The sequence below is a fragment of the Heptranchias perlo genome, chromosome 3 (assembly GCF_035084215.1).
Source record: "Heptranchias perlo isolate sHepPer1 chromosome 3, sHepPer1.hap1, whole genome shotgun sequence".
Lineage (NCBI taxonomy): Eukaryota > Metazoa > Chordata > Chondrichthyes > Hexanchiformes > Hexanchidae > Heptranchias > Heptranchias perlo.
Window position 1 is genome coordinate 60,510,454 of NC_090327.1, and position 576,716 is coordinate 61,087,169.

At 43.1% G+C, this 576,716-nt stretch overlaps 5 protein-coding genes and 1 long non-coding RNA gene across 9 annotated transcripts; 5 read left to right on the plus strand and 1 right to left on the minus strand.

Moving 5' to 3' along the window:
• Positions 1-12,392: 12,392 nt before the first annotated feature.
• Positions 12,393-266,151, minus strand: prkdc (protein kinase, DNA-activated, catalytic subunit). Of its 2 annotated transcripts, none has more exons than XM_067979911.1 (86): positions 265,997-266,151; positions 258,917-258,993; positions 258,177-258,269; positions 245,698-245,772; positions 244,253-244,352; positions 243,271-243,383; positions 242,079-242,178; positions 241,930-241,985; positions 239,417-239,447; positions 238,310-238,467; positions 237,413-237,559; positions 231,957-232,121; positions 231,070-231,238; positions 230,127-230,176; positions 228,559-228,702; positions 226,467-226,619; positions 225,499-225,614; positions 224,524-224,683; positions 222,837-222,923; positions 221,711-221,830; positions 214,561-214,717; positions 212,728-212,831; positions 212,530-212,620; positions 210,470-210,633; positions 209,199-209,345; positions 207,656-207,763; positions 206,604-206,830; positions 203,564-203,658; positions 200,382-200,481; positions 198,350-198,483; positions 197,400-197,654; positions 194,824-195,050; positions 192,918-193,126; positions 190,235-190,358; positions 182,790-182,948; positions 180,133-180,336; positions 179,208-179,393; positions 177,465-177,569; positions 173,420-173,587; positions 168,320-168,447; positions 158,638-158,845; positions 158,260-158,438; positions 154,520-154,688; positions 146,109-146,174; positions 139,350-139,422; positions 136,489-136,637; positions 135,109-135,249; positions 134,277-134,396; positions 131,305-131,448; positions 127,159-127,310; positions 124,658-124,789; positions 123,403-123,508; positions 116,354-116,478; positions 110,553-110,702; positions 107,585-107,758; positions 102,060-102,158; positions 101,699-101,909; positions 96,880-97,069; positions 95,764-95,973; positions 94,633-94,745; positions 91,177-91,308; positions 90,198-90,377; positions 85,287-85,495; positions 84,061-84,199; positions 83,065-83,253; positions 78,169-78,393; positions 74,912-75,020; positions 70,716-70,827; positions 61,228-61,414; positions 60,404-60,578; positions 57,775-57,965; positions 57,497-57,677; positions 56,709-56,869; positions 52,129-52,340; positions 47,854-47,941; positions 47,628-47,771; positions 43,262-43,469; positions 42,362-42,429; positions 40,953-41,173; positions 39,660-39,743; positions 39,080-39,169; positions 37,191-37,262; positions 29,768-29,969; positions 24,177-24,365; positions 22,362-22,501; positions 12,393-14,385 (listed from the first exon to the last, which is right to left on the minus strand). In XM_067979911.1, exons 1-86 carry the CDS (start codon positions 266,145-266,147, stop codon positions 14,181-14,183), a joined length of 12,381 nt encoding a protein of 4,126 aa, XP_067836012.1. In that variant the 5' UTR covers positions 266,148-266,151; the 3' UTR covers positions 12,393-14,180. The 2 variants fall into 2 exon arrangements, with proteins under 2 accessions (XP_067836012.1, XP_067836011.1); XM_067979910.1 differs by having other exon boundaries at positions 39,080-39,172.
• LOC137314819 (uncharacterized) lies at positions 107,895-125,049 on the plus strand. Its single transcript, XR_010961245.1, has 3 exons — positions 107,895-107,979; positions 117,661-117,801; positions 124,683-125,049. It is a non-coding gene; the product is annotated as an uncharacterized lncRNA (long non-coding RNA).
• Positions 266,152-266,430: 279 nt separating the features above from the next.
• Positions 266,431-287,152, plus strand: mcm4 (minichromosome maintenance complex component 4). The gene is made up of 17 exons (XM_067979912.1): positions 266,431-266,531; positions 269,687-269,764; positions 272,720-272,887; positions 273,456-273,616; positions 273,751-273,852; positions 274,378-274,473; positions 274,593-274,688; positions 274,808-274,946; positions 275,122-275,342; positions 276,787-276,907; positions 279,963-280,222; positions 280,958-281,323; positions 282,461-282,588; positions 282,760-282,967; positions 283,077-283,305; positions 285,837-285,970; positions 286,688-287,152. Exons 2-17 carry the CDS (start codon positions 269,695-269,697, stop codon positions 286,778-286,780), a joined length of 2,592 nt encoding a protein of 863 aa, XP_067836013.1. The 5' UTR covers positions 266,431-266,531; positions 269,687-269,694; the 3' UTR covers positions 286,781-287,152.
• Positions 287,153-293,188: 6,036 nt separating this feature from the next.
• ube2v2 (ubiquitin-conjugating enzyme E2 variant 2) lies at positions 293,189-313,248 on the plus strand. 3 transcript variants are annotated; one of them, XM_067979916.1, is made up of 4 exons: positions 293,189-293,298; positions 306,731-306,870; positions 308,170-308,295; positions 311,949-313,248. In XM_067979916.1, exons 1-4 carry the CDS (start codon positions 293,283-293,285, stop codon positions 312,093-312,095), a joined length of 429 nt encoding a protein of 142 aa, XP_067836017.1. In that variant the 5' UTR covers positions 293,189-293,282; the 3' UTR covers positions 312,096-313,248. The 3 variants fall into 3 exon arrangements, with proteins under 3 accessions (XP_067836017.1, XP_067836016.1, XP_067836015.1); XM_067979915.1 differs by lacking the exon at positions 293,189-293,298 and adding an exon at positions 294,659-294,692; XM_067979914.1 differs by lacking the exon at positions 293,189-293,298 and adding an exon at positions 302,677-302,728.
• Positions 313,249-340,793: 27,545 nt separating this feature from the next.
• Positions 340,794-367,694, plus strand: LOC137308236 (chloride channel protein D-like). Its single transcript, XM_067977077.1, has 6 exons — positions 340,794-340,840; positions 341,527-341,702; positions 354,625-354,717; positions 358,648-358,891; positions 362,114-362,308; positions 367,602-367,694. The coding sequence occupies exons 1-6, from the start codon at positions 340,811-340,813 to the stop codon at positions 367,692-367,694; spliced, it is 831 nt and encodes a 276-aa protein (XP_067833178.1). The 5' UTR covers positions 340,794-340,810.
• A 10,941-nt stretch (positions 367,695-378,635) lies between these two features.
• Positions 378,636-443,755, plus strand: LOC137306337 (chloride channel protein C-like). The gene is made up of 8 exons (XM_067975488.1): positions 378,636-378,811; positions 381,286-381,457; positions 384,312-384,483; positions 406,364-406,530; positions 432,460-432,639; positions 435,346-435,439; positions 440,340-440,432; positions 442,509-443,755. The coding sequence occupies exons 1-8, from the start codon at positions 378,745-378,747 to the stop codon at positions 442,734-442,736; spliced, it is 1,173 nt and encodes a 390-aa protein (XP_067831589.1). The 5' UTR covers positions 378,636-378,744; the 3' UTR covers positions 442,737-443,755.
• Positions 443,756-576,716: the final 132,961 nt, after the last annotated feature.

Below are 576,716 nucleotides of genomic sequence, written 5' to 3' on the forward strand. Positions count from 1 at the left end.
GGAGCTTTCGAGACTGAGATTGATAGATTCTTGTTAGGTAAGGATATCAAGGGATTATGGCGCTAAGGTGGGTAAATGGCGTTGAGGTACAGATCAGGCATGATTTAATTAAATGGCGGAGCAGGTTTGAGGGGCTGAATGGCCTACTCCTGTTCCTGTGTTCCCTAGATTATGTGCTGAAGTCTGTAGTGGGGATTCAGGTAAGAGTACTGCCAATTGAACCAAGCTGTCACTTGAAGGGTAGTTAGGAAGCAGTGGGCATTTGTTAAGAGGAGTTATACTTTGGTGGTGGGGAATGTCACTGCTATATCCACACCAATTATACAAACAGTGCAAAACAGTGGGTGTCTTTTTATTTATCAAAATTCCGACAAAAAGGAGTATTCAGCTCTTTTGTTGGTGGCTAATCATCTCAGCCCCAGGACATTGTTGCAGGAGTTCCTTAGGGCAGTGTCCTCGGCCCAACCATCTTCAGCTGCTTCATCAATGACCTTCCCTCCATCATAAGGTCAGAAATGGGGATGTTCGCTGATGATTGCACAGTGTTCAGTTCCATTCGCAACCTCTCAGATAACGAAGCAGTCCGTGCCCGCATGCAGCAAGACCTAGACAACATCCAGGCTTGGGCTGATAAGTGGCAAGTAACATTCGCGCCAGACAAGTGCCAGGCAATGACCATCTCCAACAAGAGTCTAACCACCTCCCTTTGACATTCAATGGCATTACCATCGCCGAATCCCCCACCATCACCATCCTGGGGGTCACCATTGACCAGAAACTTAACTGGACCAGCCACATAAATACTGTGGCGACAAGAGCAGGTCAGAGGCTGGGTATTCTGCGGCAAGTGACTCACCTCCTGACTCCCCAAAGCCTTTCCACCATCTACAAGGCACAGGTCAGGAGTGTGATGGAATACTCTCCACTTGCCTGGATGAGTGCAGCTCCAACAACACTCAAGAAGCTTGACACCATCCAGGACAAAACAGCCCGCTTGATTACCACCCCATCCACCACCCTAAACATTCATTCCCTTCACCACCGGCGCACAGTGGCTGCAGTGTGTACCAGCCACAGGATGCACTGCAGCAACTTGCCACGGCTTCTTCGACAGCACCTCCCAAACCCACAACCTCTACCACCTAGAAGGACAAGGGCAGCAGGCATATGGGAACACCACCACCTGCATGTTCCCCTCCAAGTAACATATCGCCGTTCCTTCATCGTCGCTGGGTCAAAATCCTGGAACTCCCTTCCTAACAGCACCGTGGGAGAACCTTCACCACACAGACTGCAGCAGTTCAAGAAGGCAGCTCACCACCACCTTCTCAAGAGCAATTAGGGATGGGCAATAAATGCGGGTCTTGCAAGCGACGCCCACATCCCATGAACAAATAAAAAAAATCATGAAATAATGATAATCCCGATTGAGTTTATTTAGTAATCCAAGTGCTGTTATTTTTCACATTTATTTTTCCCTTTCACTTCTGATTTTTCTACATACATGATACTATCATTTTCATTTTGTGCAATAAAACTTAGGATATGGAGTGATTTTCTTTTTGGTTTATTTCAGTGAGTAACTAACGAACAAGCGTTAGCTGTAAATACCTCCAAAGTTGTGGTGAGGTGTTTAAATGATCAGGCTGCTCTGCCAAGTGGTTACTATATGTATCTATATCTGTCCATTTTATGTAACTGAGCCATATCAAAATTAAAGAAAAATCCTGGTCAAATACCCTGTAACAATTTAACCTGGAAACTGAGAATCTTCTCAGCCCATCAGCTGTGCCTCTCTTAGTTGCCACAAAGAGTGGTTTTGTGGAAACTGCCATCACATTTTTTTCTTCTCACTTGTAGAGAAAGGCCTGGCCCCTGCTCAACATCACGTTTCAGCAGCAGTGTAACTGAGGTTGGATACTCAACAGAGTGGGGGTGTTGATCCACTCTGTGGAGCTGCAGATTGATCTTTCAACATATATAAAAGCTACCAAGCATTTTATGACCACTGACCAGTTTTGAGTTAGAGCTAACATTTTGAAATTAAGTCAGAATGCAGAGCTGTGGCTTTTATATCTGCCTGTTGACCACATTTTCTTAGGCCTAAATAAGACTTTGTCTTCTTACTAAGTTATACAGAACTCTATAGCTGCCAATACCCATTTGGGAGGCAAGGTGACTTTTAAAAATGTATGGCAAGTCTACAAAACCTCCCCTCTATCACAAAACAATTTTATATTTCTATCTCTCTGACATGTTTTTACTTCATACAATAAGTTGTAAAATTAACAAGTTTACAGAGGATCCTTAAGAGAATTCTAAGTCTGGGAATGAAGAAGTTTAAGTTGCTGGTGATTTGCAGCAAAAATCCCAGTTTGTCATAACTCATTTCATAAAATAGAGCCATAGAATGTTACAGCAGAAATAGGCTATTTGACCCAGTCTGCACCAGTGTTTTTCTCCATGTGAGTCACCAGGGCGAATCCCACTTTCCTGCTTGCTCCCCATACTCTTTAATATTCCTCTTTTCAAAGAAACAAATTCCCTTTTAAAATTACTTATGGACTCTGCTTCAATAGCAGTTTGAGACAGAGAACATAGAATTTACAGCACAGAAACAGGCCATTCGGCCCAAAAAGTCTTTGCTGGTGTTTATGCTCCACACGAGCCTCCTCCCACCTTACTTCATCTAACCCTATCAACATATCCTTCTATTCCTTTCTCCCTTATGTGTTTATCTAGCTTCTCAATGAGAATTCCACATCCTAGCTAGATTTCAGAATCTTTGCTAATTCATGCCTGTCAACATCCAAATAATAAAAGAAACAAGATTTAGTTTGTTTTCGAGGATGAGACAACTTGCATTTATATAGCACCTATAATATAGAAAAATATCTCTAGATGCTTCACAGATGTGTAAGGAAAAAATGGACACCGAGCCAAAGGAGGTGATAGTAGGAGGAGTGACCAAAAGCTTGATCATAGAGGTGAGTTTTAAGGTGGGTCTTAATGGAGGAGAGGGAGGTGGATGGATTTAGGGAGGGAATTCCAGAGAGTGAATTATCTTTTAATTGCCAAGCAATGCTGTGCCTTTTGGTATGATTTTAAACTGACTTAAATAGTGAATGAAACATTGAATTACCGGTATTCCATTTGGAAGTGTGGTTTGATAGCTTGTTCACTTTCTTAATGGAGGTAATTTATTACCCATTTCTGGAATGCACTGCCAAAGGGTGGTGGAAGCAGATTCAATAGCAATTTTCAAAAGGGAATTGGATAAATACTTGAAGGGAAAACATTTACAGGGCTATGGGGAAAGAGCTGGGTTGGGTGGGGGGGGGGCTAATTGGATAGCTCTACTAGAGCCTCCTTCTGTGCTGCATCCTTCTATATAATATCCCATAAGACATCAACAGTCTAGGAATTGCAGCAGCATACATCAAACTCACAACCAGTTTCACATCCTAAACTCCTGCCCAGCTACTCTAAGTTAGTTACGGTTACGCAGCTGGGTGAAGCATTTCATAAGATAGTATGGCACAGGGCGGGGCGAGAAACTCCCAATGCTAATCCTAGCCTAAAGAATCCACCTAATACTGGCCACAGAGAAGTCCATAGGACAGACTGTTCTGGCTACCTAGTTGACGAGGAAATATAGGGGCCATTAATGTGGTCCCAGGCATGCAGTGCTCTACGCATCTCTATACAAATGAGCCGACTTTGGATTATAATGCAAGTTCAGGTCATTTAAATGCTTTTTTGATGCTTCTGCTGGGGTGAAGGCAGGGGCTGAAATTCTGGACTCCAGGAGCCACTGAAGGGTTGCCGGCTGCCTCTGAAATGCCAGTATTTTTTTCCAATGGGGGAGGGAAAGGAGACCCATGGCAATGCAATACTTTGGCCTTTTAAAGGCAAAGTGCAGAAGAGGAGGCAACTGAGTGAGCCACCCAAACAAAAAAAAACTTTATACTGACAACTCTCCTAAAACGCTTGTTGGGAATAGGCACACAAGTGGAATGCTGCTCCAGCACTCCAGTCCCTTTGAATTCAAATATTTTTATGGCCCTAGTAAGCCTTGCGCACAGCGTATGTGGAGGCTTCCAGAGCTCTTCATGCTGGTTGGCTACATTGTACTGCACTGAGCTCATTGGGCATATCATAGGCCTCTGTGCGTGATAAACTGGACACCTGCCATTGCAATATTAGCCCCATAGCATAAGCAAGATAATGAAATAATACAATGTAATTTTGGTATCATATTTGCTGTTGTTATTTGCCTACACAGAATTGAACAGAAACAGCGATAATGGACAATTGTACCTTAAACTTGCAGTATTGGCTCTTAATCGATCATCTTGTTTGCCCTCAACAAAAAGCTAATGCTTAGTAAATACACACTTAGGCTCCTTTAATTTCACAAAAAGACTAGTACAGAAGATGATTTCAATCACAAAGATGAACACACAGGTAGTAATAAAGGAGAAGGTTGGTATTTGTGGGAGTTTCATCACGCCAGTGTTTGCTGACTGCAGGATTTTGGCATCCTGAAACCTAGATAAACTCTGAACTTTGAGTTTATTAGTGCCATTAGATTATGCATTTGTGTGTTAATCGTTACTTTATTATTCCCAATGTTGTTGTAATCCTCCTAAAAGGAGCTCCTCTGAAGCAAATTATTGAAAAGGATTCTCAGACTAAGCTAAACTATATGTTAAATGAAATACTTAACAAAAAGAAACTCAAACTTCAGTAACCCATTTTGGCACAGAATTTGAATGTTTGGTTATTCCACTTTATTTTATAATATAGGCTGCATTCAAATGTATATGGTGACTAAGTATTGATACAATAATGTAGAATTTCATCAAAATGTACATAAGACACCCATTTTGACCATGGTTGTGAGCTATATTGTTTCGGTAATAACCCAAGATCTGCAGTCAGCATTCATTTTATTATTCTCTTGAGCTAAATTTATTTTAAGACAAGAAATTCTTTCGCCTACTTTTAGCTTTATGATGTAGACAGCCAACAGTCTATTCTGTTGCCCACTAAGGTCACTTAAAATTCTTGGCACAAATTAGAAGACAATATGAAACTATTTTCTCACATATGATGATTCTTCAGCCATGTTTAGTATTGCACTTCAATGATATATAAAACAAATAAGTGTATGATTTTAGGACTTAAATAGTCATGGGTGCTTAAATGTTAAGTCTACTACATTAGTATAGCCTGTGAAAACCATTAAACAGCTCTAAGTGTTCCAGATAGTATTGCACTGACCAGGTATCTTAAACAAAAATAATTATACATTGATAACTGTTATTCATACATAAAATGACTCACTTCCTATACACTTTTTGTTAATGCACATGCAATAAACTCATCAACTTTCAGACTAATCCTGTTACATTCTATTTTTGTTTTCAATATTCTTGTGTACAACTGGCCTGGATTTTCTACATTCAACCATTCACATTTTCAAGAGATAGGAACAAGTGTTTAATAAAGTAAACCATCAACTGGATTGGAAGGACCTTTTCACATGAAGACCAATTTTCATGCATTACTTTCCAGAAAAATTTGGGGACATGTGGAAAGACTTAAAAATGCAATGCAATGGACTGAAGATAAAAAGTAATAATTCTTTCTCGAGTTACAATAGTTTGACACTTGTGCTATATAAAAAAGGACTCAATGGGTGGACACGGATCTACCAATTAGATTGGGGGATGTGGTTTCCAGAATCCTCTTTCTGCCAAGCTTCACAACTTCACCAGGATTGGCTCTTTTAAGATTCAGAAAACAGCCCCTCACGCATTAATTCACAAACTTGGATCAGTTGTAGATTTCAGCTTTTTATTATTTATACTTGCTATATATATAGTGATGCATCTATTTTCCATGTAATTTAGTTGCTTATGCGTGCAACTCTGGTGCCAAGTATTGTTCTATAAACAATGTTAATGTAGCATTTGGAATCTGTAAATTTTGATGTTACTCCCACTGGAGTATTAAAGTCACTAAAAATATTTACATCTTGAATATTTTACTGCACATATTTGCTTATATTCATAAGCACAGAAGTTAATGCTGTTAATGGAAAATATTCCTCATTTTGTAAACATAATTAAAGCTGCAGATACAAATAATCATCCTTCAAACAGGGGAAGACTGCTGAATATAGCCTATTGAAAAGATTACACACAGCAGTTTTGCCCCCTGCTGCCCCCTCCTCCAGGCACTGCATACAAGGCCTCAATCAAGTATTGAGCCTCATTTGTTTAAGCAGGAGGCAGCAGAGAACCGAAGTTAATGTAACAAGGCAAGAAATACTTACACACAAAATGACAAGTTCTAAACACTCAAGGTCAGAAAAAGAAACCAACAAAAGGCAGAAGCTTTCTACATGGATGCTGAATTACATTCAAAGAATGAGGAAAACCACACCAAACATAGGTAAGCTAACATTTTTACATTTATTCAACCCTCACATATGTAAGAATAGTTCCAGAGTGATATAATACATGGAAGTAGGTAATTCGATGACACGTTGGAGAACGGGGCAATAATTGTCTTGGGCTGCTAAAACCAGGCAATAATGCTTCCGTGTGGCTGTCTTTTTGTTTGTGTCAAGTGCAGTCTTTGCTTATCAGCCCGTAGATGGTCACAGGATAAGTAGAACAAGCCCTTTACCCTGCCTGGTTTACAACCAGGTAAAAAATAATGAAAAAATACATTTACTGTCTGTTGCTTAGTAATTGTTTTACCTAATTTGTTATTAATAAATAGATATCCCTGGTTCTGACACTATAGAAAACCAATGCTCCAGAAACATTAATCACAGATACTTTCACTCAGTGAGGATGCAGCCGACAGGTAAAACTTAAGCAGTGTGATTTCCTGAAATGAATTTTAGGCAAAAAATTTAAGATGTTTTCTTTGAACTGTGTTACCTGCATACAAAATATAGGCGGATTAACCACCGGAGCATAAATGGTACTACTGTACAATGGAAATGAGTTCATATATAGCACTTTATCATGTCTTCTGGGTGTCCCAAAATGTTTTACAATCATTTAATTATTGTGAAGTGTGGTCACATCTGACACAAGCAAACATAGTTTCAAATGTAAGCATCTTTACCGACATAAAACCATGGATTCAAATGGGTTAGCTCAGAGCTTATGAAGAACATTGAGCTCCCAAGGTAGAATTAAGTTTTTAAATGTCTTTCAAATATCGGAGTACAATTGTGTGTTCTCAAACTGAATTCCCGCACTAGAGTCGTGAGATAGGGTGCAGTGGTAGATCCTGATAGTGACAATTATACATAATAGATGTCATAATAGACATCATAAATGTCTGAACTTTTATCCCAGCCCAACCAACAAATGTTTTTCCATTTAGCATTGCGGGCGTTTAAAGGAAAAGCATTTCCAGATACTAATAAGATGTCCACTTGTATGATTAGTTTGGTACCTTTAAGTACCAAGCCATCAAATGAAGGCTCCAAGGGTGTTGTGCCAAATCCATCCATGAAAACTGTATGTGTCAAAAGCTCTTGGGGACAACAACATTTCAGGAATGATAACTTTGGGTTTTCTTGCTGTAAGGGAATTTCTCTGACTTAAGACACCAGAAGCTTCTGCACATTTAAATTGCAATGTTCTTTGATTGGATGGTGGCTGACTATTCTGAGAAATGTATCCCCCTTAATGCAGTCAGAAATTAAGGGTACTATGCTTCCAGATAGTCTCTCTTACTCACCATTCCAATGTGATGAGGCCAATCAGCAAAATGATTGCAGCAGTCTCTCAGTACAAGTTTAGCATCCAGTGCAAGGAACACATATGCCGCTGATAAAGTTGTTTCTCCTTGTAAACACAGATCTGCCACTTCCTTGATACAGGTTTACACTGCAAATTATATGACATGACGCATGTCCTTGATGTAACTTGAAAGGATCCAGTAGAATGAAAAGTTCATTGCCTCATATCTATGGTAAGAGCCATCCTCATTACAGATATTGTCTGCAGGTCATGGTACTACTCAGACGTTTGCCCATTTAGCATTGAATACGGAAGGAGACCAATCATAGAGACTAGGGGGCATCAAGACCACCTATCATGACACGATCAAGGGACTGGCCATGACTGTGGGGGGTGGGGGGGGGGGGGAGCTGATGTGGAACGTCAGATTAAAATGGACAAGCAGGGCCAGGAAGTCGGTGGAGGAATGAGAGGGTGAATTCAAGACCAACCCTTTGAGGATGAGAAGTTGCTCAGTGCAAAACCAGACAGGAGAGAGAAGAATTTGGTGAGGAAGGTACTTAGGGTGGTGATAGATGATGAGCATCTTAGAGAGATGGGAGGGCAAATAAAGGGTGAGGTGTTCAAAAGAGCAGAAGCTAGAGGAATAGAGAAAAGGCTAGGGTGGGATCTCAATGTGAATACCATACCGCCATCATGGCAGTTTGGGTAGAGAACGTGGTGTAATGTAATTCAGGTGCTGAGGCCTCAGTGCCCAGGGAAGAGTTCACCAGTTGTGAGCCAGCTCGCTGATGAATCTGCTGTGTATTTCTATGATTTTCTATTTTTCCTTAAAAATATTTTACAATAAGCAGCAATAATCCAGAAACTAGGTAAATTAAAAAGCATTAGAAGTGTTTTTCAGGATAAGCAAATCAGAAGAGCACTCAAGAACATGGAAGACATTTATTCATTCCTTCTACAGATGAAGTATAATTTGGCTCGTTTAGACTCTTCCCCCTATTTACTCAAGTTTCTGAGAGGTGGATAATTGCATAAGTGAAACCTTTGGTAAGATAACACCATGCGGTTTCTCCTTGACCCCTAAGATAATATAGTACAGGTTCATGCTATCATCCTAACATAACAATCTACATTATTCAGCCCTGACCAGTTACATTCCACAGTTGACATTTCCATGTTTTCAACAGTGAAGGAGCCATTAAGCTCAATACAGCTCTTGATTACTGTATTTCTATTTATCCTACCAGCATTGCAACTAGATATTCACCCAGCTTTTTAAAAAAAACTTTTAGGCTACTATTCATGGATTTTGACTATGTATTCAGGTAGATTTCCAGGAAATAGATGTTGAAGTGTTAGTTGACGTGTTAGTTGACATACTGATAATTGCTATGGATGGTACGCTATTCTACATATCTGTGTCTTTATGGAGTTTTTAAAAAAAATCTTGGTGTTGGTGGTGGGAGGAAATAACCCACCATTTCCATTCTTGTTATCGACCCAGTGATCCCAATAGAAAGGCACATGTGTGGATGTTGGATGAGGACAGAATCAGGCTGATCTATGTAGCAGAGGACGAGAAGGGCAGCCATCCTGAAGATGCACCCGTCCGTCTCTTTGATCCTTGCAAGCACCAACTCAGAAGTCAAAGCCATGTGTAGGAGCAAGGGCAAGGAGAAAGATGAGACAGGACACAGCTCTCCAGAGAATGAGCTCACATCCTAGCTCTGCTAATAAAGGGCACTGATGAGGACTTTATAAGACTGATGGGTGTGCATCAGCAATTGCTCAGTGTATTAGACGGTGTTGAGTTGTCCACTTCCAACATGCGTGGGGGCATTGTGCATGGTATCAATGCAATGCAGTCAACCATGGAGCTTGGTGGTTAGCTCAATGAACACTGCAAGGGTGTCCTCAGTAACAGCCTATAGTGACAGCTTCAGTGGAAGCTCAGACTGCTGTCATGACTGCTCTACCATCTCCACAGTGTTCCAGTTTGCATGAAAGCATGGATAAGGGCTTCAGCACTGTCACAGCCAACATGCAGTCTGCCCTATCGCAGATCAGTGCGCATGCTGTGGTGCAGCTCCAAGCGAATGGCTGTGCTTCATGGGAGAGGAAGATACTATTCTCTCGCAGGATTACAGTACACCTGTTCCACTTCCACCAATGCTCATCCTGGTGCCAAGCAGCTAGTTGGGCCACAACTGCCTCAGCAATAGCTGAGATGCTGCAGTTTGCAGCTGGGCCCTCTCAGGTGCGAGCTACTCCAAGTCACCAAACCCGGCCATCTTTTGCCTTCATTGGAAGTGCAGCAGCCTTCCACCTTCCCTGCTGAAGTCACCATCTTGTAGAAGCACCAGAACAGGTAGGCGAGCACTAGAGTTGGGCACTAGGAACTGGTGCCAGGGTGATCCTTAGTTTATGGATTTGGTTGTCTCCATTATCAATAACTTTTTTTTAAACAACAGAATTCTTGGTGTGCTCAGTTTGTTTGGCAAGTATATGTTGACCATGCAATGAGATTTAACAGATAGACCTATGCTGGTGTTTGGATCAAGTACAGTCTTAAGGGGAGTGCAAGGATTGTTGGTGCAGTGGAGTTGGGATAATTTAACTCCAGTGCTCTGGGATGACCGGCTTTCAAAGAGCTTTTGTAGGTGGGATTTGCTTCTCTTGTCTTCCTGCAAAGTAATCTCCATAGGGAAGGAGATGAAGTTTTAGGCTCTAGTAAAGAGCACATCTGTCACCTGTTTGATACAGCCATGCACAGTTGGTTGGCTAATGTTACCTGCTGCAGTCTGGAATGACCTTGAGACATAACAATTGAGGGCCACAGGCAAGCACGAATGTGACCTGATGCTAGGCTGAAGTAGGTGACAAAGCTTTGTGACAGCCTCCCTGATAAAACAAAGCCTCCTCACAGAATTGCAGGTATTAAGTTCTTGGGCTGTAGTGGGGTGAGGCCTTCTGCGAGCTTTCCTTCTTTTGCCTCTTCTCCCTGTAGCTGTAGGTCTGTGGACTATTGCCTGCTGCTCCTCCACTTCTTCCAGGAACAATGGCACCCCAATCATAGTGCCAACCAGAATTACCTGGTCAAATTTCCAGTGTGTAGACTCAGCCAGGTAACTTTTTGGGACGATTAATGTCAACTACAACAGCCAACACAGCCAAAATAGTAAAAATCGCCACATAAGCATGTCAAACTGAACAAACCAGTGATCTTACCTTTAAACAATGCTGGAAATGTTCATGCCTATGCCCATGATTTGTGGGCCTATTTTAGAATTGGTATATAGCTCACTAAAGTGTTGAAAATGGCATTATGGTCCAGCAATGTAGCAGGACCCTCATTTGCATATATTAAAAAGTCATTGGCTGATTTCAGGCAGATATGCTGGATGCCTAATCCAAAATGGTGTTGAGTGTGCTTCCGTGGCAGACCAAGTGGGTGAGACCACAATCCAATTTTCAGGGACCATAGATTCAGCGTCAAACAGGCGGGCACCTATTGGAAACTGCCCCATGACTCCTGGTTGCCAGCAGCTCTGGTGTCCAGTGCAAGTGACCAATCTGCCTTGATCAGCCTAACAATATGACTATGGATTATCACAGCTGAGCCCATTCCTGTCCCCCAAACATGCATGCTTTCTAGTAGGAGTCACTAGCTGGTGAGGAGTAGGAACTCTGGCTGATTTCCTCCCCTAGTTCAGAGGCACTGATGCCAGTTGTCATGCCCCAAATGCTTCCTTAGCTAAGATCAGCAAATTCAGAGCAGGTACCTTTGGGTCTGTATAGTTTAGAGGGAATTAAGGGCTCTACAGTAATGATGTTGTAGGGCATTTAATTAACATCAGCATCTGTGGAGAGAGAAACAGATTTAACTCTGCCCAGAAGCTGCCTGACCTGTTGAATATTTCCAGCATTTTCTGTTTTTATTTCAGATTTCCAGCATCTGCAGTTTTTTGGTTTTGCCTAATGAATATCATTGTTTATGCTAAACACAGTGGTAAGTCTACATAAATGCCAATATTTATTGCCAGCCAAAAACAACAACAACTTGCATTTATATAGCATCTTTAACGTAGTAAACGTCCCAAGGTGCTTCACAAGAGCGATTTCAAACAAAATTTCACACCGAGCCACATAAGGAAGTATTAGGACAGATGACCAATAGCTTGGGTCAAAGAGGTAGGTGAAAAAGAATGAAAACAGTAACACTCTCTCCTACATTCAAGGCTACAATCTAAACTCCAGGTTCAAATGACAGTTATCAACCACTTGTGTTGTCTAAACTCCCAGATTCAATTCCAGCCTGTAACTTGCCCCCAGGAAACAGTTTATTCTTGATGTAAACACTGATTTGCTAATTCTCTGATGACTGACTGCAGGGTGTGCCATTTCTGCAAACAACATTTTATTTTTTGTTTATTCAAAGATCACTCTCAATTAGGACTTCTATAGATTGCATCCTTTTTTGAAATCTACTTCATTGTAACATTTTACACATTTACAGGAAATAATTTTTATAATAGCTGTAATTTTATGGTAAACTTGAGATTTATTTCTATTTCAATTGCTTTTGGGCCCCCTCCACAAAAGGAACACACACCGTTATTTGTGATCCATCCACTTTATTGCAGCAGGATGAGTACTTTTAATTATAGCAGACATAACAAATTAAACAAGAAATTTGTTTGTTTTATCAAACAGAATAGCGGCTATGGAGCTGAGTGATCCTTGAAGTAAGTGTAGTTATAAACATCAGTGCAGCATTACATGGAATACAAACATTTAATATATGGCTTTATAGACATTCCAGTAAATATTAAAAAGTGTACCTATGATTATAGGACTTAATTTTTCAAGCTTCAGCCACCCACAGTGCATTCATCTTTAAAACTTAATGCTGTATGATGCTTATTGCATATTCCAATATTCTTAAAACACAACTTTCCATTATCTATAGCATGATATATGCGTAAGATAGTGTTGGGTATTGTATTATCAACATTCTTGGATGATTAAATGATTGATTGGGAATTAAAATCATGAAAAATTGTAAGGATTGTACTGTGTGCACAATTTGCACTTTTTTCATTTATTACATTTTTGAAACATTTTGAAATGTTAATATAAATGAAAGTAAAGTGATGAGCCGACTGTCGCCTGACAAAGCCATTAAGGGAGTCAAGAAATAAGGTTTATTATTGAACTTTCATTCCAACAACCAGTGTGTTTCACATTCTTATTTTTGAATTAACATCTTTCTTGCCACAGAAGTCATTAGTCCTCTATCGATTCCAGAAGAATGAGCTTTCTATTGATTAACGAAGTGAAGCAGATGCACAATGTGAAGAGCTTCCGACCCAGGTAAACTCAGTAGTGCACCGGCTCCAATCAGTCTGTAAACCTGCTGGTCTGCAGAATCACTCAAGATTATTCTGACAGTACATCAGCGTTACTTACTCTCATTTTAAATGCCAGTGTTTGGGACTCTGCTTACATAATAAAGAATGTAAAACACACAAGGGAATAAGGTACCATAAGAACTGGTATATAGATTGCACCCATGACTCTAGGGCAGTTGGTGGAAGATCTCTGATAGTTTACTGGTCATAAAAACCAGAGTAAAAACAGTTAATTTCTAAATTTCATTTTACAGAGTTTTATACTGAAAGTGCTTACCATAGATTTTATGTTCTCCTTTAATTTATACAGTAAGTACTAAGAAACAACATTCTTTAGGCAAGATGTGTAGTCAGCTCATTATGCACTCAGTGAAAGTGAATGACTTCCTTCTAGCTTGCTCCAACAACTCCAAGCTCAGATCACCCTCTTATGTGCCACTACAAAATTTTCAATTATTACAATAGCATTCCTTATTGATTGAAGCAGGCAATGGGGTGAAAGGATTTTAACAGGACAAACGCAAAGTTACTTTTTGAAATTGTGTTTTCTCATTCTTAAAGAAGAGGGAAATAAGATGGATTAAATGTTTAAGAATCTATGGATCCTACAACACTCCCTAGCAAAGAATGCAGACCTAACTCCTCTGAGGTCTTTGCCAATTGTTTCAACTGAATGAAGCAGACAAGACTGCTCCAAGGTGAGTCACCAACCAATTTTCCCTCTATTTCCATGAAGAAGCATCTGGCCTTTGCTCACTGTCTATTTTGATGACAAGGCCGAGCTTGGGAACTTTTATGGGGAATCACAGGCAACAAACCTGCAATTTCTTACTATTTGTCAGCCATGTTTATATTGAAGGAGAAAAACAACTCTATTGTATTTTTTAAAAAATAGTCTAGGTATCTGAATATAAAGATTAATGTCTCTTTGCATCAAACCTTTTTCCTGCCTTCTCCAGTTCAGCATTTTTGCCGTTCATATCAAAGTTTATCACATCCATGCCTCCCAACCGGCCCACACTCTACCCAGGATATTTGGGTCTGTGGCTTGGTCAATAAGACAGTCCACCTGGCGCTCTACAGAAAGCCCTTCTTCTGGTTCTCTGGCTCGTACATTGTGGTCCTTGTCTCCCATAGCTACAGCCACATAGCTAGCATAAGCCTTTGACTTTTCATGCCCCAACCGTAACTCATCTCTGAAACGAAAACATTAAAATCATTAACATAAATTTAAGAAAAGGCGACTTGTGCATAATACTTAAATCTGGCAGAACAACACTGAAATCTCTTGTAAACTCAGATAACTCAAGGAAAACTATGTTTTACAGATCCAAACACACCAATCAATCCAAATTGCGCTGTGCTATTTTAGTGGCTATACTTTTTAAAAAGTAAGCATACATATAGATGTTTCCTGAGCGTCTTGACACTGTCCAGTTTCGTAACTGAATATACTCAAATAGAAATCAAAATGAATGGAGTCTTTATCTTATTTATATCACAAATTAGTGCTTATGTGCACACAAATTTTTCCAGGCACATTTTTACTCATGCAATGTCAAAGGGAACTTAGTACCTTGATCAGAGGGTTTTAAACTACTGTGTTCTCATTTATCTGAAAACAAATGCATCTGTCCACGACAGTATTGGTAGGAGTGACCACCGCACAGTCCTCGTGGAGATGAAGTCCCGTCTTCGCACTGAGGACACCATCCAACGTGTTGTGTGGCACTACCACCGTGCTAAATGGGATAGATTCAGAACAGATCTAGCAGCTCAAAACTGGACATCCATGAGGCATTGTGGGCCATCAGCAGCAGCAGAATTGTATTCCAGCACAATCTGTAACCTCATGGCCCAGCATATTCCTCACTCTACCATTACCAACAAGCCAGGAGATCAACCCTGGTTCAATGAGGAGTGCAGAAGAGCATGCCAGGAGCAGCACCAGGCGTACCTAAAAATGAGGTGCCAACCTGGTGAAGCTACAACTCAAGACTATATGCGTGCTAAACAGCGGAAGCAACATGCTATAGACAGAGCTAAGCGATTCTACAACCAACAGATCAAATCAAAGCTCTGCAGTCCTGCCACATCCAGTCGTGAATGGTGGTGGACATTTAAAAAACTAACGGGAGGAGGAGGCTCTGCAAACATCCCCATCATCAATGATGGCAGAGTCCAGGACGTGAGTGCAAAAGACAAGGCTGAAGCGTTTGCAACCATCTTCAGCCAGAAGTGCCAAGTGGATGATCCATCTCGGCCTCCTCCCGATATCCCCACCATCACAGAAGCCAGTCTTCAGCCAATTCGATTCACTCCACGTGATATCAAGAAACGGCTGAGTGCACTGCATACAGCAAAGGCTATGGGCCCCGACAACATCCCAGCTGTAGTGCTGAAGACTTGTGCTCCAGAACTAGCTGCGCCTCTAGCCAAGCTGTTCCAGTACAGCTACAACACTGGCATCTACCCGACATAGTGGAAAATTGCCCAGGTATGTCCTGTCCGCAAAAAGCAGGACAAATCCAATCCGGCCAGTTACCGCCCCATCAGTCTACTCTCAATCATCAGCAAAGTGATGGAAGGTGTCGTCGGCTGTGCTATCAAGCGGCACTTACTCACCAATAACCTGCTCACTGATGCTCAGTTTGGGTTCCGCCAGGACCACTCGGCTCCAGACCTCATTACAGCCTTGGTCCAAACATGGACAAAAGAGCTGAATTCCAGAGGTGAGGTGAGAGTGACTGCCCTTGACATCAAGGCAGCATTTGATCGAGTGTGGTACCAAGGAGCCCTAGTAAAATTGAAGTCAATGGGAATCAGGGGGAAAACTCTCCAGTGGCTGGAGTCATACCTAGCACAAAGGAAGATGGTAGTGGTTGTTGGAGGCCAATCATCTCAGCCCCAGGACATTGCTGCAGGAGTTCCTCAAGGCAGTGTCCTCGGCCCAACCATCTTCAGCTGCTTCAACAATGACCTTCCCTCCATCATAAGGTCAGAAATGGGGATGTTCGCTGATGATTGCACAGTGTTCAGTTCCATTCGCAACCCCTCAAATAATGAAGCAGTCCAAGCCCGCATGCAGCAAGACCTGGACAACATCCAGGCTTGGGCTGATAAGTGGCAAGTAACATTTGCGCCAGATAAGTGCCAGGCAATGACCATCTCCAACAAGAGAGAGTCTAACCATCTCCCCTTGACATTCAACGGCATGACCATCACCGAATCCCCCACCATCAACATCCTGGGTGTGACCGTTGACCAGAAACTTAACTGGACCAGCCATATAAATACTGTGGCTACGAGAGCCGGTCAGAGGCTGGGTTTTCTGCGGCGAGTGACTCACCTCCTGACTCCCCAAATCCTTTCCACCATCTACAAGGCACAAGTCAGGAGTGTGATGGAATACTCTCCATTTGCTTGGATGAGTGCAGCTCCAACAACACTCAATAAGCTCGACACCATCCAAGATAAAGCAGCCCGGTTGATTGGCACTCCATCCACCACCCTAAACATTCACTCCCTTCACCACCGGCGCACAGGAGCTGCAGTGTGTACCATCCACAGGATGCACTGTGGCAACTCACCAAGGCTTCTTCGACAGCACCTCCCAAACCTGCGACCTCTACCACCTAGAAGGACAAGAGCAGCAGGCACATGGGAACACCATCACCTGCACGTTTCCCTCCAAGTCACACACCATCCCGACTTGGAAATATATCGCCGTTCCTTCATCGTCGCTGGGTCAAAATCCTGGAACTCCCTTCCTAACAGCACTGTGGGAGAACCGTCACCACACGGACTGTAGCGGTTCAAGAAGGCGGCTCACCACCACCTTCTCGAGGGCAATTAGGGATGGGCAATAAATGCCAGCCTCGCCAGCGACATCCACATCCCATGAACGAATAAAAAAAAAATCAATGTTATGTAAAAACAAACTTGTACTTATGCTGCAACTTTCATAGCCTCAGGATGTCCCAAAGTGTCGGCATTGTTTGTTTTGCTGGCAACACAGCAGGGAACCATAAGGCGCAATGATCTCAATGACCAGTTAATCTATTTTTGGTGATGTTGGTCAGGACACTCTCCTGCTCTGCTTTAAGTAATGCCATAGGTTCTTTTACATCTGTCCAAACCAAGACCCACTCTGCCAACATGTCCCATCCAAGAAAAAGCACCTCCAGCAATGTGGTACCCCCTCAGTACTTCACTGAAGGTAGCCTAGATTATGAGCTCAAGTCCTGAAGTGGGGCTTGAATCTACAACTTACTTACTCAAACACGAGAGTGCTAACAATGAGCCAAGACTGACACTTGTTAAATATATGGATGTTTCAGAACACATCCTTTTTAAATTAATGATGTTATTACTATTAATGTTAATATATAAGAAGGATGTTTTACAAGTAGAATGTCAACCTTTTGATGCAAAGCCCAATGGGGCAAAAAAAAATATTCCAGAAGGTGCATCAGGGTTAGAGACCTAGGCCCCGATATTAGTGGGGAGGCGGGATGGCAGCAGGGGGAGGTGTTTGGGCGCATGGGTAACCCACCCAATAAAATCCGTCCGTTCCCCACTCGATCGCAGGTAAATTGGAGCCACTTAACGTGGCTTCCGGGTTTGGCGTCTGAAACCTGCGCAGCGGGCGGACTATGCACCTGCATCACAGGCTGTCAGCTGGAGGAGCTCTGTTTAAAGGGGCAGTCCTCCAATGGCTGCTTCTGGAGGAAACACCCAAATAGCACAATGGAGCAACCCAGGGGAAAGGCTGCTCCTAGATTCAGTGATGCCTCACTCCAGGTGCTACTGGATGGGGTGAGGAGGAGGAGGGCTGTTCTACCCGGTGGACAGGAGGAAGTGGCCTGCCTCGAGGTGGCAGAGGAGGTCACCAGCAGCAGCAACATCTTCCGCACCTGGATCCAGTGCAGGAAGCGCTTCAATGACCAAACTAGATCAGCTAAAGTGAGCACACTTACTCATTCTCCCACGTTCCGTCTTCCACATCACCGCCCCCACTCCCCAACCCATTCTGCACTGCCAACACTACTTTATCACATCCCTCCTCACATCCACTCAAAGCTCATCCTCAACTTACCTGCACTTCCTCACCTCCCCAGTACTCACCCCACCACTACCACTCAACCCAATCCTCGTACAATGTCATGGCTCTGTCTCATACTCACCCCTCTGATGCATCTATTTCACGGTAAGCCGCACCCAAACCAATGCATTCGGCGGTTGGCCACGTCACCATCACCCACTCATGTGTTCTCTACTTTCTCCTCTTATAGGAGAAAAGAGCCCAGAATGCACAGGAGAGGGCGAGGACCGTAGGAGGGCCACAACAGGTAGTCGTGCTCACAGACGTGGAGCAGGAGGCGCTGGAGTTGAGCCACACCCTCGAGTGCCTGTCCGTCGGGGATGCCGAGACTGGCTCACCGTGAAAGAGATGCATCAGAGGGCGAGTACGAGACAGAGCCATGACATTGTACGAGGATTGGGTTGAGTGGTAGTGGTGGGGTGAGTACTGGGGAGGTGAGGAAGTGCAGGTAAGTTGAGGATGAGCTTTGAGTGGGTGTGAGGAGTGACGAGAGAGAGTAGTGTTGGCAGTGCAGAATGGGTTGGGGAGTGGGGGCGGTGATGTGGAAGACGTAACGTAGGAGAATGAGTAAGTGTGCTCACTTTGGCTGATCTAGTTAGGTCATTGAAGCGCTTCCTGCACTGGATCCAGGTGCGGAAGTGGGTCCCTGTCCGCAGTTAGTTGGGGTTACACGTGGTGAGTCACCACACACGTGAGCATGAGCAGACACTGGTGGCAGGGGCAGCTGTGGAGAGTCCACATCAGTGGGAGCACTCTTCTCCAGGCTCTGCTCAGCCGGATACAGATGCTGAACCCTGGGGGCCATCCATTAAAAGCAGAATGATCGAGGGGCAGCAGCACATTTGTGAGGTGCCACACACACTCTCCGCAATAAAGCAGAGGATGGAGGAGTCCAACTCCTGCGTGAGTGGAATGGTGGCACAGGTAAGGGAGGGCATCTCAGATACTGTCACAGGGACATGAGGGCATCTCTGAGAAAGTGTCGTGGGTAAGTGCGGGAATGTTTGCGATGGAGGGAAGGCTAGCCTCCATGGAGCTTCAAGTACGGCTCACAAATGTGTCCATTCAGGCCCTGACAACAGCCGTTCGGACTCAGGGTGAACAACATTCTGCTGCCTTAAACAGGCAGGCAGATACTCTAGCACTGGCCTTACAAGGCTTCACACATGTTCTCCAAACTGTCGTCCAGCAGAGTGGTAGGAGTGGTGTGGGCCTGGCCCAGGGGAAGGAGCATCTCACCCGTCACCCCCCTCTCAACCAGTACCCGCAATGCTGCCTCCTCCCCAGGTGGCCGAGTCTGTCCCTGCACAGGTGCAGGCGGAGCAGTCTTTGGAGGGGCCCTCAAGGGCACCGAAACCCAGAGTGTGTAGGCCCAAAGCATCTAATCGGTCAGGGCATGAACAAGAGCAACCTTCCCCTACCTCTGCTGCAGCCACAGGGGATGCACCACTTAGGAGCAGTCAGAAGCGAAAGGCGAAGGTTTTGTAAGCACAGAGGGGATGCACAAGGGTGTTTGACGGTTGGTCATGTTTTTTATTTCTATTTGCTTTTTGTTAACGCACATTAAATATTATTATTGTCACCACGTACTGCCATGTCTTGGCCATTCTTGATTGGCTTCTGTAATAAGGCCCTTTCATGAGGTTCACCATGAACGCCCACGCTTGATGGCATCTATTGGGTCACTCTACAGTGGGCGTATTTGTAATTGCAAGACTGTTTTGTGCAGGGAGTTGGGGTTGGGTGGGGAGGGCTGATGTGGCCGCTGCTTTGTCCAGGTGGTGAGGATTGGACTGTTCACACTGTCTGATGTTAGGAGAACCGTTCACATATCAGTGATTCCCTGGCCTGACGAGCAGCCAGGTGAGCCGCTGTTCTGCCCTTGGGTTGCTCCTCCTTTGCCGCCTCCTCAATGTGGGTGGCAGATGTGGATGGTGCCTCCTCAAGCAGCACCCCTCACTATTGTGCCATGTTGTGCAGGGCATAACACACAACTATAATGTGTCCCACTCTGGTGCATATTGAAGCGTTCCCCCAGAACGATCAAGGCATCTGAAGTGCATCTTGAGCAGCCCTATAGCATGCTCAATTATAGACCTGGTAGCGATGTGGACGTTGTTATATCAACGCTGTTGCTCGGTGGTGGGGTTCCTCAGAGGTCTCATGAGCCACGTTTGCAGGGGGTATATCCCTTGTCCCCTAGGAGCCAGCCCTTACGGGTGTTCGGTGCGTGGAAGAGGGGCGGGATGTTGGACTCCCAGAGGATGAAGGAATCGTGGCAGCTGCCAGGGTATCTGGCGCACACGTGAAGGAATCTCTTGCGGTGGTCACAAATGAGCTGAGTGTTGATGGAGTGATATCCCTTCCTGTTGATGAACAGTCCTGGCTCGTGTGGAGGTGCTCATATTGCTATATGGGTGCAGTCGATCACAACCTGCACCCGAGAAGTCAGTCACAGCGTGGAATCCCATTGCCCTCTCCGTCTGGCTGAGGTCATCCATGGGGAAGTTGACGTAGTGCGAGGCCCTGCGAAACAAGCCGTCAGTGACCTGCCTTATGCACTTGTGTGCAGACGACAGAGACCCCGGCGATATCCCTGGTGGCACACTTGAATGATCCGGAGGCGAAGAAGTTGAGGGCAGTGACTTTGATAGCGACAGGTAAGGAGATGCTGCTCGGCTCAGCCGGGAGTAGCTTGGCATGAATTAGGCTGCAGATGTCTGCGACTATCTGATGACTGACTCTGAGCCCCCGTATGCACTGCTCCTCAGAGAGGTCCAGGAAGCTGAGCCTTGGACTGTAGACCCCGTTGCGAGGGTAGTGCCTCCTGCAACTTTGCTCTCTGTTGTTGCCCTGTGTGCTGTTGTGCAAGTGCCTGTGGAGTTCCACGTGGCGGAGGTGGACGCCGTGCCTGGCAAGGCTGGTGACGTTGCTCGTCCTCGGATGAAGTTATGAATACAGCCATGGCGCCCCCCCCCCCCCCCCATCCTGACGGTGAGAGTTTGAGGGGGTCCGCAAAGTAGGTAAATGTGCTTGCACAGCAGAGTTTTGGGTGGAAAGTAAGAATTTTGAGTGAAAACACAAAGGTCTTGCAGCCAAAACTTTGTCTGAAGTGACAGTGTCCTGCTGCAATAAATGAGGTTTCTTCCCCACCTGTCAAATGATCATTTGCATCTCCCACTGGCTACTGGCTGAAACACATCTGCTAGAACAGAGAGTGTTTACCACAGCACGGGAAACACGCTGAGGATCGTTCAAAATTGCACCCCTGCCAAAACGTCTACTCAATGAGGTATCTCAAGTACTTCAACTATCTGTCAAGGTATGTTAATCATCATCCCGCCGGCTTTAATTGCCGGTGGGAGTCCTGCATTCGGGAGGCGCGCGCGCACCCGAACGCATCACTGGGGAACCCGGAAGTCCGCCATCCGAAAATCGACCCCCTAGAGCTTTAGTATCTAAGCAAATAAATAGCAAATTGCATTTAATATTGTGAAATTTAAAGTAATGCAAATCACCACTAAAAAATAGCGAATGTGAATATATGAAATATTCTTTCACTTAAGTCAAAGGCAGCAGTAAAATTATTTAGATATACTAACTGACCAAAAAACAGCATCATCCTAAGGCAAAGGAAATACAGTGTTAAGCATGCATAGTATTATTGGACTATCTCTAAGCGGATACACTAAAAAGCAAGGGTGACTTCTTGTTTTGTTCCCTGTAATTACAGAAAGATCCAGGCATTAGAAAAGGTGGAGAGGTTTAAGGAGCTGAATCTGTTTTCAATGAAAAAAGCCTTGGGGGTGGGCAACATATGATGAAATTCAAATAAAATACTGAGGGTAATTTGTAGGGTGGATGTGGAGAAATTCATTGTACTAAACCAGGAAGAAAGAACTAAGAAATCACGTTCAGTAACTTGGAGCAAGAACTCCATATTCACACTTGTTATCCAACAGTGTGAATGGGTCTTGTACGCAAACTCAAATCTTATTTCTTAGGTTGCTACAAAATTCAGTTTTATAAGCAATAACCACATTAATTTCAAATATAAAACCAACCAACCTGGTAATAGCAGCTGGGTTAGCTCCTTCAAGCTTCCGTTTGGCGTAGTTGACCTTCTGCATTGGATACCAGTTTATTTCATTTGTGTTGACGTCCTTATTCCATGTCCCTCCTTTTTTTAATTGTTTCAGCTCAAGGTTCTGCAAAAGGGGAGAAATGTGAACAGTACTGCTTAAAAAAAAGTGCATAACAAACTCTTTGAATTAAATTATATTCCACATCCTTTGGGTAAGTAAACCATTTATCCAGAAAAATAACGACTATCTGAAGTAGTTTTGACGTTTTTTGAACCCTGCACTCAACAAGTTTTACCTATCAAGTACATAATAAGGAGAAACCACAATAAGAATTGCGAACGCACAATTCACAGCCCCCTGAACCGCAGACTAACTGGTGCTAAGGAGGCTGGTGGGTGAGTAGTGATTATCACTATAACATGATAACAGCTCTCTTCAGGTACCTCTCCTTTTCAGCCTGATGAGGTAACTAATATAAGGACAGTGGTTATGCATCATATGGAACTCACCTGCAGGGAATCCTCTCTCCAGATCCTCTGTGCTTACCATGTTGTGGCAAATTATACCTCAGCACCCAGAACATGATCTCCACCCAAGGGTTTTTGATTTAGTGCTCGTTTAAATACCAGACCACTGTGGTATTTTACCTTTTCTTGCGTCAGGCTGGAAATGTTACTGTTTCTTCAAATGCTAGTTGGAATTACGTACTTTCAGTTCACCTCTGCCCCAGAATTGGGAATATAATTAGACAGAAAGGAATCAATGATACTCGTCAGGATAGGAGGAAGTAAAAGCGACAAGGTCGTATTTTCCAATATACTGCTCTAATCCTTCACAACTGATTTGGTTGTGCTGCAAAACTCACCTACACTAGTGTTGTCCAATACATTAGCCACTAGTGGCTAATTGGGAATCTAGCTAGGGCTAATTGCATTTTTGATTGGTAAATAAAAAATGAGTAATAGACACCGTCGTTGGCCATGTGATCTCAATACTCATATTCCCACGGTGTATGCATGTGTACTTTAACCTTTTTGAGAGTTTGTCGGTAAAATGGTGAGATGAAAAGCAGAATGAGAGTATTTTTTGATCACTGTGAGTGCTTTACTTTGCTAAGTAAATATACACGTGAAGGACATTTGCCTGTATTGTGCGAGTGCACGTATTAAGACGTTTTCTATTAAAATTAGTGCATGTGGTTAAAGTGGTGTCACCGTAGCCACACCCGTGTCTAGTCAGCAATTTCTATTGGACAATATTGACCTATACTTCCCAATGTAAGAATACAGATGCATTGTTAATCTTTAGCAGCCTTATGAACAGCCATGTCTGGAGGCACAAGTGTGGCAGCAAGAACTGCCCTGACAATTAAGCCACTTTAAAATAGAGACAACCATATTTCAAACACAAACTACAGCAGTAGTATCTTGAACAGGGAAAACTTAAAGAATGAGAGCCACTGAAAACATGACCTGGCATAATTCGCAAGTAAAGAAGCAGAATAAAATTGACAAGTCAATGAGCTTGAAAATTGGTGTTGATGCAGCCATTTACTGTTGAAGATTTTGACAAAGGAGACAATCATCCCATTTTTCATTCAGGCTCTTCATACCTCAGAAAGCAATGTAGATTTCACATTATACTTTGTTTGGTTACAGCCAATTCAAATCATATTACATCATTTCTGAGGTTCCCAACAGATATGAGATGCATCACACTAAAACTGCAGCCGAAGAATCATGAAATCATTCATTTTAATTACAACACAGTATCACTGCTCCTTTCCATTGCCAGCTACCTTCCAGTCTAATGATGGCTCTTTCACAAAGACGTCCATAGTACTGAGGAGAAGATCTGGATCTAGACGGAACGCTCGCAATCCATGCACCATAATGCTGTAGATAAGGCCAGATTCCTTCATTGGGAGCATGAGGTTCAGGAACTGATGGGTTAGGCGGAATGGCATCAACTCGGGCACTGGCAGAAACTAAAAAGAACACAGAGCCATAACCAACACTTAAACCTTACAACATATAGATTTAAAAATAAGCACATTTTTTCTATCACCCATTTCTGGTTTTAAAAAAATTGTATTTTCTTAAGATTAAAATTACAAAGTGGCAAATGTATATAACCACAAAGCTTATCCTAATCCAACTATGGATTTATATCCAATATACATTTTGTAAAAATACTGAAGAATGTTCAGATTCAATCCAAAATTAGAAGTAGATCAAAGGCAGCACTAGTTCTGCAGTCTCTTTTCTCGTCCACTCCACCCATTTTCTTCTGAAGGTACTGACTTACACCAGGATACAGTTCCAGTGGCGCTGTTGACCTTCCAGTATCTCACCCAATATGACCATACTTCACACGAGCCTAGACACCGGGGGCTCGAATTTAGCAGGCCTGCGGGTTCCCAGCGGGTGGTCCTCCGGGAGCGTCGAAAACGCGGACGGCGAAATTAGTGGGTTGCCCACGCGATCGTAGCAGGCAACACACTAATAGGAATCAATTACCTGCTCCTCCGGGGTCCACGGCGCTGGCCTGCGCGTCGGTCGGGCTGCGCATGCGCAGTACGATCTGTCAGCTGGAGGCTCTCTAGTTAAAGGGGCAGTCCTCCACTGACAGATGCTGCAACCAATGGGACAAATTGCAGCATGGAGCAGCCCAGGGGGAAGGCTGCTCCCAGTATAATGATGCCTCATCCCAGCTATCATCAGATGGGGTGAGGAGGAGGGGGAGGACACAGATCTTCCCCCCGGCGGGCAGGAGGAAGCGGCCTGCCTCTGCCACCAAGAAGGCCTGGCTCGAGGTGGCAGAGGGGGTCACCTGCGCCACCAACATATGGCCCACCTGCATACAGTGCAGGAGGCGCTGCAATGACCGCAGTAGGTCCGCCACAGTGAGAACACGAAGTCTTTCCCCTACACTCCGTCTGCCACAACACTGCCCCCACCCCAAATCTCCTTCGGCACCGCCAACACTATTCTGTCACATCACCCTTCATACCCACTCACACCCCGTCCTCATATTACCTCCACCTACTCACCTCGCCAGTACTCACCCTGCCACTAACACGCAACCCACTCCTCATACAATCTCATTGCTCCATCCCATACTCACCTTCTCGTGCATCTCCCTCACGGCCAGCCTCACTCAACCTGCCACCACCTGTGCTGCAGCCACAGGGCATGCATCACATATGTGCAGTAGGCAGCGTAAGGCAAACGTCTCGTCAGCATGAAGGGGGTGCACAAGGGTGTCTGAGGGTTTGTCATGGGTGTTACCCATATTGAATTTCAGAGCAACAAACAGCACACATTATATTGACACCACCACTGCCATGTCTCCGCGAATCCTGTCCGTTGTGTCCAATAATGCCCGCTCCTGGGTATCACTATGAGGACCCACCACTGATGCCACCCATCGTGTTACTGCAGAGTAGGTGCAGGTGTATTTGCAGGGCTCGTCCGCGCAGACGACTGAGAGACATCGGCGGTGTAGCCGGCTGCACCCTGGAAGGATGCGGAGGAGAAGGTGTGGAGGGCAGTGGTGACTTTGCCAGCGACAGGTAAGCAGTTGGTGCTGGGGCCAGCCAGGAGCAGCTCGGCATGAAAGAGGCTGCAGATCTCCACGACTACATGTCGAGCGAATCTGCACCTCCCTGTGCACTGCTGCTCGGAGAGGTCCGGGGAGCTGCACCTCGGTCTGTGGACCCTGTGGCGAGGGTAGTGCCCTCTGCGACGCGTCTCTCTCTGCGGTAGCCCTCCCTCCTGCTGTGCAGGTGGGCGTGCAACAACACAGTGTTGGGGGGATCCACGTCTCTGCGGCGGACGGCGTGGACTGCGAGGCTGCTGGTGCTGGTCATGCTCTTCGTCCTCCGAGGGTGTCCACACACCACCCAACTGGCAGGTGTTGGTCTGAGGGGTTGTGCAGGGTAGGTGTGTGGTTCCTCGGACTGGGGCTGCGGTCTCGTGTCGGTCTGTCCTCTGGCTTGGCGGGGGGTGGTGGAGGGCAGGGGTTGCCCTATGTGACGCGGTGGCCTCCTGCGTGGGTGAGGGCTCTCCCCCGTGGAGCGCACCTTGGCACCTGCCACAGGCTGCTGGCTGCAACATGCCTGGTTGGATGGAGACTGTTTCCCCCAGTGTGGGAAACTCACTGCCTTGAACCTAAAATCCCACACTTCCTCTTTTGACAGCTGCTTCAGCTCATTAACTGACCACAACGAGCAAGTTAAGTACTCTCAAGTGGAACCCCGCTGGCTTTAATTGCCTGCGGGATTCCCACCAGCGGGGCTTGCGCGCGCAGCCCCGCACGTCAGCGCGGTACCCGGAAGTGGCCGGGATTTCGTCGCGATCCGGTCACGTGACCGGAGATCGGGATTTTCGGGGCCCCCCCGCTGGAAACCCGCAGGTAACCCGACCCTAAAATCGAGCCCCGAGTGTTTGCAGCTGAGCCCACTTCTGTTAAATAGAGTTAAGTAGAGGTGGAGCATTTTGCCAAAAGATGAGAATTTTTTTTAAAAAATGGTTGTCCAACAAGATGACGCTTGCTGCTTACTGAAATATCCTTATTGCTTGCTACATAGCATTATAATATATGGTTGGTACACTGCAGGTAGGTCCTGTGACTCACCACACAACAAATTACTGAACTGCCTTGAGAAACTCCATGCACAGGTGTGAAGATTTCCCAGAAAAGAAAGGAAAACTGGAAGGTTAGCTGCAGAAACATCGTGGTGAATGGAGGGCCAAAGGCTAGACAGTGGAGAAATAAAAAGTGCAGTTGTAAGTGACTTGGGGGAGTGTTTTTCCAGGGGTGGACACAGAAGGGAGTGGGGTTTGGAGGGGGGAGGGGGATGTGAGCGGAGAGGGATACAAGGAAGTGATCAGAGACGGCCTTGTCTGTGATTGAAATGATGGGAGTAGAGGGGCCATGTGAGATGGCAAGGTCGAGGGGGTGGCCACGAACATGGGTAGAGGAGTTAATGTGAAGGAAGAGATTAAGGGAGGATAGAATGGCAGTGAACTCTGAGGAGAGAGAACATGATGAGTTGAGATGGAGGTTGAAATCATCAAGGATTAGAAGTCGCTCGGTGCAGAGGCTGAGGAAGGAATGCAGTGAAGATATCTTGGTGAGAAACTCGGCATGATACTTCGGTGGGCAGTAGAGAACGAGGATTTTAAAGGAGAGGTGAGAGGGGTGAAATAAGGTGAGATGCTCAAAAGGAAGAGGAGGTGCCAGAGGAGTAGGGGGGACAGACCAAAGTGGTAATAAGGGCCACACCGTCACCACGGCAGTCTAAGCGGGGCAAGTGGTGGAAGATATAGCCAGGTGGGGAGGCTTCATGGAGGGGAAAGGTGTCATCACCCCTCAGCCAGGTCTCCATCAAGGCCATGTCATCAATGCAATCATTCACAATAAGCTCATGGATGGCAAAGGCCTTGTTCACAAATGAACAGACATTCTGGAGGGAGATGAGGAGAGGTGCGGTGATAGCTGATCCACTGGCAGAGTCCAGCGCTGGATGGGGTGAGTGGGACGGGAAGGAGATTGGCAAGATTAGCCCCCAGAGACACACTGGACAGGAAAGTTGGTGAGAGAGTAGGATGGAGCAGTTGGGGTTGCTGCTCGTAAAGGAGATAGTGATGAGTGCCTCAATGGGCCCTTCGGAGGATGCCAAGAGAGGCACAGAGGGAAGCTGTTGGCTTATCTAAGATGGAGTCAAACCTGGGATGGCGGCAGGAGAGTAGGAAGGTTGAGGAGTGCTGAAGAATTGAGGTAGGTATTTGGGGAGGCAGAATACCCGAGAGGGGAGAAATGAAATGAAGCATAACGACAGGAGAGAGGGGGCTAGGAGTGGTAAAGAAGAAAAAAGGGGAAATAGAAATGATGGGCTCGGCTCCGGAGCAGCAGCCGCCAAAACGTGCATGCAAACGGACACAGAAACTCATGTTGCATAGGTGTTACATATTCCAGTTTTCTTGAATGATTTTTAGCACTTGTGCTAAAACATTACATTCTCCCCCTTTTTAGGTGCAACTAACATCATGGATTTTAGAGTATGTGAAATGTCATTTAAATAATTTTTTTGTGGTAAATACAAACAGCTAAAGAGAAGATTACTTTAAATAAGGCAACAAAATTAATGTACAACTAAAAACAGTAAGACCACAGAAATGGTTGTGATGCATCCTACCTTGTAAAATGCTCCAATCTTTGTGTTAGTTTTTTTTATAACACATATACAAATGGACTTTGATGGAAGTGGCAAACTTTGTTTTCATTACGTTTGTTTTAGCTAACAGCAGGTATCGTGGCAAAGACACTCAGATGGTAACTCCAGTCACGTGACTGGGATCTACTGATGGTTCATTGGTTTATCCATTAAGTAGCTGAGCCATACAGACCAGAAAATTCTTAGCTTTGATCTGTGGCCTACAGAGTTAGCCGATCTCAAATCGGGCGACGGAAGAGATGTTACAATTGGTGTCATACCCCTGGGTGAGGAGGGGGGATAATGAAGTGTAATGGTTACTAATCCTGATCATTATGTAGCAACCCAGTGTGGATGTCAAATAATGAGAATATCAGCCATTTCTAGGTTCACACATGGAAAATGACCATTTGGATGAGGTACCAGAGAGTGATTGGAACCCATGGAGTTCTACCCCAACAAGGAGTCAACACCTTCAGGAAAGTAGGGAAGGAATTTGGAGAGAAAAAAAAGTGACTGGAATTGAAATACTATGAAGTACAGGAACATTAAGATCCCCTGTCGCATACAGTGAAATAAATCCCAATATCACTGCTGTTCAAATCATGAGAGTTGACTACAGATACCAGCCATTCATGGCATCCCTGTAGTGAAAAACTAAAAACCGTAACAGTAAATAATCCCCTAACTGTATATACCAAACATAATAGCACAATCTAGAGTATGTCCCAAGGTAGTAACAGAACTTGAGTTGGGATGACATTGATAAACGCTCAAGCTTAGAGCATCACATATCTTCTGAGGATTGTGCCAGCAACTTTTAAAAAGACTCTTGTAGATACACTTCAGGAATAATTGATACAAAAAATAGCAACAAAATTAAGAGCTATCTCACTTCTAGTGGAAAAGTAACACATTTAAGTTTTATATGAAACCAAAAATTTCTAGAATACTCAAATATCAGAACTTGAAAGTCTAGATGTTACAATATCACAGGATGGCACGGTCAAGTTTTTTTAAATAAAAATGACAGCGCTGTCTTCGATGTTAGACATACTAACATCTAAGAATTATTTGCTAGTGATAATTACATACAATGTCTATTGTGCTTTCCTTTTCCTGATAAATTTAATCATAGAACAAGATCTCATAATAGCTAGTAATCATACCTGAGTAGCAGAACCAAATGCATGACCAAAATCTATTCCCACCATGCCCCCAGTTTCCAGGTTGATCATGAAATTGGAGAGATGCCGATCACCGATTCCCAGAATCCAATGGCTGACACACATTAATGCATGAGAACTGGCAAAGTGGGAGCGAAGAGCTAGGAAAGCTTCTGGAGTTGTACTCATCTTTGTAAATGCTCTCCTGAATAAAATGACCAGGATAGGGAGAATGAGAATTAGGAAACAAAATTACATTAATGTAAACTTGGCTTTCAATTGCTTCATTTTATTTTAAAATTTCAGATGTAAAGGAACAATAATTTAGCACACTGTGAATACTTTATAACCTCACAATGCTAAAACTAACCAATAAAAATTCTAAACCAGTCGATTGCCTCCTTCATATTTCTTTCATTTTCTGTATTTCTAATTTAATACAAATCAGATAAATATAACACCAAGTTCCTGCTGAATTGAAACCTAATGAACAACAGACTTGTAACGTTGTTGCTCGATTTGTTCCATAAATTACATAAAACGTTGAAAAAGGTGCTGTGCTTTTGGTATCACAAAACATATATTGAATACAATAGTGATAAGCAGGCTGTTGTCACCCATGTGGTTTTGAAGCAGACAACAACTTATGCTTATATGTATTGTGAAGCAACCCAAGATGCTTCGCAAAAAAGCAACCACCACCAAAGCAAGACTGGGAGACTGTATGGGGAGGTGACCAAAAGTAGACCGCATTATCGCATATCCTGTGCTCCAGGTGCTTAACAATCCTCAGCATCCCATAATGCAGGGCACCTCATGTGTAACAGTGTTGCAGGTAAAGACGACTGCATTATCAGCCCCAATGTGCACATATACAAGTGATACACTACAGTGCTCATGCAAGAAAGAAATTGCAATTATATAGTGCCTCAGGATGTTCAAAGTGCTTCACAGCCAAATTAATTACTTTCTTGAAGTGTAGCTACTGTTTTATAGGTAACTCCAATAGCCAATTTGTGCACAGCCAAGTCCCAAAATCTGTTTTTGTAATGTTGGTTGAGGGATGAATATTGGCCAGGATACCAGTTCTTTTTAGAATAGTATCCTAGGATCTTTTACATATACCTGAACAGGCAGACACGACCTCAGTTTAATATCTCACGTGAAAGACGACACATCTGACATTGCAGCTCTTCCTCAGTACTGCACTGAAATGTCACACTAGTTTATGTGCTCAAGTCCTGGAGTGGACTTCTGACTTAGAGGCAAGAGTGCTACCAACTGAGCCAAGGTGATATAGGTGTGACCACACGTGTTTTAGTGTTCACACATGCACACAGCGCTTTTAAAAAATGCAACAAACTCCACGCTGGTGGCTTGTACTTTTAGATTGGTGGCAATTCCAATAGAAGGAAAAGCAATCTGTTTATAAAACATCAATTGAGCTGCTTTCTGTTGATTCATTTCCAGTAGGCTGCAATACTAATAGCCTTCTGCTGTCAAAAAGATTTCTTTTTAAATTCGTTCATGGGATGTGGGCGTCGCTGGCAAGGCCAGCATTTATTGCCCATCCCTAATTGCCCTTGAGAAGGTGGTGGTGAGCCGCCTACTTGAACTGCTGCAGTCCGTGTGGTGAAGGCTCTCCCACAGTGCTGTTAGGTAGGGAGTTCCAGGATTTTGACCCAGCGACGATGAAGGAACGGCGATATATCTCCAAATCGGGATGGTGTGTGACTTGGAGGGGAACGTGAAGGTGGTGTTGTTCCCATGTGCCTGCTGCTCTTGTCCTTCTAAGGGTGATCTTATAGAAGTCTATAAAATAACGAGGGGCATAGATAAGGTAGATAGTCAAAATCTTTTCCCAAAGGTAGGGGAGTCGATAACGAGGGGACATAGATTTAAGGTGATAGGGGAGAGATACAAAAGGGTCCGGAGGGGCAATTTTTTCACTCAAAGGGTGGTGAGTGTCTGGAACGAGCTGCCAGAGGCAGTAGTAGAGGCGGGTAAAATTTTGTCTTTTAAAAAGCATTTGGACAGTTACGTGGGTAAGATGGGTATAGAGGGATATGGGCCAAGTGCAGGCAATTGGGACTAGCTTAGTGGTATAAACTGGGCGACATGGACATGTTGGGACGAAGGGCCTGTTTCCATGTTGTAAACTTCTATGATTCTATGATTCTAGGTGGTAGAGGTCACGGGTTTGGGAGGAGCTGTCGAAGAAGCCTTGGCGAGTTGCTGCAGTGCATCCTTTGGATGGTACACACTGCAGCCACTGTGCGCCGGTGAAGGGAGTGAATGTTTAGGGTGGTGGATGGGGTGCCAATCAAGCGGGCTGCTTTGTCCTGGATGGTGTCGAGCTTCTTGAGTGTTGTTGGAGCTGCACTCATCCAAGCAAGTGGAGAGTATTCCATCACACTCCTGACTTCCGCCTTGTAGATGTGGAAAGGCTTTGGGGAGTCAGGAGGTGATTCACTCGCCACAGAATTGCCAGCCTCTGACCTGCTCTCGTAGCCACAGTATTTATATGGTTGGTCCAGTTAAGTTTCTGGTCAATGGTGACCCCAGAATGTTGATGGTGGGGGACTCGGCGATGGTAATGCCGTTGAATGTCAAGGGGAGGTGGTCATTGCCTGGCACTTATCTGGCGCGAATGTTACTTGCCACTTATGAGCCCAAGCCTGGATGTTGTCCAGGTCTTGCTGCATGCGGGCTCGGACTGCTTCATTATTTGAGGGGTTGCGAATGGAATTGAACACTGTGCAATCATCAGCGAACATCCCCATTTCTGACCTTATGATGGAGGGAAGGTCATTGATGAAGCAGCTGAAGATGGTTGGGCCAAGGACACTGCCCTGAGGAACTCCTGCAGCAATGCCCTGGGGCTGAGATGATTGGCCTCCAACAACCACTACCATCTTTGTGCTAGGTATGACTCCAGCCACTGGAGAGTTTTCCCCCTGATTCCCATTGACTTCAATTTTACTAGGGCTCCTTGGTGCCACACTCGGTCAAATGCTGCCTTGATGTCAAGGGCAGTCACTCTCACCTTACCTCTGGAATTCAGCTCTTTTGTCCATGTTTGGACCAAGGCTGTAATGAGGTCTGGAGCCGAGTGGTTCTGGCGGAACCCAAACTGAGCATCGGTGAGCAGGTTATTGGTGAGTAAGTGCCGCTTGATAGCACAGTCGACGACACCTTCCATCACTTTGCAGATGATTGAGAGTAGACTGATGGGGTGGTAATTGGCCGGATTGGATTTGTCCTTTTTGTGGACAGGACATACCGCGGCAATTTTCCACATTGTCAGGTAGATGCCAGTGTTGTAGCTGTACTGGAATAGCTTGGCTAGAGGCGCAGCTAGTTCTGGAGCACAAGTCTTCAGCACTACAGCTGGGATGTTGTCGGGGCCCATAGCCTTTGCTGTATCCAGTGCACTCAGCCGTTTCTTGATATCACGTGGAGTGAATCGAATTGGCTGAAGACTGGCTTCTGTGATGGTGGGGATATCGGGAGGAGGCCAAGATGGATCATCCACCTGGCACTTCTGGCTGAAGATGGTTGCAAATGCTTCAGCCTTGTCTTTTGCACTCACGTGCTGGACTCCGCCATCATTGATGATGGGGATGTTTGCAGAGCCTCCTCCTCCAGTTAATTGTTTAATTGTCCACCACCATTCACGACTGGATGTGGCAGGACTGCAGAGCTTTGATCTGATCCGTTGGTTGTGGAATCGCTTAGCTCTGTCTATAGCATGTTGCTTCCGCTGTTTAGCATGCATGTATTCCTTAGTTGTAGCTTCACCAGGTTGGCACCTCATTTTTAGGTACGCCTGGTGCTGCTCCTGGCATGCTCTTCTGCACTCCTCATTGAACCAGGGTTGATCCCCTGGTTGGTTGGTAATGGTAGAGTGAGGAATATGCCGGGCCATGAGGTTACAGATTGTGCTGGAATACAATTCTGCTGCTGCTGATGGCCCACAGTGCCTCATGGATGCCCAGTTTTGTGCTGCTAGATCTGTTCTGAATCTATCCCATTTCGCACGGTGGTAGTGCCACACAACACGTTGGATGGTGTCCTCAGTGCGAAGACGGGACTTAATCGCCACGAGGACCGTGCGGTGGTCACTCCTACCAATACTGTCATGGACAGGTAGATTGGCGAGGACGAGGTCAAGTAAGTTTTTCCCTCGTGTTGGTTTGCTCACCACCTGCCGCAGGCCCAGTCTGGCAGCTATGTCCTTCAGGACTCGGCCAGCTCGGTCAGTAGTGGTGCTACCGAGCCACTCTTGGTGATGGACATTGAAGTCGCCCACCCAGATTACAGTCTGTGCCCTTGCTACCCTCAGTGCTTCCTCCAAACGGTGCTCAACATGGAGGAGGACTGATTCATCAGCTGAGGGAGGACGGTAAGTGGTAATCAGCAAGAGGTTTCCTTGCCCATGTTTGACCTGATGCCATGAGATTTCATGGGGTCCAGAGTCAATGTTGAGGACTCCCAGGGCCACTCCCTCCTGACTGTATATCACTGTACCGCCACCTCTGGTGGGTCTGTCCTGCCGGTGGGACAGGACATACCCCGGGATGGTGATGGAAGAGTCTGGGACGTTGGCTGAAAGATATGATTCTGTGAGTATGGCTATGTCAGGCTGTTGCTTGACTAGTCTGTGGGACAGCTCTCCCAATTTTGGCACAAGTCCCCAGATGTTAGTGAGGAGGACTTTGCAGGGTTGACTGGGCTTGGTTTGCTGTTGTCGTGTCCGGTGCCTCGTGGTCCGATGCCAGGTGGTCCGTCCGGTTTTATTCTTATTATGACTTTTTGTAGCGAGATTTTACAACTGAGTGGCTTGCTAGGCAATTTCAGAGGGCAATTAAGAATCAACCACATTGCTGTGGGTCTGGAGTCACATATAGGTCAGACTGGGTAAGGATGGCAGGTTTCCTTCCCTAAAGGACATTAGTGAACCAGATGGGTTTTTACGACAATCCGGTAGTTTCATGGCCACCATTACTGATACTAGTATTTTAATTCCAGATTTTTTAAAATTTAATTAATTGAATTTAAATAATTAATTGAATTTAAATTCCCCAGCTGCCGTGGCACGATTTGAACTCATGACTCTGGATTATTAGTCCAGGCCTCAGCATTACTAGTCCAGTACCATAACCACTATGCTACTGTACCCACAAGTTAATACAGGCCGAGTCGACCCAATCTCTCCTCATACGACAGTCCTGCCATCCCAGGAATCAGTCTGGTGAACCTTCGCTGCACTCCCTCTATGGCAAGTATATCCTTTCTTAGGTAAGGAGACCAAAACTGCTCACAATACTCCAGGTGTAGTCTCACAAAGGCCCTGTATAACTGCAGTAAGGCATCCTTGCTCCTGTACTCAAATCCTCTTGCAATGAAGGCCAACATACCATTTGCCTTCCTGACTGCTTGCTGCACCTGCATGTTTGCTTTCAGTGACTGGTCTACAAGGACACCCAGGTCGCTTTGTACATCAACATTCCCCAATCTATCACCATTTAAATAATACTCTGCCTTTCTGTTTTTCCTTCCGAAGTGGATAACTTCACGTTTATCCACGTTATACTGCATCTGCCATGTATTTGCCCACTCACTCAACTTGTCTAAATCGCCTTGAAGCCTCTTTGCATCCTCCTCACAACTCACAATCCCACCTAATTTTTTGTGGTCAGCAAACTTGGAAATATTACATTTGGTTCCCTCATCCAAATCATTGATATATATTGTGAATAGCTGGGGCCCAAGCACTGATCCCTGTGGTACCCCACCAGTCACCGCCTGCCACCCCGAAAAAGACCCATTTATTCCTACTCTCTGATTCCTGTCTGTTAACCAATTTTCAATCCATGCCAATACATTACCACCAATCCCATGTGCTTTAATTTTGCACAGTAACCTCTTATGTGGAACTTTATCAAAGGCCTTCTGAAAATCCAAATGAACCACATCCACTGGTTCTCCCTTATCTATTCTACCAATTACATCCTCAAAAAACTCCAGTAGGTTTGTAAAACACGATTTCCCTTTCATAAATCCACATTGACTTTGTCTAATCCCGTTGATATTTTCTAAGTGTCCTGTTATCACATCTTTTATAATAGACAGTAGCATTTTCCCTACTACTGATGTTAGGCTAATCGGTCTGTCGTTCCCTGTTTTCTCTCTCCCTCCTTTTTTAAATAGTGGGGGGTTACATTTGCCACCCTCCAATCTGCAGGAACTGTTGCAAATCTATAGAATTTTGGAAGATGACAACTAATGCATCCACTATTTCCATGGTTACCTCTTTTAGTTCCCTGGGAGGCAGGTTATCAGGCTCTGGGGATTTATCGGCTTTCAGTCCCATCAATTTCTCCAGCACTTTTTTTTTTTACTAATACTAATTTCCTTTAATTCCTCCTTCTCACTGGACCCTTGGTTCCCCAGCATTTCTGGGAAGTTATTTGTGCCTTCTTCCGTGAAGACAGAACCAAAGTATTTGTTTAATTGCTCTGCTATTTCCTTGTTCCCCATTATAAATTCTCCTGTTTCTGACAGTAAGGGACCTACATTTGTCTTCACTAATCTTTTTCTTTTTACATACTTGTAGAAGCTTTTACAGTCCACTTTTATGTTCCTTGCAAGTTTACTCTCATGCTCTATTTTTCCCTTCTTAATCAATCTCTTGGTCCTTTTTTGCTGAATTCTAAACTGCTCCCAATCCTCAGACACCTGCCATCAGTTTGCTGATGATTGAGAGTAGACTGATCTCTCTCAGGGATATTATGCTTCTTTAAATACTTTAATACATTTGTTCATTTTGTTTCTCAGACGACAAAGTATATTAAATTTGAGATCCACCTACAATTACCACAGATGAGAAAAGGCTATTTGGTTCATCAAAATTTAACCCTCTAATCCTGCCATCACCATCCAACGGCATTTTAAACAATCCCAATTAAAGTTAAAAAAAGTCCTTACTGTGACCGATGTTTCAACAAACTTTGGCAAAGAGTGGACAAGTGTGGCATCAGAGCTGCAAGTCTTGGATGTACTATCACAGGTGGACACACGGAAGACATTGTGAACCTGAGGATAGGGGCCCTGGGCAGGCCTCGCATGTACTTGTGTCCAGTTTGAAAAAGCTTCCAAGGCAACATTCGCATCCAAAGTTTAGGACACATCTAGCCACTGTCAAAATAGGAGGCTGATAGGAAAGCAGTACAGATCTCTCCATCAACTAGCAGCAAGCAATTATTTTGTGGGAGGAAAGTAACTGTAACTGACATAATGGAGAAGTTGTGACGGCAGTTAAATGAACTATAATAAAAACATTGTACCTGCATGTTAGTGAATAGGTTATTAACAATTATAGCACAAACACAATATACTATTCATATTTAATGTCTTCACTCACCTCAATAGATCTTGTGGTGCAGCTCGCTGACAGTCTCCGAAAACTTTGACTGTTTCAGTTCGACTGGCTTTCCTGTAAGGAAAAACATCAAACTAGTATTTGGCACCTTAATAACTACTATGGATCAAATTTGAAAATACGTTTGTCATGTAAGGGAAGAATTCTATGCAAAATGTCTACTCATAGTCCCTGAGGTGGCACACTCCATTGGACCAGTACAAACAGTGAGGCCGAGTTGATGTGAGATTCACATAACATTTCTGATTCCAGCTGTACAGTCTTGGAAACTCAGTAGTCAGAGGCCAACTGCTTCTCCACATTGAGGGAGGGAAATTCAAAGGGTGAATCACTGCTAGGTACTCCTGAACACATCCCATGGCCACTTTCAGAAGGACATTGGCAGAGGCTTGGCAAGAGACCAACACTCACTGATACTGCATGATGCACAAAGAATGGGAAATAAGAAGAAAGGAAAATCTAACCCCTCTCCCTCCAAAAATATCTGATCAGCAATTTTATAGCTTGAAATAATGGGTATTTGTACATATATATCTCTGAGACACTTGATGCCCTGGGCCAATCCAGGAGGGATTACCTTCCAAGTGTTAAGGTATACTATAAACCACTGTAGCTATTCAATATAACTACTCTAATAAAGATTTTAAAATTAATACTGAATTTTTATATAGGCTATAAAGCAGCATTAGCTGGTTCTATTTAATAATGCACAAGGCAACAAAACATCATAAAGTTAATATGTTAAAACCATATTTTGGTTTTAATATATACACTGACAATTTCTGAGTTAGGGAAGAAAGGAGATTTTTTTTTAAATAAAAAGGCCAAAATAATTCCTAACATTTCTCTCAAAGTGGGAATTTCAAAAGAGCTTAATTTGCACGTGTACATATGTCAGTCACAAAAACTTCTTGTCCTCTTACACGTTGAATACAGCCTCTTTATACTAATGGAATGTCTTGTAGCTATGATTAACTTTAAGGTTTCAAATACTTCCCATTTTAGAGTAATATTAATGTATCAACTTTAGATTGCAGTAATTTTTTTTGTGCTCATCAACTGGGTTTCAATACTCTTTCCGACCAACCTGGCCCGACAGCAGCTGAAGATTGTCACAGTAACTGGGCCATATTCGGCTGACACTGGTTATTTGGATGCCCTGGTATGCTGAAAACTGAAAAGTGATTTCAGGCTACTTAGTTTAACTCACTAATCAGGCTTCCATATTAAACAACTGTAAAGTTTCCTTTTCCTAATTTCTCAATGATCTTCCTCCCTTCTATTCTGAGGATATTAGGGCAGATTTTCATTTTGGTTACGTCCATAAATGGGTGCAATTGGAGCGTAATCAACCAAAACTACAGGAAAAAACCAGTTGCACTTGATCTCCACCAATAATGTACCATGTACATTTCCGGCGTTTTGAAGCTCTGGCTTGAAGCACTACCCAGAAAGAGGCAGGAGTTTCATTTTAATACATTAATAAGGAAGAAGACATCATAAAGAAGTTTCTGCTATTTCCAGGCCTTTATGCTGGATTTTGACTTAAGTCATGTATATGCCCACGTACAACAGATATCTAGGGTTGCTAGTTAGCTGTTCAATGCAGAAGTTAAGCCCAGGAAACATCAAAGTAATGATTTTGAAGGAATGCCTTGTAAGTGGATTTATCATGTTTTTCCTATTTTTCGGCCCACTTAATAGACATAGGATTTCAATAATCAGGCTCTGAAATATTCCTTCTACTAGACTTGAGCATGGGCAGTACTGATCAAGTCATACAGTCTAAGCTTCCACATAAGGCTAAAACCAGCTGAAGCACTTAACATGCCTAAAAGTTAAAGTTGTGCTCCAAGGCAAATTATACTCACATGTACATGAGTGCATATCGAAGACAAATTTCACTCTTTCCTCCTGACATCTTTGATAACCAGTCATTAAACTGTGCTCCAGGTTCTGGTCTTCTTGGTGCAGTTTGGAAATTAAAATAAATGTAAGTGACTTAATATACAAAGTCTTTGCTGAAATATTATTGATTCTTTGACCAGCAATCTTGTCAAATAGAAATCTGGAAATTTGAAAAAAAACTTATTTTTATTATTAATAGAGTTGTATGTATTACATTGGCAAGGTTGGTGGTCAAATCATTCTTGTGAAACGCAAGTGCATTTTCACAATATTCATTACTTAAAAAACACAGTAGTTAAATCCTGCTAAAGATTCAACTCATTAGACAAAACATATTAGGTTTGGATTAGGAATTTTAGCAAACGAATGTAAATCAGAATGATGCAGTAAAATTCAATGCTGGGAATAGCTAAAGCATTTTTCCCAAATTCACTGCACTAAAGCCCACTGGACTCACTATGACTTTTATCCTATAGAATGACTTAGTCCTTAATTGGCTGTGTGTCTTGCATTGGGGCTGCATCTGATCATTTCAAACGTTACCTTTTTTGCTCGTCCTCGGTCATGTTGCTTAAAAGGAAATCTTTGACTACGCATGTAGTGTCCAACCATTCTATCAAACCAAGTCTTAAGAGAAACATAACACAATTACTATTTATGAAATGCTACAAAAATTATTTACTGCTTATAATGTTTATCTGCTACATAACATCAACGTCATCAAATATGCCAGATTACCTTGGTTGTGCAAATCTGGGCTGATCAAAAAAAAAGTTAATATATATATTTGGACTATTTCAGAAATACGAAAAGTACTGTAAATACCACATTAGGGGAAGGCTTTATTTGCTCGACAGTTGTAATGAAATCGTAAATGTGTTCTTTATACTTGTGTTTATGATTTTACTATAAATAGCAAATAAAGGACATTTTTCCCACAAGGAAATGAGGATTGTTCATGTAGTTCAATGCTCAACAGCTATCCAAGATGTTGTATGCTCAAGTCCCAGTGCTTCTGCCTGCCACTGGAACCTGTTGGGTGAGTTTTTTCACTGGTTGATCTTTGGATCACCAGATCAAACTGAGAAGAAGCAAGCTGATTCTCATAAGGAGAGGAGAAATTGCAATGGTCCGTCTCATTCCACCTGAACCTAAGTATTTTCCATCCTGTCATGTTGTAACCTGTTCCAGCCGCGTGGGTGAAGGAGAATTGGTGATGAAAAGTGTGTGGAAATGGGTGAAAACAAGTAAAATGCCAACAAATCCCATTGGTGATTTAGTTGCTTAATTCTCATTGAAATTACTGCAAAAATCAAGATTGCTGTAATATTTCTATATAGTATGGTGTTCACAATTAATACAAAATTTGAAAGTACATTTCAAGCAACCAGATGAAAGTGTCGGCATTTTTTTCCTGAAGTTTTCTGTTTTTTTCTTGTGTTTCTTAAAAAAAAACTATTTTCTGAAGAGATAAGAAAATGTTTAAGTAAAAACAAACCTCACTTTACTAAAGGGTAGAATTGACTTGAGATTTAAACCAGTCACAAAATGAGGAAACTAACCTACTCCAAAATATCTATAAATTATAGTCAGTAAAGAAAACTGGTTTATCTGTGTAGATTTCCACAGCCAGAGGGATCATACAAGTTTCAAAACTGTACCGCAGAAAAGCGTCTTTTATCCTCACTGATCTGATGTTCTCTGTCCTTTGGGGTAAGCGTGGGGTCAGTTTAACAGATGTTTTATTTCAATTATTCAGAGCTGAAGCATGGCATCGTTAGAATGACTGTCAATTATCAAGAATAACCACTTTTTGATTTAGTTTTATTGCTGTACCTAGATGTCATAGGAATGACTTGATATGTCTTCAACTGCAAGTTTCTTTGACTGCAAGCTGCATCTCGAGAAAGGATAATGTTCATGATGTCAAATAGCTGCTCGATTCGCTGATCTTGTCGTAAATCTTCTCCACCCTTCACAAGGAAAGGATATTCCTTTTCATCATTACCACGAATTATCAGTCGCTTTGGCTTCCTTATAGACTTCATAACTTTTATCTGGGTAAAACCACGGAGTCAGTAGTTAAGATATGTACATATTCTTACCACTGCAGTGAAAATGAGTTTGCATGAATAAAATGTGTTACGGAAGCTGGAACTTTGTCAAATTTACTACTGACAACATTTTACATTTAGATGTTACCTCAGCATAATTTTTTTAATTAAGCATTAGCTACAAACCACATTATGCTAGGCATGTGAACTCTTTTCACCAAACAGTCTCCATCTTTTTTTCGCTGAATTGTTCTTCCAAACAGTATGCAAACCATAATATTGTAATTCTGATATGAAAGAATAATACTGTTTCATGTTTTAAAATTCTAATTAAAAAATAGTTCCTGAACACTTCAGCTCAGTACAACTGAACAACTGTAAACAGGAAGTCACAAAAAAACCTATCGACATAGTGGTGACGTGCACTATCTCACTTACATTATCAGTTTTATATTTTTCTTGCACAAGAAAGACACATTTATATGTGATGCTTAGATAAAATGACAACATCGAAAGACAAAATGTACATGTACAGTTTGGATCTAGACACACTATACAACCAGATAGCGAAAAACAAAGTGCAGGTCCCTCTGAGGATTGCAGAAATATTTCTACATGTATTGGTTTCACAAATGGTATAAAATTGCAACTTTTAGAGTACATTACAAACATGCAGGTAAATGTATCCATGTTCTGTTCATAATGTATTCAATATATTTTTGTAAATTTTTGAAAAGAAAATGTTAGAAAATAAAAGAACAACTCACATTTCCAAAGGGCTGATTTGCACTTATCCTCTCTATGTGGTCTGGTTGATAAGGCCTTTGAACAATTTGTAACAAAAACTAGTTTTGACATAGGGTCCCCACCTGTAACATTAACACAACTGGTCTCTCCACAGATGTTGAGTGACCTGCTGAGTGTTTCCAGCATTTTTGTTTCAGAGTTCTAGTAGCTGCAGTTTTTTTTATCTGGAACAGTTTCCATCAGTTTAATAATCTTTACTGAGGTAGAAATCACATTTTTCTAGCCATACCACTGCATGCCTTACAAATTCCCCTTTTAGCTTTCTAATACTTTGTAAAATGAGTGCAGCATGAAGTGAAGCTAATAAGATTATCCCCAAAATACAAATGTCTGATTTCATCAATATTTGCTTACAGGTATTTAAGAATTTAAAATAGTTCATACCCTTTCATCAAACCCAGTGATTCTTGCATGGTATTCTGGCAACGGTTTGGATTTACCATCATACTGTCCTAGACAGAAAAAAATATTTGTTATGGATGGTTGATCTATGAGAGTCTTGACGTAAATAAAGAGAAAAGTCTTTTTGGGTATTATTTATTTTCTCATTCACTTTCCACTCCCCCTTCCCTCCTTTTTTGTCTTCCACCCCTAGCATTATGTACCACACCAAAGCTTTCAGGATTGGCAAGCGATCTATTCCTGGGCCTCAGCCAAGTCCTCGTTACATGAATGTTTGTAGATGTGAGACCAGCTCCCTTCTTATATGTTGGAAAATGCATAACGCCCCATGTTTCTTTCTTTAATATGTCACTAGGTGTGGGAAACGTCACAAGAGATGCTGTGTTCTACAGTACTGCTGATCGTGAACACACTGCACAACTGTTGAAATGGGTGTTTGAGGTGGTCCAAGATCAGTGAATCACCTTTATTTTAAATTTAATTTCTACTGCTTCATTTCCCTATATCCATTTCTTTCGGAATGCTCAGAAATCTTTATTACAAGAGAGAGAATGAAGTCAATGGTGTAAAACAGGATTTACAGATGATCAGAATCATTAAAAAAATGCTCCTTTTTAGGACTAAGGGCCAATGTTTCCTTTAGTGTCAAATTACTTGAGTAATGTTAAAGAGAATTAGAGCTTTTAACCTTTAAAGATTGCAAACTTGGCAGGCTCTCATGTCAGGAACAAATGTGCAACAGGAAGTGACATTTGACACTCTCTAGCCAACATTCATAAAGGTATTACTCAAGTTCCTTTCAGCAAAGTTAAAAAGATAAAGTTAAAAAAAGTTACAAACAATAAAAAGAGCAGTGTGTTTTGTTAAGAGGATGCAACTTGCCAGGAATTTCTAATTCATTCCGTAGAAACTCAGGCTTGAATTCACTCATCCATGGCGAGTACTCTTTCAGGTTCCCAGGTGGCTCCCGCTGTTTCCCCCATACACTTTTCAGGATTTCCTTTGTTGCCTTGTCAAATGTATTTGAGTTCATGTCCAGTAGGTTTGAGCCTCCTTCTCCAAAATATAGATCAAGAGCCTTCTTCAACATCTGAAGTTTTGAAAGCATGATTTAAAGAAAGATAGTGCCTTTTAGTGCACAAAACTGGTGAAACTGATAACTAGAATATTTTATATTTGTACAGATTATGTAAATAAAGACACGAACACAAAATTTCTAAAAGTTAGATCTGAAATTAATGCCGGTCATACTTTCAAAAATGAATGAAACCAATTTATAAATGCATGTATAGTTTAAATCGAGCTATGCAAACCAGAAAGATACAAGATTTGAGATGAAATTCTGATATCTGCTTGGAACCTCCTGAACCTATAACTTGTTGGATACAATCTAATTCCACAGTATCAACATTTTAAGGACATTCTTTACCCATCTTAATGTTCTTAATGCCATTTGCTGGATGGATGGAGCAGGGAACCTGCGGCTGGCAAAGGCCAATTCACCCTCAAATTTCCCTCTCCTCCCATGGTGAACAATCTAGTTTATTTATAGCAGCAGCCTGGTAACTAAATGTTGCTTCATTATTTAGGCACTAGGCAATTGTTGATCAATGTCCTCAGGCCCAAGATCAGATGCTGGGAATAAAACATTAACAATAATTAGAAAGCTTGTAGGATTTATTTTGAGTGCTTTCTGAATTTGAAATGTATTCTCTTGGCTCTCGTGCGCTACAGAAGCGTTTAAATAATGCTTATAGCATGTGAGTGGGACTAAGAGTGGTATATATTAATGATTTGGACTTAAATGTAGGGGGAATGATTAAGTAGTTTGCAGATATTACAAAAATTAGCCATGTGGTTGAAAGTGAGGAAGAAAGCTGTAGACTACAGGAAGATATCAATGGATTGGTCAGGTGGGCAGAAAAGTGGCAATTGGAATTCAATCCAGAGAAATGTGAGGTAATGAATTTGTGGAGGGCAAACAAGGCAAGGGAATACACAATAAATGGGAGGATACGAGAGGTGTAGAGGAAGTGAGGGACCTTGGAGTGCTTGTCCACAGATCCCTGAAGGTAGCAGGACAGGTAGAAAAGGTGGTTAAGAAGGCACGTGGAATTATTTCCTTTATTAGCTGAGGCATAGCATATAAGAGCAGGGAGATTATGCTGGAACTGTATAAAACACTAGTTAGGCCACAACTTGAGTACTGTGTACAGTTCTGGTCACCACATTACAGGAAAGATGTGATTAAACTATAGAGGATACAGAGGAGATTCACAAGGATGTTGCCAGGACTGGAGAATTCTAGCTATGAGGAAAGACTGGGTTGGCTGGGGTTGTTTTCCTTGGAACAGAGGAAGCTGAAGGGTGATTTAATTGAGGTGTACAAAATTATGAGGGGCCCAGATAGAGTAGATAGGAAGGACCTATTTCTCTTAGCAGGGAGGTCGATAACCAGGGGGCATAGATTTAAAGTGATTGGTAGAAGGATTAGAGGGGAGCGGAGGAAAAAATTTTCACCCAGAGGGTGGTGGGGGTCTGGAACTCGCTGCCTAAAAGGGTGGTAGAGGCAGAAACCCTCAACTCATTTAAAAAGTACCTGGATGTGCACCTGAAGTACCGTAACCTACAAGGCTTTGGACCAAGTGCTGGAAAGTGGGATTAGGCTGGGTGGCTCATTTTCGGCCGGCACGGACACAATGGGCTGAATGGCCTCCTTATGTGCTGTAAATTTTCTATGATTCTAAGAGTTTAACTCTCAAGTCACAATGAGGCTTCCAAGAATCACAATAATAGTCTAAAATATTAAATTAAATAACAGAAAGTAATGTGAATTGGACCACAGGAAGGAACCTGGAATCACCCAAATCACGTGTTTTGTGGCACTACCACCGTGCTAAATGGGATAGATTCAGAACAGATCTAGCAGCTCAAAACTGAGCATCCATGAGGCGCTGTGGGCCATCAGCAGCAGAAAAATTGTATTCCAGCACAATCTGTAACCTCATAGCCCGGCATATTCCTCACTTTCCATTATCAACAAGCCAGGAGATCAACCCTGGTTCAATGAGGAGTGTAGAAGAGCATGCCAGGAGCAGAACTAGGCGTAGCTGAAAATGAGGTGCCAACTGGGTGAAGCTACAACACAGGACTACATGCATGTTAAACAGCAGAAGCAATATGCTATAGGCAGAGCTAAGCGATTCCACAACCAACGGATCAGATCAAAGCTCTGCAGTCCTGCCACATTCCAGTCGTGAATGGTGGTGGACAATTAAACAACTAATGGGAGGAGGAGGCTCCGTGAACATCCCCATCCTCAATGATGGCAGAGTCCAGCACATGAATGCAAAAGACAAGGCTGAAGCGCTTGCAACCATCTTCAGCCAGAAGTGCCGAGTGGATGATCAATCTCGGCCTCCTCCTGAGATCCCCACCATCACAGAAGCCAGTCTTCAGCCAATTCGATTCACTCCACGTGATATCAAGAAACGGCTGAGTGCGTGGATACAGCAAAGGCTATGGGCCCCGACCACATCCCGGCTGTAGTGCTGAAGACTTGTGTTCCAGAACTAGCCGCACCTCTAGCCAAGCTATTCCAATACAGCTACAACACTGGCATCTACCCGACAATGTGGAAAATTGCCCAAGTATGTCCTGTCCACAAAAAGCAGGACAAATCCAATCCGGCCAATTACCGCCCCATCGGTTTACTCTCGATCATCAGCAAAGTGATGGAAGCTGTTGTCAACAGTGCTATCAAGTGGCACTTACTCACCAATAACCTGCTGATCGTTGCTCAGTTTGGGTTCCGCCAAGACCACTCGGCTCCAGACCTTATTACAGCCTTGGTCCAAACATGGACAAAAGAGCTGAATTCCAGAGGTAAGGTGAGAGTGACTGCCCTTGACGTCAAGGCAGTGTTTGACCAAGTGTGATATCAAGGAGCCCTAGTAAAATTGAAGTCAGTGGGAATCAGGGGAAAACTCTCCAGTGGCTGCAGTCATACCTAGCACAAAGGAAGATGGTAGTGATTGTTGGAGGCCAATCATCTCAGCCCCAGGACAATGCTGCAGGAGTTCCTCAGGGCAGTGTCCTCGGCCGAACCATCTTCAGCTGCTTCATCAATGACCTTCCCTCCATCATAACGTCAGAAATGGGGATGTTCGCTAATGATTGCACAGTGTTCAGTTCTATTCGCAACCCCTCAGATAATGAAGCAGTCCGTGCCTGTATGCAGCAAGACCTGGTCAACATTCATGCTTGGGCTGATAAGTGGCAAGTAACATTCGCGCCAGACAAGTGCCAAGCAATGACCACCTCCCCTTGACATTCAACAGCATTGCCATCGCCGAATCCCCCACCATCAACATTCTGGGGGTCACCATTGACCAGAAACTTAACTGGACCAGCCACATAAATACTGTGGCTACAAGAGCAGGTCAGAGGCTGGGTATTCTGCGGCGAGTGACTCACCTCCTGACTCCCCAAAGCCTTTCCACGATCAACAAGGCACAAGTCAGGAGTGTGATGGAATACTCTCCACTTGCTGATGAGTGCAGCACCAACACTCAAGAAACTCAACACCATCCAGGACAAAGCAGCCCACTTGATTGGCACCCCATCCACCACCCTAAACATTCACTCCCTTCACCACCACCGCACCGTGGCTGTAGTGTGTACCATCTACAGGATGCACCGCAGCAACTCGCCAAGGCTTCTTGGACAGCACCTCCCAAACCCACAACCTCAACCACCTAGAAGGACAAGGGCAGCAGGCACATGGGAACAACGCTTTCTGCACGTTCCCCTCCAAATCACACACCATCCCGACTTGGAAATATATCGCCGTTCCTTCATCGTCGATGGGTCAAAAACCTGGAACTCCCTACCTAACAGCATTGTGGGAGAATCTTCACCACACGGACTGCAGCATTTCGAGGCAGCTCACCACCATCTTCTCAAGGGCAATTAGGGATGGGCAATAAATGCTGGCCTTGGCAGCGACACCCACATCCCATGAACGAATAAAAAAAAGGGCTCATCTATTCATGAGCTCAGGCCCTCACCCCTAAAATTTCATACTCTTTCATATCTGTTGAAAATGAAATAATGCTATTTAAGCTGGTTTCATTGATATCTTTTAGAGGGCAAGGCCCTTTCCCCAATCAGATCCAGTCCCAGAAGTGAAAGAATGGCTTCCAATATTGATCTTTTGGACATAAAATTCTGATCAACTTTCACCAACCTGAACATATCTTGTTCTGAATGCTCCAATACCAGGAGCTTGCAAAGATGCCAAATTTGAGCACATCTCATCGTACGCGTTTTTAAGAAGACTTTTATTTTTCACTTTCTTCTCTAGTTGATTCTTGACATCGTCAACCCAGTCCTGTTAAAGAAAAAAGATTTGTTCTGTTGTTTATTCATAAGGCTTTAATTATTCTTAAGAAGTGTCTGAATTCAGATGTTACCTTAAAGAGCAAGTCTGGATTACTCAGCTGTTCTAAGGAATGAATGAAATTTTCAATCACTCCCCCTTTATCGAGTTTAGTTTTCAACCTTGGAGAGAAAAACATAATGTTCATGACAATACAGACTAGATTCTACAGATGAACATAAAGGACACTTAATAAGAAATCATGTTTACATAGCACTTCTTACATAAACAAACATCAGAGCTTTATACTAGTGGAGGTAAGCTCGAAGAGACAGGAGCATAATGGCTGAAAGAGTGTCCAGTGATGGTGCAGTGGACTGAGTGAGGAACAAACAGAAGCCAGGGGAAAAAGAGGAAAGGAAGATATATGCAGGGACATGTAGCTGAGGTAGGATGGGGCAAGGATAGGAGTTTTGAATTCAGTTTATTGGGCCATGGGGCAACAGTGGAGCTTGGGGCGGGGGGGCAAGTGATGGGAATGTGGGGACTATGTGTGGCTGTGGATGCGGAGCTTATCCTGCTGAATGAGTTGCCATTTTTGCAGAACAGCATCAGAGAAGTTGAGTTTCAAGTTGTCTCTTATAGCTCATCTGTCTAAAATGGGGGATCAGCCATGCTGCCCTCATTTGCAACCCAAGGCCTGTACCACTTCTAAGGCATGGATGACCCCTTGTGTTGCAGCGACCAAAATTGTGCTCAGTATTCCTGGTGCAATCTAACCAAAATGCATAAATTTAAATTAGTGAAAAATAAATTCAAAACTTGTATTAGAAACAACTTCTTTATTCAAAGGGTGATAAATGTTTGGAATAATCATTATGAGAGAAGACCAACATTAATGGAATTCAAAATGCATTGAAAGCTAGTCTGGGAGAGTTAGAATATTAGAGGGACCAGCTTCAATGGACCTAAAGACCTTTTCTAGTGATCGACTTTTCTTATGTTCATAAGTAAGCTCCCTTCTCTTCTCCCTTAGCCTTTGTATTGAGTGACTCCTCATCCTTTGTGACTTCAGTGTACATCCCTCTCGTTTGACTTCTCCATCTTCACATCTGCAGTCATACTCACCCTTCACATAAACTCTCCTACGCACACCTATGACCTCTCACTGACCTCAAGATCTCTCTCTGCTTCTTCAACCTCAAAGTCTTGATCATCAACAAGACTATTCCTGGCCTATTTCTTGTATATCTTATCATCCACATCCTCCTACTCTCCGCTAACCCCATGACCCCCAACATCTGCCTCCAGAAAAAGAAACTTTTGCACCTGCTCACTAATTCACTCTCCAACTCCCAACTCTTTCTCTCTGGACCTACATTGTTGCAACACCTCTGCCACTGTTGACCTGCTCGAATACCCTCTCACCTCTGTCTTTGACGCCCTGCCGTTCCCTGGTACAGTTCCCATCTTTGCTCCCTTAAGTTAGAGGGCTATAAACTTGAGTGCACCTGGAGTACAACTACTCCAGTCGTTTGTGGAAATTTGCCCAGGTATGTCCTATCCACAAACAAGATATATCCAATCTAGCCAACTGCTGCCCAATCAGCCTACACCCAATCAGCAAAGTGATGGAAGGGGTCGTGAACAGTGCTATCAAGCAGCACTTACTCACCAATAACTTGCTCACCGATACTCAATTTGGGTTCTGTCAGGACCACGCGGCTCCAGTCCTCATTACAACCTTAAACCAAACATGGACACAAGAACTGAATTCCAGGTGAGGTGAGAGTGGCTGCCCTTGACATCAAGGCGGCACTTGTCCAAGTGTGACACCAAGGAGCCCTAGTAAAACTGAAATCACTGGGGATCAGGGGAAAACTCTCCAGTGGTGGAGTCATACTCAGCACAAAGGAAGATGGTAGTGGTTGTTGGAGGCCAATCATCTCAGCCCCAAGACGTCCCTGCAGGAGTTCCTCAGGTTAGCGTCCTAGGCCCAACCATTTTCAGCTGCTTCATCAATGACCTTCCTTCCATAAGGTTAGAGGTGGGCCTGTTTGGCGATGATTGCAGAGTGTTCAGCTCCAGTCACAATTCTTCAGATAATGCAGTACGGTCCTGACAACATCCAGGCTTGACTGATAAGTGGCAAGTAACATTCACGCCACACAAGTATCAGGCAATGACCATCTTCCACAAGAGAAAGTCTAATCACCTCCCCATAACATTCAATGGCATTACAATCACCTAATCCCCCACCATCAACAGCCTGGGGGGTCACCATTGACCAGAAACTCTACTGGAACAGGCACATAAATGCATTGGCTACCAGAGTAGGTAAGAGGATGGGTATTCTGCAGCAAGTGGCTCACCTCCTGACTCCCTAAATCTTCTCCACTACCACAAGGCACAAGACAGGAGTATGATGGAATATTCTCCACTTGCCTGGGGGTGCAGCTGCAACAACACTCAAGAAGCTTGACACCATCCAAGGCAAAGCTTGATCTGCACTTCATCTACTAGACTAGACATCTACCCCCTCAACCACCGGCGCACCGTGGCTGCATTGTGTACCATCTGAAGTATGCACTGCAGCAACTCACCAAAGCTTCTTCGGCAGCACCTCCCAAACCCGTGACCTCCACCTCCTAGAAGGACAAGGGCAGCAGGTGCATGGGAACTCCATCACCTCCAAGTTCCCCTCCATCCTGACTTGGACATATATCATTGTTCCTTCATTGTCGCTGGGTCAAAATCTTGGAACTTCCTACCTAACAGCATTGAGAGTATCTTCACCACACGGACTGCAGTGGTTCAAGAAGGTGGCCCGCCACCACCTTCGCAAGGGCAACTGGGGACGGGCAATAGATGCTGGCCTTGGCAACAATGCTCACATCCTGAGAATGAATTAAAAAAACAAATTTTGCCGGATTTGGCTGATTCATGTCAAGCATTATCATGCTTTGCTCTCCAAGCCAAATCCTCCTATTGCTCCAGGGTTATTCTGGAAGGCAAGAAGAACGCATGTCTCCTTTTCTCCAAGACAAACCACTTTGCCTCGACCCTCCACACTGACCTCCACATGCAAACACATCATGGATTTCTTTGTTTCTAAAATTAAGACCACCCATGCTGCTGCATCTGTTGTTACCTCCTCTTTCTCTCCCTCTGCTCCTGACTTCCCCCTCACCCCCGTGTCTCACACCCACTGTACCTCTAATTCACTGTCAGTTTCTCTCCCATCGCCCCACTGCCCTTTTCAAGCTCTTCTCTTGTATGAGACACACCTCCTGCTTCTTTGATCTCCTCCCAATTCAGATTCTGACCACTCAACTACTCCTACTCCATGTTTGCCAATATTGTTTACGTTTCTTTCAAAAGTGCCATCATCCCCCTTTAAACAAAACCCAGCCTCAATCCATCCATCCTCTCCAACTATCAATCCATCTCTTACCTTGCTTTCCTCTCTATGTTCCTCAAACATGTCAACGCCTTCCAACTCTGCGCCCATCTCGCCCAAATCTGTTGGTTTGAATTCCTTTAGTCCAACTTCTGTCCTGCTCACAGCACTGGTTGCTGTCACTATTGGCACTCTGACTGTGATGTGTTATTCCTCATTGCCCATCTTGACCTCTCAGCAGTTTTTGATAAAGCTGATTACACAATCTTCTTCTAACAGCTCTCCTTCATTGTCCAAACCATGGGTCTGCTCTGCACTCCAATCCATCCAAACACAGTCAGTGCATTTCCAGAAATGGTTGCTCTTCCTGCCCCACAAAATCACATTCAGAGGCCCCTAAGAACTGTTGTTGCTTTCCCCCCTCTTTTTCATCTATATGCTAGGCCTTGTTGATACTATCCATAGGTATGGGTCAGCTTCTATATGTATGCTGATGACACTCAGCTCTACATCTCCTGCACTTCCCTCAATGTTAGGACCTTCAAACCCCACATTTAAATCATTTCTAAGAAGCTTGCTTTCACATCTTCCACCTTTGCCCCAGCTCAGCCCCATTACTACTGAACCCCTCCACTTCTCTCTGTACCTTTAAAAAGTTTGTCAAAGAACATTTTTCAACCAAGCATTCGGTGACCTCTACTAACTTTTGCATCATTCCTTTATCTATATTATTAATTTATGTTTTCCTCTGCCCTCTGTACATTGCCTTGGGATATTTTCTATGTTACAGGTGTTATACATATGCAAGTTGTTGTTAAATGAGATGCAATGTTGAAAAATCACAAAATTTCGATTCATTAGAAATATACAAAAAAAATGTTTGCATGTATGAAACAATATCATATTTTGCACGTTGAAAAGGTCTTTCAGTAAACAAGCAGCTGAATGGATAACAATATTTATTTTTACCTCTCAACAAACTCTTTGTTCCTATTGCCACTTGCAGACGGTTCAAAGGTATAGTTCTCACTGCTGATCATAAACGGGTACACAATAGCCTGTGGGTAGGAATCTGCAATCTCCTCTATGATGTGTTGCACTACATTAGCTTCTTTTTTGTCAAGTACAGCCATCATTTGACTAATCCAGCCAATGAACTGCCAGCATGGAATGGAAGACACCTGATGAATGGTTCAAGAAGAGTTATCAGAATGTCATCTGTTATTTAAGTGCTGCATTTTAATAATTTACTTTCAAATTAGTTTTATAGTGGCACGCTCCATTTGCCAATTCAAGGGTGACTGGCTCATCAGCTATTTGCTAAAAAAAACAAAGCAACTTTATTATAAAGAATCTCTGATCAAAACTGCTTCCACTGATATTTGTCTAACATTTAAAATCCGACATTGAAACCTACGAAATTGGCTCCAACCATTGTAATTCAGTGCCTCTCTACTCCTAACGACACAAAATGAACATATTGTTAATTCTTTTGTTACGATCACTTTCTTCTGGTTTCAGATCAAATTACAAATTTTGGTATGAAAAAACAAAGTTAAAAACACCTTTATTAATTCCCTCAAACACTCCCCATTTATATAACTAAAGTAGAAGTAGTTAACTCCATAGGATACCTGATGGGAGAAATGGAAAAAAAAGTGTCACACTGGTGCAGAAGGGGCTGCTCTTTCTGGGTTGGGCAGGAGCAGAGGGGACAGAACTTTACTCGGCATTTAACCATACCTAACCTGGGAGTATTTGACTCTGATTCCCTAGCATTTAAATCTTCATCTTAATAAGCACAAAAATTCACAAATAAATTGTGGTTAACTTAAGGGCTTCAGTCTCTATCAGTTTCACTTCAAGTGAGGTATTGTTTAATAAATTCCCACTTTTACGCTGTGTAGCTCCCAGCAACTTTTACAGAAACAGAAATTGAATAGTAAAGAGTAAATAGATTCTCAGTTAAATTACAGTTAGAGAGTAACAATTGCATTTTTGTTCGTGGAAACTCCGCCTTCCTCCCCCATAAAAAAAACATAAGATTTTATTCTTTGTTACAAACCGTGTGATGCTATTTTAAAATAAATCTGTTTCGAGAGTGCAGCAATTTGAACCCCAAAAGGCTGTGTCACATGCTGCTTTTATATTGGGTTTTGAATGCTGGCACCGATAAGGTGAATCTCAAACAGTTGCTGCCCACATCAAAATAAAACTAATGGATCTTTTAGGACTCGTGGCTAGGAAGACACTTTTTTAAACTTGGTGTTCCTAATCGTCCTGCTCTTCCTTAAGTCAGTAACTGTGCTGCTCTGTCGGCGGCAGCGCACTTTGGTGATGTCACGACCCAACATTATGACTGCATCACGCACACTGCCATTCTCTCTGTAGAAACTCCTTGCACTTAGAAAATCAGGATATGATCAGGCAGAGTCAACATAGTTTTATGAAAGGGAACCCGTGCATGACAAATTTATTAGAGTTTTTTGAGGATGTAACTAGCAGAGTAGATAAAAGGAAACCAGTGGATGTAGCATATTTGGATTTTCAAAAGGCATTCGATAAGATGTCACACGAAAGGTTGTTGCACAAGATTAGGACTCATGGGGTTGGGGGTAATATATTAGCATGGATGAGGATTTGTTAACGGACAGAAAACAGAGACTAGGAATAAATGGGTCATTTTCAGGGTGGCAGACTGTTACTAGTGCGGTACCGCAAGGAACGGTGTTTGGGCCTCAGCTATTTACAATCTATATCAATGACTTAGACGAAGGGTCCAAGTGTAACATATTCAAGTTTGCTGACGATACAAAGTTGTGTGGGAAAGTAAGCTGTGAGGAGGATACAAAGAGTCTGCAAAGGGATATAGACAGGTTAAGTGAGTGGGCAAGAATGTGGCAGATGGAGTATAATGTGGGGAAATGTGAGGTTATTCACTTTGTTAGGAAGAATAAGAAAGCAAAATATATATTTTTTTAAATGGTGAGAACCTATTAAATGTTGGTGTTCAGAGGGATTTGGGTGTCCTTGTACATGAAACACAGAAAGTTAACATGTTGTCCTTTATTGCAAGGGGGTTGGAGTACAAGAGCAAGGAAGTCTTGCTACAATTGTACAGGGCTTTGATGAGACCACACCTGGAGTACTGTGTAGTTTTGGTCTCCTTACCTAAGGAAGGATATACTTGCCTTAGAGGGGGTGCAACGAAGGTCTACTAGATTGATTCCTAGGTGAAAGGGTTGTCCTTTGAGGAGAGATTGAGTAAAATGGGCCTATATTCTCTGGAGTTTAGAAGAATAAGAGGTGATCTCATTGAAACATATAAGATTCTGAGAGGGCTTGACAAGGTAGATGCTGAAAGGCTGTTTCCCCTGGCTGGAGAGTCTAGAACTAGGGGTCATAGTGTCAGGATAAGGGGTCGGCCATTTAAGGCTGAGATGAGGAGAAATTTCTTCACTCAGAGGGTGGTGAATCTTTGGAATTCTCTACCCCAGGGGGCTCTGGATGCTGAGTCGTTGAGTATATTCAGGGCTGAGATCGATGAAATATAAAGGTAGCTATAGACTGGCTGGGTTCTGGATGTAACTCTGCAACAAGCTGAGATTTTCAATCTCAGCCATAACGATGATGGGAGGTCTTGATTGGAGGTCACATGCTTTCCCACAAGGGAAGAAGAATGGGGGTGTCTGGGAGAAGAGCTCGAGTCACCCCTAGGTCACTATTAAACATTTTAGTGGTTGATTCCAGAGAGAGCTGAGTACTTATCTACAGTACCCACTTAGCCAGTACAGATTTATGACACAGGAAGACACCAAAAAAGGAAAGAGGAGCAAATAGCAAAAGTTCAAATAAAATCTGCCTTCTTCAGCTCGCACCAGATGAATATTTAAATTACAGCTCTGCTGCACTTTTGTTCTGCTGCCATACATTAATGGCCTGGCAAGGAAGTAATGAAAAATTGTACCATTAAATGGTTTTAAAATTTTTACCCTCCTTTTCTGTTGGGTTACTGGCAGTGGCAACCCTCCAGTACCATACCCAATGACGTTCTTGATATTAGTCCAGACAGCGAATAGTGCCAGTCCATTCGATCATTCGGATGCATCACAACTCAGTCTGACCCTGTCTTCACCTGGTGTTGAAACAATACACAGTGGGGGCAGAAGTGGGCAGAAGTGAGAAGAAGGCAGCGCATAGTAAAAAGTAGTGGGAACCTTGGGTGATTTTTCTCTTTCCTAATCCAGGGCACCGGAGGTATAATTTATTAAGTGTTTTTGTTACAGGGTGTCTGGTGACACAGCATATTGGCCCTCCAGCACACTCAACTGGTATCCTCCTACTCCATGTCACAAAGTGAACTGCAGCTTATCTGTGCCACTGTGGCAGGCCCAGAGCAAAGAGGCCAAGCAAGAGAGAGTCTAACCACCTCCCCTTGACATTCAACGGCATTACCATCACCGAATCCCCCACCATCAACATCCTGGGGGTCACCATTGACCAGAAACTTAACTGGACCAGCCATATAAGCAGGTCAAAGGCTGGGTATTCTGCGGCGAGTGACTCCCCTCCTAACTCCCCAAAGCCTTTCCACCATCTACAAGGCACAAGTCAGGAGTGTGATGGAATACTCTCCACTTGCTTGGATGAGTGCAGCTCCAACAACACTCAAGAAGCTCGACACCATCCAGGACAAAGCAGCCCGCTTGATTGGCACCCCATCCACCACCCTAAACATTCACTCCCTTCACCACTAGCACACCATGGCTGCAGTATGTACCAGCTACAAGATGCACTGCAGCAACTCGCCAAGGCTTCTTCAACAGCACCTCCCAAACCCACGGCCTCTACCACCTAAAAGGATAAGAGCAGCAGGCACATGGGAACAACACCACCTGCACGTTCCCCTCCAAGTCACACACTATCCCGACTTGGAAATATATCGCTGTTCCTTCATTGTCGCTGGGACAAAATCCTAGAACTCCCTTCCTAACAGCACTGTAGGAGAACCTTCACCATACTGACTGCAGCGGTTCAAGGCGACTCACCACCACCTTCTCAAGGGCAATTAGGGATGGGCAATAAATGCCGGCCTCGCCAGCGACGCCCACATCCCATGAACGAATAAAAAAAAAAATTTCCTCCTCTGGGAAATATGAAGGCAGCTTAGTCCTGCAATGCTTTTGCCAGATAGCAATTGGTTGTCACCCGAAAGCACTCTGACTGGGAAAGGTGTGTGACATGGAGAAAAGAAGAGGAAGAACCATAAACAAATTACTCAAACAAGAAGAAAATGGTTTGCAAATCTGGCAAGCCAATTATTCCATATCCTTTGATGATGATTTCATTAAATTAATGGCAAACAATCAGCTCCATGTAGACTATGATCTATAAAATAAACCACAGAAATTTTGGTGGCACAGGTTCACTCCTTCAGCCTCATGAACAAAAACAGCCCCTAACACAGAGTAAAAAATGTTCATAAAAGACTGCAAAATCCAGGTGTTAAGCCTTAATGTAAAACAGCAGCCAGCTGACCCAATACGTACCTCTCTTGTCATGAGATCCTGTGTCTCAGCTGGATATAATTCCACAATCTGTAACAATCTAGGGAATCTCAATCTGGCTTCTCTTGAATTATACTTCAGCGCTTTTAACATATTCTCCACTACACAGGCTGGGAATGTATGTAGCTCAGGGAAATTCATAGCTGTAACAAACATGAATTTATTTATTTAAAAATCATAAAAAACAGAATGTGCACAAACAATGTATTGGTGATCATCACTACTGTGGAGGTGTGAAAGTTGGAATAAACAGTAAGGGAATAATGCATTGCTCCAACGTAAAAGCTGGGCTCCTCACCAACTTTTGGTCGTGGGCCACTCTTCTAAAGCCTAGAAGTTGGGGTGCCTGTCTGGAAAATGCAAATGACTTTCAGGTCAGCAAATCGGCTGGGGATCAAGTCTATGTCCTTATGACAGGGACAAGTCCCACCACGCTGCAATTCTGTTGATGCAACGGCCTAACAGAAAATCCAGGCAAATATCTTCAGGAGAGGTGGTGAGAGGAAAAGAAAATTGACGAGATAAAAGAGGGTGGAAAAAAAGATGAAAATCAGAGGAGAAAGTGGAAAGATTTTTTTTTTCCCCAAACAAAAACGGCAGGCAAAAGAGCAAAGGAAGTTTTTGGCACAACTAGTCCCAGTCACCATATATATATATTAAAAAAGTGAGAGAAGGCCCATGCTTCACTAGCTATACATTGTATAAATACACAATACATGTAAATATATAGAAAAGAACACAAGTTATTACAAATTTGCTTGCAGTCTTACTGTTTTCACTTTCTTCTTCCTCACGCAGACGTTTGTCACAGAAATTTGCCAAATTCATGTAGGCCTCAATCACTCCCACTGTCTCTACATGTTCTTCAGAAAGAGACTGCACCTCTTCTTCAGCCTTTTTAACAGCACTTTGCAGATATTCATGAGCCTTTCTGTATAATCCAATCGCAACCTGAGCAACAACAAAAAACTGTCAGGACAGGTTCCGTTACCAACGGCATTTGTGCATCCTTTTGGTACAGTCTGGAGGTCAGGAATATTTTTCCTACCTGCACGATATCGTCACTAGTAGCTCCAGAAAGTTCTAGAACATTTTTTGCTCGATCCTTCTCAATATGCTGAAGAGATGATGGGTCTTTATTCAGAGCATTAGCCATAATGTAGTAGGTTGTACCAAGCAATGTGTTCTGGTCTCTGAGAGCATGTCTGTGTGTATTTAGATAATCCGTCTCGGTTTCAACTGTAAGATAAGATTTCTGTTCAAGACAGCAGCATTTAAATGAAGTCCTCATTAACTTGTTTTTTTTTCCCTGAAATGGCTTGGGTGCCTAGAGCGTCAGATATTCAATGTGCCGCAGCCCTTTAGTGATGGGGTGTAAATTCATACCCATGATCCCCCAATCTGATGAAAATATTCATTTTAATCCTTTGGAGACTGCTCCTTCTTACACACCTGCCTTTTTTTAAAAAAAAAGATAATAAAGTAATGATTAAAAATTATTTCCTCGTTGTATTTTTTTCTTTTCTGTCTTTCTGTCGACCAAGCAGGTTGGTTCTCAGGCCTCTGCTGCTCTCGACTCGGCTGGTGAGCAATGGGCAGAAGGTACATAACATGGGACTATCCAACTTTTTAAACTCTCTCTTTGCTGGTGGAGAAATGGTTTGTTGCTTCCATCTGATGGCACAGCTGCAATCAGGATCCCACCTCCTGTAAAAGGTGTATAGCCCTGCATCTGAAGCTCGCTGTCACATGTTGAAGCTATGCCAGAAAAATGTTCTTTATTTAAAAATTCAAACTGGCAATATTTGCCAGTTTGAATTTTTAAATAAAGAATATTTACAGTTGAGAAAGGCATGGATGTTAGGGAACTTGGGGAAATAAATAGTGATGTCTTGAGGAGTGTACATATTACAGAGAGGGAGGTGCTGGAAGTCTTAACGCGCATCAAGGTAGATAAATCTCCGGGACCTGATGAAATGTATCCCAGGACGTTATGGGAGGTTAGGGAGGAAATTGCGGGTCCCCTAGCAAAGATTTTTGAATCATCGACAGCTACAGGTGAGGTGCCTGAAGATTGGAGGGTAGCAAATGTGGTGCCTTTGTTTAAGAAGGGTGGCAAGGAAAAGCCTGGGAACTACAGACCGGTGAGCCTGACATCTGTAGTGGGTAAGTTGTTAGAGGGTATTCTGAGGGACAGGATCTACAGGCATTTGGAGAGGCAGGGACTGATTAGGAACAGTCAACATGGTTTTGAGAGAGGAAAATCATGTCTCATGAATTTGATTGAGTTTTTTGAAGGGGTAACCAAGAAGATAGATGAGGGCTGTGCAGTAGACGTGGTCTACATGGACTTCAGCAAAGCCTTTGACAAGGTACCGCATGGTAGGTTGTTACATAAGGTTAAATCTCACGGGATCCAAGGTGAGGTAGCCAATTGGATACAAAATTGGATTGACGACAGAAGACAGAGGGTGGTTTTAGAGGGTTGTTTTTCAAACTGGAGGCCTGTGTCCAGCGGTGTGCCTCAGGGATCGGTGCTGGGTCCGCTGTTATTTGTTATTTATATTAATGATTTGGATGAGAATTTAGGAGGCATGGTTAGTAAGTTTGCAGATGACACCAAGATTGGTGGCATTGTGGACAGTGAAGAAGGTTATCTAGGATTGCAACGGGATCTTGATAAATTGGGCCAGTGGGCTGATGAATGGCAGATGCAGTTTAATTTAGATAAATGTGAGGTGATGCATTTTGGTAGATCGAATCGGGCCAGGACCTACTCCGTTAATGGTAGGGCGTTGGGGAGAGTTATAGAACAAAGAGATCTAGGAGTACAGGTTCATAGCTCCTTGAAAGTGGAGTCACAGGTGGATAGGGTGGTGAAGAAGGCATTCGGCATGCTTGGTTTCATTGGTCAGATCATTGAATACAGGAGTTGGGATGTCTTGTTGAAGTTGTACAAGACATTAGTAAGGCCACACTTGGAATACTGTGTACAGTTCTGGTCACCCTATTATAGAAAGGATATTATTAAACTAGAAAGAGTGCAGAAAAGATTTACTAGGATGCTGCCGGGACTTGATGGTTTGACTTATAGGGAGAGGTTAGATAGACTGGGACTTTTTTCCCTGGAGAGTAGGAGGTTTAGGGGTGATCTTATAGAAGTCTATAAAATAATGAGGGGCATAGATAAGGTCGATAGTCAAAATCTTTTCCCAAAGGTAGGGGAGTCCATAACGAGGGGACATAGATTTAAGGTGAGAGGGGAGAGATACAAAAGGGTCCAGAGGGGCAATTTTTTCACTCAAAGGGTGGTGAGTGTCTGGAACGAGCTGCCAGAGGCAGTAGTAGAGGCGGGTACAATTTTGTCTTTTAAAAAGCATTTGGACAGTTACATGGGTAAGATGGGTATAGAGGGATATGGGCCAAGTGCAGGCAATTGGGACTAGCTTAGTGGTATAAACAGGGCGACATGGACATGTTGGGCCGAAGGGCCTGTTTCCATGTTGTAACTTCTATGATTCTATGATTCTTCTAAAAGAGAAAACATTTTCAAAAGTCAGCACAATCAAAAAAGTTTTAAAAAACGCAGCGGGAAAGCTGTCAGAAAGCATTCTTACTGATTTAAAGAATCAACGTTTTCGGTCGCTATGGCAATGTTAGAAAGCCGTCAGCCATACCTAGTAAGGGGATGGTCTTCATCATCGTTACAATCTGCTCGGCTCTCTCCTGACTCTGACTGCGCTTATGGCTGCATCGGCTGTAACTATGTATCCATCTCACTCTCCAGTCATCTCTGGCCTTGGACTCTTTATAAAGTTCTTTCAGCAGCTTGGTCGCCACTGAAAAATTGTTCTGAAATAAGGAAAACAATTGACTTTCTGAAAAAAGTTAATCAAAAGGAATTTGAAGAATTAATTATTTTGTAGTTGAAGGTTCAGGTTTAACAGCTAGCAATTTATGAGTTTGTCACAGTTGTAATTTATTTTAAATTTAATTGGATAACATATATTTCAGCCATGAAAATGAAAAATTACCTAGTGTTGTAATTTAGCAACATGTAATCTTTCACAATAAGCACAAAAGTGCTGTAACTAGGACTTGTGTTTCTTTTTGCCAATTATTTCCCTCCATTCACGATAACTTGGTGCCCTCTGGTACCTTGCCCAAGTGACCATTATTCATGTATATCCTTCAACAGTGAGTGCTGGCTGGTTATTTGACAATGAGGAACTTTACCGGACACCCACAGGCATACCTTTACAGCAGGGGTCAGTGGTTAGCAATCGAAAGCTGGAATCCTGGCTACGAACTCATCCTATTTTCAGGGCCTATTTTAGTTAACGGCTGTACTAAGACTAAATACTGTGATTAAACAAGTGGAACAGGCATTTCAATGTCCCCCTCAATATCAAAAGTCTCTTCACTAATAATTAACATAGAACACAGATTTTTATATTAACTGCATTTGATCAACAGATGCCGGTAACATTTTGTTGTATACCTGTTTCCTTGCACTTTCTAACATTTTTAACTTCATATTAAATTTACAGCTTCTTATGACCATGTCGACATCTTCCTCTTCTCTGTCCACATCCATTTTAGTATCAGCTCCTTCATCATCCACCTCCATACTATCATCAGCCTGAACGTGAGACAATTGCTCCTTGATCTTGTCGAGGAAGAAACAGCTGAGATATGGAGGAAAAAAAAATCAGAAAAAAAGTACCTACACTAAAGAAACTATAATAAAAAAACTAATTGATCACTTGTGGAATTGCTTATGGACTAAAAACAAAAATTTGAAATCATGCCAGTGGGTGGCTGGTACCACACATGGCATACAAGGTTAGGAACACCAGATCAGGTCAATGTTGGGTGAGACACGGTACACAAGCAGGGTTCAGTTGGGATCAGGTTGGGCAAGGCAGACAAGCTTGGTCAGGCAGAGGCTGAAACCTTGATATGCAGCTTCGTTTGGAGGCAAAGGGAGAAGAGAGGCCGAGTGAACTGGGAATTGTTGCACGATTAAACAAAATTAAAAACACTTGGAAGAATATGAAACATTATTTTAAAAGAGGAAAGCCGATAAATGTACATCTTACATGGTCTTGTGGGAATCTGATTGGTCCATGACATCATGGACCAAACAGCAATGTTACAAGCTTACAACAGACACAAATGGGTAAATTTTAACAATGAGGCGGGATCTCAGCTGGGGGGGTGGGTGGGATGTCAATAAGCAGGTGGGAAACAGAGAATTTTTTTTCGTGTGTTCTCTCATGAGATCGCAACTCAATTGAAGGCACTTAATTCTAATTCCAGGTTTCACATCTCCAAGCTGCGCAGCGGGCGTAGTACGCACTCGCATGATGCGATTTGAAACCCACTATTTAAAGAGCCAATGCAAAAATGGATTTTGAAAGAGAAAGGAGTAAAACGTAGAATGGAAGGACATAGAGGAAAGGCAGCACCCAGGTTCTCGGGCACCTCCCTGGAGATACTACTGGCTGCTGGGAGAAGCAGGAGGGAGTTGTTACACCTGGGTGACAGGAGGAACAAACCTGCTTCTGCCACCAAGGTGTGGCTGGAGGTGACAGAACAGGTCAGCAGCAGAAGCATGATGCCCAGGTCTTGGGTGCAGAGCAAAGAGCGATTTAATGACCTAACCAGGTCAGGAAACGTGAGCACAGTTATTGATTCACCTACATCCTGTGGTGCACATCACCATCACCACCACCCCCCCATCCCCCCCCCACACTCTGTCTTGCCAAGCCTACTCCATCACATCATTCCTCAGAACCACTCAAGTCTCATTATCAACTTACCTTTACTTTGTGCACTTCCTCACCTCCCCATTTGTGAACCCACCACTCCCACTCGCCTCAATCCTGATGCAATGACATGAATCTGTCTGATACTCACCCTCTGATGCATCTCTTTCATGGGCAATGGTCACCGAAAGCAATGCTTCCATCGGGTGACCCCGTCACCCTCACTCACACATCTGTTCTTTCTCCCCTTGTAGAAGAGAATGCAAAATGCGTGGGAGAGGAGCAGGACTGGAGGGGTCCACCACAAATAATGGCCTTGACAGAGGCAGAGGAGGGGGCGTTGGAACTCAGCCGGACGCAGAAATGCCTGGCTGTCTGGGATGCCGAGACTGGCACCCCGCAAACGTCTGGTGACAGAACTTTAACATCCCTCACACACAACATGAATTGATGCTATCAATGATTGGCCTGTTGCAAACCTCAGGATGCTCATTGCAACATCACTTCTGCAATGATTCTTAATATTCCTGTATGTTCTCTTCTAGGGCCTTCAAGTGCTGAAGGACCTGGACGAGGGCGATTCCTCAGAGGAGCTCCATGCCTCGGAGGGCGTACCGTCACATTATAGCAAGCCATGCACCTGTGCCAATACTTGCACCTCAGTGGGTCCTATTAGAGAGTTAGTTGGGTTGTCACCCGGTGAGCCACCACTCAAGTAAGCACGAGCAGACACTGGTGGCAGGGGCAGCTTTGGAGAATCCACGTCGGTGGGCGCACTCCTCTCCAAGCTCTGCTCAGCTGGACACAGATGCTGAACCCCAGGGGCCATCCTTAAAAAGGAGAATGATCGAGGTACATGTGATGTACTGGAAGACTTTCCACATTGACACAGAGGCTGGAGGGGTCCACTTCCAGCATTAATGGAGTGGTGGTGCAGGTAAGTGCAGGAATGTCTGCAATGGAGAGAATGGCAGCCTTCTTGGTGCTTCATGCATGGCTCACAAATGAGTCCATTCAGGCCCTGACAACGGCAGTGCGAACTCAGGGTTACCAACATTCTGCTGCCTTAAACAGGCAGACAGATATGTTAGCAGTGGCCTCACAAGGCATTACACATGTCCTCCAAGCTGTTGCCCAGCAGAATGGTAAGCGTGATGTGGCCCTAGCCCAAGAGAGGGATGATGGTGAAAGGGGACATGGAAGTGGGGACTCCACGTCTCACCTGTAGCACCCTCCTCCCCCCCCCTCAACTGGTACCCACAATGCTGCCTCCTCTCCAGATGGCCGAGTCTTCCCCTACACAGATGCAGGTGGAGCAGTCTTTGGTGGGGCCCTCACAGGCTCCAAAACCGAGAGGGTGTAGACCTAGAGCATCTCAGCAGTCAGGGCTGGGACCTAAGCAACCTACCACTACCCCTGTTGAAGCCACAAGGGATGCATCCCGTAGAAATGGTAGGAAGGTGGTGGTGAAGGCTTTGTGATCACCAAGGGTGTCTGACTAAATGTCATGTTTTTCATTTATAATTATTTTTTCTTACCTGCACATTAAATGTTATAATTTGCACCACGACTGCCACCTCTTGAGCAATCTTGAGTCCCTTTCGTGAAAATGCCCTTCCATGTCCCTCATAGTTAATGGCGAGATTGATGCCACCCACTGGGTGCGTTTACAATGGGTGTATGTGTGGTTGTAGGACTGATTTGTGCAAACGGGGGGGGTGGTGAGGGGATGCTGGTGGGAGGGGGTGCTGGTAGTTCCAGGTGGTGTGAGTACTTCACTTTGCAGATCTCCTTATGAGAATCTATCAAATATGAGTGACTTCCTGGTATCACAAGCAGCCATGTGTGCCATTGCTCGGCCGTTGGGTTGCCCATTGTCATCCTCCTCCTCTTCTTCAATGTTGATGGCAGGTGCAGATGCTTCATGAGTGCATGGGACCTCATCCACCTGTAACCCTCCCTGATGGGCGATGTTGTGCAGGACGCAACGCACGACTATTACTCTACACAACCTCACCAATGAGTACTGAAGGGCTCCCCCAGATTGATCCAGGCACCTGAAGCGCATCTTGAGCATTCCTGTAGCTTGTTCAATGGCAGACTTGGTGGTGATGTGACTGTCGTTGTACTGCTGCTGTGCCTCACTGGTGGGGTTTCTCAGAGGTGTCATGAGCCACATCTGCAGGGGGTATCCCTTGTCTCCAAAGAGCCAGCCCTTAAGTCTGTCTTGTGCATGGAAGAGGACCGGGATGTTGGATTCGTGCAAAATGAAGGGATCATGGTAGCTGCCAGGGAATTTGGCACACACCTGCAGAAACCACTTCCAGTGGTCGCAAACCAGCTGCACACTGATGGAGCAGCCCAAGATAAAGCAGCCCGCTTGATTGGCACCCCATCCACCACCCTAAACATTCACTCCCTTCACCACCGGCGCGCAGGGGCTGCAGTGTGTACCATCCACAGGATGCACTGCAGCAACTTGCCAAGGCTTCTTCGACAGCACCTCCCAAACCTGCGACCTCTACCACCTAGAAGGACAAGAGCAGCAGGCACATGGGAACAACACCACCTGCACGTTCCCCTCCAAGTCACACACCATCCCGACTTGGAAATATATCGCCGTTCCTTCATCGTCGCTGGGTCAAAATCCTGGAACTCCCTTCCTAACAGCACTGTGGGAGAACCGTCACCACACGGACTGCAGCGGTTCAAGAAGGCGGCTCACCACCACCTTCTCAAGGGCAATTAGGGATGGGCAATAAATGCCGGCCTCGCCAGCGACGCCCACATCCCATGAACGAATAATAAAAAAAAAACACTGATTGAGTGATATCCCTTTTCGGTTGATAAACAGTCCTGGCTCACGTGCAGGTCCTCGGTTTGCTGCATGTGCAATCAATTGCGCCCTGTACCGTGGGAAGCCAACCACAGAGTGGAAACCCACTGCCCTCTCAGTCTGGCTGAAGTTGTCGATGGGGTAGCTGATGTAGTCGGATGCTCTGGCACCAAGGCATCCGTGACCTGTCATATACACTTATGTACAGACGACTGATAGACCCTGGTGATGTCACTGGTGGCGCCCAGGAAGGATCCGGAGGCGAAGAAATCGAGGGCAGTGGTGACTTTAACTGCGACAGGCAATGTGTGACCACTAGGCCCAGCTAGGAGCAGCTCTGCATGAAGGAGCCTGCAGATATCTGCAACCACCTGGTGACTCAATCTGAGCCTTCGTTGGCACTGTTCCTCAGGAGGGGTCTAGGAAGCTCAGCCTCTGACTGTGGACCCTCTCACGTGGGCAGTGCCTCCTGCGACCTCAGCCCCTCTGTTGGTCACCTCTCTGCTCTTCTGCAGGTCCTTTTGGAGTTGCAACTCCCAGAACTGCACGCCGTGCCTGCCTCGGATGGTGATGTGCTTCCTCCTCAGATATACAGCTGAATAAATACATTGCGCCCCCCCCCCCCATCCTGACAATGTCAGTTTGAGGGGATCCAAAATGTAGGTAAATATGTGTGAACAAGAATTCTGAGTGTGAACAAAGAAATCTCAGTCTAAACACAAAGCTCCCAGCCAAAGATTTGTCTGAGAGAACTGACTGCCCTGCTGCAAAAACTCACTTTTTCTTCACATGTGTCAATCACTGGTTTAAATGGGTGCTGACTACAACTTGCCTCCGTTTCCATGGCATCTTTCAGAGGCCACGGGAAACCCATTAAGGGAAAGTTAAAATCATTTGTATGGCTGAATGCACAAAAATGTAATCCCCTTAACTGCTTCAACGGCAATTGGACCTTTAAATATCAGCCCACTGGCTTTAAGTGCTTCCGGGTTTCAGAAGCGCGCACGCACCCAGACAAGTCTGGGTCAAACCTGGAAGTGGGCAGGTTGGAGCCAGGATTTGGTCCCGCTCCCTAAACCAACAATTTTCACTGTCCACCCGCCCCCAACCCACCTGTTCTTGAGGGTTAAAAATTTATCCCAAAACTTTTAGTTAGGCAGATAGATAGCTAGATTCTATTGGCAAACTGTGTTCAATGAAACCAAGGATTTTTGTTAGCACTTTTCATATATAAAAAGGTATATCTATGGCTTTGTCACTCACTTGTAATGTATAACACACACATGCTGTATAAATATTACATCATCTGAGGAGTGTCCTCTGTCCATTAATGCTTTTTGGAATTATATACTTTAAAGCAATGATGGACAAGTATAACAACACACACAACCATTTTCCCAAAACTTCAACTTAAGCAGTCGGGGGCTCAATTTACCCGGTGAGTAATTGAGCCATACCAGCCAACCAAGTCCCAGGTTTGATCCCTGGTCTATGCTGAGTTAGCAGATTTCAACTAGGATAGCAATAGGGGCACTACAATTGGCCTCAGTTCCCTTGGGTTAGGGAATGGAAAATTCACCATGGTGAAACACCATCATTCTCCTGATATTATCCAGCAACCCTTGATGGAACCTTGCTCATATGGGTCTAAATAATGGCCAGTTAAGTAAAATACTGGAGTGTGGTCACTTTCCATGGAACCATACACTAGCATGTAGTAAATGTCTTCAAGGATAGGATAACAAAATTTTATAAGCAAATTGGTATGACAATTACAGTACATAATTACACAGATGAATTATGTATTGATTTGAATCTGGAGACCATTAACAGTTTCTGTTCGTTTTAATGTTAAAGTTTTGTGGTCCATTAGAATACGGTCTTTAGGTTACCAGAGGCAGCCATGGACAAGTTTTAAAACATTTTTCCATCCAGCAACAGGGGGATCTACTTGAACTACTGAAGATGTAACTGAAACAATTACTGATAGAGAGAAAAAAATTTTGGAGTCACTGTTTTATTGAGTGACACATTGCTGGAGCATGGTTCCAGAGTCAAGCATTCCCACAGTACCCACAGTATATGATCATAGGATGAGGAAGACCATTCAGTTCATCCCAGCTCATCTGTCCAGAAAAAATAATTTCCTTCATCATAGCATTCACTTATGCCTTAAATTATTCCAAGGATTTTGCCTTCACATCCTACCCAAAGGTTCATTGGATATATTGATCACTCTGTGTAAAGCTTCTTAACATCAGTTCTAAATTTGCCTTTCACCGGTTTCAACTTGTGCACCCTTGTTCTATTGTCACGGTGCAATTTGAACGAAATTTCCAGATCTACACGTCACCTTTCAAGGCTAAGTAGCCGAGTTTCTCCAAACTCTGTTCTCTCACCTATGGAGTCTCATGGATCTTCCCTCCATCATTTCCCTTCTCGGTGACCAGAAATGGACAATGTATTGTTTGACCAGAGCATTATTTTGACTATACAATTCAGCACTCTGCTTGTTGTCCAGTCACTACAGAGCTGTAATGAACATGTTGAATCTACTAAAATTCCCAAATGTTTTTTTAACCACCCTCAGCTATTTCAACACCATTGCTGAAGTACTCATTATATCCATTTTCTCTTCCAATCTGTAATACTTTGCACTTGTCCATATTAAATGTCATCTGCCATTATTCTGCCCAATTGTGTATTTTTTCTAAGTCATTGTGTAGGTCCCTGGCTAGATTTGCCTCTACCTAGTTCAGGGCTGCTAAAGCCACTTGGGCCTTTGACACTAACCTGGCTTAGATCAGCTTACTTGATCACATACAAAGGATCAAACCTGGGAATATTCTTGGTCTCTGATTCAATGCTGCATTGAGCAGTATAACCGTTGAGCCATTGGAGTACGGTGCATTTTAATTATATCAAAGATGAATGTGTATAAGTATATTTGTGTTGCTCCTGAATGTATTCTTGGGAATGTTTAAGCACAGTTCAGGATCTATTACGTGAAATGGTTTGGATGAATTTTTAGTTTCATATAAGCAAACAATGTTGTTTTCCTATTCTGAGGACCCTAAGGGTTTCAAAAGAGAAGTTAGATATTTGAAATTTATATTCAAAATTGACAGTTCTTGAAGCCCGAGCTCAAATTTAGCTTAAAGCATCTATTATACATGCGTGCCCTTGAAGTAAAAATGGGATGAGCATAGATGAAAACATTGCATTTCATTCTGGCAAACGAGACTGTGATACCGAATGTCATCAGCAAGCTTTGTCTGCCTGTAGTCCCTTTCCTTAATTTGAGTATTTTAACTGTTAAACTCATATACTGTTCTTGCCTGCACCATGTGATTCAATTCACACTACATAACTTCCTCTGCTGTTTTGCCTTGTTTGGCTGGCGATGTGGATAAAACACCCCATTTTTAAACCACAGAAGTGGGAGTTTGGCACCTAAGAGCACTTGGTGGGGTTTAGCCCTGGGAAAATGGTGGAGATGGGAGGCCTTCAACCACATGGCAGTGGAAAGTTGGGGTTTAGGGGCTTTGAGTACTTGGGCAGGGGGTGAAGAGGAGTAGTGGCAGGTCTGGGGTACAGGTACACTTGGGAGTGGTTTGAGAGTAGCAGAGTAGTAGGGTCTCTGAGCACTCAGGAAACAGAGATCTATGAAGAGTTAAGGATTGGGCTTGTACCAGTAGTGGGGTTGCACTGTGGGTTGGTAATGTTGGGAAAGATTGACCTTGAGTTTGGAAGCAGGGTTCAAAGGATATGACAGCATTGGGAGAACCTGGAGGGAGAATGCAGGATGTGGGAGCATTCGGATGTACAGTGTGGCATTTGGAAGCAATGGCAAAGGTGTGATAGGAGTGGGAGAGATGTGTCAGGATATGCCAACACACAGGGTAGGAAAGAAAGAGGCAGGGCATGGGAAAAGGGTCTTGGGGTATGGGAGCACAGGGAAGTTGGCACTGGGTCTGGGAGGGTGGTTCATGAAAGTGTGGGATAGATGTTTTTGGGGACATGGGTTGGCAGTGGGAGAAAAGGCCTGGGTGCTCTGCATCTGGAGCTGGCAGGAGGGAGCGAGGAGGAGCCAGAAGGCATGGGTGCTCAAGGGAGGAAGGGAATTTCCTAAAAGGGTTTTGTCAGCAGTGATCATGGGGAAACCTGTATTATTTAAAACACAGCTGAGTATTTATATTTTATAACTATATAGTACAGGTTTCTCAGGTCACTTCTTGGAAACCTTTGAGCACTTCCCCTCCCTGCTGCTGCTCCGCCACCCTCCCCCCCACTAATGGTTGGGTTCAAGCCAGCCTCAAGGATGAGTGTTGGGTACTGTCGCATTGGGTGGAACGGGGTGGTGGGGGACGCGATGGGGGGTGCTGATGGGGGGATTTCTTAAAAGCGTTCCTCCAGCAGTGACTGAGCAAACCTGTATTATTTAAAATAACTACTGTTGAAGGAGGGCAGGGGTGCCATAGGCCTCAGGGCAACGGGGAAAGTGGCATCTACAAGAGGCCATAATAGATGGGGCAGGCAATATCAGACGGCCAGATTTTAGTATCTTCGAGGTGGATGGCACTGATGGCACTGTAGAGAACCATGTTACCTATCTTGAGCCTCAGCTAAGTTCAGTGGTAAGTAAACAACCTGGCTTGGAGGCCATGTTTGGAGGACTCGATCAGAGGCAAGTAAAATGAACAGATAACTTCAAGTGGGACACAAAAGTCTGACAGTAAAGTATGACAGAAATAGCATGAAGGAGGAAATAATTAAGTGTTGAGAAGAAATATCCACATATGCAAAACTTAATATAGATATAGAATAACCCTGTAATTTTTTAAGGTATAGCTAACTAATCAAATATAGTTGTACTACAATATGCTCTTAGTATGATTCAGGTTCAGCAAGAACATAGAATTTACAGCACAGAAAAAGGCCATTCGGCCCAACAGGTCTATGCCAGTGTTTATGCTACACACGAGCCTCCTCCCATCTTACTACATCTAACCCTATCAACATATCCTTCTATTCCTTTCTCCTTCATGTGTTTATCTAGCTTCCCCTTAAATGTATCTATGCTACTCGCCTCAACCACTCCATGTGGTAGCGAGTTCCACATTCTCACCTATCTGAGTAAAGAACATCATACATTTAAGGTAATGTGTGGAAGGTGTTGTGTCTCTCGTGAATTTTCAGCATGAAAAGGAACATCACTTCACGATTCCAAGAACATCTTTCAATGTTATTTCATAACTTCATCTTATTCACAATATAAGAAATTAATACAATATTATTTAACGTTCATGTCATGAGTGATTTCATGAGAATTATTATCGTTCATTTGCCACAAAGATGGACAGAACTATTCTTGCGCCATACCGGTTCATGATTATGTCATCCCACACACTCATAGGATCCATCTGTGCATCTGGGTATCGACCTATCCAAGTTCTTATTAGTTTTCGAAGAGGCACTTCAGAGGTTAAATTAACTGCAAAAAACAAACAATGAAACAGTTATTCCAATAACCAGGATTAATTCATAAAATTAGATTGGGTCATGAAAGTCTTACTCACAAATCAGATAAATACGATATCCCAACGTACCCAGGTAAGTCAAAATTCAGACGCTCACTGGTGTAAACATATAAAACAATGCTTATATATATGCGGATGGTGCACACTTCCTGTACACAAATGTTACTTCCTGTAACACTTATGTCAACATTTATAATGGAAACTTACGTAAATATTTATAACTGGATGCTGTATGCAAACATTTTGTAATCGGAAAACCATATGTAAACATTTACCATCAATCACAGTTTGTTTTTGAAGTGATCGAGTAATTCAAAATGCTGTATGAAAGTGTTCTCAGTAACTGAAATTTCTAATGTCTAAAATAAGATTTTTTAAAAATACATATTTTAAACATGATTAAAATTAATCTTTGAGTTGTGTTTTGTGTCTTTTAATACATTCATTACATTTTTTTTTAAGTTGAAAGTCTCAGCTTCTCCCAAAAGCCTGGACTTGGATTAATATTTTTGCCCAGAGTGGTGACTCAGTTAACTGGGAATACAGGTGCTCAGGGTAGGGTGGGGAGGAGGGATTTCTTAAAAGGATTTTGTCAGCAGTAATCTGGGAGAAAATTTTATTATTTAAAACACAACTGAATATTTATATTTTAGAAATATATAATACAGGTATCCTCAGGTCACTGTTGGAGAGGCCTTTCAAGTAATTCCCCTTAATTAGTTCCTCCTGTCACACGTTTGTGTCTCAATTGAAGTTATTTGTTCATTTTACCTACTTTGAATTGAGCCCACCAAACATGACCTCCAAGCTAGGTGGCACTGTTGCTTGTTAGCTGAGGTTTAAGATAGGTGATTCTCTACAGTGCCTGGCCCACTCCCCGTTGTGGTCTTGTGTAGCTGCCGTCTCCCCCACTCCCTGGACCCCACCTCAAAGCCTGAGGCACCACGCCCCTCAGCAATAGTTATTATAAATAATAGATTTTCCCCAAACACTGCTAGTGAAAACCTTTTCAGAAATTTTCCCCCACCTCCCTTGACCTACCCCGTTGCAACCAGGCCCCAACATCCATCCTTGAGGCTAGCTCAAACCCAATCATGGCTGAAGGAGGGGCAAGGTGTGGGAGGGGCAAGGGGAGGGAAGAGGAGAGACGGCAGCAGCATCAGGGGGTGGAAGTGCTCAAAAAGGTTTTATTGGTAATGACCTGGAGCCTGACTATGCGCAGTGTAAATAATCTCCCAGTACACATCAGTAGAATGTAAGCTAGTCTGAAATCCCAGGGTTTTTAACGGGGCAAAAGTGTTGTAGTTCCAGCGTAGGGGAATGGAATTTGGGGTGTAAGTCAAATATGCCAGGAGTTACACCCATTCTAAAATACCAGAAGATGTGCCCAGTCTCAAAGTGGTGCATTATTCTAAAAGACAAGAAAACCAGGGCAAAAAATTCAACCTTTTATGCCAGGATTGCAGCTGATTTAAATTAAGCTCAAAAAAAGGTAACATTCGCGCCAGACATGTGCCAGGCAATGACCATCTCCAACAAGGAGAGTCTAACCACCTCCCCCTTTACATTCAACGGCATTATCATCGTCGAAACCCCACTATCAACATTCTGGGGGTCGCCATTGACCAGAAACTTAACTGGACCAGCCACAAATACTGTGGCTACAAGAGCAGGTCAGAGGCTGGGTATTCTGTGGCAAGTGACTCACCTCCTGACTCTCCAAAGCCTTTCCACCATCTACAAGGCACAAGTAAGGAGTGTGATGGAATACTCTCCACTTGCCTGGATGAGTGCAGCTCCAACACTCAAGAAGCTCGAAAGAGCTTCAGGGCAAAGCAGCCTGCTTGATTGGCACCCCATCCACCACCCTAAACATTCACTCCCTTCATCATCGGCAGCAACTCGCCAAGGCTTCCAAATCCACAACCTCTACCACCTAGAAGGACAAGGGCAGCAGGCACACGGGAACACCACCACCTGCACATTCCCTTCCAAGTCACACACCATCCCAACTTGGAAATATATCGCCGTTCCTTCATCATCGCTGAGGCAAAATCTTGGAACTCCCTCCTAACAGCACTGTGGGAGAACCTTCACCACACGGTCTGCAGCGGTTCAAGAAGGCGGCTCACCACCACCTTCTCAAGGGCAATTAGGGATGGGCAATAAATGTTGGCCTTGAGAGTGACGCCCACATCCCATGAACGAATAAAAAAAAAGATACCTGCAAGACTTGTTGAACCAGGAAGTGTTAGAGTTCACAGACTTTGTCCACAAACTTGGTCTGAAACATCAGCTTTTACTGAAGCAATTAGAAAAATCTTTTCTCCATTGTTCAACTAAGAACGAATTCTGAAAGCTGCCTTTCAGCAGTTTCAGGAACAGAAATTTTTTATCTTCCCACCCTTGTCACTGTGCCCTTACAATGGGGTTCAATATGGACATACCCTGTAATTGGAGCAAGAGGAGGCGGCAATGAGACAGGCACGCAGATTAAGGTTATACCATAGGAGATGATCAACCAGGAGGTACCCTTCCACCAAAGCCTACAGATGACATTGATTCCTCGAGGATGTCACTGAAAAGGTCAACTTAAGAGGCAATGATTCAGTGAGCAGGAATAAAAGGAATTCTTGTCTCCCACTGCAAACTGATCTCCAAACATCCTCTCAAAAACAAAGAGCACACACACTTTGAAAAATAAGACATCAGATCACAAAGTAGTTTTACTGTCTGTATATATATTTACAACAGGTGCTTCCTTTTACCACCATACCTAATCCAGTGCTTCTCTGTGGGGCCCGGACGACTGAAGGCCGTGGGATGCACAACATGCAGCAGTCATCAGGGCCGGTGGGGGGGGGGGGGGGGGGGGGGGGGTGTAATTCTGGGAAAGTAGGACTTGGTGCAGGATAGGATATGGGCCGCAGAGTTTTGGATGAACTTGAAGTTTACAGAAGGTGAGGATGGTCAGAAGAGCATTGCAATAGTCGAGACTGCAGTTTACAGAGGTATGGATGAGGTGGGGTGGAGGCAGGTGATGTTATTTAGTGGGCAATCTTTATGATGGCAAGGATGTGGGGTGGGAAGCTCAGCTGGAGAAAACTGTAGCTCATCCATGACTGAATGTCGAAAAACACAGATAGTGGAGAGGTCGAGGGAAGTGGTGGAGAGGTAGAGCTGGGTGTCAGCAGCATTCATATGAAAGCTGACCCCATGTCATATATTATGTTCTTAATATTATTTTCATCAGTTCCCCTTCTTCTTGCCAGTTGTTTATCGGTAATGTTTGCTGATTCTTGATTGGTGGTTTCTGTGACCCACCTGTTCATTGGTAGGTTTTCTACTTGTGCAGTAATCAGCATTATTTAGTTAAGAGTGTTTCTTGTGATAAATGTGAAGTATACTTTGCATGTGTGACACTTAAGTCTCACACTTTGAAGTGTGATGGACATATGCTGGATGCACATCTCTTAATTGCACAGAAAATATCTATATATTTTCCTTTTCTCATAGCAAATATAGGCTAAGCAACAGGAATTCATTTTTTTTTTGCAAAAGGCCCCGAGACTGACTGTCTGCAGTGACATCCCAAGAACAGACAGAAACAAATCTCAAGGCTGTCTGATCCAGATTAAAAGACAGTGTCTGACATTACTTATCGCGCAATGAGAGAGGTCATAAATATTTGTGCAATCTTGGTCACCAGTCCTTGGTTTTAGTCTTAAAGGGGTAAAGTCTCCATGAAACTGTTTTTTGTTTTGGACATGGAGAACAACCACTGTCATTGCTAAGTAACGTGATGATGCATTTCAATGTGATTCCAGTCGTCCTGTGCGTGTTTAAACAAACAGACCCATTTAAAAAAATTTGCCACATCTTTTTCAAGGAATGTTTTTTTGGGATATCATGCTTTGTACTATTAAAATGACTGATTGTATCTAGTGAAAGACAGGTTTTCACCTGGAACATTAACAAGTTGCTGTGGGACCCAGCAGCCTACAGTCATTATTATTTCAGTAGCGGATAGGATCTTACCTCCTTTGGTGATGAAAAGGAGAAAATCCTGGATCTCTGTCAGAGCTTGAAGAGACTGCAACTTGGTAAGTCGACTCCTATGTAGCAACGTGTCAATACTGGAATAATTCTAACAGAAGAATAAATACGTTAAACATGTTTTGATAAATGTGTCATTTATTATGAACTACAACTTCAAAGTATGCATTATTTTCTCAGTATATTACTGTTGATTCCTTTATTAATAAACATTTATATTAATGCCAAATGGGTAAGCAAAAACTTAACCACTCAGTTGTGTCTGTATATCTAGATGAAAAATAAAAACAGCCTTTAATTTGTGACACACAATCTTAGTCACTGTAAGGTAAGAAACACCAATTTATCTGGTTAACTTTTTTTAAATTTAAAAATACAATATTTTTTAAAAATAGCATTACAAAAGCTGGAACTTGTTACTTGGCCTGATACTCTGAATGAAGGAAGGTGCAACAAGCTATTTAGCAAACTGGCTCACAGGAAGGTTAACTTGAGATAATGATTTTCCCATTTATAGGGCCAGGATTGATAAGCGCATATGTTCTGAGCTTTTTCTCATCATAGCCACGGCATCACCTACTGGTAAGTGCATCACAGCATATATATGGAAAACATATCAGCATCTTTTCTGAAAAATAAATATGTCTAAAATTATCCTTATGGTACTGGACTATACTAATTGCTTTTTAAAAAAAAAATCACCAGAGAAATTTACAGCACAGAAAGAGGCCATTCGGTCCATCCTGTCTGTGCCAGCTCTTTGCTAGAACAGCTTCAATGTACGGATAAAGTAAAATAGGGGAGCCGTGTGCGTTAGACACTAGCTTTCCACTACGGCGAGCTGGGTTCAAATTCAGCCCAGCACAATGGGATTAAAGTCTGCTAGTTATAAGGGTCGTATGCGAAATGGGTTTGGGCAACCTCAATCCAGTCCTTAGTGGGCCGACAGCACTAAAGTATCCCCTAATTTAGCACTAATAGGCATTTTCCCCAGAAGCCACAGGTCCCTAGATTCTGGAAGCGTCCCGTCAGATTGGAAAATAGCGAATGTAACCCCTCTATTCAAGACAAGAGGGAGACAGAAAACAAGAAACTATAGGCCAGTTAGCTTAACAACTGTCATAGGGAAAATGCTAGAATCTATTATTAAGGAGGTTATAGCAGGGCACTTATAAAGTCTCAATGCAATCAGGCAGAGTCAACATGTCCTTGTGAAAGGGAAATCGTGTTTGACTAATTTATTAGAGTTCTTTGAGGAAGTAACAAGCAATGTGGATAAAAGGGATCCTGTGGATGTGGTGTACTTGGATTTCCAGAAGGCTTTTGACAAGGTGCCACATCAAAGGCTACTACACAAAATAAGAGCTCATGGGGTAGGGGGTAACATATTAGCATGGATAAAGGATTGGTTAGCTAACAGGAAATAGAGAATAGGCATTAATGGGTCATTTTCAGGTTGGCAAGATGTAACGAGCGGAGTGCCACAGGGATCAGTGCTTGGGCCTCAACTATTTACAATCTTTTTCAAAGACTTGGATGAAGGGACCGAATGTATGGTTGCTAAATCTGCTGATGACACAAAAGGTAGGTAGGAAAGTAAGTTGTGAAGAGGACATAAGGAGTCTGCAAAGGGATATAGATAGGTTAAGTGAGTGGGCAAAAATTTGGCAGATGGAGTATAATGTGGGAAAATGTGAACTTGTCCACTTTGGCAGGAAGAATAGAAAAGCAGTATTTTATTTAAATGAAGAGAGACTGCAGATCTGAGGTACAGAGGGATCTGGGTGTCCTAGTACATGAATCACAAGAAGTTAGTATGCAGGTACAGCAAGTGATTAGGAAGGCAAATGGAATGTTGTCATTTATTGCAAGGGGAATGGAATATAAAAGTAGAGATGTTTTGCTACAGGGCATTGGTGAGACCACATCTAGAATACTGTGTGCAGTTTTGGTTGTCTTATTTAAGAAAGGACATAATTGCTTTGGAGGCAGTTCAGAGAAGGTTCACTCGAATGACTCCTGGGATGAGGGGGTTATCTTATGAGGAAAGGTTGGATAAGTTGGGCCTGTAAGATGTAAGATCCTGAGGGGACTTGAAGGGGTAGATGCTGTGAGGATGTTTCGCTTTGTGGGAGAGACTAGAACTAAGGGCCACAGTTTAAAAATAAGGGGTCTCCCATTTAAGACATAGATGAGGAGAAATTTTTTCTCTGAGGGTCGTGAGTCTGTGGAACTCTCTTCCCCAGAGAGCAGTGGAGGCAGGATCATTGAATATTTTTAAGACCAAGTTAGATAGATTCCCGATTAACAAGGGAGTCAAAGGTTATGGTATGTAGATGGGAAAGTAGGGTTGAGATCACAATCAGATCAGCCATGATCTTATCAAATGGCAGAGCAGGTTTGAGACGCTGAATGGCCTACTCCTGCTCTTAATTTGTATGTTCGTATGATGGTTAATGTGGAAAAGGGAAATATATCACACTGGTGTAGTAGGGGTGCTTTTGGAGTTGGGCTGAGGCACATTGTTGGAGCAAACTAGGGGAAACTTTACTCAGCATCTGAACTGGAGTACTTAATGCAGACTCTGAGTACATGAAATGGGAAGAGTTCCAATGATCAGCACTAACATCCCTCATCTTATTGAGCACAAAAATAAAAAGTAATGAAATAAATGTTTTTTCTCAGATTAACTAAAACAAATATCCCATATTTCACGATTTCATGTTCCCTTACAATTCCTATAGGATATGCTGAGTATCTGTTCAAGACAAACCTGCAATGTTCCTCCTATGCACCAGCCAGTCAACCTGCTCCCATGCCGCCATTAGTAGCATTCTGCAACTGGCCAGTAGGACACAGACAAGGGCAAACTTGGCTTACTCACCCTTCAACTTTCCCTCTGTCCCTATGCTCAAATGTCACCCTAAAGTGAGCACAGCCACACCAAGTCCAAATGACGAAACTAACAGATGAAATCCAGTGTGATTTGGGAAAGTTATGTTGAATATATTTTTACGCTACAACTATGCATGTTTCCCTTTTGATTTTACCTGAAAATGTTTATCTTGTGCGTTAAAAATCCAGCGAACACACAGATCATTAGATGCCTACTTATGACTACTTATTTTAAAGTCACCAGTAGTGGACAAAGTCTATAGCAACTCAAAAAGCCAAATTCAAATACAAAATTAATCTTACCGAATAGACCATCAACTCTTGACTATATGCCAGGTACTAACCTGCATAAAAATTTGCATACTATTATTGACATAGTATTTAGCACGATCAAAGTCATCCTGCAGGATGTACAGGAGGCTCAGTTCCTGGCTGTAGCGGGTTTCAATAACTGTCTTCCGTTGGTCCATCTTCATCGCATTGTCAATAAATGTCAGCAAAGACTGGTCAGCTTCACCCAACTGTAATAATTTCACCTTACTATGCATCACGTGTGGCAAGTAAGTCTCCTAAAAGAAATACCAAATGGAAGAATAAAACTTGTTCTCACAATCCTTTAAACATCTACTCAAACACATTGTTTACACCTCCCAGGATAATATTTTTTAAAAATGCAATTAAAAACATTTCTATTTATCTCCATGTCTTATTCCCTTGGGTACACCAGAACCCATCTCGGAGGTGGAGAGAGTAAGTGGTTTACGATTACAAGGGAGAAGATGATCAGGCCTCTCTGAGCTACAACGTTGTACAATCTAGCAACCTAGACAATGACTATTAAGGCTTCTTTTTAAATTAAAAAAAACTATTGCTATAGGTGTATTTGGGTAAATGTTCTCCTTTAGATTTTGTATTTTTATTCTCTTCTCTCTCTGCCTGGCCAGACTGGAAGTTAAATGAGTGGGACTCAACCCTAAAGTGATACACATCGAGAGATTGAAGAAACCTTGAGTGGTGCCTAAAAACATTCACACTTTTGGTATAAATTGAACCTTGATTAGTCATTGCATATTGCAGTCAGATGGAGACACACTGTGAGCAGTGGAAAAAGCAGTGACTACAAATCACCAGGCATTGTTCTGTGATTTATAAATGCGAATGATTCGAGGATTTCATTTCCACAACATTCACCTGAGGAAGGAGGAAGCCTCCGAAAGCTTGTGAATTTCAAATAAAATTGTTGGACTATAACTTGGTGTTGTAAAATTGTTTACAATTGTCAACCCCAGTCCATCACCGGTGCATCTCCACATCATACAAATGTCTAGGCACTCACTCGCATTCACCACAGTAAATCAACAGAAAGATGAAAAAAATATGGCAATGGCAAATACCTTCACCATCCACCCCACAATGAATGCAAGATTGTGATGTTCACACAGTATTCATTTTGTGTCATTAAATAGTATTAATATTGTTGGTATAGAACTCACAAAATGTCAGCACCATCTAGTGGTACAAATATAAACTACAATTTGGTGCATAATGTCTGCAAATGTCACGAGGTAATTTAGATAGAACTCTGGTGCAAACATCAGCCCCCTCTCCCTAGTCCCCAAAGTGCACTGCGATGGTAAAAAGACAAACAGCCTGGTGCCAAGCAACTACTGGTTTTGGCTCTAAAATTAAACGTGCAACTGAGCTAATTATATTGTCGGCTTCCCTCTGAGTATTCTCTTGAATGTTGAATGTGTCAATTAACTAGAGCTTAAAGTTTTACTAATTTCTGCATTACATTCAACTTGTTATTCAGAGTAGTTAATTGGAGGCTAATTGAATAACTGTTTGATTTGCAGAAAGGAACAGGTACATGGGAGATCAGCATGAGGCTGTTCATCAGGTTCAGCTTCATTGGGGGTGTTATTCTGATTTACAACCAATTTGGGGAGTTTGGTGAATGGAGATTGCAAATGCTCGATTTATCCAGTTTGCTCACCTTGAATAAGCCACACTCATTGGTTCGTTGTGACAATACATTACACATTTTAAAAAATACAAAGAACAACGTATATGTTCTAAATGCAAATGACTATACAATAAGATATGCATGAATAATCATGCACCTCCTGCTCCAATATCTTGACACTTCAGTAAAACACTTAAATTTTTTTTTTATTCGTTCATGGCATGTGGGCGTCACTGGCGAGCCCAGCATTTATTGTCCATCCCTAATTGCCCTTGAGAAGATGGTGGTGAGCCGCCTTCTTGAACCGCTGCAGTCAGTGTGAGGAAGGTTCTCCCACAGTGCTGTTAGGAAGGGAGTTCCTGGATTTTGACTCAGCGATGATGAAGGAACGGCAATATATTTCCAAGTCGGGATGGTGTGTGACTTGGAGGGGAACGTGCAGGTGGTGTTGTTCCCATGTACCTGCTGCTCTTGTTCTTCTAGATGGTAGAGGTTGCGGGTTTGGGAGGTGCTGTTGAAGAAGCCTTGGCGAGTTGCTGCAGTGCATCCTGTGGATGGTACACATGCAGCAACTGTGTGCCGGTGGTGATGGATGGGGTGCCAATCAAGCGGGCTGCTTTGTCCTGGATGGTGTCAAGCTTGAGTGTTGTTGGAGCTGCACTCAGCCAGGCAAGTGGAGAGTATTCCATCACACTCCTGACTTATGCCTTGTAGATGGTGGAAAGGCTTTGGGGAGTCAGGAGGTGAGTCACTCGCCACAGAATACCCAGCCTCTGACCTGCTCTCAGCCACAGTATTTATATGGCTGGTCCAGTTAAGTTTCTGGTCAATGGTGACCCCCAGGATGTTGATGGTGGGGGATTCGGCGATGGTAATGCCGTTGAATGTCAAGGGGAGGTGGTTAAACTCTCTCTTGTTGGAGATGGTCATTGCCAGGCACTTGTCTGGCGAGAATGTTACTTGCCACTTACGAGCCCAAGCCTGGATGTTGTCCAGGTCTTGCTGCATGCGGGCTCGGACTGCTTCATTATCTGAGGGGTTGCAAATGGAACTGAACACTGTGCAATCATCTGCGAACATCCCCATTTCTGACCTTATGATAGAGGGAAGGTCATTGATGAAGCAGCAATGTCCTGGGGCTGAGATGATTGGCCTCCAACAACCACTACCATCTTCCTTTGTGCTAGGTATGACTCCAGCCACCGGAGAGTTTCCCCCCTGATTCCCATTGACTTCAATTTTACTCTGGCTCCTTGGTGCCACACTCAGTCAAATGCTGCCTTGATGTCAAGGTCAGTCACTCTCACCTCAACTCTGGAATTCAACACTTTTGTCTATGTTTGGACCAAGGCTGTAATGAGGTCTGGAGCCGAGCGGTCCTGGCGGAACCCAAACTGAGCATCGGTGAGCAGGTGATTGGTGAGTAAGTGCCGCTTGATAGTACTGTCGACAACACCTTCCATCATTTTGCTGATGATTGAGAGTAGACTGATGGGGTGGTAATTGGCCGGATTGGATTTGTCCTGCTTTTTGTGGACAGGACATACCTGGGCAATTTTCCATATTATCAGGTAGAGGCCAGTGTTGTAGCTGTGCTGGAACAGCTTGGCTAGAGGCGCAGCTAGTTCTTGAGCACAAGACTTCAGCACTACAGCCGGGATGTTGTCGGGGCCCATAGTCTCTGCTGTATCCAGTGCACTCAGCCACTTCTTGATATCACGTGGAGTGAATCGAATTGGCTGAAGACTGGCTTCTGTGATGGTGGGGATATCGGGAGGAGGCCAAGATGTTTCATCCACTCGGCACTTCTGGCTGAAGATGGTTGCAAACGCTTGTTAGTAATGGTAGAGTGAGGAATATGTCGTGCCATGAGGTTACAGATTGTGCTGGAATACAATTCTGCTGCTGCTGATGGCCCACAGCGCCTCATGGATGCCCAGTTTTGTGCTGCTAGATCTGTTCTGAATCTATCCCATTTAGCACAGTGGTAGTGCCACACAACACGTTGGATGGTGTCCTCAGTGCGAAGACGGGACTTCATCTCCACGAGGACTGTGCGGTGGTCACTCCGACCAATACTGTCATGAACAGATGCATTTGCGACAGGTAGATTTGTGAGGACAAGGTCAAATAAGTTTTTCCCTCGTGTTGGTTCACTCACCACCTGCTGCAGGCCCAGTCTAGCAGCTGTGTCCTTCAGGACTCGGCCAGCTCGGTCAGCAGTGGTGCTACCGAGCCACTCTTGGTGATGGACATTGAAGTCCCCCACCCAGAGTACATTTTGTGCCCTTGCTACCCTCAGTGCTTCCTCCAAGTGGTGTTCAACATGGAGGAGGACTGCTTCATCACCTGAGGGAGGGCGGTAGGTGGTAATCAGCAGGAGGTTTCCTTGCCCATGTTTGACCTGATGCCATGAGATTTCATGGGGTCCAGAGTCAATGTTGAGGACTTCCAGGGCCACTCCCTCCTGACTGTATATCACTGTACCGCCACCTCTGGTGGGTCTGTCCTGCCGGTGGGACAGGACATAGCCAGGGATGGTGATGGAAGAGTCTGGGACATTGGCTGAAAGGTATGATTCTGTGAGTATGGCTATGTCAGGCTGTTGCTTGACTAGTCTGTGGGACAGCTCTCCCAATTTTGGCACAAGTCCTCAGATGTTAGTGAGAAGGACTTTGCAGGGTCGACTGGGCTTGGTTTGCCTTTGTCGTGTCCGGTGCCTAGTGGTCCGTCCGGTTTTATTCTTATTGTGACTTTTTTTAAGCAAGATTTTACAACTGAGTGGCTTACTAGGCCATTTCAGAGGGCAATTAAGAATCAAACACATTGCTGTGGGTCTGGAGTCACATATAGACCAGACCGGGTAAGGATGGCAGGTTTCCTTCCCTAAAGGACATTAGTGAACCAGATGGGTTTTTACGACAATCCGGAAGTTTCATGGCCACCATTACTGAATGAAGAAAGATTTATGGAAGTAGTGAAACCGACATACTGTGGCAAAGGGTTGGTTCACCATATATATTGCTGTTCAATTTTTGGTACGTGTGTGTGCTCAGTAACATTTTGAACAACGCAAATGAACACATCAAACAAAACAAAAGGGTGCTAATGTTAACCATAATTTTTGGATTCTGACTTTTATAAAAAGGCTCCTGGAGGCAAGGCTTCCTCTCCTAAGAGACTTCCATTGGATTTCACTGGGCACTGAATCTCCAACCTATACTGAACATATCTGAAGTCGATGGTGCTCAAAACTTGAAACACCTTTGCTCACCTGATAGAAAGGGTCAGTCCATATCTCCTCTAAATCTGCAGGTGTTTTGTCACTGATGTTGACAGTGGAACAGTATTCCAGTGACTTCCATTCGGTCAGGTGACTATAACACTCCAGGGCTGCAATATCCCAAAAATCTTTCTCTGCATCTGTGGGGTTTCCGTTCACCCACTCTTCGGTATTCAGGGCCTGCCAAATTATAATAGCAGGTTAAAGATATTACAATACAATTCATGGAATGCTCCCGTTACTATTTACCTGCAGAAACAAAGCGAGAAAAGGAACTGCTGTCCTATAACAAAGGCGGCAAAATTACTAGATACTTTCAAGTTAAAGACTCTGCCAGGGGATATAAAAATATTCATACAGACACCATGTAAGAAATGCCTACCCCAATTTTACTTTGATTTTTACTAGAGTCATTGGATGAATATTAATAAAAGCAATCCATGAATTTGTCCCCCAATTTACCTTTCACGTAAACCAAAATATTGACAAACAGGCAAAAATCCTCTACCATGGAGACGGACAAGCAATAATGGAGGTGATGGTGCTCCCAGAACAAGTTCCCTTCCAAGTCACACATGATTCTGACTTGGACATATATCCCTTATCATCGCTGGGTCAATATCCTGGAACTCTCTATCTAATGCCATTGTGGGAGCACCATCACCACAAGGTTAAAGAAAGCTCATCACCACCTTGTCAGTACAATTGGGGATAGGCAATAAATGCAGCCTTACTGGTGTTGCCCACATCTAGTGAACAAAAAAAAAAGCTATGCTTACAATCCACTGTTTCACTGCTGTGGCGTAAATAATATGTAACTGGCCCCCAACGTACACAAACATATTCCATTCATTATGCTAAAATCACAACTTTTGAGTATAGTGACATCGGAGAACAGATGACTCTTCTATCTATATCTTTGGAACAGGGAGGGCAGCACTGTTATCTCACAGGTCAAATTGTTGGCATTCTCACAACCACTTTTACCTGATCATATAACTGTACAGCCTCAGCATAATCGCTTTTTGCTTCTGCCAATAGTGCTTTTTGAGTGATTGACTTTGTACCAAGTTTTTCACTGAAGATGCCACGCAGGACATCATAATCCCCTAGCGATCGGTACAACCTGCAAAAAGATCAAAGTTAAAACAGTCTGAGGTTTAACTTTAAATAATTGTTTGCATTATCATTGTGGCTCGGTGGGTAGATGCATCACAACAAGCTGATGAGAGAGCTGAATAGCCTACCGACACTTAAAATCTAGACTCACACAAAAGTACTTTGGCGAGATAGTGCCTTTGGATGAGGAAGGAGGAAAAGGCAAATAACAAGGAAAAGTATATGTTTAAAACAAATGTAAGGAGTCGCACAACACCAGGTTATAGTCCAATAGCTTTATTTGAAATCACAAGCTTTCGGAGCTTTGCTCCTTCGTCAGGTGAAGTGAAGAGATGCATATAGGCACAGCTTATATAGTCAGAGAATAATGTCTGGTGATTACAGATAATCTTTCTAACTGCCTTTTATCACACCTCGGCAGAGAGATAATCACAGCAATCAAAGGAGTGAATGGTGTTCAAACAGGTTAGTCAGGGAAACATTACATCCAAGAATACTGAGGTGGGGTCGTAAGGGGTCAAATATAGCAGATGCTGGGGTTTGTATTAAAAACACATAACTTTTTTGCTGGAAATCGCAGCAGGTCCGGCCGCATCTGTGTATGGAGAACAAGCCAACTACGACTTGAGTCTGGATGACTCTACGTCAGGTGGGGTTACATGTAGCGTGACATAAACCCAAGATCCCGGTGTTTTTAATACAAACCCCAGCATCTGCTACATTTGAACCCTTATGACCCCACCTCAGTATTCTTGGATGTAATGTTTCCCTGACTAACCTGTTTGAACACCATTCACTCCTTTGATTGCTGTGATTATCTCTCTGCCGAGGTATGATAAAAGGCAGTTAGAAAGATTATCTGTAATCACCAGGCATTGTTCTCTGACTATATATGCTGTGCCTATATGCATCTCTTCACTTCACCTGACGAAGGAGCAAAGCTCCGAAAGCTTGTGATTTCAAATAAAGCTGTTGGACTATAACCTGGTGTTGTGCGACTCCTTACATTTGTCCACCCCAGTCCATCACCGGCATCTCCACATCATGTTTAAAACAGGCACTTTTACTATTTTATTAATCATGCAGAGACTCACTTAGCCAGCTGTACCCATCGGGCGGTGTCGGGAGGCAGCTGGTTCATGCCTCGTGCTCTCTTCGCTGGAGGTTCTTCTGGAGGGGTGTGGTGGATTAAACTCAGCTCCAGAAGCAGAATTCCCATTGGCTGTTGTAAACTGGCTAAGGCAGTTGAGCTTACAATAGAGGGATCAAGATTCAGCAGATCTGTGTGCTGACGACTCATATCCTTGTAAAACAAGGCAGAGAAGTACTGGTACAGTGCAATACATCAAAACCTATGTTATTTAATCGAACAAGCAACTATAATCAAACTGATCACTTTATTTCTATAATAATACATAAAGCAGGCAAAAGCACAACTTACCCAAGGACAACATAGAAACATAGAAAATAGGAGCAAGAGTAGGCCATTTAGTCCTTCGGGCCGGCTCCGCCATTCAAAATGATCATGGCTGATCGTCTAACTCAATACCCTGTTCCCGCTTTTTCCCCCATATCCCTTGATCCATTTAGCATTAAGAAATATATCTATCTCCTTCTTGAATACATCTAATGACTTGGCCTCCACTGCCTTTTGTGGTAGAGAATTCCACAGGTTCACCACCCTCTGAGTGAAGAAATTTCTCCTCATCTCGGTTCTAAATGGCATACCCCGTATCCTGAGACTGTGACCCCTGGTTCTGGACTCCCCAGCCATCGGGAACATCCTCCCTGCACCTAGTCTGTCTAGTCCTGTTAGAATTTATATGTTTCAACGAGATCGCCTCTCATTCTTCTAAACTCTAGTGAATATAGGCCTCGTCGACCCAATCTCTCCTCATACGTCAGTCCCAGGAATCAGTCTGGTAAACCTTCGTTGCACTCCCTCCATGGCAAGGACATCCTTCCTCAGATAAGGAGACCAAAACTGCACACAATACTCCAGATGTGGTCTCACCAAGGCCCTGTATAACTGCAGTAAGACATCCCTGCTCCTGTACTCAAATCCTCTTGCAATGAAGGCCAACATACCATTCGCCTTCCTAACTGCTTGCTGCACCTGAATGCTTGCTTTCAGCGACTGGTGTACAAGGACACCCAGGTCTCGTTGCACCTCCCCTTTTCCCAGTCTATCACCATTCAGATAATAATCTGCCTTTCTGTTTTTACAACCAAAGTGGATAACCTCACATTTATCCACGTTATACTGCATCTGCCATGTTCTTGCCCACTCACCCAACTTGTCTAAATCACATTGGAGCCTCTTTGCATCCTCCTCACAGATCACATTCCACCCCAGCTTTGTGTCATCTGCAAACTTGGAAATGTTACATTAGTTCCCGCATCCAAATCATTGATATATATTGTGACTAGCTGGGGCCCAAGCACTGATCCCTGCAGTACCCCACCAGTCACTGCCCGCCACCCGGAAAAAGACCCGTTTATTCCTACTCTCTGTTTCCTGTCTGTCAACCAATTCTCAATCCATGCCAGTATATTCCCCCCAATCCCATGTGCTTTAATTTTGCACACTAACCTCGTGTGGGATCTTATCAAAAGCCTTCTAAAAATCCAAGTACACCACATCCACTAGCTCTCCCATATCTATTCTACTAGTTACATCCTCAAAAAACTCCAGTAGATTTGTTAAGCATGATTTCCCTTTCATAAACCCATGCTGACTTTGTCCAATCCCGTTAATGCCCTCCAAGTGTTCTGTTATCACATCGTTTATAATAGACTCTAGCATTTTCCCCACTAAACACTTTTCCAAGTTTCTCACCAATGCACGATTAACTTATTTAAATGAATATTCAACCTGAATACATAAATTGCAAGATCCAGAGTATTTCCCATAGTGCACATAACTATTTAGGTAGATCTAGAATGCAAATTGAGATTAAGTTTAATCAACCCAATTAAAACAGGAAAAAATATATACTTTCATTTTATCTACTTTTACCTAACCTTTAAAAAGGTACTTATTTCTGTATAATTTTACAGTTGTCTTCATATTGCAACATTACTAAACATTACAGCAATGCTCAATTACACTTGGTTTCCTTTCCTTTAGCCAATTATTGATCAACATCCTTGTCTAACAACAACAACTTGGATTTATATATCATCTTCAATGCAAGAAAATGTCCCAAGGTGCTTCACCAAAGACAGTGTAAGGAAAAAGGACTTGAGTTGGAAGGAAGAGATTAGGAGTGATTGAAAGCTTGGTTAAAGAAATGGGTTTTGAGATTTTTAAGGGTGGAGATTTATGGAGGAAGATCCAAAGAATAGAACCTAGGCAGCTTAACATGTTCCATCACCTCAACTATCTCTCCTTTAAGATTCTATCTACTGTCCATCTAAACCTCTAGAAATTATCCTCACCACATCCTCTCTCTCCTGTGCCAATCTTGACCTCTACACTAAGCAACTCCTCATCCAATGTCATTAATTTTCACCTGAACTCGTCCTCATGGCGTAAACTTAAACAGTCTTACTGACTGACCAGAGCAGCAGTCTACTGCCAGAACGGACTGGACCATTTCATCTTCACCATCACTGCAATTCTAAGAACTCTCAGTTGTGCTTTAGCTATTTACAAAACATAAGTGGTAAAATGAAACTTCATAACCACTGCTCTTTAGGAATTACACATGTGCACTATGGAAAATACTCTGGATCTTGCAATTTATGTATTCAGGTTGAATATTCATTTAAATAAGTTAATGGTGCATTGGTGAGAAACTTGGATAAGTGTTTAAAACTTTAGGGCAGACACTGCAGTTTCTATTTAACAGTTAAAATGATTTATATAGAGGGAAATAACATGGTCTTTTGAACAAGGGAGCTTGAATAGTTACAAAAGTGTCTCTTTCCTAAAAAAAATGTTTACGTTTTAGACCTGAAATTGCAGTTACACCTTCAGTTATGCTGATATCAAGTCAATTCAGATCCTGTTGGGTGTAAATCTATGCCAGCGCATTGCTGGCATAAATGCAGGAAACTCGTGTGAACTGATCTTTTGCATGTGGGTGGAGCTATTTAAATAAGCGGCAGACGATTTTGGATAGATGTATTTTGGAAGCAGCACAAACGATTGAGGAAATTCACACGTAGTGACGTTTTGGCGTAAATCAGTTATGTGATAATTTCCTTGGAAAAAGTGGCGCAACTCCACTCTTATGCTGTAATTACGCCAAAAAGTTTCAGCAAATTCTGGGCCGATAGGCCAAGCGGCCCACCTTCTATGGTTCCTGGAGCTTCTAATGTCCAAAATCAAGACCACCCATATAGTTGCCACTGGCAACTGAGGCTATCCCTCAACTCCGATCCCTCCCTCCTACTCTCCATCTCACTGATTTTACTCTCTACAGTTTCTCCCCATCTTCCCCTCAAGACACTCATCTTATTCACAAAATATGTCCACTCCTTTAAGTACTTCCCATCTCACCTCTCAACCATCTTCATCTCTTCAGTCCCATGCCTGCCAACATCATGAATCCCTAATTCTATCAAGGCTGACATTATCACCCCCTTCTAAAGAAACCCACCCTAAACCCCAATATTCTAACAACCATCTTATATCCGACCTTTCCTTTCTTTCCAAAGTCCTGGAAGGCGTTGCCTCACAAACCTATTCCCACCTATCCCTTTTTCAACACCCTCCAATCTAGCTTCTGTCCTGCACAGAACACTGGGACTCTACTAGTCAAAGTTACAAACAACATCCTGTGCGACTGTCGACCACTCTTTGCTCTTCAAGTGTCTCTCCTCTTCGTGGCATTGATCTTTCTTGGTTCTTCTCATGCATGTCTGCACAACAGTATGTAAATAATGAAAAGGAGGGAATCAAGGCTCCAACCTTGGTCCCTTCCTCTACTGTTTACATGATATCCTTCATCAATATCATCCAGAAGCATGGGCTGTTGCAACACTCGAACTACCCATCCAACATCAAGACTCGGATAAACCAAAGTTTCTTTTTTGACGAGAACAAGGCCTTCCTCTTTGCCTCCCATGTGCTTCTGGCCTTGACTTCTTCAATTTTGCTGGCTGCAATGTCAGGTTGAGTCAGGAAGTGTGAAACCTCACCGTACAGCTGAGGTACCCCAAGCTGAGCCTTTTCCAATGCACTTCCTTCAGTTTCCCCACCTCAACTCTCCAATGTTACAACTTATTCAAAATGCTGCAGCCTGTATCCTCATCCACATAAAGTCTCACACACCTGGCATCCTCATCAAACTCCACTGGCTCATCGTGCCCCAGTGAGTTGACTTCAGGATTCTCATCCTCACTTTCAAATCCAAATCCCACCCTACCCTTAAATGATCTCTTGCAGCCATACATCCTCACTCGCACCCTCCACTCCTCTAACACCCAGTTACTGCCTGTCCTTCACTTCACCACTGGTGGCTGCTCATTCAACCACTACACTCCTGACATCTGGAACTCCTTATCAAGTTCCCTCCACCTTGCTAGCTCCCTCCCTGTTTTTAAAAATCTCTTAGAACCCTTCCCTTCTACTGTGTCTTTGGTACTCCATCCTAACCTCGGTCTATTTTCCCTCCTGCTTAGTCCACTGCTTTTTCTTCCTTCATGTAAAATGCTTTGAAGTGTCTGACTGCACATGAGGAGCACTATAGCAATGCAAGAAATTGTATATTCAGCATAGAAACTGATACACAACATAATGAAATAATTATACAAACAAGGCATGCCGTGAGGTTCCGACAGCTAACTAACCAATTTTGACAGCTTCTAATTCTGCATTACAGTAATCATTCTTAAGAAGGTTTTAAAATTTTCCAACAGCTGTGATTCAAATTTTTGACAGCAGAGTACCAACAAAGGTTCATAGTAATTAGTTCATTTGACAGTAGGTTACCCACTCCCAAGACAGATCTCAAAATCAGTAAATTGTAATTATATTAAGTAGCAGTTCTCCTTACCTGAATGCAGGTCACAAATGGTGGGAAACACAATGTTGTACTACTAAGCAAATAATTAAAATTTTTCATGAGTGCTTTTCCAATGCCATTCATTTCAGCAGCTGTTTTAGATTTTTTCACTTCTTCCAGAATTCCAGAAAATAGAGCACTGAAAAGTTGTTTAGCAAGTGAATGGTCTTTCTGCAAAACAATTACAAATTCTGGTAAATTTCTGTAGTTACCCTGAGAATCCGCTCTCCAACAAGACTTACCAAAGAGCCAGCACAGGCACGATGGGCCAAATGGCCTCCTTCTGTGTTGTATGATTCTATTCCCTGAGAATTCACTCTCCAACAAGACTTATTAAAGAGCAGCTACAAATAGCAATCTTCAGAGAATTCGAAACACAAAGACTCATTTACATTGGGCCCCCTCCATTCAAGATGGAAACTCAACAGCAGGGTTTGGCAGTGTTCAGTAGGCTGGGTCTGACTGCTCTTGTTCCATGAGTGCAAACAAGCTTGAACATCTACGGTAAATTCAAACTGAAAGGCTTCTTTTCAACCTTCCTCTTTTTTTTACCTTCCAGGGTTACTGAAACAATATCTGGCAGTCCTCACCATTTTGCTGGTTATTTACCACTATTATTACCATAAGTGCAACTCATAGCATCTAGACTGCAGTCATTGAAGCAGCTTTAAGAGCTGGCTGGAAATTTTTCACACATGTTATCCTGAAGACAAATAGCTTTCATAACAGGTAATTTATCTGTCATTTCTCTGCAGAACTTTATTTGAGGTGTACACAGTGGGGAGTAAATACTAAACTCAAAAAGTATTCCATAAATCAAAATAAAAGCCAAGTTATTGTACATGTTGCAGGCTAATTGTAAAGATGTAGAGAAAGAAATTAGTCAAAAGAAAATAAGCAAGTATTTGTCAGCTAAAATAGATTTATTTAGAACAGGAGGATAAAATTGTTTAGGATTTTATTTACAAACCTGAGCTACAGCCTGCAATGGAGCAATTAAACTGCTGAATTTGATCTGAATGTCAGGCAGATCTCCAACACGATAACGTCTGTAAAGAGTGACCTGTGCATCACGTTTCATCTTCTGTTCAGTTTTCATTTCCTGAAAAAAAAGATTCAGTGATATTTGATGTAACTAGCCTGCTGGTTTGTCTTACCAGATTAACAAACAAACATCCAACTTTACAAAGGCAAAAAGTAAATACTCATTAGGAGGTGAAGCAAAAACTGAAATTGTGAACCTCTATCATTGCAATTAGAAGCATTAATGATCAGGCAGGGTGTTTTAAAATCAAATGTACTCAGTACTCTCTAGCCCTTTCGTTCATCTTTAAAAACTTAATAGGTGAAATTGTTCCTATCAGTATTTGTGCTGAATAACTTACTGCATTTGTTTGAAGTTCGTCTGTGTAATATTTAAATATATTGGTCAACCCATTATTTTACATGGTTACCAAAAACATTAAATAGCACAGAGGAATTTTACATGAATGCAGTAACGCATTCATTACAAATATTGCTGCGACGAACTTCCCCTCGAGGGACACATTTTCAGCGAGGTGTAACAGTATCTGGAACAACTGAAGGCCTAACTCAGCAACTTTTGAATTTCTGTTCCCTTGGTAGCAGTAAAAGAAAGATGGCACTGGTCATGCAATAAAAGACATGATCAGTGAACACAGGGGGCTCGATTTTACCACCCGCTATCGGGTGCGTTCTCGGCGGGGGGGCCCTGAAAATCGGGAAATCCAGGAGCGGGACCGGATCCCGCCTCGATCCCGCCCACTTCCGGGTTCCCCGCTGACACACCGGCGTGCGCGCGCAGCCCCCGCTGGTGGGAATCCCGCAGGCAATTAAAGCCAGCGGGATACCACTTGGCAATATTTAGTTAGGTATTTCAGGTCATCAACTGACCTGATTAAGGGACTATGGGATTTTTGAACAACATGGGACTGTTTCCCACACTGGGGGAACACTCCCAGTTCGAATGGACGTGTTGCAGTTGTCAGCCTGTGGCAGCTGCAAAGGTCCATTTGACAGGTGTTGGGGGGGGGGGGGGGGGGGGGTGGTGGAAGAGACGAGACCCTCACCCATTGCAGGAGGCCACTCCGTCACTTGGGACAAAGTTTGGCCTCCACCACCCTCCTCCGGACGGTCAAAGTCACCAACCTGCACACTTACCCCAGGGTCCGGAGACATGTACCTACCTTGCGGACCCCCTCAGATGTACATCTTGCAGATGGGGGCCGCTGTAGCTGCAGTCATGACCTCCTCGGAGGGCGAACAGCATCACCAGCCTCACCAGCTTCGCCATCCACCTCTGACACGTGGAGCTCCACAACACAGTGCTGTGACACATCCATCTGTACAGCAGGAGGGAGGGCTACCGCAGAGAGCACTACCCTCGCCACAGGTTCCACAGACCGAGGCTCAGCCTCCTGGACCTCTCTGAGCAGCAGTGCACACGGAAGCTCAGAGTCACTCGACATGTAGCCGTGGACATCTGCAGCCTCTTTCATGCCAAGCTGCTCCTGGCTGGCCCGTGCACCATCTTCCTACCTGTCGCTGTCAAAGTCACCACTGTCCTCCCGAACTTCTCCTCCGCATCCTTCCAGGGTGCAACCGGGGACATCGACGATGTCTCTCAGTCGTCTGCGCAGAAGAGCCCTGCAAATACACCTACACCCACTCTGCAGTGACATAATGGGTGGCATCAGTGGTGGGTCCTCATAGTGATACCCAGGAGCGGGCATTATTGCACAAACCGGACAGGATTCGCGAAGACATGGCAGTAGTGGTGCCAATATAATGTGTGATGTGAGTTGTTCTGAAATTCAATATAAGTTACAACCATGACAAACCCTCAAACACCCTTGTGCATCCCCTTCATGCTCACGACACGTTTGCCTTATGCTGCCTACTGCACATATGTGATGCATGCCCTGTGGCTGCAGCACAGGTGGTGGCAGGTTGAGTGAGGCTGGCTGTGAGAGAGATGAGAGAGATGCACGAGAGGGTGAGTATGGGATAGAGCCATGAGATTGTATGAGGATTGGGTTGCATGGTAGTGGCGGGGTGAGTACTGGCGAGGTGAGTAGGTGCAGTTAAGATGAGGATGGGGTTTGAGTGGGTATGAGGGGTGATGTGACAGAGTAGTGTTGGCAGTGCCGAAGGAGATGTGGGGTGGGGGCAGTGATGTGGCAGACGGAGTGTAGGGGAAAGACTACGCGTACTCACTGTGGCTGACCGACTGAGGTCATTGGACCGCCTCCTGCACTGTGTGCATGTGGGCGATATGTTGGTGGCACGGGTGACCCCCTCTGCCACCTCGAGCCAGGCCTTCCTGGTGGCGGAGGCGGGCCGCTTCCTCCTGCCCGCCGGGTGGAAGATCTCTGTCCTCCCCCTCCTCCTCACCCCATGTATTGATACCTGGGGTGAGGCATCATTAAACTGGGAGCAGCCTTCCCCCTGGGCTGCTACATGCAGTCATCTTTGCTATTGGTTGCAGCATCTGTCAGTGGAGGACTGCCCCTTTAAATAGAGCGCCTCCAGCTGACAGATCTTACTGCGCATGTGCAGCCCGCCCGACGCACAGATCAGCAGCGGGGAACCCGGAGGAGCAGGTAAGTGGATCCAATTAGTGGTTTGCCTGCTACGATCGCGCAGGAAACCCACTAATTTCACCGGGCGCGTTACCCATGCGCCCGCTAGCCCATCCGCCGAGAACCCGCAGCCCTGCTAAAATCGGGCCCAGGGACTCTGATCTTGCACACCAAATATAGCAAAGTTACTGTTGGAGCAACACCAGCTAAGACTTGGTACTTGAGATCTGGTATTGTTCTGGAGTATTCTTGAAACATTACAGGAAATTTGTAGCTGGACTTGAGGTAACCAACTCACATGGGAGAAACTTGGAAGAGCAATAAGTAATCCAAGCTGATGCTTTAAAGCCCGTAGATGTAAACTACTATGTTCAAAAATGAATTTCTTGAGACAGACCATTACCTGTAATGAAGCTCATTTCAATGTCATTGGCAGCACAATATAAAGGTCCATAGTTTCAATGGTTACTGGCTTAACCAGCTAATGCAGAATTTCTGTAGATATAATTCAAATCAACCTGCCTTCATCTTTTTTTGAATTGTTTATAGATTATGCACAATATTCATAAACATTTTTGTGATAACAGATCTTGATCTAACATATTATAGTGCATCAAATGTTTGCTGCACTATATTAGATTGTCCCAGTGGATAATATGTTTTTTTTAAAAATAGAAAAGCAACCCTATTTCTGAGTTCATCCTATGATGTAAACAGTGGTGGCTGTAGACACTATGAGGGGATAGCAGTGAAGTAAACACATGTTTTGGTAACAAATTAGGGGTCTTATGAGGTACTTTCAAAAAAAAGTTACGCAGATTTACCTTTGCAAGATGCTTTTCCTGGATGCTCTTTCTGACAAAGATTAGGCTCTCTTTCTCTCTATCTTTGAGGAATCGCCGCCTCAGACGTTGGATGTCCGCCCTCTGGTCAGCTACTATTGTAATGCAAAAAACCCACTAGTTAATCACCCGTGGCATTGCTCACAAACAAAAATAGATTAAAAATTGTATGTCTTCCTGATGTTGTCTTTGTTTCTCCCATCAGCTTCCTTTTTCTTCTGTGGCTGTATCGGATGTATGTTGCTGTATTGATTAACTGAATTTTTATTTTGTACAACTTTTAAAGGCTAGGGCATGCAGCAAAGTGTACTTGGTCAGAAGTAGATTCTGGATCAGGCAGTGCGAGATGTCTGAGGCTGAACCAGACCACTCGCAACCTTGGCGTCCTATTTGATCCCAAGATGAACTTCTGGCCATATATCCGCTCCATCACCAAGACCGCCTACTTCCACGTCCGTAACATCGCCAGTCTCTGCCTGTGCCTCAGCTCGTCTGCTGCTGAAACTCTCATCCATGCTTCTGTTACCTCTAGACTTGACTATTCCAATGCTCTCCTGGCTTTCACTCTCCATAAACTTGAGCTCATTCAAAACTCTGCTGCCCGTATTCTAACTCACACCAAGTCACGTTCTCCCATCACCCCAGTGCTTGCTGATCTACACTGGCTCTCGGTCCAGCAACGCCTCGATTATAAAATTCTCATCCTTGTTTTCAAATCCCTCCATGGCCTTGCCCCTCCCTATCTCTGTGACCTCCTCCAGCCCTACAACCCTCCGAGTTCTCTGCGCTCCTCCAATTCTGGCCTCTTGCACATCCCTGATTTTAATCGCTCTGCCATTCCTGCCTAGGCCCTAAGCTCTGGAATTCCCTCCCAGAGCCCTCCACCTCTCTCTTCCGCTTTAAGACGCTCCTTAAAACCTACCTTACCTGTCCTAATATCTCCTTAACTGGCTCGGTGTCAAATTTTGTTTGATAACGCTCCTGAGAAGTACCTTGGGACGTTTTACTACGTTAAAGGCGCTACATAAATGCAAGTTGTTGTTGATTCAGTGAGTGAAGTGCATAAGTGGATATTTATAATACAATAATACTAAATGTAATTAATAATACTACCTTTTGTTTTACTGTTGACCTCATCTCCTGGCAGAGCAAGCCTCTTCTTGCCAAAGTCTGGACCAACAGGTTTCATAGCTGCTCTCTGTGGCCTCTCGCTCCGCTTAGAATACACAAGTAATGAAGAGGACAGTGATTCTGAGGATGTCAGGGAGTATTCTGCAAAAGTGTCCAAACTGCTTCCTGTTAACCAATTAAAGTTCCGTGCACCTAGAAACAGGCATCAAATATAAATAAAAAATCATAATAGTCACCCTTTATATTTAGAATATTTTCTATTGTCTGACGAATCTAGGCATTTGTCAAAAAGCATTCATTCCACTATTGGCAATTTAGGAACTCAGATCCCAAAAGTCAGTAATTTTCTTTAGGGTCTATTGGGTCAAATTAAAATATAAGCAGCCAAGGCACTGGGATTTGAGCCTTACTAACACTCAAACAGCCAACTGGTCTATTATAATCACCGTTTTTAGGTACACTGCTGTTCATAATTGATACCTGCAATTTTGTTATTTATTTTGCTCCATTTATGGATTTTCCACAAGATTTATTGCCAATCAGACTAATAAACTAACCAATGAGGCTACTTTCATGCTATGATGGAATTTTTCTTTCATTCAGTCAACAAAGAAAAATAATTACGCTGATTATTGTTCCTATTATGTCAAAATATACAAATTATTCCTTTGTGCACATATTTTTTAAAAATATATTCACTCTTGAGATGTGGGTGTCACTGGCAAGGCAGACATTTATTGCCCATCCATAGTTGAACTGAGAAGGTGGCTGTGAGCCAATTGAGTAGCTTCCTAGGTCACTTCAGAGAACAGTTAAAAGTCAACCACGTTGGTGTGGGAATGGAGTCACTTATAGACCAGGATAAGGATGGCAGGTTTTCTTCCCTGCCATTAAGAACATTAATGAACCAGTTGGATTTTTTATTTAAACTGAATTCAAATTCTCAAACTAGTAAGATTTGAACTCTCATTCTCTGGATTATTAGTCCAGGCTTCTTACAAGTCCAGTAATTTAACCACTACACTAGTGTACCCTAGGATAAAATGTTATATAAACAATGTCACCAAAAGTTAAAAATATGAACAGAGTTGCACATACCAAGGTTCTGAGTTGGCGTAAATTCATAATGGGTTAGGCTGGCCCTAATTTGGCCACCTATTGACCTTTGACCTGTAACAGATGCTTCTTGTGATTGACTTCTACTGCTGTTCTGCGTAGCTTGAGTTTCCACAAACAATGGAGTAAGGATTCTACTACGTTGATGCCAACTTGAATCAATACTATAATCCTAAAAAAGTGCAGATTGTAGAACAATGAGTGAAGTGCAATAAATATCACTTTGCAAAAATTAGATGAACGTAAATCTTGATCTCAGTTCCTCCACGGCCTTATAGCAACGACTATTTTAAAAAGCAGTTTAAAAGAAAAAAGGGCAGAAGCTGTAGGAGCAAATATAAATCATCCTTATATGTATAAGGCAGGGCTGAGGGAGCGCTGCGCGGTCGGAGGGTCAGGGCTGAGGGAGCGCTGCGCGGTCGGAGGGTCAGGGCTGAGGGAGCACTGCGCGGTCGGAGGGTCAGGGCTGAGGGAGCACTGCGCGGTCGGAGGGTCAGGGCTGAGGGAGCGCTGCGCGGTCGGAGGGTCAGGGCTGAGGGAGCGCTGCGCGGTCGGAGGGTCAGGGCTGAGGGAGCGCTGCGCTGTTGTAGGATGATTACTGTAGGAGCACTGCAGACGTGTCAATAATCGGGGTGGGGGGGGGGGCATGGATTTAAAGTAATTGGTAGAAGGATTAGAGGGGAGCTGAGAAAAAAAAAATTTACCCAGCAGGTGGTGGGGGTCTGGAACTCACTGCCTGAAAGGGTGGTAGAGGCAGAAACCCTCAACTCATTCAAAAAGTACATGGATGCGCACTTGAATTGCCATAACCTACAGGGCTACGGACCAAGTGCTGGTAAGTGGGATTAAGCTGGATAGCTCTTTTTCGGCCGGCATGAACACGATGGGCCGAATGACCTGCTTCTGTGCCATAACTTTGTATGTACCCAGCGGGATAAGCAGCAAAACATTCTGTAAGCACGCATCAATGAAGGGCATTAACTAATTGCTAACAGCAGGTTTTATAAGCAAGCTTTTGGAAGGTGCGCAACTGGCCCACTGAGCTCCTCAGGCTAAACAAGATCTGTTGTAACGTTTATTGTAAGGTGACAGTAAGAAGAAATGCAAAAAATAGCTGAACCCAATAATTTTGCCAGCCTTACTTTATGAAAAATCAAATTAGATCTCATCACAAAAAAGAGACCTAGTTGATTAGCAGTATGCAAATGATGAAGAGATGGCCAATAAATCCAGCCTTGCCAGCCTGAGTGCAGCGGGCACAGTGCGAGCAACTTGAGAGTTTGGTAGGTGTGGGAGTTCGGTGAAGTGGGGGAAGGAGGTGCTGCTTTGCCTTGCTTTTCCTAACTTTTTCCGCAGAGCGGCGGCAGACCTGAGCAGCAGAAGACTGAGAGTGGGGATAAAAACAGCAGCACACCTGCAACAAGAGAAATCTGAAGTGTGACGTCACAGGTGAGAAAGGTAAGTGATTGGTAGTGACTGTGGGCTAAGTTTTAAGTTAACATATAGCATATGACTAAATTTTAAAAACTAAACTTGATTTAATTAATCTAATAAATTAAATGAGGTAAATAATTTGATTAACACTAAATTACTTAATTAAATAAATAAAATAATGGGAGAACAGATGTGTTGCTGCTGCAATATGTGGGAGCTTGTGGACATTTTTGTCCAGGGCGACTACATCTGCAGTAAGTGTCTGCAGCTTGAGGAACCTCGGCTCTGTGTTGAGGAGCTGGAGTCCGAGCTGTGAGACATCAGGGAGGGAGAAAGCTACCAGGACCTTTTGCTCCAGGAGACAGCCACACCCCTTAGATTAAATACTTTAGAATTGACACGTGGTCAGGGACAGGAGGGCGTGACTGCGAGTGAGACAGGTACAGGGATCCAGGAGGTAGCATTGCAGGAGCCTCAGTCCCTGCACTTGTACAATAGATTTCAGGTTCTTGCAACCCTCGTGGACAAGTGCGGGGACGACGAGCAAACTGACCTCAGCACTGTGGTACAGGAAGCCGTTCAAGTGGGGGGAGTAAAAAGGAAGGTGGTTGTAGTAGGCGACAGTATAGTTGAAGGGATAGACACTGTTCTCTGCAGCCAGGAGCATGAGTCCCGAAGGCTATGTTGCCTACCTGGTGTCAGGGTTAAGGCCATCTCCTCCAGGATGGTGGAGAACTTGGAGTGGGAGGAGGAGGATCCAGTTGTCGTGGTCCACATAGGTACCAATGACATAGACAGGACAAAGAAAAAGGTTCTGCTGAGAAAGTTTGAGGCAGCTAGTGACTAAATTAAAAAGCAGAACCACAAAGGTAATAATCTCTGGGTTATTACCTGAACCACGAGCAAATTGGCATAGGGTAAATAAGATCAGAGAGATGATCTAAACAAAGGAAACTATGAAGGTATGAGGAGTGAATTGGCTATGATAGATTGAGAAGCTTCATTAAAAGGCATGACGATGGATAGGCAATGGCTAACATTTAAGGAACGAATGCATCAATTGCAACAATTATACATTCCTTTCTGGCGTAAAAACGCAAAAGGTAAAGCGGCCCAACCATGGCTAACAAAAGAAATTAAGGATAATATTAGATCCAAAGAGGAGTCATATAAAGTTGCCAGAAAAAGTAGCAAGCCTGAAGATTGGGAGCAGTTTAGAATTCAGCAAAAAAGTACCAAGAGATTGATGAAGAGGGGAAAAAGAAAGTATGAGAGTAAACTTGCAAGGAACATAAAAGCGGACTGTAAAAGCTTCTACAAGTATGTAAAAAGAAAAAGATTAGTGAAGACAAATGTAGGTCCCTTACTGTCAGAAACAGGAGAATATATAATAGGGAACAAGGATATGGCAGAGCAATTAAACAAATACTTTGGCTCTGTCTTCATGGAAGAGGACACAAATAACTTCCCAGAAATGCTAGGGAACCAAGGGTCTAGTGAGAAGGAGGAATTAAAGGAAATTAGTATTAGTAAAAAAAAAGTGCTGGAGAAATTAATGGGACTGAAAGCCGATAAATCCCCAGGGCCTGATAATCAGCATCCCAGAGTACTAAAAGAGGTAGTCATGGAAATAGTGGATGCATTAGTTGTCATCTTCCAAAATTCTGTAGATTATGGAACAGTTCCTGCAGAATGGAGGGTGGCAAATGTAATCCCACTATTTAAAAAAGGGAGAAAGAAAACAGGGAACTACAAACCGGTTAGCCTAACATCTGTAGTAGGGAAAATGCTAGAGTCTATTCTAAAGGATGTGATAACAGGACACTTAGAAAATATTAACGGGATTAGACAAAGTCAACATGGATTTATGAAAGGGAAATCGTGTTTGACAAACCTACTGGAGTTTTTTTGAGGATGTAACTGGTAGAATAGATAAGGGAGAACCAGTGGATGTGGTGTATTTGGATTTTCGGAAGGCCTTTGATAAAGTCCCACTTAAGAGGTTAGTGTGCAAAATTAAAGCACACGGGATTGGGGGTAGTATACTGGCACGGATTGAAAATTGTGAAAATTGGTTAACAGACAGGAAACAGAGAGTAGGAATAAATGGGTCTTTTTCAGGGTGGCAGGCGGTGATTAGTGGGGTATCGCAGGGATCCGTGCTTGGGCCCCAGCTATTCGCAATATATATCAATGATTTGGATGAGGGAGCCAGATGTAATATTTCCAAGATTGCTGACCACACAAAACTAGGTGGGATCGTGAGTTGTGAGGAGGATGCAAAGAGGCTTCAAGGCAATTTAGACAAATTGAGTGAGTGGGCAAATAGATGGCAGATGCAGTATAATGTGGATAAATGTGAAGTTATCCACTTCGGTAGAAAAAACAGAAAGGCAAGAGTATTATTTAAATGGTGATAGATTGGGAAATGTTGATGTACAAAGGGATCTGGGTGCCCTTGTACACCAGTCACTGAAAGCAAATATGCAGGTGCAGCAAGCAGTTAGGAAGGCAAATGGTACGTTGGCCTTCATTGCAAGAGGATTTGAGCAAGGATGTCTTACTGCAGTTATACAGGGCCTTGGTGAGACCACACCTGGAGTATTGTGTGCAGTTTTGGTCTACTTACCTAAGAAAGGATATACTTGCCATAGAGGGAGTGCAGCGAATGTTCACCAGACTGATTCCTGGGATGGCAGGACTGTCATATGAGGAGAGATTGGGTCGACTCGGCCTATATTCACTCGAGTTTAGAAGAATGAGAGGGGATCTCATTGAAACACATAAAATTCTGACAGGGCTGGACAGACTGGATGCAGGCAGGATGTTTCCCCTAGCTGGGGGGGCCCAGAACGAGGGTTAACAGTCTCAGGATACAGGGTAGGACATTTAGGACTGAGATGAGGAGAAATTTCTTCACTCAAGAGGGTGGTGAACCTGTGGCATTCTCTACCACAGAAGGCTGTGGAGGCCAAGTCACTGAATATATTTAAGAAGGAGCTAAATAGATTTCTAGACACAAAAGGCATCAAGGGGTATGGGGAGAGAGCGGGAATATGGTCTTGAGATAGAGGATCAGCCATGATCATATTGAATGGCGGAGCAGGCTCGAAGGGCCGAATGGCCTACTCCTGCTCCTACTTTCTATCTTTCATCACTCAGCCCTGCAACAAATAAAAAAATTGAAATTTCTATTCTATATCAGAACTTATGAAATAGGTCTCTGTGAACTCTGAAGTCTATAATGTTTTTGTAGTAGTAATAATGCATTTAACATTTTGCAGTCTTCAAAAGGTTAAATTACATCTGAATCTAGAAAAACAGACAAAAAGCTAAACTAACATAGCAAACAAGCTTCTTGTATTACCTGAAACTTGCATTCAGATAGGGGATACTCAAACATCTCTCGACTGTAGTCAGGGCTGCGACTCGTCATTTCAAGCAGCACATTCGTGGCTATACTGAGGTACTGGGTCTCTATCTTGTTGCAATACAATGATCCAAGAATGGCCATCATTCTGTCTAGGGTGCCAGTTGGAAGCCTATTTTCATGACTCCAGAAGTTTCTAACATACAATCTGAAAAGAAAGCACATCAAAAATCTCCTTTTTTTAAAATCACTATTCCAAAAGTAATCAATGTCAAATGACAATATTCTACAGGAACTGAATATTTATGAATGATCGAACTCTTGGTAATGTTTTACAAATTACTCATTAGTTACATACTGTAGTGCAGGATTTTCATCAGTCAGTCCCTGAAGTAACACATCTGTTGCTGCCATGTATATTTCTTTTGAGTCAGGATCAGATTGACTCTCTGGGTCTCTGCAGAAAGGGAAGGAGATTTAGCACATTCACTTCAAAAAACATTAATAAATGGAACATTTTTTCCTGCTGACTTTCCGTAAAATAAACTTGGGGGTAAGTTTTCTCAGCTAATAATTGTCTTCCTTCGTACATTTGAACATACATAGTTTGAATTTATCTTTTTTTTTGTCTCATGTATGAGCTTTCTGACTGGTTTAGTCTAGTTTTAGTTTACTGATTAGTATAGAAGAAAAAGTCAAGGATGAGAAAAGATCTTTTGACACATCAAACTCACCCATTTTATACTGTAACTCACCCAGCCCTAGCATCCAATGGTACATTAAAGATATGTTTTCTATTATATCTGTTTTGGATCTACTTTTCATTAATTCAAATGTATATCCTTTGGTTCCATTGGGCCTGATTTACCTTGAAATATTATTATGGGTTCAATATATTTATTTACCATTTAATGCTTTATATACAATGATGAGATCTTTGTTCAACCTTCTTCTCTTCAGTTACTACGTTGCCAAGTTTTGTATCATCCGCAAACTTCGAAATTGTACTACATATACCGAAGTCCAGGTCATTTATATAAGAAAAGCAATGGTCCTAATACCGATCCCTGGGGGACCCCACTGTACACTTCTCTCCAGTCAGAAAAACATGCGTTCACCGCTACTCTCTGCCTCCAATCCCATAGTCAATTACGTACCCAAGTTACCACCATCCCTTTAATCTCATGTGCTTCTATTTCCTGAATAAGTCTGTTATGTGGTACTTTATCAAATGCCTTTTAAAAGTCCATATATACAACACCTACTGCACTACCTTCATCAACCATCTCTGTTACTTCATTAAAGAACTTAATCAGGTTAGTCAGACACGATTTGCTTTTAACAAATCCATGTTGGCTGCCCCTTATTAACCCATGCTTTTCCAAGTGAGAATTAATTTTGTCTTTGACAATGGTCTCTAGTAGTGTTCCCACCACTGACGTCAGACTGATTGGGCTGCAGTTACTAGGCTTATTCCTCTCCCCTTTTTTGAACAGGGGTGTAACATTTGCAATCCTCCAATCCTCTGGCACTACTCCCATATCCAGAGGATTTAAAGATTGTGGTCACAGCTTCTGCTATCTCCACCCTTGCTTCCCTCAGCAACCTAGGATGCATCCTGCCTGGACCAGGGGACTTGTTAACTTTGAGTGATGCCAACCTATTTATCTATTTTTATCCTATCCAATATCTCTATTCCCCCCACTCCCACTGCAACATTAACTTCATCCTCTTATGTGAAGACAGATGTCATGCCCTCTGCTTCCACAGAAGATTTCCTTTTTTGTCCTTAATCGGCCTCACCTTTTACTTTTTATACGTTTATAAAATATTTTTGCATTCCCTTTTATGTTACTCGCTAATCTTTTCTCATACTCTCTCTTTGCCCTTATATCCTTTTTCAATTTCCCCCTGCAATCTCTGCATTCTGTACCTGACATTAGTCATAAACCTCCTTTTTCTGTTTCATTTTAACCTCTTTATCCTTTGACATCCAGGAAGCTCTAGCTTTGGATGCCCCAATTTTCCTCTTAATGGGAATATGCTTGGTTGGTACCCAAACTATCTCTGCCTTGAAGGCCTACCATTGCTCATTTATTGTTTTCCTGACCAATCGTTGTTTCCAGTCCACCTCTGCTAGATCCTTTCTCAAATCACTGAAATTGTCTCTCTTCCAGTTGGGTATTTTCACCATTGATTTTTCTTTGTCCCTTTCCATAACTACTTTAAACCTAATTATATTATGATTACTATTACCCAGAAGTTCTCCCACTGAAACACACTGTACTTGCCCTACTTCATTCCCCAGAACTAGATCCAGCATTGCTTCCTTCCTCGTTGGGCTAAAAACATACTGATTAAGAAAGTTCTCCTGTACACATTTTAGGAATTCTTCACTCTCCTTGCCCTTTACTCTGTTTTTTCCTCTGGCTATATTAGGGTAATTGGAGTCCCCTACTATTCCCCTACAATTACTGCTCTATTAATACTATATTTCTCTGAAATTTGCCTACAGATTTGCTCCTCTATCTCCTTCTCACGATTTGGGGGTCTGTGGTAAACACCCAGCAGTGTAACAACTCATTTTCTGTTCCTGAATTTCAACCAAATAGATTCAGCCTTTGAACCCTCTAGTATATAGTCCCTTTGTAGAACTGTAATATTATCCTCAATCAATACTGCCCACCCTCCCCCTCCAGCTCCTGTCTTTTTTCCTTCCCTATCCCTCCTGAATACATTGTAGCCAGGAATGTTTAGTTTCCATTCTGCCCATGTTTAAGCCAGGTCTCCATTGTAGCCACTATATCATAACCCCACGTGGCAACTTGTGTCTATAGCTTGTCAACCTTATTTATAACACTCCTTGCATTAACAGACATGCATTCCAATACCATGCTAGTTAGCTTTGCTTTTTTCCTCCATCTAATTCCTGCTATTTCTACACTATTCTTTGTTCTGTTGCTGTTTGTCCCTGCTAGTTTTCTATGTACCTTGTCTCTCCTCTCTGCTGCTGCATCCTGGTGCCTCCCCATGAGGAAATTGGTCCTAGTCCTGCTCAGGTACAAACCATCTAGTTTGTACAGGTCCCCTCCTGCCCCTGAACTGGTCCCAATGCCCCAGGAATCTGAAGTTCTCCCTATCTTCCATTTTCTGTATCCACCAGCACATGGCACCGGGGGTAATCCAGAGATTACCACCTTTGAGGTTCTGTTCTTCAATCTTTTTCCTAACTATGTCATTGGCTCCAACATGGACCATGACTTCTGGTTGTTCCCCTTCCCCTCGCAGAATGTTCTGCACCCGTTCAGTGATGTCCTTTACCCTGGCACCAGGGAGGCAACACATCATTCGGGCTCACGTCTGCAGTTGCAGAAATGCCTGTCTATCCCTCTGACTATCGAATCCCCCACAACAACTGCACTTCTACACTTTCTTGTGCCCCCCTGATCAGCAGAGTCTCCTACGTGCCGTGGATTTGCTTCTGTGTCATCACCCTCACTGGTATTCAACACTGAGTTTGAGAGTGCCACACTCCCAGGGGATTCCTGCACTGCCTGCCTGTTCCTCCCAGTCTGCCTGGTGGTCATTCACACCCTCTCCTCCTGAACTCTCTCTAGCTGCAGGGTGACCACCACCTAAAACATGCTATGAAACTCTCAGCTTCCTGTATGCACTATAGTGATGCCAGCCGTCCATCAACTCTGAGCTCGAGCTCGAGCAGTTGGCGGCACTTCCTGCACGTGATTTTTTCAGGACACATGACTGGTTCTGGAGGTCCCACATGGCATAGATGTGCATGCAACGGACCTCAGCTGTCCTGCCATGTTAGCTAACAGTTATTTAAAACTGTTTCTTTAGCTTTAAGGTTATTTAATTGTTTAGCTAACACTAAAACACTAACACTCTAACCCCCAAAAAAACACTAACCAATAAACTAAATACTTACACTAATTTAACACTAACCAATAAACTAAATACTTATCTGTAACTTACCCCCATCTCTCATGCCCCCTTTACACACTCGGGTCCCTCTCTCACCCCCTTTGCACACTGGGTCCCTCCCTTGCCCCCTTTACACACTCGGGTCCCTCCCTCGCCCCCTTTACACACTCGGGTCCCTCTCTCTTTATCAGCTTGAGCTTCTCTAATCTTTCCTGATAGCTCATTCGCTTTACACTTTGGTTCATTCATGTTGTTACTCTCTGCATCCTCTCCATGCATGGCCCTTTTGAACTCTGTTAACTCAGGGTGTGGGCTGCATTATAAAGTATCATAACTTATGTACACTTATACCTCACTGTTCTGGCTATGTATCCCAACATTCTCTTTGCTTTTTCTAATTACTGCTCCACATCGTCTCGACATTGAAGTCACCATTCTACTGTCGTTCCCAGGTCCCTTTCTTAGAATCCAAGTTAAGTCTGCTACCTTCAGTGGATACATATCTTGCTAATGTTTTACATCCATTTGTGGAATTGCATGCAATCTCACCCCATCTACAAATTACTGCTTTCTCTGTCCCAACTGTTCTCCTTATTTTACTGTCATCTATAAATTTAACAAGCTTAAATGAGTTGCTGCAATCATTTCATTTTTATGTTGATAAGAAACATAGGTCCAATCACTGATCCCTCTAATGTTCTACTCAACACCTTACCCTCTCATAGGTACTCTCTAATATTTTATCCAATTTCTGTTCAGTCCAATGTTTTAACCCACATTTCCATAGTTTTTAGTTTTATTAAAGATCTTTCATGTGGGACCTTGTCATTGCCTTTCAGAAAGTCCAAATAAAGTACATCATATGGAGCTTCACTATTTACTTTATCTGTAAAGTCCTTAAAGTCATCAAGGAGGTTTGTCAAGCTGGATATTCCCCTTCTTAATCCATGCTGGACGTTTCTTATTGAAAAAAACACTACATATTGTAATCCGCCAACCTAATCCTTGCATGGTTTTCTTAAAATTTTAGACTTGCTTTTGATGTTTGCTCAGAACTGTTAACGTGTTTCAAACCCCAACCATCAGGTGTGGTTGTAAGTACTATAGTTCAAGTGTTACTTACGTACTAAATCGATTAACAATTGACCTCAACGTTTCAAGAACATTACATAGTCTATCTATTCTTCAAAATCACTAATCATAAATTTAAAAAAACTATCCGCTAACAGATGCGCTTGTAAATCTGAGCAGGGATCTCATTTGGTCCTAGAGCTTTATCAGTCTACACTAATCACAGCAATTGTGGCTATCTGATCTGTGTCTCCACAGATCCACAGGAGCAGGACGAAAACTTCAAATACAATGACTCATCTTTTCCTCTCTCACACACACACAAACAGGTAAAATAGAAATTCCCAGCACCCAAGTTTCCAACCCGAGCACTGATGCAGAACTCAAGCTGCGGGTCGAGAGAGAGGAGCAGGCCTAGTTGGGGGAAACTTCTTGCAGGCTTTTCTAATGTTAAATGACCAATTGTATAGGTAAGTTCAGTGAACATTTGAGAATTGTGCGTTTTTAAAAAAAATGAATTTGTTGTATAAATGTATTTTTTGGTTGCATATACTGACTTGAATGGGAAAGGAATGCAAAATGGGCACAAACTAATCAAGATTATTATTTGGACGGACACAATAATGGACAATTAACTTAAGTGCAACCTACCACTGAATAATTTACATTGTTATAAAATCAAATGTGCAAAAAAAATATTTGAAATAACTGAAGTAAAACAAATTTCAATAATGCTCCAAAGAATACTTCCTTCAGTCAATTAGGTTCACAACAATTAATGGGGCTAAAGTACTGCTGCAAAGGTGGACCGTCCTTATGCAATCATCTAGCTTTGTCAGTTTGCATTCAGTTTTGTTATTAATTCCATACCTGTAATTATCATGTATCCACATCAGGGTATCGTACATTCTCTCTCGGCAAATGGGAGATGGATGAGAAACGAAGGCAGTCACTGGACTAAGCAACTCTTTAAGTTCTGTCGGCTTTAGTTTTGCTATAATCTTGTACACTATGTCCAAAGAAACCCTCTGCCGTTCTTCATCCCTTACGAAGAGAGAATGATTAAAGTTTGTAACATTTTTATCCAAATGGCTATGCTTCATTCTGAATTCAGGCTGTCAGCAGGCTATTCAATAACTGGGGGAACATCACAGCCAAACTCAATGGGCATGATTATGGCTCGGAGCCGGGAATTGAATTGAGCGGGTGGGAAATCCGAAAGCAAATTGAGTGTGTCGCAATCTACGATCGCAACTCAATTGAAGGTAAGTATTTGTGCTTCCGGGTTTCCCATGCGCCAGGCGGCCTGTTGGGAGGGAAAGGACCGCAAATCGGGGAGAGAGAGAGAGAGAGTTAGATAGATATGGGCTGCAAATCATTTTTAAACGATTCAGAAGAAAAACAGAAAAGTTAAATTGAGGATATCATTTAGAAATGACAAGACTGAAGTTTAAACAGCAAAATTAAAGAAAAATCATGAGAAAAAAGACTGGGGAAGTCAATGTGTAATTAAAAAAAGTATTTTAGTAGTTTATTCTAATGTTACAGTCATAACATTATTGCTAATATCTGAGCAGCTTTAACACTAATATTAAAGCTGATTTCACTGTCGCTATGTGTGAGCTGAAATCTGAAAAAAAATGGTTAGCTCAGGAGCCCAAAGTTCTAGAGCTTTTGGCATCAAACAGTCCAATAACTGTTGGGGCTACGCCAGTGAATCGATCTTTATTGGAAATACTACAAATGTTAAAAACGTGTGGTTGGAATTAAATGTAATTCAGGGGTAAATTATGGAATCATTTTTGAGAAGGAAAGGAGAAAGTACAGGTAATGAAAGGATGCTACGATTGGAGGAATGTTTTACTGTAAGAGAGACATGGTGGGAGAGAGTGAAGGGAGAGGTAGAAAAACAGCAAAGAGAGAGGAGACAAGCAAAAATAAGTAAAGAGAAACTCAGAAGAGAAGTGTGAGGCAGGTTACGATGTGAAATTAAAGAAAGTATCAGTAAGAAGGAGAAGCAGCACAGAGGAGCAAAGAGAAGAAGGGCAAAGGATGAGACATGGGAAGAAATCTGAGGGATCGGGGGAAGTGGACGACATCAGGTGGACCTTGGAGAAGATCTGGGGTGGGGGGGGCTGTCCAGAATTGGAGGGAGGGGGCCCACTGATTGCAGGGATCCTGTTTGCCTGGTGAGCTTCTTGGGCCTGGATGAAGCACTCCTGCTCCACAAGCAGTGCAATAAAGTCACTCATCTCATGGATCCGGCACTTCCTGCCTGATTTCACCTGACGTGAATCAGAAACGATGGAAAACCCGAACAGGTACGGTTAAAATTCATTTTACATTTGTAATGCACAAAAAGTTAACTGCCTCAACTATCGCAATGAAGTACATTGCCCCCTTAAGTATTGGCCCACCGGCTTTAAGTGCCGGAGGGACTTCTGGGTGTCTGTTCCACGCGCGCATCCTAATGCGCCTGGGTCAAACCTGGAAATGGGCGCATTAGAGCAGAGATGCGATCCCGCTCCAAAAACTAACTATTTTGCTGCCCAACAGCCCCCATCCCACCTTTTCTTGGGGGTTAAAACTCCCCCCGAACTGTCCTCCCCAGATGTTTGCACATGCTCATTGGATAATTGTCAAGGGCAGAAAGCCTGGCTAAGTTTCTCTCTTCCCCTCTCCAGCCTAGGGGAATGTAGCACTCCTACACCTGCCATGGATGAGATCAGCTAACTCAGCATAGACTAGAGATCAAACCTAGGACCTCTGTGGTCTATATGGCTCAGTTTCACTCTGGGTCGTGGATTTACCACTAAGCCATCAGGACACTAACATTTTTCAAGCAATGACCCTTTGATCATCATAAATCCAAACAAGGGTCTCTGTCTCCAAATGATACTGCATTACATATAGGCATGTACTGCTGTTCGCCTTTTTTGGTAGAGAACGTTTTCAGTAGTATTGCATTATATAAAGATGACAGTTCATTTCAACAACTTTTTTCAAAATGAATTACTAATATGATTTTAATACCAAACATTTATTTTAAGATAAACTGTGTCTACTTATAAGAAAAATGAAACTTTTTCAATTTTGTGTTTAGTCGGGGTTTATTTATAGAAAGGAGAGTGCTGTTTGTATTTAGTATGTGAGCAGTAATCAGCTGTAAAGATTCAGTGACATCAATGGTAAGCACATAGCCGTGGCATACTTTCAAAAAATACGAAAAGTTTAGTTTTCAAAAGATTTGAATTATCAGTTCGCTAAAGAGCCTTTATCCCCCTTCATTTCATGCTAACAACAGTGAATGTCTACAGGATAACGGTGACATTACTCTTGCAGCATTCAACGCTAAGTCAAGTATATAACTGAGGCATGTGTAATCAATTTCAAACCATTTGCTACAACGTAATAACATCCACAGAAAATGTTATGGGGAAGCACAGTGTAATTTGGTACTGCAACGTAATGTGCTAAGCTAGTTTGACATGGATTAACACTAGAGATTCCCCACTGGTGAGACTACAATTTCAATAAAACTCAGATGCCAAATGACACCAGGCTCATCCCTCCTAAAAGGGAAGGGATGAATCAGAAGGTGAGTTACTCTGATGCAATTCCTAGTGCTGGTTTTAGAGTAACTGGCAGAGTCATAGGGCAGGTTGAGCACCCAGGAGAGGTCCAGCACAAACCTAATGAATCAGAGAGAAGAATAAAAATGCATGTGTGTTAAGGGTTAGCAAAAAAATAGAATAACATTTAAAATAAATTAAAAGGCAGCTTAAGAAACAGGAAATGGACTCTCACGACACTAAACCAGTATAGTCTATCTGCTCACCGATTACCCATGATCTGTGCAAAATCCTTGCTCTTCAGTTGTAGGTAGATGTCGGGTATCTCCTCTGCCCGATACATCACAACCTCAAGGCAGTGCGTCTTTAGCACGCCATATAGCTTCGGTAACAGGAAAAATACTGGATTCAGAAACCTTCAACACAAAGTAAGTAAGAACTTCAAATATTCAAACAAAATCTTTTAAATTCAATGTCCATTCAAAATCAAACATTCTTTTATAGTGGACTACAAAGTAAAATTTATGTTGTATCATGTCATAATCGGACAGCATGTTCTGTGAAAGCACGTGATTGATAAGAGATTAATTCAGATTTCAGGATGCAATACCACCACAAGGCTGCATAATCCTCTCCTATCAAAAACAAAATACCACGGATGCTGGAAATCTGAAATAAAAATAGAAAATGCTGGAGAAGCTCAGCAAGTCAGGCTGCATCTGTGGAGAAGGAAACAGGGTTAACGGGCCCGATATTACCATAGCGGCGGCGGGGGGAGGGGGCGATTGGGCGCATGGGTAACGCGCCCTGTGAAATCAGTCTGCCCCGCGCGCAATCGCAGGCTGATTGGATCCGCTTACCTCTTGTTCCGGGTTCCCTGCTGCTAAGCTGCGCGGCGGGCGGACTGTGCATGCGCAGTAAGGTCTATGAGCTGGAGGAGCTCTATTTAAAGGGGTAGTCCTCCACTGACTGATGCTGCAACAAATGGGAAAAATTACAGCATGGAGCAGCCCAGGGGGAAGGCTGCTCCCAGGTTTAATGATGCCTCACTCCAGGTATCATTGGATGGGGTGAGGAGGGGGAGGACAGAGATCTTCCCCCCAGCGGGCGGGAGGAAGCAGCCTGCCTCTACCACCAAGAAGGCCTGGCTCGAGGTGGCAGAGGAGGTCACCTGCACCACCAACATATCGCCCACCTGCATACACAGTGCAGGAGGCGCTGCAATGACCTAAGTAGGTCAGCCAAAGTGAGTACTCTTACTCATTCCCCTACACTCCGTCTGCCACATCACCGCCCCCACCCCACATCTCCTTCTGTACTGCCAACACTACTCCGTCACATCACTCCTCACACCCACTCAAACCTCATCCTCATCTTACCTGCACTTACTCACCTCGCCAGTACTCATCCCACCGCTACCACTCAACCCAATCCTCATACAATCTCATACTCACCCTCTCATGCATCTCTTTCACAGTCAGCCTCACTTAACCTGCCACTACCTGTGCTGCAGCCACAGGGCATGCATCACATATGTGCAGTAGGCAGCGTAAGGCAAACGTGTTGTGAGCATGAAGGGGATGCACAAGGGTGTTTGAGGGTTTGTCATGGTTTTTAAATTGTATTTAATGTCTGAGCAACTCACATTACATATATTGGCACCACTACTGCCACGTCTTTGCGAATCTGGTCTGGTTTGTGCAATAATGCCCTTTCCTGAGGATCACAATGAAGACCCACAACTGCTGCCACCCATTGTGTCACTGCAGAGTGGGTGCAGGTGTATTTGTAGGGCTCTTTTGTGCAGACGACTGAGAGACGTCTTGGTCTCCATACTTAAGAAAAGACATACTTGCTCTTGGTCTCCATACTTAAGAAAAGACATACTTGCCCTTTGGTCTCCATACTTAAGAAAAGACATACTTGCTCTCGAGGCACTACAAAGAAGGTTCACTCGGTTAATCCCGGGGATGAGGGGGCGGACGTATGAGGAGAAGTTGAGTAGATTGGGACTCTACTCATTGGAGTTCAGAAGAATGAGAGGCGATCTTATTGAAACATATAAGATTGTGCAGGGGCTTGATCGGGTGGATGCGGTAAGGATGTTCCCAAGGATGGGTGAAACTAGAATTAGGGGGCATAATCTTAGAATAAGGGGCTGCTCTTTCAAAACTGAGATGAGGAGAAACTTCTTCACTCAGAGGGTAGTAGGTCTGTGGAATTTGCTGCTCCAGGAAGCTGTGGAAGCGACATCATTAAATAAATTTAAAACAGAAATAGACAGTTTCCTAGAAGTAAAGGGAATTAGGGGTTACGGGGAGCGGGCAGGAAATTGGACATGAATTTAGATTTGAGGTTAGGATCAGATCAGCCATGATCTTATTGAATGGCGGAGCAGGCTCGAGGGGCTGATTGGCCTACTCCTGCTCCTATTTCTTATGTTCTTATGTCCCCGGTGGCACCCTGGAAGGATGTGGAGGAGAAGTTGTTGAGGGCAGTGGTGACTTTGACAGCGACAGGCAAGATGATGGTGCTCGGGCCAGCCGGGAGCAGCTCGGCATGAAGGAGGCTGCAGATGTCCACGACTACATGTCGAGTGACTCTGAGCCTCCATGTGCACTGCTGCTCAGAGAGGTCCAGGAAGCTGAACCTCGGTCTGTGGACCCTGTGGCGAGGGTAGTGCCTTCTGCGACGCATCTCTCTCTGCGGTTGCCCTCCCTCCTGCTGTGCAGGTGGATGTGTCACAGCACTGTGTTGTGGAGCTCCACGTGTCAGAGGTGGACGGCGTGGCCGGCGATGCTGTTCGCCCTCAGAGGAGGTCATGACTGCAGCTACGGCGGCCCCCATCCGGAAGATGTACATCTGAGGGCGTCCGCAAGGTAGGTACATGTGTCTGGACACCGGGGTAAGTGTGCAAGGTGGTGAATTTTGTTGTTAGGAGGAGGGTGGTGAAGGCCGAACTTTGTCCGAAGTGACAGAGTGGCCTCCTGCAATGAGTGAGTGTCTCCCCCCGACCCCCCACCTGTCAAATGGACTGTTGCAGCTGCCACAGGCTGATGGCTGCAACACGTCCATTTGAACTGGGAGTGTTTCCCCCAGTATGGGAAACAGTCCCAGTTGTTTGTAAAATCCCAACCCTCCTAAAATATCACGTTAATCAGGTCTGTAAACGACCTGAAATACCAAAATAAATACCTTATGTGGCACCCCGCCGACTTTAATTGCCGGCGGAAGTCCCACACGCAGGGGCTGCGCGCGCACGTGAGCGCGTCAGTGGGGAACCCGGAAATGGGGCGGTTTGGAGCCGGGCTCCCGACCCGCCCCGGGAATCCCCAATTTTCGTCGCCCCCCCCCCGCCAGGAACGCACCCAATCGCGGGTGCCAATATAGAGCCCACATTTCAGGTCAAAGTCTTATCGTCAGAACGTCTGACGAATTTTCTGTTTTTAATCCTCTCCTAAATGAACTACCAGTGATCGGACAATCAACACACCTCAAGTCCTTACAGCCCCTCCTCCCCCCATTTAAAATGTTATGATTCAGTAATGTCATTAACCTTTGACATTGCTTAGTTGGGAGGCTCCCACTAACCCGGAGGTAAACAACCACAGAATATTTACAATTAGACAAACTTGACAAAAAAAATTGAATTTATCCTCCAGTTAGTCCACTGAATTCCGAAAAGCACAGAGAAATCTGACTCCAAATGCATAAAAATTGCAGAAGATCATGCTGAGTGCTGCTGTTGCTAAGAAATTAAGCATGAGATAGAACTATTCAGCCCATCCAGCTCACTATCATCCAACCCCCATCTAGTACCTAATCTGCCCATTTTTCATCAGTATTCTCTGAATCCTGATGAATCAGCCAAAGGTCCTGTGCATCACGTACCATCAGTGCTGACCGACTGTAACCCTCATTAAGTGAGCACTCAAATAGCAAGCATCAATCAAAACCACACTGATTTGATTTTAATGTAAGCACTACCTGAGATTTAATAACAATTTTAAATTTTGCAAGGTCATGTGCTCAAGTCAGCTTATTGGAAAAAGTTCCTGTAGGTTATAGTTCATCAGTTATTGAAGGTCCATGACTAATGTTGTGAGCTGTTGTGAAAGTGAACAAACCATTAGGCTGCAGAACTAGGGCAACTAAACGTAAAACTATAATTGCGATCCTTACCTTAAACAAGGCCTTGGCCTGGCCACATCTATAATACTGTGTCAAGTTTTGATTCCCTGGCATTGTGGGGGATATTAAGATCCTGGGAAAAGTTCAGATGATGGCCACTTGACTGATAACTAAGGGCCCTTAAACTAGGTATCAGGACATGCTTAGAGAGCTGGGGCATTTGAACCTAGAAAATAGATTTCGAGGGGATACGATTGAGGTCTTTAAAATTATGAAAGGATTATCTTCTATCCATGTGGATATGTTACTTGAGTTAGATAGGCAAGGAAGACTACAGGACATCAGTACAAGTTATGTAATCATAGGGTTAGGTTAGATAGCAGAGAGTTGTCAACCTCTGGAATAAGTTGCCAGTGAGTGTGGGATTGCTGTATGTGAACGAAATGGAGCTGGATGAGTTGCTGACATCTTAAACTATGGAAGGTAGGTGGGTTGATAGGGATAGTGATACCAGTCACCATGGTCTCCTGAAATTTGTTTGACTGCCTGCAGGGGGTGGAGAGGAATTTCCCAGAGTTTTTTTTCCTAAAGTGGCCTACGCTTTTTTCTTCTCCCAGAAGGTTACTTGGCTGGGGGAGTTGGTATTGGGATGGGTTTAATGCTGAGTCGGTTGCATCATTTGGTACACGACAGTCTTGATGGATCAGGTCTTTTCCTATCCTTCCTCGTATGTTAGTAGGTATGCAGTTATAAATATCACCTTCGGTTAATATTCCTCTGGCAAGAAGCTAGAGGTTGTTGCTCGCAGGGAAAAGGAATTAAAAGGAAAAGGTCATGGGTAATATTAAATACAACATGGGAGTGGAAAAGGTCACCTGTCAAACATACAATGAAAAACATCTTAAGGTGACAATATCGCTGTGATTCTCTCTCCTCCCTCCTTCACCCCCATTCTCCCCTTAAACCACTTTGCCAATATAGTAAAGCACAAGGAAAATAATAAAACGAGGATAAATTTCAGGTAAAGCATTTAGTCAGAGATAGGGCCTACACAGTGATCAGGAATTTCAATGGTACAGGAGAACTTAATAAGATCCCAATGGACTAGTAATCTGTTCCTTAGTTTTGTGTTTGTAATCTACAGGAGGAAATGTTTCTCATGAGAATTATGAAAAGGAAAAAAAAAAGAGAGAAATGGGTAGGATAATGAGTTAGCATAATGTCCATCCCCCAGTGTGCCAGGATTTAAATTTAGCCCAAGCTGACAAGATGAAAGTCTCCCCTCTCTGCTGACTAAGGCTCCTATGTGAATGGAGTTTAGAGGACTCAGCCAATTTCCAAGAAGACATGGGGCCACAAATGTAAACTGACAATCTCACACAGAGAGGCCTTAGGAATTGCTGGTGTAGATAAGGATGCTGTTCGGAAGTTGGGGCTGAAGCACATTGTGGTGAAGAAGGGGGCAGATTAAAGGGAACCTTACTCTGCAGCCTCTTGTGATTTTACGGACCTGAGAATGCTTTATACTGACCCTGGGTGACAGAAGTAGAAAAGGTCTTTTATACCCTTTTAATGGACACAAAATTCATGTAAAGTATGCAAAGGCAATAGATGCAAGCTCTCCATCTGCCTCCAGTGTTCATTAACCAACCCCCATTCTACCACGAACAGATTCAAATCTTTAAAAGAAAAAGGAGACATGAAACCAAACTGTTTCAACTGGGCTAAATTAGCCTGAGCTGGCCCAGTTCACATCATTTTGGGTTCAGATCCTGGTTTGCCATTCATCACTACTGATTCAATTTACAGTTCAAGTCAACTGTCTGTAACAATTCAGTTGCTGCACTGGATCTTCTTTTTGAATTGGAAAAGTAAGATTCGTACTGTCGGGTTAAGTTGGTAGAGGATATAAATGTTATAAGTTTTTAACCATTACCTGTCAGCAAAAGGAGGGAAATGCTTCACAATCTTACTCAAACACACAATAAACTTGTCTTCCTTTGTGCAATGAAGTTGCTGTAATTCCTTAACAACGGAATCATAAATTGGGACATCCATTTGCTGCAAAACAAAAGTATGGCAATAAGCTGAAGGAAAACTAGCTTTGATAATATTATAAACCAATAGCAGGGCAAAGAAAATAACAGAAGAGCCACACTGTTTTTCTGGAATAATAAGTAATGTAAAATTGGTCTGCAGAAAAGGAACCACTTCATAAATGTACTCATCAGCTAATCTTACGGTCATGTTCAGTGAGGATTATTACAGGGCTTCGAGGCTATTCGAGTGATTTTCTATATGAAACTTATTTCTCAGCTTAACTTGTTCAAATTGGGTAATCCATCTGAAGCCATCAAAGACAGCTAGATGGTTCATGACTATGTCCTGTCAGCAACAAAACGTTATGGAAAAGTTAATACTCAGGGACCTCGGCTCGAGTCCCGCTAGCATTTCAGTTTAACACAGCAGAAACAACTCCATATTATTTTCTATCTTCCGAGGAGGTATAGTTAAGCTTATTACTACTATATACCCATAGTATACCTATGTTTTTGTTCTCTTATCTATTTGCTGTTAAATAAATCTATTTATAGCCTAAGCCATGGTCTAGTGAAGTGTTTATTCTGCCATCTTTTGAAGTTAAAGATGATCATATAAAGGCACTTGATATAAGCAGCAGCCAAAATGCTGTAAACAAAGGTTTTCTGTTCAATCCCTGGGCTCACTAAAAAGTTATCCAGATATTCAGCAGGTTAAGGCACACTCTGGTCACAGAAAGTGAGTGATCATCCATGGGAATGGACTGAGATGCTGAACCAGAGAAAGATAGTAAAAACCTAAATATGTAATACAGAAGCTTATGTCCATGAAGGGGTTGAAGAAGCTGCATCATCTGATGACCAGCTCAAGCTGATATTTGATAAAAAATATATGCATCATATAATGACCCATACAAGAAGTATGAACACTAAAAATCCCAGCTTGTTGATGTTGATGTTGCTCTAATTGCCAACTGTACGCTTTTAAAAGACCCCTCTTCAAAGTAAATACAATTTGACTAACTTCACCGCCAATGAAAAAACCCTTTTAAATGGTGCTAATCAGCGTCACAAAATATTGTAGCCACACCAGTCCAACCGCTTGCTAAAAACAGCCAGCATTTTCTTGTTTGTGTTACTGTGGTTCTATGTTCTGGGATGGGGGAGGATTAATGTTGTTTTACTGTTGATCTATTTGTGTCAGACAGTGGGAGATTGCTTATGCAAGCAAGCCTGACTTCAACTCCAGATTCAGCCCAAGAATGTGATGATATTAAAATGGACTAGATTTAATCCAAGGAGACCACGCAGAAGCAAATGTTGTGATAACACCATCATAAAGAAGGTAAGTTGTCTTGGTGGAAGTATCATCTGTTGTTTCAAGGACCAATTTGTTAAGCGCTATAAACAGAATGCTTTAAGGTTTAGCCTGGGCCCTGGAGTCATAGTTTAATCCTGTTGAGGCATATCATCCAACATGGAGGGCCCTCCTCTCACTGGTGGACAATCTCTTGGAGAATAGTGTGAAATAGGGGCTAAAGCACATTGTTGGGACAAAATAAGTGAAAACTTCACCCTGCATCTGGCCTGTGCTATAACTGGCCTGCCAGTGCTTAATATCAAAACAGGTAAGTATCAAAAATTAGCAAAACACTCCATTATTTAGCACCGGAGAATGGCAAAAGGTAGAAACGATGTATTTGAAACTGCAAAAATTTATGATTCAATGCTTTATCAACACTAGATGCACTTAACTCAATTCCAGTAGGTAAAAAAGGTCAAATGGATCCTCCAATCTCCATATTTACTACTGAGCAATTAATGTGCATCCCTGAAAAACATCTGGTTTTGCATCATGCATATTTTACATTTCTGACGGAATTGGTGCACCATCATGTTGTGGTACACTAGACATTAGCTGATGGCAGCAGTTCATCATACAGTGACTAAGATTTATCTGTGTCACCACAGGGCAGAGTCCAGGTAAAAACTTAAAAGAAGTCAAATTGCTCTAATCTTGTACACCGTGGTCAATAGAAAATCAATACAGGCAGAGATATGTGAGCAAGTCCCCTGCCTGCCCTCTCACCCAGTAATGGTGTCTGATATAGGAAACCAAAGAGCGAAAAGATAGTGGGGGTTATGTTGGATAACCCCGGGCGCAGAGGTCGCTGTGCACGATTAACCTGCGCCCGGACGTTGAGATGGTGATTTCTACAATTGCTGCATGCAGCCAGCATTACCTGCGCTGTTGAGTGGCTGCTCACCAGCAGGGGGCCCAAATATCACGAGTGGATAGCACCACTTAAAGGCAACCTGCACCTCTTAAAGGGAAGTTGGCTGCAGGAAGTGGTGGAAGTCAATTGGGAAGTGAATCTGTTCTGCAATATAGTGCGGCATGGTGATGATGGGACCTCTGGAATTTTTAAATGAGCAACAACTGGGTTGCTCAATGTTTGCAGGGCTGATATTTGCAGAATGTAAGATACGGGTCCGCACGGAGTCCGAACAGAAATCAGATATCGCACACGTAAAACATAGATGCAGGTCCCATCCCTATATTTACAAACGGTTGCGCACTACTAAATCCCACATCCTCCAATCTGCTGATCTGAGTTTGTACCGGGCCTGCGAGACAGCGTGCACCAAGCTTCTCTGCTGATGCACTGGAGGCCTTGGTGCAAGAGGTGGACAGAAGGAGGGGCATCCTATATCCGCAGGGGGCAAGAGGCCCTCCAGATGTATACTCAAGAGGCAGTGGGATGCAGTAAGGGGCGAAGTCAACGCCAGGCACATAGCACCACAACCATGGATGCAGTGCAGGAAGAAGTTCAATGCTTTGACACGAGTGGTCAAGGTGAGTGAGGTCAACTGACCAGTGGCATTTCCTACCAACTGCACCACTAGCGCATCCACTGCTCCACGCACTACACCCCCCATCATCCACCTACCAACAAACTTTTTTAATCAGTACTCAGCTCTTCCAATCAGATGCTTCCTCTCACTCTCATACTTGACCATTGTTGCAAGCCACAACTCCACACAGGTCACACAAACTGGCAGCTATTCAACCATGACAGCCACATCACCCAAACCTCTTGCAGGACACTCACCGACACACGTCCCGCTTTCTTGCAGGAGAAGGTGGCACATGACAGGAGGTAGCAAGTGGCAGTGGCTCCATGGAAAATGAACCTGCTGTCCTCTCTCAGGATGACTGCATTCCTGTCCCACCTCTGCAACTCAGCCAGTGCCCTTGCTGTTACCTATCAGCCAGCCAGTCCACTCCCTGGAGAGTACTGAAACGTTATTATAAGAACATAGGAAGATATGTGGAAGACCACTCATGTAAAAGGAAAAGGAGGTGGGTTGACGTTGTTAGTAGAGGATGAAATCAGAGCAATAGTAAGAAAGGATATTGCCTCAGAAAATCAAGATGTAGAATTAGTCTGGATGGAGTTAAGCACTACCAAAGGGCAGAAAACACTGGTGGGAGCTGTCTTTAGGCCTCCCAACAGTAGTGATAATGTAGGGGATGGGATCAAACAGGAAATTAGAGATGTATGTAACAAGGGTACTACAGTAATCATGGGTGATTTTAATCTATGATATAGACTGGCCAAACCAAATTAGCAATTATACTGCGGAGGATGAATTCCTGGAGCGTGTACGAGATGGTTTTTAAGACCAGTACGTCGAGGAGCCAACCAGGGAACAGGCTATCCTAGATTGGGTATTGTGCAATGAGAAGGGGTTAATTAATAATCTTGTTGTGCGGGGTCCTTTAGGGAAGAGTGATCATAACACGATAGAATTCTTCATTAAGATGGAAAGTAAAGTAGTCCAATCCGAAACTAGGGTCCTAAATCTAAACAAAGGAAACTACGAAGGTATGAGGAGTGAGTTGGCTATGATAGATTGGGGAGCTTCATTAAAAGGCATGACGGTGGATAGGCAATGGCTAACATTTAAAGAACGAATGCATGAATTGCAACAATTATACATTCCTTTCTGGCGCAAAAACACAAAAGGAAAAACGACCCAACCATGGCTAACAGAAGAAATTAAGGATAGTATTAGATTCAAAGAGGAGTCATATAAAGTTGCCAGAAAAAGTAGCAAGCCTGAGGATTGGGAGCAGTTTAGAATTCAACAAAAAAGGACCAAGAGATTGATTAAGAGGAGGGAAAAAAAAAGTATGAGAGTAAACGTGCAAGGAACATAAAAGTGGACTGTAAAAGCTTCTACAAGTATGCAAAAAGAAAAATATTAGTGAAGACAAATGTAGGTCCCTTACAGTCAGAAATAGGAGAATTTATAATAGGGATCAAGGAAATGGCAGAGCAATCAAACAAATACTTTGGTTCTGTCTTCACGGAAGAGGACACAAATAACTAGGGAACCAAGGGTCTAGTGAGAAGGAGGAATTAAAGGAAATTAGTATTAGTAAAAAAAGTGCTGGAAAAATTAATGGGAGTGAAAGCCGATAAATCCCCAGGGCCTGATGATCTGCACCCCAGAGTACTAAAAGAGGTAACCATGGAAATAGTGGATGCATTAGTTGTCATCTTCCAAAATTCGATAAATTATGCAACAGTTCCTGCAGATTGGAGGGTGGCAAATGTAACCCCACTATTTAAAAAAGGAGGGAGAGAAAACAGGGAACTACAGACCAGTTAGCCTATCAGTAGTAGGGAAAATGCTACTGTCTATTATAAAGGGTGTGATAACAGGACACTTAGAAAATAGCAACAGGATTCTACAAAGTCAACATGGATTTATGAAAGGGAAATCGTATTTTACAAACCTACTGGAGTTTTTTTTTTTGAGGATGTAACTCGTAGAATAGATAAGGGAGAACCAGTGGATGTGGTGTATTTGGATTTTCAGAAGGCCTTTGATAAAGTCCCATGTAAGAGGTTACTGTGCAAAATTAAAGCACATGGGATTGGGGGTAGTATACTGGCACGGATTGAAAATTGGTTAACAGACAGGAAACAGAGAGTAGGAATAAATGGGTCTTTTTCAGGGTGGCAGGCAGTGATCAATGGGGTATCGCAGGGATCGGTGCTTGGGCCCCAGCTACTAGCAATATATATCAATGATTTGGAAGAGGGAACCAGATGTAATCTTTCGAAGATTGCAGACCACAAAAAACTAGGTGGAATCGTGAGTTGTGAGGAGGATGCAAAGAGGCTTCAAGGCGATTTAGACAAGTTGAGTGATTGGGCAAATACATGGCAGATACAGTAATTCGTGGATATGTGTGAAGTTATGCACTTCAGAAGGAAAAACAGAAAGGCAGAGTATTATTTAAATAGTGATAGATTGGGAAATGTTGATGTACAAAGGGACCTGGGTGTCCTTGTACACCAGTCACTGAAAGCAAACATGCAGGTGCAGCAATCACTTCGGAAGGCAAATGGTATGTTGTCCTTCATTGCAAGAGGGTTTGAGTACAGGAGCAAGGACGTCTTACTGCAGTTATACAGGGCCTTGGTGAGACCACACTTGGAGTATTGTGTGCAGTTTTGGTCTCCTTACCTAAGAAAGGATATACTTGCCAGAGAGGGAGTACAGCGAAGGTTCACCAGACTGATTCCTGGGATGGCAAGACTGTCGTACGAGGAGAGATTGGGTCGACTCGGCCTGTATTCACTAGAGTTAAGAATCAGAGGGGATCTCATTGAAATGTATAAAATTCTGACAGGGCTAGACGACTGGATGCAGGGACGTTTCCCCTGGCTGGGAGGTCCAGAACGAGGGGTCACAGTCTCAGGATACGGGGTAGGACATTTAGGACTGAGATGAGGAGAAATTTCTACACTCAGGGGGTGGTGAACCTGTGGAATTCTCTAGTACAGAAGGCTGTGGAGGCCAAGTCACTGAATATATTTAAGTAGATAGATTTCTAGACACAGATGGCATCTAGGGGTATGGGGAGAGAGCGGGAATATGGTATTGAGCTAGAGGATCAGCCATGATCATACTGAATGGCAGAGCAGGCTCCAAGGGCCGAATGGCCTATTCCTGCTCCTATTTTCTATGTTTCTATAAGATAGAAACAAGAGTAGGCTGATTTAACCCCTCAAGCCTGTTTCGCCATTCAATGCGATCATGGTTGATCTGTGACCTGATACCATATTCCCGCCTTAGCCCCATATCCCTTAATACCTTTGGTTAACAAAAATCCATCAATCTCAGATTTAAAATTAACAATTAAGCTAGCATCAACTGCCGTTTGCAGAAGAGCGTTCCAAACTTCTCTCACCATTTGAGTGTAGAAGTGTTTCCTAACTTCACTCCAGCAAGCTCTGGCTCTAATTTTTAGGCTATGTCCCCTAGTCCTCGTATTCAAGTAGAGGAGACCTCCAAAAACAGGTACAAATGCATCAGCAGCCAGAAACAATAATCCAGCAACTAACTTGTAACTCCTGCATGATCCCTTTAAATAGCGCTGGTGGGCGGGTCCTCCATGCTGTTTAAGATCTGTTCAGCTGTGCGAGGTTAAGACAGTGCATTGGCTGGAGAGTTGAGTTCCAAGATCACATCTGTTCCTTTAAATCAGCGTTGCACACTGATCTACCACATATTCTCCCTACTTTACATGGTACTACTGTTCGTTGTCTGTGCATACGCGAATGCCTTTACCAATATGTGTGCATGTGCATTTCTGGACGCCATTTTCCGAGTTTAAGAGGCCGCATAGCACCTACAAAACAAGCTCAGCATGGCCCAATTTAGCCCCCAATCAATTTTTTAAATGGGGAAAAGTATATTTTCAATAATAATTTGATTGCATTGAACTGATCCACATCTGCTGCTCCACCTGCCTCCTGTCACTAATATAAGGCACAAAAACATTTTATCCTCAAAAAATTACTACTAAAAGATTCACCAGAAACACAAAGAAATTGTACTAGTTATATAGGCCTATGGTGCTCACTTTTTCTGCTAAGTATTGCAGGACAAGCCCAAGGACCTCTGCAGCAGCTGCATACACCTCTTTATATCGCGTTAAGGAAATGTTATACACCAGTCTCTGGAAATACCTGACAGAAGAAAAACATACATTAAAACAATCCGCTAATATATGTTTTGAAATGATCAAACATAATTTTCTACCACTCGATAGAATACAGCATTTACAATAAGAGACTTCTAAGTATTATGACTTGGATGAAGGAAGAGTGTATTGTGGCCAAATTTGCTGATGATACAAAGATAGGTGGAATAGCAAGTTGCGAGGAGGACACAAAGTGTCTGCAAAGGTATATTGACAGGTTAAGTGAATGGGCAAAAATTTGGCAGATGGAATATAATGTGGGAAAATGTGAAGATATCCACTTTGGGAGGAAAAATAAAAAAAGCAAAGTATTATTTGAATGGAGAAATGCTGAGCTACAGAGGGATCTGGGTGTCTTCTTACATGAAACACAAAAAGTTAACATACAGGTGCAGTAGGTAATCCAGAAGGCAAACGGAATATTGTCCTTTATTTCTAGGGGGATGGAGTATAAAAGTAGGGATGCTGGTGAGACCACACCTAGAGTACTGCGTACAGTTCTGGTGCCCTTATTTAAGGAAGGATATACTTGCATTGGAGGCAGTTCAGAGAAGGTTCACAAGATTGATTCTGAGTATGGAAGGGCTGTCTTATGAGGAAAGATTGAACAGGTTGGGTCTACACTCATTGTGGAGTTAAGAAGAATGAGAGGAAATCTTATTGAAACATATCAGATTCTGAGGGGACTCGATAGGGTAGATGCTGAGAGGATGATACCCCTCATGAGGGAATCTAAAACTAGGGGGCATAGTCTCAGAATAAGGGGTCGCCTGTTTAAGACAGAAATGAGGAAGAATTTCTTCTCCGAGGGTCGACAAACTTTGGAATTCTTGGAATGCGAAAAAGACTATATAGATATTCAGACCGGAAAGTTTCTTAATGTAATAAGAATAAAGGTTGCTGTAGAATTGGTATTTTATTCAATATGTCACACTTAATGCCATCTCTTTATAAGCATGTATTTACAATGCATGCCAAGTACATCATGGAGGGATATATTATTACTGTGCATTGTTTTATTCTACTTTGACTCCTATTTTGGATTCATGAAAATCAGGCAGAGAGGTTTGAATAGATTTGTAGCTTCATTATCCAAGAAACTTTTCCTTCTAATAATAACCACTTTTCATCTTACCTTTCACTGTCAATTTCACATTTAGGATCATACGGAGGCAAGTTATTGGCGAGAACGATCCCAAGCAACTGGATGCCCACAGAGTTGTCTTTGGTATTCGGGTCTCTACCAGCAAACCGATCAAAGATCAAGCTGCAAAGTTTACAGCAACAATTTCAAATGTTAAGAGAAAAACAAACACCACCTTTCACATCCATAACTGAGCATCAGGTGCTGCAATGCAACATGTGTACTTTATATAAAGTATAAATAATTGCACAGAACTTGGAAGTATGTTTAAAACAAAAAGTTTGTTCAAACAAGTACGGTGGCCCAGAATCCCAATTTTACTACTTTTCTATTACTCTTGTAACATAGCATGTTGCTATTCAATTAAAATAAAATTTTGACACCATTACAAAAAAGCCAACAGCATAATGTTGCAACTTTAATTAAAAAAGGAAACATACAGATATTTAAAAGGTTATCAAATGCAAACAACATTTATAAAATCATAGAATGTAACAGCACAGAAACAACCCATTTAGGCCATCAACTTTATCCCATAACTTGTATTATTCCTATTTTTTGAAGGAAGTATCAAATTTTCTTTAAAGAAAAATTATGGACCCTGCTTTAACAGTGGTTTGTGGCAGGGAATTCCACATTCAAACCACCTTGTGTAAAGACATTTATCTTAACCTCTCTAATTTTTTTTGAGATAACAGGCGACCTATTATCTCAATAACCAATGGAAATAATCAATCACAATTAACCTTAACTCTTCATAATCTTGAAAACCTCCATAAAGTTACCCCTTAAATTTCCTCAGCTCCACTGAAGAAAGCCCTAACTTTTCAAGTCTCTCTTCATTAGTGCTAACCCCTCATCCAGTAACATCCTGGTGAATCTACACTGCTCCATTTCCATTGCTTAGCATCTGATTATAAGAAGGATGTAAAGAGCTGATGTTAATTCCATCTCTCGTTATCTTTGCCATTAATCTCTTAAGTGGTACGTCATTAAGAGCTTTTTGAAAAATCCATACAAACCACATCCGCTACATTTCTTTTATCTTTCCTCTCATTTCTTCAAAGAATTCCATACAGTTCGTCTAGCCATGACAAGATATCCGTGCTGACTGGCCCTGATTAACTCATGTATCTCTAAGTGCTTGGTAATTCCATCCTGCTATAGACTCTTGTCGTTCTCCAACAACTGAACTAACAATAAATGACTTGTCTTTTGAAGAGATATATCACACCTGCCACCCTCTCGTCCTCTGGAATTTTCCATTCCACAGAATTCTGGAAAATTATACTCAGAAAATTATATTTCTCCCCTAGCTTCTCTCAAGATCCTCTGATGTGAACCATTACATCCTAGTGCTTCAGTAACTTATTTAATATCATCGCTCTTTAATAATAACTTCAGTTAACTGCTCTACCACCCAGTTTGCATATCCAACTGTTGTGTAAACCAAGACAAAGTACTCACTTAGCATCTCTGCAATCACCTAAGTCTTCACTATAGGCTTCTCCCCTTCATCTCTTCGCAGCTCAATCCCTATCTGAACCATCCTCTTATTACTAGTGCATCCTAAAGAAAGCCTTTTTTTTTGCTAATTTTCACTCACACTCTCTCTTAGCTTTTCTAATCTCCCTTTTTGTAGCTTTCCTATTTTCTTTATATTTGACCTGGCTTTTGTTTTTATGACCTGACATGTAGTGTTTTTCAACGATTTCTCTGATTGCAGCATGCGATGGCCTTTCAATTCGAAGCTATCACATCGCCTGTGAACCACTAGGAGCAAGTTCCGGATTTCCACGTTTCACTGCGCATTTGCAAAGGCAGGAACTCGCTCCTTCAATTCGCCACTAAAAACGGAGAACGCTATTGAGCTCCTCGTTATTTCGGGAGCGATTCCTGGCCTAAGGTGTCAGCCGTGGCAGCTCTCTCACCTGAGTCAGAAGGTCGTGGGTCCATGTCCCCCTCTAGAGACTTGAGCATAAAATCTAGGCTGACACTCCAGTGCAGTTCTGAGGGAGATGGATGACACGTTAAACCGAGGCCACGTCTGCCCTCTCACGTGGATGTAAAAGATCCCACGCCACTATTTTATAAGAGATGGGGCGTTCTCCCCGGTGTCCTGGCCAATATTTATCCTTCAATCAGCATCACTAAAACAGATTACCTAGTTATCACATTGCTGTTTATGGGACCTTGCTGTGCGCAAATTGGCTGCCACGTTTCCCTACATTACAATGGTTACACGTCAAAAGTACTTCATTGGCTGTAAAGCACTTTGGGACGTCCTGAGGTCATGAAAGGAGTTTGTTTTTTTAAAAAATTGGTTCAAACATAAATCACAACTTCTGGCTGAAATTCTTCCTTCTCCAATACCTTCTGCACCCGCTTCATTACGCCTCTTAGCCTAACAGTTAGGAGCCATCGTACCACTAGGACTTGTACATGTAAAAGTAATGCGTATGGGACAATTTAATACAAAACCTGCTGCTCACCTGTAAGGGATAGACAGACAATCCTTCCAGCACTCAACTACTGTCTTAATGATTTCCAGGTTGTGCCTGAATACTGCCCTCTTCCCATGAAAGGAATTCTTCATCAGAAACACCAGCAGGCGATTTGCTAGAATCTCATTCTTCAGATTTCCCTAACAATGATCAAGAAATAAATATAACTAAAACTCATGATTTACATAAGAACACAAGAAATAAGAGCAGGAGAAGGCCATACAGACCCTCGAGCCTGCTCTGCCATTCAATAAGACCATGGCTGATCTTCTACCTCAACTCCACTTTCCCGCCCGATCCCCATATCCCTTGATGTCCAAATATCCATCGATCTGAATATACTCAACGACTCAGCATCCACAGCCCTCTGGGGTAGAGAATTCCAAAGATTCACAACCCTCGGAGTGAAGAAATTCCTCCGCATCTCAGTCTTGAATGGTCGATCCCTTATCCTGCGACTATGCCCCCTAGTTCTAGACTCTCCAGCCAGGGGAAACAGCCTTGCAGTATCTATTGTCAAGCCCTCAAAGAATATTATATATTTCAATGAGTTCACCCCTCATTCTTCTAAACTCCAGAGAGTATAAGCCCATTCTACTCAACCTCTCCTCAAGGGACAGCCCTCTCATCCCAGGAATTAAACTAGTTGCACCCCTCTAAGGCAAGTCTATCCTTCCTTAGGTAAGGAGACCAAAACTGTACACAGTACTCCAGGTGTGGTCTCACCAGAGCCCTGTATAATTGCAGCAAGACCTCCTTACTTATACTCCAACCCCCTTGCAATAAAGGCTAACATACTATTTGCCTTCCTAATTGCTTGCTGTACCTGCATGTTAACTTTGTGATTCATGTACAAGGACACTCAGATCTCTATCAACATTTCTTAGTCTTTCACCTTTTAAAAAATATTCTGCTTTAATATTCTTCCTAGCAAAGTGGATAATTTCACATTTCCCCACGTTATACTCCAACTGCCACCTTCTCGTCCACTTAATCTGTCCATATCCCTTTGCAGCCTCTTTGCGTCCTCCTCACAGCTTACTTTTCCACTGAGCTTTGTATCGTCAGCAAACCTGGACACATTACACTCAGTCCCCTCATCTAAGTCATTGATATAGATTGTAAACAACTGAGGCTCGAGCACTGATCCTTGCGGCACCCCACTAGTTACAAATTGCCAACCTGAAAATGACCCGTTTATTCCTACTCTGTTTTCCTTTCCTTAGCAATTCTGTGATTAAATATGTTCATCTGGTATATGTCAGTAGGACTATGTTTGCTGTGTTACCTCTAGACTCGACTATTCCAATGCTCTCCTGGCCGGCCTCCCACCTTGCACCCTCTGTAAACTTGAGCTCATCCAAAGCTCTGCTGCCCTTATCTTAACTCACACCAAGTCCCTTTCGTCCATCACCCCTGTGCTCGCTTACCTACATTGGCCCCCGGTCCAGCAACGCCTCAATTTTAAAATTCTCATCCTTGTTTTCAAATCCCTCCATGGCCTCACCCCTCCCTATCTCTGTATCCTCCTCTAGCTCTTCAACATCCCCTCCCCCAAGATCTCTACACTCCTCCAATTCTGGCCTCTTGCACATCCTCAATTTAAGCACTCCACCACTGGTGATCATGCCTTCAGCTGCCTAGGCCCTAAGCTCTGGAATTCCCTCCCTAAACCTCTCCACCTCTCTTCTTTAAGACGCTACTGAAAACTTACCTCTTCAACCAAGCTTTTGATTACTTGTCCTAATATCTTTTTGTTTGATAATGCTCCTGTGAAGCGCCTTTGGACGTTTTATTACGTTAAACATGCTATATAAATGCAAGTCATTATTGTTGTTAGCTGTGAAGGGCATGAAGCATGCCAATTGACTCAAATGTCCCATTCACTAAAAATCAACTTATTATAAATCATTTCCTATTCACTGGAGCAGGTTTATTGGTTTAAATGTTCTGTGATTAAAAAATAACCATTCAAAAACTAGTAACTGTAAAAAAAAAATTCACAAAACTGTTCATCAATATTATCCATTTCAAAACAACCAAAAACAAACAGCAATCACAAAAGCAACCACATGCATATTTTTCAGTGTCTGTGCACATGCACATAAAAGGTTTTCACAACATCTGAGTCAGGCTGCAAGTCCAGCAAAGTGAGCAACAAAAATGACTCTGACAGAGCTCTTCTGTTGTCAATCGGCCCCAGGAAGTCTGTTCAATGAGCAAAAGGAGGACACTGTGGATGCAGCTCACGTGCTCTATCCATGAAACAAGTCTCCCAACTAGAGCTGTACCAAAATCAGTAGAAAATGTACTGTGAATGCAAAAAAACAAAATTGCTTGTCCTTGACTGTGTTTGAAAAGTGGTGCAAACATATTTTAAATGTGTGTCCGCATGGAACATTTTGAACAGCTTGGCATGAGGAATCACAGCTCTGATGGCATGTAGTTGGGGGGTGGACTCTAGGTTCTGTACAATCGCAAAAGGTGGGAGGGGTGTTGTAAACAAGGGGATTGGGGGGGGTGGGCAGGACTGGGGTCTTGGGAGCACTTTGGAGTGGCCTGAGGGGACACGGTTTGGGAAGGAGGGGGGGTGGTGGTCACACTTCTCCTGTCACAATGGAGGACCATGCCACCAAGAAAATCTCCATTTAGCAGCCTAGTGGTGACCTGACATATTGAGGGGAATGAAGCTTGAGGATGTTATACTCCAGACACCAATCTCAGTTAGATGCCACTCTGTCCAATGACTAAGCAAGACTGCTCAATAGCCAAATAAATGTTAATGTTAGGAGAACTGAGAGGGTATTCAATCATTGCTAACTTTAGGGACAACACAAATTAACTTGAAAAAGTTCCCAGATAGTCCAATGGTGCAAAGCCAAAGCAGTAAGAACTCTCCGTAAGGTGATCTCAGACCACTTGGCTTCAGTGCACTAAGATAGATTAACAATTTGACTTCCAAGTTGCATTAAGAGTTTTTGTATTGATCCGCTTTGGAAATCACTTTGCATTGACACAGAAGCAATAAAAAGTTAACCAAAATGGACAGGAACTGGAGAAGTCCAGCACTCTCTTGCCAGGCCTACTTGGCGTTTCCCACTTTGCCAAATGCAATTCCTTCATTTATGTAAAAATATTAAATGATACTGCTACTTACAACCTTTAAGTAAATACATTTCTTAATTATAACAAAATAGTGGCAGTGGCCTGCATGTTGGACATCATCACATTGTACATGAAGTGATGGGACACTGGTTCAATCCCCCCACTCCACTGAGCTCCTTAACTAAGTCATACTGGTACAGAGGCAGAAACATCAGGCAAGGAGTTCCTACATCAGGCTGCTGCCCTGGTGACTGCCCAGAGTAGGAACTGGCAGTGACTGGTGAAACCCTACCCTCTTGAATTTTTAGATGCAGGTAACGTGTGGTCCATGGAATCACAAAGGAAGAAAATGGGAATGGGGATATAGATAAATGTAGGCACAAACACATCCTGCTTTGAAAGTTTAACAAGTTCTGCTGATTTGATCAGAGTCCTTACATTGCAAATTGTGAAGAGTTTTCATGTAGGTACTTTCAAAATTAAAATTATAGCAGAGGATGTCATTCACCCCATCCAGTCTGTGCAAGTGCTAGCGCTTCAACTGGAATTATCTATTCGACTTCCATGCCTTTTTCCTGTTTCCCTTTATATTCTTCCGTTTCAAATATTTATCCAATTCCTTTTTAAATGCATTAGAGTCTCACTCTCCCGTGGTAAAGCATTCCATGTTCTAATAACCTGTGTGAAAACACTTTTTCCAACTTTCCCTTTTGTTCTTGTATTGATAATCCTGAGTTAGGCCATCTTGTTAATGATTTGCTAACCAGCGCAAAGATCCTCCTTAATGAAGCACGACAGTAGAGAACATTATACAAATTGTATGGGCATTACTTTATTTCTAGCGAACACCTTGTTTAACAGAACAGAAAATGTGATTCCTTCACAGAGGGATCTAAAAAAAAATGCAGCTTAGAACATACAGAAATAAGTGATAATTTAATGTTTTTGAAGTCATTGCCATGGGCACCAAAATGTGTCTCTTTCTTGGCACTAGTGTACTGAAACAGATCTATGAAAGATATTCTGTACCTTTGGGGTAGCCACACTCGTCCAAGACAGAACTGTAACCACAATTTCCACCACCATGTAATGAATGCCATCACCTCCATTATTGCCAGAAACCACTAACTGCAGCAGGGGCCCCAACCATTCCTGGGCATACGGCTGGAAAATCTAAAAAAAAGAGTTTTAACTGAGATTAGCTCTAAAGGATTCAGATGAACCCTTCCAGGTCAAAACTATAATTATTGAAATTAATCTTGCGTATCAGAATGTTGTTTAATGAAATTCTTAGCTCTCATTAAAATATCAAGTAGCAGAACTTTTTTTCTAAATACCTCAGGTTTCTTTATATGGGCAGTTTCCGTTATAAATATGCACATCGGAATTTATAAATGGGAAAGTTGGCTAAATTCCACACCAATGAAAGATTTTAATCGATACACACACACACACCATAGGTCAGCAGCAACATTTCTGCATCAAATAGAATATATAGTATTTGTGTATGGGACATTAACCCAAAAAATTATGGTTCAGTGACAGTGACAGAGAGGTTATGTACCAATTTGTTGTACTAAAGTATTAGGATGCAAGGGTCATCTCTGTGATTCCTTGATATTATCCTGGTAATCAGGGGAAGTTCCAAGCGAAAGCCAGGCAGCGCCCTGCAGGAGTGAAGGGAAACGCAATGCCCTCGGGGAAGGGAAGTCAACCTGGCATGCATTTTTAACAGTTTAACCTGCCACTTCAGCAGTTTCCAGTTCCCCGGCCCTAACCGTCTCCTTTTCACCATGGACGTCCAGTCCCTCTACACCTCCATCCCCCACCAGGAGCCCTCTGCTTCTTTCTTGAACAGAGACCCAACCAGTCCCTATCCATCTCCTCCGCCTGGCTGAACTTGTTCTTACGGTTGAACAACTTCTCCTTTGGCTCCACTCATTTCCTCCAAATAAAAGGGGTCGCTACGGAAACTAGTATGGGTCCTAGCTATGCCTGCCTTTTTGTGGGATACATGGAAAATTCTTTGTTCCAGTCCTACTCAGGTCCCCTCCCTCACCTCTTTTTCCTGTAAGGAATCTTACAACACCAGGTTATAGTCCAACAATTTTATTTTAAAATCACAAGCTTTCGGAGATTATCTCCTTCGTCAGGTGAGTGAGTGAATAAGAGGTTCTCAAATCGCATATCTTATATTAGGCTGGGACACGCTCACATCAATCAAAGGTGTCGTTGGTGTTCAGACAGGTTAGCCACGAAAAACAGTAGGTCCCAGTATGCTGAATACACATTGTGTCAAATTATACAGACAGAGAGAAAGAGACCCGAAAGGCAGAGAGAGAGAGAGAGAGAGAGAGAGAATATTAAAAACAGATAACTTCTTTTTCCCCTTGCTGGTGGGGTTACGTGTAGCGTGGCTACGTGTAGCGTGGCATGAACCCAAGATCCCGGTTGAGGCCTCTTTTTCCTGTACAGCGATGACTGTATCAGTGCCCGTTCCTGCTTTCCCCCTGAACTGGAAAATTGCATCAACTTTACTTCCAATTTCCACCCTTCCCTCGCCTTCACGTGGTCCATCTCGGACTTTTCCCTTCCTCGACTTCTCTATCTCCATTTCTGGGGATAGGCTGTCAACCAATATCCACTACAGCTAGCTTGATTACACTTCTTCCCACCCCACTTCCTGTAAGGATTCTATTCCATTCTCCCAGTTTCTCTATCTCTTCTGTTCTAACAATGCCACCTTCCACTCCAGTGCTTCCGATATGTCTTCCTTTTTGCTCAGCCTAGGATTTCCCTCCGCTGTGGTTGACTGGGCTCTTGACAGTGTCCGTCCCATTTCCTGCACCCTTTCCCCTCCCTCCCAGAACCATGTTTGGTTCCCCCTCGACCTCACCTTCTACCCTACCAGCCTCCACATTCAATGTATCATCCTCCGCCATTCCCGTCACCTTCAGCGTGATGCCACCACCAAATACATCTTGCCATCCCCTCCCCTTTCAGTATTCCAAAGGGATCACTCCCTCCACGACACCCTGGTCCACTCTTCCATCACCCTCAACACCCACTCTCCTTCCCACATGAGCGCAGAAGATGCAACACCTGCCCATTCACCTCCTCCCTTCCCATCGTCTAGGGCCCCAAACACTCCTTCCAGTTGAAGCAGCGATTTACTTGTACTTCTTTCAATTTAGTATACTGTATTCGATGCTCACAATACGCTCTCCTCTACATTGGAGGAGACCAAACGCAGATTGGGTGACTGTTTTGCTGAACACCTCCGGTCAGTCCACAAGCGTGACCCTGACCTGCCAGTTGCTTGCCATTTTAATTCCCCTTCCCACTCCCACTCTGACTTCTCTGTCCTTGGCCTCTTACACCGTTTCAATGAAGCTCAACAAAAGCTCGAGGAACAGCACCTCATTTTTCGATTAGGCACTTTACAACCTTCTGGACTCAACACTGATTTCAATAACTTCAGATCATAATCACTGCTCCCATTTTTTCCAGACAGCAGGCGCTGGTAATGGTTCTGATGCTACCATTTACAGCTCCTCTACACCCATCTTTTGCTTCTTTATTTGTCCCATTACCACCATCATCCCTTTTGTCATTTAATCACTCCTGCCCTCCACCCTATCAGAGACCTTCTCTTTTGTTCTTTCCTCCCCTCTGCTTCCTCCCCCAACTTTCCCCGGCTCTGTACTTGCTTAAAAACGGTTTAATCTTTAACTTCTTCCAGTTCTGACGAAAGGTCATCAACCTGAAACGTTAACTCTGTTTCTTTCTCCACAGATACTGCCTCACTTGCATTTCCAGCATTTTCTGTTTTGAATGCATTTTTAGTGGCTGGTTACACACTGGAATAGGTAAAGACTTGGAGGTAGCTTGCCCAACCAACTGGACAAACAGAACTTAAAGCAGGAGAAAAAAACTCAAAATTTTGCAGACAAGCAAATACATAAATAAGTATAAGTTAAAAGAGCTAACAAATTTAGGACCTCCTCAGTGTTAACAATGAGCTTTGCAATGAAGAGTCGGATATTTAACGGTGTAGAGGAATTTCCCAATTTTCCATGCAGAAATTTCATCCATTGTGGAAGCTCTTGTGGGGTTTTTCCCTGTATAGGAAAGATTACAAGGAAATCACTTTAATGTTCAGTCCAAGAATCCAACAATATCAACATATAATAACAATCTCTTTTCCGTTCTGCAAAAGAACAAACATTAAAATTATAAGTACATTTGTCCACGTGTCAGTTGGCCGAACTCTCGCATCAGAGTCAGAAGGTTGTGGATTCAAGAACCACCACAGGATTGGAGCATAAAATCTAGGCTGACCCTATGCTGCAGTATTGAGGGAGTGCTGCATTATCAGAGATGCGGTCTTTCAGACAAGACAATAAACCAAGGTCCTGTGTGCCTGTTCAGACTGACGTAAGATCCCACAACACTGTTCAGAGTAGGGAGCTATCCTGGCCAAGATACACTGCTCAATCAACACCACCAAAACAGATTAACTGGTAATTATCTAATTTGATGTATGTAAGAGCGTACTGTACACAAACTGGCTACCACATTTGTCTACAAAACAATAACTGTACTTCAAAAGTAATTAATTAGCTGTGATGTGCTATGGGAAATCTTGTGTGTGGATGTAAATGAAGTTTCTTTTTCTTTATTTAGATAAATAGTCCCTTTTGAAACTTACTTGGTTAAACATGCAATATTTTAGAAACCTATATTAGTTTGAACACAAACCTTTTTCAGTGGTATGTGTGTGTTATGGAAATCGGTAAGTTAAATAGGTTGGACTACAATTGGGTTCCTAACCTCTTCAACCTTTGGTGTGATGTTAGTCTTCTGCATGTGATTGATCAAAGCAGTCATGGTCGCCATACATTCGTGCTGGTTCATCTCATCCAGCTCAAGTTCGACAATATCATTCTGCACAATACTTGACTCAATCCGTTCCTGCAGGAATACACAAGATTTGAGGCCTTAAACTTCACAGTTTTTTCTCATTTTGAATGTTACTATAACCTTTAGGTTGCAGTTTATAATTGAAAACATTTTTCCAAAAAAAGTCAGAAAGTCTCAGTGTAAAAAAGGATTCCTATTCTGAATTTTTCTGACACCTCCTAAAGCAATAGATGGTGTTCAAACTGTTCCTGTTTTATAATGATTCAAATTTACACTCAAATTTAATTCCTACACAGATCAGCCAGTTTTGTCAGCAGGAACTCTGCATTTGGTCAGGTCCTTCTTCCTCCCTTCAACATACACAATCCCAGTGAGGGGAAAATATGGGATAATCTCCTTTTTTAAGAGTTTACATGCTCATAGGAGCCAAAATGTCATTTCTCTCAGAAGACCATAATAAAAATAGATTATCAAATGTTCATAATTTCTTCAACCGCCACAGAGGTAACTCTATGAACATATTTTGAGGATTTTTTGGAGCACAGAATTACCAAATGCTTTTTGCCTTCAGCTGCCAGATCAAGGTAATAATGCTTTGTAAATGAACAGAAATGACTGTGCAGCTACCTTGCAACTAGGGTCAAAAGAAACCCTTTGTACATTGGCTTGTGAGATGGCTGTAACAAAAGCAGAAAGACCTTTCCTTTGCCTAGTGGTTTGTTGAAAAATTAAATTCTACTCCACATTTAGCCATTTGTTGGTTCACAATCATCTAACGGGAAGTTTTTCGATCAAACAAAACAAGTAACTGGCTAGATATGTTTGACCCTGCCTTATATAGAAGGCGTAGGCTCCACAAACAAACACAATTATTCTTTTTCTTCATGGAAGCACAGAATTACAGGTAAAATTTCAGCACAGATTTTGAGATAAAATTTCAGCACAGATTTCCTAAGACAAATGAAATTCACAAACAATTTCAAGCAAAACTTTTGGATTTGGTCATCAGATTTCTCTATCTAAAAGGCAAATGAATGAGTGGTATGTAAACCTTTCCACTGTGAAGCTCACTTACTGTCATAGCAGCAATAACTGAATGGCATAAATAGAGTAAGAGAAGAAATGGGGATCAACTCACATCTAAAGGTTAAATTATATCATGAAGAATGATAGGCTCATCAACCTACTCTATCTATGATGCTGTAATTTGACTAAGTTGAATTTAAATATGTTCAGCCCAAAAACAATGACATTCCTGATAATCACCCCTAGCATGAAATAAATTATTACCTTTTTTCTGGTACGAACTACAGGCACTGTAGGATCTTGTGAGCTATACGAGAAGCTCTGGACACCAGTAGAGAAGTCAAACTGACTCATTTCCTCACTGAGACTACTGTCTACCATGTATGACTGGGAGGACAAATAATGGGGTTCATCTGGATAAAGAGAAGAGTCAACAACAGAGGCAAAGTTTAGTCAAGTCACAGAACTGTGAAGGTTACATTTTTGACAATGTAATAGAAAGTCCAACCCTTCCACCAGCACTGCTCTATATTTAAGTCTGAGCAACAATTCTCAATTTATTTTTAGTGCTGTATGTTAACTTTTTGTAATTTGTTTTTCCTCCTGCCATTGCACAGTACTTACCACCTCAACATATTGCTCCACTCAGAGGAACAAAACAATCTTAGTTGCCAATTACTTCATGACCACCATCATTGTCACTCTGTTTATAGAATCATTGAAAGGTTACAGCATGGAAGGAGGCCATATGGCCCATCAAGTCCACGGTGGCACTATGCAAGAGCATTCCAGCCACTCCCCTGCCCTATACCCGCAGCCCTGCAAATATTTTCCTTTCAAGTACTTATCCAATTCTCTTTTGACGGCCATGATAGAGGCAGATTCAATCACCCCTCAAGCAGTGCATTCCAGGTCCTAACCACTGGCTGAGTAAAAAAGTTTTTCCTCATGTCGCCTTTGGTTCTTTTGCCAATCACCTTAAATCTATGTACTCTGGTCCTTGACCCTTCCACCAATGGGAACAGTTTCTCTATCTACTCTGTCTAGACCCTTCATGATTTTGAATACCTCCCAACTGGATAACTCTTCACTAGCAGGAATTCTGAGCTAAGGAGGACACTGGACAATCCCAGTTTCTCTATTCACAAAAACTGTAGTTTCTGTTTATCATTTTGTTAAACTGATACAATCTAAAAGAACACCAAATTATGCCCTGAATTAAGTTACTTTGCTGGAAAAAGAGTCCCAAACCTCTAATTTATGAATAAAGAACCTGCCATTTGAGAATCTTTTCCCATCCTGAATTCAGAACAGACTCAGAAGGCATAACACAATTCTCTGTGTTACTCCATCAGTGCTGATTGGGCATGGCAACTGCCACACCGAACTGCGGCACTCTTGGTGTTAGGTGACACACTGAGGAGCTCTGTTTTTCTTTACATTGTTAGAAACATACCAATTGCCACAGTGAGAGTGCTTTCAAATAACTGCAATCAGACTGCATGCATCTGACAGAAAACCCAAAAGAACTGCTGTTTTAATAAATATTTCATTGAACTTATAAACTCATAGGGGGCTGAGAAAGAGGTTTAAACTGCAGCAGCCAACAGTTCTATGCTGTTCTTGTCCTGGAAGATTTCACTTCATTATTTGGAACCAAACATCGAAAGAGATGTATTGGGAGTGGCACAATGCGATGTTACATAAAAGATTTGAAGTGCCGTGCAACTGTCTGCTGAGATCAGAGTTCACACCCAGGATCCCACATAGGAGTTCTCAACCTCAGCTATGCCATTGTAGGGAAGTGTTGAAATGAGGTGCCAACTTCCTCACATGGATGAAAAAAGAGAAATCAGAGCAAAATCACCCTGGGGCTCTTTAATGCACCTTCCAACTGACATTTACAGTGACATCAGCAGACTCCTGGGAGCAGGTCACCCGCTCACCCATTTGACTGGGAAACAAAGTGTAGTGCTCAAGACTACAAAAGGTTTATTAGAGGCAAAAGCAATAAGAAAGAATGGATGAAAGGACTTGCACTGGTAATGCACCTTATTATATCTCTTAGAAACAACTCGAAGCACAGACTTTGCAAAGAAAAAATAACGAAAAGTCGCAACACAAGTCCAGCGATACATGCAAGAGCATGACAAGCACAGACTTGGGAACAAATTGTTTACTCATCCTTCACTTGGTCAAGAATATTACCCCAGAAATTGCTTAAAAAAGAACTGTGAGCTCAACAGCGCTTACCACTGTTAGTGGCAAAATCGAGGAGCAAGTTCCTACATTCACACATGCAGTCAAAAGCGGAAATTCAGAACTTGCTCCTCCTGGTTCGCTGGCGATATGACAGCTTCGAATTAAAGGGATATCGCCAGCTGGAATCAGTGGAAACAATGGACCAGCAGCAACTTGCTCTTCTGCCCAGTTGGAAAGTAATATCATCACAAAACAGGTATGCTTAAAAATACCAGGTCTAAACTAAGTTTTAACAGAGCAGTAAGTCTTAATGACTTCACTACAACCAAAAATGAACTTATAAAATTGTGTAGTCGCATTACTCCTTATATTAATACTTTTTGGTCATTAAAATTTTTTTTTTTAAATTAAAAAATTTTAAAAACTTTTTCTAACTTTTCCCTTCTGTCTTATTTAATTCGATTATTTTTTATCCTCTTTTTTTCGCTGTCTATAACTGTTTATACAAATGATTTCATTGTTGTACCTTTCACTTCCTGGGTTTTACATTCCAGCTTGGAGAAACTGTTCACAGCTGGTCACAAATGCTGCAATCTGATTGGTTATGGAGAGAGCGCGATCCTCTCGCTTCTCCCCTGGATCCTAGCTTCGCTTGAACTAATGCTGGGCTCTTCTCCATTCCTACGAGAGGAAGTGCACCCAGTAAAGACCTTGGTTAAGTTAGTGGGTCAGTATAAATCTATGGAGCGGCGAGCACTGTTGGTTCACTCCTTCAAGCAATTTCTCGGCCACTGTGTTATGTGGTGACTACACCAATGGAGAAGGAATCATATAAATATTACTGCTTTATTGTAAGGCATTATTTACATGTGCCAGTTGTATCATCCCAAAATCCAGATTACATAGTAAAATTCCACACAAACCTGAATCTCCCTCTGCTGCTTCCCTTGCATCTTTTCGAATAGCAAAATACCTTCTTTTCTTTTCCACTGGGACCTTGAACAGGGAATTTAATTGTTTAAAAAAGTGGCAGATCTTCCATATCAAATATTTCCCACACATTGCATATTTCCCCTTCTATGTTTTCCTATGTATGTACACCAAGTATGGAAACAACAAAACTGGGTTCTCACTGATGCACAGAGGGGTTTCTTTATACACAATTGTAAAACAGTATTTATAATTATGTCAAACTTCTATTTTTGTTTATCTTTGCTGTGTTCCTAAGTTGTTCTTTTGATTTCTGCTTTTCATTCTTTGTTTCCCTGATCCACGTTCTGATACATATGTACGAACATACATACGAATTAAGAGCAAGAGTAGGCCATTTCACCCCTCGAGCCTGCTCTACCATTTGATAAGATCATGTCTGATCTGATTGTGACCTCAACCCTACTTTCTCATCTACCGACTATATTCTTTGACTTCCTTGTTAATCAGGAATCTATCTAACTCAGCCTTAAAAATACTCAATGACCCTGCCTCCACTGCTCTCTGGGGAAGGGAGTTCCACAGACTCATGACCCTCAGAGAAAATTTCTCCTCATCTCCGTCTTAAATGGGAGACCCCTTATTTTTAGTTCTCGTCTCTCCCACAAGGCGAAACATCCTCTCAGCATCTACCCCTTCAAGTCCCCTCAGGATCTTATATGTTTCAATAAGATCACCTCTCATTCTTCTGAACTCCAATGTATACAGGCCCAACCTTTCCTCATAAGATAACCCCTCATCCCAGGAATCAGTCGAGTGAACCTTCTCTGAGCCGCCAAAGCAATTACGTCCTTTCTTAGATAAGGAGGCCAAAACTGCACACAGTATTCTAGATGTGGTCTCACCAATGTCCTCTACAACTGCAGCAAAACATCTCTACTTTTATATTCCATTCCCCTTGCAATAAATGACAACATTCCATTTGCCTTCCTAATCACTTGCTGTATCTGCATACTAACTTTTTGTGATTCATGTACTAGGACACCTCGGTCCCTCTGTACCTCAGTTTGGCAATCTTTCTCCATTTAAATATATTGCTTTTCTATTCCTCCTGCCAAAGTGGACAAGTTCACATTTTCAAACATTAGACTCCATCTGCCAAATTTAACCTATCTAAAAAATTTTTTATTCGTTCATGGGATGTGGGCGTCGCTGGTGAGGCCAGTATTTATTACCCATCCCTAATTGCACTTGAGAAGGTGGTGGTGAGCCGCCTTCTTGAACCGCTGCAGTCCGTGTGGTGAAGGTTCTCCCACAGTGCTGATAGGTAGGGAGTTCCAGGATTTTGACCCTGCGAAGACGAAGGAGCAGCGATATATTTACAAGTCGGGGTGGCGGTTAATTGGAGGGGAACATGCAGGTGGTGTTGTTCCCATGTGCCTGCTGCCCTTGTCCTTCTAGGTGGTAGAGGTCGTGGGTTTGGGAGCTGCTGTCAAAGAAGCCTTGGTGAGTTGCTGCAGTGCATCCTGTAGATGGTACACACAGCAGCCACGGTGCGCCGGTGGTGAAGGGAGTGAACGTTTAGGGTGGTGGACGGGGTGCCAATCAAGCAGGCTGCCTTGTCCTGGATAGTGTCAAGCTTCTTGAGTGTTGTTGGAGCTGCACTCATCCAGGCAACTGGACAGCATTCCATCACACTCCTGACTTGTGCCTTGTAGATGACTGAAAGGCTCTGGGGAGTCAGGAGGTGAGTCACTCGCCGCAGAATGTTCTTGTAGCCACAGTATTCATGTGGCTGGTCCAGTTAAGTTTCTGGTCAATGGTGACCCCCCAAGATGTTCAGTGAGGGTTCATTTCATGGGGAAAGAGCAGGGTTGTGGGACCAATTGGATAGCTCTTTCTGTGCTATAAGATTCTACGATTCTATGAAAGGAGTGGTTGTCAGTATTAACAGAAGATAGCCGTAGTGGTAGAAAGAAGGGATTTAAAAGCTTCATTACAGCCTTGATCCAAACATGGACAAAAGAGCTGGGGCTCGATTTTTGCACCCGCGGTCGGGTGCGTTCGTGGCATGGGGACAGACTCCTCGGTGGGCGAACAGCATCACCAGCCTCGCCGGCCACCTCTGACACGTGGAGCTCCACAACACAGTGCTGTGACACATCCACCTGCACAGCAGGAGGGAGGACAACCGCAGTGAGATGCGTCGCAGAGGGCACTACCCTCGCCACAGCGTCCACAGACCGAGGCTCAGCTTCCTGGACCTCACTGAGCAGCAGTGCACACAGAGGCTCAGAGTCACTCGACATGTAGTTGTGAACATCTGCAGTTTCATTCATGCCGAGCTGCTCCCGGCTGGCCCGAGCACCATCTTCTTACCTGTCTCTGTCAAACTCACCACTGCCCTCAACAACTTCTCCTCCGCATCCTTCCAGGGTGCCACCAGGGACATCGCCGACGTCTCTCAGTTGTCTGCACAAAAGAGCCCTGCAAATACACCTGCACCCACTCTGCAGTGACACAATGGGTGGCATCAGTTGTGGGTCTTCATTGTGATCCTCAGGAAAGGACATTATTGCACAAACCAGACAAGATTCGCAAAGACGTGGCAGTAGTGGTGACAATATAATATGTAATGTGAGTTGATCAGAAATTAAATATAATTAAAAACTATGACAAACCCTCAAACACCCTTGTGCATCCCCTTCATGCTCACGACACGTTTGCCTTACGCTTCCTACTGCACATGTGATGCATGCCCTGTGGCTGCAGCACAGGTAGTGGCAGGTTGAGTGAGGCTGACCGTGAAAGAGATGCATGAGAGGGTGAGTATGAGATGGAGCCATGAGATTGTATGAGGATTGGGTTGAGTGGTAATGGCGAGATGAGTACTGGCGAGGTGAGTAAGTGCAGGTAAGATGAGGATGAGGTTTGAGTGGGTGTGAGGAGTGATGTGACAGAGTAGTGTTGGCTGTGCAGAAGGAGATGTGGGGTGGAGGCGGTGATGTGGCAGACGGAGTGCAGGGGAATGAGTAAGTGTACTCACTTTGGCTGACCTACTTAGGTAATTGAAGCGCCTCCTGCACTATATGCAGGTGGGCGATATGTTGGTGGTGCAGGTGACCTCCTCTGCCACCTCGAGCCAGGCCGCTTCCTCCCGCCCGCCAGGGGGGGGGGGGTGGGGTGGGGGGGTTGGGGGGTGGAGAGATCTGTCCTCCCCCTCCTCCTCACCCCATCCAATAAGAGCTGGAGTGAGGAATCATTAAACCTGGGAGCAGCCTTCCCCCTGGGTTGCGCCATGCTGTAATTTTTCCTATTTCTTGCAGCATCAGTCAGTGGAGGACTGCCCCTTTAAATAGGGCTCCTCCAAATCACAGACCTTACTGCGCATGCGCAGTCCGCCCGCCGCACAGCTTAGCAGCGGGGAACCCAGAAGAACAGGTGAGTGGATCCAATCAGCCTGCGATTGCATCCGGAGCAGACTGATTTCAATCGACCCCCCACTGCGAACCCGCCGCCATGGTAATATCGGGCCCCTGATTTCCAGAGGTGAGATGAGTGACTGCCCTTGACATCAAGGCAGCATTTGACAGAGTGTGGCACCAAGGAGCCCTAGTAAAATTGAAGTCAACGGGAATCAGGAGGAAAACTCTCCAGTGGCTGGAGTCATACCTAGCACAAAGGAAGATGGTAGTGGTTGATGGAGGCCAATCATCTCAGCCCCAAGACATTGCTGCAGGAGTTCCTCAGGGCAGTGTCCTTGGCCCAACCATCTTCTGCTGCTTCATCAATGACCTTCCCTCCATCATAAGGTCAGTATTGAGGATGTTCGCTGATGACTGCACAGTGTTCAGTTCCATTCGCAACCCCTCAGATAATGAAGCAGTCCGAGCCCGCATGCAGCAAGACCTGGACAACATCCAGGCTTGGGCTGATAAGTGGCAAATAACAGTCGCGCCAGACAAGTGCCAGGCAATGACCATCTCCAACAAGAGAGAGTCTAACCACCTCCCCTTGACGTTCAACGGAATTACCATCGACGAATCCCCCATCAACATCCTGTAGGGCACCATTGACCAGAACCTTAACTGGACCAGTCACATAAATACTGTGACTACAAGATGCATGCTAAACAGCGGAAGCAACATGCTATAGACAGAGCTAAGCAATTCCACAACCAACGGATCAGATCAAAGCTCTGCAGTCCTGCCACATCCAGTCGTGAATGGTGGTGGACAATTAAACAACTAACGGGAGGAGGAGGCAGTTCTGCAAACATCCCCATTCTCAATGATGGCTGAGTCCAGCACGCGAGTGCAAAAGACAAGGCTGAAGTGTTTGCAACCATCTTCAGCCAGAAGTGCCGAGTGGATGATCCATCTCGGCCTCCTCCCGATATCCCCACCATCACAGGAGCCAGTCTTCGGCCAATTCGAATCACTCACGTGATATCACGAAAGAGCTGAGTGCACTGGATACAACAAAGGCTATGGGCCCCGACAACATCCCGGCTGTAGTGCTGAAGCCTTGTGCTCCAGAACTAGCCGCGTGCCTCTAGCCAAGCTGGTCCAGTACAGCTACAACACTGGCATCTACCCGACAATGTGGAAAATTGCCCAGGTATGTCCTGTCCACAAAAAGTAGGACAAATCCAATCCGACCAATTACCGCCCCATCAGTCTACTCTCAATCATCAGCAAAGTGATGGAAGGTGTCGTCAACAGTGCTATCAAGCTGCACTTACTCACCAATAACCTGCTCACCGATGCTCAGTTCCACCAGGACCACTTGGCTCCAGACCTCATTACAGCCTAGGTCCAAACATGGACAAAAGAGCTGAATTCTAGAGGTGAGGTGAGATGAGAGTGAGTGAGTGCCCTTGACATCAAGGCAGCATTTGACGGAGTGTGGCACCAAGGAGCCCTAGTAAAATTGAAGTCAATGGGAATCAGGGGGAAAACTCTCCACTGGCTGGAGTCATACCTAGCACAAAGGAAGATGGTTGTGGTTGTTGGAGGCTAATCATCTCAGCCCCAGGGCATTGCTGCAGGAGTTCGTCAGGGCAGTGTCCTAGACCCAACCATCTTCTGCTGCTTCATCAATGACCTTCCCTCCATCATTAGGTCAGAAATGGGGATGTTCGCAGATGATTGCTCAGTGTTCAGTTCCATTCGCAACCCCTCAAATAATGAAGCAGTCCGAGCCTGCATGCAGCAAGACCTGGACAACATCCAGGCTTGGGCTGATAAGTGGCAAATAACAGTCGCGCCAGACAAGTGCCAGGCAATGACCATCTCCAACAAGAGAGAGTCTAACCACCACCCCTTGACATTCAACGGAATTACCATCGCCAAAAGCCCCCCACCATCAACATCCTGGGGGTCACCATTGACCAGAAACTTAACTGGACCAGCCATATAAATACTGTGGCTACAAGAGCAGGTCAGAGGCTGGGTATTCTGCGGCGAGTGACACACCTCCCGACTCCCCAAAGCCTTTCCACCATCTACAAGGCACAAGTCAGGAGTGTGATGGAATACTCTCCACTTGCCTGGATGAGTGCAGCTCCAACAACACAAGAAGCTCGACACCATCCAGGACAAAGCAGCCCGCTTGATTGGCACCCCATCCACCACCCTAAACATTCACTCCCTTCACCACCAGCGCACAGTGGCTGCAGTGTGTACCATCCACAGGATGCACTGCAGCAACTCGCCAAGGCTTCTTCGACAGTACCTCACAAACCCGTGACCTCTACCACCTAGAAGGACAAGAGCAGCAGGCACATGGGAACAGCACAACCTGCACGTTCCCCTCCAAGTCACACACCACCTCCACTTAGAAATATATCACCGTTCCTTAATTGTCGCTGGGTCAAAACCCTGGAACTCCCTACCTAACAGCACTATGGGAGAACCTTCACCACATGGACTGCAGCGGCTCAAGGCGGCGGCTCACCACCACCACCTTCTCAAGGGCAATTAGGGATGGGCAATAAACGCTGGCCTTGTCAGCGACGCCCACATCCCATGAACGAATAAAAACAATAATAGATTCTAGTATTTTCCCTGTGACAGATGTTAAGCTAACTGGCCTGTAATTTCCTGCTTTCTGTCTCCCTCCTTTCTTGAATAGAGGAGTTACATTCGCTATTTTCCAATCTGATGGGACCCTTCCAGAATCTAGAGAATTTTGAAAAATTAATACCAATGCATCTACTATCTCTGCAGTAACTTCTTTTAAGATCCTAGGATGAAGTTCGTCAGGACCTGGGGACTTGTCAGCTTTTAGTTCTAATAATTTTTTCAGAACCCTTTCCTTGGTGATTGTAAATGTTTTAAGTTCCTCCCTCCCTTTCGCCTCTTGATTCATAATTATTTCTGGCATGTTATTTGTATCCTCTACAGTGAAGACGAACACAAAATATCTGTTCAATTCATCCGCCATTTCCTTATTCTCCATTATTAATTCCCCAGACTCACTCTCTGGAGGACCAACGCTCACTTTACTTACTCTTTTCCTTTTTAAAAAGCTGCAGCAACTCTTACTATCTGTTTTTATATTTCTGTGCATCATTTTTCATGGTCTTTTTTTCTCCTGTGCTACACTCACTCCTAATTCTTTTTTCTTACTCTTCCAACACCCAGATAAGCAATGCATGCTGCAACAAAAAGGCCAAGATATTGACAGAAAATACACCATCTATCAACCTCCACACACTCTGATGTACTGTAGAAAGGAATACTACTTACTTCAATCTCCACAGGAAAATTGTATGTGCGATGGACATCTATCAGATTCTCAAAGATAAAGATATTCTGTGAAAGAAAAATGATGTGAGAACTGTTCCTGATAATGGCAAAAGCCATTCACTGGTTAGTCAAGAATACTGTAACAATTTGTAGAAGTCAACAGAATGGCTGGCAAGTTTTGCCAGTTGAGGTTTTAATCCCCAAAGCAGCATTTATACAAGACATTGGAACATAAGTTCACTTTTATTGTTTTAATCCTTTCCATTTTCTTCCCTTCCCCCTTTCAAAGTCTCCCCACATATTAGACCATACCCCAGCTCAGTTGATACTCGTGCTTCACCACTTGAGTGTACCACTTAATATATGTACACCAACAGACTGTATCCTCGTAATCCCCTGCTAGAATACTTCACGATTCCAATTGGCAGCTGTACTAAAACACATGAATTTTATATAAATTCGATCTTAAAATTTACTGCATTTTAACAATGGAAACTGCTACTGTTCCATGCACTTTTGTCAGGGCCCATACATGTTGAGGAGACATCCTCAAATTGTTTATATTTTTGATATACTCGTATTGTTTTTACCTCAATGTCAGGGAAGTCAATTTATTTACCACAGATAAGACAACAACAAATGTTTTTGCATGTTTTGTAGCACCAATTTGAACATGCTCACCGAAAACATTTGAAAATCAACCAAGTTTTAACCCCTTAATACTTCGATAAAACTAGTTGGTCTTATGTGGCGTTGCACAGAGGAATGAAGACCATGTGCAGTCTTCTGGTAAAGCTAGGTTAGAGGTTGATGGATAATTAGATCAGAGCATGCAGACTTAATTCAGGCCACATTTTAAAGCCATACATTCTGTCCTTATTTTTATATTTCCAATAGAAATTCCTATGTGTATATATATTTTTAAAAATGGAAATTGCCTATGACATGCTGTAATTACACCCTTCCACTAATGGTGGCACTACATCACCTCCAATGGCAGGTAGATATTATAAATGTGGACATCATAATGGAAAAGGGTGATCAGAAGCACATGCAAATGTAAGATCTTTAATATATTACTAGTAGCTGTTGCACATTTGTCCACCCCAGTACATCACCGGCATCTCCACATCATGGCTCATGGCGAGTCAGAGAATTTGCTGATTTATAACAGTAAGGACATAATTGTAAGTCAGGGACACTGATGTATAGTGACTGAACAAGTCAAATTCCATTTTTATGAAATTATATTGTGATTTTTTTTTACCAGTGCTTTGGGATTTAATTTCACAGTTCTGCCCATAAATCTGCAATCACTGTAAATGAGTAGCCTTTATAATTGGTATCGAATCATAGAATGGTTACAGCACGGAAGGAGGCCACCCAGCCCAAGGAGTCCGTGCCGGCTCTATACAAGAGCAATCCAGCTAGTCCCACTCAGCCGCCCTATCCCCATAGCCCTGCAAATTTTTTCCTTTCAAGTACTTATCCTGTTCTCTTTTGAAAACCATGAATGAATCTGCCTCCACCACCCCCCGGGCAGTGCATTCCAGATCTTGCTGTGTGAAAAAGTTTTTCCTCATGTCACCTTTGGTTCTTTTGCCTATCACCCTAAATCTATGTCCTCTAGTTCTTGACCCTTCCACCAATGGGAACAGCTTCTCTCTATCTAGACCCTTCATGATTTTGAATACCTCTATCAAATCTCCTCTCAACCTTCTCTGTTCCAAGGAGAGCAATCCCAGCTTCTCCAGTCAATCCATGTAACTAAAGTCCCTCATCTCTGGAACCATTCTAGTAAATCTCTTCTGCACTCTCTAAGGCCGTCACATCTTTTCTAAAGTGCTGTGCCCAGAACTGGACACAATACTCCAGTTGTGACGAACCAGAGTTTTATAAAGGCTCATCATGACTTCCTTGCTTTTGTACTCTATGCCACTATTTATAAAGCCCAGGATCCTATATGCTTTTTTAACCGCTTTCTCAACCTGCCCTACCACCTTCAACGATTTGTGTACATATACCCCCAGATCTCTCTGTTCCTGTACCCCTTTAGTTTATATTGCCTCTCCTCATTCTTCCTACCGATTTCATTTATGTTCTTAATTTTTATGCTTTACCATTTTTAACGCTAACAATCCACAGCAAGAGGGTATGCAAGATGCTCTTAGTGGAGGAAGACATCTGGTTCTTAATAGTTCTGGAGATGGCAAATAGGTTTCAGCTGTATTTGGTGAAGGTTCTGCATTTTGATAGCAAGAGGAGCAGTCCAGGGCTTTGGTAGCACTGGGGAATGGTCCTGACGTTTAGCAGAAATGGGGTGGAAGTCCTGAGTTTGACAGCAGGGAAAATCTGGCATCCTTTAATCTGGCATCACCGTGGAGAAACCTGGGGCTTGGAAGGCAGAGCTGAGGTCTGCCACATGTAGAGTCTAAATCCTGGTTTCAGTCAGTATGGAGGGGAGGGGCAAGACATGGGCCTGACAGCACTGGTGTGGGGTTGGATCCCATGTGTGGCAACGCTGGTTTATAAATTTGTACGGCATCTCTGCAAACAGAGAATTTGGTGCTTTATGATTGTGCATCTTTTTGTCTGTTGGTCTCTCTCTGCTATAAGAAAATGTAAACATTCTAATCACTAACCACCAACAATACACAGACTGTAATTAGAGCTTTCAATTTTTTTTATTTTGAAAAAATAACAAATTAAACAGGGACAGACTGTGTGTGCCTGTGTCTGTCAGCTTTTAGCAATTTAGAATATTTACATTTTCTGTCAACATAACATGCATGATAACCATGTTAGATAATTTGAAAATTGAACTTAATTACAATGAGCTGAATGCCTTCCCTGTTTAAAAAAAAAGTCCGTATAAATTTACCTGAATAAAAAGATATTGAAATTTGTTCTCTAGCTTGTCTTTAAACAACTCTTTAAAAAACACTTTTGAGAAAATACTGACAGAAGCTTAAGAAAATTACAATGGTACTCGTGCATCCTGGCCAATAGGTACACTGCACATGCTCCGTACACAATCTAAATTCAGCTCAGTCACAGCCCATGGCAAAAATATCATGTCCAGGCCCAGGCTTTCAGGAGAGCTGAAGTAAAGATTTTGAGGAAGGCATTAAAAGACACAAAACATAATTCAATTGATAAATGTATTCATGTTATGAAATATGTAATTTTTTCTTTTTTTTTGTTTTGTTTAAACTCTTAGACATTAGAAATTTCAGTTACTAAGAAAAAAAAGGAAATCAATTTGAGCAAGTTGTGGGAAGCCGGTGGCCACATTACACAATCATGATGAGTTTATGCAGGCTAAATCAATCAGAAATTTCAACACAGGAATTCTTAATTGAACAAAGTTGACAAAAAAAAGTGACAGAAATTTGACAGGAATTTCACACAGATGCAAGATTTTTTTTTAAATAAGATATAGATATATATTAAAAACTAATATATGTTTACACAAAAGAATCATGGTGTAACAAAGTTGTCTCGTGCTGCTCTTAAATCAGCCAGAGACACATGGGAAAATAGCCATGTGAGAACTCTGCCCTCAATTTCCTTTTCCCACAATACAAACGGTGGTCTTCCCTAGACACAAGGGGCAAGATTTTATCATGGCAGCAGGATGTAAGCGGGATGGGGTGGGGGGGGGGGGGGAATTCTTACCTTCCTTCATGCGATCAGAACTTAATTGAAGGCCCTTAATGTGGCTTTTAGCTTTGGCAACCCCACCCTGCACAGCGGGCATACTGCGCACTTGGATAAAGTGCTGACAGTTGGAGAATTTAAAGGTCCATCGCAAGCATGGCTTTTGAGGGAGAAAGAAGACATTTCAAAACATGGAGCAGCAGATAATGAAGCAAGTCCATGCTCACATGCAGCAAGACCTGGACAACATCCAGGCTTGGGCTGATAAGTGGCAAGTAACATTCGCGTCAGACAAGTGCCAGGCAATGACCATCTCCAACAAGAAAGAGTCTAACCACCTCCCCTTGACATTCAACGGCATTGCCATCGCAGAATCTCCCACCCCGGGTGTGACTATTTACTAGAAACTTAACTGGACCAGCCATATAAATACTGTGACTACAAGAGCATGTCAGAAGCTGGGTATTCTGCGCTATGCGACTCACCTCCCGACTCCCCAAAGCTTTTCCACCACCTACAAGGCACAAGTCAGGAGTGTGATGGAATACCCTCCACTTGCCTGGATGAGTGCAGCTCCAACAACACTCGAAGCTCGACACCATCTAGGACAAAGCAGCACACTTGGTTGGCACCCCATCCACCACCCTAAACATTCACTTCCTTCGCCACCAGCGCACCGTGGCTGCAGTGCGTACCATCTACAGGATGCAATGCAGCAACTTGCCAAGGCTTCTTCGACAGTACCTCCCAAGCATGCGACCTCTACCACCTAGATGGACATGGGCAGCAGGCACATGGGAACACCACCACCTGCACGTTCCCTTCCAAGTCACACACCATCCTGACTTAGAAATATATCGTCGATCCTTCATTGTTGTTGGGTCAAAATCCTGGATGTCCCTACTTAACAGCACTGTGGGAGAACCTTCACCACACAGACTGCCGCGGTTCAAGGCGGCGGCTCACCACCACCTTATCAAGGACAATTTTCGATGAGCAATAAATGCTGGCCTTGCCAGTGATGCCCACATCCCATGAGCGAATAAAAAAAATCAAAACCATGCACCCTGGTTCAGTGATTCCACACTTGAGTTTCTACTGGCCAGGGTGAGAAGGAGGAGGGAGTCACTGTACTCGGCTGATGGGAGCGAGCGCCCTGCCTCTGCCACCAAGAAGGCCTAGCTCAAGGTAGCAAAGGTGGTGACCAGCAGCAGCACCATCTCCTGCAGTTGGGTCCAATGTAGGATGCGCTTCAATGACCTAACCAGGTCAGCAAAAGTGAGTACAGTTACTGATTCATCCTCTCTGTTGAGCGATGTGCAGAATGCAACAGACGACTATAATTCTACCCACTCGCGCTGGTGAATGTTGAAGGGCTCCCCCAGATCGATCCAGGCACCGAAAATCACATCTTGAGCAACCCTATAGCATGTTCAATGACAGTCACATCACCACCAGGTCTGTCGTTCTACCGATGCTGTGCCTCGCTGGTGAGGTTTCTCACAGGTGTCATGAGCCACGTCTGCAGGGGGTATCCCTTGTTTCTAAGGAGCCTGCCCTTCAGTCTGTTTTGTGCGTGGAAGAGGGCCGGGATGCTGGATTCGCGCAGAATGAAGGAATCATGGCAGCTGCCAGAGAATTTGGCACACACCTGCAGAAACCTCTTCGGGTGGTCGCAAACCAACTGCACATTGATAGAGTGATATCTTTTTCTGTTGAACAGTCCTGGCTCATGTGGAGGTGCTCGGATTGCTACGTGTGGGCAATCGATTGCGCCCTTTACCAGTGGGAAGCCAGCCAGAGAGTGGAAATCCACTGCCCTCTCAGTCTGGGTGATGTCTTCAGTGGGTAAGTTGACGTAGTGGGGCATCCTGCAAAACAATCCATCCGTGACCTGTCGTATACACTTGTGTGCAGATGATTGTGAGACCTCGGCGATGTCACTGGTGGCACCCTGAAAGGATCCGGAGGCAAAGAAATTGAGGGCAGTGGTGACTTTAACTGCCATGGGCAATGCGATGCCACCAGGCCCGAGCTGGGTGTCGCTCTGCATGAAGATGTCTGCGACCACCTGGTGACTCACTCTGAGCCTTCGTAAGCACTGCTCAAGAGGTGTCCAGGAAGCTCAGCCTCTGTCTGTCGACCCTCTCACACGGGTAGTGCCTCATGCGACGTCGGGCCCTCCGTTGTTCCCCTTTCTGTTCTTCTGCAGGTCCTTGTGGCGCAACTATATCTCATGGAACTGCAAGTCCCGGAATGGCACGCCGTGCCTGCCACAGATGATGATGTGCCTCCTCCTCCTCCTCAGATATACTGTTGAATAGAATCATTGCATCCCCCATCCCGATGGTGTCAGTTTGAGGGGGTCCAAAAAGTAGGTAAATATGTCTGAACAGAAGAATTCTTAATGTGAACAAAGAAGTGAGAGTCTAAACACTAAGAATTTCCAGCCAAAGGCTTGTCTGAGAGAACTGAGTGCCCTGCTGCAAAAACTCACCTTTTATCCCCATCTGTCAAAGACTGATTTAAATGTTCAGACGGCTGCTGGCTGCAACTTGCCTCTGTTTCCACGGCATGTTTCAGGGGCCCGGGAAACACATTGAGGCAGAGTTAAAATCCATCGCCTGCCTCAATAAACATAAAATTAAATACTTTAACAAGTTCAACTCCGTTAATTACTAGTTTAAATATCAGCCCGCTGGCTTCCCGAAGCGCGCGCACCCAGATGCGTCTGGGTCAAATGCGGAAGTCGGTGGGTTGGAGCCAGGATTCGTTCCTGCGCTGGATTTCTTCGATTTTATCTACCCCCCTCCCCACCTGGACTTGGGGGCTAAAATTGAACCCAAGGTATTGGGATATTATTCTTCTCAATATGTATAGAAAGACAGATAGGAATAAGGGTACAATTTCAAAATTTGCAGACAACACAAAAATAGGGAATGTGATTAACTATGACAAATGACTTCAGTAGACTAGGCAGATAGATGGTAGATGAAACTTAATGCAGAGAAATGTGACGGGATACATTTTGGGAGGAAGAATAAGGAGAGAAAATATATATTAAATAATAAAGCTTTAAAAGGAGTAGAAATAGAAGACAACTTAGGGGTTCAGATAAAGAAATGTTTAAAAGTTGTAAAAAAAACTTGTAAGATTCTAGGTTTTATAAATGGGGATATATAGAGTGCGAAAGAGAAGAGATAAGACCAAACCTACACAAATCATTGGTTATGCTGTAGTTAAGGTACAGTGATTACTTTTGAGTACTTTACTTTAGCAAAGATATCAAAACCATGGAGAGGTTGCAGAAAAGATGCACAAAGATGATACCAGGGACGAGAGACTTGAGGTAGGAGAGATTAGAGAAATTGGGGCTTTTTACATTAGTACATAGAAGGTTAAGATCTATCGAACCATCAACGTTTACAGGACTGGTGACCATTCTGCCTGTCTATGCCAGTTCTTTGTTACAGCAATCCAAATCCAATAGCACTGTCCTGCTCTCTCTTCCCTTGCTTCAAATATTTATCTAAGTTTCCCTTAAATGATGCAATGGCATCTTCACCAATCACTCCCTGTGGCAAAACATTCCATGCTCCAACAACCCTCTGCATAAAGACATTTTTTCTAACCTCTCTCCTCTATCAGTGACAAATTTAAATTGACCTAATGTCATTGACTCCCCAGCAGAAATAATCTCCCCTGATTCACTATTAATACTCCCCATAATTTTCAAAACCTATGTTAAATCTCCTTTTAGCCTTCTATGCTGCAATGGAAATAGTCCCAGTATCCCAAGTCGCCCTCATAATTATAGTTTCCCATCTGCGGTATTATCCTGTTGAAGTTGCACTGTAGCTTTAATGTCCTTTCTAAAATTGGGCATCCAAACCACAAACACTACTTGAATAGAGGCCTAAACAATGTTTTGTACAAACTAATAGAAATGCTTCAAAAGTTCACACGGACTGCAGCGGTTCAAGAAGGCGGCTCACCACCACCTTCTCGAGGGCAATTAGGGATGGGCAATAAATGCCGGCCTTGCCAGCGACGCCCACATCCCGTGAACGAATAAAAAAAAGTTATAAAGGGTTCTGAATAGGTGAATAGGAAAATACAATTTACACTGGTTGATGTGTCGCTAACTTGAGGGTATAGATTTAAGGTCACAAAAAGAATGAAGGGAGATTAGAATTTTTCTACGCGGAGGAACGTTAGGGCATAGAATTCCCCATCAGAAACAGTGATGGAAACAGAATCCATAATAGCTCTTAAAGGAGAATTAAATAAGTATTTGATTTTTTTTTAAAAAAAGGGTACGGATAAAGGGCAGGGGAATGGGACTAAGTGCATAGCTCTTCCTGAGAGCTATCACAGGCATGGTGAGCCAAATATCCTCCTTCTGCAGTGTACACTTCTGCAATATACAATTCTAAGTTTCTACCAAATGTCTGGCATTTACCGATGATGTCCAGGATCTTCAAATTGCGGTATGGGAAATCACAGAAAGAAAACCACAACTTTCTATTCCATACCACAGGGATTAATGGCGTTAATTAAAAAAGGCACAAAATACTGCTAATTCAAATACAAGTTTTGCAACAATCATTTCCAAAGATGCTCACATTCCAGTCTATTATTGCACTATTAATTCAACTGTTACTAATATTAACACCAGAGAGGGAAACACAACTAAAAAGTGACTTAATTTCACGAAGAATTTTACTTTTAAATTTAGGATGCCATCCTACCTTCTCTGGTTTTTCAGTGAAAAGGAAGCCTTGATAAAATTTAGCCTCTGTGAAAATACAACAGAGGACAGCAATAATGCAGTTATAAGCAGCACAATGGTACTGTCTCCTCTTCTCCAGGAGCTGAGTTTCACCAGCCATGTTTTCAGTAACTGCATCATAGCAGGACCTTCGCAGGACAGAAGGAAAACACAAACACATTCCTGTTATTTGTATGTGAAGTGCACAAGCAAATGTTTCATGATAAACAGTCAATGTTACACAAAAAAAATCCTGGTTTTAAATTGTGTAAGTACTATGACAGGCCGATCAATTTCATATGAATATCACTAATATTGCATAGTGCCTCATCACACTGAAATGCCTCAGTAATTCACACAATAAATTACATTTTTGTTTGATCTGCAACAACTGTTGTTAAGTAGGCAAATACAGCAACCATTCACGGTCAGCAAAACCCCACTAGCAGCAATGATATGCGAGTGGTCAACTATTCAGCTTTTTTTGTGGTATTGTTTGAGGGAGAAATGCTTGCCAAGGCACTGAGAGAACTCCCTGCTCCTCTTCGAATTGTGCTATGGGATCTTTAAATGCACCTGAACAGGCAGACAAGACTGAATTTTAATGTCTCATTCAAAATTACAGTATCTCTCTGGCAATACAGAACTCCTTCAGTATTGGACAGAGGTGTCAGCCTGGATTATGAGCTCAAACCCAAACTACATTGAGACACCAGGGGCATGATTTTAAATGGGAGAAACAGGTGGGTTCAGGGGAAGTGGGGGGGTGCAGTAAAAATTTTCAAAATCTAAACAACAATTTGTATTTATGTAGCGTCTTTAACATAGTAAAACGTCCCAAAGCACTTCACAGGAGCACTATCAAACAAAATTTCACACCGAGCCACATAAGGAGCTATTAGGACAGACGACCAAAAGCTTAGTCAAAGAGGAAGGTTTTAATGAGCGTCTTAAAAGGAGGAGAGGTGGAGAGGTTTGTGGAGGGAATTCCAGAGCTTAGGGTCCAGGCAGCTGAAGGCATGGCTGCCAATGATGAAGCGATTAAAATCAGGGATGCACAAGAGACAAGAATTGGAGGAGCGCAGAGATCTCGGAGGGTTGTAGGGTTGAAGGAGGTTACAGAAATAGAGAGGGGCGAGGCCTTGGAGGGATTTGAAAACAACGATGAGAATTTTAAAATCGAGGCATTCCAGGACCGGGAGCCAATGTAGGTCAGCGAGCTCAGGGGTGATGGGATAACGGGACTTGGTGCAAGTTAGGACACGGGCAGCAGAGTTTTGGATGAGCTCAAGTTTATGAAGGGTGGAAGATGGGAGGCCAGCCAGGAAAGCATTGGAATAGTCCAGTCTGGAGGTAACAAAGGCATGGATGAGGGTTTCAGCAGCAGATGAGATGAGGCAGGGGCAGAGACAGGTGATGTCATGGATGGTGGAAGTAGGCGGTCTCGGTGAAGGAGCGGATGTGTGTTCGGAAGCTCAGCTCAGGGTCAAATAGGACGCCGCGGTTGCGAATGGTCTGGTTCAGTCTCAGTCTCAGACAGTGGCCAGGGAGGGGGATGGAGTTTGCAGCGGGGACCAAAGACAATGGCTTCGGTCTTCCCAATATTTAGAAGAAGGAAATTTTGGCTCATCCAGTACTGGATGTTGGACACTTCTGGTTTTAACGGAGGCATGACGAGCGACCAACCCGCTCTCAGGAAGCGGGTCAGACAGTAAAAGGTATCAAGGAGGGTGCGGGCCTCCATTTTTACCAATTTTTTGTTTTTAACCCCTGGGGGTCAGAATTCCTGGGCTTTCTACTTGTCGTCACGTGAGAGGAGGAGAGAAGGCCTGAAACTGCAGGTAAGTGCCTTTATAGCACTGCTTGTGGGCCCGGAGGAGCAGGAGTACTTCCCCCAGGCGTAATAAGTCTACCTACAGCTACTCGACAAAAACAAATCGACCAACACAGCCCCCCCACCCAAGGCGACTAAGCCCCCCAGTGACTGGCCACCCCCCCCTTCACCCCGATTCCCGTCCTCTCGCTGGCTGCTCTCCCGTCCGACTGAGACCAGCCTGTCAATCAGGCTGGCCTGTCAGACGGGAAACGTACAAAAAGAAAAGACGTCCTTATGTCAAAATCATATGGATGCCTGGGAAACCCGTACTTCCAGGTTTCTAGTCAGGAATTCCATTCCCCTCCCCCCCCCAACCAAATAACATCATGCCCCAGGTTAACCTCACAGGATGGGAACAATGAACCAGCTACCTATTGGATATCTGAAATATAGCAACCTAGAATTTTTCAAATTCAAAATAATCCTTCACATAGACAGATTAAAGTTCTGTAACAGAGTGAGAGTTGTATCCGCAATCGGGGTACCACTTTAAGAGGTTGTTGACCTTTGAGTACCTTTAACGACTCCCAGCCTGCGAGTACAAAAGGCTGGGGAAATGATGGGACTCGGTGAGTTCGGTAAGAGAGAAACTGTCTGGTACATTGTACAACGGAAATCCACACGGAGAAGCGTGAAGCACCTAAGATAATACCTGTGACTGTCTGGTTCGTTGCTGTAAGTAAAGACCCATCGGGGGTGAATAAACTAAACTGGTTTGGATACCATAGTCTGCATGTCTAATTGACACACGGGTCGATAACAGCCTGTTACAGTTTTCACAATTTTGAAATAGATCAATCCAAAAAATATTTGGATGCAAATTAACAAGCATTGATCTGTCTTTCTCTTTCAGATCAACCTTGTGGCTTTCCAGAATTTTCAGTATTGATTTCAGATTTTCACCACTCTTGGGTTTCTCTATTCAAAGTGCTAGTTATCTTGAGCTATTACATCAATACACCAGTTTGTAAAAGTGTGCAAATTACTTCATGCAGCTGTCTTGCACAACACACGAGATAAAACCTTAAAGGTTGACAGAGAAAATGACCATAGCTCACGTAGAATGAGTCACTTGGCTCTGGCCAGCTAATGAACAAAGAGCTCATTCTATCAATGGTGGTCACTGCAATCATTGAGCAAAATGTGCCTGCAGCTTGAGGAGAAACAAGAAGAAAATAAGAGAAATAAATGAAGTAAAAGCCAAACAAGTATTTCACAGACCGTGCAATGATGCCTACCATTATGCTTTACTGAATTCTAAATCACCACCCTATCCAACAGTGCCTGATGATGCCTCCTCTTGAGCAGGAATAAGACAATAAAAAAGGTTCAGTGTAAATTCATCAAGATGTTATCAGGGATGAGGGGTAAGTTGTGAAAAGATTTAAGAAGTTGGGGCTTTTTCACTAGAGCCGAGAAGTCTAAGGGGTGACCTTTCTTTACACAGACAGTGATGAGAATGTGGAATTCTCTTTCAAAAATCATTGTTAAAGCAGAGTTCTTTGAAAAGAGAATTAGCTAGAAAAACAGTAGCATTGAAGTATGGGGAGGGAGCAGGAGAATGTGATTAGACTCAGTGGCTCACGTGGAAATAAAACCGTACAGATTTGCTGGACCGATTGGGCTTCTTCTGCGCTGTAATATTCTGTGATTCCATGAGATAAGACGTTATTGGGTTTGAATGTAGATAAAGAACAAATGAGGAAGATCAATAAATACTTACATACACTTCTGTGTATAAGCAATGACAACCATGAAAAACATCTTCAAACTATACAAATGGCAAAGGAAAATTTAAGAGCTTTCATACAATTATTGTCTGCTTTAGGGATCAAAAACCTTACTTCAGTAGAATCTTTGAAAGTTTGTTGCCCTCTATGTTACCCGAGCAATGGAAAGCCTGGATTATCCTGGACACATCTGTGTAGACATCATTCTTTGGCAGGCGTGTGTACATGACTTCGAACAGCTTGTAACAACCAATTTTCTTTGTCAACTGGTTGTCAAAGGAGGACTCACTTGTCTGCAATAAACAAGAATTTTTGAAGTTTTATCTGAAATAATTTACAAAACTTCAATTCTATTGCACCCATTTTTTAAACAAAAAACAGTGCATCATTAGAGGAAATGATCACAGTAACTGAAAATGAAACTGCACTTGAGAAATTCATATTACAATTAAATAAAAGCTGTAACAAACATGAAAACTATTCACTGATTACCTTCATGAATCTGGATTGTACAATTCCCATGACATCATTTATAATTTTGCAGAAAAACTCCCTTAAAGCATCTAAACTGCAGTGGGCGATAAGTGAGAGAAGAGAACGGTCCATAACAGACAGCCTAGTAGTATTAGGAAGCATTCCTTCATTTCCAAACATCTCATATGCAGCTTCCAGCAGGGCCACTTGCTTTTCACAGGTACCCCTAATACAAATGAACAAAAGATCTAATTTTTCAATGCAAATTAGAACTCTACGCTCTAAACAAAGCAAAAGTAATTAAATATATCCAAATTAAGAACACAAGAACATAAGAAATAGGAGCAGTAGGCCATTGGGCCCCTCAAGAAAGCTCCACCATTCAATAAGATCATGGCTGATCTTCAACCTCAACTCCACTTTCCTGCCTGATCCCAATATCCCTTGATTCCCTTAGTGTCCACAAGTCTATCGACTTCAGTCTTGAACATACTCAACAGCTGAGCATCCACGGCCCTCTCCAGTAGAGAATTCCAAATATTCACAACCCTCAGTGAAGAAATTCCTCCTCATCTCAGTTCTAAATGTCCAACCCCTTATCCTGAGACTATGTCCCCCAGTTCTAGACTCTCCAGCCAGGGGAAACATCCTCTTAGCATCTACCCTGTCAAGCCCTCTTAGAATCTTATACATTTCAATGAGATCACCTGTCATTCTTCTAAACTCAAGAGTATAGGCCCATTCTACTCAATCTCTCCTCATAGGACAACCCTCTCATTCCAGGAATCAATCCAGTGAACCTTTGTTGCACCATCTCTAAGGCAAGTATATCCTTCCTTAGGTAAGGAGACAAAAACTGCGCACAGTACTCCAGGTGCGGTCTCACCAGTCCTGTACAATTGCAGGAAGACTTCCTTACCCTTATACTCCAACCCCCTTGCAATAAAGGCAAACATACCATTTGCCTTCCTAATTGCTTGCTGTACCTGCATGTTAGCTTTCTGTGTTTCGTGTACAAGGACACCCAAATCCCTCTGAACACCAACATTTAATAGTTTCTCTGTGTTTAAAAAGTATTCCGTTTTTCTATTCTTCCTACCAAAGTGAATAACCTCACATTTCCCCACATTATACTCCATCTGCCACCTTCTTGCAGACTCTTGGCATCCACCTCACAACTTACTTTCCCACCTAGCTTTGCATCATCAGCAAACTTGGATACATTACACTCGGTCATTTCATCTGAGTCATTAATATTTATTGTAAATAGCTGAGGCCCAAGCACTGATCCCTACAGCACCCCACTAGTTACAACCTGCCAACCTGAAAATGACCTGTTCACTCCTACTTTCTCTCTTCTGTCCATTAACCAATCCTCAATCCATGTCACTATATTACCCCCAATCCCATGAGCCCTTACTTTGTGTAACCACCTTTTATGTGGCACCTTATCGAATGCCTTTTGAAAATCCAAATATACTACATCCACTGGTTCCCCTTTATCTACCCTGCTAGTTACATACTCAAAAAACTCAAATAAATTTGTCACATTTTCCCTTTCATAAAACCATGTTCGCTCTACCTAATCATATGATTTTCTAAGTGCTCCGTTATTACATCTTTAATAATAGATTCTAGCATTTTCCCTACTACTGATGTCAGGCTAACTGGCCTATAATTCCCTGTTTTCTCTCTCCCTCCATGGGGACCGTTCTAGAATCTAGGGAATTCTGGAAGATCAAAACCAATGAATCCACTGTCTCTGCAGCCACATCTTTTAAAAAATGAAATTGTTCAGCCACACCACAATGCAATCTCAAAACTACTGCAAAATCAACAACCAATTTTACTAATATTTTGAATGGTCCTCACATGCTGTGCTCAGAATCTCAACTCTGAAAGCAGTGAGTCATTGAATGGTGGCTAGGCATCAAGATGGAAGGAATGAGAGCAGTGGAAACCACCCAAAGTCAGGCCCAGAAGGGGCCAAAGAGATGATTCTGGATAGGGTCAGGGCCATATCAACATACAAACTAATAGCAGGAGTAGGCCATTCGGCCCCTCGAGCCTGCTTTGCCATTTGATAAGATCATGGCTGATCTGATTGCGACCTCAACCCTACTTTCCCATTTACCTACTATAACCTTTGACTCCCTTGATAATCAGGAATCTATCTAACTCAGCCTTACAAATATTCAATGATCCTGCCTCCACCACTCTCTGAGGAAGGGAGTTCCATAGACTCACAGCCCTCAGAGAAAAAATTTATCCTGATCTCTGTCTTAAATGGGAGACCCCTTATTTTTAAACTGTGGCCTTGTTCTCGTCTCTCCCACAAGGGGAAACATCCTTTCAGCATCTACCCCTTCAAGTCCCCTCAGGATCTTATATGTTTCAATAAGATCACCTCTCGTTCTTCTAAACTCCAGTGTATATAGGCCCAACTTGTCCAATCTTTCCTCATAAGATAACCCCCTCATCCCAGGAATCAGTCAAGTGATCCTACTCTGAACTGCCTCCAAAGAAATTATGTCCTTTCTTAAATAAGGAGACCAAAACTGCACACAGTATTCTAGATGTGGTCTCACCAATGCCCTGTACAATTGTAGCAGAACATCTCTACTTTTATATTCCATTCCCCTTGCAATAAATGACAACATTCCATTTGCCTTCCTAATCACTTGCTGTACCTGCATACTCACTTTTTGTGATTCATGTACTAGGACTCCCAGATCCCTCTGTACCTCAGAGTTCTGCAATCTCTCTCTATTTAAATATACTGCTTTTCTAGTCCTCCTGCCAAAGTGGACAAGTTCACATTTTCCCACATTATACTCCATCTGCCAAATTTTTGCCCACGCACTTAATCTATCTATATCCCTTTGCAGACTCCTTATGTCATCTTCACAACTTACTTTCCTACCTACCTTTGTGTCATCAGCAAATTTAGCAACCATACATTTGGTCCCTTCATCCAAGTCATTGATATAGATTGTAAATAAATGAGGCCCAAGCACTAACCCCTGTGGCAATCCGCTCGTTAAATCTTGCCAACCTGAAAACGACCCATTTATGCCTACTCTCCATTTTCCTCTGTAAGCAATCCATTATCCATGCAAATATCTTACCCCCTACACCATGAGTTCTTATTTTGTGTAGTAGCTTTTGATGTGGCACCTTGTCAAATGCCTTCTGGAAATCCGAGTACACCACATCCATGGGATCTCCTTTATCTACGTTGCTTGTTACTTCCTCAAAAGAACTCTAATAAATTAGTCAAACACAATTTCCCTTTCACAAAGTCGTGTTGACTCTGCTTGACTGCATTGAGATTTTCCAAGTGCCCGGCTGTAACCTCCTTAATAACAGATTCTCGCATTTTCCCCAATGACAGATGTTAAGCTAACTGGTCTGTAGTTTCCTGCTTTCTGTCTCCCTCCTTTCTTGAATAGAGGAGTTCCATTCACTATTTTCCATTCTGATGGGGCCCTTCCAGAATCTAGGGAATTTTGGAAAATTAATACCAATGCATCTACTACCTCTGCAGCCACTTCGTTTAAGACCCTAGGATGAAGCCCGCCAGGATCTGGGGACTTGTCAGCTTTCAGTTCTAACAATTTTTTCAGAACACTTTCCCTGGTAATTGTAAATGTTTTATGTTCCTCCCTCCCCTTCACTTGATTCATAATTATTTCTGGCATGTTATTTGTATCCTCTACAGTAAAAACGGACACCAGCATTTATTGCCCATCCCTAATTGCCCTGGAGAAGGTGGTGGTGAGCCACCTTCTTGAACCGCTGCAGTCCATGTGAAGGTTCTCCCACAGTGCTGTTAGGTAGGGAGTTCCAGGATTTTGACCCAATGACGATGAAGGAACAGCGATATATTTCCAAGTTGGGGTGGTGGGTGACTTGGAGGGGAACATGCAGGTGGTGTTGTTCCCATGTGCCTGCTGCTCTTGTCCTTCTAGGTGGTAGAGGTCGCAGATTTGGGAGGTGCTGTCGAAGCAGCCTTGGCGAGTTGCTGCAGTGCATCCTGTGGATGGTACACACTACAGCCATGGTGCGCCGGTGGTGAAGGGAGTGAATGTTTAGGGTGGTGGATGAGGTGCCAATCAAGTGGGCTGCTTTATCCTGGATGGTGTTGAGCTTCTTGAGTGTTGTTGGAGATGTACTCATCCAGGCAAGTGGACAGTATTCCATCACACTCCTGACTTGTGCCTTGTAGATGGTGGAAAGACTTTGGGGAGTCGGGAGTTGAGTCACTCGCCGCAGAATACCCAGCCTCTGATCTGCTCTTGTAGCCGCAGTATTTACGTGACTGGTCCAGTTAAGTTTCTGGTCAATGGTGAGGGACTCGGCAATGGTAATGCCGTTGAATGTCAAGGGGAGGTGGGTCAGACTCTCTCTTGTTAGAGATGGTCATTGCCTGGCACTTGTCTGGCACGAATGTTACTAGCCAGGCATGAATGTTACTTGCCACTTATCAGACCAAGCCTGGATGTTGTTCAAGTCTTGCTGCATGGGGGCATGGACTGCTTCATTATCTGAGGGGTTGTGAATGGAACTGAACACTGTAATCATCAGCAAACATCCCCATTTCTGACCTTATGATGGAGGGAAGGTCATTGATGAAGCAGCTGAAGATGGCTGCGCCAAGTTACTGCCCTGAGGAACTCCTGCAACAATGTCCTGGGGCCGAGATGATTGGCCTCCAACAACCACTACCATCTTCCTTTCTGCTAGGTATGACTCCAGCCACTGGAGACTTTTCCCCGATTCTCATCGACTGCAATTTTACTAGGGCTCCTTGGTGCCACACTCGGTCAAATGCTGCCTTGATGTCAAGGGCACTCACTCTCACCTCACCTCTGGAATTCAGCTTTTTTGTCCATGTTTGGACCAAGGCTGTAATGAGGTCTGGCGCCGAGTGGTCGTGGCGGAACCCAAACTGAGCATCGGTGAGCAGGTGATTGGTGAGTAAGTGCCGCTTGATAGCACTGTCGACGACACCTTCCATCACTTTGCTAATGATTGAGAGCAGACTAATGGGGCAGTAATTGGTCGGATTGGATTTGTCCTGCTTTTTGTGAACAGGACATACCTGGGCAATTCCCCACATTGTCGGGTAGATGCCAGTATTGTAGCTGTACTGGAACAGTTTGGCTAGAGGCATGGCTAATTCTGGAGCACAAGTCTTCAGCACTACAGCCAGGATGTTGTCGGGACCCATAACCTTTGCTGTATCTGGTGCACTCAGCCGTTTCTTGATATCACGTGGAGCAGTAAGTCATAAGTGTCTGCCAAACAACCTCTCTGGCACTGAAAATTTACTTTTACAAGTATGGAATCTCATTCCTTCAGATTTAATTGTTGGACATTTTTTTTTAATTTAATTTTTTAAAAACTTTTTCTTTGTCTCTTTTATCTCTGTCTTTTAATTCAATATTTCTTTCCCTCTCTTTATTTTGCTTTCTGTAACTGACTTGACATTGAATTTACTATTATAACTTACACTTCCTGGTTCTGTATCTGTGTGGCTTATTAACACGCTTCAATCTGATTGGTTAAGGGGATACACTGCTGCTTGCCCCATTCACACAGCTCACAGATGCCTGGGAAGGGACACTGCGCTGGATTGAGGTCCTGGCCAGAGGAACTTCCAGTGCAAAAGTCCATGAAAAGTCTACAGGCAAGTCTAACTCTAATGAGTGGTGGGTGCCGTTTATTTGCCACTCAAAGCAAAATCCGGCCCAATAGGTGTGGCACTCTTTCTGAATGACCAGCCTTGCTCTCAAATACCATTCACGCCCTCTCCCCAACTCCAAAATATGCCTGATCTTTTTAGATATTGTTTTACTTTCTGAACTTTGGTTGCAGTTGTCAAATAATGAACACAGGCAAATGCATGGATGGACCCACCAGTGCTTGCATGTAGAAAAAAAGTGAAAACATGACTTTTCACCAGTCTAAGTTCCAAAAATCAATATTATTGGGCAACCACTCACGAAACCTTCGATTCGTGGGGCACTGGCACCAGTACTGGGGAAAGAGGGAGCTGTTCTGATGGGACAGGCTCCACTTAAACCGGGCTGGGACCAGTGTCCTGACAAATCGAATAACTAGGGCTGTAGATAGAGCTTTAAACTAAAATTGGAGTTGGGGGGTGGGGGGGGGGTCAGGTGAGGGGAAATTTAGAATTCTAATGTGAAAAGTTAAGACAATAGAACAATGTAGTGATTTAGGTAAAGATAAACAGAGTGTGGCAGGAAGGGACAGAGAGTTTACCAATAATAGTGCAACAAGTAAGGTCAAAGCAGGAAAAAATGGTAAAAGTCAAAATTAAAGGCTCTTTATCTGAATGCATGGAGCATTCGTAACAAGATAGATGAATTAATTGCACAAATAGAGATAAATGGGTTTGACCTAATAGCCATTACAGAGACATGGTTGCAAAAAGTTTGGGAACTAAATATTCCAGGGTTCATGACAATTAGAAAAGACAGGCAGAATACAAAAGGAGGGGGTGTAGCCCTAATAATAAAGGATGACATAAGGACAAGTGGTGAGAAAGGATCTTAGCTCGGAAGATCAGGAAGTAGAATCAATATGGGTGGAAATTAGAAATAACAAGGGGCGGAAAACACTGGTGGGAGTAGTTTATAGGCCCCCTAAGAATAGCTATACCATTGGACAGAGTATTAATCATGAAATAAGAGCTTGTAACAAAGGAAATGCAGTCATCATGGGGGACTTGAATCTGCACATAGACTGGGCAAATCAAATTGGCAAAGGTAGTTTGGAAGACTAGTTCATGGAATATATTCGAGACGGTTTCCTAGAGCAATATGTCATGGAACTAACCAGGGAGCACGCTATTTTAGATCTTCTATTATGTAATGAGATAGGGTTAATTAGCAATTTCACAGTAAAAGAACCTCTGGGGAAGAGTGATCATAATATGATAGAATTTCACATTGAGTTTGAAAGTAACGTACTTAAGTCAGAAACTAGAGTCTTAAATTTAAATAAAGCCAATTACATAGGTATGAGGGGCGAGTTGTCAAAGGTAGATTGGGAAATTAAAGGGTTCGACAGTTGAAAAGTAATGGCAAACATTTAAAGAAATATTTCAATATTCTCAGCAAGTATACATTCCATTGAAAAATAAAAACTCCACGGGAAAAGTGATCCACCCACGGCTAACTAAAGAAGTTAAGGAGAGTATTGGATTGAAAGAAGAGGCCTGTGATGTTGCCAAGAAGAGTAATAAGCCTGGGGATTGGGAGAGTTTTAGAAACCAATAAAGGACAACGAAAAAATTGATAAAAAGGGAGAAAAAAAGAATAGAAACTGGTAAAAAATATAAAAACAGATTGTAAGAGCTTCTACAAGTATGTAAAAAGGAAGAGAGTAGCAAAAGTAAATGCTGGTCCCTTAGAGGCTGAGGCAGGAAAAATTATAATGGGGAAATCAGGAAACGGCAGATGCGCTAAACAAATATTTAGTATCTGTCTTCACAGTAGAAGACACAAAAAGCATACCAAAAATAGTGGGGAACCAAGGGGTAAATGGGAGTGAGGAACTTAAAACAAATACTATCACTAGAGAAGTAGTACTGGACAAACTAATGGGACTAAAAGCAGACATATCCCCTGGACCTGATGGCCCACATCCTAGGGTTCTAAAACAGGTGGCTGCAGAGAAAGTGGATGCATTGGTTATGATCTTCCAAAATTCTCTAGATTCTGGAATGGTCCCAGTAGACTGGAAGGTAGCAAATGTTAGCCCGCTACTCAAGAAAGGAGGGAAGAGAGAAAACAGGGAACTACAGGCCAGTTAGCCTGACATCAGTAGTAGGGAAAATGCAGGAATCCATTATTAACGAAGTTGTAACAGGGCACTTGGAAAATCATAATATGATTAGGCAGAGTCAACATGGTTTTATGAAAGGGAAATCGTGCTTGACAAATTTATTAAGAGTTTTTTTTGAGGATGTAACTAGCAGGGTAGATAAAGGGGAACCAGTGGATGTAGTATAATTGGATATTCAATAGGCGTTCGATAAAGTGCCACATAAAAGGTTGTTACAGAAGGTAAGGGCTCATGGGTTATGGGGTAATATATTAGCATGGAAAGAGGATTGGTTAAAGGATAGAAAACAGGGAATAGGGATAAACAGGTCATTCTCAGGTTGGCAGGCTGTAATTAATGGGGTACCGCAAGGATCAGTGCTTGGCCCTCAGCTATTTACAATCTTTTTTAATGATTTAGATGAAATGACCGAGTGTAATGTATCTAAGTTTGCTGATGATACAAAGCTAGATGGAAAAGTAAGCTGTGATGAGGACAGAGTCTACAAAGAGATATAGACAGGTTGAGTGGGCAAGAAGGTGGCAGATGGAGAATAATGTGGGGAATGTAAAGTTACTCACTTTGGTAGGAAGAATAGAAAAACAGAATATTTTTTAAATGGTGAGAAACTATTAAATGTTGGTGTCTAGAGAGACTTGGGTGTCCTGATACAAGAAACACAAAAAGTTAGCACGTAGGTACATCAAGCAATTCGGAAAGCAAATGGCAAGTTGGCCTTTATTGCAAGGGGGTTGGAGTACAAGAGTAAGGAAGTCTTACTACAATTGTACAGGGCTTTGGTGAGACCTCACTTGGAGTACTGCGTGCAGTTTTGGTCTCCTTATCCAAGGAAGAATATACTTGCTTTCGAGGCGGTGCAACAAAGGTTCACTAGATTAATTCCTGGGATGACAGGGTTATCCTATGAGGAGAGGTTGAGTAGAATGGACCTATACTCTCTGTAGTTTAGAAGAATGAGAGGCTATCTCATTGAAACATAAGATTCTGAGGGGGCTTGACAGGGTAGATGCTGAGAGGTTGTTTCCCATGGCTGGAGAGTCTAGAACTAGGGGGCATAATCGCAGGATATGGGGTCGACCATTTAAGACTGAGATGAGGAGGAATTTCTTCACTCAGAGGGTTGTGAATCTTTGGAATTCTCTACTCCAGGGGGCTGTGGATGCTGAGCCATTGAATATATTCAAGGCTAAGATAGATAGGTTTTTGGACTCATGGGGAATTAAGTGATACGGAGATCCGACAGGAAAGCGGAGTTGAGGTCGAAGATCAGCCATGATCTGATTAAATGGCGGAGCAGGCTCGAGGGGCGGTATGGCCTACTCCTGCTCCTATTATGTTCTTTTGAAACAAGAGTTGGTCATCACCCTAGCCTATCCTAGCAGCCAGTTTGAAGCAGCACAGGTGCAGCCCTGGGAACTGATTGCCCATCAACCCTTTTCGCTACAGATAACGTATGGCATGAGAAGATCTGGACTGGGAGATAACAACTGACAAAAAAGGTGCTCATATGGTCAAAACGTGCCAACGTGCTTCTTTTCCATCAAACCAGTCTGCCAACAAAAAGCTGGCCTATCACACTAAAGCTCAAGGCAAAGCACAAATATTGATATTTGGTCACGTGCTAATCTTAAGGAGTCTCCAGTATAACAAATTTAATATTAAGTTTAAGCATTGGAGCTGTAACCGTAAACCATCAGTATATTGGTATCAGAATTTATTCGAAGTTTTATTAACCTGAAACATCAAGGGGGCTAAAAACACAAACGTTTATATTTTTACAGCCCCCTATTTCTCAGTTTTCTATATTGTATACAACATGCAATACCTTTTTACTATATTTTGGAAACAGATCTGAAATGCTTCTTCCATGATGTGTTTGCTGTCACGACACAGAATCGTAGTCAGAAGTTTTAACAACACTGGACTCTGAGATAGCTCCAAGGCATCCAGTAACTGAAAAATACATTGAAAACACACCAATCTGAGCAAAGCAATAAATTTGTGAATCATAAAATATAACTTAAGTGACATGAAGAATACAATGTGGTTAATAAGACTAGTGAATGATGATAAAAGACCTCTCAGTAAGACGCAGTTCCTCAACACATATTGAAAGCCCAAATAATTAATTCACAATTTTGTCCAATTTTCCAAATGAATTAAATTGCAGGTTTGAAACAAGGCGTCCGGTCACAACACTACTATTTGGAAACTGTACGTATGTTGTAGGCAGCACAGTAGTAGTAATAAAACAAAAAAATCATTTATATAGCACTTTTAACATAGAAAAACATCCCAAGGTACTTCACAGAGGAAAAAGCGAATCAGACTTTGGGCCAAAGAAAGAGAGATTATGAAGGTTTACTAAATGTACTGATGAAGAAGGATGAGAGGCCAGCCAGAAAAGCACTGGAGTAATCGAGTCTGTAGGTGACAAAGACATAGATGAAGGTTTCAGCGGCAGATGGGCTGAGGTAGCGATGGAGATGAACCATGTTATGGAGGTGGAAATAGGCAGTGTTTGTGATGGAGAGGCGATGAGGTCGGAAGCTCAGCTCAGGGTTAAACAGCACACCAAAGCTGTAAACAGTCTGGTTCAGCCCGATACAGTGGCCAGGAAGGATAATGCAATCAGTGGCAAGTGTATGGAGTTTGAGGTGGGGCCGGTCAATGGCTTCGGTCTTCCCAATGTTAACTGGAGGAAGTTACAGTTCACGTTGGACAAGCAGCCTAACAGCAAACAGGCAGTGGAGGTGGAGAGGTACAGCAGGCCGTCATCGGCATACAAATGTAACCAGACCTCATGTCTGCGAATAATGCCACCAAGGGGCAGAATGCAGATGAGGAAGAGGATCCTTGGGGGCTCCAGAGGTGACGGTGTGGGGATGGGGAGAGAAGCCTTTGCTAGAGATGTTCTGGCTATGATTGGATAGGTAAGAATGGAACGAGGCAAGGAAAGTCCCATGGAGCTAGAGAACAGAGGAGAGGTCTTGGAGGAGGATGGTATGATTGACTGTCAAAGTCTGCAAATTTTTAAATTTTAAATTTTTTTTTAAAAAATTCGTTCATGGGATGTGAGCGTCGCTGGCAAGGCCCGCATTTATCGCCCATCCCTAATTGCCCTCGAGAAGGTGGTGGTGAGCCGCCTTCTTGAACCGCTGCAGTCGGTAGCATAGTGGTTATGTTACTGGCCTGGACTAAAATCCAGAGTCATGAGTTCAAATCCCGCCACGGCAGCTGGTGAATTTAAATTCAATTAATTAATTAAATTCAATTAATTAAATAAAAATCTGGAATTAAAATACTAGTATCAGTAATGATGGCCATGAAACTACCGGATTGTCGTAAAAACCCATCTGGTTCACTAATGTCCTTCAGGGAAGGAAACCTGCCGTCCTTACCCGGTCTGGCCTATGTGTGACTCCAGACCCACAGCAATGTGGTTGATTCTTAATTGCCCTAGCAAGCCACTCAGTTGTAAAATCTCGCTACGAAAAGTCATAATAAGAATAAAACCGGACGGACCACCCGGCATCAGACCACTAGGCACCGGACACGACAACGGCAAAACACAAAGCCCAGTCGACCCTGCAAGGTCCTCCTTACTAACATCTGGGGACTTGTGCCAAAATTGGGAGAGCTGTCCCACAGACTAGTCAAGCAACAGCCTGACATAGCCATACTTACAGAATCATATCTTTCAGCCAATGTCCCAGACTCTTCCATCACCATCCCGGGGTATGTCCTGTCCCACCGGCAGGACAGACTCACCAGAGGTGGCGGTACAGTGATATACAGTCAGGAGGGAGTGGCCCTGGGAGTCCTCAACATTGACTCTGGACCCCATGAAATCTCATGGCATCAGGTCAAACATGGGCAAGGAAACCTCCTGCTGATTACCACCTAGCGTCCTCCCTCAGCTGATGAATCAGTCCTCCTCCATGTTGAGCACCACTTGGAGGAAGCACTGAGGGTAGCAAGGGCACAGAATGTACTCTGGGTGGGGGACTTCAATGTCCATCACCAAGAGTGGCTCGGTAGCACCACTACTGACCGAGCTGGCCGAGTCCTGAAGGACATAGCTGCCAGACTGGGCCTGCGGCAGGTGGTGAGCAAACCAACACGAGGGAAAAACTTACTTGACCTCGTCCTCACCAATCTACCTGTCGCAAATGCATCTGTCCATGACAGTATTGGTAGGAGTGACCACCGCACAGTCCTCGTGGAGATGAAGTCCCGTCTTCGCACTGAGGACACCATCCAACGTGTTGTGTGGCAGTACCACCGTGCTAAATAGGATAGATCCAGAATGGATCTAGCAGCTCAAAACTGGGCATCCATGAGGCGCTGTGGGCCATCAGCAGCAGCAGAATTGTATTCCAGCACAATCTGTAACCTCATGGCCCGGCATATTCCTCACTCTACCGTTACCAACAAGCCAGGGGATCAACCCTGGTTCAATGAGGAGTGCAGAAGAGCATGCCAGGAGCAGCACCAGGCGTACCTAAAAATGAGGTGCCAACCTGGTGAAGCTACAACACAGGACTACATGCATGCTAAACAGCGGAAGCAACATGCTATAGACAGAGCTAAGCGATTCCACAACCAACGGATCAGATCAAAGCTCTGCAGTCCTGCCACATCCAGTCGTGAATGGTGGTGGACAATTAAACAACTAACGGGAGGAGGAGGCTCTGCAAACATCCCCATTCTCAATGATGGCGGAGTCCAGCACGTGAATGCAAAAGACAAGGCTGAAGCGTTTGCAACCATCTTCAGCCAGAAGTGCCGAGTGGATGATCCATCTCAGCCTCCTCCCGATATCCCCACCATCGCAGAAGCCAGTCTTCGGCCAATTCGATTCACTCCACGTGAGATCAAGAAACGGCTGAGTGCACTGGATACAGCAAAGGCTATGGGCCCCGACAACATCCCAGCTGTAGTGCTGAAGACTTGTGCTCCAGAACTAGCTGCGCCTCTAGCCAAGCTGTTCCAGTACAGCTACAACACTGGCATCTACCAGACAATGTGGAAAATTGCCCAGGTATGTCCTGTCCACAAAAAGCAGGACAAATCCAATCCGGCCAATTACCGCCCCATCAGTCTACTCTCAATCATCAGCAAAGTGATGGAAGGTGTCGTCGACAGTGCTATCAAGCGGCACTTACTCACCAATAACCTGCTCACCGATGCTCAGTTTGGGTTCCGCCAGGACCACTCGGCTCCAGACCTCATTACAGCCTTGGTCCAAACATGGACAAAAGAGCTGAATTCCAGAGGTAAGGTGAGAGTGACTGCCCTTGACATCAAGGTAGCATTTGACCGAGTGTGGCATCAAGGAGCCCTAGTAAAATTGAATCAGGGGGAAAACTCTCCAGTGGCTGGAGTCATACCTGGCACAAAGGAAGATGGTAGTGGTTGTTGGAGGCCAATCATCTCAGTCCCAGGGCATTGCTGCAGGAGTTCCTCAGGGCAGTGTCCTTGGCCCAACCATCTTCAGCTGCTTCATCAATGACCTTCCCTCCATCATAAGGTCAGAAATGGGGATGTTCGCTGATGACTGCACAGTGTTCAGTTCCATTCGCAACCCCTCAGATAATGAAGCAGTCCGAGCCCGCATGCAGCAAGACCTGGACAACATCCAGGCTTGGGCTCATAAGTGGCAAGTAACATTCGCGCCAGATAAGTGCCAGGCAATGACCATCTCCAACAAGAGAGAGTCTAACCACCTCCCCTTGACATTCAACGGCATTACCATCGCCGAATCCCCCACCATCAACATCCTGGGGGTCACCATTGACCAGAAACTTAACTGGACCAGCCATATAAATACTGTGGCTACGAGAGCAGGTCAGAGGCTGGGTAATTGGCCAGATTGGATTTGTCCTGCTTTTTGTGGACAGGACATACCTGGGCAATTCTCCACATTGTCGGGTAGATGCCAGTGTTTTAGCTGTACTGGAACAGTTTGGCTAGAGGTGCAGCTAGTTCTGGAGCACAAGTCTTCAGCACTACAGCCGGGATGTTGTCGGGGCCCATAGCCTTTGCTGCATCCAGTGCACTCAACCGTTTCTTGATATCATGTGGAGTGAATTGAATTGGCTGAAGACTTGCTTCTGTGAAGGGCAGATGGACACAGACCCTTGAGGATGAGATTTGAGGGGGTGGCAACACTAGTTTTAAAAGGTTGAGGAACAGTGCCCGAGGAGAAAGAACCATTTACAATTATTGGCTAAAAAAAGTTGGGAAAAAGTCTTTGAACCCCGTGGTTTAACTCATTTTGAAAACCAATAATGCTATCAACTCATTATTTTCTCATTGTACTAGTTCCCTGACTTAATTTCCAATTTATTGTCTTCCGCCTCCTGGGCTCCTTTTTGTCTTTCACCGATTCCACTGACTTAATCACCAATACAACAATATGATTCTCTCCTGCTCGTGTAGTAAGAGATTCAGGAACACTATCAGGCGGTGCAGCTATTCTCCAAATTTCTTTTATTGCAAAAGCAGAAGGGAAAAATATTATATTATCAATGCACAGACAGGAGGAGGAGGTGAAAAAGCTGCCTGTTTTTTGGGCAAAAACCTCAAGCAATATGAAACAAGTTCAAAATATTGAGTTTGAAAGCTGAATAAAATACACACATCTTTCATCAGCTGGAATTGTTCCTGCAACTGAATTACACTCTCACCAAATAAATGAACCTCACATGATCACTTCCCTAAATTGTGTGCATTCATAAACACTGGATGAAAATTGTCTCACATTTTTCCGTTTCCCCCAAACAACTGAAATTTACCTTTCCAATCCTGAACAGGTAGAAAAGCATGTTAATTCACTTCCTCTGAATGCATTAAACTAATTATCCCTATTCAAAAGTCCAAAATAAACACATCATCCACCCTCTCAACAAATTGCACTTACTTTTTTGACGCAGTCAATGTAGTTGTTGTACCTCAATGTACCCTTGGGAAATTCATCCGATTTCATAGGGAAATGGGCAGCTACAAACTGGTCGAGGGCATTTCTAAGCACTGTGAGATCTTCTTGTAGAAGGTGAGTAAAAAATGGTAGTATAATCACTGCCTGGGACTGCAAAAAGAAAGGAAGTTTCAGAACCTTTAACTTGAATTCCATTCAATGGGTAAAACTTTCAACTTCAGCGAGGGCGTAAAACGGGCAGTGGCGAATCGGTCGCCCGTTATACACCCCGCCCGATTTTCCTTTCCATAAACATTCTTGTGGGCCATAGATGTATCACCCCAAAAGTAACTCTTTTGCCTTTCACAGGGATGTGTGCATTTTGCAATCCAACTTCTTGAATAGATTACACTGTTCGTCCATAAATTTGCAAACTAACAATTTCTCCCACCATGTTATTATTAATTCCTTAGTTATCTCTTCCAAAGTTAATCTTCAAGTCCAAAACCCTGGTTTATGACCTTCCTTTCTTCCCTTCATGTCTGCAAGTGAATTCAATCATATGATTACTATTTCCAAAATAGTACTTTACTACTAGAGCACTAACTATTTCTGCCCATTAATCATTACATCAGTTATTTGCTTCTTTCTTGGCTTTAAAACAAGCCACTTTAGGAAGCTGTCTTGCACACATTCAATAAATCAATTTCTCTTTCTACTTGTACTGCTATCTCTCTCCCAATCTGCATGCAAGTTAAAATCTCCCATTATTACATTTTTCTTCTTGGCGGGTTCTCTGACTGCATATACAAACAATGTTCTGTTAGGTCATGACATTCGGAAAGTCTATAAAATACTTTCACTAGCGTTTAATATCCTTTCTTGTTCGTTAGTTCTACCCACCTGCTGAAAGGCCTTTAAATCCCTTCTTTCTACCACCATGGCTATCTTCTGTTAATACTGACAACCACTCCTTTCATAGAATCTTGCAGCATAGAAAGAGCTATCCAATTGGTCCCACAACCCTGCTCTTTCCTCGTAACCCTGCCAATTATTTTGTTTTCAAATCATTATCCAATTCCCTTTTGAAAGTTACTACTGAATCTGCTTCCACCACCTTTTCAGGCAGTGCATTCTAGACGATAACAACTCGCTGCATAAAAAAAAAAAATTCATCTGCCCCCCCGGTTCTTTTGCCAATTATCTTATATCTGTGTCGTCTGGTTATTGACCCTCCCGCCAGTGGGAAACAGTTTCTCCCTACCTACGCTATCAAACACTTCATAATTGATACTAGCTCAATTGCTAAATTTAAATCTGAGATAGCTTTTTGGCAACCAAAGGTATTAAGGGATATGGGCCAAAGGCAGGTATGTGGAGTTAGATCACAGATCAGCCATGACCTTATCAAATGGCAGAGCAGGCATGAGGGCCTGAATGGCCTACTCCTGTTCCTATGTTCCTAATTTCTCTTGCCCTATTTTCCCTATTATTTCTAAATATCTCATATGGTGGTAGTTCTAGCTCTCAAAATTACCCAAGTTTAGGCAGGTCTACCATACATATCCCGCTAACTGGATTTGTGCTTCTAATTTCTCCATTTTATTTGTAATACCCCTAGCATTGGTATAAAATTTGGTTTACTGTTTTCCTCCGAGCACTTCCCCCACTACTGATCCTCATCTCTCTTAATTTGCAGTTTGCTTAACTCCAGTTGAACTTCCTATCTCCACAATGCTATCTGTTTTAAAGTCTTGATTTGTCCAGTCGTGCTGTCGTGGGAAGCTAACATAAGAAATAGGAGCTGGGGTAGGCCAGACAGCCCCTGAAGCCTGCTCCGCCATACAATGAGACCATGGCTGATCTTCAACCTCATCTCCACTTCCCTGTCCGATCCCCATATCCCTTGATTCACCTTGAGTCCAAAAATCAATCTATCTCAGCCTTGAATATACTCAACAACTAAGCATCCACAGCCCTCTGGGATAGAGAAGTCCAAAGATTCGCAACCCTCAGGTGAAGAAATTCCTCCTCATCTCAGTCTTAAAAGGCTGACTCCTTGTCCTGAGACTATGCCCCCTAGTTCTAGACTCTGCAGCCATGGGAAACAACCTCTCAGCATCTACCCCGTCAAGCCCCCTCAGAATCTTATATGTTTCAATGAGATCGCCTCTCATTCTTCTAAACTACAGAGAGTATAGGTCCATTCTACTCGACCTCTCCTCATAGGACAACCATTTCGTCCCAGGAATCAATCTAGTGAACCTTTGTTGCACCGCCTCGAAGGCAAGTATATTCTTCCTTAGGTAAGGAGACCAAAACTGTACGCAGTACTTCAGGTGAGGTCACACCAAAGCCCTGTACAATTGCAGCAAGACTTCCTTACTCTTGTACTCCAACCCCCTTACAATAAAGGCCAATATGCCATATGCCTTCCTAATTGCCTGCTGTACCTGCATGCTAACTTTGTGTGTTTCTTGTACCTGGACACCCAAGTCTCTCTGGACACCAACATTTAATAGTTTCTCACCATTTAAAAAATATTCTGTTTTTCTATTCTTCCTGCCAAAGTCAATAGCCTCACATTTCCTCACATTATACTCCATCTGCCACCTTCTTGCCCACTCACTTAACCGGTCTTTAAACCTTTGCAGACTCTGTGTCCTTCTCATAGCTTACTTTCCTACCTAGCTTTGTATAGTCAATAAACTTGGATACATTACACTCGGTCCCTCCATCCAAGTCTTTAATATAGATTGTAAATAGCTGAGGCCCAAGCACCGATCCTTGCGGCACCCCATTAGTTACAGCCTGCCGACCTGAAAATGACCCGTTTATCCCTACTCTGTTTTCTGTCCATTAACCAATCCTCTATCCATGTTGATGTTACCCCCAACCCCATGAGCCCTTATCTTACGTAACCTTTTATGTGGCACCTTATCAAATGCCTTTTGAAAATCCAAATATATTACATCCACTAACAAGCAGAAAACCTCCATATCTCCATGGGAGAAGAGAACTGAGGAGGAAAAAAAGAGGGCGAAGAGTCACTGAGTCATTGGGCAGGAACTTGCTGAAAAAAAACAGCGTGTGAACAACGCATACTGTTATTTATGTGCAGATCGGCCAGCAAGTTCAGGGGATTAAGAAATACGCTGTGACTTGCGAATCTCCACAACTTGCTGGTCGATTTACGCTGCTCCACTGTTTGCTTTGCACAAACTGTATCTTGCCCTTAGCCTGCCCGTTACTTTTAATAACTTACTGGATTTGCACATTAATTGCCCATTAAACTCACCATGGAAAGTTAAGTCGAGTAATTAATAGCACAAGTGCCCTTTTAATGACGTGATAATTGTTAATGACTGCCAATCAATCTCTCTGGCCCAGAAAGTGAACAATTTAAACTGTGGTGTCTCATTCCTTCAGGTGGTAAATTGTTTTTGGAGATTTTTTAAATTTTTAATTTTTTTTTCTTACTTTTGCTTTGTCTTTTTTCTCTTAATCCAATCTTTCTTTCCCTCTCTTTATTTCTCTTTCTATACCTGATTTGACTCCAATTCACCCACTCTAATTCACCCTATTTCCTTCTCAGTCATTCCTCTTTTTATTTCTCAATCCTTAAATCCCATTGGTTAAGGAGATACACTGTTGGTCCCGCCATTCAGTAAGGTCCCAGAGTCCTGTTGCCCTCGCCACGCTGTTATCAGCTCACACTTCCAGCGAGTTAAGGCGCAAAACATTTTTGAGCTGAAGGATGCAGGAAAAAGTCTAACGGCGTACGCCGTGAGATGCCCCACTCCAGCATGATCCAGCCCATTCTTATTAGCTAGCTGAAAAGCAGCACAGGCAGATAGATGCCGGTTAACAGGAACAGGCACCCAAGCACCTTTTGACTGTCGATGGGTGGTGAGTGACACTTCGAGATCCGGACTGCAGAGAGAAAAAAAAAGGGATTTCATACCCTCAAATTGTTAAATAAAAGATCAAAATTCTTCGATATCACATACTATTTACTTGGCTTTTCCCAAAAAATTGAAAGAAATACCTTCAAGTTTAAAGGTAACGTCGAGTCCGTCAATATAGTGGTATAAGTATGGAATACCATCGAAAATGCCTCATGACTATTGCCGAAAGAAACTGAGGAATCAATCTGAAAGAAAGCACACTCAAATTAGCAAAACTATGTGCACATTATATAGATCTATTCCATAACCTGATTGGAAGATTCTTCTTCCAAAGAACCCTTTTATCTGGTCAGAGTAACAAGTTCACAGAAAAGCAATGAAGAAATATTTAATTTATTTGTTTGAGTTTGGATCAGTAGTGAAGCAATTAGAAAAACCAATCTGAATCCTATTCAGAACTCAGATTCATAACAACAACTTATATTTATATAGTACCTTTAAGATAGAAAAAATCCCAAATCACAGAGGTGTCATCAAACAAAAATGGACACCAAGCCAAAGTAGGAGAAATCATGAAGGCTGATCAAAAACTTGGCAAAGAGGTGGATTTTAAGGCAGGTCTTAAAGGAAGAGAGAGAGGTGGAGAGTTTTCTGTACTCCTTCCCTGTATTCCCCTGTTCCTCCATCTCCATATCCTCTCCTTCTTACCCTTACATAGAAACATAGAAAATAGGAGCAGGAGTAGGCCATTCGGCCCTTCGAGCCTGCTCCGCCATTGAATATAATCATGGCTGATCCTCTCTCTCAATACCATTTTCCTGCTCTCTCCCCATACCCCTTGATGCCTTTTGTGTCTAGAAATCTATTTAGTTCCTTCTTAAATATATTCAGTGACTTGGCCTTCACAGCCTTCTGTGGTAGTGAATTCCACAGGTTCACCACCCTCTGAGGGAAGAAATTTCTCCTCATCTCAGTCCTAAATGTCCTACCCCATATCCTGAGACTGTGACCCCTCATTCTGGACCCCCCAGCCAGGGGAAACATCCTCCCTCCAACCAGTCTGTCTAGCCCTGTCAGAATTTTATGTTTTAATGAGATCCCCTCTCATTCTTCTAAACTCGAGTGAATACAGGCCGAGTCAACCCAACCTCTCCTCATATGACAGTCCTGCCATCCCAGGAATCAGTCTGGTAAACCTTCGCTGAACTCCCTCTATGGCAAGTATATCCTTTCTTAGGTAAGGAGGCCAAAACTGCACACAATACTCCAGGTGTGGTCTCACCAAGGCCTTGTCCCCTTTCTCCCCTCCTGTGGGGCCCAATTATCACCTGCCCTTTAACCACGCTTGACAAGAGTGTAGTTCACCTTCATTCCCTGTATGCAATACCATGGGAGATCAACTAGTAAGTTAATGTTTCCATTTACTTACATGAGTGATGAGTTAACCACTGCAATTGTGCCAATCCTTGGTTGATTGTATGTTCATTGATTATGATCAAGAAAAATGTGGCAACAGTAAATATTGATTATCTAATACTGTAGGAACTGAGTACCTTTTCTTGAAAATTGTTGCCTGCAGAACTCTTTAGAAAAGCCTGATTCACTGTACAATTATAGACTGGTTATGCATTAAACAATGCAAAATATAATCATGCCCAATATTGATGCATTTATTTTATAACAAACAAACAAGACCTGTATCATGTCTTCTCTCAATTTTCTTCTAATAACTAGGAATGTTCTCGTCACCCTCAAAACCCTGTCCAAAACAATAATATTCTTCTGAAGATACGACACCCTGCCATAGGGTTTTAATATTTCATATGTTGATTGCATTACTTTACACTTCTCAGGCATACAGACTGTTGGCAAACACAATATACCTGCAGTACTTTGGATAGGAGTGTCAAGACAGCCATCTTGCTCTCAGGGTTGGACCCATTTGACCACCATGACTCAAGTTTTGCCCAGTTTGTAAGTACAGCGTTGACCAGGAGAATACCCTGCTTTTTGCGTACAGTATGGTCTCTGAAACTTTGGTCAAGCATTCCATTCAAAACAATGCTCACCTATAAAAAGGAGAAAGGAATGAACATTGTAGATGCTTGTGGAATAGCTGAACATCTTATGGCATCCACGTAATCTATAAATTACACTCTGCACACCTCTCTCCATAACCTTGAGTTTTTTTTTAAACTGACATTGTATATACACATACATACAGCAATAAATTACCATAAAATTAATTCATACATCCCAATTTCACTTTGTTTACTTCTGTGAGCTACTATACTGGGCCTCATCACAGATCCTATGGTATGAGACAACATAAACATACCTTAGCTGTTGTAAGTAGTTTGTCTGGGCTGTGCATAGGAAAACACTTTTTTTTAAAAAACAGTACCATAAAGAATTTATAGAAAAAGCCATTTTTAAAATCAAGACTCTGATCTGCATTAGTTGGATAGGTGGAAATTGTTGAAAACAGGAGCTATCATGGTTTGGAACAAATAAATACTGATTAGCGTCAACCTCATCCAACATCCTCATCCTATGTTACAACAGTGCTACACTTCAAAATACCTCATCGGTACTATATATTATAGTATCATATATATACATTGGGCATTACATGGTATCACATCCCAACTGTTATAAGACAGTATCCTCCGACCAACAGTGAAAAACGCCACAGGATATCTGCTGGTATACTAAAAATAGAATTCCTTACTTAATTATTGGCACCAACAGTTAATAATGTACACAAAATAATCTTCTGTACCCAGCTGTAATCTGAATAATGCTTACCATTTTAGAGTTTTCTCTTGCTGATCTCATTAATTGGGCCACTGCAGAATTAAGATTTCTAAGCAATTCACCATTAATGGTTTCAGGAAACAAACTGTAGAAGTATTCACCATGGGAAAAACTGATGAAGTTTCTCTGGGATGTCCCCGACAGTGGCACACACAGCTCCACTGTGTTCAATAGCATGGAGACCAGCTCCTCACACTACAGGGATCAAGAAAAAAAGAGTATATTCAGGTGGTTACAACTTAATTGCCCAGCAATATTAAAAACTTGAGTCAGAAATCATATTCGAATCCAAATTGATCTTATACAACAACAACAACAACAACTTGCATTTACGTAGCCCCTTTAAAGTCATAAAATGTTCGAAGGCATTTCATAGGACTGTTATCAAACAAAATTTGACACCGAGCCACACAAGGAGATATTAGGACAAGTGACCAAAAGCTTGGTCAAAGAGGTAGGTTTCAAGGAGAGTTTTAAAGGAGGAGAGAGGGGTAGAGGGGTGGAGAGGTTTAGAGAGGGAATTCCAGAGCTTAGGACCGAGGCAGCTGAAGGTACGGCCGACAATGGTAGAGTGATTAAAATCAGGGATGGGCAAGAGGCAAGAATTGGAGGAGCGCAGAGATCTCGGAGGATTGTAGGACTGGAAAAGGTTAGAGATAAGGAGGGGTGAGGCCATGGAGGGACTTGAAAACAAGCATGAGAATTTTAAAAATCGAGGTGTTGCCGGATTGGGAGCCAGTGTAAGTCAGCGAGCACAGGGGTGATGGGTGAACGGGACTTGGTGCAAGTTAGGATACAGGTAATAGAGTTTTGGATGAGCTCAAGTTTACGGAGGTTGCAAGGTGGAAGGCCGGCCAGGAGAGCATTAGAATAGTTGAGTCTAGAGGTAACAAAAGCATGGGAGTTTCAGCAGCCGATGTGCTGAGGCAGGGATGGAGATGGGCGATGTTACGGAGGTGGAAGTAGGCGGTCTTGGTGATGGAGAGGATATAGGGTCGGAAGCTCAGCTCAGGGTCAAACAGGATACCGAGGCTGCGAATGGGTCTGGTTCAGCCTCAGACAGTGGCCAGGAACGGAGTTTATGGCGGGGACCGAAGACAATGGCTTCGGTCTTCCCAATATTCAGTCGGAGGAAATTTCTGCTCATGCAATACTGGATGTCAGACAAGCAGCATGACAAATCAGACACAGTGGCACGGTCAAGAGAGGTGACGCTGAGGTCGAGCTGGGTGTCGTCAGCACACACGTGGAACCTGACGTCTTGTTTTTGAATTATGTCACCAAGGGGCAGCATGTAGACGAGAAATAGGTGGAGGCCATGGAGAGATCCTTGAGGGACTCCAGAGGTAATGGTACAGGAGCAGGAAGAGAAACCACAGCAGGTGATTCTCCGGCTACGACTGGATAGATAAGAATGGAACCAGGCAAGTGCAGTCCCACCCAGCTGGATGACGGAGGAGAGGTGTTGGAGGAGGATGGTATGGTCAACCGTGTCAAAGGCTGCAGAGAGGTTGAGAAGGATCAGGAGGGATAGTTTACCACATAGGATGTCATTTGTGACTTTGATAAGGGCTGTTTCAGTACTGTGACAGGAGTGGAAACCTGGTTGGAGGGTTTCAAACATGGAGTTGCGAGTATACATCAAAATACTGCATATGTCGTCACTAAAATTCTCAATGCTTCCCCTTCACAGTAAATACATTAGAAAATTCAATAATAGGTTTGTCCCCATTAGCAATCAAGATATAACTTAATGAAAGAATCCGATAAAAACAAGATAATGAAACTACGTAGAGTGATATCTAACAACACAATAAAACTAGATGCAGTGATACTCAGCACAACAAAACTACATGATACCTAACACAAAACTTCATACAATGATGCCTAATACAATAAAACTAGTGGTACTCAGCACAATAACATTACAAACAGTGAAAGCCAACACAATAAAACTACAGTTTTATAATTACAATAAGTCTACATTCAGATATATTCTACACATGAAAATTACATCCAATGATAATCAAAATAAAACTACATAATGATAACCAACACAAGAAAAGTACCATCACCAATAACCAATAAACTAAAACTGCATAGTGATCCCAACACAAAAATATTCCAGTGATGTGATGTGACTGAGTGTTTTTAATATGGTGATTCAAAACTTTGTTAGTTTGTTTTGTTCTATGAATGGCCATTGGAAAAAAGCGAGCATTCTGTGACTAACTCCAATAGCCAGAGAACAAAACAAATAAACAAGGTATGAATTACCATATTAAGAATAACTTAGACAAAACCAAAATACTGCAGATGCTGGAAATATGCAATAGAAACAAAAAACATTGGAAACACTCAATAGGTCAGCATTTTCTGTTTCTATTTAAGAATATTCAGTCTCATCACAGCCAGTTTGGCTATAGGACTGAATACTCTGGTGTCGTAAAATGTGCAGGCCTGGGTAGTTATTTTCAAGAATCTATTTTAACCTGGAAAATATAAGAAAAATAATACACCATGAACAAAATATTCCATTTTACAATTACAAACAGTCGTTTAATGGACAGGTCAATTCTTGAGCAATATAATGAAAGTGGAATCACAAGGCCCATCAAATTTTTATTTATCACAGCACATTCACTAACCTGCCCACCGAGGGAAAATGACAGTTGTAATAGTCCATCTGCTAACATCTTACTGCTGATGTCTATTGATGGAAGCGATTTCCTCTCATCCCCAGGTGCAATTCCTTTGTAGACAGTTGATAAAAGCTTTGAATTCAGTGGCAAGCTAAGACTCCCAGTCTGTAATAAATAACAGCATTTAAAACATTAGCGACCAGACCCATGTGTAAATGGCAAATTAACCAAACGATCTGGATAAGCACATAAAACTTGGTCATATTCTTGGACAAAATTTTTTATTGAAAAAAAACACACGCAGAATGTACCATTGAAATCTGAAGCCATACAGACATTCATGAGGGCCAAAAGTGCATTCATTGGTCCGTTAGCACTTCTAATGTCTTCGTTGTGCACGAGATGGAAGCCTTTGACAGGCTAAATGGGATCAAAACAAATTAATCCTCATAGATAGATGGTATTTTATCCCAGAGTGATCACAAAGCCGAAGGAGGAGATTTGTGAGGCACAGTCATTATGAGGGAATCACAAGGGGGGTGCCAGTTGGCTAATGTGGTGTTCATGCTCAAAATGGGTGACAAAACAGACATAGGCAACTACAGACCCAATACTTCCATTTCACATAAAAATGGAATCACTTAGGAGTAAACTTGGGGATCATCTGTACAACAAAATCTAGTTAACAGCAGTCAGCATTGTTTCAGAAGAGGGAGATCCTGTCTCACAAACTTTCTTGACTTCTTTGAGGAAGTGACAACCCAAGGTAAGATAACGTGGCGTACTTCGACTTCCAAAAGGCTTTTGATAAAATTCCATATGAAAGGCTATTAGTTAAACTCAATGGCACAAGGATTGAGGGTAAACCCTGGAAACAGATATGAAACTGGCTGAAGGGTAGAAAATCACAAGTACTCTTTAGAGCAGTTCTGTTAGAGTGGGGAGGGAGGGGGAAGTACTGAGTGGGGTGCCTCAGGGCTTGGTGCTGGGATCACTGTTTCTAATTTACATAAATAATCTGGATTCAGAGTCTCAATGTGAGATGATCAAATTTGCAGATGATACTAAATTAGGAGGGGCAGTCGAATCAGAAAAGGCAACTCATAAATTACAGAATGAGTTGAAGATACTGAAGGGTGCAGAACAATGACAGATGAATTTTAATGCAGACAAGTGTAAAGTGCTACACATAGAGAGGAGATGACATACATGCTTTTTGAATGGTGTTGAAATAGCTCAGGATGTGGCTTAAAGAGATCTAGTGGTCTTATTAGATTCAATGCTAAACATGTCCAACCAATGGAGAGCAGCAAGCAAACAAAGCCAATAGGATGTTGAACTACATAGCCAAAACAGGAGGATGTAAGTGAGAGGACACAATGACCAAATTTATGGTGTTCTGGTCAGACTGCACCTTGAATACTGTGTCCAGTTCTGGCCACTAAGAGACAAGAGAGATATTCAAGCACTGGAGGCAGTGCAGAGAAGAACCATAGGGTTGATCCCAAGTCTTCGCACTGAGGACACCATCCAACGTGTTGTGTGGCACTACCACCGTGCTAAATGGGATAGATTCAGATCAGATCTAGCAGCACAAAACTGGGCATCCATGAGGCGCTGTGGGCCATCAGCAGCAGCAGAATTGTATTCCACCACAATCTGTAACCTCATGGCCCGGCATATTCCTCACTCTACCATTACCAACAAGCCAGGGGATCAACCCTGGTTCAATGAGGAGTGCAGAAGAGCATGCCAGGAGCAGCACCAGGCGTACCTAAAAATGAGGTACCAACCTGGTGAAGCTACAACTCAGGACTACATGCATGCTAAACAGCAGAAGCAACATGCTATAGACAGAGCTAAGCGATTCCACAACCAACGGATCAGATCAAAGCTCTGCAGTCCTGCCACATCCAGTCGTGAATGGTGGTGGACAATTAAACAACTAACGGGAGGAGGAGGCTCTGCAAACATCCCCATTCTCAATGATGGTGGAGTCCAGCACGTGAGTGCAAAAGACAAGTCTGAAGCGTTTGCAACCATCTTCAGCCAGAAGTGCCAAGTGGATGATCCATCTCAGCCTCCTCCCGATATCCCCACCATCACGGAAGCCAGTCTTCGGCCAATTCGATTCACTCCACGTGATATCAAGAAACGGCTGAGTGCACTGGATACAGCAAAGGCTATGGGCCCCGACAACATCCCAGCTGTAGTGCTGAAGACTTGTGCTCCAGAACTAGCTGCGCCTCTAGCCAAGCTGTTTCAGTACAGCTACAACACTGGCATCTACCCGACAATGTGGAAAATTGCCCAGGTATGTCCTGTCCACAAAAAAAAGCAGGACAAATCCAATCCGGCCAATTACCGCCCCATCAGTCTACTCTCAATCATCAGCAAAGTGATGGAAGGTGTTGTCGACAGTGCTATCAAGCGGCACTTACTCACCAATAACCTGCTCACCGATGCTCAGTTTGGGTTCCGCCAGGACCACTCGGCTCCAGACCTCATTACAGCCTTGGTCCAAACATGGACAAAAGAGCTGAATTCCAGAGGTGAGGTGAGAGTGACTGCCCTTGACATCAAGGCAGCATTTGACAGAGTGTGGCACCAAGGAGCCCTAGTAAAATTGAAGTCCATGGGAATCAGGGGGAAAACTCTCCAGTGGCTGGAGTCATACCTGGCACAAAGGAAGATGGTAGTGGTTGTTGGAGGCCAATCATCTCAGCCCCAGGGCATTGCTGCAGGAGTTCCTCAGGGCAGTGTCCTAGGCCCAACCATCTTCAGCTGCTTCATCAATGACCTTCCCTCCATCATAAGGTCAGAAATGGGGATGTTCGCTGATGACTGCACAGTGTTCAGTTCCATTCGCAACCCCTCAGATAATGAAGCAGTCCGAGCCCGCATGCAGCAAGACCTGGACAACATCCAGGCTTGGGCTCATAAGTGGCAAGTAACATTCGCGCCAGATAAGTGCCAGGCAATGACCATCTCCAACAAGAGAGAGTCTAACCACCTTCCCTTGACATTCAACGGCATTACCATCGCTGAATCCCCCACCATCAACATCCTGGGGGTCACCATTGACCAGAAACTGAACTGGACCAGCCATATAAATACTGTGGCTACGAGAGCAGGTCAGAGGCTGGGTATTCTGCGGCAAGTGACTCACCTCCTGACTCCCCAAAGCCTTTCCACCATCTACAAGGCACAAGTCAGGAGTGTGATGGAATACTCTCCACTTGCCTGGATGAGTGCAGCTCCAACAACACTCAAGAAGCTCGACACCATCCAAGATAAAGCAGCCCGCTTGATTGGCACCCCATCCACCACCCTAAACATTCACTCCCTTCACCACCGGCGCACTGTGGCTGCAGTGTGCACCATCCACAGGATGCACTGCAGCAACTCACCAAGGCTTCTTTGACAGCACCTCCCAAACCCGCGACCTCTACCACCTAGAAGGACAAGAGCAGCAGGCGCATGGGAACACCACCACCTGCACGTTCCCCTCCAAGTCACACACCAACCCGACTTGGAAATATATCGCCGTTCCTTCATTGTCGCTGGGTCAAAATCCTGGAACTCCCTTCCTAACAGCACTGTGGGAGAACCGTCACCACACGGACTGCAGCGGTTCAAGAAGGCGGCTCACCACCACCTTCTCGAGGGCAATTAGGGATGGGCAATAAATGCTGGCCTCGTCAGCGACGCCCACATCCCATGAACGAATAAAAAAAAAGTATCAGGGGTCTGAGTTATGAAAAAGGACGGGTGAAACTTAAGCTTATCAACCTAGAAAGGAGGCACCCGAGGTGATCTTTTAGAGTTGTACATGATTAAACTGCGGAGAAAGAATTCGGAGACACAGGTTCAAACGAGTAAAAGGTATTTTTGGGACTGATTTCAGGAACGTCTTCTTCACAAAAATAGTGATCAACATGTAAAATAAAATTCCAGATAGAATAGTGTAGGCAAAAACCCTCCAATCATTTAACAACAGGGCAAACGTTAGGATCTCTCTGGATGGATGAAGAAAGATGGGCCAAATGGCCTTCCTCATCCATAATTATCTTGTGTTCTTACGTGCACATTAGCCAAATGATCTACATGAGGGGCAACTTTCATTTATAGACCCTGGGCAGAAAGTCCTTTGACGTGTAAAATATTCATTTAGTGATCTTAACCTCATAAGCTCAAGAGGTTGCAAATTATGAAGATCAGTCAAAATATTTTCAGTACATCACAGATTAGCATTTTTTTGGACAACTTAATGTACATATGATCTCACCCCCACTTTGGAAAATAGTTCAACCTAACAAGCTATACATCTGCATACAGAGGTTGAAGATGAAAATCTGTTTTTATTTTTAAGTGCATGTAAATGTCAGAATTTGTTTGGTAGCCATTTTTATTTTTTCTCTCATTAGTTTCTTTTTAGATGTATTCCCCCCTTCCCCACTGCTACTCTTGTTGAAGGTGAAGAAATGCAACCTGCTTTGCCATTACTATTCAGGATGGAAGTGCAAGCTGCAGTCAACATTCAACTTTTCTCTGTGACACATGCATAGCTTCAACTGGGTGACTCCTCCCTTAGTGGGAGGAGAGATGGGCAAGTGCAAGCATTTCATTTAATGTCATTCTCATTCAGCTAGTTTCAGAGTGGTTTATGTTGTGATCGTGCCTTGTGTTGGGTTATGAAGGCTCCAGATCTGTGGGGAGCAAGAAGAGACGAGGAGAGTCGACAATGCCTGAGGTAGCCTCGACAGCAATGGATTAAAGATGTAACAACCATACCAACCAGAGGATATTTTATATCAAAAGGGTCCTGGTTCAATCATCTTTTGTTTTCTGTTTTAAGATCATTTTACTGCAGTTTAATCCTTTTTGCCATTTTCTCATAGGAATATTAAGGAGTATTTTGCAATTTGTAAAAGCAGTGCATTGTAAAAATCCAGTGAGCACAATGCAAAATTAAATAGCTTTTAAATAACCCTCAGATTCAAATCTTTCATCTGTACAATTTTGATTTTGTTCGCTCACATACAAAATTTATTGGTGCAATTTTTCCATTGACATTTACTTAATTTATTTATTATGTTTTTATTTAAGATATTAACTGCAATTACATAGTGGAGGAACAGTGCTATTCTCGGGAAAAGGGACATTTTAAAAGTATTTTTTTTTACATAGATTGGAAAACATTTATTGTGATGAAACTTGTCAAAGGCTAGGGATAGTACTTTCTGCAATAAAAAAGATAGCAGGGGTGATTCTAACTGCCTGCCAGCCCGGTAGGCGGGCAGTTAAAATCGCCCATGGGACTTACCCGCAGAGATCCGCTGCCTTCCTGCAGGTTCCGATTTTAACCTGCTCTTCTGAGCAGGCGAGAGGGACACCTGCCGAAAGCTGGTGGGGCCCTTCTTTAAATATGTTGATTGGGCTCCAATGACATCAACTGCCATTTTAACCAGAGGCCTACACAGGGAAGCTTTTGTGGCTTCCCTGCCAAGCCAACCTTGCAGGAAGAGGAGCCTGGGCCAGAAGAGCCCAAAAATGTTTTTCCTTTTTTTTAGAAAAAAACTTTCTCTGTGGGCCCTGAGGAGCAACAGTGCTCCTCCACGAGGCCCTCCCAAACACCTACCCAACCATTTAACAAGTTCCTGCAGCCCCTGGTGGTGGCATCTTGCCGCCCGACTTTCCCCTCCTGCCCACCAGCCAGCTGACGTCCCCCACCAGTTTTGGGCCGAAGACGGAGATGAGGCCCGGGAGTTAAAATCTCCCAGGCCTCACGCTGTGAAGATTGGGACGACTGCCGCCCCAAGTTAAACGGGCTTGTATCTCTCATTTCCTTCTCCTATTAGGCACTACCTTGATTTTAGTGACATTGTTTGCCCTCCTGAGGATTCACTACTTCAAGTCTCATTTGTTTTCGGAACCACACTGATTATGGGGAGCAGTCCTTGTATATCTCAGGCTGATTCTCCTTATTTAAATGGGAGCTGGCGCTTCAGAACTGTGTGTCAATGCTCAATAAGATAAGAACATAAATAGTAGCAGGAGTAGGCCATACGGCCACTCAAGCCTGCTCTGCCATTTAATAAGATCATGGCTGATCTTCTACCTCAACACCACTTTCCCACCAGGTCCCCACATCCCTTGATTCCCTTAGAGCCCAAAAATCTATCGATCTCAGAATTGAATATACTCAACGACTGCACAATCCACAGCCCTCTGGGGTAGAGAATTCCAAAGGTTCCCAACCCTCTGAGTGAAGAAATTTCTCATCTGTCCTAAATGGCCGACCCCTTATCCTGAGACTATGCCCTCTAGATCTAGACTCTCCAGCCAGGGGAAACAGCCTCTCAGCATCTACCCTGTCAAGCCCCCTCAGAATCTTACATGTTTCAATGAGATCACCTCTCATTTTTCTAAACACCAGAGAAAATAGGCCCATTCTACTCAATCTCTCCTAATAAGACAACCCTCTCATCCCAGGAATCAATCTAATGAACCTTCATTGCATTGCCTCTGAAGCAAGTATATCCTTTCTTAGGAAAGGAGACCAAAACTGTGCACAGTACTCCAGGTGTGGGGTCACCAAATCCTCATACAATTGTAGTAAGACTCCCTTACTCTTGAACTCCAACCTCCTTGCAATAAGGGCCAACATACCATTTGCCTTCCTAATTGCTTGCTGTAGTTGCATGTTAACTTTCAGTGTTTCGTGTACAAGGACACCCAAATCCCTCTGATCACCAACATTTAATAGTTTCTCACCATTTAATAAAATATTCTGTTCTTCTATTCTTCCTACCAACATGAATAGCCTCGCATTTCCCCACATTAGACTCCATCTGCCACCTTCTTGCCCACTCACTTAACCTGTCTTTATCCCTTCACAGACTCTGTGTCCTCCTCATAGCTTACTTTCCCACCTAGCTTTGTATCGTCAGCAAACTTGGATACATTACACTTGGTCCCTTCATCCAAGTCATTAATATAGATTGTAAATAGCTGAGGCTCCAGCACTAATCCTTGTGGCACCCCACTAGTTACAGCCTGCCAACCTGAAAATGACCCGTTTATCCCTACTCTCTGTTTTCTGTCCGTTAACCAAACCTCAATCCATGCTAATATTTTACCCCCAACCCCATAGTGGAAAAAATGGTGGACAAAATCCCTCTAACCTCATTACACTGGCACCAACCTTTTAAAAAAATCATATTCCCTGCAAGAAAAGTACTCTCCATCCAAATCTGAACAAGCTTTTCCAACTACATTTGGTTACATTGTGTGAAATTCCATGGTTAAGCACTGGTTCAGTAATAAATACAATTTGTTCCCATCTTCTGCAGCATACTCAGGAATTATTTAGATACTATACAAGTAAATTTCTCACAGATGTGTGAGATTCGCACTGTACTGGTGACCTTGTGACATATGAACAATACCTGGCACTGCAATACAGAGTTGAGAAGTTCGGCCTTGTGGAGTTGTTTGCATGCCAACAGGATGGAACTTAATTTTGCATGATCTGTCCGACTGTATAGATCCACACTGCACAGATCTTCAATGCTGCCGCACATATTAAAACATAAATGATAAATAAAAACACATGAAAATGCTGGAAATTTGAAGTAAAAACAAAGTGCTGGAACCACACAGTCAGTTATCACCTGAAATCAGAAAAGATGGGTTAACATTGGGCCAGCACCTTCGTTAAGAGAGTTCCGATGCAAGATCTCAACCTGAAATGTTAAGCTATTTTTCCACATGATAATGGAGTTGCTATGTATTTCCAGCATTTATTATAAACATATATTTTTTAACCCTACAATACTACCTTTTCGAAATTTCTTTTGTGCATTTTCTCCTCATCTTTCTCCCCAGATCCATACCACCCTTTGAAGGGTGCAAACATTTCCATAGATGATGCTCATGGAGCTCCTCAGTCAACTCACCAGACAATGCACTAGAGTAACTTAAGAAGGATTTCCCTCCCTCATTAGTTTTCCTTTTCCAGATATCCTGATGAGGCTTGCAAAACAAATCAGTGGGCAGTGCATACTGAACAGTGGTGGGAACCCTGGCTGCTTTTTCTCACTTTCTAACCCAGGTCATCACTGGCCTGGCTGAAATAAGCTAATGCACTACAAATCAAGGATAAAACCTAGGAAAATCTGTGCCCTTGCCACTAATTTCATCCCCAGTCCCTGGCCACTGTCACAGGATGAACCAGACTGTTCACAACTTTGGCATCCGATTTGACGCCAAGCTGAGCTTCCGACCCCATATCCTCTCTATCACAATGACTGCCTACTTCCACCTCCGTAACATCACCCATCTTAACCCCTGCCTCAGCCTATCTACTGCTGAAACTCTCATCCATCCCTCTGTCACATCCAGATTCGACTATTTCAATGCTCTCCTAGTTGGCTTCCATCCGCAACGCTTCATAAACTTGAGCTCATCCAAAATTTTGCTACCCGTATCCTAACTCGCATCAAGTCCCGCTCACCCATCGCCCCATGCTTGCTGACCTACACTGACCACTGATTGATTTACACCTCGAATTTAAAATTCTCATTCTTGTCTTCAAATCCCTGCATGGTCTCGCCCCTCCCTATCTCTAACTTTCACCAGCTCTACAACTCTCCGAGAACTCTGCGTTCCTCCAACACTGGCCTCCTACGCATTCCCCCACTCCTTTCACCCCACTATTGGCAGCCATGCCTTTAGCCTAGTAAGAACGGGATATGATGCTCGACTCATCGATCGACAGTTCCGACGGGCCACAGCGAAAAATCGCGTAGACCTCCTCAGAAGACTAACACGGGACGCAACCAACAGAGTACCCTTCGTCGTCCAGTACTTCCCCGGAGCGGAGAAACTACGCCATGTTCTCCGCAGCCTTCAACATGTCATCAATGATGACGAACACCTCGCTATGGCCATCCCCACACCTCCACTACTCGCCTTTAAACAGCCACCCAACCTCAAACAAACCATCGTTCGCAGCAAATTATCCAGCTTTCAGGAGAACAGCGTCCACGACACCACACAACCCTGCCACGGTAACCTCTGCAAGACATGCCAGATCATCGACACAGATACCACCATCACACGAGAGGACACCACCCACCAGGTGCACGGTTCATACTCCTGTGACTCGGCCAACGTTGTCTACCTCATACGTTGCAGGAAAGGATGCCCCAGAGCATGGTACATTGGCGAGACCATGCAGACGCCGCGACAACGGATGAAAGGACACCGCGCAACAATCGCCAAACAGGAGGGTTCTCTCCCTGTCGGGGAACACTTCAGCAGTCATGGACATTCAGCCACCGACCTTCGGGTAAGCGTACTCCAAGGCGGCCTTCGAGACACACGACAACGCAAAATCGTCGAGCAGAAATTGATAGCCAAGTTCCGCACCCATGAGGACAGCCTCAACCGGGATCTTGGGTTCATGTCACACTACACGTAACCCCACCAGCGAACAAATGTTATCTGTTTTTAATATAACGGGTCATTGACTGTCTTCCTTTTCTCTCTCTCTCTTTTTTTTTGGGGGGGTTTGTATATTCGGTGGCCTTTTAGGTGACACCTTTCTGTCTGCTCACTGTGATTGCCTTGGCAACGGGCAGTAATCACCAGGCATTGTTCTGTGATTTTCAAATGCGAAGGATTCGAAAATGTCATTTCCATACCGTTCACCTGAGGAAGGAGGAAGCCTCCGAAAGCTTGTGGAATTTAAAATAAATTTGTTGGACTATAACTTGGTGTTGTAAAATTGTTTACAATTGTCAACCCCAGTCCATCACCGGCATCTCCACATCACTTTAGGCATCTAAGCCTTAAAGCTCGAATTCCTACCCTAAACCTCTCCACGTTCCGCTCCTCGAAACCCACTTCTCTAACCAAGATTGTAATCACCCCCTCCTAATATCTCCTTCTTTGCCTCGTGTTGATTTTTGTCTGATTACGTTTTTCTAAAGAGCCTTGGGGCTTTTTCCTATATTAAAAGGTGCTATATAAATGTAAGTTTTTTAATACATTAGGGAGCTTTAAGCCCAGTTACAATAGGGGTTATCTCTCATTTTATTATTACTCCAACAGCATTTCCCATCTTACCTCTGTGGTGTAATTCTTTTCCTTATGCAGCTTTCTAACATTTCTCGATAAGGCAATCTTACCACCGCTTTCAAAAGCCTCACACAGGTATCAGGCAGATTTTTCATCACTTGTACATCTGCCATATTAAATCCAATGCCAGGTGGATCAATCACTATTGTTGCTACAAGTTCGAACAAGTTGGAATTTAATAAGTCTTTCTCGAGCACCTGAACGGAAAGGGGAAAAAAAATTCAATAAAAATTCTTAAAAAGGTACAATTTGCACAACCAAAAACAGAAAACTCAAACATGAGCTCATTTGGTTCTACAGGTTTATTTGTATGTATTTATATATAGATGAATTGAAATTCTGAGAATCTTTGCTTAAATTTATTTCCTCCATGATATATGTAATTTTCTATAAATACTAATGTAGGGAAGCTGGTGAAAATCAAATCTGAACAGTACCATAGTCTATGATTTGCAAGAGAACTGCAGTTGATATTATCTCACTTGAGTTTTAATTTTTGTATTAGTTGATGACACAAGTCCACAGCACAAATTGCATGAGATTGAGAACCTCAAATCAGAGGCCATAAGAAGGCTAGTGTGAGAAATGCAAGCTCTCACATTGTAGACCAATAGAGGTTGCTCCTCTGGGTTTGGGGTTAAGGTGCATTATCAGAGTTGAACAGAAGGAGCTTCACTCTTCCTAAGGCTAGGATTAACCCGGCGTGGAATTATTCATTTTTGTTCCCTTGCAGCACATAGGGATGCTGGTGGATACCATAGTCTAATTGCCAGTGGGTGCCAAAAATAGAAATTCACTCCATTTTCCGAAATGGGCAACGTTCACTTTGATTAGGTCAGAATTTCACCCAGTGATCGTTCTAGTATGAGGAGAAAACCTTGATATGCACAAGCTCTTTGCTGATTATTTCCAAGAGATAAATTCCACTGTTAACATTCAAACAGATTTAATTATTAATTTGTATGGATCCAATATAACTGATATCTTAACAATGCAGTGCAGCCTTGGTCACAGCAACATCAGGCAGAATATTCAAATAAAGAACAGGTGGACAACCTAATCAATTATTCCAATCATACAAAGGTCCCAGTGCATTTTTTACAATGTTATGAATGCTCCAGATTCAAATACACTTTAAAAATTGTGCTGCTTTGCAAAAGTTACATCCATTTGTTGTAGTAAACATCTCAAACTCAATTACAGTATCAATGTAAATCTCACCATAATTAGTACTGTGCTTCAATAGTAAGACTGCTGTTGTGTCGTGAGGTGCACTGGAGCTCTATTGGACTATGCAGGGGAGTAGGATACAAGTCTGCATCACAAAACCCCAGACAGCAAGTTCTCATTCTTAGCCAAACTGTCTTGAAGAGTCCAGATAGCTCCCCACAAGAGGAGATAGGAAAGAAAAATAAGAGGGAGTGACATTTGACTGCTTCCATGTTTCTCACTGATCCAAGCCCTCTAATAGGTCATCCTACAGTTAGGGATGGTACATGGTACACCAGAGGGTAGGGGAAAATAAATAACATTTTCCAGTAACTAAAACAGTGAGTGAGCATTGTGCTGTGCCATAGAGTAGCAAAATGCAGGTCTGTGCCATAGAGGAGTAGGATACAGGTCCACGACTTCAATGCCCCACACTTATGAGTTAATACATCACAGTTGTGATGTGCAGAGGTAAGGCACTCGCCTACAAGCAAGAAGGGAACAGAGACCAATGCATCATTCAGCAGCTTGCTCAAGATGAACACTCACAGATTCTTGGAACAGGAAAGACTGAAAATGGGGCAAACAAATAAAAAATGTTCATCGGCATTACTGACAAATAATTATATATCCCAATCTGATAAGTTGCAAGTATGCAGAATATTCTGTTAAAATCCTGAATTACCTTCCAGAAATCCTGCTGACAGCTCTCCAAGACCATGCTTACAAATTCCATAATCCGGACTATGATTGTACATTTACTGTAATTGTATTCTTCTCTCTCTCTTGGGCTAAAAAGTATGGCCTTGATCCCACAAACAAAGCTCTCCTCTGCAGCTGTGATGTCTTGCACTGCCAGCTTTTTCAGGAAAAAATCCATGGCTTTCATGAAGCCAGATTTCTGGTTAGTCCCTGCAAGGAACCAAAGAAAGCAATAACATCTGTGTGATTTACTACAACGCTTTATGCTGATCTTTTCAAGTATTTCCATTTCCCCCCCGCCCTCCCTCCCTCTCATGTTGCATCATCAGAACAAAATTTCACTGAAAGACCCAAATTTGCAGTGGACAACCACCATACCCCAATGACACTTTGCAGAATGTTCAAAAAACATGAATCTGGGAATTATAAATTTACTGGCCTGACAACTTTAACAGGAAAAATGCCGCAGTTTGTAATAAATGAAGCATTTCAAGGGTAAAGGCAATACTTCTAGGACAACATGGGTTTATGAAAGATAGGACATGCTCCAGCATTTACAGCAACTTTGAGGATATAACTGGAAAATTGGGGCAAAAATTGCAGGCCATTGTGGATATGTACTTGTATTTTCTGTTGCTAAATCTGATTATTAATTTATTTTGAAATTGGTTCTAACCACTATCTCCCTTCCAGTTCATGGAGCTAATCTTCTTTCCCACTTTTTTACCCCCTACACTGGCATCATTGTCCCCTTCATCACTATGCTGGCTCATGGTTAATTCTCCACGCCTCCAGCAACCTCTCTGCAATCTTTCATGTGGTTGTCAATGCCATCCTCCTCCAATGCCACTTCTCCGATGTCCAGCTGGGTGGGACTGCCCTCGCATGGTTCCACTCTTACCTATCCAGTCATAACCAGATAATCTCTTGCAATAGCTTCTCTTCCTGCCCCTGCACCGTTACCTCTGAAGTCCCCAAAGGATTTATCCTTGACCTCCTCCTATTTCTCAACTATATGCTGCCCCACAGTGACATCATTCGAAAACACGTCAGCTTCCACATGTACACTGATGACACGCAGCTCTACCTCATCACCACCTCTCTCGACCCCTCCACTGCCTCTGTGTTTTCAGGCTCCTTGTCCTCTATCCAGTCCTGGATGAGCCGCAATTTCCTCCAATTAAGCATTAGGTCGACCCAAGCAATTATTGTCAGCCTCCGCCACAAACTCCGTTCCCTCGCCAGTGATTCCACCCCCCCCCCCACCCCCGGCCACTGTCTCAGGCTGAACCAGACTGTTCATAACCTGGGCGTCCTATTTGACTCTGAACCGAGCTTATGACCCGATATGCGCTCTATCACAAAGGCAGCCTATATCCACCTCCGTAGCTTTGTCCAACTGCTGCTGAAACCCTCATCCATGATTTTGTTCCCTCCAGACTCGACTATTCCAAGGCTTTCCTGGCCGGCCTTCCAGCTTCCACCCTCCATAAACTTGGCTTCATCCAAAACTCTGCTGCCCATATCCAAACTTGCACCAAGTCCCGTTCCCCCAATACCCTTGTGCTCGCTGACTACGTTGACTCCCGGCCCACCAATGCCTTGATTTTAAAATTCTCATCCTTGTGTTCAAACCCCTCCATGCCCTTGCCCTTCCCTATCCATTGCCCTTACCTCTTCCAGCCCTACAACCCTCCAAGAACTCTGCATTCCTCCAACTCTGGCCTCTTATGCATCCCCACTCACTTCGCCCCACCATTGGCGGCTGTGCCTTCAGCCATCTAGATCCTAAGCTCTGTAATTCCCACCCTAAATCTCTCTGCCTCTCCACCAGTCTCTCCTCCTTTAAATCGGCTTCTTTGATCAAGCTCTCCAAACATCTCCTCCTTTGGCTCAGTGACCATTTTCATCTATTACGCTCCTGTGAAGCGTCTTTGGACATTTTCCTATGTTAAACATGCTATGTAAATATTAAGTTGATGTTTTTGCCATGTTCACACTGGTACTATTCCCTCCTTCCTCAATTCATAACAACACTATTCTTCCCAGCCCTCCACTAGTTCATACCAGCAGTCATTCCCCTCCTTCCCACAAAGTTCATACTGGCATTCTTCTCCTCTTCCTCCCCCCACACCCCCCTACCCCTGATCATCTTAATTCACACTGTCCCTCTTTTCCCCCGCTTCTCTCCTCCCAGTCATCCCATGATTCATCCTTCACTGCCACGTTCAACCTAATGCTGATGTTATATGCTGTGGCTGGGAATTCTTGATCTTGCAATAGTTTTGTCTGAGGGGCAAGTTGGACACTGCAACAGGACAATTTTCACAGATTCCAGGAATAAAAACATAGTTGTGATTTTCCCTGAAGACAACAGAATTAGTGGAGAATGACAAAATGGAAAATGCTGGAAAAACACAGCAAGTTCAATATCTGAAACAAGAGCTAGATTAAATATTCAGATGTAGGCCTTCACATGATGAGCACAAAAATATTTTAATTATCCAATAAAGCAAATTGCAAATTGTACATTGAATGCAAAAATGCATAGACACTCACCCAGAAGTTCATTGGGTTTGACCATATGCAGCCCTATGAATGTATTGTAACAGTCTAGAGCGGCCAGTAACATATCCATCCACTGCAGCGTAGCTCTTACACTGAAGGGCTCTCGTAGATCATTAAGTGTGGGATGTAAAATGATTCCTGAACATTTGTCATGGTCATTGCCAGCACCCTCAAATTTATTAACCAGAAATGAAGCATCTTTCTTCTTTAGAATTTCATCCAACCAAGATGATGGTGTTTTGTTTCCTAAAAGCAAATACCGGTTACAATTTATTCTTCAAGTCACATAACAACGTGAAACAGTAATGGAAAATCTGACAGCACAATGGTACTGTGGAGTGCCAATGCACAATGCCACGACCAATGGGATGCAGGTTTGATTCCCCACCATGTTGAGTTTGCAGTATTAGCTGCATTGTTTTGAGAGGCACTGAGTGGGAACAAGGCACCTGGAAGAGACCAGGAACAGAAAACTTGGGGGGGGGCGGCGGGAGGGAGGGCATTCTTTGTGCTTCCTGGTAGCCAGCACAGCACGTTAGCAGGTCACCAACCTGCCATCTCAGCCATGGTTCATGAATGACCAAAGAGACCAGTGAAGCTTCTGTGAGAAAAGAGAGAGATTGATACTTTTTAAAAAGAAACTTCTGAGTGTAATAGAAAAGCTTAAAGAGTTCTTTCAGTTGAATTAATCTATCCTGGAAGGCCCTGAAACTAAATGAAGTGAAATTGAAAAACAGTAGTAAGGAAAAATGTTGTACTTAGTAAATTAGCTGTATAACTGGCAGTAATGTTGCAGCAATATTTCATTAATGTGTCAAAGTTACATGTAACTTGAATATTTTCTGTTATTTTTCTAAAAAAGAAAATGCAGAGGTAAAAGAAATTAAAGGCATATTTATTATAAAACAATGTAAGTTTTTCTTTTTAAAAATAAAACACACCTGGCAAAAGGGGAACTAACTCATAAAACAGTTCCATACATTTGTGTCGACACTCTGTTTGGGGTCGTCCACATTGAGCCAACAGCCACATAACAACGTCTTTTAAACACACTGAATGATCAGAGGAAAATCCCCTATGGAAAGAAAATGTAAAATATATAAAGAACATATAGTAAAGTCACAATTCTATCAATATTTTTTTTTATATACATACCTGTTCACAGTCCTTAGTATAGATATCAGAGACACTTATACAAATTTATGCCATGAGCAATTTTTGTTTCTAGATTATTCCAGTCACAGGGTTTAGGCTTTAGAAATTTCTCAGTCCTTGAATTTGCAAAGCTCGTTTTACACCAAGACAAAAAAACAATTTTCTCATGGGTACTGCTTTTCATTTTATTCTCTTTCTATCTCGTGCACAGTTCTACAATTGAGAAGACATTCAGGCGACCTGCTATAAGGCTCTTATCTATAATCTCCTTGAACGAGGTGGTTGGAGCTACATATGCGTGAATTTCTAACCCAATTTTACCCCTCTTCCTGTGGGCAAATGCCTGGTCTCTAATCAACATCTCACCAATTTGTATCTGGGATACTGCAATCTGCAGGTCAACTTCACTCGGCAACAACACACTGAAATGTCAAGATAACATTGCCTTGTCACATGTATAACTTCACAAAAAGAACAGTTTCTATCACAGCACATTCTGTGCAGAGTTTTCAGTAGGTTTTGTGGCTTCTCTGAATAAGATGGCCAATTTAGATGCAATTTTAAGTTGTGGACCTGTGACCATTAGCAATTGTTAAAAGACTGTTCTAATTCCTTTCACTTGTAGCCAGAAGAGAGTTTCATCTGGTTATTCTGGGAATGGAGTTGAATCTTGGTTGCAGAGTGCAAAGGATTACGTCTACACGACTGTGCTATCCAGCCAATGATTTAAGGACTAGCACACAGGTTTCCTGGATATCTTAGCAAGTTTATTCAGTGTATAGCTGAGTCATACAGACCAGGAAGGTTACCAGGTTTGACTCCCTTCCCCCATCTACCAAGTTAGCCACCTCAACCAAGGCTGTGGTGGGGACAATATGGTGCAGAAGAGATTCCAGGGATGAGGGACTTTAGTTACGTGGACAGACTGGAGAAGCTGGGGTTGTTCTCCTTGGAACAGAGAAGGTTGAGGGGAGATTTGATAGAGGTATTCAAAATCATGAAGGGTCTAGACAGAGTAGAGAGAAACTGTTCCCATTGGCGGAAGGGTCAAGAACCAGAGGACATAGATTTAAGGTGATTGGCAAAAGAACCAAAGCTGACATGAGGAAAATCTTCTTTACACAGCGAGTGGTTAGTATCCAGAATGCACTGCCTAAGTGGGTGATAGAGGCAGATTCAATCATGGCCTTCAAAAGGGAACTGGATAAGTACTTGAAAGGAAAAAAATTGCAGGGCTACAGGGATAGGGCTGGGGAGTGGGGCTAGCTGGATTGCTGTTGCATAGAGCCGGCACGGACTCGAAAGGCCTCCTTCCGTGCTGTAAGCTTTCTATGATTGTATTCCATGATTCTAATACATTTGGGCTCAGTGCTTTTGGGTTAGGGAAAGGGGCAAATTGACCAGGGTTCATAATCCTGATGACCTTCTTGGAAAGACATGTGTGGATGAAGAGCCTTGGCAAGGTTTTACTATGTTAAAGGTTGTTATTGAAAACAAAATTGGTTTTAGTTATGATGCCATCCAGTCGAATATCCTGGTGAAATTCACCATTAAGGTTGACACAGGAATAGTGATCACTTGAATGGAGTGCTGGAGGATGTCTGGCACCCATGGACCTGGTCACCAGCAAGAAATCAACACTATTTTTGGGAACGGCAGGGGGGTGGGTGGGAAAGAGAAGGGACAAAAAAAATCTGACCTAATAAATTTAAAAACAAGGGAAAAAAAATATTATTCCACGTGCAATGGACTACTTTTGGCAACATGCACAACCATTTTTGCAAAAGCTAAAAAGTTCACAATGAACAATACACAAACCTGGGCACACGCCTTTTGACAGGTTTATTCAAAGCAGCAGCTTTCTGTTTGATAATCCGTTTCAGATGATCAATAGCATCACTGCACTGCTGAACTGTACCTAGAGGGAAATTAACATTTGTTTTGATTAGTAACAATTTATTATAAAATAAAGGACAATTCTGATCAATATGAATTTCAGGGATTTCAATTATGCTTAAATGGAATTAAGCCATTTTCCCCCGATTCACAGCAAAGGTGTTCAAGTTGCATAAAGTAAAATAATACAACATAATTGTATTACGTGACCTCCTAATAGCAGCAACAAAGTGGCAGAATGTATTAATTCAGAGATTGGAGAGGTTTGTAGCAAAAACAGAGTTGTTTTAATGGGAGACTTTAATTTTCATATAGATTGGGAAGAGCAGAGTAGCTCAAGTCAGAAAGTTAGCGAATTTCTTGAGCGCATTAGAGACAGTTTTCTGTAGCAATATGTGCTAGAACCAATAAGACGGCAAGCCATACTAGATTTAGTAATAAGTAATGAGCCAAACTTAGTTAAGAATCTAACAGTAAGGGAACATTTATCTAACAGTGATCATATGATCAAATTCAATGTTAAGTTTCTCCTTTTCAAACCTAACAGTTACGAAGATTCTAGATTTTGGTGAGACTAACTTTAATGGGATGAGACAGAGACTGACAGCAGCAAACTGGTCAAAACTGTTATCGGGTAAAACTACAGATAAACAGTGGGAGGTGTTCTAAAAATAATTTAGCTTAATACAGGACCAGTATATACCCCTAAGGGGAGAGAGCTCTACTTACCAAATAAAACAGCCATGGTCGACAAAGAGGTGAGAAATAACACAAAACATATAAAAGTGCAAAGAATAGTGTAGATCCAGGGGGCTGGGAGAGATATAAAGAACAGCAAAGGAAGACAAAAAGATAGTAAGAGCTGCAAAAAAGGAATACGAAAAGAAACTTTCAAGGAATATCAAGATTAACACAAAGTTTTTACAATTATATTAGAAGAAAAAGGGTAGTCAAGGGCAATGTGGGCCCTTAAAAAGCAGATGAGGGTAATATTGCAAATGAAAATATGGAAATGGCAGACTTGTTGAATAATTACTTTGTGTTAGTCATCACAGTAGAGGAAGGAAGATAATATACCTGACATTCCAGGGAAACTAAATGAATCAAGGACTGGAACTCACTAAAGTTAATGTAGGCAAAAAAAAATTAGAAAAAATAATAGCATTAAAGACTGACAAATCCCCAGGAACTTAAGGTTTCCACCCAAGGGTTTTAAAGGAAGTACTTGAGAAAATTGCAGATGCTTTAGCCATAATCTTCCAAAGCTCTCTTGATTTAGGAATTGTTCCTTTAGATTGGAAAACTGCAAGTGTAACTCCATTATTTAAGAAAGGTGAGAGAGAGAAACCACAAAATTATAGACCTGTTAGCCTAACATCTGTTGTGGGGAAGTTATTGGAATGTATAATTAAGGACAAAGTGACTGAGCATTTAGAGAAATTTGAGCTGATTAGAGGGGGCCAACATGGATTTGTAATGGGCAGGTCATATCTAACGAACCAATTTGAATTTTTTTTGAGGAAGTAACTGAAGTAGTAGACAGGGTAATGTCTATGGATGTAGTTTATATGGACTTCCAGAAGGCATTCAATAAGGTTCCACATAAGAGACTGTTAGCTAAAAATGAAAGCTCGTGGAATTGAAGGCAAATTATTGACCTGGTTGGGAGATTAGTTAGGCAGTAGAAGACAGAGAGTAGGGATAACGGGTGTGTACTCGAATTGGAAGGGAGTGACTAGTGGTGTCCCACAAGGGTCTGTGCTGGGGCCTCAACTATTCACTGTATTTATTAATGACTTAGATAACACAATAGAGTGCCACATATCCAAGTTTGCCAATGACACCAAGATTGGTGGCATAGTATGTAGTGTAGACGGGAGCATAAAATTACAAAGAGACATTGATAGATTAAGTGAATGGATAAAACTGGCAGGTGGATTTCAACGCAGGAAAGTACGAGGTCATCTATTTTGGACCAAAAAAAGGATAGATCAGAGTATTTTTTAAATGGTGAAAAGCTAGGAACAGTGCAGGTCCAAAGAGATTTAGGGGTCCATGTACACAGATCACTAAAATGTAGTAGTCAGGTACAAAAAATAACCAAAAAGGCTAATGGAATGTTTGCCTTTATAACTAGAGGGCTAGAATATTAAAGGGGAAGAAGTTTTGCTACAGCTTTACAAAGCCCTGGTTAGACCACATCTGGAGTACTGTGTACAGTTCTGGGCACCGCACCTTAGAAAGGATATATTGGCCTTGGAAGGAGTGCCGCGCAGATTCACCAGAATGTTACCAGGACTCCAAGGGTTAAATTACGAGATTACATAAACTAGGCTTGAGTTCCATGGAATATAGAAGGTTAAGGGGTGATTTGATTTAGGTTTTTAGGATTTTGAAAGGAATTGATAGGGTAGAGAGAAACTTTTTCTAGTAGTGGGGGAGTCTAGCACAGGGGGACATAACCTTCAAATCAAAGCCAAGCCATTCAGGAGAGAAGTTAGGAAAAACTTCTTCACACAAGGGTGGTAGAAGTGTGGAACCCTCTCCCACAGAAAACAGTAGATGCTAACTCAATTAATAATTTTAAATCTGAGATCAATAGATTTTTTTTTTCTAGCCAAGAGACCAAAGGGGTATGAAGCCAAGGTGGGTGGATGGAGTTAGGACTGAGATCAGCCATGATCTCACAGGCTCGAGGGGCTGAATGGCCTTACTCCTGGTTCCTATAAACCACTTCAACCATTACAGATAAATAAAACCCAATAGTTTAGTGGAAATATACAGATGTTTTTTTTAAAGTTGACACTTCAGTTTTACAGATACTTTATTAGGACATGTTGACCTTCCCCAGGATGCATAATTCTAGGGAAAAAATGTCTCATGTGCTGAAGTCACTTTTGAAGTATTGCTGAGGTGACAAGTTAGTATTCATGGATAACGGAGGGACAGACAAATAGGCAGACACAGTCAACACATAAATCCACTTCCTTCCAGCAGAAGGGTGTCAAGGTTAAATTAAGACAGTCAACAATGCCTTAAAAATGATAATACTTTAGCATGGCTGCATACAAGATAAATTACAGCTGACATGACAAAGAACTTACCCAATGATTTATCATCTGCATGTGCTAGAGCAAGACTTTCCATATATACAACCAGTACTTCAAAGACAAACTGGTCAACCAAGGCACTTTCTTCCCTAGAAAAATAGAAAGGTGCCACTGCTGGTAATTACCAAATAAAATAAATCCTGAGCTTATTCACCCATCAGAGTGTCAGATGGCTCGGTTTAGGTAAATGATGTTTAGAAGTGTACTTTGCTCAGGAAAATGAATCCCCCCATCGCATGCGCTGAATAATCAACTCTTGCTACTAATCTGTGCATCATATGCAAGTATGCTGCTATCTACTACAACAATAACTTGCGCTTATCTAGCACCATTAACATAGAAAACATCCCAATACATCTTGCAGGAAGAGGGAGAAGATAAATAAAACAGATAAAGAAACAGACATTAAGGAATAGTGAGAGTTGGAAGGATGACCAACAGCTTGTTTGAAAAGATGTGTTTGAGAAGGTTTTTAAAGATGGAGAACACAGTTGAGGGGTTTAGGGTGTAAATTCAAGACAGAGTACAGTTGAGGCAGCTGATTCACCAATGATGGGATGAAGGGAGATTGGGTGCACAAAGGCCAGAGCTGGAGAACCAAAGAAGGTCCAAGATGGTTCAGGAGATTGCAGAGATAGCGTGGGGCAAGGCTGTAGAGGGATTTTCAATTCAATGCATTGGGGAACAAGGTGCCAAAGTAGGTCAGCGATTATAGGGGAGATGGATGAGCAGGACTGAGTGCAGTACAGTATGGATAGCTGAATTTTGGCAAATTGGACTTTGTGAAGGATGGAGAATAGAAGATACTAGAAAAAACTAATCTAGAGGTGACAAAAGCTTGGATAAGGCCTTCAGCAGCAGTCGGGCTGAGGTAAGGGTGGAGGCGGCAGCAAATAACACTTGAGGATAGGGCATGGGAATTTGAAGTTCATCTCTGGGTCGAACAGGATATCAAGGTTCCACGTGGTCTGATTCATTCTGAGCGAGTGGCTAGAGAGGAGATGGAGTCAGTGATGAGGGAGTAGAGTTTATGATGATGGCTGAGAAAATGATGGCTTCAGTCCTCCCAATATTCATTTGGAGGAAATTTGGCACAATTTGATGTTTGGCAGGCAATCTAACAGCACGCAGGTGGTCATGGGGTCAAGGGAAGCGATGGAGAAGTAGAGCTGAATGTCATCAGCATACACATGGAAGCTCACTCTCCTTGGAGATGATGGCATTAAAGGGCAGCATATAAATAAGGAAGACGAAATCTAGAGTAGATTTCTAGGGGACTCCAGAGGTGACTGTGTGGGGCTGAAAGAGAAACCATTGCTGGAGATGTGCTGGCTGCATTTGAACAAGCAGGAATGGAGCTACACCAGCGTAGTCCTATGGAATTGGAAAACAGTCAGAGGCAATGGAGGAGGATGGCATGGCTGAGGAGGGCAAGGAAGGAGGACGAATCAGTTATAGAGGATGCCATCTGTGACTTTGGGAAGAATGGTCTTGATACTATGGGCAAGGACTGAAGAGATTCGAACCTTTGGAAAGATGACCATGGAGCCGGAAGGTAATAACACATTCAAAGTTCAGAGAGAGAGAGTGAGAGAGAGAGAGAGAGAGAGACACACAAATGGGATGGTATTCGAGAAGACAGATAGGTCAAGGTGGATTTTTTGGGGAGCAGGTGATAATAGCGGTTTTGAAAGACGGACGGTGCCTGAGCATAAAGGAGTCATTAATAATGTAAGGAAGCATGGGATCAGGGGGATAATTGAGTGATCAAAAGTGCGTGGAGAGGAGAGCAATAAATGGGTTGCTTGGAAGAGATAAGCTTAGAAAGGGGAGGGCAGGTCAGGGTAGAGGGAAGAGAAACTGTAAAGTGATAAGGATTCAGAACTAGACTGGAGAGGAATCGGTGGCAGGGTAGAGAAGAGCAAGCAAAAGGAAGTGTCAGAAACAGCTGCACGGATGGTCTAAATCTTAGAGACAAAGAAATAGCCGCGAGCTCTTCACACTTGGTATTGGAGGTGAGCGTTAAGGGGGAGGGGAAAGTGGTTTGAGCAGGCAGTTTATCATAGAGAAATGGGGCTGTGGGTAGAGCTAGCCACCCACGGTGATCCTGGATAGTAGGAGGATTTGGTTGAGGAGAGAGAGAAACAGACACGTGGTCATGCCAAACCACGATTTCAAATGACTAGACCAGTTGTGCATCAGTTGTGGTCGGGTTTACAGCCCTGTGACTTAAGGGTGTGTACTGGGGGATGGAAGAGAGTGAGGTGCTAAAAGCACAACTAATAACATTTGCCTGAAAGCACACACTCAGCCTCAGTCCTCTAACATAATTGCACTACAAATGAATGCAGATGAAAGAAGAGGGAGATGCACTTTCTTTGAAAATCTATAGTTACAAAATTTAGAAGAGTAAGATACTAGTTTTTTAAAAAATGCTTAATACCAAATTTGGAGCTTTCAATCTTAGAATATTTACAGAAATTTTTTGGTGCTTTGCTCAAATTTTTAACACTGAAAGCATCTAACAATCTGTCGAATCATTTCACAAGCAGTTTAAAGAATGACAGTTTTAAAATAGATTTTTCAATACAGGTGTTTGCAGTACTCACTATACACGAAGAATAAAAGCCACCTGGTCATTAGTATTTCAACAAAGGTAAAGACTTTAAAATTAACTAAGTTTTCAGACTGTGAATAATGAACAGCAATTTCATACAATTTGTTTTTCAATTGTGAAATGATAAGTTTTCTACAAATTAAGAAAATGATAGGTGAGTGTATCTCAATCTATTTTGTTTTTGTAGAGGACTAAAGATGTTGATAAACGCTCCAAACAATTTGATTTTAATTAGCACTTGTTAAAGTTTATGCAAAATGATTTTCAATGTAAGTCATAGAATACTCCCATATGCAGTTACCTTACAGAAATTTTTCAACTCTGCTTCGAGATACAATACATTGCTGAGGATTTGATTTTGGTCAAGATCTGAAACTATCTAGATTATAATAAATGTAAGGTCCCAAATTGGCCTACCTGAATTCTCTGTATAAGCTGTTAAAGGCAAGTGCTGCCCCCAGTCGCTTGAAAGTATTGGGATGAAGAGCAAGGCTATAGAGTCTCTTGAAGAGTGATTTTGTATTTACTGGACTCTTCTGCTGCTGCTGTGGGGTTGTCTGTTTTATGGACCACTTGAGGAACTCTTGAACACAGTGCCCACAAAAGTCTCTCAGAGTACTGTCCACTGGATCCACAATGCCATCCTAACAAAATTAGGTATTTTTTCTTAAGCTTTCAAAACAAAATCAACACTGAACTACACCACAATCTGTTTTAGGACAAAGCATTGTCCAGTGAATGTAAACCATGATTCCCACATCACTGGCAGAAAAATGCAACACAACTTAACACATTTCTGGTCAAGTAATTCCATTTAATTTGTCTGTTTACAAAGTTTTTGGTCTCCTGGCTTTTATAAGCAAAAATATTTCAGTCCTATGTAGGCCAAAACAGATGTTTACAATCACTTTGTTTAGTTCTGTGTCCCATACTCTCTAGCATTAAATTAAGATCAGTTCTGCCCACTGTGATTCAGCATCGACAATCAAAGCTTTAAAAAGATCATCCATTTCTTAGTTACTTTTCCTCCTCTTCAGTATTTAAAAATCTTTGGAAATTTTAAGAAGGAATTCATTATTTGCCAGTGCCTTAACAAGTAATAAATGAACTTGGAAATTTATTTCAGTACTTTCCATCCCTTATAAAAGAAATGTTTAGTAGACAACACTATCAACAGTTAAATACAGAAAGGCAAAAAGGAAAGCTGCAAATGATAGAAACTTGAAATAAACATCTGAAATTTTTAAACTGTCATTTATCTAACATCACTGAATTGTCTGATTCATTTCTGGTCATGTAATTCCATTTAATTTGTCTGTTTACAAAGTTTCTGGTCTCCTAGCTTTTATAAGCAAAAATACTTCAGTTCTATGTAGGTCAAAACAGATGTTTACAATCACTTTGTTTATAGGGAATTAAAGATCGTTTTGAGGGTCCAAATGCTAAGAACATAAGTGAACAATTGTTACCAGAATAGCTTCCAGCATCGCCACTGTATCCCGACTTTCAAATTTCCTGTTGTTAGTGAACCAGTGGATAAGCTGCATAACAAGTGGTTCAAACAACTGACTGGTTACCTACATATAATTAAAACACACAAAAGGGTTATTTTATTAAGGCTCATTCTCTGCATAAACCTAATATAGTGTGGATCTGTCCAGAACAATCTCAATAACATGTCATCTACTCAGGGTATATGCAATACACATAAGGAAAGAAGAAAAAGGAGCCCACTCCTCCCTGCAGACCCCGTACAAGTTGTATCATCATGGATTCTCTCCAGCTTTTTAACCACAGAGTGAATTACCACATGCAAATCTTCAGAGTTGCTACAATTGAGAAATTCTTCCATACCCCTGAAGGAAAACTCCAGTATGCCAATGAAACATTTATTCAATTCTATTTATATTCCACAGATGAAATTTCAGTGGTCCAAATACTGATGCGCATACTTGATTATTTAAAATCCTATTTTACAGGATACTGATAATACTGTTGCAATTAGACCAAAGAAAGTGCCATGGGGTGCTGGAATCTGGTAGTATTGGGTCTGGGATTAGTGAAAGGAAAGCTTCAGGCATCTGGAAATAATGGGAGTGGAATATTGGGAATATGGTGGGGGTGCTGGGATTTGCAGTGGTTGGAGGGTGGTCTGGGTGTGTGGGAGCACTGACATGGGGTGCCGAGGTGTGGAGTATTGGGAGTGAAACAGTTGAGTGTGGGTTGGGCATACTCAAAAGGGAGGCACCTGGGGTCCAGCAGCAGTAGTTGATGTGCCGGGTCTGAGAACATTGGGAAAGAAGGTGTCTGGTGTGGAACTATTGGCAGAGAACTGCTGGGGTCTACGATCATTAATAGGGGGTTTCAGGATATGGGAGTGGGTCGGTGGTCGAATGGTGTGGGGGTACAGGGTAGGGAGTGCATGGATTGTCTGGGAGGATTGAGCAAAGAGGTTTTGGGGTGCAAGAGCATTGGGGAAAGCAGGGTCTGGATCTGGTGGGGGTGGGTGGCATGCATGAGAATGAAGGCTGCATCGACCCCCTACCCCTCAGCACTTATGGAACAGCACCGGGCTGGGAACCCCACATTAGATGTTTAAAGTCTACTGTGCAGATATACTGAATTTGCCAACTGTATTAGTAGACTAAGCATTTTAAACAAGAAACACAGCTCCTAGAGCTTTGGGGGAAGGGGGTGGGGGGGCTGGAAGAGAATTAGAAGCATCAGGGTTCTGGACCAGCAAGGGGTCTAATGTTTAAACAGACCTCAGGCTGGTGGCGCAGTAGTATCCTACCCTGGAGTCACAAATCGGGAGGACTCGGAGGTAAGAATAATAAATAGGCAAGTTTAAACAAGAGACAGAAAAAGCATGACAGGAAGAGTGTTACACTTATATTAAAAGTATATGAGTTATGCATAGATTTTTACCTACTATAGATTGAACTTCAATTAAAACAAGTTAATAAATAATCCATCAATGTACTCTTACATTCAGGCCCATAGCTTTCTTACCTTATCCACATCACAAGCGAGACGGAGTAAGACTGGATACATGTGTTTGTTCAGCTTGTACATTGTTTCTTGCTGTCCATCAGGGATCTGGGATCCTTTTCCCAGCATATAAGCAACTACACTATGCAGCAATTCACAAGCTGCAACCTGCAGGATTTATTATTTATAAAAAAAAGTTTTAACATATTGGAAACATGAAGAAATGTTTTAAAGTTTAGCAAGCATCATAAAGTGATACATTTCGGTAAGAAGAACAAGGAGAGGCAATATAAACTAGAGGGCACAATTCTAAAAGGGGTACAGGAACAGAGAGATCTGGGGCTATATGTGCACAAATCACTGAAGGTGGTAGGGCAGGTTGAGAAAGTGGTTAAAAAAGTATATGGGATCCTGGGTTTTATAAATAGAGGCATAGAGTACAAAAGCAAGGAAGTCATGATGAACCTTTATAGAACACTGGTTCGACCACAACTGAAGTATTGTGTCCAGATCTGGGCACCATACTTCAGGAAAGATGTGAAGGCCTTAGAGAGGGTGCAGAAGAGATTTAATAGAATGATTCCAGAGATGAGGGACTTTAAGATACGTGGATAGACTGGAGAAGCTGGGATTGTTCTCCTTGGAACAGAGAAGGTTGAGAGGAGATTTGATAGAGGTATTTAAAAATCACAAAGGGTCTAGACAGAGTAGAGAGAGAGAAACTGTACCCATCGGGGAAAGGGCGGGGCAGTGGGACTAGCTGGATTGCTTTTGCATAGAGCCGGCACAGACTTGATGGGTCGAATGGCCTCTTTCTGTGCTGTAACCGCTCCAAGAATTTTTTTTTGCCAAATCAAGAGATCTGTAACTATGGAGTGGCTACATAAGAATACCTTGCCTGAGACAACACTCCCCAAACATGTTCTCAGTGCTTCATTTTCAATTTATGAATCAGAAAGTAAGCTTACTGCACCCAAAAAGTTAGGAAGAAATTCATAAAACAGACTTTAATAGGAATAAAATGTAAAAGCTAAAAATCTATCTACATTATAAATGGTTAACTAATGCAGCATTTTATACTCAAGTACACGTTGGAAGAAACACAGATAATTATTGGTCGACACAGCATAGGAACTATTGAGAAAGTGACATAGCACTTATGTAGAGGATATGCTGCAAGAGACCTATGGAAGCGGAATGCACTGTAACATGACAGGCTCTCCTTCCAGTAGGAATATCACATCTAACCAGGAGCAAAGTATAAAATGTGGATGGAGAGAATGGTGGCTTACCTTTGTCTGTCGGTCACTGGCAGAAAGCGCTAGTTCAGAGATGTTCGGTAGGAATGAATCCAAATATATCACAGGTTTCATGTCTGCAAATGGTACTGCAAAACTCAGTGGCCTCTCTGCCACCCATGCAACACACTTCTTCATCATTTCCTCAGAAGAAGCAGCTGTATGATTCAAGTGGGACTACATAAGCATTTCTTGAAATCTTTATGCAATACTGTATTTTAAGTAACTTCTTAAAAGAAAATTGAGAATAATATATTTCAAAATGACAAGTCTTCAGTAAAGGAACTACGCTATTAATGTGGGCTAAGGTCTCTCTGACTTTTAAGGAATTACTTCAATGCTTACACTTAACACTTTCCAGCAACAGAATCCATTTTGTAAACCTTTTACAAAATTACATAGTAATTGCAACATGGAAACAAGCTATTCAATCTAACAAGTCAGTGTTGGAGATTATCCTCCACATAAATAGTAGTCCTAATCCCCTATGTCTGCCCTGTTCTCATATACCTATATTCTCCTTTCCTTCACAAAATGAAGTATTACCTACCAAGGGTCTCTTCATTCTCATTCTTCGAATGAAATTCAGCTTCTACAAATAGTAACTATCGAGTCATCCAACAGACCTCCATACTTGTATGAAGCATTGCCTTCCAATGGTCACAATGAACACTTCATTGAGTTTGGAGTAGGCTACACACTTCTAAAATAATGTAACATCAGTCCACAATATACCAAGAGTTGTATCTGAGAAAAATCTAACAATCCTTGCAGATCTTAAAAAGTCAGTTACCGGCATCAACTAGGAGCCAAAGGAAATCCTGACTGGGAAAGATTCACACAAGCCACATGGCCTCAACTGACCAATATTGAAGGTGCAAACAAAAAAAATTTATCTGCATTAATCATTAAACTAAAACCCTTTTGAATAATTAAAATAAACTCTGCAGAACAACAAGAAACAAATACCAATTAAACAGACTAAGGACTTTATCCTGTGTGCAAAGGAAAGATAAAGGTCTGCTGCCATCAACACGAATGGCTCAGAGTGAGGGTGTACACACAGTGGAGAAGAGCCCCTGACCAAGATGCTCCATGCATAGTACAGGTGTCTTAAAAGGGCCACATCCTAGGTTTAATCCACCGTTGGTTGGAGACATGTTTATGCTGAATGAATGAAGAGTTCATTTCCAAAAATTAAACTTACGACAGTAACAAATAATGAGGTATATGATGAAAGATGGGATACCTAGAATCCTAACTTCAATCAGTCTAATTAAACCAATTTCTTAAAAAGAATTACTTGAACTTTAAAAAATTTGTGAGCACGAGTTGTATGGGCATCAAATTTTGAGGGTCATGCACCACTTCTGGCCAAGAGAGGTTGGAAACCTGCTCCCAGGAATTCCTGTGTTATTCAGTAACTGGCCCTATGAAGTGAATAAGAACGGGAAATTAGTCACTCACTAACATTCCCTTCCTTACTAGGGGAAGCACACGGCATCCGGTTGGCACATCCTCACGTTTAGTGCATGAGGAGACACAGGGACAAAGCTTTGCTTCACTGTCAAATCAGAAATTTAAACAATTATTAAGATGTATGGGTTGTTTAAGTGAATCAAGAAAAGAACAATTTAAGTAGCTTACTTAGAATGAACACTTATGCAAGCTGTGGCTTCAATGACCTTCAAAACATTTTCAGGATTAGCTTATTATTGTTTAATAGAGTAACTTCAATTATTTGTTCCGCAGGGCTGTAACTTCATTCAGCTGCCTCTTGAAAATCATAATTTTCACTTTTCAGATACAAAAGTCTCATATGGACCAGCCAGAGCAGAGTTCTGACAATCTGCTTCTTCACACCGTAAACTTCGCTTAAAAGATATTGCAATTAAAACAATTATTAAGTAGGGGAACTGATAGATACATTGCCATTTATATTAAATTCAAGCTCAAAATCCAGGTAAAACCACATCTAGCAGCCTTAAATTTCCATCTCTTATTTATTCTGTTTTCAATCTGATTGACACGATTACAACCGTCGTTATACCCACCTGTGACCAAACTTCGGTTGATCTGCCCCCCAAGTGACCCGAGTAACCGCACTACTCTGCGCCTCACAGCTGCAGCAGGAGACTCTTCGCTCTGTGTTTCATGAAAAGAAAAGTTAAAAAACTTAAAAGCAGACTTGCATTATTCATCAATGGCTATATTTTGTAGACAGGGTCAAATTTCAAATGATATTCACATACCATAGAAAAATCTCTTGCATTTTTCAGGCGACGTATGAGAACCTTGTTTCCTCCTTTACTTGAAGCATTAATGCTAATCATTTCCCAGTTGTTCTGAATCTCATCTAATATGAAGTTAAAAAAATTAAGTTTCCCTAATTAAAACAACACTTGACTTTTTAATCATGGCATTTTTCTATCATAATGCATGGTTACAGAGTTCTAAAACACAGTCAAATCCTAGTCATTTTTTCATATTAGTTTATATCTTTAGAGAGGGTGTTTAAAGTTGTTGAAAATGTCTAAGTGTCACTGTGGTGCAGTTGGTAGCACTCACATCCGAGTCAAAAAGTGATGAGTTCAAGCCCCATTCCAGAGACTTGAGCACATAATCCAGACTGACACTCAGGGAATGCTGCACTGTCGGAGGTGCCATCTTTCAGATGAGACATTAATCCGAGGATCTGTCTGCCCTCTTAGGTAGACGTAAAAGATCCCATTGCACTATTCAAAGGAGAGCAGGGGAGTTCTCCCGGTGTCCTGACCAACATTTATTCCTCAACCAACCTAAAACACAGATTAGCAGGTCATTTCTTTCACTGCTGTTTGTGGGAGCTTGCTGTGCATTGGCTGCCACATTTCCTACATTACATCAGCAAATACACTGCAAATGTACACTGGCTGTAAAGTACTTTGGGACGTCCTGAGGATGTGAAAGTCTTTCTTTCTTTAGATAGCTAGATAAAACTCACTTAAAAACTTAACAGATCCAAGTGTAGCTGGAAACAACTCCATGTTTAACATTCACTCCCTCCACCACCGGCGCACCATGGCTGCAGTGTGTACCATCTACAAGGTGCACTGTAGCAACTCGCCAAGGCTTCTCCGACAGCACCTCCCAAACTCGAGACCTCTACCACCTAGAAGGACAAGGGCAGCAGGCACATGGGAACACCACCACCTGCATGTTCCCCTCCAAATCACACACCATCCTGACTTGGAAATTTATCGCCGTTCCTTCATCGTCACTGGGTCAAAATCCTGGAACTCCCTACCTAACAGCACTATGGGAGTACCTTCACCACACGGACTGCAGCAGTTCAAGAAGGTGGCTTACCACCACCTTCGCAAGGGCAATTCAGGATGGGCAATAAATTCTGGCCTTGTCAGCGATGCCCACGTCCCATGAATGAATAAAAAAATGTTCAACTTTGCTGATATAACTCTTTGAACTTCACGGTGTTATCAAATGACATTTTAAAATGATCCTAGAATCCCTGTTGTTCATTTCCATAAGTCTTTCTTCATCTGCTTACTTTACTTGTCACAATTTCTCTCTTAGGATCCTGACATTCTGAAACTCTTTACCTCCTTCACTCTTTCTTTTCTGTTACAATTAGCAGGCTTTTAAAAGCCAAGTTTGGATGTCACCTAATCACTATTTCTGGATTTATTTTGTCACTCCACTACTCTTTTCAACTTTGGTGGTATTCCACAATATTGGTCCTAGCCCTTCACTCAGGCTTCTGAATAAAAAGACTTTACTATGCACCTGACTATTATAATTCGTCAGCTCTGTGTCTGATGTTTATTTCTTTTACAAGCCCACTTAATATCATACATTTCAACCAGTAAACTAAGATATAATACAACATCTCTGCATCATTTATTATTAAGTAATCACAACAACACGTACCCAAGTGCTAAGTGGACAAGTCTGAATACTTCTGTAACATTCTAAAGCACAACCCTTTATTCCAGGCTTTTACACCCATTCTGAACAATTTTATTTAATGAATGGAAAGAAGAGTGACTTTATCGAGGAGAGTGGAAAAACTGTGACAAACTTCTTACTCGAATCTGCTGTTTTCAGATAGCCATCCAGGTGTGGTAAAATGTCCTTGTAGTAAGGCCGAATGGCATGCTTGGCTATACGAGATGACCAGTCCTCCAGAGCATCCAATCCAGCATCAGCAAGTGGGATGTGGCTAAGGCCTAGTTTAAATGCAATCTGATTGGGAAGGGCAGAGAGTAATCATAGAATCAATGAATTTTATAACAAAGGAGGCGGCCATTCGGCCCATTGTGCCTGTGTCAGCTCTCTGAAAGAGCCAACCACTTAATCACATTCCCCTGCCCCTTCCAAGTTTTGCTTTCATAAATATTTAACCACTTTTTTTTAAAAGCTATTATAGATTCCTCTTTCACCACTGTTATTGGTAGGGTATGCCATACCCGAGCAACCCTCTGTGTAAATAAAATTCTCCTAGACTCTCACTATGTTCTTTTGGTGATAATCTTAAATTTATACCCTTCAGTTACTGACTCAATGACCAGGGGAAATACTTTTTTCCCTAACTAAACCCCATATAATTTTGAATACCTTCATCAGATTTCCTCTTAACCTTTGTTCTTATGAAAAGAGCATCAATTTCTCTAGTTTCTCCTCGTATTCTTCTGGAGAAATAATTCCTGATACTGAAAAAATTTCAGAATAATTTTTTAGTTTCATCCATAAGAAAAATGGAAGCTAAATGGTGACATGGTGCTGTAGCAGCATTTCTAAACAGCAATGTGACACTTTAAGTGCAACTGATTTTAATTTATGGCCAATGAAATAGGCAGTAGGACAAATCTCTAATCAAATAAATCAACAAGGAATCAGCAAAGAACAGAACAAGGAAAGAATAAAAATAAATCAGCAGACCACAATAAGGGAACAAGGATGCATAAAGGACCGGATACAGGAATTTGTAATGGGAATATAAATATACAGACAGAATGCATGACTTTAAAAAGTAGGCTGAATTAAGTCTGTGAACCCTGATCCAATTATTCCCCTGTTCTCTAACCCCATTTCACCTGAAGACTACACTTGGTCTGGACTTCTTGAAATGCCACGGGAGATCGTCTAGTAAAAATATACGGTTTCTGTTTTTGACCCGCTATCCTGTCTAACTCCTTCACCATAGCTGAAATGGCAGTTCAACAGGCTAACATGGCTGCTAAGTAGGATGTTAACACTTCTGGGAACCGAAAGCCAAGGAAGTGCTGAACAACCGTAGATGGGGAATGAGGGCGGGGAGCAGCGATTGGGAGAACAGACGAGAACCAACCCGCAACTGACTGGCGGCAAGGGCAGTAATGAGAAGCGCAAAGGCTGGCAAGTATGGTTCCAGAACCACAGGAAGCAGTCATCAAATTCTTTTAAACATACAGGAAATAAATCTTTTGAAAAGGTATAGGGGTTAAAAAGAAAGACTTGCATTTATATAGCACTTTTCACGACCTCAGGACATCCCAAAGTGCTTAAAAGCCAATGAAGCATTTTATTTTGAAGTGTAGTCACTGTTGTAATGTAAGAAATGCGGTGGCCAATTTGTGCAGAGCAAGATCCCACAAACAGCAATGTGATAATGACCAGATAATCTGTTTTTAGTGATGGTGGTTGAGAGATAAATATTGGCCAGGACACCGGGGATAACTTGCCTGCTCTTCTTCGAAATAGGGCCGTGGGATCTTTCACACCCACCTGAGGACAGACAGGGCCTCTGTTTAATCTCTCATCTGAAAGACGGCACCTCCAAAAATGCAGCGCAAAAATACAGTACTGCACTGGAGTGTCAACCTAGGTTTTGTGCTCAAGTCTCTGGTGTGGGACTTGAACCCACGACCCTCTGACTCAGAGGCGAGTGCACTACCAACTGAGCCACAGCAAACAAAATATATTGGGCCAGAAATCGCGCAGAGCGGCGTGGCGTGGCTCACTACAGCTCCTGCAAATCAAATTAACGAAAATACTTTCTGTGAGCTATGTGGCGTTGAATTGCTTGATTTTGAACTTTAAAAAAATGTGTGCTATCAACCCAGCCTCTGAGAAACGTGCGTTGACTTGCACAGAATAGTCTGTGAGAATAGAAGACACACCCCCAAAATCTGTCCGGAAGAGAAGTCACGCTCACAGATTAAGGCTGCATTGCTCAAGCAGGCAAGCAGACTTCATTCATTTAAAGTTAGTATTCTGGATGTCAATGGGAACAAAAATTTTAAATCTTTTTTTTAAATAAAAAGCCAAAGAAATAATTGAATTAAATTAAAGAGTCAGAAGGGAAGAATAAAACATTTTAATTTTAAATTTTTTTATGACCAAAAATTACTAAAATAAGGAGTAATGAGAGGCTCCACATTTTAAAAATTTAACTTTTACTTGTTTGGCCATCATTAAGACTAACCGACTAAATTAGCAATAATACTGTGGGGGAGGAATTCCTGGAGTGTGTACGTGACGGTTTTCTAGACCAATACATTGAGGAACCAACTAGAGAACAGGCGATCCTCGACTGGGTATTGTGCAATGAGAAAGGATTAATTAAAAATCTTGTTGTGCAAGAAGAGCAACCAGAACATGATAGAATTCCTCAATTAGATGGAGAGTGAAGTAGTTGAATCCAAAACTAGGTCCTGAAGCTAAATAAAGGAAATTACGAAAGTATGAGATGCGAGTTGGCTATGATAGATTGGGGAACTTTAGTAAAAGGGATGATACTGGATAGGCAATGGCTAATATTTAAAGAACATGTGCAGGAATTACAACAATTATTCATTCTTGTCTGGCGCAAAAATAAAACAGGAAAGTGGCTCAACCGTGGCTTACAAAAGAAATTAGGGATAGTATTAGATCCAAAGAGGAGACATGCAAAATTGCCAGAAAAAGCGGCAAGCCTGAGGATTGGGAGAAGTTCAGAATTCAGCAAAGGAGGACAAAGAGATTGATTAAGAGGGGAAACAGAGTATGAGAGTAAACTAGCAGGGAACATAAAAACTGACTGTAAAAGCTTCTATAAATATGTCAAGAGAAAAAGATTAGTGAAGACAAATGTAGGTCCCTTAAGGTCAGAAATGGGGGAAATTTTAATGGGGAACAAAGAAATGGCAGAGCAATTAAACACATACTTTAGTTCGGTCTTCACAAAGGAGGACACAAATAACCTGCCATAAATGTTAGAGAACCAAGGGTCCAGTGAGAGGGAGGAACTGAAGGAAACCAGTATTAGTAAAAAAAAGTGATAGGGAAATTAATGGGGCTAAAGGCTGACAAATCCCCAGGGCCTGATAATCTATATCCCAAAATAGTGGATGCATTGGTGATCATCTTCCAAAATTCTATAGACTCTGGAACAGTTCCAACAGATTGGAGGGTAGCAAATGCAACCCCACAATTAAAAAAAGAGGGAGAGAAAAAAAACAGGGAATTACAGACCAGTTAGCCTAACATCAGTAGTGGGGAAAATGCTAGTCTATTATAAAAGATGTGATAACAGAACACTTGGAAGGCATTAACGGAATTGGATAAAGTCAGCATGGGTTTATGGAAGGGAAATCATGCTTAACAAATCTACTGGAGTTTTTTTTGAGGATGGCAGATGCAGTATAACGTGGATAAATGTGAGGTTATCCACTTTGGTTGTAAAAACAGAAAGGCAGATTATCTGAATGGTGATAGATTAGGAAACGGGGAGGTGCAAAGAGACCTGGGTGTCCTTGTACACCAGTCGCTGAAAGCGAGCATTCAGGTGCAGCAAGCAGTTAGGAAGGCAAATGGTACGTTGACCTTCATTGCAAGAGGATGCGTACAGGAGCAGGGATGTCTTACTGCAGTTGTACAGGGCCTTGGTGAGACTACATCTGGAGTATTGTGTGCAGTTTTGGTCTCCTTATCTGAGGAAGGATGTCCTTGCCATGGAGGGAGTGCAACAAAGGTTTACCAGACTGATTCCTGGGATGGCAGGACTGACGTATGAGGATAGATTGGGTTGACTAGACCTATATTCACTAGAGTTTAGAAGAATGAGAGGTGATCTCATCGAAATATATAAAATTCTAACAGGACTAGGCAGACTAGATGGGGAGTCCAGAACCAGGGGTCACAGTCTCAGGTTACAGGGTATGCCATTTCGAACAGAGATGAGGAGAAATTTCTTCACTCAGAGGGTGGTGAACCTGTGGAATTCTCTACCACAGAAGGCAGTGGAGGCCAAGTCATTAGATGTATTTAAGAAGGAGATAGATATATTTCTTCATGCTAAAGGGATCAAGGGATATGGGGAAAAAGCAGGAACAGGGTACTGAGTTAGACAATCAGCCATGATCGTTTTGAATGGCGGAGCAGGCCCAAAGGGCCTACTCTTGCTCCTATTTTCTATGTTTCGATGTTTAACCGTACTTTTAAAACTTAGTGTGGACCTGTTATTTTTATGTGTACCTGTTTGGTGGCGTAATTAGCTACTTTCCAGCTAGGCAGATGAGCAAGTTTGCGCTTTTTCAATCATTTCCCTGATTTCAGTGTGCAATGGCCTTTTAATTTGAAGCTGTCAAATCACCAGCAAACCAATAGGAGCAAGTTCACGAATTCGGGTTTTAGTGCACATGTGCAAATGCGCAAATGCGGGAACTTGCTCCTTCAATTTGCTATTAAAAAAGAAGAGAGCTGTTGAATTCCACCATTATTTCAGGAGCAATTTCTGGCCCATTAATAAAAATAAAATCGACAAATGGCAAATGAGAAAACTTCAAGGAGAAATCACTTTGAGAAGACCCAATATGCATCCAAACTAGGTGAAATAGTTCGCAAATTTGGCTCGCAGCCACCCAGCAGCCAAGTTGAGTAATTACAGGGTGACAAGTTTATATAGCAAAGCCCATTGGTCCAGATTTTGCAGAAAAAAACAGCGTCTGAATGGTGCATCCTGTTATTAATGCGCAAACTGAGGAAGAGATACCCCGTGAATTGCGAATCACAAGTTGCTGGACGATTTCCACCACTCTGCCACTAGCTTTGCGAAAACGGCATCTCGCACTTCACCTCCCCATGATTTTCATGAAGTTGCTGCATTTGACATTAATTGCCCATTAAACTCACCACAGAAAGTTAAGTTCTTTCTAATAATTAACAGTGTAAGTACTCTTTTAATAACGTGATAATTGAATGACTGCCAATCAACCTCTATTGTCTAGAAAAGTGTGGAGTCTCATTCCTTGAGGTTGTGAATTGTTTTAGGAGATTTTAAAAAGGTCAAATTTAAATTTTTTTTTTCATACTTTTCCTTTCTGTCTCTTTTTTCTTTATCTTAATCCAAACTTTCTTTCCCTCTCTTTATTTCTCTTTCTGTACCTGATTTTACATTGAATTCACTCTCCTTCTCAGTCTTTTCTTTGTTTATTTCTCAATCCTTTAATCTCATTGGTAAAAGGGATATAGTGTTTGCCCCGTTGTTCACCATGGTTCCAGATGCCCTGTTTCCCTCGATGCGCCGTTATTAGTTCGCACTTCCTGCAACTTTGTGGGCAAGAAATGTTAAAACCTGAACGTGCACGAAATGGCTAACTCACAGGCACATCACGCGATGCCCTATTCCATCAAAATCTTGGCCAATATATATGCGGACATAGAATTTATTATGGAGAAAAGGGTGATGCATAAAAGACCTCATTTCAGCCTTAGTCCAAACATGGACAAAAGAGCTGAATTCTGGAGGTGACGTGAGAGTGACTGCACTTGACATCAAGGCAGTATTTGACCAAGTGTGGCACCAAGGAGCCCTAGTAAAATTGAAGTCAATAGGAATCAGAGGGAAAACTCTCCAGTGGCTGGAGTCAGACCCAGTTCAAAGGAAGATGGTAGCGGTTGTTGGAGGCCGATCATCTCAGCCCCAGGACATTGCTGCAGGAGTTCCTCAAGGCAGTGTCCTAGGTCCAACCATCTTCAGCTGCTTCATCAATGACCTACCCTTTATCACAAGGACAGAAGTGGGGATGTTCGCTGATGATTGCAGTGTTCAGTTCCATTCGCAAACCCTCAGATAATGAAGCAGTCCATGTCTGCATGCAGCAAGACCTGGACAACATCCAGGCTTGGGCTCATAAGTGGCAAGTGACATTCACGCCAGATAAGTGCCAGGCAATGACCATCTCCAATAAGAGAGTCTAACCACCTCCGCTTGACATTCAACGGCATTACCATCGCTGAATCCCCCACCATCAATATCCTGGGGGTCACCATTGGCCAGAAACTTAACTGGTCCAGCCATATAAATACTGTGGCGACAAGAGCAGGTCAGAGGCTGGATATTCTGCGGCGAGTGACTCACCTCCTGACTCCCCAAAGCCTTTCCACCATCTACAAGGCACAAGTCAGGAGTGTGATGGAATACTCTCCACTTGCCAGGATGAGTGCAGCTCCAACACTTAAGAAGCTCGACACCATCCAGGACAAAGCAGCCCGCTTGATTGGCACCCCATCCACCACCCTAAACATTCACTCCCTTCACCACTGGCGCACCGTGGCTGCAGTGTGTACCATCTACAGGATGCACTGCAGCAACTCGCCAAGGCTTCTTCGACAGCACCTCCCAAACCCAAGACCTGTACCACCTAGAAGGACAAGGGCAGCAGGCACACGGGAACAGCACCACCCACGTGTTCCCCTCCAAGTCACGCACCAACCTGACTTGGAAATATATCACCGTTCCTTCATCATCGCTGGGTCAAAATCCTGGAACTCCCTACCTAACAGCACTGTGAGAAAACCTTCACCACACAGACTGCAGCGGTTCAAGAAGCCGGCTCACCACCACCTTCTCAAGAGCAATTAGGGATGGGCAATAAATGCTGGCCTTGCCAGCAATGCCTACATCCCATGAACGAATAAAAAAAGTGTGACAAAAACCTGACAATGGGAAGTCAAATTGTGCAGACAAAGAGTGTTTGCAGAGAAATATATAGATATATTACAGAAACAAACACACAGATATTGATCAAAATGAAATATTGGAAGCCAAGGCTGAAATACAGGCCATCAACAGGTTCTTATCGATATGGAGCACTTTATTTAAAACATTTACAAGCTAAACTCCAGAATATAAACAGCTGAGATTATGAGTGCTAAAACATTGATCTGGAAAGTACAAGAAGTCAAAACAAGACTGAATTTGGGAAATATACTAACCTGCAATGCAGGAATAAAAGTCTTAACATCACATTCAATTATGTCATGAGGTAGAGAGAGCACGAAAGTCAGACAGGAAGCCAGTAACTCATCCTTGTACTGTTTCATTCTGATTGCCACCTATAACAGGTAACATAACATGACAGTGTGAGTTCTAGATCATTATGCAATAAATCCCGAATGGCATTTTATCAAGTTAAAAATATACCCATTAACAATTAGGAATGGTTCACATTAATATAACATTTCTTTCTAAAACATATTATGAAGACAACCTGAACTGAAGAATACTGTTAATTAACAAGCAGTCCAACGTCCTTTTACTTAGTTAAAATCCCAGATGATGCTTGAATTTTTATCCAACCCACCCCAACAGGAAAGAAACATATCTTCTAAAGACACTCTGAACCATACTCCAATGGTTTTCTCTTTTTTCTTATATTAAAATTCAAAAAGTAATTCCTGCTGCTTTATATGGAAGACAGGAAATGTGCTCATCGAACAAGAGCATGTGAATTTCTTCATTTTATAAGGAGCTCATACCTGACAAATTGATCTTCCCATACGCCAATAACCTTTGAAAAATATAATTTTGGTGCCTGACCCCCAGTAATCGTACTTTACGAATGTATAGTATGGAAAAGAAATTTGGTCCATCAAGCCACTGCTTCAAACAGTGTACAATCTGCACCAAATACTCTTGAAGTTTCTTGAAGGAGGAAAACTTCTCCTTCTACTTGCAACAAAGTTGTGTGGGGTCAAATCACCTCGACATTTCCTGAATTAAAAACAGCAGGAAAACAGCTGATCTTAAAAGCTACTGATAATATGCTCAATTTTTCACCTTGACTTTAAATATCATTTTCCAACTGTATTAATACAAATACAGTCCACTCCTCTTAATTCAAAGTTGCTTAATTCAAATTATCTGATCATTCAACATTTTTATGAACTAAATTCCCACTTTGCTTTATTATTTGTTACTTAATTTAGATTTTCTTCAGTACAAAAAAAAACATAAAACAATTTTGAATTATCAGTGGTAAACTGTATATAACTTGTGCAGCACAATTTCATCTTTTATTCTGCAGTTCAAAAATATTCACGTATTTGGGATAGTTCTTACCTCCTTTCCAAACTTCCCAAATAATGCAAAGCAGGCAAACTTTTCCGGGTTCTTGGGACACTGCTTTTGAGTCTTTGTGCTAACACCCTGACAAAACAGAGAGTTTTCCCCTTATAATCAGAAATCCAAGCAAAAGCAAAAACACAAGAGCATAATGCACATTTGTCACCTGCTTTCACCCTTAACAGATTTTATAAAAATTAAAAGAATTTAAAACATTCACAAAAAAAGGCAATTAATTAAAATGTTACCTTGGCAGCATTGGACCTATAGAGCAACAGCAGAGACCCATGTTTGCTCCCAGCAACATCCTTGGCTTACACATGCCATCAGAAAATCTGAGCTAAGATTAGGCTTTTTTCCCATGACGAGAGGAAAACTGATGGATCAGTCGCCCTAGATCATTCTAACACATGATCCAGCACCAGGCTCAAATGCGACCTTATCATAGAATGATACAGCACATAAGGAGGCCATTCGGCCATCGTACCTGTGCCAGCTCTTTAGTAGAGCATCCAATTAGTCCCACTCCCCTAATGTTGTGAGCTGCTGTGAAAGTGAACAAAACATTAGGGCGCAGAGCTAGGGCAACTAAACGTAAAACTATAGTTGCGATCCTTACCTTAAACAAGGCCTTGGCCTGGCCACACCTATAATACTGTGTCAAGTTTTGATTCCCTGACATTGTGGGGGATATTAAGGCCCTGGGAAAAGTTCAGATGATGGCCACTTGCTGATACCTGGTTGAGGGCCCTTAGTTATCAGGACGTGCTTAGAGAGCTGGGGCATTTGAACCTGGAAAAGAACAGATTTCGAGAGGGTACGATTGAGGTCTTTAAAATTATGAAAGGATTATCTTCTATCCATGTGGATATATTACTTGAGTTCGACAGGCAGGGGAAAACTACAGGACATCAGTGCAAGTTAAGCAATCATAGGGTTAGGTTAGATGGCAGAGAGTTGTTGACCTCTGGAATAAGTTGCCAGTGAGTGTAGGATTGCTGTATTTGTTCAAAATGGAGCTGATGAGTTGCTGACATCTTAAACTATAGAAGGTAGGTGGGGGTTGATGGGGATAGTGAAACCAGAATTTGCTTGATTGCCTGCAGGGGTCAGAGAGGAATTTCCTAGAGTTTTTTTTTCCCTAAGTTGGCCTAAGGTTTTTTTTTTCTGGTCTTTTGCTTCTCCCAGGAGGCTACATGGCTGGGAAAGTGGGGTATTGGGATGGGTTTAATGCAGTGAGCAGGTTGCACCATATGGGATGGGACAGACTTGATGGATCAGGGCTTTTCCTGTTCTTCCTTGTACATTAGTAGCTTTGATGTGGAGATGCCGGTGATGGACTGGGGTTGACAATTGTAAACAATTTTACAACACCAAGTTATAGTCCAGCAATTTTATTTTAAATTCACAAGCTTTCGGAGATTTTCTCCTTCCTCAGGCAAATGTTTCAAGATCTCGAAGATCTTGAAACATTTGCCTGAGGAAGGAGAAAATCTCCGAAAGCTTGTGAATTTAAAATAAAATTGCTGGACTATAACTTGGTGTTGTAAAATTGTTTACATTAGTAGCTTGGCAGAGGTTTCTGATCAAGTCACACACCTCCCCTCTCAGACAAGGAATAATTTTATGCAAAACGACAAACAAACTGAAGAGGAAGAAAATTAAGTGCATATATTTTCATTACCTCAAAATATTTAATTGTTTTGGCAATTTTCATCGTGACCGACAGAAGTTTGTAGAATCCACTGACTAGGGGAAATTGCGTTGAGCGTAGAATGAGCTCATGTCCAAATCTATACACCCATTGTTCAAAGAAGTCTGTGTGTTTTTCTAACAACAATTCCCTAATTCAAAAGTTAAGATAATTTTTTTGTTAAAGAAAAACTGCAAAAAGAAACTTCAAGTATTGAGAGAAAATAATGAGCACAAATAAAATTCTCCAGAGGTTTGACTCAGTCACAATTCTGCATCTGTGCTTTGAAGTCACCACTTTGGGATAAACGCACCAAAAAGCATTTAAATATTGAATATGTTTCTAAGTCAGGAGGTAGATATACTTTGCTAATGATAGGTTTTGGATACCGTATACTGTGCCACTCTAGATGTTCAATCATGTGTTAGAGTGATATGAAGTGTGACCATGAAATACATACGGTCATGCAATCCACTTGACCCAATTAAACTCTACTGCTCACAGGTCTATTTCAAATTATGGTGCAGAGACAGGCACAGAGCAGTTTCAACAGCCAGTCCCGATGATTGACTTCTCAAGTCATATTTACGCTTAGTTCTAGCTAAGGTTCTTTATTCTTCTCACTTTGAACAATGTGGACCTAGTATACTTCACCCAGGGACAGGAAGGAATATATTTGTACATGTTATAGCCATCTGTCTGGTAAGCAAGCTAAGATTGATCATAAAGAGTGGCTCAATGTACAGTATCCAAAAGCCACTGCTAGCAATGTATATCTATCACCTGATTTTGAAACATATTCAATATTTGAAGAGTGATGACTTCAAACCACAGATGCACAATTGTAATGAAGTCCACAGCTACAAAAAAAATTGTAGGTCACAGTAATTTATTGGATAGTATTTTTATTTAAAAATAATTAAACTGACTTCTTTAGCAGTTTCATTAAGCAGTTTGCACACTTACCCACAGAATTCTACTAAATTGATGAAGGCAGTAAAATCTTTTGGTTTAGTTGGCTGCAGGTTTGCTGCTGGATCAGACGTAGGGATTACAATACTACTGTTGATGTCACCTGAACCCTGCAAAGCAATCAGAGAACTTCACTTTATGGCACATCCTTCAATAAATTCTTTCTAGCTTCTGAACTCGTTTCTGCAGTTAATTGTTAAACCATCTCATGATTTTTAACTAGGCAATTGTTAATCAAATTAAAATACAATTTAATGCATCATTTGTGGGGTTTCATTTTTAAGAGTTTATATATGTATATTCTATATATTTACTAAACTTATGGCACTTCACATTTTAGAAAGTAGTGAAACCACCTCAAGAAGCTAGTCTCACACTGATTTGGCTTTTGACCGGCTGCAGTATATTTGTAATCAGTACAAAAAAAAGTTTGAAAAGTTCCTTTTTAACCTTTTCAATGTTAGCAGAGACAGCTGTTCCATTTCCTCTTTGCAGGAATTCAAGCAGTAAGTGTCAAGTTGAACAAATACGTAGAGGTGCTGGTAGAACTTGGGCTTACTAGAACTTACTAGCTTTGCATCACTGTAAGCAGATACTGGACTCAAACAACTTGTAACTGTGCCCTTCTTTAAACCAATTGTAAACAATTTTACAACACCAAGTTATAGTCCAACAAATTTATTTTAAATTCCACAAGCTTTCGGAGGCTTCCTCCTTCGTCAGGTGAACGGTGTCCATCACCGGCATCTCCACATCATGACTTCTTTAAACCACACAGTGATAGTGCAAACTAACACTAATCTCCAAAACTCTTCTGTGGACAATGAGATCAAAGGAATGCGCTTTTAGCCACTTTGCAAAAAAAAAAGTTCAAAGAAACTGAGAATATACCCGATTACACTTCCACTTATAAAACAATGTCAGGGCACAGACATCACATAGAAAAAGCAAAAATGTAATACCCCTTCTTCATTTTGGTTTTGCTTGTCCACTGTCAGATCCAACTTCTCAATAATCTTGAGCACTGATTTAATAAACTCATCATACAGCAGCTGATTTAGAGACTTCAAGGGTGAATTAATCATCTGGAATGTCTCATCAACCAATCCAGACTCCTTAAAAAATAAAATATGCAGAACTTCAGATTTGTTTTCCCAGAACAGCAGATCCGGCTTCACAATTTCAACCATGACTATTTGACAAAATGCAGTTTTATTTCTCACAGTTTTATGATCATTTTACTTTTAACCATAATTGTAAAAAAAAACTGCAGCTTCATACTTGCTCTCAAGGCAGTACAAAGAAGGTTCACTCGGTTAATCCCGGGGATGAGGGGGCGGACATATGAGGAGAGGTTGAGTAGATTGGGACTCTACTCATTGGAGTTCAGAACAATGAGAGGCGATCTTATTGAAACATATAAGATTGTGAAGGGGCTTGATCGGGTGGATGCGGTAAGGATGTTCCCAAGGATGGGTGAAACTAGAACTAGGGGGCATAATCTTAGAATAAGGGGCTGCTCTTTCAAAACTGAGATGAGGAGAAACTTCTTCACGCAGAGGGAAGTAGGTCTGTGGAATTTGCTGCCCCAGGAAGCTACATCATTGAATAAATTTAAAACAGAAATCGACAGTTTCCTAGAAGTAAAGGGAATTAGGGGTTACGGGGAGCAGGCAGGAAATTGGACATGAATTTAGATTTGAGGTTAGGATCAGATCAGCCATGATCTTATTGAATGGCGGAGCAGGCTCGAGGGGCCGATTGGCCTACTCCTGCTCCTATTTCTTATGCTCTTATTGTGATTCCTTCTGTTTCTGTCCTGCTGGACGGTCAAAACTATTGTGCAGGATGCCACCAAGATTAAAAAGAGTAGGAGAGAAGACAAGATAAATCAAGACATAGTGATTAGATGATGTCTAAGCTTGGATTTTAGAAGCCTGAACTGTAATAGGAAGCAAAAACCGAGGAAAGCAAGGGGTTTTTCTAGGAAAGAGCAGGCCGGAGATGGTGAAGAAGCATTCAGTACTTGAAGCTTAGGAGAAACAAGTGAGAAGCAATGACAACAGTAGCACTGATAGAATAAAAGCAAGAAAGACTGGAGTTAAAAGGGAAAGGTTTAAGGCTAGAGATCACAGATGGATCACCTATCCGGCAACAAACTTCTGCTTGTGCCCTGCCCAGGATTGAGAGAGTTGCTAGAACAGCTTCTTCATAGTAGCAATATTCAAGTCTTGAACAGACTTAGGTTTTATGGAGTGCTGGGGGGAAATTGTGTTTCTTACAAAAGAAGAAACCAAGTTCCTTGGAGGAGCTTTAGCAATGATGGGGATGTGGGAGGTGCAAGTACAATATGTTTTTGAAGACCAGACTGAAACCATTAATGATTTCCCCCAGTTGTCATGGTGCAGTTTAGCTTTAAAGATTTCTGAAATTCAAGTGTTGAGTCAACCCAAGATCTTGCGCATTTATTCGAGCCAGTCACAAAGTGGCAGACACCAGGGACCATGTTGCTTACTAACTCTCTTGGCCGGTGATGGATATATCTGGAAAGGTGGAGATTTTATTACAATGGCTTTGCCCTTGAATATATTTACTGCAAAAGTATACTACAACATATACATTTAAAATATATTTTTAAAGCAATTTTTTTTAAAAAAACTGTCCTTCCTGTGCAGTGACTGGCCTCTTGATCAGGGCCACCATCCTCATTATGTTTCTGAAAAAAGACAAGCGAAGTAGCACGGTGTGTTGCGAGCTAAGGCTAAGCAAAGCAAAGCAGTTTCAAGCTTTCTCGCCAAGCCTTAGAAAGAGAGGGGAGATGGGGGAACCATCATACAGCCAGAGCGCAATGCTATTTTTCTTTTTAATTTCACCTGTAGGTAATTTTATGTTTTAAAAAAGACAGCAGTGTATTTTGAAATGAATATCCTAATATGAAGCCACTATAGGGCCTCATCTTGAAGTATTCTTTTTTGAAAAAGAAACAGGTTATAAAATATATCAAACTCTAATGAGATGAGATGTTAAGAGTTGTACACTATAACCCTAACTCACCTTCATTTTCCCACAGTCCAGCAGGCTTCTGAACAAGTCCAAATAATCTTTGTAGGAGGGGACTCTCCATTTTCCTGTTGCCACGCTACCATTGCCAAATGACTGTTGTGCATTGGACCCTGGCCCTTCTTTCCCCGTTCCCTCCTAAGGAATTGATCATTAAGATTTGCAGTGGTTACATTATATACTAACACACAATGAAGAAATTTGCTTAGGAAAGATACAAGAAAAAAATACACAAATTCTGAAATAAAAATAAAAAGTGCAGAGAAATCACAACATGTTAGTCAGCATCTGAAAGAGAAACACACATTAACATAAGTGACAGCTATTTTGTAAACGATAAGATCCCACAAGCAGCAATGAGATGAATTTGAGCAAAACAAGCGACAGTGTTCTGATTTTGAGGTCTCAGGGAGCCAGCTCTAGGTGGTTACAATGCTAAATCCAGCTCCCTTATCCTGCCTGTAGAATCATAAACCCACAAAAAACTAGCTCAATGGCTCTGCTTTTGGATAAGGAAGTCTGATTTACTGTGTAAACATGGACTCCAGTCTCCCAGAATCTGAACTAAACAAGTGATAATGTGAAAGTGCTTTTAATTTGTGGTGAGGGTTGAGAGAGGAATATCGATCAGGACACTGGGTGAACTCCTTGCTCTATAGGAGTTGCACAGGATCATTAAGGCCTTCCTGAACAACTGGAACAGGCAGATGGGGTCTCAAACAGTTTAACATCTCATCTGAATGATGGCACTTCTGATGATCCAGCATTCCTTCAGTCTTGGAGTACCAGCCTAGATTATGTACTCAAGTCCTAAAGAGGGACTTGAATCCACAATGTCCTGACTCAAAGGCACCAGTCCTACCAACAGAGCCTAGCTGACACATTCAGTCAGCTAATAATGGTTTCAATAGCCTGCAAGTGGATTTTAAGACACAGGAGAAAGGTGGAAAGACTATATAAAGTCATCTCAGTCAGCTATGTGAAAAAGCATTTGAAAGGCAAGTTAAAGCGAAAAATGGAAAGGAAAGCAATGGAATGTGAATAGGAGAATCTGTTTGGAAAGTCAGGTAGACAGCAGAGATCTGAAATTGTTCAGACTCAGCAGCTGAAGAACTGACGAAGTTTGCAATGAGCTTGGTTGGAACATTGTAGACCAAAGATAGAAACACTGGAGAAAGAATGGTAGCGGCAGTCAAAGTGGCAAGCCACTGGAAGGCCAGCACCAGCTAATTAAGCTTTTTACCATTTTCAGATTAGAAAACAAAGAAATTGACATGTATTTTAAATACAGAATACAAAAGATATTGTCCCTGATAAAATGCCGTAATATTAGCACATGAAAGCTTAACACATTAGCATGAAATTCCTTTGCCTGCTATTTTATTAATGGCATTGACCCCTGTTAAAAATGTATTCTTCAATGCCTCAGTTTAATTGTGCACAAAGGAATTTCATACTAATGCATTAAGTGTTTGTGTGCTAATTTTCGCACAGTGTGATTTCAATGAAACTATCGATGCTTGTTCTTGAATGAAGCAAGATGTCATATAGAATTTTCTTACCCCAGGAAGCAGAACTGGCTTTGAACAGACACGAATCAGACCCTGATGCACTGAAACAGAATTTTTTTTTAAACTTTAAAGTAAAACCATAGTTCACAAAATGTAAGAGCATAATTGATTGCCAAATTTATTTGGGCAATTCCAATACATGTGTCATACAATAGCTCAAAAAATTATTTTACGCAGACATTTGATGCAGTTTAATAAGTCTCATAACAGTAGCAATGAATTAGTTTTTTCATGACAACAGCTGCTATATTACAATAATTGTGCCTATGTAAATGCTAAAATAGCTTGCTCCCAATCTGGACAGGAAAATTTCCCACCTTCACAATTCAGCTTTAATTTAACTTTGTTACAAGTATTTTTAAATACAACAATGGAAACAACTTAGTAATACTAAATCAAAACATTAAACTCTAGTACTTCTCATGAAAATAATCCTGACTGCTCTTACAGTTTTTGTATAAAAATGGATTTGAACAATGGTCTCACCCTTAGTTGGCCTTCTGAATGGAACAATCATTTCCAGAAGCCAGAAATACCAATTTGTCTACATCTAGCTTAAGACTGCCAGTTATCCCTGCAGTTCATTCCATTTAAATGGAACATCTTTCCAATGGAAATGGTTCAAAGTGTGCTGTTTTCTGTTGTATAAACAGCACAGATTTAGCACAGTGGGGTGGATTCAGTAACATGGACCTGCACATGCAGTTTCTTCAGTGACAAATGCAACTTTAATGTCACTGTGCGTTAACAAATCTTGGGGAATACTTTGCCAGTCTGGCCGTGGTCCTCCCAATGTTGGTGGAAGGTCCACACAACCCAACAATGCTGAAATGACATGTTAAGTCTGCAATTACCAAATGCTGAAAGTGTACAGCTGGCCAGTACAAGGGGATTGACAGTTCGATATATTTGTACGTTGAGGTTTGGTACTGACCTACAGTGCTAATAAAGCTCCAGAGGACAGGGCCCTTTCCTGCAAGGGCAATGAACACTTTAACTATGGAACGACAACAAACTGGTTGCATCCTCACACTGTACTGTGGGAAGCCGTCTATCTGAACCACCAGAAGACGTTCTAGCACAGGAGTATAAACGCCAGGGATCTGAGGAGAAAAAAAATTCCAGAGATACATTTAAATTATTAATATATAAACTTTTCAATAAATTATTCCTTTAGAATATTCAAATTGCTGAAGAGTTAAATTTTGTAATATCTTCTTACCACTAGGGTTACTGCAGTTTCATTTGCATTCCATAATTTTAAAATCACAACACTACAAAAAGTATAATTTTAGCTAGGATTTAAAGAGCATATTCGCCGATAAATTAGGCACTTCAGTGACTAAAATATTAATTCCACCTAACCTAGGCAGGGCACTGGTGCCCCAATATTCCGTGGCACAGACTGGTAGAACCTAGGCTATGTCTGCAATTCCCCATGTGGTAAGCTTCAAATCTCAGCCATGCTATCAGTGAATGAACCAAACAGAAGTGAGGTTCTTCAATCACAGAGGAGGCGAGAAAATCAAAGACTGACTCACCTTCTAGTGACTGGGTCCAGAGTGGCAATGGAGATTTTTCTTTTAGAAATTAATTATTAAGAAAAAACATCAGTTACTCGAACGCACCAAGAATCTGGAGACTATGCAACTTTTGCCATTAAAATATAATTTAAAATCAATTTATTATAGAAGTCTATAGATGCAAATAAAATTTGAACCTGGTACAGTCTCAAAACACAGAACTCCTATTTTTTTTTAAAAAGTCAAAACTGGGATAGTTATGCAATTTTCCAAAGCAACCTACACAAGGTGCACTTACTTTGTCTATGTGAAAAATGACACTCGCGATAGAGTCCAGGAAACTGGGAAGCTGATAAACATTGTCATCTTCTGTGTCTGCCTCCGTAAGATACATCTGTTTACAACGCTGAATCAGTTCCGTGTACATGAAGTCAACGTACTGTGAGTTCACAGCCTTACAGGGCTAAAATTATTGAATGGGGGAGGGGGGAAAAAAAAAATCAAATCATTGAGTCTGCTTTAGGACAGTATTATTGTTGGTGAGTTAATTGCAAAAGTAAACAAAGTACATTATCATACTTTTGAAACCAGAATATAATGATCTTACATTGTTCATATTGAACAAAATCAACATTATTGCTAGTTAATTTGTGCAATCAGTGAGTTGAGTGCAGAGACCAGTGGAGTAAAATGGGTTAATAGAGTATGAAGTTAAGCCTCAGCGGGGGTTTGACCACCAAGGGAGTTTAGCCTTGAGATGCAGTTGGCCTAAAGTTATATTTGAGGGGTTAAATCACTTTCTTGTGTTTGATTTTATTGAATGCTAAAAGAAAAAACAGCTTTAGTTTGGAACAGGTTGGCACCTGCAGCCCATGAAGTGTGGTAGTTTGCATAGCGTGCAAGGTTATGGACATTTTGTGTCCATAATGTGCTGTGTTTGATGACCAGAATGAAGTGTCTCCAACTCTTTGCATTCAAGCTCAAAGTTTCCGAGTTAAGAAGCAGCTGGGGAAATTCCAACACATACGGCAGGTTGAAGGGTTCCTGAAATGCACATTCCAAGCAGAACGAGTTAGTGTGAAATGGAAGTGAGTGACCATCATTCGGAGTAGGAAGTGTAAACAGGCTGCAGTGGAAAGATCCCAGATGGTGTTGAATTGACAGACATTTGGTACTCAATAACTGTAACAATGGCAACAACGTGCAACACCACAGCACCATGGAGCATGTGGCTCATAGAATCATAGAAGGTTACAGCATGGAAGGAGGCCATTCGGCCCATCAAGTCCGCGCCAGCTCTTTGCATGAGCAATCCAGCTAGTCCCACTGCCCTGCCCTATCCCTATAGGTCTGCACATTTTTCCATTTCAAGTACTTGTCCAGTTCCATTTTGAAGGCCATGATTGAATCTGCCTTCACCACTCCCTTGGGCAGTGCATTCCAGATCCTAACCACTCGCTGTGTAAAAAAGTTCTTCCTCATGTCACCTGTGGTTCTTTTGCCAATCACCTTAAATCTATGCGTTCTGGTTCTTGACCCTTTCGCCAATGGGAACAGTTTCTCTCTATCTACTCTGTCTAGGCAGAGGTTGTGGAACAGGTAAGAAGTGAAGCGTAGAAATGGGGAAATAGTAATTGGGGACAGCCACAGCTCAAAGTCCTGAATGTTGTGTTTCCTCCTAAGTGCCAGGGTAAGGGATATAACAGAGCAAGTGCAAAAGATTTTGGATAGGGAATGGGAATAGTCATGTTGGAATCAATTACATAGGAAGGAATAAAACTGAGGTCCTGAGGAGCTTCAGGAATTAGGAGCGAGATTAAAGGGCTGACTTCAAGGTTACATATATAAGTTTACAGTACATAAGGAGACCATTCTGTGCACCTGTCTGTTCCAGCTCTCTGCTCGCACAATCCAAAACTAATCCCACAGCCCCATCCTCTCCATGTATTTCCCTCCGCTTCAAATATTTAGCCAATTTTCCCTTAAGAGATGCGATGGTCTCTGACTCAACCACTCCTTGTTGCAACAAACCACTGCATAAAGACATTTGTCCTAACCTCCCTTCTTTCCTTTTATAGTGAGAATTTTAAATTGCTGACCCATCACTGACTCCCTAAACAGAGAAAATAGCATTTCTCTATTCACCTCATTAAAGGCAAGAGGGACTGCCCTTGACATCAAGGCAGCATTTGACTGGGTGTGGCACCAAGGAGCCCTAGTAAAATTGAAGTCAATGGGAATCAGGGGGAAAACTCTCCAGTGGCTGGAGTCAAACCTAGTTCAAAGTATGATGGTAGTGGTTGTTGGAGGCAAATCATCTCAGCCCCAGGACATTGCTGCAGGAGTTCCTCAGCCCAACCATCTTCAGCTGCTTCATCAATGACCTTCCCTCCACCATAAGGTCAGAAATGGGGATGTTCGCTGATGATTACACAGTGTTCAGTTCCATTCGCAACCCCTCAAATAATGAAGCAGTCCGAGCCCGCATGCAGCAAGACCTGGACAACATCCAGGCTTGGGCTCATAAGTGGCAAGTAACATTCGTGCCAGATAAGTGCCAGGCAATGACCATCTCCAACAAGAGAGTGTCCAACCACCTCCCCTTGACATTCAACGGCATTACCATCGCTGAATCCCCCACCATCAATATCCTGGGGGTCACCATTGACCAGAAACTTAACTGGACCAGCCATATAAATACTATGGCTACAAGAGCAGGTCAGAGGCTGGGTATTCTGTGGCGAGTGATTCACCTCCTGACTCCCTAAAGCCTTTCCACCATCTACAATGCACAAGTCACGAGTGTGATGGAATACTCTCCGCTTGTCTGGATGAGTGCAGCTCCAACAACACTCTAGAAGCTCTACACCATTCAGGACAAAGCAGCCCGATTGATTACCACCCCATCCACCACCCTAAACATTCACTCCCTTCACCACCGGTGCACTGTGGCTGCAGTGTACCATCCACAGGATGCATTGCAGCAACTCGCCAAGGCTTCTTCGTCAGCACCTCCCAAACCCGCAACCTCTACCACCTAGAAGGACAAGGGCAGCAGGCACATGGGAACAACACCACCTGCACGTTACCCTCCAAGTCACACACCATCCCGACTTGAAAATTTATCGCCGTTCCTTCATCGTCGCTGGGTCAAAATCCTGGAACTCCCTTCCTAACAGCACTGTGGGAGAGCCTTCACCATACAGACTGCAGCGGTTCAAGGTGGCGGCTCACCACCACCTTCTCAAGGGCAATTAGGGATTGTCAATAAATGCTGGCCTTGCCAACGACGCCCACATCCCATGAACGAATAAAAAAAACCTTATTAAAACCCTTTATAATTTTGAAAACCTCTATTACATGTCCTCTTAGCTCCAGTAGAAATTGTCCCAGTATCTCGAGCCTCTCCTCATTACTATAGTTTCCCACGCCTGGCATCGTCCTGGTGAATTTATGCTGTATGCTCTCTATGGCTTTAATGTCCTTTCTATAATGGGGTGCAAAAACTGTACAGAGTATTTTTAACTACGGCCTAACCAATGCTTTATACAAATTTATCATTACTTCTTTACAAGTACTCCACACCCACTTTATAAAACCTAAAATGCTCTTGGCTTTTTTTTATGACTTTATCCACCTGCACTCCCACTTTCAGGGAATTATGTATATCAACTCCTAGTTCTCCGTTGATCCACACCCTTCAGTGTCTTTACGTTAAGCGATAAGGGAAGTAAATGTATGACTGGATGGTGTAAGAGGGAAGGATTCAGATTCCAGGGACAATGGGACCAGTTCTGGGAGAAAAGTGACCTGTGCAAGATACAGGCTTCACCTGAATAATTCATGCTGTTGGAGTGGGGCACTTAAACTAATACAGCAAAGGGGGATAATAAAAAAAAGACGAAGAAGTCAAAAGGAAAGTAAAAGGGACAAGGAGTATAGGAAAGAACAAAGAGAAAACAGGAAAGTAAAAAACAGATCAGAAGGAGGAGAGATTAAAACTGTAAGATTGCCAAACAGACACAGGCAGATTTGAGTTACAGGCACAAACAATCATGGTTAAGAGATGTTTTTGGATTGGACTGGAGGGATGTAAACAGTGATGCTTATCAGCAGTCAGTGTTGGGACCATTCTTCTCTAAAAGTTATCTGGAGTCCTAGGTTTACAGATGACAAAAATAGGGAGCGTAGTTAACTGTGAAGATGACTGTAAACAACTTCCGAGAGACACAGACAGGACAGTAGATTAGACAGATAGGTATCGAATGAAATTTAATGCAATTATGTGAGGTGATACATTTTGGGAGGAAGAATAAGGAGAAGACATATACACTAGATGGCAAAACCAAATGGTAAAGGGATTAGAACACCAGAGAGAATTAGGGGTTCAGATAAACAAATCTTTAAAAATGGGAGGGCAAATTACTAAACTGATTAAAAAAAACATTTGGGATCCTAGGTTTTGTAAACGAATGGACAGAGCAATAAAGCAGAGGTAATGCTGAATCTATTCAAGATGTGGAGATGCCGGTGATGGACTGGGGTTGACAATTGTAAACAATTTTACAACACCAAGTTATAGTCCAGCAATTTTATTTTAAATTCACAAGCTTTCGGAGGCTTCCTCCTTCCTCAGGTGAACGACATCGTTCACCTGAGGAAGGAGGAAGCCTCCAAAAGCTTGTGAATCTATTCAAATCATTGATTAGACTGCAGTCGGAATACTGTGTTCAGTTTTGGACTTCAGGAAGAAAGTCAAGGCCAAGGAGAAGGTACAGAAGAGATTCATTCTTTCCATTTTCATTAGAATGAAGAAAGTTAAAAAGAGATCTGACAGAGGTATTCAAAATCATGAGGAGTTTCGATCAGGTAAATAGAGAAAAACTTTATGATGTTGCTTGGGTTATAACCTGTGTGGGCAACCGTATTCTCCTATAAGCCAGTACTGAGGAATCAGCTAAGCAACTATATACTGCAAGAGGAAACCAGGAGAAAAGGATCTCAATGTGGAGCAAATTGTCCTTAAATTATGGGGAATGGGCTGGGATTACAGACTTCACTAATTATAGCAAAAAGAGTTATGATGTATCGTAAACATCTGTTTATACTCATGCTAATGTTTTGCCAAAATTAGCAAAGATATGAACTTTTTTTCTTATTAGAATTGAGTTTGAGCAGTCTCAACCCAATTCATGATTGGTATGTGCCCAGAGAAAAAATAAACTACTTGCAATTTGGCACAATATGTTGTCTAGACACGTAATTAATATTTTCTTTTATAAAGATAAACCTTTCTATATTTAGTAGGATTGGTTGGTCCTGACAAATGTATCCGATCCCTTTAGTCACTATCAATATCCAGCACTCCCAGTCAAATGTGTACCATACTAGAAATGGGAAAAATTTTCTCTGTCCCAACAGTGTCCCAATCTGCCATATTATTCACTTTAACCATTCTTTCGGCATCTAAAACTGCAGTTTAATGCAAGTACATTTTATCTGTGGGAGCACATCACATGTGTTGATGTTGCCCAAATTATTTTCAGTTCAATTGATGCATCTACCAGAGGGGCAATTTTCATTGCATCACAACTCACTAACCCAGAATGGCATCCAGTCTACTAGGACTAACATTTTTTGTATTACTAGAAAATGTGGTAATGTTTATGCAAACAATTCCCCCGGTTATATACTTCGTCATGTTATACATACAAAGTTATGGCTAATATGACAAGTGAAAAAAGTGAAACGTACAGCTGCAAATAGTCCATATCCGCGTATGGCAATAGAAAGCTCTTTAGTGCTTGATTCCATTGTCCTGATGATGTCATAAAACTGTTTCATAAAGTACTGCAACTTATCTTCGTGCGAATGAGCATTTTCTGCCACTTGTAAAGCAATCTGTGTACGGGAAAGATAAAAGAGTGTGCGTTAACTGTTTCATCTGTTTTCAAGTACGCTGCAAATGTCTAGAAAGAGTTGCTATCACAATGTTGCATGTGGGTATATCTATAAATAAATAAGACTACGGGCAGTCATAATGTCCCACTTTCATTCGTGCAGTCTAACAAGATATCCCATCTCTGCAAAGCTCCAACTTCAGGAACGAAGAAATTTTTTAAAACTAAAACTGACTCCAACGGAAAGGAAAGTTAGGCAGGATGTATAATGGGTGGCCGATCCAATATCACCTATTTTGTGCCCCGTCAAAGTTGAAAGTTCTGCCCATTATCTGAAAATGGGACAAGATCATACAGACTTTAAACACTCTGGCACTGGTTGAATAAATTTGTTTTTTTTTTAAAAAAAGAAACACTTAAAACCATTATCACAATAACCAGAACATTGTGTTGTTAAAGAATTTCTACATCACAATTATCCAAAAATAGTAGAAAACTAATTGCGAGGACACTCCATATTATATTTTTAATTATGTTCAAATGAAACAATGCCTCTCCACTTCTTGTAATATATTATAACAGAGTTTGCTGAAGAAACCAAGCTATGTGGCCAACCAGAGTACCCTCGCATGATTCTGGAGAGGAAAGAAAATTAGACGATAAATCTTTTTATCAATTTATTATGTCAAATATGGCTTATTTTCGAACACCCCATTATCATACTGCAGTGATTAAAAGGAAAATTAATTACCTCCTTGAGGAAACTTTCAAGAGCAGCATAGCCAGCTTTTTTCATATCAGCATTTGTATGGCCACACCATTTCGACATAGTTTCAAACAGTGTTTGGTAACTGTCCATGAGGTAGGTGCTGAATTGGCTGGAGTGCAATGTAAACAAGCGCAAGCCAGCTGTACAAAAAAATACAAAAAAAGTTGAACTCTAAGCATCCTTGTGTTATAAATGGATAGCCATGTGGTGAAGGATAGAATACTAGAGCCTGGTCTTTAGTTGTTTCCAAGCCTTTATTCATAGAGATTCCCCTTAAACACACAATCTGCATCCTAGATAAGCTCTCCGATATAAAAGGATACAAGAGAGTCCCCAATTGATACCCAACACTCATTGATATAAATCATACAATTAACACCCTACAGGGATTTTTATTAGATTTCCACTTCACAACCAGTTACAACTGTAGTGACTGCTTAATCCATAAATTAGTAAGCATGTCTCAAAACAACCTTAAATTGAATAGAGGGAGAAATTAATGGTTAGGTGGATAAATATACCCTGTGATGTGGTATTGAACCATACAGACCATGAATGTCCCAGATTCAATCCCTGGTATGTGCTAAGCTGGCAAACATCAGCCAGGGTCGTAGTTGGGATGCTAGAATCAGCTTCATATCCAGCACAAGATCACTATTGAGATACTCCTGCTGGAAGTGTATGCACGAATATCCAGTGAGGACAGGATCAGTTGTGATGGCCTCTACACTTTGAGAACTGGTCAACCTCACACATTAAGAATGGTCACCTGGGCAAGTTACCAAAAGGGCTACCAACTTCTTTAAATTTGTTCCCCAGCATGTATCAATAACATCAACGAAAAAACAGAAGAAGGAGAAGCGACAAATATCTTTGCAGATTTAAACAACGTTAATGACTGTATTTACAGTCATTAAAATTTCCTTCACTTTCCTAATGTGTCCTAATTACAGTCTTAGGTTCCTTGTGTCCATTTCCATAAATGGATGAATATTGAACCTTTTTACCTCTACAATCAAAATAGTTTGAATTTCAAATGGTTAAATTTCAATTTGGAACAGTGACGTAAAATAATCAAAAATATCTTACCCAAAGGAACAGCATATCTCTTTATGTCAATCTGTCAAAAGAAACAATATGTTATCAGAACATACCACCCTACATTGTTATTGACTGAAAACTGTCGTCATCTTCTTCTGTGCCTGGTGGCACGAAGCAGCCCATTTCTTCCACCACTTTTACATCCAACAGATCATATACAGAATTGTTTCCACAACAAAGACCACTTTTTATGTGGGCAGATTGTCAGCCTGACCAAGGAAACTGGCTAGATGCAATGGCGTGGGCAGGGGGGCCTCACCATTCCACTCCCATCAGACACAAGTACCCCGCTGGATGTCAACCCAGTATTCAAAGGCCAGAGCTCTGGTCTCCTGCACGCTGGAGCTACAGTGGTGGGGTGGGGGCCATTCTGCTCACATCGGATGCAGGTACCCCGCTGAATGTCAGCCCAGTACTCTGTGACCGTAACTCGCGCCACCTTTTGACTCAGGTGGGAATGCAACCAGTGAGCCAAGATTCACTCCAACTGGTAACAGTAAGTGAGGAAAACAAGTGACATGCTGCTATGCACGATATGTTTTACCAAGCCCAAGCTCATTTTAACATTCACCTTTGCCTCGTACCAAAACAATCACTAGCTTAGTGAAACTATAAATATATGTGCGTCTTATACTTATCGCTACCATCAGATCCCATATCATATCCCATTCATTAATCTGTAGGCAAAAATAATTACAGTAAGCCGAATCTTTAAGCAGAGAGAACATAATTAAATCTCTAAAATCAACATCCTGAATAACCATTCAAGAGGTATTGCAAAGTTGGGATAGCCAAATCACAGCACTGATGAGTCCACAGAGATCAAATTAAGGCAAGAGCACTAGATTAAGTGCTTTTAAAAAAAATCTTGTTGGTTAATGGATTGAAACAAAAGAGAAACATGACAGTAAAATATCAAATGTCCTGGACCATATTACATCAGCACATTTTGTGTCAAATCTCACTATTCTCAAATTTTTCTACGTATTATATTTTTAGACAGTAGATTACCTTGGATTATGCATCAGTCCTCTACCTGGTCTTTCATCAATTACCAATGAATGTACCAGAACAGTGTAGGCTGATTCAGACTTTATTTTTCTGACAACCCGGATGAGATCAGGAACTCACCCCAAATGAAAACATGAGGGGAAAATGTGGCATAACACAGGAGTGCACTAACATAGGGTACTCCCTTCATTTTTCAGTAAGTATTCCCCATTGGTTTCTGGATAAGAATCATGGATTACTTTTAAACCTTAACTACTTAAAACAAAAACATTAATTTTTCTAAAAATCTAACTAAACTTCTCAAGACCAAACTGTTGCATGCATGAGATACAACCTCAATGCATACTGAATATCTTGAAAATTAAATTATCCTACTGCTGTCACACAAATTTAAACACTATGGGCCAGATTTTGTTGTCAAAAGAACAGTGAGGCTAATGGCGCTCATCATTATGCGCAAATGGCACAGCAACTTCATGCGAGGGCAGATACGCGGTTAAACAAGGATATCCAAAAGTTGCTGTCTGAGTTGCGCTGATCTGCCGTTAGCTTCGCGAAAACAGCATTTCGTTGCCTGCCTCACCACTGAAATGCATTGAATGGCATGAAGTTGCTGTATTTGCTCAGTAGACAAACTAAACTTGCCACAGAAAGTTATGGCTTGTTATTTCAGGTATACTTTCAACAAAGTGTTGTGTTAATTACTGCCAATCAATCTCTCTGGCACTGAAAATTAACTATTACAAGTGTGGAGTCTCATTCCTTCAGGTATTAATTGTTGTTGGAGATTTTAAAAATGTCAAATTTAACATTTTTAATTTTTTTACTTTTCCTTTGATTCTTTTTTCTCTCCTTTAATCCAATCTTTCTTTCCCTCTCTATTTCTCTTTCTGTACCTGATTTAACATTGGATTCACCCACTCTAATTTACACTTCCTTCTCAGTAACCTTGTGTTGCTTATTTCCCAATCCTTCAATCTGATTGGTTAAGGAGATACACAGTTGGTTGCTCTGTTAACTCAGGTCCCAGATGCCGTTTCCCTCGCTGCGACATTATCAGCTCGCGCTTTCAGCAACTTGCCACGCAAAAAATTTTAAAACCACAACGTGCATGGGCATTTCTAACTAAAAACAGATGCCGTTAGATGCCCTTCTCCAGCAAAATTTGGCCCGTTATTTTATTTTGTCCATCACTGAAATCATATATAACTGTTCATACTATGTTTGAAATTACACTTTGATGAAGTAATATCTTCAAAACAGATGTCACTTACTCTGTTACATTGTGGTCTCCGCCTAATGTCACACAACCACCTCTGCAACTCCTAAACTTCATAGGACCTTGGGTCAAATTATGTCTGAATCGATATTGATATTTCTGCTCCAAGGTTGCTCAATTCCCCCCCAAGGAAATATTTGACTTTTAATCAGTTATCATTCCAGTTAACAGACATTTTTCTACACACAACGTCCAGCAATTGAGAACTAACCTGCAGATTTATGGCTTTCACTGCATAGTCAAAAATATCCCTTGATGTCCTTGGATCTAAAAAGCACATTTGCAAATAGTTATTTTTTTTTCTTATGGCTGGAGTGTATTAGCATTTATATCTCAATATAATTTAAAAAAGAAACCCACCTTCCTCTACAGACTTAGTGAAGTTTACCATAAGTGCTATTAACCCTCTAAGGCATCCTGATACCACTAGAAGTTTCGGTTCTCTTGTTGCAGAGGTCATCTGAGGAATTAGAAATTGTAAACGCAATTTTACAACAAAAAGGGAACCAAGAACATCTTCTCAATTGAGCTACTGTCTTAACATACTTGTTTACCAGAACACTGCCACAATTCCTCCCACCTTAGCAGCAGATTGACTGTGAACTACATATCACTCCTGTCCTTATAAAGCAATGTCTCCTCCAACTTAACTTGGGAAAAACCATAGGAGATTGGCAGTGCATTGAAAAAAGTGAGTAAACATAACACTTTCAACATTTGTTTTTCCATAAGATAACCAGCAAAAAGGCAACTTTCTATCAGCACCAAGAAAGAAGAGGGTAGGCAATTACTGCAGAGGGCAAGGAAAACCACAGAACAAATCACAGACCACTTTCACACTCTTGTTTTTATAATTGAGAAATTTAGGTTAAGAACTAATGTCCAAAGTGCAGAACACCTCCAAATCAGATGCCAAGCCTGGGTTTTTAAAAAGTCTTAAAAGTTGTAAAAGGAAGGAAAGACCAAGTTTCACAGTTTTGAAGCCATTGGAAAGAACGGAGGAATGGTGTGATGAGTCATGATTTACATAGTGAAGATGCAAGAAGGAAGAGCAAGTCGTCCATTGTATTTGGAGCTTAATAGCTCATCTTATTGGACAGAATGGAAAAAGCCTGAAAGCATGCTGCCTGCCCACCCTCTTGGACAGAGAATGGTTCTGGTGTATTCAAGATTTTAAAGGGTGGAGACAAGATAGTTGACAATATTAACATAGTCACAGATCCTACAATAGACCACAGCATCAAAGATAGAAGAGGAAGGGTGAAAAGGCAGTTTAGATTTAACCAGATTATGCAGAGTGGTGAAGGTATAGAATGGACTGGCAAGGGAAGGAGTAGCAATTGAATGCTCAATAAGCACCTGGAGAAAAAAAAATGATAAAGGAGTTTGAAAGATATTGGAACCAGTCAGATGGACTGCAATGGTCTTTTCCAATTCTGTAAATTCTTATATCTGTTGCAAAGGCGACTTAGCGGAGAGGTAAAAACAATAAACTAAGCAATGGTTGAAAACAAAATCTTACATAAAACAAAGAGGAGGATTTCAAACTCACCTGTGTTCTCAACTCACTTAAGTAAGCACGAAAGAGTTTTTCTGAATTATCAAGCATCTCATTAGGCTGAACTTCTGCTAGAACCCCCAACAGCTCATATACCTTTTCCAACACTATGAAGACAAGTCATTTAAAACAAATATTAATGCAATTACCTGTAATTTTACATAAATGTTTTGTATAAATAATGTGACTGTTAGGTATCTTAAACAGTATTAAGTAAACAGATAAAGTACCTATGCCCACTTGAGCCCAAAAAGATTGCTGTCCCATCAAATCTTGCACATCAAGATGAGGGATGTTTCAGTGCTGGGAGAATGGAATGCTTTCCAATGCACCACTGTGGCGGCATCTTTTCATTTTCCATGCCAAACATCCCATTCCCTCTCTGAGTGACATTGCCAATTTCTGACAGCAATTAACATTCCTAAATCAACTAAGGATACTAATGAATTAAAACACACAACTCCACTACAATATCCTAGATATATTAACAAAACTGCTGCATGCCACTCCATCTTCCCCCACTGCACTGGCATGTCACCTCCTTTTCCCATAGTCTGTCTTTATTGGTCTCTAAGAGGAAGTCTTGATAGTTTTCACTGTTCTTGTCAAGGAATTGTGACCACCATATATCGCTTAAAGTGCCAGTTACACTGCATTCCACTTTGCAGTGCTGAGACCGAGGGGGAGGTTTCCACTGATTAATGGCTGCGGTGGCAGAAGCGGACACAAACTGTCACAAAACAGGACATAAGCTGAATCTGCCAGATTTTTTTTCTTTTCTCCATACCTCTTGTTTTCTCAAAATAAAAAAGGGGAATGAAACTGGCATAAAACATTTTTTAAATCTGCTGTTGCTTGCTAAGGCCTCATTAACATGGTTGATCACAGTTTGAGAAAAACGGTATATGTATCAGAAATTTGTTTCCATTTAAACATTTTCCCTGTGAAGCACAAAAGGTAACAAAAACAAACTCACCTGTGTCTGGAAGTTTGCTCTTCTGTGCCAAATCCCCATAGAATTTGTTGAACATTTCTCCAATTTTAAATTCTTGAAGACAGATTTTACTGTGCAACAACTGAAATTTCATCATAATGTTAATTTACATTTTTTTTAAAAAAGCAAATTATACTACATTCAGTTGTTAAAAGTGCTACATTTATATTTCATGTTAGTTTTTGGCATTATTAGACATAGCTTAAAAAAAACAAGATTGCAACATCACTTCAGTGGTACAGCATAATCATAATGTCTTTGCACTGGAGCTGAATCGCACTGCCAGAACACAGTGCCAGTAAAGTGTTTTTCACCTAACGTTACATGACAGGCATTTAACAATGAAAACGCTCATCACAGCACCATCTACAGGGGTAACAGGTACTGCAGGTAAACGCAGACGCTTTTAAAATGGGTTTTCCCATTAATGATGCCTGACATAGTTTTCTTTGCATTTTGAGAGGGACTATTACAACCCACTCGACACTTAATAATAGGTCATTTATTTCTAACTAATTTATTACATTTTATACTTCCAAGTTTAAGATATTTTTTCCCTGTCCATTTTTCTTTTGTCTTCCACTGTCCATTTTACAGGTGGGATCTATATTAATAAAAATTAACCTGTCAGACCATGTTTAAAACATACAAAAAAACACAAACACCTTATCATGTTTCAAAATGCTATGCAGGCAATTATGAAGTGCACTCACTGTGGTTATGTTGGCAAATTTGATAGACACCTTGCCCTCCCTTTAGTTTTGCACTCAAAGTGAGAGATGTTTGCGCTGATGAATGCAATAAATTTTTATTTCAGGCATCCATTAAAAATGCTCCAAGGTCAGGTACAGTAAAGCCAAATGCAGGGTAAAGCTCTCTGCTCAGCCCCAACTTTCATCAGCTACGATGAGATGAATGAGAAGTTGATCTGTTTAAGTGGTATTGTTAAAGGGGAGAATATGAGGTCGGAAACGGAGAGAACTCCCTGCTCTTCTCTGAATACTGCTGTGGGAACTTTACTGTACAACTGAAATATTGGAACAGGCAGACAAGGTCTTGATTTAACATTTTAGCCTAAGGACAGCACCTCAAACAATGTGGCATTCCTCGAGTACAGAACTGAAGTGTCAGCCTAGATTACATACTCAAACCTTAGAGTGGGAATTGAATGCACAACCTTTTGACCCAGAAGCAAAACAGCCACCAACTTAACCAAATTGACACTAGTATTAGAAGTTCATTTATCTCACCCTCATCGCACAGGCATGTGTAGCATCCAAAGGATTAACATTCATTCCTTAATTGAAATTCATAAATATTTCAAAAAAACTGTCTTTTTTTTAAAAACCACAGTGACTGTACTTCAAGATAATTCATTGCCTGTAAAGCACTCCCACAATGAATGGAATGAGGCAAAAAAATCCTACCACAAGAAGAAGGTCTAAGGCAGCAACCTTACATTTTGCAGCCCTTTCTTTGGTGTACACTACAAGACACATGTCCTAAGAAAATAAAGAAAGACATTATACCTACATATTGTTCTCCTTCACACAATCAGATCGTCATAATACTTCAGTAAATTTATTCAAGAGTATGACAGCAGCTCAAAACTTCGCTGCAGTTTTTCCTTCGATGAAGAAATTTCAAGTGTACGTTTGTAAGATAATTGCATTTTTGATGTGGGAAAAACACTTTTTCTTTGCCACCAAGATAGAGACCATCTATGCAGGTGTACAGTAAAGTTCCCATTGCAGTATTCAAAGAGTCTCTGAAAACTGCCATGGGAACTTCACTCTTCACCAAAATGGATGCCGCTGCTGTTTCCCCTTGTTCCCCTTGCCCACCAAGCCAAACCGAGACTCCCTCTACCCTATCCCTGAATCCCAGTCTCTCTAGTTTCTCAACTATCTCCCTTGTGCCCTTTCCAAGTTCATGTCATCTGTAAGACCCACATCCTGCTCCCTTCATCTCATTACCAATAAATGGCTCTCCACCTAACTTCCCTTCCTGGCCCCGAGGCCAGGTAATATTGTAAATTGTTCCCTCTCCTCAGGGATTGCCCCCTCCTTTTCAGAACCACCATCATCACTTGCCTCCTCAAAAAAAACCTCAACCCCTCTTTCCTTGTGAACTATTGCTTTGTCTCCAACCACTCATTCCTTTCCAAAGTCCTTGAATATGTTGTCACCTCCCAAATCCATGCCCATTTCTCCAGAATTTCCGTTTGAACCTCTTCAATCAGATTTCTGCCCCTCCCATAACACCAGAGACATAAACTACATTCTCTGTGACTGTGACCATGGCACATTATTCCTTGTCGTCCTCTCTGCAACCTTCGACATGGTTGACCACACCATCCTCCTCTAATGCCGCTCCACCATTGTCCACTTCAGTGGAACTGCCCTTGCTTGGTTCCATTCATACCTATCTGATCGTAGCCAAAGCACATCCAGCAATTGCTTCTTTTCCAGCCCTTGCACCGTTACCTCTGGAATCCCCCGAAAATCTAACCTTGATCACCTCCCCTTCCTCATTTGCATGCTCCCCCCTGACAATATCATCCACAGATGTGGGGTCAGTGTCCACATGTATGCTGATGACACCCAGATCTACCTCTCCAACACTTCTCTCAAACCCTCTACTGCCTCTGTGGTATCAAACCGTTTAACATTCGGTCTTGAATGAGCCGCAATTTCCTCCAGCTAAACATTGAAGCCATCATCTTCGGCCCCACCACAAACCCTTGCCAACAACCCCTTCCACGGCAATTGACTCAGGTTGAACCAGACTGTCCGCAACTTAAGCATCCTATTCAATCCTAAGCTGAGCTTCCAACCCCATATCCTCTCCATCACAAAGACCGCCTACTTCCACCTCTGCAATACTGCATGTCTTATCCACCCCCCCACCTCATTCCATCTGCCACTGAAACCATCATCCTGCTTATGTGACCTTCAGACTTGACTATTCCAATGCTCTCCTGGCCAACCTCCCATTCTGCATCCTCCATAAAATTCAGCTCATCCAAAATTCAGCTAGCCCATCACCTCTGTTCTCATTGACCGACATTGGCTCCCGGTCCCCCAATGCCTCAAATTTAAAATTCTCAACATCTTGTTTAAACCCCAGGATTGTCTCGCCCCTCCCTATATATGTGACCACCGACCACCACCTCCCCCCACCACCCCTTCAAGGACTCTCTGCTCCTCTGACTATGGCCTGTTCTGCAGCCCCCTCTCCCTTTATCCTGCCAAGCAAAAAGGTTTGGTTGTAAAATAATAACATTTACTTCCTTTTGTAGTTGCTGCAATTTAATTTAGCTCAGGGCACAGCCTATAGATCCAGCATAAGCTTCACACTCTGAGATGGTACATTTTGGTAGGAAGAATAAGGAGGCCACATACTGCTTGGATAATAAGAGTCTAAATGGGGTAGAGGAGCAAAGGGATCTAGGGGTACAGATACACAAATCACTAAAAGTAGCAACGCAGGTTAATGAGGCCATAAAAAAGGCAAACCAAGCACTAGGGTTCATTTCTAGAGGGATAGAATTGAAAAGCAGGGACGTTATGTTAAACTTGTATAGAACCATGGTTATATCACACTTGCAGTACTGTGCACAGTTCTGGTCTCCACATTATAAAAAAGGATATAAATGCATTGGAGAAGGTGCAAAAAAGATTCACAAGGATGATACCAGATCTGAGGGGATATCCCTATTAGGAAAGGCCAAACTGGCTGGGGCTCTGTTCTCTAGAAAAAAGACTGAGGGGTGACCTGATAGAGGTCTTCAAGATAATGAAAGGGTTTGATAGGGTAGACAGGGAAAATGTTTCCACTTGTTAGGAGTCCAATACTAGGGGTCATAAATGTAAACAATTTTACAACACCAAGTTATAGTCCAGCAATTTTATTTTAAATTCACAAGCTTTCGGAGGCTACCTCCTTCCTCAGGTGAACGATGTGGAAATGAAATCCTCGAAATGAAGTCGCATTTATAATTCACAGAACAATGCTTGGTGATAACAGACAGTTTTTTCAACTGCCTGTTGCCAAGGCAATCAGTGTGCAGACAGACAGACAGGTGTTACCTGCCAGGTCTCAGAATATACAAATCACCAAAAAAAACAACAAACAAAAAAAAAGAGATAGAGAGGTAGAAACATAGAAAAGACAGCAACTGACCCGTTATATTAAAAACAGATAACATTTGTTCGCTGGTGGGGTAACGTGTAGCGTGACATGAACCCAAGATCCCGGTTGAGGCCGTCCTCATGGGTGCGGAACTTGGCTATCAATTTCTGCTCGACGATTTTGCGTTGTCGTGTGTCTCGAAGGCCGCCTTGGAGTACGCTTACCCGAAGGTCGGTGGCTGAATGTCCTTGACTGCTGAAGTGTTCCCCGACTGGGAGGGAACCCTCCTGTTTGGCGATTGTTGCGCGGTGTCCGTTCATCCGTTGTTCGCAGTGTCTGCATGTTCTCGCCAATGTACCATGCTCTGGGGCATCCTTTCCTGCAACGTATGAGATAGACAACGTTGGCCGAGTCACAGGAGTATGAACCATGCACCTGGTGGGTGGTGTCCTCTCGTGTGATGGTGGTATCTGTGTCGATGATCTGGCATGTCTTGCAGAGGTTACCGCGGCAGGGTTGTGTGGTGTCGTGGACGCTGTTCTCTTGAAAGCTAGGTAATTTGCTGCGAACGATGGTCTGTTTGAGGTTGGGTGGCTGTTTAAAGGCGAGTAGTGGAGGTGTGGGGATGGCCATAGCGAGGTGTTCGTCGTCATTGATGACGTTGAAGGCTGCGGAGAACATGGCGTAGTTTCTCCGCTCCGGGGAAGTACTGGACGACAAAGGGTACTCTGTTGGTTGCGTCCCGTGTTAGTCTCCTGAGGAGGTCTATGCGATTTTTTGCTGTGGCCCGTCGGAACTGTCGATCGAATAGTCGAGCGTCATATCCCGTTCTTACTAGGGTGTCTTTCAGCGTCTGTAGGTGTCCATCGCGTTCCTCCTCGTCTGAGCAGACCCTGTGTATTCGCAGGGCCTGTCCATAGGGGATGGCCTCTTTGACGTGGTTAGGGTGGAAGCTGGAAAAGTGGAGCATCGTGAGGTTGTCCGTGGGCTTGCGGTAGAGTGAGGTGCTGAGGTGCCCGTCTTTGATGGAGATTCGTGTGTCCAAGAAAGAAACTGATTCTGAGGAGTAGTCCATGGTGAGCTTGATGGTGGGATGGAACTTGTTGATGTTATCGTGTAGTCTCTTCAGTGATTCTTCGCCGTGGGTCCATAGAAAGAAAATGTCGTCGATGTATCTGGTGTATAGTGTTGGTTGGAGGTCTTGTGCAGTGAAGAAGTCCTGCTCGAACTTGTGCATGAAAATGTTGGCGTATTGGGGTGCGAATTTGGTCCCCATGGCTGTTCCATGTGTTTGGGTAAAGAACTGGTTATCGAAGGTGAAGACAAGATAGAGTCCATACTCTCAACCTGTACTCAGGACACAGCAGACCAGCTACGATATACCGCCAAACAGACGAGGCAACGGAACTATGCTACCTACATGAAAACCAAGAGCAGGAAGCTTGAGGAACTCTGCATCACCACCAGCATCGACCAAGCTTCCCCTGGTACCACGGTTGCAACCACAGGGAAGTCTATCGTCAATTTGTCCGACCACACCCTTCAACCAGACGAAATCGAAGTTCTCAGCCGAGGGCTCAATTTCTGTCCCACTACCAAAATGGACCCCACTAGTCTCGCGGCAGACACAGAGGAATTCATCAGGAGAATGAGGCTCCGGGAATTCTACCACAAACCACAAAATTTCAGCAGCGAACCCAATGAGACAATCGACGATCCGGAACAGCAGACAGAGGGATCCGCGGTACAGCAACCGAAGAGGAAAGAGTCAAACTGGACTCCTCCAGAGGGTCGCTGCCCTCAGCTGGACATGTATGCTCAAGCTGTCAGGAAATGCGTCAATGCCAGATTCATCAGCCGCACTCAAGACAGTCCAGAATGTCACCCGAGCACAACGCAACGCCATCAACGCTCTCAAGACCAACCGCAACATCGTCATCAAACCAGCGGACAAAGGAGGAGCCATAGTCATACAGAACAGAACGGAACGGACTATTGCAAAGAAGCATACCGACAACTGGACAACCAGGAACACTACAGACGGTTACCCGCAGACCCGACCAAAGAACACACCCACCAGCTCAACAAACTGATCAAGACCTTCGATCCAGACCTTCAAAGCATCCTACGCACTCTCATCCCACGTACTCCCCGCATGGGAGACTTCTGCTGCCTCCCAAAGATACACAAAGCCAACACACCCGGACGTCCTATCGTATCAGGCAACGGAACCCTGTGTGAGAACCTCTCTGGATACATCGAGGGCATCCTGAAACCCATCGTACAGGGAACCCCCAGCTTCTGTCGCGACACTACAGACTTCCTACAAAAACTCAGTACCCACGGACCAGTTGAACCAGGAACACTTCTCACCACGATGGACGTCTCGGCACTATACACCAGTATCCCCCACGATGACGGCATCGCTGCGACAGCATCAATACTCAACACCAACAACAGCCAATCTCCGGACGCCATCCTACAACTCATCCGCTTCATCCTGGATCACAATGTCTTCACCTTCGATAACCAGTTCTTTACCCAAACACATGGAACAGCCATGGGGACCAAATTCGCACCCCAATACGCCAACATTTTCATGCACAAGTTCGAGCGGGACTTCTTCACTGCACAAGACCTCCAACCAACACTATACACCAGATACATCGACGACATTTTCTTTCTATGGACCCACGGCGAAGAATCACTGAAGAGACTACACGATAACATCAACAAGTTCCATCCCACCATCAAGCTCACCATGGACTACTCCTCAGAATCAGTTTCTTTCTTGGACACACGAATCTCCATCAAAGACGGGCACCTCAGCACCTCACTCTACCGCAAGCCCACGGACAACATCACGATGCTCCACTTTTCCAGCTTCCACCCTAACCACGTCAAAGAGGCCATCCCCTATGGACAGGCCCTGCGAATACACAGGGTCTGCTCAGACGAGGAGGAACGCGATGGACACCTACAGACGCTGAAAGACGCCCTAGTAAGAACGGGATATGACGCTCGACTATTCGATCGACAGTTCCGACGGGCCACAGCAAAAAATCGCATAGACCTCCTCAGGAGACTAACACGGGACGCAACCAACAGAGTACCCTTTGTCGTCCAGTACTTCCCTGGAGCGGAGAAACTACGCCATGTTCTCCGCAGCCTTCAACGTCATCAATGACGACGAACACCTCGCTATGGCCATCCCCACACCTCCACTACTCGCCTTTAAACAGCCACCCAACCTCAAACAGACCATCGTTCGCAGCAAATTACCTAGCTTTCAAGAGAACAGCGTCCACGACACCACACAACCCTGCCGCGGTAACCTCTGCAAGACATGCCAGATCATCGACACAGATACCACCATCACACGAGAGGACACCACCCACCAGGTGCATGGTTCATACTCCTGTGACTCGGCCAACGTTGTCTACCTCATACGTTGCAGGAAAGGATGCCCCAGAGCATGGTGCATTGGCGAGACCATGCAGACACTGCGACAACGGATGAACGGACACCGCGCAACAATCGCCAAACAGGAGGGTTCCCTCCCAGTCGGGGAACACTTCAGCAGTCAAGGACATTCAGCCACCGACCTTCGGGTAAGCGTACTCCAAGGCGGCCTTCGAGACACACGACAACGCAAAATCGTCGAGCAGAAATTGATAGCCAAGTTCCGCATCCATGAGGACGGCCTCAACCGGGATCTTGGGTTCATGTCACGCTACACGTTACCCCACCAGCGAACAAATGTTATCTGTTTTTAATATAACGGGTCAGTTGCTGTCTTTTCTATGTTTCTACCTCTCTCTCTCTTTTTTTTTGTTTGTTGTTTTTTTTGGTGATTTGTATATTCTGAGACCTGGCAGGTAACACCTGTCTGTCTGTCTGCACACTGATTGCCTTGGCAACAGGCAGTTGAAAAAACTGTCTGTTATCACCAAGCATTGTTCTGTGAATTATAAATGCGACTTCATTTCGAGGATTTCATTTCCACATCGTTCACCTGAGGAAGGAGGTAGCCTCCGAAAGCTTGTGAATTTAAAATAAAATTGCTGGACTATAACTTGGTGTTGTAAAATTGTTTACAATTGTCAACCCCAGTCCATCACCGGCATCTCCACATCATAAATGTAAGATAGTCACTAAGAAATCCAATGGGGAATTCAGGAGAAACTTCTTTACCCAAAGAGTGGTAAGAATGTGGAACGTGCTATCACAAGGAGTAGTTGAGGCAAATAGCATAGATGCATTTAAAGGGAAGCTAGATAAACACGAGGGAGAAAGGAATAGAAGGGCGCGCTGATAGGGTTAGATGAAGTAGGGAGGGAGGAGACTCATGTGGAGCATAAATGTCAGCATAGACCAATTGGGCTGAATGGCCTGTTCCTATGCTTATAGACTTGATGTAACTCTGGTATTCCCCTTCCTATGCCCTCTGCCTTACTCTCCTCCGTTAAGGCCCTCCTTGAAATCTACCTCTTTGACCAAGTTTTTGGTCACCCCTCCTCATCCCTTCTTTGGGTCAGCAACTATTTTGTTTTGATTATGCCTGTCTGATGTGCATTAAGGGCACTATATAAATGCAAGCTGCTGTTGTAGAATTCCTTGAGGCGAAAAATGCATTTTGGTTTTAGCATTTTTTAAACATTCGTTCATGGGATGTGGGCGTCGCTGGCAAGGCCAGCATTTATTGCCCATCCCTAATTGCTCGAGAAGGTGGTGGTGAGCCGCCTTCTTGAACCGCTGCAGTCCGTGTGGTGAAGGTTCTCCCACAATGCTGTTAGGAAGGGAGTTCCAGGATTTTGACCCAGCGACGATGAAGGAACGGCGATATATTTCCAAGTCGGGATGGTGTGAGACTTGGAGGGGAACGGGCGGGTGGTGTTGTTCCTACGTACCTGCTGCTCTTGTCCTTCTAGGTGGCAGAGGTCGCGGAGGTGCTGTCGAAGAAGCCTTGGCGAGTTGCTGCAGTGCATCCTGTGGATGGTACACACTGCCGCCACTGTGCGCCGGTGGTGAAGGGAGTGAATGTTTAGGGTGGTGGATGGGGTGCCAATCAAGCGGGCTGCTTTGTCATGGATGGTGTCGAGCTTCTTGAGTGTTGTTGGAGCTGCACTCATCCAGGCAAATGGAGAGTATTCCATCACACTCCTGACTTGTGCCTTGTAGATGGTGGAAAGGCTTTGGGGAGTCAGGAGGTGAGTCGCCGCAGAATACTCAGCCTCTGACCTGCTCTTGTAGCCACAGTATTTATATGGCTGGTCCAGTTAAGTTTCTGGTCAATGGTGACCCCCAGGATGTTGATGGTGGGGGATTCGGCGATGGTCATGCCGTTGAATGGCATGGGGAGGTATTTAGACTCTTTCTTGTTGGAGATGGTCATTGCCTGGCACGAATGTTACTTGCCACTTACAAGCCCAAGGCTGGATGTTGTTCAGGTCTTGCTGCATGCGGACTCGGACTGCTTCATTATCTGAGGGGTTGCAAATGGAACTGAACACTGTGCAATCATCAGCGAACATCCCCATTTCTGACTTTATGATGAAGGGAAGGTCATTGATGAAGCAGCTGAAGATGGTTGGGCCCAGGACACTGCCTTGAGGAACTCCTGCAGCAATGTCCTGGGACTGAGATAATTGGCCTCCAACAACCACTACCATCTTCCTTTGTGCTAAGTATGGAGAGTTTTTCCCCTAATTCCCCATTGACTTCAATTTTATTAGGGCTCCTTGGTGCCACACTCGGTCAGATGCTGCCTTGATGTCAAGGGCAGTCACTCTCACCTCACCTCGGGAATTCAGCTCTTTTGTCCATGTTTGGACCAAGGCTGTAATGAGGTCTGGAGCCGAGTGGTCCTGGCGGAACCCAAACTAGGCATCGGTGGGCAGATTATTGGTGAGTAAGTGCCGCTTGATAGCACTGTCGACGACACCTTCCATCACTTTGCTGATGATTGAGTGTAGACTGATGGGGCAGTAATTGGCCGGATTGGATTTGTCCTGCTTCTTGTGGACAGGACATCCCTGAGCAATTTTCCACATTGTCGGGGAGATGCCAGTGTTGTAGCTGTACTGGAACAGCTTGGCTACAGGCGCACCTAGTTCTGGAGCACAAGTCTTCAGCACTACAGCCGGGATGTTGTCGGGGCCCATAGCCTTTGCTGTATCCAGTGCACTCAGCCGTTTCATGATATCACGTGGAGTGAATCGAATTGGCTGAAGACTGGCTTTTGTGATGGTGGGGATATCGGGAGGAGGCCGAGATGGATCATCCACTTGGCACTTCTGGCTGAAGATGGTTGCAAAAACTTCAGCCTTGTCTTTTGCACTCACGTGCTGGACTCCGCCATCATTGAGGATGGGGAGCCTCCTCCTCCCGTTAGTTGTCTAATTGACCACCACCATTCACGACTGGATTGAGAGGACTGCAGAGCTTTGATCGGATCCGTCGGTTGTGGAATCGCTTCGCTCTGTCTATAGCACATTGCTTCCGCTGTTTAGCATGCATGTCATCCTGAGTTGCAGCTTCACCAGGTTAGCACCTCATTTTTAGGTACGCCTGGTGCTGCTCCAGGCATGCTCTTCTACACTCCTCATTGAACCAGGGTTGATCCCCTGGCTTATTGGTAACGGTAGAGTGAGGAATATGCTGGGCCATGAGATTAGATTGTGCTGGAATACAATTCTGGGGCTGATGGCCCAAAGCGCCTCATGGATGCCCAGTTTTGAGCTGCTAGATCTGTTGAATCTATCCCATTTAGCACGGTGGTAGTGCCACACAACACGTTGGATGGTGTCCTCGGTGCGAAGACGGGACTTCATCTCCACGAGGACTGTGCGGTGGTCACTCCTACCAATACTGTCATGGACAGATGCATTTGCGACAGGTAGATTAGTTAGGTCGAGGTCAAGTAAGTTTTTCCCTCGTGTTGGTTCGCTCACCACCTGCCGCAGGCCCAGTCTGGCAGCTATGTCCTTTAGGACTCGACCAGCTCGGTCAGCAGTGGTGCGACCGAGCCACTCTTGGTGATGGACATTGAAGTCCCCGACCCAGAGTACATTCTGTGCCCTTGCTACCCTCAGTGCTTCCTCCAAGTGGTGTTCAACATGGAGGAGGACTGATTCATCACCTGAGCAGGAGGTTTCCTTGCCCATGTTTGACCCGATGCCATGAGATTTCATGGGGTCCAGAGTCAATGTTGAGGACTCCCAGGGCCACGTCCTCCTGACTATATATCACTGTACCGCCACCTCTCGTTGGTCTGTCCTACCGGTGGGACAGGACATAGCCAGGGATGGTGATGGAAGAGTCTGGGACATTGGCTGAAAGGTATTATTCTGTGAGTATGGCTATGTCAGGCTGTTGCTCAACTAGTCTGTGGGACAGCTCTCCCAATTCTGGCACAAGTCCCCAGATGTGCGTGAGGGGGACTTTGCAGGGTCGACTGGGCTTGGTTTGCCTTTGTCGTGTCCGGTGCCTAGTGGTCTGATGCCGGGTGGTCCATCCGGTTTTATTCTTTGTGACTTTTTTTAGCGAGATTTTACAACTGAGTGGCTTGCTAGGCCATTTCAGAGGGCAATTAAGAATCAACCACATTGCTGTGGGTCTGGAGTCACATATAGGCCAGACCGAGTAAAGACGGCAGGTTTCCTTCCCTAAAGGACATTAGTGAACCAGATGGGTTTTTACGACAATCCGGTAGTTTCATGGCCACTATTACTGATACTCGTATTTTAATTCCAGATTTTATTTAATTAATTGAATTTAAATTCCCCAGCTGCCGTGGCGGGATTTGAACTCATGACTCTGGATTATTAGTCCAGGCCTCTGGATTACCAGTCCAGTAACATAACCACTATGCTACTGTACCCTTGGTTTTAGCATGAAGAAGCTCAAACAAAATTATTAATTCCTGTCACCTATTTAAAATCTAACACCATTCAGAAGGTATTTGACAAGGTGCCACATCAAAGACTACTATACAAAATAAGAGCTCATGGTGAAGGGGGTAACATATTAGCATGGATAAAGGATTGGTTAGCTAACAGTAAACAGAGAGTAGGTATAAATGGGTCATTTTCAGGTTGGCAAGGTGTAACAAGTGGAGTGCCACAGGGATCAGTGCTGGGGCCTCAACTATTTACAATCTATATCAATGACTTGGATGAAGGGACCAAATGTATGGTTGTTAAATTTGCTGACGACACAAAGGTAGGTAGGAAAGTAAGTTGTGTAGAGGACATAAGGAGTTTGCACGGATATAGATAGATAGATGAGTGGGCAAAAATTTGGCAGATGGAGTATAATGTGGGAAAATGTGAACTTGTCCACTTTGGCAGGAGGAATAGAAAAGCAGTAAATTATTTAAATGAAGAGACTGCAGATCTGAGGTACAGAGGGATCTGGGTGTCCTAGTACATGAATCACAAAAAGTGAGTATGCAGGTACAGCAAGTGATTAGGAAGGCAAATGGAATGTTGTCATTTATTGCAAGGGGAATGGAATATAAAAGTAGAGATTTTTTTTGCAGTTGTAAAGGGCATTGGTGCAATTTTGGTCTCCTTATTTAAGAAAGGACATAATTGCTTTGGAGCAGTTCAGAGAAGGTTCACTCGACTGATTCCTGGGATGAGGGGATTAAATGATGGAAGAAAGGTTGGACAAGTCGGGCCTTTATACACTGAAGTTTAGAAGAATGAGAGGCGATCTTATTGAAACATATAAGATCCTGAGGGGATGTTTCCCCTTGTGGGAGAGACTAGAACTAGGGGCCACAGTTTAAAAATAAGGGGTCTCCCATTTAAGACGCAGATGAGGAGAAATTTTTTCTCTCCGAGGGTCGTAGGTCTGTGGAACTCCCTTCCCCAGAGACTGGTGGAGGCAGGGTCATTGAATATTTTTAAGGCCGAGTTATTAATTCCTGATTAACAAGGGAGTCAAAGGTTATAGTAGATGGACGGGAAAGTAGGGTTGAGGTCACAATCAGATCAGCCATGATCATATCAAATGGCAGAGCAGGCTCGAGGGGCCAAATGGCCTACTCCTGCTCTTCATTCGTGTGTTCGTATGTATCACTCAAGACATTTTCACAGCAACTGCACAAAATATTATCAGAAGACCTAAACATTTTAATGAGGGGTGTTGAACCCATTAAAGCACAGATACAGCAGATCAAGAGGCACATTGCACTCTTAAAACAGCAAGCCGGGAGGAAACAAATACAAGAAGAAAAAAATGAAACAAAGGCGATATATGAGCCAAACCATTTCATTAAGAGTAGAAATACTTATAATTTACAAAATCTAATTATCTAGGAAAAAGTAGTTTGATCCAATTCAAAATCTATAATTTTACAGATACAAATTAAATTTCCAGAACAAGAAATCTGAGTCATTTCACAATCAACTAAATTGATGCTTCCCATGTCAGAAATGAGGTATTCCAATAGGCGTTGATGCATTTACACATTAACACTGGATAGTAGGACATGACTACGCCTCACAATTCACCAGAAAGTGACACTTTGTGCATTACAATGTAACTTATCCTTAAGGTCATCGGTACAATCTAAACCCTGCTTATAGTTACACCATTAGAGCTCTCCCACAGCAAATTCCCATAGTTGAAATAAGGGGCCTTTGACCAGAAGGAGGGACGAGAGAATCAGTAGCTGAGCGGGCTGCTGAACTGCAGATATTATGTTTAATTTTGAGTGTATTTGCCCAGGTTTATTTAGAAATTGCAACACAAAATCCCTTACCTTGATTTCACAGGCATAAGGTCCAACTGCCTCTTTAATCTTTTCAACAAATGCAGTGACTAACTTCAAAATTTCTTCCCTACAGTCCCGAAACTGGAAATCAAAATATGACCGATTTTTTTAATGAGGTACATTACATAATAAAGCTTCAAAATAAGAAGAACTTCAAAACACAATCAAAGGAACATAGGAAGAGGAGTAGGCCATTCAGCCCCTCGAGCCTGTTTAGCCATTCAATTAGATCATGGCTAATCAGCTGTTGAATGCCAGCCTTGGCTCAGTGGTAGAATGCTCGCCTATGAGTCAGGAGGTAGGTAGTGGGTTCAAGTCCCACTCCAGAGACTGGAGCACAAAATCTAGGCTGACGCTCCAGTGCAGTACTGAGGGAGTGCTGCACTGTCGGAGGTGCCATCTTTCAGATAAGACATTAAACAGAGGCCCTCTCAGATGGACTTAAAAGATCGATGGCACTTTGGCACTATTTCCAAGAAGAGCAGGGGAGCGCTCCCTGGTGTCCTGACCAATATTTATCAAACATCACTAAAACAGGTTATCTGGTCAATATCACATTGCTGTTTCTGGAACCTTGCTGTTTGCAAATTGGCTGCCACATTTCCTAAATTACAATAGTGACTACACTTCAAAAGTACTTAACTGACTTTAAAAAGCTTTGGGGCATCCTGAGGTCGTGAAAAGTGCTATATAAATGCAAGTCTTTCTTTCTTTGATGGAGAACTTACATCTTCATTGTGGAGTGATTTTCGAAGGAAGATCAGTAACCCTTCATCCTTGGAGAACACCAATGAGCTGTGTAGAGCTGCATGTAAACAATAGAAATGTGATAATGAACTAACACAAGATACATAATTGAGGCCATAACAGACCAATACAAAAACACTTCAATGAATTTGAAAAAATGAAACAAGTTACTGGAGAAAAATGCAAAAGCAATATAGAGGGGTACTTACTGTAATTTTATTTGATAAATTCAATCAAGTTGCCCAATACTCAACTCAGCGAGTTAGGGTTTAAGAAAAATCTTAAACTGTCTGTGTAACTATAAATAGGTCAGCCAGGCATAGTGAACAACTTTATGTGCACCCCATACTATTGTAGTCTTTTGCTGTAATGTTTGTGGGGTATCAAATCTTTACTTTTCTTCAGCCACTTCAATTGTCCCAGGCTACACATCACCTGTGACCAAGACCTGCTCCCAGATATTTGGTGACGTTTCTTTGAACCAGCCATTACCAGAAACACAACAGCAACTGAGGACAACAGGCCACCCTCTGGGAACATATTTAAATCAAAAACTCGATGGCGTAGGGATCAAACTTAGATCGCCTGTTTTTACTTCAAAGTCCCACCACACTCCTACCCGCTAACATCACATCGGCATATCTTACATTCCCCATTTTTGTTTCACTTCAATAACTGATACTTAACTGTACTAGGAATATAAACTGACTGTTAGTTCACTCACTACCTGAAATGAATGTAATGACTTTATTGAACACGACACTGCTGCAGAAAAAGACAGATGCCACAAATGCACACACTACCTGAACCAATAGCCTCTGCCATGCAACAAAATAACACAGGTTAGTACCCATAATTCCCTACAGACTGAGTTTCTGATTTCAGACGGTGAGCGGAATATACTGAGTCGGAGACTTTCCCAGCAGAAAGGAGGGAAAATCAGTGTGGCGTAATGCCATACTCACATATCTCCCAAAGTCCTGTTTCAGAGTAAGACAGGCGTGGGACAGGGGGGGGACCAAAGAGAGGAAATACATTGTGTATTTATATAGAACTTTTAATGAAGTAAACCTCTCATGCATGATGAAACAATGGGCTTTGAAGGGGTTTTTAAAAAGGAGAGAAGTAGCAAGGTGGAGAGATTTAGGGAGTGGGTTCCAGAGGGTAGGACTGAAACAGCTGTAGGCTTTGCCACAGATGAAGGAATGAACAACTGTGGAGGAGGATGGTGTCAGGAGTAAGGGTAGAGAGTTTCCAGTGGAACCAAACAAGATTGATTCAGTCTTGGCAACATTATGTTGGAGAAAGTGCTGGCTCATCCACAACTTGATGTCCACAAGCCGTATGACAATCCAGAAGTGGTGGTGAAAGTGAGGGTGGTAATGAAGATCTGGGCTGGGCATCATCAGCATACAAATGCAAACTGAGGAAAAGAGGAGGCAAAGGATTAAATCTTAGGGTAGTCCAGTAATCATGTGGAAGCAGGAAAAGGAGAAAGGATATTGCTGGCAAAACACTGTTACCTTAGGGCAGGTAAGAATCAAACATGTGAGGGTGGTCGTGTGGAGGTGAACCATGGAGGAGAATGGAGTGGTTAACCGAGTCTGCAGAGTTCGAGGAGGACAGTGAAGGATACTTCACTATGGTCACAACCACAGAGGATGTCATTGGTAACTTTGATCAGGCCAGTCTCGATTCTGTGAGCACAGTGAATGCCAGACTGAAGGAATTCAAACAGGGAACTGTTGGAGAGATGAATAGAATTAGGTGATGATAAAGCATTCAATATCTTAGAGAAAAAAAAAAGGCTGGCTCCACACAGGCTGACTGTTAAAAAGATGGAGGAGTCAAAGACAGGTTTTTGAGTGATGAAGGCAATTTTGAAGTGGAGGGGAACACTGCCTGTGTAAAAGGAATTATTTACAATGTTACTGAGCATTACGACAAGGAAGAGTAGTTCAGTGGTCATGGGTTGAGTGAGAAGGGGATCAACGATCCAGAAAGTGGGTCTCAGATGTGCATGGTGAGGGCTGGGGAAGATGCTACAGAGCAGTATGGAATCAGGTCTGGGGTGAAGGAAACACTGAAGGATCAGGGATGTGTTGTGAAAAGGAAGAGTTGCTGAGGCAGCAACGTGGATAGTTTCCATCCTTGAGATGAAGTAGTCTATAAGCTCCTCACACTTTTGTTGGGAGCTCAAGATCAAAAGGAGGCAGTTGGTCATTAAATCTGGGATGGCCTTTACCCTCAAGGATAATTGTGGAGTGGAAGTTGGCTGCAGAAAGTGAGATGTGGTATTGCTTGAGATAGTCAAAACAGAGCAAACGGACAATTGAGCCAGTTGTGAATCAGGTGGTGGTTGGCACACTAAGAATTCACTCCCTTCACCACTGGCACACCATGGCTGCAGTGTGTACCAGCTACAAGATGCACTGCAGCAACTTGCCCAGGCTTCTTCGACAGCACCTCCCAAACCCGTGACCTCTACCACCTAGAAGGACAAGGGCAACAGGCACGTGGGAACAACACTACCTGCACGTTACCCTCCACACACCATCCTTACTTGGAAATATATCGCTGTTCCTTCATCGTCGCTGGGTCAAAATCTTGGAACTCCCTTCCTAACAGCACTGTGGGAGAACTTTCATCACACGGACTGCAGCAGTTCAAGGTGGCAGCTCATCACCACCTTCTCAAGGGCAATTAAGGATGGCCAATAAATGCTGGCCTTGCCAGCAACACCCACATCCCATGAACAAATTTTTTAAAAGGTGCACTGAAGCCTGTGGCTTCTAGGCTTGAGAATGTGAAGATGAAAACTGTACCAGGGGAACGGAGAGGGTCAGAGGTTGTGAGCAACTCGGTGTGGATAAGGTCATCAAAGTCAGAACCAGGGAGTTGTTGAGTAGATAGACAATGGCAGCCCTGTCAAAGTACGAGTGCAGAGAAAGAGGACTTGGGCGTTAGAGAATGTGTTGGCCAGTGAGCTAGGTTTAGGGATCATTGTGGGTAAGTGGAGGGCAGAAAGGCAAGGAAGTGATCATTGATGGCCTTGTGAATGATCTACTAAGAGATAAGATGAAATCAAATTTAAAGAACACCGTGGACACAATAAACTATTACTATTATTATAATCCTTTATTTTCAAAATTGAAATGAAAATGGTCAAATCATACACATCTTTTCTTTCCAGATTTCCCCCAACCCCCAGCTGAAATTCTTGTTAAAATCCACAATTTACCCTTCAACACCACACATCACCTACTTCCTGGCCCCCACATTAGGAACATGAAAGTAGCCTGGGAACAACATGCCTTTGAATTTCCATCTCCACTTTGTGGAGGTGTCTGGTTTCCACTCGGCATGGCTGAGATCAAGATTACGGGGACTCAAACCTAGTTATCTCACTGCGTTGGCCCAACATGATGGTGCTCCAAAACTGTACATCTATTTACATAGAATTGCAACATGGAAACAGGTCGTTCGGCCCAACCGGTCCATAGTGGTGTTTATCTGCCACATGTTCTTTCACATAGCATATGTGAAATAATCTTAGCGGGCAGGATTAAAGAAATACACAAAACTACATGCAATTTCTTAATCTTTGAAAACAAAAAAGGTAAAAAATGTTTATTATTTTGGTTTAGCAATCTCAATCAAGTCCTCACCAGGTTAATATACAAGAACACCAACTAATGCAAGATTACCACAACAACCCATTGGTATAGCCCTGGCCCAATCTCCCAAACGGACTCATGAAGGATGTGATATGAAAAACTTCCCTTCCTCTTATGACAGGTACTCCTCTTAATTCAGGTACTCCTCTTAATTCAGGTTTTTAACACTAAGTTCCCTCTTTGCTGCTATTTATGTTACTTAATTCAAAATCATTGGATAATTTAAATGTTATTACCCCAAAATAACTGAATTATCAGGAGTAAACTATAATATATATGCTTTTAATAAGATGCCTCAGACATTAATTGCATTTTTTTTGTTTAGTCAACATATTACAATTGCAAAACATTTAATATATAAAGATGCAGTTGTGTGCTATAGAGTGGAAGGACAAAAGGTCATGTCCATAATTTCAACTACACACATGGAACCAAGAGAGATGCTAAAGATTAGGTACTCTCTTAACAAGAAAGTAAAGAAAGTCACTACTCTCACACACCTAGTGACTGGTTACAGAACTGTTTGGGTAGTGGCCAGGAAATAGTTGGGGTCAGTATAATGCATTGTGTGGACAGAACCTAAGAGCAGAAACATACTGTAAAGCTTGCATTCAGAAAAATCCAACAGCTCTATGATTTGGCAAAACCTTCAAAGAACAAAGTTTGAGTGCCAGAGCTTTAGATGGTTAGTTTGGTTCCATCAGTTCTAAGCCAGATTTCATTAGATGCAGCATCACACAATATTAAAGCACTTAATCTCCAGGAGGAGAAAGAAAGTGAGAACTATGACTGGTAGAACGTATCATGCTGTTTTCATATCACACCTGTTAGCTGCCTCAGATACATCAAGAGCCAAGGCTATTACATATTCCTTGTTTGAAGTATTTTTGTTAATATGGTGGTTGGGGGGAACCCTGAAGCAGGAGAAGAAACAAAGCGAAATATAAATAAAATCCAGTTAAGACTATAAACCTTGGTGTTATAACTTGAGGGGGAGGGGGGCACACATTAAAGTGTTGTTGGATAGATGGTAAAATGCTTATATTACTAAGGTATTGTTTTCAATGTAAGTGTTTGTTGAGCATGGGAACCACTGTAAATATTGTTTGTTCAGGTCAACAGAATTATCTTAAGACTGTGCCACATTACCTATTAACTAGGTTATGATGATAAAAGGTAATCCTCAAGTTTACTGCTAATATGAATCAATCAATAACTGGTAATATAATGGAATCAATCATCAAGAATTAACTTAGATAACTTGTATAATAACTTGGTTAATGGCAAGCAACTTGACCTTAGAAGGGAAAAATCCTCCTTGGCTTGTTTAAGGAATTGACATCCCAGTTGAACTGTCAAAAGCTTTACAACCAAACACCCAAAAAGCCTTTGACAAAATGCTACTACTTAATCTTAAAGTGACAGGACTTCAATGTAAAACCAGAGAATGAATAAGAAACTGACGGAAGGGTAGAAAGCAACAGACACTGGGGAGTGAAGGAAGGGAAGAAGAAAAGAGCCAAGTATGCCAGGGATTGGTATGAGGCTCTTGCTCATTCTAAATGACATTGCCAACTTGGATTGAGAAGCTCAATGCAAAGTGGTCACCTAAACAAAAAGGGATGGGGAGGAAAGAGGTCAATCAATCTAATAATGGCTGCCAGAGACCTACAAAACAAGTTAAACATAATGGGTCAATCAGTGGCAGATGAAATTCTTTGCAGATTAAAGCATTGCATAGGGAAGGACGATTGGATGATATACATACTACTATGACTGTTGACAAGCTAGTTAAGAGTGAAAATGAAAAATGTGGGGGTATTAATAGATTTGGTACTCAATATGTTCAATCACTGCAGAATAACAAAGAAAACAGAATGTTGAATTATACAGCCAAAACAAAAAAAGTACAATTTGGAGGATGTCATACTTTAACTGAAGTATGTGTCCAGTTTTAGTCACCAAGACTTGGGTGGCATCCAAGCTTTGCAGGCAGGGCTTGCAGCGATGAGGCTGATTGATAGCAACCAAGTACTGAAGTAGAAAAAGACTGGAAAAACTTGAGCTATTCGGCCTTGAAACAATTAAGAGAGGACCATACAATACTAAATAGGATAGAAGTGGTAAATCCGGAACATTACTTCAATCAAAACAGTGACAATAGGACAAAGGGACATAGTCTGAACTAGTGCAAGGTGAATAGGGGACTGATGTTCTTCAAAGAGTAATCATCATGTGGAATGGTCATCCAGATATGGCGGCCTTCTCCATCGGTATCAATCTTAAGATCTATTCTTATGCCAATTAAAATAATCATTTGTTTTAAAAAATTCTCACGCAATTTTCTGAGAAAGACGCTATTGCTTTGCCTATTTACCAGTCGTTATGGGGCTTTATGCAAGACTTCTCTTTCAAAATCCCTAGAAATCTAATCTTGCCTCCCCAACTGCCATACCGCGAACCTACCAACTTACTAGAAAAACATAATTCAAGCATCATACTCAGCTAGTTTGCTAAACTTTAATTTGGCAGCTATACCAAGGTTTCCGGTTTTCAGCTGACTCAAAGCTTTGAAGCAGCTGTGGGGAATTGAAATCGGTGTTTATGTAACACAACACCGATAAACTATCTAATACCTTAGCAGCAGCTGCTACTTGTACCTTTCTTGATAAGAACAGGATCAATATTCTCAGAAACCTTCGGATCCCCACTATCTGGTGCAACATAAGGCTGTTTTTCCCCTTCTGTTTTACTCCAAATTATCTACAACGAAAGCATTAGCAAACTTTCAAAAACTGATCCGGTTCTACATTTTTTATAACGTCATAAAAACGGAAAGGAACAAAAAAAACCTAGGATTTTAGTACAATCAAAAATAGCTAAAAGAAATACCGGAGGCCCCAAGGACAACTTAAATAGGTAAACTTGGTCACAATCACTGCTTTTTATTCTGTCAGCATCTATGGATTCCAATATATAAAGTTTACAAAGTCGACATTTTGCTTCTCAGATATTCAATGCTCTTATATGCAAGTTTCTTAACGATATAAACAGGCTTTTCTGCATCTAGACCGGTGGCATAGGATATTTTAAAAAAATATTCTAGAACCTGATCACTTATTTTACGATTACCGGGATATAAAACTGAACACATCGCATGGAGTGACCCCTTATTGCCGGAAGTGCAGCAGTATCCTAGCGCTTACGACAGGTCATTAAGGTGTCGATGCTTTCACAACAGAGGCAGCTTTATTTTCTCCTCTAATCGTGTGGGGTTTTCTGCAGACCTGGCCCGGGAATTGAAGTTCAAATCTTAACTCTTCAACCAAATATATACAATTCAACTTTCGTTCCTCTATCAGCGGCCTTATTGCATATACCCACCCAGCCGGCTTTCATTACTGGTATCCAGAAAGTCGTGGCTTAGGTTGGCGATAACATTGTGAGACTCCGCGGCCGCGCTTTTACTGTCTTGAGCTGACAGCAAACGGTACAATTTGCCGAGCAGTCGCTGGGTCCCACCCGCCGCGGCCATTGTCCCCGCTCGAGCCCGGATTCAAACCTCCAGCCCCGCGTTCTCAATTCTGTCTGTCTCAGGCCGCGAGAGAGGGGGGTGTGGGGGCGTTCACTCCTCAAATTACGCAATATTGTTTTTAATCGTTATTTTCTTCCAAACACTGATAGAAGGAAATAATATATTTCTACTAGGATTAGAATATTCATTGAAAACAAATTCAGGCGATGTGATTGATTTATAAACATAAATTACACATAAATCCTCCCCCCCCCCCCCGCAAGGAATAGATTCTCCCCTGTTATTAGAACGTGAGCGGTGATTGGCGGGGAAAGCGCGCGGAGTGGAGATCAGCTGACCAATTCCGCGCGAAAACTAGTCTGCAGTGTGGGTGAAATCAATAAGGTAGGGATCAGTGAATTAGACAATGTTGTAACGGGTTAGAGGTAAATAAGATGCACTACATTTAGAGTAATGTGGAGTTTGTATTTGTTGTGTCATCTTTGCACCCATAGTCGTGTAAATAAATTGAAATAGTAAACAAAATAGGAAATTGACAGCGGTCCAGTCGTCATTGTGTAATCGGCAGTTGATTAGTTACATAGTTTAGTGAACGTTACCAGACTTTTTTTTTAGGCTATCAGATTAGTGGTAAATCCGAACGGATTTGATTCTGTTCTTTTAAAAATCAAATTTTGTTTTTCATACTTTATTTCAAACACGTTTTTAAAGTGTCAAGTTTTGGCAGGAAACCAAATGAGGATCCCAAATGCAGCAAAAGCGATGTTGCTTTGATATGTTTATGGGGCGAGATTCAATTTAAAATATCGTTTTAAATTTCTGGTAAATTTATTGCGTCTGACAGATTTTTATTTGCCGTGTACCCCCTTCCCCCCCCCCCCCCCCAACGCGAAATTGAGTAGGACGTTCACACAAGATGGTTACAGATGAAGGCGGCCAATCGGCCCATCTTCCTTCATCCATCCAGAAAGACCCTACAGACCGTGTCTACTTGTTAAATGATTCCACTGTTTTTTCCTCCGCTGCACTGTCCAGGAATTCGTTACACAAGTGATCACTCTTTGTGTAAAGAGTCTCCTGAGAATAGTCATAAAGTTGCCTTTTACTAGTTTGCACCTGTGCCCCCTTATCCTTTTCTTATGGTTTAATTTAAATGAGTATTCAGAATTAACATTTTCTAAAGCCTAACTATGCCTATAAGATCACTGCTAAGATGCCACCTTTCCACTCTGAAGAGCCCAAGTTTCTCCACTCCTCAGAATTCTAGCACTGGGAATCAGCCTTGTGGGACTTCTCTCAAGTGCTTCAATGTCTTCCTTGTTTCTCAAGCACCAAGAGGGGAAGAGTTGAGCAGTGGGTTTAAAGGGGCAAACCAATTGATAAAGAGGAGGTACTAGAAAGGCCAATTGTACTTAAAGTAGATAAGTAACCCGGTCCGGATGGGATGCATCCTAGGATGCTGAGGGAAATAAAGGGAGGAAATTGCGGAGTTACTGGCCATAATCTTCCAAACATTCGTAGGTACGGGGGTGGTGCCAGAGGACTGGAGAATTGCAAATGTAACATCCTTGTTCAAAAAAGGGTGTAAGGATAAACCCAGCAACTATAGGCCAGTCAGTTTAATCTCAGTGGTGGGAAACCTTTAGAAACAATAATCCGGGACAGATTTAACAGTCACTTGAACGAGGGTGGATTGATTAGGGAAAGCCAGCATGGATTTGTTAAAGGCAAATCGTGTTTAACTAACTTGGTAGAATTTTTTGATGAGGTAACAGAGAGGGTAGATGAGGGCAATGCAGTTGATGTGGTGTATATGGACATTCAAAAGACATTCGATAAAGTGCCGCATCGTAGGCTTATCATCAAGATTGCGGCCCATGGAATAAAGGGGGCAGTAGCAACATGGATACAGAATTAGCTAGGTGACAGGAAACAGAGAATAGTGGTGAACGGTTGTTTTTCGGACTGGAAGGAGGTGTACAATGGTGTTCCCCAGGGGTCGGTGCTGGGACCATTGCTTTTCTTGATATATATTAATGACTTGGACTTGGGTGTACAGGGCACAATTTCCAAATTTGCAGATGACATAAAACTTGGAAGGGTAGTGAACAGTGAGGCAGATAGTAATAGACTTCAAGAGGATATAGACAGGCTGGGGGAATGAGCAGACATGAGACTGATGAAATTTAACCCAGAAAAATGCGAAGTGATACATTTCGGTAGGAAGAACGACGCGAGACAATATAAACTAGAGGGCACAATTCTAAAAGGGGTACAGGAACAGAGCGATCTGGGGTATATGTGCACAAATTGTTGAAGATTGTAGGACAGGTTGAGAAAGCAGTTTAAAAAAAGCATATGGGGTCCTGGGCTTTAAGTAGAAGCATAGAGTACAAAAGCAAGGAAGTCGTGATGAACCTTTATAGATCACTGGTTCGACCACAACTGGAGTATTGTGTCCAGTTCTGGGCACCACACTTGAGGAAAGATGTGAAGGCCTTAGACATGGTGCAGAAAAGAATTACTAGAATGATTCCAGGGATGAGGGACTTTAGTTACGTGGATAGACTGGAGAAGCTGGGATTGTTCTCCATGGAACAGAGAAAGTTAAGAGGCGATTTGATAGAGGTATTTAAAATCATGAAGGGTCCATACAGGGTAGATAGAGAGATACTGTTCCCATTGGCGGAAGGGTCAAGAACCAAAAGACATAGATTTAAGGTGATTGGCAAAAGAACCTAAGGTGATTGGCAAAAGAACCAAAGGTGACATGAGGAAAAACGTTCACGCAGCAAGTGGTCAGGATCTGGAATGCACTGCCCAAGAGAGTGGTGGAGGCAGATTCAATCGTGGCTTTCAAAAGGGAACGGGATAAGTACTTGAAAGGAAAAAAAATGCAAGGCTATGGGGAAAGGGCGGGAAAGTGGGACTACCTGGATTGCTCTTGCGTAGAGCCGGCACAGACTCGATGGGCTGAATGGCCTCTTTCCGTGCTGTAACCTTTCTATGATTCTAACCGTATTAGCATTTTAACATCACAACTCCAGATTACCTATGAGCAACACTACGAGTGAGCAGCTATTTTTTAAAAAAATTACTACTCAATGATTTTAATCTAAGTGAGTTAAGCAGCCTACAAATCACCAATAATCAGGCATGCTCCTTGAGCAAAATCTCAGGGTGGTGAAAAAATATAGGCCTACTATTAAGGCTTGATCGTCTTGGAGAACAGAATAATGGGTGTGCTGGAGTAACTGAAAACATATTATATTTGATATTCTGCTCTTGAAATTATAATTTGAGAGTTGGAGTACCAGCAGTGAATAACATAAGAAATGTGAAGTGTTGAAAGTTGCACATTCCTTCTTGTGGATATATAACTTCATTTTTTGCTATAAATATCAAATTATTTAAATGATTTAAGGCAAGGAATTTGTGTTATGTATTAGTAAAGTGATACTGGTGGTGGACTCTTCCGCACACTAAAATCTGTCAAACATGATTAAATGCACAGCTAATGTTTTTTTTTCCCATCTTAGTGTTAAAGATGTCGTCACCAACATCTACACCTAGTCGTAAAGGAAGCAAACGTGGAAGAGGCAGTAACCCTCCCACACGTAAGTCTTATTGTTCACCGCAGCATCCATATACATCAGGAGCTATTAAAGACTAGAAATTTGCTTTAAAGCCATTCTAGTCCATTGGGTACAAAATATTTTTCTGAAATATTCACATTTTCGGTCATTGTTTCTGTACTAAAATAGTTTGTTGAATATTTTAGTTCTAATTAGATAAATACATGAGACCATTGAGAATTTCTTGATTTTAAATGTCACCTAAAGAACTGAAATGCTATCAGCTAAATATCCAGCCAGTACACCACAAGATCCCAGCCCTGCTGTGCCCTTCTCCCTCAAGATTGTAATATCATAGTAGGTACAGCACAGGAGGAGGCCATTCGGCCTATTGTGCCTGTGCCTGTGCCGGCTGTTTGAAAGAGCTATCCAATTAGTCTCATCCCCCCGCTCTTTCCCCATAGCCCTGTAAAAAATTTTCCCTTCAAGTATTTATCCAATTCCCTTTTGAAAGTTACTACTGAATCTGCTTCCACCACCCTTTCAGGTAGCGCAATCCAGATCATTACAACTCGCTGCATTAAAAAAATGTCTCTTCTGGCTATTTTGCCAATCACCTTAAATCTGTGTCCTCTGGTTACTGACACTTCTACCACTGGAAACAGTTTGTCCTTATTTACTCTATCAAAACCATTCATGATTTTGAACACCTCTATCAAATCTCCCCTTAACCTTCTCTGTTCTAAGGAGAACAACCCCAGCTTCTCCAGTCTCTCCACATAACTGATGTCCCTCATCCCTAGTACCATTCTAGTAAATCTCTTCTGCACCCTCTCTAAGGCCTTGACATCTTTCCGAAAGTGTGGTGCCCAGAATTGAACACAATACATCAGCTGAGGCCTAACCAGTGTTTTATAAAGATTTAGCATAACTTCCTTGCTTTTGTACTCTATGCCTCTATTAATAAAGCTCAGGATCCCATATGCTTTTTTAACAGCCTTCTCAACTTGTCCTGCCACCTTCAGAGATTTGTGTATGTGCACGCCCAGGTCTCTCTCTTCTTGCACCCCCTTTAAAATTGTACCAATTAGTTTATATTACCTTTAATCCCATGGTCCCATGGGCTTTAATTTTGCTAACACGTCCATTATGTGGTACTTTATCAAATGGCTTTTGAAAGCCCATATACACAACATCAATCGCACAGCAAGAAATTAGGAAGGCAAATGGTATGTTGGTCTTTATTGCAAGGGGGTTAGAGTACAAGAGTAAGGATATCTTGCTACAATTGTACAGGGCCATATCTGAAGTATTGTGTACAGTTTTGTTCTCCTTACCTAAGGAAAGATATACTTGCCTTAGAGGCGGTACAATGAAGGTTCACTAGATTGACTCCTGGGCTGAAAGGGTTGTCCTATGAGGAGAGGTTGAGTAGAATGGGCCTATATTCTCGAGTTTAGAAGAATGAGAGGTGGTCTCATTGAAACATATAAAATTCTTGGCGGGCTTGACCGGGTAGATGCGGAGAGGCTGTTTCCCCTGGCTGGAGAGTCTAGAAGTACGGGACATAATCTCAGGATAAAGGGTCGGCCATTTAGGACTGAGGTGAGGAGAAATTTCTTCACTCAGAGGGTGGTGAATCTTTTGGAATTCTCTACCCCAAAGGGCTGTGGCTGCTCAGTCGTTGAGTATATTCAGGGCTGAGATCGATAGATTTTTGGATTCTAAGGGAATCAAGGGATATGGGGATCGGGTGGGAAAGTGAAGTTGAGGTCGAAAATCAGCCATGATCTTATTAAATGGCTGTGCAGGCTCGAGGGGCCGTATTGCTTACTCCTGCTCCTATTTCTTATGTATTACACTCATCAACCCTCTCCACTACTTTATCGAAGAACTTAGTCAAGTTAGTCAAACACAATTTTCCTTTAATTTTCCATCCTGACTTTCATTTATTAGCCCATACTTTTTCAAGTGCCAATTAATTTTGTCCCGGATTATTGTCTGTAAAAGTTTCCCCACCATCGACATTAGGCTGACTGGCCTCTGATTGCCGGGTTTATCCCTCTCCCCTTTTTTGAACAGGGGTGCAATGTTTGCAATCCTCCAGTCCTCTGGCACCATCCCCATATCTAAGGAGGATTGGAAGATTGTGGCCAGAGCCTCCGCAATTTCTACCCTTACTTCCCTCAGTAACCTAGGATGCATCCCGCCTGGACCGGGTGACTTTTCTACTTTGAGTACTGCCAATCTTTTAAGTACCTCCTCTTTATCTATTTTTATCCTATCCAATATCGCTACTACCTCTTCCTTTTACTGCTACAATGGCAGCATCCTCTTCTCTAGTGAAGACGGATACGAAGTATTCATTTAGTACTTCATCCATGCCCTCTGCCTCCATAAGAAGAATTTTTTTGTCCCTGATCAATCCACACTTCCTTTGACTACTCTTTTACTGTTTATGTGTTTATGAAAGACTTTTGCGTTCCTTTTATGTTAGCCGCTAATCTATTCTCATACTCTCTCTTTGCCCCTCTCATTCCCTTTTTTAGATCTCCTCTGTACTTTCTGTATTCAGCCTGGTTCTCTACTGTAAGATGTTACACAAAATACTTGATTCTCTTCCATACAGATAATCATTTTAGTGGCAGTGCTGCAAATGCTACATCAAGTTACCAACTGGACAAGAGGGAAGAAGTTATTTGTTTCCAATAACTGACTGCTCGAATTCTAACATTTTAAGAGATTCAACTTGATAAACTATTCATCTGGTATTTACATTACACCTGTATAAAAAGTTTACAGATCCTAAAGGGAGCTGTCCAATAAGTGTCAAGTTATGTCACTGCTGATTTGAATTTAGAGCAGCTTGCCAAATTTTTGTTGTTCATATCCATGTGAGGCCAGAATTATGTTGTTACTTGCATTTAAAGAAACACTTAACTGTGAAGACCAGAAAATGTGGTGACATGTTACTAATAATAAGTCAACATCTTGCAGCTCGTAGTGATGGAGTACAGTCTCCACCTTCACAAAGGCAGCGGATAGATGATTCAACATCCACTGGGGAGCTGCAGCCGATGCCAACTTCTCCAGCAGCAGATGTCCGGAGCCCACATGTGCAGGAGTCATCCTTCTTATCCAGCCCAGCACGGTCACGCCGTTCAGGTTTGCTGTTTGTCATTTTAAGTGAACTCTGCAGCAATTCGGACATTTGCAAGCAGTGTAGACCACGTGCACAACAGCGCTGACAGATAATTTACTCTCCCTCTAAATGGCTGTAAGGAGTAGAGGACTATGTGAAGTGTAGCAGGAAAAGCAAACAGCTGTTGCTGTATTTTTCTACACTGGTACAATCTTGCTTTGAACTGCTTTTCTGTTAAATGAGCAGTACTATATTGAGAGGCCTAGTACTAATCTTTTTTTTATTGCATTAGCTCCAGTTTCTTGGTGCTTATCTTTAACTTTTCAGAATTTTTTTTAGCCTTTGAGCCAGTTGCACCTAACTTGTTAGAACTTCACCTGGAATCATAGAATGGTTACAGCACAGAAGGAGGCTATTCGGCCCATCAAGCCTATGCCGGCTCTTTGTGAAAGCAATTGAGTTAGTCCCATTCCCCTGCTCTTTCCCTTATACCAGAATGTTTGATATTTAAAAGTTTAAAAATATATATATATGTATTTAGTCAAATTTTCTTTTTTGAAGTAACTTTCAATATATTTTAATGTTCCACAGCTGCCAGTGAATTTGACATAAGCTCTCCTTTGACCTATGGCACCCCCAGCTCTCGAGTGGAAGGTACACCTCGCAGCGGTGTGCGTGGTACACCTATACGTCAGCGTCCTGACCTTGGATCTGCACGTAAGGCCCGCCAGGTTGACTTGCATGCAGACCAGGTAGGTATCTAATAGAAAATATGTAGCATAACCAGGATTTATGTGAATTCATTTATCTATATATATATTTTTTAAAGAAGTAAGTTTATTGTTATTGGCTAGTTTCTCTTAAGAGTCTGATCTCTTATTTTCAGCCTTCAGCAGATGACGTTGTGACCAGTGAGCAATCCCTTGGACAGAAGCTAGTAATCTGGGGAACAGACGTCAATGTGGCTGCATGCAAAGAAAAGTTTCAGGTAGATTTAATAGAACTGTTCATTTATTTTTGCTGATGTATGTGGATCAAATTTTGCAAGTTAAAATGCTGCTTAGATTTTCTCTTCTAAATATCTGTTCAGTTCTTCCCTGGTATATATTAGGAGCCAATTCTTAGTTATCCTCCATTTGCTGCAAAATGCCATTACCAAGATACAGCAACAACTGTCAAACAAACCACGCATGCACACAAGAGAAAAAATCTTTTGGAGTTTGTAGATCACACTAACTAAGAATGCTAGTTATTTTTCTGGACCACACAACTGTACAGGTCAAATGATAAATCAGCCACAGCTGCCAGAGGACTTAGCCCTGTTGTGATAAAGTAAAGCTGTTGACAATATGGACCCATATTTTTTGTGGTATCTAATGCTTAAACTTTGGATGTATTGTTATAAAATTGTAAATTAGGCCAGAGTAAGCTAGCAATATTAAGTGAGCATTGAGAAATGTGGTTTCTGTAACATACTAGAAGAGAAAGTAATCCTTGTACCATTTTCATTCAGAGGTTCCTTCAGCGCTTCGTTGACCCTTCTGCTAAAGAAGAGGAAATTACAGGCCTTGACCTCAATGAACCATTTTACATGCAACGACTTGAAGAGGTAATGCACATCTTGATGACGCCCCCCCCACCCTCCCCCGTACTTTTGTTAATTGTCTCTCTTTTCTTGTGGAAGCATTCCAGCGCTGAAGGAAATTTGATCAAGTGCTTTTATTGTAGATGAATTTGGTGGGAGAGCCGTTTCTAAATGTGAACTCTTCTCATTTGAGAACATTTGACCCTGAATTGTACAGACAGCTGATTTGTTACCCACAGGTAATGTATGTTATACAATAAATAATTCCTTCATAATTACAAATGTTTTGAAATAAAATTGAAATTAAAAAATGTTAAACAGTGCTTTGAAGCTAAACAAATCCTTTTTTAATGTATAGGAAGTGATTCCTACTTTTGACATGGCTGTCAATGAACTTTTTTTTGAGCGTTTCCCTGACTCTATATTGGAGCATCAGATCCAAGTTCGGCCATTCAATGCTTTGAGAACCAAAAATATGAGAAGTCTGAATCCAGAAGGTAGGGTATTGGTGCTAGAAAAAAGGAAGCTGGTTTTAGTTGGTAAATACGTTTTATGGTATTTTACATGCAAGTGCTTTAAGATTTCTCATATAAGCCACCCATAGTAATGCTATGTTTATTAGTTCAGAATATTTTTTCCATTTTAAAAGTAATTTTGCATTCTTCCTTACAGATATTGATCAGTTGATCACAGTCAGTGGCATGGTGATCAGGTCTTCTCAACTGATTCCTGAAATGCAAGAGGCATTTTTCCGCTGTCAAGTGTGTGCTTTTTGCACAAGGGTGGAGGTTGACCGTGGCCGGATCGCTGAACCATCTGTGTGCAAGAACTGCAACACCACACACAGCATGGCTCTAATCCACAACCGTTCAATATTCTCAGACAAACAGATGGTAAGTTTTTCTTCAGGAATACAATCATCTCTCAATACATTTGTACAGTTAATGCTAAATAACTGTGGATTGCAACAAAATAATTTCCTCCTAACCACAAAGCAATGCTTTAATAATCAATTATCTAATACTTGATACAGTTTTAACACTTTACAAGGGTCATCACAATACGATGGAAATAATTGAGCTGACCCTTTCCCCTGTGCTTTACCATAGAGCCATCAAAACAGTTCACCATGACACCCCATGTGTTAAGTGCCCAAACTTGACTCCCATCAGGGGAGGTGCTGAACAAGAGGCCGCATACTTCCCCACAGAGCTAGGGCTGCTCATGGTATACTTAGCAAATGACTCAAGATTGGGGGTAATCTGGGAGCAGTCTTAGAGCGGAGGAGCCCATAATGGGGAAGTAAAGTAAACTTTAAAAGTGGGATCAATCTAGGGAGGAACGGTGAGCTAAAACCAGGGAAATTTTTTTTAAGATTGAAACTAAAATCTGAAAAATTTGCATTTATCTAATGTCTTATCATTTTACTCAAATTCCACTTGCTTCGCATAGAATGAATTATTTTGGAATATGTTGGAAGCAGATTCAATAGTAACTTTTAAATATGAATTGGATATATACTTGAAACGGAAAAATTTGCAGGGCTATGGGGAAAGAGCAGGGGAGTGGGACTAATCGGCTAGCTCTTTGAAAGAGCTGACACAGGCACGATGGGCCAAATGGCCTCCTGTGCTGTATAATTCTATGATGACTTTTGTTCCTTAGGCAAATGTCACAGCCATATTTTGTGCAATGGGATCCCACAAACAACAATCAGATGAATGACCAGGTATTTTGTTTTTAGTGGTATTGATTAAGGGAGAAATGTTGATTATGGCACCAGGAGAGTTCCCTGCTTGTTCTCCAAATAATGCTATTGTATCTTAAACCTCCATCAGAACAGGCAGAAGGGACCTCAATTTAACAGCTTGTTCGAAGGATGGCACTGCTGACAATGCAACAGTGGTTATTGTCAAAGCTTCATTATTACAAACTAAAATGGTTTGGTTTTGTGTTTGTTTTTGTTTTTTTGTAATTGGGGATTTTCCCTTACTGAAATTTGAGCTGCTCAATCAGGACCAAGGTAAGAGTTTGTTCAAATGAAGGGTCATCTCTGTACAGAATACAAAGTATGTTTTCTGCTTTTAGATATTTGAAGCCAGGAAGTTATCATAGTACTTTATTGGGTGAGGGGGAGAGAAGAGAGATAAGATACTAAAGGTTTTGATCTTTTAAAAAAAAAAATTTGATTGCATTTAAAGTGCCCTTGTGTAATTCAAATGCATCACGTGCATTTACTCAGGAATAAACAATCACAATATACTATGCATCTGCACTTGCTGGTCTAATAATGAACTGAATAGTAATTAGTTTAACCGTTCTTTTCTAATCTTGCAGGTTAAGTTGCAGGAGTCCCCCGAAGATATGCCTGCAGGACAGACACCACATACAGTTATACTGTTCGCTCACAATGATCTGGTGGATAAAGTACAGCCTGGTGATAGAGTGAATGTCACAGGTAAATCCTACACTGTTTAAAGCATATGGGATACTTGGCTTTGTAAATAGGGGCATTGAATACAAAAACAATGAATTATGCTAAACCTTTACATATCACTAGTTAGGCCTCAGCTTTTTTTTTACGCATTCATGGGATGTGGGTGTCACTGGCTAGGCCAGCATTTATTGCCCATCCCTAATTGCCCTTGAGAAGGTGGTGGTGAGCCGCCTTCTTGAACTGCTGCAGTCCATGTGGTGAAGGTTCTCCCACAGTGCTGTTAGGAAGGGAGTTCCAGGATTTTGACCCAGCAACGATGAAGGAACGGCGATATATTTCCAAGCCGGGATGGTGTGTGACTTGGAGGGTAACGTGCAGGTGGTGTTGTTCCCATGTGCCTGCTACCCTTGTCCTTCTAGGTGGTAGAGGTCGCGGTTTTGGAAGTGCTGTCGAAGAAGCCATGGCGGGTTGCCGCAGTGCATCCTGTGAATGGTACACACTGCAGCCACGGTGCACCGGTGGTGAAGGGAGTGAATGTTTAGGGTGGTGAATGGGGTGCCAATCAAGCAGGCTGCTTTGTCCTGGATGGTGTTGAGCTTCTTGAGTGTTGTTGGAGTTGCACTCATCCAGGCAAGTGGAGAGTATTCCATCACACTCCTGACTTGTGCCTTATAGATGATGCAAAGGCTTTGGGGAGTCAGGAGATGAGTCACTCGCCGCAGAATACCCAGCCTCTGACCTGCTCTTGTAGCCACAGTATTTATATGGCTGGTCCAGTTAAGTTTCTGGTCAATGGTGACCCCCCAGGATGTTGATGGTAGGGGATTCGGCGATGGTAATGCCGTTGAATGTCTTGGGGAGGTGGTTAGACTCTCTTGTTGGAGCTGGTCATAGCCTGGCACTTGTCTGGGGCGAATGTTACTTGCCACTTATGAGCCCAAGCCTGGATGTTGTCCAGGTCTTGCTGCATGCGGGCTCGGACTGCTTCATTATCTGGTTGCGAATGCAACTGAACACTGTGCAATCTTCAGCGAATATCCCCATTTCTGACCTTATGATGGAGGGAAGGTCATTGATGAAGCAGCTGAAGATGGTTGGGCCTAGGACACTGCCCTGAGGAACTCCTGCAGCAATGTCCTGGGGCTGAGATGATTGGCCTCCAACAACCACTATCATCTTCCTTTGTGCTCGGTATGACTCCAGCCACTGGAGAGTTTTCCCCCTGATTCCCATTGACTTAAATTTTACTAGGGCTCCTTGGTGCCACACTCGGTCAAATGCTGCCTTGATGTCAAGGTCAGTCATTCTCACTTCACCTCTGGAATCCAGCTCTTTTGTCCATGTTTGGACCAAGGCTGTAATGAGGTCTGGAGCCGAGTGGTTCTGGATGGAGTACTGTGTACAAATCTGGGCGCCAAACGTTAGGAAGGATGTCAAGGCCTTGGAGAAGGTACAGAGGAGGTTTACCAGGATGGTATCAGGGATGGGGGACTTCAGTTATGTGGAGAGATTGGAGAAGCTGGGATTGTTCTCCTTAGAGAAAAGAAGGTTAAAGGGAGACCTAATAGAGGTATTCAAAATTATGAAGGGTTTTGATAGAGCAAGTCAGGAGAAACTGTTTCCACTGGCAGTGGATCAGTCACCAGAGGTCATAGATTTCAAATAATTGGCAAAAGAACTAGAGGGGAAATGAGGAGAATTTTTTTCACGCACAGTTGTTAAGATCTGGAACGTACTACCTGAAAGGGTGGAGGAATCCGATTCCATAGGAACTTTCAAAAGGCTATTGGACATGTACTTGAAGAGGACTAATTTGCTCGGTTATGGGTAAAAAGCTGGGGTTTGTGACTGAATTGGACAGCTTTCAAAGAGCCGGGACAGGCACAACTGGCCGCGTGGTCACCTTCTGTGCAGTAAGATTCTGTGATTCTTTTCGATGATTCTATAACTTAATGTCATGGGATCTTTTGTTTTAAGGAGGTAAAAGGCAATGGTAAATTAATTTTAAGATTTAAAAGTACATTCTCAAACTCAGTACAGCTACAACACTGGCATCTACCCGACAATGTGGAAAATTGCTCAGGTATGTCCTGTCCACAAAAAGCAGGACAAATCCAATCTGGCCAATTACCGCCCCATCAGTCTACTCTCAATCATCAGCAAAGTGATGGAAGGTGTCGTCGACAGTGCTATCAAGCGGCACTTACTCACCAATAACTTGCTCACCGATGCTCAGTTTGGGTTCCACCAGGACCACTCGGCTCCAGACCACCTCCCCTTGACATTCAACGGCATTACCATCGCCGAATCCCCCACCATCAACATCCTGGGGGTCACCATTGACCAGAAATTTAACTGGACCAGCCATATAAATACTGTGGCCACAAGAGCAGGTCAGAGGCTGGGTATTCTGCGGCGAGTGACTCACCTCCTGACTCCCCAAAGCCTTTCCACCATCTACAAGGCACAAGTCAGGAGTGTGATGGAATACTCTCCACTTGCCTGGATGAGTGCAGCTCCAACAACACTCAAGAAGCTCGACACCTTCCAAGATAAAGCAGCCCGCTTGATTGGCACCCCATCCACCACCCTAAACATTCACTCCCTTCACCACCGGCGCACTGTGGCTGCAGTGTGCACCATCCACAGGATGCACTGCAGCAACTCGCCAAGGCTTCTTCGACAGCACCTCCCAAACCCGCGACCTCTACCACCTAGAAGGACAAGAGCAGCAGGCGCATGGGAACAACACCACCTGCACGTTCCCCTCCAAGTCACACACCATCCCGACTTGGAAATATATCGCCGTTCCTTCATTGTCGCTGGGTCAAAATCCTGGAACTCCCTTCCTAACAGCACTGTGGGAGAACCGTCACCACACGGACTGCAGCGGTTCAAGAAGGCGGCTCACCACCACCTTCTCAAGGGCAATTAGGGATGGGCAATAAATGCCGGCCTCGCCAGCGACGCCCACATCCCGTGAACAAATTTTTAAAAAGTCTATTTTCAGATGGTTAATGTCTGGTTTTTGGAGGAGGTGGAGGATTGTTTATGTGTAGAGTTTTTTTTTGTCTAGGCATCTATAGAGCTGTTCCTATCCGAGTAAATCCAAGAGCAAGCAACGTGAAATCAGTGTACAAGACTCACATTGATGTCATTCACTTTCGCAAAACTGATGAGAAACGGCTTCACGGTCTTGATGATGAAAAGGAACAGAAATTGTTCACAGAGCAACGTGCTGACATGCTGAAAGACCTCTCTAAGAAGCCTGATATTTATGAACGACTTTCTGCTGCTTTGGCTCCTAGTATTTATGAACATGAAGATATCAAAAAGGTATAAGATGTTCTCTGAACACATCTTTGCAATATCCTGTACGTGACATCGTGTGTGGGTGTGTGTGTGTAAATCTTCTCTGTGGAATCGTCTCGGGTATACTTTCCAAAAGTGCATGTTTAATGTGCATGTGGTCACTTCAGGAAAAAGTTGTTTGTCTCTGCTCTGAACAAGATATTTATTTCCTTTAATGAGCTGAGAAAAGTTTCCATGCTACATTTCCATCTTTTTTTTCACGCTTTGCCCTTTTCCCACATGTGCGCACACAACACTCTGAACCTGAAAGACAGGTGGACAAACTGTTCCAGCACTTGTTCAACTCATAGAGCCATGTTATAAATATTGGCAAACAGCAACTCTGGGCTAGTCTTTTTTTATATAGAGACTAATACCTCCTTTTTGAATGAAATATTTAAAACCTCCAATTCTATCTCCCAGTAAGGCTGAGATTAGGAAATTGCCATATTGGGAATCATGTCATGTACGTTTCCTATTGTTCGATGGCACAATGCACCAGTATACCAACAGGTTCCAGAATTGTTCCACCACCTGATTGCATGTTACATCTGTGGACACGCCCATTACTGATGAAACATGTATCAGCATATAAGGTCAGTTAAATTATGGGGAGGGAGACATTGCGTAGCATTTCCTTGTAAACAGCAATATGTATCTAGTAATAGCTTTATGCTAAAATTAAATTTTGTGACAGTTTTTCTTTGTATTTTGTATCAGGGTATCTTGCTGCAGTTGTTTGGTGGCACACGTAAAGACTTCAGTCACACTGGCCGTGGCAATTTCCGTGCAGAGGTCAACATCCTTCTTTGTGGTGATCCTGGTACCAGTAAATCTCAATTGCTGCAGTATGTGTACAACCTAGTGCCCAGAGGTCAGTACACTTCTGGTAAAGGCTCCAGCGCTGTGGGTCTTACTGCTTATGTGACAAAGGATCCAGAGACGAGGCAACTTGTCTTGCAGACTGGTGCCCTTGTTCTTAGTGATAATGGCATCTGTTGCATTGATGAGTTTGACAAAATGAACGATAGCACAAGATCTGTGTTGCATGAAGTTATGGAGCAGCAAACTCTATCCATTGCTAAGGTAGGAATTGCATAAAACTCCTCCAATGTTTTTACAATATTGTTTAAAATTAGTATTCAGAATTGGAAGTAAATACATAAATAGCATGCTAATCCTACGATCTACAAGATCACAAGATTTTTATATTTTTCTGGATTGCTTGCACCTTATTTCTGTTGCTTTATATACTAAAAATGTAAATGATGCTGTTTTTTTTCTTCTGGGTGACTGCTGCTGTCAACCTCCGTACAGAAAAGTTTGGAAACCATTGTACACAGTTCCTTTCTTTTGACAAATTTTGCATCAAGTTATGCCACAAACAAACTTTTGAGGGGGAGCTGAAATTTTTTTTTAATAATCAAGGCAGACACGTCGCAGATGAAATTTAACGCAGAGAAGTGTGAAGTGATGCATTTTGGTAGGAAGAATGAAGAGAGGCAATATAAACTAAATGGTACAATTTTAAAGAGGGTGCAGGAACAGAGAGACCTGGGGGTGCACATACACAAATCTTTGAAGGTGGCAGGACAAGTTAATAGAGGCATAGAATACAAACACAGAGATGTTACGCTAAATCTTTATATAAACACTGGTTAGGCCTCAACTGGAGTATTGTGTTCAATTCTGGGCACCACACTTTAGGAAGGATGTCAAGGCCTTAGAGGGGGTGCAGAAGAGAATTACTAGAATGATGCCAGGGTTGAGGGACTTCAGTTATGTGGAGAGACTGGAGAAGCTGGGGTTGTTCTCCTTAGAACAGAGAAGGTTAAGGGGAGATTTGATCGAGGTGTTCAAAATCATGAATGGTTTTGACAGAGTAAATAAGGAGAAACTGTTTCCAGTGGTAGACTGGTCGGTAATCAGGGCACAGATTTAAGGTGATTGGCAAAAGAGCCAGAGGCGACATGAGGTTAACATTTTTTTACGCAGCGAGTTATGATCTGGAATTCACAGCCTGAAAGTGTGGTGGAAGCAGATTCAGTAGTAACTTTCAAAAGGGAATTGGATAAATACATGATGGGAAAACATTTACAAAGCTATGGGGAAAGAGCAGGGGGATGGGACTAATTGGATAGCTCTTTCAAAGAGCCAGCACAAGCACAATGCTCTGAAAGGCCTCCTCCTGTGCTGTATCTACTATGATTCTGTATATTTTAGGCTGGAATTATCTGTCAGCTGAATGCCCGCACATCTGTCCTGGCAGCTGCAAACCCAGTGGAGTCGCAGTGGAACCCCAAAAAGACAACTATAGAAAACATCCAGCTTCCACATACACTACTATCCAGGTAGGCAAAACTATTCAAATACTCCCATAATCAGGATCTAAACCCCATTTACCTGTAGTGTTCCCAGAAGTCTGTCCTGGAATAATCTCACTCATTCTGTGATGTTGACTGACTGTTGGATAACTATTGAGCACACTTGTTGTAATCTCATAAATTGGTCATCTTTTGTAGGTTTGACTTGATCTTCCTTATGTTGGACCCTCAAGATGAAGCTTATGATCGACGTCTTGCCCACCACTTGGTTTCACTTTATTATCAAAGTGAAGAGGAAATGGAAGAAGAATACCTGGACATGGCAGTGCTGAGGGATTACATTGCTTATGGCCGCACTTATGTCCACCCTAAGCTGAGTGAAGAAGCCAGTCAATCACTGATTGAGGTGAGAACTGAGTACTTGGTGTGATATTTTATAGTATTTCTAACAGAGGTTCTTACAAAATATACAACCTCACTAAATACTGCTTGTGTTTTTTTTCTTCATGCTAAAGGCTTATGTAGACATGAGGAAAATTGGCAGTGGCAGAGGTATGGTGTCCGCATACCCCCGACAACTGGAATCACTGATACGTCTGGCAGAAGCATATGCCAAAGTGCGTTTTTCTGAAAAAGTGGAAAATATAGATGTAGAAGAGGCGAAGCGCCTTCACCGTGAAGCTCTGAAACAATCTGCCACTGATCCAAGGACTGGAATTGTAGATATATCTATCCTTACTACAGGTAATGAGTTAAATGAATGTTGCTTTCATTTTAGGTGTCAAGTCTAGAAAAAGTGAATTTTGGGAAGTTAGGAATGGTATAATGTTGCCAAGTGAATGGTATAAAAATTTGGAGGTTTTAGTCATACAAGTAAATCCGTGTTCATGACTGCATTCCACAATTTACTGCAAATATATATGTAGTAGCACTATTTTTGCAAAGGACATGATGTGCGATTGGATGGTGCAGTACTGTTCATTCACCTCGATACTTAGGTTTTATTCCAATCCAGACTGATGGGCTGAACCATTTCTCACTGCTGATTGTAAGGTGATAAGTGAAATGGGTTTGGATAAAAAGAAAAAAAGACTTGCATTTATATTGTGCCTTTCACAACCTCAGGATGTCCCAAAGCACTTTACAGCAATGGAGTACTTTTGAAGTGTGGTCACTGTTGTAATGTAGGAAACACGGCAGCCAAATTTTCGCACAGCAAAGTCCTATAAACAGCAATGTGATAATGACCAGATAACCTGTATTAGTGGTTGGTTGAGGGATAAATATTGTCCAGGACACCTGGGAGAACTCCCCTGCTCTTCTTTGAAATAGTGCCATAGGATCTTTCACGTCCACCTGAGAGGGCAGATGGGACCACAGTTTAACGTCTCAACTGAAAGTCAGCACGTCCGACAGTGCAGCACCCCCTCAGAATTGCACTGGTGTGTTGGCCTAGATTGGGATAGTCTCACCATTTCCTTGTGGATATTTTTTTTAATAATTCATAATTCCCAACGAATGTACATACACTTGAGGAATAAAAACTCCACAGGAAAGGTGATCCAACTGTGGCTAACTAGGGAAGTTAAGGGTAGTATTAGATTAAAAGAAGAGGCTTTCAATATTGCTAAAAAAATGTAGTAAACCTGAGGATTGGGAGGGTTTTAGAAATCAGCAAAGGATAACCAAGAAATTGATTAAAAGAGGGAGAAAATTGAATATGAGAGTAAACTAGCAAGAAATATAAAAACAGATTGCAAGAGCTTCTACAAGTATATAAAAAGGAAGAGATTAGTGAAAGTAAAAGTGGGTCCCTTCGAGGCAGAGACAGGAGAAATTATGGGGAATAAGGAAATGGCAGAGACGTTTAACATATATTTTGTATCTGTCTTCAGAATAGAAAGCACAAAAAACATACCAGAAATAATGGGGAACCAAGGATCTAATGAGAGGAAGGAACATAAAGTAATTAAGATTAGTAAAGAAGAAGTATTAGAAAAATTAACGGGACTAAAAGCCAACAAATCTCTGGACCTGATGGCCTACATCCTAGGGTTTTAAAAGAGATAGTTGATGCATTGGTTTGATCTTCCAGAATTCCCTAGATTCTAGAATGGTCCCCATGAATTGGAAAGTAGCAAATGTAACCCTGCTATTCAAGAAAAGAGGGAAGAGAGAAAACAGGAAAAAATAGGCCAGTTAGCCTGACATCAGTAGTAGGGAAAATGCTAGAATCTATTAAAGATGTAGTAACAGGGCACTTAGAAAATCATAATATGATTAGTCAGCCAACACGGTTTTATGAAAGGGAAATCTTGTTTGACCAATCTATTACAGTTTTGAGGGTGTAACTAGCAGGGTAGATAAGGGGGAGCCAGTGGATGTAGTATATTTGGATTTTCAAAAGGCATTCGATAAAGTGCTTCATAAGAGGTTGTTACACAAGATTAGGACTCATGAGATTGAGGGCAATATATTAGCATGGATTGGTTAACGGACAGAAAACAGAGAGTAGGAATAAACGGATCATTTTCGGGTTGGCAGGTTGTAACTGGTGAGGTGCTGCAGGGATCGGTGCTTGGACCTCAGCTTTTTACAGTCGATAATAATGTCTTAGATGAAGGGACCGAGTGTAATGTATCTAAGTTTGCTGACGATACAATGCTAGGTGGGAAAGTAAGCTGTGAGGAGGACACAGGCTGCAAGGGACATAGACAGGTTAAGTGAGTGGGCAAGAAGGTGGCAGATGGAGTATAATGTGGGGAAATGTGAGATTATTCACTTTGGTAGAAAGAATTAAAAAAAAGAACATTTTTTAAATGTTCAGCCATGATCTTATTGAATGGCGGAGCAGGCTCGAGGGGCCGTATTGCCTATTCCTGCTCCTATTTCTTATGTTCTTATGTGCACCGTGCAAAACCTCTGCAAATTAGGCACTAAATTGACAGTCTCATTTGGAGAAGCCATGGGGATGTTCGGTGTGTAAAATTCAAGTATTACACTGATCCATAGGGGTTGTTTTTCTGAGATTGAGGTTCCAGTGCATTATTGGTACAAAATGGAGGGATCTTTACAGCTGTTTGTGCTACACTGAACCTTGGATTGTGTATAATGCTGACACTGAATCGTGGAAACATTTCATTTCCCAGTACTAACATTCTCACCTTGGTAAGCAGCACAGACTAGGCAGAACTACATGTTCAGCTTCAAAGGATAGAGTTATTACATTGTATCTAATAGTGAATTTGAAAATCTTGTGGTTTAATTTATTTCAGGAATGAGTGCCACTGCTCGTAAACGCAAGGAGGAATTAGCTCAAGCCTTGAAGAAGCTCATACAGTCTAAAGGCAAAACTCCAGCTATGAAATACCAGCAGCTTTTTGATGATCTGAGATGTCAATCTGATGCTGTAAGTTACTTTTTATCTTGAGTATAAAAGTTTGAAATTTTGGAATATCTTTTGATGTGTGAAATGAGAGATCTGGGGGTTCTCAGTGTGTTCTTCTCTCTTTATTCTTTCTCTTTCTACTCTATGGCATTGTTTGACCCCATTCTAATAACATTGGAAGTAGGATGCATGTTTACACCTATTATTCCCCAGAGGCTGGATTCCTATTATTGGCTGTGACCTTTTGTGGAAATACAGGAGTCTCCCTAATTAAAAGGGAAAACAATTGGCAGAGGCATAGTGATGTCTAAAATCATAGAACAGGAATAGCTTGTGAACATTTGAACCCCGCGATGCCCTTCTAGCCTTACTGTATGGCCCAACACTACTTTTTTTTAAAATAGTGGTTATTTTTTGTAATTACCAGTACTTATGGTACTGCAAAGTCCACATGAATTGTATCTTTCATGTTTTCTGCCCTAACATTCTCCTGTGGATTGTGTGTTGTACAAGTTGGGGGCGGAAGGGGTAACAATAGCAGTCATGATAAACTTGGGGTATGTCATGTCACGTCACGTCACGTCACAGGACAGGAACAGCCAATGATGCAGTGGGAAATAATTCTTGCTATTCTGTTACTGAAAGAATACACCAAGCAGACCAATTATATTTGCACTAAAAGACTTATTTTTGTTCATCTACATTTGCAAATTAGGATTTTGTTTTTAATCTTCTTAGGCTATTACCAAGGATATGTTCGAAGAGGCACTCCGAGCTCTTGCAGATGAAGACTTCTTAACTGTGACTGGGAAAACTGTTCGACTGCTTTAAATACATAAGTACTAAGAACTTAAAATCAGTAATGTTTACTTCTGATCTTGGCTTACTGAAACTGTTTGACAGATGTATTTTACATTATTTTGCTTAATTATATCTCATAGCCATTTTTAAAGCTATTTTTTCGCTTTTGTATTGCCAAGCTTACAGTAATGTCTCTTAATAGCATATTCAAAATCAAAACCAAGGCAATCAGCTAACACCACTGCCAGAGTTGTAAATAACTGATTAAAATTATACACTTTTCATGTATGGTAATAAGCAGTTGCCATTTTAGAGACTGAGGAAATGAAATAATTTGGATGAAGATGTTGATGAAGTAGTGTAAAATGTTTGATTTGTACCATCAATAAAAGTTTGCATTAACTGCTTTTTCTGAGAAGTTTGTTTGAAATGGAGATGGAACCTCTCTACTTTTCAGAATGGAAGTCAAAAAATTTCAAGTAATTTTGACTTGTACCAATGCTAGATTTTAAGCTTGAGCCTAATACACAAGATGGAACATTAAAATACCAAACCTTTACTATTGTGGCACGTAGATTTGACGTTCCTGCCACCTGATGGAGTTGAGAGACAGAACACAGACAATTCATCGAACTTGATTTTTGGCTGTTGATGAATGCAGCAAAGCCTGTTGTAGGCAGAAGAGATGAGTAACACTAGTAAAATGGATTGAAGCCAGCAGACACGCCCTGTTGCATTCGAGATATGAGTAAGCTTTATAAACTGAAAGCCTGGATTTTCTGATATTAGCAGGTTTTAGACCAACTCAAATGAACTTGTGTTCTTTGCACCAGTTTTTCCTGAGGAGCTCATTAGCATAGCTTCCTATGCAGCTTCAGACATGTGTAGGGATTACACTAATGGAGAGCATGGAAAATTGCAAGCGAATGATATTTAAAGGGAATGGGACAATTAAAGGAAAGTGAGTGACAACATTCTGCAGATCCTCAAAAGACATCTCAACCCATTAGTTGCTTTCTGCCAAGGCAGGAAGGGCAGAGAACTATGCAGTCACTGGCAAAAACAAAGGGAACAGAATCTATAGGTAGGTACGAGTCTGCAGGACCATAATGGTGCAGCCCAGCACCTACCCTCTATTTGATGACTGCCCTGAATTGGAGGTAGTGATGCCAAAGATGGTGGTCTTCTGGGCCATTCCACAGCACCACTCCTGTACGCTAGTATCGCAGCATGCCTGCAGTGCAGTGGAAACAGATTAGAGGATACAGCTAAGTGTTACCTTTACTGAATGTACCAGCCCTGTGCTGCATGGTAGCCTTGCAGCTGATATACCGATCTGCTTATACCATCCTAGAGCTCCAGCAGAAAGTTCTCCACGGTCACTGCAAGATCGATGTGCCAGAGCCCCCAGAAATAGTTGCCCACACCCTCCAAGATGCTACCAATCAGGATACATTGGTTGCTCCTCCTGGGATGGCTTCCTCCAGACAATGCCACTGAAAGTTAGATTTACTGTGTTAGGGGTGCTTCCAAGGAAGTATCTAACAGTATTGTTAGGCATTACATATCTTTGGGTCTACTGTCCCAGCATTCATGCCAACTGGCATAAAGGCTCATGACAGCCTAAGCAGCAGGCAGCAACAACTTGCATTTAAATAGTGTCTTTAACGTAGAAAAATTTCCCAAGGTGTTTCACAATTGTGTAATTAAACAAAAAGGAAAAAATAAAAAAAGTTAACAAATGATTAAAATAGACTTGCCTGTGATTTACTTTTTATTAGTGTTTTTTCCATTTGTAACCCAGGATGCCCATTTCGAATGGGTGTGATTTAGGTTGGACAAGATGCATTCCTGAACGGTGGAAATGATGTGCAGGATGGACATGTTCTAAATTAATACGAAATGAAGTGCCTGTCTAGTTGAGGCAGGCACTGCTGCTGGTCCCACCCACTGGAAAATGTGTCAGCATATAATCTGGGCAGAGTTCCTGCAGGGCAGGACTGCTGCCCAATTTACTTCACAACAATTAGCGAATGGCATAAGAAAATCCACACTGAACAGTGTTCTCAAACTGGTGACACTTACACAATTGGTTTAATGAAATTAAGAAAAACTGTATCGAAGCTCTTTATTATCTTCAAACCAGCCATTTTGGTATAGTCATATTTGCTTATAATACTACACAATCAAGTTTTATCGGCTGGGTACATACACATTTTAACCAGGAGACCACATTTTAAATCCCACCCTTGACAATTGCCACAGCTGACTTTCTATCACTTTCTCTGGAGTTGGTATAATAATGATCCTTTCCCCAACCTTCAGGTGTGACTATCTTGATCAGCTTAGATGGTGTCTGGAAATGTACCTTTTAGGTTTTACATTCACAAACTTCACATGTGTTGAATCTCAAAATGGGCAGAACAATGGATTAACACACTGACCTTTCACCCTAGGACCTGGATTTAAATCAGGTTGATGGGATGAAATTCTCTTTCCGCCAGCAGGAAGGATCCAATGTGTAATGAGTTTGGATAGTCTCAATATGGTGTACATAGAAAAAACTGCTCACAATATGCACTAAATTGGCAATTTTAAATAGAAAGCCTGTAATGATGGCCGGAGCAAGAAATGGAAATCTCGCACTGGACGCAGTTGAACTCTGAGGTTTGAGATGTTGAGATACCTTTTCAAGATAAATACTTAACATTAAAATAATTAACAACAGTTAAGGCTGAATTACATAGAATTTACAGCAGAGAAAAAGGCCATTCGGCCCAACTGGTCTGTGCCAGTGTTTATGCTCCACACGAGCCTCCTCCCACCCTACTTCATCTAACCCAATCTACATATCCTTCTTTTCCTTTCTCCCTCGTACTTATCTAGCTTCCCCTTAAAGGCATCTATACTATTCACCTCAACTATTCCATGTGGTAGCGAGTTCCACATTCTAACCACTCTCTGGGTAAAGAATGTTCTGAATTCTTTATTAGATTTATTAGTGACTATCTTATATTTATAGCCCCTAGTTTTAGACTTCCCCATAAGTGGAAACACCTCTACAACTACCCTAAACCTCTTCAGAACTTTAAAGACTTCTATTAGGTCACCCCTCAGCCTTCCCTTTTCTAGAGAAAAGAGCCCCAAGCTAGTCAGTCCTTTCTGATAGTTATTACCTCTCAGTTCTGGTATTCTTGTAAATCTTTTTTGCCAGTGCCTCTATATCCTTTTTGTAATATGGAGACCAGAATTGTACACAGTACTCCAAGTGTGGTCTAACCAAGGTTCAATACAAGTTTAACATAGCTTCCCTGCTTTTCAATTCTTTACATCTAGAAAAGAACGCCAGGGCTTTGCATTTTTTAATGGCCTTGTTAACTTGTGTTGCTACTTTTAATGATTTGTGAATATGTACCCCTAGATCCCTTTGCTCCACTACCCCATTTAGACTCTTATTTTCCAAGAACTATGCAGCCTCCTTATTCTTCCTACCAAAATGCACCACCTCACACTTATCTATATTGAAATTCATTTGCACTTACACGCCCTTCTGCAAGTTTTGAATGTCTTCCTGTATTTTGTCGCAGTCCTCCTCCGTATTAACTACATCCCCCAATTTGGTATTGTCTGCAAATTTTGAAATTGTACTTCCAATTCCCAAATCCAAATTGTTTATGTAAATTGTGAACAACAATGGTCCCAGCACCGATCCTTGTGGAACACCACTTCCCACCTTTTGCCAGTCTGAGTAGCTACCCTTAATCCCTACTCTCTGTTTTCTGTATTGTAGTCAGCTTGCTATCCATTCAGCTACTTGTCCCCTGACTCCACATGCTCTGACCTTAATCATGAGTCTACAACATTATCAAAGGCCTTTTGAAAATCCAAGTATATTACATCTACTACATCACCCTTATCTACTCTCCCTGATACTTCAAAGAATTTAATAAGGTTGGTCAAGCATGACCTTTTTTGAAATCCATGTTGACTTTTTTATTATATTTTCTGTTTCTAGATGTTTTTCTATTATATCTTTGAGTAAAGATGCCATTACCTTTCCTACCACAGACATTAAATTCCCTGGACTTGTTCCATCTCCATTTTTAAATATAGGAATAACATTAGCTGTCCTCCGGTTCTCTGGCACGATACCGTTTTCTAATGATAGTGCCTCTACTATCTCTTCCCTAGTTTCTTTTAATATGCGTGGTTTTATCCTCTCTAAGATTAACTAGTTTATCAATTATCTCCTCCCTTTCTATCTTAAATGTCTTGGTATCTTTTTTTGATCTCTCCTTCTAATGTCATGTCCACCCCATTAGACTCCCTGGTAAATTACTTTATGTTTGAGATCCCTAATACTTATAGCAGAAACATATGGGTTAAAGAGGTTGAATTTCACTTTTCATGTAAACCCCAAAGAAACAGCGTTAATGGCTATTTACGATGCGTCTCCGGGGTTCCGGCTGAAGTTATGGTGGGAGATTAGAGAACCCCTACAGAAATTCTACCCCAAAGACACCAATCATAGCTATATATTTCATTAGATTTCTAAATGGCAACAAAATCCTCGTGAAAGTGCTAATTGCAATTTTAAAAAAAAATATCGACTATGGTGGCAATTGCATCTGCCACAACATTTAGTACCAATTGAGAAAGATCTAAAAGTCATAGAAATAGAACTATGATTAAGAAGGTACTTGAAGAGGCATTTTGCTTTTCTCCTAGATACCACACCCCAAAACGTGATGAAATTCTAAGTACCACACTTTGGGCATCTTTCTAATTACAAGCCCGCACTGCCCATAAACCGAAACTTAATCTTATGCGTGAAGTATATGGGATAGCGTACTGCAGGGTAAACAATTCACCCTTATACTGATGGATTACACACTGGAAATAGATTACCATCATATAGACTCCTGGAGGAGGTTATGATAGAGGCAATGTTAAAGGAACAGGTTAAGCTGGAAGGTCTGATTTTAAATGTTGAACTCCATTTTTCATTGCCTTCTCCATCCCTTGATAAGGAGGATTTAGAGTCTAAGATTTGCAATGAATTTATCATCGACAAAGCAAATTGGCACCCCAGGGTTTGTTCCTGGGTGGCATATGGCATTTGTGAAATCATAAAAGATGACACTAAAATGACTCCACAGATCAAACAATATTCTGTGCAAATGTGATTCCAACTTTCTGTATCTCTTCATCCTCCTATGCCACTTTTGACAATATTGACCACTCCATCCTCCTCCAACTGGACACAGTACTCAAGCTTTGGTCTCAACTATACAGTTTTAGTATGACATTTTCTGATTTGTATGCTACTGTTTTGTTTATATAGTTTAGTATTCTATTTGCTTTTTAAATTTCTGCTCCATAGTGAATGTAAAGCGCCACGTCAATTAACACCCCCACATCTCTTTCAACTTCACTGTTAGCTATTTGAACACCATTCACAGAGTACATATCCATTTTTCTTCCAGTGTGCGATACTTTACACCCATTCACATTGAATTTCATCTGCCATTGGTCTGCCCACTTACAAAGTTTATCTACCTCATTTTGTAGGTCCTTGGTTGCCTCTTCTGATTCAGCTGCCTCCTCTAGTTTAGTATGCACTGCGGATTTGACCAGTTGCATTGAATTTCTGAATGCAGGTCACTAATAGATATTACAAATAGTAGGGGTCATAACTTCAAAGCCTGGGGGACTCCACCCAGTACTTCCGCATCCAAGCATCTCTTCCCTAACAATTATCCAGTGACTGCTTTGTACCCTTAAGCCAATTTCTTTTCCATTTCCAGGTTTTACTTTGAAGTCCCCTTCATTTTAGCCTTTTGTGACTGGTGGACACAGAATCATAGAAAGTTACAGCACAGAAGGACACCATTCGACCCATCGAGTCCATGCCGGCTCTATGCAAGAGCAATCCAGCCAGTCCCACTCGCCCGCCCTTTCCCCGTAGCCCTGCAATTTTTTTCCTTTCAAGTACGTATCCAGTTCCGTTTTGAAAGCCATGATTGAATCTGCCTCCACCACCTCCCCTGGCAGTGCATTCCAGATCATAACCACTCGCTGCGTAAAAAAGTTTTTCCTCATATCACCTTTGGTTCTTTTGCCAATCGCCCTAAATCTATGTCCTCTGGTTCTCGACCCTTCCATCAACGGGAACAGTTTCTCTCCATCTTCTCTGTCTAGACTTTTCATGATTTCCCGGATTATTGAAAAGAGACTGATCATAATCCATTTAAATAAGGAACTATGTCGATTATTTTTTTTAAGTAGGTGACGATTAAAACCCAAGAAATAAGTGGAAAGTTGGCAGGTGTGCAAGAATAACACAGATCCGGTATTGGGAAGGGGAAGGTCAGCGGAGGCACAAGCTGCAAACTGGAGAGCAGCAAAACATGCGCACATCCGTCCGATCCCCCCGGCCCGGAAGTGACACACGCGGGCTTATGTGCGCGCTTGTGATCGTCACGTGAGGGCGGCGGTGGCGGCGCCGGCTTTTCCTTGGGCTCCGACAAAGATGACAGGCTGCCGAGGTCCGAGGGGAGACCGGGGTGGGGAGGAGGAGGAGGGAACGCGCGGCCCGGGACACTCGCAGTGATATCAGCACCCGTGTAACATGTCAGGAGTAGCCTCCATTCTGAAGTGTGCGGGCTTGGGGCTCCGAGCGGGGCTGGGTCGGGTCGGGCCGGGCCGGGCCGGGCCCAGCTCGGCTGCGCCGCGGGTGTTTAGTTCCCGCCGGGGGGCGGGGAGGAGCGAGTAAGGTCTGGAGGGAGGGTCGATGAGAGTCTGTATGTAACCCGAGAGCCGTGGCTCTCGCTCACCTTTTCAAGCGCTGCCCGGCCTCGACACTCCGCCGAGGGCCTGGGCCGCCCCGTGTGGGACTGGTAGCGGGGAGGAGGCCGAGTTGAGCCCCGCGGCCCCGAGCTCGATGCCACTGTTGCCTTTTAGAAACCGGAAGTTGCATGCTGTGTGCTTGGTTCCTGTGGCGGTGTCTCTTTGTACCTGATTTTATCAGACTCCGCTTTTTAACATGTGTACTTTATGGGGACGGGAGCAGTTTCCTTGCTACACGTGTTTGTAATAAATACTCTCACGGGCCTATAATACCGAGTCGAAAGCCCTGCATTTTTTTTGGCCTTCGCGTGTTTGGCCTACACGTCTTTCGGGCCACCGAAATATGAGAAATTGTTCTCCGTGTTGGGTTTCAGGTTCCGTTGGGTGCTGCGAACTCTCGTTTGATGCAGTTTTCGTGGTTTCCTGTAAGGTGTCTAATGCTGAAATTAGTGTTTGGCGATAGTTTATTTACAAACTCTCCTGCGACGTATATCATTTGCAAATACAGCTGTGGTAAAGAGGAAGTAGTTACACTATATTTAGCAGCTAAAACCTTTTTGGGGGCAACATTTGTAACTTTGCTGTTTTTTTGTTTTTAAAGGATACGAGTTTCATGTCTTACAGACGAGCATTTGACGCTCTAGTTTCATCGTAGTCTTTCTCCTTTTCTGCATATTTTTGGTGGGCTATGTATAGTTACGAGCGTGTTGAGATTTATGATGGACATAAGGAAATCAAATTCATGAAAAATGTGAACGTTAGAATTAACGTTCCAACTCATTGGTCAGAGAATAACGAATTTAACATGAAATTATGTTAAATTTGGTTTTGTAAATATTTTTGATAAAGCACATCTTAAAAAGGATAGTTATCGTTTACTAGGGGTACTTTACATTAGCATCTTTTCAGTCTAACAGCTCGTTCATGTAGTTTCCTGTTTCTGCCTCCTGAAGTATTCTCTCCCTGCAGTCTTCCCTATAGCAGCTTGATAGTGGCAGGCAAGCGTCACCGTCGGTCTTGGACAGCAATTGTGATTTCTGTGACTTCATTTTATATAAAAATGCACTAAGGTGGATGCAAAATATTACTTTCAGTAAGTAATTGAAAATATTGCAGTCTAAATTCTAAATGTATTCTGCCTCTGTTCAATGTAAGATTTTTTTCTATCAAGGGGTCATGAAATAATTGTTGCTGGGCTGTGATCTGCAGTCTTTATTCATGGAGAATTCAGATGGAATGTTAACTAGTTTGCAGTAAAATAGTGTGTTGGGTTTCAAAACTCATTTAAATATTTAGCCTTTCAGTGATGTAGTGTTTAGATTGTGTGGTTGTAGGTTTTGTCCTAGCAGTGGCTGATACTTGAACCAATGGTATGTGCTGCCAGGTAGTATGCAGTATGTTGGGCAGAGATGCTTTTCATTGTTTTGCTTTGTTAAAAGCATACTTCATTGGCTGAGCTGCAAAGCAATAGTAATGGCCATTTGTGGAGAATTGAGGTATGTGTACATGTATTGTAAGGAAAAAGGACAAAGTAACTCAAGATTCTGTTTTCTTTATTGCCTTTGGAGCCCAGTGTTCTTTATGGGTATTGATAAACCAAGCAATAAAAGTGATAACAATAGTGTTCAGGCTAGCTTATCAAATGTTAGACTGTTTCCTCATTAAGTTGTCCTCATGGTTGTATTTAGTGTTATGTACTGGAAAAATGCATGGAACTGGGAAGATATAGTTTATTGTGTTGCCTCCCAGGTGCTAGGATAAGAAACTTAATGTAAGGTGGGGAAAAAAAGTTCATATGGGACCCAATGACAGATTTTGAAAAGGGAGTTTGAGGATTTGGGTGCTATATTATACAGCAAGGGTAGTAAGGTGCTTAAACTTCTGCTCTCATTTAAACAGTTCTAATCTTGAAATTGCTCCTGGTGTTAGGCCAGTTATAGAGAAGCATAGATATATCAGAGTGGCTTCAGATATAGTATCATGGTCAAGTGCACTGGGCCAAGTTCTGGGCAGGTGTAATGGACAGTCCTGAACCAAACCATCTTGCAAGGAGGATAAATAGAGTAGTGGGGAGGATTTAAACCAGTAAAGCACAGGGAAGGACAAATCAAAACTGCAGAATAGTTAACATAGGGAGAAAGGAAAAATATTGGTAGCGGAGGTAGGTAATGAGGTTAAGTAAGATAAATTAAGAGGAAAAGTAGGTGGCAGAAAGCAATCACTCCAGCAATGTCATTAACTATGAAAGACTGGGGGAACTTTGGCCATATTCCCTACAATGAGGTTAAAGGGTGATCCAATTTGAGATATTAAAACATTGAAGGGAATTGACAGTGACTTGTGGAACTGTTATTCCTCCATTCAGAGAATCCAGATCAAGAGGGCACAGTTTGAAATTGGCTTGTTAAATGTAAATTTCTTCCATAGTGTCGCATGTGGAATGCACTGTCCACAAGACCATAGATGCAGAATTAATTAAGGTTCTTAAAAGTAAGATAGATACTTAGAAAGTGAGTATTAAGGGATTTTGAGAGTGCAGGAAATTGGGATTAAAAAGTTAAAGAGCTGCTGGATTATGCGAGAGTTTACAGAAATGGTTTAGGGTGTCTCGTTTGTGACTTCAGATGTAAATGGATGTCCATTGTGCTATGTTGCATTGCCGTAAGAATATTTTCATGTAACCTATTCTATTTGAAAAAGGGTGTATTGGGTAAATCTTTTCATAGAATCATAGAAAGTTACGGCACAGAAGGAGGCCATTTGGTCATCGTGTCCATGCCGGCCGAAAAAGAGCTATCCAGCTTAAGGTTATGGCACTTCAAATGCTCATCCAAGTACTTTTTAAATGAGTTGAAGTTTCTGCCTCTACCACCCTTTCAGGCAGTGAGTTCCAGACCCCCTGGGTGAAAACATTTCTCCTCAGCTCCACTCTAATCCTTATACCAATTATTTTAAATCTATGCCCCCTGGTCACTGATCCATCTGCTAAGGGAGCTAGGTCCTCCCTATCCACTCTATCTAATCCCAACATAATTTTATATACCGCAATTAAATCTCCCCTCAGCCTCCTTTGTTCTAAAGAAAACAAACCCAGCCTATCCAATCTTTTCTCATAGTTAAAATTCTCCAGCCCTGGCAACATCCTTGTAAATCTCCTCTGTACTCTCTCTAGTGTAATCACATCTTTCCTGTAATGCGGTGACCAGAACTGTACACAGTACTCAAGCTGTGGCCTAACCAATGTTTTATACATTTGTAGCATAACGTCCCTTGTCTTATATGCCTTGGCTAATAAAGGAAAGTATGCCTTTTTAACCACCTTATATATCTGGCCTGCTACCTTCAGGGATCTATGGATCTATCTATCTTTGTTCCTCTACACCCCTCGGTATCTTCCCATTTATTGTGTACTCCCTTGCCTTGTTTGCCCTCCCCAAATGCATTACCTCACACTTCTCTGGATTGAATTCCATTTGCCACTTTTCTGCCCAACTGACCATTCCATTGATATCTTCCTGCAGTCTACAGCTTTCCTCCTCACTATCAACCACTTGGCCAATTTTTGTATCATCTGCAAACTCCTCGATCAAGCCCCGGACATTTAAGTCCAAATAGTTAATATATACCACAAAAAGCAAGAGACCTAGTACTGAGCCTTGTGGGACAACACTGGAAACAACCTTCCAGTCGCAAAAACACCAGTCAACCATTACCCTTTGCTTGCTGCCACTGAGCCAATTTTGGATCCAACTAACCACTTTCCCTTGGATCCATAGGAACAGGAGTAGGCCATTCAGTCCCTCGTGCCTGCTCCGCCATTTGATAAGATCATGGCTGATCTGTGATCTAACTCCATATACCTGCCTTTGGCCCATAGCCCTTAATACCTTTGGTTGCCAAAAAGCTATCTATCTCAGATTTAAATTTAGCAATTGAGCTAGTATCAATTGCTGTTTGCGGAAGAGAGTTCCAACTTCTACCACCCTTTGTGTGTAGAAATGTTTTCTAATCTCATGGGCTTTTACTTTTTTGACCAGTCTGCCATATAGGACCTTGTCAAAAGCCTTGCTAAAATCCAGGTACACTACATCAAACGCATTACCCTCATCGACCCTCCTTGTTACCTGCTCAAAAAATTCAATCAAGTTCGTCAGACACAACCTTCCCTTAACAAATCCATGCTGACTGTCCTTGATTAACCTGTGCCTTTCTAAATGACGATTTATGCTTTTGTCTTTGGGGCTCTTAAGAAAATTATCAAATGGCACAGGTTAATTGTTCATAAAGTTTGAAGCTCTGATAGTTGAAGTATTGAGGCACTAATAGTTTTGGCACGTGGATGGTATTTCTGAAGCCTGTGAGGTGATTTAATGTAGTGGCAGCATCCGTTCTAATTTTATCAGGCTCTGTTTCCTCTTTGCAGTCTGCCTGCACCATACACCTCCATGCTTGTGACCTTCTCAAAGACTTCGATGAATGTTGCTCTTTGACTATTTGTTAGGGGAATGAGAACATTTGGATATAAGACTCTTATTTTGCTAAATTGATAAGCACCTCTGCACAGCAGTGCAGCTGAGGTTGAGAACTCGGAGTGGGAATGAAACCGCCTATTAGTGCCGTCACAAAATTATATTTTGACGTACCTTTCTAACATCTGAGACTAAGTCAGTTACGGAGGAAACCTTCAGCAGACGCTGTTGTTTCTGGAGACAACTCACAAGCTCCCTTATTGTATCTAGACCAGTTAATTTTTTAAAATTCCATAATATTTCCAATTCATAGTAACATTTGTGCATCATATTTTCTTGCATTTTAGCATTCCATGACTACCTATTGTGCTTATTATAGAATGAAAAGAGTTGGGCTTTTACCCTTGTTCACTTTTCTAGTTGGGCAAACCTGATATTGAAAGTTCCTAATTAACATGTCGACAGTGCTATCAAGCGGCATTTACTCACTAATAACATGCTCTCCGATGCTCAGTTTGGGTTTCGCCAGGACCGCTCTACTCCAGACCTCATTACAGCCTTGGTCCAAACATGGACAAAAGAGCTGAATTCCAGAGGTGAGGTGAGAGTGACTGCCCTTGACATCAAGGCAGCATTTGACCGTGTGTGGCACCAAGGAGCCCTAGTAAAATTGAAGTCAGTGGGAATCGGGGAAAACACTCCAGTGGCTGGAGTCATAGCTAGCCCAAAGGAAGATGGGTATGGTTTTTGGAGGCCAATCATCTCAGCCCCAGGGCATTGCTGCAGGAGTTCCTCAGGGCAGTGTCCTAGGCCCGACCATCTTCAGCTGCTTCAATCACTGACCTTCCCTCCATCATAAGGTCAGAAATGGGGATGTTCGCTGATGATTGCACAGTGTTCAGTTCCATTTGCAACCCTTCAAATAATGAAGCAGTCCGTGCCTGAATGCAGCAAGACCTGGACAACATCCAGGCTTGGGTTCATAAGTGGCAAGTGACATTCGTGCCAGGCAATGACTATCTCCGACAAGAGAGCCTAACCACCTCCCCTTGACATTCAACGGCATTACCATCGCCGAATCCCCCACCATCAACGTCCTGGGGGTCACCATTGACCAGAAACTTAACTGGACCAGCCATATAAATAGTATGGCTACAAGAGCAGGTCAGAGGCTGGGTTTTCTGTGGCGACTGACTCACCTCCTGACTCCCCAAAGCCTTTCCACCATCTACAATGTAGAAGTCAGGAGTGTGATGAAATACTCCACTTGCCTGGATGAGCGCAGCTCCAACAACACTCAAGCTCGACACTATCCAGGACAGAGCAGCCCACTTGATTGGCACCCCATCCACCACCCTAAACATTCACTACCGGCGCACAGTGGCTGCAGTGTGTACCATCCACAGGATGCACTGCAGCAACTGGCCAAGGCTTCTTTGACAGTACCTCCGAAACCCGCGACCTCTACCACTTAGAAGGACAAGAGCAGCAAGTACATGGGAACAACACCACCTGCACGTTCCTCTCCAAGTCACACACCATCCCAACTTGGAAATATATCGCCGTTCCTTCATCGTCGCTGGGTCAAAATCCAGGAACTCCCTTCCTAACAGCACTGTGGGAGAACCTTCACCACACAAACTGCAGCGGTTCAAGAAGGTGGCTCACCACCACCTTCTCGAGCAATTAGGGATGGGCAATAAATGCCAGCCTCGCCAGCGACGCCCACATCCCAAGAACGAATAAATAAAAAAATATATGGGGTTCCCCCCGCCCCCGGTATTGGCTTTTTGGGTGCTGGTATCTAGCCCAAGTTACCATTCTTCACGTGAGCCTAGCCAGTACATTTGTCATGTCAATGTAAAGTGGTCTTTTCTCCTCAATCGGCCTCTAACTTTATTAGGATGCCTCTCCCCACTTTTGTGGTCTCTGACTGACAATGCCAACAGAAGTATGTAGGTAGCTTCCTTGATTCATATGTTGGAACAATGAACGAAGTGCAAGTTTTTCTAGCACCTTATCACATAAATGCGGTAACTGTTACATAGGCAATGGCAGCCATTTTGTGTACAACAAAATCCCACAAATAGTAATGGAGATCAATAACCAGTGCCACATTTTTGGATTTCTGACTTCACCATGAAAAAACCTTGTGATTTTTATATTAAAATATTTCTTTAAATTTTGCTGCGAAGTTTGCAGGGCAGCCAAATGCTGGGAATGCAGATTAGACTCCAGATGAAGCATCCTTCAAGCAATGTCATTTAAAAAAAAACACACATTCCAGTAAATATCCACACATTAGATGGATGTCCTATTCGTTCGAGCTCAGCAGCAATTAGCTTCAAGGAGCGCTCACCTGTGGGGAGGGGATGGAAGCTGGTTCTGGACAGTAGGGGGTCAGAGGTTAAGCTATTGGCTTCCTGTCCAGCTATGGAACACAAGAATTGGGGAATATGTGGTTCAGTTTGGTAAAGCCTAGCAAAAGAAAGCTTTGTCTTCAGATTGTGCTGGTCAGATTGAGAAGGCTGACCAGGAAAAGTGAATAGTTAGCCTGCTGAAGGGGACGGTGTAGCATGTTTTGTTTTTCTATACTTCAAGGTTTAATGAATTGCGTTAGTTGGGTAAGATTTGCTGTAAGTGTTAGTCTATATATTTTCATTTCATTGTAAAATAAACCAGTTTGATTTACATTCAACCTAGTCTTACTAAGCCCTTTTGGAAGATTGAGGAAGTGCACATGAGAATGTAATATCCAGTTCACATAACAAACAGGGTTTCATTGTTACATCCTTTGGTCATGCTCTTATGACTAGATTTTGAGCAGTGAAGGTAAATACTTAATCATAAGGGATGTGAAATCTGCTTGCGAGGGAATATCTAGTAGGGTCTGGAAATTTCTAACAACCAGTTAACTTTTTTAAAATGGGATTGATTGAGGGAAGAATGTGGGCCAGGACAGTGGGTGAATTTCCAGCTCTTCAGATGGTGGCCTGAGGTTTTTTTATATCCACCTGAACAAGCAGACTGAGCCTTTGTTTAACATCAGATCCCTCAGAACTGCACTAGATATTAATCTTAAATTAGGTGCCCAAGTCCTGGTGTGGAGTCCTAGATATGACTGTGCTAGAGACTGAGCCAAGCTGACGTGCAATGAGCCTCTTCCACTGACAGCTTTGACAGTTATTCTGTGTTTTAATAGTAGTCCCAACAAGTATATCTTAAGGTCCTTATCAATGGCTATCTTATGTGGCTTGGGTATGGTACTCACTAATGCTTCCCACAAGTGAAGGGTGCCACCTTCTGAGTGTCAATGTCTACTTTGGGCAATCCAGTTTACCAGTCAATGAAGGGTGTAATAGAATCTGGAAGATTTTCAATTGATTTAAGCTTATTAGTATACTGTCAGAGGCCATATACACATTTTAACTAATTTGTAGGTGAATTGGAAAGGAGATTTTTCATTGCATTGCTTTTGTCTGAAACCTTGGTCCCTTGGTGAAGGAACCAGTGAAGAAAAGTTGCTTCTACTCTACCCCAACAATGCTTCTTAACTCCAACTTCAAGGAGTACCCCTGTTGCACCAATTTGCTTTCACAGCCATGTAGCCTCTGAGTTTGTCTTTTTGGTACCAAACAGGGTGTGAGAAATGTGTATGTACAAGAGAAATCACCAGCTTTAAAGGAGTTGCTGTTTGCTTAGTTTCTCATTGTGGAGTTATATCATGAATCATAAACTCTTGGCATATTTTAATTCTAACAGAAGTATTGAACAATTAGAGCTGTCCTTATTGGCACTGAATACAGGCACTGCAAACCACATCTCTTTTTAAAGCTGGCAACCTTGAGCAGAGGCTACATAAATGATTGAGGTAGGAAATGGGGGTGAGCAAAATGGCTACTGTCCTTGGAATTGTACCCTTTCAGGAGAGAGGGGGTTTTAGGATGGAGTAACATTTTATTTCTTAATACTGGGTGGACTGAAATGAATATTAAAAACAATGTAAGGGAGGTTAAGAAACAATCATAAGAGCTTAAAATAAGGTAGAATAGCACGGAATATTAAAAAATATCGATCATTTCTACAATATATATATCCAGTAAGCAGATAAAAATGGGAATGGTGAGGCATTGAAAGATGACATATCAAGGAATAACAAATATATTAAATGAATTGTTTTCTGTGTTCACGGAGGAGACTAGGTAGTGTCTCCAGCATAGAATTCCTGGGAGATGGGGTTGCAGAGGCATTACTAAAAGAAATAAAGTTTCAGGTCTGGCAGTCAGGGTGATAGGTTGAGGAAGTTAAAGGAAGGCAAGGTTTCAGGCCCAGCTTGAGTTTTACTCTGGAGCAGAGAAGGCTTAGGGGAGATTTTCAAGATTTAAAAGGATAAATCAAACCCCAATAAACAAGTTTGCCCCAAACTCTAGAACCAAGGGACTTGGGTTCAAGCATAGATATTGGAAGATGTACAGACATTTAGATTTAACAACTTTATTCAGAGTGTGGTGTATGTGTGGAATGGACTGCCTGAGGAGGTACTGGAGGCAGATAGTGTGGAAAAATCTCGGCATATTGAGTAGATATGAAGGAGTAGGCAATTGAGAGGGACCAGACTGATGGATGAAAACCACCTCTAATTGCAAAGGTCCTAAAAGAGGTATGTAGGTAGTGTCACTCTAGTTCTTCGAATAAGTTCATAGCACAGTTTTACCTAATTTAGTGCTAATTGATATTTAAGAGGCAACAAAAATGTTGATGCATGTTTGGGTATGAGTGAGCTTTCCTCTTTATCAAACTCATTCTGTATCAGACCAGTGAGTTTCTATTTCTGGTATGAGGTATAAATAAAATGTTCCATTTCCCACAATTTTGTCTCGTTATCTGACCAGCAATGTGGCAATAATTGGATGTTATTTCTTTAAAAGCTGAGTGCGAGCAGAAACTGAAATATTTTGGATTTCGTTTAGTTTGATTAGTAACGGACTTGAGTTCTACATTGGAATGAACTGCACATTTCACAGAATAACTGACATGTAATGGTTGAGGGTAGTTTCTTAATTTCTCTGATATGCTTCTACAGCATTGGTTTACTAAATTGTACATAGAAACTAGGAGCAGGAGCAGGACCTTCGAGCCTGCTCCGCCATTCACTATGATCATTGCTGATCCCCCTATCTCAATACCATATTCCTGCTCTCTCTCCATACTCCTTGATGCCTTCTGTGTCTAGAAATCTATCTGTCTCCAATATATACAGTGACTTGGCCTCCACAGCCTTCTGTGGTAGAGAATTCCACCCCGAGTGAAGAAATTTCTCCTCATCTCAGTCCTAAATGTCCTACCCCGTATCCCGAGACTGTGACCCCACCCCCCCCCCCCCCCCCCCTCCAAAGCCAAGGGAAACATCCTCCCTGCATCCAGTCTGTCCAGCCCTGTTAGAATTTTATACGTTTCAATGAGATCTCCTCTCATTCTTCTAAACTCGAGTGAATACAGGCCAAGTCGACTCAATCTCTCCTCGTATGACAGTCCTGCCATCCCAGGGATCAGTTTGGTGAACCTTTGCTGCACTCCCTTTATGGCAAGTATATCCTTAGGTAAGGAGACCAAAACTGCATACAATACTCCAGGTGTGGTCTCACCAAGGCGCTGTACAACTGCAGTAAGACATCCTTGCTCCTGTACTCAAATCTTCTTGCAATGAAGGCCAACGTACCATTTGCCTTCCTGACTGCTTGCTGCACCTGCATGTTTGCTTTCAGTGACTGGTGTACAAGGGCACCCAGGTCCCTTTGTACATCAACATTTCCCGATCTATCACTATTTAAATAATACTCTGCCTTTCTGTTTTTCCTTCCGAAGTGGATAACTTCACATTTATCCACATTATACTGCATCTGCCATGTATTTGCCCACTCACTCAACTTGTCTAAATCGCTTTGAAGCCTCTTTGCATCTTCCTCACAACTCATGATCCCACCTAGTATCGTCAGCAAACTTGGAAATAACACATTTGGCTCCTCATCCAAATCATTGATATATACTGTGAATAGCTGGGGCCCAAGCACCGATCCCTGAGGTACCCCACTAATCACCACCTGCCACCTTGAAAAAGTCCCATTTATTCCTACCGTTTCTTGTCTGTTAACCAATTTTCAATCCATGCTGGTATATTGCCCCCATCCTGTGTGCTTTAATTTTGCATGCTAACCTCTTGCGTGGGACTTTATCAAAGGCCGCCTGAAAATCCAAATACACCACATCCACTGGTTCTCCCTTATCTATTCTACCAGTTACATCCTCAAAAAAAAAAACTCCAGTAGGTTTGTAAAACATGATTTCCCTTTCATAAATCCATGTTGACTTTGTCTAATCCCGTTGATATTTTCTAAGTGTCCTGTTATCACATCCTTTATAATAGACTCTAGAATTTTCCCCACTACTGATGTTAGGCTAACCGGTCTATAGTTCCCTGTTTTCTTTCCCTTTTTTAAATAGTGGGGTTACATTTGCCACCCTCCAATCTGCAGGAACTGTTCCATAATCTATAGAATTTTGGAAGATGACAACTAATGCATCCACTATTTCCATGGCGACCTCTTTTAATACTCTGGGATGTAGATTATCAGACCCTGGGGATTTATCGGCTTTCACTCCCATTAATTTCTCCAGCACTTTATTTTTTACTAATAATTTCCTTTAATTCCTCCTTCTCACTAGACCCTTGGTTCCCCAGCATTTCTGGGAAGTCATCCTCTTCCATGAAGGCAAAACCAAAGTATTTGTTTAGTTGCTCTGCCATTTCCTTGTTCCCCATTATAAATTCTCCCGTTTCTGACTGTAAGGGACCTACGTTTGTCTTCACTAATCTTTTTCTTTTTACATACTTGTAGAAGCTTTCAGTCTGCTTTTATGTTCCTTGCAAGTTTACTCTCGTACTCTATTTTTCCCCTCTTCATCAATCTCTTGGTCCTTTTTTGCTGAATTCTAAACTGCTCCCGATCTTCAGGCTTGCTACTTTTTCTGGCAACTTTATATGACTCCTCTTTGAATCTAATACTATCCTTAATTTCTTTTGTTAGCCATGGTTGGGTCATTTTTCCTTTTGTTTTTGTGCCAGAAAGGAATGTATAATTGTTGCAATTCATACATTCATTCCTTAAGTGTTAGCCATTGCCTATCCACCGTTATGCCTTTTTAATGAAGCTCCCCAATCTATCATAACCAATTCACTCCTCTTACCTTTGTTTAGATTTAGGACCCTAGTTTTGGATTGGACTACTTCACTTTCCATCTCAATGAAGAATTCTATCATGTTATGGTCACTCTTCCCTTAAGGATCCTGCACAACAAGATTATTAATTAACCCCTTCTCATTGCACAATACCCAATCTAGGATAGCCTGTGCTAAACTATTACAATCATAATGGGCAGCTATTCAGGAAAATAAAAATTTAAATAAAAATGTTTTAAGAATTTTTAGTTTGTATGTATAATCCAAAAGTTGTTGCTCAGCATTGTTTAAGTTTCATGCAAAGTGGAGTGCTCCTTGACTGGATATTTGTTATCTTGTCAAATGAATTCTATAGTTGTTACTATACACATGGGGTGCAACCACCACAAATTAGAAACTGTAATTATGCATCTATTGTAGAAATTGAGCATGATTTACTAGTTTAAATATTTACTTTGGTGTACAGCAAGTGCATTATGCAATTGTATAAAAAATTATAAATGGCCTCCAAGGATGAACTGAACTATATCTGAACTGATTTGATTGAATCCTGTAGGGCCAGTGTGGTTGAGCAACTTAGCACCAGTTCACTTCAGAGCTGGGACGTTGGATTGACTGTGCTGTTGGGATGATGCAAGTGAAGGTCAGCTGCTTCCTTGCTGGGAGGGAAAAGGCGAGGGAGAGTCACGTTGAGCATTGTTTGCACTTCATAGTGGTAATTGCAGCATAATACTGGCAGATACCTATGAGCAGGTCAGTGATACTTTTGTGAAAAAATATTGCACGACTCCGAGACCAAGGAGGATGGAGAGAACATTGAATTTAAGTCAGTATAAACTCATGGAATACAGTCTATGGAGGTTATGTATTTCAGGTTTCTGTAAGCTGTGAAAATACACAATTGCAGGAACTTTCTGGGATTGTGTGAAATCCACCTGAAATTTTTGTCCCATGTAGGCATGTGATTACTACGTATTACACTTGGCACATTGAAATGTGAATTCATTACTAGTATGAATTAACAGGATGTAATTAAGAAACTGCTGGATTTGCTAGTTGTATAAGATTTGTTACAAATTTTAATTGCATATCTCAATACCATATGTATTTGTATATTTTATGTAACAAAATGCAATTGCCTTAAGTGCAAATCAAGAATGACATATTTAATGTAATTAGGGTGCAATTTCTGTTGAAGCAAGTTGTAAATACTTTTTTAGTAACAAATGTAAAATTTGCAGGCATAACTTGGGGAATTGCATATTCTATATTGTGTTGCATTTGAAAGAATGTATAGGTAATTTTAACTTTTGGAGATGAGATAAAGGTAGTTCTGGTCTTTATCATTTTTTTGTTTACAACATATTTCCGACCTGGATGTTGGCTCATGGCGTAACAACTAATTAATTGTTTTATGTTGAACAGTTCCTCGCAATTTTTGTTTGTTGGAAGAGCTTGAAGAAGGCCAGAAAGGTGTAGGTGATGGAACTGTGAGCTGGGGCCTCGAGGATGATGAGGATATGACACTCTCGCGATGGACAGGAATGATTATTGGGCCGCCCAGGGTCAGTAAACTTACTATGTAATGTAGAGTTAAAATGCTGTTTTTTTTCAGTTGGTCTCTCCTTGTGCTAGACCTTGTAGAGAAAATTGTGCTCACTTCCCTGTAAAAGGGTTGATTTGCACCAATTTTGATGTAATCAGTACTGTTAGGGCCCTTTCAAAAATATCAATGCCAAAAAAATGGCTGTACTGTTGTCATGCTATGTAATATCTTACTGTTTAGTACTGTATTGATACCTTAAGCCAATGGGTAGAAGGTTCAGAGGTAGATGGTTAGTGCTTTGTAGAAGTCTTTGGGGCATCGGTGGCCCTCGTCTTGCTGTAACTAAGGCCCCCAGAACAACCTGCTGTGAAGGTATTGTGTCCTCAGCCATGGCAAAATAATCCTCTTCACACTGGCTGCCTTCGCTAATGTACTCTAGCATTTGAGGGGGCTGGTTGTAGGGCATGCACATTGAACTGTCCTGAGACAGCTCCCTTGCGTATGTATGCATCTGCTGGACCATTAATGCTGAGCAAGGGCTCTGACTGGCCACTGATCAGGAAAGCAGACCAAATTGCTTCAGTCTGTGAGGCCCTCAGTTGTCTGGAATCTAGCTTCAATAGATTGGAGTCCATAATAGAGAGCCTGGGGAAATCATGGCAGTTTGCAAATTTGGGTTGCCCTTTCCTGTTTTTTGCCCCTTCCACAGGGAATGCATAGATTCTCTCAGTTCATTATGAAGCTGCCATTTGCTCTATGTTCAACTACAGACCCATGCATACATCTATCCTGGTGTCTCAGGTGCAGCTAGTGGATTCCTCCATCAGAGCCACCATCTGACACATTCCTGGACACCTCATTGGCACCTTGACATAGGATTAGATACTGTGCAAGCATCATTCTTTTAATTGGCAGACCTCAGAACTGGGTTCTGTGGCTTCTCAGTCAAGGGCAGGAATCTTCTCCAGACAGCTACAGTTGAGTACCCATCAACAACCTTGCCGTCCTTACGACTCATGCTATGTGTCTCAACAAGTGGTTCCCACTAATGCTAAGCAGTTCATTGTAGGCAGGTGTCACTGAGCTGATGCTTGGTCAAGGGGAAGTGGGTGAGCTAATTACAGGAGGGAGGATGAGGGCCCTTGGTCCTGTGGATGCTGCTCCTTTTTGGTGTTGCTCAGGTTGCAATTGAGTGGCAGAGTCTAGTGAGACTTAATGCAAAAGACTTCCATGATGATACTTGGTATGTCTACTGGACTGCTGCTTTTGCATTTGCTCTTTTTTTTTTAAAGTGCAGATTCTAATGTTTTTCTTTCAGACTTGCTTTGAAAACAGAATATACAGCCTGAAAATAGAGTGTGGAAATACATATCCAGATGTAGCTCCAATTGTTAGATTTGTAACAAAAATAAATATGAATGGAATAAATAATTCCAATGGAATGGTGAGTAAACTATTACCTAATCTTTGTTTTGAAAACATTTGTTTAATGGCATATTGGCAGTGTTAGATATCTTAACTTTTTGCCTTTTGACCTTTGTTCATTTCTCCTGCCTTCTGACTCTCCCTTTGTATGAAAGAAACTTTATTTTCTCCCTTAATTGACTCTCGCTATATGTTGGCACACCATCCTTGACTAAGAACCTGGGTAGGTGATCAGCACCTACGTTGTTGTCAATGCTGCTTTGAAAACCAGCTGTTAAGAATGCACAAGGGAAGGTGAGGATAACTTCCTTCCTGTGTTTTTCCCTATCAATATGAGAAAATGCATGCTATGTATTTGGCAATGCCTAGAGATGCAGCTTTAATCTAGTAGGATAACTGTTAGGATCAACATCTATGGCTCTATATGCTGGATGATAGTACTCCATAACTCTTGGCTTTCCTTATAGTTCTTTTGTTCCCCTGCCAACCCCCGCCCCCCCCCCCCCCCCCCCCAAATCAAATATCAGCTTGGCTCAATTGGTAGCATTCTCTTCTGATTTTGAAGGATGTGGATTCAACCCTCCAGACCAGGACTTGAACAAATAATTAGGCTGGCATTCCATTGCAGTACAGAGGAAGTGCTGCAATGTTGGAGCTGCCATCCTTCATATGAAATGTCAAACCAAGGATTCGGGTAGGTAATGAAGATCCCACTAAAAGAAGAGCAGGGTGTTGTCCCAGGGTCATGGCTAACATTCCTCCCTTAACCAATACCAAAAACAGCTTAATTTGTAATTCAATTTATTGGTGCTTGTGGGTTATTGCTGTGCACAAGCATTTGCCTACGTAAATCACTGCACCTCAAAAGTGATTCATTGTATGTGAAGTGGTTTGAGATTTTAAGATGTGATAGAATCTGCATTTATGCAGCACCTTTTCACTGGAGTACTGCCATTGATATATGATGTGGAGATGCCGGTGATGGACTGGGGTTGACAATTTTACAACACCAAGTTATAGTCCAACAATTTTATTTTAAAATCCACAAGCTTTCGGAGGCTTCCTCCTTCCTCAGGTGAATGTGGAAATGAAATCCTCGAGGTTCGAGGATTTCATTTCCACATCTGCATATGGAAAGGGTGATCAGTTATGAAGAAGGGAAGAGCTTAGCTGATTCCTGGAATGCTGCTTTCATGGAATCCTCTGCTAAAGAGAATCAGGTAAGGACAATAAAATAATGAAGTAGTTGAGGTGCTTGAAGCAGTGTTGGTGTTTAAACTAAATGGTGTCTCTGTGCTTATGTTAAGATCATGAAAGCTGTTGCCGCTGTGCCTTTCACAACCTTTAGGCCATCCAAAAGTGCTTCATAACCAATTAAGTACTTTCGAAGTGCAGTCATTGTTATAAGGTAGGGAAATGTAGCAGCCAATTTGTGCACAGCATGTTCCCACAAACAGCAATGAGATAAGTGACCAGATGCAACGGGATCTTGAAAAATTGGGCCAGTGGGCCGATGAATGGCAGATGGAGTTTAATTTAGATAAATGTGAGGTGATGCATTTTGGTAGATCGAATCGGGCCAGGACCTACTCCGTTAATGGTAGGGCGTTGGGGAGAGTTATAGAACAAAGAGATCTAGGAGTACAGGTTCATAGCTCCTTGAAAGTGGAGTCACAGGTGGATAGGGTGGTGAAGAAGGCATTCAGCATGCTTGGTTTCATTGGTCAGAACATTGAATACAGGAGTTGGGATGTCTTGTTGAAGTTGTACAAGACATTAGTAAGGCCACACTTGGAATACTGTGTACAGTTCTGGTCACCCTATTATAGAAAGGATATTATTAAACTAGAAAGAGTGCAGAAAAGATTTACTAGGATGCTACCGGGACTTGATGGTTTGACTTATAGGGAGAGGTTGGATAGGCTGAGACTTTTTTCCCTGGAGAGTAGGAGGTTTCGGGGTGATCTTATAGAAGTCTATAAAATAATGAGGGGCATAGATAAGGTCGATAGTCAAGATCTTTTCCCAAAGGTAGGGGAGTCTATAACGAGGGGGCATAGATTTAAGGTGAGAGGGGAGAGATACAAAAGGGTCCAGAGGGGCAATTTTTTCACTCAAAGGGTGGTGAGTGTCTGGAACGAGCTGCCAGAGGCAGAAGTAGAGGCGGGTATAATTTTGTCTTTTAAAAGGCATTTGGACAGTCACATGGGTAAGATGGGTATAGAGGGATATGCGCCAAGTGCAGGCAATTGGGACTAGCTTAGTGGTATAAACTGGGCGACATGGACATGTTAGGCCGAAGGGCCTATTTTCATGTTGTAAACTTCTATGATTCTATGATTCACCTGAGGAAGGAGGAAGCCTCTGAAAGCTTGTGGATTTTACAATAAAATTGTTGGACTATAACTTGGTGTTGTAAAATTGTCTACAATTGATATATGAAGAATGGCAAGGTCCTTTGTAATTCATCTGAAAGAACCCAGTATTCTAAGAGATTCTGTCTTTGCACCATTACTTCACTCAAGGTTGGGGTGATGTACACAATCAATTGTAGAAGTTATTTTTTTATATCAGGAAGTAGTCTAGTTTTGGATAACTAATTAATTTATAATTCATTCCCTGCTATCTGCTGTCCTATATATTCATGGGTAATAGGTAGTGAAAATGGGAATGATCAATGAGAACTAGTGCAGTGTCATAGAGGAAGTCATGTGAGGAAGCTGACTTGCTTTTCTCATTGATATAATTGCAATCAGCGCATTATGTTGGGAATTGAGGGCAAACTCATATCCTCCCATGGTGTAGCCCATTGGGACTCGTGCTGCTGCATCATTGTGATTTCTCCATTCTTCCCAAAATCTCATGACTGCCGAGGAAACGTGACTGCAGTGTGAACCTAATACTGTTTAGGATTTAAAATTTGGTCCAAAACAATAGATATTATTGGTTTTATGCCTTTTATAGAATGTGAATAAAATGCAAATCCTTGGTTAAGCCAAATTATATTAATCTATGTGATCAGGTTTTGGCTGTTAAAGGTAAGTAGAATCCTTTTCATGCTACAGAAATTCACAAATTGTAGATCTACATTAAGCTAAGAAGGATTTGAAATGATTTACAGAACAATTATCTGACTAGGTCCCAGCAGGCAGAAAGTAGTGGACAGTAATCTTGTGTAGTGAGGTTAATTCTGGGGAGCTTTGATGGAGTTCAGCAAACTAAAATAGAATAGTAGTTTTACACAATCATGAGAATATATTTTGAATGGAAATTGAAATTCATTTTGGCACTATCTGATCAGAAGGTTCCACTACCCTTTTTAGAATCCTAATTCAGGAAAAAAATTCAAGCAAGATCTTAAAACACTGAGGTATTTTTGTGTGTTCCATATAAAATTTGTCTTTTCTCTTTCCCTCTTTCCCCCCCCCCCCCCACGCCCCCTTCCATTGGTTGACCTGGCTAAAAAAAAATTCTCTGGCAAGCTTTCATTCTTGAACTATTAAATTTGAGAATCCCCTGATAGCTGTAAAGGATAAATTTAAATGTGCTGACCCTAGGTTACGATACCTCAAACTGTGATCTTGTGACTGAGTAGTAATAGTTTGCTTAAAAAACCATTTAGTTTATTGTACATGTGTGCATTTTACACAACCTTCAAATTTTTTCTTACAGGTGGATTCACGAAGCATACCAATTCTAGCAAAGTGGCAAAATTCCTATAGTATTAAGGCTATACTTCAAGATCTACGGCGTATGATGACATGCAAAGAGAATGTGAAGATTTCACAGCCCCCTGAAGGACAAACTTACAGCAATTAATTTTAATGGATCCAAAATCTTCTCTCTCAAACCTCACTTCCTATTCATGTCTTGTCAATTTTCCACAATACTAAACACCCACAAACAAAACTGAGACCTGGATATCTGTAAATCTTGAAATGTATGCCCACAATAATGTTCCCAGGCACAAATAAATTTAATAGTGGTGCAGAGTAACTTATTTTCTCATCACGGCAATGATGATATCAGTGATATAAAAGCCATTTGGAATCTTGGCTTTTACTTGCGTGGGGGGGGGGGGAGATGTGAAGACGAGGGAGTAAAACAAAGACATTTATTGCCTGATCATAGCAGAAATGTATGTTACACAAGATTATTGGTTAATAAAGGCAGTAGTTGGTGTATATAATGGCATGCTCTGGATCTTCTTGAAAAAGAGCTGTATTAAAAAATTTAGGTTGTCGTGTATGTTATGCAAACAAAACTCATTCAATAAGAATTGTTGGAAGTTTTTGCTCATTATTTTGCTGCATTGTGGTGCAGTTTAATTGTAATGTCTGTTGAGGATTGTTTTAATATTTGTATTTATGAAAATGACTTTGTTAAGCAGCTCTTGTGTATCAAGTAATATTGCGTTTGTTTACAGTCTGGTTCTACCAAAACACGCATTTGAATTTGCGAGAAAAGAATATTGGTGTATAGTTATGACTTTCTAAGATTAAAGTTAGTCTTGAAGATGTGAATAAGATGCAGTGAGATGCTTTTCGTTTCAGTCTCTGAATTGGGTAATAAGTAATTTTTGACCAAATGTTTTTTTTAAATGATCATTCAGATGGTTAGTTTGTAAGAATTTTTTTTATTGATTTTGGGTTTAAAAAAAATTAAGATTCATCTTAACCCTTTCAAAACAATTTTGTTCCCAAAGGGCAAAATGACCTGGCGAGCTAAAATGCTAGGCTGTCAGATTTTCCCTTTAGAATCCCATAGAAAAGTGATAAATTTCTCAGACTAAAAGCTGCTAATGATCCTGTCAAAAGAAAATCAGGTAGTAATGTAACTGTCTGAAGTTTACTTTCTCTTGTGAGGGTATCTCACCAACTTGCTGTAATTAATAAGACTGTTTCCCATTCAAGTTTGTGAGAAAACTTAAGGTGGGTGTATTCATTTAATAAACAGTAAAGTTTAAAACCTTGCTAAATCTTTTACATTTTTTGTTAAACAGACCATGGTGTTTTATGATTCTGCAGTTTAATATATTGACCAGCATACTACTTTCTACATAATTAGAAAAGTTGAATGTTTTACCCATATACTTGTACATTTTTTTTTAGATTTTCCACTAAGATAGTGTACTTCAGGACTTGGCTTTTTTTTCCAAATTTTTCTTCTCTTGCCCCATTGCCATTCTGACTGAGATGAGCTAGCCAATCACTGACCAGGTATTGAAACTGACCTGGCATAGTACTATATCATGCAATGTATTTACACAATGATCCATCAAGAGTGGCTTCCAGAACGGACTAATACTTGCATTCTGGCTACTTCAGGCCAGGGAGACCAAAAGCTTGGTCAAAGGTAGGTTTTAAGGAGTGTCTTAGGGAGGGAATGCAAGAACTTGGGACTGGACAGCTGCCAGCATAGCTGCAAATGGTGGGGCGAAGGAAATCGGGGATGCACGAGACCAGAATTGGGGAAATGCAGAGTTTTTCGAAGGTTACAGGGCTGGAGGAAGTTCCAGCGATTGGGAGGGTTGAGGCCATGGAGGGAATTGAACACAAGGATGAGAATTTTAAATATAAGGCTTTGCTGGCCCGGGAACCAATGTAGGTCAGCACCCACAGGGATGATGGGCGAACAGGACATGGATTTATATCTCCCCTTTCACAGCCAATGAATTATTTTAGAAGTATAATTGCTGTTGTTTAGGCAAACACCACAACCAACTTGCATACAGCAAGGTGCCATGAACAATAATGAGATCAATGACCAGTCAATCTGTTTTTGGTGGTTGAGGAATAAAGTGCCAGTTTTCCCATTTCAATTTGTAATCTGGTGTTTAGTTTCTTGAGGCATGGAAGCAGAAAAAAAGGTTTAAAATTAACCAGCATACACCACTTAACATTCAAAATTTTCCATAGAAGCATTACTCCAGACCCCTACCCCCGAGAAAGAGTGGTGTGGTCTGCTTTAAGTGTATACAATTATAAATTTGCTGCCTATAGACCTGATTAGTGCACTGGGTATTATTTATAGTGCATATTTGACTTTTAATGGGTCATTCAGCATATTGTTGAGGTTTTTTGCTTAATTATGCATGAGCAACAAATGCTGGCCTCGCCAGCAATGCCCACATCCCATGAATGCATAAAGAAAAAAGCTGTAACCCAATCCCAAGAATGTACACTGAAAGGGCACTCCTACAAATACGTTTTTTTTTAAAAAGGGGGAGAAATAATGAACTTATTTAGTGCACAACTAGTACAGAAGAGTTAATTAAATCCCCCAAAGGCTTAAATGGCACAATCCAGGTTACAGCACTTTTTAATCAGAGTTGAAAGTCATAGTTCAGCATGAATTGGAAACACTTTGGCTGAAACAGATTTTGTGCATTTCTTCCAATAAGAACAGTGCAGTAAGTATGTATAAAAATTAAAGTTCAGCTGTTTGTTATTTTCATTGTACAGTAATGTTTGTGGTCATACCAAAAAGCCAGTGTTGTGGGTACAATACTTTGACTAGCAGTATTGGAGGAGGGTGAGATTTTTTTTTTACTACGTTCAGCACGAAGGTGTAATGAAATTAATCTAATGGATGCAGCACTTAGAGCATGCTAAGTAAACTAAAGTATGTGAAATTCAGTTTCGTTCAGAACAGTAGAAAATGCATTTTAAATATAATGCTCCATTTTGCTGTAATGTGCATGATACGAAGTTTAATCTCGAACAGGTCTGCTATTTCCTTTTTTGGATTTTTGAAATACAATTTCATTTATAAATTTTTTTTTGGTGAAACTTGACCCTGAAATTCTATGTGGTTTGCACTGCTGTTACACCAATCAAAAAAAATTGTGTTTGGAGAGTTCCTTGGGTCAGCTCATTTGCATACCCATTGGTGTAAATCCTGTGTAACATGGGTGTAATCTGCTGGACTGCATGGAAATTTAACTGCAGTCTTTTGAAAAGATAGGTCAGTCTGTATATTTCAGCAGCAAAGTGGGGGACAACCAGGTAAGAAAAGATCAATGCTTGGTTCAATCGTTTGAGTCTTAGGTAACTTTATTGCATGTCTCATCAATCTTTTAAATCATACTTTGCAAGACTTATGACAGCATCAATACCAACAGTAAAGAACAGTGCAGAACTTCACTGACTCGGACCTCTAAGTCCTCCTGGAGCAGATTGGGTACTGGTGCCACTAAGCCAACCAGAAACAGCTCATGCCACCTGCAGTGAGGAGGCACTGTTGTTGAGTGCCAACTCCCTCAGCCATAGGACACCAGACCAGTGCCAGAAAAAAGTTTAAAGACCTCACCGGGATAGGCAAGATAATACACTGGCCACAAGCACACTCTTCACCTTATAACACTTGCGCAAATGACCCTTTAGAATGCACTCTGATTAAGCACATTATAACTTGGCATCTTGCACCATAGCCACCCAACTCCCCTAACAGCAATCACTTGCATGCACAACACTAAAATCCTGTCCTCTTTAAAGGGCCTATTTTAACCTCCCAACTGGCAGGAATGGGACGGGCAGGAGTTTTAAGATAGCGAAGTGGCGTTTGCGAGGCCTTCATCCTGCAATACCATTTTTATGCCTGAATTTAGGCACAGAAAGGCTGCCCGTCCCAGAGAAGCTGGAGCCTAATTTAAATGGTAGTGTCCCGTCCTACTGATGTCAACAAGATGCGCATACCATTTTAACCGCCGGCCCGAGTAAGACCTAAACAGTGCAATCAGCAGAAATTCTGGCCATGGGAGGCTAAGCTATATATTTTTATTAATTTTTAATGGTTCCCTGTGGGCCAGGAGAAGAAGGAGTGCTCTCAGCCCTACAAGGTTACCTTGCGGCTCTCCTGCCCTGGGCTTCCCTCGATCCCTAGATCGTGGACTTGCCAATTCCCATCTCTCCCTGCCCCCACAAATCTCACCTTGAGGACCGTTTCTGTGGGTTCCCAGTGGTGGCCTGACCCTACCACCAATTTTGACTCACCTCCAAGCAGTGAAGTCATTCCCACCGGCTTTGAACGGGAGTCAGAGTTGTGGCATATAAATGCCTGGAAGTTAAAATCTCAGGTCTCAAGCTCTGAGGGGCCAAATGGTTTGATGCCTGCTTCAACCCCTGATTCGCACCCTGAGTTAAAATCGGCCCTTAATAGTCTCAAATCCTCACATCTCTTCTACTCTTCCATGCCACTTGGCACACCCCTTAACTTCCAGCCTTGCCCTCATTAATTCTATCTTAGGAGAAATTGGTGCATAATGCTTGCCAGAGACAAGTCAATAGAGGGACATGCCATTCCCACCCTTAAATACCTCAGCCCCTTTGAGAGCAGGCCATGGATCTCATAGGGAGGTAATCAACTTTTATGGTGGGAGATGGCGAGGTTGGCGGCATATTGCAGGACCAGGTTAGTGACTCAGCACCTGCACTGTCACCCTGGCATCGCTGTGAAACACCACACAGCTACAATCTTCCACCCCCTTCTCTATCTTTAGTTCCAAGGAGGTGATGCTCACCCTCCTACCCTCTTTCCTGCAGATCCACCACAGCAACGGGGGGCTCAGGACGAGGAAGATGATGAGCAGCCAGAAAGAGATTTCTTCCTGGTGTATTATGAGGATGATGATGAGGAAGAGCATGATGAGGACCAGGCCACCCAAAAGTCCCAGCTACATGATACTGCCATCTCTCATGACAGCAGTACATGCCAACCCTCTTGCTTTCCCCTTCAAAGCATCACATCAGTGGAATGTGGGAGTAGAGACCAGGCTGCTCAGGATCAAGCTCCAGGGATGCAACTAGAATAGTAGCACTTTAAAGACTGTAACGCCCCGTTGACTGGATATCACAGTGTGTTAGCACATTTTCTTGTGACCTTCAAGGGCCTAGGTTTGAATCCAGCTGAAACCGATCAGATAAAAACTTTCCCCCTCTGATAGATTTAGAGATCCTATGTAAAATGGGTTCCTTGTAGATATGAGCCCACAATATAAAAATTAGCCACGGTCTCCTTTGCTAGCACAATGGGTAATTGTGTTGTACAACACTGAGCCATGACACCGGGAAACTCCCAAGTCATAAAGAAAGACTCACATTTATATAGCACCTTTCAGGACGTCCCAAAGCGCTTTACAGCAAATGAAGTACTTTTGAAGTGCATTCACTGTTGTAATGTAGGAAACACAGTAGCCAATTTGTGCACAGCAGGTTCCACAAACAGCAATGAAATAAATGACCAGATCATGCGTTTTAGGTGTTGGTTGAGGGATAGGTGTTGGCCAGATCACCAGGAGAACTGCCTTGCTCTTCTTCAAATAGTGCCATGGGATCTTTTACATCCATCTGAGGGGGCAATCGTGGCCTCAGTTTAACATCCCATCCAAATGACGGCACCTCCAATCATGCCGCACTCCCTCATTATTGCATTGGAGTGTCAACCTGGATTTTGTGCTCAAGTCTCTGGAGTGGGGCTTATCCTTCTGACTCAAAAGCGAGAGTGCTACTGCTGAGCCAAGACTGACATCCCTGGCCTGTGGCGTTAGTGACTGTGTTAAAATTTGCCTCAACTGGGATTTGACATTTCCATACTGGTGCAGAAGAGATGGTCTTCTGAAGTTAGAACTAAGGTTTATATTGTAGGAAAACTTGATTTTGCTTGTGGCTGTGCTCTCATCTGGGTTCTTGAAATGAAAAAAGTGTTCCATTCCCCAGCAATAACATGCCTCACCTTAATAAATATAAAAGGTGTCAATTTCTTCACTGTTTGCAGTGTATTAGTGGTGTATTAACAGCATGAGAAGTTTTTGTCGATTGGAAAGTCAGGTGGAAGCCATTTCCACCATTAGAACACTTTTCCTGAGTTCTCTCGCACTTTTTGAACCCACCATCATTGGGGTGGAAATTTGACCTAGTCATGAATGGACGCCTAACAATTAACATATTGTTAGGTGTCCATAGTGGCCGCCTAACAATATGTTAATGAGGGGACTATTAAATGGAAAGAAAATAATGTGGATGGAAAATGAAAGAGATCTGGGGGTCCTGATTGACAATAAATTGAAGCTATAGCAACAATGCTCAGTGGCAGTAAAGCAAATCAGATTTTTTTTTACATTAAAGCAAATCAGACGTTAGGATGTATTCAAACGTCAATATTGAGTTGAAATAGTGAGGTATTCCTGCCACTTTATAAGTCATTGGTGCAACCACACTTAGAACACCAGTTTTCCTTGAGTCATGTCTGGGTCTGTTGTAGACTAATTGATTGAGATTGATCACTATGTTAGTCAACGACTCCATTATGGGTATATCATGCAACTACATGGATGGTAGAAGGTGAATTAGATGGACCATGGTCTTTTTTTCATCTAGCAATTCCTATGTTACTAAATTACTAGGAGGGCTGTACCTCTGTTGACTCATCATCTCCTGACAATAAACAAACCTGGATGAAACAGGTTAATAGAAGCCATCGCCAGCCAGCTCTATTCATCTCAAGAATTAACCAAAACACATGATCCAGTCCCAAAACCATCTGCCTTTTTCTCCTTTAGAACCTTTGTGGTGGTGAGCATTCAGTGCTCTTTGCTGTTTCAATCAGGATCTTTTTGAACTTTTGAAGCTTCTGATTGCTTGGCTGAAGCTCTGAAAGTTCTTGTAGCTAAATGACTTCTCTGTTCAAGTCTACCAAGAAATGGAGGGACTCTGAGGAAGATCCCTTGTTACAAGAAAGCAGAACTGTGATAGATAAACAGAATGTTCAAAGAAGAAATGGTGGAGATAATTTAATTAGTGTTAAGTACACTCGGAAAGATCGAGAGAGTCTGGCATCACATGAGAGTCTGGATTATCTACCTTCTCACAGTGAGATTTATAAAAAATGGCTGCGAGAAATGCCTTACAGGTAATGAGCACAGTTATATTAATTTATTTTCACTTCAAGATTGGCAGATTTATTTTTTAAGCATGTAAATATATTAAAAAAGAATCTATTCCAGGGCTTATGTTAGGGTGCGACCTTTGGCCTCAGTGTCTTGGACGAGGAGCACATAAATCAGCGTGTGTTCTTGCACCTGACTGCTGTCCTGTGAGTCTGTTGGAAAATATGTGTGTGTCTTGTGTGGACATTGGCTGAGGACAGGACTGGGTTCAGAAAGGATGTTCTTCATGGTGGCATAACCTGCCAACGTTTATGCCTAGTTTCACGCATGAAGATTGGGCACTTGGGCAAGGTTCTGGAGGGTGCCCACTGTCCATAGGGCTGTATCCCAGCAGAAGTCAGTGCCTTTAGGAGAGGAAGGGAAAATAAGTTTGGGGGGGGGGGAGATTTTTTTCCCCAAAGATGTATAATTTTATTCTGAATATAATGACTTTAAGTACAAATGTTTACAAAAAGAATAATGTGGGGATATGGTGGTTGTAGTTTGTAATCAATCAGTCCCAATAAGCAAGGATTTTTCCTATAGTTATTTGGCTGCCTCGGGAAACTACTGGAGGGAATTCATACGACAGATTTATCAGATATTGTTAGGCACTGGTACAAAGGTTTACATTCAGCCACTTTGGAGGCAGTATGTATGCGGGGTGAGGGGGGGTGGTGGTGGGTAGAGGGGCTTTGGAGGAGGGGGCAGGGCTTATGGAGTTGATGTGTCTTTATTGGCTGGTTTACCATCATGTACTGTAGCATCACAATTAAACTGCTAACATACTGACAGGTAGGGAATCATTTTTATTTTAAAATAATTTTTCTTTTAGTTTATTACATATGAAATATATATATATATATACACATATATAATTCAAAGGTTTTTTGCTGACTGACGATAGTAGCTGCATTATACAGTACAACTTGTACAGTATGATAACAACCAGATATCTTTCAAGCTGCCAAATCTGTTGGATTGTTAATTCTAGGAAGTAGTTAGTTCTGATTTTTTAAATTGCTGTTTCTCCCTATGGATCAGTGGCTGTTTCTGGTTCTCTTTGCATGTGGGCAAAGCTGCTGCAAATCTCTTTGGATTTAAGCAGAACTGGCTGTAACTTTAATGTGCCCATCGTACTGTTCGCCAGATAGTAATGAAGTGCTTTTTGAATGGCCAACCTTATTGTCAATCATTAAAGCAGCTGCCAACTATTTTATTATCACATAATCATAGAATGGTTACAACGCAGAAGGAGGCCATTCGGCCTGTCGAGTCCGTGCCAGCTCTCTGCAAGAGTAATCCAGCTAGTCCCAATCCCCCGCCCTGTCCCCGTAGCCCTGCAAATTTTTTCCCTTCAAGGACTTATCCAATTTCCTTTTGAAAGCGACGATTGAATCTGCCTCCATCACCACCTCAGGCAGTGCACTGCAGATCATAACCACTCTCGCTGTGTAAAAAAGATTTTCCCTCATGTCGCCTTTGGTTCTTTTGCCAATCATCTTAAATCTGTGTCCTCTGGTTCTTGACCCTTCCGCCAATGGGAACAGTTTCTCTCTATCTACTCTGTCTAAAACCTTCATGATTTTGAATACCTCCATCAAATCTCCTCTCAACCTTCTCTGCTCTAAGGGGAGCAACCCCAGCTTCTCCAGTCTATCCAGGAAAATGAAGTCATTCATCCCTGGAACCATTCTAGTAAACATCTTCTGCACCCTCTTTAAGGCCTTCACATCCTTCCTAAAGTGCAGTGACCAGAACTGAACACAATACTCCAGTTGTGGCCGAACCAATGTTTTATAAAGGTTTATCATGACTTCCTTGCATTTGTACTCTATGACTCTATTTTTTTTTATTCGTTCATGGGATGTGGACGTCGCTGGCAAGGCCAGCATTTATTGTCCATCCCTGATTGCCCTTGAGAAGGTGGTGATGAGCCATCTTCTTGAACCGCTGCAGTCCGTGTGGTGAAGGTTCTCCCACAGTAGGGAGTTCCAGGATCTTGACCCAGCGACAATGAAGGAATGGTGATATAGTTCCAAGTTGGGATGGTGTGTGATTTGGAGGGAACATGCAGGTGGTGTTGTTCCCATGCGCCTGCTACCCTTGTCCTTCTAGGTGGTAGAGGTCGCTGGTTTGGGAGGTGCTGTCGAAGAAGCCTTGGCGAGTTGCTGCAGTGCATCCTGTAGATGGTACACACTGCAGCCACTGTGCGCTGGTGGTGAAGGGAGTGAATGTTTAGGGTGGTGGATGGGATGCCAATCAAGTGGGCTGCTTTGTCCTGGATGGTGTCGAGCTTCTTGAATGTTGATGGAACTGCACTCATCCAGGCAAGTGGAGAGTATTCCATCACACTCCTGACTTGTGCCTTGTAGATGGTGGAAAGGCTTTGGGGAGTCTGGAGGTGAGTCACTCACCGCAGGATACCCAGCCTCTGACCTGCTCTTGTAGCCACAGTATTTATGTGGCTGGTCCAGTTAAGTTTCTGGTCAAAGGTGAACCCCAGGATATTGATGGTGGGGGATTTGGCGATGGTAATGCCGTTGAATGTCAAGGGGAGGTGGTTAGACTCTCTCTTGTTGGAGATGGTCATTGCCTGGCACTTGTCTGGCGCGGATGTTACTTGCCACTTATGAGCCCAAGCCTGGATGTTGTCCAGGTCTTGCTGCATGCGGGCTCGGACTGCTTCATTATTTGAGGGGTTGCGAATGGAACTGAACACTGTGCAATCATCAGCGAACATCCCTATTTCTGACCTTATGATGGAGGGAAGGTCATCGATGAAGCAGCTGAAGACAGTTGGGCCAAGACACTGCCCTGAGGAACTCCTGCAGCAATGTCCTGGGGCTGAGATGCTTGGCCTCCAACAACCACTACCATCTTCCTTTGTGCTAGGTATGACTCCAGCCACTGGAGAGTTTTCCCCCTGATTCCCATTGACTTCAATTTTACTAGGGCTCCTTGGTGCCACACTCGGTCAAATGCTGCCTTGATGTCAAGGGCAGTCACTCTCACCTCACCTCTGGAATTCAGTTCTTTTGTCCATTTTTGGACCAAGGCTGTAATGAGGTCTGGAGCCGAGTGGTCCTGGCGGAACCCAAACTGAGCATCGGTGAGCAGGTTATTGGTGAGTAAGTGCCGCTTGATAGAACTGTCGGCGACACTTTCCATCACTTTGCTGATGATTGAGAGTAGACTGTTGGGGCGGTAATTGGTCGGATTGGATTTTTCCTGCTTTTTGTGGACAGGATATACCTGGGCAATTTTCCACATTGTCGGGTGGATGCCAGTGTTGTAGCTGTACTGGCACAGTTTGGCTAGAGACGCGACTAGTTTTGGAGCGCAAGTCTTTAGACTGTAGCCAGGATGTTGTCGGGGCCCATTGCCTTTACTGTATCCAGTGCACTCAGCCGTTTCTTGATATCACATGGATTGAATCGAATTGGCTGAAGATTGGCTTCTGTGATGGTGGGGATATCGGGAGGAGGCCGAGATGGATCATCCACTCGGCACTTTCGGTTGAAGATGGTTGCAAATGCTTCAGCCTTGTCTTTTGCACTCCCATGCTGGACTCTGCCATCGTTGTGTATTGGGATGTTCACAGAGTCTCCTCCTCCCGTAAGTTGTTTAATTGTCCACCACCACTCACGATTGGATGTGGCAGGACTGCAGTGCTTTAATCTGATCTGTTAGTTGTGGAATCGTTTAGCTCTGTCTATAGCATGTTGCTTCCGCTGTTTAGCATGCATTTAGTCCTGTGTTGTAGCTTCAACAGGTTGGCACCTCATTTTTAGGTACACTTGGTGCTGCTCTTGGCATGCTCTTCTACGCCCCTCATTGAACCAGGGTTGATCCCCTGGCTTGTTGGTAATGGTAGAGTGAGGAATATGCCGGGCCATGAGGTTATAGATTGTGCTGGAATACAATTCTGCTGCTGCTGATGGCCCACAGCGCCTCATGGATGCCCAGTTTTGAGCTGCTAGCTCTGTTCTGAATCTATCCCATTTAGCACAGTGGTTGTGCCACACAACACGTTGGATGGTGTCCTCAGTGTGAAGACGGGACTTCGTCTCCACGAGGACTGTGCGGTGGTCACTCCTACCAATACTGTCATTGCCAGATGCATCTGCAACAGGTAGATTGGTGAGGACGAAATCAAGTAGGTTTTTCCCTCGTGTTGGTTCGTTCACCACCTGCCGCAATCCCAGCCTGGCAGCTATGTCCTTCAGGACTCGGCCAGCTCGGTCAGTAGTAGTGCTACCGAGCCACTCTTGGTGATGGACATTGAAGTCCCCCACCCAGAGTACATTCTGTGCCCTTGCTACCCTCAGTGTTTCCTCCAAGTGGTGTTCAACATGGAGGAGGACTGATTCATCAGCTGTGGGAGGGCGGTAAGTGGTAATCAGCAGGAGGTTTCCTTGCCCATGTTTGACCTGATGCCATGAGATGTCATGGGCCAGGACAATACCCAGGGATGGTGATAGAATACTCTGGGACATTGGCTGAAAGGTATGATTCTGTGAGTATGGCCATGTCAGGCTGTTGCTTGACTAGTCTGTGGGACAGCTCTCCCAATTTTGGCACAAGTCCCCAGATGTTAGTGAGGAGTGAGACTGTTATTTTCAGCAAATAACTCGTACCGGCTACTTTTAAGAGATTTTAAGAGAAATCCTCCCTTTAAGAGATATGGGCTCCCCCTGCTGGTGGAAAGTGCATATTTCCTTGAATCCTCGTGTCAGGCCTGGTTTTTAACGCTGCTGTCAGGGAAGTACTCAGGCCAGATGAATGTCTCGTCGTGCCTGCGCAGGAAGCTCTGGGCGCGGATTAGTCGCGGACCGCGCTACCCGTGCCCGATTATTTGCCTTGTCCAATTTAACCACTATTTATCTTGTACTTGCATTCATATGTAAGAACATAAGAAATAGGAGCAGGAGTGGTCCATATGGCCCCACCATTCAATAAGATCATGACTGATCTTCTACCTCAACTCCACTTTCCCACCCTATCCCCGTATCCCTTGATTCCTTTAGTGTCCAAAAATCTATCGATCTCAGTTTTGAATATACTCAACCACTGAACACCCACAGCACTCTGGGGTAGAGAATTCCAAAGATTCAAAACCGTCTGAATGAAGACATTTTTCCTCATCTCAGTCCTAAACTGTCTACCTCTTATCCTGAAACTATGACCCCTAGACCCTCCAGCCAGGGGAAACATCCTCCCAGCAGCTACCCTGTCAAGCTCTCTAAGAATTTTATATATTTCAATGAGATCACCTCTCATTCTTCTAAACTCCAGAGAATATAGGCCCATTCTACTCAATCTCTCCTCATAGCGCAGGAATCAATCTAATGAACCTTCGTTGTACCCCCTTCTAAGCCAATTATACCCTTCCTTAGGTAAGGAGACCAAAATTGTACACAGTACTCCAGGTGTAGTCTCACCAAAGCCCTATATAATTGCAGCAAGACTTCCTTACTTTTATTCTCCAATCCCCTTGCAATAAAGGGTAACATACCATTTGCTTTCCTAATTGCTTGCTGTACCTGCAAGTTAACTGTTTATGTTTAATGTACAAGGACACCCAAATCCCTCTGAATACCAAAATTTACTAGTTTCTCACCTTTTAAAAAATATTCTGCTTTTCTATTCTTCCTACCAAAGTGGATAATTTCATATTTCTCCAAATTATACTCCATTTGCCACCTTCTTACACAATCACTTAACCTGTCCATATCCCTTTGCAGCCTCTTTGCGTCCTCCTCACAGCTTAGTTTCCCACCTAGCTTTGTATCGTCAGCAAACTTGGATACATTATGCTCAGTCCCCTCATCTAAGCCATTGATATAGATTGTAGATAGCTGAGGTTCAAGCACTGATCCTTGCAGCACCCCACTAGTTACAACCTGCCAACCTGAAAATGACCCGTTTATTCCTACTCTCTGTTTTCTGTCCGTTAACCAATCCTCTATTCATGCTAATATATTGCCCCCAATCCCATGAGCCCTAATTTTGTGTAACAATCTTTTATTTGGCACCTTATCGAATGCCTTTTGAAAATCGAAATATACTACATCTACTGGTTCCCTCTTATCTATCTTGCTTGTTACAACCTCAAAAAACTCTAATAAATTTGTCAAACACGATTTCCCTTTCATAAAACCATGTCGACTCTGCCTAATCATATTATGATTTTCTAAGTGCCCTGTTACCATGTCCCCAGTAATAGATTCTAGCATTTTCGCTACTATTGATGTCACCCTAACTGGCCTGTAGTTCCTTGTTTACTCTCTCCCTCCTTTCTTGAATAACGGGGTTATATTTGCTATTTTCCAAACCACGGGGACCGGTCTAGAACCTAGGAAATTCTGGAAGATCAAAACCAATGCATCAACTATCTCTGCAGCCACCTCTTTTAAAACCCTAGGATGTAGGCCATCGGGATTTGTCGGCTTTTAGTCCCATTAATTTCTCCTGTACTTTTTCTTTACTAATATTAATTACCTTAAGTTCCTCACTCTCATTAGACCCTTGGTTCCCCACTATTTCTGGTATGTTTTTTGTGTCTTCTACTGTGAAGACAGATACAAAATATTTGTTTAATGTCTCTGCCATTTCCTTATTCCCCTTGATAATTTCTCTTGTTTCTGCCTCTAAGGGACCCACATTTACTTTCGCTAATCTCTTCCTTTCTACATACTTATAGAAGCTCTTACAATCTGTTTTCATATTTCTTTCTAGTTTACTCTCATATTCAATTTTCTTCCTCTTTATCAATTTCTTGGTTATCCTTTGCTGATTTCTAAAACCCTCCCAATCCTCAGATTTATTACTTTTTTTTGGCATCATCGTAAGCCTTTTCTTTTAATTTAATACTATCCTTAATTTCTCTAGTTAGGCTCGGTTGGATCACTTTTCCCGTGATGTTTTTATTCCTCAAGGTAATGTATATTTGTTGAGAATTATGATTTATTTCTTTAAATGTTCACCATTGCTTATCTACTGCCATATCTTTTAATCTAATTTCCCAATCTACCTTAGCCAACTAGCCCTTCATACCTACATAATTGACGATGGGTGAATTGACCTGTACCACAGTGCCATGGTCAATTCGCCCATCCTCCCTGCAGTCTTTGTTCCTGTCTACACAGGTAGCAATTACCTCGTACCTGTTGGACATGGGCAAAGGCTGAGGCTCCTCCATTACTGCATCTGGGGTCCCCTTACCTGCCTGACTCGCAGATACATCCTCCTGTCCCTGACAGCTAACCAAATCTAAACCACTACCTAACCTAAGGGGTGTGACTGCCTCCTGGGTCAAAGTGTCCAGATAACTCTCCCCCTCCCTGATGCACCACAATGTCTGCACCTCGAACTCCAGCTTAACAACTCAGAGCCAAAGTTCCTTGAGTTGCAGACATTTACTGCAGATGTGGTTGCTTGGGATCACACTGCTCTCCACTAACTCCCACATGCTGCAGTTATGGCACATCAGCTGTACTACCATCTCTATCTAACCTTGTTTTATTTATTTAATTAATCAAAGTTTTTATGTAATTTATTCACTTGGTTTATTTTTAGTTTCTTTTAAAACAAATTAATTTATCTAGTTTAAATTATTAATTTAATAAAGTATTGTTAAGTTATAGGTTCCTATTTCCTAGTTTAAACCACTCCCCTAGCTTAGAGAGCAAAAAAATGTATTACTCATCAACTAATCAACAACCTCCTGTCCTGTGACATCACTGGATCCGGGAATTGTTTACCCAGCCCAATGGACACTACTGGAAAATCTCACGCTTTTTAAGCCCGGTTTAATTATTCTAGTTCTTTATCGTAGATCCTTACCTCAATATTTATCTTCGATACGTATCTTGGTTGCCTCCGGTTCTGCCGCTCCTTCCTCTCTGCGCTGATTCTGACTTCACTCTGACAAATTTCTGCCTGTGTTTGAGTTGGTCTTAGCTCCTACTGCTTCTAGTGTTGGGCCTTTGCTGCCGCCGCGCTTTATATCCCCGCTCCGCTCTCGCTCATCTCCCACTCCTATGTTTTGTAAGAGTTTTAAGCAAGAAGTTTATTAAATCTGTAATCTAAGCTTTCTGTAAGAAACTGATAACTTGGACCAGGGTGTAAAGGGCACAATTTCCACATTTGCAGATGATACATTACTTGGAAGTATAGTGAACAGTGAGGAGAATAGTGATAGACTTCAGGAGGATATAGACAGGCTGGTGGCATGGGCGGACACGTGGCAGATGAAATTTAACGCAGAAAAATGCGAAGTGATACATTTCGGTAGGAAGAATGAGGAGAGGCAAAATAAACTAGAAGACACAACTCTAAAAGCGGTACAGGAACAGAGAGATCTTGGGTTATAAGTACATAAATTGTTGAAGGTGGTAGGGCTGGTTGAGAAAGTGGTTAAAAAAGCATACGGGGTTCTGGACTTTATAAATAGAGGCATAGAGCACAAAAGCAAGGAAGTCGTGATGAACCTTTATAAAACACTGGTTTGACCACAACTGGAGTATTGTGTCCAGTTCTGGGCACCGCACTTTAAGAAAGATGTGAAGGCCTTAGAGAGGGTGCAGAAAAGATTTACTAGAATGATTCCAGGGATGAGGGACTTTAGTTACGTGGATAGACTGGAGAAGCTGGGGTTGTTCTCCCAGGAACAGAGAAGGTTGAGAGGTGATTTGATAGAGGTATTTAAAATCATGAAGGGTCTAGACAGAGTAGATAGAGAGAAATTGTTCCCATTGGTGGAAGGATCAAGAACCAGTGGACATAGATTTAAGGTGATTGGCAAAAGAACCAAAGGTGACATGAGGAAAAACCTTTTTGCATAGCATGTGGTTAGGATCTGGAATACACTGCCCGAGGGAGAGGTGGAGGCAGATTCAATCATGGCCTTCTAAAGGGAACTGGATAAGTACTTGAAAGGAAAAAAATTTGCAGGGCTACGGGGATATGGCGGGGGAGTGGGTCTATTGGATAGCTCTTGCATAGAGCCAGCACGGACTCGATGGACCAAATGGCCTTCCTCTGTGCTGTAACCTTTCTATGATTCTGTAATTCTATAAAGCCTCAGTGGTCTACAGGTTTATAGTCATCTTGGTTCCTGGGAAGCAAAAATTGAACCCTTTCAAATCTAAACTGCTATGATTGTAAGAGTTAATAAAAGGAGTGACAGTTTTTATTGCAAGATAAATTGCGAATATTTAATTAATTCATGTGTGAATATGTGGTCCAGAGACAATTCTCAGTAACTAATTATGCTTAACATGTATCATTGTTTAATCTCAGAAATACTGTTTAGTATCCTGTATCTGTCTTCAGGTGCCGATTGCACTCTTTAGGTGCAATTTTAAGCCAGCCCAGCCAATGGAAACAGGGCAGGCGGGGTTAAAATTATGTCTGTTGGCTCCAGGACCCCCACCCCCCACAATTTTAACTCACCAGTTTTTGCATTTGGGACAGGTGTCCTCCTCATCCTACTGTTGGCCAGAAAGTAATGAAGTGCTTTTTGAATGGCCAATCTTATTGTCAATCATTAAAGCAGCTGCTAACTATTTTATTATGAGACATGTATCTTGTACTTGCATTCATATAAGTTTTGTAAGCGTTTTATGCAAGAAGTTTATTAAATCTGCAATCTAAGCTTTCTGTAAAGAACTGATAAAGTCTCAAAATCTCAAAGTAATGCTCCAATACCTGCCCCCGCTGCATTTTAACTCCATATTGCGGATGCTCCACCCAGTCTCAGACCTGTTAGCAAAACCTAGCGGGATTGGTGTCTGTGGGGCCCTGAATCAGTATAGAAGGGGCTCTCAGCTGTTGCTCACTGGATCACAGGATATTTTGCTGCCAGGGTTGCCAGAAGAGCTTCCAGCTTCCAGATTGCTACCTCTATACTTGTTTTCCCTTACAACCCTTAGTCAGCTTTCTCTACTTATTATGTTTGCCATTATTACTACCTTATTCTGGATGGAGCAAGACTTGGAGGAGGAGGAGGAGCAGCAGCAGCAGCCTCAGCAAAAGACACCAGAGCAGGAGGCCATACCCAGCTCACAGGAAGTACAGGCTAAGAGACATCTTCTTGGTCCTATCTGAGGAGCAGTGCAGGAGAAGACTGCACTTCTCCAGGCAGGCTGTCGCTGAACTCTGTAGCACTCTAGGACAGGATCTGCTGCTGTTGGACTAAAGGGTCGTGCTTTGCCAATGGCCCTCAAAGTCACCACAGTTCTGAATTTCTTCGCCACTGGATTCTTCCAGGCTGCTACAGGAGACATCTGTTGCTTCTTGCGGTCTACAGTCCATAGCTAAATTAAACAGGTGACCAACGCCCTCTTTGCCAGGGAGAAGCAGTACGTCACCTTCCCCACTGACCTCAGCAGTCAACAGGAAAGAGCTTAAGGCTTTGCAGCAGTGGCTGGCTTCCCTCGTGTACAGAGTGTCACTGACTGCACACATGTTACCAACAGGACACCGTAGCAAGAGCCAGCAACATTTATCAATAGAAAAGGATCCCACTCCATCAATGTCCAGCTAGTAGCCAATCACAGGAACAGCATCATGCAGGTCTGTGCAAGGTAGGGAGTTGCCACGATGCTTTTATCCTGAGACAGTCTACCATCCCCCCAATATTCCACCCTGTGAGGAACGTGACAGGATGGTTCCTGGGGACAATGGATACTCCCTGCAGAGCTGGCTGATGACACCCCTCCACAATCCCATCATGCCCGAGCAGCACAGATACAATCGAAGTCAGAATGCAATCAGAATCCTTATAGAGCACACAATAGGAATGCTGATGCTGGGGTTCAAATGTCTGGACCGGTCAGAGGGATAGCTGCAATTTGCTCCAGATAGAGCGTCACTCATCATCATGGCCTGCTGCATATTGCACAGCATTGCATTGCAGAGAGGTCTGTATTTGGAGGAGGAAGTGCAGCACCATCAGACAAAGAAGACTTGGGGGAAGGAGAAGAAGCAGCAGAGGGAGAATGGCCAGCTCAACACTTTGCAGCCAGAGATGCCAGGAATCTGCTCATAGCTCAGCGATTCTGCTGAGCTGCTCACACCCCTCCCCTGAGAACTTAGACTGATTCCCTCTGCATAACAGTCCTTGTTACATTCTTCCTCACTCCCTTCATCCTGCATTGAAGAACATTCAAACCATTCATGAGACTTAAATATCAATGACATATTGACAATGCTGACTCAGAATCTGCTTTTAAAACACACTGAAGACCAAATTGCCAAATGTGATAAAGGTGATTAATTTAACGCAAAATATAATAAATGCCTTCCATTCATATCTCACCCAAGTGATCAACCCATAGTGCATTTCTTTAAAGAAGGTTTCCTAACTCTACTACTCTTATGAAGTGCTCCTGTCTTGGCCTGAGCACAGATGGTGGAAAGCTTCTGATGCTCATATGGGGACCCTTGAGTTGCTCGTGGCCATTGACTTATGGGTGCTCAAGTTTGTGAGGACCCAGCTGCAGATTGCTGCACCTCGGCTGCTGCCGGGGCAGTCTGGTCCGGCTGACTTGCTGGCACTATGGTGGGTATTAGTTGAGGAGGGACGAATGTGTGGACATCCTGAGAGAGGCCAACGCATCCCATTTCCATCGCCACAGTGCCACTCCATGATCTGCGGGAGAGCAGACAGCAGATGATGACTGACCCCTTAAAGCCCCTATCAATTCGATCCACCAATCTCTCCATGTGGAGCCTAGAGTCTGTATAGCAACCTCTTGAGCTTCCATCAAAGCTGCAAAGTGTGCGAACATGGACTCCTGTTGTGAGATCTTGGCTGCAGCATCCCTGGAGATGGCCACATTCTGCAAGGTGAATGCAGAGTAGTGATGCTACGTGAGATGACACCACACAGGCTAGAAGTGGACTCCTCCACAAGCTGTCATAGTGGTGAAACTGCGTGGCATAGCTTCCAATACCTTGTAAAGCTGTACATGTGAGGCCAGCAATTTTCTTCTCAAGTTTGAGCCCATGAAGTCCTCTTCTTTGTCCTCCTCAGTAGAGCTGGGAGAGAGCTGCAAGCTCTTCGGCAAGCTCTCTCCTGGACTGCACCTGTACCTGCTGCTGCCCACTGCTGCTGGATGTTTCACCACGTGCAAACCCCTCTAGCTCACCATGTACCCCACGCAGAATACCAATAAGGGGAAAAGAGTGGTAAAGGGAAATGTGGGCCCATTAAAGATGGCAAGACTAAAATGGATAATAAGGAAATGGCAGCCTTGTTAAGTGAATACTTTGTATCTGTTTTCACAGTGCAGGAAAAGGACATAATACCAATGGTACAAGGGAACCTTAAAATACATCAAGTGGAGGAACTTAATGGATTTAATATAAGTAAAAAAATGGTAATGGAGAAAATAATGGGACTTAAGATAGACAAATCTCCAAGCCAATGGTTTCCAACCCAGATTATTAAAAGATATAGGTGAGGAAATTGAATATGCGTTAGTCATAATTTTTCAAAGCTCTCTAATTTCAGTAATCGTGCCTTTGGATTGGAAAATTGCAAATGTCACTCCATTATTTAAGAAGGAAGGGAGGGAGAAGCCAGGTATCTATGGACCTGTCAGTTTAACATCAATTGTGAGAAAGTTACTGGAATCTATCATCAAAGACACGGGTAAATTTTAACAATGAGGTGGGATCTCAGCGGAGGGCCAATAATCTGGTGGGACACTGGAAAGATATTTTCATGTGTGTTCTCAAGTGATCACGACTCAGTTGAAGGCACTTAATTCTACTTCCGGGTTTCACGTCTCCAAGCTGCGCAGTGGGCGTACTGTGCAACCATGTGACACAATTTAAAGCCCACTATTTAAAAGGCCAATGCAACAATAGATTTTGATGGAGAAAGGAGTAAAAAGCAGAATGGAAGGACATAGAGGAAAGGCAGCACCCAGGTTTGGGGACCAGGCAGGAAAGTGGAGTTGAGGTCGAAGATCAGCCATGATCTTATTGAATAGTGTAGCTGTCTTGAGGAGCCGCATGGCCTATTCCTGCTCCTATTTCATATGTTCTTATGTTCTTGGACGCTGCTCTGGAGATACTACTGGCTGCTGTGAGAAGCAGGAGGGAGTAGTTGTACCCAGATGACAGGAGGAAGAAACCTGCTTCTGCCACCAAGAAGGAGTGGCTGGAAGTGGCAGAACAGGTCAGCAGCAGGAGCACGGTGCCCAGGTCTTGAGTGCAGTGCAAGGAGCAATTTAATGACATTATCAGGTCAGGAAAAGTGAGCACAGTTAGTGATTCACCTACATCCTGTGGTGCACATCACCCCCCACCTCACTCTGTCTCACTCCATCACATCACTCCTCACACCCACTTATGTCTCATTACCTACTTACCTTCACTTTCTGTTCACTTCCTCACCTCCCCATTTGTGAACCCACCACTCCCCCTCACCCCAATCCTGATGCAACATGATGAATCTGTCTGATAATCACCCTCTGATGCATCACGTTCATGGGCAACCCTCATCCAAAGCAATGCATCCATCGGGTGACCCCGACACCCTCACTCACTCACATGCCTGTTCTTTCTCCCCTTGTAGGAAAAGAGAGCACAGAATGCACGGGAGAGGAGTAGGACTGGAGGGGGCCACCACAAATAATGGCCCTGACAGAGGCAGATGAGGAGGCGTTGGAACTCAGCCTGACCCAGGAATGCCTGGAATGCCTGGCTGTCGGAGATGCCGAGACTGGCACCCCGCAAACATCTGGTGACAGAACTTTAACACCCCTCACACACAACATGAATTGATGTTATCAATGATTGGCCTGTTGCAAACCTCAGGATGCTCAGCGCAACATCACTTCTGTGATGATTCTTAATATTGCTGTATATTCTCTTCCAGGGTTTTCATGGAGTGCTGAAGGACCACACGACCTGGACGAGGGCGATTCCTCAGAGGAGCTCAATGCCTCTGAGGGCGCACTGTCACATTATAGTGAGCCATGCAACTGTGCAGATACTTGCACCTCAGTGGGTCCTAATAGAGAGTTACTTGGGTTGTCACCTGGTGATTCACCACTCACAAGTGAGCACGAGCAGACACTGGTGACAGGGGAAGCTATGGAGAGTCCGTGTCGGTAGGCGCACTCCTCTCCAAGCTCTGCTCAGCTGGACACAGATGCTGAACCCAGGGACCATCCTTGAGAATGATCAAGGTACAGATGTACCTTTGTGATGTACTGGAAGACATGTCACGCTCACTCTCCACAATAGCGGAGAGGATGGAGGAGTCCACCTACAGCTTTGGGTGAATTGGTGGCACAGGTAAGTGCGGGAATGTCTGCAATGGAGAGAATGGCAGCCTCTATGGTGCTTCATGCACGGCTCACAGATGAGTCCATTCAGGCTCTGACAATGGCTGTGCGGACTCAGGGTGACCAACATTCTGCCGCTTAAACAGGCAGACAGATATATTAACAGTGGCCTTACAAGGCATCACACATGGCCTCCAAGCTGTTGCCCAGTAGAATGGTAGGAGTGATGTGGCCCTAGCCCAGGAGAAGGATGATGGCGAAAGGGGACATGGAAGTGGGGACTCCACGTCTCACCCGTAGCCCCCCCCCCTCAACAGGTACCCACAATGCTGCCTCCACCCCAGATGACCGAGTCTACCCCTACACAGGCGCGGGTGGAGCAGTCTTTGGTGGGGCCCTCACAGGCTCCAAAACCGAGAGGGTGTAGACCTAGAGCATCTCAGCAGTCAGGGCTGGGACCTGAGCAACCTACCACTACCTCTGCTGAAGCCACAAGGAATGCACCCCGTAGAAGTAGTAGGAAGAAGAAGGTGAAGGCTTTGTGATCACCAAGGGTATGCACAAGGGTGTCTGACTAAATGTCATGTTTTTCATTTAAATTATTTTTTCTTACCTGTACATTAAATGTTATAATTTGCACCACGACTGCCACCTCTTGACCATTCTTGAGTCCCTTTCGTGAAAGCACCCTTGCATGTTCCTCATCATGAACGGCGAGACTTGATGCCACCCATTGGCCGCGTTTACAATCGGTGCATGTGTAGTTGTAGGACTGTTTTGTGCAAACTGAGTGGGGTTGCGGGGGGGCGGGGGGATTGCAGGCACTGGTGTTGGTGGTGGTCGTTCCAGGTGGTCTGAGTATTTGACTATCTTCACTTTGCAGATCTCCTTATGAGGATGTATCAAATATGGGTGACTTCCTGGTATCACGAGTAGGCAAGTCAGCCGCTGCTCGGCCGATGGGTTGCTCATCATCCACCTCCGCCTCCTCCTCCACCTTGTCTTCTTCAATGTCAATGGCAGGTGTGGATGCTTCATGAGTGCATGGGACCTCATCCACCTGTAACCCTCTCTGTTAAGCGATGTTGTACAGGAAACAACACATGACTATTATTCTGTACACCGTCGCCAGTGAGTACTGAAGGGATCCTCCAGATCGATCCAGGCACCTGATGCGGATCTTGAGCATTCCAATGGCTTGTTCAATGACAAACCTGGTGGTGATGTGACTGTTGTTGTACCGCTGCTGTGCCTCACTGGTGGAGTTACTCACAGGTGTCATGAGCCACATTTTCAGGGGGTATCACTTGTCTCCAAGGATCCAGCCCCATAGTCTGTTTTATGCGTAGAAGAGGGCCGGGATGTTGGATTCGCACAAAATGAAGGAATCATGGTAGCTGCCAGGGAATTTGGCACACACCTGCGGAAATCTCTTCCGGTGGTCTCAAACCACCTGTGCATTGATGGAGTGACATCCTTTTCGGTTGATGAACAGTCCTGGCTCATGTGCAGGTCCTTGGATTGCTACGTGTGTGCAATCAATTGCGTCCTGTACCCGTGGGAAGCCAGCCAGAGAGTGGAAACCCATTGCCCTCTCAGTCTGGCTGATGTTGTAGATGGGGAAGCTGACTTAGTCGGATGCTCTGGCAAACAAGCCATCCGTGACCCTGCCGTATACACTTATGTACAGACAACGGAGAGATCCTGGTGATGTCGCCGGTGCTGCCCTGGAAGGATCTGGAAGTGAAGAAATTGAGGGCAGTGGTGACTTGAACTGTGATGGTCAATGCAGGCCCAGCCAGGAGCCGTTCCACATGAAGGAGCCCACAGATGTCTGTGACCACCTGGCGACTCAATCTGAGCCTTCGTAGGCACTGTTCCTCAGAGAGGTCCAAGAAGCTCAGTCTCTGCCTATACACCCTCTCACGTGGGTAGTGCCTCCAGTGACGTCGGCCTCTCCGTTGTTCCCCTCTCTGCAATTCTGCAGGTCCGGGTGGTGCACCTCTGTCTTGTGGAGCTGCAACTCCCAGAACTGCACGCCGTGCCTGCCGCGGATGGTGATGTGCCTCCTCCTCAGATGTACTGTAGAATAAATCCATTGCACCACCCCCCCCCCCATCCTGATGGTGTCAGTTTGAGGGGGTCCAAAATGTAGGTAAATATGTGTGAACATAAAAATTCTGAGTGTGAACCAAGAAATCTCAGACTAAACACAATGAACTCGCAGCCAAAGATTTGTCTGAGAGAACTGATGCAAAAACTTACCTTTTCTTAACATGTGTCAATCACTAGTTTAAAGGACTAAATGGGTGCCGGCTGCAACTCGCCTCCGTTTCCATGGCGTCTTTCAGAGGCCATGGGAGACACGTTAAGGGAAAGTTAAAATCATTTGTCTGGCTGAATGCACAAAAATTTAATCCCCTTAAATGCTTGAATGGCGTTAATTGGACCTTTGAATATCGGACAGCGGGATTTCTGGGTTTCAGAAGCGCGCGCGCACCCAGATGCGTCTGGGTCAAACCTGGAAGTCGGCGGGTTGGAGCCCGGATTCGGTCCCGCTCTCAAAACCAACAATTTTCACTGCCCACCTGTCACAATTCACCCGTTCTTGGGGGTTAAAATTTACTCCAGAGTGACTGAGCATTTGAACAAGTATGAGCTGATCAGAGAGAGTCAGCATGAATTTTTTTTTATTCGTTCATGGGATGTGGGCGTCGCTGGCGAGGCCAGCATTTATTGCCCATCCCTAATTGCCCTTGAGAAGGTGGTGGTGAGCCGCCTTCTTGAACCTCTGCAGTCCGTGTGGTGGAGGTTCTCCCACAGTGCTGTTAGGAAGGGAGTTCCAGGATTTTGACCCAGAAACAATGAAGGAACGGCGATATATTTCCAAGTCGGGATGGTGTGTGACTTGGAGGGGAATGTGCAGGTGGTGTTGTTCCCATGTGCCTGCTGCTCTTGTCCTTCTAGGTGGTAGAGGTCGCGGGTTTGGGAGGTGCTGTCGAAGATGCCTTGGCGAGTTGCTGTAGTGCATCCTGTGGATGGTACACACTGCAGCCACTGTGCGCCAGTGGTGAAGGGAGTGAATGTTTAGGGTGGTGGATGGGGTGCCAATCAAGCGGGCTGCTTTGTCCTGGATGGTGTCAAGCTTGAGTGTTGTTGGAGCTGCACTCATCCAGGCAAGTGGAGAGTATTCCATCACACTCCTGACCTGTGCCTTGTAGGTGGTGGAAAGGCTTTGTGGAGTCAGGAGGTGAGTCACTCGCTGCAGAATACCCAGCCTCTGACCTGCTCTTGTAGCCACAGTATTTATGTGGCTGGTCCAGTTAAGTTTCTGGTCAATGGTGACCCCCAGGATGTTGATGGTGGTGGATTTGGCGAAGGTAATGCCGTTGAATGTCAAGGGGAGGTGGTTAGACTCTCTCTTGTTGGAGATGGTCATTGCCTGGCATTTGTCTGGCGCGAATGTTACTTGCCACTTATGAGCCCAAGCCTGGATGTTGTCCAGGTCTTGCTGCATGCAGGTTCGGACTGCTTCATTATTACAGACTAGTTAGCCTAATATCAGTAGTGGGGAAAATGCTCGAATCTATTATAAAAGATGTGATAACAGAACACTTGGAGAGCATTAACGGGATTGGACAAAATCAGTATGGGTTTATGAAAGGGAAATCATGCTTAACAAATCTACTGGAATTTTTTGAGGATGTAATTAGTAGAATAGATAGGGGAGAACCAGTGGATGTGGTGTATTTGGATTTGCAGAAGGCTTTTGATAAGGTCCCACACAAGAGGATAGTGTGCAAAATTAAAGCACATGGGATTGGGGGGAATATACTGGCATGGATTGAGAATTGGTTGACAGACAGGAAACAGAGAGTAGGAATAAATGGGTCTTTTTCCAGGTGCAGGCAGTGACTAGTGGGGTACCGCAGGGGTCAGTGCTTGGGCCCCAGCTATTCACAATATATATCAATGATTTGGGTGAAGGAACTAAATGTAACATTTCCAAGTTTGCAGACAACACAAAGCTGGGGTAGAATGTGAGCTGTGAGGAGGATGCAAAGAGACTCCAGTGTGATTTAGACAAGTTGAGTGAGTGGGCAAGAATATGGCAGATGCAGTATAACGTGGATAAATGTGAGGTTATCCACTTTGGTTGTAAAAACAGAAAGGCAGATTATTATCTGAATGGTGATAGATTGGGAAAAGGGGAGGTGCAACGAGACCAGGATGTCCTTGTACACCAGTCGCTGAAAGCAAGCATTCAGGTGCAGCAAGCAGTTAGGGAGGCGAGTGGTATGTTGGCCTTCATTACAAGAGGATTTGAGTACAGGAGCAGGGATGTCTTACTGCAGTTGTACAGGGCCTTGGTGAGACCACATCTGGAGTATTGTGTGCAGTTTTGGTCTCCTTATCTGAGGAAGGATGTCCTTGCCATGGAGGGAGTGCAACGAAGGTTTACCAGACTGATTCCTGGGATGGCAGGACTGACGTATGAGGAAAGATTGGGTCGACTAGGCCTTTATTCACTAGAGTTTAGAAGAATTAGAGGTGATCTCATTGAAACATGTAAAATTCTAACAGGACTAGACAGATGAGATGCAGGGAGGATGTTCCCGATGGCTGGGGAGTCCAGAACCAGGGGTCACAGTCTCAGGATACGGGGTATGCCATTTAGAACCGAGATTAGGAGAAATTTCTTCATTCAGCGTGTGGTGAACCTGTGGAATTCTCTACCACAGAAGGCAGTGGAGGTCGATTCATTAGCTGTATTCAAGAAGGAGATAGATATATTTCTTAATGCTAAAGGGATCAAGGGATATGGGGAAAAAGCAGGAACAGGGTACTGAGTTAGACAATCAGCCATGATCATTTTGAATGGCGGAGCAGGGCCTGAAGGGCTGAATGGCTTACTCTTGCTCCTATTTTCTATGTTTCTATGTTTCTATTAGAGATTACTAGCAAAAATGAAAGTGCATCGAGGTAATCTTGTGACTTGGATGTAGGAGATAGTGAGTAGGTATAAAGAGAATGTTCTCTAATTGGCGGAATGTGACAAGAGATATTCCCCAGAGATCTGTACTGGGGCTTCAGCCTTTCACCATATATATTAATGACTTGGTTTAAGGAATAGAGAGTTGTATATTCAAGATTGCAGATGACTCTAAGTTAGGAGGCACAGTAAGTTGTGTAGATGGGAGCCAAAAGTTAAAAAAGGACAAGGACAGATTAATTGAGTGAGCAAAAATATGGCAGATGGAGTTCAAAGTGGGAAAGTGTCAGGTTATCCACTTTGGATCTTTTAGTAATCTTGAGAGGCCAGGAACTGTGGAGGGGCAAAGGGATTTGGATGTCCATGTATACCAATCACTTAAAGCTAATGTACAGGTACAAAAGGTGACTAAAAAGGCTAATGGAATGTTGTCATTTATCTTAAGGGGCTTGGAATTCAAAAGTGAGGAATTGATGCTTCAGTTTTACAGAGCCTTGGTCAGACCCCATCTGGAGGACTGCATTCAGTTTTGGGCAGTGAACCTCAGGAAAGATATATTGGCCTTGGAGCAAGAACAGTGCAAATTCACCAGAATGATACCAGGGCTTCAGGAATTAAATTATGAGGATAGGTTGCATAAACTTAGCGTGTATTCCCTTGAGTTTAAAAGATTGAGGGGTGATCTAATCGAGGTGTTTAAAATAATAAAGAGAAACTATTTCCTTTGATGCGGGAACACTCAAGAAGATCGACACCATCCAGGACAAAGCAGCCTGCTTGATTGGCACCCCATCCACCAACCTAAACATTCACTCCCTTCACCACTGGCGCATTGTGGCTGCAGTGTGTACCATCTACTGAATGCACTGCAGCAACTCGCCAAAGCTTCTTCGACAGCACCTCCCAAATCCGTGACCTCTACCACCTAGAAGGACAAGGGCAGCAGGCACATGGGAACAACACCACCTGCACGTTCCCCTCCAAGTCACGCACCATCCGGACTTGGAAATATATCGCTGTTGCTTCATCATCGCTGGGTCAAAATCCTGGAACTCCCTTCCTAACAGCACTGTGGGAGAACCTTTACCACACGGACTGCAGTGGTTCAAGAAGCTGGCTCACCACCACCTTCTCATGGGCAATTAGGGATAGGCAATAAATGCTGGCCTCGCCAGCGACGCCCACATACCATGAATGAATAAAAAAAAAATCCAGAACAAGAGGGCATAATCTTAAAATTAGAGCTAGACAATTTAGGAGTGAAATCAAAAAGTACTTTTTCCACACAAAGGATAGTGGAAATGTGGAACTTGCTCCCCCAAAAGGCTGTGGATGTTGGGTCAATTGAAATTTTCAAGATTGGGATTGATAGATTTTTGTTAGATATCAAGGAGTATGGAGCAAAAGCGGGTAAATGAAGTTGAGGTACAGATCAGTAACAATCTAATTGAATGTTGAAACAACTTCAAGATGCTGAATGGACTCCTGTTCCTATGTTCCCATTTGAGTTATTAGGAGTGGCACTCATGCTGCCTGCTTTCTTTCAGGTCAGACTGGGACTCTTGGCTTATGATGGGACTCATTGGAATAGCAGTCGGGATCCTGGGCTTTTTTATACATCAGGCTATTGACACTCTTACCAAATTGAAATGGAAGCTTGTCCTGCATTATATACAGGTAAGGAACAGAAACAAAATAATTGATGTATGTGAACTTGTTTCAGAATTTCTTCTCATTTTTCTGTTAATTGAAATTGGTTTCAAGTCCTTAAATTATTTAACTATAAAAATGGAAAATGCATTTGAATTAAATTTTTTAGTTAAAGTAACTTTCCTGTTTATAAACTTTTCCTCCTTAAAATATCACATTTTTGTTTCTATATATAAGGGATGTATTTATTGTTTCCCTTCTGTACTCTTTTCATTTCATACACCATTTCTGGTCGAGGACAGATAGATGGGCTGTTGCCAGTTGGTGGGAGTTGTGTAGTGGCTGGGGTGTCTCTTGCTCTAATTCTCCCTCCCTGCGGAGACACCCCTATCCTCTGTTTAGTGCTATGATGAAATAGCAGTGACTGGTAAGTCACGGTGGAGAGTTGTCAGCGTACCTGCATTCTTGATGATGCATTGAGTTGGAGCTCCTACATATATATTTCCTACTGTGCCAGCCCTTTCCACAAGATCACTAAAACAAAAAGTGAATGACTGATATCTAATAGAATAACATCAAATTTGTGTTTTTTTCCTACCATATACAGAATAGTCAGTTTTTCCTCACCTGGATCTGTACGGTTGGAATTGGAGTGGCGATGGTCATACTGTCATCTGGAGTGGTGCTGGTAAGAAGCCCTGCTATGTAATCCTTTCACAAACAGCCAAAAGGTCTTTAATAATTTGAACCATTCAATTATGAAACATGAACAAGCTGTATATTGTATGATGATTGGTCAAATGTTGTGCCTCTGGTGACTGATAATTCTATTCAAGTTATCTCTTGCTTTGGCACAAAAGAAGGAAGGGGATGGGGACAGACTGTGGATGGTGGCACATGAAGCAGCACATTCACCAGGGTCACAAATGAGGGGATGGCCGACAGCAAGTGGCCTGTATAATGGGCTACACTGAAGTAAGCACTCAAATAAGTAAACTTTTAAACGCATGAGTGGGCTTTCACTTATCTAGTTACTTTGCCTTTGTCAGGGCTAGAAAATAATTATCGATCCATGACAAGGTCAGTCTGTCTACTTGTCATCAAAGGATTATGATGGTGAGCTTTAGTTTCTGCAAATTTTTAACAGTTCGTTTATAAAATGACCACTGCAAGGATTTAAAAAAGTTCTGGGGAAAGTTGCAGTACAAAAGAGATAGTATAGTAATTTAACCAACGTTATTTTATATTTCTTTTCATGCCAGCACTGCCTCCCAAAATATTTAATAATCAGAATGATTAGCTAACATCGCAGTTGGGCAGCATTGAAGGATTATTTTCTATTTCTTACTAACGTTATTTGTTTGGTATTCCCAGTTTTTCTGTCCGTCAGGTATGCCAAGTGGCCTGCCAGAGGTGATTGGATTTCTGAATGGTGCCTCAGTCCAATATATCTTTCACATAAAAACACTGATTGGGACCTTCGTGTCTTGTGTGTTAGCTGTAGCCTCCGGACTCTTTTGTGGGCCAGAAGGACCAATGATTCATATGGGGTAAGCAGTTAATCGCTGAGATTAAAGTGCAGTGCTACTGAGTTGAAACAACAAAACTGTACAATTGGATCAGATTTAATGATTGATCTAATCACTATAATTAATTATTGTCAATATCACTTTCCAAAACGATTGAGGCAGTGAATGCCTCCTCTTTCTGACAGCTGAGAGAGAGCACAAAGAAGTCTAATTCCAGTTGCAATTTAATTTCCTGGAATCGACAGCATAAACTCTCACAAATGAAAACATTACCATCTGCTGAGAGAGACCAGAGGAGACAGTGAGGAAAATGGTACACTGGTTAAATGAGAGATACAGGAAATGTTTAGGAAGGCTGGGAATTCTATATACCTTTACTGAGAATAACTGGAGACTGTTTAATTCCTTACATTGATGACCTTGTTTCTATGTGTGTGTGCACAGGGATGGGGTAGGAAAGAGGGGGAGGAGAGGTGAGGCGGACACAAACACAGAGGTGATCATTGTTTGCTAGTAGACACAATTAACAACAAAACATTTTCCTAATGTAACCTGATAAGATAAAAATCTCTTTTCCCTGTCAACTACAAGAGGCCTACATTTGGGCAGTCTCTACTGGGTCCTACTGGACACAAGTCACCAGCACAGAAATGTCTGCAAATTATCACTAAATTTTCCATCTCATTGAGTCATGCACGTACTGCACCTACAACAGGTTACTGACCTCTTGGGTTGGTAGATAATGTGTTTATAAGTATATATAAACTGTGCTTATCCCAGTAGCAAACTAGACAGTCCAGTTTCCTCTGAAAGTTGCAGCACCACTGTGTAGGTCAATGCATGATCTAGCGAATCCATGCAAAGCACTGCTCTGAATTTCAGAGGAAGACAGAAAACCACAAATGTTTAGGAACTAGTACAACCTGGGCTTTGCAAGTGACAACACATTGTTTAAAGGGTTTCGCTCAATCAAGCAGGTCAGGACCTGAGCGTGGGATAGGTCATAAAGATGGCCAGTGTAGGAAATTTTAAAAAAATCACACAGGTACAAATGAGGTACTCTTCAGGTTGAAGCTAAAGAACATTGTTGGGACATTGTAAAGGGATCTTTACTCTGCATGTAGCGTATGCTATACTTAATCTGATAGTTTTTGATGTCCACGCTGGATGCCAAAAGTGGAAAAAATTGCATTTCCCATAACTGACATCTCTCACCTTGGTGTTCTTGTATTCAAAACAAATAATCTGAATCAATGAAACTATGCACACAACAAGGTAAGATATTTCCATGTCATGTGTTTTGAATAACAACAATAAAAGATACTTCTGCTTCTTACTCTTTGCTGATGCAGGCTATTCTGCACTTGAATGTGCAAGTCTGTACAAGGAAACTAAAATACAAGCCTAGTATATTGAGGTTTCTGCATAGTGATTGTGAATGCTACAGTCATAAGGCTCAAATGAAGCCCTTTCCAGCTGTGGAGACTTTGTGCTCTATGGAAACACTATGGGGGTGAATTTCCACAGGCGTTCTACCATTTGTCCACAGTAACTTCGGAGGAGGAGCTATGGAAACCCCAGAAATACATCATAACTGCCATTTACACCATTTTTCTGGGATTTCCACCACTCTTCCACTGAAGTTACAGCAGATGAGCAAGAGAACCTCCACGGAAATTCAACAAAGTTTTTTCTCCTCTTTCAAAAAAATTGCTCAGTTGTCTATAAAATTGTTTGTGTTCTAATACACTACAAGAATGGTTGTTGTAATTTTCCACCACTAGGCTGTAGTACCAAGGACTTCATTCAAAAATGCTTTGCTAAAGGGACATTACTTTTTAAAAGGCCATGGACCGTAATAGTGCATTCACTGTGCTGTGTATGTACACATATCGGTATGTGCAAATGCATACATATACCTGTGTCTACATATTGAAGTTTGGAGTTCAACAGAAGGTCTTTCAGGGAGGATCAACTTCAAATGTTCTTTCCTGTCTGCTGGGACACTATAACTGTGGTTTGAAGTCATAATTTGATATCGATTCAAATTTTGGAAAGTATTATGAGACCACCTTGAGGATGCAGTCTCATACTGTTTGAGCTTCACATCGACTACAGTATAACAGCAATCAGCGACAAAAATGTGACTGAAATAAACTTTGAAAGCAGGATCACTTATAAATTAAAGTTGTATAAAATAGTCAAAGTAATTTGTGGTATAAAAGGTAAAGTGCAGATTCCTCCAGTGCTGTGCGTGTTGCTTTCTGTCCATTTAAAAAAAAAATAAACTGGGCAGGTAAAGTCCATTCTTTGAGCATGTGACCCAGCTTCTGAGCTACACGCAACCTCGTAGATGCCAAGTCCGAGTGACAGTCACTCCCTTTGATCTCACGCACCAGTTTATTTGTAGGGACAACTTGCCGTCCAATTCTGCAACAGACACCACCTGAGCCTGCAGCAGGTACTTGCAGCCAGATTATTATGCTGTTGTTGTGTAAGAAGAACTGCCCCATATGCTTCATCTAGTGGCTTCCTCCAAGAGCAACATTGTTGGGTTTGGGAGGAGCAGGTCAGCTACCCACACTTTCATAGTACACATCGTGAGGGAGCACCTAACAAGGATAAGAAAATTATTGAGGAGGCAAAAATCTTCTTTGAAACCTCAGCTCAGAGTCTGCAATAATAATGTTGACTAGATTGAGAGGCTGCAATGTATATTTGACGCAGTGCAAACTCTTTTAATGTGTTTTGTTTTGCAGGTTGGGTGTTATGGGTTTTGTAAGTTTTAACTTAAAATGTGTTTTTAATCTAAACAATAAAAGTACATCAAGGGTTCAAACATTTTTCATGCTACTTTTTTTCTTTTAAGATCCTCTGAGTCATAAAGTAGTGGGTTTGCGTTCCAGTCCAAGGCTTGAGCGTGTACACTTCATTGCAGTACTGAAGGAGTGCTGCACTGTTTGAGGTGCTGTTCTTTGGATGAGACATTAAATCAAGACCATATCTGTTTAGGTGGGTGCAAAAGATCCCATGGCACTATTCAAAGATTTCAATTCTCGCACAACCAACATCACTAAAACAGATAATCTGGTCATTTATCTCATTGCTGTTTGTGGGACCTTGCTATGCACAAATTGGCTGGCACATTTGCTTAGATAACAACAGTGACTACTCTTTAAAAGTATTTAATTGACTGTAAAGCACGTTGGGATATCTTGAGGTAGCGAAAGGTGGTGTATAAATGCAAACTCTTTCTTTTGTGGAGATTGGTGACAATCTGTACCCCACTCTCCCTCATCTAAATTATAATTGTTCTTGGTGCTGGACTAGAAGAGATAAACAAAAACAAAATAATGGGCCAAAAATTGCGCACAGTGGCGTGGCAAAGCTTGCCGCACATCCTGCGAAAGAAAGGAACAAATGTATTTACTGCGAGGTCCGCGACGTTAACTTCCTCCATCTTGAAATTTTCTCAAGCTGTGTGTTGTCAAATCAACGTAAGTAAGGGACAAACTGTGGGAATGGAAGCCATGCCTACAGAATCTGTTAGGAAGAGAAGCCCCGCCCACAAGCAGGCAAGTAGAAATCATTCATTTAAAGTAAACTTCTGTATGTCAGTGTAACTAAAAAGTTAACATTTTTTTCATAAAAAGCCAAGCAAATAATTGAATTTAATTAAAGAGACAGAAGTTAAAAGTAAAAAAACATTTTTTTAACTTTTTAATTTAAATTTTTTTAATGAAATGATCAAAAAATCTTTCAATAAGAAGTAATGACATTCCACATTTAAAAAATTTGATTTTTAGTTGTTTCGCAGTCATTATTAGTCTTTTAAAAATTAGTGTAGACTGGTATTTTTCAGCATATCTTTTGGTGACATAAGTATTTTAATTCCAGCTGGGCAAATGGGTAAGTTTACGATTTTTGAATGATTTCAGCGATTGTAGCATATGTGAGATTTTACTCTCGGTTGCCGGTAATTGACCTGACTCCAAAAGAGGTGCTTTATTGAAATTCACAAAACATAAAAAAATAGAAAATAGAGCAAGAGTAGGCCATTCAGCCCTTCTGGCCTGGTCCGCCATTCAAAACGATCATGGCTGATCGTCTAACTCAGTACCCTGTGCCTGCTTTTTCCCCATATCCCTTGATCCCTTTAGCATTAAGAAATATATCTATCTCCTTCTTGAATACATCTAATGACTTGGCCTCCACTGCCTTCTGTGGTAGAGAATTCCACAGGTTCACTACCCTCTGAGTGAAGGAATTTCTCCTCATCTCAGTTCTAAATGGCATATCCCGTATCCTGAGACTGTGACCCCTGGTTCTGGACTCCCCAGCCAACATCCTCCCTGCATCTAATCTGTCTAGTCCTGTTAGAATTTTACATGTTTCAATGAGATCACTAGAGTTTAGAAGAATGAGAGATGAATATAGGCCTAGTCAACCCAATCCCTCCTCATACGTCAGTCCTGCCATCCCAGGAATCAGTCTGGTAAACCTTCGTTGCACTCCCTCCATGGCAAGGACATCCTTCCTCAGATAAGGAGACCAAAACTGCACACAATACTCCAGATGTGGTCTCACCAAGGCCCTGTATAACTGCAGTAAGACATCCCTGCTCCTGTACTCAAATCCTCTTGCAATGAAGGCCAACATACCATTCGCCTTCCTAACTGCTTGCTGTACTTGAATGCTCGCTTTCAGCGACTGGTGTACAAGGACATCCTGGTCCCGTTGCACCTCCCCTTTTCCCAATCTATCTTCATTCAGATAATAATCTGCCTTTCTGTTTTTACAACCAAAGTGGATAACCTCACATTTATCCACATTATACTGCATCTGCCATGTTCTTGCCCACTCATCCAACTTGTCTAAATCACATTGGAGCCTCTTTGCATCCTCCTCACAGCTCACATTCTACCCCAGCTTTGTGTCGTCTGCAAACTTGGAAATGTTACATTTAGTTCCCTCATCCAAATCATTGATATATATTGTGGCTAGCTGGGGCCCAAGCACTGATCCCTGCGATACCCCACCAGTCACTGCCTGCCACCCGGAAAAAGACCCGTTTATTCCTATTCTCTGTTTCCTGTCTGTCAACCAATTCTCAATCCATGCCAGTATATTCCCCCTAATCCCACGTGCTTTAATTTTGCACACTATCCTCTTGTGTGGGACCTTATCAAAAGCCTTCTGCAAATCCAAATACACCACATCCACTGGTTCTCCCCTATCTATTCTACCAGTTACATCCTCAAAAAAACTCCAGTAGATTTGTTAAGCATGATTTCCCTTTCATAAACTCATGCTGACTTTGTCCAATCCCGTAAATGCCTTCCAAGTGTTCTGTTATCATATCTTTTATAATAGACTCTAGCATTTTCCCCACTACTGATGTTAGGCTAACTGGTCTGTAATTCCCTGTTTTTTCTCTCCCTCCTTTTTTAAATAGTGGGGTTACATTTGCCACCCTCCAATCTGTAGGAAGTGTTCCAGAGTCTATAGAATTTTGGAAGATGATGACCAATGCATCCATTATTTCCAGGGCCACTTCCTTTAGTACTCTGGGATGTAGATTATCAGGCCCTGGGGATTTGTCAGCCTTTAGCCCCATTAATTTCCCTAGCACTATTTTTCTACTAATTCTGGTATCCTTCAGTTCCTGCCTCTCAAGGAAACCAAGGGTCAACACACAGTGTTGGGGCAGTGGTTTACAATGCAGAGCAAGAAATTATATCACCCGGTCCACACTGGGTAGAGTTGTGTCCACCTCAGGAGTCTTGAAGAAAGCGTGCTTTCCACCCAGCCTGGGGTATCCTCGTCGATTCACATGTCTTCTGCCCCGCCTTGGGTGACCTCTTGGACTCCTCGTCCTCAGTCCTGCTCCGCCTGAAGCCTCTTCTCGCTGTTTGGTGGACCTCCAAAGTCAGCCGTAGTTACTTTACTCCTGCTAAGTCTCTACAACCTGATATCAGTGTGAGGTGCTCTTTTTATGCCCCTTTTGGGGGTGGGCACAGGGCCAGCTATTGACAAGGGTCCTTGCCGTATTGGGATCTCCCAAAAGGCGAGATGTCCAATGGTGCCTCGAGTTCTTTGTCTCTTTGAGAAAAAGGGGTTAGCCTCCCTGTTACCTCCCACCTTTCAGGTCACTGCAAAAGCTGCTTGTGTCCCAACTCTGGTCTTAACCAATCATGACTCTACGCAGTAGCTTGAGACTGTTTTTGCCTCACCTTATCGGGTCTTTCCCGTGTCAAGGCTGGGAATCCATGGTGCCCCCGGCCTCCCTGACTCCCTCAGATTCCAGGCCAGGTTCTCTCTTGACTCCTTCAAATTCCAAGCCAGGTTTAATGGGCCTGCCTTGTAAGGCTCCATTATTTATGGTACCCAGTATCTGATAAGGGTCCCAGCTCCAACCGAATCAAGAATCTTTTAGCCTATACACATGAGCAAGCCAGAAGGTGGAGGCTGGATGCCTTTCTTGCAAGTTGCTGTAATCCGTGAGCCCCCTGCCCTGATATCAGTCCTGCTCGATTCATACATCCAGCACCAGAGTAGTTAATTACATGCAATCATATAAAAGAAAAATATACACGTACAGACACCATTATAGCTATTTCACTTGCCCACTGTACTATAAGCAAAGGTACAATCTTACACATAGCATGCCGCTTTAATTCGCAGCTGGCAAACCAATGGGAGCAGGTTCATGATTTCTGGGTTTTAATGCGCATATGCGCATTTGTGTACCTGTTTTATCGATTCACCAGCAGAAAGAGAGGACATCATTGAGGGACAGCGTCCCGAAGTGAATAATTTCTGCCCCAATAGAATCGTAGAATATTACAGCACAGAAACAGACCATTTGACCCATTGGCCTGGATTTTAACTTCACGCTGGGAACATAGCAGGTGGGTGGATTTGCGTGTGGGGAACCCGGAAGCAAAGTGAGCGCGTCTAAATCTGCGATCGCATCTCAATTGCAGTCAATTATCTTTGATTCCAGGGTTTGCGTTTCTAAGCTGAGCAGTGGGCACATCACGTACCCGATGACGCGATCGGAATGGCATTATTTAAAGGGCCAGTTCAACAATGGATTTTGAAGCAGAAAGTAGAAATGGAGTCCAGGAAAGCAAAGGCTGCCCCTAGATTTAATGATGCCTCCCTAGATGTACTGCTGGCTGCAGTGAGAGCCAGGAAAGAGGTTATTTTTCCAAGGGTTGGCAGGAAGGACCCTGGCTCTGTCACCAAAATGGCTTGGCTGGAGGTAGTACAAAAGGTAGCAAGCAGGAGCACCATGCCCAGGTCTTGGCTGCGGTGCAGAAAGTACTTCAATGACCTGAGCAGGGCTGGAAAAATGAGTACATTTGCATATTCACCTACAGCCTGTTATGTACAACACCCCTCTTCATCACTCTGTTATGGCAAGCCTACTGCATCACAATACACCTCACACCCACTTAAGTGTCACCAGCAACGATCCTTCACTTTCTATGCACTTGCTCACCTCCCCATTTATGAACCCAACACTGTCACTCACCCCAATCCTGATGCAATGTGATGCATCTATGTGACAGTTAACCGCTGATGCATCTTTATGATAGTCAACCTCATCCTAGCACTGCATCCATCGGGTAAATACGGCACCTTCAGTCACTCACAGGTATGTTCTGTTGCCCCTTGTAGGAGAAGAGAGTGCAAAACGCAAGAGAGAGGGCGAGGACTGATGGTGGACCTCCGCAGATTGTGGAATTAACTGAAGTGGAGGAGGATTCAATCGCGATAAGTGGCACAACTACAGTCTTCTCAATCGGAAATGGAGAGACTAGCAGCTCACAGATAGCTGGTGACAGACAAACATAGTTCACAAAGACGCTGACTTTACTTAATCGATGCTTTAAGTATGAGACGCCTGAGTATGGAGATTGGCAAGATTGTTATTGTGCCAAGACTAAGTCGTCTCACTTTATTTTGTCTTCCAGGGTCTTCACACCTACAAGAAGATTCTGCTAATATAGATGATATCAATTCCTCAGAGGACATCATTCCTTCTGAGGGTGCACCATCACAGGATGCGCAGCCAAGCACCAGTGCAGATACTCACACTTCGGCGGGCCCTGTTAGACAAATAATCGGGTTGTCACCTGGTGATTTACAAGTCACAAGTGAGCATGAGCAGACACTGGTGGCAGGGGCAGCTGTGGAGAGTTCGCGTCGGAGGGCGCACTCCTCTCCAGACTCTGCTCAGCTGGACACAGACGCTGAACCCAGGGGGCCATCATTGAGAGGGAGAATAATTGAGGTACAGTTGCACCTTTGCAAGGTACTGGAAAATGTGTCACGCACACTTTCCATAATAGTTGAGAGGATGGAGGAGTCCAACTCCAGCCTTAGTGGAGTGATGTCGCAGGTAATTGCAGGAATGTCTGCACTGGAGAGAGTGGCCATCTCCATTGAGCTTCAAGCATGGCTCACAAATGAATCTATGCAGGCCATGACCATGGCTGTACGGGAGATGTCTGCCACCTTCAACAGGATGACAGATACTTATCAGTGGCCTTACAACGTGTCACTGATCCTCATCAAGCTGCTCTCCAGCAGAGGGTAGGAGTGATGTGGCACTGGCCCAGGAGAGGGATGATGGCGAAGGGGGACATGGAAGTGGGAACTCCACTCAAAGCACCACCATATCTCACCCATTGCCCCCCGTCAACCAGTACCCCAAATAGTGCCTCCTCCCCCAATGGCCAAGTCTGCCCCTGCACAGGGCCCTCACAGGCTCCAAAACCCAGAGGTTGTAAGCCAAAAGGATCTCAGCAGTCAGGGCAGGGATCTGAACAGCTGGCCTCTACTTTGCTGAAGCCATAGGGGATGTACCACATTAAAGTGGTAGAAAGCGTAAGTTTAAGCAATTGTAGTTCATCAAGGGCATGTACAAAATGTATGAAGAAATGTGGTGTTGTAATTCATACTTCTTTTTATGTTGTCACATGAAATTTATTCATTATCACCACTTTCAAGTCTTCTACATTATTGCTTCCACACTTTCAAGTGGACCTATCATTTGCATCGTGATCAATGCCAATACATGGTGATACCCATTGGGTGGCTGAGAAATCGGTGTTTGTGTGGTTGAAAGACAGTTTTGTGCCATGGGAGGGGGGATTTTCGTGGTCGTGGTGATGTTTTTGCCAGGTGGCATGAGTTTGACAACGATCTTTATTTTTGGAATGTCATAATGAGAACCTCTGAGAGATGAGGGCATCCCTGGCATCCTGGGCAGCATTGTGCACAGTTGGTCTAGCGATGGGTGCATCATTGCCATATTCCTCCTCCCCGTCCTCCTCCTCATCCTCTTCCTCTTCCTCAATGTTGTCACCGACAGAGGATGATTGAGGAGCGCCTTCGTCCTCGACCACCTGTAAGCCTCTCTGCAATGCTATGTTGTGTAGGATGCAACACACCATGATGATCCTGGAGACCCTCACTGGCGAGTACTGAAGGAGTCACCCAGACCTGTCGAGGCATCTGAAGCGCATCATTAACATGCCTATGGCTTGCTCAATGACACACCTGGTGGTCATGTGGCTTTGGTTGTATTGTTCTTGTGCCTCATTGGTGGGTTCCTCACAGGCGTCATGATCCATGTTTGCAGGGGGTATCCCTTGTCCCCAACGAACCAGCCCTTAAGTCTGTCTCTTGCCTGGAAGAGATCTGGAACGCTTGACTGGCGCAAAATGAAGGCATCATGACAGCTACCAGGGAATCTGGCGCACACCTGCAGAAATCTCTTCTTGTGGTTGCAAGAAATCTCTTCTTGTGGTAGTGCGTTGATGGAGTGATAGCCTTTTCGGTTAATGAACACTGCTGGTTCATGTGGTGGCCCTTGGATTGCCACGTGTGTGCAATTGATTGCACCCTGCACCCGTGGGAAGCCAGCCAGAGAGGAAAAACCCATTGCCGCTCATTCTGGCCGTTGTTGTCATGGGGAAAGTTCACGTAATTGCCTTGACAAACAACACATCCGTCACCTGCCTTATTGGCAATTAGGGATGGGCAATAAATGCTGGCCTTGCCAGCGACGCCCACATCCCATGAACGAATAAAAAAAAAATTATACACTTGTGTGCTGATGATTGAGAGACCCTGCAGATATCATCGGTGGAGCACTGGAAGGAACCAGAGGCAAAGAAATTCAGGGCTGTGGTTACTTTCAGTGCGACGGGCAATGCATGGCCACCAGGTCCAGCAGGGAGCAGCTCTTCCTGAAGGAAGCTGCAGATGTCTGCGATCACCTGCCATGTCAATCTGAGCCTGTGTAGACACTGCTGTTTAGAGAGGTCTGGGAAGCTCAGCCTCTGCCTGTATACTCTCTCATAAGGATAGTGCCCCCTGCGATCTCTGCCCCTCTGTTGTTCCTCTCTCTGCTCTTCACCAGGTCCTGGTTGTGCACCTCTGTCTTGTACAGCTGCCACGGATGGTGATGTGCCTCCTCCTCAGATGTTCTGTGGAATAGATCCATTGTGACCCCCATCCTGATCTTGTCAGTTTGAGAAGCTCCAAAATGTTGATCAATATGTCTGAACACAAAAATCCTCGGTCTCACCGAAGAAATCTTAGTCTGAACACAAAGAACTCTCAGTCAAACAATTGCCTGAGATAACTGAGTGACCAACTGCAATACCTCACCTTTTATTGAGATGTCACTATCACAGGTTTAAAGGTCCAAATGAGCTTCTGCTGCATCTCTTTTTTTTATTCATTTGTGGGATGTGGACATTGCTGGCAAGGACAGTATTTATTACCCATCCCTAATTGTCCTTGAGAATCTTACCTCTGTTTCAATGGCACCCTTCAGAAGCCTTGGGAAACATGTGCAGGAGAAGTTAAATCCATTTCTGTTGCAGAATCCACAAAAAATTAAGTACCTCAACCACCTACATTGTCCCTTTAACAATCAGCCCACCAGCTTTAAGTTGGGATGGGACTTCCAGGTTTCGGTTGCGCACATGTATCCAAAATTGACTGGGATAAACCCGGAAATAGGTGCGTTGAAGCCGGGATGCGGTCCAGCTTCCAACTTCTATCATTTTGACCTCACACCCGCCCTCAACCCATCCGTTCTTGGGGGCTAAAATTCCCTCCATCAAGTCTTTGGCAGTGTTTTCCTCCACATAAACCACCTAGTCTAATCCCGCTCCTGCTTGATCCCAATACCTTTGAATATCCTTTTTCAAGCAACTATCTAATTTCCTTTTTAAATAATTAATTAACTCTGCTTCAACATGCTTTTTTGCAGAGAATTCCACATTATAACCATTCTGTACAGTTTTAGCCACTCCATAAAAGCAATGAAAAGCTTCAGCCTAGATTCACTAGGATTTTACTTGGGATTCACTAGGATTTTACGTGGCTTAATTCAGTATGAGTTCAACATAACCTCCTTGCTTGTTATTTTTCTATGCCTATAAATACACAACCAAGGATTTTGTTTAGCTTTTTGATGGCATTTTAAAAATCTTTATCCACTTGCACTGTCCCTCTGCGACTGTATTACATTTAAAATCTTACCATTTAAGTTGTGTTTCCTTCTCCAGTCTTACTTCCAAAATGGTTTACTTTATCTTTTTGTTACATCTGCCACCTCCTTGCCCATCTTACCACCTGATCTATGTTCTCCTGCAGTTTTTTACAATCTTTGTCACAATTTGCCATACTACCCCATTTGGCATCATCAGCAAATTTTGATATGGCTCCCTTAATTCCTAAGTCCAGGTGATTTATTTATAGTAAATAAAAGTGGTCCCAACACAACCCCTTGTGAAACACATCCTTTCCGAGAAATTTCTCTTTCATCCTTACCTTTTGCCATCTGCCCTCCAAACAGCTCTCTATCTGTGTGGCCACATTCCCCTTAATTCCATGTGTTATTATCTCTTATGTGGTCTCTTATTAAATGCTTTTTGAAAATTCAAATATACCACAATCGCTGCATTTCCTTCATTTATTTTTCCTGTTATTTCTTCAAAGAATTCTATACAGTCGGTTGAGAACCCGCTGCTTTGTAGAAATTCATGCTGGCTGACCTTGGTTAACTCATGTTCCTCCAAGTGTTTAGTAATTCCATCTTGTATTATAGATTGCAGTAGTTTACCAACAACTGAAGCCTAACTGCCCTTTAATTTCTTGACTTGACCAGATTGGCGCTCGCAGCTCACCAGAATGATGATGATGAGGCCCGAAGACTATTTTAGGATGGTCCATGAGTCTCTCCATTCTAGCACGCCTTGGCTGCACGCTGCACAAATCACGCCCGGTTTCAAATGCTAATGAATTTAGGCTCCGCATTGTCCACACACTGCTTTAAGGCAGGGGACGGAGAACTCTCTCTTTTTGAGAGACAGAGTGGGTGAGAGTGCCATTGCAGTCAGTTGTAAAAATTTTGGACCAACTTACTTCGCAATAGCTTAGCTTGAAAGTGGACCAACACCTAACAAAGGTTGCATCTTTATTATTTTTCATAACCTGAGGTGCATAGGAAATTGACTGTTCTCACCGTGAAAACTGTATTCTGTTCATTCATTTATTTTATGTTAAATAAACAAGTTTCTTGGTTTAAAACAGTGCTTTCTCTTGATTGAAATCTACCTTCCATAAAGAGGAGAAAACACATGGTGGCAAGGTGATATTTCAGTAGCTGGTATACCGAGCAAGGGGTCTATGTTACGAAGCCGGGGTCAAGCTATTGTTTAACTAGGTATTGGACATTAACAGGTGCATTCCGAATAGTAGGGACGCAAGGTCTGCATACAGGAGTGACTAGTGGGGCTGAACTCAAAGGAATATCTGGTGCAAAACTCAAAAATTGTAACAATACTCTTATTTTTAGTTAATGTTAAAATGTGAATAATTATGTTTATAATAACTGTGACTTTCTTTGTAGCTCAATTCTAGGAAATGGTCTGAGTCAATTTAAATCTGACACATTTGGAGTACAGTTTCCTTTCTTCACAAGATTTCGAAACTGTGCTGACAGGTAATTGTTTGATTTTGAAAATGTAAAAATAGATTCCACTGAATCACAAAAATAAATTTTATAGCGTATGGGAGTGGCACACTGCCGGTTTATCTGTGTGGCACATTTATAGTTTAGAATTATGAATTGCTTGGTGAAATTGATGAGTTTGGTCCCATCCCAATTTCTGCCTCGCCCGTCTAGATTTCACTGGTTTTACGGCCCAAGGGATGCAGAAATTCAGTCCTAACAATTTTTTCTTGATTTAAAATATTTTTCTTGTGAAATGTTAGTTCCTCTTCTACTTTCCTGAAGCCGCTGATTCTTCACTGGAGTATAGTTCCATGGGCACCAGTCGCCCCCTCAGGTTCGATCCCCTGTCTGTGCTTACTTAACTGATCACAATTAGGGTGCCAGTATGGGTGCTACAATTAGCTTCAGCACCTGGGGACTGAAGAGAAAATTGGGCAGGGTCCCTGCTTCTGATCCAATGACCTCTGCTGGAAGTGTATGTGTAAGGATGTCAGGCGAAGACAGAATTGGGTTTGACTGTGGTCAAATAGCTTGTTGACACTCACTGCCAAAGCTTGAATGTGGAGAATGGCCACTTTGGTTAAATATGAGATGGTGACTGATGGAACTATACCTCAGCAAGGAGTCAATGATTTCAGGAGAGCAGGGGAGGGGAAAACATTTACAATCAAAAATTTTTTTAAAAACAAGAAAAAATTGTTGGGGCCAAATTTTTGCATCCCTGGGGCCATGAAAGAAGTGGAATCTTTGTGGGCAGGGCAAAATATCAGACATGACCCAGTTACATCGGGTCCTCGCTCCTTTTTCCACAAATCAAAATTTCAGGATGATTTGTGGGCGGGCACATCATTTACTCACCCAAAAATGGGTGAGCAAATTATGACTCTATGCAAATGCAGGATTCCCGCTGTTTGTACCCTAGCAATGCTGAGAACTAGGGATGCCTGTGTGTCCTTGGACCCTTGTGTTACTTAGGCAATAGGGGATTTAACATTTAAAAGGCTGGGGTTTTCCTGCTTCGATTGATCACAGAAAATAGGCCTATTTAGAAATGGGCCAATTTTCTAAAAGTTTTTAAAGTCTTTGGCTGGTGCAGCGGGCCCTGTAAGCGGGCCCTGTAAGCTGCACCAAAGTCCCGCAGGGATTTTCCTCTCCTCACCTGAGGTGGATGCTCCAGCTGCACCACAAATGGAATCATGGAAAGCATGAAGGGGTCAGGAATGCAATTAGTGGGCAGGCAGGAGTTGCACCCTTCCCCACGTCTCTATACATACGAACATACGAATTAAGAGCAGGAGCAGGCCATTTGGCCCATCAAGCCTGCTCTGCCATTTGCTGAGATCATGGCTAATCTGATTGTGACCTCAATCCTACTTTCCCATCTACCTACTATAACCTTTGACTCCTTTGTTAATAATCAGGACTCTATCTAACTCAGCCTTAAAAATATTCAATGACCCTGCCTCCATCACTCTCTGGGAAAGGGAGTTCCACAGACTCACGACCCTCTGAGAGAAAAAAATTCTCCTCCTCTGCGTCTTAAATGGGAGACCCCTTATTTTTAAACTGTGGCCCCGAGTTCTAGTCTCTCCCACAAGGGGAAACATCCTCTTAGCATTTACCCCTTCAAGTCCCCTCGGGTTCTTATATGTTTCAATAAGATCACCTCTCATTCTTCTAAACTCCAATGTATACAGGTCCAACTTGTCCAACCTTTCCTCATAAGATAACCCCCTCACCCCAGGAATCAGTCGAGTGACCCTTCTCTGAACCGCCTCCAAAGCAATTATGTCCTTTCTTAAATAAAGAGACCAAAACTGCACAAAGTATTCCAGATGTGGTCTCACCAATGCCCTGTACAACTGTAGCAAAACATCTCTACTTTTATATTCCATCCCTCTTGCAATAAATGCCAACATTCCATTTGCCTTCCTAATCACTTGCTGTACCTGCGTACTAACTTTTTTGTGATTTCCTGTACTAGGACACCCAGATCCCTCTGTACCTCAGAGTTCTGCAATCTCTCTCCATTTAAACAATATACTGCTTTTCTATTCCTCCTGCCAAAGTGGACAAGTTCACATTTTCCCACATTATACTCCATCTGCTAAATTTTTGCCCATTAGGAACATAGGAACATAGGAACAGGAGTAGGCCATTCAGCCCCTCTTGCCTGCTCCGCCATTTGATAAGATCATGGCAGATCTGTGATCTAACTCCATATACCTGCCTTTGGCCCATATCCCTTAATAACTTTGGTTGCCAAAAAGCTATCTATCTCACATTTAAATTTAGCAATTGAGTTAGTATCAATTGCCATTTGCGGATGAGAGTTCCAAACTTCTACAACCCTTTGTGTGTAGAAATGTTTTCTAATCTCGCTCCTGAAAGGTCTGGCTCTAATTTTTAGACTGTGCCCCCTACTCCTAAAATCCCCAACCAGCGGAAATAGTTTCTCTCTATCCACCCTATCTGTTCCCCTTAATATCTTATAAACTTCGATCAGATCACCCCTTAACCTTCTAAACTCTAGAGAATACAACCCCAATTTGTGTGATCTCTCCTCGTAACTTAACCCTTGAAGTCGGGGTATCATTCTAGTAAACCTACGCTGCACTCCCTCCAAGGCCAATATGTTGTTCCGAAGGTGCGGTGCCCAGAACTGCTTACAGTACTCCAGGTGCGGTCTAACCAGGGTTTTGTATAGCTACAGCATAAATTCTGCCCCCTTGTACTTTAGTCCTCTAGATATAAAGGCCAACATTCCATTTGCCTTCTTGATTATTTTCTACACCTGTTCATGACACTTCAATGATTTATGTACCTGAATCCCTAAGTCCCTTTGGACATCCACTGTTTTTAACTTTTTACCATTTAGAAAGTACCCTGTTCTATCCTTTTTTGATCCAAAGTGGATGACCTCACATTTGTCTACATTGAATTCCATTTGCCACAGTTTTGCCCATTCACCTAATCTATCAACATCGCTTTGTAATTTTATGTTTTCATCTACACTGCTTACAATGCCACCAATCTTTGTGTCATTGGCAAAGTTAGATATGAGACTTTCTATGCCTTCATCTAAGTCGTTAATAAATATTGTGAATAATTGAGGCCCCAAGACAGATCCCTGCGGGACTCCACTAGTCACATCCTGCCAATGTGAGTACCTTCCCACTATCTCTACTCTCTGTCGCCTTTCGCTCAGCCAACTTCCTAACCAAGTCCGTACTTTTCCCTCGATTCCATGGGCTTCTATCTTAGCTAACTTAACCTATCTATATCCATCCAAACTCCTTATGTCCTCTTCACAACTTACTTTCCTACCTACCATTTATTTTCCTACCTATACTTACGCAGGATCAGAGGACCAGAGAAATTCGGGGGAATTTATTTTTTGTTTTAATTTTCCCAAAATATGATAAAAAAAGATTTGCTACATATGTTTGAATGTTTCTATAATGCTTACAACTGAATACAATTGATAAGAAACTATTTTGTTAGTTGCAATATTTATATTTCTTCTAGTACTTAAATGTATTTTTCTGAAATATAAGCTTAGCTTTTGAGTGAGCTCACCTGGATTAAAGCAGCAGCCAACTTGCCATCCAGCTCTGAATACTGGAGCTGAGATCGGGAACTCAACATCGGGAATTACAGATGCAAATTTATTCTACACTAGCATAATGGAGACCTGGACCATTCTGAATTTATTCTAATATGTGCACTTTTTCTGCCATTTATGAAAAATGCATTTGTAAATTTATTTTCCATTATGATCTGAAGCAGAATTAAAGCAATGTCATAAAGTATGAAACTTTCCTTTATTTGTAGACTTCTTTCAATAACAAAGGTAATGTTTTTGTTTTTTTAAATTCCTGTTCAGAAGTCCTCAAATGGTGTGTTAATCCGTTTCAGGAGAAACTTCATCACTGCAGGGGCAGGAGCAGGCATTGCCTCTGTGTTCCGAGCCCCTGTGGGTGGACTGCTGTTTACATTTGAAGAGGTGGCTTCTTTCTGGGATATCAAACTAGCCTGGCAGACCTTTTTTTGTTGTTTGATGGCTGCATTTACCACCGATCTCCTGTCCTCTTCCTTCCATGGATTTGTTTATAGGGGTCATTTTGGATTCTTCAAGGCTGAAGAAAGCATCTTGTTTGGGGTATGTTCTGCAGAGAACCATTTGACATTAATTTAATGTGAGCTGCTGGTTGCTGGAGGATCTTCCAGACAGTGAAACATGTATTCATTTTATGCCATATAGTAGTTACAGTAAATCAATATTTTATTTTTAATAATGTTAACAGAAGAACTGTGTTCACTTTGGAATCAAGGTGCATTCCACAGAATTATATATTTCACAAAGGATATTATTCCCTATTCACAGAACACCACTGAATTTTCTATTTATAAAGTTCTTGTTGAAGTGTAAAATTGCATTTTTTAAATCAGTTTTCATATGTTTTTAACAATAGTTGCTTGCTTTTTAAAAATCAGCAAAGTATTTACAAATTGAAGTTACTGATGCTGAGACTTTGCTGAATACTGAACATTTAAATTGAGACGAGAAGCTGTGAGTCAGTGCTGCTCACTCCATTGTCGAGAATCAAAGTACAGAATGTTTAACCTGATATTGAGCCACTGCCAATGTAAGTTACACATTGGATTGATAGTAATTACATTTCATACAATTTGAATTTTATTTTTAATAATACATAAGGGCAGGATCGGAGATCACAGCACCTGCTCTCATCTGTTTTCCATGACCATGAATATTGCAAGAGAATGTTTTAAGATTTTTATTGAGGATATGCTACCCTCTTTTCTCCCCTTTTATAATATCTGTGATAATTGGATGGGTTACTTCAAATCTGACACACAAGGCAGCATCTCTGAAAACCAACAACAACAAGGCTTTTATTATTGTGCAAACTTTGTTACGAGAACCCACCCTCTGACATATCCAAATCGAACCATGCTACCTCCCACAATACAAAATGCTATTTCTCTCTTGCCACCAGATGGCAAACGCTCCTACCCAGTTTTACATATCAAAAACCTTTGTGTTCACCAGTTATATACCTACTGCCAGCAGGAGGGGTGGGTAATTGGTCTGCTCTTCAGCAAGAACCATTGTACCAGGAATCATGCTCGAGTGGCTGTTGGACAGGGCCGTCAAATTTTTCCTACCCCCTCCGGGCAATACTTCTCATCTGATCATTTTCTTCCTGAGCAACATGGCTGAGATCCGAAATTTAGTAGAGTGAGTTAGAAATTAACCAGTGTCTCTCCACTCCATGCCTCAAGGCACAGCATCACCTGAATCATAGTAGTTTTCTTATATCTATTGGCATCTTGAAGAAAATCATCTTAAACTGTTAGGAGTTTGAAAGTACATTTGAAATGCATCCTAGAATAGAGAACAGAGAGCTATTTTCTTTAGTTATTGACTGAGAAGATCAATTTGTGCAGCATTTGTGTCACGCCTGTACAGTTCAGAGCAAACAATTGGCATAATCTTGCTATTAAAAAGACCAATGGACATTAAAACTGGGTTGTTTTAGACTTTTAAGTGCGAGGGTACATTCACAAATTCCTCCAGGGGTTATTCTTTGAGTGTTTCAGGCAGTTCTGCCTTGTTCAGTGATATTTCTATCATAGTTTATCAGTTGACACTTGAAAAGCTTTTTCTGCATTCAGTTCAATATCTCAGCTAATTGCAGTTTTTTTATGGCTGCCATAGAAGCAACCATGCTGATCTATTTAAAACCTCTTTTTTCTCTCAATTTTCTCTTCTCCTTTTCTGGAGGCTGTGCTTCTTGCTGAGATACAGTTCCATGACTGGCAGTCATTTACCAGCCCTTCACCCAAGTGATCATTCTTCATGTGTGCATCTAGATAGTGGGGGCAGGGGTGAGGAGGTGGGGGTGGGGGAGGGTGGGTCAATTTTTTGAGTATGTGATAGAGGTGCCAAATCAATGGGTGCGCCCGTGATTATCCAACATGCGCTGGTGGTGGGTGAGACTCCACACACTTTCCAGTTGGGGGCGCTGGGTTGGGGGGGGGGCGGCAAGCAACTGATTTTTTGCGCCTTAGCCCAGGGGGAACTGAGGATAATTACCCCACTGATTATTGACTGACTATGGGGTATAAATTGCCTTGGGCGGTAGTGCAGAATGGGCGATGGTGAATTGGCCACCTTTATTGCACTCTTTCCATCGCTGATCCGCTATCGCCCATTTTGCGTCACCACCTAAGACCGATTTATACTTTTGTGCATCCACAAAGGGGACACCACCACTGAGCCCAATCCTGTCCTTGTCAGATACCCAAAAGCACACACTTTCCAGTTGGGGGCGCTGGGTTGGGGGGGGGGCGGCAAGCAACTGATTTTTTGCGCCTTAGCCCAGGGGGAACTGAGGCCAATTGCAGTGCCTCTAGCAGTCGAATGCAGTTATGCATATTTTCTGTAACTTGGAAGTTTGTAAATTTATCCATTGTCTGTACATTTGCAATATTAGCAATTACAATGGCAGAATCTGTCTGCACCTGGATCCCAAGGAGTGATGACTCTCTCCTGCAGCTGTTAAAACTCAGAGATCCTTCTATCGTTTCATAAATTAAAAAGAAATATTATTTAAACTTAAAATGCTGAAGATTTTCAGTAGTATCATCACAGAATTTTCTTAAGGTGGTGGTGGTGGGTTGGGGGGGTTCTTCCGATTGGCTGTGGAATCTTGGCAGTAGATTGGCGGACACCCCGGATGGATGTGTGAACGGGTTTTCCGTCGAAGTTGCAGCAACCGATTGGGAGAACCCACAAAGAAATTCCCAGCGGTAGTTTTTTCTTCAAAACCTGACAATATGTCTTCTTGATTTGTTTTTATTATTTTTTTTCCTCTTTTGCCTCCTTCATCAAGGTGTTGATTCTTCCTTCTCCCACAGATGCTGGTCATCCTGTGAGATCTCATCCATGTACCCATTCTAAATGTGCGATCCTAGACAGTGAGTTTCAGCAGGACATTTGATCATGGGGGCCACACAGCTGTTCTCACCCAACATCCACACAAGTACACTTTTCAATAGGAGGTAGAGGACTGCACCCTTGGTTTAGTTTGCCCAGCCTAGGGGTGCTGAGGCCAATCACAGCATCTGCCACCCTGGTTGAGATCTGCTAATTCAGCACAGAGCAGGGACCAAATCTAAGATCTCCTGCTCCGCAACACCTAGTTGCATGTTTACTTTGCCAATGGAGTCATCCTCTTGATCTCTTCTATTTTTGTATTGAAATGCACCTGTGGTCCTGAAAGGGCTAAAGGTTCTTAAGTTTGAAATGCTATTGATACTAATGTGCTATTCTCTTTTTTAACTTCTGCTCATCTAGGTTAAATATTTACTCGACATGAATATTTTGGTCTTCATTCCGACCATTATCCTGGGAATCATAGGAGGTTTGTTGGGAGCATTGTTTGTCTCCATGAATATGAGAGTCAACAAATTTCGGACAGAATTTTTTAACTTAATTAAACATGCGCTAGTGCAAAAAATATGCAAGCTCATGGAGGCAGTTCTGATTCTGGTGAGTTTCTTGTGACTTTACTGCTGAATGCGGATTATTTTATTTGTTTTTTTCCCCAGCATTTTCAATTATGTCTTCATATTTGATTTCTGCTCTTTCACACAATCTTCAGGTGCACTGCTACACTTCAGTTTGCTGTTGATTTCTGTATCATAGGCTCTGATATACAATTACTCCTGTATTACTGCACTGTTCATTCATACTATTTGTAAGCAGAAATAGATCCACAGAGGATGTGTGTGTGTGTATATTAGGAAGGATTAAGGGCCTATGTAATTTGAACAACATAATGAAATTATGGTCTCGATTTTAACACTCCCCCCACAGACAGGGGAGGGTCGGAGGGTAAAATATTAGGATCGAGCAACCTGACCCCATTCCCGCCCTTTAAATTTTAACATACAGAAATCAGGCCATTGACAAAGCTCCCGCAAAAGGCAGGTGAGAACCTAATTAACATTCCAAAGTCACGGCTTGATGACATCATCTGAGCTGCGACAAATTTAACTGGAAGTGAGGGGGAGGCCCGAGCTGTTGGCTGCCCGGTAGCTGATCCGAGGCGGGAACTGCCGACTCCCTAAAGTAAATGCGACAGTTCTGATCTTTTAGCGCTCTTTGTGGGCCAGGAGGAGCAGTAATTAATATCAGTAGAGAAAAAGTACTGGAGAAACTAATGGGAGTAAAAACTGACAAATCCCCTGGACCTGATGGGCCTACATCTGAGGGTTCTAAAAGAGGTGGCTGCAGAAATGGTGGATGTATTGGTTGTGATCTTCCAAAATTCCCTAGATTCTAAAACGGTTCCAGTAGATTGGAAGGTAGCAAATGTAACCCTGCTATTCAAGAAAGGAGAGAGAGAGAGAGAAAAAAGGGAAATACAGGCCAGTTAGCCTGACATCAGTCATCAGGAAAATGCTGGAATCCATTATTAAGGAAGTGGTAACAGGGCACTTAGAAAACCATAATATGATTAGGCAGAGTCAACATGGTTTTATGAAAGGGAAATCGTGTTTGACAAATTTATTTGAGTTTTTTGAGGATGTAACTAGCAGGGTAGATAAACCAGTGGATGTATTATATTTGGATTTTCAAAAGGCATTCGATAAGGTGCCACATAAAAGGTTGTTACGCAAGATAAGGGCTCATGGGGTTGGGGGTAATATATTAGCATGGATAGAGGATTGGTTAATGGACAGAAAACAGAATGTAGGGATAAACGGGTCATTTTCAGGTTGGCAGGTAGTAACTAGTGGGGTACTGCAAGGATTGGTGCTTGGGCCTCAGCTATTTACAATCTACATTAATGACTTAGATGAAGAGACCGAGTGTAATGTGTCCAAGTTTGCTGACGATACAAAGCTAGGTGGGAAAGTAAGCTGTGAGGAGAATGCAAAGGGCTCAATTCTAGGGGGCAATTGCGGGTGTGTTGGGGGTGGAGGGGCTCCGAAAATCGGGGAAATCCCGTTCGGGTTCCGAGTTTCCCAGGGACCCACCTGTGTGCGTGCGGGTGACCCGAAAATGGAAGTCCCGCCTGCAATTAAAGCCAGCGGGATGACAGTTAAAGAGCCAAATGTACCTCATTGAGGTACTTAATCTGTCATAGGTAAAGTGCCTTAAGTAATTGTAACAATTTTTAACTTACCTGGGCTGCTTGCCCACCACTTCTGATTCACGCCTGTTGAAACCAGGCATGAAGGGCCAGATCAGGGAAAAAGAAACTAAATAAATTACATAAAATACCGTAGAAGGAAGTTAAAACACAAAATGAACCTACCTTTGTACCCTGCCCTGAAGTCCGATGTCTCCCTCTCTGATATCCCCCTCTTCACCCCCCCCGATGTCCTCCCGATGGCCCCCTCTTCACCCCACTCTCCCCCCAATCTTCCCCTCCCCCCCCGACCTTCCTCTCCCCCCGACCTTCCATTCCAGCGCCAGATGACGTCTCGCTCTCTCTCTTTCTCTTTCTCTCCCCCCCTCCTCGTGTTGCCCGTCTTATTTCCTTTTTCACTTCCCCTCTGAACTTTCTACATTCGACCTGGTTCTCACTTGTGTTATCAACCTGACATCTGTCATATGCCCCTTTTTTCCGTTTCATCTTACTCACTATCTCTTTTGTTATCCAAGGAGCTCTGGCTTTAGTTGACCTACCTTTCTGCCTCGCAGGAATGTGCCTAGACTGTACCTGAACCATCTCGTCTTTAAAGGCCACCCACTGTTCAATTGCAGTTTTGCCTGACAATCTTTGATTCCAATTTACCCGGGCCAGATCTGTTCTCATTCCATTGAAATTGGCCCTCCTCCAATTGAGTATTTTTACTTTAGAGTCATCCGTGTCCTTTTCCGTAGCTATTCTAAACCTTATAATACAATGATCGCTGCTCCCTAAATGCTCCCCCACTGACACTTGCTCCACTTTGGCCCGCCTCATTCCCCAGAACCAGGTCCAGCAATGCCTCTTTCCTCGTTGGGCCGGAAACGTACTGGTCAAGAAATTTATCCTGAACACATTTCAAAAATTCCTCCCCCTCTTTGCCCCTTATATTATTATTGTTATCTTAGTCTATGTTAAGATAGTTGAAGTCCCCAGTTATCACTACTCTATAGCTTTTGCACCTCTCTGTAATTTCCGTGCAAATTTGCCCCTCTATATTAAGTATTAAGGGGATTAGCATTTTTGAAAGTGGATTAATCACCAGGGCTGGACAAAATGTATCCCAGGCTGTTAAAAGAAGCCAGGGAGGAAATAGTGGAGGCTTTAACAATCATTTTCCAAACTTCACTGGATACAGGTGTAGTGCCAGAGGATTGGAGGACTGCTAACGTTGTACCATTGTTTAAAAAGGGAGCGAAGGATAGACCGAGTAATTATAGGCCAGTCAGCCTAACCTCAGTGGTGGACAAATTATTGGAATCAATTCTGAGGACAGGATAAACTGTCACTTAGAAAGGCACGGACTAATCAAAGACAGTCAGCATGGATTTGTTAAGGGGAGGTCGTGTCTGACTAACTTGATTGAATTTTTTAAGGAGGCAACAAGGAGGATTGATGAGGGTAGTGCTTTTAATGTAGTCTCCATGGATTTTAGCAAGGCTTTTGACAAGGTCCCACATGGCAGATTGGTCAAAAAAGTAAAGGCCCATGGGAATGTGGCAAATTGGATCCAAAATTGGCTCAGTGGCAGGAAGCAAAGGGTAATGGTCGACGGGTGTTTTTGCGACTGGAAGGCTGTTTCCAGTGGGGTTCTGCAGGGCTCGGCACTAGGTCCTTTGCTTTTTGTGGTATACATTAACGATTTGCACTTAAACGTAGGGGGCATGATTAAGAAATTTGCGGATGACACAAAGATAGGCTGTGTGGTTGATAGTGAGGAGGAAAGCTGTAGACTGCAGGAAGATATCAATGGACTGGTCAGATGGGCAGAAAAGTGGCAAATGGAGTTTAATCCGGAGAAGTGTGAGGTAATCCATTTGGGGAGAGCAAACAAGGCAAGGGAATACACAATAAATGGGAGGATTCTGAGAGGTGTAAACGAAGTGAGGGACCTTGGAGTGCATGTCCACAGATCCCTGAAGGTAGCAGGACAGGTAGATAAGGTGGTTAAGAAGGCATATGGAATGCTTTCCTTTATTAGCTGAGGCATAGAATATAAAAACAGGGATGTTATGCTGGAACTGTATAAAACACTAGTTAGGCCACAGCTTGAGTACAGCGCACAGTTCTGGTCACCGCGTTACTGGAAGGATATAATTGCACTAGAGAGGGTGCAGAGGAGATTTACGAGGATGTTGCCAGGACTGGAGAATTCCAGCTATGAGGAAAGATTGGATAGGCTGGGGTTGTATTCCTTGGAACAGAGAAGGCTGAGGGGTGATTTGATTGAGGTGTACAAAATTATGAGGAGCTTAGTTAGGGATCTAGTTAAAATTGACCCCTTAGCGGAGGGGTCAATAACCAGGGGGCATAGATTTAAAGTGATTGGTAGAAGGATTAGAGCGGAAATGAGGAAAAGTTTTTTCACCCAGAGGGTGGTGGGGGTCTGGAACTCACTGTCTGAGAGGGTGATAGAGGCAGAAACCCTCAACTCATTTAAAAAATACCTGGATGTGCACCTGAAGAGCCGTGACCTGCAGGGCTAGGGACCAAATGCAGGAAATTGGAATTAGGCTGGGTGGCTTGTTTCTTAGCCGGCGTGGACACAATGGGCCGAATGGCCTCCTTCTTTGCCGTAAATTTTCTATGATTCTATATCCTTCCCACTAGTTGGTGGCCTATAGAATACACCCAGTTGTTTAATGGCACCTCTTTTATTTCTTAACTCTAACCAAATAGATTCTGTCCTTGACCCCTCCAGGACATCCTTTCTCTCCAGCACTGTAATATTTTCCTTAAATCAATACTGCCAACCCCCTCCTTTCTTTCCTTCCTTATCTTTTCTGAACACCTTGTATCCAGGAATATTTAGTTCCCAACCCTGCCCTTTTTTGAGCCAGGTCTCCGTTATCGTCACAACATCGTATTCTCATGTGGCTATTTGCCCTGCAGCTCACCAACCTTGTTTTCCATGCTTCGTGCATTTACACACATGCACTGCAAGCCAGTCCTAGACTTTCTTGTTCTCTCTCTTAGTCTAATACTGTACTATTACTTGCACTAGTGCTACCTTTCTCTCCCGATCCTTTGTGCCCCTTGTTTCTCCTTTCCAATGCTACATCCTGGTGCCCATCCCTCTGCCAAATGAGTTTAAACCCCCCCCCCCAACAGTACTAGCGAACCTACCTGTGAAGATATTGGTCCCAGATCCGTTGAGGTGCAACCCATCTGGCCTGTACAGGTCCCACCTTCCCCAGAACTGGTCCCAATGCCCCAGGAATCTAAAGCCCTCCCTCCTGCACCATCTCTCCAGCTACGCATTCATCTGCTCTACACTCGCTAGCGCGTGGCACCGGGAGTAATCCGGATATTACTACCTTTGAGGTCCTGCTTCTTAATCTCTTTCCTAACTCCTTAAAATCTGCCAGTAGGACCTCATCCCTCTTTCTACCTATGTCGTTGGTACTGATACGGACCACAACCTCTGGCTGTTCACCCTCCCCCTGCAGAATGTTCTGAAGCCGCTCAGTGTCGTCCTTGAGCCTAGCATGTGAAAATGCTTGAAATTCTTTTCAATGCAAAGATTTATTATTCTCATGTAACTTTTATATTAATCTCTTTCCAGCAAAGTTAACTGTAATCAGAGGAAAAGATAAATCATTTATAAAGTTTGGTCTTTTGTGAACACTCTTTGTTTTTCAGGTAATCACAATTACGATCACTGTCTATGTGCCTTCCTTCTTCCCGTGCACACCTCTCTCTAGCAGTGCACACAGCAAACCAGAAAACAGGTAAGAACACGCTTTTTCCTTTCCAATTTTCTACCCTCCCTCCCCTGAGGGAAAGTAGAAAATCATTTCTGACTAACCTGATTGAGTTCTTTGATGAAATATCAGAGTTGATGAAGGTATGGACTTTCAAAAGGCATTTGATAAAGTACCACATAACAGACTTATTTGGAAAATAGAAGTTCATGGGATTAAAGGGACAGTGATAACTTGGGTACATAATCGTCTAAGGGACAGGAGGCAGAGAGTAGTGGTGAATGGATGTTTTACTGACTGGAGAGAAGTATGCAGTGGGGTCCCCCAAGGAACAGTATTAGGACCATTGCTTTTCTTTTTATATATAAATGACCTGGATTTCGGGATAGGGAGTACAACTTTGAAGTTAGCGGATGATACACAACTATCAACGTGTAAATAGTGAGCAGGATAGTAGCAGACTTCGGGAGGACAGAGACAGACTGGTGAAAGGGGCAGACAATTTGCAGATGTATTTTAATGTGGTAAGTGTGAAGTGATGCACTTTGGGAGGAACAACATGGAGAGGCAGTATAATCTAAATGGTACATTTTGAGGGGGGTGCATGAGCAGAGGGACCTGGGGGTGCATATTCACAAATCTTTGAAGGTGGCAGGGCAAGATGATAAGGCGGTTAAGAAAGCGTATGGGATACTTGACTTTGTAAATAGGGGAATTGAATACAAAAACAAGGAAGTCATGCTAAACCTTTACAAATCACTGTTTAGGCCTCAGCTGGAGTATTGCGTACAATTCTGGGCACCACACTTTAGGAAGGATTTCAAGTCCTTTAACAGAGGAGATTTACCAGGGTAATACCAGAGATGAGGCACTTCAGTTATGTGGAGAGATTGGAGAAGCTGGGATTGTTCTGCTTAGAGCAGAGAAGGTTAAGGGGAGATTAGATAGAGGTGTTTAAAATAATGAGGAGTTTTGATATAGTAAATAGGGAGAAACTGTTTCCACTGATTAGTGGGTTGGCAACCAAAGATCATAGATTTAAAATACTTGGCAAAAAAACTAGAGGGGAAATTAGGAGAAATTTTTTCAAACAGATAGTTGGAACGTACTATCTGAGGCAGGAAGGGTGGTGGAATCAGATTCCATAGGAACTTTCAAAAGGCAATTGGACAAGTACTTGAAGAGGACTAATTTGCAGGGTTATGGGGAAAAAGCTGGCATGTGGGACTAAATTGGACAGCCCTTTCAAAGAGCCAGCACAGGCATGATGGGTTGAATGGCTTCCTTCTGTGCTGTAAGGTTCTATAATTCTATGATTGTTCACACACATACATTTCCTTCAAGGACCACTGGTGTACAGTGACTGAATAAATCAAATTCAGTTTTTAATTACATGGAATTCCAGGATTCTTATTGGTGTTTTAGGGATTAAATTATGAATTCTGTGATTCTGTCCTATTTTCCATGAAACCTCTAAATCAGTGGCCTTGTTGATAAGAATGGGAATCATGATTGATTTTCCCTTCGCTATTCCAGGGTGTTGTTGATGATTGTAGTGCCCCTACTGTTGTCCTTAGCAACTAACTCAGTACTCATTGGGGATTGAACCTGTGACCTTCCTGAGCTGTATGGCTCAGAGGTGGTGCCTTTACATCTGAACCAACCAGGAGCCTCAGATAGTGCATTTTTGATGTACAACACCTTTTATCTGGATGTCATTGGCAAGACTGAAGCCATTTTGTCTGACTACCACCAACTCTATACCCCAGCCCCCTCTCTCCCTTGCTGCTCACGCAGGCTGAACTCAGTGGTGCCCTGTTTGATCCTTAGCTGAGCTTCAAACCCTACATCCTAGCCACCACCACACCAACTTGCATTTATATAGGGTCTTTAACATAGTAAAACGTCCCAAGGCACTTCACAGGAGGGTTATCAGAAAAATTTGACACCAAGCCACATAAGGAGATATCAGATTAGTCAGAGGTAGGTTTTAAGGAACGTCTTAAAGGAGGAGAGAGAGGTAGAGAGGTTTAGGGAGAGAATTACAGAGCTTAGGGCCTAGGCATGGCCGCCAATGGTGGAGTGATTAAAATCGGGGATGGGCAATAGGCCAGAATTGGAGGAACACAGAGATCTCAGAGGGTTGTAGGGCTGGAGCAAGTTACAGAAATAGGGTGGGGCAAGGTGATGGAGGGATATGAACACAAGTCAATAACCACCTACTTCCACCTCTGCAACTTTGTCTCCCTCACCCACACTGCTGCTGAAACTGTCATCTACAACTTTGTCACCTCCATGTTCAGCTTCTCCAGTGCTCTCATTGTTGGCCTCTGATCTCCACCCTACACAAATCTGAAGTCTGCTACTTGCACCCTATCCTGTACCAAGTCCCGCTCATCACCCCTGTCCTCACTGAACTCCACTGGACCTTTGTCCCCAGGGTATTGATCTGCCTTATCTACAAATCTCCCCATGGCCTCTTCCCACTCTGCTGCTGCAAGATCCCTCAGCCGAATGCCCCAGCTTGCATCCTCTAATCCCGCAACTCTGGTTTATTGTACACTCCATCTCTCTACTCCACTATTGGTGGCAGAGTCTTCAGTCGTCACACCTTGCACTCTGGAATTCTCTAGCTACACCCTTGCACTGCATTATACCTCTCTCAACTTCAAAAGCCTCCTCAAAATGTACCTCTTCAATCATTCTTCTCCAAACTCGTGCTCAGTGTCTATTCCCCTTTAGTTTGCTATGTTAAAGATGTAATTTAAGTTGAAGTTGTAGTTACATCAAGTTACATCAAAACTGCAGCACAGAAACAGGCCATTCGGCCCAACTAGTCTATGCCGACATTTATGCTTCACACGAACCTCCTCCCTCTCTATTTCATCTAACCCTATCAGGACACCCTTCTATTCCTTTCTCCCCCATGTATTTATCTAGCTTCCCCTTGATGTCAAGTGAGAAGAATGATTATATTAATAGTTCCACTATGTTTGTTGAATATTTAAACACTACAATATGATCTCAGCCACTGGAATGGTTTCCTGTGGACCAATATGCGGAGGCATATTTATGATATTTGTGGAGTCCAGTACCAGAGGAAATGAAACCCTTAAGTGTCACATGAGAGTTGAGTTCAAGCCTAGCTTACTAAAAGCTTAAAGCTACCACCTTGTAATGTTTTGATTGCAAAGGGTTGGAAGTGAATACATGGATCTATGGCAAAAACCATGCAGACCACTACAGAGCTAGAAAGTTGGATGCATTAGCTTGGACTTGGTTTGTCTTTTAAGGGACTTTGACAATTGATGGGGTTTTCTATAATTTCAAGCCAGTTTGAAAATGAATCTGTTGATAATGAACATGTGCTATTTTTCTGAATTTTTCTAACCTTGTGAAGAAAAGCAGGCCTTATCAATAGAGATATTGCTTGGAGGGGTGTGTTGGAAACATTAGGCAAAAGAGGGGCATGCCAAAAGCCACCAGTATAAATATCCAGAACCTTCACATCAACATAAATTAATTTAATCAAAGTATTCTTAATTAGAAAGTGAACCTTGAATACACTATGCTGAAATTTCATTTGGGTTTATGCAGCAAAGAATACATGTGTATTTTGTTGTAGGCTAAATTTGAGCTGTAGGACATTTTCTCATTTGCATTATTTGTTGAGGCACAGGAACAACGACTACATTTCAAACTGCCCCTGTGTAGTGAGGTACAAGGGTTTAGCAAGATAGTGGAGTAGAGGGATGGAGTGCATAATAAACCAGAGATGCGGGATTAGCGGATGCAGCCCCTGAAAATTTTGCACTTTAACCCTGTGGTAATAATATATTTAAATAATTTATTACAGGAATCATTTAAAATTTTTAGCTGTGGCCCACATGATACATACAGATGAGGAAGGACATTCTACCCATCTTAATTTAGTCACTCAAGGCAACCCTTCACTCCACCTATTGCTGCATCAAATTGTTTCTTAAATGATTCCAGCGGTTTTGTCACCACCACTCTTTCCAGAAGTCCATTCCAAGTGTTGATCACTCTGTTTTTTCATTTGTTCTTGGGATATGGCCATTTCTAGTTGCCCTGAGAGCATTAAATGTCAACCACCTAGTGTGGGACTGGAGTCTCACGTAGGCAAGACCAGGTAGGGACCAGTTGGATTTTTACAAAAATCCACCACCTGTCACGGTAATTTGATTTGGTCTTTGCCCATAAATCACCAGATTTATTGAAATTAATTTCACAACTTTCTATGTGTGGTATTTGAGCTTCTGATCTCTAGGTTGCTTGTCCAGTACCATAACAACCCTGTGTGTAGAAGAACTTACTGATAGCAGGCCTAAAATGACCTTTTACTAGTTTGTCCTACCCCCACACCTAAAAGTAGTATTTTGGATCAACTTTTTCATATCATTTTCTATATTATATACCTCGTTCCAGTATTTTCCTCATAATTGAGACCCTTGACACCCGGAATCAGCCTCATGGCCTTTCTCTGCACTATCTCTGGCGTTTGAATGGCTCCCTTGTTCCTTAGTAACCAGGACTCATTAGAACAAAATCTGTAGATTTTAACACTGTGGCCTTTCTGGTTACTGGAATGCGGTCCCTGTTTCAGTTCCAGTTCTCCATTTGGCAGGTCAATGTCTTGTGGTAATCCTCTGCTTCAAAATCTATATTTAAGGTTCATTTTTCATATAGAGCTAGAAACTTAAACTAAATCTGTAACTAGTGTTGAAGTAACATTTTGGAGGCTGTACCTGGCCTCTTATTTAAACTCAAGCCACATTTGTGGGCTGTTCAAGATGGCAGCCAAATTGCTCTGGACAGAGATGACTGACATAAATGAACAGGGAGCATACAAAGTCCTTTTCACATAATTGTTCTCATTAAAAATGTGCAAAATCTATATTTGTTCTATAATATTATAAATCATACATGCAACAGAGTTGTTGTCAATTAGATGCTGATTCAGAAATTCATGGCAGCATGAGGGGAATTTGTGTATCTTTCTCAGTCCCAATCATTTTTTGAATAAGTTCCATTTTCAACAACCATTTAGCAAATATTCTTCATTTCTCTTCGATCATTCTCATTTTATATCTTTTGTGAGAAACCTAATTGACATTTTTCTCTGAATGGTTAACTAGGTCATTTTGCTACAGCATCTCAACAGAAGTTACTCATGTACTGAGTGAGACAGAACATTTTTACTCCTACAACTGTCCACCAGGAACAACCTGGATCGGACCCGATGGTGTAAAACATTCAAATCACACTTACAATCAAGGTAATGCTGGAACAAACCCTCCCAGAATGTTGTTATTTCCTTCTCTAGGTAACAAATATGCCGGAAGAGTAATTTATTGCAAAATCACTGATTCTTTATTTAACCAGCCTTCATCCTACTACACTGTGCTCCATCAGTGTGTCTACTGTCTCACTTCATGCTCCAGGATTTTAAAAAGTTGTTAATACTGCAACATACTTTGCTAATACTTTGATAACACATCAAAATTATTGCTATCTGGCAGTGTCATGAAAACCTCCTGATTAGGAAGGGTTAAATCCTTGAACTTAAGGTGAGGGCGAGAAGGTGCCACCTTGGGTGTGGAGGAGGGGGTGAAGGGTGTCACCTTGGGTGTGGAGGAGGGGGTGAAGGGTGCCACCTTGAGTGTGGAGGTGGGGGTGAAGGGTGCCACCTTGAGTGTGGAGGTGGGGGTGAAGGGTGCCACCTTGAGTGTGGAGGTGGGGGTGAAGGGTGTCACCTTGAATGTGGAGGTGGGGGTGAAGGGTGTCACCTTGAATGTGGGGGTGGGGGAGAAGGGTGTCACCTTGAATGTGGAGGTGGGGGTGAAGGGTGTCACCTTGAATGTGGGGGTGGGGGAGAAGGGTGCCACCTTGGGTGTGGAGGTGGGGGTGAAGGGTGCCACCTTGAGTGTGGAGGTGGGGGTGAAGGGTGTCACCTTGAATGTGGGGGTGGGGGTGAAGGGTGCCACCTTGGGTGTGGAGGTGGGGGTGAAGGGTGCCACCTTGAGTGTGGAGGTGGGGGTGAAGGGTGTCACCTTGAATGTGGGGGTGGGGGAGAAGGGTGCCACCTTGGGTGTGGAGGAGGGGGTGAAGGGTGTCACCTTGAGTGTGGAGGTGGGGGTGAAGGGTGTCACCTTGAATGTGGAGGTGGGGGTGAAGGGTGTCACCTTGAGTGTGGAGGTGGGGGAGAAGGGTGCCACCTTGAGTGTGGAGGTGGGGGTGAAGGGTGTCACCTTGAGTGTGGAGGTGGGGGTGAAAGGCGCCACCTTGAATGTGGAGGTGAGGGTGAAGGGTGTCACCTTGAGTGTGGAGGTGGGGGAGAAGGGTGTCACCTTGAGTGTGGAGGTGGGGGTGAAGGGTGTCACCTTGAGTGTGGAGGTGGGGGAGAAGGGTGTCACCTTGAGTGTGGAGGTGGGGGTGAAGGGTGCCACCTTGAATGTGGAGGTGGGGGTGAAGGGTGTCACCTTGAATGTGGAGGTGGGGGTGAAGGGTGTCACCTTGAGTGTGGAGGTGGGGGTGAAGGGTGTCACCTTGAGTGTGGAGGGGGGTGAAGGGTGCCACCTTGAATGTGGAGGTGGGGGTGAAGGGTGTCACCTTGAGTGTGGAGGTGGGGGTGAAGGGTACCACCTTGAGTGTGGAGGTGGGGGAGAAGGGTGTCACCTTGAATGTGGAGGTGGGGGTGAAGGGTGTCACCTTGAATGTGGAGGTGGGGGTGAAGGTGCCACCTTGAGTGTGGAGGTGGGGGTGAAGGGTGTCACCTTGAGTGCGGAGGTGGGGGTGAAGGTGCCACCTTGAGTGTGGAGGTGGGGGTGAAGGGTGCCACCTTGAGTGTGGAGGTGGGGGTGAAGGTGCCACCTTGAGTGTGGAGGTGGGGGTGAAGGGTGCCACCTTGAGTGTGGAGGTGGGGGTGAAGGGTGTCACCTTGAATGTGGAGGTGGGGGTGAAGGGTGTCACCTTGAATGTGGGGGTGGGGGAGAAGGGTGTCACCTTGAATGTGGAGGTGGGGGTGAAGGGTGTCACCTTGAATGTGGGGGTGGGGGAGAAGGGTGCCACCTTGGGTGTGGAGGTGGGGGTGAAGGGTGCCACCTTGAGTGTGGAGGTGGGGGTGAAGGGTGTCACCTTGAATGTGGGGGTGGGGGTGAAGGGTGCCACCTTGGGTGTGGAGGTGGGGGTGAAGGGTGCCACCTTGAGTGTGGAGGTGGGGGTGAAGGGTGTCACCTTGAATGTGGGGGTGGGGGAGAAGGGTGCCACCTTGGGTGTGGAGGAGGGGGTGAAGGGTGTCACCTTGAGTGTGGAGGTGGGGGTGAAGGGTGTCACCTTGAATGTGGAGGTGGGGGTGAAGGGTGTCACCTTGAGTGTGGAGGTGGGGGAGAAGGGTGCCACCTTGAGTGTGGAGGTGGGGGTGAAGGGTGTCACCTTGAGTGTGGAGGTGGGGGTGAAAGGCGCCACCTTGAATGTGGAGGTGAGGGTGAAGGGTGTCACCTTGAGTGTGGAGGTGGGGGAGAAGGGTGTCACCTTGAGTGTGGAGGTGGGGGTGAAGGGTGTCACCTTGAGTGTGGAGGTGGGGGAGAAGGGTGTCACCTTGAGTGTGGAGGTGGGGGTGAAGGGTGCCACCTTGAATGTGGAGGTGGGGGTGAAGGGTGTCACCTTGAATGTGGAGGTGGGGGTGAAGGGTGTCACCTTGAGTGTGGAGGTGGGGGTGAAGGGTGTCACCTTGAGTGTGGAGGGGGGTGAAGGGTGCCACCTTGAATGTGGAGGTGGGGGTGAAGGGTGTCACCTTGAGTGTGGAGGTGGGGGTGAAGGGTACCACCTTGAGTGTGGAGGTGGGGGAGAAGGGTGTCACCTTGAATGTGGAGGTGGGGGTGAAGGGTGTCACCTTGAATGTGGAGGTGGGGGTGAAGGTGCCACCTTGAGTGTGGAGGTGGGGGTGAAGGGTGTCACCTTGAGTGCGGAGGTGGGGGTGAAGGTGCCACCTTGAGTGTGGAGGTGGGGGTGAAGGGTGCCACCTTGAGTGTGGAGGTGGGGGTGAAGGTGCCACCTTGAGTGTGGAGGTGGGGGTGAAGGGTGCCACCTTGAGTGTGGGGGTGGAGGTGAAGGTGCCACCTTGAGTGTGGAGGTGGGGGTGAAGGGTGCCACCTTGAGTGTGGAGGTGGGGGTGAAGGTGCCACCTTGAATGTGGAGGTGAGGGTGAAGGGTGTCACCTTGAGTGTGGAGGTGGGGGTGAAGGGTGTCACCTTGAATGTGGAGGTGGGGGTGAAGGGTGTCACCTTGAGTGTGGAGGGGGGGGGTGAAGGGTGCCACCTTGAATGTGGAGGTGGGGGTGAAGGGTGTCACCTTGAATGTGGAGGTGGGGGTGAAGGGTGCCACCTTGAGTGTGGAGGTGGGGGTGAAGGTGCCACCTTGAATGTGGAGGTGAGGGTGAAGGGTGTCACCTTGAGTGTGGAGATGGGGGTGAAGGGTGTCACCTTGAGTGTGGAGGTGGGGGTGAAGGGTGCCACCTTGAATGTGGAGGGGGGGTGAAGGGTGCCACCTTGAGTGTGGAGGTGGGGGTGAAGGGTGCCACCTTGAATGTGGAGGTGGGGGTGAAGGGTGCCACCTTGAATGTGGAGGTGGGGGTGAAGGGTGCCACCTTGAGTGTGGAGGGGGGGTGAAGGGTGCCACATTGAATGTGGAGGTGGGGGTGAAGGGTGCCACCTTGAATGTGGAGGTGGGGGTGAAGGGTGCCACCTTGAATGTGGAGGTGGGGGAGAAGGGTGCCACCTTGAGTGTGGAGGGGGGGTGAAGGGTGTCACCTTGAATGTGGAGGGGGGGTGAAGGGTGCCACCTTGAGTGTGGAGGGGGGTGAAGGTGCCACCTTGAATGTGGAGGTGAGGGTGAAGGGTGTCACCTTGAGTGTGGAGGTGGGGGTGAAGGGTGCCACCTTGATTGGAGGTAGGGGTGCAGGGTGTCACCTTGAGGGTGGAGGTGGGGGTGAAGGGTGTCACCTTGATTGGAGGTGGGGGTGAAGGGTGTCACCTTGAATGTGGAGGTGGGGGTGAAGGGTGTCACCTTGAATGTGGAGGTGGGGGTGAAGGGTGTCACCTTGAATGTGGAGGTGGGGGTGAAGGGTGCCACCTTGAATGTGGAGGTGGGGGTGAAGGGTGCCACCTTGAATGTGGAGGTGGGGGTGAAGGGTGCCACCTTGAATGTGGAGGTGGGGGTGAAGGGTGTCACCTTGAATGTGGAGGTGGGGGTGAAGGGTGCCACCTTGAATGTGGAGGTGGGGGTGAAGGGTGTCACCTTGAATGTGGAGGTGGGGGTGAAGGGTGCCACCTTGAATGTGGAGGTGAGGGTGAAGGGTGCCACCTTGAATGTGGAGGTGGGGGTGAAGGGTGTCACCTTGAATGTGGAGGTGGGGGTGAAGGGTGCCACCTTGAATGTGGAGGTGGGGGTGAAGGGTGTCACCTTGATTGGAGGTGGGGGAGAAGGGTGCCACCTTGAATGTGGGGGTGGGGGTGAAGGGTGTCACCTTGAATGTGGAGGTGGGGGTGAAGGGTGTCACCTTGAATGTGGGGGTGGGGGTGAAGGGTGTCACCTTGAATGTGGAGGTGGGGGTGAAGGGTGCCACCTTGAATGTGGGGGTGTCGGGCACCATCTTGAATGTGGAGGTGGGGGTGAAGGGTGTCACCTTGAATGTGGAGGTGGGGGTGAAGGGTGTCACCTTGAATGTGGGGGTGGGGGTGAAGGGTGTCACCTTGAATGTGGAGGTGGGGGTGAAGGGTGCCACCTTGAATGTGGGGGTGAAGGTGCCACCTTGAATGTGGAGGTGGGGGTGAAGGGTGCCACCTTGAGTGTGGAGGTGGGGGTGAAGGGTGCCACCTTGAGTGTGGAGGTGGGGGTGAAGGGTGTCACCTTGAATGTGGAGGTGGGGGTGAAGGGTGTCACCTTGAATGTGGAGGTGGGGGTGAAGGGTGTCACCTTGAATGTGGAGGTGGGGGTGAAGGGTGCCACCTTGAGTGTGGAGGTGGGGGTGAAGGGTGTCACCTTGAATGTGGAGGTGGGGGTGAAGAGTGTCACCTTGAATGTGGGGGTGGGGGTGAAGGGTGTCACCTTGAATGTGGAGATGGGGGTGAAGGGTGTCACCTTGAGTGTGGAGGTGGGGGTGAAGGGTGCCACCTTGAGTGTGGAGGTGGGGGTGAAGGGTGTCACCTTGAATGTGGGGGTGGGGGTGAAGGGTGTCACCTTGAATGTGGAGGTGAGGGTGAAGGTGCCACCTTGAATGTGGAGGTGAGGGTGAAGGGTGCCACCTTGAACTGAAGGAGATGTGGAGAAGATTGCCTCCTTAAATTGGGGGAGGGGAATAAGAGTGCCACCTTGAACTGGGATCGGGGGAAGAAGATGACAAGAGTAGAACTTTAAACTGAAGAAGGGAGAAGTGTCCCACCTTAAATTGGAGGGAAGGGGATAATAATTTGAATTTGGGATGAGGAGGAGAAGAAAAGTGACAACTTAGGAGCTTAATTTTTTTTTCCATAGCATGTGGTTAAAATGTGGAATTCTCTACCACAAACCCTTATTCTATTATTTCCACAAAACCTTGTTGAAACAAACTCCATAAATTATTTTTAAAAATGAAATTAAATAGTTGCTTCAAAAAGAGTAATATTAAAAGGTGTGGGGAGCGTGCAGGTGGAAGTGATTAGACTAAATAGCTGACAGAGTAAAGTACGGAAGCAGACTTGATTAATTGAATGACCTGTTTCTCTTCTGTAACATTTTATGATTCTGTGCCTTCAAATTCTTGCATCGGGTGCACACTTCCTGTCTACAAATCTTACTTCCTGTTGTATGATTTTGGATTATACTATTGTGTGAACTTTTCCTGTTGTAAATTGGTATGACAAATATCTCTTTAAATTTTGCTATGTCAAATTTTTTTGTCATAATTTATGAATGGACTGATGGTGATGGTGTTCCCATGATCGTGCTACTCTTGTCCTACTTGGTGGTAGAAGTTGCAGGGCTTGATGAGTTGCTGCAGTGCATCCTGTAGGTAGTACATAATGGAGCCTAAGTGTGCCGGCGGTGGAGGGGGTGGATATTCAGTCCAGTGGCAGAGGCGCCGATCAAGTGAGTAGTGAATACTCCATCACACACCTGACGAGCCTTGTAGACGGTGGAGAGGCTTTGAGGGGTCAGGCAGTGATATACTCGTTGCGGAATACTCAGTCACTGCCTTGCTCCTGTAGCTATGTTGTTGATATTTCTGGTCCCATTAAGCCTCTGGACAATGGTGATCTTCAGGATGTTGATGGTGGGGGAATTTGATGACGGTACTGATGTTGAAAGTCAGCTGGAGGATACTACAAGCGGATGGAATTTTTTTTTGGCTGGTTGAATTAAGATGAGCCGAATGGCCTTCCTCATCCATAATTATCGTGATCTTGCGATGAGAACAGACATTCTTGGCTCAACAGTACCACCATTTGGTTCTTAGTGACACTGCAGCAGTTTGCACCATAATTTTAATAATGAAATATACTGAGTGCAAGATTTATAATAAATATAAGTCAAAAATAACCATAGAAATCAGGGACCTAGTATAGACTTAATTTGAGAACAATTATTCCAAATAATTTTTATTAAATTATTTGTTTTGTTCACTGCTATACCCCATTGATGACACTTCCATTGTTTTATTTCATTTATTAATGTAATTTCATATTTAATATTTTTCTTTTTTATTGCTATATTTTGCCATTACTTAATTCTCATTTTGTTCTTTCTCTATTTTGTCTTTTTCTTTGCTACTGATGTTTCCTCCTTTAATAGCATCTAACATCTTCAGTTTGTAATTTAATTTGTTTTTCTCTTCTTTATTTTTACTTTAATTTTCTTTCTTTTCATTCCCTCCAAGGTTAATTTTTCTAACTGTCTACGTTACCCTGTTTTTCAATTTAATAATTTTCTTTTCAAACTATTTTAGATTGTTTAAATGTTTTGGCTTTATTAATGATTTTACTTCTCATTCTTACATGTTTCCTCCTCCAATTCTTAGTATTTATTTTAAAATCTAGATTGACACTTCAGTGCAGTACTAAGGGAATGCTGCACTGTCAGTGGAGGCGTTAAACCGAGGCCCCACCTGCCCTTTTAGGTGGACATAAAAGATCTCACAACACTATTTGAAGAAGAGCAGGGGAGTTCTCCTGGTGTCCTGGCCATCATTTATCCTCAACCAACATCACCAAAAACAGATAATTTTGGTCATTTATCTCATAGATGTTTGTGGGACCTTGTTGTCTGCAGCATTTCCCCACATTACACCAGTGACTACACTTTAACAGTACTTCATTGGCTGTGAAACACTTTGGAATGTCCTGAGGTCATGAAAAGCGCTATATAGATTACTCAGAGAGTGGTTAGAATATGGAACTCGCGACCACAAGGAGTAGTTGAGGCGAATAGCTTAGATGCATTTAAGGGGAAGCCAGATAAACACACGAGGAAGAAAGGAATAGAAGGTTACGCTGATTGGGTTGGATGAAGAGGGGTGGGAGGAGGCTCATGTGGAGCATAAACCAGTTGGGCCGAATGGCACGTTTCTGTGCTGTACATTCTATGTAAACGTAAGTTCTTTCTTTTATAACAAAGTTGACTTTGCCTTTAATCATTTTATCTGGCTTGTCTTGCACAATCCCTATGTTCTTGGTAAGTTACCTGCTTGGACTCAGACATGTGTTGTTGAGCAGGTGCATTTCTCCAGACATCCACCATTTCCCCCTTTGATTGGCTGCTAATAGGTGTGATCAGGTAATCCCTGCTCCCTTGCATTAACAGCAATGTCTAACCTATCTCTCAGGTCCTTCCACCCTCAAATGAACAGCATCTGCCCAAACACCAACACAAATATTGATGTCAACCAAGACTGCAGTGTCATCAGCTTCTCTCTGCACACAAAGATTTCAAAAAGCATTATGATTTTATTTGCTTACAGACATGCCTATATAATAATTGTCACCCTGGTGTCATCCCCTAGTGCCTGCCTTAGTACTCTCCTACCTACCCTAGTGCTTCTACGAGACGCTCCCCCAGTGGCTGCAACATTGAAGATGAAAGGTTGTTATGGCTCATTCAAGGGCTCGTGAGATGTTCGTGGTCGATGACTCTAGGAACTCATGCCTAAGAGGGCCCAGTCACAGACTGCAGTAACTCAGCAGTTGCTGGGACAGTCTAGTAATTGACTAGTAGTAGACCAGTAGTTGGTCCCCTATCAGGTTCCCATCCTAATCACTATCAAATGATCCCTGTGAAAGTGTTTCCCTGTGGACTTCAGGTGTGGACAGGATCACACTCTGCCTACATTCCCTATCAAGGTTCACATGTTACTTGGGCGAGGATGCCCAGTTCCCATGGAACCATACCCCAGGAGGCAATCGGTGCTTCAGGAGGTAAGGAGAGGGAGAAAGCTGGTAAGAGAAAAAAGACTTTATAATACCTGTCAGTTTGCTAACAGAAATATACCTCATATATCCTTCCATGCTTTAATACATATATGTAAACATATTAGATCTGTCTTCCTAAACTGTTGTGTTTGTCTTCAGCTGCTGCACTTCTGGTTGAAAATGGGAAAAAAGGAATTGTGTATCTCTTCAGAAGAGGGACGCATGAAGAATTTGGATATGCTGCTCTCTTCACAGCCCTTATTATTTACTACCTATTTTCTTGTTGGACAGCTGGTACTGCTATGGCATGTGGACTTGTCATACCAATGCTGTAAGAAACCATTTTATTTCTGTAAACCTGTAATAGGGACTGGCTTTACCTGTGTAACTCTCTAATAAGGCCTTCATTAACTTGTGTATATCTCTGATGGAGCAACCTAAATTTTGAATTATTACTTTATTGCCAGTGGAAACCCAAAGTGTTGGTGTTAAAATAATGTTGATTGGTTAATCTGATACAGCTTGTCTATACCTGTGTCACTCTCCGATACAGCCTGTCTTTACCTGTGTCCCTCTTTGATACAGCCTGTCTTTACCTGTGTCACTCTCCGATACAGCCTATCTTTACCTGTGCCCCTCTCTGATACAGCCTGTCTTTACCTGTGTCGCTTTCTGATACAGCCTGTCTTTACCTGTGTCCCTCTCTGATACAGCCTGTCTTTACATGTGTCCCTCTCTGATACAGCCTGTCTTTACCTGTGTCCCTCTCTGATACAGCCTGTCTTTACATGTGTCCCTCTCCGATACAGCCTGTCTTTACCTGTGTCCCTCTCTGATACAGCCTGCCTTTACCTGTGTCACTCTCCGATACAGCCTGTCTTGACCTGTGTCACTCTCCGATACAGCCTGTCTTTACCTGTGCCCCTCTCTGATACAGCCTGTCTTTACCTGTGTCCCTTTCTGATACAGCCTGTCTTTACCTGTGTCCCTCTCTGATACAGCCTGTCTTTACCTGTGTCCCTCTCCGATACAGCCTGTCTTTACCTGTGTCCCTCTCTGATACAGCCTGTCTTTACCTGTGTCCCTCTCTGATACAGCCTGTCTTTACCTGTGTCCCTCTCGGATACAGCCTGTCTTTACCTGTGTCCCTCTCTGATACAGCCTGTCTTTAACTGTGTCCCTCTCCGATACAGCCTGTCTTTAACTGTGTCCCTCTCCGATAGAGCCTGTCTTTACCTGTGTCACTCTCCGATACAGCCTGTCTTTACCTGTGTCACTCTCCGATACAGCCTGTCTTTACCTGTGCCCCTCTCTGATACAGCCTGTCTTTACCTGTGTCCCTCTCTGATACAGCCTGTCTTTACCTGTGTCCCTCTCTGATACAGCCTGTCTTTACATGTGTCCCTCTCTGATACAGCCTGTCTTTACCTGTGTCCCTCTTTGATACAGCCTGTCTTTACCTGTGTCACTCTCCGATACAGCCTATCTTTACCTGTGCCCCTCTCTGATACAGCCTGTCTTTACCTGTGTCCCTTTCTGATACAGCCTGTCTTTACCTGTGTCCCTCTCTGATACAGCCTGTCTTTACATGTGTCCCTCTCTGATACAGCCTGTCTTTACCTGTGTCCCTCTTTGATACAGCCTGTCTTTACCTGTGTCACTCTCCGATACAGCCTATCTTTACCTGTGCCCCTCTCTGATACAGCCTGTCTTTACCTGTGTCCCTTTCTGATACAGCCTGTCTTTACCTGTGTCCCTCTCTGATACAGCCTGTCTTTACCTGTGTCCCTCTCTGATACAGCCTGTCTTTACCTGTGTCCCTCTCTGATACAGCCTGTCTTTACCTGTGTCCCTCTCTGATACAGCCTGTCTTTACATGTGTCCCTCTCCGATACAGCCTGTCTTTACCTGTGTCCCTCTCCGATACAGCCTGTCTTTACCTGTGTCCCTCTCTGATACAGCCTGTCTTTACATGTGTCCCTCTCCGATACAGCCTGTCTTTACCTGTGTCACTCTCCGATACAGCCTGTCTTTACCTGTGTCACTCTCCGATACAGCCTGTCTTTACCTGTGCCCCTCTCTGATACAGCCTGTCTTTACCTGTGTCCCTCTCTGATACAGCCTGTCTTTACCTGTGTCACTCTCTGATACAGCCTGTCTTTACATGTGTCCCTCTCTGATACAGCCTGTCTTTACCTGTGTCCCTCTCTGATACAGCCTGTCTTTACCTGTGTCCCTCTCCGATACAGCCTGTCTTTACCTGTGTCCCTCTCTGATACAGCCTGTCTTTACCTGTGTCCCTCTCTGATACAGCCTGTCTTTACCTGTGTCCCTCTCCGATACAGCCTGTCTTTACTTGTGTCTCTCTCTGATACAGCCTGTCTTTACATGTGTCCCTCTCTGATACAGCCTGTCTTTACCTGTGTCCCTCTCTGATACAGCCTGTCTTTACCTGTGTCCCTCTCCGATACAGCCTGTGTTTACTTGTGTCCCTCTATGATACAGCCGTCTTTACCTGTGTAAACCTCTGATACAGCCTGTCTTTACCTGTGTCCCTCCCTGATACAGCCTGTCTTTACCTGTGTCCCTCTCCGATACAGCCTGTCTTTACCTGTGTCACTCTCTGATACAGCCTGTGTTTACCTGTGTCCCTCTATGATACAGCCTGTCTTTACCTGTGTAAACCCCTGATACAGCCTGTCTTTACCTGTGAGGATGCATTTAAAGGCAATTCTTTGGGCATTTCTCCTACAGCCTACCCCCTGCTCCCTGTATAATGACCCCACTAAGAGTGGCCCAAACAGCAGCAGAGGAGCATTATAATGAAGCACATGCCTCTACAAGATTGGTCATCAAGAGGACCATTGGGGCCTTGTTCTCAGGGCTCTGCCAGTGTGACTCAGTAAACAACACATGGGCCATATTAGTTTCCTTCCTTTGGGGAAATACAATATTTAACATTTGGTCGCCCCTGTTTGTTCATCCAAAGTTAGTTTTCCTGTGAGGAATCAGGAGGACATTAGGTTTTTCACCATTTTTGTTCTCATTGTGTAATATTTGAAAATCTTTACCAGTAAAATGTAACTGGAGAACTATTTCAAAGTTGTGCTCTGAAATTAAATAGATTTCTTTAAATGATAATTATATATGTGAAGCATTCCAGGACTGATTAACTTCTCCTTTAGGTACACTGGAGCTTTATATGGCAGGATAATTGGTCTGATCATGGTGTCGATTTTTGGTGTCCAAACTGACAAGTATGGAGCCTGGATAGATCCTGGCCTTTTTGCAGTAATTGGAGCTGCCTCATATTTCTGTGGTGTTTCAAGACTGACAATCTCCCTCACTGCCATCATGGTAAGAAATTTTCATTAAAAAGTATCTTTAAATACAAAGGGGTAAATTTTAACCTAGCAGTGGGATCTCAGCGGGGTGGGGGGGGGGGTGGGTGTCAATAATCGGGTGAGAAACTGGGAAATAAATTTAGTGCGTTTTCTCAAACAATTGCGACTAAATGAAGGCCTTTAATATTACTTCTGGTTTCGCATCTCCAAGCTGGGCAGCGGGCGTACTGCACATCTGAATGATGTGTTGGGATCTGGAGTATTTAAAAGGCCATTGCAAACATGGATTTTGAGGGAGAAAGCAGGAATGTGCAGATGCAGCATCACAGGTGTAAGGCAGCACCCCGCTTTAGCGACTCATCTCTGGAGTTGTTACTGGTTGGTGTCAGGTGCAGGAGGGAGATACCAAACCCGGCTGATCGGAGGAAGCGCCCTGCTTCTGCCAGCAAGAAGGTGTGGCTGGAAGTGGCAGAGGAGCTGAGCAGCAGGAGCACCGTGGCAAGGTCGGGGGTACAATGTAGGAAGCGATTTAATGACCTAACTAGGTCAGGAAAAGTGAGTACAGTTAATGATTCACTTACATCCTGTGATGTACAACACCCCCCTCTCACTCTGTCTTGCCAAGCCTACTCCATCACATCACTCCTCACACCCATTTAAGTCTCATTATCAACTTACCTTCACTTTCTGTTCACTTCCTCACCTCCCTATTTATGAACCCACCACTCCCACTCACCCTAATCCTGATGCAATGCCATGAATCTGTCTGATAATCACCCTCTGGTGCATCTCTTTCATTGTCAGCCTCATCCAAAGCAATGCATCCATCAGGTGACCCCCTCACCCTCACTCACTCACACGCCTGTTCTTTCTCCCCTTGTAGGAGAAGAGAGCACAGAATGCACGGGAGAGGAGTAGGACAGGAGGGGGCCACCACAAATAACGGCCTTGACAGAGGCGGAGGAGGAGGCGTTGAAACTCAGCCGCACGGTTGAATGCCTGACTATCGGAGATGGGGAGACTGGCAACCCGCAAACAGGTGGTGAGAGAATTTTAACATCCTTCACACACATCATGAATTGATGAATTAATTGACCTGTTGCACACATCAGGATGCTCGTCGCAACATCACTCCTGTGATGCTTCTTAATATTGCACTTTGTTCTCTTCCAGGCCCTTCAAGGAGTGTTGAACAGGCCGACGACATGGATGAGGGCGATTCCTCAGAGGAGTTCCCTGCCTCTGAGAGCGCACCGTGACGACATCATAGTGAGCCATGCACCAGCGCAGATACTCACACCTCAGTGGGTCCTATTAGAGAGTTAGTTGGGTTGTCACCTGGTGAGTCACCACGCACAAGTGAGCACAAGCAGACACTGGTGGCAGGGGCAGCTGTAGAGAGTCTGCGCCGGTGGGCGCACTCCTCTCCAAGCTCTGCTCAACTGGACGCAGATGCTGAACCCCGGGAGACATCCTTGAGAAGGAGAATGATCGAGGTACAGATGTACCTTTGTGATGTACTGGAAGACATGTCACGCTCACTCTCCACAATAGCGGAGAAGATGGAGGAGTCCACCTCCAGCATTAGTGGAGTGGTGGCACAGGTAAGTGCGGGAATGTCTGCAATGGAGAGAATGGCAGCCTCTATGGTGCTTCATGCACGGCTCACAGATGAGTCCATTCAGGCCCTGACAATGGCCGTGCGGACTCAGGGTGACCAACATTCTGCCGCTTAAACAGGCAGACAGATATATTAACAGTGGCCTCACAAGGCATCACACATGGCCTCCAAGCTGTTGCCCAGTAGAATGGTAGGCGTGATGTGGCCCTAGCCCAGGAGAAGGATGATGGCGAAAGGGGACATGGAAGTGGGGACTCCACGTCTCACCCGTAGCTCCCCCCCCCCCTCAACTGGTACCCACAATGCTGCCTCCACCCCAGATGGCCGAGTCTGCTCCTACACAGGTGCGGGTGGAGCAGTCTTTGGTGGGGCCCTCACAGGCTCCAAAACCCAGAGGTTGTAGACCTAGAGCATCTTAGCAGTCAGGGCTGGGACCTGAGCAACCTACCAAGACCCCTGCTGAAGCCACAAGGGATGCACCCCGTAGAAGTAGTAGGAAGAAGAAGGTGAAGGCTTTGTGATCACCAAGGGTATGCACAAGGGTGTCTGACTAAATGTCATGGTTTTCATTTATAATTATTTTTTCTTACCTGTACATTAAATGTTATAATTTGCACCACGACTGCCACCTCTTGACCATTCTTGAGTCCCTTTCGTGAAAGCACCCTTGCATGTTCCTCATCATGAATGGCAAGACTTGATGCCACCCATGGGGGGTGGGGGGGTGCCGGTGTTAGTGGTGGTCTGAGTACTTCACTATCTTCACTTTGCAGATCTCCTTATGAGAATCCATCAAATATGAGTGACTCCCTGGCATCATGAGCAGCCATGTATGCTGCTCCTCCTCCTCCTCAATGTTGATGGCAGGTGCAGATGCTTCATGAGCGCATGGGACCTCATCCACCTGTAACCCTCTCTGTTAAGCGATGTTGTACAGGACACAACACACAACAATTATTCTATACACCCTTGCCGGTGATAACTGAAGTGATCCCCCGATCGATCCAGGCACCTGAAGCACATCTTGAACATTCCTGTAGCTTGTTCAATGATAGACCTGGTGGTGATGTGACTGTTGTTGTACCACTGCTGTGCCTCATTGGTGGAGTTACTCACAGTTGTCATGAGCCACGTCTGCAGGGGGTATCTCTTGTCTCCAAGGAGCCAGCCTTTAAGTCTGTTTTGTGCATGAAAGAGGGCCGGGATTTTGGATTCGCACAAAATGAAGGAATCATAACAGCTGCCAGGGAATTTGGTGCACACCTGCAGAAACCTCCTCCGGTGGGCTCAAACCAGCTGCGCATTGATGGAGCGATATCCTTTTCGGTTGATGAACAGTCCTGGCTGATGTGCAGGTCCTTGGATTGCTACATGTGGGCAATCAATTGCACCCTGTATCTGTGGGAAGCCAGCAAGAGATTGGAAACCCACTGACCTCTCAGTGTGGCTGATGTCACCGATGGGGAGGTTGACGTAGTCGGATGCTCTGGCAAACAAGCCATCCGTGACCCGACGTATACAACTTATGTGCAAACTACTTAGCGATCCTGGTGATGTCACCGGTGATGCCCTGGAAGGATTTGGAAGCGAAGAAATTGAAGGCAGTGGTGACTTTAACTGTGATGGGCAATGCCTGACCACCAGGCCCAGCCGGAAGCAGCTCTGCATGAAGGAGCCTGCAGATGTCTGCGACCACCCGGCGACTCAATCTGAGCCTTTGTAGTCACTGCTCCTCAGAGAGGTCCAGGAAGCTCAGTCTCTGCCTCTACACCCTCTCACGTGGGTAGTGCCTCCTGCGACCTCGGCCCCTCTGTTGGTCCCCTCTCTGCTCTTCTGCAGGTCCTTGTGGCACAGCTCTGTCTTGTGGAGTTGCAACTCCCAGAACTGCACGCCGTGCCTGCCGCGGATGGTGATGTGCCTCCTCCTCGGATGTACTGCTGAATAAATCCATTGCGCACCACCCCCTCCCCACATCCTGATGGTGTCAGTTTGAGGGGGTCCAAAATGTAGGTAAATATGTGTGAACACAAGTATTCTGAGTGTGAACCAAGAAATCTCAGTCTAAACACAAAGAACTCCCAACCAAAGGTTTGTCTGAGAGAACTGATTGCCTTGCTGCAAAAACTCACCTTTTCTTAACATGTGTCAATCACTGGTTTAATGTTCCATCTGGGTGCCAGTTGCAACTCACCTCCGTTTCCATGGTGTCTTTCAGAGGCCACGGGAGACATGTTTAGAAGCAGTTAAAATGGCTTGTGTAGTTCAAACCACAAAATTTAACTAGTTTAAGTATTTTAAGGCCCTTTAAATATTGTCCCACCAGCTTTAAGTGCCGGCAGGACTTCCAGTTTTCAGAAGCGCGCGCGCACCCAGATGCATCTGGGTCAAACCCGGATGTCAGCGGGTTGGAGCCGGGATGCAGTCCTGCTCCCAAAACCAACAATTTTCACTGCCCACCCACCCCCAACCCACCCGTTAAAATTTATCCCAATATGTTTCCAAATGGTTGCATTGTTTTTGACCTTTACACTGCTAGCCACGTATAGATACTTTAGACAACACCCACTACTTCTACGTACTTGTTTGGTACTGGCTCAGATTTCCCTCTATTTCTGCCTCTGATCTTTCTCTGATACCCTTGTTCTTGTGCCTAAGTTTCTTGATTTGCTGGTGTGTTTCATTCTGCTTCCCTGAAAAGACTTTGTAGCTTCTCTGCTCACTAGAGAATAGATCAGTTTCACAAAATACAGAATACTGGGACTGCCCCATCCCAAAGCCATTTGGGATTCTCTCTTATAAAATGGAGAGCAGGAAAGGGATAATCTCCTCAGGTTGCAGACCAGGAGTGACAAGAAATCAACAGTTAGAATCATAGAAAATTTATGACACAGAATGAGGCCATTCGGCCCATCGTGCCCACGCCGGCCGAGAAACGAGCCACCCAGCCTAATCCCATTTCCTGCATTTGGTCCGTAGCCCCGCAGGTCACGGCTCTTCAGGTGCACATCCAGGTATTTTTTAAATGAGTTGAGGGTTTCTGCCTCTACCACCCTCTCAGGCAGTGAGTTCCAGACCCCCACCACCCTCTGGGTGAAATTTTTTTTCCTCATTTCCACTCTAATCCTTCTATCAATCGCTTTAATCTATGCCTCCTGGTTATTGACCCCTCCGCTAAGGGAAATAGATCCTTCCCCCCCTTAATCATGCCCCCTACATTTAAGTCCAAATCGTTAACGTATACCACAAAAAGCAAAGGACCTAGTACCGAGCCCTACGGCACCCCACTGGAAACAGCCTTCCAGTCGCAAAAACACCCGTCGACCATTAGCCTTTGCTTCCTGCCACTGAGCCAATTTTGGATCCAGTTTGCCACGTTCCCTTGGATCCCATGGATCTTTACTTTTTTGACCAATCTGCCATGTGGTTGGAAGGGATGAATGGACAGATATAGATAGGGATAGAAAAGTGAGATTTGGAGAGGGATATAGAACCAGGTGCATGAAGGCAAAAAAAAGTGTATTTTTTTCCCTCTCATTATTCAAGTCTCATTTGGCCATCTGTGAACAGATGGACTGGCAACCTGTTGCCAACCTCTGACAATGTTGCTTTTGGGCAAACTGATAGGAAGTGCTTGAGAGGACTCTACTGCCACCTTGCCTTTTAATTCAACTAATTTGGCCACTGCTTAGCAAGTTCTTAAAGCAATGTGGATGAGGTGAGCAACTTAGCAGATTGTCAGAGTTCAGGCACAAAACTATGTCTCACCATCTGTGGCCTTGTACGCTGATGCTTGAACATGCTGCATTACAACACTGGTCAAGGTGGAAACAGTATTTGGGATACAATTGTTTTAATTTTTCCTCCTGATTCTGTGCCACCTGGGTATATACATCATAAACCTTAAACATTGTTATGATTGAAAACTAGAGTTTAATTCATTTGGAAAAATGAAAAATGGACAATGGTGTCCAGTTTCTTTTTATTAATGTGGGAATATTACTCTGCAACAATGACTTCTTGTCACTCCTGGTCTGCAACCTGAGAAGATTGTACCTTTCCTGTTCTCCATTCTACCCTCCAGTAATGGCGTACACCTTCTGTTTCTCCCATTCTTTTTCTCCTTTGAGGCCTCCCCAAACTATGCAACTCACACAGTTGTAGTGGCTTGCTTCTTATCCATTGTTGCTCCCAGCTAACTGCTAAAGCCAGGAATGTTTGGCTGAGGCACCCTATCCTCTGTAAGAGACATTTGATATCTGGTCACTGCCTCCTAGTGCAGTGTGGCTGAGAATTGGAACTCAGATGACTGGGTGTTTGAAACCTCATCCCTCCAGGGGCACTTCAATAGAGAAACCTAGAAAAAGGCATCGGGGATTGGCCTTGATCAGCATCCAAATGCTAGAAATGGCAATAGTCAGTACATCTGATAACTGCTGTGCACTCAGTGATGTTGATTTTTCCTTCAAATTGGCATCCGTGCAAGTCTGGGTACTGTTTTCTGGGTTTCTCTCTGTAGGATGAAGTGTCTGTAACCTACCTCATTGAATCAGCTCCCTGCTCCCAGAGAAGACTTTGAATGGCAGGGTTTTAGGGGCAGAGAATCAACAAGGAATATTACAATAGCTCTTAGGAGTAGGAGATTTTTATACAATTTTTGATTTATATAGTATAATCCCATAAACAGGTACATATATAAATGGAATTGTACTTTAAGATGAAAATAATCCCCAATCTATCTTGTTTAAAGAAGTGAAAGTAGATTTAGGGGACTGTGGCTGAAATTTCTTGTAGTTTGTTAAACACCAGAGATTTGCAAATTAACCAATTTGTCCCAATAGTTTTAAATTAAAAAGTATAGTTCTAATAATTATGGGCCTGTTAGCTTGACATCTACAATAAGAAAATACTGCAATTAATTATAAATGAAGAAATTAAAGTGCTTTTGACAAAGGTAAAGGCAATTCCATAAGGCAAGTCATGCCTAACTAAGAGTGGTTTATTGAATTGTTTGATCCAGAACTCATTTGTTAAGTTGTCTCACAAAAGACTTCTGGCTAAACTGAAAGCTATTGGGGTACATAAGCATGTTGTAAATTGGCTAATAAATTGGCCAAGTAATAGGAAATGATCAATAGTATTAATTCTAATTGGCCACTGACCAGTGGAGTAACATTCGATTAGATGACTTAAAATTAAACCAGGAACATTAAAATATATTGGAGTTAAAAATGGAATGCAACTCTACATGACCTGAACAGAAACACCATGGAACTACTTAAAATTACTTAATACCTAATAGCGTCAAAATTGTCCCCATTGCTCACCCTACTTATATAAATACATAGAGGCAGTGAAAAGAATTCAGGGAAGTTTAAGAAAGGTGATTGCTAGTTTTATATAATTGATCTAAAGGGAGGAATGATAAATTTACTTATTTTCATTAGAAAAAGCACATTTCAGCCTAGACCTCTTGGTGTGTTAAATCAGGGGTCAACTTGGGTTGTAAAGAGCCTGGTCTATTCCCAGTTTTGCTGTTTTTAAGTCTAAAGGTTAAAGTTTGGGCTTTCCCTCCCACACAGTGGGCCAGCCAAAGGAGAAGCACTAATCCTCTAAATCAGCTGTAAACTGCAACTAGGATGCAATTAAACACCTGAAATAGCAATGGAAAGGCAAAGCCAGCTGTTTACTTAGCAAAATTGCTGTAAAATTGAGCATTACAGTGTGGTGGAAAGCCAATTTTGTAGGCAGGAGCTCCAGGTACTACTGCAAGGACTCATTTTCATTAAATTTTCAAATTGAGCAGGCGGGAAGGACATCCACCGTCAAGTAACAGGGTCTTTCCTTAAATATGCAGATTGGCTCCGATGACATAATTGTCATGCAATTTTAATCCGAGTGAATGGAAAGTAAAATTGGGCAGGGTGTAAAACACACAGTTCCGTGTGATCCCGTCAGCTTCCCACCTACCGGTTTAGGTTAAAATGACCACTTTGGTGTCTGTCAGCAGTGAGGGGAGGGAGAAATGGTTCTGGGTGTGGCAACGCTGGTTTGTAAGTTTCTAATAGATCTCTGCAAACATTGAATTCAATGCTTTGTAATTGATTCCTGGATGTGCTTTTACCTCTCTTTCTGTTTCTTTGTCTTTCTTATTCTTGGTTTCTCCATCTCACAGCTGTCACGAATTAGCATGTTGACATTTTCTATGTATCAATAAAATACAGGTAATGATAATCAGAGCGTTTCTCTTTGCCTGAGAAGCTTTCAAACTTGGTTGTGATCTTCCAGAATTCCCCAGATTCTAGAATGGTTCCAGTGGATTGGAAGGTAGCAAATGTAACCCTGTTATTCAAGTAAGGAGGGAGAGAGGAAACAGGGAATTACAGGCCAGTTAGCCTGACATCAGTAGTAGGGAAAATGCTGCAATCTATTATTAAGGACGTGGTAACAGGGCACTTAGAAAATCATAATATGATTAGGCAGAGTCAACATGGTTTTATGAAAGGGAATTCATGTTTGACAAATTTATTAGAGTTTTTTGAGGATGTAACTAGCAGGGTAGATAAAGGGGGAACCAGTGGATGTCGTATATTTGGATTTTCAAAAGGCATTCGATAAGGTGCCACACAAAAGGTTGTTACACAAGATAAGGGCTCATGGGGTTGTGAGTAATATATTAGCACGGATCGAGGATTGGTTAACGAACAAAAAATAGAGAGTAGGAATAAATGGATCATTTTTAGGTTGGCGGACTGTAACTAGTGGGGTGGTGCAAGGATCGGTACTTAGGCCTCAGCTATGACCCGCATGACCTGCTGTCAGCTGGAGTGTCTATTTAAAGGGCCATTGCATCAATGGCTTTTGCTGGAGCAAGGAGCAAGTAGAATGGAGCAGCAGAGGGACAAGCCAGCTCCAAGATTCAGTGACGCCTCACTTGAGGTGCTGCTGGCTGGGGTGAGGAGGAGGAGGGAAATATATTACCCGGCCAACAGGAGGAAGCGCCCTGCCTCTGCCACCAAGAAAGCCTGGCTCAAGGTGGCAGAGGAGGTCACCAGCAGCAACATATCCCGCACATGGGTCCAGTGCAGGAAGCATTTCAATGACCTAACTAGGTCAGCAAAAGTGAGTACACTGACTGATTCTCCTGCATTCCATGGTGCACATCACCACCACCTCCCCACCCCCCCCCCCACACCCCTCAACTCATTCTGCATTGCCAAGACTACTCCATCACATCACTCCTCACACCCACTTAGGGATCATCCTCAACTTACCTGCACTTCCTCAGCACTTCCTCACCTCCCCATTAGTCACCCCACCACTACCACTCACCCCAATACTCATCCAATGTGATGTCTCTGTCTCATACTCACCCTCTGATGCACCTCTTTCACGGTCAGCCTCACCCAAAGCAATGCATTCATTGATTGGCCACTTCACCATCGCTCACTCACACGTCTGTACTTTCTCCCCATCTAGAAGAGAGAGCAAAATACACACGAGAGGGCGAGGACTGGAGGGGGGCCACAACAAATAGTGGTCCTCACAGACACGGCGGAGGAGGAGGCGTTGGAGATCAGCCGCACTCCTGAGTGCCTGTCCATCGGGGATGCCGAGATTGGCACCCTACAAACTCCTGGTGACACAGCTTTAACATTCATCACACACAACATGAATTGATGTTAACAATGCTTGGCATGTTGAACACCTCAGTATGCTCATCGCAACATTACACATCTGTGATGATGCTTAATATTGCCTTCTGTTCTCTTCCAGGTCATTCAACGAACGAAGTAATGGGAGAGGGCGATTCCTCAGAGGAGCTCCTGGCCTCTGAGGGCACACTGTCACATCTTAGTAAGCCATTCAACAGCACAGATACTCACACCTCGGTGGGTCCTATTAGTCAGTTAGTTGGGTTGTCACCTTGTGAGTCACCACACACAAGTGAGCACGAGCAGACACTTTTGGCAGGGGCAGGTGTGGAGAGTCCGTGTCGGTGGGTGCGCTCCTCTCTAGGCTCTGCTCAGCTGGACGCAGATGCTGAACCCCCGGGGGCCAACCTTTAAAAGGAGAATGATCGAGGGACAGCAGCACATTTGTGAGGTACTGGAACAAGTGCCACACGCACTCTCCACAATAGCGCAGAGGATGGAGGAGTCCAACTCTTGCATTAGTGGAATCTCTGAGATAGTGTCACAGGTAAATGCGGGAATATCTGCAATGGAGAGAAGGTTAGTCTCCATTGAGCTTCATGCACGGGTCACAAATGAGTCCATTCAGGCCCTGACAATGACTGTTTGGACTCAGGGTTAACAACATTCTGCTGCCCTAAACTAGCAGACAGAAACTTTGCAACTGGGCTTCCAAGGCATCGCACATGTCCTCCAAACTGTTGGCACCACGTAGAAGTGGTAGGAAGAGAAAGGCTAAGGTTTTGTGATCACGAAGGGTCTGCACAAGGGTGCTTGACAGACTGTCATGTTTTTCATTTATATTTGTTTTTTGTTAAATTCATATTAAATGTTATACTTCTCATCACTACTGCCATGTCTTGCCCATTTTTGACTGCCTTTTGTGATAGCACCCTTTCATGAGGTTCACCATGAACGGCAAGACTTGATGCCACCCAGTGGGTGAGTTTACAGTGGATGTGTGTGTAGTTGTTGGTCTGTTTTGTGCAGGGGGTTGGTGGGGGGAGGGAGCTGGTGTTGGTGTTGCTCTTTCCAGGTGGTCCGAGGACTGGACTATTCTCATTTTGCGATCTCATGAGAATCGTTCAAATATTAGTGACTCCCCGGCTTCACTAGCAATCAGGTGAGCTGCTGCTCTGCCGATGGGTTCCTCCTCCTCCTCCTCCCCCTCATGCTCGTTCTCGTCCTCCTCCTACTCCTCCTCAATGTTGATGGCAGATGGATAGGGGCATGGGGCCTCATCAACCAGTAACCCTCTCTGTAGCACCATGTTGTGCAGGACACAACACGCTACTATAATGCGACCAACTCTCACTGGTGCGTATTGAAGCGCTCCCCCAGAATGATCGAGGCATCGAAATCGCATCTTCAGCAGTCCTATCGCATGTTCAATTATAGACCTGGTGGCGATGTGACTGTCATTGTATCGACGCTGTTCCTTGCTGATGGGGTTCCTCAGAGGTGTCACGAGCCATGTGTGCATGGGGTAGCCCTTGTCTCCGAGGAGCCAGCCCTTAAGACTGTTTGGTGCGTGGAAGAGGTCTGGGATGTTGGATTCCCTCAGAATGAACGAATCATGGCAGTTGCCAGGGAATCTGGCACACACGTGAAGAAATCTTTTGCGGTGGTCACAAACGAGCTGAGCATTGATGGAGTGATAACCCTTTCTGTTGATGAACAGTCCTGGCTCATGTCAACGTGCTCGGATTGCACCCTGTGCCCATGGGAAGCCAGCCACAGAGTGGAGTCCTGCTGCCCTCTCCGTCTGGCTGTTGTCGTCCATGGAGAAGTTGACGTAGTGCGAGGCCCTGCGAAACAAACCATCAGTGACTTGCCTTGTGCACTTGTGGGCAGATGACTGAGAGACACTGGCGATGTCACCGGTGGCACCCTGGAATGATCTGGAGGCGCAGAAGTTGAGGGCAGTGGTCACTAACTGCAACGGACAATGAGATGCCACCAGGCCTAGCTGGGAGCAGCTCAGCATGAAGGATGCTGCAGATGTCTGCGACCACCTGGTGACTCACTCTCAGCTTCTGTAGGCACCGCTCCTCAGAGAGGTCCAGGAAGCTCAGCCTTGGTCTGTAGACCTTCTCACGAAGGCAGTGCCTCCTGTGACGTCGCTCCCTCAGTTGTTGCCCTCTGTGCTCTTGTGCAGGTCCCTGTGGTGCACCTCTGTGTTGTGGAGCTCCAAGTGGCTGAAGTGCACGCTGTGCCTGGCGAGGATGGTGATGTTCCTCATCCTCTGATGTACTGGTGAATGCAGCCATCGCATCCTCCATCCTGATTGTGTCAGTTTGAGGGGGTCCAAAAAGTAGGTAAATATGTATCAACAGAACAATTCTGAGTGTGAACCAAGAATTTTCAGTCTAAACACAAAGATCTCCCAGCCAAATGTTTGTCTGAGAGAACTGAGTGCCCTGCTGCAATAACTCACCTTTTATCCCCATCTACCAAACAGGGATTTAAATATCTAAATGGCTGCCGGCTGCAACCCGCCTAGTTTCCCATGGCGTGTTTCACATAGCACGGGAAACACGTTGAGGCAATGTTAAAATCGCTTGCCAGCATGATTAATTACATTAAGGCAGATTTCAAGTACTTTAAGTACTTCAGTCGTTGATTTAAATATCATCCCACCGGCTTTAATTGCTGGCGGGACTTCCGGGTTCGGGAACGGCGTGCGTACCCAGATTCTTCTGGGTTGTGCGCGTTTATTGGAGGGTTGGAGCCGGGATTCCTTCCCGCTCCATAAATGCCCGATTTTGTTTGCCCCCAGCCCCCAACCCACCCGGACTTCGGAAATAAATTTGTGCCCAAAGAGTTTGCAAAGGGATATAGACAGGTTAAGTAAGTGGGCAAAAAGGTGGCAGATGGAGTATAATGTGGAGAAATGTGGGGTTATTCACTTTGGTAGTAAGAATAGAAAAACAGAATTATTTTTTAAATGGTGAGAAATTTATAAATGTTGGTGTTCAGAGAGACTTTGGTGTCCTCGTACAAGAGACACAAAAAGTTAGCATGCAGGTACAGCAGGCAATTAGGAAAGCAAATGGCATGTTGGCTTTTATTGCAAGGGGGTTGGAGTATAAGAGTAAGTCTTACTACAGTTGTAAGGGCTTTGGTGAGACCTCACCTGGAGTATTGTGTGCAGTTTTGGTCTCCGTAGCTAAGGAAGGATATACTTGCCTTGGAGGCGGTGCAGTGATGGTTCACTAGATTAATTCTTGGGATGGAAGGGTTGTCCTATGAGTAGAATGGGCCTATACTCTCTGGAGTTTAGAAGAATGAGAGATGATCTAATTGAAACATATAAGATTCTGAGGGGGCTTGACAGGGTAGATGCTGAGATTTTGTTTTCCCCTGGCTGGAGAGTCTAGCACTAGAGGGCTTGGTTGCAGGATAAGGGGTCGGCCATTTAAGACTGAGATGAGGAGGAATTTTTTCACTCAGAGGGTTGTGAATCTTTGGAATTCTCTACCCAGAGGGCTGTGGATGCTGAGTCGTTGAGTATATTCAAGGCTGAGTTAGATAGATATTTGGACTCCAGGGGAAACAAGGGATATGGGGATCAGGCAGGAAAGTGGAGTTGAGGGCAAAGATCAGCCATGATCTGATTGAATGGCAGAGCAGGCTCGAGGGGCCGTAAGGGCTACTCCTGCTCCCATTTCTTATGTACTTAATTTAAAAAGAGCTTAAAATAGGATGAGGAAAGATTCCCTGGAGTAAATTTTCATCTTCTTCACCTTTTTTTTTATTCGTTCATGGGATGTGGGCGTCGCTGGCGAGGCCAGCATTTATTGCCCATCCCTAATTGCCCTTGAGAAGATGGTGGTGAGCCGCCTTCTTGAACCGCTGCAGTCCGTGTGGTGACGGTTCTCCCACAGTGCTGTTAGGAAGGGAGTTCCAGGATTTTGACCCAGCGACGATGAAGGAACAGCGATATATTTCCATGTCAGGATGGTGTGTGACTTGGAGGGGAACGTGCAGGTGGTGTTGTTCCCATGTACCTGCTGCTCTTGTCCTTCTAGGTGGTAGAGGTCGTGGGTTTGAGAGGTGCTGTCGAAGAAGCCTTGGTGAGTTGCTGCGGTGCATCCTGTGGGTGGTACACACTGCAGCCACTGTGCGCCGGTGGTGAAGGGAGTGAATGTTTAAGGTGGTGGATGGGGTGCCAATCAAGTGGGCTGCTTTGTCCTGGATGGTGTCGAGCTTCTTGAGCGTTGTTGGAGAGTATTCCATCACGCTCCTGATTTGTGCCTTGTAGATGGTGGAAAGGCTTTGGGGAGTCAGGAGGTGAGTCACTCGCTGCAGAATACCCAGCCTCTGACCTGCTCTTGTAGCCACAGTATTTATTTGGCTGGTCCAGTTAAGTTTCTGGTAAATGGTGACCCCCCAGGATGTTGATGTTGGGGGATTCGGCGATTGTAATGCCGTTGAATGTCAAAGGGAGGTAGTTAGACTCTCTCTTGTTGGAGATGGTCATTGCCTGGCACTTGTCTGGCGCAAATGTTACTTGCCCCTTATGAGCCCAAGCCTGGATGTTGTCCAGGTCTTGCTGCATGCGGGCTCGGACTGCTTCATTATCTGAGGAGTTGCGAATGGAACTGAACACTGTGCAATCATCAGCGAACATCCCCATTTCTGACCTTATGCTGGAGGGAAGGTCATTGATGAAGCAGCTGAAGATGGTTGGGCCTAGGACACTGCCTTGAGGAACTCCTGCAGCAATGTCCTGGGGCTGAGATGATTGGCCACCAACAACCACTACCATCTTCCTTTGTGCTAGGTATGACTCCAGCCACTGGAGAGTTTTCCCCCTGATTCCCATTGACTTCAATTTTACCTGGTAATCTGGCGGAGCATATTGCTCCTCTGTCATAGAACCCGCCTGATTTTCATTCCATTGATTTAATCGGAATGAATATTAGGCAGGTTCTATAATGGACAAGTGATCCGCTCCATCGGATAACTGCCCAAGCGGAGAAGACAAAAAAAAAATCCACTGTCCCTTTCTCCCTGCCTTGCTCGCTGTCTCTCTTTCAGTCTCTCTGAGCATGATATGTTTATAGAATGTTTACAATTTGAACACAAACAGAAACTACAAGAAGTATAGAGTTATCACAGCTTGGCATTTATTGAAATTGTTTTCTGTTTTCTCTCTCACAGACAACCTCTCTTTTAAAAAAAACTCAATATAAACCTTACCTGACTAAGATGTTGACGCGCTCTCCCTGTGTTTCCAACTCTTTCCCCCGCCCACACTGACGTTACTCTGATGTGGAGATGCCGGTGATGGACTGGGGTTGACAATTGTAAACAATTTTACAACACCAAGTTATAGTCCAGCAATTTTATTTTAAATTCACAAGCTTTCGGAGGCTACCTCCTTCCTCAGGTGAACGATGAGGAAGGAGGTAGCCTCCGAAAGCTTGTGAATTTAAAATAAAATTGCTGGACTATAACTTGGTGTTGTAAAATTGTTTACAATTGACGTTACTCTGTCACTGCTTGCAGAAAGTAGCAGAAGTCTTTCCTTATTGACTCACGAACCTCCTTATAATTGATTCATTAAATTGGAACATTACTGAGGTTTGTCCATTGATGTATTCAGCCTCACCACTAGGTGGCAGGATTTCCAAAGTTTTAGGATTTAGGCACACGGTTTAAAGAAGATCTGAATATGTTTCTAACAGTGAAATTATTGGCCCCTAAATTGCTCCAAGTGGCAAACCAGCAGTAGTTGCCGCTCATTAGATTTAAATTCACCCACTAGGTTACCATGTTCTTTTTGGCGGCAACTTCCTTGAAGTGCGAGTTCAAATAACATCTTTCCCAGGCTGTGTGGGTGGTGAAAGATTCGCTAATCAACCAATCAGCTTGAAGCAAGCCACGCTGTGAGAACCAGGAAGAGCAGTTCATTCACAAATAACGCAGACCAAAAACCCGTTTGTGCCCGATAAGGTATTATAAAATGACATAGAGAAAGCAAAATAGAGAGGATAAGATTAAAAGACTGAGATAAAAGAGACAGAAGGAAAAAGTTTAAAAATTAACATTTAAAAAAAATTTAAATTAAAAAAAGTCCAAAACTATTAAAATCGGAAGCTGTCAGATCGCTGGCGAACTGGGAGGAGCAAGTTCCAGGTTTCCACGTTTGACTGCGCATGTGCGGCTGCTGGGAACTTGTTCTTCAATTTCGCCACTAATAACAGTTGGACCCACTGCTATTTTGAAAGCAATTTCCGGCCCAATATCATGCACTGAATTGCCAAATTTTTGGGAGAATGAAATAATAACTATGTAGCAACAGTGTTTATGTTACTAACAATAACAATATTAGTAGCTTCTCTCCAACTTTTGAAAGCTCTGTGTCACGTTTGCAACAGCTGTGGAAGAACATTGCAAATATATAGTTGTAGTAAAATGCAAGGTTGGTTGCGTATTACAACTGTCCTGTATTAAGGGGGTACAATCCAGTGTACAGTGACATTTTAAAATAGAGGAAGCAGTATTGTCATGATTGACAATGTAATGACATTATTGTGACACTGATTGCTAAATATTCTAATCCTAGTTTTAATATTTGCAGCAGATGCTGGTTTTTCCAATGGCCAGTTCGTGGGATGTGAGCTGAGTGGTTAGAATAGCTGGTCCGGGAACTGAACTTTTCTGAGAACTTTCATTATGATCATTACATTTTTCCAACATATAAGTTAGAAGCTTACATTAGCTTTAAGTTTTCAGAGGAGATGTAATTTCAGGAAGCTGATGGGTCCTTCACTCATGTTTCAGACTCAGGGCTCTGACTCTAATTGGATTAACACACAGGTGAACAGTGGAGGTCAACAGTATTAGTCCACAAACTAAACATTCCTCAAACTGATTTCCTGTATGAACAAAAGGTACTAGATCTTTTTTTAAAACATATTTCACTAACTGCTGCCTACTAGGAAGATATAATAAGGGCAGGAGGGGGCACCACAGCTTCCAATAGTTGATTTGCTTGTTCGTCTATTACCAGGATCTCCCATCAATCCAAATACTGTATAAGAGAAAAATAAATCAGCAAAATTATTTAAAAATGAAAATGCAATAATTTGATACTAATTGTCACTAATTGTCATTAAGGCAACCTAGGCCTCAGTGAATATTTTGTGCACTGAAGTGAAGGATCTGTCAAAGTGAGCTTAGAAACAACATGGTTTCTCACAGTGATAACATTAATATTTTAACTGCATTGATTAAAGAAACAAGCCATATCAAAAGTCAAGAAACTTCCTGTTACAGTAAACTGAAGAGTAAATATTAATCTAGTTCAGTGTCTTGTTTAGGCATTTCACTTGCCAAAATTCTTAGTATAATCAATCCAAACTACTGCAGATTTTTTGAGAGATTTGATACTGTTCTTTTGTTCAAAGAAACCCACTCACCAAAAACTATTAAGATTTTTAGGTTATATTTCATGCACTAACCTAAAACTTTTGAAACACTAAAGGATTTTGAGCAGTTCTGCAAATGTTGTACACTTTGAACCAGAAACCAGACTAAGCATCATGTAGCGAGAAGTGAAGGGAATAAATTCAAGGACTAAACCACACTTGGGCAGGAACCCATTACTAGGATTAACTGGGATATCCTGTATAATTATATTGTTAATAAATATACACAAATAATATCCAGTCGAGTACCATTTAGAATAAGTGAACTCTTAAACAAGATGGGAAACTATTATTTAAAATTTCACTTTCTGATAAATAACATCAGTTTATAAACTTATTTAAAAAATAAAATTTTTGACAAAGCAGTCTTATACAGCCAAACATCTTTTGTATCCCACTGGTTATAACATTCTGCTACAGTCTAAGCGAATCCAGAACTGATCCAGTAAAGTATAGTGTCTAATACCCAAGCTGTAGTCAAGAATATTTTGGTCACTCTGATTGGGGGAGGGATGGCTTGTGTGGGAACACTACAAATGAGAACATATTCCTGATGTTTCATCCAAAATGATTGATCAGTAGATCTTAATGAATGCATGCCTGTTCTTTAAGGAAATAATTGAGGCACGTTTTCAAATAATTTCGACTTTGTTTTACTTTCTCGTAGTCTGAGAAATGGAAATGAAATGCACAATAGAGGTAATTTTATGAACTTATGCCTTTCTCCAATGTTCCATTGGTCTCCACCAAAGTTATGGCGAGAGATCGGGAGAGCCTGTGTGAAAAATCAATGCTTCTATGCCTTGAATTTTGCTCAGTCTGAATAGATAACATATTGCTTTCTTCTAATGCAAGATGAATTAAAAAGAAAACTTCTTTTAATACAATATAGACAAAAGGCAATCAAGTTAAATCTAGGGTATGACTTGTGTTGAGATATAAGCACTGATTTTATGAGGTTTCAATGGTGACTTGGAGACTTGCTGGTGTCAGGAGCGAGTTGCCTCACATACCTGATTTGTGGCACGTTGAATCTGGGTTGTGCGATTTTTGGGATCAAAGGAGCAAGCAGAACCCTAATCTAAATGCAAAAGTTATTTAAATAATGTTGAGTTACATGACCTTGTGCAAAGTTCTAATCCCAGAATGCTTCTCACCCATATAAATAGAAGCTTGACAGTTCAATGGACTTCACCTGGCTTAGCCTAAACTTTGAAGAAAGTTTTTTTTGTTACCGTTGGTTGTGAATTGTAGTTTTTTGCAGCAAGCATTTAGCTACTATTATATTTAACATCTTACATAGGATTTTTGCCCTATGCATGTCTGTATTTTTGCTATAGTCCACAGTTTGCAGCACTTTTCTACGGTCTTTGCCAGTCCTGCTGCATTACAAGTTGCAGCTAGAAGCTCCGATGTTGGAAAGATAGGGTCTCTTTGGATGCTCCCATGGAGCTGCATGAATTTCATGAGGTGGATGATTTGATAAGGGGACAAAAGGACTGATTCCGAGCCCTCATGTTTCCAGTGTAGAGCAGCATTTGCTGGGAATGCATTGTGGCAAATGGCAGGTGCACAGTCCTTGATTTTCTGTCCACTCACCTACTAATGCAAGAATTAAAATCACGGGCATTACACCCTTTGAGTGCCACTTCCTGCTAAAATTGCAGTGCATGGATTCAGCCATGTCTTCAAGTTTAATGACATCTCAGGTGGTACGCTCTGCTCTGTTAATAACCCTGTCTTTATAGATCACTCCTACCATAGTACATGAGAGGAGAGTTGTCTTTGCCGCCTCTGCTTCACTGCAGAGGCAGTGACTGAGCTATGCTGCCTGCCAAACTATGGACTACAGCAAAAATACAGACATGCATATGACAAAAATCCTATGTATAATATTAAATATAATATTAGCTAGGCTGACAGGAAGGAATACCACTCCATAAACTCACAGGTGGCTTCTAACTTCAGAAGTGTGATCCAGCATGTTAATGCCCATTATCCAGGGAGCACCCTTGATGCTTTTATTATGCAGCAGTCCATAGGGCTTGCATTATTTGAAGGTTCCAGGAGAGTGAAAGGACGGATTACTGTTGTGAGACCAGCACTGTACTTTTCACCCATTGCTGATGACCCTGACTAGAACTTCCTACACAGCGTCTGAAACCTATTGCAGCACCTGGAGTGCTCTGCAGCACACCATAGGGATGTTAAAACAATGATTCCCTTGCTTGGAGTGCTCGGGGGAGGTGGTGGGGGGGGGGGGTGGGGTTGCTCTAAGGTCCAGGCAAAGTCTCCAAAATCATTACTGTCTGCTGCAAGCTGCACAATTTTGCTGTTCAAAGAAGAGTCAGCATTCTCTTGGATGATATGTGGATCTACAGGGCTGTAGGCCCAGAGGAAGGGGATGAGGAAAAGAAGGAGATCAACGTGGAAGGAATTGATTTATAGGCAGGGAGACTGATGAATATCTGTATGATTGGGAACTACTTCCAGTAATGGACACTGCCTGCCATCGACAAACTTTGTTTTGTTCTGAAATTCCACATCTAAGAACATGCTGCTTATTGCCTGAACCGCCATTTTTCAACCCACTCACCTTTCCACGACTCTACCCAACAAACAGTGTCTACAGGAAGGAGAAATAAAAAGATCAATATCTGCTTATATTTCTATTGATTATGTCCTCTAAATCCTATACCCATGCTTCCCCTTTGTAACCCTATAAGGTGTGCTTGTCCGACTATGTAATCTAAGATGTCTAAGTGGTCCCTACATGGAAGGAGCAAATATGGTGGCCGGCTGCCATTAGGTGTTGTGGCCCTATGGGGATGCTGATGGCACTGACTTCAGGGTGCAGGGTCACGAGATGGCCTTGTAACAATTGGACTGATGTCTGACAATGCAGTGTATGCCACTCCTTGCCCACTCTCTGGTACTTCAATTCTTCTAGGGGCCTGAGTGGTATAGGAGGATGCAAAAAGGGATACCCACCTCAGCTTCCCCTTCTTCTGTCAAACCTCAGCTGCTGGGCATCCCAGCTGCATGAGCAGTAATCTGCATGAGAGCAACAACATGCATTTATATAGCATCTTTAATGTAGAAAAAGGCACGTCACAGAGATACAATCAAGAAAATGGACACTGAGCCAAAGAAGGAGATATTGAGAGGGGTGCCGAAAAGCTTGATCAAAGAAGTGGGTTTTAAGAAGGGTCTTAAAGGAGGTGGAGGGATTGAGAGAGGGAATTCCAGGGTGTGGGCCCAGGTGGCTGAAGGTCACTAATAGTGGAGCGAAGGGAGGGGGGAATGTACAAGAGGCAAGTTAGAAGAACAGGGAGCTTGGGGGGAGGGAGTTATGGGGTTTGAGGAGGTTACAGAGAAAGGGAGGGATGAGGCCATGAAGGGATTTAAACATGAGGATGAGAATTTTAAATTTGAGACTTTGGGAGACTGTGAGTCAATGTAGGTCAATAAGTACCCTATGGTACAAAAGACGTTGCACTCATCAATAAGGAGGGTATCAATGCAGGGGAATGGAAAACTTTGGAACGCCAAGGGGGAATTTTAACTGACACCGGGTTCTGGGCGGGTCAGGCAGCACGCCCAATGTCATTAGTGTCAGAACTGGTGGATTTGAACTTTCGCACCTCATCAGCATATGATTGGCGGGCTGCCCACCTGATCACGTTGGTGACGGGCAGCGTTCCCTACCAATCACAAGGGGAGCTGTACCACCTCTCATTCTTATTCCAAACACACACTCATCTGTTGCTCGCTGCTTTCATTGCTGGCACTAACGTTCTCACATGGTAGCAATTTCAAACCATGATAGGGAGGGGAGTGTGAAGGGATTTAAACATGAGGATGAGAATTTAAATTTGAGGCTTAAGGGGACCTTGAGCCAATGAAGGTCAGCAAGGACAGGGGTTCTGGGTATGCAGGGCTTGCTGCAGGATAGGATACGTGCAGCAGAATTTTGGATAAGCTGATGTTTATAGAGGGTGGGGATTAGGAGGCTGCCCAGGAGAGAATTGGAACAGTTGAGTCTTCAGGTGATAAAGGTATGGAGGAGGGTTTCAGTGGCAGATGGGCTGAGGCAGAGGTGGAGGCAGGTGATATTACAGAGGTTGAAGTAGGTGGTCTTTGCGATGGAGAGTATATGCGCTCGAAAGCTCAGCTTGGGATCAAATAGGACGCTGAGATTGCGAACTGTCTGATTCAGTCTGAGACAGTGGCTAAAGAGGCTTATGAAATTGATGGCAAGGATACGGAGTTTGTGGTTGGGGCCGAAGATGATTGCTTCAGTCTTCCCAATGTTTAACCAGAGGAAATTGCAGCTCATCCAAGATTAGATATTGGACAAGCAATGTGACAACATGGAGGCAGTAGAAGGGTTGAGAGATGTGGTGGAAAGGTAGAGCTGGGAGTCATCAGTGTACATGTGGAAGTTGACCCCATGTCTGTAGATGATATTGTGAAGGGGCAGCAAGAAAAGCTGGCCTAGGACAGATCCTTGGTGGACTCTGGAGGTAACTGTGCAAGAGTGGGATTTTGGCTCATCCTCCTGCATCTGCAGCAAATGTCCTGCTGCAGATTTTCCAGCATTGAAGCGGTGGGGATATCACTGGGAGCCTGCCTTGCATGTTTAATGATCTCCGACTCAGGAAAATTGCTCGTAATCACTGTTTGGCCAGGGCAGCAGGTGGAAGTCTCGCCCCAACCCACTTTCAGTGGTGAAACTACTTCAGAGGAAAATCTCACTCAAGTACTCAACTAATTTAAAATACATACCTATTATAATCTGACAAAATAGTGATGCTGTGTACAGCAGAAAGTATTATAGTAAAATTTCTGTTCTCTTATTCTGTTTGGTACTTAATTTTGAATTTGTGATTAATAAAAGTAAAAATTAAAAAATGGGGAAATGCTCCAAAATTGCTTTTAAGTTGGTCTTTGTGATTTGATTTCCAGAGAAGACACATCTTAATTTATTTATTAGCCAGCAGTCAAGGAAGCCAACAGTGTAACCCCTCCTTAAGGCTGTTAAAGCATAAAACTTACCTAACATAACTATCATTCAGATTTGTACCTGTGATAGGCTTTAGCTTGCTCAAATCTGATCTCATATTCTCAATGTTCTTGCAGGTGGAGCTAACCAATGATGTACAATCCTTACTGCCAACAATGGTAGCTGTTATGGTGGCCAGGATGACTGGAGACTTTTTCAACCGTTCGCTGTACAGTTCTTTACTGGAGCAAAAACGTATTCCATTCCTGGAGCCAGAGCCACATGTCTTCTACCAGAAGAAACCGTAAGTACCTTCTGAACCTTGCAACAGCCCCAGCACCTCACCTAGATATAAACGGGGCATCTATTTTATTGAGTTTGAATAATTGGTTTATTCAATTATTCAAACTCAAGCGTGTCAACGTTTGAGTTTGAATAATTGAATAAACCAAATTAAGAGAATTGCAATATACAGGGCTGATTAGAATGGGATTTTAAAGGATTATTTATACTGAATTCACAATTAGAAATCAGCTGGGATTTAACAATTCATTACAAAGGGTGAACATATAGGGGCTGATTTTCCTCTGCATTACGTCCTGTGAGCAACTATTTCTGGGGTGTAACACAGAGGAAAAAGGGGAGAGACTCCTTCATAGAATCATAGAAAGTTATGGCACAGAAGGAGGCCATTCGACCCATCGTATCCATGCAGGCTGATAAAGAGCTATCCAGCTTAATCCCGCTTTCCAGCACTTGGTCCATAGCCCTGTAGGTTACGGCACTTCAAGTGTACATCCAAGTACTTTTTAAATGAGTTAAGGGTTTCTGCCTCTATCACCCTTTCAGGCAGTGAGTTCCAGACCCCCACCACCCTCTGGGTGAAAAAATTTCTCCTCAGCTCCCCTCTAATCCTTCTACCAATTACTTTAAATCTATGCCCCCTGGACACTGACCCCTCTGCTAAGGGAAATAGGTGCTGCTTATCCACTCTATCTAGGCCCCTCATAATTTTATATACCTCAATTAAATCTCCCCTCAGCCTCCTCTGCTCCATTGAAAACAACCCCAGCATTTCCAATCTTTCCTCATAGCTAAAATTCTCCAGTCCTGGTAACAGCCTCGTAAATCTCCTCTGTACCCTCTTTAGTGCAATCACATCTTTCCTGTAATGTGGTGATCAGAACTGAATGCAGTACTCAAGCTGTGGCCTAACTAGTGTTTTATGCAGTTGTAGCATAACCTCCCTGCTCTTGTATTCTGTGCCTCGGCTAATAAATGAAAGTATCCTGTATGCCTCTTTAACCACCTTATCTACCTGTCCTGCTACCTTCAGGGATCTGTGGACATACACTCCAAGGTCCCTCTGTTCCTCTATACCTACAATGCATTACCTCACGCTTCTCCGGATTGAATTCCATTTGCCATTTTTCTGCCCACCTGACCAGTCCATTGATATCTTCCTGTAACCTACAGCTTTCCTCCTCACTATCAACCACACAGCCAATGTTTGTGTTATCTGCAAGCTTCTTAATCAGGCCTCTTACATTTAGGTCTAAATCATTTATATATACCACAAAAAGCAAGGGACCTAGTACTGAGCCCTGCGGAACACCACTGGAAACAGCCTTCCAGTCACAAAAACACCCGTCGACCATTACCCTTTGCTTCCTGCCACTGAGCCAATTTTGGATCCAACTTGCCACTTTCGCTTGGATCCCATGGGCTTTTACTTTTCTCACCAATCTGCCATGTGGAACCTTGTCAAAAGCCTTGCTAAAATCCATGTAGACTACATCAAACACGCTACTCTCATTGACCCTCCTTGTTAACTCCTCAAAAAATCAATCAAGTTAGTCAGACACGAACTTCCCTTAACAAATCCATGCTGACTGTCCTTGATTAATCCGTGCCTTTCTAAATGACGATTTATGATGTCGCTCAGAATTGTTTCCAATAATTTGACCACCATCGAGGTTAGACTGACTGGCTTGTAATTACTTGGTCTATCCTTTTCTCCCTTTTTAAACAACGGTACAACATTAGCAGTCCTCCAATCCTCCAGCACCACGCCTATAGCCAGAGAAGATTTGAAAATGATGGTCAGAGCCTCTGCTATTTCCTCCCTTGCTTCTCTGAAAAGCCTGGGATACATTTCATCCAGGCCTGGCGATTTATCTACTTTTAAAGATACTAATCCCCTTAATATTTCCTCCCTCATTAAGTTTATCCCATCCAATGGTTCACACTCTTCCTCCTTAACTACAATGTCTGCATCGTCCCCCTCTTTTGTGAAGACAGACGCAAAGTATTCATTAAGAACCATACCCACATCTTCCGCCTCCACACATAGGTTATCTTTTTGGTCTCTAATAGGCCCTACTCTTTCCTTAGTTATCCTCTTGCTCTTTATTATTTATAAAACATCTTTGGGTTTTCCTTGATTTTACTCGTCAATATTTTTTCATGCCCTCTCTTTGCTTTCCTAATCTCCTTTTTAATTTCAGCCCTGCACGTTCTATACTCCTCTAGGCTTTCTGCAGTATTAAGCTCTTGGTGTCTGAGATAAGCTTCCCTTTTTTGCCTTATCCTACCGTGTATGCTCCTTGATATCCAGGGGGTTCCAGATTTGGGAGTCCCACCCTTTTTCTTTGCAGGAACATATTTGCTCTGAACCCTCACTATCTCCTCCTTGAATGCCTCCCACTGCTCTGACACTGATTTACCTTCAAGTAGTCCTTGGGCTTGACTTTGTGTCGATGGAAATAAAAACCGGAGAGACCTAAAAGGGGCTGCCGATTTGCTATCAGCTGTTTTACACTACCATACAAAGTCAAAATGACTCCCCCCCCCCACATCCCCTGGCTGTGTCTGGTCTACATCCTGTTTACACAACACAGACACGCACACACTTCACAGGTTGTGTAGGGGTGTAATCACTGCACCTGAAGCCGGAGGAGGAAGAAGGAGGAATCCCTTTGTACCTATGCTACTTGGAGGAGGAAGAGGAAAAAGAAGAATTGATGTCAGGGATTTGAGAGCATTGTAGATGGAGGTCTCCTTTCAGCTATTACCCTGCCACCCAAATATATTGGTCAAGGGGAATCATCAGGACCTGATATGATTCATCAGGGAGGGAGGGAGGGACAGAGCTGCACAACATACTGCAGGAGGATCTTAGCCCAATTCTAGAGCAGACATGCCGCAGCCAATGGCAGCGAAAGTGACTGCAGCCCTGAACTTTTTGTCTTGGGCTCTTTCCAAGGGGCCAGGGGGTTATCAGTAGCAACAGTTAGTTTGCTGTGCATCACTGTATAAAGCAGGTTCATTGATGCCTCGTTTGCCCGAACAAGCTGCTTGCATGATGCAAGCATGCACAATAGGAAGTAACAGGAGAAAGCCCCAGGTCTTTATTTCATGGAACCCATATAATCCTACTCATTCCTGCTCAGTTACAATGCTGGATGCAGAAGTGCATCATGTTCCCAGTGATAACATTGGTAAGCCACAAATTGAATGTTGCATTCACATCATTTGCATCTCATTATAATACACCTGTCCATATTTGGGCAGACGTATTGTATGTTCAATGTCACTTCCAGTGGGAAATGGCAGAATTTGAGTCAGTTGCTGGGACCTGTTTGAACAGCTCACTGCCCCATCCAGTTTTCCTCACCTGCCTGCCCTAAAACCACCAGAATCCAACATAATGACAGAAGGAAATCTGTGCCAATGCTCTGACTATGGTCTAAATAGTGATTTGTATAAGTTTAGTATTACATATTTGCTTTTATACTCTGTGATCCTGGCTGGGTGACCAGAGGTCAGCATGAGAGCATTCTTTATGGTGTCTCGAATCTGGGCTTAATTTTCCAACAACATTTTATGAAGAAGTCTTTGGTGCCATCCTCATTGCACATGTAGAATCATAGAATCATAGAATGATATAGCACAGAAGGAGGCCATTCGGCCCACCATGCCTGTACTGGCTCTTTAAGAGAGCTATCCAATTAGTTCCACTCTCCTGCTCTTTCCCCATAGCCCTGCAAATTTTTCCTCTTCAAGTCTTTATCTAATTCCTTTTTGAAAGTTATTATTGAATTTGCTTCCATCACCCTTTCAGGCAGTGCATTTCAGATCATAACAGCTCGCTGCATAAATTCATTTTTCCTCTTGTCACCTCTGGTTCTTTTGCCAATCACCTTAAATCTGTGTCCTCTGGTTACCGACTCTTCTGCCACTGGAAACAGTTTCCCTTCATTTCCCCTATCAAAACCCTTCATGATTTTGAACATCTCTATCAAATCTCTCCTTAACCTTCTCTGCTCTACGAACAACCCCAGTCTCTCCAATTTCTCCACATAACTGAAGTCTTTCATCCCTGGTACCATTCTGGGAAATCTCTTTTGCACCCTTTCTAAGGTCTTGACATCCTTCCTAAAGTGCGGTGCCCAGAATTGGATACAATACATGATGCTGACAATTTTACTGCTCCCTTCAGCTGCCAGTAGGACAATTGCAGGCAACTCCCCTTTAAGGTTGAGCAACAGCTCTTTAAGAGCTGCTAGTTCACTCGATCCTGCAACTCTCAGGCCAATGTGCATTTTTCAGGGAACCTACTGAAATGAAGGGGAGGGGAATGACTCACTACACTGCAAACGAGTGCAGCCACAGTTGCTGGACTTAGGAAATCGGTGCTCTGAGCTCAGCTGGGCTATGGTAGAGTTGTATCTATTTCTAACGCAGCAATTATCAGTAATGGGAAACACTTCACTCATCTAGCAAACTGGAGAATGTGCCCGTGGCTTTGGGCAGATGAGTATTGAGAAAAGCATCAGTTGAAGTGAAAGAAAAGATCTAAAGGCAAAAGAGTGAGACAGAGCTGCCAATGGAAAAGAAAAAGACAAGGAAATCCATCTGCAATGTTTCCTTCAGAAACCTCTGTGGACTTCAAATCTACTATGAAACATAACAAACTTTCACGCCAGCTGGGCAGCTGCCTGGACAAACAAGGCAGCTGCAAATGGATACTGTAGCTACCAATCTGAAATCGCTCCCTGTCTGCACACTGCTCTATTTTGTTTCACACTGGATTCATACCAGTTGAATTATGAGTGGTGTGAATCCAAATCTAAATGTTTCTGGGAGCAAGTCCCTAGTAGCGCATCAATTAAATAATTGTCCATTGTTTGATTTAGGTGTTAGTGCAAATAGATTGAAAAAGCTAACCTTTTCCCAAAAGGCTTAAACAACCTTTTCATTGTTTAGGCTCAGATTGATATATGAGTATATTTTCTGAGTCCTTATCCACTTCCAGTTTGTATCAGAAAATTGCAGGTACACCGCTCATCAGCCTTGAATCAGTTGATGGCACTTTTGCCTCCAATGAGCCCGTGATCTAGGCTGAAACTTCAGTGCAATACTGAGGGAATACCACATTGTCGGAGGTTCTGTCTTTCAAGATGAGACGTTAAACTGAGGCCCTATCTGCCTGCCCAGATGGACATAAAAGATTCCATGGTAATATTCAAAGAACAGCAAAAGGGTTCCCCTCATGTCATGGTCGACGTTCACCTCTCATCCGACACCACCAACAAACAGATTAACTGGTCATTCATCTCAAGATTCAACAAGGTTTTTGTGGAACCTGGTTGTGCGCAAATTGGCTGCTACGTTTGCCTACAAAACAACAAAGTTCTCACTGTCTTGACTAGCTACTGATCTCTCCCCTCCCACCAAGTGCTCTTTCTACTCTGGGTGCTCACTGAATACTCACTGCCTCACCCCCAATTTCTCGCTAGTCCCAGTTCCCTTCTGAGTGCTCATAAGATCCAGATCTCCCTGCTTATTCCCTCCCTGTTCCCCTGCTTCAAGAGTTCACTGGCCCCAGCTCTCTTTCCCAAACACTCCAACCTCCAGCTCTAGTCCTCCCAAATTTCAGAGACTCTTTTTGAATGTTCCCACACTCCACAACCCTCAGAATCCTTTCAGGCACTTGCTCTATTAAATTATCACCCCATTTTGGGTACTTCCAGGCTCTACACCAGGTGCTTCAATCCCAAAGCCTAGCCCCAGGCCACCCACTCCTTCCCAGCTACCACTTCCTCCCAAGCAACAACCTTAGCCCTCTCTCCCACTCCATCCCTCCCTGAGCACTACCTTCTGCCATTTTCTTATCTGCATGTGTTATACCAGCTCCCAGACAGCCTGTCTCCATCTAATTCCAGTACCTATCTCCAATCTAGAACACATTGGTAGGCATCTTCCTGTATACCCTGTCACAACCGCATTCTAAAAAAGAGTGGGACTAGAAATCAAAAAAATACAGACTTACCAAAACAGGATTTGAAAGGAGCAGGACTGCGAATGGAAAAAAGATAAAAGAGCCAAAACATGGGCTTGAAAAAGAGCAGAACTACATAGAATTACATTGAATTTTACAGCACTGGAACAGGCCATTCGGCCCAACAGGCCTATGCTGGTGTTGATGCTCCACACGAAATCAGAGGGCTGGGGCTGTGTAAAGGGCATGAGTGAGGCCTGAGGCAGATTCAGGGAGGGTGATGGGAGGTGGGAAATCAAAGGTGGTGGGCGTAAAATGTGGTGAGCGGGTTGAAAACAGGACATAGGGCAGTAATGAATGAAAATGGAAGGAATATGGGTGGATTTTTCAGGAGGGAGTGATGACGGCAGTTTTGAATGACAGAGGGACTGTGCCTCAGGAAATGGAACCATTGATTTTGTTGGCTAGCTTGAAGGTCAGGAAGGGCAAATTGGGTGGTGGGAAGGGGGAATATGGAGAAGAAGCTGCAAAGAGATAGGGTTCTGTGATAGAATGGATGGGAGCCTAGGGGACTGGGCCTGAAAGCAAGAGGACTAGCTGTGCAGGGAAAGTCGCAGTCTCTGCTGCCCTGCACTCCACCCCCTTCCCTCCTGTGAGATCCTCCCGAATCCCCAACCCCGCCACTTACCTGGAAGCCGAGGGTGGCCAAGGGCTGTCCAATCTTCGCCTGCTGGTAACTGCTCTGTGCCCTCTTTCCGCCCATCCCGGGTGGGAAATGGACCGATGGCATTGAACTGAAGCCCAGTGGTTAAAATTGCTGTGGCCTCCTGCTGCCTCTGCCGGGTAGGAAATCAACTCACCAAAGCGGATTCCCGCCGGAATCCCGCTCCAAGTTAAATTCTGCCCTTGAGATTTTTCCAGACTGTGTTTGTGAGAATGGTCAGAGAATGGGCTGAATGCCACCAAATAGCCAGTATGTGTAATTACAGTGTGACAAGTTTATTTGGGGAAAACACATTATAATTGTGAACATACTAATTTATAATGAGAAAAAAATTGATACTAAAAATGTGACAAAAATGTTAACAACAGGAAGTCAAGTGGTGCAGATAGGAAGTGCATGCAGGTATAAGATTTTAAGAAGACATATAGAAAGATTGATTATAGATACATCTAAACCTTAATTAATTTTATGCTATTTTGCATTTTTAGCAGTCTAAAATGTTAAATAAAATCATTGCGTGTTTACTGCCCGTAATCTTTTGAGAAATAAGCTAATTCAACTTAGAGAACTCCTGCAGCCTGTGGGCTGGATTGTAATGGATGTATTGCATGAACACAGTGCTGTGACTCCCCTGGTCTACAGACTCATTTGATTTTTGTGGTGGTTGAATTTAGCCGTTCATACTAGCAATTGTCCTGGGATGGTGCAACACAGTTTTCACTCTAAATGTTATAAAAACACATTAATAACAAATGGCATATATATAGCATAATGGCAAAGAACATTAGAGCACTATGAAAGGATCTCTTGACAAATACAATGGAATAGTTGATTTCTGCACCGAATTAGTCAAAAGTACCAGACGTTTTTATTTTCCATTTTGGCTGCATTGGTCTCTAACCACTTGCCAGTATGTAATTATGGCCGCATCCCAAGTAATTATAGTTCTTCAATACAAATTGTTCAACACACAGATACAGTAGAAAAGTGTTGTCCGTGAATAGCAACTATTTAAACTTTTACAACTGCAAAAGTTAGCATGGGAAATGCTTCTGGCCACATTGATGTCTATATTGCCTTGAAATAGTAATAGTAATTGAGGCCATGCAGTATGTCAAGGCTCTGGCAGTTTAGGGTACTTTGCAATAATGGCGGGAGCTGCACCCACTGGAATTACATATCAGAAATTTTGATACATGATTTTCCAACAATTTAAAATTAATAGTCGGAAAATGGTATGTCGGACGCCCGGATTTCCAATATGTGGTCCCAGTGGATGAGGCTCTCTGCCAGAAGTGTGAAGTCGGATCATTACTCCTTATTTATCACTGGCACTCCCAATCTCTCCTTTTGCTGTCACATAGGTTAGGATCACTCTAGTTCAAGTCAATTAATACCATCACTGGAACCTGCCTTCATGGAATTTATGATTCAACTTTGCTACTGATTTTCATAAACTGTCTATGTTTTATGTAGAATAAATAATGTCATACATCTCAGGGTGCAGATGATCTGTTAAAACACTCAACGGTTATCTTGGGGTTGGATTATATAGTGACATTGTAAATGCATTTGAGAAGTTCTCTGTTTAGTATTTCCAGTAAAACCGTAAATGTGTTTTTAAAAGAATGTGTTTATGATTTTGCTAGAAACAGCAAACAGGAAAATCCTTAGGAAGACATTTACAATATCATTATGGGTAGGAATCAGAGAAATTTATTTTTGTCAATTCTTTAGCCCCGATTTTAACCCCTTGCATCCGAAGAGAATAGGACTGTGCTGGGTGGGGGGGTGGGGTGGGAGGTTAAAATTGCGGCAGCGTGATGCTCATCGTGTTCGAGCTAACTTCACGCCCCTCACTAATCAGCACGTTTCAGGCAACGTGTCAAGCCCTCGCCCCAGACAGGCTTAGGGCAATGATGTTGGGTGTTCCTCTCCTTTGTGTTATGTGCTGCAGAAAGACAGGGTGAGAGTTAGTGAGTGTCAGTTGAGGCGGTCAGTGAAGATGTGTGGGTTTTGGGCTTAGTGGGTTTAGTGAGAGGTGTAGAAGAAGCAAAATGGAATGAGGATGGGGAGATGATGAATGTAAAGGGAAGTGTGTGCAGTATGAAGTGAGGAAGGAGTGATGTGAGAAGTTGGTGGTTGTGCAAGTGGTAGTATGTGAGAAGTGAATGGTGTTTGTGTGTGGTGTGAGGAGAGGGAAGGAAGAGGTGAATATGCTTGTAATGAGGAAGAGAGGTGTAACAGTGTGTCTTTGTGAAAGGACGTTAAAGGGTGTGATGGAGGGGAGGAAATTGTTGAGAGAGTTGGGGGAGAGGGTGAAAGGAGTGCTGTGAAGTGCTACTGAGAGAGGTGGAGAGATGAAGTGGTGTACTCACCCTTGCTGCTCTCGTGAGGTCATAGAACTTCTTTTGGAATCGCAGTCATGTCTGGGGGTGATGCTGGTGCCATTCACCCTGTCCACAACTTCTGTCCGGGCCTGGACCCCTGTTGTCCTTGGGATGCTCCTGCAGGTGGTGGAAAGAGGAGGACCTCCCTCCTTGCACTCACTACCTCAAATAAAACCTCCAGGGAGGCATCTGAAAATTAGGGTGCAACTCTTTACTCTCTCTCTCTCTCCCTCTGTCAGGTGCTGCAGTTTAGGAAAAGGATTGCTCAAGACCAGTCAAATGAAGTTACGCAGCAGTAACAGCAAGCAGGGATGTAATCTCATTTCAAACACTGTTCAAAGAGTGGAACCAGAGGTGGCATGTGAGAGTCCGGCAAGCTGCCCGATTTGTGCCTGAATCGGGAGGGCACCCCGCCATGCCTATTTAAATGAGGCCTAGGAGATAAAATGGCCCAGGCCTCATGTCGGTGAGCCAGGGCGATTGTCAAGCTCGCCCCGCCAGCTCCACGCTCGCCTGGAGTTAAAATAGTGGCTTTTGATTAATTACTGGAGCTAATTTTCAAGTCACTACCACATTTTATCAGAATAATAATATGCTAATTGCAGTCAATTTTCTAGGATCAGCCTTTTACATAATTATTCACAGCTCCAAGTACAGATTTGGATAAGTGCAGGGAGGTAGCCTTCTAGTCAGACCAGAAAATGATGTGTCGGTTAAATGTAAAGAGATGCGAACAATTAAAAAAGAAATGACAGGATAGGGGGACAAAAAAATCCTTGAAGCCTTAGAAGATGCTTAAAAGGCATTTCAATCCATTGGCAGCCATTGCCAAGGCTGAAGGGGGAGTGGGTTAAGAAAAGACGGGCAAAAGTGAGGAGAAAGGAAACCCAATGTGCAGGTGTGATTCTGCAGTGTTTGGAGCAGCCCAGTGCCCGACTTCCTGTTTGATGGCTGCTGAAGTGAAGATGGTGCTTCATGAAGTGTTTGCAAGAAGGGTGGTCCTGTTTCCCAGTCCATGGCACAATCCTTTACGTCAACATTGCAGCAGATAGATGAATGCAGGAGGGAGGCTGCAGCTGACCGATTGTGTCACTGGCTATGCCAGCCCTGCGCTGTGTGTTAGCTGCAGATGACACAACTCTGCCTCTGCCTCTCTGCTGACCCAGATACAGTGATGATAGTTCCACATGGCTGTTGCCAGATATGTGCACCAATGCCTGCAGAAATTATTGCTGACATCTTGATGGGTGCAATCAATCAGGCTAAGCTGGCATGCCTTCTTTTCATGTATTACTACTGAAAGCATGACATACTGTGATTGCGGTGCTTCCAAAGAACCATCCAGCATTATGGTTAGTCAGACCTTGCCATATCGATGTCATCAGGTCCAATGCCAGCACCTACTATGGGAATAGCAGCCTCTGCTTGCACTAACCTTCAGTGTAAGTGAGATATATGCACCTGCGTCTGATTTTGCAGGTGTGGACCCAGAACACTTCTAACGCAGCCTGACCTGTCTGTCATCCCTCCTTTGGTCCTCCTTCTTCCTCGAAATAAAGGATTCCCATTGACAGACCCATTATTGACACTAATGGTACAGGTGGGATAAAAAGGAACCTCAGAACAATTGGCCCAAAGGCTCATTTGTCAGCAGAACAACAACAAAAAAAATTGCAGAAATGGCCTTAAAACTGTTGAATGTATCTGCTTACTAAGTCCTTCAAACCTACTTCCGTATACAACTGGGTGGGTGTTCTGTGGACACTTTCAATGCAATGTGGGTACCGTTGATTGCACTCTGCCCTTGGGGAAGCTCATAAAACTGTATGGCCCTATCTCGCTGCTGCCTTACTGTAATTCCAAAGGTCATGAGTTATGCTGCTCATGTAAAGGCCACCAGTGACCTGATGAATGCATTGCCTGTACTGTTCCCTGGCTGAATGTACAGCGATCCACTGTGGATGCCTGAAATGATCGTGTGCTGTAGAAGTTGAGGGCGTTGGTTACCTTCGTAGTCACTAAGAGAGCAGTGTGGGCTGATGAGTGTGGTTTCAAGTTTTCCCGCAGCAGGACACAGAAATGCCCTATTGCCCAATTTTCCTCACTTAGAAAATTTCCTAAGCCATTTACACACCACTAATGTGCTGAAAGCAGCAAGGAAATTCACCCCTCTATTTACCTTTTCCACTAAAATTGTCAACAGGAGGAATTTTATCCCTGTAGTTTTTAAACTAGAAATTCAGTGATAGTGATGAGAAAGAATATTAAGAGGAATTTTAACTCCTGGGAAGGAAACTCAGGCCATACTCCCGGGAGCTACAGTGGGAGACCTGGTCCATTTTAACAGCCGGGCCTCAATAATATCCCGCTGGCTAGCTGCCTGCCCGACACAGGAGTACAGAAGTGGCTCATTGGCTTTGGCTCTATAAAGATCGAGCAGTCCGAAGGCTGCCAGGCTGGAGGTCAGGTACGTTGCGGGAGGATTCGGGAGGGTTTTGTGAGCAGGGTGGGGAGCCCGGGGCAGCAGCAGACTGTGGGGTACAGAAGAGCACAGAAATGGGGTGAGGGCGCTGTGGTGGTGGAAATTTTAACGGGCAAAGTTTTCCCAGGCTGCTAGCAGCATGCCTCATTCCAGGAGATATCCGGGCAATCTGGGAATGTTGGCAAACCTAGCCGAAAGCCTGGCAGAAATGAGTTGCACCTCAAGTTCCTACTCCTCTGCTCATATTGTGCCAGATTTCTGCCCCTCAAAGCCTCGGAATTTCTAGGCTCATGTTCTTAAGTCAAAATATGCAGATATTTTTGGGCAGCTTTTCAGTCTATTGTGCTGTTGCTTCTGTCCCATCACACACCAACGATTCTATGTGACTGTAAGCTTCAGTGTACAGTGATTAAATGTAAGAGGACAGAGATTAGGAGAAGCTCTTTAACACAGAGGATTGTGAGGCTGTGGAATTCACCACAGGAGTTAGTGATTGAAGTGGAGACAATGGCCGGGAATTTCCTCAAAGCCATGGCGCGTACGGCAACCTCCTGGTGATGGAGAGGGAGCAGCTCCGAGGAAGTTCTTGGCCCATGTCAACATTTAAGACTGATTTGATAGGTGTTTGAAGGAAAGGGGAATAAAAGGATATGGGAACAGGGTGGGCATGGGGGATTCGGTCTACTGGTTGTGGGGAGGATAAATTCAGACAAGGACAGGTTGGGTCAAATGGCCTGTTTTCATGTTGTAACAACATACTGGTGAATTTTCGTGGAGGTTCTCTTGCTCAGATGCCCTAATTTCAGCGGAAGAGCCACGGAAATCCTGAAAAAACGGACTGCTGCTCCTTGGATGCCTATAGTGCAGGAGGTTGCCTTTGTTAAGTCAGCTCATTTAAACAAATCTATGGCGCTTCATTTGCACAGGGCCAAAAAATGGGTTATTTTGTGCCATCAGAACTTAAAGTGCTGCTGGTCATCCTTAAAGCTGTGCTGTTCCTGAAGAGAGAAAGAAATGGCTGCAGCAAGTGCATGTGCTAGAATGGCTGCATTTAATGAGACAGCTTTGGAGGTGTTGCTGGAAGAGGTTCTGCAAAGAAAGATTTTTTAGAGCTGAGGGCCATCCTCTAGTGAACAGCAACATCAGGGCAGCCTGGATGGAAGTGGCTGAACAAGCAATGCTGTCTCAACAATGCACTGAAGCTGGGAACAGGTGGAGAAGAAATTTGTTGGGATGGGGAGAAATGTTGTTGTGCACATGAGTGGGAGGGTCTTACCAGATTGTCTTATGTGGAACGGGTCCCTCCTCTGACCCCACTTCTCCTTCCAACCTGAATATAGCGAGGAATGACCAGAGAAATACCCAACGCTCCTACATAGACCGTTCCCTGGGAAAACAGGCACAGATAGCAGATGGGATGTAGTTTTAAGAATCTCTGATTAAATTCAGATTTGGAAACATAACAAAACAGCCAAGCAATACTTAAATGAAAGAAATAGAGCAGTCTTTGGCAACAGTTACAAAAATATGAGTTCGCTTTTAGAGAGAGGAACAAACATGGTGACCATACCCCCCATGCAGCACCCATTTGAAATGGCACTGAGAGTTTGGAGCACCGTTCAGACACGCTGACCCCATTATGGGGCTCATTCACATGAATCCATTTTTTTGGGTCCTTAATGAGCCGAGTGCACAACTAGTGCATTTCCAACTCATCGGGAATGAATTTTCACGGGAGGGGTGATTCTGCTGATCATCTTCTGTAGCTTTGGCAGAAACCCCAGAAAAAGGGCGTTAACATTGTTTACGTCATTTTTCTGGGATTTCCGCCAAAGTTGTGGCAGACAATGGGGAAACCACCCACCCCCCCTACCCCGAAAATTCACCTTTATACAGTGTTATGCACAATGGGTACTGAACAGGTGTCAGTACCTAATGATTCGAGGTGCCACTGCATCATGTGTAGCAGCATTACAGTGCTGAACATTGCATTCCTGACATCTGAGTTATAGATGTGTAGGAATCCTTGTTTTTGGATCTATATACATGTGCAACAAGAACGGGCATTTAGGTGCTATGTTTTTTATATTTTTCAGTAGCTGGGTAGCTGGGCTTTAAAATGGAGGCTCCTCTCTTTGTTAGGTACAAAGTGGTGGACCAGACATGCCATCTGAACCAGGCTGGGTTGTGTCAATGAATAAGCTGATAAAGAAAATTTTCTTTGCTGGTGGCATGTTTAAAATGCCAACAATATAGCATTTTGTCAGCACCCATGGAACTGGACCTCAGCATGACAACACATTCAGGAAGGTTGGAAAGAATATTGGAAAAAAAATTCTATGTGCAGAATGTCCTAGGAGAAGAGAACCTCCCAAATTAATGGGCAAGCACATCTGAACTTTATTCAGAAACTTAAACAGTTGATGACATTCATATGCAACCACATCTGCAGTAAGTGCCTGCAGCTCGAGGAACTTCAGCTCAGAGTTGCTGAGCTGGAATCCGAGCTGCAGACATTCCGATGCATCTGGGGGGGGGGGGGTGGGGAGAGTTATCTGGACACTTTGATCCAGGAGGCAGTCACACCCCTTAGATTAGGTAGTAGTTTAGATTCGTTCAGCGTTCAGGGAGAGGAGGGTGTGACTGCGAGTCAGGCAGATGAGGGGATGCAGGATCTAGTGATGGAGGAGCCTCAGCCCTTGACCTTCTCCAACAGGTATGAAGTACTTGCTGCCTGTATGGATGAGAGCAAGGACTGCAGGGAGGATGGGCAAACTGACCACGGCATTATGGTACAGGAGGCCATTCAAGTGGGTGGAGTAAAAAGGAATGTGGTAGTGTTAGGGGATAGTATAGTCAGGGGACAGACACTGTTCTCTGTAGCCGCGACCGAAAGTCCCGAAGGCTGTGTTGCCTGCCTGGTGCCAGGGTTAAGGACATCTCCTCGCGGCTAGGAAAGAACTTGGAGCATGAGGGGGAGGATCTAGTGGTCGTAGTCTATGTAGGAACCAATGACATAGGTAGAACTAAGAATGGAGTTCTGCTGAGACAGTTTCAGGAGCTAGGGTCTAAATTAATAAGCAGAACCTCAAAGGTAATAATCTCTGGATTACTACCTGAGCCACGTGCAAATTAGCATAGGGACAAACAGATCAGAGAGTTAAATGCGTGGCTCAAAGAGTGGTGTGGGAGACAGGGGTTTTCGATTCATGGGGTACTAGCACCGGTACTGCGGAAAGAGGGAGCTATTTTGACGGGATGAGCTCCACTTAAACTGGGCTGGGACCAGCGTCTTGGCGAATTGAATAACTAGGACTGTAGATAGGGCTTTAAACTAAAAAGGGGGGTTGGGGATGGGTCAGGTGAGGGGAAATTTAGAAATCTAATCAGAAAAGTTAAGACCCTAGAACAGTGTAGTGATTTAGGTAAAGATAAGCAGCGTGTGGCAGGAAGGGACAGAGAGTTTACCAATAATAGTGCAACAACAAGTAAGGTCAAAGCAGGAAAAAATGGTAAAAGTCAAAATTAAAGGCTCTTTATCTGAATGCACGGAGCATTCGTAACAAGATAGATGAATTAATTGCACAAATAACGATAAATGGGTTTGAACTAATAGCCATTACAGAGACATGGTTGCAAAGTGACCAATGTTGGGATCTAAATATTCCAGGGTACATAACATTTAGAAAAGACAGGCAGAATGGAAAAGGAGGGGGTGTAGCCCTAATAATAAAGGATGACATAAGGACAGTGGTGTGAAAGGATCTTGGCTTAGAGGATCAGGAAGTAGAATCAATGTGGGTGGAAATTAGAAATAACAAGGGGCAGAAAACATTGGTGGGAGTAGTTTATAGGCCCCCTAATAGTAGCAATACCGTCGGACAGAGTATTAATCATGAAATAATAAGAGCTTGTAACAAAGGAATGCAGTCATCATGGGGGACTTTAATCTACATATAGATGGAGCAAGTAAAATTGGCAAAGATAGTTTGGAGGACGAGTTCATGGATGAGTGCAGTTCATGGACAAGTGCTTGGATGAGTGGAGCTCCAACAACACTCAAGAAGCTCGACACCATCCAAGACAAAGCAGCCCGCTGGATTGGCACCCCATCCACCACCCTAAATATTCACTCCCTTCACCACCGGCGCACTGTGGCTGCAGTGTGTATCATCCACAGGATGCACTGCAGCAACTCGCCATGGCTTCTTCGACAGCACCTCCCAAACCCGTGACCTCTACCACCTAGAAGGACAAGAGCAGCAGGCACATGGGAACAACACCACCTGCACGTTCCCCTCCAAGTCACACACCATCCCGACTTGGAAATATATCGCCGTTCCTTCATCGTCGCTGGGTCAAAATCCTGGAACTCCCTTCCTAACAGCACTGCAGGAGAACTGTCACCACACGGACTGCAGCGGTTCAAGAAGGCGGCTCACCACCACCTTCTCAAGGGCAATTAGGGATGGGCAATAAATGCCGGCCTTGCCAGTGACGCCCACATCCCATGAACGAATAAAAAAAAAGACGGTTTCCTAGAACAATGCGTCATGGGACCAACCAAGGAACAGGCTATTTTGGATCTTCTATTATGTAATGAGATAGGGTTAATTAGTAATCTCGCAGCAAAAGAACCTTTAGGGAAGAGTGATCATAATATGATAGAATTTCACATTGAGTTTGAAAGTAACACACTTAAGTCAGAAATTAGAGTCTTAAACTTAAATAAAGCCAATTAAATAGGGATGAGGGGCGAGTTGTCAAAGGTAGATAGGGAAATTAAATTAAAGGGTTTGACAGTTGAAAAGTAATGGCAAACATTTAAAGAAATATTTCAATATTCTGAACAAATATACATTCCATTGAGAAATAAAAACGCCACGGGAAAAATGATCCACCCGTGGCTAAATAAAGAAGTTAAGGAGAGTATTAGATTGAAAGAAGAAGCCTATAATGATGTCAAGAAGAGTAATAAGCTTGGGGATTGGGAGAGTTTTAGAAACCTACGAAGGACGACCAAAAAATTGATAAAAAGGGAGAAAATAGAATATGAAAGTAAACTAGCAAGAAATATATACACGGATTGTAAAATCTCCTACAAATATGTAAAAAGGAAGAGAGTAGCAAAAGTAAACGTTGGGCCCTTAGAGGCTGAGACAGAAGAAATTATAATGGGGAATCAGGAAATGGCAGATGCGTTAAACAAATATTTAGTATCTGTCTTCACAGCAGAAGACACAAAAAGCATACCAAAAATAGTGGGGAACCAAGGGGTAAATGAGTGTGAGGAACTTAAACAATTAATATCACTAGAGAAAAAGTAATGGACAAACCAATGGGGCTAAAAGCCGACAAATCCCCTGGACCTGATGGCCTACATCCTAGGTTTCTACAAGAGCTGGCTGCAGGGATAGTGGATGCATTGGTTTTGATCTTGCAAAATTCTCTAGATTCTGGAATGGTCCCAGTGGACTGGAAGGTAGCAAATGTTAGCCTGCTATTCGAGAAGGGAGGAAGAGAGAAAAAAGGGAACTACAGGCCAGTTAGCCTGACATCGGTCGTCGGGAAAATGCTGGAATCCATTATTAAGGAAGTGGTAACAGGGCACTTTGAAAATCACAATATGATTAGGCAGAGTCGCCATGGTTTTATGAAAGGCAAATTGTGTTTGACAAGTTTATTTGAGTTTTTTGAGGATGTAACTAGCAGGCTAGATAGTGGGGAACCAGTGGATATGGTATATTTGGATTTTCAAAAGGCATTCGATAAGGTGCCACATAAAAGGTTGTTATAGAAGGTAAGGGCTCATGAGGTTGGGGGTGATATATTAGCATGGATAGAGGATTGGTTAAAACAGAAAACAGAGAGTAGGGATAAATGGGTCATTCTCAGGTGGCAGGCTGTAGCTAGTGGGGTGCCGCAAGGATCAGTACTTGGGCCTCAGCTATTTACAATGCATATTAATGACTTGGATGAAGGGACCAAGTGTAATGTATCCAAGTTTGCTGACAATACAAAGCTATGTGGGAAAGTAAGCTGTGAGGAGGACACAAAAAGTCTGAAAAGGAATATAGACAGATTAAGTGAGTGGGCAAAAAGATGGCAGTTGGAGTATAATGTGGGGAGTTGTGAGGTTATTCACTTTGGTAGTAAGAATAGAAAAACAGAATATTTTTTAAATGGTGAGAAACTATTAAATGTTGGTGTCCAGAGAGACTTGGGTGTCCTCGTACAAGAAACATAAAAAGATAGTATGCAGGTACGACTTTTTTTTATTCGTTCATGGGATGTGGGCGTCGCTGGCGAGGCCGGCATTCATTGCCCATCCCTAATTGCCCTTGAGAAGGTGGTGGTGAGCCGCCTTCTTGAACCGCTGCAGTCCGTGTGGTGAAGGTTCTCCCACAGTTTTTCCCTCGTGTTGGTTCGCTCACCACCTGCCGCAGGCCCAGTCTAGCAGCTATGTCCTTCAGGACTCGGCCAACTCGGTCAGTAGTGGTGCTACCAAGCCACTTTTGGTGATGGGCATTGAAGTCCCCCACCCAGAGTACATTCTGTGCCCTTGCTACCCTCAGTGCTTCCTCCAAGTGGTGTTCAACATGGAGGAGGACTGATTCATCAGCTGAGGGAGGGCGGTAGGTGGTAATCAGCAGGAGGTTTCCTTGCCCATGTTTGACCTGATGCCATGAGATTTCATGGGGTCCAGAGTCAATGTTGAGGGCTCTCAGGGCCACTCCCTCCTGACTGTATATCACTGTACCGCCACCTCTGGTGGGTCTGTCCTGCCAGTGGGACAGGACATACCCAGGGATGGTGATGGAAGAATCTGGGACGTTGGCTGAAAGGTATGATTCTGTGAGTGTGGCTCAGTCAGGCTGTTGCTTGACTGGTCTGTGGGACAGCTCTCCCAATTTTGGCACAAGTCTCCAAATGTTAGTGAGGAGGACTTTGCAGGGTCGACTGGGCTTGGTTTGCCTTTGTCGTGTCCGGTGCCTAGTGATCTGTGGTTTTATTCTTATTGTGACTTTTTCTAGCGAGATTTTACAACTGAGTGGCTTGCTAGGCCATTTCAGAGGACAATTAAGAATCAACCACATTGCTGTGGGTCTGGAGTCACATATAGGCCAGACCGGGTAAGGACGGCAGGTTTCTTTCCCTAAAGGACATTAGGAAAGCAAATGGCATTTTGGCCTTTACTGCAAGGTGGTTGGAGTATAAGAGTAGGGAAGTCTTACTACAGTTGTGCAGGACTTTAGTGAGACCTCACTTGGAGTACTGCGTGCAATTTTGTTCTCCTTATCTAAGGAAGGATATACTTGCCTTAGAGGCGGTGCAACAAAGGTTCACTAGATTAATTCCTGGGATGAGAGGATTGTCCTATGAAAAGAGGTTAAGTAGAATGGGCCTATACTCTCTGGAGTTTAGAAGAATGAGAGGTAATCTCATTGAAACACATATGATTATGAGGGAGCTTGACAGGGTAGACGCTGAGAGCTTGTTTCCCCGGCTGGAGAGTCTAGAACTGGGGGCATAGTCGTAGGATAAGGGATCAACCATTCAAGACTGAGATGCAGAGGAATTTCTTCACTCAGAGGGTTGTGAATCTTTGGAATTCTCTACCCCAGGGGGCTGTGGATGCTAAGTCATTGAGTATATTCAAGGCTGAGATTTTTGGACTCTAGGGGAATCTGGGGACATGAGGATCAGAAAGTGGAGTTGAGGTCAAAGATCAGCCATGATCTGATTGAATGAAGCTACTCCTACTCCAATTTCTTATGTATGGAATAAGGTTACTGGATGTACAATGAGTGATATTTCATGTCTTTAGTTCAATGTTGTACTGCTGCATAATTACCATGGCATGCCATTGCTTGGTAAATGTGATTTAAATTCAGAGATCTCAGTTGAACACATACTAGAAAATCCTAGAGCATCAAGAATCAGGCATGCTGACATCCTCACCCAAGTTTCAGAAACTATTTGATTGCATTGTTATTCTTCTCTTTATTTTCCACCCAGTACAGTAGAAAATCTATATTTCCATATACATGAGGAAAAAGTTCCATGAAATCACTAAAGACTATTTTCAAAACTCATTCAGTAATTTAAGCCTTCCCAAAATTGATTACTCACATCATAAGGTAGGAAAGGTTAAAATTTGAAGTGCGACAAAACCTCACTATGACAACCACAGTCAAGCTCCGGTGGGATGCATTCAAGGGGGAGATTCAAGGGTCTCAGAGTAAACATTTTCCCACAAAGAAAATGCTAAAACTACCAAATCTAGAGTTCCGTGGATGACAAGGAGCATACAGGGTAAGATAAGGCAAAAAAGCAAAGCTTACATCAGACACCGAGCGCTCAATACTGCAGAAAGCCTACAGGAGTATAGAATGTGCAGGGCTGAAATTAAAATTGAAATTAGGAAAGCAAAGAGAGGGCATGAAAAAATACTGGCAAGTAAAATTAAGGAAAACCCAAAAATGTTTTATAAATACATAAAGAGCAAGAGGATAACTAAGGAAAGAGTAGGGCCTAGGAGAGACCAAAAAGGTAACCTATGTGTGGAGGTGGAAGATGTAGGTATGGTTCTTAATGAATACTTTGCGTCTGTTTTCACAAAAGAGGGGGACGATGCAGAGATTGTAGTTAAGGAGGAGGAGTGTGAAATATTGGATGGGGTTAGCATATGAGAGAGGAAGGATTAAGGGGATTAGCATCTTTGAAAGTAGATAAATCACCAGGCCCTGGAAACGTATCCCAGGCTGTTAAAAGAAGCAAGGGAGGAAATAACGGAGGCTCAGACCATCATTTTCCAATCCTTCCTGGCTACAGGCGTGGTGCCGGAGGATTGGAGGACTGCTAATGTTGTACCGTTGTTTAAAAAGGGAGAACAGGATAGACCCTAGTAATTACAAGCCAGTCAGTCTAACCTCGGTGGTGGGCAAATTATTGGAATCAATTCTGAGGGACAGTATAAACAGTCATTTAGAAAGGCACGGATTAATCAAGGACTGTCAACATGGATTTGTTAAGGGAAGTTCGTGTCTGACTAACTTGATTGAATTTTTTGAGGGGGTAACAAGGAGGATCGATGAGGGTAGTGCTTTTGATGTAGTCTCCATGGATTTTAGCAAGGCTTTTGACAAGGTCCCACATGGCAGATTGGTCAAAAAAGTAAAAGCCCATGGGATCAAAGGGAAAGTGGCAAATTGGATCCAAAATTGGCTCAGTGGCAGGAAGCAAAGGGTAATGGTCGATGGTGTTTTTGTGACTGGAAGGCTGTTTCCAGTGGGGTTCTGCAGGACTCAGTACTGGGTCCCTTGCTTTTTGTGGTATATATGAATGATTTAGACTTAAATGTAGGGGGCATGATTAAGAAGTTTGCAGATGATACTAAAATTGGCCATGTGGTTGACAGTGAGGAGGAAAGCTGTAGACTGCAGGAAGATATCAATGGACTGGTCAGGTAGGCAGAAAAATGGCAAATGGAATTCAATCCAGAGAAGTGTGAGGTAATGCATTTGGGGAAGTCAAACAAGGCAAGGGAATACACAATAAATGGTAGAATTCTGTTCACCACATTACAGGAAAGATGTGATTGCACCAGAGAGGGTACAGAGGAGATTTATGAGGATATTGCCAGGACTAGAGAATTGTAGCTATGAGGGAAGATTGGATTGGCTGGGGTTGTTTTCTTTGGAACAGAGGAGGCTGAGGCATGATTGAATTGAGGTGTATAAAATTATGAGGGGCCTAGATAGAGTGGACAGGAAGGACCTATTTCCCTTAGCAGAGAGGTCAATAACCAGGTGGCATAGATTTAAAGTAATTGGTGGAAGGATTAGAGGGGAGCTGAGGAGAAATCTTTTCACCCAGAGGGTGGCAGGGGTCTGGAACTCACTACCTGAAAGGGTGGTCGAGGCAGAAACCCTCATCACATTTAAAAAAGTACTTGGATATGCACTTGAAGTACCGTAACCTACAATACTATGGACCATGTGCTGGAAAGTGGGATTAGGCTGGGTAGCTCTTTTTCGACCGGCACAGACATGATGGGCCGACTGGCCTCATTCTGTGCTGTAAATGTTTCTACGTTTCTATCTCCAAGCTTTTACTTTTCAGTGAAAGAATTAGCTAAAACTTCAATTACTGACAAAAGTTTTTTTTAAAAACCTGGTCAGTTGTAAGATTAAACATTAGAAAAGGGAACTGAGTGGAGCAGTGGGTTAGGTAGTACTCTTTGGCCTCTGCAATCTGGGTTCAAATCCAGCTCAAACTGATGGAATGAAAGTCTCCTTTGTCTGCTGGCTGTAAGGGACCCATCTGAGTTTGATCAATCTCAATCCAGATCCTTATGGGCATGAGCCTATAGCCCAAACCATCCACAATTTGGCACTAATTGGCAATCTCACTCAGAAAGGCCACAAGATGGCTTGTGTGTGAAATAGAATAAATGTAATGTCTAGGAATGGGTGGCCTTTTACGGTTGGCATTGGGAAATGTTGCTGGGGCATGGTAGAGGAAGCTTTACCGCTCATCTGGCTGTGCTGTACCTGACCTGATTCAGAAAGTGTTTGGTTCTGCCACTGGATGCCTGAAATGGGAAGAGTTCCATTCCCTAGCCCTAATGTCCCTCATTTTGATGAACAAGCAGCAATCTTGTTATTTTAATAAAGGCTTTAACCCATTACATTAGCACATTTAAAAATGCAGTGCCATTTTTAATTCCATAGTCACATCCAGCCAATGAGTCAAGCGACCAATTATTTGAATGTACAACTCAGACTAAATGCTGAAACCCACAATAGTTTTGTAGGGTTCAACTAATTATGTTGCTGTATCCCACAGATGGGTAGAATGCTTAACTTAATTCGAATAAAAATTGTTAAAACCTAAATACAACCAGAGGCAAACCACCAAGACTAACTTCACTAGACAGTTCTCAGTCATCCATAAACAAGCAGTATGAAAACATCCTAATTTCTTCAACTATGTCCTAGAACTAGACCAAACCAGTCAGTGTGTAAACTATTAAATGCCTCCTATTATCATAGCCAGTAATGTAAAAGAAGCAAGTTTGCCATTTATCGCTATTTGTAAAAAAGCACCACTGCAGCAAAGTTATTGCTGAGCTTATTTATTCAAAACTCAATGGTCCATCATGATAATATAAGTCAGTTTACAGTAAGGCTAATTTAACATGAATACCATCCAGAGTAAATTGCTTTCAGTCCAGACAGTGGATCAACAAGGTTCACCACATATTTCTTCCTGAATGCCTCTATTGTTACTGATATGCATTAACAATACAGAAGTGTAGGACAATATATGCTTTTAGTAAGACGAAATAGTTCTGAATGTTTATTTTAATTGGTTAAAAAGGCAATGCTGTCCAATATTTTGTAAGATATTTTTACAAGGTTAACAAAACACAGTGAGTGGAATCATATTGAGCGTAAGGGGGTCATGGCATATCACAAAATGAGTATTTGCTTGTGGATATACCTGATGAACATGTGTAGCCCTGTTACAAATATCCCACATAAAAGTAAGATAAAATTTAACTTTTTGGGACTGGGTGGGTTTGACAAGTTGTAGCACTAAACAGTAATTTTTATGAGGCTCTGATCTTAAGGCAGAGCCTTGCTCAATGAGAATGCACTCTGGAGAATTGGGTGAGGAGGTCAGCTCCAAATTGTTGGTGCTGCATGATTTTCTAATCATTAAAATGAATCACTAGAAAATCAGGAGCGCTGCAAATCGGGTTCCACTGACCTCTCTGCCTGATTCTCCGATCGGCACTCTAATCGAGTGAAGGGCTGCACCGAGGGTGGAGCTTTGCAAAATTTACTCCTTGAAAGTGGAACCTACATTCTGTTTATGTTCACATTCACAGTAGGAATCCAGACTGATGTATCCTGACATCCACTGATTTATGAAACTGGTTTGTTTATATTGTGGGGCTGGTTCGCAAACCATGAAGAAAAAACAAAATGGCTATGATAGCACAAAAACATGGTGGCTCTATTAAAGCTCCTCTTAGCCTTCTCTGCACCACCAACACTCCATTTTTTTACATTCCCACAAAAATCAAGACATAATATTCTTTCTCCCACTCGATGTTGCTTTGAAGTTGCAATAATCCAGAATTATGATGTTTCTTTCTCGACGCTGATGTTTCCAAGTCAGGTTTAAAACTATCAAAATGAGTACGTAACTTTCTTCCAGTGAATAACTCAGAAGGTGTGATACCGGTAACGGGGTGAGGTGTCGCACGATAACTAAAAAAAAATACAGCTAATTTCTGCTGGATGGTGCCAGGATCTTATAACACCTTCTTTAGAGACATTTTGAATTTACGTACAGCCCTTTCAATTTTCCCATTGGACTGCAGGTGTCCAGGTGGAGAAGTAATATGAGACACACTATTCTTATTCAAAAATTGAGAAAAGTTGTATGCACCTGTTGATGACATTGGAATCACTTTCAGCATTTAGAATGAGAATCTAAAATAAATAAATATTTTCACGTCTTCAGCTTGACAAAATCAACATGAATATGCCGCCATGGTTTTGTTAGCCATTGCCAAGTACTAGTTTCCACAAGGTTTACAGATAAGTTGATCTGACAGGTTTGACATTCATGAACAGCATCTTCTAAGTTGCTATCTAGGGAAGGCCACCACATGTGCATTCTAGCCAATCTTTTCATTCTTACTATACCACACATATAATTCCTGGATCATATGGTTTCGGAATTTAGTTGGAATAATAACATAAAGTCCACAAAGCAAACACCTAACTTTGATCAACAATTCATCCCTTTGTCTGCCGTTTAATTGTAGTTCTGTTGGCAAAACTCCATCATCAGGCCAGCCATTCACCATGTACTACATAACACAGGATAGTACAGGGTCGTGTGCTGTAGCATTACCCTAGTTACTGGCTGTGATGGAAAGTGATGGTCACATCAATATGTGAACCTGATATAGGTAAGCAGAATAAAAAATCTGCATTCCATTCGATTTTGATGGTTATACTTGATGTCAAACTGATCAACTGATAATTTAATAGCCCATCTTTGAATTTTCATCAAAGCTAGAACAGTTTTATTTTGTATTAAGAGAATATGAAACCTGAAGGCTTATGATCAGTATACAGAACAAAACGACGCCAGAATAGGTATGTGTGAAATCTCTTCACTCCAAATATAATTGGATAGCTGTTTCAAAGAGCCAGAACAGGCACAATGGGCTGAATGGCCTCCTTCTGTGCTGTATAATTCTATCATTCTATAATTGTAAGGGCTTCACATTCGATCTGTGAATAATTGGTCTCGGAGGAAGTTAGAGTAAGGGAGGCAAACGCAATCGGTCATTCGGAGTCATCAGGATATCAGTGAGAAATCACAGCTCCTACTTGCATTTGAGACGTACCAACTGATGAAATCACTGGCAAATTAGGGTCATAATGTCCTGATAATGGTGCACTTGCTATTAAAGTCTTCAGCCATTCTGCAATAATGAGTGATTTTGGGCTCAGATGTTCTTTGGCCACTTGAACTAACTCCTCATACGTTTTGTCTTTAGGCTGGGCAGGAGCAATCAGATTCTTAATCAATGTGTATGTTGCAGGTCCGCAGATTGCATGAAAAACTGTTCTCTTTTTGGCACCTACTGCAAGTTCATTACCCTCAAAATAAAAATGAAGTCTTTCTACATGTTCACTTTAGCTCGACCTAAATCAATTTCTCCAATTTTTCCAACTAATGCCGACATAATAAAAAGAAACAGTGACAAGGTCGACCGCTACCTAAGTAATAGAGATGTCCAACATTCAACCTTTTTAACAATACGCCGTCCGTTATCCTTGTCGCCACTATTATGTCCAGATAAGCACTCAAATTGATATGGTTATAACCAGCTGTTTTTATTTCCTGACCTTCTAGAATATTCTGTCAATGAATAATATAAGAATACAAGAGAAATGTAATTGCTACAATGTGCTTACTCCCATCAGAGGGCATCTCGCGTTCAGTTAACAATATGCAAATACCATACATATCAAGTTTGACCGTTACGTTGGCATGTATTGCAGTTACAGCTCAAGTCCTGCAATATGCACATGGGTAGCTTGAGATCCAAGCTAGCTCCCCAAAATAAATAGTAACTTGCCTTTTGTGTAATGAGCTGAAAGAATATAAATGTTCCTACTTTATGCTGGAGCCAGACTGATGTTAAGCTAATTTGTTTGTTTCAGGTTTAAGTTTCCTTTATATAACCACATGTGGAAGTATCTTTCATGACTACAAGATTGCTTAATTATACCTGACTTCCTTCTTTATTCTCACAGGCTGAATTTGGAATTGTTTACAGCCAAAGATGTCATGGAGCTTCAAGTAAAGGTCCTCCATCTGAAGGAAAATGTCTCCTCCCTGGCTGAGCTTCTCCTGGAGACAAGCCACGGTGGATTCCCTGTGATTTATCAACTAGAACAAGCCCATGAGGAAGTATTTATAGGAAGCATCACCAGGTGAGCAATTTGTGTGCGAGAACCCCACTGGTTTTGTCACTTGGTGTTACGAGTGAATGTTGGTGAATTATATTGGCCTGATGGTTTGCATCTTTGAACAATAAGAAACCACTGAGCAGCTGCTAGTAGTAACCATCATGTCAGGGGTGTTGAAACAAACAGTTTTATAATGATGCATGAGCAAATCTAAATCCAAACCACATTGTTCAGAAAAGAATGATTTCAGTTTAACTAATGATTACCCAAAGGAACTTTTGATTAAACAAAGTACTTGTGACACTAAGAAACATAATTATTATAAATAAGAAATAAAATGATAACAATTCACAGGAAACAGTCACATCAAAAGGCTTTGTAGCAAGTGGGATTCATTATTAATAAATTACTTCACAGAACTCTGGCTACAGCTTTAACTTCTGAATAAAATGAGCCAACATTCTAACCTCCTCACCAATAAGTATGATGAGCTGATCAGTTCTCTCTCAGGATTCTGCAGAAAAAATCTCAGTGGGCGTGAAGATGAACGGAAATTACATTCTGCTTATGCTGACCTAAAAAAGTGCATTGCTGTTGGCCAATAAATGCTGTGTTGTTAGTTTGAAAACCATGTAGAAATATATTGCAGGACTGGCCTTTCTGCCAGCTGGACAAGGATGGTGTAAAATAATCCAAGAAAGAAAGTAAAAGCAGGAAAACCAAATAAATAAGCTAGTTCTGTGACACTAGTCACAAAAAACTAGCAGGACTCAATTTTAATTTATATAGTTATTCTTGTCATAATCTATGTGCGATTGATGCAAAAATAGTTTAAATGAGCAGTAGATACTCATTACAGTCATATGGCCTGACCCACAAATTAACTGACAACAGTTTCTCTGTTTTTGAAACGCTTCCTTCAATTTTCTCCTCATTCTCTGATTTCTTCATGCTATTCACCAACTTTAGCTGAGAGGGTAGGCGAGTAACCATCTCGTAAACTTCTGTCAACCCATCAGGAGGTACATAAGAACAGTCTGGGGATGATTCTCTCATTTATGTAATGCCTTGTTATGTCATTAAAATATCTCAAATTATCTCTACAGTAAATTCCTTTTTGTTTTGATGTACAATAACTGTTGGTCTGTAGGGAAAACAGCAGCCATTCTGTGCTAGCAATTCCCCACTAACATCAGCAACATGAATGATGTTTTTTGTGGAGGGTGAAATGCTAACTATTCAAGTAATGCCATGGGATCTTTAATGTCCAGGCAGATGGGACTTTGGTCTCATCTGAAGGTTTTCCTTCTCTCCCCAGAGTGACACGACTGAGATCAGAAACAAAGTGAGATACAGAATCATAAAGTTATCACGTAGGAGTAATGTAACTCTACCAGGTGTTGGTGTTTCATTGTGCTGAGATACTATATCACTAGTTGCTGGTTTTATGACAGCAATGTGGCGGTGGGTTGACTGAGCATATTTTTATACAAAGTTAGGTTGTGAGAACCTTGCTTAATAGTATTTGATCTTCATTATGAAATGAAAGAGGGACCACCTTCATAAAATTTATTTTCTATTTGTTTACAAATAAACAATGCAATGATGTAATCACTTTAGAATATTGTAAATTAGACATGTTCGCACTGGAAAAGAGAAGATTGAGAGGTGATATGATTGCTGTTTTTAGGATTCCAAGGGGACTAGATAATGTAGACCATGACAAGCTATTTCACCTTGTCCAGAACAGTAGAACCGGAGGGCACGGCCTGTGCTTGAAGGGGGGTAAATTCGAAACTAACCTGCGAAAACAATATTTCAGTGAGCGAGTGGTCAATCTATGGAATGAGCTGCCTAGGGAGATGGTGGAAGCAGTTGGTATTGATTCATTCAAATGCAAATTAGATAGATTTCTTTTAAGAAAATAACATTTTAGGATACAGTATATAAGCAATTTGAGACATGACATGTGGTAAGTGTAGCATGCTTGTGAGGAAAAAGGTGACTTTGGATGAATCATTCCCAAAGCTCTCCACCACTGTGGTTTTCCTCCAGTTATGTCTGGGTCTGTTGCAGACTAATTGGTAGAGATTGATTGCTATGATTAGTCAACAACTCCATTATCGTTGTATCATGCGACTACCAGGATGGTAGAAGGTGAACTAGTTGGATTTTGGTCGTTTTTCGTCTAGCAATTCCCATGTTCCTGTACAATTCATCATAATTTTTGTGTACATTATGATGAAAAAAGATTTTGCTGACACTTTTTCACTAAAGACAATCCTTCCTTGAGAAGCCACGTTTTTACAATGGTAGTAACCAAAAGCATTACCACCACCAAATGCTGACCAGGTATTCTGGGCAGCTGTTCCCACTGGGCATCCAGTTTACTGCTGTGAGGACTCAGAGTAAAGGGGTGCCTATGGTTGCAGCAGTGTAGGGGAGGTTTACTCTGCATCTAACTTGTACTGCACCTGAAATGGGAGTGCTTGGTGCCAAAATGGGGTGCAAAAAAAGTAGAGAAATCTTTCATTTTGCACTAGTGACATCCCTTCAACATGGAGAGAACAATAAACAAAGAAATTAAATTTGATGAAAGGTCCACACAGAAACATCTTTTTTCTTTTCAGATGTTAATGGACCTGCTATGTATTTCAAGCATTTTCTGTTTTTATTAACTACTTCCAATTGTTGAGTTCTCAATTATGCTTTCATTTGTTTTGGGACTAGGCTGGAGCTTTATAGAGTCTTGGAAAATGAAATGCTTTTCGAAACCCATGATGAGGAGAGCTACAAACAATGTGCTCAGCTGAACTACCATGAGGTGAGGATTACCTGCAGTGATCAGAGGAGGTAATACCATGCAGTTTATCCAGTGCCTGTTTGTCTAATGAGCTCAAATTATAGGTATCTTAATCCCAGTGACCATATCCACAGTAACTATCACTTTGGCTCTGACTTTAACTCTGGGCGGATTTTGGCTGGGTGGGTTAGCAGTGTGAGTTGGAAACTCACTTGCTGCTCCAGAAATTAGGCCTGGGTTATTTTGACTCCTGGGTCTCATTTAAATCTCGCTGGCCAACTTCCCACTTATTCTAGGCAGGAAGCAGCGGATAATTGCACAACCCGAAGGCTGCTTGCTGAAACCAGGTAGGTAGACGATCGGCTTCCGGGGCCGCCTTGCAGGGTTCTCTTGGGAGTTTGGGAATGGGGTGGGGGGGGGGGGGGTTGGAGAGGAGATTCTGCAACAGGACAGGAGTAAATATAACACTTTTCCAGTTTTGTAGATGTGATGGGTGGCATAACAATAGGTGTGGACTGGATGCCTTTGGTGCCACCATACATCCCTGGCAGCCTTTCTCTGTCACTGTCCTCCACCAAGTCAAGTGCTAGGGAAGGACTGAAAACAACCACTATTGTCATGAGCTTTCTGAAAGAGAAACCCAGTGTAAGCAGCTCCCATCAGAACTCCAACATCTCAGGTGACAATTTAGTACAGCTGCAATGTACTTTACATAAGGATAGTAGGATGCATGAAGAATACAATTTGCCACACTAGTCCCTTGATGAGCAATTATGCAGGGACCAACAAGATGACAAGGGTAACACATGCCTTAAGTGACACATAACATGTTCAGTGTGGAAACCAACAAGAGGTGAGTGTAACATCGCACTCTGCACTCCTGGCCATTATTGCACATTTGCTGCTGGCCTGAAGGAGTCTGCTGATAACAATTTCTGGCCTACTGCATTGAAACGCTACAGCCCTTTAAAAATTAAGCATGTTTTCAATAGCAATTGAATTCATATGCTGCAGGTTAAATTACTGGGTCTGTAAGCCATAACTATCTTCTTAAATGGCTTAACAGTTGCACTGAACTGTGACTTACACCACATACTTTTTATTACACTGACCTAAATGGCTAGAAGAGTATGAGCCAGGATGGTTATCATTAAGTGCAGTGTGTAGACCAACACAAGATAGTTATTTATTTAATCTGTACACATGAACTACAGGAAACATGATAGCAACCCTTGGGCCTTAGGCCCATTCCCTCATTAATATTACCTAATAGATACCTTATGTATTCTGTTCTCATTTTGTTGTTTTGAATTCATTTGAACGTGTATTCCGATTCTTTGTTCAAATATCAATGCTCATATTCACACAATTCATATGCAGATTCTGGGGCCGAAAATGCGGGTTGTTGTTGTGCTGCAGTAATGCCCGCAGGGCAAGACTTTGGCCCTTCTGACCCTGCCAGAATTCGTAGGGTCGGCACATTTAAATACAGAATGGTGTGCCAAGAGTGTATCCCTTGTGTAACATGGGAATGATTCACTGGGGGGAGGGGAGGAAACTTGTTGCTGCAGGATTTAAAAGCCTGAGTGAACCTACAGATCACATGCAGCACATTTCTTTTTACTTTAGAGGGCTCTGTGTTCCAGAAACATTTGGAAACCATGTTTCAGCAAAGGTGGTGAAGTTCTTGACTGGACATATACTTTAAGATTTCAGGATTTCTTTTACCCTGTTCTTGTTCCCAGTGAAGTAGATTCTGCCATTTTTTGTTAGTGTAGGTGAAGCTTGTGCATGAGGATTGCTGGAGCATAAAATGGAAAGGATGACAGGCAGAGGAGATCAATCATTCTCCAGTGCTGGCTCTCAGTTCAGAACAGGGCCAATATTAGGAAGCAAATGTGTGCCCTCTCCCAATATTTCCATACACATAGAAAATACCCATTGATCTGTGGACACAATAGTTCACCTGTATGTTTCCACAGCCAGACACCTCTTTATATCTGATTCTTAAGTTGTCTTTTAAATATTTACAATCTTACTTGGCTTTATATACCATTAAGAATTTCGGAGCCTCTAAATTGTCCCCAATCCAGCACCAGCCCATGATAATTCAATTAGAGCTTTTAGGTATGAATTATCTATAAGTTAAGTGTAGTTGCATTGAAATAAATGAGGAAGCAGCACTATTGTCCTATGCTGCTGGGCCTACCAAATTCAAACAGAGAAACTCAAATGGCATAATTAAGAATAGCACTGCCAATTCCATGCACTGACCAGGAGTCAAAGAGAGGAGAGCAGCAGAGCAAGGATGAAAAGTAATGTAGGGGTCTACTGCATTTCTACAGAAGAGCCAGGTCAGTTTTAAACACAGTTCAGGTATGTGTGGGATCCTGTGAGAGCAGGAGACTAGCTGGTGAGTGCAGGAGGGTGGCACTGGGCCTGGGGTAGGTGAGTGCAGCAACAAAATTACTTTGATATATTGAAGTAAAATTCAATATAATTTGATCCTAGCGAGTGCGCCAGGCCGAAACTTTCATATAATGTGGTATTCAACATATCAAATTTCAATATGTCAAGGCTCCACTCTTTGGGCAGGATTTTAACTGTGAAAAATGCGTGGGTTGGGGCCGGGGCGGGGGGGGGGGGCATTGAAAATTGCAACAATTTCAGACCCGCTCCCAACCCGCCCTCAACTCACCCCAACCCACCCATTTCCGGTTTTCACCTGGACAGGACGAGGGGCGGGCGACTAACCCTCTCTCAGGAGATGGGTTGGTCACTAAAACCTTTCAAGGAGGCTGCGGGCCTCCATTTTCAAAGGTTTTGTGATTTCAACCCCTGGGAGCAAGGATTCCCAGGCCTTCTCCTTCACGCTGCGTGAGAGGAGGCAAGAAGGCCCGAAACTGCAGGTAAGTGTCTTTCTGGCACAGCTTGTGGGCCTGGAGAGGCAGGAGTGCTTCCCCCAGGCCCAGCAAGACAACCTGCAGCGACCCCCCCCCCAATGATCGTGGACCCCCCCCCCAACAATCACAGACCTCGCCCAACAATCATGGACCCCCCCACAATGATCGCGGACCCCCCTAACAATAACGGACCCCCCCCACAACGATCATGCATCCCCCCCAATGATCATGGGCCCCCCAATGATCGCGGACCCCCCCGACAATAACGGACCCTCCCCCAACAATCGCGGCCACCCCCCAATGATCGCCACCCGCCCCCAACGATCGCGACCCTCCCCCCCCCCAAACGATCACGGACCCCCGCGATGACCCCCGATCCCAACCTCCCCCCTTGGTGCTGACCCCCCCGGTGACTGACACGCGATGACTGACCTCCTCCCCCCCCCACCCCCACCCAGTGACTGACTCCCCAGTGGCTGACCTCCAACCCCCGATGACTGACCCCCCCGTACTCCCGTGCCCCCCCCCATCCATACAATCTAAGACTTAGCTGAACACTTACCTGAAGATGTCCTCTTCCTTGCTATGCTCCCATCCGACTGAGACCAGCCTGTCAATCAGGCTGGCCTGTCAGACGGAAAACCGACAAAAAAAATAGAAGACATCCTTATGTCAAAATCATAAGGACATCTGGGAAACCCTTACTTCCGGGTTTCCCGTCCGCGATTCGACCCTCGCCCCCCTCCCCTCTTCCCAGCTCCGGGTCAAAATCCTGGCCTTTGTGTCACTGCTATAATTAAATACATTATTATGCGGATACATACCAAAGACATTAGAATGCATTTAACGGATACAGGATTGTGTTAGGATTAATGTGAGAGTTACAATTTAATAATATTACTGCTACGATTCAAGGCACTCATGCCCAATGCAAAAGCCTGCTTCCACAGGTAAGTCCTCACTCCCTATAACTGAAATTTTTTTTCAAAAAATATACTTTATTCATAAAATTTGCAGCGAAATATACTGAAATTAAAACACACAGCGACAAAAACAAAAATGGCCAAGAATGAGGACCGATGTCACCAAAAGGTCAGACCCAACAATTTTACAGCTACTTTCCAGTTGCTGTGTGCTTACAAGAGTCTGTTTTGCTTCAACATTTAAAGGCTCACAGCACTGGACTCGTGCCAATGGGGTAACACATTAGAATTCCTGGCGCAGCAAGGACACGCCTCCCAATGAATGCAATAATAAAGCTTCCATGATAGATCATGGCAAATCTCCTGTGCACTCAGCACAGCCCTATCAGAAAACCTGTGGCTAGTACAAACCACAGCCAAAGATGCACAGGGCCAAAATCCCAGTTTTCTGCCCCCATGCTGTGCCGAAGAATGGAATTTCAGCACCATTCTCAATAACAAAGTTGACTGAGACAACAAAAAACCTGATAAAAGATTTAAAAAAGTAAAATTACCTGCATTTTTAAATGGAAATCACTGGATTGGGAGAACATGGCACAGGCATTCAATAGTTTTTTCCTAATCCTATGACATCTTATGGCCAATGTAAAAAGGGCAACTTTGGACATTTCATGAGAAAAATCAAGAACTATTCTATAAATAATCAGTGAGACAAGAACTAGAACAAAGTCATAGACTGCTCTGGCCCACTTTAGCCCCATTTCAGAGGATTCATTTTGATCTTCCCAATGGAACTAGTAGAATTTTCCTTCAATTCAAAAACTGTGAAAGCTAAAATGAATGGCCAGGAAATTCCTCAGAGATGCTCCTGCTGCACCGACGTTAATTCATGGAAGTGTGGCGGAAACCCAATTTACGGGTGTAAATGGGGATTCCGCCGCACTTCTGGTGAAGTAATGCCAGCAGACAGGAGAATCTGAGGAAAGTCCCGGCCAATATTTCAAAGATGCTATTTGAGATTTCAGTTAAATTTCCATTTTTAATCCTGATATAGCTCTATTATCCTGAATCTTGTTCTTTTTGATTTATTGGTAGATATCCGTCAAGATGCTGAATCCAACAAAGATAAACCTGCTCCTGAATAAGTACAGAACTGACAGCCGATATAGGGACCACTATGTCAATTTGGTAAGCTGAGAGTCAATTGTACAAAAATCCAAATTTTACTCTGTGGTCAGTATCTTGACTCAATGTTGTCATTTATTTAGTATTTTTGAATTAGCAACCGGATTTTATATAAACAATAGTTGCAACAGGTCTCTGCCATTTTCCAGTGGGTTCCACCAGTCTCCCGCTGGAGGTATGGTTGTCGACCGATAGAAGCCCTGTGAAATTTGAGGGCCTATCTTTGTTAGTTATTACATTTCAAAACAGAAGAAGGTCTTGAATGCCAAGCTCCAAACTTCTGGTTTATAAGGGTTGAAAATTCAATTGGTGTAGTTCATGTGAGATCACTTATCTTGCTTGTACTAAATTCCCGCATACTCCACTATGACTGCATGCGTCATGGTCTATCATGGGATAATTAAATCATTCTAATATTATTACCCTTACATATTCTCTGAACTGTCTGCAGCTTGCCCCCTCAATCACCTCTCCACTGTTTGGTGGCCTATAATGCACATCGAGAACTGTGCCATCTCCCTTCCAATTTCTTAATTCTATCTATATGGATTCTGTGTTAATGCAACCCCCTAGGACATCCTTACATTCTATGGCTGTGATAGAATCCTTTACTAACACAGCCACTTACCCCACCCTTTTCTCTCTTTCTCCTGAAAACGTTATAACTAGGAAGTGGGAGAGTGAAACAAGCTTTATTCTGTGTGATGGTGAGTTGGATGGAGCAAAGAAATTTAGGTAGGGAGGTCCTGTGACTAACCTCGCTGAGGGTCCTAAAATTCAATGGCCAGCTTTGATTATAAAGATGGGTCTAGACTGAGATAATCAGATACTCCACAGGACACAAAATGAATGCAAGACTATTCCATACGTTTCAACGGAATCCATTCCTTAGTCTCTGTCTGAGTGGGTCTGGTTTCTAATTGAATGGAAATCTATATGTTGCATGTTTCATAGGCCTCACTCCATGCTTTCTGATTCCTCTCAGAAGTCCAATTAAGAAGAATAAATAAAGTTTAATATTTGATATGGCAGTGGAATTTTACTACAGCTAATGAAGATCCAAGGCAGCAAATTGAACTAACATTGTAATTACATTTGGATGGCCTTTTGGTTTATCTCAAACTTTCATCAGTTGGAATAAAATAAAAAGTGTTCAGTTTTGTGACAACTCTTAAATATTTCCCAATGCACAGCCATATTCCTTGGATAGTCACTTTATTCCTCAGCTCTGCTATGGGATGCACGCCCGATTTTTATAGTCTTGGTTATAAAGTTTTCACTGACGAGTTTTGCTTTGCTGTTGGTCCTTTAGTCATAAGATTTTTCATCAAAAATGTTACTGCCGTAGTCCAAGATACTATAAAGTAATCACAATTCAACAGCACAGACAAAAAAACCTCTCTGAAGTCATGGATAATCTTCAGTGTACAAAGAAGCTCTTTTTACATGTACAGGATTTCAATGTTTTGTTCCTGTCTTCTGCATATGCTGAAGTGTAATTACTTTTTAACATTATGATTCAGAATCTTGGATCTTCATTAGCTGTAATAAAATGCAATGCCAATTAGATAGCAATTTCTAGTTAGATTTAATCGCCTTCCGGAGAGCTTGAGAGAATCCCTTAATTGACAGGTGGGGGTCTTTGATCCATCTTATCGCATCTCTGGAGTTCTCATTGTACTTTGATTCTAGTGTTCTTTTGAACCTAGATAGCTTGATGTTAAATGTTTCAGTCTCTCTGTTAATAGCTGGCCCATGGTTCAGTTGTTCATAGCTCGCATCATAGGACATGCGATTCCCTATAGACTGATGTTTATTCATAATTTCAATGTTTTTTTTCTTGTACAGTGTTTTAAGTGTAATTATTTTGGACTATTTTGATCTGATAACTTGGAGTGTTATCAGCTGTACAAAAATTACATTATGATGTTAAACCAAATCTTTAGGAATACAACTAATTATAAAGAGTGATTGGTTCCAATTTGTTATCTTGGTGTTTATGTTAATTAAAAATATCCCTCTTTTGTTGAGAACTGCCAGAAGTCAACCTTCCTCAACTCTTTTGTCTATTGCCTATAGAAACCATACATCAACCAATCAGCAATGACAGTCCATGCTAATTTTTCTCTCCAACGCACTTACATCATTTTTCGAACATTGGGACTTCGACACCTGACTGTTGTTGACTTGAGAAACTGTGTTCTTGGCATCATTACACGGAAAGATCTGATGGCGTTCCAACTTGAGGAGAAACTGCTAATGCTGCTTGAATCTGAGAATTTGGAATCAGACAATGATAAAAGATAAAAATTTTCTTGTAGGAAACTTTCACTTATAACAACACTGCCTGAGTAGAACGCATACCTTACTAAGAGGGGAAGGTAACTGTAAAGGTACAGAATTTTTCTGATAGGTATTTTCCTACAGAGCACCTTCACAGCCTCCAACCTTTGCTTTTCAATTTTGCATTGTAATAATCTTCATTTACAGGGCTCCTCCACACAGCCTGTAATCATCCATTTTGGGCAGTTGTTTATTAGAGCGATGTCAGTTAGGGAAATCATCTTCAGAAGATGTTCCACAGCATGGGATGTCCCTTTACCAGCCTTGTAAAGAAGAATTGCATTTGATTTCCTGTTTGTTCAAGTCTTTGACAAGTATTAGCAATATAAGTTTAATTAATGGCCATCATCCCATATATATCACTTTAGCACTTTGTCTCTTGATTGCAGTGGGTCGCTACTTTTGTAGAAGAATGAAACAATATGATCTGCTGGAGATAAGCAATAAGTGTTAACTGAGTTTAAAGTTTTTTTGGCAAAAAAGCAGCTTGGACAGTGCCCTCCTTCTATATTCCTCAGACTTGCTGTAATTGTTGTACAATTATCTGGGATAAATAGTTAACAGAGCTTGGAAATTTAAGTAAAATCACTTTTTCAACTAAAGTTTTTGCAATAAAAAATAAAGTTTGAAAACCAGAAATTATCCTAATCATGCACATTTTAGTATGGCCTTTTTTTCTACTATATTATATTATAATTTAAACATTTACATGTTGCTATGACGTAAAAGATGTAAAGCAACAATCATGCATGATAGTAAACCTTCTGATTCAATGTTCACAACTTGCAATATTTTATAAGTGGCAGACAAAAGTTTTAAATATATATGGTTAGTCCTGTTCTACAGTATCTATACTTTATAATCTGCTTTCCTGTTTTTCATTGACTGTTTTATTAATTGTTAATTTGTTTCATTTTACTTAATCTAAATATTTTTTAATTATGAAATTTGAAAGTAATATGAAAATGTACTTAATGTTTAATGGTGTGAAAATATGTTAATAAATTAATACAATTGTTTCAATTAATATGCACTGACATGGTGTTTTGTTATTGATGGAGGTTAGAGTCATACAAGAAAGGGTGCACTTATGTGGTCCTGATGTCTTCACTCAGGTGATGATGATTGGCATGGTCATGTAGGGACAAAGAAGGCTGAAGTGTTGTCATGTGGGATGGGTAGTGGTTTGAGGGACTGTCACTTTATTGGAAAGTAAGGGGAGAAGGAGGTAAGGCTGTGGTGTCAAAAGGTCAGCTGCGTTCCACAGAAGAGAAGACCTCAGTGATGACATGAGCTGTGATGCCCCTTATAATAACTGCTGCCTGAGTCTCCTTTGATCCAACCTGTGGTGGTCCTCCTCCTCCATGATAATGGGATACATGGGTATATCCACAGGGAATGCTATACCTGCTCCTGAGAACCCCTGACTGTGGGTAGAGGTGGGGTTGGGCAGGTTTGACCATATGAGAAGCAAGTCAGGTGTGTGTAGGCAGAATGGCAAAAAAACTGCGTTAAAAAGCAGAAATCTGTATTCCAAATCTCCAGACTCTTCTGCATCAGGAACTCCTCACTTCTGCCGGTATCAGCCGATCAGGGCAGCTGTTGTGCCTGATAAATCTCAACTTAATTTACCCAAAGTGCATTAGCAGTGCAAACCCAGGAAATTTACAGCTGCAACACCACTGGCGTCACTTGGACATATGCAAATGAGGCCAGTGATGACTCAACAAGTGGATATGATGTGGAGATGCCGGTGATGGACTGGGGTGGACAAATGTAAGGAATCTTACAACACCAGGTTATAGTCCAACAGTTTTATTTGAAAATCACAAGCTTTCGGAGGCTTTCTCCTTCGTCAGGTGAGTGTCGGATTCCTTGAAAATTACCGCATATATAGTAATCACCAGGCATTGTTCTCTGACTATATATGCGGTAATTTTCAAGGAATCCGACACTCACCTGACGAAGGAGAAAGCCTCCGAAAGCTTGTGATTTTCAAATAAAACTGTTGGACTATAACCTGGTATTGTAAGATTCCTAACAAGTGGATAAGGGAAGGCTAAAAAAAGGTTGATGAAGCACAGGGGAAGCATTTTAACGGTACACAAACACTGTAAAATATTTCCATCCAAATTTCTTTGCTAAAAAATTTGTTTATACACCGATAATGTACTGAAAAGAAAAGGACATTCACCCTGAGTTAGAGGGGTCTGCACAGGGTGATTCACTCAGCAATAGTGAAAAGGAGCAGGTACAAATGATATGGCCAGCCCAGGAAAGGGTTCATTGTAGGGCAAACTCAGCTCCAGCTGTGGTGAAGTGGATACAGATGCAGACTTTAGAGACCCAGCCTTCAAAAGAAAAATGCTTCACGTACACCAACAATTGCTCAATGCTTTGGACTGCCTGCCAGCGAGCTTTTGCACCGCGTTGCAAATGGTGTAAGAGTCTGCTGCCAACTTGTATCGGATTCTGGCGCATGGAATCATCACACTGCAGTGAAGCATACTTCCATTGATGGAAAGGAAAATCTGGAGAAGTGTATAACGGCTGGTCGATCCAATTTCAACGGTTTTACACTATCACCAAAAGTTAAAATTACCCCTCCACTTAAGAATGGGCTAGCACTTGAGTGATAATTATTTTGTAGGCATTTGTGTTAGTCATTAAAATGATAACCCGCTTTGAAATTTTTGTGTGCAGAGTGTTGCTATAGTAGCTGTTGAACCTGCAATGTTGGTCTTTGGGCAGAAATAGTTTATTGCAGCGTGAAAGGACAGGAAGAGACATTGGACGTGACTGTTAATGGGGGTGGGGCAGGGATTGTTTAAATGAAGTGCTGTACAGTGAGCTGCTGCCAAAGAGCTCTGGCTGCAGGCTGGTTTGGTGACCTCCCACTTCTTCATTATCTTCAATGTTATCTATGTTGACTTCGTCATCTGGTTGAAGGCCGTGATCCAATGGTGGCTTCATGTGTTGGACCTGCTGCACAGAAAAGTTAGGCACCATGCAGTAAACCACAACAATATGGGACACTCTCTCTGGGCTGTATTGGAGGAAACCACCAGACTTGTCCAGGCAGCAGAAGCATTGCTTGAGCATCCAATGGCCTGTTCAATGATGGCTGTACTTGACCCGTGGATCTGTTTGTAGTGCAGTTCAGCTGGTGAGCTTGGGTTTCTTCTAGGTGTCATGAACCAAGTGTGCAGGGGGTAGCCTTTGTCCCTAAGCAGCCAGCCTCTCACTTGCTGTGCACAGCCAAAGAGTGGGGGGAGGGGGGAATGGAGGATTAACCAATATGAAGGTGTCATGGCAGCAGCCAGGAAAGCGGGCATACATTATACATCACACACCAGCTGCACATTGAGGGAATGGAAACCATTGTGGTTCATGAAGGCAGCGGGCTTGTTTGCAAGAGCTCTCATGGCGATGTGAGTATAGTCAATGACGTCTTGAATTTGGGGGAAGCCTGCAATATATGTGACCCCCAGAGCTCTCTTCTGTTTTTTACCAGTTATCCATGGGGGAAGTGATGAAAGTGTTGGCTTTAGTAAAAACGTGGCATAATCATCTGCTGAATGCAAGCATGAACTGCAGACTTCCTGATGCTGCTGATATCCCCTGTTGCAGCCTGGAAGGAACTAGAAGCAAAGAGGTTGAGAGCTGTAGTAACTTTGACTGCAACAGGCAATTCAGTGCCAAGCCATGGCAGTGGGTTCCAGGTCTGGTTACAGGAGGCAACACGGGTCTGTGACAGCCTCTCTATAGAAAGGGAAGATAGATTATGAAAATAAATTAGCAAAAAATATAAAAACAGATAGCAAGAGATTCTATAGTTATATAAAAAGAAAAAGGGTGGCTAAGGCAAACGTAGGTCCCTTAGAGGATGAGATCGGGAAATTAATGGTGGGAAACATGGAGATGGCAAAAATGCTGAACAAATATTTTGTTTCAGTCTTTACGGTAGAGGACACTAAGAATATCCCAACACTGGACAAACAGGGGGCTCTAGGGAAGGAGGAGCTAAATACGATTAAAATCACTAAGGAATTGGTACTCAGTAAATTAATGGGACTCAAGGCGGATAAATCCCCTGGACCTGATGGCTTACATCCTAGGGTCTTGAGGGAAGTGGCAGTAGGGATTGTGGGTGCTTTGGTAATAATTTTCCAAAATTCTCTGGACTCGGCAAAGGTCCCGGCAGATTGGAAAACTGCTAATGTAACACCCTTATTTAAAAAGGGTAGTAGGCAGAAGGCTGGAAATTATAGACCAGTTAGCCTAACATCTGTGGTGGGTAAAATTTTGGAGTCTATTATTAAGGAGACAGTAGCGGTGAGCGGCGGCAAAGAGCGAGACCAGAGCGGGGATATAAACAGCGCGGAGAGAGCGGGAGTTCAGTCGGTGAGCGGCGGGAAAGAGTGAGATCAGAGTGGGGATATAAACAGCGCGGAGAGAGCGGGAGTTCAGTCGGTGAGCGGCGGCAAAGAGCGAGACCAGATCGGGGATATAAACAGCGCGGAGAGAGCGAGACCAGAGCTTACTCTGAGAGCGAGACTCTGAGACCAGCGGCAGTTCAAGGTGACGTCACCAGTCAGAAAGTGACGCGGCACAGGGGAGGCAGCTGATTGGTGAGTAGGTTCAGGTGAGTATTTCTACCGTTTTACTGTAAGTAAAGTAATAAGAAAGGGAAGGTCTGCAGGTTTTATAGCAGGTAGTGTTTTTTTTTAGTGAACCTAGGTCCCTAGTATAGTTAACATTTTCTAATTTCAACATCATTTAAAAGGGGTAACTAAGCTAAGGCAAGTCATGGCAGCAGACCTCGCACCCGTGATATGCCCCTCCTGCAAGATGTGGGAAGTCATGGACACTACCAGTGTCCCTGCCGACCATGTGTGCAGGAAGTGTGTCCACCTGCAGCTACTGACCGATCGTATCTCGGAGCTGGAGCTGCGGGTGGATTCACTGTGGAGCATCTGCGATGCAGAGAAACCCGTGGATAGCACGTTTAGCAAGTTGGTCACACCGCAGGTAAAGGGTATACAGGCAGAAAGTGAATGGGTGACCACCAGGAAGAGTAAGAGGTGCAGGCAGGTAGTGCAGGGGTCCCCTGTGGCCATCCCCCTCTCAAACAGATATGCCACTTTGGATGCTGTTGGGGGGGATGACTTATCAGGGGAAGGCAGCAGCAGCCAACTTCCTGGCACCACGGGTGGCTCTGCTGCACAGGCTGGGAGGAAAAAGAGTGGAAGAGTTATAGTGATAGGGGACTCAATTGTATGGGGAATAGACAGGCGTTTCTGCGGCCGCAACCGAGACTCCAGGATGGTGTGTTGCCTCCCTGGTGCAAGGATCAAGGACGTCTCGGAGCGGCTACAGAACATTTTGGAGGGGGAGGGCGAACAGCCAGTTGTCGTGGTGCACATAGGCACCAACGATATAGGTAAAAAAGGGGATGAGGTCCTAAAAGCAGAATATAGGGAGTTAGGAGGTAAATTAAAAAATAGGACCTCAAAGGTAGTAATCTCAGGATTGCTGCCAGTGCCACGTGCTAGTCAGAGTAGAAATAGGAGGATATTTCAAATGAATACGTGGCTAGAGGAATGGTGCAAGGGGGAGGGATTCAAATTCCTGGGACACTGGAAACGGTTGGGATAAATGGTTCATTCTCGGACTGGCAACCAGTAGCCAGTGGTGTTCCGCAGGGGTCGGTGCTGGGTCCCCAACTCTTTACAATCTATATTTACGATTAGGAGGAGGGGACCGAGTGTAACATATCAAAGTTTGCAGATGATACAAAGGTGGGAGGGAAAGTAGAGAGTGAGGAGGATATAAAAAACCTACAGGGGGATATAGACAGGCTGGGTGAGTGGGCGGAGATTTGGAAGATGCAATACAATATTGGAAAATGTGAGGTTATGCACTTTGGCAGGAAAAATCAGAGAGCAAGTTATTATCTTAATGGCGAGAAACTGGAAAGTACTGCAGTACAAAGGGATCTGGGGGTCCTAGTGCAAGAAAATCAAAAAGTTAGTATGCAGCAGGTGATCAAGAAGGCCAACAGAATGTTGGCGTTTGTTGCTGGGGGGATAGAATATAAAAACAGGGAGGTATTGCTGCAGTTATATAAGGTATTGGTGAGACCGCACCTGGAATACTGCATACAGTTTTGGTCTCCATACTTAAGAAAAGACATACTTGCTCTCGAGGCAGTACAAAGAAGGTTCACTCGGTTAATCCCGGGGATGAGGGGGCGGACATATGAGGAGAGGTTGAGTAGATTGGGACTCTACTCATTGGAGTTCAGAAGAATGAAAGGCGATCTTATTGAAACATATAAGATTGTGAAGGGGCTTGATCGGGTGGATGCGGTAAGGATGTTCCCAAGGATGGGTGAAACTAGAACTAGGGGGCATAATCTTAGAATAAGGGGCTGCTCCTTCAAAACTGAGATGAGGGGAAACTTCTTCACTCAGAGTGTGGTAGGTCTGTGGAATTTGCTGCCCCAGGAAGCTGTGGAAGCTACATCATTGAATAAATTTAAAACAGAAATAGACAGTTTCCTAGAAGTAAAGGGAATTAGGGGTTACGGGGAGCGGGCAGGAAATTGGACATGGATTTAGATTTGAGGTTAGGATCAGATCAGCCATGATCTTATTAAATGGCGGAGCAGGCTCAAGGGGCCGATTGGCCTACTCCTGCTCCTATTTCTTATGTTCTTATGTTCTTATGAAACATGGCCTCCTTGTGCACTGCTCCCCTGTGATCTGCAGACATATCACTCTGAGCCTGCGCACCCTATTGGGAGGGTAAGGATATCTGCGACCTCTCTTCCTCCTCTTTGGAATCCCTGCAGCTGCAGCTCCATGTGGACCTCCCACCTGTTGCTACTTCTCTCTTCATTTAGCCAGAATGGAAAGGCCAAAGGATTCCCATTTTCTGAAGTAGCTGGTATATCTTTGAGCTTCCTGAAGGTTGTGCAGCCACTGCAACCAGCCAAACATGACAGATAAATCAAAGCAAGATGTCTACCAAATTATTCCAGTGATCGAAATGAGAGTAGGTGAGTGCCCCTTTAAGTAATGCCCGAACTGTTCGTTTCGCATCCTGTGTCATCCATTATTTGTGGGTGGGCTTAAGAAGTAGTGGTAGCTGTACTGACTCACTCGAAAATGTCATCCGGTTCCTAGAGATGTCATCAGACCCTGACTTAAATATATTCAACAGGTTCCCGCCTTTTGTGGCGAGAGTGTTGGTCACCTAAATTGAGGCCTGCTTGAAAATCGCCTCATCCCGTTACCACCCTGTTCATGTTGAAAAATGGGTTGGCAAAGGAGATAAAAATTGCCCCTATATTTCCACATCTGGTCTGACATTACATTGGCCCAGAAATTGCTTTTAAAATAATGGTGAGCGTAACAACTTGCTCTTCCTGGTTCACCGGTGATGTGACAGTTCCACCTTAAAGGGATATAGGCAACTGCAATCAAAGGAATCAATGGACCAGTGCCAACTTGCTCTCCTCCCCAGCTGGAAATGAACCAATCTTGCCACAGAGCAGGTACGCTCAGGTTTTTAAGTCTAAACTAAGTTTTAACAGCATGGTAAGTCTTAGGGCTCGATTTTCGGACCCCCGAGCCGCGGGTTCGTGGCGGGGGTCTCCGAAAATCGGGGATTCCCGGGGCGGGTCCGGAGCCGGGCTCCAACCCGCCCACTTCTGGGTTCCCCAGTGACGTGCTTACATGCGCGCACAGCCCCCGCATGCGGGATGCCACTTAAGGTAATTATTTTGATACCTCAGGTCATTAGCAGACCTGATTGACATGATATTTTAGGAGGGGTGGGATTTTCATCTCAACTGAGACTGTTTCTCGTACTGGGAGAAACACTCCAAGTGGAAATGGACGTGTTGCAGCCATCAGCCTGTGGCAGCTGCAAAGGTCCATTTGACAGGTTGGGGAGCCTCATTGCAGGAGGCCACTCTGTCACTTTGGACAAAGTTTGGCCTCCACCACCCTCCTCCTAACAATCAAATTCACAAACTTGCACACTTACCCAGTTTGCAGACACATTTACCTACCTTGCGGACCCCCTCAAACGTACATCTTCTGGATGGGGGCCGCCGTAGCTGCAGTCATGACCTCCTCGGAGGACGAACAGCATCACCAGCCTCGCGGCCACGCCATTCACCTCTGACATGTGGAGCTCCACAACACAGTGCTGTGACACATCCACCTGCACAGAAGGAGGGAGGGCAACCGCAGAGAGAGATGCGTCGCAGAAGGCACTACCCTCGCCACAGGGTCTACAGACTGAGGCTCAGCTTCCTGGACCTCTCTGAGCAGCAGTGCACACGGAGGCTCAGAGTCACTGGACATGTAGTCGTGGACATCTGCAGCCTCCTTCATGCCGAGCCGCTCCCAGCTTCCAGGGTGCCATCGGGGACATCGCCGATGTCGCTCAGTCGTCTGCACAAAAGAGCCCTGCAAATACACCTACACCCACTCTGCAGTGACACAATGGGTGGCATCAGTTGTGGGTCTTCATAGTGATCCTCAGGAAAGGGCATTATTGCACAAACCAGACAAGATTCGCAAAGATGTGCCACTAGTGGTGACAATATAATATGTAATGTGAGTTGATCAGAAATCAAATATAAGTAAAAACCATGACAAATCCTCAAACACCCTTGTGCATCCCCTTCATGCTCACGACACGTTTGCCTTACGCTTCCTACTGCACATATGTGATGCATGCCCTGTGGCTGCAGCACAGGTAGTGGCAGGTTGAGTGAGGCTGGCCGTGAAAGAAATGCATGAGAGGGTGAGTATGAGATAGAGCCATGAGATTGTATGAGGATTGGGTTGAGTGGTAGTGGTGGGATGAGTACTGGCAGGTAAGATGAGGATGAGGTTTGAGTGGGTGTGAGGAGTGATGTGACAGAGTAGTGTTGGCAGTGCAGAAGGAGATGTGGGGTGGGGACGGTGATGTGGCAGATGGAGTGTAGGGGAATGAGTAAGTGTATTCACTTCGGCTGACCTACTTAGGTCACTGAAGCGCCTCCTGCACTGTATGCAGGTACGCAATATGTTGGTGGTGCAGGTGACCTCCTCTGCCACCTCGAGCCAGGCCTCCGTGGTGGCAGAGGCAGGCCGCTTCCTCCCGTCCGCCGGGGAGAAGATCTCTGTCCTCCCCCTCCTCCTCCTCACCCCATCCAGTAAGACCTGGGAGCAGCCTTCCCCCTGGGCTGCTCCATGTTGTAATTTTGCCTATTTTCTGCAGCATCAGTCAGTGGAGGACTGCCCCTTTAAATAGGGCTCCTCCAGCTGACAGCCTATGATGCGGCTGTGCAGTCCGCTCGCTATGCAGCTTTCCAGCGCGAAACCCGGAAGCAAAGGTAAGTACCTTCAATTAAGCTGCGATCACGTGTGGAGCACCCCGATTTCACTCGGCACGTTACCCACGCACCCAGTCAACCCCCCGCTGCCAACCCGCCTCCCTCCTAATATCGGGCCCTTAGTCTCTACCAAACAACCACACACTAGCACTAAAAATTAACATTTAAAAATGTGGAGTCTCTCATTACTCCTGATTTTAATAGATTTTGGACATTTAAAAAAATATATTTTTAAAAATTAAAAAAATCAAACATTTTCTTTTTACTTTTTCCTTCTGTCTCTTTTATCTCAGTCTTTTAATCTTAACCTCCCTTTATTTCGCTTTCTCTACTTATCGGGCACATCCGTGTTTTTAGTCTGCTCAGTTTGTCTATGAACTGCACTTTCTGGTTCTCATAGCACGGCTTGCTTCAAGTTGATTGAAGGGCCTTAGCGATCTTTTCACCACTTACAAGAACGCTGATGTTATTTGAACTTGCAGTTCAAGGAAGTTGCTGCCAAAAAGAACGCGGTAACTTAGTGGGTGAATTTGAATCGAACAAGTGGCGGCTACTGCTTGTTCGCCGCTTGGAACAATTAACGGGCCATTGTGTTTAAAGATCTAATTAAAAGATGCAATACATGGATGACACTGCTGTAATGTGAAACACTTCTGTTTTTACCATGGTAGACTCCTTTGACTTAGAAGCCAAGATTTTGCCATGGCCAGTAAGTTCACTGCCAAATGTTTGAGAGATTTTAACCTGTTGGTAATGGCTGCTGCCATGTAAAACACTATTCCCACTGACACAAATACTTGCAGTCATCAGTTACCACTAAAGAAGGTGAATAAAGTAATTATGGAAAGGCTGACAAAATTATCACCTTATTTTTTGTTTTTCCCTTTTGTAAATACAAGAAGAGATCAGCTTTAATTTGACCTCAAGCACGGTGATCTTTTCTAAAAATTCAACTATTAATTAGCAATTCCTTAAAAAAATTGCTGAAAGCCTGTGTACTCCTGGAACAAGTTCCAGTCAACTTGTCCTCAGTAACATAGGACTCCAATCATGTGCTTAAATTATTTTTTTGGGGCGGGAGCAATGTCAGAGGAAAGGAATTTCACTTGTTGAAACCCAGCCCCTATTCAAGCTGTTTTACCATCTCCTCACTACAGGTGGTCAGGTTTCTTGCCAGAACACAGCTGGGCAGGTGTCCCAATCTACCAGTTACTGACAGGAAGGGAAAATAAACAGAACAATGGGTACGTAGATTTACCATTCAAAGTAATTGTTGAGGAGAGGATTTGCAGAGGAAAATCTGCACCCAAGTTCTGAACATTCTGAACATTCCACCTTAGGACTGTATTGACCTTTCAACCATTGGCTCAGTGCTCTCACCAAATAATGACAAGGAAACCTCATTCCATATCTTATAAAACAAATACCCTTAGAACATTCCTGGTCCTCGGGTCACTTTTTAATAAAAACAAGCACTAATGTTACAATAAGATTGCTACATTAAGAACCAGAGAGAATATATTATCCATATACCACTAAAAGAAAACACTTGAAAAACATTTTAAAATAAAAATAAAAAATAAATTGCTTGTCCTGTGTTTTTCTTTTCCTCCCATTCTCTTTTCTTCTAATCTTTCATTTTTTTTTGTTCCTGCCTTTATTAATCTTTGGCCCTCCATTTGCCACGATATTTATGTAGCCATCAATTTGCTCAACCACCCCCTCATCCCAACCTTTCATGTCCTTGTCCCCAGCAAAAACAATATTCTCTTCCATCCTGATTGTTCCCCCTGGTATGGCCCCCATCTTTGATCCCTCCAGTCCAAGAGGCACAGACTTGAGAGTATCTGGCGCAAAACTCATTTATCTGTCCATCACCAGATCTGGCTGGACCACATTAAGTGCTCTTGACCTCACTCTCCTCTGCCAAAACTGTCTACTGCTTGAGGATCATCCTGGAAAGCAAAAGTAACCACTAGATTCTTTTCTCCACTACAAACCATCTCCTGAAATCCCTCTCCCTGTCCCTCAACCCTCACCTCCAACAAGTGCATGGGGCTCATGGACTTCTTTGTCACTAAGACTGAGATCATCTGTTCAGTTGCTTCTGCTGTTTCCTCCCTTCCCCTTGTCGACCAAGCCACACCAGCTACACCCTGTCCTAGCCCTGAACCCGTGGCTCTCTCCCTTTTTCTCTCACGTCCTCTTCAAATTCATTTTGTCCATGAAACCTTGCTCCCTTTACCCCATTCCCACTAAATTGATGATAACCCATCTTCCCTTCCTGGCCCCCATGCTAGTTGACATTATAGATAGTTTCCTCTCCTTAGATACTGTGCCCCTCCCTTTCAAAACTGCAGTAATTATCCCCCTCCTCTAAAGTACCACCCTTGAGTTCCCTTTCCTTGCACACTATTGCTTCATCTCCAAATTCCCTTTCCTCTCCAAGCTCCTTGAATATGTTGTTGCCTCTGAATTTCGTGCCTATCTTTCCTGCAACTTCCTGTTTGAATCTCTCCAATGTGGCTTCCGCCCCTGCCTCAGCATTGAAATGGCCCTATTCAAAGTCACAAATGATATCCACTGTGACTTTGGTGCATTATCTCTCCTCATCTTCCTCTTCTTCACTGCAGTCTTTGACATGGTTGACCACACCATCCTCCTCCAGTGCCCCTCATGCATTGTCTAATTCAATTGGGACAGCCATCACTTGGTTCCCATCACCTTGATATCCGATTGTAGCTATAGCATCTCCATCAATGGCTTCTCTTCCACGCTGTTATCTATGGAGCCCCCCACGGATCTATCCTTGGCCCTCCCTCTTCCTCAGCTACATGCTGCCCCTTAATGATATCATCTGTAGACATAAGGTCAGTTTCCACATATATGCTGACGACACTCTACCTCCCCAACACCTCTCGTGACCCCTCCACTGCCTCTGTGTTGCAGACTGTTTGTCCAAATCCAGTCTGGGATGAACCGTAATTTGCTACAGCCAAATATTGGGAAGACTGAAGCCATTGTCTTTGGCCCCCGCCACAAATTTATTACCCTTGCCTCGAATTCCATTCCCCTCCCACCGACTGCCTCAGGTTGAACCAGACTGTTCACAACCTCAACGACCTATTTGACACTAAGCTCAGTTTCCAACCTCATATCCTTTCAATCACAAAGACCACCTACTTTCACCTCGGGCCCTATCTCACCCCATCTGCTCCTGAAACTCTCATTCATTCATCACCTTCAGATTTGACTATTCCAATGCCATCCCATCTTTCACTCTCCATAAACTTCAGCTCATCCAAAACTCTGTTGTCCATATCCTAACTTGCACTGAGTCCCGCTCACCTATCACCTTGTCCCCGCTGACCTACATTGGCTCTCATTCCCCAATTCCTCAAATTTAAAATTCTCATCCATGTGTTTAAATTCATTTATGGCCTCACCTGTAACCTCACCCCACCATTGGTGGCTGTGCCTCAGCTGCCTAGGCCCCATGCTCTGGAATTCCCACTGTCTCTTCACCCCCCTCTCCTATCCATTCAAACTTAAAAAAATATATATTTTTAGGCTTAAATAATTTACTTACATTTTCCCTCAGCCTTGGGATCTAGCTATCCATATGGGAGGTGAGATCCAATTTGCCTCTAATTGACTTAAGACTGGCTCAATAAACCAGCTTTCCAACCAATCAAACCTCGTGTATAAAGAGTAATAGGGTCACATGGGATGACATCAACATTTACTGAACTTTTAAGTGCCAAAATAAGGGTGCTACCATTTGATGGATTATTTTGTTGGCGCTCCTGATAGTTCAATTTTGGCCCAGCAAGATAAATTGTTGGTAGCATTCTTAATTTAAAAGTTATAATTTAACCTCATGTTTGGAAGATGTTTGTAAATTATTTGAGCTTTGCTCGCATAGGTTATAATGCCTCTGAATTATGCCCTTGTAACTTCCTTGCAGATAAGCATCCCCTGAGACGGCTGTATAACTCACTGTAATATTCTGTAGACCTAAACTCTAGTGTGATACTGCATTGCAATAAATATCAGAACGTTATTCATAATTCCTGCTGAATATGTTTTGGCTTTAAGAAAGTTCTTATTCTAATCCCATTGTATGAATAAATCACAGTGATTTATGATTTATATAATTTGCACTACTTGAAAAGGTCAGATCCAGTTTAAATTCATGTTAATTGAAGTTTTCAGTTTTTTTTGACAGGTATGAAATGATCAGGGTTGGAATGCTTTAGGAATTTCTTCCCTGATGAATGTAACAGTAACTTCATTTTGATTCTCTCAGTAATTTTACCAAAGGTTGCTAACAAGTAATCACTTCTAGTTGAAATGGAAGAGGCACTTTTGACACTGCCCACTAGTGAGAATGTGGTGGGCGGGTGGTTAAAATGGTGGCAGGGCACTTCCCACCATTTTAACTATCGGTTATTTTGCAGTGTTGGGGCCACCTGTCACAGGCGAGTGAGGTCCTCATAAATATTTAAAAATCGGGGTCCAATAACACAATTTGGATTCCAAAGCATTTTTTACTTAGGATTGCGCAAGTTGCACATGGTGCCAGCCTGCCAATGAAACCTGACAGCAGGCAGGATTGGGGCCTTGAAAAGTCCAAGTTAAGTTAGAATTTTTAATTATTTGAAGGTTTCTTCATGGGCCTCCCCTGCCCTGAGCTTCCCTGCTCCTCTCCCAACTGTGATCGTCTCTGGACACTCCTCCTGACCATTTACCTCATGCAGGGGAATGTCCCTTTAGGTCCCTGGCAATGGCCTCCTGCCACCTAAAATCTCGCTCCCGCCCACCGGCCATATAAAGATTCCTGCTGGGTTTCAGGTGGGATCCGAACTCCAAAATAGTAATGAGGCCCAGGCTACCTGAAATTGGATCTTTCCACATGGACGAGCTGTCTCTGGAGGTGCAGCAGGTTGCCTGAAATATTAAAAGGAGGCCCAAGGACCAATTTTGGGTGGTCCTTGGGCTGTCCTCTTGTGGTACATGCAACATGTATGCCACCTGGTTCGTGCCTGATAACGGGCATAAACCAATTTATCCCTCATAGCGTTACTCTTGTGCTAAGAGGTAGACCTCTAACAAGTCAAAGAGGTACATACATTGTAATTGAATTGGTGCATAAAACTGGATTAAAAATTGTTATTTCCTTGGAGAAACTGCTTACCATCAGAGAGCCAAATTATTTCCTCTTGGTTTTCTTGTCTCTTTTGACATCAACAATGTTGTTGATATCATTATCGTGTCAATCTGGCAGGTAAATTCAGGCCCTTTATTCTGAACGGTTTCCTTGTTCTTTACACGTTGGTGTGTGAAAAAGCCAGTTCCAGAATGACATCAATATTTAACGGAGTTATTAAAAGTAGGATGAGGGTTAAGTGAGGACATCAACTGCAAGATGAAATTAATCCAGAAGTGTCAGTTTCTTATACTATATACTTATGAGTTTGATTCTTCCTGCACAGATTCTATTTATTTTGCATTGCTGATTTTGCACAGCAGTAACAAGTAATTTCAGGCATTTTTCCATCCTGCAATTTTCTCTCCTACTCCCTTCCCCACAAGACGCCGACACATGTGCTATGGTGCAGCTCCACGGGTGCTGACCTCCAACACTTTGCCCAAATGGCCATAAGTGAGACAGGCTGTTTGACCATGGGGGCCAATACAGCTGAGGGTGATCCTGTCCTCATCTGACATCTGCATATGCATTTTCCAGCAGGAATCAATGGATAGTAATCAGGAATGGGAATCCTGCCAGATTTTTCATCTTCCTAGATCAGGGGTATTGGGATCAATCGCAACCCATACTGCTATCCTGGCTGAGATCGCCAGCACAGATTGGGCATTGAAAATGTGACCTTCCTTCTGTATCTCCGAGTTTTCTACATTCGATGTCTGCCATATGTTTAGAGTGACCTTAAAAAGAGAAGCCTTTGTTTCTGGACATCTGTATTCATTTGCTCAGCTATCTGAACTGACTTCTTAACTAGCATCAGTGACTCATCGGAGTGCTGATAGCATTCCTGGCAGGAGCTTTAGAGAATTAGCACAGTTAGTTTTGATAGGAACTTGCAGAATAAGTTAGTGTCTGGGAGATGCGGCAGATGCAGTTTAGTTTTACCACACTGGGAGGCAGCTTAGACTTTAGAAACTATTTAGTCTGGAAAATTGTGGGAATCTAATCAGGAAAATAAGCAAGTGCAGATAACTGGTGCAGCTACTTCTTCACCCTGACATGATTCAGTGAGGTGATGTAATCCAGCCATTAACACACTTCAACTTCGAAAACTGTGTCTGCCATTGATTTCCAAGGAAAACAAAGTCTATAGATTTTAAAAACCGTACTTCCTGTTGAAATTTATTTAAAATCTTTCCAGAAAAATCTATCACCCCAAAATTAGATGTATGCGTTGGATTTTTTTGTAAGGCTGCCAGGTGAAAGGAACACATCGCAGGGTCTTCAAACCCACAGGGTTGGTGGTAGCACAACAGCAGGACTGAGGTTTTACAGTTAGGCAACAGGGTCTAACAGGGCAACAGAGCAGAGGCTGTCAGGACGCTGCACTCCCCTGGGTTTCAGAAACATTCGCTGCTGCACGATTCTTCAACTGAATAAATAAGACATGACCTCTCCCATAGAACGCCGTTACAGTTCTGCTCCAATAATTGGTCTAAAAGATACGTGCCTCCCTAAGAAGAGTGATTTATTTTCAATGTGGCATGCTCCATATAGCAAGGCAATTCAGTGTAGGTTTTGAAAATGCATATGAACATCTGGAAAGAAAGGCAAGGAATGACCATGGATGCTCACCCTTTCTGGTAGATGGTGCAAGCTCACGTAGCGCCCTCCCAACTCCTGGAGGAGGCAAAGACACAGGAACTAATCTGTGGCCAATTTCAGGCAAAACTGGCAAGTTTCTTCCTGGCTCTTGAAAAGAATCAAGCAATCTCCAAGAGACTGGCTAACAATGATGCATCACTAGACAAGTTTAAATTTAACTAAATTAGCCTTGCCGTCCTTCCCCCCCCCCCCCCCCCCTGGATATATCCCAATGTCCTTAGGATCATAGGACTGTACACAACCAAAATGCAACAATTCCATTCATTGGGTCAATCCTAAATTCAGAGACTTCTACCCCACTTTATCTTTCATACACTTCAATTGCCCTTTCTGCTGAAAAAAAATCCATTACCCTCTTGAAATTTATAACATCCTTTTTTTGCATTGCTTCCATATAATTGCCAACCTTTGCATGAGAAGTTATGTTTTAGCCATGTATTCACCTTTTCTCATTTGAGCTTGAATCCATGTTCTCTTGTTCTAGAGCTTGTATTAATATTAAGCATTGCTTTGGGATCCAGTTTACCTATTTGCTTTAGGATTTTGAATATAAGATAAGATCTCCTTTAAGCCGCGTGAACATCCAATATGAATATCCCAAGTACCTGTAATCGTTCCACATAGTAGCACAGGCGCTATTGATGCCGTTTCTCCTGGATTTCCACCGAAAATTACGATGGGAGATTGGGAGAACATCCCCCCCCCCCAACCATGTAAATTCCAGGTGAGTATTCACAGTACCTTACAAGCTTGCTATCTTTCAGTAAATCACCAAGGCTTTATCGACAGCACCTCCCAAGCTCGCGACCTCTACTACCTAGAAGGACAAGGGCAGCAAGTGCATGGGAACAACACCACCTCCAATTCCCCTCCAAGTCACACAACATCCCTGTTCGCTGTTCCTTCATTGTCGCTGGGTCAAAACTCTGGAACTCCCTTCCTAACAGCACTGTGGGAGAACCTTCACCACACGGACTGCAGCGGTTCAAGAAGAATGCTCACCACCACCTTCTCAAGGGCAATTAGGGATGGGCAATAATGCTGGCCTTGATAGCGACATCCATAACCCAAGAATGAATAAAAAAATATATCAGAACAACAAAAATACTTCTCCTGAGCTGTCTTTCATCATAACTTAATCCCTGAAAATTGTTGCTCATTTCTTATGTAGTGCCATGGAGTCAAACCAGCACAGATCCTGTGCTGGTGTAGACTGTAGACTGATCTAAGGGCAATTGTAAACAATTTTACAACACCAAGTTATAGTCCAACAAATTTATTTTAAATTCCACAAGCTTTCGGAGGCTTCCTCCTTCGTCAGGTGAACGGTGTGGACCTGACGAAGGAGGAAGCCCCCGAAAGCTTGTGGAATTTAAAATAAATTTGTTGGACTATAACTTGGTGTTGTAAAATTGTTTACAATTGTCAACCCCAGTCCATCACTGGCATCTCCACATCAGATCTAAGGGCAGGTAGCTCAATCCAAATTTGCAATTGGAACACTTGGCTACAGAGTTGTCCGTCAAAAGGACTATAACTGATCCTTGACCCTGTGCCTGCTCCCAGGTCTCATACACAGCTGTCAATTAAAACCACACACGCCCTCCCCCCAGACTGGCTTGATCTGTTAATCTAAACCAGATACCTTGACTGATCTGTTTCAAGATCCTGTGGAGATAGATAGGAACAAAAGACCTTAAAACACTGTACGACTCATAAACATCCAAACAATGCTTCAAAAAAGATACACAGGATACTAGCCCTTAGATTGAATTGCAGCTATAATAATCCAGTTGCCAAGAGATTGATACCGTTAACTCTAAATTCAGTCAATATTTGCCTATTATTCTCCTCTTTGTTTGACAGAAGGCAAGACACAGCTATATATTAATAGGCCTTCATCAGTCAGAACAAAATGTGCATTTTCTGTACATTGCAGAAATAACTCACAGAAACAATAATTAACCCCATGTGTACTGTGGTCAAGGATAGAAAAACAATTGATAAACTAACACAGACAAAAATGTTTCATTTCTGTCACCGTGGCACTGTATCAAAGGTTTTCCTAAAGTCCATATTGACTAAGTTCACCTTGTCAGCTAGCTCAGTTATATCCTCAAAGAACTCTAGTATACCAATTGAGCAAGATGTACCACATGTAAAGCCATGTTAACTACTGTTTATCAAAGCAGGGCCAAAATTCCTTGGCCAGTCTGGTGTACTCCCACAGTAATTCTGGTGGAAATGTGGCGGAGGGGCTGCAAACTATGTCAGGACCCAGATATGCTGGGTCACAGCCTAAAGTTGAAATTCCAATGACCTCATTGTGGAGGTGTCTATGACTTATATGCCAACGAAGTGACATCCTACTGACACTCTGGCGCGGTCAGCAATGGAGGTCATTGGCAGGTACGATTCCGGTGTAATTGGCAAGATCGCGACCCAAGGAATTTCAGGGCCACTATGTTTCTCCTGATGCCTCCCTAATTTCTCTTTTTATTATTTTACCCCATAGTCACCTCTTTCCAGGTTGATAGAGCTTTCTTAATAACTACCCTTTGCAGCTTCGAATTGCAGCATTAACATCAGGAGAAACATAAGGACTCAATTTTTATCCCCTCCATCACTGGTGTACTGTGGGTACAGTACGTACAATATCTAATATGCACTGGTTACTTCAACAGCAGCTCCCTCTTCTATGACTTCTACCATCAAAAGCAGCAATGTCATGGGAACACCATCACCTGCAAGTTCTCTTCCAAAATATATTTATGTTCCTTCATAGTCACTGGGATTCTGGAAATCCCCACCTAATACCATGTGGGAACAGGATCAGCACAAAGGCATTACCGGTTCAAGGAGAAGGCCCACCAACAACTAGGGATGGGCAATAAATGCAGCCTTGCCAGCATCAGCATATCCTGAGAACAAATTTTTAAAAAGTAATAATCAACATGGCTTTACAGGTGGCAAATCTTGCTCAGGTCTTTGAGAATATAATTGAATTAGCTGACAAGGGGAACCCTTAGATTTAATCTGTCTGGGCATTACCAAATCCTTTGATGCAAAACCACATAGGAGTTTACAAAGTAGAAAGGCATAGAAAGGGCTAAGCTTTTGAAGAGTATAACTAATTGTTGAATCAGGTATTGCAAAGTTCAAGATCACAGTTCTATAGTTTCCTGGGTTATCCTTCTGCCCTTTTTATAAATTGGCACTACATTTGCTTCTCTCAAGTTCCTTGCCACAGTTCTTGTGTTCATTGATTCCCTTAAAATATCCATCAAGTTCTAACTAATTTAATTTGCCACCTCCTTTCATACTCTATCATGCCTTGGTCTCTTTTGAGGATTGATTCTGCAATCCTGCACTCCCTGCAGGGAAGCTGTGCTAAAAGGGAGTGTGGGTCAGTCAGTGATTGGGCTACAACAGTCCTGATTCTCCAACCCGTGTTCCTGTAAAGCACGACTCCCCTCTGGGAACTTGGGCTTGTGGAATCATATCTTTAGTGACCTTGGTCTGTCACCTCTTCGTGGGTAATTTCTATATTTAGCAGTTTTTTTTCCTCTTGCTTTTTACTGGTAAAGTTACTGGTAAACTCTGACACAAAGAAATCATTAAGGGCATCTGCCATTCCTTGGTCATTTGTTATCACGTCCCCCAAGGTCTCTCAGAGGTCACACTATTTGCTTTGTCACCTGTTTTGCCCGAATATATTTATAGAGACCTTTCATGTTTTTTATATTTGCTCCAATCCTTATCTTATTTGTCTGGAATTTTTGCCGGGGGTTCTTTGATCATCTGCCATAACTTAGGCAGAATATCAGCAGAAACCCTGGAGAAACAGTTGTTTATGTTGTTTCTCTGGGGTTTCTGCTGGTCTTCTACCAAAGTTATGGCAGACAGTAAGAGAGAATCCTCATCAAAATTTTACTCCATAATCTTAAGGTGTTCTCTACTACTAAATCACAAGTTATCAATTGCTGATCTGAGAAGTACTTCAGAGGAAAAGTGATGAGCAGAGGCAAGGTATGTTCTGTATGGGAGAGGAAACTTGCTTGAAGACTCCTCGCCAGGCTATCATTGAACTCCCCTTGGCAGCTGATACATAACAGCATTGAGGGAAGTCTTGGAGCAGGCCACCCAACTTCTCTTTCAGTGGAGAAGGCACTTAGCTAATCAGGAATAATGGAGAGGAAATAAAAGAAAGATAAATTACCCACACAAATTACGATCAGTTGTTGAAATAAGCATTGATTTATTTGATATATTGCAAGTAGTCAAGCACAACAACTCTTTTCTTTTAACATGAAAAGAAATAACTGTCATCGTGTTTCCAATTCTCCAACTTTCTGATGTACAACGTTTATCTGAGGATTATATATGTGTTATCATTAAAACAGTTGCTATGACTCCTGACTTGCTGGGCCAATGAAAATATCATAGTATGGATGCCATTCATTATATTTATAGACTTTCCAATGAAATTGATGGAAATGAAGAACGGACAGCCTTCTATAAGAGACAGCCAATCCACAATGGCAGTTTTATGGCTGGGCGGCAAGTTGAAAACCTATCCATTCATCTTCTGTTGCATTCCATATCAAATTATCAATGGTGTTTCAGCATCAAAATTATACCAAAGCACGTCAAGATATTTTGAAGTAAATAATGAGTTATGCCTAATACTGAAATGCATACTTTTACAGAGAAACTTTATATAAATGATTTGCATTTACAGCTATTCAGAGTATTGTTCTTCAAATGCCAGTTTCTACAAAATTAAACAGGGAGGTAAGGTGGTAAGTTTTCCCTCCTATTCTTTTCAAAATTGGTAGTGTCTTGCACTATGTCTTTAGCCCTTTACCTTGGTCTCTCAATTAAAAAATAATTAGCCCCTGAAAATGTGGAGACTGTTGAAGTGTTTGTAGAACTGTACATTATATTTATAGGGTTTCAATCAATTGTGGAGGTAACATCAGGCACCATATATTGGTATGATATGATGAAAGATGAAACACATTCCTACTCATTTTGGTTTTGCAAATTTGCACTGAACCGAGACTCCAACTGTGAAAGAACTCAGGAAAAATTGTTTAAAAAATTATATTTAATGTTTGCCAGCTAAGGCCTTTATATTTCATTACTCCCCAGAGATCCTGTAACATTTTCTGGGCCACGTTACATATTTTTAAAAAACATTAAATAATTTCTTTCCTTTAGCACAGAACAACACATCCAAGCAATTCTAAGCCTCCAGGGAAGAGGTTAAATGACAGTAATGGTGCATGATTGTGTCATTCATGTCATTAGAACATTCCATATCCATGAGGCGTACATATGTAGCTTGATTTTGTTTGTGGGAATTTATCCCCAAAAATATTTATTGTGATAACAGTTTTGAAGTGATGTTTATAAACATTGGCTTCCCTGTGAATTTTATCTTTCTATTAAATCAGACAGAGAAGCAGCCTGCAATCCTTGAATAGGTTCCTGTGTTGTAGTGATGAGGTTTACGTGCTGTAGGTAACACAGTATATTGCAACTCCACTGTAATTAAGCACAGTAATGAGATGTACTTAACTGTTAACATAAAGCATTCACACACAAGTGTGATGAGGTTACTAATGTGAGGAACACAGTGATGTAGCCTGTTCATCTGAAGGCACCAACAGGCCCAAAAATGCCATCCTTCTGCTAGGATGTTAGTTAAGAATGATCCAGCTGACAAACAGAGATAAGTATCGGATCCTGCTGAACCAAACCAGTCCCAGCTAAAATATTTGGTTCACAAAGGTCAAGCAATTTTACAAACTATGTAAATATGGCCCACTAAAAGCATCTAACATCAGCATAGATTGGTTAAGGTGTTTTGCTACTGGACAACTCATGGTTCTGGTATGGTGTCCGAGGAAGATGGAAGCTGATCTCTGCTGAGACAAAAACTTGTGGCATAGAAAGAAAGAACTTGCCTTTCATGACCTCAGGATGTCTCAAGGCACTTTACAGCCAATTAAGTATTTTTTGAAGTGCAGTCACTGTTGAAATGCAGGAAACACGGCAGCCAATTTGCACACAGCAAGGTCCCACAAACAGCAATGAAATAATGTCCAGAGAATCTGTTTTAGTGATGTTGGTTGAAGGATAAATATTGGCCAGGACACCAGGGAGAACTCCCCTGCTCTTCTTCAAATAGTGCTGTGGGATCTTTTATATCCACTTATGAGAGCAGACAGGATCTTAGTTTAACATTTCATCTGAAAACAGCACCATCTGACAGTGCAGCACTTTCTCAGTACTGCACTGAAGTATCAGTCTAGATTTTATTCTCAAATCTCTGGAGTAGGACTTGAACCCACAACCTTCTGACTCAGAGGTAAGAGTACTACCACTGAGCCAAGAGTGACACCGCACTGCAAAATCATCAAACCCTGGACATTGTGGTAAAACCTTTGTGATATTTGATGGGGTGAGACATCTTGTCATCATTAGGGGTATAGAAGGTGAAATTCCTCTTTCAATGAAAAACAAGAGACTGCCCGCTTTTCTCCTCAATTAATGTTTGCCTCATAAAATTGTATTTGCAGAAGTTGCATGTTTTAAAACTGTGCAGTTGTGTGATCCCATTAGTGGATTGTTCATTACAGATTTTAAAAAAAACATTCTTTTTTTTGTTAAAAGACAAATTTCAGGACATAGAAAAATTCAAGTCTTAGAACAGCATTAATTTTTTTTCTCTTCAATTTTCGTCCCTCCACTCTTGAAGGCACTGACTCATTCTGGGATACATTTCCACGGCTGCCAGTCACGATCCAATACCTCACACAAGTGGTTATTCTTCATTTGTGAAACTAGACAAGTGTTGGGAGGCTACTGGATCATGAGGGGCATCATAGCGAAGCCGTTCCTGCCCTCACCTTTTGACAGGACGTTGTGATGAGGAGTGGGAACCCTGGCTGATTTTCATCTTCTCTAGCCCAGGGGTTCTGAGATGAATTGAAGCATCCCCTTGCCACCTCTGCTGAGGTCAACTAATCAGGTATAACATTTTATCTATGGTAATCTACAACTCTGAAATTAAACTGGGAAACTAGTGCTTGATAGCTCAACGTGCCCACCTAAAATTCATCCCTGTGCTATTTTGGTGGATGTATTAACCCATTTATTTTAAACGGGTTAATGCCTCTGTTGAAATAGTGGAAGGAGGAATTTGAGATGAATGTGTTAAATGTCGATACACCAGTGCCTCACAGCTTAATTTCAGGGGCTGCAAAGAATCTCTTCGTATATCTGAACAAAGAAAACATGAGATCAGCATTAGGCAAATCAAAGAGAAGGAAACAGTCAGTTAAAGTTGAGCATTGTTTTTCAAAGGCATTAAGAATTGACCTATGACCTTTCAGTGAGATGTATTGTTTTAAACATTTAGATTCTTGTCTAAGCTTCATATCCACCATAAAGCGTTAACTGAGATGTTATTGGGCCACTTCAGAGAATTTATTGTTAATTTTTAAAATGAGTAACCCATCTTATATTAACCAAAAGTATGCAAAGTGGTGTATTCAATACACTCGTTTCTTTGAATCATCAGGAAAAAAAAACCTAGCCACTCTAGGGAGATTATTAAATTACAGCTGGATACTTTTAATTAGAATAAATAAATACACGTCTGAAAAATATCTTGGTAGAGAGAAAAAAACTCAGCGCCTATCTTTCAGTTTGAGGGGCTGGCATTGTAGTGATATGTGATAGTTGGCAGTTGTTTGCAGTGTCCCCTAGATGACTCTGGCACTGCAGCTACATGGATTCTTCAGTGTCAGGCTACATTGCTGCTGCTGGCTCAGGGAGAGGAAGTGGGTAATAAAACAAAAATCCAAGCTGCTCACTGGAGCCAGTGACTCTGGGGTTGAGTTAATTGCCTCAAAATGGGAAAGAATTTAAGCTAATTTTTTTTGATTTAATTTGATCTTGTAAACTTGCCAGTTCTCCAATGTTATATGTGGGGTAGCAACAGTAAATTTTTTCTCAGTTCCTTTTTCTGATATGTTTTTAACCATCTTCTGGAATGGAACTGTTTGAATTAGAAAAGCTTCTTGCGGTTAAATGCTAGTTACCATTGAACTATTATCATGTGAGAGCGTCAGGCTGCAGTCCCAGCAGACCTCTGACTCATTAGCCCAGTTTCCATGATTCAGTGAGTGGGTGAATGTACTTCACTTCAGGTTCAGCTTCATTTACCAGTTCGGGAAAGAGTTGGACTCAGCAGCACATATTACTGTGGGAAGCTGCTAATATACTTTGGCCCAAGGACTGTTGGGATTAGGGCTTCACCAGATGCAGTGATGGCTGTGCCATGTCCACATTATCACACTGTTGTGTCCTATTGTCTGGAAACAACTGGTGCAGATTGTAGTTGGGCTCCAGCATTGCTCTGGGCCTACACTTGCCACAGTAATGACATTGACTTATATAAAACTTATGGCTAAAGAAGCAGATTTGTCAAGTCTCACTTATTTGGAGTGAGACTCATTTGAGATCATTTTAACTTTTGACGATGGTGTAAAACAGGCAATATCGGATTGGCCACCCGTTAAACACCTCCCCCGATTTTCTACGAAAGGAAAAGCGAGAAATGAGTATTACGATCCATTATCGCCTGTTTTACACTATTGCCAAAAGTTAAAATTACCCCCAGACTTTGATTTAAAAATGCAACTTATTTGATCAACCTGCAGAGCAGGTAAATGTGGTAGTGTGGGAGAGAGTATTTTTTGTGTGTAGGTTTATGTTTAAGAAGTTCGAAAATTTAGAAAATCTGTTAATGGAACATGCCAAAAAATGTATCCACCATCTATTTAAATATCCATCTATCTTACAAAATAAAGGCTCACCAACACACCCATTCTTAGATCTTGACATGGGGCGAAGGCTGCCAGAGAGGAAATATTTCCATTTTATCCATCCAATAAACCCACTCACCACTTCCATATGAGATTTGGAACATTTTTATTTGAGTACATTTCATAACTGAGCTAGCAGCTAAATCATATATTGTGCTTCTGGGAACAAAAAGAAATTTAACCCTCTGAATACTAGAGTTGCTGAAATACAACATGCTGCCATTCACCTCTAGAACTCTCAGTAAAATGACAGTATTGAATACCACACTCCAAGACTTTGATACAACTTCCAAATCTGGGGAAGCTCTTCCAACACTTCTGTCGCACTTCTGGACAGGGTACAAGAAAAAGCTTATTGCCTGATAGGCAATCTTTCTCACCTGTCATCTCCCACTCTGTCTCTCTGTTGTAACCTTTGTCTGTCTTTACTTTATTGCTACTACTGCTCCTCTGAATGTTGCTTGTTCCTTCCAAACTCCAAATACATTGTTTTACATGCTCTTCCTCCTCCCTACATTCTTCCCTGTGTTGAAATCAAGACACATTGTGCGGTCCCCTACCCTAATTCATTCTTTCCCAGGTCGTCAAAACTGGGGAACTCCTGAATTCCTCTGCCTTTCCATTCTCTCACAATCCTTAGACTTTTAAAACCCAAGCTTGACATAGCCTAAACACTACTTCCTGATTTACTTTGTCTTCTCTTTTGCTGTTTTCAATCTTGGTAGAGTTCTGTACTATGGGCCTTGTCCCTTTATCTTGATTTCACAATAAAATATAATTGAAGATGAGAATAAGGAACGTAATTCAATGCTTCTTCATCGCTATTCGAATTAAGTGAAAACAAAAGGGAATTTGTTTTATTTTTATTGGAATGTTGTAAAATGGCTATTGCTTCACTCAGGTAATTAGCATGGGGGCATCTTGTCTAACTGGAGGGTGAATGTCGCAGCATGCACCTCTTATATCCAATGCCAATTTGGAAGCTTTGATAGCTTTTTGCAGATTTGGTCCTTTTCAGAAGATAATTTCTGGAGTACTAAATTTTTATTTTGAGCTCTGCAACATGACGGCTTCTAATATAAATATTTAGAAGCATAAACATCTGAAACCTATTGACTGTTACAAGAAGGGTCAATATTTCTGCTGCTATGGGTACAACTTATGCATATAAATTCAATGTAGAGGTTTAGCAGCTTCTGATGTGGTACAGTAGTAATCTACTGGACCATGTTCTTTGGCAGGTGGGAGGCCTTGCCCCTTCACCATCAGGTCCGACTACCTGAAGGTGCTGGAGATCTGGTTCGGGGGACCTCTGGCCTGCACAAAGAACTGGGAGGAGTGGGTCACCAAGGCCAAACAGAAGCTTGGTATGAGGGTGGGGCCAGCAGGAACCTGGTGATAAGGTATGAAGTAGTTGTGGTGTTGCTCTACGTGGCCAGGTTTTGGCCCATTCCCCACAACTCCGCCATCACAGTCACCCAAGCTATCTTCCACTTTGTCTGGAGGTCCAAGATAGAACTTGTCCGTAGGGACACCATGTACAAGCCCCCAGACAAAGTGGGGGGGGGGGGAAGAACGTCCCCACTGCCGCACTGATCCTGATGGCCAGCTTTGTGTGTGGCTGCCTCAGGATGCATGTAAAGCCCCAGTAAACAAACACCAAGTGTCACTATGTCCTGGGTTTATACCTGTCCAACACACTGAGAAGGCTGGGAGTGGCCATGGTGGCTGAGCAGGCACAGGACGTCCCATCCAGCTGGACCATCCCCCCCCCACCTGTCCCAGGTGGTGAAGTTCCTGGGAAGGAACCCCTTCGACTACAAGGCATAAAACGTTCTCAGAGTCCTGCAAGGAACTGAGAGGGTGGATTTGATCGGTTCCTTCCCCAACCAGACGGTCGAGGCCATTTAGCAGAAGGTCTCATCACCGGAACTGACCAACAGGCACCAGGATGTAGCCTGAATGGCGGTGAGAAAGGCCCTCTCAGTACGGTCCTTCCTACGAGCACGGTACCTCAATGCCACTGCGAGCTGCCCTCGAGGCTGTGACGTGGAGGAGACCGTCTCCCACCTCCTGATGGGCTGCCCCATTGTGCAGAGGGTGTGGAGAGAGAAATGCGTTGTATCTGTCCCAGTTCATCCCCAACAGTTCGGTAACACAGGACGCTGTGCTGTACGGGATGTTCCTTGGGACGCACACTGAGACAGACATCACCTGCGGCTGGAAGACCATCAACTTGGTGAAGGAGGCCCTTTAGTTCACCTGAAACCAGTTGGTCTTGCAGCTGAAGGAGCTGTCCACGACCGAGTGTTGCTGGATGACACATTCTATGGTCCAGGAGTACGTGCTGCGGGATGCACTGAAGTGAGGTGCGACCTACGCAAAGGGTCTATGGGGAAAGGCCGCTGTGTAAGGCCACCCCACATTGTATTGTACACTATGAACTGTATGTACAATGTATGGTGCGTAACTGTAGTGATTGTACTGGGACCGTTGAATTGTACTGTATGTACCATTGCAAATTGTATGACCTGTATTGTATTGTTTTGAAGCATGACTTGAATTGCATTGTATGTACCTTTACAAATTTTACGAATAAAGTATATTTTGGAATGAAAAAGAAGAACCAGAAGGCGGTGGCGGGGAGGAGACCGTCTCCCACCTTCTGATGGGCTGCCCCTTGGTGCAGAGGGTGTGGAGAGAGATGCGTTGGTACCTGTCCGGGTTCATCCCAAACAGTTCGGTAACGCAGGCGCTGTGCTGTACGGGCTGTTTTCCAGGACGCACATCGAGACAGATATCACCTTTTTTTTTTATTCGTTCACGGGATGTGGGCGTCGCTGGCAAGGCCGGCATTTATTGCCCATCCCTAATTGCCCTTGAGAAGGTGGTGGTGAGCCGCCTTCTTGAACCGCTGCAGTCCATGTGGTGACGGTTCTCCCACAGTGCTGTTAGGAAGGGAGTTCCAGGATTTTGACCCAGCGACAATGAAGGAACGGCGATATATTTCCAAGTCAGGATGGTGTGTGACTTGGAGGGGAACGTGCAGGTGGTGTTGTTCCCATGCGCCTGCTGCCCTTGTCCTTCTAGGTGGTAGAGGTCGTGGGTTTGGGAGGTGCTGTCAAAGAAGCCTTGGCGAGTTGCTGCAGTGCATCCTGTGGATGGTGCACACTGCAGCCACAGTGCGCCGGTGGTGAAGGGAGTGAATATTTAGGGTGGTGGATGGGGTACCAATCAAGCGGGCTGCTTTATCTTGGATGGTGTCGAGCTTCTTGAGTGTTGTTGGAGCTGCACTCATCCAGGCAAGTGGAGAGTATTCCATCACACTCCTGACTTGTGCCTTGTAGATGGTGGAAAGGCTTTGGGGAGTCAGGAGGTGAGTCACTCGCCGCAGAATACCCAGCCTCTGACCTGCTCTCGTAGCCACAGTATTTATATGGCTGGTCCAGTTAAGTTTCTGGTCAATGGTGACCCCCAGGATGTTGATGGTGGGGGATTCGGCGATGGTGATGCCGTTGAATGTCAAGGGGAGGTGGTTAGACTCTCTCTTGTTGGAGATGGTCATTGCCTGGCACTTGTCTGGCGCGAATGTTACTTGCCACTTATCAGCCCAAGCCTGGATGTTGTCCAGGTCTTGCTGCATGCGGGCTCGGACTGCTTCATTATCTGAGGGGTTGCGAATGGAACTGAACACTGTGCAGTCATCAGCAAACATCCCCATTTCTGACCTTATGATGGAGGGAAGGTCATTGATGAAGCAGCTGAAGATGGTTGGGCCTAGGACCTGCGGCTGGAGGACCATCAACTCGGTGAAGGAGGCCCTTTGGTCCGCCCAAAACCTGCTGAAGGAGCTGTCCACAACCGGGTGTTGCCAACTGGCATGCTCCAAGGTGCAGGAGTACGTGCTGCAGGACGCACTGAGGCGAGGTGCGACCTATGCAAAGTCTCTATGGGGAAAGGCCACCGTTTAAGGCTACCCCACCTTGTATTGTACAGAATGTATTAGAAAATATGTACAGTGTTTTAAAATTGTAATAATGAGATTTTAATGTGTACGATCTGCACTATTTTGCCTTGAACTACCTTGTTGCATTTTGTGTCCTTTATCTGAACTGTGTGTAAACTGTGTGTATCTTTAAATTTTATGGAATAAAGTATATTTTGAAATATATGAAAAAAGAAGGCAGTGTGTTGCATTTTTTTCTAGTGTAAGCTGCTGACAAACGCTGCCACATGTAAGGTCCTTATAGCAGCAGTTTTAGTATCAGTAAAGGCTGCAACAGGCTGATCAGGTTTCCGTCAATGCTCTGGCTCCTTTAACGTGGTGCAATCCTTTAAATGTGACCTTGTGTCTCCATCCACCCTTCCAAGTTTTCTGGGAATCCCTGATGTTACAGCCCTATTGCTGGCAGGACTCTCGACCATGACCCACCCAACGATATGCAAATGAGATGAATATCGAGATTTCTCACACCGTGGATGCCCAGAGGCTCCACTCCACTGTACTTCCACCAGCAGAGTGGGAGGTCAGGAATTTCAGAGTCAGAGTCATTTACAGAAGCTGGCAATAATGGCAGGTTGTTGAAGTCAGCCCAAGTAAAACAGCACCTTTGAACTAGTTCATGAACAGGTTAAACTGGTAAATCAGTCAGTTGTGTAACTTTAATGGGCTTTCTTTGCATATAATTCAAATTAAAGAAAGACAGTAGCCACCCGATCCCTACACAAACATTCAGAGAACAGAGCCTTGCACACAGTGAAGAGGAGGCCCCATATTTAGTTTTTGCAGCCAGCACAGAGACTGCCTGCATCCCCATGATATGGCAAGCCTTGGAGGTCCCCATTTCGTTCAGGAGCCCACCTCCTTTATATAAATGACCCAGAGGCAGGAAGTTCCAGTCGCATTTTCATGGCAGGTGGGTGGAGCGGAAAGTCTAGGTCTGAGTGTCAGGGGTCTATTCAACAGTGGGGCATCACATCTGATACCAATCCTATCCTGTTATCTACACACGTGCACTTTTTGGTAAAAGTCATTGGATAGTGATCATGAGCTGGAAACTTGGTTGATTTTTTCCCTGCTTCAGCCTGGTCCACAGAGATTAATTACAATAAGTATGTATATCGCAGAATCTTGCTATATGCAATGCATTAGTAGCAACAATTAAATAAAAGATTTTTAATTGGAATTGGATACAACAATCAGAATACTCCCATATGAGTTACTGTTGAGATCAGCTATCTCAGCATTGACTGGGAATTGAGCCTGGGAGCTTTCTGGTTCATATGACACAATTGTATACTGGGCAGTGCACTTAAGAACTGAGGTACTGGGGGTAAATCTCAGTAACTGTATCCAATACCGGTAATAAATCATATTTTTAACTATCTACTAATTTATTGCAAATAACAGGATTCCACTGTATATATTTATTACAATATCAAATTTAAAACATTTGTGAGCTGATGTGACAAAACAGTTATAACATTCATACATGCCAACCTATCAAACTTGGCAAAGCTAACACACAGCTTCAACAAAACTGACATAGTCCCAAAAAAGCTGACAACTCAAAAAAACCCAACAAATTGAAAAATAGCTCTGAATTAAAGCCTATGACCAAGGCCACTGCTTCAAGGCAGTTGAATTAATTAAATTCCTTTGGATTTCAGGATTTTTATTAATGTTTTGGGATTACATACTGTAATTCAGGTTGTTTTTCTGTGAAAACTGAAACCCAATGGTCTCACGTTGATGTACGAAAATAAATAGTTGCAATGAGAGTGCAGTGGGAAGTGAACTTGTCATGACTTCAGCTGCAGTTATACCCAACATCCATTAGTTGTATTATAGGAAATAAAACAAAATTATAATTTTTGCATGGGGAAATGAGCTCTGATAATACAAACATTATTTCCTGGGGAGATCTGGCCAGGAAATTTTGACTTTTAATACTTTCTGGATGCATTTTCCAGCCCCGTCAGCATCCTTTTAATGTGCTTCTGCATGCCCTTATTTTCATCCTTGTGAACACCTCACTTTTTCTCCCTATAGGATATATAACTTTGGTCACATAATGCAAAGGGCAAGCAGAGCACAGAAAAAGCTCCCATAAAGAGCAAATGAAGTGAATGGCCAGTTAATCTGTTTTTGTCAGTGTTGATTGAAGAAGGAATGTGACCAGGAGACCATAAGAAGCGCTCTGCTCTTCTTTCTGTAGTGTCATGGGATATGTCATATCCACTTGAGCAGGCAGAATGGACCTTGGTTTGATATCTTCTCCAAAAGATGGCACCTCCAACAATGGACTGCTCCCTCAATACTGCACTTAAGCGTCAGCTGGGATGGGCCTTGATCCCACAACCTTCTGACTCAGAGGTGAGAGTGCAAGCAACTGAGCCAAGCTGAGGCATAAAAGGGTAGTAGGGCAAATATGCAAAGTCAGTTTCAAAAGTAGTTCTGTACTATAATTGAAATATTAGTGATGTGTAGTGCTGTTTATCTGTCCACTTAAGTGGCAATAGCTTTCAAATGGAACACTATTGGATCTATTTTGCAAGCTGTTGAAGACATCCTTTAGTTACACAACTTTAAGCCCCTGAAACAAATTGCTGGTACTGTGATATGATGTCAGGAAAATTTATTTGAAAGCTTGAGTAGGTGGGAGTTTTTTTTAAAGCACAACCGTGAGCTCCTCAAGCATTGTACAGTCTGAAGGGGCATCAGCCAAAACACACACAATAAATGAATAAAAGAGTTGAATTGGAATCTCAATTTAAAATGATGACATTAACTATCGATTTCTCGCACAGATCCCCAGTAATTTGAGAGTGTCCGGTTTATGTGAGCTTTATCTTAGGTTTGCTGATGGGTGTTCCTGAGGACTGTGCTGCCGTCCTCGCTCTCTGACAGTGGTGCCTGAGCGGACCAGCCAGGCCACGGCTCCTCATTTCCACAGGAATTACTTGTGTCAGAAAAAAAACACGCCTCATTCAATCTCAGCGACTCAAAGTATTGCTTTCTGTTTTTAAAAAAAATATTCACTGAGCGAATGATCGCAACGTCTAATATTTAACTCCACCAAAGTCACCCTTTTTTTAAATGGTCGAAGTTGCCACTTGAATCACAGAAGGGAGAAAACTTTACGTTAAACTACAATCAACAGATGGGTCATTTACTCAGACCCCTTTTCTTGGACCGTGATTAAGAGCTCTTGCTGATATGTGAATCCATTTTGAACGGGAGATCAAAAAGCATTCTTAAGACGAGAGTGTTTTCCTATATCTAATCTTTATTAGACACCAACTAGTGCACAACAGAAAATGAAAGATCGCTTCAGGTAACGTCCCTAGAACTCCAAACTGCTACACACCATCTTCCCGCTGCTTTGTTTCTACTTGGGACATTCAAATACTTGCAAATTCTGGGCATGCTCATAAAAAAAACTTTCAAGATATCATGGGGTGACTCAGCCCAAAACTGCTACTGCAGGAAAAAAAGGAGCGAACTTTCTTTCATCAAACACTGACACATTGACAGACCCTCAAAATGCTGTCAGTCCACGCAAAACGCAGACGGTTGCCTTCTATGAGCATTAATATCTGATGTTGTTAAAGGTTTCTGTGACTGTATTCATTACATGCACTGAAGGAGTTAAATGGTGTGCATGCAGTTTGTTTTTCTAAGCCATACATAAAAAAGTAGCTTTGTAATGCAAAGACCTTGAAGCCACTAATTCTACAAAGGAATACGATCTCTGCAACCTTTGATTTTTTTTTGCTAAATTACATTTATCATTAACATAGAACAGAAATGAAATGCCATCATTTGATCATCCTGTAATTTGAAGTTCTTGTCCTCAGCAAGTTATAAAAAAAGCACACACAATAGCTGGAAAATGAGATCAAAATGGTTTTCCTCTAACAGTGGGTCAATGTGTTCTGTAAGCACTTCCATCCTGTGAAGTCCCTGGTTGGTCTCCACCTGCTAAGCCAGCACTAGAGGCACCAGTGACCCAGCCTCCCCCTTATTTTGCTGGCGCCAGAGCTGGATGGGTCTTGCACTTTGATTATTTGTGTTAACAGTTAATTTAACAGTGGACACGCGTGCCAAAGCTGCCTGCACTTCCTAATGCATCCCAACAAATGTGACTTTTATAGGTTCCTCTGCATCGCCCTTCCCCCGCCCTAATCCTTTCCACATCTTACAGGAAAAAGCTATTTCTGGCTGCTGTGCCCCTAATGTTTGCTCTGTAAGGATTGAATTTAATGGAGATTTATGGACCCAGGGGCATGTAGCTCTTAAGAAATTTCATAAACTCAAGCAGTTATATTTAGAGATTACAGATGAAGTTCCTTTGTGCAGCCTGGAGGTTTTCTGACATTTTCTCATTAACTTTCTGCTTGTATGTTTAATCTAAACATTTTACTGACACATGGCCCTGGGAACAGCACTAAGTCTCCTTTTTATGAGTGAAAAATGTTTAAATTAAGAGGTTAGGATCAGGCTGCCAATGACAACAAGAGAAGCTTGGAAAACGTTTAGATAGTCAACATCCAAATAGTCTAGATGGTGCTGAGAATGCAGAACTAAAGCCACTCTGACACAGTCACGCCAGACCCACTTTTAAACAGCATTAAAGAAGGAGTGCAATATCTGAAATCAGAGTGAACAGATTTCTAAACGTTCTACACCCTTTTGGGGTCGAGTTTCCACTTGTTCTAGCTAGTAATATCCGTGCAATCCGGGCGGAATGGGCTGAACCAGCGCAAAAGATCGGGCGATTTTAAACATAATGAGCCAGAAATTCGGCCGTGTAATGCCTGTTGTGTAGGTGCGACGCAGCTTCCCAAAGCTCCAAAATGGCATCCGGAATGTGCGCGCACGTTTCTAGCATGACACGCGCCGGACGCCATCTTGGTAAAGGGGTTAGCGCAGGCACAGATAACGATCGCTGGATGCATGTAAAGTAGGGAGAATATGCGTTAGATCAGTGTGCAATGCTACTTTAAAAGGATAGATACCATTTAGGCACTCAATGCTCCAGCCAACATCTGAATCACGACCAGCTGAACATGTCTTAGATGGCCTGGAGGACCCCCAACTATTTAAAGGGACCATGCAGGATTTACAGGTTAGTTAATGGATTATTGCTTTGGCTGCTGATGCATTTGTAGCTGTTTTTGGAGGTCTCCTATACTTGAATACTAGGACGAGGGGACATAGCCTAACATTTAGAGCCAGGACGTACAGGAGTGAAGTTAGGAAATGCTTCTACACGCAAAGGGTGGTAGAAGTTTGGAATGGTGTTCTGCAAATGGCAGCTGATGCTAGCTCAATTGTCAATTTTAAATCTAGGATTGATAGATTTCTGTGAACCAAGGGTATTAAGGGATATGGGGCTAAGTTGGGTATATGGAATTAGGTCACAGATCAACCATGATCTCATTGAATGACGGAACAGGCTGGAGGAGCTAAATGCCACTGTCACTTGCTGCCTATTGTTATCCATCACCTTCTCCTGCAAGAAAACGTAAAATGTGTCGGTGAGTGTCCTGCAGGATGTCTGGGTGATGTGCATGTCATGGTTGAATAGCTGCCACTGTGGGTGTGTGGCTTGCGACAGTGGTAATGTGTGAGGGTGAGAGGAAGCATCTGATTGGAAGAGTTGAGCACTGATTGAAAGAGTTTGTTGGTAGGTGGGTGATAGGGGAATGTAGTGCGTGGAGCAGTGGATGCGGCTAGTGGTGCAGTTGGTAGGAGACGCCACTTGACAGTTGACCTCACTCACCTTGACCACTTGTGTCAAAGAGTTGAACTTCTTCCTGCAATGCCTCCATGTTCGTGGTGCTTTGCGCCTGGCATTGACTTTGTTCCCAGTGCCTCCCACTGCCTCTTGAGCATATGTCTGGAGGGCCTCTTGCCCCCCTGTCGATATAGGATGCCTCTCCTTCTGTCCAACTCTTGCACCAAGGCCTCTGGTGCATCAGCAGAGAACCTTGGTGCACACACTCTCGCAGGCCTGGTACAAACTCAGATCGGCAGATTGGTGCGATCTGGTATGCAGATTGGAGGATGTGGGATTTAGTAATGTGCAACCTTTATTCAAAGTTTTAACATAACTCAACAGTTTGTAAACATAGGGACAGGATCTGCATCTGTGTTATATGCGCGATGCCTGATCTCCGTTCAGACTCCGTGCGAACCCTTATCCTATTTCTTGCAAATATGAGGTGCAGGCTGACTTTACAAGGTGCAGCCTGCTTTTATGAGATGCGAGCGAATCACACAATATTTGGGTCCCCACTGTTGGCGGGAAGTGTGAACCTGGTGAGGGCAGCGCAGCTAGGCCTGATTGCTGTGTTTGAATCAGGTAGGTGACCAGGCAGCACGAATGTCTTGAGTTGCCTGCAATGGAACCACTGGGCACGGGTTAATCGCGCACCGCTATGCCCGCTCCCGGATTCGGGGGTTAACCAATTTAACTCCCAAAGAGTTAACTCCCAAAGAGTTAACCAATTTAACTCCCAAAGAGTTACACCCAAAACCACTTATGCTTGTGTTCTCGGTGATCTATTACGCTGGTTCAAGATTCAATTCGCCCGAATCCGGCCCCACCCACAAAACTGGCCACGCCCTTAGGTCAAAAATTGTGAGATTCCACCGAGTACGCTGGTTTGAGAAGGATCTTTAAATTGCGCTCATTTTTTTAGGCGCACAGGCCTAATAGGCACGTTTTAAAAGCTTTTTCACATCAAAAAATATCTATTAGTGAACACCGATGAAACTATTAAATGGTTCAGTACAGTTTTTTTTAAGTCATTTTCAGTGATTTTAAATCAGGTTACTCACATGTGGAGGACTAGACACTCTTATTAAAAATGCTTAATTTTGGTGATAAACCCATTTCAGCTGCATTAATAAACCTGCACCAGGTTAATACTCTTAAATACATCAAGAATAGTTTTTAATGGAAAGGAAGAAAGAAACTATTACGTTCTATTACGCTGCCCGATTGCATGGTTCATGGAAGAATTTGGCCCTGATATTAGCGGGGAGGCGGGATGGTAGCCGGGGTAGGGGGGCGATTGGGCACGTGGCAAACCCGCATGAACCAAACTTACCGTTTCTGACACGATCGTGCGTTGATTGATAGTGGTTAATGTCCTATCCGGGTTTTGCGCCCGGCAGCTAGCCTGATTGATGGCTGGCTGCCGTCAGGAGCTGCAATGTGAGGGGGGGGGTGGTGTGGCAAGAAAGAGAGAGAGCCAGATGTCATCTGCGCTGGAACTGAAGACCAGGGTCGGGGGGGGGGGTCGTGGAGGAAGAATGGAAAATCCGGCGCTGGACTGGAAGATCGGGGGGGGAAGAGGGGAAGATCGGGGGGGAGGCATGAATCAGAAGCGGTGGGCAAGCCGCCCAGATAAGTTAAAAATCTTTCTAATCCCTTCATCTGTCACAGGTAAAGTGCTTAAGGTACTTTAACTGTCATCCCGCCGGCTTTAATTGGAGCCGGCTTCCGAACCCGAACGGGATTTCTGCTTAGTGGTATAAACTGGGCGACATGGACATGTTGGGCCAAAGGGCCTGTTTCCATGTTGTAACTTCTATGATTCTTCTATGATTCTATGATTTTCGGAGCTCCCCTACCCCCAACGCACCAACAACTGCCTCCTAAAATCACTCCCTTTATGTTTGTGATTATGCAAATGAAATGTGGGGGAAACTTGAAGCCTAACTTAACCAGAACAATTTCAAATGCATTTTGGGCGCAATTTCCCGATTGCGGCCAAAGCAGAAACTTTACCCCAGGTCTTATGATCACATATAAACAAAAGGCTTGACCGGAGTCACAATGCACTGTGTATAATTGAGCAATAGGCTAACTGGATCTTAAATTAAACAATTTGTTATCTTATTTGGTATTAATCTAATAAAGAGGAACTCAAATAACCTTTAGCATTCATTAGATCTGCTGAGCACATGGCAAAAATGAGGAAATAGCGAATCCCTATTTACATTGATTCGAACTGCGCTTAGGTTGTTTTTCTTTCTCACCACTTTTTTTCAGGCTGACACTTGTCCTGTAAGTGATGGTGGGACTTCTTAGATTGACAAATCTTCTGGGATCACAGTCACTGGTGCACTCTGACAAGCGGGTAGTACAATTCAAATAGCAGGGGGCTGACAATGTTGGTAGGAACATAGAAAGTATGGAATAAGAAAAAGCTATTTGGACCATCAAGCCTACCCCTTCTCAGACCATGCACAGCCTACTACATCTGAGACTCTGTCCTACCCATTTAATCTCCTGGGGGAGAGGGGGACTTCTGCCTAAAAGCTACCTAATATATTCGAACCTGGAAATGAGCAAAAGTTGATGAAGAGCTTCAGAAAAGCTGACTGCCCCAAAAAGTTGACATCTCAAAAGCAGTCCTGACCATATGACATGTAAAGACAAGGTGTTAGACTGAAGTTGTACCAGCACGTCAGAAGTAATGGCTTTTTTTTACTAGAGCTGAGAAGCGGTGCCCTGATAGAGGTCTTCAAGATTATGAAGGGTTATGATAAAGTAAACAGTGAACAGGTTGTTTCCAATGGTTGATGAGATGGTGACAAGAGGGTAAAGATTCAAAATAATCACAAAACAGAAATAAGGGAGAGTTTGGAAAAAATGGGGCTGAAATTGTGTGGTGGTTCTGCCGATCTCCCACTGTAACTCCGATGGGAGACTGACAGATCCTCCAGGAAAACAGCAGAGACCCGGCTACGCCAGGTCCATGAATTTCCTGATTGACTTGTAAGAGGGGAAACTTACTTCTGGCTCCTTACAAGGCAAATGAGGAGTAGGGAGTGGGTCCAGGAGAGGAACTCCCTCAGGTGGGAACTCTCGTATTTGACCCTTGAAAGATTCATAGTGTTTGTGTGGCAGCCGGTATGAGGGGTAAGCGGGGGTATACCAGGCTCCACAAGGGCATATGTGCGTCTGACAGGTGGATCGGCCTCCATGCTCAGGGGGTCAAAAGGAACATTGGCGTTGTTCTCCTGTTAATGGTGGAATATACTGTATTTGGAACCCCACCATGGAGGGATGTGTGCAGTTTTAATGTGGCAAGTTAAAGTAGTAACTATACGGGCAATTCCACGATCTGGTATTCCAAGTGGGGACAGGCACTCACAGGGACTATACAGTTGACATGCAACACACCAATAAAGATTAGCTTATTGGTGCGTAAGGTGTGCAGAGGACTGGGGGATTGCATAGTGCAGTGGGTTAGTCCTTTTGTCTCTGGAACCTGGGTCTAAATCCAGCCCAGACTAATAGGATGGTTGTCTCCATTCCTTGCCAGTGCCTGGGGTACTAATGTGAAATACCTATGGGCAGTATTAATCCAGTTCTTAATGGGGGTGGGCTCACACTACAAGACTGTCCAAAGTTTAACACAAATCAGCACTAAAGTGGTGGTCTCACATAAAGAGGCCATAATGATAGTTGGTGTGGGACCAATATAAAATCACACTGGTGCAATTGGGTTGCAGTGGGTGGGGACTTTTCTGAGATTGGGGCTAATACACAATGGTCATAAAAACTCATAGGGGGTGAAATTGGTCTTTGCTAGTAGCGCAAAACGGGCTTAAAGAGAACCGGCAGCCCATTTTACACCATGTACAACTTTTTTTCTATTGATATCAATGGAAAGTAAAACCCGTGTTCGATGAGAACCCACCAGTTATGTTAAGATTACCGTCTATATTCTGGTCTGGGTGCCTTCCTCCCCTGCAGGCACAGACAAGCTTATGTGGTTACCTCTCTGCCGACTGTGATGACTCTAAGTCAGTCAAAGACTGTGGAGCCAAGTAGGTGTGACATAGTGGCAGCACTGGCTGTAGCGGCGAACTCAGCTCACATGAACCTGATATAGCCGCCAGATGCTGTGGTGAGGAGACCCCTGCTACCACAGTGTTGCCAAGCTACATAAGAGGGCATGTGTGAGCTAAGGTTTCCCCACATCATATCCCACAACAAGTAATCAACCAAAGGAACCTAGGAATTAAGATGTTCAGCAGACTGACCCTACATTAAAGGGTGTCATAGAATCATAGAATCATAGAAGTTACAACATGGAAACAGGCCCTTCGGCCCAACATGTCCTTGTCGCCCAGTTTATACCACTAAGCTAGTCCCAATTGCCTGCACTTGGCCCATTTCCCTCTATACCCATCTTACCCATGTAACTGTCCAAATGCTTTTTAAAAGACAAAATTGTACCCGCCTCTACTACTGCCTCTGGCAGCTCGTTCCAGACACTCACCACCCTTTGAGTGAAAAAATTGCCCCTCTGGGCCCTTTTGTATCTCTCCCCTCTCACCTTAAATCTATGCCCCCTCGTTATAGACTCCCCTACCTTTGGGAAAAGATTTTGACTATCTACCTTATCTATGCCCCTCATTATTTTATAGACTTCTATAAGATCACCCCTTAACCTCCTACTCTCCAGGGAAAAAAGTCCCAGTCTGTCTAACCTCTCCCTATAAGTCAAACCATCAAGTCCCGGCAGCATCCTAGTAAATCTTTTCTGCACTCTTTCTAGTTTAATAATATCCTTTCTGTAATAGGGTGACCAGAACTGTACACAGTACTCCAAGTGTGGCCTCACCAATGCCCTGTACAACTTCAACAAGACATCCCAACTCCTGCATTCAATGTTCTGACCAATGAAACCAAGCATGCCGAATGCCTTCTTCACCACCCTATCCACCTGTGACTCCACTTTCAAGGAGCTATGAACCTGTACTCCTAGATGTCTTTGTTCTATAACTCTCCCCAACGCCCTACCATTAACGGAGTAGGTCCTGCCTATGGAGATGCGACAGGTACTGGAAGCTCATTGCAATTATTTAGATGAGGCCTGAGGACCTATTTCTTGCGATCCTCAGGCCTTTGTCTTCGGGCATGGGGATCGTTCCTTGTGCTCATTAGGTCCCTGAAAACTGGACAGAACAAATTTCTAGGCCAAAATATCACAGATATCAAGTTACCTATGGTGGTGGCATCCATAGTGGGAAACCAATGGGAAGTTGGGAGAAATGGCGAAAATATGGCCAAAAAAGCACTCCAACTTAAGGCATACTCTACAGCTCTGAAATCATAGGCTGTCACTGAACTGAAGCCGCTTCCTGGAATGCTTGCTTTATGCAGGTGCTTAATTCTGTTTGGGGCAATTCCATTGGGAATGATTGAATTTCTGCCAGAAGATGTCATCTGGTCATTACCATGTAATTTAATTAGCAGCACTCAAATGGAGAGGGCACTTCCTGTGCCTACCCCCACTTTCCCTGGATTTTCCAGTGGATTTAAACTCGGACAGAGACTCAGCACAAAGGAGTTCCACCCCAAATTCCTCTCTCACCTACTGAGCTAATGCTGCAGTTGCGTTACCACAGTGGCGGAATTTCTAGAAGCAATGTCTAAAAAAGATAACCTAGCGTTGGATTACGTCTCTTATTTCTTTGCCACTTGAGGAGATAGATAATAGACTTTCTACTGCAAAAATATATAATTCCATTAAAATTTGAATTATTTGTTTGTTAATTGTTTATTTAATTAATTTGCTTAATATTTAAAACTTAAAACAAAGTCTGATGTGATGCACTACTGTTTTCAAAATTGGAGAAAGATCCAATGGAGGCTTAGGATGAGTTCCAGTGCTTAAAAATAATTTCCAGACAAAGTATTATCTTGGGAATAATACTGAAATCTTACCTAGATTTAAAGGCTAGGATATACACTCTCTAAGCTATGGGGAGGTGGGACTTGCCCATGAGGGTGATCTAAAAAACGATAGCTAAAATAATCTAGAGTAAGAAGGGTAGAAAAGATGCAAAAATGTAACAGACTTCGAGATTTTAACTTTTGGGCAGCTGACCAGCAGAGGGTGCTGACCGGCGGAGGGTGCCGACCAGCAGAGAGTGCCAACCGGCAGAGGGTGCTGACCGGCGGAGAGTGCTGACCGGCAAAGGGTGCTGACCGGCGGAGAGTGCCGACCGGCAAAGGGTGCCGACTGGCGGAGAGTGCTGACCAGCAGAGAGTACCAACCGGCAGAGGGTGCTGACCGGCGGAGGGTGCCGACCGGCGGAGAGTGCCGACCGGCAAAGGGTGCCGACCGGCGGAGAGTGCTGACCAGCGGAAAGTGCTGACCGGCGGAGGGTGCCGACTGGTGGAGAGTGCTGCCCAGCAGAGGTAGCCGACTGGCTTAGGGTGCTGACGGGCTGCCTATTCCAGCAGCGAAGAGGCTGCCGTGATTTTGAGGCCCAGTCCTCATTTGAATCCGACCGGCAACCTGCGGACATCAAATGGATGTCCTGAGGCAGCTCGCAGGTTTTGGGCCACAGTAATGTTAGTCGGCTGGGACTCCGGCGGCAGCTGCAGGTGGGTCATGGGAAGTGGGGGGGAAGACGAGGTCGAGTGAGGCTGGCAGCAGCCCAAAGTATTTTTGCAGAGCCAGGATGTGCACTCCTGCTCCTTCTGGCTCCTCAAAATACACGTGTAAAAACATTGTTGTGGCCGATTCCTGAGTGGCTGGCAGCAGTCCCTAAAGGGGACTCAACACCAGTACACATGGGAGGTGCATGCACGGCAGACGCTCCACTCATGTGTCCCTTAAAATTGCAACCGGGCCCTAACTACATCATTAGGACCTCGATTCATGTGGATAAGGGGCCTACTGCCTTTTTAGGTGGGCGCTGTGGCTGCCCAAGGATGGGCCCCTTTCAAAATGGCAGCAGCCGGAGCATGGACATTAATGGAGCGGTGAGCCCACCAACCCCATTTTGAGGATCTTATCTTCCCATTAACTCCGATTGTGGCGAGTTAAAATCGACCCCAGAGAGTTTACTCTGTTCTTTTGTCTCCTTTCAAACCAACATCACCGGTAGCATTATTAGTTTTGATGCTGGAGTACCACGAGCAAACAATTTTAGTATTTAAAATAATATATTGCTGGAAATACACAGGTCAGTCAGCATCTGCAAAGACAGATGACGAGTTAGTATTTGTACATTTATCTTCAGAACAGTTCTGATGATGTGTACATATTTGAAATATTAGCTTGTCTTTTCTCTACAGATACTGATGGACTTTAGTTTATTTTTAGCAATTTTCTGTTTCTAGTTTAGATTTTGAGTATTTGCAGTTTTCTTCTTTTCATTTCAATATGTAAAGTATGAACTTGGTGATAACAGTACAAAATGCCACTGGGCAGTTAGCTCATACCATCTGCTCAAGTCTTCATTTCATCGGAATAAATCTTAAGAAGAAGGTCACATCATACAATTATTGAATGCCTTGAGAAATTCTATGACATTTTGCTGTTTGAAAGATGTTTATTATCAGTTTTTTTGGTATGGGAGTTTTAAAAGAGTTCGGTTAAAGATAGGCTGAATTCTGGAATTGTATGATATCTTCATTCCATTATACACTCTGGATTCTGTTTCTGTATAGTATTCAGAGACTGGTTCACAGGGAATCAAAAAATGCTATTTATATTCCCACGAATGAGGATGACCCTATAATTCATTGAATGACTATGTTATAAGGTCATTCTCACAAGTAATCCTCATTTCTCACAGTACTTTTTCTTCATACCAAATCTGATAAAAACCTTACATATAAAACTACTGTAATAATAAATGTTCAGGGTTTCAAAAGTGTGTGGGAATAAGGAAACAATTAGATAATTAATCTGCTGTATCATGTCACAACAAAACCACAGTGACATCAGAGTGTTTTTTTTAAATTCTTTCTGAAAGAAGAGATATTTCATGGGTGATATACATCATCACGTGTGATACAAAATAATACTAATATTTTTCTGTCTATGCATGACATTCTGTGTGATGCTTTTGTTGTGTCCATATTGCAGAGAGGTAAATGTCTCAGCGACTGGATGCTGCAACTCTGAATCCCGGGTTTAAATCCAACACAGGCTGATGGGAAGAATATTTCTTCTTAGCATTGGTTTAGACCCCTTTCTGAAATAAGCAGTTCTACATGGTCAGCTGGCTATCTGGCACCTGCCGAAATCCATCACTGTGTTTAAGAGAGTCTAAACCAAGCTACTGAGAAATCCACACAAGTATACTTTGCATTTGCCCAATATGGAGTGCTCACTCTCTCCCCATAGAGGCACATCCCACTTACCTAGATCCAGAGAATTTAGGTACAGGTAGGCAAGAGCCAAGGCTTAGGGATCATTGCTGGAATTTAACCTGAATTTAGGGATATTTTATCCCCTTGTCCTTTTCCCTATGTACGATCTCTGAGTTGGTGACCTGCTCCCAGATGTGACTAGTGAGAGGATTTTGATGATAGGCCACATTTCCTGCAGTTGGTAAGTAGAAAGTTAAGGTACGGTTGACAAAAGCACTAGAATATATTCTAGAATACATTTGCTGGTCCCGAAGGAGAAGGCTGAGAGGTGGCAGTACATTTGAAAAAGAATAATGTGGGAATAATCAAAACTTCCAGGTAGTAATTCTGAAGGTCTATCTGATTACTCTATTTCTCCCTTTTGGTGATAACTGTACCTGCAGTATTAACACCAATGAGAGAAATGTTTTATCCTGTGTTGACTATTTCTGACAGATTACTGTCACTCCAGCACTTAGTACCAACAGGAAAAATGAAGCCAGCATAACAAATTTGCACAGAGGTGCCAGCTCTTGGCTCACAGGCACTGTAGGATGTCTCCCTCCGCTAGACAAACAGTCTTTTGAATGACTTCTTCCTTCTGGTGGGAGGAAGCAGCCTGGTGCTCGTGAGAATAATTATTTTGTGATATCAGTGTATTACTTGTCTTAACATTTGCCTCAGAGCAGTGTGATTTGTACTGTGTCAGTCTCTATAATTTCCGAGGTTTCAGTTAAAACCTAGGTTAAGATACCTAGGTTTTAACTGAAACTTCCCCATAGTGTAGAACAGATTTGTTTTTAGATACTTGCATAAATGCATGAAATATAAATGCTAAAATAATACAAATGCAGAGATTGCTCCTGAATGAGTAAAGCAATATGTGGTTTTATATGCCTTGAACTCATTATTGTTGGTGATTTCTGTCTCTCAAGTTGCATCATCGGCAACAGATCAGCCACTTGTAAGTTTATGTTAAATAAAACATACAAACTGTTTGCAAACAGCTCACTCCTAAAAAATGCAAACACTGGAGGCTTTTGTTGCCTGGAAGATAGAATGGCAAGGATTTTTTCCTGTTAAAAGTTTTACCTGCACTATGTGTTTCAGCAATAGAAGGGAGCAAACACATGGGCTTGGCAGTAAAACACCATGGTGCTGCCAGCCCGCTCACGTCCTGCTGTCCTGGAGCAATCCTCCGCTCTCATCGAGCAGTTTTAACCATTCTCACACCAATTGGGCTCTCCGATCTTTTTAGAATTGCTGAAAATAACTTTGCAAAACTTATAAATATTGCAACTCACTACAGAGATATGTTGGTACACTTTTCTTGAGACTTTTCTTCTCTGCTCTCCTGAGGCACTGGCGGCTCAGTGGATGTCCACAGCCTTCTGGTAACTTGTCCAGGTGCCCATTCTTCCTGTGCAAACCTACAAAAACTGTCCAACTATGGAAGACCAAGCCCGATCCCATCCTTACCCAACATTCACACGTGCACTTTACAGCAGGGGTTGTTCGATAGTGATCAGAAATTGAAATCCTGGCCGATGTTTCTTCCCTCTTCCTAGTCCAGGGAAGGTGTGGCCAATTGTAGTGTCCCAGCTCGTGCCTTGACCAAGGTCAGCTAACTCAGCACAGATCTGAGATTGATCCTGGAATCTTCTGGTATGTGGCTTAGTATGTTTTTTTTAAATGTTCCCACTTTTCTCCAACAACTTACATATGACCAATTAAGGTAAGAATGGACAGGACCAGAGGGTAAGAGCCAGGTGAGCTGGTGGCAGCTGTGTTTTTTGCTACTGTGAATTTAGCAATTTTGAATTTGCCAGTATCTGAACTGTTCGAAGCTCTGCATTTGGACTATTCAGGAGAGATCCAACCCACCCAAAAAGTGGGGTTCATTCATTCTGAATGGACTAAATTTGCTGTATATAGCTGCAGATCATCTGTATTTTTAATGCTTTTTTTAATTTGTAAAGGGGCGTGGATAGGGGAAGGGCCTCTCAGTCCAGGAGTTTCCTTGACCCCAGCCTGGCAGTACATCGGTGGGCTGGTATGCCAAGTGAGACCAGGCCAACTAGGCCACTGTCTGATGGCAGTGGGGCCCACCTGCGGGTCCAAGCCAGAGTTGTGGTCTGGACCCCTGAGAGCTATTACATTTTTTGAAAGTTTATAGCCTCCTTATAAAGGGGAGTCGATGAGTAAACCCTTGGTGATGTTTCCGTGTGGACCCCTCCGTCCCCATGTATTGGGCATCCTTTGCTAGGATTCTCGACCTTCCTCCTCTGGCGGGCACCTGAGATGCACCGCTAGGAGTGCAGGTTCCTACCTATAATATTAAAATTAAGTGACCTTCCCCCGACCTCACATACTTTGGTGGGGTCAGCACCAGAAGTCACAGGTGAGCTCATTCCAGAACTTACATTGAAATGTCGGGCCTATGCCCTTCAGGACACAGAACTCAAGCTATGATCTCACCGCGTGCCTTGCCCCTATTCTGCTTCTTATTCAGTTTTTGACTTGGCAGAAAATGTCAATCCGGGCAATTCTGGTAAGTTTACTAGACTGTTTGATGTAGGAAGTGGAAAAATTCACACTGGTGAGGTAGGGGGTCATATACTGAGGTTGAGCATATTAATGCGGCAAAGCAGGTGGGCTCTGCCTATGCATGTGGTCATGCTTGACCTGATCTGGGGAGTGCTTGTTGATGACACTGGATCCCCAAAGTGTAAAAATATTCCATTTGTTACCATGAGTGCCCCTCCCCCGTGTTAGTGAGCATAAAAATCAACCTCCCTTGAAATAAAAACAATGTAAAGAAAAAAATTAAGACAGAACAATTTTTGGTGCTGCCCGACAGATTGTCTGGCTGAGATTTCTACAACATTCCTGTGAACATACCCCATGCTATCATGAACTATTTTAGTGCACTTTATTTATCTGTTTACCACTTGGGATAATGATGTGGAGTCTCTAAATCAGAGCAACGAGTCACTTGTATACCTCAAAATGTCATATACAAATCTACAGAGCAGATATTGTTAATAAAGTGTGTTTAAAATGTAACTTGAGTCTTGCACTAATATTTTATACTTGGGTCATTACGATCCAAAATATGAATGCTGCTCTCTGTGGATTTTAAATGCTACTCCACTGAGTTAAACACTTTTCAGAGATCGCAAACTCCCTTTCAGTGCTCAACTCAGTAGAGTTACATTTAAACATCCACTTTTTTCCCCCGTGATATAGTTATTGGGGGAGAAATTGGTCTCCTTTGTGTTTGATTTCTGGGCGAAAAATAGGAGTTGGGGAATCAATTTCTGGGCGCATGTCTCCCACGCCAGATCCCTCTCGGAAGAGCGCCAGCAGCCAAATTGGTAGCCAGCGTCTTTCAGGTGCCCGGGGCGCTTGCCTAAAACAAGCGATAGGCCCCTCGCGTATGTTAGACAGGGGCCTAACGCCTGTTTTAGGACCCTGATGCCAAATTCGGCAAAAATGGGGCAGAGCATGCAGCGTGCATGCTCCACTCAGTTTTTCCGGGTCTACGGTGATCTAACCAGCAGTCCTTATAGAGACCGGCAGAGGCCGCCGAAGCTTTGTTTTTGTACTTACCTTAATATGGAGCTAGGAGGAGTAGGAGTGCTCCTTCTGGCTACACAGCAGTACTGCAGGCCCCTGCCAGCCCGTGCTCACCCCACTCTCATTTGTCTCCAACCCCCGAGGATTTAGCTTGGCTCCTGAGCCAGCTGATTTTGCACAAGCCCCAACGGCGAGCTGCATCAGGACACCTGATTGGCGTCTGCAGCTCACTTGTATTATGTAGCTGAGGCCCAAGGCCCAATTTCCAGCGAGAGTCAGACCTTCACCTTCAGGCATGTGTTGCAGGCACGCCACCCACCTCATGCCGGTTTTCGGCACAAGACCAGTTTCCTGGCCATAGAACCATAGAACAGTGCAAAAGGAGGCCATCCAGCCCATTGTGTCTGTGCTGGATCCTTGGTTGATCAATCCATTGCACTGTTTTTCTTCTTTGGTTGACCTGTTAGGTATTATACAAAACTTTGTATGAGAAAACTGGAGGTAAAAATAAAAGAATAGTCTAAGGATTTGAAAAGACAAGCCATAAGTTGGAAATATGAAATAAATAAAATCTGGAAATACACAGAAGATAAGTTGGCATCTGAAAAAGAAAAAGCTTAATGCTCTGGCTGGAAATTTTTGTGAGAACTCCTGAGCTGCAGTTCTAATGAAGCGTTCCACCCAAAGTGTTAACTTGTCTTTCTCTTTCTGATGTTTTGCAGCTTTGTATTTTCAGTATTTTTGTTTATTTTTTGTAATAGGGACTGATATATTGCCCAATAAAGCAACCAGCAATTTTTTCAGAAATCACCTACAGCTGAAGAAGCTGCTGATCAGAAAATCGAGCTTGTAAAGTCATGGCATTTTTATGAACTATTGAGCAAAGTGCTTCATGTAGGCATTTTACTGTCTGCTTACCAATAATAAAGTCAAACATAATGCAGTCCAATTAACATAAATTGGATTATTTTAAAAAGAAGAAGTGATGCTTTTAATTTATGGAATATTCACATTCAAAACAGGACAAAAAGTTATTTATCCCCAGAATAAAACGTTCATCTTTCTCAAAGAACATGAGATGCAGAAACAGCTTATTCAGTGTTTATATTTCTGTCTGTGAAAGGATCTATTTTATTGTTTTCACTTGTGACCACTTCAGCTTCCAAGAATTTTGTTCTTGTGACTCGTCAAGGCACAGGGTCATACAGCTTGCTGGCAGGCCTCAGCCCAAGGTCCAGGATTCCCTCCTTTTCCTTCCCAGTATTGTCCTGCATCCTGCAGGGCCGTTCTCCATCTCTGCCGCTGCTGTCGTGACAAGAATGACTGGTGCACAGCACATGTGGACACAACAGTGACAAACACTGGTTTATTGCCAAAATTTAATTATTACAGCATGACTACAGTAACTTGAATAAAGGTTTGCAGAAGGAGTATGCAGTTCTAAACATATCACATCCTATGAAGAAACCTTTCTTCTGTTTCACTAATTACACCTATCTACATATGAACCAGGCCCAAACTGGTCTAACAAATCTCCATTAAAATTATGCTTGAAGTAAAATGGATTGAAATTAGTTACAAATGCTGAAATTCTTTTTGCTATTTTAACAAAGGTGTCAACCCATTTAAAATAAATGGCTTAGAAACATAAAAACATAAAAAATTTATGGCGCGGAAGGAGTCCTTTCGGCCCATCGTGTCTGTGCTGGTCAAAATAAAGCTACCCAGCTTAATCCCACTTTCCAGCACTTTGTCCATAGCCTTGTAGGTTACGGCACTTCAAGTGCAGATCCAAGTACCTTTTAAACGTAATGAGGGTTTCTGTTTCTACCACCCTTTCAGGTAGTGAGTTCCAGACCCCCACCACCCTCTGAGTGAAAAGATTTTTCCTTAGCTCCCCTCTAATCCTTCTACTAATTACTTTAAATCTATGCCCCCTGGTCATTGACCTCACTGCTAAGGGAAATAGGTCCTCCCTATCCACTCTATCTAAGCCCCTCATAATTTTATACACCTCAATTAAATCACCCCGAAGTCTCCTCTGTTCCAAAGAAAACAACTCCAGTCTATCCAATCTTTCCTCATAACTAAAATTCTCCAGTCCTGGCAACATCCTCGTAATCCTCCTCTGCACCCTCTCTAGTGCAATTACATCTTTCCTGTAATATGATGACCTGAACTGTGCGCAGTACTCAAGCTGTGGCCTAATTAGTGTTTTATACAGTTCCAGCATAACCATCCTGCTCTTATATTTTATGCCTCGGCTAATAAAGGAAAGTATCCCGTATGTCGCCTTAACCACCTTATCTACCTGTCCTGCTACCTTCAGGGATCTGTGGACATGCACTCCAAGGACCCTCTCTTCCTCTACATGTCTCAGTATCCTCCCATTTACAGTGTATTCCCTTGCCTTGTTTGCCCTCCCCAAATCCATTACCTCACACTCCTCCGGATTGAATTCCATTTGCCACTTTTCTGCTCAGTGACCAGTCCATTGATATCTTCCTGCAGTCTACAGCTTTCATCCTCACTATCAACCACACGGCCAATTTTTTATCATCTGCAAACCTCTTAATCATGCCCCCTACATTTAAGTCTAAATCATTAATATATACCACAAAAAGCAAGGGACCTAGTGCAGGGCTCAGTTTTGGATCCAATTTGCCACTTTCCCTTGGATCCCATGGGCTTTTACCTTTTTGACCAGTCTGCCATGTGGGACCTTGTCAAAAGCCTTGCTAAAATCCATGTAAACTACATCAAACACACTACCCTCATCGACCCTCCTTGTTACCGCCTCAAAGAATTCAATCAAGTTAGTCAGACACGACCTTTCCTTAACAAATCCATGCTAACTGTCCTTGATTACTCCGTGCCTTTATAAATGACAGTGTATACTGTCCCTGAGAATCGATTCCAATATTTTGCCCACCACTGAGGTTAGACTGACTGGCCTATAATTACTCAGTTTATCCTTTTCTCCCTTTTTAAACAGCAGATTCCCCTCCACTGTAGTTGATAGGGCCCTTGATTGTGTCCGTCCCGTTACCCGCATTTCTGATCTCACCCCTTCCCCTCCCTCCCAGAACCATGATAGGGTCCCCTTGTCTCACCAGCCTCCACATTTAACATATCATCCTCCGCCATTTCCACCATCTCCAGCGTGATGCCACCACCAAACACACCTTCCCTTCCCCTCCCCTTTCAGCATTCCGAAAGGCCTATTTCCTCTGCGACACCCTGGTCCACTCTTCCACCTCCCCCCCCCCCAACATCCGCTCTCCTTCTCACGGCACCTTCCCATGCGAGGGCAGGAGATGCCCATTCACCTCCTCCCTTCCCACTGTTCAGGGCCCCAAACACTCCTTCCAGGTGAAACAGCGATTTACTTGTACTTTTTTCAATTTAGTATACCGTATTCGCTGCTCACGATGTGGTCTCCTGTTCTTTGGGGAGACCAAACGCAGATTGGGTGATCACTTTGCTGAACATCTCCGCTCAGTCCGCAAGCGTGACCCTGACCCTCCGGTCACTTGCCATTTTAATTCTTTGTCTCACTCCCACTCTGACCTTGGCCTTTTACATTGTTCCAATGAAGTTCAACGGAAGCTTGAGGAACAGCACCTCATCTTTCGATTAGACACTTTACAACCTTCCAGACTCAACATTGATTTCAACAACTTCTGATCATAACCACTGCTCCCATTTTTTTAGACAGCAGGTGCTAGTAATGGTTCTGATGTTGCCATTTACAGCTCCTCTAGACCCATCTTTTGTTTCTTTATTTGTCCCATTACCACCCTCTTTGCCTTGCACCATCATCCCTTTTGTCATTTAATCACTCCTGCCCTCCACCTATCACCATTTTGTTCTTTCCTCCCCTCCCCTTCTCCCCCTCCCCTTTCCCTGACTCTGTATTTGTTTCAAAACTGTTAATTTTTTAACTTCTTCGAGTTCTGATGAAAGGTCATTGCCCTGAAACATTAACTCTGTTTCTCTCTCCACAGATGCTGCCTGACCTGTTGAGTATTTCCAGCATTTTCTGTTTTTATTTCAGATTTCCAGCATCTGCAGTATTTTGCTTTTGATAAGAATAAGTATCCTAGTGTTTTCTCCCATGGTGCTTTCCCTTTCTACCAGTGGGTGTGTGTTGTGCTCTCCTGGGCTCCAGGTTACTGCTCCAAAAGTTCACCTCCAATGCACTGCTCCCTTCTAGGATCTGCTCCTTTTATAGAGTCACAAGAATAAAAACTTGCATTTATATAATAACATCTTTAACATAGAAAAACATGTCAAGGAACGTCACGAAGACATAAGGAAAATTGATGCCAATCTACAAAACGGTGACACAGCCTCCCAAAAACTGACAACTCAAAAAACAATATACAATTGAAAACAGCTCTGAATACAACCCTATGACCGAGCCACTCCTTTAACACAACCGAGTAAGTTTAATTCCTTTCTTTACATTGGATTTCAGCATTTTTATTAACCTATTTGACCTTGTCCTTAACAACCCACCTGTCGCAGACACGTGATAGCTTTGGAAGGACTGAGCACCACACAGTTCTTGCCTCCACAGTGAGGACACCCTCCATCGTGTAGTGTGGCACTACCTCTGTGCTTAAATATATATGATAAGTTACTGCTAATATTCACTTGTTGTATTACTGTCTAACAATTTGTTTGGCAGTTAAAGCCCATGACGAGGTTGTGTTAGTCTGCCACCTCGCAAAGACATGAGGAGGATCCCATGGGGGCAAACCAGTAGCTAAAGAAGAACAAATCTAAAGAAGGATTTTCTGTTAGTTATCCCAGTCATGCTATGAAAATTATCTTGATGTCAAGGTGAGCGAAAAGACTGTCAAAGAGTGTAGGGAGTTAGGACCCACCTAAGAGAGTATATTACAAAAGGTTGATTGCAACATTTCATGCAGTACCTGGATAACAGGTAGGTGGTGCTGTGATAGGCCTCTCAATGTAAAAATGTACCGATACAAGCTTTTAAGATCTGTGATTGAGTTTGGTTGAGTTGAGCCTGCATTGCTATTCGCACACCTGGTAGCTGTCCACAAATGCGCCTGCAGTATTTCCATGGATGTATTGCTTTTCTTAATATTTGTAACTAATCACAGCAATGTACTAAAGTTTAATTTTTGAATTTGAAGATTTAACCCCGAAATAAACGCAAGGTATGTGCCTCTGGAACTGCATCACTGGCCACTAATGAACCAACATCTTAAACATTTCTGGCTGCCTGTGAATCGTCTAATTTGTAGACTCCAATGGAGGAAAATTGCTTCCCCCACCCCCGAGACATGTATGGTGGCATCCTGGCCTGAGAAAAAGCAAGAAACATCTATGCCTCCAGCATCATAATGAAAGTAATCATGCTGGATATACGTAGACATGGGCATCATAGACTCTCTCCCAGACTCACTTGTAGAACAGGGCCTGGAGGATAGGGAGGGAATCCCTGACACTGGAACAATAGCCCCCCAAGAGAAAACTCACGGGCCTTTTTGGATTATAGGGGAGCTCATCAACTTCCACATCCTACTGAGACTAAATTTGGAGCCTGTTGGAGGGAAGGAGAACTTACTCTTCCCTTTACTAAGGTAGTTTCCCTGCCTTTTCTCTCCATATTCTCATCCCCTGACCATTTCCATCTCTTCTCCATCACCTCCTTGCTCCGTTCTCCATCTCTTCCACTCTCTCCCTCTCCCAGTAGCCTGAAGAAAATGGTGGCATTGTTGAGTTACTTGTTTAATATGTTTGCTATTCATAAAATAATACCTAGCAATAAAATTGTGTCAATAACTTTCACATATAATTCAGAAGTTACCAAATCGGCAAATTACCTTAGGACTTACAATGTAAGATTGGAAACATCGATGCTTTCTTGATGCAGGGCACATTATAATGGATAACTAAAATCAGCAGAAAATATGTAAACAGTATGTTGATAGGGTTAATACTTGTTACAAATTACACAAATTGTTCCTCTGTTTAATGCAACTGTTTATGACAGATTCATCTTTTGAAAATCACCTGCAGCTGAAAAAGTATGCAGGAATGTTTCTGGGAGTGCAGAAAACCTTACGTGGACAATTTGTTTGTGTGATTATAAAACACTTGAATAAGTCAAAGTTCTGAAAGTATCACATAGAGAAAAAACGACCCACTGCACATGCAACTTTTACACTTCCTCTCCTTTACCGTGAATGATTCTATCGGACAAAGAGTTATTTGAAAATAAGGCCTAGTGTATCACACAGAAATTGTATTTTAAAGAAACGTTCAATGCAAGTTTCAATGCAAAATTTGCAGGGCTACAGGGATAGGGAGGGGGAGTGGGACTAGCTGGATTGCTCTTGCATAGAGCTGGTGCGGATTTGATGGGCTGAATGGCCTCCTTCCATGCTGTAACCTTTCTATGATTCTAAGTTTCCTGATGCCTTATCTAAGCCTTTTGACCAAGTTCCCTTTGTGTATTTCCCTTAGAAAGTATATTTGTTATTCTGAAATATTTTTTACATTTCATGTTTAAAGGTCATTTACTTGAGTTTTTCTCTGGCTGCCAGCTTACTGTCAAAGAAATGTGAGAGATTAATGAGCACATCTTACATGGAATGATAGTAATACTTCATTTTGCATTACATTACTATTTCCAAATCAGGCGCGGGAGGGCCTTTCTCCATTTCTGCTGTTCTTTTCGTGATTTATGGAGAAGTTAAAGTGGTGGACAGCAAACATCTGTGCTCCACAGCGCAAACATATGTATTCTCCTTCTAGTATTAGTGAATATTCACTGGTTTACTTTTTATTTTAATTGTTTCTGCAGCAACCATCAAAAACGCTCTTGTGAGACTGAAAAGTTCCTCTTTGCCCTTTATGAAGCTCTGATTCTATCTTAATTAACCTGTTATTAGCCTGGCTGTCTTTCGGAAAAGTTCTTTTGGTTGCTGTGAAATTAGAATTGAAATTTGGATCTATTTTAGGCCCAATTTTTCTTAATCCTATAATATTATATATTACTTATTTTGTCCCATCTTTCTCTCTTCTCTCTGCATGTGTGCATAAGTAACGGACAGCACCAAAACTGTGCCCTGGCAGGAATTTGGGACAATCGCCTGTAATTCAGGTCGCTGTCTATTTGCATTCTGTTGGCACATGCTCGTGCGTGTGTGCCTGTGATTGGGTGCAGACCCATTTTGGGGGTGGGGGGGGGTGGGATTTTAGAACCGCTGCAAGATATAAAGGCCTGTAGCAGCTGAAAAGTGCATGGTCTTCAGTTACTTAAGTGACCTTCATATGGAGCACTGACCTGTGGCTGACCTGGACTTGCTGGCTTACCTTTACTTCCTGGCGGTCTTTGACCTGCTGCCTGATCTCAGCCTGTTGTTGGACTGACATTGGCTGAGCTTTGTTGGGGCTGGGTGGAAGGTGTCACAGTGTGTATTAAAAAGAATGGCAGGCAGCATTAGGGACAGAAAAAGGGCTTGTATTTTGATGGAGATGCAATTGACATCTTTCTGGTTGAATTTGGAAGAAGAAAGGAGGTTTTGGTTCCCCTGCAATAGCTGCAGGGCTCCCGAATCGATGGGCAGAATAGTTGGACAGGAGCTGGTAGATAGAGTGAATGCATCAGGACAGTGCAGATTACATGGATTCAGTGCAGAAGAAATTTAATAACCTCATTAGGAGGGGCATGGCAGGGGGCATGAATTAACTGTCTTGTTTCTGCTGTGTAACGACTGATACTAAAATCATCTCAGTTCTCTTACCCATCCATTCCTATTCTTTCTCTGCACCTATCCATGACTGCGTATAAAGCCCCACCATGCACTTGCCATCACCTCTCTTGCCCAATGTCACTTCTTTCTGCAAAAGGAGACCAGAATAACCTGCGCACAACTCCTTTTCTGACCTCCATTTGCAGGCTGCATCTATCTTTCCTCACTATGCCTACAGAGTGCACCTTCATACATGGGAGTGGGCAGAGTCCAGGCATATGTACTCACCTTGACTATGTCTTCCTTTTATTTATTTCAGGAAAAAGCTGCAAACAACAGATGGCAGAGAACTGCTACTGGAGGGGGACCTGGCACAATTGTAGATGTTACCCAGTTTGAGGGCCATGCACTGAAGATCCACGGCTGAGATTTTGAAGAGGATGCTGGGATAGTGAAACAGGAAGCATGGCCACATCTCAAAGTTTGTACCATACTGCTCTTTCTTGAGCAATCCATCATTCGTACTTCCATAAGCAATGACATCTAAGATACCATCCATTGGACCAACCAATGTCAGCTGCTTGGCTAAGGTAGCTCTTCATGAAATACTTCTGAATACATTCCCCTAACTCTTTCCTTTTTCTGTTTCCTTAGGTATGAGGCCAGAAGTTGCGGCAGAGCCATCCCAAGAGTACCTCATCAGCACTTCGCCAAACACCTTGCCACTGCATCTGACTCAGGTGAGGACCAACACAGAGCTAGCCAACCGTTGGGACCTAGATAGTCAGTTTGAAGGGCAGCAATCTCACTTCCTCATTGGCCATGGTGGCCTATCAGTCGGGTCAAATGAAGCAAGAGATGTGTAGTGGCTTCATTTGTAAGGGGGCTACATTGACATTTTTTAAAAACTGCACTCCTCTTCAGGGATCCAGACCTTTAACTGAGCCAGAACCACTAGGTGAGGCCCCTTTAACTGCTGGTGTTCTGGGACATCTGACGAGGCATAACTCCACCAACCAGTGAAGTTCCGGGGTGCAGGAACTCCCAATGTAGGGACTCCTCACTCCTGGCCTTGCCCCCTTACAATGATGGCCATGTTTGGCAGGGCAGAGGATATTCAAGGAAAGGTGCAACCCGGTGCTTCCGACCATAACTTCAATGGGAGTTCGCTGGAATTAGGATTGATTTTCTCGGCCCCAGTGTATAGCAGGCACATCCTGTCCACAAACATTGCTTCCTGTAACTTTTTTTATGTCAACATTTATAATGGAAATTTCCTAAATAAACATGTGTAGTGGAATTTTTTATGTAAACATTTTATAATGAGAAAACCATATGTAAACATTTTACTGATAATTCAACTAAATCATTCAAAATACTTTTAAAAAAATGATCTGCCATTTTACTCTCAATAACAAAAATGTCTAATGTCCAAAATACTGTTTTAAACAAAATTTTAAAAATACAGACTTCACAATACTCCTGGCAACAAAAAAAACCCCAAAAATATATAAACAAAGTCAACTTGGAAATAAAAGCCCTTATTTTAACCTAATCCACCCAGCGAAAAGGGGGCAGGTTTGGGTTGGGCATCTGATTTATACCCCGCCCGATTTTACACTCCATTGACAGCAAATTGGGAGTCTGACCCGAAGCCAGTTCATTCTTTGGGTTAGTTTATAATTGCGGCTAAAGTATCTGCAAATGATAGTTAGTGATTGCTCTCTGCCTCTTCTGCAACACCTGGCAACCCTGAATACCCACTTTTCTACAGGTGAGAACAAGTCCTGGTACAAATGAGTTTAATGACTTATGAGGTACTGGAGACAGAAGTTAGAAAATCAGTTTTAATCAGGCAAGATGACTCACTGAAGTGGGGTAGTGTAACATATTCATTATTTTTATGTCATTACGTGAAGACCAGTTGTATTAATGGAAATAACAAGATTATAATCCAAAGTATTGTTCTGTATATTTGTCTGATGGAGAAATAAAACAGCATAACATTTTGTAGCAAGTCTCGTCTCACTAAATGTTTGTTCGGACCGCCTTCAGAGAGATTGAAGAAATACGTGTGCGAAAGACGTGGATTTCTGGTTCAGGTCACAAGGGGGTTCCATTGTTACACCCCTGGCTCCAGCTATCAAACAATTAATATAGGGCAGAATGAGCCAAATTTCATAAAAGTAAGAGGCTCAGACGACTTATGGGAGCGATTGACGCTACTGAACCTGAAAAAAAATCTAAGACAGACTCAAATCAGAACAGACAGAAAATGAGAGCACGCTGTTACCGTCTTATTTACTTGGAACCACCCAAAAAAGGGCTGGCACTTTCCCTGCCCAACAGAAAGGACATCAGAAGATGGGAGAGTGATAAAATGGGCAGAGAGCCTGTGGAACAGAAGTCCAGTCTATTTCTTGCTACCAGCTGCTCGATTTACTCTGCTACAATGGACGGCCGGGAGCAGAAAAATCCAGCTCAGTGTGCGCAAAAACCTCAACTTGGATTAGATCTGTTTTATATAATTCACTATACCTGTGATTTGTGCAGCCCGCAGGTGAACCATGAGTGAATGTGTTATTGCTGTTGTGAGCATGCTTTTCCACGATAACAGATTTCCCTTGATAAGATAAGGAGTAATTTTGCTCCCTGGAATGTGACTGGCACGCTCTCATTTTAACACAAAACAGGCTGCTTTTAAAACTCAACATGAATTTGTTGTTTGCTGACTCTGCAAAGTCTGTAAGAAAAAAATTCAGAGAGAAGCTGCCTCTCAGCTTCGAATAGTTTTGCCTGTTCAGATGAAAGAGAGGCTGTGCTCTAAAAGCTGGTGAATTGGGGAGCTGTTGCTGGCATTGCCTGAACAAGTTAAGAACGGTTAATCCCGGGGATGAGGGGGCGGACATATGAGGAGAGGTTGAATAGATTGGGACTCTACTCATTGGAGTTCAGAAGAATGAGAGGCGATCTTATTGAAACATATAAGATTGTGAAGGGGCTTGATCGGGTGGATGCGGTAAGGATGTTCCCAAGGATGGGTGAAACTAGAACTAGGGGGCATAATCTTAGAATAAGGGGCTGCTCTTTCAAAACTGAGATGAGGAGAAACTTCTTCACTCAGAGGGAAGTAGGTCTGTGGAATTTGCTGCCCCAGGAAGCTGTGGAAGCTACATCATTAAATAAATTTAAAACAGAAATAGACAGTTTCCTAGAAGTAAAGGGAATTAGGGGTTACGGGGAGCCGGCAGGAAATTGGACATGAATTTAGATTTGAGGTTAGGATCAGATCAGCCATGATCTTATTGAATGGCGGAGCAGGCTCGAGGGGCCGATTGGCCTACTCCTGCTCCTATTTCTTATGTTCTTATGTAAGCTTATTTGGATCCAAGCCTTGCCTTTTGTTAGCACACAGTTAACAGCAGAGGCATTAAATATTAGGTCTGTAGTTCAGATCAACTCAACCTATTCTTTGTCCTGACTCTCTGAGTAGGCAGGAAGTGACAGGTGCATATTGTATCTTTCCCATGCCAAAGAGGTGGGACAGGGCAAGTTTGGCTTCTCCTGCTACTTTGATTCAATGATAAAATAAATGCATGAGGACTGCAAAAGAGCAGAAGTATGTCAAGGGTGAATTTACAGTAAGTTAGGGGTGATGTGTAGATTTTTGCCCCATTCCAGTTTTTTCCCCTCCTGCCCTGAAAGTGCTGACTCTTGAGATTCAGTTCTAAGGCTAATATCGGCCCTTCAGAACCTCACTCAAGTAACCGTTCTTCATGTGTGCAGCCAGGTGGTAAACGTGTGTCGGTGGCCTACTCAGTATTAGAGGGGTGTCAGAGCTTATCTTCACCCAATGCCCACATGTACACATTCCAGCAGGAGTCACTGAATGGTGATCATGATGGAACTCCTGGCTGATTTTTTTCTCCCCTCTCCTTATTTCAGGAAAACTGAGGCCAATTATACTGCTCAACTCCTAACCAGCTGAGAGATTTTGTTTTAAAAATTTTATATAAGTAGGGTCATTTCTGTTTTACATCATAATTCTTCCCTTTAACAATAACCAGGATTATATTTCAAATGGAACAATAATTTCATAGATATTATTCCAGACAAAAATAGTTTCACATTTTGGAAGTCTTAAGTATGTTTGGATGCGCAGAGAAGTTTACAATCATGCGAGGTGTGCAGTTTCAGTAATTATTATTTTTCATAAATTAAATGCTGAGGAATAATTCCCATCCTCAGCCTTTTCCTCTTATTCTGTAAGCCAGTGTGAAGTACTAGCTGAGGGCAAACTGAAGGAAATATATTGTGAAGAGAAAGTGGAGCCTAGTGCACTATAAAAACAAGAGTTCTACCTGAGAAACAGGAAATGAGTTTGGTCTGCGCTCAGGGTGATAAGTACGTTCTTGTATTAGATGTGAAAGAGAACTAAGTTACAGAGACTGCATCCAGTCTATCCTCATCAATTCAAATAATCAGTCAAATTCTGGAGAAAGTACCAATTCTACAGGATAATCTATATAAATCATAAATCACCCCGATGTTAGGAGGGCGTCGGGTTCGCAGTGGGGGGGTCGACTGGGCGCGTGGGTAACGCGCCCAGTGAAATCGGGGTGCTCCACACGGAATCGCAGGCTAATTGGAGCCATTTACCTGTGCTTCCGGGTTTCGCGCTGGAAAGCTGCACAGCGGGCGGGCTGACTGTCAGCTGGAGGAGCCCTATTTAAAGGGGCAGTCCTCCACTGACTGATGCTGCAGGAAATAGGAAAAATTACAGCATGGAGCAGCCCAGGGGGAAGGCTGCTCCCAGGTTTAATGATGCCTCACTCCAGGTATTATTGGATGGGGTAAGGAGGAGGGGGAGGACAGAGATCTCCCACCCCGGCGGGCAGAAGGAAGCGGCCTGCCTCTGCCACCAAGAAGGCCTGGCTCGAGGTGGCAGAGGAGGTCACCAGCACCACCAACATATCGCCCACCTGCATACAGTGCAGGAGGCGCTTCAATCACCTAAGTAGGTCAGCCAAAGTGAGTACACTTACTCATTCCCCTACACTCCGTCTGCCACATCACCGCCCCCACCCCACATCTCCTTCTGCACAGCCAACACTACTCTGTCACATCACCCCCTCATACCCACTCAAACCTCATCCTCATCTTACCTGCACTAACTCACCTCGCCAGTACTCATCCCGCCACTACCACTCAACCCAATCCACATACAATCTCATGGCTCAATCTCATACTCACCCTCTCATGCATCTCTTTCACAGTCAGCCTCACTCAACCTGCCACTACCTGTGCTGCAGCCACAGGGCATGCATCAGATATGTGCAGTAGGAAGCGTAAGGCAAACGTGTCGTGAGCATGAAGAGGTGCACAACGGTGTTTGAGGGTTTGTCATGGTTTTTACTTCTATTTAATTTCTGATCAACTCACATTACATATTATATTGTCACCACTACTGCCACGTCTTTGCGAATCTTGTCTGGTTTGTGCAATAATGCCCTTTCCTGAGGATCACTATGAAGACCCACAACTGATGCCACCCATTGTGTCACTGCAGAGTGGGTGTAGGTGTATTTGCAGGGCTCTTTTGTGCAGACGATTGAGAGACGTCGGCGATGTCCCCGGTAGCACCATGGAAGGATGCGGAGGAGAAGTTGTTGAGGGCAGTGGTGACGTTGACAGCGACAGGTAAGAAGATGGTGCTCGGGTCAGCCGGGAGCAGCTCGGCATAAAGGAGGCTGCAGATGTCCACGACTACATATCGAGTGACTCTGAGCCTCCGTGTGCACTGCTGCTCAGAGAGGTCCAGGTAGCTGAGCCTCAGTCTGTAGACCCTGTGGCGAGGGTAGTGCCTTCTGTGACACATCTCTCTCTGTGGTTGCCCTCCCTCCTGCTGTGCAGGTGGATGTGTCACAGCACTGTGTTGTGGGGCTCCACGTGTCAGAGGTGGACAGCGTGGCCGGTGAGGCTGGTGATGCTGTTCGTCCTCCGAGGAGGTCATGACTGCAGCTACGGCGGCCCCCATCCGGAAGATGTACATTTGAGGGGGTCCGCAAGGTAGGTAAATGTGTCTGGACACCGGGGTAAGTGTGCAAGTTTGTGAATTTTATTGTTAGGAGGAGGGTGGTGGAGGCCAAACTTTGTCCAAAGTGACAGAGTGGCCTCCTGCAATGAGTGAGGGTCTCCCCCCTCCCACCTGTCAAATGGGCCTTTGCAGCTGCCACAGGCTGATGGCTGCAACATGTCCATTTGAACTGGGAGTGTTTCCCCCAGTACGGGAAACAGTCCCAGTTGTTCGCAAAATCCCAGCCCTCCTAAAATGTCATGTTAATCAGGTCTCTAAACGACCTGTAATACCTTAATGATTACTTTAAGTGGCTCCCTGCCGGCTTTAATTGCCGGCGGGAGTCCCACTTGCGGGGGCTACGTGCACATGTCAGCGCGTCACTGGGGAACCCGGAAGTGGGCGGGTTGGAGCCGGGCTCCAGACCCGCCCCGGGAATCCCCGATTTTCACAGCCCCCCCGCCATGAATGCACCCGCTCGGGGGTGCGAAAATCGAGCCCAAAGAGTCTAATGAGGACAAATAAAACAGGTTCATACTTTACTTTTGCAAAAGAGATTGTAGATCTTCAAGATTTTACAAATTATTTATGTATAATTTCAGTACGTATTCTTTCAAATGGAAATCTATGTGACTCTTAATAATATAAAATGAGCATTTCTGGACTGGGTGTATCTAATGTCTGCTTAGATGGTTTATAATGACAGCTTCTATCTACCACATTACAAAGGGAATAAAATTGGATTCAGATTGGATTCTGACCGCATGGTATGAAATATGAATGAGAATTCCACCAGTCTGACTCCAATTGATTTTTTATTGCTGCAAGTTTAAAAGTGGCAGCAGGAAATAAGAACACTTGATCTGAAGTAACATCAGAATACACAAACCTGTGTTGTTTACATGGGACAGTCATTGAGAAAAGCTTTGAAGAAGCCTTGGGCCTTCAAGCCTCATTAAAAAAATCATGATAGAGGCTTCCCAAAAGTTTCAAAGTTTGTAAAGTTTCTGGCTGTGGACCTTCCTCCATATTAATGGAGTGGAAAAATTGGATTGCAGGCCCATAGGGATAGACTGAGTACTCAGGCTGCTTGCAACCAGAAGAAGGTGGTGGCTATGGATTCCAGCACCACTGGTAGGATCAGTGATGTTTACTACCCACCTTGATTTACATCCATCAAGGCAGGGAGAAAACTGCCTCCAGGACTGACCTTCTGGACACACCAGTGCTGTTGATTTATATTATAGTGGTACTACCAGGGGTGGAGCTGTAATATAAATAAAGTGTAAAGTTTATGGTGGAAGTGATACAGTTAATGAAGCACCTGGGTTAATGACATATGACTGATGATAGTAACTCAGCATCCTTAAGCAAACAGATTCAGTAACGTTTAGGCAATGACGCTCATGATGTCATCACCATTGTTTATTTAAATAAAAATTTTGTAAGGAGGAACATTGACATTAAACATTATCATATAAGCATTTTGTGGTGGGCAGAAGTGATACAAAAAACATCCATGAAAAACAACCTCAAGGCACTTAATGTGCTTGTTGCAGATTCAGGTCTGCCATAGATACTGTCTCGGATTCAGTGGCTTCATTCACCCCAGAAACATTCGGAACGCCTTATTTTTATGGAAGTTACACTGCCTAATATCTACTAGAAAGATAGTGGAATCCAGGGATGTAACAATATAATCTCCTTGTGATCTGAGCTGAATAGTTGTGTCCTTTGCATGAATGGTTCTTCATTCCGGATAGGTGAACAGAGATCCAAATGTTGGGAGTCAGGTTTTATAAAATGAGAGCCGCAGAAATCTAAGCCAGATTCATAACATTAGAAATACTAGAGGAGCAGAAGGAGGCATCTTATTTAAGTTAAGACAGCCCACTGATGTGGGGAAGTATAGCATATTCTTTATTTTGTATCATTACCTGAAGGTAAGTTGTACTGTTTGAAATGAATGAGTCCGGTCATGACTACTGTTCTGCATGTTCACTTTACTGTGAAATAAAGGACCTAATTTATTTGTATCAGGGCTCATTTCAGCAAGTGTTTGCTCAGTCCACCTTCAGACAGAATGAAGTAGCATTCATGCAAAGGACACAAATATTCAGTCCGGATCACAAGGAATTTATATTGTTATATTGTTCAGTAATTCAGAAAGAGTAAATTTTGTGAAACAATTCTTGCCCTCCACAAACTCACTCTGCAAAAATATTAAATAAAAAAACTTGCCAAACTGTCCAGAAACCTGGCCCAAAAGCACTCTGGCAGCCCAAAACAACTAATCAGAGACTTACCTCAACAGAGGTGAGGATTCCTTTAAAGCTTTTGAAAGCTGCCTACCGATTGTTCTGCTACGATTGGCAGGGCGGGTTAAGGAAGTGACTTTCAGCAGCGCACGGGCATTAATTTAACAAACAGACTCTGATTCAGGTGCAGGACCCTTATTATCATATTTAAATGATACCTGTGCTTGATGCGGGTGGCCGACATGGATGCCTGTTGAATGCCCGGGCCAATATGGCGTTGCGTGGCCTTCTGGTGCAGAAACATTGCGCTGCTGAATTCGACTTCGTCCCGCCCATTTTGGACCTCGAAAACGTGCACGATAAATCGCAACTTCTCTCACCTCGGTGTAAACAGATAAAATACGCATGTGCACAAAGGAAGGAAAATTGGGAAATGCAAGTACTCCATCGGTGGTGTTTAAATAGCTAAGAGTGATGCTGAAAGAGACTGTGGAGTCTTAGTAGAAACGATGCTCACCATGTTCAACCAATCCAGAGCCCAAGAAGAAGAAGAAGAAGAAGAAGAAGAAGATTTATGTAGCGCCTTTAACATAGTAAAATGACCCAAGGTGCTTCACAGGAGCGTTAGTAAACAAAATTTCACACCGAGCCACATAAGGAGGTATTAAGACAAGTGACCAAAAGCTTGGACAAAGAGGTAGGTTTTACGGAGCGTCTTAAAAGAGGAGAGAGATGTAGAGAGGCAGAGAGGTTCAGAGAGGGAATTTCAGAGCTTAGGGCCTAGGCAGCTGAAGGCACGGTTGCCAATGGTGGAGCGATTAAAAACGGGGATGTGCAAGAGGCAAGAATTGGAAGAGCGCAGAGATCTCTGCGGGGTGTAGGGCTGAAGGAGGTTACAGGGATAGGGAGGAGCAAAGCCATGGAGGAATTTGAAAACAAGCATGAGAATTTTAAAATCGAGGCATTCCCCGACCGGGAGCCAATGTAGGTCAGTGAGCACAGGGGTGATGGGAAAATGGAACTTGGTGTGAGTTCGGATACGGACAGCAGAGTTTTGGATGAGCTTAAGTTTATGGAGGGTGGAAGATGGGAAGCCAACTAGGAAAGCATTGGAATAGCCCAGTCTGGAAGTAACAAAGGCACGGATGAGGGTTTCAGCAGCAGATAAGCTGAGGCAGGGGCGGAGACGGGCGATGTTATGGAGGTAGAAATAGGCGGTCTTGGTGATGGAGTGGATATGTAGTTGGAAGCTCATCTCAGGGTCAAATAGGACGGCAAGTTTGCGAATGGTCTGGTTCAGCCTTAGACAGTGGCCAGGGAGAGGGATGGAGTCGGTGGTTAGGGAACAGAGTTTGCAGCGGGGACCAAAGAAAATGGCTTCGGTCTTCCCATTATTTAATTGGAGGAAATTTTTGCTCATCCAGTACTGGATGTTGGACAAGCAGTGAGACAAATGGGAGACAGTGGAGGGGTCGGGAGAGGTGGTTGTGAGGTAGAGCTGGCTGTCGTCAGCGTACCTGTGGAATCTGACGTATTTTCAGATGATGTCACCAAGGGGCAGCATGTAGATGAGAAAAAGGAGGGGGCCAAGGTTAGATCCTCGGGGGACTCCAAAGATAACAGTGCGGGAGTGGGAAGAGAAGCCATTGCAGTTGATTCATTGGCTACGACTGGATAGATAAGAATGGAACCAGGCGAGTGCAGTCCCACTCAGCTGGACGACGGAGGAGAGGTGTTGGCGGAAGATGGTGTCGTCAATCGTGTCAAAGGCTGCAGACAGGTCGAGAAGGATGAGGAGGGATAGTTTGCCATGGTCACAGTCACATAGGATGTCATTTGTAACTTTGTTAAGAGCCATTTCAATACTGTGGCAGGGGCGGAAACCTGATTGGAGGGATTCAAACATGGAGTTGCGGGAAAGATGGGCACGGATTTGGGAGGTGACAACATGTTCAAGGACTTTGGAGAGGAAAGGGAGGTTGGAGATGGGGCGGTAGTTTGCAAGGACGGAGGGGTCAAGAGTGGGTTTTTTGAGGAGGGGGTGATGACGGCAGAAATCAACAAAGCCAATAGAATGCTGAATTTCATGACTGAAACAGTAGAATACAAGTGAGTGATCAAACTGTACAGAGCTCTGGTCAGACCGCACCTTGAATACTGCCATCAGTTCTGGTTGCTGACAAACAAAGGAGACATTCTGTTCCTAGAGACAATGCAGAGAAGAGCCACGAGGCTGATCTCTAGTGCCAGGCATCTGAGTTATGAGTAAAGACCAGAGAGACTTGGGCTTTTCAGCCTGGAAAGGAAGCATATAAGAAGTGATTTTATTTAGGTATATATGATAGTGGGAAAAGAGGGAGAAAGCACGTCTTGCTCGCTGGGTGGAGGGATGGTGGCTGAAGGGCTTGACAGGCCCCCTTTATAAAACATTTTATCCTCTGACTCACCATGAGGTCCGCTAGGGAGATCCATTCAAATTATAATAAGGTTAAATAACAATGAAAAACAGCTCAATCTTGGTTCAGATTTATGTTTTCATTGGATCTACGCTCAACCTGGTCCATTAATACTGAAATAAAAACAGAAAATGCTGGAAATGCATCATTGGTTCGGGTGGGACCTTTAACTGAATTGAAAGAGAAAGGTTAACTTTTCTGGTCGGATCAGAGTTGAAAGCAGATTCAAATCACTAAAATAACTGAGACTAAGGCAGTACTAAAAGAGAAAAACTCAAGGTTTTAGGTCAGATTTGGTGATAAAGGCCCAAGTTTTAATCCCATGAACGGGTGGGAAGGTAAAAATTGTAAAAACACCCAACCCCAACTCACCTCCAACCCGCCCACTTCGGAGTTTTTAACGGAGGCGGGACGAGGGGTGGGCGACCAGCCCGCTCTTAGGAGGCGGGTCGATCACTGAAAGCTTTCAAGGAGGCTGCGGGCCTCCATTTTTACAGTTTTTTTTATTTTTAACTCCTGGGGGCCGGGATTCCTGGGCCTTCTGCCTCACGCCATGTGAGAGGAGGTGAGAAGACCCATAATTGCAGGTAAGTTCTTTTATCACACTGCTTGTGGGCCCGGAGGAGGAGGAATGCTTCCCCCAGGCCCAACAAGCCTACCTGCAGCGACCCCCCGCCATGATCTCTGACCCCCTTGATGACCGACCCCCCGATGACCCCTGACTCCCCTCGGCGACTCCCGACCCCGACCCTCCCCCACCCCATCTGAGACTTACCTGCTCGCATCTGCTTCCTGGCTCTTCTCCTGTCCGACTGACAGCCAGCCTGTCAATCATGCTGGCCTGTCGGGCAGGAAACCTACAAAAAAAAAAGACCTCCTTACATCAAAATCATAAGGACGTCCGGGAAACCTGTACTTCCGGGTTCCCCATCAGGAAATCCCGCCACCCACCTCCCCCCCCACCCCTGCCCTCTTCCCGGCTCTGGGTTAAAATTTACCCCAAAGAGTGATGAATGGGGAGGGAACTTTTTCTATCAAGAAACTTAAGAAAAACCTGACCTGTCAAATTAGTATGAGATTGACTTTTTGGCTCAGTAGAATACCAGCCCATATTAAGCAGATTTAATTTGAAATACTTTCTGGGGGTCGATTCGGACTTTTGGGCACCCAACCAGTGAAGTCGGCCAGCTAGTCGCCCATACCCGCCGTGAAGAGACGGCTGCGATTTCATGCCTCTGGCCTCATTTGCATCGAGCTAGTGAGCTGAGTGCCGCCAAATTGGAGTCCCGATGTAGCTCGCTGGATTAAGCTTGACTGATAGGCCGCCCCAACTAGCAGCAAGGTAAGTGTGTGTGGAGTAGGGGGGAGGAATCATGGGGTGGCAGTGTCCCAGATTATTTTTTTGGGGCTTGGAGGAATGGGAGTACTCCTCCATGTCCCACAAAAATAATTTCAAACCAATCTTTGCTGGGCCTCTTCACCTCTATTGCCCGTGGAACCGATCAGTTCCAATCTAAAATGACTATTGGAGTCCTAAGGACCCGATTTACATATTAAAAGGCTCCTACTGCCTGAAACAGGCAGGTGCTTTGGGCGTGCAGCGGTAGGCCCCTTTCAAAATGGCACCAGCTGCATCTGTTACTGCTCTTTAAAGATTACCTGTTTGCTCAGATCTATCTTTTCATATAATATTATCCATAGAGGAAATTATGGCCTAAATTTGTCCTCCCTCATTCAACTTTACTTGCAAATTTAAAGGATTTTGTAAACTGCAAAAAAAAACCATTGGAAATGGAAATTCAGTAACTGGTTTATATATTAAGGACAACATCAGATACTTGTAAAATATTTGATTGTAGCAATCTGATCTCATGGTCAAATGATGAACATTAAAGGGTCCGGCATACCGAAAAGACCCTGAGCTGATCACTCAACTGGGGACTGATGCTAGCTGAGAGCTGAGGGCTGATGTGAGACCCGCCGAAGCCCCAGGAGAGGCCTCAAAAGTTTGACTGCCAATGCTAATCAATCCTGAAGGGGATCAATACCCACAAAAAAGTATCCTTAATCTCTCTGAGGAGCTAAAGATTGAGAAGAAACTCATGTCCCAGTGGGTCCTTGCCAGACTTTCTTTCCAATGGTTAGAGCGGCATGGCACCGCTCCAACACTCCAGGCCTACATCAGTGTAAGTGCTGCTGGCGTACCTTTCCTGGCACGATGTGCCCAACCCGAGCATGCAAATGAACCCCTCCTTGCAACTTGGGGCAGGATCTGTGTCTGTAGCTGTAGGTGGCTGGGTGTTCAGCACTGCTGCATTTCTGGCGGTGGAGCAGGAATCTTGGAGTTTCTAGCCCCGAGCTGTTCAAGCTTCGCTGTTATAATTTTTGTCATCTGGATCCCTGGAATAGATTTCTGCCTTCTGATTCACTACCTTGTATGTAATAACATTCTGCAGCTCACCTGGTCAGTGTCATACATTTTATAAGAACAGAAGAAATAGGAGCAGGAGTAGGCTATCCGGCCTTGAGCCTGCTCCGCCTTTCAACAAGATCATGGCTGATCTTCTACCTCAGCGCCATTTTCCTGCACTATCCCCATATCCCTTGATGCCTTTAATATCTAGAAATCTATCAATCTCTGTTTTGAATGTACTCAATGACTGAGCCTCCACAGCCCTCTGGGGTAGAGAATTCCAAAGATTCGCCACCCTCTGAGAGAAGAAATTTCTTCTTATCTCAGTCCTAAATGGCCCACCCCTTATTCTGAGACTGTGACCCCTGGTTCTAGACTCCCCAGCCAGGGGAAACATCCTCCCTGCATCTACCCTGTCGAGCCCTGTGAGAATTTTGTATGTTTCAATGAGATCACCTCTCATTCTTCTAAACTCTTGAGAATACAGGCGTGGTCTACTCAATCTCTCCTCATACGACAATCCTGCCATCCCAGGAATCAGTCTGGTGAACCTTCATTGCACTCCCTCTATGGCAAGTATATCCTTTCTTAGGTAAGGAGACCAAAATTGTACACAATACTCCAGGTGCAGTCTCACCAAGGCCCTTTATAATTGCAGTAAGACATCTTTACTCCTGTACTCAAATCCTCTTGTAATAAAGGCCATCATACCATTTCTCATCATAAAGGTTTGTAATATACATTCATCAATGTCACTTCCTGTGAATCTGTGGTAACAACAAACTCTGGCATGTAAGAATTTGTACCATGGTTTTGGCTTCAAACCAAAATTGTGATAGTCTATAGAAATTAATAAATATGTGAGTAAATAACTTACTAAATAAATAAGTGAGAAAGAAAATTTGTAAGTAGGTGATAGAGAGTTAAAGACAGTAACAAATTACCAGTGGCCCAAACACAGTTTATCGTACAAAGTCCTCCGTTTTGTTTCTCCTGTGTAATTCCTTCTTACCTATCTCTTGTTATGTAAGACTTATAATCACCATGCAACATTTCTGTATGTCCAAACAAGTTTCATTCTGATACTATCAGTTTTTAAACTCTGCATTTTCCTGCTTTTTATGGTGGGATTAAGGATCACTTTAGAACAACCATGACTAGTATGACTACTTCAAGATGTTGAGTTCTCGTTTGCACAGCAGATGATTAGAATTGTGAATCCCAGGACTGTCTGTCTGAATCCCACTGCCACAGCAGAGCCAGGTTTGTCAGTACTTAGCTCTGCTGTTATGTGAGATGTTTCTGACAGCAAAATGTTCCACCTCAAGGACAGAAAGCAATAGCACTTCATCTTCTCTTACTTGAATCATCTTCTAATGGTTAAACATGGAGTGACATTGATAGTTGTCATAGAGATGTCTGCTTGGTAGATTGCCTTACCATCCCAAGTGAAGAAGCTCACGTAGATGTGAGAGGCATTATGGTTTTGAATAACTGGAAAATGTGGGGGAAGCAAATCAAATCTATTTCATTGCCGATAGTGACTAACGCCCTAGATTAAAATGAGTTACCATGCTTTTTCTCAAAAGTGAATGAAAGTCTGAAACTCGCTCATGGTGATGATGACATTCTATTTATTTTATGGGTACATGGCTCCTGCTGGAAATTTAAGTGCATTGTTAAGTTAATTCTGCCAAAAGTTAACTGTTCCTTCACAAATGGAAATTATCATTTTGGATTTTCACTCAAATTTATATCAATATAATCTTATGGCCAATGAAATTATTGAGGATGCATGTAGAATAAATAAAACTTTATATATGCACAAAGATGTGATTCATGGAAGATACTTTTTCAGGGAAGTCGATCCCTGTTTTGTAGAACACTCAAAACTCTGTTGAACAAGTGTTCTCCCATCTGGTCTTCTACTTCTCCCTGAAGAACATGTTTCTAAATCTAACATCCTTCCCACTCTCTCTGCTGTCCTTCCATTGCATTACTTAAATGCCTTTTAGCTCTAGTGTAAAATTACTTTTCCCTATGGCCTAAATATCAAACTGCGATGTTTAGCATCCAAAATGGAATTTGTAACTCAGTCACCAACTCTCTTTAATTTCTGCATAACGCATTCAAGTCTGATGCTAATAATGTCAGTGTGTCTGACCAAGTTTCACTATCTCATCATAACGCCATAATGTATGGTACCAACAGGTCAAATGCCAGCATACCATATTGATACCATGCAACAATACAATGTAAATGCCCATCCATTCTGAGGGAAAAGTTGATATATTCATGTGGCTCCTTTTTTCTTAGTTCATAATTTGAAATATATCACGCCTGACAGTTTCATATGTATTTTGACCAATGAAGAATTCTGCAGAAATTGCTGCTCGTGCTGCAGCAGATCCTTGGACTGAATTTTTCAGGTAATGCATCCAAAAAAATAATGACTGGGCCAAAAATTGCGCTGAGCGGCAAACGGACGTTGCCCGTCACTTGTAAGTAACTAGCTCACCCACAATCTTTTTGCAGGCTTCTGGGTGACAATTTGCTTTAATTGAGACCTGGAAGAAGTACAGCTTCTTTCCCGGGCTTCTCTGAGCTATGGGAGGAGGAAAGGATCTCTCCACCAATCAGCTTGAAGCAAGCCACGCTGTGAGAACCAGGGCGTGAAGCTCATTCACAAACCACGAAGTGTCTGATAAGATTAGTAAATGTACTCTATAATCAGATACAGAAAGCAAAATCAAGAGAGGGTAAGATTAAAAGATTGAGATAAAAGAGACAGAAAGAACAAGTAAAAAAATAAAAAAGTTAAATTTTTTACTTTTTTTTAAATGTTCAAAAACTATTAAATCAGGAGTAATGAGACTCCATGATTTTCAAAAACACACAATTTTCAGTGTCAGAGAGGTTGTTTGGCAGTCATTAATACTTACCACGCTGTTAAAAGTTAGTTTAGATCTGATATAACTCAGCGTACCTTTTTTCTGGCGAGATTAGTTAATTTCAATCTGGGCAGAAGAGCAAGTTCGCGCTGGTCCATTGATCCCAGCCTGCAATATCTCTTTAACGTGAATCTGTCAGATCAGCAGCGAATTAGGAAGAGCAAGTTCCGGATTTCTGCATTTGACCGTGCATGTGTGTCGCTGGAACTTGCTCTTCCATTTGCCTATTAATAGCGGTGAGCCCTGTCAGCCGCACTGTTATTTTACGAGCAATTTACGGCCCAATAAAATAACTTTAGATGATTAGTCTAAAGTTTAACTTGAACTGCATTAAGAAGGGAGGGAGAAATTTCATGGGACTTTTCCTCTGAAAATTTAATATTTTGGGAATAGAGAGAGCACATTGTATTCCATGTGTGGAAGGAAGACGTTTGATGGGACAAGTGACGTTTTTAAATTCTTGCTTACTCAAATTCTTCTGATAGCGTGTCATGGCTGTATTCTAATTAAGGGATTGATTGAATTCCTGGCCTAGAAGTTCCCGTGACCTGTCAGAGGAAAGATCTAGGGTGGTCTCCTCATGGATGCACTGCTAACCATGTCCCAAATCATGCAGTCAGCATATTGGTGCACTTGCTGCAGCATCAGTGGGATCACTGTACCCGCTGAAGATCTTTAAAACTTTATTAAAAAATCTAATTTTGAATTTGCTACTTTCCCACTAGCAAATGTTTGTTCTGCAATTGTTTTCTGTGGGGAAACTGGCCTCTGAAAGGAAATTGGTCTCCACTTCCACAGGATAGCAGGCCCAACAATCCTTGAATCTGATGCACCACTGACCTCCGCTCCTGACCCTGCTGGAGTATCAGTTGTCAGGCTGGGGTCACCTGTTTTAAATACTTTCAGCAGCCGCCCACCAAAGTAAGGGCGCACCTTGGGTACCTGATAAAGGTGGGGAGAAGAAGAAGATTGCCACTAAATGGCCACATGAATTTGCTGCTGGCAACCCCCTGAGCAGCTGGATCTACACTGGCGATCCACCTCCTTTGTTATTTATTTATTTTTTTATTCGTTCATGGGATGTGGGCGTCGCTGGCGAGGCCGGCATTTATTGCCCATCCCTAATTGCCCTTGAGAAGGTGGTGGTGAGCCGCCTTCTTGATCCGCTGCAGTTCGTGTGGTGACGGTTCTCCCACAGTGCTGTTAGGTAGAGAGTTCCAGGATTTTGACCGAGCGGCGATGAAGGAACAGTGATATATTTCCATATATAGGGCTGATATAAAAGTCTGATAGAGTTCCAGGGTCATCCATAGCATGACTGTGGCATGGAGACCCTCTGGTGGATCCCACTTCCATCGCTGCACAGACCTCGATGACATTTTCTTCCCGGGGTCCAGATCACTGACTGCAAAGGAGATGGGAGCCATGAGAAATTCAATGGCAGAAATTACCTCACCACCATCTCCTTGCCATGTCACAGTCCTTGCCTGAAGTGGGTGGAACTTTCTCCCGCCCCAGGCCCCTGCAGAAACTACTCATGGCTTCTCTGCTGGGCAGAGACCCAGTGTTTCCGGGTGCTACATGATTTTCTGCCCTTGCCAAGCCTTGTGTCTGCTTTATGCCCCAATGCACCTCAAGCCCTGAGGAAATTTGGGAACTATGTTGGGGACATGGGAGAAGGACCTGGTGGGAATTCTGGTGGACTACGTCATCTCATCAGTCCTTTCTCTGACATTAGCACGGAAGGGGCGGGTGCCGAAAAATGCCTCTCCCACTTCTGCTGGATTTTGTACAATGCGTACAAATTTCACCCCACCTGTCCAGATAATGGTGGCTTTGCAGCCGCGGGACAGAAGAATTTCAGGCACCAACGTTTTTAGTCTGATGACAGAATAATTTTCTTTTGTTTGTTTTCTTTAGTTTGAACTTTAATTCACCTATTTTTAAAAAAAGTAAGTAATTAAGATCACAATTCTTTGTACTCTTTGGCAGACTTGTGAGAGAAATTGGCATCTGACAGTAGTGCAATGTGACAGTTGACATTTACAGGACCCTATTAAGCACGTTTATGATGTCATTACTGCAAGTTAATCAAGAAACCTTTTGCAGCTTTGGAGAGGGAAATTCTATGTCATATAATGGAAAACAGATATTTCCTCTTTAAAGGAATACAGGCACCAGCAGGGCTGTTTTCATACTGCATGGATTATATGAATCAGGAAAGCAGTTGAAGCCTAGCGCCAGTCTTAGTGCCAGATTTACAGACAAATGTCACTGAGCGCACATTGTATTGAGTAGTGCAGGCGATCACAACTTCTATCGTATATCCAGTAACATAATGCACATTAGCTGATGCTATGGCTACAGCCATTAAAATAATTTCAGTTAGTTCCAACACCCTGACACACCCACCCGTCCAAATGTAGTTTTTGGTACATTGGCCTAGAAATTGGCTCACACCGGCCTGCCGGCGCAAACTAGTTGCAGAGAACGATTCCTGCACTGTAATGGGTAGGTCCAAGGCCCACCCGATATTGGGCTCGGGCCTCATTTAAAGGAGACCGGTGAGCAGCAGGTACTTGCTGGGCATCTCCAGGCAGCTCGTCAGAGAATAGGATTTCAATTTCTGGCCACTGCGTCGCTGGCAGCGGCCCTCACCTAGGTCCTGGGAGAAAGGGAGGAAAATGATTAGGAGGGAGAGGCCAGTGATCGGGAGGGTGACTGAGAGAGGGAGGGAAGCGATCAGAAGGCAGGGATGGGGTTGAGTGGGGGCCGGCAATGGTCTTCGGCACTGCAGTGGAGCCAGAAGGAGGATTCCTGCACCTCCCTGCTCTACATTTAACTATGTGAAAATGTAGAGCAGGGAGGTGCAGGAATCCTGCACCTCCCTGCTCTAAGTACTTAAAAGAAAGGTACCTTTTTGGTGGTGGCTCCCAGCAGACTCCTCAAGGACCGCCAGTTAGGCTGCATGTAGATCACATTTTACTGAACACAGTAGACCCCATGTTCAAGGCAGCCCAATTTGCATAGGGGGCCTCAAACAAATATCATGCCCCCTATTTGCATATGCAAATGGACTAATGCCTGTTTCAGATGTGGGCTCTGGACGCCTCTTTTTCTGCCTTTACCAATATGGCGGGCGGGAAACTTCCAGTGTGTAATGAGTGCAGCGTCCTGCCCGCCACATTGGATGCTTAGCCTCCCGCTTTACACCTGACCAACGAGCGCGGCACTATCAAATTTCTACGCTCTCATGTTAGGCAAGTGGAATCATGTTAGGAATTTTTAAAAATATATAAATGTGCCCACTTATGGGGGTGAATTTTACCGCTGAGCGACTTGCGGTGGCCAGCCTGGAGAAGGGGTGCACGGTCAGGCATCTGGTAGTTGTGGTGGGATGCTCGCTCCATTTGCTTTGGATGGTGGGTTGCAGCTGTAGTTCCAGCACCCCGGGTCAGCTGGCCAGCTCCGGGCTATCCGATGTTGCCACCGAAGAAGGTAAGCCCATCGGGGTGGTGGGGCGAGGCATTCTTAGGAGGCCGGTGAGCCAGAAAGGCAGCGGCCCAGGTTGGATTTGTGGAGCCTGAAGGAGGATCCCTGCTCCTCCTGGCCCTGCAAAAAGAAAGAGGAACTTACCTTTGGGATCCTCTTCAGTTGGGCCAGCAGCTGGTACTGGTCTGAGCCTGCACGGCACACGTTCGTCTGTTCGTTCCAATAATGGCAATCGGGGTCCTATTGATACCATAGGGCCCCAGTTACCATTTTAATTGAGCCTGCCAGACTCGGGGGTCCGTTCCTGCCGCACTGCAGTAGGCCCAGTGAATTTCGCTGCGGGGCACCAGGTCATTGCCCATCATTTTGTGAGGGATGCCACTTCATTTCCTCCAGACGGGAGGTTTAAAAATTTAGCCCCTGAAGTGGAGCAAAATGGAGGCCTGTGTTCAAAGAAAAATTGGATTTAAAACAGATTCTATGGTGCGCAGTGTCTATGCTCATTAATTTTTTAAAATATTCGTTCATGGGATGTGGGCAGCACTGGCGATACCGGCATTTATTGCCCATCCCTAATTGCCCTTGAGAAGGTGGTGGTGAGCCGCCTTCTTGAACCGCTGCAGTCCGTGTGGTGACGGTTCTCCCACAGTGCTGTTAGGAAGGGAGTTCCAGGATTTTGACCCAGCGACGATGAAGGAACGGCGATATATTTCCAAGTTGGGATGGTGTGTGACTTGGAGGGGAACGTGCAGGTGGTGTTGTTCCCATGTACCTGCTGCCCTTGTCCTTCTAAGTGGTAGAGATCGCATGAATTTAATACAGCGAACACCTCTGCATTCCCTTTAAATCTGCTATCTAAAAGGTGGCAGGTTCCCAGGTTTTAGCCAGGTTTTAACCAACGCTGCTCCACAATCAACTGCTGAGAGATGCACCAGAGCAGCCCAGGGCGGCTTGCTCTCCCACTTTCTTGTCCTTTCTGTGAGATTGCAACTGGTCTGTATTTGGTTCTTTGTCCTGAATGCAGAGTTGAGTTTGTGAACTAACCGTTGGGGGAGCTATAAGTGTGAACCTACAAGTTACCACCATCAGGGAATTTTTAAATAAGCTACAACCTCTATCTGATTCAAAAATTAACAAAATGGTTCTCCTGCTGAAGTGCAAAATTGTCTGTTAATTCACTGGTGAAATCTACTGGACAATAAGCTGGCATTTTATTTGATAAGTTTGATTTCCCTTAGTTTGTATAATTTTATTTTGTTAAGCCAATTGGTAGTGAGTGTAATAAAAGTGGTACAAAGAATGGCTGTTGTGAGTCCACAAAGTATTTTGAAAATCAAAAGAAATTGAATTTGTCCTATTCTACTCCTGGTGCATAAAGAAAGCAAAAGGTTGGGTGCTGCTCAGCGTGAAGGGCTGTACTCCTTGTTGAGGAGTCTTTTGCTTCCTGAAAGAAATAACAGTGCGAAGATTCAAAACTGCTTCTGATGTCTTTCATCGAAGGGGTAGAAATTAATCATCGGCGGTGGCACGAAACAGGCGCTAACGAATCAGCAGCCTGCTTTACACTCTGCTCTATTTTCTTTACCATTGACGACATTTTGCATTACTGTCCAGGACTAATTTCTACCCCCAACAGTTTGGACAATTTTCCAATCTTGAATACTAAGATATGGCAGAGATTTAAAATGGTAACATTGCATCAGTCTTCACTACTAAAGGAGATGCTGGGTTACCAATAATATAGATAGGGTTGATGCTATAATTGAATGTATTGAAGTGGGTGTGGATATAGCCCTTGCTAGATTTAGTGATCTTAAAATGGATCAGGCTGCTGGCAGTGACTAAGGTGCTCAAAGAAATGGGAGTTGTGCTTTGCAAGTCACTTGCTCATATATTCAAAAGCTCGCTGGGCCTGGGATTGACACTATTTAAAAGAGGCAATTAAAGATGCTATAGTTTGACCCAAGTTATGGGCATGTTGCTGGAAGGATCTTTAGAGATGCACTGTAGAACCACCTTGAAAGAGAAAGGATTATTTGAGAATCTCAACATGACCTCTGGAAAAGAAGGTTCTGTCTCATCAACCTGGTTGAATTTTTTAAGGTAGTTACAACGACATTGTGTATCTACACTGCCAAAAAAGTTTTGACAAAGTGCAGCACGAAAGAGTACCAAACAACGCTGAGTGTAGTAGGATTGGTGGGCAGATTTTTGGTTGGATCAAGAACCAGTTGCATTCACGTAGACAGAAGGTAGTAACGAATGGTGTTTTCCCGCACATACCTTTCTACGAAGGACAGGTGGGGTGGAACGGTTCAACTGGAAGGAACGTTCCGCGGCATCATGGCCAGACCCATCTTTCGCAACACCGGGGACAGATAGAACCTCAACACGTAGTGACACTTGGAGATTGCGTACTGAGGATTTATGCACAGCTTGATGCAGTTGTACATAAAGGTGGCCATCAGGATGAGGGTGATGTTGGATATGTTTTTCCCTGCTTTCTCTGGAGATATGCGCATCGTGTCCCTGTGGTCCATTTCTGATCTCCAGATAAAGGGGAAGATGGCTCGGGTGACTGTTGCAGAGCAGGGGTGAGGTATGGGCCAGAGCTGCGCCACATACAGCAACACTGAGAACACCTCGCACCTCGCACCTGATGACCAGGTTGATACCCATGATCGAGAGGGATCGTCGATCCCACAGTCCCAGTTTCTGCTTTATTTTAGCAATCCACTCCTCCCAGTTCTTGGTGCATGCCCGGCCCCTCCGAACCAGATCCCCAGCACCTTCAGGTTAATCTGACCTGATAGTGAGGGGGACAAAGATCGGTCGGTCCAGTTCCCAAAGAACATGGCCTTGCTGTTGCTACGATTTACTTCGGCCTCCGAGGCCAGTTCGAACTGGTCACAGATGCTCATCAATCTGCAGACCGACAGATGATCCGAGCAAAGACAATGATATCGTCAATGTATAGGGAGGCCTTGACCAGAGTGCTTCCGCTGTCTAGGATTGTCACCCCTCTTATGCCCGCATCTTTCCTGAATGCCTCGGCAGAGGGTTTGATACAACACACGAACAAGACAGAGGAGAGAAGACAGCCTTGCCTGACTCCAGATTTGATCAGAAAGCTTTCCGATTCCCACCCATTGATTGAAACGGCACTACTGATGTTTGTGTAGAGCAGTTGGATCCAATTGCGGATTCCCTCCCCAAACCCCATTTTGGAGAGCGCGTCCATCATGTATGTGTGCAATATTCTGTCAAAGACCTTCTCCTGGTCCAAGCTAATTAGGCAGGTGTTGACCCTCCTGTCCCATACAAAAAGGCGATCGTATCCCTGAATAGCGCCTGGCTATCAGAGGTCTTCTTGCCGGGTATGTTGCAGGCCTGACCTGGGTGGATCACCAGCTCCAGAGCAGACTTGACCCAATTGGCGATGACCTTTTAAAGGAAGTAGGTGAGCACATTGCAGATGCCCTAACTACGACCTTTCAAAGTTCTCTAGATACAGGAACTGTCCCTCTAGATTGGAAAATTGCACATGTCACTCCACTTTTTAAGAAAGGAGAGAGAGGGAAACCAGGGAATTATAGACCAGTTAGCCTAACATCTGTTGTGGGGAAAATGCTGGAGTCTATAATTAAGGATAGGGTGACTGAACACCTTGAGAATTTTCAGTTAATCAGAGAGAGCCAGCATGGATTTGTGAAAGGTAGGTCGTGCCTGACAAACCTGATTGAATTTTTTGAAGAGGTGACTAAAGTAGTGGACAGGGGAATGTCAATGGATGTTATTTATATGGACTTCCAGAAGGCATTTGATAAAGTCCCACGTAAGAGACTGTTAGCTAAGATAGAAGCCCATGGAATCGAGGGAAAAGTATGTACTTGGTTAGGAAGTTGGCTGAGCGAAAGGGACAGAGAGTAGGGATAATGGGTAGGTACTCACATTGGCAGGATGTGACTAGTGGAGTCCCGCAGGGATCTGTCTTGGGACCTCAATTATTCACAATATTTATTAAAGACTTAGGTGAAGGCATAGAAAGTTTCATATCTACGTTTGCCGATGACACAAAGATTTGTGGCATTGTAAGCAGTGTAGATGAAAACATAAAATTACAAAGGGATATTGATAGATTAGGTGAATGGGCAAAACTGTGGCAAATGGAATTCAATGTAGACAAATGTGAGGTCATCCACTTTGGATCAAAAAAGGATAGAACAGGGTACTTTCTAAATGGTAAAAAGTTAAAAACAGTGGATGTCCAAAGGGACTTCGGGGTTCAGGTACATAGATCATTGAAGTGTCATGAACAGGTGCAGAAATTAATCAATAAGGCTAATGGAATGCTGGCCTTTATATCTAGAGGACTAGAGTACAAGGGGGCAGAAGTTATGCTGCAGCTATACAAAACCCTGGTTAGACCGCACCTGGAGTACAGTGAGCAGTTCTGGGCACCGCACTTTCGGAAGGATATATTGGCCTTGGAGGGAGTGCAGCGTAGGTTTACTAGAATGATACCCGGACTTCAAGGGTTAAGTTACGAGGAGAGATTACACAAATTGGGGTTGTATTCTCTGGAGTTTCGAAAGTTAAGGGGTGTTCTGATCGAAGTTTATTAGATATTAAGGGGAACAGATAGGGTGGATAGAGAGAAACTATTTCTGCTGGTTGGGGATTTTAGGAGTAGGGGGCACAGTCTAAAAATTAGAGCCAGACCTTTCAGGAGCGAGATTAGAAAACATTTCTACACACAAAGGGTTGTAGAAGTTTGGAACTCTCTTCCGCGAACGGCAATTGATACTAGCTCAATTGCTAAATTTAAATCTGAGATAGATAGCTTTTTGGCAACCAAAGGTATTAAGGGATATGGGCCAAAGGCGGGTATATGGAGTTAGATCACAGGTCAGCCATGATCTTATCAAATGGCAGAGCAGGCACGAGGGGCTGAATGGCCTACTCCTGTTCCTATGTTCCTACCTTGGACAGAATTTTGTAGTCCACCTTAAGCAGTGATATGGGCTGCCAATTTCTGATTTCTTGCCTTTCTCCCTTCTGCTTGTAGAGGAGGGTGATGATGCCTTTCCACATAGATTCTGACATGCTGCCAGCCAGAAGCATACCCCCGTACAGTTCCAGCAGGTCTAGGCCTATCCAGTCCCACAGAGCCGAGTACAACTCCACCAGCAAACCGTCGCTTCTGGGAGTTTTACTCATCTCGAAGGACTGGACGGTCTTTGTCAGTTCGTTCAGAGTTAGTGGATGATCCAGACTCTCCTGCTTGCTGTCATCTAAAACCGCCAAGATAGAGGACAGGAAGGATTGGCCGTGCTGTCTGTGGGTTTCACGTCGTACAGTCCGGCATAAAAGGATTTGCTGATCCTTAGTATGTCGGGCTGCGAGGACGTGATCGAGCTGTCCTCTTCCTTCAAGCTGCTGATCACAGGGGTTTCTTTGTGCAACTTTTGGACGAAAAAATGTGAGCATGTCTCATCTGCTCCATGGAGCAGAATTTGGACCAGAAGATGACCTTGGAGGCCTCTGAGGCAAAGAGCGAGGCTTGCTGGCTCTTCACCTCTCAGAGTTCCTCCCAGATACCGACCCCAGTCGACTGCAGCTGGAGCAGATTCTGCATGCTTTTCTGGAGTTGGGACATTTCCCTCTGCCTCTTTTTCACCTTCTGAACATCTTTGAGGATGAAGAACTTCTTGATGTTCACCTTGCTGGCTTTCCACCAGTGTACTGGGGAATCAAAGAGGGGGACCTTCGTAGAAAAGTTTGTGCAGGAAAATACCTTTGACACTATGTAGTTGACTCTAAATGCTCTGAGGGTAACTGGATATGGCCAATAATTGCTTCCTTGTCAGTTTGCCCATATTCCAACAACACCTAAAAGAAAACTTTGTAGGGTTGCATGTTCAAAATTGCTGAGAAGGATCAAGGAATTGAGGGCAAATTATTGACCTGGTTAGGAAATTGGCTGAGCGGTAGAAGGCAGAGAGTAGGGGTAACGGGCAGGTACTCAAATTGACAGGATAGGACTAATGGTATCCCGCAGGGATCTGTGTTGGGGCCTCAACTATTCACTGTATTTATTAACGGCATAGATGATAGGATAGAAAGCCTCATATGTAAGTAAGTTTGCCGATGACACAAAGCTGGGCAGCATTGTAAGCAATGTTTTTTTTTATTCGTTCATGGGATGTGGGCGTCGCTGGCGAGGCCGGCATTTATTGCCCATCCCTAGTTGCCCTTGAGAAGGTGGTGGTGAGCCGCCTTCTTGAACCGCTGCAGTCCGTGTGGTGAAGGTTCTCCCACAGTGCTGTTAGGAAGGGAGTTCCAGGATTTTGACCCAGCGACGATGAAGGAACGGCAATATATTTCCAAGTCAGGATGGTGTGTGACTTGGAGGGGAACGTGCAGGTGGTGTTGTTCCCATGTACCTGCTGCTCTTGTCCTTCTAGTTTTGTCCGGGTTTGGGAGGTGCTGTCGAAGAAGCCTTAGCGAGTTGCTGCAGTGCATCCTGTGGATGGTACACACTGCAGCCACTGTGCGCCGGTGGTGAAGGGAGTGAATGTTTAGGGTGGTGGATGGGGTGCCAATCAAGCGGGCTGCTTTGTCCTGGATGGTGTCGAGCTTCTTGAGTGTTGTTGGAGCTGCACTCATCCAGGCAAGTGCAGAGTATTCCATCACACGCTTGACTTGTGCCTTGTAGATGGTGGAAAGGCTTTGGGGAGTCAGGAGGTGAGTCACTCGCCGCAGAATACCCAGCCTCCGACCTGCTCTTGTAGCCACAGTATTTGTTTGGCTGGTCCAGTTAAGTTTCTGGTCAATGGTGACCCCCAGGATGTTGATGGTGGGGGATTCGGCGATGGTAATGACGTTGAATGTCAAGGGGAGGTGGTTAGACTCTCTCTTGTTGGACATGGTCATTGCCTGGGACTTGCCTGGTGCGAATGTTACTTGCCACTTATGAGCCCAAGCCTGGATGTTGTCCAGGTCTTGCTGCATGCGGGCTCGGACTGCTTCATTTTTTGAGGGGTTGCGAATGGAACTGAACACTGAGCAATCATCAGCGAATATCCCCATTTCTGATCTTATGATGGAGGGAAGGTCATTGATGAAGCAGCTGAAGATGGTTGGGCCTTGGACACTGCCCTGAGGAACTCCTGCAGCAATGCCCTGGGGCTCAGATGACTGGCCTTCAACAACCACTACCATCTTTCCTTTGTGCTAGGTATGACTCCAGCCACTGGAGAGTTTCCCCCCTGATTCCCATTGTAGATGGAAGTGGAACATTACAGAGAGATATTAATAGATTAAATGAATGGGCAAAACTGTGGCAAATGGATTTCAATATAGGCAAGTGTGAGGTCATCCACTTTGGACCTAAAAAGGATAGATCAGAGTACTTTCCAAATGGTGAAAAGTTTGAAATAGTGGAGGTCCAAAGAGATTTAGGGGTCCATGTCCATAGATCATTAAAATGTATGGAAAATAATCAAAAAGCCTAATGGAATGCTGGCCTTTATATCTAGAGGACTAGAATACAAGGGGGTAGAAGTTATGCTACAGCTATACAAAGCCCTGGTTAGACTACACCTGGAGTAATGGGTTCAGTTGTGGGCACCACACTTCTCTCTGTTAAATTTCATCTGCCATGTGTCTGCCCATTTCACCAGTCTGCCTATGTCCTACTGAAGTCTGTTACTATCCTCCACATTGTTTACAACATTCCTGAGTTATGTGTCATCTGCAAACTTTAAAATTATACCCTATATACCCAAGTCCATTTAGAATGAACTGGCTTACTAACTACATGTGTAACTTCTTAAATACTGCAGTCAAACCCAGTGCTACTTACAGCAGAAAAATGTGCAATGTATAACTAATTTATTAGAACTGAAAAGTAAGGATTTAAAAAACAATGACTATGTTTTTAAATTCACATGATTGATTTCTATAAGAAAATGGATATCTGAGAAAGATGGCATTCTAATACTTTTACCGTGAAATATTGAGATTAAGCTATGGTGTGGAAAACAATGTGATGCCGTACTAAGTTTGGGTTGTAGTGAGCTTTCCACCAGTGCAAATATTGCAAGAAACCTCAGGATTTATCGTTCCAGGGTAGGTTATCTAAATATTGAATGGATGGTAAAGCTTCAATTAGAGCTTTCTGTAATCAAATGTGGGTTTTGTTTACCTACTCTCCTCCCAATGGGCTTCCATTCTATATTATGATGTGCACTAGAAGGCTATTTGCACTTGTCTGTCATGTAAATTCCCAGGCTCCATATGTGAGTGAACAGTTCAGAGCTCTGCCATATTCACATGGACTGATATCAATGGTTGACATGACTACTAACCCCATTAATTATCTTTGAGTGCTTAGAGTACAGTCTGTGTAAGTTTCAGTAAATCAGTATAATTTGCCATGTGTTAGTATCAGACCACAAGGAACTCTTAGGTACAGTGATGTTGTAATAATGTTATAGAGGAAGAGAAACAAATTAAAGAATACAATGTTGAGCCACAGAATCTATGCACCATAGCTGTGAACTCCTGCCAGTGGTCATATGGATACTCACTCAATATCTGACGCCTCTGTTATTAAGCTGACGCAGCCACACTTGCTCTTGCAAATCCATTATTTTTCCATAGAGGATAAGTTACAATTCCCCAAAGCCTAATGATTTCATTTAATTCCAGTATTTATTTCATTTCGTGGTATTGCTTCGAAATTTTGGTTTATCTTGGACAGACTTTTGCAATATTAACAAATCTACTAGGCCTTCAAGGAATGTCCTAAGAGGTTTACATAGCCTCCCCAAAAGGGCTATTTATTCATTGGAATTTCAGGACATGATTCCATCTGTGCTCTGTTACTTTCCTGACCACCATTCCTACCAACTGTTTGTCGATTACAGATATCTCAGGCTGCAGATATTAGCATTGTCACTGATATTTTTATTTGAAAAGCTTGGATCTCTTGAATTTCCGGCCTTTCTTCTGATCAAACTTACTTTCAACATTAGTTTCACCAGCTCACCCCCTTATGCCATGTGCAATGCATTCACCAGCATGCCATAAATACAGCACAGACCTGCTATCAATACCAGACCTTACAACCAAGCAAAGGATTTGTATGCCTAAACTCAGAAGTGACTTAGGATGCGGATCTAATTACCCGCAACAAAATAAAAGCTGTTGGAACAGAGGAAGAGACTAGGAAGACAGTTTAGCAAAGAATTTCCTCTATTTCTTTTTGCCCATTTTGGAGCTGTCAAGAGCAGGAATCTGGAGTGGGAACTGTTCTGGCAGCTTCCTGTCAGCTGCCACCAGTTTCCTCTGGACTGACTGTGGACGAAGGATATGGTGGGCATATGGAAATGATAGGTTAATGATGGCAGTGGTGCATTTGCCATCCTTAGTGCTTTAACAATGTTGGGCGTCAGGAGTGCCATTGTGTTCCTGTTATCCAGTATTACCAAGGAGGCAGAGGGGGAGGGGGGTCCCAGAATCAAACAGCTGCCTTCCTATAATGGAATCAATTGTGCTAGACAAAGTGGGATATGTAGGAGGTTAACTTCCACAGGGGTTCTGCTGCTCATCTGTTGTAACTGCGGCAGAGGAATTACGGAAAACTTGGAGTAATGGCATAAACTCAACCCCTTAAAATAAATTAAGAATAAACAATTAATTTTTCTGCAGCCACGACTGCTGCCAACGCTGTAGCAAAACAAGAGCCAAAATATTTGCTTACTTCCCCTCCCCCATCCCCACCAGAAGTGGACGATCCTGTGGATCCATAAATACCGCTGGGGGCCCACCACCATCACCATCAGAGCAAGGACACAGCAGCAGGCAGAAGCCCTGCCCTGAAGCACATCCAGTAGGAACCTTGCCAGAGAAGAAAACCTAGACTTTACTGTATGCAGTGCTTTTCTACTTTTTAAGGCTTTTTGGAGGATTAGAGGGTTGTTTCAACATTTTAGTCACTTTAAGAGAGGTTAGCGACCATATAAATCCATCACCAATGGACACTGTAAAATGGCAGCACAACAAGCTCTTTTATTTGGTGTTCAGTAAGATAGTCCAGAACCTGTTTTAGAGAGACTTATGTTTGGGTGCCAGACGTAAAATGCTAATAGTTATATTTAAATGGGTTAAATGTTAATATTTAGCTACAAGGTTCCATAGATGCAGCAGTTTACTATTGCAAGTCAGCTGATCTTATGCACTTTAAGAATTTTGTAGTTCATATTTACAATATACTCTTCCATATTTATGTGATTTATCATGATCTTTATGAAATCAGATCCTTGAAAACTAATATTCCTAAATTGGGATGATTGTAAAGCTCACTTTGCATTTATATTGCATGCTTCAGATAAGATTTGTAACAGAAGTTGATGTTTGTTAGAAAAAATACTCATCCATACTCAATCTTTCACAGTTCAACAAACTCTCCTGTTTGTATGAAATAAATCTAGCCCTTCAAAAAACAAAGTACAGAATCTGATATTTAATAAGATTATTACAATTTGGGGATTGTCCCAAAATGTTTTACTCATGCTCACCTAAAGAGTCAGCATCCACAAGCAAGCCTGTGATTTCTATCAGCTGAAACGTGATTGATGTATGAAGTACTTGGGACATCATTCGGAAGGGTGAACGACATACTCTTATACTACTGAGTTTAGACACAATGGGGATAAAATTTTGCAGGGGTTCCACCACTCTCCCACTGTAACTCAAGTTGGAGGCCAGCAGAACAGGGAAACAGGAGAAACTGTTGTTTCTGCCATATTCCTGTGATTTCCATTTGTCTCCCACTGGAGTTATAGTGGGAAACTGGTGAATGCCCCGGGGGGAATTTCAGCCCCTGGAAATAGCACAAAATACCACCGTATGTCCTTAATGTCTCTGAAAGATGGAGAAACACAATGCTGGGGCTAAAAATACAAATTTAAATTTAGTATAAAATGTAAATTTTTGCAGAAGTAATAAATCAGTAGATTGAAAATATTACAACCCATGATATTTTGAAACTTGCTCTATAGCCCCAATCAAGTTGCCAAGAAGATATGTATCCTTTGAAGGAGCTATTTGGCATAGCATCAACTGCTTTTGTTGGGAGTCTAATCACAAAATTAGATTTTGCGCCCCAATAGGACCAGCTCCACCTTAGCAACGAAATACATTACATAGTACAATACTTCTGTTAGGTAAGGGTATCATGGTTATTAAAAAGTTATTAAAATACTCTTTTATTGCCAACAAGACATTCCTTTCCATAACTGTATCTTCAGAGAGAAGAATCATAAAGTTTTTAAAATTTAAAATCACCATATCTGGTGGTGGGTGTGGGTTGTGAAATCTGTGTGCCTGATTCACAGTGCACTAAATTTTGCAATTTTGCTGGGCCAAATGAGACAGCACAGCAGGCAGTTAAATGTATTTAAATTAATTAAATATTTTGAGTGTCCAGTGAACATCCATGATGTTTTTATTATGCAGCAGTCCATGATATTTTTAAATCTTCCTAAATAAGAATGGGCTCTCAATGATTAGGATAATTATATTTTGTACAAATGTGTGCTCCCAGCTGAATCTCGCCCACCAGCAGCACATATCAAAAAATTGTGGGCACATTCTCCACAATGTTTGATTAATTTTTACAGCACGCCCACGATTTACCAATATACGTTCCTGGCAGGTGAGACTTTCTCCTGTGAACGCAATCTTGTAAAATTGGCTCTGTACTGTGTCATTTCCTTGCTAACATCCATTGCCTTCCTCCTCTGGATGATCTGTGGCAATGCCGCATTGCACTCTCACATTGTGTAGCATGCAGCAGACTATAGTGGTGCAGGAGGCTCTGGTTGGGCCGTATTGTATAATTCCCCTGATCTGTCTAGGCATCTAACTTTCTGCTTTAACTTGCCAATGATTACTGTGGTAGATACATACAATTCGTTATACATGTGCTTGGCAAATTGGTCCCAAAGGGAGACCATCATTCTCAGAATCCCAGATAGCTGGTAAGTTTAAACTACATTTTCTCTCCCAGTACAATATTGATGGAGTGATATCCCTTGCAGTTCATGATTGCACAGTTATTGTGTGCCGTAGCATGTGGGCCACATGGGAGCAGTCAGTGCCCTGGACATGGGGGAATCCTGTAATCTGAAAAAAATGCAGTGCCCACTTATTTTGTTTCCAGTTGTCTATATGGAAAGTGATGTAGATGCTTGCTCTGGCACACAATGCATTAGTCATCTGCTTTTTTTTTGATGCAACAGTAAATCATACACTTTATTCTCCATTATTAATACAGCTTGTAATCTCAAGGGGACAGACAGATAGGTGACACATTATCTGAAACACTTGAAACTTCAGCAGAAAGAAAATGATTATTATTTAATATATCTATGCACTGAAAATTGACTGATGTTGCTGATGTCCCCTGTGGCAGCCTGGAATGAGCCTGAGTTCAGGGCTGAAATGACTTTGACAGCTATTGGAAGTGCTGTGCCTGCCTGCAGTTTGGCTGCAGGCCAGCTTGCAGCATTCAACACAACTCTGTCACAGCCTCTCTGGGGAATCTTAGCCTATGCATACATTGTTTCTTAGTCAAGTTCAGATAAGTTCACTGTGACAAAAAGTATGTATTTTTGTCCAAGTTTTGATTTAGTGGCTGTTTCTTTCAAACTCAGTCGTTGTGCTTATGGAGTTCAACAGCTAGCCAAGCCAACGTATTGTACCAAGCTTACCCGATGCAATGTCAAGATGTTTTTTGTTAGTTTCCTATGTATAAACACTCAATATCCCAACTACTAGGTTGCTAGCTAAAATGGGTGAACAAACACCTGTGCTACAAACTTTCTTCAGCCACAGAGTTGGCCCAGAGAGAAAAAAAACAAAATTAAAGATCAAACATAATTAAGAAAGAAGGGAAGAACTTGCATTTACATAGTGCTTTTCACATCTTCAGGATATCCTGAGATACTCCATAGCCAATGAATTACTTTTGAAGAGTAGTCACTATTGTTTTGTAAGCAAATGTGGCAGCCAAACATCAAAGGGGTAAATGACTTGTTTTTGATAGTGTTGGTTGAGGAATAAATGGGAGATCTTTTATGTCCACCTGTAGATAGGGCCTCATTTTAATGTCTTACCCTGAAGGCGACACCTCTGATAATGCAGCACTCCCTTGGTATTGCACTGAAATGTCAACCTAGAATATGTGCTTAAGGACCTGAAAAGAACACTTGAGAATCACACATTAAACTTTCAGGTTGCCCTTTAAATAAGTTTGCTTTCAAAGGCATAGCCAAGCAAACCTGGATGTCCAATCTATATGGGCACAATTACGATTCAGTATATTTCCAATGTAAAGGTTAAGAAATAGCATTGATGTTCAAATAAGGTCACTTCTGCCTTCTGCCATTCAGCTTAGGCCACTTGTCTAAGCATGCAGTGATCAGCTGATGGAATAAGGACCTCCCTCCTCTGGTGCTTTTCTCCAGCAACATCTCCATTGCTTCATGTGAAAGTTAGAGTAACTTGTTGCTTGTATGAACACTTGTAGACTTGCCTGGAAATTTCTGTGCTTCTCCTTTGCACCCAGAAATAACAGTGGCTTTTAAACTAGTGCAAGCCTTTAAGAAATTGAGGTAGGCAGTGCATGAACAGTTTGTTGTGTGCTAATGTTGCTTGAAAGGACGTTCTAGCCGTAAATCGAAGCTCTGAAGTCCTACACATGAACTGTAATTGCGAAAAAGTAAATAAACATTTGTTAAACCCACAGGACTTTATGAAACATATCTGAAGAAAGAGGCAAAAAAAGAGGGACTTCAATGTCCAAAGGTTCAAAACAATCATAAAAGCTCTGTCCCACCAAAAAAACACTAACTTGGTCAGAAGACGGAATAGTAAATTTGCCCCAAAGCAGAGCCTCATTCTCAGAATCCCAGATAATAGAATACATTTTCTCTTTTTTTATGCAATCTCCCTGTACAATAAAAGTAATGGGAAAATGCTATAAATTATAATTATGATGGCAAGAAAAGTCCAGGGGATACTTTTGGCTGAAAATCCACAATTCTTTTCAACCAAGATAACTGCGACGGAGCAGGAATCGTGCCCCGCTGGCGGACTTTGAGCCTGACCCTCCCGGAGTATTCTACCCACATCAAGGGGAACAAATAGGGTGGATAGAGAGAAACTATTTCCGCTGGTTGGGGATTTTAGGAGTAGGGGGCACAGTCTAAAAATTAGAGCCAGACCTTTCAGGAGCGAGATTAGAAAACATTTCTACATACAAAGGGTGGTAGAAGTTTGGAACTCTCTTCCACAAACGGCAATTGATACTAGCTCAATTGCTAAATTTAAATCTGAGATAGATAGCTTTTTGGAAACCAAAGGTATTAAGGGATATGGAGTTAGATCACAGATCAGCCATGATCTTATCAAATGGCGGAGCAGGCATGAGGGGCTGAATGGCCTACTCCTGTTCCTATGTTCCTATGTTCCTAAGTCCCGCTCACTCATCGACCCTGACTTATATTGGCTCTCAGTCCCTCAACACCTTAACTTTAAACTTCTCATCCTCACCCTGTCTCTGGAATCTCCTCCATTCCTACAATCTGTGCTGTGCTTTCATCCGCCTAGGCCACACACTCTAGAATTCCCTCCCTAAGCCCCACTAACTCTCCACCTCCCTCTTTACTTTTAAGACCCTCTTTAAAACCTACTCCTTTGACCAAGTTATGATCATCCCTTCTAACATCTCCTTGTTTGGCTTGGTGTACGTTTTCCTTACGCCCTGGGACAGTTTGCTACGTTAAATGTGTTATATAATTGCAAGGTGCTGTTATTGCCAAGTAGCACAAACAACAATGGAGACAAAAAAGACAACCATGGAACTCCACCGCCCATAGGCAGGGACTTTTCCATTAAGCATCAGCTTCTGCTTTCTATTGCCAATCTGGAATTAATTTTATGAGTCTTAATCTTCTTTAAGGCCTCTGTAAGACACCCACATACACCTCATCACACTGCATCAAAATAACTGAGGAGAAAGTCATTTGAACATCAGAATTAATGAGGTAAAAAATATCTGCACATTCACACGTACAAAAATTCAAACATCTGGGGAGTGCTTCAAAAAACACAACGTGCTGTAGTGCACTGACATCATAATGAACAGACAGAATAAACAGCAGCACATTTATATGGCACCAAATGTAATTATTGAGATTTTACTGACTTCCATGCATTTAAAACATTACAAAAGAGCTACTGAGGTAAAACATTGCTGGCATTTTCAAGTAGATAAAACCCCAGTCATTTTTATTGACCTATTACAGGTTCTCCAGCAATTTTTTGTTCACATTGTAAAATTATTTTACTGACTTCTTAAAGTAATACCATTATCCCAGAGCCAGGATGTTCGTATTTTAAATGTAAAATGTGAATGGAAGTATAGACACACACAGTCTTATGTTCTCTACTTCTGTGGGAACCTTGCAGAGGCATGAATGATATTTTCTGTAGTCTAGTTAAACACGTATATTTTAATATGTTCTTCAGCTCCTGGCACAACCTATATATTACTATCTCTGGGGGCATGCCTATGTGTTGTGAGGGGTCCCTGCCTTTCTGACATCATACTGGACAGGTATGGAAAAGTGTTTGAAATGTCACAATGTCACAAAGCAAATCAAGTCATCAACTGAATCAATCTAGTCACCTAGGACCCTTGCACCTAGATAGAAGCCCATGGAATCGAGGGAGAAGTACGGACTTGGTTAGGAAGTTGGCTGAGTGAAAGGTGACAGAGAGTAGGGATAATGGGTAGGTACTCACATTGGCAGGATGTGACTAGTGGAGTCCCGCAGGGATCTGTCTTGGGGCCTCAATTATTCACAATATTTATTAACTACTTAGATGAAGGCATAGAAAGTCTCATATCTAAGTTTGCCGATGACACAAAGATTGTTGGCATTGTAAGCAGTGTAGATGAAAACATAAAATTACAAAGCGATATTGATAGATTAGGTGAATGGACAAAACCGTGGCAAATGGAATTCAATGTAGACAAATGTGAGGTCATCCATTTTGGATCAAAAAAGGATAGAACAGGGTACTTTCTAAATGGTAAAAAGTTAAAAACAGTGGATGTCCAAAGGGACTTAAGGGTTCAGGTACATAGATCATTGAAGTGTCATGAACAGGTGCAGAAAATAATCAAGAAGGCAAATGGAATGTTGGCCTTTATATCTAGAGGACTAGAGTACAAGGGGGCAGAAGTTATGCTGCAGCTATACAAAACCCTGGTTAGACCGCACCTGGAGTACTGTGAGCAGTTCTGGGCACCGCACCTTCGGAAGGACATATTGGCCTTGGAGGGAGTGCAGCGTAGGTTTACTAGAATGATACCTGGACTTCAAGGGTTAAGTTACGAGGAGAGATTACACAAATTGGGGTTGTATTCTCTGGAGTTTCGAAGGTTAAGGGGTGATCTGATCGAAGTTTATAAGATATTAAGGGAAACAGATAGGGTGGATAGAGAGAAACTATTTCCGCTGGTTGGGGATTTTAGGAGTAGGGGGCACAGTCTAAAAATTAGAGCCAGACCTTTCAGGAGCGAGATTAGAAAACATTTCTACACACAAAGGGTTGTAGAAGTTTGGAACTCTCTTCCGCAAACGGCAATTGATACTAGCTCAATTGCTAAATTTAAATCTGAGATAGATAGCTTTTTGGCAACCAAAGGTATTAAGGGATATGGACCAAAGGCAGGTATATGGAGTTAGATAACAGATCAGCCATGATCTTATCAAATGGTGGAGCAGGCACGAGGGGCTGAATGGCCTACTCCTGTTCCTATGTTCCTATGTTGTCCTGACCCCAAATGAGAAAGACGTTTTCTGGTATCAGGAAGAAGGTGCTCTTCATTTTTGCACACATTTCTGGTGAAGCCCATCAAGCATGGCACAAACCTAAGTTGATAACTACTGCCCCATGGATGAGGTACCATTTGAAGCATTTACACTTTTGGGCACTCTCTCATTGTGCCAAAGTTGCACAGCACAATTTTCTTGCGAGTGAAGGTGACAGCTGAGGAAAACGAGGTTTTTTTTCCAGTGGGATCAGCAATATAGACACAGAGCATAGCCCTGATCTAAGAGCAATCCATCCAAAGATTCTTTCCTTTTCAAGTAATGTGGATACTGTAGACTGGCACATAATGAAAATATCATGACTGCTTCTTGACACCATAACCTGCTTCCGCTCACTTGTGCTGGGTGCTGTGCCAAGAGCGGACCCCTTTAACCCACTTGGGCTGCCGATCTCTGTGCTGGTACTTGGCGGGGATGGTACATGTAACAGTGCATCCTCAGGAGGATTGTTGACCTCTGATGTAAATTCTGTGATGTGTCTTCTTCATGGTCTTGCTGCTGCGAAAGACCTAGAGAAAAGGGACAAGAGATAGCATGGCAATGAGAGTAGCAGATGACAGGCTTCACATTGCAGCTTGAAGTTGTCAAGCTGGCTGAATGGGCGATTTCTTGAGGGGCATAAAGGAGTACAAGCAATTGGCAGACTCCCTGCTCAAAGAAGCTGCCAGCCTCACCAGTTCCAATTTTCATAATTCTTGAAGGATCACACATTTCCTGTGCATCCTGCTCCATCTGGGTGAGCGTCTTGATGCTGGGAACTCCTTCCCTGGTCTTACTCCTCTTCCTCAGGTCATTGAAGCATTTCTTGCATTGAATCCAGATCATGGGGGTGATGCCCCTGGAACTCACAAGTTCAGCCACCTCTCTCCAGGCCTGCTGGATGTATGTCTTTGGAATCTTCTTCCCATTTGTGGGAAAGACCACGCCCCTCTACCACACCTCTTCCACCAGTACCTCCAGGGAGGCATCAGAGAAATTGGGGACAGCTTGCGACTGATTTGGAAGAATCAACTCATTGTAGCAGTATTAGACAGCAGAACCTCTCCTTAAGAAGTGCATTCACGCATCATAAAGGCCTCGGGAGGCCGGCTGGAAACGCTCTCCCCCAGAAGGCTGTGGATGTTGGGTCAGTTGAAACTTTCAAGAATTACTTCGATAGATTTGTATTTGGTAAGAGTATCAAAGGAGATGGAGCAAAGGCAGGTAAATGGAGTTGAGGTACAGATCAGCCATGATATGATTGAATGGCAGAACAGGCTTGAGAGGCTGAATGGTATACTCTAGTGCCTATACTCCTATCAAATCACATCTGCAGATATTTTCCAATGTTATGTAAAAGAAAAACTGGAGCAATGGCAGAAATGTAAGGAATTGTAGCACACGGGGCTGATTTTGGTTTGCTATGGTAATTGGGCGGGGAGCAGGTATTGTGATCACGCTGCCCTCTAAAATGCAGCAGTGAGAGACCTCAACCATCTTGGTGGTCAAACCTCAATCTGCGAGTGCTGAGCGGGTGCTTTGAGGTAGCTCGCTGGTCAGGGAAGGCAGAAAATCAGCCGGCTGCTATTCCGAGCTGACTGACAGTATGGAGCTGGGGGGAGAAGTGGTTGGAAGAATGGGGGAGCGGCATAGAGTCTAGCAACTGGCCAAAGTATTATTGTGGGGCCAGGAGGCCCCACAAAAATGAAAAAAAAAAATTGGCTGCTTTTGGAGCAACCTCTAGTAGTCCCTTTAAGGACCGTTAGCTAGGCCTCTCCCTGCCAGGGACCAATGGGTGAGGCGTGCTCAGCTCAGGTCCCGCTCGTTGGTACACAAAAATCATATTGGACGTAGAACCATAAGTTATGTACTTAGAGAAGGCTCTCATGTGTTTTGGGCAGGAGTGCTGGCCAACCGTTTCAAGGCCCACTCGAAAATCAAGTAAAGTAGGCCTCGGGCAGAAAATGGGTGGTACTTTTTATTCAAATTTTCATTTGCCTATCGCCCTGTTTTCCAACATGTCTTTATCTGCAGCAAATTTCAAATTAACTAGAACATGCCTGCAGCTTTTACATAAGGGCCAATTTTAAAACCCTGCCCGGCAGAAATGGTGCAGGCAGGGGGGATAAGATAATGACGAGGATCTTATGCCGCGCTCCCCCACCCACCACTTTTACTTGCCTGAATTAAGGCCTGGGAAGGCAGCCAGCGCCACAGGAACAGGGACCTAATTTAAATGGCAGTGTCGTGTCCCGATGATATCACACAATTTTAACCTCAGGCCCGACTAAGGCCCGTATGGTCTCCAACCTGCCAGCAAAAGCTGGTGACAGCAAGGATCCTGGCCACAGAAGGCCCAGGTACGTGACTTTTAAAATTGTTTTTAAAGGTTCTTTACAGGCCAAAAGGAGCAGGTATGCTCATTCTGGCTGCACCAGGATACCTTATTCCTCCCCTCTCCTGGGCTTCCCCCCTCCTCCTGATCTTGAACTTGCCGCCCCTCCCCCAAATGTTTACTTATCTTGCTGGGGACCGTTTCCGCGGCACCTGGCACGGGCCTGACCACCCCCCACCCCGTCAATTTTGACTCCTAACCGCCAGTGGTGATGCCATTCACACCAGCTTCATGTGGGAGTCAGTTGGGGTATGCAAATGAAGCCCGGGTGTTAAAATATATCGGACCTCGCGCTCCGGGGAGGTCTGGACAGTTTGTCCCTCGCATATCTGATTCCCGTGTTAAAATCTGTCCTGTAGTCTTTACAGGCGTGGATGAATCAGAAACTTGTTGGTTCTGAGGAAATACTACTGTTGAAAACAAGTGGCCACCATTAGAGAGGTGGCTGCTGATGACTAACATTATAGAAACATAGGATTTATTATGCTGAACATACCCAGCACTCTGGCGAATTAGGCCAAACAAGAAAGGGGAAAGAAATTCTCCCCGTTGTGCAGCTGTGGGCCCTGATCTAAGGCAAGGATGGCTTCCCATTCGGCTTTAATTTTTAAAACACCTTTAATTCCATACTTCACAAACCGCAAGATAATTATCAATGATAACCCACCTCAGCCGTCTGGAAGAGGATATCAGGGAAAGTTTTCATCTTTAGCGCTCCCCGTGCAGAGTCTTACATGGCAGGAGTGCATATCAGGAATTCAGACACATGCCCAATTCCTGATATGCACTCCTGGCACATGAAACTCTGTACCAGCAGTGCTAAAGATGAAAATTTACTTCACGGACCCCACATCATAGTATGCACTCTTCTTTTAAATGAGTCCAAGATTTTTGTGTCTACCATCTGCCCAGAAGTCCGTTCCATGTGTTCTGTAGGAAGAACTTCCTTCCACCAGCAGGCTGAGGGTGGAAGGAAGTTCCATATAGCAGCATGACTGCCCAAAACCCAGCCCAGGGGCTGACCCAGCTGGTAATCTGCAGGGGGTGGGGGGGATCACATATTAATAGGGCAACAGGCAGGTACTCTGGTCGCCCAGCGGTAGGCCTCTGTCAGGATGGTGTTGGCTGGATCGGGAGCAGGAACAGGGCGCTAAGTTTTTCCAAGCAGTTTTTAGGGCGCTACCTTCCTGTTTCTGTCTGGCAGAACCAGTGAAAATCTCCCCCTAGAGACCAGCCTTATCATAACCCTTTAAGTCCTGAAAGACTTTTTAAAAAAAATCATAGACCTCTTTTCTTTCATAAAACATCTCCAGACCTCATTTTCTGTAGAAATCTAATGATGAAAGGGTAAATTCAGCAATCTTACACTTTCATCTTCCAGTTCTGATGAAGTGTCATCGACCTGAAATGTAAACTCTGTTTCTCTCTCTGCAGATGCTGTCTGATCTGCTGGGTGTTTTCCAGCATTTTCTATTTTTTTTCTCTCAGTGAGGCGCCTTGCTCGATGGGAGTACGAGTTAGGGGGTCAGCATCACAATACTGCAGTCCTATCTCCGACCCACTATCCCTTTAACTGAGACACCCTGCTGGCAGCGTGAGATCACTGAATTTACCTTAAATGCTGCTAGGTACAACTGAAGAAATCTGCATAACCAAAGAATATGAGGGTTAATCTCGACTTCGGCAGTAGTACAAAATGGGCTAAGCCCCATCCTATTCTCACCCTGTTTTCGTCCACGTACATCCTCATCAGGGACCATTGGATAGTGGTCAAGAGGTAGTTCTTCTCCCGATACCTGAACTCAGCTAACTCAGGATTGATCAGGAATTCAACATGGTCTGTGTAGCATTGGGCTATACATAGAAACATAGGGAGTTTGTGGCGAGTTGCTGCAGTGCATCCTGTATATAATACATACCATAACCACAGTACCATGGTGATGGAAGAATTGACTATTGAGTCCAATAAAAGGGTGATGATCAAGCAGAGTGTTCTGTCCTGGATTCAATCAAGCTTCTTGAGTGTTGTTGGGGCTGCAACCATCCAGACAAGGGGTGAGTATTCCTCCACACTCTTGACTTGAGCCTTGTAGGAAGTGGATTGGATCTGAGGGTTCAAATGAGTCAATTGTTTCAGAGTACCCAGCCTCTGCCCTTCTCTTGCAGCCACATTGTTGATATGGCTGGTTCTGGTTCTGCTTCTGATCACTGATGACACTCAAGATGTTGATAGTTGAGGACTTGATGAAGGTCAGGAGAGGTGGTTGAGCCTTCTCTTCTTAGAATCATGGAATCATAGAAAGGTTGCAGCGTGGAAGGCGGCCATTCAGCCCATTGAGTCCACACTGGCTCTGTGCAAGAGCAATCCAGCTAGTCCCACTCCCCTGTCCTACCCCCGTAGCCCTGCAAATATTTTCTTTTCAAGTACTTATCCAGTTCCCTTTTGAAGTCCAAGATTGAATCTGCCTCCACCACCCCCTCGGGCAGTGCATTCCAGATCCTAACCACTCGCTGTGTAAAAAAAAAAGTTTTTCCTCATGTCACCTTTGGTTCTTTTGCCAATCAACTTGATCTGTGTCTTTTGGTTCTTGACCCTTCTGCCAATGGGAACAGTTTCTCTCTATCTAGACCATTCATGCTTTTGAATACCTCTATTAAATCTCCTCGCAACTGTCTCTGTTCCAAAGAGAACAAGCCCAGCTTCTCCAGTCTATCCACGTAACTAAAGTCCCTCATCCCTGGAATCATTCTAGTAAATCTCTTCTGCACCCTATCTAAGGACTTCACATCTTTCCTAAAGTGCGGTGCCCAGAACTGACACAATACTCCGATCATGGCCAAACCCGTGTTTTATAAGGGTTCATCATGACTTCCATACTTTTGTACTCTATGCCTCCATTTATAAAGCCCAGGATCTCATATGCTTTTTTAACCACTTTCTCAACTTGCCCTGCTACCTTCAACGATTTGTGCACATATACCCCCAGATCTCTCTGTTCCTGTACCCCTTTTAGAGTTGTGCCCTCTACTTCATATTGCCTCGCCTCGTTCTTCCTACTGAAATGCATCACTTCGCATTTTTCTGCATTAAATTTCATCGACCACGTGTCCACCTTTGCCACCAGCCTGTCTATGTCCTCTTGAAGTCTCACTATCCTCCTCACTGTTTACTACCCTTCCAAGTTTTGTGTTATCTGCAAATTTTGAAATTGTGCCCTGTACATCCAAGTTCAATATATATCAAGAAAAGCAGTGCTCCCAGCACCGACCCCTCAGGAGCACCACTGTACACCTCCCTCCAGTCTGAAAAACAACCGTTCACCACTACTCTCTGTTTCCTGTCTCTTAGCCAGTTCTGTATCCATATTGCTACTCTCCCCTTTATCCATGGGCTGCGATCTTGATGATAAGTCTACCACGTGGCACTTTATCAAACACCTTTTGAAAGTCCATATACACCACATCAACTGCATTGCCCTCATCTACCCTCTCTGTTGCCTCATCTAAAAACTCTATCAGGTTAGTAAAACACGATTTGCCTTTAACAAATCCGTGCTGGCTTTCCTTAATCAATCCACTCTTGTCCAAGTGACTGTTAATTCTGTCCCGGATTATCGTTTCTAAAAGTTTCCCCACCACTGAGGTTAAACTGACTGGCCTATGGTTGCCGGGTTTATCCTTATACCTCTCCTTCTTGGAGATCGTTATTACCTGGCACTTATGTGGCATAAATGTTACCCACCATTTGTCATCCCAAACCTAGATGTTGTCCAAGTCCTGCTGTAGGTTGGCACGTGTTGCTTCATTATTGGAAGAGTTGTGAATAGATACAAACATTATTGAATTATCAGTGAACAGCCCCACTCCTGACCTTATGACAGAGGGAAAATCATGGCTGAAGCAGTTGAAGATGGTTGGGCCAAGGGCGCTGTCCTGAGGAGCTCCTGCAGCGATATCCTGGGTCTGCTTGGGGCAGGCAAGCACTAGAGATGCATCTGCAATGGTGTCGGTGGCCATCAGCCCTATGCAAATTAAATGCCCGTCTGCTGACCCTGCAAACTCTACAGGGTTAGCGCAGAGGGCACCGGCAGGCGCAAACTGGTGTAACCGCTAGGATCTTGGCTCAAGTATTTTCAGGGCCTTGGTCTATAGTTGCCTAGATCCATCCTAGAAACCTTTTTAATTAATAACATTACATTATCTGTTCTCCAGTTCCCAGGTACCACACCCTTTTTTCTAATGAATCTCCAAATAACTCTTCCAGTAGTTTGACTACTACATTTTTGAGTTCCCTAAGAACCCAACAATGAATCTCATCCAGCTCAGGTGCTTCATTTACTGGGATTTTATTCAAGTATTTAGCTACCAATTCTATAGTATTGTTAATTTTATTACATCCTCAATCTAACTATCTTAGAACATCCATTTTGCTCCTGCCTCAGTAGTGTTCTTTCCTCTTGTAAATATTGAATGAAAGAATTCATTTAACTTTTTAGTTATGTCCACATTTTCACTAATCGTCATATTATTTCTGAAGTCAGTGGCCCTCATACATTTGTGCTTTTAGCTTTTCCTTTGTGTACTTATTTTTTCCCATTTGCCTTAATTGCCTTAACAATTCTAAATTCATATGCTTGCTTAGCTTTTTGAACAGTCCATTTATACTCTTGGAGTTTTTCCTGATATTGACTCTCTTTTCGAATACCTTTACTTTATCCCTAATTGCTTTTATTACCTTCCCTGTTGTCCATGCTAACCACCTTCATCCATTATTCCTTCTAAAACTCATGGTTGTGCATTCTCCCAGTGCCCTCTCAATTACCTTTTTAAGATTGTTTCATTTAGCTACCAGGCTGCCTTGTTAATTAGTCCTGGCCTATTCTTCATCTACTTGTGTGTGCTTGCTCCCAAAATCTGCCTCCCTAAAGTTTAATGTTCTTTTGCTTACTCTGAACCGTATGACTCTATGATCGCCATTCCCCAGCTGCTCCCCACCTCAACTCCTGCTATAACTTTCCATTTATGTCAGCATTGGGTCAAGTACAAGTTAATTTCCAGTCCCCTCGATAACACGTTGATTCATGTAATAGTTCCTAAATGCGCCCACGAATTTCAGACTCTTTTTATTACCAGCACTACTCAAAACACCTTTCAATTTATGGGTAGTGACAATCCCCTATTATTAAAACATTACCTTTGCTGGATGCTTTCCTTATTTCCCTGTGAAATATTTGATCGATGTCAGCTGTTTGTTCAGAACGGTCTGTTGTAAGTTCCCACTGGTAATTTCTTTTTGCTTCCCTCATTTAACTGCATCCAGAGTGATTCAGTCTCCCAAGTCCTCTTTGATATCCTGAACCTTTCTATTGCCCTTTATATCACAATATCATGGTATCATTGTAGGTACAGCACAGGAGGAGGCCATCATGCCTGTGCTGGCTCTTTGAAAGAGCTATCCAATTAGTCCCATTCCCCTGCTCTTTCCCCATAGCCCTTCAAGTATTTACCCAATTCCCTTTTGAGAGTTACCATTGAATCTGTTTCCTCCACCCTTTCAGGCAGTGCGTTCCAGATCGTTACAACTTGCTGAGTAAAAAAATGTTTCCTTATGTCGCCTCTGGCTCTTTTGCCAATCACCTTAAATCTGTGTCCTCTGGTTACCAACCCGTCTGCCACTGGAAACAGTTTCTCCTTATTTACTCTATTAAAATCGTTCATGATTTTGAGCACCTATATCAAATCTCCCCTTAACCTTCCCTGTTCTGAGGAGAACAACCCCAGCTTCTCCAGTCTCTCCACATAACTGAAGTCCCTCATCTGTGGTACCATTCTAGTAAATCTCTTCTGCACCCTCTCTAGGGACTTGACATCCTTCCTAAAGTGTGGTGCTCAGAATTGAACACAACACTCCAGCTGAGGTCTAACTAGTGTTTTGTAAAGTATTTACCATAACTTCCTTGCTTTTGTACTCTATACCTCCATTAATAAAGCCTAGGTTCCAAATGCTTTTTTAACAGCCTTCTCAACTTGTCCTGCCACCTTCAAAGATTTGTGTGTGTGCACCCTCAGGTCTCTCCGTTCCTGCACCTCCTTTAAAATTGTACATTTAGTTTATATTGCCTCTCCTCATTCTTCCTACTAAAATCACTTCACACTTCTCTGTGTTAAATTTCATTTGCCATGTGTCTGCTCATTTCACCAGTCTGTCTATGTCCTCCTGAAGCCTGTTACTATCCTCCACATTGTTTACTACATTCCCGAGTTCATGTCATCTGCAAACTTTGAAATTATACCCTCTATACCCAAGTCCAGGTCATTAATATATATCAGAGAGCAGTGGTCCTAATATTGACCCCTGGGGAACACCACTGTATACTCCTCTTCAGTCTGAAAAACAACCATTCACCACTATTCTCTGCTCTCTGTCCCTTAGCCAATTTTGTATCCATGCTGCCACTGTCCCTTTAATCCCATAGGCTTTAATTTTGCTGACAAGTCTGTTATGTGGTACTTTATCAAATGCCTTTTGAAAGTCCATATGCACCACATCAACCCTCTCCGTTACTTCAGCAAAGAACTCTATCAAGTTAGTCAAACACAATTGTCCTTTAACAAATCCGTGCTGACTTTCGTTTATTAGGTCATAATTTTCCAAGAGCCAATTAATTTTGTCCTGGATTATTGTCTTTAAAAGATTCTCCAACACCGACGTTAGACTGACTGGCTTGTAATTGCCGGGTTTATCCCTCTCCCCTTTCTTGAACAGGGGTGTAACACTTGCAATCCTCCAGTTCTCTGGCACTGTCCCCATATCTAAGGAAGATTGGAAGATTGTGGCCAGAGTCTCCGCAATTTCCACCCTTACTTCCCTCAGTAACCAAGGATGCATCCCACCTGGACCGGATGACTTTTCTACTTTGAGTACTGCCAATCTTTTAAGTACCTCCTCTTTATCTATTTTTATCCTATCCAATTTCACTACTACCTCCTCCTTTACTGCTACAATGGCAGCATCCTCTAGTGAAGACGGATGCCAATATTCATTTAGTACCTCAGCAATGCCCTCTGCCTCCACAAGAAGATCTCCTTTTTTGTCCCTAATTGTTCCTATCCTTCCTTTGACTACCCTTTTACTATTCATATGTTTATAAAAGACTTTTGAGTTCCCTTTTATGTTAGCTGCTAATCTATTCTCATACTCTCTCTTTGCCTCTCTTGATCCCTTTTTTCGATCTCCTCTGTACTTTCTGTATACAGCCTTGTTCTCTACTGTATTATGAACCTTATATTCGTCTTCACCTTCAGTGACTACCAGGAGGAAAAGCATCCAGCAGAGGAGACAGAGGGGCATTCTGGGAGAAGTCGGCTCAGTCACCTCCACTGAACAGTGGGTAGCAGAAGAACTGGTGTCGAGGACCTGCGGATGGACTCACTTTGGGGCATCCGCGATGCTGAGGAAGTTGTGGATAGCATGTTCAGTAAGTTGGTCACACCACAGATAAAAATTACTGAGGGAGATAGTGAATGGGTGACCAACAGACAGAGGAAGAGTAGGAAGGCAGTGCAGGGGTCCCCTGCGGTCATCTCCCTCCAAAACAGGTATACCGTTTTGGATACTGTTGGGGGAGATGGCTCACCAGGGGAAGGTGACAGCGGCCAGGTTCATGGCACCATGGCTGGCTCTGCTGCACAGGAGGGCAGGAAAAAGAGTGGCAGAGCTATAGTGATAGGGGACTCGATTGTAAGGGGAATAGACAGGCATTTCTGCGGACGCAACCGAGACTCCAGGATGGTATGTTGCCTCCCTGGTGCAAGGGTCAGGGATGTCTCGGAGCGGCTGCAGGACATTCTGGAGGGGGAGGGTGAACAGCCAGTTGTCGTGGTGCATATAGGTACCAACGATATAGGTAAAAAACGGGATGAGGTCCTACAAGCTAAATTTAGGGAGTTAGGAGTTAAACTAAAAAGTAGGACCTCAAAGGTAGTAATCTCAGGATTGCTACCAGTGCCACGGGCTAGTCAGAGTCGGAATGACAGGATAGCTAGGATGAATACGTGGCTTGAGAGATGGTGCAAGAGGGAGGGATTCAAATTCCTGGGCCATTGGAACCAGTTCTGGGGGAGGTGGGACCAGTACAAATTGGATGGTCTGCATCTGGGCAGGACTGGAACCAATGTCCTAGGGGGAGTGTTTGCCAGTGCTGTTGGGGAGGGTTTAAACTAATGTGGCAGGGGGATGGGAACCGATGCAGGAAGTCAGTGGGAAGTAAAGTGGTGACAGAATCAAAAGGCAGTAAGGGAGAGTGTACAAAACATGACCGGACAGATGGTCTGAGAAAGCTGGGCAAAGACCAAGGGAAGTATAGGTTAAACTGCATTTATTTCAATGCAAGAAGTCTGATGGGCAAGGCAGATGAACTCAGGGCATGGATGGGTACATGGGACTGGGATGTTATAGCTATTACTGAAACATGGCTAAGGGAGGGGCAGGACTGGCAGCTCAATGTTCCAGGGTACAGATGCTATAGGAAAGATAGAGCAGGAGGTAAGAGAGGAGGGGGAGTTGCGTTCTTGATTAGGGAGAACATCACGGCAGTAGTGAGAGGGGATATATCCGAGGGTTCGCCCACTGAGTCTATATGGGTAGAACTGAAAAATAAGGAGGGAGAGATCACTTTGATAGGATTGTACTACAGACCCCCAAATAGTCAACGGGAAATTGAGGAGCAAATATGTAAGGAGGTTACAGACAGCTGCAAGAAAAATAGGGTGGTAATAGTAGGGGACTTTAACTTTCCCAACATTGACTGGGACAGCCATAGCATTAGGGGCTTGGATGGAGAGAAATTTGTTGCGTGTATTCAGGAGGAATTTCTCATTCAGTATGTGGATGGCCCGACTAGAGAGGGGGCAAAACTTGACCTCCTCTTGGGAAATAAGGAAGAGCAGGTGACAGAAGTGTTAGTGAGGGATCACTTTGGGACCAGTGATCATAATTCCATTAGTTTTAAGATAGCTATGGAGAATGATAAGTCTGGCCCAAAAGTTAAAATTCTAAATTGGGGAAAGGCCAAGTTTGATGGTATTAGACAGGAACTTTCAGAAGTTGATTGGGAGAGTCTGTTGGCAGGCAAAGGGACATCTGGTAAGTGGGAGGCTTTCAAAAGTGTGTTAAGCAGGGTTCAGGGTAAGCACATTCCTTATAAAGTGAAGGGCAAGGCTGGTAGAAGTAGGGAACCTTGGATGACTCGGGAGATTGAGGCCCTAGTCAAAAAGAAGAAGGAGGCATATGACATGCATAGGCAGCTGGGATCAAGTGGATCCCTTGAAGAGTATAGAGATTGCCGGAGTAGAGTTAAGAGAGAAATCAGGAGGGCAAAAAGGGGACATGAGATTGCTTTGGCAGATAAGGCAAAGGAGAATCCAAAGAGTTTCTACAAATACATAAAGGGCAAAAGAGTAACTAGCGAGAGAGTAGGGCCTCTTAAGGATCAACAAGGTCATCTATGTGCGGAACCACAAGAGATGGGTGAGATCCTAAATGAATATTTCACATCGGTATTTACGGTTGAGAAAGGCATGGATGTTAGGGAACTTGGGGACATAAATAGTGATGTCTTGAGGAGTGTACATATTACAGAGAGGGAGGTGCTGGAAGTCTTAATGCGCATCAAGGTAGATAAATCTCCAGGACCTGATGAAATGTATCCCAGGACGTTATGGGAGGTTAGGGAGGAAATTGCGGGTCCCCTAGCAGAGCTATTTGAATCATCGACAGCTGCAGGTGAGGTGCCTGAAGATTGGAGGGTAGCAAATGTTGTGCCTTTGTTTAAGAAGGGCGGCAGGGAAAAGCTTGGGAACTACAGACCGGTGAGCCTGACATCTGTAGTGGGTAAGTTGTTAGAGGGTGTTCTGAGATACAGGATCTACAGGCATTTGGAGAGGCAGGGACTGATTAGGAACAGTCAGCATGGTTTTGTGAGTGGAAAATCATGTCTCACGAATTTGATTGAGTTTTTTGAAGGGGTAACCAAGAAGATAGATGAGGGCTGTGCAGTAGATGTGGTCTGCATGGACTTTAGCAAAGCCTTTGACAAGGTACCGCATGGTAGGTTGTTACATAAGGTTAAATCTCACGGGATCCAAGGTGAGGTAGCCAATTGGATACAAAATTGGCTTGACGACAGAAGACAGAGAGTGGTTGTCGAGGGTTGTTTTTCAAACTGGAGGCCTGTGACCAGCGGTGTGCCTCAGGGATCGGTGCTGGGTCTGCTGTTATTTGTTATTTATATTAATGATTTGGATGAGAATTTAGGAGGCATGGTTAGTAAGTTTGCAGATGACACCAAGATTGGTGGCATTGTGGACAGTGAAGAAGGTTATCTAGGATTGCAACGGGATCTTGATAAATTGGGCCAGTGGGCCGATGAATGGCAGATGGAGTTTAATTTAGATAAATGTGAGGTGATGTATTTTGATAGATCGAATCGGGTCAGGACCTACTCCGTTAATGGTAGGGCATTGGGGAGAGTTATAGAACAAAGAGATCTAGGAGTACAGGTTCATAGCACCTTGAAAGTGGAGTCACAGGTGGATAGGGTGGTGAAGAAGGTATTCAGCATGCTTGGTTTCATTGGTCAGAACATTGAATACAGGAGTTGGGATGTCTTGTTGAAGTTGTACAAGACATTAGTAAGGCCACACTTGGAATACTGTGTACAGTTCTGGTCACCCTATTATAGAAAGGATATTATTAAACTAGAAAGAGTGCAGAAAGGATTTACTAGGATGCTACCGGGACTTGATGGTTTGACTTATAGGGAGAGGTTGGATAGACTGAGACTTTTTTCCCTGGAGAGTAGGAGGTTTAGGGGTGATCTTATAGAAGTCTATAAAATAATGAGGGGCATAGATAAGGTAGATAGTCAAAATCTTTTCCCAAAGGTAGGGGAGTCTATAATGAGGGGGCATAGATTTAAGGTGAGAGGGGAGAGATACAAAAGGGTCCAGAGGGGCAATTTTTTCACTCAAAGGGTGGTGAGTGTCTGGAACGAGCTGCCAGAGGCAGTAGTAGAGGCGGGTACAATTTTGTCTTTTAAAAAGCATTTGGACAGTTACATGGGTAAGATGGGTTTAGAGGGATATGGGCCAAGTGCAGGCAATTGGGACTAGCTTAGTGGTATAAACTGGGCGACATGGACATGTTGGGCCGAAGGGCCTGTTTCCATGTTGTAAACTTCTATGATTCTATAAGCCTCCTTTTTCTGTTTCATTTTAATCTCTATATCTTTAATCATCCAGGGAGCTCTATCTTTGGATGCCCTTCCTTTCCTCCTCATAGAATGTGTCTACTCTGTATCCGGACCAACTCCTCCTTGAAGGCCTTCCATTGTTCAATTACTGTTTTGCCCTCCAATTTTTGATTCCAGTCCACCTGGGCAAGATCCTTTTTAACTCACTGAAATGAGCTGCCCTCTAGTTTAGTATTTTCACATTTGATTGTTCCTTGTCTCATTATACAATGAGATTCCTCCATCTCAACACCTACATCCATCTCCTCTAAACAGTTTATATTCTTTCACTGTTCTCTCCCATTTGTGCTCTTCCCCACAATAGCTTCCCCACCAGAATAGGCAGACTTTCTATCAGAACCTTGTTTTATAACAATAAGTTTAAAAGAAAACTATGATGACTTTAATATCATATCTGTCTCTGTCTGTATTTTGAGCGCATAATTAAAGCTGATACTTCAATGCAGTCCTGTGAGAGTGCTGCTTTGTTGGAGGTGAAATGTTAAACTGAAGCCCCCGAGTGGATGTAAAATATTAAAGAACAGCAGGGAGTTCTAGTGTAAAAGCAGAAAATGCTGGAGATACTCAGCCAGTCAGGCAGCATCTGTGGAGAAAGAAACAGAGTTGACGTTTCAGGTCGAAGACCTTTCGTCAGAATGGGAAGAAGATAAAGAATTAATAGTTTTTAAGCAAGAACAGAGCCAGGGAAAGGGGGGGAGGGAGGGGAGGGGAGGAAAGAAAAAAAGGGAAGGTCTGCGATAAGGTGGAGAGCAAGAGTGATTAAATGACAAAAGGGATGATGGTGCAAGGCAAGGAGGGTGATAATGGGACAAGTTAAGAAACAAAAGGTGGGTCTAGAGAAACTGTAAATGGCAACAGCAGAACCATTACCAGCAGCTGCAGTCACACAAAAAAAATTGGAGCAGTGGTTGTGATCTGAAGTTATTGAAATCAATGTTGAGTCCAGAAGGTTGTATAATGCTGAATTGAAACATGAGGTGCTGTTCCTGGAGCTTCCATTGAGCTTCAGTGCAACAGTGAAGGAGGTCAAGGACAGAGAGGTCAGAGTGGGAGTGGGACCGAGAATTAAAATGGCAAGCAACCAGAAGGTCAGGGTCACGCTTGCAGACTGAGCAGACGTGTTCAGCAAAGTGATCACCCAATCTGTGTTTGGTCTCCCCAGTGTAGAGGAGACCACATCGTGAGCAGCGAATCCAGTATACTAACTTGATAGAAGTACAAGTAAATTGCTGTTTCACTTGGAAGGCATGTCCTCAACTGAGGATTCCCCTCCAATGTAGTTGACAATCGACTGTGTCTGTCCCATTTCCTACACCTCTGCCCTCACCCCTTCACCTACCACCCAGAACCAAAATAGGGTCCCCCTTGTCATCACCTTCCACCCCACCAGCCTCCACATTCAACATATCATCCTCCGCCATTTCTGCCACCCCCAACGCGATGCCACCACCAAATACATCTTCCCCTCCCCTTTCAATATTCCGCAGGGACTGTTACCTCCGCGACACCCTGGTCCACTCTTTCATCACCCCAAACACCCGCTCTCCTCCCCACGGCACCTTCCCGTCCGAGCGCAGGAGATGCAACACCTGCACTTTCACTTCCTCCCTTCTCACCGTCCAGGGCCCCAAACACTCCTTCCAGGTGAAACAGCGATTTACTTGTACTTCTTTCAATTTAGTATACTGTATTCACTGCTCCTGATGTGGTCTCCTTTACACTGGGGAGACCAAACGTAGATTGGGTGATCGCTTTGCTGAACACCTCCGTTCAGTCAGCAAGCATGACCCTGACCCTCTGGTTGCTTGCCATTTTAATTCCCCAATCCACTCCCAATCTGACCTCTCTGTCCTTGGCCTCCTACACTGTTCCAATGAAGCTCGAGGAACAGCACCTCATTTTTCGATTAGGCACTTTACAACCTTCTGGACTCAATTGATTTCAATAACTTCAGATCAAAATCACTGCTCCCATTTTTTCAAATTACAGCTGCTGGTAATGGTTCTGCTTTGCCATTTACAGCTCTTCTAGACCCATCTTTTATTTCTTTTTATGTCCCATTACCACCCTCCTTGCCTTGCACCATCATCCCTTTTGTCATTTAATCACTTCTGCCTTCCACCCTAACCCAGATCTTCCCTTTTGTTCTTTCCTCTGCTCCCCTCCCCCCACCCCTTCCCCGCCTCTGTACTTGCTTAAAATCTGTTATCTTTTTAACCTCTTCCAGTTCTGATAAAACATCATTGACCTGAAACATTAACTCTATTTCTCTCTCTATGGATGCTGCCTGACATGCTGAGTGTTTCAAGCATTTTCTGTTTTTATTTCAGATTTCCAGCATCAGCAGTATTTTGCTTCTGAGGGAGTTCTAGTGTTCTTGCCAATGTTTCTCCCTCAACCAACAGTACCAAAAACAGATTAACTGGTCACTCATCTCATTTGATATTTGTGGCACTTTACTGTGTGCAATTTGGTTGCTGCATTTGCCTAAAGACCACAATGACTACACTTCAAAAGTAATTCATTGGCTGTGAAGCACTTTGGTGAATCCTGAAGACGTGAAAAGCGCTAAAATATTCAAGTTCTTTTCTTTCTGTGTTTGTTCTGGGATAATTCTTGTATATGACTAGTTCCTGGTGAGCATATGCTCAGCAGCAACCAATCACAATAGGGTATTCACGATCAATGACAGGGGAGATGTCATGATCACATGGTTTCAATTAGTTCACAAGAGAATGACACCACACACCAATCAGCTTACTACATAGCTAAACTTTTGGATAATATAGATGGCATTGAGAGTGTACAATCTCTGTCAGTGTGGATCTGCTATGAGTTTGCTGCTGTACTGAATTAAAATGTACTGTGTATATGTTTATTTATTTCACTTCCAATGCCATGTTGAAGCCAACTCTTTAGCAAATTGATTCAATTCAGGTCCTTATAAATAGAAAGGCAAATGCAGATTATCTTTCTGCCATCTGTACAAGTGCAACACATGCTTTAGCCTATAATTTGAGGCATATGTCTTGGTTTGGGAATTAGGCGACGTGGGATTCTAATTCTGTTCTAATTACAGTCTTATGGTAGTTTAGAGTTTTGAAAATATTTTAAAAGTCCATTTACCAGAATTTGCATTATGGAATTATATTTTTCAAGTCTTGGAATTTATAAAAGGGCAAATCTTTTGTTTGCAAAGGCAGAAGACCCATGGTTAACTTTTAATTGTGATTACACCGCATGCAAATATTTGAAAATAATGCTCAAGAGCACAATTTACTTCATCATGCAGTGTGTTCATGAATAAAAAGACTTACTAAACATTTCATGAAGTTGGTATTTCTTTAACTGTTGTTTGACTAGCCACAGATTTTTCTCTTGCTCACTTACTTCTGCCACTTTCTAATATGACTGCTGTAAACAGTGTAACCTTTCGATATCCCGGCTTTATTTCCGGGTTTAAAGTCGGTGCGGAAAAGTACAGGCTTCCCACTGGGAATGCCAAGTCCAAAAATTTTGCGGTCGCGACCCAAAAAAACAACAATTTTCAACTTCCACTCGCTCCCAGCCCACCCGTTCTTGGGGTTTAAAATCACCCCCATAGTGTGAGTTTGGGTATAAATGGAAGCATCAGTAAATAACTTACAATTGATGTATGTCTGGAGCAAAATAGGTCATGGCTGAAAAATTGTACCATAAGCTTATAGGAAGCATTTAGTAAAAAAAAGGCATCATTGTTTTTCAGTGAATGAGTAACACAATCTAGATCATGATTGACTCCCTCAATTTATTTTATTGTTAATACACCCTCATTTTTCTCTTCTCTGAATCTTTTGGCACTATGACACTTTGGTCGGTTTTTAGAAAACTTCACATAGGATTCCAATTCCTATCAGATTTCTTAAGACACACTTCTTAAATGATGTTAAACAGTGAAGTGAATTTTAAAGCAGTTGCATTATATAATTAAGCCTTTAATTTCTGATAAACAATCTTAAAACCTTGCTTAATAAGATGTTTAGTGTTGTTAAAGTTTTTTTAAAAAGTTGAAGAATAACAATGGGTACAGTGGTCAATTAAATAGCCGATATCTCCAGCCTCCACTCAAAGACGGACACATACAGTGACAGAAATACTATTGTATCTGTTTCTGCACACACATCCCAAAGGAAAATGGGGTCAGGCAACAGGGAGCTGAGTAAACTACAGCTGCAGTTCTCTGCCCTGGCTCAGCTCCATGATCGGGGCGGGAACAGCCAGTGTTCCATTAAAAAAATTATAATGCTTTGATTGTTCAGTCTCGTTTATACTCGTTTTGGTGATAGAATTGTTAACATTAACAATTGTGCCACTAACCTTGTCAGGATGGATCTTTAAAATCAAAACCTATTTTTAATTAAATAGTTTCTCGTACCAAACCATGTCCATTCACTGCTAAGATCAAATCCTACTCATCACCCACATTGTTTGACAAACAGCTAAATCCAAGGTCATTTCAAGTCCAACTCCCTTCCTCATTCCCATATCACAATAGGTTGGACGTTAGGCTGATATGTAAATGTGGGCAGTAATGTGACTTTGAGATTTACTTTGATTGAGGTATTTTGTGCACATTCACTCCCTTTTTGAAATATTTTTAGACCCTTTTGTTTTATCCACCTGCTGCTGGTGTAAGAGGGGCATGCATTCAACTTGCTCACAAGCTGTAGTCCATGCTCCCTGCAGTCAGTCTCCAAGAGATCACCCAGACTTAACTCACTCCCCTATTCGGAGGCCCTGCAGCCTCCACTCATCATCTATCTACATTGCTCAGTTCAGATTGAGAACTGAGCAGACCAAGTTTGTATTCATCTCTGCTCTGGGAACTGAGTGTGACTTTTTCTTAACAACCAGGCCTTGGTGTAAGAAATAACGCATTCATCAGCAATCCTTATTTCCTCGTGTTGAAATTGGAAAATGACAATGCCTACTTACACCACTTAAGAAATCCCCAAGCCAGCAGAAAGCTAGAGAGTGACACAAAGCGCTACAGTTGTTGCTGAAGCCAGCACTACTGTCAAAAAAAAATTGATTCACACTGCTGCTGATGCTCTGACAATTGAGTACACAAAAGGTACTAAAAATTCAACAAGGATTGTGACCATTGTCAAGATATCTTCACAGCCGAAAAGGAAACTGTAGCAGTAACTGAGTCAGTTTTCTACTTGCTGTGGTGTTTTTACTAGTACCATTCAATGGTTAGCATGACTATGATATTACTTTTGAGACTCAGGCAGCTTTCCCAAGTTTTATTAATTTCATGTTAAATATATTTTAGTGCTTTCAATATAACTGTGACAGTATGTTATCCAGAAGTATGAGGTTAGTTTCTATATTTAAGCCGATGGCACTCAGCTTTACCTCATTGCCTGCTCCTTTGATCCAAAAGCTCTTGCCACACTCTTAAATTGCTCAACTGATATCAAGACCTGGATGAGCCAAACCTTCCTCCAGCTGATTGTCAGCAAAACTTAAAGCTATTTTCAGCTCTATTATTCCCTCTAAGGCTCTAGTATTAGGACCATTGACTTCCCTGATGCCATGTCAAGCTGAGTCAGGAAGTGTGGAATCTTGGTATCCACCTTGCCCCCAAGCTCAGGTTTCTCCCTTATGTCTACTCTGTTACCAAAATTGCTTTATTCCACCTCTACAACATTGCCTGCCCCTGCTCCACCCCATCTCTCTCCTGCCACCGTTGGAACCCTAGCCCATGCCTTCATCACCTCAAGGTTTGACTTCTCCAACAACCTCCTGGCTTGCATCCATGCATTAACCCTCCACATGCTCCAATTCATCCAAAGTGTCCTCACCCACACTACGTCCCACACTCCCAACACTTTCATCCTCTCCAAGTTTCATTTGAATCCCTGTGCCCCAGCGTGTTGATTTCAAAATTCTTGTCCTTATTTTCAAGTTTCTCCATGGCCTTGTCCCACCCTACCTTAGTGATCTCCTTCTGCGTGCACCCTCCTCTCCTCTAACACCAGACCTCTTACCTCTCACTCCCTCTGCTTCTGTAACACTTAATATCACATCCCTTGCATCCTCTGCTCCTCTAACCACAGACCTCTCATCCCCCATTCCCTCTGCTTCAGTATCTGCAGCTGATCATTGAGAAACTGCATTCCTGACCTTTACAATTTTCTACCTAGTTCATTTCACCTTGCCACTTCCCTCTCTGCATTCAAAAATCTTGTTAGTACCCTCCTCTTGGACTGTGCCTTCGTAGCCCCTCTCCAGCCTTTTCACTTACTGTCCCATTTCATTATGCTTGGTGTCCACCATATTCCTTTAATTTGTTGTATAGTTCTCTAAGATAGGATTATCATACTAATGCAAGTTATAGTTGTATTGATAAAATAAGGAATCTTACAACACCAGGTTATAGTCCAACTGTTTTATTTGAAAATCACAAGCTTTCGGAGGCTTTCTCCTTTGTCAGGTGAGCGAGTGTGGGATTCCATGGAAGGTTACCGCATTTATAGTCAGAGAACAATACCTGGTGATTACAGATAATCTTTCCAACTGCCCGTTGTCAAGGCAATCAAAGTGTTCATACAGAGTGATGTTACCTACAGGACCACCGAATACACAAACGGCCAGAACACATAACAAAGAGAGAGAGGGAGAGAAACATCCGAAAGGAAGAGAAAGACAGAGAATGACCCGTTGTGTTAAAAACAGATAACTTTTTTTCGCTGGTGGGGTTACGTGTCGTGTGACATGAACCCAAGATCCCAGTTGAGGCCGTCCTCATGGGTGCGGAACTTGGCTTTCAATTTCTGTTCAACGATTTTGCGTTGTCGTGTGTCTCGAAGGCCGCCTTGGAGAACGCTTACCCGAAGATCGGTGGCTGAATGTCCTTGACTGCTGAAGTGTTCCCCGACTGGGAGGGAACCCTCCTGTCTGGCGATTGTTGCGCGGTGTCCGTTCATCCATTGTCGCAGTGTCTGCATGGTCTCGCCAATGTACCATGCTCCGGGGCATCCTTTCCTGCAACGTATGAGGTAGACAACGTTGGCCAAGTCACAGGAGTATGAACCATGCACCTGGTGGGTGGTGTCCTCTCGTGTGATGGTGGTGTCTGTGTCGATGATCTGGCATGTCTTGCAAAGGTTGCTGTGGCAGGGTTGTGTGGTGTCGTGGACGCTGTTCTCCTGAAAGCTGGGTAATTTGCTGCGAACGATGGTCTGTTTGAGGTTGGGTGGCTGTTTGAAGGCGAGTAGTGGAGGTGTGGGGATGGCCTTAGCGAGGTGTTCGTCGTCATCGATAACATGTTGAAGGCTGTGGAGAACATGGCGTAGTTTCTCTGCTCCGGGGAAGTACTGGACGACGAAGGGTACTCTATTGGTTGCGTCCCATGTTAGTCTTCTGAGGAGGTCCATGCGATTTTTCGCTGTGGCCCGTCGGAACTGTCGATCAACGAGTCGAGCGTCATATCCCGTTCTCACGAGGCCGTCTTTCAGCGTCTGTAGGTGTCCATCACGTTCCTCCTCGTCTGAGCAGATCCTGTGTATTCACAGGGCCTGTCCAAAGGGGATGGCCTCTTTGACGTGGTTAGGGTGGGAGCTGGAAAAGTGGAGCATCGTGAGGTTGTCCGTGGGCTTGCGGTAGAGTGAGGTGCTGAGGTGCCCGTCTTTGATGGAGATTCGTGTGTCCAAGAAAGAAATCGATTCTGAGGAGTAGTCCATGGTGAGCTTGATGGTGGGATGGACATACAAATTCTTGGACACCCACCAGGTACATGGTTCATACTCCTGTGACTCGGCCAACGTTGTCTACCTCATACGTTGCAGGAAAGGATGCCCCAGAGCATGGTACATTGGCGAGACCATGCAGACACTGCGACAATGGATGAACGGACACCGCGCAATAATCGCCAGACAGGAGGGTTCCCTCCCAGTCGGGGAACACTTCAGCAGTCAAGGACATTCAGCCACCGATCTTCGGGTAAGCGTTCTCCAAGGCGGCCTTCGAGACACACGACAACGCAAAATCGTCGAACAGAAATTGATAGCCAAGTTCCGCACCCATGAGGACGGCCTCAATCGGGATCTTGGGTTCATGTCACGCTACACGTAACCCCACCAGCGAAAAAAAGTTATCTGTTTTTAACACAACGGGTCATTCTCTGTCTTTCTCTTCCTTTCGGATGTTTCTCTCCCTCTCTCTCTCTGTTTTGTGTTCTGGCCGTTTGTGTATTCAGTGGTCCTGTAGGTAACATCACTTTGTATGAACACTTTGATTGCCTTGACAACGGGCAGTTGGAAAGATTATCTGTAATCACCAGGTATTGTTCTCTGACTATAAATGCGGTAACATTCCATGGAATCCCACACTCGCTCACCTGACGAAGGAGAAAGCCTCCGAAAGCTTGTGATTTTCAAATAAAACAGTTGGACTATAACCTGGTGTTGTAAGATTCCTTATATTTGTCAACCCCAGTCCATCACTGGCATCTCCACATCATGATAAAATAAGCATAGCAAGAGTGCATTTGGTTAAGTATTTGAGTATTATAGATCAACTCCTTGCACTTACAGTTCTATTCAAGATGGCATGATGATGTTCAAGCTCGTCAATGATGTCACATTGGAGTGTTTACAAACAAGATTTTTTTTCAGCTGAAAATAGTTAACGTCTTGTTGGTAATGGGATATTTACCAACACTATGCTTTGGAATACTTACATCTCCTTTTATTAAACCACAAATGGTGAGATCCATATGTGTAATTTTGAGGAGGGAGTGTTGGTTTCATGCAATTGGTTAACATAAACATAGACCTATGATGTACCCAGACTGACCAAAGCTTGAAGTTGCCTTGTAAAAAGCTGTCTCCAGCTGATCAATGGAGCCAAAACATCACATGTCTGGAGAGCTGTTGAGCAGATTACTAACAGTTCCAGAGGGTGATAAGGCAGAGTGCAAACTCTTGTCAAATTCTTCTAACCAGGTGCTGGCCACTTTTCTAAGCACATCTCAAAGATTCAAGTGCTGAAAAATCTGATAAGTGCTGATGTTAGAAAAGCAACTGAAAGACATGAAAAGGACACAAATTGACATTTTGGTGTATGTATTTCATGATAGGCAGTGATGGATGCCACTGCTGATTGAACAGGTATTATCATGGATTGTTGTGCTGTCAGTACAGCAGCAATACTGGTGGCCTGAAATTGAATCCCTTTACATTGCTGCCAGAGTCAGCTCGCCCAAAATATTAAGATGAGGCCCAAGGACCGATTTCGGGTGGTCCTTGGACTGGCCCCTTCTGAGACCTGCAACGTGCGCACCATCTGGTTCGCACCTGAAAATGGGCATGAACGAATGTATTGCGCAAAGAGAATTTCCACCCCTTACAAATTAATGTGGAAATTCCCAGAAACGGTGGAGACGTGGTAAAATGGGCCTCTGCTATTTACTTGGGGCTTCCACTGGTCTCTTGCTGGAGTTATGGGAGGAGACTGGTGGAGCCCTTGAGGAATTTCAGGGCTCCTCTCTGTACTATGATTCTTACTATAGCCCTATTTTTATATAGTTCTCAATGGCAGCACTCTGGAGAGATGATCTATTGAACTAATGCTGTGCAGCATTTTAATGTATAACAGACTGTTGGGATTACATTAAAGCATTTACTCTCATGTGGTGAATGCATAGCTAATCTCATACTGGTAGTCATTAATACTACAAAGTGCATATAAGATGGCCTTTGATGGACTACGCTATTTCCTATTACCCAGGAATTTTAAAAACTCTAGAGATCTCCTCTTTAGGTGATAAAATAGTTTTCTACTTTAAACCAATTTATTACCTAAAGAAGAATCCTCAGAGATTTCTGAAATACATGTGCTGTAAAAGATATTATGGTTTGACAAAGGATTTCACTTTACATAGTATCTGAAACTACAAACTCTGATCTAAACAGGCAAATGAAAACAGATTGTACAGAAATGACCTAAAATTTTCTGCGTTTTTCCATCAGAAACAAAAATTAATCTCAAATAGTCAGAATGGAACATTTTACTTAAAATTAAAGTACTGAAGGTGCGTCCCCTTGATTTTTTTTCAGTTGTATTGGTAATATTGTATTGGCTCAGTCCATTCTTTGCAAACAGTATGAACAGAAACTGCAAGGAATACACAGCAAGTCCGTCATTTTCTCAAGAGAGAAAAGTCAGGTTAATGTTTAGGTAGAGGCCCTTTATCACAACTTAACTTCTCTGCACAGTAGTGATTCCTTCTCTGAAATACCTTGCATGGAGCTGAAGGGAAACAATGAATGGTGTGAAAAGGCCTGGGACAGCAGTGCACCAGTAGCAGGTACCTGGTGAAGGAATATATATACACTATATATTCTTTTAATTATAGATGGGGTAGAAATTGGATTTTGTTGCGCCCATTTTACATATTAAAACTGGCACAATAAGGCCCAATTTCAGGGCCCATGGGTGCTTAAAAAACTGTCCAACTTGAAATTGGGTCAGGCCATTTTTCAGGCATCCCTAGCAGCCACCTAACACAAGTGTTGGGTCCATTACATGTGTAAAAGAGGGGGCCCAACATCTATTTTTTGGTTCCCTCACAAAAATTGGGCATCAATGAGCAGGGCGGGCTTCAGTACCAACTAAAAGTAAGTTTTTTCTTAAAGAAATGATTACAAAAGCCTTCCTGTGAAGCCAGGAGGAGCAGCAGTGCTCCCCGGACACCACTGTCATAGCAATCGCCTGCTCCAAACTCCCTCCTGGGACTTACGCTCGGGCTGCGGCTGGCCCGACATTCATGTTGTTCAAATGCTTAAGCTGCGTGGGGCAGCTCGAGCATAAAATGTCAATGAGACCTGAAGCCCAATTCTGGTTCGTCCTTGGTCCTCTTGGTTAGGGTGCGCGCTGCCTGCTCAGCGCCGAGTCTGGGCTTAAAATTGGGCCCAGATGAATCTCTACTCAATGTTTCCTTTCGTTCGGAATGTTTGTCTCACAATCAGTGTCTACTTTAAAATCAGTTAGTGTGAATCATGAATTTATAATAGTTATGAGGCTGAATTTGAAACACCATAAGAAATAATGCATTAGTTACAATCAATTATAAATCACAACTATATAGGAAAGAAAAAATGTGCATTTATATCGGCCCTGTCACATTCTCAGGCCACCCCAAACCATTTCACAACCATCAAATTACTTTATGAAGTGTAGTTATTGCTGTTATGCAGACAATATGTGCAGAGCAAGGTCCCACAAACAGCAATGAGATAAATGACCAGCTAATCTATTTTTGCTGGTGTTGGTTGGGGGATAAATGTTGGCCAGGATAACTCCACTGCTCTTATTTAAATAATGCCATGGGATCTTTTATGTCCATCTGAACAAGATCTTGAACATTTCATCCAAAAGATGACACCTCTGGCAGTGCAGTACTAGATTACAAGGCTAGATTACAAGGTCATGTCTTGGAGTGGGGCTTGAACCTCTGACCAGCTGACTCAGAGGCGAAAGTGTTACTACTGAACGAAGCTGGCACTTGTTTGCTTGCTTTAACTATATTAAAAAGAAAATCAGACTGACATAACATGGCCTTGAACAATTTGTTCTCACATATTTTTGAGGCTTAAAATGGTTTCAGATATAGCCATGTTAAAACATATATATGTAATATAAACACTGACTGCTATATCTGCATTTCTTAAATATAGTATAGTAGCCTAGTGGTATTTAATACTAGACTAACAAGCTTGCGGGTTATGAGTTCAAATCTAGCCATAGCAAGTTGTAAAATTGAAATTAATAAAACTGGTAATTTGTGGGTTAGTATCAGAAGAATGACCATGAAAATTGCTGGATTGTTGTTAAAAACCTAACTGGTTCACTAATGTCTTTCAGGGAAGGAACCTGTCACCCCTACCCAGTCTGAGCTACCTGTGACTCCAGTTCCACAATATGCAGTTGACTTTTAATTCCCTCTGAAATGCCCAAGCAACCACTAAGAGCATTATTGGATGGATCTAATGGCAACTGCAGGCTTTGGATCAAGTCCTCCTCACTGTTAGCCAACCCCTTTACTTTGGTGTCATCAGCAGATTTAAAGATTGTACGCCCATCACCAAGTCTAAATCATATGTATATACATAGCATCATAGAATCATAGTAAGGTTACAGCACAGAAGGAGACCATTCGGCCCATCGAGTCCACGCTGGCTCTATGCAAGATCAATCCAGCTGGTCCCACTCCCCCGCCCTATCCCCACGGCCCTGCAAATTTTTTCCTTTCAAATACTTATCCAGTTCCCTTTTGAAGGCCACGATTGAATCTGCCTCCATCACCCCCTCGGGCAGTGATTTCCAGATCCCAACCACTCGCTGTATAAAAAAGTTTTTCCTCATGTCACCTTTGGTTCTTTTGCCAATCACCTTAAATCTATGTCCTCTGGTCCTTGACCATTCCGTCAATGGGAACAGTTTCTCTCTATCTACTTTGTCTCGACCCTTCATGTTTTTGAATACCTCTATCAAATCTCCTCTCGACCTTCTCTGCTCTAAGGAGAACAACCCCAGCTTCTCCTGTCTATCCACGTAACTAAAGTCCCTTATCCCTGGAACTATTCTAGTAAATCTCTTCTGCACCCTTTCTAAGGCCTTCACATCTTTCCTGAAGTGCAGTGCCCAGAACTGGACACAATGCTCCAGTTGTGGCTGAACCAGTGTTTCATCATGACTTCCATACCTTTGTACTCTTTGCCTCTATTTATAAAGCCCAGGTTCCCGTATGCTTTTTTAACCACTTTCTCAACCTGCCCCGCCACCTTCAACGATTTGTGCACATATACCCCCAGATCTCTCTGTTCCTGTACCCCTTTTGGAGTTGTGCCCTCTAGTTTATATTGCCTCTCCAGTGCGAAATGTATCACTTCGCATTTTTCTGCGTTAAAATTCATCAGCCACGTGTCCGCCCATGCCACCAGCCTGTCTATATCCTCTTGAAGTGCATCACTATCCTCCTCACTGTTTGCTACCCTTCCAAGTTTTACAACAAGAGAACAAAAGTGGACCCTGTACTGACTCCTAGGGTGCACCGCTTCCAATCCTGCTCCAGCCCAAGCAACACCCACTTACTTTAACTCCTTGCTTCCTGTCCATCAGCCAACTTTCTATCCATGCTATTACATTTCCTCTCATGCCATACACCTGAATTTTTCTAACAAGCGTCTTGTAAGATTCTTTATCAAATGCCTTTTAAAAATCCATATGCACTACATCTACTGCATTCCCTTTATCTATCCAATTGATTTATTTCTTCAAAAATTACTTGCCTTTAACAAATCCATGCTGGCTGTGCTTGATTACCCCATGCATTTCTAAATGTTTACTAATTTTTATTCTCGAATTATGGATTATAAGGCCAGGAATCTCCTTGGAGCTGCTCCTGTTTCATCGAAAGTATGGCAGAGACTCTACTTACATGTATAAACAGGGTTCCCATTGCACTGCCGGTGAAGTTATGGTGAAGGAGCAGGAGCAGCACCAAGGAATTTCCTGGCCTAAGAGTTTGCCCACAACTGTGCACACTGTAGAGCTAATTTTACAAAATTGCAGTCCTAGTGCGGAGCCTCACCCACTGGGATTGAATATTGGGGACCTGGACTTGTGCACCCCATGATTTTCCACCCATTCATTTTAGTAGATAGAAAATGGGGGGAGTGAGCCCCCAATGTCATAAAATTATCCATTATGTATGTGTAAATACGTGTATCCATGTGTGTGTAAGATGCATGTGTGTACAGATGTGTTTCTGTATATAAATATGTGTGCTGTTATGTGTGTGTTTATGTGTGTATGTGTCTGTGTACACTTGTGTGAATAGATATATGTGACAGCTTCGGACTTGTGAAGCTTCTGTAAAGTGCCTTGGGACATTTTACTACATTAAAGGCGCTATATAAATGCAAGTTGTTGTAATGTGTGTAAAAGTATAGTGTATATGCTGGTGTGTGTAGATGTGTGTAGTATGTGTATTTTGTGTTTGTATGATTGTATTTAGATTGTAGTGTGTGCACAGATATGTCTTTATTACAATATGTGTGTAGATGTGTGCATGTCTGTTGTGTGCATGTGTCTATGTATGTAGCTACATGTGCAGGAGTGCCTGTGTAGGTGTACACATGAGCGGGTGCACAATTCTTCCAACGATTAGATTATTTTTTTTAATAGCAAACCTCTATGAGAGGGGTCATGTGAATCGGGTGACGGAGAACTGATGGGCAGAAGCTTGGGAGCAGCTGGGATTTGGGTGTAAGTCTAATTTTCATATGTTCACATCTGTCCAACTTGACACTGAGATGAGCCTACTCCCGAGAGGGTCTTGCCACCAAGCTGATCGTAACTGGTTAGTTTGCATAGCCCAGAGTGGCAAACAGAGGATTAGATTTCGGGACATACTGGGCTCCTGTTTGCCAGTAATGGAGGCTTGAGTGTTACACCAGTGCACCTCAGACCACATACCTTATAGCAAATATTTTAGATGATGAAGAGTACATTTTACAAGCTGCAGGGAAAGTTCAGTGCTCAAAGGGTGAATTAAAGTCTACTATATCATTGTAAAATGACATTTATATGCTAGTTCCAGTGAAGGATGGTGCTGCCCATAACGGTTTAGTGTTTTAAAATAATTAATTATTGTAATACCTAACTGTGCTCACGTTGTGTTCTATTGCTGTCCTTAATCTTATACATTTTTAAGGCGACTGACAGCAAGTTAACAGTGTTATCGGAACAGTATCATAAAACTCTCACCTTTTTTCAAATGACCTGAATTATAATTTTACTTTAATTAAATGAATTAAAGAAACCTGAAACAGGTTGGGAATTGCCTGGGTGGGATTATTATTAATAATAAATCCAATTCTGCAAGCTGATAAAAGCAATATAGTCAGTTTAGCTAAAAAATGGGACATGGACACATTTAAATACAAAAGTTTTTAATTATGCATCAGAAAAGTACGCAAAATGTGAGAAACCGTTTAGATGTTGGGCAGACACTAAAGCTCTGTGTCTGTGTCTGGTTAAGTGGTGAGTTTAGGAAGGTGGAGAGCATTGACGCAAACTTCCTGTGGGATCCTTCTGTATTGCAGCCAGTGGTCTGCTGAGTTTTAAAAAAACCTGAGGGAGAAGTCAGAGCAGGAATGATTTGGTTTGAGCAGAGCACGTCTCCACAGAGCCATGCTTTGCACAGTTGGACTGGATCACACTGACACGGTGAAAACGTGGTGGCTCCAGCCTGGCGGGCCGCTTAGCAGGTTGATAAATGTCCAAGGCTCAGGATCTTGCCACTCAGGCCAGTAAAATCCAGCCACAATGAGTTACAGTTTTCCAGTTCTCCCTCCTCCTCCTCCCCCACACACAAACATTCATTGCTGTTAGATCCTTGCAGCTCATTTTACGTCATTACTCACTCCTTCTCACAGTACATTTGGATGATTCTGCCCTATGGCATCAGTTTAATCATCCTCATTACATCAAATCAAGCCGCAAATCTCATTATTTCATTATCTCATTGCTCACATTATTTTTTACAATAAAAGACTTCTTTAAAAAAAACACTTTTAAAATACAGACAAAATTAAATTCCTGCTTAACTGTGAAGCCTGTCCTCAATCTATTTACTTGACGGCATTATATCTGTCAAACTAGACAGTGAGGTCTGGCAAAGAAGGTTCACTATAATAATTCTGGAGCAGAGTTGGGTACTTTGCTGATATGCCAACATATATGCCACACTCTGCTAACACTTTGATATATACTCAGACAGAGAGAAAAATGTCAATTGAGTTTACATTACGTAGGTGTCTGTCAATGCATCCCAAAGATGGCGCTGTATTGATGTTGCCAGTAAATTCTTCTGCATAAGTCTATAGGTTTTGACAGCACCACGAGAACACTTTTTATTAACATCACCATATTTACCATCTGGCCTCTACTTGGTCTCAGAGTGACCCAGCTGAGATCAGGAACTCAGTGGAGTTGGGGGAGGTGTTGGTTGTACTGGTGCACTGCTGCCATTCTAACGTAATATTTTATAAAGGCAGATGCACCAATAATGGCTAATGAAACATTTAATTATTAGTACAAAACAATAATTAAATCTATAATCCAACCTAGAGGACTTTAAGAATGAGATTCATCATTGGTACCCCTTTCAAAAACATTCTTTGGCTATTTCTATTGATTTAAAATATCTCTATATATTATTATCATCGGTAGAAGTGACTTGCATGAGTTACACTGTGTGTGAATATCAGTAGACGCCGTTCGTGACTGAGATGCTCCAGTGACCAATGGCAATTCAACTGCATGTTCATTCATCTCTCTCACATTATTGCCTTCAGGAACTCCTTTGAGGCAGTTCATCGATGATGTCATTGGTACTCAGTAGATACTCTCTCCAAATAACTCGTATCAGTCAGAAAAAGACAAAAGGATGGAAAGTTAATCATAGTTCTTTGTAATAGTGAGGTTTCTTTTTTGAAACAGGCCCAATGGTGATAATCAAATTTTAACCTTTTCAGGGCTGCAATAGTGTTTCAACACAGAAATAAATATAAATTCAGCTCAAATTCCAAATAATAAAATAAATGAAATATTTTAGTCTCTTCATTGTAAATATTCAGAAAATTACTTTTCTAGCTTTTCCAACAGTGAAAAAATTGTAATGGGCAGTGCAGATGTGTTCTGTGGGTGAAGATAGACATCACCAGAATGTGGTGAAATGAGTCCCAATTAGAAAAAGACCATGTGGAAGATCAAAAGTTTGATGGTGGGGTTATGTATGGGAAGATCTGAGTGGAAGACAATAGCTAGGCAGCAGAATGGGGCGGACTATGCTACTACATGCAATGCCGGAGAGGGGTGGGGCCCAGATCCCAGCCCATTTCCCTCCCATCTACCCCTCTCACTCCTGGTCCCTGGGACTGACTGGTGACAGGTGGTGATAGAACCAGGGTAGCAGTGCTAATTGCCCCAAATGTTGTAACTGAAGAAAAGGATCTGGTAGAGCCTCCTCTCCCACTGACCCCATAGTTGCTTACAGCCTCAATCTGTGTTGAAGGCTTCAGTGGAAGTCGTGTTCCTGTCTTCGGGGCCCTGTGGCACCTTTAACGTTCCCTACTGCTTTTTCTGATCCTGCAGTGTCATAATAGCACCCTGATCCAGGAAACTGGGTTGAGGTCACAGCAGGGTCAGGGAGGTGGATGGAAGTCCCGTCCTGACCCTGTAGGAGTGAATTAAGGGAAATTCAGTCCTGTATCATAGCTCTAGAATGTAACAATTTAAATTGAGAAGTAGTCCAGACTCTTTGGATTGAGCTGAGGAATATCAAATAATTGGTCATGTTACTCAATATACTTACAGACTGCCAAACAATGGGAAGCAGATTGAGGATGAAATTTATGACAAATTAGAGAGGCATGTATTAATAGTAGATTCATAATTGTTGGAAATTTTATTTATCCCAAAATAGACTGGGATAGGGAAAATATTGGTGTTGAGAGAGCGGAGGTTTTTTGTAGTGCGTTCAAGAATGTTTTCTGAATCAATATGTTGCTGCGCCAACAAGGCAGGAAGCACTGCTTGACCTGGTTCTGGATAATGAAACAGAGCAAGAAGGCAAATTAAAAGTGGGTGCACATTTGGCAAAAGTAATCACAATATAATTAGCTTCAGTCTAAGAATAGAAAAGTCAAAGACAAGGGGATTTGACTGGAAACAAAACATACATAGTGAGATAAAAGAAACCTCGTCTAGATCAATGGAAGGGAAATTTGCAAAGAGAAGTGTAAATTAGCAATAGGAAATATTTAAACACTAGATAGAAAGAGTACAAATCAAGTACAAATCAAACACATTCTAATAAGGATAAAAGGCTGGGTTCCATTGATAAATAAGCAGATTAGATCAAATTTGAAAATAAGTTAAGCATCTAACGTTTCCAGGGCAGAAAGTAAAAATGAAATCTGGGACTAATAAAGAATATAGGAAAGCTACATAAGAAAAATTAGAAAGGCTAATAGGGAAAATGAGAGAAAATTAGCAAAGGACATGAACAGTATTAAGACGGCTTTCTATAGGAACATCTGTAATAAGGGGATGGTCAAGCCGGGGCTAAGAGATGAAGAAGGAAAGATTGTAGCAGACACTCAGGTTTCACAGAGGAGGTGGATATTAGGATTGTAGAATCATCAGAATCTGTTATAGGAACAGCTAGTGAGGTTCCTACTTAAAGTAGGCAAATCACTGAGATATGATGAATTACATTTGAAGATCTGAGGGAAACTAGGGAAGAAATAGCAGAGGCTCTGAGTATAATTTTTCAAATTCTTTGGGAAAGAAAATTGTGTGGAACACTGGAGGGTGACAAATCTGAGTTCCCTCTTTAAAAAAACAGACAGGCATAAGCTAGGAAATTATAGGACAGGCAGACTTCACTTATTGGTAAACAACTTAGCCTGGATTTTCTGCTCCCAGATACTTGTTCTACCACCATAATTTGGGTGGACAGGAGCAAAAATGCATAGGCCTCTTCCCACTTAGCACTGTGTTTGAGTTTAAAGGGGTGGAACCAGTGTTGTTAAAAGTCCTTGCCTCATACAGGCTGGAGTCTCATTTTAATATTCATTTGGGGCAGGGGCATCCCTCCTTGTCATTTCCTGAGATTCCAGTCTACTGGGTGTTGCTTAAAAAGGATCCCTAGGATATGAAAAAGGGAATCAGCTGTGGTGCTGGATTCTCTGCTACAACCAACTGTTGAAGTAGAGCCTGTAAGTATTTTTAAAAGGGAACTAGTTGTTTCAAAAAGAGAAATATGAGAAGGTATGGGGATGAAGTAGAAGAGTGGGATTAGGCCAAATGGCACATTTGGAGGAAAACACTAGCACAGACTTGATGGGCTGAACGGTCTGTTGTAACATTTGATGATTCTATGATTTTCATCCATGATGTCATGCACAAGCAACATTTTTGAGGTGCACTTATGCCTAATTAACTGTTGACAGGATACTCACTGTGGGGGGCTTATCAGCCGGATCCTATCGTGATCAGGAGTGGAACCCTGGCTGTTTTTTTCTCTTTCTAGGATAGGAGGGTTGAGGCAAATTGGAGTACTCAAGCTGCTCACCTAGCTGAGATCAGCTAACTTGGCTCAGACCAAGAATAAAACTTGAGGCTCTCTGGTCTGTATGGCTTAGTGCTGCACACGGTGGCTTTACTCACTAGGCCAATGAGGGATCCTACCCATGTAGGGCTGTCATTTAAAATACCCAAATGTGAGACTCAATTTATGAACATATGAACATACGAAAATGAAAGACAGGAAAAGACCAGCTGGTCCATCGAGGTCACAGATTTAAGGTAATTGGCAAAGGAACCAGAGGTGACATGAGGAAACATTTTTGACACAGTGAGTTGTTATAATCTGGTTTGCACTGCCTGAAAGGGTGGTGGGAACAGATTCAATAGTAACTTTCAAAAGGGAATTGGATAAACACTTGAACGGAAAACATTTACAGGGCTATGGGGAAAGAGCAGGGGGTGGAACAAATTAGATAGCTCTACCAAAAAGCTGACAAAGGCACGATGGGCTGAATGGCCTCCTCTTGTGCTGTATGATGCTACTATGATATTGCATTGCATAGCAAAAAATATCATTCTAATTGTTTGCATTATTTTTAATGGAGAAGACTGCCCATGACAGCGGAGAGAGATTGGCAACAGGTGGGGAACTCTCAAACGCCTATCCTCTCAACCCCCCCCCCGCCCCCACTCCTATACATCCTGGGGAGGGAGGCCATATAAGGAGTCACAGACAAGGAATTATTAGAAATTACAACACGGAAACAGACTGCTCGGCCTAACCAGTTTGTGTTGGTGCTTATCTTCCACATGAACAGTAGTCTTAATCCCATGTGCCTGCCCTTTATTCCCCTTTCCTTCAGCCACCTATCTAATGTACTTATAAGAGTTGACATGGTCTCAGCTTTAAATGCTAACTCCGGTAATGCATTCCACAGCATCACAACCCTCTATATAAAAAAGTTCCTCCTGCTTTTTGTCCTAAATCTTTTACATTTAATCATATATCTAAGCAGGTGGCTGACACCCACTTTTCCAGGGCCGAGCAGTATATCACCTTCCACACCGACTTCAGCAATCTACAGGACGGAGCACTTGGCTTTGCAACAGTGGCTGGCTTCCCTTATGTGTAGGGTGTGATTGACTGTACACATGTGGCCATCAGACCACTGCAACATGAGTCAGCAGCATTTGTAAATAGAAAAGGATATCACGATATCAATGTCCAGCTAGTAGCCGATCACAGGAACAACATATTGCAGGTCTGTACCAGGTACCCAGGGAGCTGCCACAATGCATTAATACTCAGATGGGTCAGTTTTAACCGCACCCCCAACCACCCTCAGCCTGGCGAGAACGCTGTGGATGGACGGGGGGGGTTTCATGACGAATTCTTGATGTGTTCCCACCACCCCCCCACCGCACCATTTGTACTTTCCTGAATTCAGGCATGGGAAGGCCGCCCGACCCAGAGGAGCAGGGGCCTAATTTCAATGGCAATGTCACGTCATTGAGAGGCTTACACCATTTTAACCGTAGGCCCAACTAAGGCCGGTGCAGTCTCCAACCCACCAGCAAAAGCTAGGAGAGCAGGGATCCAGGCCACAGGAGACCTAAGTAAGTGTTTTTTTTGAACATTTTTAAATGCTCCTCCTGGCTCCACAAAGATATCTTGGGCTTTCGCTGCCCTGGGCTGACCCCTCACCCCCGATCACAGACTTGCCAAACCCCCCAAATCTGTACTTATCTTGCTGATGACCATTCCTGTGGGCCCCTGGTGGCAGCCTGAACCACCACCAATTTTCATTTCTGCCAGCCGGCGGTGACGTCACTCCTGCTGGCTTCAGATGGGAGTCAGAGTCGCAGTGTGTAATTGAAGCTCGGGAGTTAAAATCTCCCGAGCCTCACGCCAGCAGCCGGACTATTCGCCACCCATGTCAGCCTCCGTATCCCTGATTCCCGCTCCGAGGTAAAATCATCCCTAGACACTCCTCGTGGCAATTTGACCCTGTGAGGCATGTGACAGGATGGTTGCTGGGGGACAAGGGATATCCCCTGCAGACCTGGCTGATGACACCCCAGTGCAACCCCAGCATGCCCGAGCAGCACAGATACAATCTAAGCCAGGGAACAATCAGGACCCTTATAGAACATACAATAGGAATGTTGAAGCAGAGGTTCAGCTGTCTGGATCACTCAGGGGGTTCCCTGTAATATGTCCCAGATAGAATGTCACAAATCATCGTGGTCTGCTGCATATTGCACAGCATTGCATTGCAGAGAGACCTGCATTGGGAAGAAGAAGAGCAGCAGCGGTTGTCATCAGGTGAGGAAGACCTGGGGGAAGGAAAGGAAGGAGTAGAGGAAGGAAGGCCAGCTCAAGGCCTTGCAGCCAGCAATGTCAGGAATCAGCTCATAGCTCAGCGATTCTGCTGAGCTGCTCACACCCCTGCCCTGGGAACTTAGACTGATTCTCTCTGCATAATAGTTTGTGTTACATTCTTCCTCACTCCCTTCATCCTGCATTGAAGAACATTCAAACCATTCAGACAATTACATTCTGAAAATGCAGATTCAGAAGCTGCCATGAAACCACACTGAAGACCAAAGTCCCAAATGTGATAATTAATTTAATGCCGAACATAGTAAATGCCGTCCATTCATTTCTCACCCAAATGATCAATCAATAGTGATTTTCTTTAAAGAAGGTTTCCTAACTCTACTACTCCCATGTTGTGCACCCATCTTGGCCTGAGCAAAGCTGGTGGAAGGCAGCTGTTCTCCGAGTGGGGACCCTTGAGATGCTCATAGCCAGTAATTTCTGGGTGCTCAAGCCTATGACGGCTTGGCCACAGGCTGCTGCAACACTTTTGCTGCGGGTGCAGTCTGGTCCAGCTGACTTGCTGGCACTATAGCTGGTATTGGTTGAGGGTAAAGTGGCAGAAAAAATGTAGTCCTGTACCACCACCAGCTTTCCAGTAATCTATCCAGTGGGACCTAAGCCTGCTGAGAGCCTGTGTAGGTTTTGTTGTGGGCTACTGAAGGCCCTATTCAAGGTCACAACAGAGGTAATCGATTTCACAGGGATTACAGGAGTAGCCTTGGAATGCCCCAGATTGATCCCCAGAGATGTCCTTTGAACTTACGGGAGCAGGCTTAAGAAACGCGCCGGCCCCCACAAAGACCGATGAAGATCAGGCAGCAGAAGCAAGACAGTGGGTCGAGTGGGGAGTGGTCCTTCCACTGAGGCTAATACTGTGAAGATTAGCTAGTGGGGGGCAGGAGGCTTAAGATTTGCTGAAAGCAGTGAAAATTTGGCAGTGGTCCAGATGTGTGGTTGGGGTCTTTGAATGACTGAAGAAAGAGGAAGAAGATGCCTAACCAGCTTTAAGAGGCCTCTACTGAGTAGGCTTTATCTGCCTCAGCACTGATGTGCCCAGTTACATAGTCGAGGCTAATGCTGGTGACAGAGCTTCACCCGAACTCATGAAGTTCTGTATGGAACCTTATTTAGATAATTTCCATATATTAATAAACTCTGTGCATGTTGGTTGTATGGCCTTAGTAAATTAACTAAAACACTCTTTAGTAAATTAACTAAAACACTCTTTAGAAACTTGGGCCTGCAAATAATCAGGCATGGCTACCTTGTGCACTGATATAACGATGGACACCTGCTACATGGAAGGCCCCTCCCCACCAGCAGGGCCTTGCAATATTGGGGTTTAATATATTATATACAAATAGATAGCACTTAGAAATTTAACTCAGATAATCTGAGCTTTCTAGCAAATTTTTAGCCTGTGCATTGGTCTTGAGTTTTAAAGAAAGAATTTGTGTATATAAAATATCTGTCCTTGTCAGGCATTCACCGCCATTGGAATAAATGGGAAAGAAACCTATGTCTTATACTGAACTTGCTGTTAAGGAAACTGCATGCAATACGTGCGGGATTCTTCAATGTCTTATATGAGACAATGCATAAGTCATGCTATCGGGAGATAAAGTACTTTGAGCAATGTGTGCAATCAGTAATAACCTCAGGTCCAAACACCAGGCTCCAGATCTGTTTTATATCGTGTGAATGCGGGAGCACCAGATGAATCGCTCTGGAAATAAAGCAGTCAGTGTCTCAGAGAGGAGCATCGCTCTGTTCTTCCTCAAGCCTTTTTCCAGAAATTACTTCCGGCCGCCCTCCTCCAGAGCAGCAGAAATTCCTTAAAAGATCACTTGAATGGCGACCCTGTTGTATATCAGCTTCAGTGGCAGGGCTATGCAATTTACACAATGTCATGCTGCTTTTGTAAGGCAACCCAGCTTCACAGCACTGTTCCCAGATGAAAAATAAAACCTGGCACATAACGGGAATTTAATGCTCTGAAATGTGTACCCAATTGACTGATGCAGAATCAGTATCTATTCTAGACTTCTTGTCCCCTCAACTCTGGAATTCTTTTTGATGTTTTCTAGAAGATAGGCAGGGAACCATTTGTAATAAACAAACGATCCTTCTGAATTTTGCTGACATTACAATTCAGGACCATTAAAAATAAGAATTACTCAATATATCTTAAAATATTCAGTTTTCCTAAAATGTCTATGAATTGCGCATTAAAGTCGTATTGAGGGTATTTCAGAAATATAAGGAGCGATTTTCAACTGTTTCTCGCTTGAAGCCAACAGTCGAAAATTGGGGGGATGGGGAGGGAGGGACCTCGGCCGCCCATTGACGGCCAAAGCCTGCCTGATATAATTTTCAGGCAGGCCTGTAAACGGGCGAGCAGCCTGTCTGCCTGGCGGAGGAATGTTTAAATGCACAAATACGTAGGTTACAGGACCCCATTTGAAATATTCAGGTGCAAATGTTTGGAGCATTTGCCGCAAACACTCCGCCCATTTGTACCAGATGTTGAGTGGTCTGACCAGCAGTCCTTAAAGCAGTACTCAAGAGAAGGCCCAAACATCTCTTTGGGAGAATTTTTGTGTGCTCAGGAGGAGCAGGAATACTCCACTGGCTCCACAAAAATATTCTAGGCCCGTGATCAAACCCCTCCAGGATTGCCTCATACCCCACCGGCCTGATGTGTCGACTCCCACAACTGTGGAGCTGCCAGGGGTAACCACCTGATGCCTACAGCTTGCCAATGGATGTCAAATGAGGCCTGAACCCAAAAATGGTTTGGGACTCCAGAAAATCTAAAATCGCCCCCACATGTCAAAAGAATTGTCACGTAAATACTTTTTACAATATAGGGCTAAATTTTATCTTTTAGGCGACCCACTGACGGAGCCATCAGTCGGCCCCCTGTGCTAGGAGTGAAGAGGCCACTTGAGGTGCACACCTCTTTTAAATAGATCTGGCGAGCAGCCGGTCCCAAATGAAATCCTAATGTATCTCACCAGATTCGGATCCGCGAGCGGTGGCCTGGGGGCTGCACAGCCAGTAACAAGGTAAGTCCTGGGGGTGGGAGGGAAGTTTGCAAACATGGGGGAGTGAGCCCGAGGCGACAGTGGCCCAGATTAATTTTATAGAGCCCGGAGCAGCACTCCTGTTTCGTGTGGCCCTACAAAAATAATTTAAAATTTACCTTTTTTGGTGTTCTTCAGCTGTACCACCAGGAACTGGAAGCACGGCACACGCACCACCCAGTTGTCTTCCAAATGACAATCAGGGCCTTATGTATGTCATTGGCCACCAACTTGCATCTTAAAAGGCCCTACTGCCTGGAACAGGAAGACGCTCCTGCTGCCCAGCGTTAGGCCCTTTTCAGGATGTCAGCGCTCAGAGTACCGGTGTTAACCAGGCGGTAAATGCTGCACAGCTGTTTTAACGCCATTGTCACATCGTTTAAGCCGGGTGGCCCAAGTTAAAATCCACCCCATAGTTTTTGGTAAATAATCTGCTAATTGTGATAATCTGGTAAATAGTCTGTAACAATGGAGGCAACTCAACGTGACAGTAACATTTTATAAAACATTAGTCAAGTGACTCAGAGGAGGGGCTGGAAAAGAAGATTATTTACAATAACAACAACTTGCATTTGTATAGCGCCTTTAATGTAGTTAAAACATCCTAAGGTGCTAAGAGCTAACAGGTTAAGCTTTTGCATTAAACATTATTTTATAAATTTATTACCTGCTGGCTTTTGAAAAGCCCCTCCCTCCTGCAAATTACTTCAGCTGATAGTTGCTAGTGGAATACGCAGTCTATGATTGCTTGAGATGCCATGATTAATTTGGAAAATCCTCTCCCTGGAGGTAAACAGAAACTAGAAATGGTATTATATAGGATTATCCCTAAACCGATAAACATCACTCCTGTTTGGTCAGGAATGAGATGAGACTTACAAAATCTTTATAATTTAGAACACAGTTTAATTTTTGTATCTATGTTGAATGAACACATATGACAAATCCCAATTTTTTCCATAGGGAATGGATTATATAATTAAGAGGAAATCCATTACCTGTGACAACATTATAAATGATTGCAATTGTTGTTGATGTAACTCAGATTTCAAATGATCCTTGAACTCCTTGAATGAGTGGTTCAAAGCACACAAAATATCTGATAATTATCAATGCATATTGTTATTCACCTCTGAGTGGTTACACTTTAGATTGTGATATTTTATTAGTCTCTGATTTCTGCCTCTCATTTTTCATATTAAACTTACTCTGTCGCCAAATGGCACAACTACCAACTACCAAACTAAGAAGCAATAAAATACCTTATTCCTCAACAAAATCTTTTCAACAATTTCCTTAGTAGCTTTGAGTAAAAAGATTTAGTTTCCATTACACAGGAACTCGATAAGTACTTTTTGTGTAACTCAATCATGGGAAATTAAAAAGAAGCTAAATACAGAATTTAACACATCCATCTTTCACAATTTTCCATTTTCTTTTTTAATGTTTATTTTTATAGATTCCTCATCATCAAACCAGGGAAAGACATATACAGACAGGGATGGATTAGGCCATAATCAATAAGGAGCAGAGTGAATGCCATACCATGATAAGCTGGCATAAGAGAAGGCAACTTAGCATTATTAGGTTGAGAGTCAATTAATAAACTGTTTAAGATTCTGGGCCACACTATAAATCCTTAATCTGTTTCTTGGCCCAAGCAAATATAAATATTGGAATAAAGAGGCATCACAATTCTCACTGCTGTTGTTCTTTGCTATGAAATCAATGACATTTCATGGCTGTTTTTGCTGTGCAGTTAATAACATTTTATAGCTGTACACCTTCCTCTTGACAGAAGAGAAATAGATAATAGATGGAAATGACCCGAAACAGATTCACAAATAATGTGGCACTAACTAGGATTGATTAGCAACCCTGAGACAGGCTATCAGGAAGGCTGGTACAGAAAACTGAAATAAGTTGTTTCTCTCTCCATAGATGCTGCCTGACCTGCTGAGTATTTCCAGCATTTTCTGTTTTTATTTCAGATTTCCAGCACCTGCAGTATTTTGCTTTTGAAATAAGCCACATTATAAAATATTGTAAAGGAGCTTTCCCTTCTATCTGCATTATGCCATACCAGAAATACATGATGCTAACCTGAGGTGCACAAAACTGGGAAAATTATCTAGCTATGCCTTCATGATTGCAAAATTTATTCCAAAGGCAAGCAAATTTAAACGAATGGCCGCATTGGGAGTCAAAACACGCGACCTAATGGCTGCAAGGCAAGCATTTGAGCACTCTTTCTATCAAGCTACATTAAACTTTTCATAGCAGCATAACCATGAAATCCAGTGGATATGTTGTATCCTCATGGATTTTTATGATCTGCAAGACTAAAAGTGCAACATGTATTGGTGCAAATGAGCTTTTGCTCTTCAGCAGCCTGTTGTAAAGGTTATGAGTATGACTTTTACACTGGTGCAATTTGTATGCTTAAAAGATTTGATGAATCCTACTTAAAATGTAAATGCTAAAATATACCCGTGTTTATTTCATTTACAATGGTTCAAGGTATGCATGTCACCCATATTTCATGATTAAATTCTAAGTAAAGAGGTGTATAATCTAGTCAGGTTGTATATGTCAGAAAAACCTATTACCAGAGCATTCCTTAATAATAAATGCATTAATTAACACAAGGTATGAAATTATTTGTCATTGTTATGACTAAATTTTAAAAAATAATGACAACTTTTTAAACCTATTGATAAGATTGTGTACAATATTCTGGAAACTATGGTCTGAATCCCAGACTGGTTCCACAAAAATATTAAAGTTGAATTGCAAGTTGTTATTACCCAGAATGAACTCTTTTATTTGATTGTATGGAAACAGTGCTCTGCATGCTGGGAGTTGTGGACTGATTCTAGGCCTTCAGGCTTAAATCTGCATAACTCTCAGCATTAACAGTAAGGTTACTGCAATAGAAATGGAGTTAGTGAAATGATAAGTAATTTTTTAATATATTTATTTTTCTGAAGTAAGTTGCAACACACGTGATTGAACTGTCCCATGGGTGGGGATCATGTAATTGCGATTTACTGCTCACTCTGACATATACCAGCGGCAGAAGTTCAAGTTAGCACAGATGCAGGACCCATCCCTATGTTTACATACTAATGAGTTATGTTAAAACATTGAATAAAGGTTGCACACTTTTAAATCCCACATCCTCCAATCTGCACGCCAGACCTCACCAATTTGTCGATCTGAGTTGGCATCAGGCCTGTGAGAGTGTGTGGACCAAGGTTCTCTGCTGATGCGCTAGAGGCCTTGGTGCAAGAGGTGGCCAGAAGGAGGGACATCCTATATCCGCAGGGTGGGGGGTGGGGGGTGGCAAGAGGCCCTCCAGACATATATCCAAAAGACAGTGGGAGGCAGCGGGGGACGAAGTCAATGCCAGGCGCACAGCATCATGAACATGGATATAATGCAGGAAGAAGTTCAATGCTTTGACATGAGTGGTCAAGGTGAGTGAGGTTAACTGTCAAGTGGCGTCTCCTACCAACTGCACCACGCACTACACCCCCCAACTCCCACATACCAATAAACTCTTTCCATCAGTACTCAACTCTTCCAACCAGATGCTTCCTCTCACCCTTACACATTACCATGCTGCAAGCCACTCACCCACAACTCACAGGCCACACACACTGGCAGCTATTCAACCATGACAGGCACATCACCCAGACACACGTCCCGCTTTCTTGCAGGAGAAGGTGGCGCATATCAAGAGGCAGCAAGTGGCAGTGGTATTTAGCCCCTCGAGCCTGTTTCACCATTCAGTGAGATCATGGTGGGCCTGTGACCTCACTTCATATACCCGCCTTAGCCCCATATCCCTTAATACCCTTGATTCACAGAAATCTATCAATCTCAGATTTAACATTCACAAGTGAGCTAGCATCAACTGCTGTCTGCAGAATAATATTCCAAACGTCTCCCACCCTTTGCGTGTGGAAGCATTTCCTAACTTCACTCCTGCACGTCCTGGTTCTAAATGTTAGGCTATGTCCCTGTGTCCTATTATTGAAGTTTGGAGATCTCCAAAAACTGTTACAAATGTCTTGGCAGCCAGAAGCAATAATCCAGCCACTAACCTGTAAATCCTGCATGGTCCCTTTAAATAGCACTGGTGGGAGGGTCCTCCAGGCACTCTAAGACACATTCAGATGGTTGTGGTTAAGACTGTGCGTTGAGTTGAGCGTTAAGTCCCAAAATGGTGTCTATCACTTTAAATCAACATTGCACACTGATTGAAGTCATTTTCTCCCTACTTTACATGCTTCCAGAGTTCATTATCTGCGCCTGCACTAACTCCTACACTAAGATAGCATC

Bases quoted from the DNA above. Each gene is read 5' to 3' on its own strand.
- prkdc (XM_067979910.1), bottom strand. From the start codon at position 266,147: ATGGCCGCGGCGGGTGGGACCCAGCGACTGCTCGGCAAATTGTACCGT. The intron at 173,588-177,464 runs GTATTTCTTTCA...TTCTTTTTGCAG, and splicing joins CGTTACCTTTAAACTTGAAG to TCCCAGGCAGTGATTATACT. The intron at 60,579-61,227 runs GTATACAACAAA...TCCTTATTTCAG, and splicing joins TAGAAAGTGCAAGGAAACAG to AACAATTTTTCAGTGGCGAC.
- mcm4 (XM_067979912.1), top strand. From the start codon at position 269,695: ATGTCGTCACCAACATCTACACCTAGTCGTAAAGGAAGCAAACGTGGA. The intron at 281,324-282,460 runs GTAGGAATTGCA...TGTATATTTTAG, and splicing joins AAACTCTATCCATTGCTAAG to GCTGGAATTATCTGTCAGCT. The intron at 282,589-282,759 runs GTAGGCAAAACT...CATCTTTTGTAG, and splicing joins CCACATACACTACTATCCAG to GTTTGACTTGATCTTCCTTA.
- ube2v2 (XM_067979914.1), top strand. From the start codon at position 302,692: ATGAAAACCACCTCTAATTGCAAAGGTCCTAAAAGAG. The intron at 302,729-306,730 runs GTATGTAGGTAG...TATGTTGAACAG, and splicing joins TTGCAAAGGTCCTAAAAGAG to TTCCTCGCAATTTTTGTTTG. The intron at 306,871-308,169 runs GTCAGTAAACTT...TTTTTCTTTCAG, and splicing joins TGATTATTGGGCCGCCCAGG to ACTTGCTTTGAAAACAGAAT.
- LOC137308236 (XM_067977077.1), top strand. From the start codon at position 340,811: ATGGTCATACTGTCATCTGGAGTGGTGCTG. The intron at 340,841-341,526 runs GTAAGAAGCCCT...TGGTATTCCCAG, and splicing joins TGTCATCTGGAGTGGTGCTG to TTTTTCTGTCCGTCAGGTAT. The intron at 358,892-362,113 runs GTATGTTCTGCA...CTGCTCATCTAG, and splicing joins AAGAAAGCATCTTGTTTGGG to GTTAAATATTTACTCGACAT.
- LOC137306337 (XM_067975488.1), top strand. From the start codon at position 378,745: ATGGAGCCTAAGTGTGCCGGCGGTGGAGGGGGTGGATATTCAGTCCAG. The intron at 406,531-432,459 runs GTAAGTACCTTC...TTATTCTCACAG, and splicing joins GTCTTCTACCAGAAGAAACC to GCTGAATTTGGAATTGTTTA. The intron at 432,640-435,345 runs GTGAGCAATTTG...TTTTGGGACTAG, and splicing joins TTTATAGGAAGCATCACCAG to GCTGGAGCTTTATAGAGTCT.